Raw genomic sequence first — 506,588 nt, 5'->3', positions numbered from 1 at the left:
AATCTGAAAAGGCTAAATTAAAAGCAGTTTGTTTAAGGAAATAAAGAACCAGCAGAGTTAAGAAAAAGTCTAGAGAAACGTAGTGATGTAAAAACCAGCCATGTGTCTTCGAAGGAAGCAAGGCTCTTAGAGACCATTTTGCAGTGACTTGGAAAAGTGTCATTGGACCTAAGAAGCTGCAGCTGAAAATGGAACCAACTAGAACATCCAGTACAACCAGGAACCCAGAATGTGGGATCTGACCCACAAGGTGGGGGGATTGTGTGAGACCAGGAGTTCAAGACTAGCCTAGGCAACATAGACCTCATCTCTACAAAAATGAAAAATCATCCAGGCGTGGTGGTGCACACCTATAGTCCCAGCTATCTGGGACGCTAAGGCAGGAAGATCTTTTCAGCCTAGGAATTCAAGGATACAGTGAGCTATCACTGAGCCACTGTACTCCAGCCTGGGTGACACAGCAAGACCTTGTCTCCAATAAAAAAGCCCACTAGCCCACACAAAAGTTATAAAGACATCTAACCCCCTTTGTTTTCCTAAGTGTTCTGTGGTTTAATTTTTAACAGCTAAAAGTGCAATTGATACTGGCCCGGGCACGTTGGCTCACACCTATAATCTCAGCACCTTGGGAGGCTGAGGCGGGTGGATTACTTGAGGTCAGGAGTTTGAGACCAGCCTGGCCAATATGGTGAAACCCATCTCTACTAAAAGTACAAAAAAATTAGCCAGGTGTGGTGGTGGGTGCTGTGATCCCAGCTACTTGGGAGGCTGAGGCAGGAGAATCACTTGAACCTGGGAGATGGAGGTTGCAGTGTGCTGAGATCACGCCATTGCACTCCAGCTTGGGTGACGAGAGCAAAACTCCATTTCAAAAAAGTATAATTGATTTTGAACAAACTGTACATAAAGTGTACAATATGATAAATATTGCCATGTTTCACCACCACAATCATGATAACATATCCACCACCCGCCAAAGTGTCCTGTTTCTCCTGACCCTCCCACACACCATCCCAGGCAGCCATTGATCTCTCTGTCACTATAAGTTTGCATTTTCTAAAATTTTATATAAATAGAATCCTACAGTATGTGCTCTTTTATTGGTTGGAGGGGCTGGCTTCTTTCACTCAGATCAATTACTGTGACATTCATCTGTGTTGTCACATGTATGAATGGTTCATTCCTTTGTGTTGCTGAGTAATAGTGTATGGATATACCACAGTTCATCTGTTGATGGACACGAGTTATTTCTAGTCTTTCGTCATTACAAATAAAGCTGCTTTGCACAAGGTTTCGTATGGACATATGCTTTCATATCTCTTGGTGAAATACCTAAGAGTAGAATGGCTGGATAATATGGTAGGTATATGCTTAACTTTTTAGGAAACGGCTAAACTATTTTCCAAAGTTGTACTATTTTACATTCCCATAAACGGTATGGGAGATCCCGTCCTTCCATTTCCTCGTCAACATTGGGGTCAGTGTTTTAGCCACTTTAACGGGAGTGTGGTGGTATCTCCTTGGTGACTCACGTTGCTGAACATCTTTTCACGTGCTTATTTGCTATCCATATATCTTCTTTCACGAAGTGTTCATGAGTTTTTGTATATGGTAAGAGAGAGAGATCAAAGTTCTTTGCATGTTAATATCCAATTGTTCTATCACATTTTAAAAGACTATCATTTTTCCACTGAATGACTTCCACATCTCTGTTGAAAATCAGTTTCGTATATATGTGTGTGTCTATTTTTGGACTCTTCTGATCCACTGATATATTTGTATATCGTTGTTGTTGTTTTAAGACGGAGTCTCCCTCTGTAACCCAGGCTTGAGTGCAGTGGCGCGATCTCAGCTCACTGCAACCTCCACCTCCCAGGTCCCGGTTCAAGCAATTCTCCTGCCTCAGCCTCCCAAATAATGGATTACAGGCACGTGCCACCATGCCTGGCTAATTTTTGTATTTTTAGTAGAGACGGGGTTTCCCCATGTTGGCCAGGCTAGTCTTGAATTCCTGAACTCGTGATCCGCCCACCTCGGCCTCCCAAAGTGCTGGGATTACAGATGTGAGCCACCTCACCGTCCATATTTGTATATCTTTGAACCATCACCACATTGTCTTAATTACTGTAGCTTTATAAATAAATCTTAAAATTAGGTAGCGTTAGTCCTCCAACTTTGTTCTTCATTTACAAAATTGGTTAGGCTATGTTAAGTCTTTGCAGCTTATCAGTCGCTACAAAAATGTAATTTTGATTGGGATTATTTTTACACATCAATTGGGGACAATTGAGATCTGAGCAATATTGTTCAATCCATCCATCTTTCTATTTGTATATGCTTTAATTTATCTAAGCAATGTCATAGGTTTCAGTGAATAGGTTTCAGTTAAATCTTTTGTGAGATTTAACCCTACATTTTAATATTTTAAATGATACTATAAAATTTTTTAAATTTCAATTTTAAAATTTAACACTCATTTTCTGAATGTTAATTGTTATAAACAATCGATTTATATTCTTGTACTTATTTTGTATCCTACTACCTCGCTAAACTCAGATATTGGATTTACTGGCTTCTTTGAACATTCCATTGGATTTTCTACACAGATAACAGTGTCATCTCCAAAGACAGTTTTATTCTGGATAACTTTTCTCCTTCTGCCTTACTGCTCTGGCTATAACTTCCAGTACTATGTTGAAAAGATGTGGAGAGAGTGGGCATCCTTGTTCTGATCTTATGGAGAAAGCATTTAGTATTTCATGTTAAGTATGATGTTAGCTGTAGGTTTTTCCTAGATGCCCTTTATCAGGCTGAGGAAGTTTTTGTTCTATTATGTGCTGAGTTTTTTACTGTTTTTTTTAATCTGGAAGGGATGTTGGATTTTGTCAACTGCTTTTTCTGCATCTATTGATACGATATGGTTTACTTTTTCAGTCTGCTACTATGATGAATTACATGGATTGACTTCAGGATATTAAACCAGTTTTGGATTCACTGATTTTCTGTACTGGTTTTCTGTTTTCTATTCCACTGATTTTCACTCTGATACTCATTGTGTTTCATTTATTTTGCTTACTTTAGGTTTAATTCTTCTTTGTCCAGTGTTTAATTTGGAAGCTGATGTTATTAATTTGAGGCCTTCCTTCTTTTCTAATATAGGTGCTTAGTACTATAAATTTTCCCCCAAGTACTGCTTTCACAGCATCTCAACAATTCTCAGATGCTGTTGCTTCATTTCTTTTCAGTTCAAAATATGTGGTAAGTTCCATTTTAAAATGGCTTATTAGAATAAACTTTTTTTTAAATCTGCTAAGTCTCTTTTATTTTTATTTATTTATTTATTTATTTGAGACAGAGTCTCACTCTGTTGTCCAGGCTGGAGTGCAGTGGCACGATCTCAGCTCACTGCAAGCTCCGCCTCCCAGTTTCACGCCATTCTCCTGCCTCAGCCTCCCGAGTAGCTGGGAATACAGGCGCCCACCACCACACCCGGCTAATTTTTTGTATTTTTAGTAGAGACAGGGTTTCACCGTGTTAGCCAGGATGGTCTTGATCTTCTGACCTCGTGATCCGCCCGCCTCGACCTCCCAAAGTGCTGGGATTACAAGCGTGAGCCACTACACCCAGCCAAAATGTGCTAAATCTCAACCCCACTTCCTGTCATTTCTGTATGTATGACAAAATGGGGAGTTCATGCATAAAACACTCTTACTGCATATTAAGGTATAGTAACAGAAAAAGTATTCGTGTGGTTGAATCATGAGCTGAGCTAGTGCTTTTTTCATGGAACACTACTTAAGAGAAGGACTGACTATGATTGTTCAGATTTGGGAATTTCCTGGAAAATGAACAAAGTGAGCCTGTCACTTAAGAACAATTGACTGTCCAGGTGCAGTGGCTCACGCCTGTAATCCTAGCACTTTGGGAGGCCGAGGCAGGTGGATCACCTGAGGTCAGGAGTTCTAGACCAGCCTGGCCAACTGGCGAAACCCCGTTTCTACTAAAAAAATACAAAAAATTAGCTGGTTGTGGTGGCGCATGCCTGTAATCCCAGCTACTTGGGAGGCTGAGGCAGGAGAATCACTTGAATCCAGGAGGCAGAGGTTGCAGTGAGCCAAGATTGCACCACTGCACTCCAGCCTGAGCAACAGAGTGAGACTCCGCCTCAAAAAACAAACAAACAAAAACAGCAATTGACAGTATTTGTTGGCAATGTTAAAATTTGAGCTTTAAAGTAAAACATTGGGGGGAAATATATATCCACCACCACGAGCTAGACAGTTTCCCAACACTTTAAGACTTTTTGAGGAATCAAAAATACTGAAATTATACATACATACACACACACACACATATATTTGATATTGTATCCCGAATCCAAAAAGCATTCCCTAGAGAAACAGGCTCAGTAGACACTTAGTCTGCCTTCTTGAGACCAAAAAGTTTGAGAACGCTGCTCTACCCTGCTCTGGATTATAACGTATTTGTTGGGGCTACACTCCAGGCCCACCTACTGAGGCACCTCTCTCAGCCATTGCTACTCTATCAGTCCAATACCACAGTTTATCTGAGCCTTGCAATTAGTATCCCCACACTCAGTGTGGGGAATAAGGACACCAGCCTTGATATTCTTGGATCAACCCATACTCATATGAGTATTTCACTATTGCAGTTTTGACACGGGTCAGCCAAGAGACCTTGCACCTAAATTCCTGCCCTTCTCTTTTTTTGTCCCCAGATCCTTTCCTCTCTGGTGGAAGGGCTTTCTCCTCCATGCGTGGCACAAATCTATGCTTCCTACTCTCTCTGGTTTATTCTTTATTGTAAGTCCTCTAAGAAGCTTTATTTCTTCGTATGTAGAAACCCAGCTTTAGGATTTCTGAGAAATAGCTCTATCTTTCTCAAAAAAACCTAGCTTTCAAGACAATTGTCTCACTATGGACTTTTAAAAAGTCTGGTTGACACATGCACACGTATGTTTATTGCGGTACTATTCACAATAGCAAAAACTTGGAACCAACCCAAATGTCCATCAATGATAGACTGGGATAAGAAAATGTGGCACATATACACCATGGAATACTATGCAGTCATAAAAAAGGATGAGTTCATGTCCTTTGCAGGGACATGGATGAAGCTGGAAACCATCATTCTCAGCAAACTATCACAAGGACAGAAAACCAAACACTGCATGTTCTCACTCATAGGTGGGAATTGAACAATGAGAACACTTGGACACAGGGCGGGGAACATCAACACTGGGACCTGTTGGGGTCAGGGGCAGGGGGAGGGGTAGCATTAGAGAAATACCAAATGTAAATGATGAGTTAATGGGTGCAGCAAACCAACATGGCACGTGTATACCTATGTAACAAACCTGCACATTGTGCACATGTACCCTAGAACTTAAAGTATAATGAAAAGAAAAAAAAAGTCTGGTTGAAGCACAAAGCTGAGCCATAATGTCTTTGTTTTAGCCAATGTCCATCCTCTTTCCTTGGGACAGTAAGCTTCGACCTCATTGTTTGACTGAAAGGTTTGGCAGGGTGCAGGACGAATCACTGAGAAGGAAAAGCACCTTATTACCTCAGCTGGATCAGCAGTGTTAAAGATGTTGAAGGAAATGTTTAAAACACTGAGAGCCTTGGTAATGAATGCTTCTGAATGTGTATGTTGTCACTGGAGTATTATGACAAGGATGAGTTGGAGGGGAAAACCCATATGTTTCAATCGTCTTTTTTTAGTTCTGCATACTAGAGGTTCAGTAAATATATGTCTAATTCAATATAATTCATTTGTAATTTTCAAATTCTTTTTTTTTTTACATTTGAGAGGTGGGGAAACAGGACAAACAGAATTCAAGAAGGGGAAGAAAGTCATCTCAGAGAGGGAAAAGTTAAATACTTTAATGGCAAATTATATTAAAATGATTAAATTCATAAACTTATAGCTGAGCAGATAAAGGCATATCAATGTTATATTCTTTTAGGCGTTCCCATTGTGAATGAAAAAAATGCTTTTCTAAACATTACCTCTCCTCAATTTATTTGCAAGTATGTACATTTAAACAATTCAGTATACTATTGCTATGGTCTGCATGTATCCCCCCGAATTCATGCGTTGGAAATGTATTCCCCAGTACAACAATGGCTGGGAGGTAGGGGCTTTTAGGGTGTTGTTAGGTTATGAAAGCTCCACCTTTATGAATGGATAAATGCTGCTTTATTATAAAAATGGAGCCTGGCATGCTGGCTCATGCCTGTAATCCCAGCACTTTAGGAGGCCAAGGTGGGAGAATTGGTTGAGGCCAGGAGTTTGAAACCAGCCAGGGCAACATAGTGAGACCCCATCTCCACAAAAAAAAATACTGGAAATGTAGCTGGGGATGGTGGCACACACCTATAGTCCTAGCTACTCCTGAGGCTGAAGCGGGAGGATTGCCTGAGCCCAGAATTTTGAGGATACAGTGAGCTATGATGGTGCCACTGCACTCCAGTCTGGGTGACAGAGCAAGACCTTGTGTCCTGAAAAAAATAAAAGTTAAAAAGGGTGAGGCTTGTGGGAGGGGGTTTGCCCTCTCTTGCCCTTCTGCTTTCCACCATGTGAGGACACAGCTGGAAGACCCATACTAGATGGTGGTGCCTTGACCTTGGACTTCCCGGATCCCAGGAGTGTGAGAAGTAAGTTTCTTTCCTTTATCAATTACCCAGGCTCAGGCATTTTGTTATTGCAGCACAAAATGGACTAACACAACACTGTGTCTCTTTGCTGAATCAATACTTCTATTTTAATTGCAAATAGTAATACTGGCAATCACTTTTGTTTTCTTTTTTTTTTTTTTTTTTTTTTTTTTTAGCATTAACCATGTGCTTAAGGGTTGGAAACAGTGGTCTCAGGAGGAGGAAGGAAGCGAAGATGATGGCAGACTCTCCTCATAAGTGTGACAGAGCCTCACCTGTCAAGGTTAAACAGGCACTGGCCTTTTGAGAAGAAGGGGGAAATCTGGGCATTTCTATTATTTATGGCAATCCACCTACATTTATGTCACGCAGCTACAATTCACAAAGCACTTTGCAAAAGTTACCACATTTCATCCTCAATACTCTCCTACGAGGTAGAGATTATCATGCTTATTGAACATACAAAACACCGAGGCTCAGAGGGGATCGGGTGTCCTCAGTTACACAGCTAGCCAGTGGCAGAGTTGGGGGTTGAACCCCATTTCCTGCATCCTGGACACAAGCTGAGCTGCCCTAGCCCCACCTCCCTCCTGAGAAGGGGAGCATATGCCCCGCTGTGGCTGCTTTTTTTCTTTTTCGGGCACTACCATCCACCAGGGAGGGATCCAAGGCTCCTCCAGGGGAAAGAAAGCTCTGTAATTAGACTAAATATAGTCTGGGAGAGGCTGCACCTCATTTGGACTAATTATCCTGTCACCCATCAGAAGAACAAAGAGTGAAGAATTTTCAAGCCTCATCATTTCCATTCCTCTCACTAGCTTGGACTTCTATATAATTGACCTGACCCCTCGGGCCTGGAGATAAATGTTAACAGAGCATACATGCTGACTGAGAAACGTCTGAGCTGCTGAGGAAGACCATGGCCATAATTCTCCTTCACTTTCCAGCACAATCCAGACTCCATCAGAATTGGAGGGACACTGGCCTGATGAGAGATTCCTCAGTCCTAATAATGCTCAGATGAGGGCAGGGAACAAGAAAAGGCCGTCGGTGGAAACCCAGTTGACAGTCAATTGAATAATGTATTGATATTCCATTTTGCAAAACCCTTCTTGTTCTAACAAACACTGAACACATACTATGTACAAGGCATGTGGGCAGTTTATTAAATGTGTTTGAAGGAAACCAGGAGAAACTCAATGGATTCCTAAGAGTTGAATTCAAAACCAAAGTTAGAGAAATTCAAGAGAAGGCAAGGTACTTTGGTCAAGACGTGTGCATAGCCGTTAAGGTTTGGGATAAAATGAAATATTGTTTCAGGATGGTTTTATTACATTCTTGCTTCTTTTAGGGAAGATCTGCAGAACACTTGGCATCAGCCAGCAAAAACATTTTTAAAAAGAGTAGTGCTTCACAGAAAACAGATAAAATCCTATTAACCACAGATACTACAAATGACTTTTATCAACTTGTGACTTTCCATTGTGGATGATTTTCTTATGCAGGCATAACATCTGTTGATGGCCTCAGAAATTGTTCTATCTGTAATATAATAAGAATCTGTAACACCACATTTGACATCTGCAACAAGTTCCAAGTAAAAGACTGCAATAGAAAAAAATGTTTTGCACATTTCAGATCGGATATTGCACATTTAAACATCAAATCTCATTTCTAAGAAAAGGATGTAGCTTGTTCTGCCAACGGGGCACAAAATACAGTTCAAAAGGTTCATGTCACAGTTTGAATCACCATCCAACCAAAGTGTGGAGAGACGATTCATACATCTTGTGTCTGGCACTAACTAGTGGCTATCCAAGCTTCATCAACAACAATAACAGTACATATTTGCTGATAATCCCCTATGATAAAGTCGGCATGCCAAAATTATTAGGTTAGTGCGAAAGTAATTGCGGTTTTTGCCATTTTTAACGGCAAAAACCGCAATTACTTTTGCACCAACCTAATATCATGAATTTTATATACACCTCCTCGCTTTCCTTCAGAGGCGAATGCTGCTACAAGACAGGACTCTGCTCCAGAACCCAGCTATGAGAGAGGCACTCCCCCGCTACCCGGAAGGTAGAAGAGAGGAAGCAGGCTCAAATCCACGGAAGTGCTTCTGGGAAGCGGAGCAAGAGGCAAAGAAGTAAGTTGAGGTGGGACCCAGGGCGCATGAAGCTGAGCAGACGACTGGCCATTTTGGTGGTTTTGATTTTCCTGTGTTGGTTAGTTCCCTGCTTCTTTGGTGTCCTCTCTCTCTCTCTCCCTCTCTCTGTGCTACACCCACCCCTCCCTGATGTCGTTCTATTTTGCCTCACTCTTCCTCGTCCTCTGCTTTGTCCAAAATCTGATTGCCCTGCTGCACATGTGTGATCTGAACCCCATTACTCTGGAAATCTGGGCTGCCCCAAAGACCAAATTGGATTAATTATGCCCAAGCAAACTTCGAATACACTTTAAAAAGAAAAGAAAGAAGGCCAAATGAGTTGAAGACAGGTTCAGTGACCTGGAGATGATTTGGCTCATTTGCATATCTTGGTAGAGTTTTCAAAGGGTAAAGAAGGCAAGATCTTTTCCAGGAGCTTTTTGTTTGAACAACTTATTTATATAAGAGAATCAGTTAAATATCACCCTCACCAAAAGAATTATGTTGGAGTGCTGAAAACTGAAGCAATCACTCACAGGTCAATTTTCTCTGCCCTGAGAGGAATGTGTTTCTGAATCCAGAAGTTAGGATAGCTTTGTCCACCCTCTCCTCAAACATGGGCAAGTGTCATGGAACACAGAATATAAAAGCCAGGCTTTCTCAGACTTTAAGAGTAAAAGGTGTTTCTCTGCCTTTGCAGCCAAAAATAAATGACCGTGGACTAAGCAGGTACCTTCTAGACCACGGTTTCTCAAGCCTTGACACTTGAAACTTTGGGTCAGGTAAGTCTTTGTTGCAGGGGCTGACCTGGGCATTACAGGATGTTTAGCAGCATCGCTGGCCTCCACTCAACTAGATGCCAGGAGTGCACATCCACACACACACACACATATACAACTTATGACTATAAAAAATGTCTGTAGACATTGCCAAATGTCCCCTGGGAGGTGAAAATCAACCCCTCTTGAGAACCACTGCTTTAGAGAAGGGGGGGAAGTATTCTGTTCCAAAACATACATGTAAGACCTTAAGTGTTTTCAAGTATTTAGGGAAAAATGGTGTTTTAGAAAAAAAATATAGTGATAGCTTAACCTTCACAGGTTCCAGGGCACTGCTCCGAGCTGTGACTTCTGCTAAACTATTGTGCTTCAAAAAGGAAGGAACAATATGTGTCATAGTCACTGCTATGGTTATTACACCCAGTATAGTGCCCAGGGCACAGCATGTGCTTAAAAACATTTGTGACATTATTACCATTTAATGAGCAAATACTATATGCCAAGCACTATGACCTGTTCATATATAATCCTTAATCTTTACAACAACACTAATAGGATAGGCATTAAAGTAAGACTCTTCAATAAAGCAAATCCAGATAGTCATGCAATTGTTATTTAATTCCCAGTTCCTTGCCTTCCCCCAGCTTCTATGGGAACGAGCTAAAATTTCTACCAACACGAAGGGGGAGGACTGCAACTCACCTTTGGGAAGAGGAGAAGCAGAGAGTGAGTCCCCATTTCCTCCGTATTCGCTCAGCCACATGTCCCTGGATCCAAAAAACAAGGTGGCAGGTAACTAGGAGATTCCTGGAAGAATTCCTCTGCTGTCCTGGGCACTTTAGTCAGCCACAGGACCCATGCTTGTCGCCATCAGTATTTAAACTGGAGTAAACAATGCCCAGGTGGCTGTAAATCACAGCTGAGCCTGGGAAGGATTTAACTCGCATAGCCAGAACACTGGAAACCCAAGTCATGACATACATTTCTGACTAATGCACCCATGCATTTTATAAGGTTGACCACTTCTGCCCACTCATCACGCCATGCTGGAGTTTTACTGTATCATCTCCATGGTACAAATGAGGAAACTGAGGCCCTACGAGGTTGCATGATTCGTTCAAATCACAAAGCTGCTCTATGGTGTCCCGAGATTTGAAACATGCAAGGTTGGGCTGACTCCATGTCTTTCCACACATATCTTCTAGAGTGGAGCTGGTGATTGCCGTTCCTGCATCCCATGTGTCCTAATCCCCTGAATGATTTTGAGTGGGGGGATCATATTCTCTATTGTGTGGGCTCGGGAGGGGCAGATGAACAGGACCTGGTCCAGAGCCAACAGGCTTCAAGCTCTGCCAAGCAAGTGTGTAGCAGGAATACCAGGACGAATAGCAGGCAGGACTGGACTGGCCAGGTAAGAACAGGCAGAGGCAAAACAGGCAGCCTTTATTATGAGATTGAACAAGATGAGGGAGAACCCATGATCTGGCACTTGCTCACTGCTCCTGCTGTAGACGGGACCACTGAGTGAATCCATGCCTCCCAGAGAGGCCTGGGCAGGATGCCTGGCATCAGATAAGCCAGAGGTCTTGGCAGGCTGCCCAGACCCCACCCAGGGAAGGCGCAGTGTTGGGGAGCATGCATGCTAAGTACACACACACACACACACACACACACAAATGTATGAGGCAGAAGGCTAGCTGGGTATAGGAGTAAGCTGTGTTTCTTACATATATTTATCTCGTAGGACTCTTTAATTCTTTAAAAAAGTTTTGCTTTGGGCAGTTGTGTGGTCACCAACCTGTTTGTTGGTGTAAGTCAGTGAGTGCTGCCCGGCAGCACAGACCAGGAGTCCAGCTAGTTAGTAAAGCCAAGCACATAACCATTTCTAGCAGAGATGGTTGAAACCAAGATGCTTTAATTCAAAGAGGAGCTGCGGGGCACAGTGACACCATTTCCCTTAACTGGGAACACCACTACAGGGAGGAAGCTAGGTCTGCTGTGGAGGTGTAAGCTGAACGAAAGGAAACAGAACAGAAACAAAGTTCAAATAAGCGGGTGGTGTCAGCACCCCACCACCCACACCAGGTGTGAGCCTGGGTGGGTGGTTCTTCCTGGACAAGGGAGCTGGCTTACTTGAGGTGAGGAGATCAGGATGGCATCTCACGGCAAGGACATGGGACAGGTTCACCTCACCCCTCCATCTAGATACGACTGTTGTTTAAGATGTGATACACTGGCCTGCCAAGATGCAAATCTGTGTACTCATAACCTTCATGTCAAATTCTGTTCTTAATTCTGCAGGGAAAATGATAGTGAACAGTCGCACCTATGACATCTCTTCCCTTCATCATGTGAACTCATGTCATATATTGCATATGTTACAGCTTAAAATTATTTTCTATTATTTTGTTAATCAAATTCTATTGATGTAGATGAACTCAAATGCTTGGTCCTTCCTTCTCATTTCTTTCTTAATGCATGGAAATTTAGTTGTATAGTAGTAGTTAGAAAGTTAGTAGCTTATACTTTTTAAAAATGTAGGCTAGGTACAGTGGCTCACTCCTGTAATCCTAGCACTTTGGGAGGCCGAGGTGGGTGTATCACCTGAGCCCAGGAGTTTGAGACTGGCCTCTCTACTAAAAATAGAGAGTAGAGACCCCATCTCTACCAAAAACACACACACACACAAAAATTAGCCAGGTGTGGTGGCACACGCCTGTAGTCCCAGCTACTAGGGAGGCTGAAGTGGGAGGATTGATTGCTTGAGCCCAGGAAGTCGAGCCTGCAGTGAACCGTGATCGTGCCACTGCGCTCCAGCCTGGGTGACAGGAATGAGACCCTGTCTCAAAAAATAAAAAATAAAAGTGTAGACCAGGCGCAATGGCTCACGCCTGTAATCCCAGCACTTTGGGAGGCCAAGGCGGGCGGATCACAAGGTTAAGAGATTGAGACCATCCTGGCCAAATGGTAAAACCCCATCTCTACTAAAAATACAAAAAAAAAAAAAAAAAAAAAAGTAGCTGGGCATGGTGGTGCGTGCCTGTAGTCCCAGCTACTCAGGAGGCTGAGGCAGAAGAATTGCTTGAACCTGGGGGCCAGAGGTTGCAGTGAGCTGAGATTGTGCCACTGCACTCCAGCCTGATGACAGAGCGAGACTCCATCTCAAATAAAATAAAATAAATAAAATAAAAATGTATTCAGATATTTATTGAACTACTATTTGGCTACTACTAGCACCTAGTAGGCTTTTTGAAGACCCTGGGGGGCATAAGACACATATAGTTCCTGCTCTCACGGCATTGACATTCTGTTAGGGGGGGATAATAGTGGGAAAGAAATGTCCATGTAGATAATATAATTCCAAATAGGGATAGCACATTAACTAAGACAACGCATTATCGTTCCTAAATTATTGCATTTATTGTTCTATATAATACTATGAAGCTCACTCCGAGTGAAATACTATGAAGCTCACTTCTCCCTTCTCCTCGGTGTCCTTATAGAGCATGAGCCTGTTTGCATGTGTTCCTTCTGTCAGCAGGGGCACTTAGCTCAGCTATTGTTTTCAATGGGCTGGTATGTGTCATATTTTTTTTTTTTGAGATGGAGTTTTGCTCTGTCGCCCAGGCTGGAGTGCAATGGCATAATCTCGGCTCACTGCAACCTCCACTTTCTGGGTTCAAGTGATTCTCCCACCTCAGCCTCCCAAGTAGCTGGGATTACAGGTGCACGCCACCATGCCTGGCTAATTTTTTTTGTATTTTTAGTAGAGATGGGGTTTTGCTATGTTGCCCAGGCTGGTCTTGAACTCCTGGGTTCAAGCGACCCACCTGCCTCAGCCTCCCAAAGTGCTAGGATTACAGGCATGAGCCACCACGCCCGGCCACCGGCCATGTTTTCATCTAGATTCCACCATAAGACAAGGTATGAATCCTTCTTCTCATTCTGGTTCCATCTCTTCTGTCTAGTTGCTGAGCAGATCTCAAGATGGGAAGCTAGAAAGAATGACAGGACTGTCTAGAGAAGGAAGGTGGTGTAAGAGTGGAATCTGATCTCCTTTTTCCCTAGATGCTAACATTATATCCTCTGCCTCCTGCCTTATTTTTAAGTCTTATCTCAAGAAACATAAACGAGAGTCCTGTTTGCTTCCCTATGCTGCCAGTTGAGAGATGCTGCATTGAACTGGAAAGGTTAGACTGATCTGGAGAGTCCAGATGGAATAGTCTCAATACTTATTCCCTAGCAGGCAATTAAGGAATCTGTAAGGAATAAATGAGTCAATGAATCTACAAGGGATCCAGTCAGTCATCAAGCCTTTATCACGCACCTATAATTTGCCAGGCACTATATTGATACTTGAGAGACAAAAATAATTAAGCACACTCCTGATCTGGAGGAAAGAAGGTATGTCCACAGTTAATTTTAGAACAATACATAAAATTCCATAACGGCAGGATCAAAAGTACCACAGGAACACAGGGCAGGGATCCAGTCTGACTAGCAGATTGGAGGTGGCTCTGCGTATGAAATATCGTCTGATCTGGTCTTTGAAGGAGGTGTGAAAATTTCAGAGAGAAAAGGCTACACGTTTCAGGCAGAGGAGAAAGGGACTGGCAATGCATTGTTTAGTAGCCTGAGTGCTACATCTTTAATCCCCTTCCTTACCCTACAGTGCCTCTTCCCCTCACATGGCTCCATTAAAAAAGTAACATTGGCTGGGCGCGGTGGCTCACGCCTGTGATCCCAGCACTTTGGGAGGCTGAGGTGGGCAGATCACGAGGTCAGGAGTTCGAGACCAGTCTGGCCAATATGGTGAAAACCTGTTTCTACTAAAAATACAAAAATTAGCCAGGCATGGTGGCAGGCACCTGTAATCTAAGCTACTCAGGAGGCTGAGGCAGGAGAATCACTTGAACCTGGGAGGCAGAGGTTGCAGTGAGTGAAGATCACGCCATTGCACTCCAGCCTGGGTGACAGAGAGAGACTCTGTCTAAAATAAATAAATAAATAATTTTTAAAAATAACATTAAGCTTCACAGAGAAAGAACTTGGGTAGGAGCCATGCATAAAGTACAGTGGAAACCAGAAATCAATAATGTATGATAAGGAACAATGTCCTTCTAAACATAGAATTATTGGCTTCAAATTAGCTGCCACTTGGCCTTCATTTAGTTCTTCTAGCCACCATTTAAGCCTTATTCCCTGTTAATATACAACCCTATGATTGTTGAACATTGCTCCTTTTTTTTTTTTGTTTTTGAGACAGAGTCTCACTCTGTCACCCAGGCTAGAGTGCAGTGGCGTGATCTTGGCTCACTGCAAGCTCCGCCTCCTGGGTTCATGCCATTCTCCTGCCTCAACCTCCCGAGTAGCTGGGACTACAGGCGCCCGCCACCACGCCTGGCTAATTTTTTGTATTTTCAGCAGAGACGGGGTTTCACTGTGTTAGCCAGGATGGTCTCGATCTCCTTACCTCGTGATCTGCCCGCCTCAGCCTCCCAAAGTGCTGGGATTACAGGTGTGAGCCACCATACCCGGCCTGGGGCCTTTCCAGTTTTTTATGCTTCTTTTTTTTTTGAAACTGAGTTTCACTCTTGTCGCCCAAGCTGGAGTGCAATGGTGCAATCTCGGCTCACTGCAACCTCCGCCTCCCGGGTTCAAGGGATCCTCCTGCCTCAGCCTCCCGAGTACCTGGGACTACAGATGCATGCCACAATGCCCAGCTAATTTTTCTATTTTTAGCAGAGATGGGGGTTTCACCATGTTGGCCAGGCTGGTCTCAAACTCCTGACCTCAAGTGATCCTCCCACCTCGGCCTCCTGAAATGCTGAAATTACAGGCGTGAGCCACTGCAGTTGACAGAGCTACCGTGAACATGTCACAGAGCTACAGTGACTTCTGCTAAACCGCAGTTGAGAGAGCTACTGTGAACATGTCACAGAGCTACGGTGAACATGTATCACAGTTCTTTCTCCTTTAAAAGGTATGCTGAGTTTCGAGCCCTTGTTACATTGCTGCCACATTCCTCTCTGGTTAAAGTGTCACTAGCTATGCTTCAGGGGTCTATTTTCCCACAGCCCCCCCCAAACTGGGTTTTATTTTTATTTTGGCTTGTGTCGTGGTAGCATTAAATGATTTAATTGGTATTTTAAAATTGCTAATGCGGTTTTGTGAGGATTAAATTAGATAATATATCTACAAAGACCTGGCACATAGTAAGCTATTATTATTATTACTCCTAGCAGTTATTGAATAAAAAGTTAGGCACTGTAGTGACCTTATATATTTGTGTTTTGTTCTTATGTTTTGCGCAGAGGGGTTCTTTCTCTTCATCCACACGGGGGCTCCTGCTCAGTCCTTTCTCTTTTCCATCCTCAATCTGTGAGTGACTTCATTTAGTCTCATGTTTGTAATGCCATCTGCATGCTGGCAGCTCTGTCTCTGGTGTGGACCTCTCTGCTGTACTCCAGCATGTCTAACTGCCTATTCAACTTCTCTGCCTGGAGGTGGCATCTCACACTTAACTGTGCAGACTGAACTTGGATTCCTTGCAGACGCTGCTCCTCCCATTGCCTTTCCCATCTCAGTGAAAATACCTCCTTCCAGGCTCTCAAGCTGCTGAAACCTTTGAGTATTTCTTTTCTTTTTTTTTTTTTTTTTTTTTTTTTTTGGAGCCAAGGTCTTGCTCAGGCTGGAGTGCAGTGGTGCAACCACAGCTCACTGCAGCCTCAGCCTCTCAGGTTCAAGAGATCCTCCCACGTCAGCCTCCCAAGTAGCTGGGACCACAGGCATGCACCGCCATGCCTGGCTAATTTTTTGTTTGTTTTTAGAAATGGGGTCCCACTATGTTGCCCAGGTTGGTCTCAAACTCATGGACTCAAGTGATCCTCCTGCCTCTGCCTCCCAAAGTGCTAGGATTACAGGTGTGAGGCACCACCCCCATCCAGTATTTCTTAACTCATGTTTTTCTCTTACACTCTGCATCCAGCCTCTAAATCCTTTAAACACTTTCTTCAAAATATATACTATACAAAACACTATCTTCGAAATAGTCCAGCATCTTCCCACCACCTCCAACCTCACCATGCTGGCCAAGACATCATCTTTCACCTGGATCTCTCACCTATAAAACCTTCCAACTGGTTTTCCTACCTGTACATATCCATCTTCATGACCTCAGGTTTGACCTTAGGTCTCCTCCTGATCATGAGAAGCTACTACAGTCCCAGCTACAGGGTGAGACATGACAGTGTGCAGTGGAAGAAGAAGGTATCTCTTATGAAGAGGGAGAAAATCATTGCCAGAAGCTCACCAGCAGGGTCCCCTCACTTGCCCATCCCTAAGCCAGTCTTTGGCAAAAGGAAGGTGATTGCCAGGCTGATAGGGTCTAGTCAGGATTACCATTGAGCTAAGGAGGGGGTCATCTTCTCTTGCAAGTAGACCCCTAAGCAAAACTGGAGCTCCATTTATTGGAGAAGAAGTGGGGGTAGATTTGGGTAAACATCCAAACAGAATCTGTCACAGGCTGGGTGTGGTGGCTCATCACCTGAGGTCAGAAGTTTGAGACAATCTTGGCCAACATGGTAAAACCCCATCTCTACTAAAAATACAAAAATTAGCTGGACGTGGTGGCGGGCGCCTGTAGTCCCAGCTACTCGGAAGGCTGAGGCAGAGAATTGATTGAACCCAGGAGGCGGAGGTTGCAGTGAGCCAAGTTTGTGCCACTGCACTCCAGCCTGGGTGACAGAGTGAGACTTCGTCTCAAAAAAAAAAAAAGTCGGTCACAATGGTGGAAGTCAGGGTAAGAGAGTTCAGTTGCTTTTCTGAGCCGCTTGGTATGGATGGTTCCAGGCCCACAGATATCAGCCATTACAAAGGAACAGAGGCCTGCTCCTGACCAAGCAGGGGTAGGTGTGTGGGAGGTAACTGGGTATCATTCCGCCTACCACGAGATTCCTACCTTTCTTGGAGTCCCTTTATCCCAGGGCAATGGAAGAAGGTATTTACTCATTGTATCAGGGCTGCCAGAACAAATTACCACTAATAGGTTGGCCTAAGACAGCAGAAATTCATTTTCCCACAGTTCTAGAGGCTGGAAGTCTGAAATCAAGGTGTTGGCAGGGCCACATTCTCTCAAAACTCCAGTGGAGAATGCTTTGCATGCCTTTTCTTAGCTTCTGGTGTTGCTCTTTTTTGTTTTGTTTTGTTTTGTTTTGAGACAAAGTCTCGCTCTTGTCCCCCAAGCTGGAGTGCAATGGCGTGATCTTGGCTCACTGCAACATCTGCCTCCCGGGCTGAAGCGATTCTCCTGCCTCAGCCTCCCGAGTAGCTGGGACTACAGGCGCCTACCACCAAGCCTGGATAATTTTTGTATTTTTAGTAGAGACGGGGTTTCACCATGTTGGCCAGGCTGGTCTCGAACTCCCGAACTCAGATGATCCACCCGCCCCGGCCTCTCAAAGTGCTGGGATTATAGGCGTGAGCCACCGCACCCCACCTGGTGTTGCTTTTTAGTTTGCGGGTGCATCACTCCAATCTCTGCCTCCGTTATCACATGGCATTCTCACCGTATGTCTTCTCCTCCTCTTCTTTTTTTTTTTTTCCTTCTTTTTAAGACAGAGTCTCACTCTGTCACCCAGGCTGGAGTGCAGTGGCACCATCTCAGCTCACTGCAACCCCCGCCTCCTGTGTTCAAGCAATTTTCCTGCCTCAGCCTCCCAAGTAGCTGGGATTACAGGCACCTGCCACCACACCCGGCTATTTTTTGTATTTTTAGTAGAGACGGGGTTTCACCATGTCGACCAGGCTTGTCTCGAACTCTTGACCTCAGGTGATCTGCCTGTCTTGGCCTCCAAAAGTGCTGGGATTACAGGCACCCGCCACCACACCCGGCTATTTTTTGTATTTTTAGTAGAGACGGGGGTTTCACCATGTTGACCAGGCTCGTCTCGAACTCTTGACCTCAGGTGATCTGCCTGCCTTGGCCTCCCAGAGTGCTGGGATTACAGGGGTGAGCCACCACGCCCAGCCATCTTCTCCTCTTCTTATAAGGATAGTCATACTGGATTAAGGACCACTCTACTCCCGCATGACCTCGTCTTAACTAATTACATCTGCAATGACCCTATTTCCAAATAATGTCAGAGTCTTAGGTACTGGGGGTTAGGACCTCAGGACTTCAACATATCTTTTGTGGGACACAGTTCATTCATTCCATAACACCTATATTGAGAATATAATTTAGAATGTAAATTTTCTCTACTTCCTCCTTTCCAATCTGGACGCCTTTTCTTTCATTTTCTTGCCTAATTGCCCCGACTAGAACTCAGTCCAATGTTGAACAGAAGTGGCTACAGCAGACATCCTTGTCTTGTTCCTGATCTTAGGGGGAAAGCATTCCATCTTTCACCATTAAGTCTGATGTTAACTGTGGGTTTTTCACAGATGGCCTTTATCAGCTTGAAAAAGTTCTTTCTTATTTCTAGTTTACCAAGATTTTATCATCAATAATGGATTTTGTATAATACATTTTCTGCATCTATTAAGATGATCATATGGTTTTTGTCTTTTATCTTATTGATATGATGTATTACATTAGTTGATTTTTGGATGTTAAACCAACCTTGTATTAGGAATAAATCCTACTTGGTTGTGGTGTATAATATTGAGGAGAGAAGCCATTTCTCTGACTGTCTCCTGTCTCTGAAGAGGAAGAAGTAAAAGTTGAAAAACAACAGGAATGAAGTCAGTGGCAAGACCAGCCGGTGCCACTGATGACCCGGCCTGAGGTTAAAAGATTACCTCCCCCTCCTCCCACTCTAACCACATGTGCTCTCGATCCATCATGACCGTTTCACGTGGAACCCCTTAGAGCTGTAAGCCCTTAAAAGGGCCAGGAACTCTGTCTTCGGGGAGCTCGGCTCTTAAGACGCGAGTCTGCCGACGCTCCCGGCCTAATAAAAAACCTCTTCCTTCTCTAATCCGGTGTCTGAGGAGTTGTGTCTGCAGCTCGTCCTGCTACAATATATGTATTTATTTATATATTTTTGGCTGCTTCTGCAGAGCAGGGCTACTCCCTAGGCAGAGAGTAGCCTGGTGTATAGTGCCTTTAATATGCAGCTGAATTTGGTTTACTAGTACTTTGTGTCCATATATCTGAGAGATATTGATCTGTACTTCCTTTCTTGTGATACCTTTGTCTGGTTTCAATATCAAGGTACTACTGGCCTGTTTGCTATTGTTTGGTAGGACTCACCAGTAAAGCTAGCTGGGCTTCAGCTTTTCTTTGGGGGGTGTTTTTTTGTTTTTTTTTTGTTTTTGCTGAGACGGAGTCTCGCTTTGTCACCCAGGCTGGAGTACAGTGGTGCAATCTCGGCTCACTGCAACCTCTGCCTCCTGGGTTCAAGCGATTCTCCTGCCTCAGCCTCCCAAGTAGCTGGGATTACAGGTGCCCACCACCACCCTCGGCTAATTTTTGTATTTTTAGTAGAGATGGGGTTTCACCATGTTGGCCAGGCTGGTCTCGAACTCCTGACCTCAGGTGATCCACCCACCCCAGCCTCCCAAAGTGCACCTGGCCTGTGGGGTGTTTTTTGATTACTAATTAAATCTCAGAGCCAGGCACAGTGGCTCACGCCTGTATTCCCAACATTTTGAGAGGTTGAGGCAGAAGGATCACTTGAGGCCAGGCATTAGAGACCAGCCTGGGCAACATAGGGAGATCCCCGTCTCTACAGAAATAATTAAAAATTGGCCAGATATAGTAGTGCACACCTGTAGTCTCAGATACTCAGGAGGCTAAGGTAGGAGGGTCACTTGAGCCCAGCAGTTTCAGGTTGCAGTGAGCTCTGATCACACCACGGCACTCCAGCCTGGGTGAGAGTGAGACCCTGTCTCAATATATGTATATATAATTGTTCCAGGTCTCTTTAGATTTTTATGTCTTTTGAGTCCATTTTGGTGTTTTGGTAGTTGTCTTTCTAGGAATCTGTTCCTTTCCTCTCAGTGATCGAATGTGTTGGCGTACGGTTATTCACAGTGTTCCCTATGATCCTTTCTACTTCAGCAAGGTCGGTAGTCATGACCCCGCTTTCATTTCTGAATTTAGTAATGTGAGTCTTATCTGTTTCTTGGTTATTCTAGCTGAAAGTTTGTTAACTTTGTTCATTTTTTTAAAAAAACAGCTTTTGGTTTCATTGATGTTCTCTGTTATTTTCTTTTCTCTATTTTTTTCTATTTTCTTTTTTTGTTTGTTTGTTTGCTTGCTTGTTTGTTTGTTTATTTGAGACAGGCTCTCACTCTGTTGCCCAGGCGGGAGTGTGGTGGCGCAATCATGGCTCACTGCAGCCTCGAGCTCCTGTGCTCGAGTGATCCTCCCTGCTCAGCCTCCCAAGTAGCTGGGACTACAGGCGCACACCACAACACTTGGCTGTTTTTTGTTTTTGTTTTTTTTTTTGAGACAAGTCTCACTCTGTTGCCCAGGCTAGAGTACAGTGACACAATCTCGGCTCACTGCAACCTCAGCCTTCCAGGTTCAAGCAATTTTCAGCCTCCTGAGGAGGTGAGATTACAGGTGTATGCCACCACGCCCAGCTAATTTTTTTGTATTTTTAGTAGAGACAAGGTTTCACTATGTTGGCCAGGCTGGTCTCCAACTCCTGGCCTCAAGTGATGCATCTGTCACAGCCTCCCCAAGTGCTGGGATTACAGGCATGAGCCACTGCACCAGACCACACCTAGCTAATTTTTAATTTTTATGTAGAACAGATCTCAATTTGCCAGTGTTTATACTGACTCAAGTGATCTCACCTTGGTTCAATGTTGCAATTACAGATGACTACTGCGCTGGCTTTTTCTACTTTTTTTTTTTTTTTTGAGACGGAGTCTCGCTCTGTCGCCAGGCTGGAGTGCAGTGGCGCATCTCAGCTCACTGCAAGCTCCGCCTCCGGTTCAAGCGATTCTCCTGCCTCACCCCCAAGAGCTGGACTACAGCGCCCGCCACCACGCCCGGCTAATTTTTTTGTATTTTTAGTAGAGACGGGGTTTCACCATGTTAGCCAGGATGGTCTCTATCTCCTGACCTCATGATTCGCCCGCCTCGGCCTCCCAAAGTGCTGGGATTAGAGGCATGAGCCACTGCGCCCAGCCCCTTTTTCTATGTTCGATTGCATTAATCTCCATTCTAATCTTTAGTTTTTTCTTCTGCTGCTTGTTTTAGGTTTACTTCACTCTTCTTTTTTCTCTGTTTTAAGGGGGAAGGTTAAGTTATTGGTTTGAGTTTGTTCTTTTTTAATGGAGGCATTTATAGCTATAAATTTCCATCTAAGCACCGCACTAGCTGCATCTCATGTTTTGGTATGTTGTGCTAAATTTTAAAATAAACTATTGTATGTAAAGTTATTGACTTGCATTTATGTAGCTACTAGTCACTGAAATTTTGAAGATAAAAATGTATAAAATGTATTACTCACCTTTAAGGAGGGAGAGTAACTTACTGAATAATTTAATGAAATAGTAGCTATGGATTAAGAATTATAGCGTGTATAGAGTATAAAGGTATTATGTATTAATTTCCTTTTAGTTATTCATAACTAGGTATGTCTTACCATGGAGGCAGCAGGACCAAATCTTGACCCTATTACATGTTTCCTGTAAGTTACCCGAATTACAGACATTGTGCTTAGGAGGAAACAGCCTTGATAGCCCTTATAAGCTGAAGACCTACTGTGTGAAATCTGCATCTTTCACTTCAGTGCATCACTGCTTCAAGTTTTTTGTTGTTGTGCTGCTTTTGTTTTTTTGAGACGGAGTCTTGCTCTGTCGCCCAGGCCAGAGTGCAATGGCACAATCTTGGCTTGAACCTCCACCTCCCAGGTTCAAGCAATTCTCCTGCCTCAGCCTCCTGAGTAGCTGGGATTACAGGCGCTCACCATCACGCCCAGATAATTTTTGTATTTTTAGTAGAGACAAGGTTTCACCATGTTGGCCAGGCTGGTCTCAAACCCTTGACCTCAGGTGATCCACCTGCCTCGGCCTCCCAAAGTGCTGGGATTACAGGCATGAGCCACCGCACTGGGCCTGTTTCAAGTTTTATCAGGAAACCAGCAACTGTTTGTATAGTCACCTCTATTTTTTTGTTTGTTTGAGACACCATCTCACTTTGTTGCCCAGGCTGGAGTACAGTGGCATGATCTCGGTGGCTCACTGCAACCTCCACCTCCCAGGTTCAAGTGATTCTCCTGCCTCAGCCTCCCGAGTAGCTGTGAATATAGGTGTGCGCCACCACGCCTGGCTAATTTTTGTATTTTTAGTAGAGACAAGGTTTTGCCATGTTGGCCAGGCTGGTCTGAAACTCCTGACCTCAGCTGATCTTCCTGCCTCAGTCTCCCAAAGTGCTAGGCATGAGCCACCATGCCCAGTGTCACCTCTATTTTTACAGAACCATTTTTAAGACCCATGGGTGGGATTAGCTCAATGATAAAGTATGTCCGTACATTTCCTAGGGATTGGAAAAACCAAAGGCTAAAAAGGGAAGCACTACAGTGAGCCTGTACCTCCTGTGTTTCCCTCTGAAAAAGATACTTTTCTTCACCTTCTCCCAATTCCTTCCCTTACCATACCTAACATCATTGTGGTACTAACCTTCTCTCAGTACCCAAGCATTCCCCTGCATTCCATGTTGGCCTCCTCTCTCCAACAAAATCCTCCAAATTTCTCCTTATGTCTTGGGAGCTGGCACTCCCTCCTACTACCCTCTTCCCCCAAGGGAAGCTGACTTCACTGTCTCATTGAATTCACTGTCGGAAAACTTGACATTCAGGCTAATATTTCTCTGAGTGTGTTTCCTTGCATAGCAACACTGCTTACTTACACACTTCTGCCCAGGAGTAGCCAGCCCTGGCATCTCCACCCTGGGGTATTTGGAGGCTGTTATCACAGCTCCCCTGGTTCACAGGCTGTGAAGGGAGTTGGGCACCTTTCAGACTTGCTTATCCCTCCATCCGTGTACAGGCAGAGGCTGGAATCTGCCACTCTAGAGCAAAGCACAGGACAAGGCACCAGTCAATTCAAAGTACAGCTCAACCAGAAACTGTCCATGCACCAAGCTGGAGTTTGAGCTATTCACAGCCCTTAGCCCTAGCGCCACCCCCTCATCCTGTCGGCAGAGCTTCACCCAGCCTGCTGCTTGCACAGCTGCAAAGGGGCTGCTCCTCCTCTCCCGTGTCTGCTTCAGGCCATGAGTGAGCTGCTTCAGGCCTGGCTGCTGACAACAGGCCAGCTTTGAGCTGCCAGCCAGTGTATCTATTGTAGATTTAATTGGGGAACATTTTTTGACCTTTCAAAGTTAGTCATACCTTGAAGAGATTGCAGGTTTGGTTCTAGACCACCGCAATAAAGCAAATATTGCAGTAAGGTGAGTCACACAAATTTTTTGGTTTCCCAGTGCATATAAAAGTTATGCGGTGAGGCGCAGTGGCTCACGCCTGTAATCCCAGCACTTTGGGAGGCCGAGGCGGGTGGATCACGTGGTCAGGAGTTCGAGACCAGCCTGGCCAATGTGGTAAAACCCCGTCTCTATTGGAAATACAAAAATTAGCTAGGTGTGGTGGCACGTGCCTGTAGTCCCAGCTGCTGGGGAGGCTGAGGCAGGAGAATCGCTTGAACCCGGGAGGCGGAGGTTGCAGTGAGCCGAGATCACGCCACTACACTCCAGCCTGGGTGACAGAGCAAGACTCCATCTCAGAAAAAAAAAAAAGTTTTGGGCTGGACACAGTGGCTCACGCCTGTAATCCCAGCACTTTGGGAGGCTGAGGCAGGCAGATCACCAGAGGTCAGGAGTTTAAGACCAGCCTGGCCAACATGGTAAAATCCCACCTCTACTAAAAATACAAAAATTAGCCAGGTGTGGTGGTGTGCACCCGTAATCCCAGCTACTCGAGAGGCTGCGGCCTGAGAATCGCTTGAACCTGGGAGGCGGAGGTTGCAGTGAGCTGAGATCATGCCACTGCACTCCAGCCTGGGCAACAGAGCAAGACTCCATTGCAAAAAAAAAAAAATTTATGTTCGCCTACACATACAAAAAGCTGGGCACAGTGGCATGCACCTGTAGTTCCAGCTACTTAGGAGGCCGAGGCAGGAGGATCACTTGAGCCCAGGAGTTCAAGGCCATAGTGTACTTGACTATGCCTGTGAATAGCTACTGCACTCCCAGCCTGGGCAACATAGTGAGACTTTGTCTCAAAAAAATGTTTTATTGGCCGGGTGCAGTGCCTCACGCCTATAATCCCAACACTTTGGGAGGCCGAGTCGGGTGGAACACAAGGTCAGGAGATCGAGACCATCCTGGCTAGCACGGTGAAACCCTGTCTCTACTAAAAATATAAAAAATTAGCCGGGCGTGGTGGCGGGTGTCTGTAGTCCCAGCTACTCGGGAGGCTGAGGCAGAAGGCTCAGGAGGTGGAGCTTGCAGTGAGCTGAGATCGCGCCACTGCACTCCAGCCTGGGCGACAGAGCGAGACTCCATCTAAAAGAAAAAAAAAAAAAAGAACCCTAGGACTTTCAGAACAGTAAATGAGCGTTGGCTTCAACTTTTAGTCACCAGCTGCATTAGTTCCTAACAAGAAAGTCAGCCCGTCCTTTGAAACTTTGAAGCCAAGCATTGACTTCTCCTCTCTGGCCATGAAGATACCTAGATGGCATCTTCTTCCAATAGAAGCCTGTTTCATCTATATTAGAAATGTGTTGTTTAGGGTAGCCACCTTCATCAGTTATCTGAGCTAGATCTTCTGAATTAGTTGCTACAGCTCCTCCATCAGCACTTGCTGCTTCGCCTTGCACTTTTCTGTTATAGAGACGGTTCTTTCCTTAAACCTCATGAACCAACCTCTGTTAGCTTCTAGCTTTTCTTCTGGAGCTTCCTTACCTCTCTTAGCCTTCAAAGAGTTGAACAGGGTTAGGGCCTTGGTCTGGATTAGGCCTTGGCTAAAGGGAATGCTGTGGCTGGTTTCATCTTCTATCCAGACCACCGAAACTTTCTCCATATCAGCAATAAGGCTGTTTTGCTCTCTTATCATTCTGTGTTCACTGGAGCAGCACTTTAAATGTCCTTCAAGAACTTTTCCTGGCCGGGTGTGGTGGCTCACACCTGTAATCTAGCACTTTGGGAGGCCGAGGCAGGCGGATCACAAGGTCAGGAGTTCGAGACCAGCCTGGCCAATATGGTGAAACCCTGTCTCTACTAAAAATACAAAAATTAGCTGGATGTGGGGACGGGTGCCTGTAGTCCCAGCTACTTGGGAGGCTGAAGCAGGAGAATCGCTTGAACCCCAGAGGCGGAGGTTGCAGTGAGCCGAGATCGTGCCACTGCACTCCAGTCTGGGCAACAGAGCAAGACTCTGTCTTTAAAAAAAAAAAAAAAAAAAAAAAAGGCCGGGCGCGGTGGCTCACACCTGTAATCCCAGCACTTTGGGAGGCCGAGGCAGGCGGATCACGAGGTCAAGAGATCGAAATCATCCTGGCCAACATGGTGAAACCCTGTCTCTACTAAAAATACAAAAATTAGCTGGGCGTGGTGGCGGGCGCCTGTAGTCCCAGCTACTTGGGAGGCTGAGGTGGGCAAATCGCTTGAACCCAGAAGGCGGAGTTTGCAGTGAGCTAAGATTGCACCACTGCACTCCAGCCTGGTGACAGAGCGAGACTCTGTCTCAAAAAAAAAAAAAAAGAAAAGAAAAAAAAAACAACTTTTCCTTTGCTTTCACTTGGCTAACTGTTTGGCACAAGAGGCCTAGCTTTTGGCCTATCTTGGCTTTCACCGTGCCTTCCTCACTAAGCTTAATCACTTCTAGCTTTTGATTTCAAGTGAGAGACCTGTGACTTATTTCACTTGAACACTTAGAAGCTATTGTAGGGTTATTAATTGGCCTAATTTCAATATTGTTGTATCTCAGGGAATAGGGAGGCCCAAGGAGAGGGGAAGAGATGGGGGAACTGTCAGTTGGTGGAGCAGTCAGAACACACACAACATTTATCGCTCCCTGTTTTTTGTGGGCTCTTATGCTCATGATACCTGCAAACAATTATAATAGTAACATCAAAGATTACTGAGCACAGATCACTAAAACAGATATAATGATAATAAAAAAGTTGGAAATATTGCAAGAATTACCAAAACGTGACACAGAGACATGAAGTGAGCCCATGCTGTTGGAAAAATGGCACCAATAGACTTGCCAGACTAACAGGGTTGCCACAAACCTTCAATTTGTCAAAAATGCAGTATCTTTGAAGGACAATAAAGCAAAGTGCTATAAAATGGGCTATAACTATATACAGTTCTGTTATTATAGGTTTCAGTCCTAAGTATGGGTTATCCTGTAATTCAGGGAAGAAAAGAGACAGTAGAAAGATCAATAACTGTAACACTAACACATTTTTTAACTTTTTTTTTTTTTTTGAGATGGAGTTTCACTCTTGTCACCCAGGCTGGAGTGCAGTGGCAGGATCTGAACTCACCGCAACCTCCGCCTCCTGGGGTTAAGTGATTCTCTTGCCTCAGCTTCCCAAGTAGCTGGGACTACAGGCACTTGCCACCATGCCTAGCTAATTTTTGTATTTTTAGTAGAGATGAGGTTTCACCATGTTGGCCAGGCTAGTCTCGAACTCCTGACCTCAAGTGATCCACCTGCCTCAGCCTCCCAAAGTGCTGGGATTACAGGCGTGAGCCACCACGACCAGCCTAAAAGTTTTTAAGGAACAAAGATTACTTGACACAATTCTCACAAACATTTTTTTTTTTTGCATATTGCTTTGTCATATTTGTAGATATTTTCTATTCTTGAAAAAATAAATATTTTTACACTCCTTCCTGCATGCTGATATAGTTGAAAATATATATTTAATATTATAAATATTTCCCTAAGTTTCTATATAATCTTTATAAGAAATTTAAAGATTTCTTCATTTAAAGAAATGACTGCCTCATTCATTGAGTCAGCATGTGTAACAGATGACATACCATTTCCTTACTTGTTGCACGTTAAGTTTTTGCTGGCAAAATCATTAGGGTAGAGAGGGTGCCAATGAACACAGTGCTCCAAAGGGGGGTGGTCAGGGCGCCACAGTGCAGGCTGCTGGTGCCCACTGCCAGGTGAGGGCTGGAGTATGATGCTCCACACAAGCCACTCACCTGCCTTATCAGAGACCTACCCTGGTTCTATGTACATCAACTCATGCTTCATCCTTAAAAAAAAAAAAAAAAAACAAACAAACTCATGGAAAGAAAAAACTGTTTAGGCTCGTGTCATCTGTAGTATTGGATGAATCAAATGGTGCCCTCCCAGGGTCCAAGAGACAGAGCCCACTGGTCGCCAAATGATGAAACTTCTATTGGGACCCAGGAAAAGCATGGCTGTGGCAGGCGTTTCTGAGAGGGGACTGGGGAGTGGACTGTGCTGGGGACTGACCTGGGTTGTGTGATGACCTCCTGCTCCCCCAGTTCTTTGTCATAGCTGCAGCCACGTGGCCCTGGCATCCCCCTACTGCTGATCAAGGGGGAGTTCGTGAGCCTTCAGTCTGTGATTCTCAAACTCCATGTGGTAGGAACTTCCTTGGGGAGGGGCGCTGAAAGTATAGATTCTCAGTCCTGGCCCTTGGATGGGTAGGTCTGGGATGGAGCCAGGAGTAAGCATTTTTGACAAATACACCAATTTTCCTGATACAACGATCAAGCAGATGTGAGACACGTGGCCTTGGGACCTAGCTCAGGGACTTATAACAGACTGTTTTCAGGCTGGAAGTGGCTCCTGGATTTCTACCAGTGGACTCTGCCTAGTTCCCAAGAAATGAGGACCTGCTTAACTCCCTCTGCCCTCCCAAATCCTAGCTGGGCCCAACTGCCAGCTCAGAGACCTCCATGATACCATCTGCTCGAATGTGGGACACAGCCTTGGCACAGAAACTGTCATTATTCGGCCAGGCCATTGGGGAGCCCACCAGGTGATAGTCACCCATCTGCCTCCTCTTCTCTAAGCCTCTCTTCCCACCCCCACCCCACACACCCTGAGTCCTGTGGGGGACCTTCTCGCCCCTGCTGGGTGCACTCGCGCTGCCTCCTCCACGCTGGCCCCATGCTTGTCTTACCTCTGCATGCCAATTCCTCTCAGCTGGGCCCACTCTGCCTCTGAGAGAGCTGCTCTCCAGTGAGAACCCAAACCAGCCAGGCCTGGAGCTATAGTGAGGGCCCTGTTTGGCAGCTGCTGGGTCTACTTCCAGCTCCTGTTTTGTCAGCCTTTCTAAGGAACAAATTAGGGCCTTCATGGATCACCTCCAAAATTACACCTTTCCAGATCTGTGCTTTTTTTTTTTTTTTTTGAGACAGAGTCTCACTCTGTTGCACAGACTGAAGTGCAGTGGCGTGATCTCGGCTCGCTGCAGCCTCTGCCTCCTGGCTCAAGTGATCCTCCTACTTCAGCCTCCCGAGTAGCTGGGACTACAGGTGCTCGCCACCACGTCCAGCGAGGTGCTTTTTTTGTTTGGCGATGGTGTTTCACCATGTTGCCCAGGCTGGTCTCAAACTCCTGGAATCAAGCAACCTGCCTGCCTCAGCCTCCCAAAGTCTTGGTATTAGAGGCATGAGCTACCATGCCCAGCCTGTGCTTTTTTTTTTTTTTTTTTTTTTAAAGAATCAGGGTCTCACTCTGTCACCCAGGCTGGAGTGCAGTGGTGCAACTATAGCTCACTGAAGTCTCAAACTCCAGGACTCAAGCGATCCTTGCCCCCAGCCTCCTGAGTAGCTAAGACTACAGATGAACCACCAAACCAGCTAATTAAAAAAATTTTTTTTTGTCTGGGAGTGGTGGCTCATGCCTATAATCCCAGCACTTTGGGAGGCAGAGAGGTGGGTGGATCACCTGAGGTCAGGACTTCAACACCAGCCCGGCCAACATAGTGAAACGCCGTCTCTACTGAAAATACAGAAATTAGCTGGGTGTGGTTGTGCGTGCCTATAGTCCCAGCTTCTCGGGAGGCTGAGGCAGGAGGATCTCTTGAACCTGGGAGACAGAGGTTGCAGTGAGCCAAGATCATGCCACTGCATTCCAGCCTGGGTGACAGAGCAAGATTCTGTCTCAAAAAAAAAAAAAATTTTTTTTTTAGACAGAGTCTCACTATGTTGCCCAGGATAGTCTCAAACTCCTGCCTCAGCCTCCTGGTGCTCTTGTTTGTGCTCCTGCCCAGTATAAGGATATCTCTGGGCTGAAGACATTCAGGCCACACTACCCAGCGGTCTCTTGCTGTCTTTAGTCATCCACCCTTCAACATTTACAAACAAATGAACACCAGGCTAAATACACAGTTAGTGTTACAGTCAGGCAAAGCAAATGAATACCAGCCATTTAATGACGCCTTCTTATCGTTCTGCTATATGGTATTTAATAAGCTCTAGTTACAGTGATATATCGCTGGTGACTCAGATACTTATTTGTAAATTAGCCCTGACCCCTGATTCATAAACCAATAAAATATGAACTTGTAATTTATTGTATGTACCTGCAGTGGGCCTGTTTCACCACTAGAAGGCAAAGGCGCGGTGTTTCTGCCTTTTTCTTTTTCTGGGTAGCTTAAAGCTAATGCTCCAGTGAGCAGAGGGGTCCCAGGTTCCTGGAGTCTGAAAGGGCATGGGAGGCAAAGAAATGGGCGGTTATTATTTAAGTGGTACAACATCTCATCTGCGGATGATGGAAAAGTTCTGGGGATGGATAGTGGTGATGGCCGCACAGCAATGTCAATCTAATTCATGCCACTGAACTGCACACATAAAAATGATTACAATGGCAAATTTTATGTATATACATTTTACCACCATTTTTAAAAATTAAAGCATATTTATCGCTGAAAATCTCAGCTCCGGATTGTTAACGTCTTGTCTTTTAAAACAGCTGTCTGCTCACTGATACCCGCCCAAGGAGCCCACTCCTGGGCATAGGGACAGCTCTGCTGTCTGGCCTGGCAAACAGGAGACCTCAGAAAAGGCTAGCTGTCTCCCGCATGTCCTTGAAAACTCCTAAGAGTCCTCATGTCCCAACCTTCCACTACAGTCACCGTGTGGGTCTCCAGCCTGGATAATCACCATCGTATGCTGCCTCAGCCTGACGCCGCCAGCATTGATGGGGAGAAGCAATGCGCCAGCTGGCTCGGCTGCAGCCTCAGTGCTATCGCGCCCAGCAGGGACCTCTCTGTTGCTTGGCGATCCCATTTTCCCCAGCTCAGGTTGAATCAGTAGCTCATTTTTCACTGTGACTCTTCCAAAGTTTTCTGCTTTAAGCTTTCACTTTTCAATATCCCCATCATGCCCACAGCAAAATATCTCCTTTCCTGTTTCTCTTACCTCATCATGTTCTTATCCATCTTGCCTCCATCCACTCTTTTTGTTTTTCTTTGAGCTGATGCCCCAGGGTGACAAAGGCCTTCTACAACCCCCTCCACTCCCTATTTCAACTCAGCATCAGTGATGTTATATATTGGGATTCTGAATACAGTTTGTCTGAAAGTTTCTGCTGCTTAAAAACATTTTTTTCATGGTATTGCCTTGGAGGCTCAAGTGTGTGTCTCCTGAGGAAGCTGACTCACCAATGTCCCAGTCCCCTTTCCTGCACACACTGATTATGTGATGCTGACATAATCTTTATCCACCAACCTCTTACCTGCAAACATGCTTAGAGGCAGACATCCTAAAAAACACTTCCCTTGATCTTGCTAAGGCATTTAGCTTGCCAGCCCAGCTCTCCTCCCCTTATCATCAAACTTAATGAAAAAGTGTCCCCACTTTGTGGCTGTGCTCTCAACTCCTGATGCCCTGGCTTCTGCCCCACCCCAAACCTTTCTTCTGCGAACCCGTCCCCACCCCAGCTGCCCTACCCAGCTGCACTCCCTGCACCCCCTGCACCCCCCACAGCCGACATTCTCTTTGTCCCAGGCTTCAGGGCACTGATCTCCTCTGACCCCTGTCACCATCACTGGTTTTGCCAACATTTGTTCTCCTAACACCTAAACATCGTTCTCGAAGTTTCTTCCTTCAGTGTTCTTAGACTTCTACCTTTTCAGCTGCAGCCTGTTCAGTGAATAGCTCCCAAATCTAACCCTGACTGCTCTCCCAAGCTCACACCTAAACTTCAGCTGCTTGTAGGACATGATCGCTTGCATTTAACTCACTGCATCCCAAGCCCCTTCCTTCTGGGTTTTCTGTTCCCATCGTCAGCGTCACTAGCGCTCTGTCTCCCAGGCTTTAAGCCCGGGAAAAGTGACTTAGTGAATCCTACCGATCCTGCCCCTGCAGTGCTGCTCACACCTGTCTTTTCCTTTCTGTTCAGCTGCTGAAATCCGAGCCCAATCAAACTCTCATCCCTTCTCCTGTTCGTGTCTTCTCTGCTCTGATTCTTCTTCCTGCTCCTGGCACTGTGCATTATTCTAAAGCACAGCCAGGCAGACCATTCACAGTGCGGGCCCTCCCGGCCCCAACCTCCCTCTCCTCCTGCGTCTCTTACTGTGCCCTCTGGCTCGGCTCAGCTGGACCGCTCACCTCTGCCCAAGTGCACCGTGGCTCTCCCACCTTTGCTTTTTGGCTTACACTGGCTACTCAGCTTGAACTGCCTTCCCCAGGCAGCATCTCTGTCTGACAAAACCCTTCAAGACCCATTGCAAGTGACCCTTCCAGCCGGACACGATCTCTTCCTGCTTTGGCAGCACTGGTTTCCCACCTTAAACATCCTGACTTGTAGCATGGTCCTCTCTGTCCCTCGCCTCCCACCGAGTTGCAAGCTCCTTGCCGCAACAACCCCATCTTAACTCATTTTCGTTATCCTCTTCAGGGTCTTCTACAAAGCGGTTGCTCATTAATGTCAACCGGTTTGAATGGAAATGATCTTCACTGTTGATGGGAGGATGAGGTGATGTCTCTTTTCTTGGTGCCTCTCTCTGGTTTCCAGCAACAAAAACACTTCGGTCAGGTCTTATCTGGTCAGCACAGGTTCCATTTTGTCAGATCTCCCGCCAGAACCATTGTGGGTCAAAGGTGGGCACCTGAGGGCCTCTGAATTGCCTTGTTACTCTCTCCCTGGCTCCCCTCTGTGATGTCGCTCTGGGTGGCATTAATGACCCTCACTGGGCAGGGACTCCTGGTCAGCCCCTCTTGGTCCCCAGTGGGGCTCTTGGATGCTACCGGAGAGGCTCATGTCTGTGTTGGGGATCCTGCCAGCTTGGGCTCCAGGCCACGCCCAGACCTGCTGTGCAGTGGTGCTGGGGCTATGGGCAAGGGCTTTCTTATTCTCCCACAGGAACACCTGGTCCGTCACTACAATGGAAGACACAGAGACGTTAGAGGGTCTTTCAAAAAGACTTATTATAGGCTGGTCCAAAGGCAGCTAGTTATCTCAGCTGATTGTTCACAGTCAGTCACGGATCGAAGTCTTTGTTGAACTCTTTCCCTCCTTCTCATTACTGTACTTGACCAGTCTAAAAATCATAAAAAGCCTGGTTGGGTGCAGTGGCTCATCCCTGTAATCCCAGGACTTTAGAAGCTGAAGTGGGAGGATCGCTTGAAGTCAGGAGTTAGATATCAGCCTCAGCAACATGGCAAGACCCTATCTCTTAAAAAAAAACAAAAAACAAAACACCAGCCAGGTGTGGTGGCATGCACCTATAGTCCCAGCTACTTGGGAGGCTGAGGTGGGAGGATCTCTTGAGCCTATGAGTTTTAGGCTGTAGTGAGCTATGGTCGCTTCACTGGACTCCAGTCTCAATGACAGAGACCCTGTCTCTTAAAACAATAAATTTTAAAAAGCCTTATTATAAGGATAACCTAATAAGAGCCTTAAGGAAAATAATGTGTTTTTAAAAACCCTTCAATATAATCTCAGCTCTTTTTTTTTTTTTTTTTTAGACAGAGTCTTACTCTGTCACCCAGGTTAGAGTGCAGTGGCACAATATCAGCTCACTGCAACCTCCACCTCCCAGGTTTTCAAGCAATTCTCCTGCCTCAGCCTCCCGAGTAGCTGGGACTGCAGGTGTGCACCACCATGTCCAGCTCATTTTTTTTGTATTTTAGTAGAGACAGGATTTCACTATGTTGGTCAGGCCGGTCTCAAACTCCTGACCTCAGGTGATCCGCCCGCCCCGGCCTTCCAAAGTGCTGGGATTACAGGCGTGAGCCACCGCGCCTGGCCTCAGCTCTTTTATTCAGCTGTTTTCATATTTGTATGTTCCCCTCTAACCTTTGCCCATATGCATTTTCTATTTTCAGATAGGTCTAGAAATAGTATAGGATAATATTTTGCTTTTTTCATTGATTATGAAATCACAAACACTCACCCATGATTTTATAGCTTTCATAATAATCCTTAATGGCTGTGTAATATTGCACAGGTGATAATTTATTCTTTTCATTAGACATTTAGATTGTTTCTATTTTTTTTACCTTAGAGGTGATGGAGGTAACTTTTATGTTTTATTACTTCCTTGGGATTACAAAGTCACAGGATGAATGTTTTTATGACTCTTGATTCTTATCCCTACATGCTTTTTATAGGGTTGTACTGATTTATAGACAATAGTATTTCAGTGCTTCCATCATCCATTGTATTGCTAATGCCTATTCAGATTCAACAAATATTTGATTGCTTATTATGTGGAAGTCACTTTCATATTTAATTGTGCATTAAAATCTTTTTCTAGAACCCAGCTGGGCGTGGTGGCTTACACCTGTACTCCCAGCACTTTGGGAGGTTAAGGCGGAAGGATCGCTAGAGCCTAGGAATTCCAGACCAGCCTAGGCAACATGGTGAGATCCTGTCTCTACAAAAAATGTTTTAAAATTGTCTGGGCATGGTGGTGCTCTCCTGTAGTCCCAGCTACTCAGGAGGCTGAGGTGGGAGGATTGCTTGAGCCCAGGAGGCTGAGGCTGCAGTGAGCCATGATTGCGCCACTGCACTCCAGCCTGGGTGAGAGCGTGAGACTCTGTCTCAAACAACCAAACAAAAATAGAATCTTAGGCTGGGCACATTGTCTCACACCTGCAATCCCAGCACTTTGGAAGGCCGAGGCTGGTGGATCACTTGAGGTCAGGAGTTCGAGACCAGCTTGGCCAACATGGTGAAATCCCACCTCTACTAAAAATACAAAATTATCCGGGCATGGTGGCAGACACCTTAATTCCAGCTAGTCGGGAGGCTGAGGCAGGAGAATTGCTTGAACCTGAGAGGCAGAGGTTGCAGTGAGCTGAGATCACACCATTGCACTCCAGCCTGGGTGACAAGAGCGAGACTCTGCCTCAAAAGAAAAAAAATAGAACCTTAGACTGTCAGAATTGAAGGACATCTGCTCATTTTACAAATAAGGTGAGACCCAGATAAATTATGTACTTTATTCATTGTTTGAAAACAATAGCACATATATAGTAAATGTAAATGTCTGGACCTTGAGCCTCGCACTTGCTACCATGCTCAGCTGTTGCAGTTTTGGTGTTTCTTTATGTTCTGTAATATGTGCGGCTGAGAATGACAGCACGTGTTTGTCCTCTGGCCAGCACCCCTCTGAGAGTCTCCTCCACGGCATATGTTTGGGCAGTAGAGGTGGAATTGCTCTGGATCTTTTTTTTTGAGACAGAGTCTCACTCTGTCACCCAGGTTGGAGTGCAGTGGCGTGATCTCAGCTCACCGCAGCCTCCACCTCCCAGGTTAAAGTGCTTCTCTTGCCTCAGCCTCCCAAGTAGCTGGGATTACAGGTGTGGGCCACCACACCCGGATAATTTTTGTATTTTTTGTAGAGGCAGGGTTTCACCATGTTGGCCAGGCTGGTCCTGAACTTCTGGCCTCAGGTGATCTGCCTGTCTCGGCCTCCCAAAGTGCTGGGATTCCAGGTATGAGCCACTGTGCCTGGCCTGCTCTGGATCTTTAAGACCCCACAGTTAAGCTAAGACCTCTATTAAATAATGAAAGACTTGGCCGGGCGCTGTGGCTCACGCCTATAATCTCAACACTTTGGGAGGCTGAGGCGGGTGGCTCACCTGAGGTCAGGAGTTCAAGGCCAGCCTGACCAACATGGCAAAACCCCGTCTCTACTAAAAATACAAAAATTAGCTTGGCATGCTGGTGGGTACTTGTAATCCCAGCTACTCAGGAGGCTGAGCAGAAGAATCACTTGAACTCAGGAGGTGGAGGTTGCAGTGAGCCAAGATTGTGCCATTGCACTCAAGCCTGGGTGACAAGAGCGAGACTGTGTCTCAAAAAAAAAAAAAAAAAAGGGAAGACTTAATGGTACTGCCTTCTAAAAGGGGCCATTGCTATTCCTCCTTGATGTAGTCCCTGTAGACTGTCATAAGTGTGAAGTGGCCTCAATGCTGTCTGTCCCCCATGCCTTTTCTTTTTTTTCTTTCTTTTTTTTTTTTTTTTTTTTTTTTGAGACAGAATCTCGCTCTGTCGCCCAGGCTGGAGTGCAGTGGTGCAATCTTGACTCACTGCAAGCTCCGCCTCCCGGGTTCACGCCATTCCCCTGCCTCAGCCTCCCCAGTAGCTGGGACTACAGGCGTCCGCCACCACGCCCAGCTAATTTTTTGTATTTTTAGTAGAGACAGGGTTTCACCGTGTTAGCCAGGATGGTCTCGCTCTCCTGACCTCATGATCCGCCCGCCTCGGCCTCCCAAAGTGCTGGGATTACAGGCATGAGCCACCATGCCCGGCCCCCCCATGCCTGTTCTTATGTCTCTACCTTCTCTTGCGATGCCAGGAATGCCCTTTCTCTACCTCCCCATGTGCTAACCCTCTCTGATCCTTAAACACTAGCTCCACCAAGAAGGCTTTTTTTGTCTTTTCTTTTCTTATTTTTTTTAAACGGGGTCTCACTCTGTTGCCCAGGTTGGAGTGCAGCGTATAATCATGGCTCACTGCAGCCTCAGCTTCCCAAGCTCAGGTGATCCTCCCACCTCAGCCTCCTTAGTAGCTGAGACTACAGGAATGTGCCACCATGCTTGGCTAATTTTTGTATCCTTTATAGAATTTACCATATTGTCCAGGCTGGTCTCAAACTCCTGGGCTCAAGCAATCCACCTACCTCGGCCTCCCAAAGTGCTGGGATTACAGGCGTGAGCCACCGCGCCCAGCCAAGAAGGCTTTTTCAGTCTTCCTGCGTATTGGTTATCTATTGCTGTCTAACAAAACCATCCTGAAACTTTTTACCTCACTAACAAGGATCTATAATGATTTGTAATTTGATGTAATTCTGTGGATTGGCTGAATGTGCTTGAAAACAGTCATTCAGCATAGGGTAACCCCATCTAATGGTCCAAGATATCTATCTAGCAGTTGTTGCTGGCTGCCACCAGGGGTACCTCGGTTCTCCTAAATGTGGCATCTTCTCCTCCAGTGGACCAGACTGGCTTACTTACATGGCAGTCTCAGGGCAATGTTCCAAGAGGACAAGACCCGCCGTGCAAGTGCTTGCAAGCGTCTGGTTGTGTGATGTGTGCCATTCTCCCTCAGCCAAAGCGAATCACAAGGCCAAGGTCAGATCCACAGGAGAGGTTTAGCCATGATTCATTGGACCATTACTCGAACGATCAACTACAGTTTTCCCTGGGTCACAAATGGCTCACATCCCTCCCACATGCTAAACACACTGTTTCCAGATCGCTTGTAATCTCATCCAATCATGGCCCCAGGTTCAAAGTGTTGGGTCTCATGATCTGTACCAGGCCCAGGTGTGGCCCTGGTGCTCAGGTGCAGTTCCTCAGATGGCTCCTCTTGATCTAAAAGACAAAGCCTGGGTGATAGAGCGAAAGCCTGTCTCAGAAAAAAAGACTCCTGGCCGGATGCAGTGGTTACTGGCCGGATGCAGTGGTTCGGGCATGTAATCTCAGCGCTTCAGAAGGCTGAGGCGGGCGGATCACAAGGTCAGGAGATCGAGACCATCCTGGCCAACATGGTAAAACTCTGTCTCTACTAAAAAAACAAAAATTAGCTGGGTGTGGTGGCGCATGCCTGTAATCCCAGCTACTTGCGAGGCTGAGGCAGGAGAATCGCTTGGACCCGGGGGATCCGAGATTGCAGTGAGCTGAGATGGCGCCACTGCACTCCAGCCTGGTGACAGAGAGAGAGTGCATCTCAAAGAAAAAAAAAAAAAAAAAGAGAAAGTATTCCCTCCCTCATGCACTCAGCACACAATGGTGAGACAGGCATGGGAAAACCTCAGTAAATACTCAACATTCACAACGGGGAGGAATGGGGGATGCATAGGAATTCTGCAAATCTGAAATGAACAGGACTCATTGTCAAGGTCTTCCGCCTTGGAGCTGAGGACTGCTCCTGAGTGACCGCCCTGTTAGCTCCTGGGAAATGATTTCTTAGTCCATTGTTGTCTTTGGCCCTTAGCTTTGCCCTCTGGGCTTTTGGCTCCATCTTCTGAGATGTACTTCCTTTTCTGTAAGAATTGGCTTGTGTCTGTAGCAGCTTTCTCAACCTGTTTTCTTTTGCCCTTAGAAAATTTGAGACCCAGATGTCTTTTTCCATCTTTAACCGTCTCTATCCCACAACTCCCTTAACACTTTGTCAGCTTTTTACGTATCAGAAAATAGTCCACTCGGCCAGGCATGGTGGCTCACGCCTGTAATCCCAACACTCTGGGAGACCGCGGCGGTCGGATCACTTGAGGTCAGGAGTTCGAGATCAGCCTGGCCAACATGGTGAAACCCCATCTCTACTAAAAAAAAATACAAAAGTAGCCGGGTGTAGTGGTGGGTGCCTGTAATCACAGCTGCTCGGGAGGCGAGGCAGGAGAATTGTTTGAACCTGGGAGGCAGAAGTTGCAGTGAGCCGAGATAGCGCTACCGCACTCCAGCCTGGGCGGTGGAGTGAGACTCTGTCTCAGTAAATAAATAAATAAATAAATACATAAATAAATAAATAAAATAGAAAAGAAAGAAAATAGTCCACTCAATTAGACAAAAGCCATAGCCATGATTATTTTAGAGCTGGTCCTCCCTCTACTTCGAGCAGCATGTCAGAGAGCTGTGGGACACTGACTTTAAGATTCTTAGAAACTCCTTTTTCTAGCGGACAGGGTTATTTGGCACCGTCTTAAATCTCTTTGAGGTCTTAAAGAGTCTTACAGCCTCAAACTTAATTTGCAACTCTTTTGTGGATTAGAGAGACTAGAAATCTGACATTTTATTTTACAACCCAGCACATCCCAGCCCCTCTGTGTGTTTCTTTTAAATTCTGTTTGCAAACTGAATAGTTCCTCCTTTGGAAGCTTATGGTTAAAGCTTCTAAAAAAAAAAAAAAAGACAATTTACACTTTTACCATTCTACCTGGAAATTTCTTTAGCTGGATTAAAAAGTTCATTAGGTATGTTTCCTTATTTATTTATTTATTTATTTATTTATTTTGAGACAGAGTCTCTCTTTATCGCCCAGGCTGGAGTGCAGTGGCACAATCTCACTTCACTGCAAACCTCCACTTCCCAGGTTCAAGCAATTCCCCTGCCTCCCGAGCAGCTGGGATTATGGCATGTACCACCTCGCCCAGCTAATTTTTGTGTTAGTAGAGACGGGGTTTCACAGGCTGGTCTCGAACTCCTGACCTCAAGTGATCCACCCACCTCAGCCTCCCTAAGCGCTGAGATTACAGGCTTGAGCCACGGTGCCGGGCCCATTAGGTATGTTTCCGATCAGTGACTACAGATGACAGTTTTGCAGCACTACTTCCACTACTCCAATTCTCCCCTCCACTCATTGTTTCAGTCATTGTTTCAGTGCTGTGACACACATCGCTGCGACGCACAAGCCCCTGCCTCTCCAGCCTCCGGCAGCCATTGCCTCCTGGACCCTCTGGACTGCACCAACAACCTCCTTGCCACCCTTCTAGCTTCCGTTTGCCACGCAGTCCAAAGCCAAATCTGCATACTTTATTACAGCACTCTCTTCTCCTGGGTACCAATTTCTGTCTGTAATCTATTGCTGCATAACAAATCACCCCAAAACTTTTAGTCTTAAAATAATATCAATTTGTTGTTTCTCTCAATTCCATAGGTCAGCTGGAGGCTCCTCTGCTGGCATCACCAGGGCCCAGAAAATTGGCTGCAATTAACGATGAGGTCAGCTGGCCTGGAACACCCAAGATGGTCTCATTCCCATGCCTGACAGTAGGTGTGGCCTAGCAGCAGGAGTGCCTCGGTTTCCCTCCACAAGGCCTTTCATATTCCATTAAGCTAGACTGGCTTCCTTACAAGGCAGTCCCAGGGCAATATGCCAAGAGAGCAAGCCTTAATGGGTAAGTATTTATCCAGTCTTTGCTTGTGTCGTGTGTGCATTGCTTTAAGTCACATGGCAGAGTCAGAGTCCCTGTGGGAGGGGAACACAGAAGAGCATGCATACCAAGAGGTGTGACTCATTGGGGACCATCACTGTGACAGTCTACCATACCAGAGCTCCAGATAGAATGGGTCTTCTTCCTTTGGGCTCCCATAACTCTCTGAAGCTCTATTAAAAAGCACTTAACAGTCAGGCATGGTGGCTCACACCTGTAATCCCACCCTCTGGGAGGTAGAGGCAGGAGGATTGCTTGAGCCCAGGAGTTCAAGCCTGGGCAAAATGGTGAGATCCTGTCTCTCCAAAAAATATTTAAAAATTAGCCAGGCATAGTGGTGCACACCTGTGGTCCCAGCTACATGGGAGGCTGAGGTGACAGAATTGCTTGAGCCCAGGATGTTGAGGCTGCAGTGAGCTGTGTTCGCTCCACTGCACTCCAGCCTGGGTGAATAGTGAGACCCTGTCTCAAAAAAAAAAAAAAAAAAAACTTAACATAGTCTCTTGAAAATCATCAGTTCCATAGAACTCACTTGCCATCTTTAAGCTGCTGCTGCTGCTTTTTTTTTTTTTTTTTTTTTTTTTTGAGACAAGGTCTTGCTCTGTCATCCAGGCTGGAGTACAGTGGCACAATCATAGCTCATTGCAACCTCAAACTGCTGGCTCATGTGATCCTCATGCCTCATCCTCCCAAGTGGCTGGGACTACAGGTGCATGCAACCACACCTGGCTAATTTATTTTTATATTTATTTTGTAGAGACAGGGTTTCATCATGTTGCCCATGCTGGTCTCGAACGCCTGGCCTCAAGCGATCTTCCCACCTGAGCCTCCCAAAGTGCTGGGATTGCAGGCATAAGCCACCATGGCTGGCCTTTAAGCTTCTTTAAGCAGAAATTTCCAGATCTATTTTTTATCCTATCTTCTATCTCATAGCCTAGTATGGGGCAGATATTCATTCAATTTTTTTTTTTTTTTTTTTTTTTTGAGACGGAGTCTCGCTCTGTCACCAGGCTGTGAGTGCAGTGGCATGATCTTGGCTCACTGCAACCTCCAACTCCCTGGTTCAAGCTATTTTCCTGCCTCAGCCTCCCAAGTAGCTGGGATTACAGGCACACGCCACCACATCCAGCTAATTTTTTTTTGTTGTTGTATTTTTAGTAGAGACAGGGTTTCACCATGTTGGCCAGGCTGGTCTGGAACTCCTGACCTCGTGATCCACCCGTCTCGGCCTCCGAGAGTGCTGGGATTACAGGTGTGAGCCACCGTGCCCAGCATATTCATTCACTATCGACTGCTAGTGAAAGAGTACTAGCAACGCAGTGCAGGGCACTGCTGTTTGTGCAGGGTTTGCAAGGGGTTCCTTCTTGGTGTTTCTCACCAGATATCCAAAGTACTGCATCTGAATCTCTGAATCTCCTTGGCTCTATGACTGTCCCAGCTTTCTGAAAAGTCGTGAAAGGCTGGCCGGGCGCGGTGGCTCACGCCTGTAATCCCAGCACTTTGGGAGGCCAAGGCGGGCGGATCACGAATTCAGGAGATTGAGACCATCCTGGCTAACACGGTGAAACCCCATCTCTACTAAAAATATAAAAAATTAGCCAGGTGTGGTGGTGGGCACCTGTAGTCCCAGCTACTCGGGAGGCTGAGGCAAGAGAATGGCGTGAACCCCAGGGGGCGGAGCCTGCAGTGAGCGGAGATCGCACCACTGCACTCCAGCCTGGGCGACAGCAAGACTCCGTCTCAAACAAACAAACAAACAAAAAGTCATGAAAGGCTGTTGGCTGGCAGAAATATGGTTTCAGCTATATTAGTCTACAAGCAGAAAAAGCCTGGTTCATCATAATCACAACTAACACCTGCACTGCAGCCAGGTGCAGACCCTGTAAGGCCCAATCAGAAAGCCCACACCTGCCTCTCATCACTCACAGCCACAGCTCTTCGACTTATTTCTGTCTTCTGACCATGATTCCTGGGTTTTGAAGAACTTGAAATTGTCCAGGCATGGTGGCCTATGCCTGTAATCCCAGGAATTTGGGAGGCCAAGCTGGGAGGATGACCTGAGGTCAAGAGTTCGAGACCAGCCTGACCAACCTGGTGAAACCCCGTCTCTACTAAAAATACAAAATTAGCCAGGTGTGGTGGCACATGCCTGTAACCCCAGCTACTCGAGGGGGCTGAGGCAGGGAATCACTTGAACAGGGAGGCGGAGGTTGGAGTGAGCCAAGACGGCACCATTGCCCTCCAGCCTGGGCAACAAGAGCAAAACTCCATCTCAAAAAAAACCACAAAAAACAAACAAAAAAACCCAACAAAAAAACCTTGAAATCTAGGTCAGGAAACAGAATGGGCACATGTGAAAAAACACCAAACTGCTTATGAAGGAACGTGACAACAAATGCAAACATCAGTACATCTCAACTAGGTCTAAACACAAACGGAATAAAACATAGATGTGATCAGAATAGAGTGAGGTTAACACTAAGAAAGCTGTCTCCTCTGAGAAGTGGTGTTTGAGTTGGGTCTTGAGATGGGTTACGGACAGATATTGAGGGAGACAATAGATGATCTAGGTGGAAATAGTGTCTTGGAAGTATGAAGCCAAGTGGGTGAGGCAGGAGATCAACACTTGATGTGTGGAAGAGGGCAAAGCACATCCTAGAGGTAAACAACAAGAAGGGATGAAGCGGGTGGGGACATAAGCAAGGCGACAGAGGAAACAGAATGCCTGGAAGAGTCTTGGCGGACTAAATCGAACTGCACCCAGCGGTTATCTGGGGACCTGAAATGGCCTTTCTACATGAAGTTGCTTGCTTTCTTTCTTCTTTTTTTTTTTTAAAAGAGACTGGGCCTCTCTCTGTCACCCAGGCCAGAGTGCAGGGGTATGATCATAGCTCACTGCAGCCTCGAGCTCCTAGCTTCAGGCAATCCTCCTGCCTCAGCGTCCTGAGTAGCTGGGACTATAGGTGCATTGCCACCACACCTGGCTAATTTTTGTATTTTTTGTAGTGATGGAGTCTCACTATGTTGTCCAGGCTGGTTTCAAACTCCTGGGCTCAAAGGATCCTCCCCCGCTTGGCCTCCCAAAGTGTTGGGATTCCAGGCGTGAGCCACTGTGCCTGGCCTGAAGTTTCTTTCTGGAGAGTTCCTCACATTACAGCGATGTAATTCTGCTTTCTAAGCAGCTGAAGAGCTAGTGTTGTATAAGGGAGCCATAAAGGAAATGGGGCAGCTGCCCCACAAGGATCCCAGAATGGATGTGGTGTCAGAAAGTTGGCCCAAAGCTGCAGGACATGGGTCTCCCTGTGTGCCGACTGGGAATCTGGACAGGAACTGGTGGCACTTTTCCTTTTTGCAATCTGGGCTTTTTGATCCTGCATCTTTGCAAAAGACAGGAACATTTCAATGGGAGAAAAAGGAGGAGCTTTTCTAGACAAACTGGCTCTGATGCATATTTGAAGACCTTTCCTATGACATGCAATGAAGCCACAGAGGCCCCTGAGTAGACCTAGGGAAGCACTCCTTTCCCCAGGAACTGGCCTTATGGAGTTTGCCTTGAAAAGGTAATGATTTGGGCACGGTGGCTCACTCCTGTAATCCCAGCACTTTGGGAGGCCGAGCGGGGTGGATCACTTGAGGCCAGGAGTTTGAGACCAGATGGGCCAACATGGTGAAACCTGATCTTTACTAAAAATACAAAAATTAGCTGAGCATGGTGGTGCCCACCTGTAATCCCAGCTGCTCGGGAGGCTGAGGCAGGAGAATTGCTTGAACCCAGGAGGCAGAGGTTGCAGTGAGTGAAGATTGCGCCACTGCACTCCAGCTTGGATGACAGAGTGAGACTCTGTCTCAAAAATAAATAAATAAATAAAAATAAAAAATAAAGCAGCTGAGCCTCCCCTCCCTCCCCCACCACCATGCAGGGGCAGCCTGGACGTATTTCAGACCTTGCGCGCTGAGCCAGCGGAATGGTCTTTGCTTCTATCCCAACTTGTCTCCAGCGCCCTTTGCCCTCTTCCTACAGCCAGAACCCCTTCAAATAATTAACTTTAACAAATGGAGATGCTCAGTGCTTCTCTACTCCAGCTGCACATTATACCACTTGAGGTCATTTAAAAAAATTCAGGCCAGGCACAGTGGCTTGTGCCTGTTATCCTAGTGCTTTGAGAGGCTGAGGCAGAGGATTTCTTGAGCCTAAGTGTTTGAGGCTGCAGTGAGCTCTGGTTGTGCCACTGCACTCCAAAGCCTGGGGGACAGAGCAAGACTCTATCTCTTAAAAAAAAAAAATTAGTTCATCTAGATGAACGGTGGGGCCCAGATGTATTTTCTCAAAAGCACACCAGGAGATAGGTATGTGAGAACACCTTGAATGACTCACCTTGAGCCAGTTTAGAAAGTTTTGTCAACATAGAATTTGTTGACATTTTCAGGTGTCTGACAACACTACATAAATAAATAGGCTTTGGTAAACTAACAAAACCTGTAATACACTCTTCCTTGGATACTCTGGCCTCTGGTTTGCTTTCTTCGAGTAATTCTTGGGGATCTTTTGGTCTGCCATCTAGCCTCTGGCCTCATGAGCTTTGCACGGTATGGCAGAATGATAGCTACTCACACCTGTGATCCTAGCACCCAGAAAATATTACGATAGAAGTCTCCCTAGCTATCCAGTCCAGTCCAAACTTCAGCTTGACACCTAAGGATGGTTTTATTGAAGAATACAACTGCTGTTCACGAGATAAATCTTAGAAAGTTTTGTCTCGAAAGGTTTTCCATGCGATTTGTCACAGGCTCTCATAATCCACAGGATAATACAGAGAGTAAAGACCAACACCCCCGTCCAGCACTGCCTCTCTTCCCAGCCCTCCGAATCCCACCCAGAGGCCCATGAGCTGGTCTTCTGTGCCATCTTCATTCCACATTTGGACAAGACGGAGGACTCATGCGTCAGCCTCTGGGGGTAAGGATTTCCACGTTGTTATCTGCCATGCAAAATAGCAGTTCCTATTCATTTCTTCCAAATCTGCCTCTGTCAACCACTGATGCCGCGCTACCCTGTACTGCTGGTACTGTGAGATTCAGCACCATTGTCTGTGTTCTGACTGTGCACACCTTTGGCGTGTCATGGCCAAGCTCTCACCTTCCCCTGAAGGACGGAGTTTGGTTTTTGTTTGCCTCCTGTGAAGGACCCGATTTCTGCTAATCATTTTAATTACTCTCTCCTGGAGCCCTTCCAGTCCCATCACGCCATCTGTAGATGGCAGAGAACAGAACGACACACATTATGGTGTCAATTTATAATAATTTGGTACCAAGATGCGATCATGATGTTTTGTTTTTAGTATTGCTATCTGCATGCTCTTGATTTTTTGGGCGGGGTGGGGGTGGGGGTGGGAGGAGGAGGTTGGAAGCCAGGGCAGGCTGGACGGTGGATTTACAACTTTAAGGAATGGTTTTCAGGTTTATTAAATTGTTTTCCTTCAGCTGTTATTACCTTCCTCTTGCCCACACTGACACTCGGCGGGCAGGTGTCTGCCCTCCCACGCAGCTCGGTCACATCCTTCTGCAGCCTCCTTTCTGCCACTCTCAGCTCACTACCTGGCACATGACCTTGGAGATTCCACTGCGCACCTCTTCCCCCAGATCATTTATCACTATGGTAATTAAGACTTGGATGTTCAGATTGTGGAGTGAAAATAGAACAGGTTCTAGCACAGATTTTAAAAAATATTTTTCTTCCTGCCTCCAAAAAAGTACATGTTCATTAAAGACAATTTTGAAAATACAAACAAATGCAAAGAAAATTAAAATAATTCTTAATCCTATTACCCAGAGATAACTTCTTCTAATATTTTGGTTTATATTCATCCAGTCTTATTCAAAGAACACAACAAACACACACTCTTTCCCTTTATCTTTGAAAAATATGATATTTGATACATACAAAAATATATGTAACATTACACCCCCGCCCCAAGAATCAAAACATTATAAATCATGGCAATAATTGTTCATTTACCTACGTGCACCCCTTAGTCTACCACTTCCTCTCATGGGGTGGGAGTATCATTCTCTTGCCTTATTAAAGTAATTTTAAATATTGTTTGTGTTTATTTGATTTTGAGCCTTGTAAAAATGGTAACATGGTATGAGTCATATGTTTCTTGCTTTCTTCACTAAGAAAAATGTTGGTTCAATTTGTCCATGTTGTGTTATGCAAATGCTCTTTTATTTTTGCTGCTGTTTAATATTTCCACTGTGGAGATATACACATTTATGCATTCTTTCTTCTCTTGCTGGCCATTTGGATTGTTATATAAGTACTAAGAACAGGCTGGGCATGGTGGCTCACACCTGTAATCCCAGCACTTTGGGAGGCCGAGGTGGGCAGATTGCCTGAGCTCAGGAGTTTGAGACCAGCCTGGACAACATGGCAAAACCCTGTCTTTACGAAAAATACAAAAATTAGCCAGGCATGGTGGTGCACACTTGTGATCCCAGCTACCCCGGATGCTGAGGCACGAGAATTGCTTGAACCTGGGAGGCGGAGGTTGCAGTGAGCCCAGATTGTGCCACTTCACTCCAGCCTGGGTGACAGAGCGAGACTCTGTCTCCAAAAAATAAAAATACATAAATAAATAAGTACTAAGAACAGTGCAGTGATTGTACATGCCTCTTGGTGCATGGGTGAAGAGTGTCTTTGGGGTTGAATAGCTGGATATAAGGTATGTAGAATTTCAACTCTGTTAAGCGTTGCCAAAATGGTTGTACTGATTTATACTCTCAGCATTACTGTATAAGAGTTTCCAATTGATTAGGCTTTTTTCCAGCATTTGGAATTGTGAAACTTTAAATCTTGCCATTCTAGTAGGTGTACAACTTTGTAGTATTAATTTGCATTTTCCTGAATACTAATGAATTGAGGATCTTTTTCTATGTTTATTGGCCATGTGTTTTCTCTTCCATGAAATATCTATTTACATGCTTGCCGCTCTTTCTATTGTGTTGTCTCACACTTTTTTTTTTTTTTTTTAAAGACAGGGTCTCACTCTGTCATCCAGGCTGGAGTGCAATGGTGTGATCTTGTCTCACTGCAACCTCCACCTCTGGGGTTCAAGCGATTCTCCTGCCTCAGACTCCCGAGTAGCTGGGACTACAGGCATACACCACCATGCCCGGCTAATTTTTTTTTTTTTGTATTTTTAGTAGAGACGGGGTTTCGTCATGTTGCCAGGCTGCTCTGGAACTCCTGACCTCAGGTGATCCACCTGCCTCGGCCTCCCAAAATGCTGGGATTATAGGTGTGAGCCACTTCTCCCGGCCCTCACATATATTTTTAAACAAAATTTGAGTCACACTACATATACCATTTTACATCACCTAAAACATTCTTTTACAGTGTTATTTTAATGATTGGGGACCTTCTGTCTCATAATTTAATCAGAGCCCTGTAAGTATTTTTTTAATTTTGGTTTTTAGAAATAACTCTTGTAAGATATTCTATTGTGTAAATTTAATTACACATCACTGAATGTTTTAATACAAGAAGTTGTAAGAATTGAGATTTCTGAGCCTGGGCAACATGGTGAAACCCTGTCTCTACAAAAAAATGCAAAAATTAGCTGGGCATACACGGTGAAACCCTGTCTCTACTAAAAATACAAAAAATTAGCCGGGTGTGGTGGCAGGCACCTGTAGTCCCAGCTACTTGGGAGGCTGAGGCAGGAGAATGGCATGAACCCAGGAGGCGGAGATTGCAGTGAACCGAGATCACGTCACTGCACTCCAGCCTGGGTGACCGAGCAAGACTCCGTCTCAAAAAAAAAAAAAAAAAACTGGCTGGGCATAGTGACATGTACCTGTAGTCTCAGCTACTCGGGAGGCTGAGGTGGGAGGACTACCAGAGCCCTGGGAGGGTCCAGGTTGCAGTGAGATATGATTGCACCACTACACTCCAGCCTTGATGACAGAGCAAGATCCTGTCTCAAAACAAAACAAAACCAAAAAACCCAATAATATATCTTGGAAATGACTACGTATCAGTCAGTAAAGGATCTTCTTCATTCCTTTTGATGGTTTCCTAGTATCCCATTGTATTTAAGTACCATAGTGTATTCAACTAATCTTTTATGTTTGGGTATTAGGTAGTTTCCTATGCAAATACAAATATTTTTCCAAATTATGGTGCAATGAAGAAACTTACATATGTAAGCATGCCTATGTATTTTGGAGGTATCTTTAGCATAAATTCCTAGAAGTGGGAGTGCTAGGTTGAAATGTAAATGTACAAATTGTTTCATTAAATCTTACCAAATGCTTCTCCATAAGGGCTATACTAGTTTCCATATCTTACAGCAATGTGTTTTTCCATAATCTTACCGACAAAGTACAAATATTCAATTGCTCCAACACCATTTTTTTTTTTTTTTTGAGGAGTCTCGCTCTGTTTCCCAGGCTGTGGCAGTGATCTCAGCTTACTGCAACCTCCGCCTCCTGGGTTCAAGCGATTCTCCTGCCTCAGCCTCCTGAGTAGCTGGGATTATGGGCGCCCATCACCGCGCTCGGCTAACTTTTGTATTTTTTAGTAGAGACAGGGTTTCACCATGTTGGCCAGTCTGGTCTTGAACTCCTAACCTGAAGTGATCCGCCTGCCTCAGCCTCCCAAAGTACTGGGATTACAGGTGTGAGCCACTGCGCCTGGATTCCCAACACCATTTATTAAAAAGCCCATCTTTGCCTCAGCCATTTGACTGTTTATTGTCTACTGGATTTTCATAAGCAGTAAGTTAATTTCTGAACTTTCTATTTGATTTCACTGGTCTGCCTATTCATGTGCCAGAACCACACTGTTTTCATTCAAAAAGCTCTATAGCATGTTTTAATATTTGCTAGGGCTAGTGTCCTCTCATACCTCTTTCTTTTCTGTGTCTTACTAGTTATCCTTGAGTGTTTATTTTTCCACATAAACTTTGATATCAGCTTGTATAGCTACAGAAAAAAATTTGTTTATATTTTTTGGAGAATCATATTAAATTTATAAATTAACATAAGGAGAATTGTTATCTTAATAACGTTAGGATATTTTAAACAAAACCAAGTGATGTCTTGTTCAAGCATACATATACGTCTTTGAGGAGGGTTTTATAGTTTTATTTTTTAATAAAAACAGCTGGTGGCCAGGTGCGGTGGCTCACGCCTGTAATCCCAGCACTTTGGGAGGCCGAGTCAGGTGGATCACGAGGTCAGGAGATCGAGACCATCCTGGCTAACACGGTGAAACCCCGTCTCTACTAAAAATACAAAAAAAAAATTAGCCGGGCGTGGTGGCAGGCGCCTGTAGTCCCAGCAACTGGGGAGGCTGAGGCAGGAGAATGGCATGAACCAGGGAGGCAGAGCTTGCAGTGAGCCGAGATCAGGCCACTGCACTCCAGCCTGGGAGACAGAGTGAGACTCCGTCTCAAAAAAAAAAAACCAAAAAACAAAAAAAACCAACCAAACAAAAAACAGCTGGCTGGGTGCAGTGGCACATACCTGTAATTCCAGCACTTTGGGAGGCCAAGGCAGAAAGATGACTTGAGCCCAGCAGTTCAAGACCAGCTTAGACAACATTGTGAGATCTTGTCCCTACAAAAAAAGTAAAAAATTAGCTGGGTGCAGTGGTGCACACCTGTGTTCCCAGCTACTTGGGAGAGAGGCTAAAGTGGGAGGATTGTTTCAACCTGGGAGGCTGAGGCTGCAGTGAGCTGGGTGACACTGTACTCCAGCCTGGGCAACAGAGTAAGACCCTGTCTGAAACAACAACAGCAACACCGACAACAACAACAACAACAAAAAACAACTTTCTCAGATAAAATTTACAAACCTTATAATTCACCCATGTAAAGTTTACAGTTAAATGGTTTTTAGTATACTAACAAGAGTTGTGCAACCGTCACCACGATCAACTTAAGAACATCCTCATCACTTCCAAAAGCAATCCCATACCCACTGGCAGCTACTCCTCACTCCCTCCAACCTCTCCAGCCGCATGCATCCACTAATCTCCTTTCTATCTCTACAGATTTGCCCATTCTAGACGTTTCATAAAATGGAATCAGGCCGGGTGTGGTGGCTCATGCCTGTAATCCCAGAACTTTAGGAGGCTGAGGCGGGTGGATCACGAGGTCAAGAGTTCGAGACCAGTCTGACCAACATAGTGGAAACCCCGTCTCTATTAAAAAAATACAAAAATTAGCCAGGCGTGGTGGTGGGCGCCTGCAATCCCAGCTGCTTGGGAGGCTGAGGCAGGAGAATCGTGTGAACCCGGGAGGCAGAGGTTGCAGTGAGCCAAGATCACACCACTGTACTCCATCCTGGGCGACAGAGTGAGACTACATCTCAAAAAATAAATAAAATAAAATAAAATGGAATCATATGATATGTAGTCTTCAGTGACTGGCTTCTTTCACTTAGCATATAATGTTTTCAGGGTTTATCTATGTGGCAGCATGTATCAGCACTCCATTCTTTTTTTTATTGTCCAGTAACAGTCATCTGGTGAGATGAAGTGGTATCTCATTGTGTGTTTGATTTGCATATCCCTAATAGTTAATCAAGTCAAGCATCTTTCTGTGTGCTTATTGTTCTTCTGTATATCTTCTTTGGGGAAATGTCTGATCAAATATTTTGCCCATTTTGCAATTGGGTGATTTGTTTTATAATTGTTGTGTCTATTCCTTATATATTTTGGATATAAGTCCCTTCTTACATATATTATCTGGAAATATTTTTGCCCATTCTGTTGGCTGTCTTTTCATCTTCTTGATGGTATATTTTGACGTACAAAAGTTTTAAATTTTGATAACGTCTAATGTATCTATATTTTCTTTTGTCATTTGCCTTTACCAGCCCCAAGGTAATGAAGATTTACAGCTATGTTTTCTTCTAAGAGTTTCACAGTCTTAGCTTTTACATTTAGGTTGTTGAAGTCCTAATCCCTGGTACCTCAGAATGTAACTATATTTGGAGATAGGATCTTTAAAGAGGTAATTAAGTTACATGGGGTTATTAGAGGTGGGTCCTACTTCAATAGGACTAGTGTCCTTATAAGAAGAGGAGGTAGGCCAGGCACGGTGGCTCACGCCTGTAATCCCAGCACTTTGGGAGGCCGAGGCGGGCGGATCATTAGGTCAGGAGATCGAGACCATCCTGGCTAACATGGTGTGAACCTGGGAGGCAGAGCTTGCAGTGAGCCGAGATCGCGCCACTGCACTCCAGCCTGGGTGACAGAGCTAGACTCCATCTCAAAAAAAAAAAAAAATTTTTTTTTTTTTGCAGTGGCCAGGCACGGTGGCTCACTCCTGTAATCCCAGCACTTTGTAAGGCTGAGGCGGGTGAATCACCTGAGGTCAGGCGTTTGAGACCAACTCCGTCTCTACTAAAAATAAAACAAAAATTAGCCGGGTGAGGTGGCGTGCACCTGTAATCCCAGTCACTTGGAAAGCGAGGCAGGAGAATCGCTTGAACCTGGGAGGCGGAGGTTGCAGTGAGCCAAGATCACACCACTGCACTCCAGCCTGGGTGACAGAGCAAGACTGTCTTAAAAAAAGAAAAAAAAATTTTTCTTTTTTTTAGAGGTGGGGTCTTACCGTGTAGCCCAGGCTGGTCTTGAACTCATAGGCTCAAGCAATCTTTCCTCCTCTGCTTCCCAAAGTGTTGAGATTACAAGCATAAGCCACCATGCTCCACCCTTGCCAACATCTTGATCTAGGACTTGTAGCCTCCAGAACTATGAGAAGATAAATTTCTGTTCTTTAAGCCAACCAATCTGAATACTTTGTGATGGCAGCTCTAGCAGACTAATACATAAACCCCACTTGGGTCATGGTATATTATTTTCTTAAATCATATGAGCCTTGTGTTTTGTGATGTGTTTACTTGACAAATTTATTCCTTTTCCTCTAGTATAGGGGCGGCAAACTATAGCTCATGGGCCAAATCCAGCTCCAAGTCTGTTTAAGTAAATATAATTTTATCGGAACATAGCCACGCCCACTTATTGACGTATCATATATGGTTGCTTTTGTGCTACAGTAGCAGGCTGGTGTAGTTAGACTACCAAACCTAAAATGTTTACTATCAGATGCTTTAGAAAAATTTGCTGACCCTGCTCTACTAGACGCTTAAGATGGGCTTGCATGTGCAGTATTCTTTGAGTTGTGCATTTTGTAAACAGTTCTTTTTTATAGACTAGATGTTTTAAAAACAGCATGAATGGATGGATATAAAATCCTTGGCTTGCATCTTTGTTCCTTAAGTTTCTAGAAAATGCTGAAAATGCTGTGTCACTACTGCCTTGCTTTGTATGTTGCTCTTGAGAAGGCTGATGCCAACTATTTTGGCTACCAGACTCCATAATAAACCACCTACCATAAAAATAATGGCTCAAAGTAAGAACCATTTTAATTATAATTTCACACTCTTTGGAGTTAGGAATTTGGGTAGGGCTTGGCTGGATGATTCTTCTGTTCCCTGTGGCTTCAACTGAGGTCACTCAGTGGTATTCTGCTGATGTAGGGCTTTCATGACGATTTCACTCATACCAGCAAGAATCAGCTAGGTCCTCTCCTTCTCCATGTAGGACCTTTCTGGGGAGTTACATATTTTACATAGCAGCTCGGGGCTTTCAGAATAAGTGTTCTGGCCAGGCGCGGTGGCTCATGCCTGTAATAGCAGCACTTTTGGAGGCTGAGGTGGGTGGCACGAGGTCAGGAGTTCGAGACCAGCCTGGCCAACATGGTGAAACCCCGTCTCTACTAAAAATACAAAAATTAGCCAGGCGTGGTGGCAGGCGCCTATAGTCCCAGCTACTTGGGAGGCAGAGGCAGGAGAGTCGCTTGAAATTGGAAGGCAGAGGGTTGCAGTGAGCAGAGATTGTGTCACTGCACTCCAGCCTGGGTGAAAGAGTGAAACTCCATCTCAAAAAAACAAACAAACAAACAAACAAAAACAAAAAAAGTGTTCCCAAAGACCAAAGACCCAAACCCAAGTGGACACTTAAAAGACTTTTTGTGACCTGGGATTGGAAATCCCAGAATATCGCATGTTCTATTGGCCGAGCAATTCAGTAAGGCCAGCCTGGATGGAGAGGAATGATAAAAAAAAAATTGGCAGCCACCTTTAAAGTACTGCAGCCCAGTTTTCTTTTCTTTTCTTTTTTTTTTTTGAGGCAGATTTTCACTCTTGTTGCCCAAGCTGGAGTGCAATGGCGTGATATCAGCTCACTGCAACCTCCGCCTCCCGGGTTCAAGCGATTCTCCTGCCTCAGCCTCCCGAGTATTACGCTGACCCCCCTGGTATTTTTTTTTTAGACAGGTTTCACATGTAGCCAGCTGTCCGACTCCTGCCCAGTCCCCCCCTCAGCCTCCCAGTAGCTGGGATTACAGGTTTGAGCCACTGTGCGTGGCCTGCAGTCCAATTTTCTTACCCTTTTAAACAATTTGAACTTTGTACCTGCAGACCTTGAAGATTATTATTATTATCAGTTTAATAGTGTAAATAGCATAGCTCTCAGAGTTCAGCCTCTGGCAATTTTCCCAGGTAAATGTAGGCCTTATAGGTTTATATCTTATTTTCAGAAAGATTCTTAGATTATAGCTTCAACATATGTAGAACCCCAGTGACACATATGTTGGATATTCTTTGCTTGTATTCAAATGACATTCCAAAAAGAGACAGAAACAAGCACAAAGATGTGGAGCCAAGGGGAAGTGGAAACATTCCAGGAGTTTGTATGGTGTGTGTGGAGGAAGCAACAGAAGATGGATTGGAGAGAATGGGCAAGGGCTAGATTAAGGGAAGTGCTAGACAGTGACAGCAGGGGTGGTAAATTTTTGAAAGTTTTCTCTAATCTGCAGCATGGAAGATGGATTGGAAGCAGCAAGACTGGCAGGGAGACCACATAAAAAGCTGCTGCATGGCCAGGTGCAGTGGCTCACGCCTGTAATCCCAGCACTTTGGGAGGCCAAGGCAGGAGGATCACTTGAGGCCAGGAGTTTCAGACCAGGCTGGCCCACATGGTGAAACCCCGTCTCTAACTAAAAATATAAAAATTAGCCAGGCATGATGACGGGCATCTGTAATCCCAGCTACTCAGGAGGCTGAGGCAGGAGAATCAGGTGAACCTGAGAGGCAGAGGTTGCAGTGAGCCAAGATTGCGCCACTGCACTCCAGCCTGTGTGACAGAGCGAGACTCTGTCTCAAAACAAACAGGCTGGGCGCGGTGGCTCACGCTTGTAATCCCAGCACTTTGGGAGGCCGAGGCGGGCGGATCACGAGGTCAGGAGATTGAGACCACAGTGAAACCCCGTCTCTACTAAAAATACAAAAAATTAGCCGGGTGTGGTGGCGGGCGCCTGTAGTCCCAGCTACTCGGAGAGGCTGAGGCAGGAGAATGGCGTGAACCCGGGAGGCGGAGCTTGCAGTGAGCCGAGATCGTGCCACTGCACTCCAGCCTGGGTGACAGAGTGAGACCCCGTCTCAAAAAACAAACAAACAAACAAGCAAACAAACAAAGCTGCTGCATTAGTTTAGGGGAGGTGGGCTAAGAGGGAAAGATTCTAGTTATTTATGAGGAAGCGTCAATGGGACTTAGTGGTTGTTGGGTATGGAGTCAGGGCAGAGGGGTGGTGGGGGAAGAAGGAATCAAGAATGGCCTCCCGGTTTCTCAATTGGTCAACTGGGTGGACAGTAGTTTAGACATGTAGAACGTGGGGTATCTCTAGGACACCCGGGTGGAGAAGTCTGGCGGGCTTTTGTGAGTAAGGAACCCAGATAAGTGGCCTGAGCTAGAGATAGTGCACTTGGGAGTTGCTGATATGCGGCAGATAAAGACACAGAGTGGATGGAATGGTCCAGGGAGAATGTGTGGAGTGAGACCAGCTGAGGAGAGAATCTGTGAAACTGAGAAGTGGTCACAGGGGTTGAGAGGAGTCATGCCATGACACCAAGGGAGTTTCAGAAAGACTGGGGTACTCTGCTAAATGTCACTGAGAGTTCTAATAATATGAGGACTCAGAGATGGCTTGTGGTATTTAGGATCAAACAAGCCATTCATGACTGAGAGCAATGCAGTGATGCGGTGTGGACAGAAACTACATAGGTTTGAGGAGCTGAGGAGCTGCTGAGGAAGTAGAGATGAGGGTAGATGACTTTCAAGATATTTATGAAAGAAAACTCAGAGAGGGACTAGTAACTGAAGCAGAATCTCGAGGGACAGTGAAAGGGTTTCTTCCTTTTTCCTGAGGACAGGAAAAGCTTAAACATGAATAGATGATGAAGGAAAGAGACAAGTAAAGAGAAGTTGGTAATTCTGGAGTGAGAGGGGGAGAATGATTGAAACGTGTTTGAAAAGTTTTCTGAGGATGTGGGAGGTGAAGAAATAGAGAACAGAGGTGGAGAGATGCCAATACAGTGTCCTTGAAGTATTTAATTCCCTTATGGTTTACGATTGTCTAGTCGACATATTGAAATTACCTTGATTTCAATCAATAGAACAAAGATATCAAGCAATCTTTACACATTTATTTTATATTATTTACACATCTTTTCTCCAAAGAACAGAATCCATGTTTTACCCCTCTCAATGTCTTCCACACAGTGGGTGCTCAAAAAGGGCAAATAAAGAAGCTAGATGTCTCTTACCTGTATTCTGAGTATCTTAATATGTACAAAACATAGCCAAGACCGTGCCTACAAGAGATAAGTCTCCTCAAGCATGAAAATATTCACACACTTCATATATGTAAGGTAAAAGGTAAAATGTCCATCTTTTTTTTTTTTTTGAGACAAGTCTCACTCTCTTGCCCAGACTTGTAGTACAGTGGCGCGATCTCGGCTCACTGCAACCTCTGCCTCCTAGGTTCAAGCGATTCTCCTGCCTCGGCCTCCCAAGTAGCTGGGATTACGACATACACCACCACGCCCGGCTAAATGTTTGTATTTTTAGTAGAGACAGTTTCGCCATGTTGGCCAGGCTGGTCTCGAACCCCTGACCTCAAGTGATCCGTCTGCCTCAGCCTCCCAAAGTGCTAGGATTACAGGCGTGAGCCTCTGCGGCCGGCCAGAAAATGCGCATCTTTTGAGGAACCTATTTGTTCCCATTTAACAAAGTTGGTTATCAGCATTTCCTTCACCATAGGAGTTTAAAAATAAAAAGAGGAGAGGAGGAGGAAGAGAGTGTTCTAAAGGCAGGCAGGCAGGCAGGCAGCAGCAGGAGGTGGCACGATCTGCCTTACCATAAGGTGCCAAAAAGCAGTGAAAACCATACTCCCAGCACGCAGGCCTGGGGTCGCTTAGCTCTGGAGATTACAGCCTTCATCATTGACCAATAGCCCCAAACGACGTTGCTGTTTTGAGTCTTAAGTAACGTTTAAAAAAATGACCATTTGAACCATTCAAAAAGTCCTTGCTATATTCTAATTTGGCACCATCTCCTGTATTTCACAGTTTGGAAAGAATTCTATAAAAGATGGATAACAGTAAAACACAAAAAAGCTGGTGCTGAGATGGTAAACCTGGCTGCCCCTGACTCCTTTGCCCAAACTGTTTTCCCAGCCCTAATGTCCTCCCTTTTTCCTCCTAAGACTTCTTTTTCTTCCTTCGAGGTTGACCATAAATGCCGCCTCTTCCAGGAAGCCCTCTGCGGCGTCCAAGCAGAAGTCATCTCTAGCTTCTGTGCCAGCATCGCACCGTGGCTTGGCTCTGCACGGGTCATCGGGACTTGGTTGTGTACATGGCTGTTTTCCCCGCTAAGTTTGGGGCGCCTCGCGCCCAGGCGCCGTGACCGTGATCGTGCACCCACAGGCACCTGGTGCAGCGTGGGGCGCACGCCGCGGCTGGGCTAGTTTGCGGAGTTCACGGGGGTCACTCGGGCAGAGGCTTGTGCCCCAGGCGCGGAGAATGATTCACGGGGTGGCTCTTTGCATTCTTTGCCCGGTAGTCACGTCGGGCCGGGCACCCCGCAGGCGGATACCTGCGGGTGGAAAGGCACACGGCCCGGCGCCAGCGAGCGAGAGAAGCCTGGATGGAGCCAGCTTCCCGCTTGCCCGGAACCCGCCGGCGACCGGGGGGCGGGGCGCGGCCGCGGGGGCGGGGTGGAGGGGGGGCTGCTCGGCCGCTCCCGCCCCCTCCCCGCGCGCGGAAGCCACGCCCCCGGCCGCGCGCTCGCGCTGGGCGCGCGCCCGCTCATCCGCCCTCCGCCCTCCGCCCTCGCGCCCTCGCGCCGGGGGCGGGCGCTGCGCGTGCCGGGCGGGGAAGCGGCGCGAGCCGGGCGCTGCGAACGTTCGCCGCGGGGGCGGCTCCGGGGCCTGAGTGGGCGCCACCGCTGCCTCAGCCTAGGGGGCCGGGCCGGAGCGTGCGGAGGAGTGAGGCCGCAGGAGACCTTCCCGACGACCCCTGCTCCGGCGGGGAAGTGAGCAAGGTGGGGGTCTGCGGCCGCCGCCGGGGCTGTGGGGAGCCGAGCGGGGCTGGAGCCTCGCGCCCGCGAGGTGCGGGACGGCAGCTCGCGCTGTGTCGGGACTGGGGACCCGGGAGCCTGCGGGTGCGGCGCTGCGGGAGGCGGGGAGGGCGCGGGGAGCCGGGGCCGCTGCACCGCGCGCGGCTGCGGGGTGGAACGGCGCGGCTGGCTCCGGAGGGACAGGCAGAGGGGATGCGGCGGAGCCCGGGCCGGGAGGGGTCTCGGGGTCCGGAACGCGCCGGGGCGCGGCGCCGGGCTGATGCTGCCGGAGCCCGGCTGGCCTGGAGGCGGCTCTGCGTTAGGTGCTGAAGGGGCGAGTGAGGCAGGTCCTGGCAGAGGGCAGGTGAGGCGGGCAGGCCCTGGCAGAGGGAAGGGTATTTATTTCAGATCACCCCAAATCACTGTTTCCCGAGGCGCCTAATAGCGAACCTGTCCAGGAGGTGACCCTGGACAGGAAAGAAGTGTCCCGAGAGGAGGATGCCGGTAACGAATACTTGCCCTTAAATTCCCGTGCCAGGCCTTGGGATTAGGAAGACCTTCCAGCTACTGTGGGTAGAGACCCGTAGTCAGTACTGGGGCCACGAAATAGTATGGAACACCGTCATGTTATTGAGGTGCTGATAGTGTGGCTGTGAAGATACGCACATAACATACAAAGGAGCGTCGAATTTTATGTCTCATGCCCTATTTACTTTAGGTCTCTTTTGTCTTCCCAGTACTGGGAAATTGGAGCCATAAATTGCGTGGTTTTGGGGATAAAGCAGAAAGGTCAAAGAAGCCTATGGGAGAAATTTGGGAGAGTTTTGAAGGCTTCTACGGGTAACATTTAAAGGGGGCTCTGAGATGGGGAAGAAAGACGTTTGGAAAGAAAGGAAGTTTCCTTCCTTCCCAACTAGAAATAAGCTCCATGACTATTGACTGCTAAATCTTCAGAATGTTGCCTGGCTCACAGCGGTTGAGCCATAAGTGTCTATTGCATGAATGAATGGACAAGCAGGGTTTGGCCACATTTGCCATGGAGCAGTGTCAGTCACTCCAGTGTTAGGGAAGGTTGCTGGATTTCCCCTGTTCTACAAGTTCTCTCTCTCTGCCTCTTTTTTTTGCCATGCGGAGCAACCCCGGTTCTAAGGTCTGGGCACGTTAAAGCAATGGCTAAGGCGGCGAGGTCTTGGTTTCTGTGGCCATGCTACCACTTTCCCATGTTTCTTACTGGCCGTCAAGATCTTGCTCCTTGGGCTGTTGCTTGAGATCATCCTATTTTGTTCCTTCTCCCATTGGCTTTTTCTGTCACTTGAGAAGGAAGAGGGTAGTGTTGTCTACAGAACGCTTTTTCATTTTCGTCCTGGTTCTTGGGTCTTAGACTTGTAGTGCGAGGCTGTTGGTGCCTCTGCTTTTCTGTAAGGGCTGGAATTCTACCTGTTCTTTGCCTTGGTTGAATCTCTGAACTCTGGAGCTCCAGGCTGCTGTTTCAGTAACCTGGGTTGCAGTGCCTGTTGGGTTACTTTGTCTGCCAAATTAAAACTTGACCTTTTATGAGTTCTCTGAGGATTTTTATCCTGCATAAGTGGAATTGCCTTTGAAAGGGGATGTGCAGTCAAGGTAGTGCTGGCAGTTTTCGTATGTCCACTATGCCCGAGAGACAAATTTCTACCTATGGTTAGAAAATTAGACTCAGAACCAAGATAATTTCAACTTATTGTTTATTTTGTGTCTTTATATTAATCTCTCAGGGCCTTAGCTTCTTCCTGTGAAAAATAAGTAATAATCACAATCTGGCATTGTATAGGAAGCCTTGAAGAAGTAAATTTATTTCTCCTATTTCAGGACTGTACAGCCAGCAGGTCTCTTGTTGAGAGATGCCTAGGTTCTACAATATTGGGTGCCTTATTCCAGGCTCTCTCAATGATATTTTGTTTATATATTTATTTTAAAACCAACTTTTTGACGTATAGTTGACACAATAAAATGCAGATTTCCCATGTGCGGTTGGATGAGTTTTGGAAAAATGTGTACAGTAGACCCCCCCCCCCATTAGCCTCAGGGATGTGTTCCAAGAGCACCAGTGGATGCCTGAAGCCACAGCTAATTCCAAACCCTATATAGACTGCTTTTTCCCTGTACTTAAGTACCTATGATAAAGTTTTAACTTATAAATTATGCGCCATGACAGATTAATGACTTCTCTTAGGCGTGTGTTTGGCATCTGTGTGGCATATCCCAATTGCCAGCATCACTACTCTTGCACTTTGGGTTTATTATTAAATAAAACAGTGGTCACTTGAACACAAGCACTGTGATACCATGACAGTCAATCTGATCATTGAGACAGCTACTAAGTGAGTAACCAGAGGCTGGCTTATGCAGTGTGGATATGCTGGACAAAGAGATGGTTCATATCCCAGGTGGGACAGAGTGGGATGGCACAAAATTTCATCACGCTATTCAGAATGGTACACAACTTAAAACCTACAAATTGTTTATTTCTGAGGGGGGACTGCTGTATACTTTGTAACCACCATTCCAATCAAGAAATTTCCATTGCCCCAGAATGTTCCCTTATGCTGGTTTGCAGTCCATTCTCTATCTTCCCTATTCCCTTTTATTGATTTCGAATTACACGAGCATCAGAGCTGTGGCATCTAGTTGTGTAGATTGTATACTGCCCAGCTTTAGGGAGCACCATTCACATTGGAGTCCCTGTGCCTGGCAGCTGCTGGAGTTGTGTAGTGCACACTCTGTGTGACTGTGTGCTGCAACTCTGCAGGTGGCTCAGAACACACACTTACTTGTCAGATACTCAAACAGTACAGACAGAATAAAGGCCCCCTTGACCTACTACAAGTTATCAGTTTTTGTGGTCTTTTCAGACTGTTCTCTGTATTTTCATGTGTATATAGGGAACACACACTTGTCTGATACTCAAACAGTATAGACAGAATAAAGGCCCCCTTGACCTACTCACAGAAACAGAAGTTATCAGTTTTTGTGGACTTTCCAGGCTATTCTCTATGTATTTTCATGTATATATAGGTAATACAGAATAAAAAAAGAGCAGAGTTTTTTTTCCTCTGCATTAATGACATCATACCATACACATTGTTCTGCAGTTTTTTGCCGTAACAGAATGATTCTGAGGGCTTTTCATGTTGGAACATAGGAATCAATCTGAGTCTTCTTAACTACCACACAATCTCTTATGTAGTATGTATTGTAGTTTATTTAGTATTCTCATTAAGGGCCATTGCTGCAGTGAATGAAAAACTACAATTGCTGGGTCAGAGGTATGCATTTTACTTCATAATTGATGGGGCTATAACCGTGTTGCTACTTGTGGATTTAATCCATTTATTTTTAACTGCTTAGTGTATTCAGTTGTAGGCTTTTTTTTTTTTTTTTTTTTTTTTTTTTTTTTGAGATAGGGTCTTCCTCTGTTGCCCAGACTGGAGTGCAGTGGCACTCCAGGGCTCAAGTGATTTTCCCAAGTAGCTGGGACTACACTTGCGTGCCACCATGCCTGGCTAATTTTAAAATTTTTTGTAGAGATGCAGTCTCGCCATGTTGCTCAGGCTGGCAAGTGATCCTCCCAAAGTGTTGGGATTACAGGCATGAGCCCCTGCACCTGGCCTGGTTGTGGACTTACATCACAGCGCACGTGTCCTTTTACTCACTGAGGAACAGTTGGGTTCCTTTAGATGCTGATTCTTCAGTGGGTCCGTGTGTTGCAAATGCATCCTGCCAGCCCTGGGCTTTTCTTTCCCTTTGTTAACAATGTATTTGGTTGTATATACCATTTAAGTTTGATGTCATATTTATGAAAAATTTCCCTTAAATGGCTTGTCTTTTTTTGGGTGTGTATCTGGTTTAAGAAAATTTTCTGTCTCTCATGGTGTTAATGATATATTCTTATATTTTCTTCCAAAAGTTTAAAAAAGTTTTGCTTTCCATATGGAATTTATTTCTATGTATGGTATAATGAAGAGATACAATTTTTTTTTCAATTTGGATGACCAGTTTTTCAGCACTCTTTTTTTATTATAGTAAAATACACATAACATAAAAATGACAATTTTAACCATTTTTAAGTGTACAGTTCTGTAGCATGAAATACATTCACATTGTTGCACAGCCATCACCACTGTCTCCAGAGCTTTTTCATCATCCCCAACTGAAACTCTGTACGCCTTAAACACCAGCTCCCCATTCTTCCCTCAGCCCCTGGCAACCACCATTCTATTTTCTGTCTCTATGAATTCGACTACTCCAGGTACGTCATATGAATGGACTCATTACAATATTTGCCCTTTTGTATCTGGCTGATTTCACTTAGTATAATGTCCTTAAAGTTTATTCATATTGTAACATGTGTCAAAATTTCCTTTTTAAGGCGAATAATATTCCATGGTATGAATATACCACATTTTGTTTATTCATTCATTGATGGACATTTGGGGTTGTTTCCCCGTTTTGGCCATTACAAGGAGGGCTGCTATGAACATTGGTATTCGTATGTCTGTTTAAGTCTCTGTTTCCATTTCTTTTGTGTATGTACTCAAGTGCAATTGTCAGTAATACAGTTTTTAAAACAATATACATAATGGAATAAAAATAGATTAACACAACTTTGACCAATGTGGCTGAGTAGTATGGAGTTTCCATATACCCACTCTTTCCCATATGGTTTCTCCTATTATTAACATCTTGCATTAGTATGCTACATTTATTATAATTGATAAACTAATATTGATACATTGTTGTTAAAGTTCATGATTTAGAGTTCACTCTTTGTATTGTATAGTTCTATAGGTTTTGACCAATGTGTAATGTCATGTATCATTAACATGGCATGACTACATGCTACAACTCTGCAAGTGGCTCACTTGTAAAGTACTCAACAGTACAGACAGAATAAATGTCATTACATGGCTATTGTTTTACCTTTTCCAGAGATGGAAATGTCATAGATTTGGAATCATATAGTATGGAGCCTACTCAGATTGGCTTCTTTTGCTTAGCAATATGCATTTAAGTTGCCTCTAAGTCTTGTTTGTGACTTGATAGCTCATTTCTTTTTTTTCTTTTATTTTTTGAGACTGAGTCTTGCTCTGTGGCCCAGGCTGGAGTGCAGTGGTGCGATCTTGGCTCACTGCAAGCTCCGCCTCCCGGATTCACGCCATTCTCCTGCCTCAGCCTCCCAAGTAGCTGGGACTACAGGCGTTCGCCACCACGCCTGCCTAATTTTTTGTATTTTTAGTAGAGATGGGGTTTCACCATGTTAACCAGGATGGTCTCGATCTCCTGACCTTGTGATCCACCTGCCTTGGCCTCCCAAAGTGGTGGGATTACAGGTGTGAGCCACTGCGCCCAGCCAGCTCATTTCTTTTTAGCGCCGAATAATAATATTCCATTTTATGGAAGCACCACAGTTTGTTTATTCGTTCACCTACTGAAGGACATCTTGGTTGTTTCTAGTTTTTGGCAATTTTTGAATAAAACTGCTGTAAACATCTGTGTGCAGGTTTTTGTGTAGACATTAAGTTTGTAACTCATTTGGGAAAATACCTAGGAGAGTGATTGCTGGGTCGAATGGTAAGAATATATTAAGCTTTGTAGGAAACTATTAAATTATCTTTCAAAGTGACTGTACCATTTGCATTCCCAATAATTTTTAAAATTTGTGTCCAAGTACCCTAAATGTACTTATATAATAAGTCTGTCAGACTGTTCTGTAAAGTTAAACTTCACCTGGAATAATATTCAGTCATTGGTTTTGTTGGCTGTCTTTCTTGCAGTGTATCTCTTCATGTGTTTTGAAGTTTTGAATTACAGACTCTTTTTTTTTTTTTTTGAGATGGAGTCTGTCTCTGTCACCTAGGGTGGAGTACAGTGGCACGATCTCGGCTCACTGCAGCCTCTGCCTCTGCCTCCCAGGTTCAAGCGATTCTCCTGCCTCAGCCTCCCGAGTAGCTGGGATTATAGGCACCCGCCACCATGCCTGGCTGATTTTTGTATTTTTAGTAGAGACAGGGTTTCACCATGTTGGCGAGTCTGGTCTCGAACGCCTGACCTCAAGTGATTTGCCTGCTGCAGCCTCCCAAGGTGTTGGGATTAAAGGTGTGAGCCACCACACCCAGCCAAATTACAGACCCATTTTCAGAGTGAGTGCTTTTGATTTTGTATTCTTATCTTCTGTGCCCACTGTCCTCTGTGTGGTGATATTTCAGGTGCTTCAGCTGACCTACTGGACCTCAGTCTAGAATCAGATACGATAATTGTGGGTCAGGGGTCCTGCCCTTTGAGTTAATTGGGCTATTTTCGATCTTCTCATAGAGTATGGTCCTGAGGCTGTTTATATCTTCCCACTTATCTAAGCCTGGAGTTTTAGATGAACTGTAGTTCTAGGCAGAGATTGGCAGCAGTATTTTTTAGCTTCCTTTCAGCTCCAGCATCATTGCTGGCCTCAAGCAGTGGGTCTGGCCCAGATGTCTCTGTTTCTTCATCCTCCGTTGCTTTCTGTTATTACTACCCTGCAGGAAGTGCACACCTGGTTCTAGACTTAGGATCCAGCAAGCCTAGAGCTTCAGTCCTGCTTGCAACTTTATGTATCTATTCTGTTTCTCCAAATAGAGGTTTATCTTGTTTTTGAGCCTAATTTTAAAAAAAACATTGTTAAAAATATTTTATCCATTGTGTATTCAGAGCAGAGAGGATGCATCAAAGAATATACTTACTGGGCCACTTTCTAGAAGATTTAATTAACCAAGCTCCTTTCTCAACTTTATACGAAGACTTTTTTCTTTGTTATGGCATTGCCTAGGCCTTCCAGTACAAGAATAAGTATGATAATGGGCATTTTTAATCTTTTTCCTGAGTGGTAATGTTTCCAGTGTTTCACTGTTAGATATGATGTTTACTGTTGGTTTTTGGAAGATGTCTTTTGTCAATTTAAGGAAGTTTTCTTCTGTTCTTGGTAAGTATTTTTAATTAGGTGTTGAATTTTATGGAGACCTTTTTTGGGGGCATTTCTTGAAATTATTTTTTCCCCTCTTTAACGTGTCAAGAATAGGACAGACTTCTCTGAGTTGTAGGTAACTGAGAGAAACAGATGTATATGATTTATTTGTTAATTCATTTTTAACAAAAAACCTCACAAACTTTAAAGAAAACACATTTTAAACTTGAATTTTTGTATACTAACATTATATATAAGTTAAAATAGGACTGAAATGCTGTAGTAATCAGGTTTGGACTAAATATCATTGTAACTACACTATATTTGAATAGCATATAATAATATCAATAATAGTAGCTAACATTTATTGGGCTCTTACTTGATGCCATTGTGCTAAATGCTTTACATGATATTTAAGAGTTACCACAGCCCTATGAGGTTATATTTAGCTACTCAGAACTCTTTGTTGTAGTGGAGTGCAGTTACTGACTTTTTTTATTGGAAGCTAGAGAACTCTCTCAGATTTGTAAAAATCAAATCTTTAAGGTTTTATGAACATTTATTTTTCCTGGCCTTTTTTTTTTTTTAAATCTGAAAGAGAAGAGAAAAGAAGTATTAGAGGAAGGATATTTGAGAATTTTTCTGAAATAAGCAAGGAAGTTCTCTTTCAATAAAGTTTGGCTTGTTATAACTAAGTGTTAATGAGAGTCTTAGCACTAACTTCTTTTTTTTTTTTTTTTTGAGACGGAGTCTCGCTCTGTCATCCAGGCCGGAGTGCAGTGGCACGATCTCAGCTCATTGTAACCTCCACCTCCCAGGTTCAAGGGATTCTCTTGCCTCAGCCTCCCAAGTAGCTGGTACTATAGGTGCGTGCCACCATATCTGGCTAATTTTTTATATTTTTATTAGAGACCGGGTTTCATTGTGTTAGCCAGGATGGTCTCCATCTCCTGACCTCGTGATCCGCCTGCCTCAGCCTCCCAAAGTGCTGGGATTACAGGTGTGAGCCACGGTGCCTGGCCCCTCACTGACCTCTTAATTAAATGGACATCCAAAGAAAAACTGACAGGGAGATGGTGGGACGTGGTGAACTTATGTAAGAAATTTCAATACTTGGATGCTTTGACATAGCTGAGAGCTGGCAGGGTTAAGAAATTAACAAAAAGATTCAAAGGAAATAAAGGCTATTTAACGCCAAGGCATGTACAGAGACATCCTGGAGACACTTCCAAAGCCTTCTCTCCCTTTCCTTTAGTCTTTACTGTGGGAGTTACGTAAATTCTGCGTGTAGACGTAGTCCAGGTGTGAAACACTCTATTTTTTATGAATAGAACAGAGTGTAAAAACTAACAAGGATCCAAACTTTTTGCCGCACTCTCTTCAGATCCTACTTAACTCCATGATTTAAGGTCTGATCCAGCACCACAGTTTTGGGACCTGTATTCTTTCCTTATTCCTTGAGGCCTCATGTTGCCCTGGAGGGGGCGATGTGACACAGTAGAAAGAAAATGGGCTCTACCGCTTTAGCATCGTCATCGTCAAAACTCCACAGATTCCTAGCTTTGCAACTTCAGGCCAAGTTACCTGACCACTTAGACCCTTAGTTTCCTCTCTACTTCTAACACCCCTTATCCTGAAAATCCCCTCAAGCTCAGCACAGTCTTGTCTTCTCACCTACTTTTAAAAAGAGCAATAGTCTCCAAAGTGGGAGGTATGTAAAATGATCCTCTAGGCAGGGTGTTACAAGAAAATATGAGCAATCAAGTTTTACCAGTATTTGACCCATAGGTTGACACTTTACTTCATCTGTGTGTCTGATGATGTCTGTCAGGTACGGTAAGCTAGGGAACCCCACCGCCTGGAGGGGCTGATACTGTGATCTTCCTTATTTACCTGCTTATATTGTTTTAGCACGTTTTAGTTCACCTCTGCTGGGTTTAGTGGTCTTCCAGATCATATTACCTGATTTGAATAAAATGAACCTTGCTAAATAGACAGATGGCTCACAAAGATTCCTGCGAAGAAAATGCAGATTGACGTTTCAGAGTCAACTGAAGATTGAAGTAATAATGCAAACACACGTCAACAGCCAGAAAGAAACAGAGTGGATACTTCTATTTATATTATGAACTTGTCAGTCAAATGCAAAATATAAAAACAATGGTGATCTCATCAGATTGATGAAGAAGCAGTAATAAAAAATAGCTTAGAATTACTAAAAATGCAATTTAAAATATGGATTTATATACACTGTTGAGTACATTGTACCTGAAGGTATTTACTAATGATATTATGGGCTAATGTTATAAATTGAGATATTTAAAAACTAAGCATTCAGAATATAAAGACAGACTTATTGATGTTTTTCAGTGATTGTCAGTCATAATCCAGTACCTTAAATTGTTATTAAGCTTAATAATAAATTTTTAGAAGTTCCTTTTGAGGTTTAGGAATAAAAGACAAAAAGCCATAAACTCTTGTTCTTCCTGTTTGGTAACAGTGGCCAAAATAATATATAGATAAATGATTTGAGTTTGGTGTAAAACTGAAATGTATCCTTTGTTAGCAACTGTTGTTGAGATACTGGTAGAACACGTTGCTGAAGATTCGAAATGATGGCTATTGTACCAAATTATAGAGTTCATGAAAGTTCATGTATATTTGGATAAAAGTACAGAGCTTATGGTATTTGGTATACTCTGTTTCAATAATAAAATATGTGGAGAACTGCGCTCCTCCCCACCCCCCCACCCCCCCCAACTGGCTAAAACACTTAGGGTAAGACTTACCAGAGAATATACTAAAAGTAGATATCTAAAATGTTATAAAGAAATAGTACATATAAAACATAAAGAATAATATATTGTTCAACCATTGTGGAAGACAGTGTGGGGATTCCTCGAGGATCTAGAACCAGAAATAACATTTGACCCAGCAATCCCATTACTGGGTATATACCCAAAGGATTATAAATCATTCTACTATAAAGATGCATGCACATGTATGTTTATTGCAGCACTGTTTGCAATAGCAAAGACTTGGAACCAACCCAAATGCCCATTAACAATAGAATGGATAAAGAAAATGTGGCACATATACACCATCGAATACTGTGCAGCCATAAAAAAAAGAATGAGTTCATGTCCTTGCAAGGACATGGATGAAGCTGGAAGCCATCATTCTCAGCAAACTAACACAGGAACAGAAAACCAAATACCACCTGTTCTCACTCATAAGTGGGAGTTGAACAGTGAGAACACATGGATACAGGGAGGAGAACAACACACACAGGGGCCTGTTCGGGGGTGGGGGGAAAGGGGAGGGAGAGCATTAGGACAAATACCTAATGCATGCAGGCCTTAAAACTTAGATGGCGGGTCAATAGGTGCAGCAAACCACCATGGCACATGTATACCCATGTAACAAGCCTGCACATTCTGCACATGTATCCCAGAACTTAAAGTAAAATTTAAAACAATATATTTCCACTTAAATAAATGGAGCACACACACAAAAAAGACTATATTGTACCTAGAACCCAGCCTAATAAAGAAAATATAGCCAGTGGAGTTGGTATACCTCTGCGGTCACGATTCTGTTTCCATCCCCAAAGATACTCACTTTTCTGAATTTGATGATTACCATTTCCATATACTTCTTTATACTTTTGCTGTGTGTGTGTATGTGTGTGTGTGTGTGTGTGTATGTATGTATGTATGTATTTGTATATTTGTATGTTATATTCAGGGCCAGGGCCAGGGTGAGATGAGGAGGCACCTAGGTCCCCAATGTAAGGAGCCCCTCAGTCATGGGCTTGCCATGACCCCCAGAGTGATGCTTCCTTAAATTTTATGCCCCAGGTACACCTCATTCACCTCACCATAGTCCCAGTCCTGCTTCTGTTAATATGCATGTTTTTAAGCTTTATGGAAATAATATTATTTTTTATGTATTCTCTTGTAACTTTTTTCACTTAATATTGTGAAATTGATCCATCTCGATAAATGTAGCCCTGCTTTATTCTATTGTGCGATTGACTATACTATAATTTTATTTTCCCATGCTTCTGTTGATGGACGTTTAGATTGTTTCTGATTTTGTGTTTACAAACAATATCATCATAAGCATTCTTGTATGTGTCTCCTTAGGACATAGTTGTAAAAAGGGAATTTCTGGGTAATTAGATACATCCTTTTTTTTTTTTTTTGAGACGGAGTCTCGCTCTTTCGCCCAGGCTGGAGTGCAGTGGCACAATCTCAGCTCATTGCAACCTCCACCTCCTGGGTTCAAGCAGTTCTCCTGCCTCAGCCTCCCGAGTAGCTGGGATTACAGGCGCCTGCCACCATGCCCAGCTAATTTTTTGTATTTTTAGTAGAGATGGGGTTTCACCATGTAGGGCAGGCTGGTCTCGAACTCCTGACCTCAGGTAATCCACCTGCCTCAGCCTCCCAAAATGCTGGGATTACAGGTGTAAGCCACCGCGCCTGGCCTATATCCATTTTTAATATTACTAGATACTGCTTTTGCTGTTCAAAGTGGTTATATTTATGCTTTCACCAGCAATATATGAGAATTCATGTCACCTCATATTTTTGCCAATATAAATGGTATTTTCAGACTCATTTTTTTCATTCGATGTGTGTGATGGGTAAATTATATTTTTGTAAATTTTGTGTTACAGAATTAAACAGATACTAAAAAAATCATAGCTTAGTGAATTATCGTAGAGCAAACGCTTCTGTCATCTTCACCCAGGTGAAGAAATAGAATTCTGCCAGCCCTTTTAGAAGCTCCTCCATGTACCTCATCCCAGTCATAGCCCCTTCCTTTCCCCGCAAAGCAATCACTGTCCTGATTTGTATAGTAATCCCTTCCTCGGATTTCTTTATGGTTTTATACCACAACTGTGGATCCTTAGGTATTATAGTTTAGTCTTGAGTTATTACGTGCAACTTTTTATGTATTTGTTTTCCATTTTTGTTGCCTCTTCTGTGAATTGCCTGCTTATATCTTAGGTCAAATTTTCTTGCCGGTTTGCACAAGTTCTGTGCATATCATGGATACCAGTTGTTGGTTATATGCATTGCCGATCTCTTTTCCCAGTTAGTGACTTGTCTTTTCATCTTTCTCATGAGTTTTGATACTTAAAGTGTAATTTAACTTAGGCAAACCTTTGCTTAGAAAGTCCTTCCCTATGTTGAGATTAAAAGATATTTTGAGACTGCTGTAACAAAAGCTTAATTGCAAAAGACATAAACAGGCACCTCACAGAAAAGGAAACACATATGACCAGTAAACATATTAGAGATGGACACCTTCATTAGTGATCAAAGAAATACCAATCAAGACCACAATGAGATGATATCATATATCCATGCTACTGGCAAAATTTGAAAAGCCTGGTGGACCAAGTGTTGGAGAGATTGTGAATTCACAGGATCTCTGATATATCACTGACAGGAATGTACTTTGGTGCACTTTAAAAAACATTTTGGCAATTCTTTTTTTGATACACACCCAAGATAAACTCTTGACCTTGTGCTGCAAGAGACAGGTACAACAATGTCTGTAGCAACACTGTCCACGATAGAAGAAAACAAAACTAGAAACAACTCAGATCTCCTTCAGCAGGAGAGTAGATTAAAATGCAGTTTTGGAATTATACAGCATTAAAAAAAAAAAGAATGAACAACAGGGTGAATCTTAGCAATATAATATTTCGTGAAAACGATTACCCAAGGGTTATGTATAGTAAGATATCTTTTTTCTGTTTAACTTATTTGAGATATAATTCACATACCATATAAGTCAACCTACAATACAGTGGTTTTTAGTATATTTCTAGAGTTGTGCAACCATCACTATTAATTTCAGAATATTTGCATCATCCCTAAAAAGAACCTTGTACTCATTAGCAGTTACTCCCTATTCACCTTCCCCCTGTCAACCCTCCACAAACCCCTGGAAACCAGTGCTTAATTTTCTGTTGCTATGGATTTACCTATTCTGGACATTTCATAGAACTGGAATCATATAATACATGGTCTTCTATGACTGGCTTCTTTCATTTAGCATAGTGTTTTCAAGGTTCATCTATGTTGTAGCATGCTTCAGTACTTCATTCCTTTTTATGGCTGAACAATATTCCATTGTATGTATATGCCACGATTAGTATGAATATACTGCAGTTTCATTCCAGCACCACTTGTTGAAAAGAGTATCCTTTCTCTATTGAATTGTCTTGGTACCTGTGTTGAAAATCAGATGGCCATAAGTGTAAGGATATATTTCTGGACTCTCAGTCTGTTCCATTGATTCCTATTGCTATCCGTGTGCCAGTACTACACTGTTTTTTTTTATTACTGTGGTTTTGTGGTAAGTTTTCATACGTTCATGGACTTCATTTGCTAATATTTCGTTGAAGACTTTTGCAGTGAAAATGAATGAACAATGTTCATGAACATTGGTTGGTAGTTTTCCTTTTTTTCTGCCTTTGTTGGGTTTTGTTATTTAGGTAATGCTGGCTACAAAATGAGTAGGTAAGTGTTTCCTTGTCTTTTGTTTTCTGGAAGGGATCATGTAGAATTGGGCTTGCAGATTCCTTTCATGGAAGGTTTTTTTTTAAACTACAAATTCAATGTCTTTAGTAATTATAGGGTTACTCTGGTTATCTGTTTCACCCTGGGCGAGTTCTGGCAATTTTTAGCTTTTGAGGAATTGGTCAGTTTTATCTGAGTTGTTATATGTATAGATTAGAATTGTTCATAATATTTCTATGGAGTTTCTTTTAATGTTCATGTGTTCTATAGTGATAACTTCCCCTCTTTCATTAGTAATATTGATAATTTATGCCCTCTTTTTTTTGTTTCTCTGTTTTGCTAGAGGTTTATCAATTTTATTGATCTTTTCAAAGAACTAGCTTTTAGTTTCATTGATGTCTCTTTCTTTTAGTGAATTCTAGTTTCAATCCATTGTGGTCAGATAACATACTCTGTCTGATTTTAATTCTTTTGAATTTGTTACTGTTTGTTTTATGGCCCAAGATCTGGTCTTTCTTGGTACATGTTTCATGTGCACCTAAAAAGAATGTACATTTCATTGTTGTTGGTAGAGTGTCCTATAGATGTCAGTTAGCTCTGGTTGGTTGATAGTGTTGCTCAGTACTTCCACTACCTTGTCACTACCTTTTCCCCCACCCTCTTCAGTGAGGTCATTTCATACATATGTAATACAGTTGGATTGCTGTATCACATTCAGCATTTCATTCAGGGATCTTCTGATTTTTTTTTTTAATTGCATGCATTAAGGTTCACTCTTTGTGGCTGGTGTGGTGGCTCACTCCTGTAGTCCCGAAACTTAGAGAAGCAGGGGTGGGACGATCGCTTGAGCCCAGGAGTTCGAGACCAGCCTGGACAACAATAATGAGACCCTGTCTGTACAAAATACATAAATAAAAAGTTAAAAGATTAAAAATTAAAGATTCACTCTTTGTGTTGTAAAGTTCTGTCGATGTTGACAAATACATAGCATCATGTTTCCACCATTACAGAATCATACAGAATAGTTTCTCTGCCCTAAAAATTGCCCTGTGCTTCACCTACTCAGTTCACCGCCTGCTTCCCACAAACCTCTGGCAACCACTGATCATTTTCCTGTTTCTATAGTTCTGTTTTCTCTAGAAGGTCATAAAATTGGAGTCATACAGTATGTAGCCTTTTCACACTAGCTTTTTTCACTTAGCATTATGCATTTAAGGTTCCCCCATGTCTTTTGATGGCTTGATACTTTGTTCTTTTTATTGCTGAACAATATTCCATTTATGAAGTATAGCAGTTTATTTATGTATTCACCTATTGAAGGGCATCAGCACTGCTTCCAGCTTTTGGCGATCAAGAATAAAGCTGTAAACATTTGGGTGCAGGTTTTGTGTGGACATAAATTTTCAACTCAATTGAGCAAATACCTAGCAGTGCAATTACTGGATCGTATGATAAGACTATGATTAGCTTTATAAGAAACTGCCAGGTTTCTTACATCGTGACTGCTTGTGCATTCCCATCAGCAATGATGAGAGTTCCTGCTGCCTCTGCATCCTTGTCAGCATTTTTTTTTTTCTTTCTTTTTTTTTTTTTTTGAGATGGAGTCTCACTCTGTTGCCCAGGCTGGAGTGCAATGGTGTGATTTCAGCACTCTGCAACCTCCACCTCCCAGGTTCAACCAATTCTCCTGCCTCAGCCTCCTGAGTAGCTGGGACTACAAGTGTGTGCCACCACGCCCAGATCATTTTTGTACTTGTAGTAGAGACAGGGTTTCGCCATGTTAGCCAGGCTGATCTCGAACTCCTGACCTCAAGTGATCCACCCACCTCGGCCTCCCAAAGTGCTGGGATTACAGGTGTGAGCCACTGCACCCGGCCCTTGTCAGCATTTGATGTTGTCAGTTGTTTTTTATTTTAACCATTCTGGTAGGTATGTAGTGTTATTTTGTTGTTTTAATTTGTAATTTCCAAATAATAAATGTTGTTGAACACCTTTTCATATGTGTATTTACCATCTGTGTATCTTCTTTGGTAAGATTTCTGTTCAGATCTTTTGATTGTTTTTGATTGAGCTGTTGTCTTGTTTTGTTATTGAGTTTTATGAGTTTTCTTTGTTTGTTTGTTTGAGACAGGGTTTCTCTCCATCACCCAGGCTGGAGTGCAGTAGTGTGATCACAGTTCACTGCAGCCTTGAACTCCTGGGCACAAGCGATCCTTCCCACCTCAGCCTCCTGAGTAGCCAGGAATACAGGTGTGCACCAGCCTGCCTGGCAGTTTTTGTATTTTTCTTGTAGAGATGAGCTTTTGCCATGTTGCCCAGGCTGGTCTTGAACTACTGGGCTGAAGTGATCTGCCCACCTCAGCCTTCCAAATCCTGTTGGGATTATAGGTGTGAGTCACCGTGCCCACTGTTCTTTATATAATTTGTATACAAGTACTTCATCAGATACGTGTTTTGAAAATATTTTCTGTCACTCAGTTGCCTGTCTTTTCATTCACTTAATAGTATCTTTTGTGGGGCAGTTAATTTTGATAAAATCCAATCTGTTGTTTTTTTATTTCATGGGTTGTGCTTTCCAAACCCATTCATTTGGTTTTGCTTTGGGCTGAGGTTATTAAACAGCCTCTTCTAGGAACTTTCAGTTTCAACCCTTTATTTATTTTTGAGACGGAGTCTCACTCTGTTGCCCAGGCTGGAGTGCAGTGGCACGATCTTGGCTCAGTGCAACCTCGCGGTGGCTCACGCTTGTAATCCCAGCACTTTGGGAGGCTGAGGCGGGCGGATCACGAGGTTAGGAGATCAAGACCATCCTGGCTAACAAGGTGAAACCCCGTCTCTACTACAAAATACAAAAAAAATTAGCCGGGCGTGGTGGTGGGTGCCTGTAGTCCCAGCTACTTGGGAGGCTGATGCAGGAGAATGGCATGAACCCGGGAGGCGGAGCTTGCAGTGAGCTGTGATCGTGCCACTGCACTCCAGCCAGGGTGACAGAGTGAGACTCTGTCTCAAAAACAACAGCAACAACAACAACAAAAAGATTCACCTGCCTCAGCCTCCCAATTAGCTGGCATTACAGGCATGCACCACCACACCCAGCTAATTTTTTTTGTATTTTAGTAGAGATTGGGTTTCACCATGTTGGCCAGGCTGGTCTTGAACTCCTGACCTCAAGTGATCTGCCTGCATCGGCCCCCCAAAGTGCTGGGATTACAGGTGGGAGCCACTGCACCTGGCCAAGTTTCAACCCTTTTAGATTTAAGAAACTTTGCTTACATTTGCATAGCTAGGACCCTGGTCTTTATACTTTATAGACTGAAGCTGTGTTCTGGTTCTTTAAATTGGGTGAAATGAAGCAGTGATTTGGATCCACTGAAGATCAGACATGTTTCAATAAATGTGCCTACTGGATTTCTCTGTATGCCCACAGGATGAACTACAGGAAGACAGCAGTGGAGAGTTCTGAGATCACAAGGTCATAGAATTTTATTTGTGCATTAGTGCGGACAAATATTTTGGCAGTTGAAATGGGAAAAGAGGGTGGATATGAGCATGATTATGAGGAAGGAAATGGCAGGGTTTGAAATTAGAGTTAGTGTGAAGGTAATGATATTGGTTATCTCTAGATTGTGTGGCTAAGAAAAGGCAGAGTGCTAGGAGTTCAAGTGGAAGGAAGTAGAGAGATGTACTTACATTCATGGTAGCATTCGCCTTCAAGATTATATCAGAATGGCAAGGGCATCTCATCAGCTGTGGTATTGGAGTAGATGTACCCTTTTTAGGTGTGGGACTGTTAAAAGCATAATTACAAAGATACAGGTATTAGTGTACTTAAAGCACTGGCATGGAGTCACCTTTGACTGGGCCTAGGGAAATGGTTTATAGCAATCTCAGTTTTTGTGTATCCCATTAATTTGGATTTTATGTACCCTGAATTATAAGATTGCTTGAAATGAAACTACTTAATGCCTTAATTCCCCCAGTAGCTGACTTGTAGACAAGAATTTAAGTGCAAGAATTTTATTTTGGAGGTTATCCTTGGAAAAGCCAGTAGGGGAGTGGGAAGTGAAATAGGAGAGGGAAGATAGCAAAGATTGCAAATACAAGATTTGTTTTCAAGCCAGGTACTGATTTTTTTCACAGTATTCCCACTGAGAAACTCCAGGAACGAATGTGAAACTTGTGTCTTATAGTCCTTCAGGGGAAAGGTAGTTGGGGTATTTATATACCATCTCTTTCAATTATTGGTTAAGATTGTTTTCCGGAGGTGGTAGATCTGCAATATGTCAGGCGTGCTGCCATGCAGGGAACAAAATGGACTCGAGGTTAGAGAAAGCTCTCAGGTGCTGTCAGGCCAGTGTATCTGGTAGGGGATAGGGGATATACAGACACTCTTTTGACTCCTTCCTTAATACCTTGCCATGCAGTTCCGGGATTTTCAGTTTATTTCCTTTAAGACATCATTGGAAACATTTATTTCCACCTTAAATGAGCCATTCTAGTAGCATGTTAGGACTGGCTCCAGATGCCCTTTTTGGAACATTAAATTGTGAGTCATAGAAGAGTGGCCCATATCAACAGACATTTCCTTGCCAGCCTTATACTTGACCACCAAGTTCAGTACTCTCAAGATCCAGGTATGTTCTTCCAGTTCTTGCCAGTACATCTCATCATATCATACTGTGTTGGTGAATCAATGCTTTCATCAAAAGGAGGGCCAGTACCTCCCTATTCTGACAATGCCTGATTGTTAGCCTAGAAGCAGTGAGGGAGGTAGGCACATATCTCCAGAAGGGTAGGCATATTTGGAGGCATGCATCCCAGCTGAGACCTCTGCATAGTTTTTAGTCAGGGGAGACCGCCCTCTTGTAGTAAGAGGAAGAAAGCCGCTTCTGGCCTAGAAGGTTCAGAAGAATCTTATCAGGACTGTGAATTCAATCTTTGTAATTTGCCTGCTTTCACAGTCGGAACTTGGGTCTAATTTTTAGCACAGTCTGTCTTCAGGCAAAGAAATGCAGCTGCTGGCAACTAGAAACTGGACAGTTAGACCTTAGCATAGCCTGGTGATAGAATGAAGGCAGGGTCTGCTGCACCTGTTTAGTCAGCAGATGATGTCAGTGTTATGGCTCCTGTTGAGTAACAGACTTTTCTTAGCATCAGTTTGGTGTGCTGGTCCATTCTAACACTTAGGGAACACTGACTGTGTGCTGGGAATTGTTCTAGGCATTTGCTGTGAGTCCTCACAACAATCCATGAGGAAGGTGCTCGTGATCATCACAGTTTTACACATGATGAATCCGAGATTCAGAAGGATTAAGTAATTTTTCCAGGGTCCAAGTGTTGGAGCTAGTATTTGAAATTTAGTTTAATTGACTAAAACACTCATTCTTTTGATATTCCACATTGCTTCCCAAAACGTATCCCCATTATGTCCATTTGACAAATGATGAACTTGAGATGCAGAAATTGAGTGACAAGATGAGTTTCAAGGCTAGTTAAAGAAAACTATTGTTAGAATTCAGGATGTCAACTCTTTTGCTGTTGAATATCATATTGAACAAGTGGCTAAATTTAATACTGGCTGTTTTCGAATGTTTACTGTTATTAAAATTCCGTTACATGGTCTGTCTCAGGGTTTCTCAGCCTCAGCACTATTGCTATTCTGGACTGGATGATTCTTTGTTGTGAATACTCTCCTGTGCATTGTAGAATGTTTAGCAGTGTCCCTGACCTCTGTCTGCTAGATGCCGGTAGCACCCTCCCAGTTGTGACAACCAAAACTGATATTGCTAAATGTCCCATGGGGGCAAAATTGTCCCTGGTTGAGAACCAGGCCAATCTCTAAAGGTGGTTGTGTTATGACAGAGCTCACCTAGAGTAGTTCAGAAGTTTGTTTTGTGAGCAGGGAGTTATATCGCTTTAAAGTGGAAGGAGTACAGTGTGGTGGAAAGAACACGAGCTTTGGAATCTCTTGGCCCTGCTGCTTATCAGTCCCTGTAGCCTTGATTAAGTGATTTGTCTTTTCTGAACTTTTGTTTCCTCATTTGTAAAATGGACATTATATCTACCTGGTAGCGTTTTGGTGATTAAGCTGGAGGATGATACACGTGGAAGGATGAGGGGAAAAGAGAAAAATGATCTGTAGTAGAAGAAAGTGAAGGAAAGATACAGAAGGCAGTTGTCAAGAGCAGGAGTAAAAGGCACATTGGGAAGGTCTAAGACAGCAGGTGAACGAACCGCATCTGCCCTCTTCCCACACTGCAGTCCCAGGTCACTGAGTCTGGAAGAAAGCTCTGAACAGGGCCGGGCATGGTGGCTCATGCCTGTAATCTCAGCACTTTGGGAGGCTGAGGCGGGCGGATCACTTGAGACTGGGAGTTTGAGACCAGCCTGGCTAACATGGTGAAACCCCATCTCTACTAAAAATACAAAAATTAGCCAGGCGTGGTGGCGCGTGCCTGTAATCCCAGCTATTCAGGAGGCTGAGGCACAAGAATTGCTTGAACCTGGGAGTCGGAGGTTGCAGCAAGCTGAGATCGTGCCACTGCACTCCAGCCTGGACTAGAGAGTGAGACTCTGTCTCAAAAAAAGAAAAAGAAAAAGAAAGAAAGCTCTGGACAGTTTTCTTTTCTTTCTTTTTCTTTTTCTTTTTTTTTTAAAAAAAAGGTTTAATTGGGCTTACAGTGCCACATGGCTGGGGAGGCCTCAGAATCGTGGTGGGAGGTGAAAGGCACTTTTTACATGGCAGCAGCAAGAGAAAATGAGGAAAAAGCAAAAGCGGAAACCCTGATAAACCCGTCAGATCTCATGAGACTTATTAACTGTTACGAGAATAGCACGGGAAAGACCGGCCCCCATGATTCAATTACCTCTCTCCCACAACACATGGACATTCTGGGAGATATAATTCAAGTTGAGAATTGGATGGGGACACAGCCAGACCATATCAGGGATTAATACTTGATTTCTTTAATGTGAAGTTGAATATTCATGTATATTTTAAATATAAGCTAACTGTTCTTATGTCCTTTATTACAGCCTTTCATTACATTTATTTTCTAAATTATATTTAGTAACATGTTTATCTGTATAAAACAGTAGAGATAATGGGAAGTTACCTCAACTAATCCAGGACTTTGCAGAGAAAATAATCAAAGTTAGAAGTAAGACAGCCCCATATTTTTAGCACAGTAAGCAAGTGTATGAGCTCATATAAGTATTGATTTACTAATATTTTAGAAGCTATCAAATAAAAGGGCGGTGGTTTATCTTTTTCTGAATCAGGTTTCCAGTTTATTTTTACTGATACTGTCTTAAAATGTGCATTTGCAACTTGGTTTCCGGTCCCTCTTCACAGTAGAATGATTAGCACTTGATTGAATTGTCGAATTATACAGTGGTTTATTGTATCTTTCTTTGTCTCTAGGATGATTGAGGAAAGTGGGAACAAGCGGAAGACCATGGCAGAGAAGAGGCAGCTGTTCATAGAAATGCGTGAGTCTTGAGTCCTTGTTCATATGTGCGGGAATGTTTGTGTGGTTTTTTTTTTGATCAAGTCATAGCTTTAATCAGTTACAACTTTTATGTTATAAGCTTTACAGAGGGAAGAATGAGAGTTAAAGAATCATGGAGTTGAAGGACCCCAAGCCAAAGCATGTATTTTAACAGAATTGACTTGCTTTCTTAGACAAGGCCATAAATAATAAGGCAGAAATGTTACCTAGAATGTCTGTGATTTTGTACCATGCCAGTCAATTTAGATCTCTTGCTGTAACTCCATTGTTACCATGAACTTTGCAGGTGGTGATTAATGATGAATACATTATATAAATTACCTTCCACTAGATACCAGTTCTGAGACAGAGAGGACTCAGTGTTAGGGCGACACGTAGAGCTATTGGAAAACTAAAAAGAGTGAATGTGTATTTTGATATATTTTTAACTTTAAATATTCTGTTAAAATTTACATTGTTGTATACAGTTCAAACAGAGAGAAGAAGATGGCTGAGAGAAGTGGGGTGGTTCCCAATCCTTGCAGGATTGTTTTGCTCTGTGACTACTTGTCTATGTGACCATGACCATGTGACCTTGACCAACTCAAGGTTGCATTTGCTGGACCTCAAATTCCTTTGTCATGAAATACGGGTAATTGGTCTGGACCAGTGATTATGAAACCTTTCAAAGGTACTGTACTCTTTTTTTCCCCCAGTGAAATCTTGCAAGGACCTTTAACATAAGAGTATTATAAGATTGGTAGTGCTTGGTTGAAGCAGGAGAGGGGAGCCAGCCTGGGATAGCCTCTGAGGTCCTTGCAGAATTCTAGAATTCTGCATATCGCAATATGAAAATCAGTGGGTAAAAGTCTCAGAAGACCCAACTCTCAACATATTTGACATCTTTAGGGTCTTGATAATGGTAGGCAGAGTTTGACTCAGCTAAGCCGTGTGTTGTCCTGTCAGTCATAGGCTGGATAACTATTTGTTAGGGTTGATAAAGAAGAAATTTTGGCATTGGATAGGCAGCCCAACTGGGTGATCATTAAGGACTTTTGTAGTTCGGAGCTTCTAATGGCTAGTAATCCAAGCCAGACACCTTGGAGTCACTTCCCTCCACCTCACCTTCTACCTCCGAAGAAATCAGAAGGCATCTGAGTTTTACTATGTACGTGAGTCTGAATCTGTTCATCACACCACAGCAGCTTTGAGTTCAGCTTTGCAGTTAGACTGCTTAGTTTGGATCTTGGCTGCCTCACTTCCTGACTGAATAACCTTAGGCAAGTTAACTTAATCTCTCTGGGCCTCTCTTTCCTCATCCATAAAGTAGGAATGGCATTGACTTCATAGAATTGTTGTGAAGATTAAATGAGATAATGTGAATAAAGCACTTGGCACAATGCCTGACACTCACATACTTAAGTATGAAGTAAGTAGTACGTACTTCATATGGATGGTTGTTTTTATTACTAATTTTTTTTAAATCATTGGTACTTTTCTGAACTAAAGCAGTAATTTCCTGATCTCTTCTTCCAGTCTTGACCCTCTCAAATCTGCTGTCTATGATCAGCTACCAGATTGAACTATTTAAATCTGTGCTACTTAATATTTTTTTTTTGAGAGGGAGTCTCACTCAGCCACCCAGGTGGGAGTGCAGTGGCGCCATCTCAGCTCACTGCAACCTCCGCCTCCTGGGTTCAAGTGATTCTCATGCTTCAGCCTCGTGAGTAGCTGGGATTACAGGTGCCTGCCACTGCACCTGGCTAATTTTTGTATTTTTAGTAGAGATGGGGTTTCACCATGTTGGCCAGGCTGGTCTCAAACTCCTGACCTCAAGTGATCCGCCTGTCTTGGCCTCCCAAAATGCTGGGATTACAGGCGTGAACCACTGTGCCTGGCCTAAATCTGTGCTACTTCTTTGCTTACATTCCTTTACTTGCTTCTCATCACTTTAATGGGAAAGACCCCACTCCTAAGAATGCCAAACAAGGCCCTTCTGGCCCCTTTTTTGCTCTGCCCACTAGTTCCCAATTTTTCCATCACGTGCCTTGCATGTTACTTCCCCGCAATACTGAATTGGCTTTCCTGCAGATCATGTGGTTTCATGCCTTTCTGCCTTTGCACAATACTGTTGCCTCCACCACCCGGCACACTGCTCCTGCCTACCCTTCAAAACTCAGCATAGGGGTCATCTTTTCCTTTCAACTTTTAGTGCATTTATTGAGGATCTACTATGCTCCAGGCACTATTCTGGGTGCTAGGGCTACAGAGGAGAACAAAACACAGTCCCTGACTTCACTTCATGAAACTTCCATGTTAGTAAAGGGAAGCAGACAAAATAGGAAACCAAATACACAAACACAGTAATTCCTGATACTAAGAAGAGGCTGGGGTGCCTTAAGTAAATACACATGGGCATGCAGGCGTGATGGGGTAGAGATCTGAAGTAGTCCTGCCAAGAGCTGGGTTTACTTCTTTGTGAATGTTACTACTCTTACACAGAAACCTCCTATGAATTGTCATCCTCTGACTTAAGGATAACAGTCAGTCTGGGAGACGTTTGGTAAGTATGACTTCTTGAGTCTCTTATATTTCTTCAGAGGAAGAATTGCATGGATGACTATAGTATCTGCTGCTGGAAGCCCCACCCCCTCATTTCCAGCAATGTCAACCAGAAACTCCAGCATAACTACTTCCTATGGATGCCAGAATCACCTTTTTCCAGCCATTATTTAGTTGTATCATTTAGTATGTTGATTTTAGTATGTCAGTTTTGAATCCAGTACTCTTTCTCAACTCTTATTAGTCTTAATGGTTATAGATTTCTACTTAGGTAGGTAACTATACAATTTTTTTTCTTTTTCTTTGAGACTGTGTCTTGCTCTGTTGCTGAGGCTGGAGTGCAGTGGTATGATCATGGCTCACTGCAGGCTCGACCTCCAGGGCTCAATTGATCCTCCCGCCTCAGCCTTGTGAGTATCTGGGACTATAGGCGTGTGCCAGCAGGCCTGGCTAATTTTCTTGTTTTTCGTAGTGATGGATTCACACTATGGTGCCCAGGCTGGCTGGTCTCGAACTCCTGGGCTCAAGTTATCCTCCCACCTTGACCTCCCAAAGCACTGGGATTACAGGTATGAACTACCGTGCCTGGCCAGTAACTATACCATTTTTAAAGAAAGACAATTTTGACTCTTCCTTTTGTAATTGTAATCTTTATACCTTTTTCTTGACCTAGTGTACTGGTTAGGGCCGCAGAGGTTATATTGAGAAGTAGGAAGGATGGCCGGGAGTGGTGGCTCACGCCTGTAATGCCAGCACTTTCAGAGGCCGAGGTGGGCGGGTCGTGAGATCAGGAGATCGAGACCATCCTGGCTAACATGGTGAAACCCCGTCTCTACTAAAAATACAAAAAAATTAGCTGGGCGTGCTGGCAGGCGCCTGTAGTCCCAGCTACTCGGGAAGCTGAGGCAGGAGAATGGCGTGAACCCGGGAGGTGGAGCTTGCAGTGAGCCGAGATCGCGCCACTGCACTCCAGCCTGGGCGACAGAGTGAGACTCTGTCTCACAAAAAAAAAAAAAAGATAGGAAGGATAGCAGGCATCCTTGTCTTGTTTTTGATTTTCATGAGAATGTTTCTAATATTTCTATTCTTTCTATATTTCTAATATTACACTGTTAAGAGTGATGATTGCTACAGGTTAACCAGATAAAGGTGAAAGAACTAATATCTCCTAATTTGCCAGGAGTCATTATCATTATTTTCTTAAGTCATAACTGAATATTGAATTTATCAGATGTTTTCTGCTTCCCTTGAGATGAATGTATTTCCTCTTTACTCTGTTAATATAGTGCTGGGGCCAGCCATCTTTTTCTTAAAGAGCCAGAAAGTAGATATTTTAGGATTTGCAGGCTGTATGATGAGGTCTTTGTCACACTACTCAACTCTGCCATTGTAGCATAAAAGCAGTCATAATAATTTAATAATTTAAATAGTTTATTTTTTTAAACTTAGTTTTCAGACTATTTCCTTTTGGAGCTCTTTTTAAAAAAATAATTGTAACTTCTAGTTTCAGGGGGTACATGTGCAGGTTTGTTATATAGTTTGTATTTTTCAACCTTGTGTTACCTTTACTATTATGACTTTATATAATATCCTTAAGCCTTTATGTTTTTAGACAGTAGCTTTACATTTTCTGTTATGAACAGCGATGAAATTAGTTTATTCTTTCTTTGCTTAATATTTTCTCTTTTAGACTCTAAGCAATATGAGAATAAGGATCACATCTGTTTATAATGGTGGTGCCTTGATAAATATTTATTAAAAGAAGAATGGAATATATTACATAGAAATAAATGGGTAGTTTATGATTCTTACATGATATTAAATCACCAAGAAAAATGAAAGGTGACAGGTGAGAAGAGTAATCCTCAACTCTGGTGCCAAAATGAAAGCTCTCCAGTTGATTATACAAAGTACTTGATACCAGGCCTCCATGCTCAGAGATTCTGATTTTATTTTGTCTTTTCTAAAGTTTGCCAATTTTAGTGGACTGACTTTTGGCTTTATAGGTCGTCTTTGTGTATCTTTGTTCTCTGCCTCATTTGTGCTGTTTATTTTCCTCTTCCTATTTAGGCAATTCTGTTATTTTTCCAACAACTTATGTTGGGTTACTAAGGCCATTTGTTTTCAGCCTTTTTTTCTTATGTAAGCATTTAAGAATAAACTTTCCTGTGATTTTTTTTTTTTTGCATCCCAAGTGTTCTGATATTTACTATTTTTCATAATCAGTTCTCTATTTCCTCTAATTTTTATTATTAATTACTTAGAAATATCTTTTTATTGATCGGTTGATTGGTTGATTGGCTGATTGATAGAGACAGGGCATTGCTCTGTTGCCCAGGCTGGTCATGAACTCCAAGGCTCAAGCGATCCTCCCACCTCGGCTTCCCAAAGTACCGGGATTATAAGCGTGGGCCACCGCACCCAGCTGGAGTATCTTTTTAAATTTGAAAGTAAATGTTTTAGTTAAAAAAACCTGTATAGCTTAATTGGGTTTTGGGTCAGGAAATGAGAGAAGATCTAGAATCTTTGAATTTGTTAATTTATGTTTTGTGTTTTTCCAAATATTCCATGAGTACTTGAAAATAATGTGTATGATTTCTGCATTATTTAGATCAAGCTTTTTGCATATTTCATTAAAATCTTTTTTGTCCTTGGTGATTTGATTGCTTGATCTTAATCACTGAAAGATGTTAAATATTTCTGCTTTAATCAAGAGTATTAATTTTTTCCCTGTACTTCTGTTAGCTTTTAAAACTTTAATTCTTGGATACATGTACCTTTAAAATGTTATGTCTATCTAGGAAAGTGAATCCTTTGTCATTATATAGTTACCCTCTTTTTCTAGTAATGCTTTTGATGCTTTGAAGTCTATTTTTTTTTTTTGAGACGGAGTCTCTCTCTGTCCCCCAGGCTGGAGTGCAATGGCGCGATCTCGGCTCACTGCAACCTCCACCTCCTGGGTTCACGCCATTCTCCTGCCTCAGCCTCCCGAGTAGCTGGGAATACAGGCGCCCGCCAACACGCCCGGCTAATTTTTTTTTTTGTGTGTGTGTTTTTAGTAGAGACGGGGTTTCACCGTGTTAGCCAGGATGGTCTCGATCTCCTGACCTCGTGATCCGCCCGCCTCAGCCTCCCAAAGTGCTGGGATTACAGGCTTGAGCCACCTCGCCCGGCTTGAAGTCTATTTTGTAGCATATTGATAGAGCTAATGCTGGCTTTCTTTCAGTTAGCATACTTAATACAGTATGTATCTTTTCATTCTTTTACTTAAATTTCTTAATTCTTACGTTTTTGTCTCTTGTAAGTAGCATAAGCTAGAATATTTAAAAAAAAAAACTAATATGACAGTCTGCCTTGTCACTGAAGACTTTATTTTGTCTAGCCTTTTTAATGAATACTCATATATTTCATATTTTCTGTTGACAAAAACAGTCAAATTCTGTAAAATATTTGAAGAGATTTATTCGAAGCTAAATATGAGTGACCATGGCCCGTGACACAGTCCTCAGGAGGTCCTGAGAACATGTGCCCAAGGTGGTCGGGATGCAGCTTGGTTTTATACCTTTTAAGGAGGCGTGAGACTAAAATCAAATACATTTAAGAAACATATTGGTTTGGTCCAGAAAGGCAGAACAGCTTGAAGGGATGAGGTGGCGGGCCTTCTAGCTTATAGGTAGATTTAAAAGTTTTCTGGTTAAAAATTGGTTGAGTTTATCCAAAGACCTGGGATCAATAGAAAGGAGTGTCTGGGTTGCAATAAGAGGTTGTGGAGACCAACGTTTTCTCATACAGATGAAGCCTCCAGGTAGCAGGCTGCAGAGAGAATAGGTTGTAATATGTTTCTTGTATCTTTTTTTTTGTTGTTGTTGAGACGGAGTCTCGCTCTGTCACCCAGGCTGGAGTGCAGTGGCGTGATCTCGGCTCACTGCAAGCTCCGCCTCCTGGGTTCACACCATTCTCCTGCCTCAGCCTCCCACGTAGCTGGGACTACAGGGGCCCGCCACCACGCCCGGCTAATTTTTTGTATTTTTTAGTAGAGACGGGGTTTCACTGTGTTAGCCAGGATGGTCTCGATCTCCTGACCTTGTGATCCACCTGCCTCAGCCTCCCAAAGTGCTGGGATTACAGGCGTGAGCCACCGCGCCCGGCCTCTTTTTTTTTTTTTTGAGATGGAGTCTTAGTCTGTCGCCCAGGCTGGAGTGCAATGGCATGATCTCGGCTCACTGCAATCTCCGCCTCCCGGGTTCAAGCGATTCTCCTGTCTCAGCCTCCCAAGTAGCTGGGATTACAGGCGCCTGCCACTACGCCTGGCTAATTTTTCTATTTTTAGTAGAGATGGGGTTTCACTGTGTTGGTCAGGCTGGTCTCAAACTCCTGACCTCAGGTGATCCACCCACCTTGACCTCCCAAAGTGCTGGGATTACAGGCATGAGCCACCGTGCCTGGCCAATATGTTTCTTATTAGGCTTGAAGTCTGTGTTGTTATAATGCCCAAGAGGTACAGTGAGGCATGTTTGATCCCAGCTTCCTATCATGGCCTAAAACAGTCTCTCAGGTTAAATTTTAAAAGAGGCCTGGCTGAGGAGGAAGTCCACTCAGATGGTTGGGGGGCCTTAGGGTTTTATTTTTGGTTTACATTTCCATCATACTTTGTGCTTCAATTTTGTCCTTTCTTTCCCCATCTTAGAGGAACTGAGCTTTCTTTCTTCCTTCCATCCCATTGTTTCCCTCTACTTGGTTGCGAGTTGTATATTTTTCTGTTCTTTACCCTAGAAATATTAACATCAATTAAAATATAGCTTATCAATATTTGTAACTTTTTTCAAATATGAGGGTATTGGAATATTTTAGGGTACCCCCTTAATGAAATTTATACCATTATTAGTAGTATCTTTTTTAAGGGCCAGGTGCAGTGGCTGATGCCTGTAATTCTAGCACTTTGGGAGGCTGAGGCAGGTGGATTGCTTGAGCCTAGGAGTTTGAGACCAGCCTGGGCAACATGGTGAAACCTTGTCACTAGAAAAATACAAAAATTAGCCGGGTGTGGTGGCATGTTTTTGTAGTCCCAGCTACTAGGGAGGCTGAGAGGTGGAAGGATTGCTTGAGCCTGGGAAGTCAATGTTACAGTGAGCTGAGATTGTGAAACTGCACTCCAATGCCTAGGTGAGTGAGACCCTGTTCAAAAAAAAAAATCTCTTTTTTACCCCACAGATTAGATTTTGTTATTATTTTTTGTAGTCCAATCCATTTAGTTATTACTTTCTTTTTTTTTTCTTTTTTCTTTTTTTTTTTTGAGATGGAGTCTTGCTCTGTCACCCAGGCTGGAGTGCAATGGCTCAATCTTAGCTCAAGCAGTTCTCTTGCCTCACTCTCTCAAGTAGCTGGGATTACAGGCGTGCACCACCACACCCAGCTAATTTTTGTATTTCTAGTAGAGACGGGGTTTTGCCCAGTTGGCCAGCCACGTCTCAAACTCCTGACCTCAAGTGATCTGCCTGCCTCAGCCTCCCAACGTGCTGGGGTTACAGGCATCAGCCACTGTGCCCAGCCATTTAGTTACCACTTTCTTTGCTTGCTATTATTCTTATTTTTGTTAAATTCAGATAAATGTAAGTCTAAATCAAGGTGGAGAAAGGCTTGTGTCCCCAGCATTTCCCTTTGTGGGATGCTTTCTCTTTTTTTCCTAGTTCACCCACTGAGAGAATCATCCTTACAGTGTTCAGTGGTCTTGGCTGTATTTGTATCTTCCTCTCTGGTGGGACCTCTGGCCTCATCTCTGTCCCCCAGGGTTTTTATTCTTATTGCAAAGAAAAAGATAAGGAAGTCATTTGTGTTAGTTATTTGGACTAATAATCTGTTGAAAAATTTCTTATTTCTCATTTTTTAATTTTTGATGCAGAATCTCGCTCTGTCGCCCAGGCTCCAGCCTCCAGTAGCTGGGATTTTAGGTGCTCACCACCACGCCCAGCTAATGTTTGTATTTTTATTAGGGATAGGGTTTCACCATGTTGGCCAGGCTGTCTCAAACTCCTGATCAGGTGATTTGGCCGCCTTGGGCTCCCAAAGTGCTGGGATTACAGGCATGAACCACCACACCCACCCAAAAATTTTTTCAATCATAAATGGTTGTGAAAAATTTCAGACAATTTAACATTATATTACACTTACATCTTCTAGCTCTATAATCTCTTATCCCTTCTTCCTTTTTTCCTCCTCTCCCCATTTGCATTGCATTTTAAACAAAATACACTTATTTCCTGTATCTTCCATGGGTTTGTTATAGGAAAGGGGTCCCCATCCAGATCCCAAGAGAGGGTTCTCGGATCTCGCGCAAGAAAGAATTCTCGGCGCATCCGTAAAGTGAAAGCAAGTTTATTAAGAAAGTAGAGGAATAAAAGAATGGCTACTCCATAGACAGAGTAGCCCCAAGGGCTGCTGGTTGCCCATTTTTATGGTTATTTCTTTATGATATGCTAAACAAGAGGTGGATTATTCATGCCTCCCCTTTTTAGACCATCTAAGGTAACTTCCTGACGTTGTTATGGCATCTGTAAACTGTCATGGCCCTGGTGGGAGTGTAGCAGTGAGGACAACCAGAGGTCACTCTTGTCACCATCTTGGTTTTGGTGGGTTTTAGCCAGCTTCTTTACTGCAGCCCATTTTATCAGCAAGGTCTTTATGACCTGTATCTTGGGCCGATCTCCTATCTCATCCTGTGACTTACAATGCCTTAATTGTCTAGGAATGCAGCCCAGTTCGTCTTGGCCTCATTTTACCAAGCCCCTAGGTAGGGTGGGGTTGCTCTGGTTCAAATGCCTCTGACAGATTGGCTGAGCACCTCCCTCAAAACCCATGGCTTCCCGGAACACAGTGTGGAGTCCTCTGCCCTGCCTGAATAATACTAAAAGCATGGGCGTGTAATACACAGAATACTAAAAGGAGGTGGCTTCCCTTCTACTTTGATTGTCCTCCTCTGTCAGCTTTTCTTTGCTAATGTCCAAAATTGTATCTACAGTTCGTCTAACTTTTTGATTTTGTATATTTTTAGGAGAAAGTAGATCAGAGTTTTTTGCACTAGCAACACAACTTCCCAATTTTAACATGTTTATTCACTCAATAACTATTTCAGGTGCTAGTTTTACTGTGTTCTAGTTAGCATTGAACAGTGAACAGAAACAACAACAAATGGTCTTTGCCTTCATGTAACTTCGTTTCCTGGAAATGACAGTGCAGTAGGAGCCACATGGGGAAAGCACTGGGGTTCAGGAGGGATCTGGGAGAAGCCATGCCCAGGGTGAGTTAGTCTGAGGAGGTGAAGGAAGGGCTGAGGCGGTAGCACTTGTGAAGGCCCCGAGATGAGAGGACTGGGTGCAATTGGGTGATTCCGTGCAGTCCAGACTGATTGGAGTTGGGTGTGAGGTGAAATTTGAAGAGTGTGCCTGAGCCATACCTTTTAGTTGAGCTGGGTAGTACTGTGTTGTGTTTCTTGAACCTAACTTGATTATAAAACTCTACTGGGCCCGGGCATGGTGGCTCACACTTGTAATCCCAGCACTTTGGGAGGCTGAGGTGGGCGCGATTGCTTGAGGTCAGGAGTTTGAGACCAGCCTGACCAACATGGTGAAACCCCGTCTCTACTAAAAATACAAATTTAGTCAGGCGTGGTGGCACACGCCTGTAGTCCCAGCTACTCAGGAGGCTGAGGCAGGAGAATCGCTTGAACCTGGGAGGCAGAGGTTGCAGTGAGCCGAGATCGTGCCACTGCACTCCAGCCTGGGTGACAGAGCGAGACTCTATCTCAAAACAAAAACAAAACCCAAAAACACTCTATTGGGGCACTTGTTAAAAATGAAGATTCCAGGCCAGGCATGGTGGCTCATGCCTATAATCTCAGCACTTTGGAAGGGCAAGGGAGGCAAATCCATTGAGCTCAGGAGTTCAAGACCAGCCTGGGCAACATAGTGAAACCCCATTTCTGTAAAAAATACTAAAAATTAGCTGGGTGTGGTGGCACACACCTGTGGTCCCAGCTGCTTGGGAGGCTGAGGTGAATCACCTGAGCCCGAGAGGTCAAGACTACAGTGAACTGAGATTGCACCACTGCACTCCAGCTTGGGCAACATAGTGAGACCCTGTCTAAAAAAAAAAAAATAGTGTCCCAGGGTTTCTCACTGGAGATTTTGTTTCAGGAAGTTGATCTGCAGTGGGACCTGGAATTTTATACGTTGAGAATAGTGCCAGGCAATGCTTATGATCAGATGATACTAGTTAACCCCTGGAATCATATGATCTTCACTATGATTGGAGTTAGCAGATTTAGCTTCATATCCTGCCTTCTCCTATCAACACACACGCATACACATATACACACACACACATGCACAGGCTTTCTAAATTGGCTGTTACTTATCTCACTTTTATTATTTATGTCTTTTTACTCATAAAAAGACTTTGGGCTGGGTGTGGTGGCTCACGCCTGTAATCCCAGCACTTTGGGAGCCCGAGGTGGGTGCATCATGAGGTTAGGAGATCGAGACCATCCTGGCTAACATGGTGAAACCCTGTGTCTACTAAAAATACAAAAAATTAGCTGGGCGTGGTGGTGGGTGCCTGTTGTCCCAGCTACTCGGGAGGCTGAGGCAGGAGAATGGCGTGAACCCAGGAGGCAGAGCTTGCAGTGAGCCGAGATTGTGCTACTGCACTCCAGCCTGGGTGACAGAGCGAGACTCTGTCCAAACAAACAAACAAACACAGAAAAAGACTTTGAAGTTGATCTGGCTTCTACATTTGTCATTTTTCTAAAACTCTTCCCTTGTCTGGAAATCAAAGGTGTTTGCAGTGCACTAAAATCTCATCTGAGGTTGCATTTTACTTCAACATGTTAACAGAGTAGAACTGTATCCTTTTTCACGAAAGCACAATTACACGAAATATAGGAAGCTGTCAGTGGGAATCAGCTTTGGGCCAATATCTCAAATAAGAAATATTTAGAAGTAGTTGTGGAGTTTTGCAAGGAGTAGTTGCCAGGCATGGTGGGCTTGTGCCTGTAATCCCAGCTACTCAGGATGCTGAAGTGGGAGGGTCACTTGAGCTCAGGAGTTTGAGACCAGCCTGGGCAAAAAATAAATAAATAAAATAAAATATCCTTTGAAGCAATGGATGAGGACTTTCCTTCTAAGAAACCAGGAAAGATGATTGCTTCAGAAAAAGGCAGACACATGGGAGGTTTTAGAATCTGATTAGTAGAATGTTGGCACAATATGATTTTAATAAGATTCTAAGGCTATTATTTGCATCTAACTCTTTACAAATTATTTTGGGATTCGGAGTGTTACTAGATTTCCAAAATGCTGTTGTGGCACGGCTCCCTAGAGTTTCTGAATTGTGTGCCATCCTACTAATCTCTACCCTTTTTCCACTGGGCTTTAGGGTGATGCATGTTCATAAGGAACAATGGCAAAGGAAAGCAGAGTGACCCTTGATTCTTGACTGTACCTGAAACTTCAGCGTAGAGATCTCTGGCAAACTTGGCTGGAGCGTATGGAGCTTATCATTTTCCGAAAGTATTATGGTTATCTTTGGACTTTTGTGATGCTTGCTCTATTCCATCTTTTGTGGTACCCAAATCTCGGCTCACTACAAGCTCCGCCTCCCGGGTTCATGCCATTCTCCTGCCTCAGCCTCCCAAGTGGCTGGGACTACAGGCGCCTGCCACCTCGCCTGGCTAATTTTTTGTATTTTTAGTAGAGATGGGGTTTCATCATGTTAGCTAGGATGGTCTTGATCTCCTGACCTTGTGATCCACCCGCCTCAGCCTCCCACAGTGCTGGGATTACAGGCGTGAGCCACCGCGCCCGGCCAAAAAAAGGCTGGTTTTAAACTGCTGGGCTCAACTCATCCTCCTGCCTCAGCCCCCCAAAGTACTGAGATTACAGGCGTGAGCTACTGCACCTGGACTTTGAATTATATTTTAATAAAGCTTTTATATTTAAAAAGAGAAAGTGGGACTGTATGATATATATAGAGAGAGGGATAAATATTTTGTGAGAACCAGGTATCACCTGAGGAAATAATTTTAATCATGACATCAAGAGGAAGGTTGATTGAAATGAGACTAAGATAAACCTTCACTTTTTGGTCAGTATACAACAACCAAAAACCTGGAAAAATCCTTTCTTTAACCACCTCCCCCCCGCCCCCGCCCCCATACCATGTAATGAAGACAAATGAGAGATACCTATAAATACTGGTACAAGATAATTTGTGCCAGTTCTCTGTCCCCTTATTGAGTCGAAACTTGCTGCCAGATTTTATAAAGGCAGGATAGGTGAAATAAATCTCACATTGAGGGACAACCCTACCTAAAGTGGCCTTAAAATTCAAGGAGACTTCATTTGCAGCAATTAAAATGAGAACAAAATGTGATTTATAGACTCATGTATAATTTTAGGCTTTGTTCTAGTTACTCTGGCCATATATCGCTTACCCCTCAAACAGTCATTTATTTTATTTATGCATTTTGTGGGTCTAGACTCAGAACAGTGTTCAGTGCTGATGTCTTGACTTTGCTTCATGATGCCTGAGGTCTCAGCAGAAGACTCAAAGGCTCAGGGCTTGAATCATTTGAAGGCTCGCTCACCTGCGCGTTTGGCAGTAGATGCTGGTTTGGTTGGTGGACTCAGTTCTTCTTTGTACGATCCTCTCACTGTGGCCTCTCCACATCAGTCTCGGCTTCTCACGGTATGGCATCTGGGCTCCCAGCACAAGCATCCCGGAAGAGCAAGAGCAGAGCAAGCTATGCTGTCTGTTATCATCTATCTCCAGAAGTCCCGCACTGTACTTCTGCCACATTCTGTGCAGCGAGGCAGTCACAGTGTCCTGGTCAGATTCACATGGAAGGAAAGAATCTCTAGACCTTGATGGAGAGGGACAACGTACTAGAAGCACATAAAATACTGTTCTGGAAATATTGTTTTGGCTTTTTTTTTTTTTTTTTTTTTTTTTTTGGAAAATACAGGCTGCCACAGACCTGGAAGGGGACCTTTCAGGCAGCCAGTCCGTTCCCTCATTTCCCAGATGAGGACACTTACGTGCAGAGGCACGCCGCATGGTCACAGTCACGGGGCATGGCCACAGTCGTTTTCTGTGGTTGGTCAGGCTGGGACAGGAATGCAGCTTTTCTGACTCTAGGCTTGGGTCTTTCTCATGATGCCACCCTACTCCCCTTTCCTAATCATATAGTTCACTCACTCACCTCATAAGTGTTCCTTCCCCTGGAGTTTTCTCCGATGAGCAGACAGGATATCAGGAGCAAGACTAGCAGAGTTCCTACACGTACTGGCGATGCACGTGTTTCCTATCCTTTTCTCCCTCCGTTGTTGTTTTAATTGACCCTCCGTTTTTAAACAGAAGTCCTAGCTGACTCGTATACTATGGCAATACAGTAGAATGGAGTCACTTCCTAGCGTTTGGAAACTAAATGGTAAATCTAGTTGAGCATTTCTGTTTGCCTTTTTTCAGGTGCTCAGAATTTTGATGTCATACGACTATCAACTTACAGAACAGCCTGCAAATTACGATTCGTACAAAAACGATGCAACCGTGAGTCATTTCTACTCATTTCTGTGATAGCTGGATAGAGTTCTCAATATTAGAAAAGACTTTAACATCTTTTAGTTGTATTGTAATGTTAATTGAATTATTTTTATCTTAAGTATTTATTAGTATGTAAGCTTTGTAATGGAAGAACTTGTCATTTTACTCCTTTGTCCTTCAAAATGTTTAACAAACTCAGTCATGTAACTAGTTTTGAGGCTGTTGTAGTATTAATGTTCCTTAAATGGGAAAATTGATTTCTCTGTCACTTTTATTAAGGAAATGCTTTATGCAAAATTAATACAATTTATCAGCTGCTGGAGGAAAAGAAAAACAATGTTTTTGATAAAGGTATAATTGGAATTGATTTTCTTGATTAAGCTCAATGTAACATAAGTCAACCTTTTCTATAAATAATTGCTACTATGTGGATTATAAAATAAAGTGTGTGTGTGTGTCTGTATATATGTATATGTATATCTGTGTGTATATATACTTAATCTTCTCTTTATTTCCACGAAGATGAACTAGCTCATGACAGAATTATTGTACTTTTCTTGTGTTTGTGTGTATCAGTGGAAAAAGTGTTTTATACAATGGAAAGAACATTAACCTTAGAACTGAAAAACCTTGGTTTTAGTTTTTATTTATTTATTTATTTTTAATTATACTTTAAGTTCTAGGGTACATGTGCACAACGTGCAGGTTTGTTACATATGTATACATGTGCCATGTTGGTGTGCTGCACCCATTAACTCGTCATTTACATTAGGTATATCTCCTAATGCTATCCCTCCCCCCTCCCCCATCCCATGACAGGCCCCGGTGTGTTGATACTCCCCTTCCTGTGTCCAAGTGTTCTCATTGTTCAATTCCCACCTATGAGTGAGAACATGTGGTGTTTATTTTTCTGTCCTTGGGATAGTTTGCTGAGAATGATGGTTTCCAGCTTCATCCATGCCCCTACAAAGGATATGAACTCATCCTTTTTTATGGCTGCATAGTATTTTTGGCTGCATAGTATTTTATGGCTGCATGGTGTGTATGTGCCACATTTTCTTAATCCAGTCTATCATTGATGGGCATTTGGGTTGGTTCCAAGTCAATAGCAATAGCAAACTATTGTGAATAGTGCTGCAATAAACATATGTGTGCATGTGTCTTTATAGCAGCATGATTTATAATCCTTTGGGTATATACCCAGTAATGGGATTGCTGGGTCAAATGGTATTTCTAGTTCTAGATCCCTGAGGAATCGCCACACTGTCTTCCGCAATGGTTGAACTAGTTTACAGTCCCACCAGCAGTGTAAAAGTGTTCCTATTTCCCCACATCCTCTCCAGCACCTGTTGTTTCCTGACTTTTTAATGATTGCCATTCTAACTGGCATGAGATGGTATCTCATTGTGGTTTTGATTTGCATTTCTCTGATGGCCAGTGATGATGAGCATTTTTTCATGTGTCTGTTGGCTGCATAAATGTCTTCTTTTGAGAAGTGTCTGTTCATGTCCTTCGCCCACTTTTTGATGGGGTTGATTTTTTTCTTGTAAATTTGTTTAAGTTCTTTGTAGATTCTGGATATTAGCCCTTTGTCAGATGGGTAGATGGCAAAAATTTTCTCCCATTCTGTAGGTTGCCTGTTCACTCTGATGGTAGTTTCTTTTGCTGTGCAGAAGCTCTTTAGTTTAATAAGATCCCATTTGTCAATTGTGGCTTTTGTTGCCATTGCTTTTGGTGTTTCAGACATGAAGTCTTTGCCCATGCTTATGTCCTGAATGGTATTGCCTAGGTTTTCTTCTAGAGTTTTTATGGTTTTAGGTCTAACATTTAAGTCTTTAATCCATCTTGAATTAATTTTTGTATAAGGTGTAAGGAAGGGATCCAGTTTCAGCTTTCTACATATGGCTAACCAGTTTTCCCAGCACCATTTATTAAATAGGGAATCCTTTCCCCATTTCTTGTTTTTGTCAGGTTTGTCAAAGATCAGATGGTTGTAGATGTGTGGTATTATTTCTGAGGGCTCTGTTAGACCTGGTTTTGCCATTTATTATAAACAAATAATCTTGGGCAAATTACGTTACCTCTGATAAATTCTACTGTACTTTAAGTCTTACTCACAAATCTTAACTTAAAATTCTCTCCGAAGAGTTTATCATGCCATCCTAGATCGAAGTGATGTTTCTTTCTCCAGTGGCTTCTCAAAGCATTATTTTTTAAATTATGGGTTGTTACCCATTAATGCTTCATGAAATCATTTTGATGGGCTGTAGCCAGAATTAAAAACATATAATAGGAAAAAAAAGGAAGAAAAATAAAATATTAGAATGCAGCTTATGTGGTAAGGCTAAATGTGTTCTGGTATCTACATGTATCTGTGTGTTTGTGTGTGTGTATGTGATGATTGAAATATATTTCTGTGATGATTTAAATATATTTATGTATCTAGATGCATGTATGTGTTTGTGTGTATATGTGTGTATGTGATGATTTAAATATATTTCTGTGCTCGTGGTCAAAAAGTTCGAAAACCACTGCCTTAGAGCAACTCTTGTTTTTATAATTCCTCCCATAATTATTCTTGGGAAACAGTAGTCTACGTGTGGAGTGTTGAGAGCTTGACTAGGCTAGTGGCATTAGTAATATAAAGTAAAAGAAGCATTGTTCTAAAGGCTTTATTTTGTTACCTTTCACGTAGGATTCTAGAGTTGATCTGAACAAAATTTTGAGAATGTACAGAATAAGTAGTAGTCAGTTTTCAAGTTTTTCCATATGTATGTTCAGTTGTTCCTTTACTTTTTGTTGAAAGGGTCAATAAACAGTCAATAAACAGAAGAAAATAAACAGTTTTCTTCAATGCTGAAGAGTCTTCTCGTGCTCATTCATTGAATATGAATATATTCATGAATCTGTACAAGTTTTTCCATATGTATTTTCAATTGTTCCTTCACTTTTTATTGAAAGGGTCACTAAACAGTCAATAAACAGAAGAAAATAATTTTCTTTACTGCTAAAGAGTCTTCCCATATTCATTCATTGAATATGAACATATTCATGAATCTGTACAAGAATGTTCATGGCAGTGTCCATATATGAGAAGGTCTGCTTTTTGACCCTCTTGTGTTCCCCTGGTCTGTTTTTCTGTCCTTCTACCAATACCAGACTGTTCTAATACCACACTTTCTTGTAGCAGTAACCACTATTAGAATTTAGTAAATCTAGATGTCAGGCAAGGCGAGTCTTCTTACTTTGCTCTGTTTTTAAGATTCTCTGGGACAGTCTTGTCTTTTTAACATTTATTTTCATATAAACTTTAGAATCTGCTTGCCAATTTCTACTAAAACCAACAAAATAAAACAACTCTCCTGTGTTTTTTTTTTTATTCATTTCTTTTTTCAAGTATAATTTACACACAGTAAAATTCCTCTTTTACTGTACAGTCCTGCAGAGATTTTGATTGGGATTCTATTGAATCTGTAAATCAAGTTGGGGAGAATTGACGTATTGCCAGTGTTGTGATTTCCTCCTGTGAACGTGGTATATGTTCATCCCTGGAACTATTTAGGTCTTTTATTTCTTTGTAGAGATGTTGCACATCCTTCATTGGATTTGTTTTTTATTTTTTTAATTTTTATTTATTTATTTTTTGAATCAGAGTCGCTCTATCGCTCAGGCTGGAGTGCAGTGGCGCGATCTTGGCTCACTGCAACCTCCGCCTCCTAGGTTCAAGAGATTCTCCTGCCCCAGCTTCCCCAGTAGCTGGAACTACAGGCGCCTGCCGCCATACCCAGCTAATTTTTGTATTTTTAGTAGAGACAATTTCACCATGTTGTCCAGGCTGGTCTCAAACTCCTGGCCTCAAGTGATCCACCTGTCTTGGCCTCCCAAAGTGCTGGGATTACAGATGTGAGCCACCACTCCCAGTGTCTTCATTGGATTTATTCCTAGGTCTTCAGTGACATGATACTATTATTTTAAAATTTCGTTGTTATGTTACTGATGTATAGAAATACAGTGATCTTGATCTTGATCTTATGTCTAGCAATTGTTCTCGACTCATATTAATTTATCTGTAGAATCTTTGATTTCTATGTACGTGGTTTTGTTATTTCTGAATAATGACAGTTTCAGTTACTCATTTCCAATACACTGATTATTTCTTTATCTGAATATTTATATTGGTTTGGCCTCAAGTACAATAGAAATGATGATAGTGAGCATTTTTTATCTCATTCCCATTATCAGAGCAAAACCTTTCATTTTACTATTAATATATTTGTGGTAAGTCCTTTGTAGATAACATTTGTCTTAGTCTGTTTGCTGTTGCTTGTAATAGAGTACCTGAAACTGGGTGATTTATAAAGAAAGGAATTTATTTTGTACAGATATGGAGGCTGGGAAGTCTAAGATTGAGGGGCCATGTATGTTGAAAACCATCTTGCTGCTGGGGACTCTCTGCAGAGTCTGGAGGCCATGCACACCATCCCATGGTGAGGAGGCTGAGTGTGCTAGTGCAGGTCTCTCTTCCTCTTTTTATAAAGCCACCAGTCCTACTCCCATGATAACTCATTGATTAACTAGTCCATTAATCCATGGGTGGATGAAGGCAGACTCAATCATCTCTTAAAGCCCACCTCTCAGTACTGCCACATTGGGGATTAGATTACATTTCAACATCATTTTTGCAGAGGACAAATATTCAAACCATGACAACTTTAATCAGATTAAGAAAGTTTCCTGATAGTGTATTTCTTTATTTCTAAAAATAAGGTTTCCTTTAAAAGTTGTCTTTTGATTATGATTTCTAACTTAATTTCATTTTGATCAGGGAGCATGGTTCATATGATTTTAATCCTTTAACATTTATTGAGATTTGCTTTATGGCTCAGGATATGGTCGATTTTTTTTTTTTTTTTTTTTTTTTTTTGAGACAGAGTTGCATTCTGTGGCCCAGGCTGGAGTGCAGGGCCGAGATCACAGCTTACTGCACTTCGCCTCCCAGGTTCAAGCGATTCTCTGTCTCAGCCTCCCGAGTAGCTGGGATTACAGGCATGAGCCGTCACACCTGGCTAATTTTTGTATTTTTAGTAGAGATAGGGTTTCACCATGTTGGCCAGGCTGGTCTTGAACTCCTGACCTCAAGTGGTCCGCCCCCCTCGGCCTCCCAAAGTGCTGGGATTACAGGCTTCAGCCACTGTGCCCGGCCAAGGATGTGGTCAATTTTTATATGTATCTTTGCGTACTTGACAATAAAGCATATTCTCTCATCAGTGGAGGCGTACTTTATATAGTGCTCATTATGCCTACTTTTTTAGTTGTGAAGTTTAATTGTATCTGTACTTTTTGAGTGTGTATTTGCACTATCAGTTACTAAGAGAGGTGAGTTAATATCCCCCACTAAGCTTCTGAATTCCTTTGTGTCCCTTTGAGGTTATGTTTATTTTTGTTTTATATGTTTTGAGACTATTCTATTAGATGTAAATAAATGTAAAGTTCCTATACTTTCTTTCTTTTTTTTTTGACCACAGGGTCTCACTTTGTCACTCAGCTTGAAGTGCAGTGACATAATCATAGCTAAATACAGCCTTGAACTCCTGGGCTTAGGCAATCCTCCTGCTGTAGCCTCCCCAGTAGCTAAGACTACAGGCATGTGTCACTATGCCTAGCTAATTAAAAAATTTTTTTTGTGGAGATGGGATTCCACTGTGTTCTCCAGGCTGGTCATGAACTCCTGGCTTCAAGCTAAGCCAGGAGTGGGATTACAGACATGAGCCGCTGCACCAGACCTCTGATATCTTTCTTATGAATTAAAACTTTTATCATTATTCAGTGACCCTCTTTAACAATATGTTTTGTCCCACCGTTTAAAAAATACATAAAATTCATATACTATAAAATTCACCATTTTAGAGTGTACAGTCTTTTCACTGATTTTTAGTATATCCACAAAGATGTACAACCATCATCATTATCTAATTCTAGAACATTTTCATCACCCCAGAAACAAACCACATACCCATTAACAGTCACTCCACATTCCCTTAATCTCCCAGCTGTGGCAACTACTAATATACCTTTTTTTAACGGATTTGCCTATGTGGACATTTCATATAAATAGAATCTTATAATGTGTGGTCTTAACTGTCTGGTATCTTTTACTTAGAATAATGTTTTAAGGGTTTATCCATACTGCGGATTGCATCAGTACTTCATCCCGTTTTTTTTGTTTGTTTGTTTGTTTGTTTGTTTGTTTTTTGAGATGGAGCTTCACTCTTGTTGCCCAGGCTGGAGTGCAGTGGCGTAATCTCGGCTCACTGCAAGCTCTGCCTCCCAGATTTAAGCGATTTTCCTGCCCCAGCCTCCTGAGTAGCTGGGATTACAGGTGTGCACCACCACGCGTGGCTAATTTTGTGTTTTTAATAGAGACGGGGTTTCTCCATGTTGGCCAGGCTGGTCTCGAACTCCCAACCTCAAGTGATCCACCTGCCTCGGCCTCCCAAAGTGCTGGGATTACAGGCGTGAGCCACCGTGCCTGGCCACTTCATCCCTTTTTTTGGGTCAAATAATACTCCATTGTATGCATATGCCACATTTTATTTATCCATGTATCTATTGATGGACATTTGGGTTGTTTTCACTTTTGGCTATTATGAATAATGCACCTATGAACATTTGTACAAGATTTTGTGTAGACATATGTTTTCAATTCTGTAGGAGTAGAATTGCTGGGTCATATGGGAACTGTGTGTAACTTCTTAAGGAACTCCTAAATTGTTTTCCAAAGCAACTGCATGATTTTACATTTGCACCAGCAGTTTATGAGAATTTCAACTTCTCTACATCCTTGCTGACACTTGTTTTCCATTTAAATAAAAAGTCTAGCTATTCTAGCTGGTGTGAAGTGGTATGTTATCGTAGTTTTCTTTTGCATTTCCCTAATGACTAATAATGTTGAGCATCTTTTCATGTGCTTGTTGGCCATTTGTATATCTTCTTTGGATAAATGTCTATTTAAATTATTTGCTCATTTTTAAATTGGGTTGTCTTTTTTTAATTGTTGAATCGTAAGAGTTTTTATATGTCTGGATCCTAGACCCTTAATGGATGCATGGTTTACAATTATTTTTTTCCATTCTTTGGGTTGCCTTTTCACTTTCTTGATAGTATCCTTTGAAACACAGACTTTTAAAATTTAAATAAAATGCAGTGTATCTCTTTTTTGCTGCCTGTACTTGAAGTGTCTTGTTCCTGATCATGAGGGGAGAGCTTTCAGTCTTCCCTGATTAAGTATGATGTTGGCATTGGGATTTCTTGTAGATGCCCTTTATCAGGTTGAGGAAGTTTTCTTCTGTTTTTAGTTTGTTGTGTTTTTATTATGAAGGAGTATTTGATTTTTCCCAATGCTACTTCTGTGTCTGTTGAGTTGATCATTTGGTTTTCCAAGCTCCCCCCACCTTTTTTTCCTGTTACAAATAAAGTTACATCACCTTTGTTTTGGTTAGAAATTGTCATCCACTTATATTTAAACCTTTTTTATGTCCTTATGTTTTAGACATATCCCTTGCAAACAGCATATAATTTGATTATTTAAAAAATGGTGAATTTGTCAGTCTTTGTCTTGTAAGTGGTACGTTAGTGTGTTTATACTCACTGCAGTTAACTGACATATTTGGGTCCGCACCAGCCATCTTTTCTGGTGTTATTTTTGCTGCTTGTTCTGTGTTTCTTGCCTTCTTTTGGATTGAATAGTTGTGTTTTCCTAATTTCAGTTCTTACCCTAGTTTTTCAGCATTGGAAAGTATACTTTCAGATTTCCTTTACTTGAAAATGTCTTTATTGAACCTTTTTTCTTGAAAGTGTTTTTATACTAAGTGTAGAATTTTGTTGGTGGTTTTGATTTCATTTCAACACATTAAAATTATTTTGTAGTCTTCTGCTTCCTTTGTTGCTTGAAGTCAGGCATCATTCTTAATTATTTTTCTTTTAAGGAAATGTCTCTTTTCTGTGTAGTTGAGTATTGTTTACTTTTTTTGTGCACTCAAGAAGTTTTTATGTTCCATCCAGGAATTTTTGTCGTTTTCAAGAGGAGTGTAGACCCAGCTACCATGCCTACTTTATTACTGGAAATGGAATTTAAAAGAAAGTCAGCCTCTTAAATAATGGAGGAAATATGCAGTAGATAAATTTATTTTTGGCTGAGCTATGAGTTGTTCAGAGCTCTGAGTAGCCTCTAAAGCATATTAATACTTTACTTAATGCGGTTGTATTTGTCTCTCTCTTTAGGATCATAGAATAAAGTTTCAGTTGTAAAATGTTGCTTTAGTTGCTCGGCTAAAGTAATACAGTAAAGTTGACTCAAGGTGATACAGCAAATTTTCAAAAATACTAGAAGTTCTTAGGAGTAGTTCTTGATATTTTTCTCAAATTATCCATTGTTAGGAATTGCATGGGTCACTATTTGCAGAGATGTGAAATACTAACTATTTAAATGTGAAGGCTGGAAGTAGTCCTTCCCATACCGCTGTGGTGGCTCCTTGATGTTGTCTGGGACTGATGTTCTTTATTTGACCACAGAATGTTTTCCTCATTGTTGGCTAAAGAGTTTCTTCTCTTTAAACTTAAGAACTAGTTGATAAATTTTAGATTCCTATTGTGAAGGGTAGTACCACACTTTAAAATTGTTGACAGTTTGTTTTCTTTGTCTTTTAGTTCATCTTGTTGATATCTGGAACATGATTGAAGCCTTCCGAGACAATGGCCTTAATACACTGGACCATACCACCGAGATCAGTGTGTCTCGCCTCGAAACTGTCATCTCCTCCATCTACTATCAGTTGAACAAGCGCCTTCCTTCTACGCACCAAATTAGTGTGGAACAATCTATCAGCCTCCTCCTCAACTTTATGATTGCTGCATATGACAGGCTAGTACCTTACTTCATTTTAAGAACACCTGTCTCTGAATCATTCTTCTTCAATACTGCCTTGCTAAGGGCTGGCAACTTAGAATCATGATTAAAAGGGAAATTATTGGCTGGGCGTGGTAGCTCACACCTGTAATCCCAGCACTTTGGGAGGCCAAGGAGGGCAGATCACAAGGTCAGGAGATGGAGACCATCCTGGCTAACACGGTGAAACGCCGTCTCTACTAAAAATACAAAAAATTAGCCGGGCGTGGTGGCGGGCGCCTGTAGTCCCAGCTACTCAGGAGGCTGAGGCAGGAGAATTGCTCGAACCCGGGAGGCAGAGGTTGCAGTGAGCAGAGATTGCACCACTGCACTCCAGCCTGGGCGACAGAGTGAGACTTTGTCTTAAAAAAAAAAAAAAAAAAAGGAAAATTATTCAATGTAAGCCCCTCTAGAAACTGGTTCACAGTGACTTACTGTCCTAGAGTATGTCATATATTAAACTCTGGAATATTGTGGACAATCACAACATTTGAGATGTATTGTTTGGGAAAATTATAGATACCTTAATACAGCTGTTCTCTAGCTCATGAAAAACACTAAGTTTTGAATTTGATTATGGGGCTTTCTATTTGACTTCTAAGGCTCCTCTTTCTTTTTTCTTCTATGCCTAGTTTGTTCAGAAGGCTAATCTTTACTCTGTAACATCAAATATTGGACTATAGTAACTGATTTTCTCTCTCTTTTTTTTTTTTTGAGATGGAGTTTCTTTCTTGTTGCCCAGGCTGGAGTGCAATGGCATGCGAGCTTGGCTCACCACTACCTCCACCTCCCGGGTTCAAGCAATTCTCCTGCCTCAGCCTTCCAAGTAGCTGGGATTACAGACACGTGCCACCATGCTCAGCTAATTTTGTATTTTTAGTAGAGACGGGGTTTCTCCATGTTGGTCAGGCTGGTCTCGAACTCCCAACCTCAGGTGATCCGCCCACCTTGGCCTCCCAAAGTGCTGGGATTACAGATGTGAGCCACCGCACCCGGCCAAACAGATTTTCTCTTTATGTCTAGGAACCTATTTTAAATTTTTTCATTGTAGAACATAGTTTAGTAGATCTTAAAACAAAAGAAGAAAACTATTTAAATGTACTCCAATTAAAATGGAAATGATTTGCTGCACTTATATTCATAGAGAAGTTGGTATTGTAAAGAATGAAACAACAAAATTGTAAAGCACAGATTTATGATTGTGGAAGTACAGAGGTTAAATGGTGATGTTCTGTGAACCAAGAGTTCCAGTTTCTGCTATACTCTTGGCCATCTGATTTGAATGGATTAATTGTCTCTGCTTCATTTTTTGCTGTCTGTAGACCTTCTTTGAGTTCATACATTTGTAAAATGCTATTAGTTATATCTTATAATAGAGAGGAGTCTGTGAATTAGTGGTAAAACTATGGAAATGTCAAAGCCAAGTCATACTTTAAGCACTCACTAAATTCACGCCATTTTTTATAAGCCATTATCAAATTAGGCATTGTATCCGTTTAGTAGAAAATTATTAAAGAAATTTACTTATTTTTTTGAGATGGGGTCTTGCTATGTTTCCCAGGCTGGTCTAACTACTAGGCTCAAACAGTCTTCCCTCCCCAGCCTCTCTAGTAGCTGGCATTACAGGTGTGCACCACTGTGCCTGCCAGAAATCTGAATTTTAAAAATAAGAGTGTATAAGTGACATAAGTCCCAGAATTCTAATGCCATTTTTTAGTAATTTTAGTTAGTGAGTCCATAGGTTAATTTTTTCCTGCCCAAGAACTGGCTCTTTGTTTCAAAACCCTTAGTAAAAATTGTTATTCTATGATAAGTAAGCAGCACCTTATCATGGCGCTGACTCACTCACTAAATCAATTCACGGGTCACACAACACAAATTAACTCAAGAAACAATATTTTTTATAGTCAGAAATAAAAACCATCTTACTGTCTAAAAATGGTCAAGCAGAGATTAAAATCTTGGATTCCATAATCATGTCAAGTAAGTTAAATACCATGGCGCTTTAGTCTACTGGGCTGCTCTAACAAAATGCCATGAACTGGGCCCTCTGTAAACAACACAGATTTATTTCTTACCGTTCCAGAGGTTGGGAAGTTCAAGATCAAGGTAGATTCTGTGTGTGGGGAGGGCCTGCTTTCTGGCTCCTAGACGGCACCTTTTTGTGGTATCCTCACATGACAAAGGGGCAAAGGAGTTCTCTGGAACCTCTTTTATAATCCCGTTCATGAGGACCCCCTCGTAACCTAATCATCTTCAGAAGGTCCCACCTTCTAGTACCGTACCTTGGGGGTTAGGATTTCAACATGTGAATTTTGGGGAACACAGGCATTCAGGTTATAGCATATGGCTAAAGAAAGGAGAGGAAGGAAGAGGGCAGAGATGGGAAAAGGGAGAATGGGAAGACCAAACTTAGAAGCAGAAGGTACAAGGATATCCTGGGCCATATTCAGAGAAAGCTAGACACATACAGAGAGACAACGAGAATAAGTAGACAGCGGATCAGATGAAGGCAGATGTGTAGAAACGCACACCAAAAATAACTAGCAAAAAAAAAAAAAAAGAGTGAGTTAAGAAGAGTAAGGGGTATAGTATGTTATTAGTGAGTTGGGTAATTTTCACTTTGATGTGTTTAAAACATAGACCATGGTATTAGAATAAGTGATCATATCTTTACTAACTTTGAAACCTTTATATGATAGAGCTTATTTGGCTATCTAGAAGTTTAAAATTGACCTTCTTGTGTTGGAAAAAAAGAAAGAATCTGGTTATCAGAATGTTAATTTTGAAAACCAGGGCATTTTGTCATTAAATACTTCAAATGTTAGTCATTTTATTCATTGGCCGCTTGATTACTTAGGCTGGAGAGTTCCTTTTATACATAGACCACCTAGTTATTTACTTTAATTGAGCCTTCCAGCCTTTGTATTTCGTAATTCCATAAGGTTAAAATTTGAAAGCAAAAATTATTTAATCTTCTCTCACCTCCAAATTTATAGTCCGTATGTTTGGCCAGATGATTTCTGATTATTATAATAATAGAGTGTAAGATCCTAGAACAACGGTCAGGAACAAATAGGATCTAAGACTTTTCCTTAAGTAAGTATTTTCTTAAGACCTAATTTTTTTAATACTGAGAGTTCTGAATATGTTATATTTTGATAATTAAAAACATTGAAAAACAGAGAGACCAATATTTACAAAACACCTGGGTGTAGAATCTTAGTAAAAGCCACAAGGATTTGTGAAAACACTGATAGCTGCAATTTTTCCCTCTCAGTTTCTCTGGTACAATATCATTGGTAGTCATACAGTCTGGTGCAAAGGTACAACAAAGGTGCTTTAACCAATATAATAAGGATGTCCAAATTCCCAGCATGAGGGAGAGGAGGTCTTCCTTACTCTTCTATAGCTGAGCCAATTTCACACTTTAAGGTTTGTTACTTACAAACCCCCTTTCTGTTTCCAACCTTTGTATTAGTCCAGTGTCTTTAGCTGTAAAAAGCCTACCCACATGGCCTTTTTATAACAGCATGTGTATAGGCTGACAAACTGAGGGGTCCAGAGGCAGGCCAGCCCCTCATCTTGGTTGCATCAGAGCTCTGGCTTTATTTCTCTGAGCAGCTTTGCCCCCTTCTTGTATCAGCTCCATCCTCAGGCTGACTTCACAAAATCCCTGTGAGCAGCTTCTACTAAATGCCTCCTCTTTGAAGTTGAGGTTAAGGAAGAGGTGGCTTCTTTGAACACCGAGCAAAAGTACCCATCTTTTAGACACCCATGACACAGCCTCAGGAGGTCCGGACAATGTGTGCCCAAGGTGGTCAGAGCACAGCTTGCTTTTATACATTTTAGGAAGACATGAGACATCAATCAGACACACTTAAGATTTACATTGGTTTGATCTGGAAGGGTGAGACAACTTGAAGAGGAACAGGGGGCTTCCAGGTCATAGGTAGGTTTAAACACATTCTGATTGGCAGTTGGTTGAAAGAGTTACGATAAAGAGTTGTGGAGAGCTAGGTTTTATCACACAGATAAAGCATGCAAGTAGCAGGCTCTAGAGAGAATAGACTGTAGATGTTTCTTCTCAGACTTAAGGTCTGTGTTGATGTTAACGCTTGAGGGTATCACGAGGCATGTCCATCCCCAGCTTCCCATCAGGGCCTTAACCAGCCTTTCCGGTTAAATTTCAGAGTGCCCTGGCCCAGGAGGGAGTCTACTCAGATGGTTGCAGGGGGCCTTTGAATTTTATTTTTGGTTTACACTTACAATCTGATATCTAGATTTCCTGTGGTTCTTTTTGTACTATTTGTTGTTTCTGGTTTTCATTAATGATGTTTTCTTTCCTATTTTCTTTGTTATTTTTTATTATAGGCTGAACATTATATAGCAAAATTATTTTTATTATATACCAAACATTATATTGCAGAATTATTTGCAGGGATAATTTGAGGCCTAGGATGATGTTTTCTTCCAGAAAGAATGTATGTTTGCTTCTGCCAGGTGCCTGGAGACCTTAACAGTCTAGGATCACCTCAATTCGGTTTCTTATTCAGTACCTGTGAGGACCTGTTTATTTCTGGACATGATTACCTTTAGGTGAAGCCTTTGGGCTCTGAGCCCAAAGTAATAGGAGAGTAGGGTAAGCAGGACCAAGTGTCCTGCCAAGGGACCTCTTCTGCCTTGGCAAGTCCAAGCTTCCATGTCTTTCTCCTTGTCCCCAGTACCGTCAAAAAGTTACTCTATACTTCAGCAATTTTGCTTCCCTCTCCATCACTTACATGGAAAAAGTGATTTCATCCATTGCACTCACCTCCCTGGGCATCCAGCCTCTCCTGCATTTGGTAACTTCAATTGTTAGTTCTCAACAACTTCTATTCAAGGGGATTTTTAAAAACTTTCCCCATCTTTTCTTTTTTGCTCAGAGGAAGAGTTGATCAGAATCACCTAGGGTACTATTACCAGAAGCTCATTATTTCTTCAAATATTTCCTCTGTTTTTGTTTTCTCTTTTTCTGACTGTTGGCATTTCTACTTCTTTCCTCTTTATCTATTAGTGTTCCTCACATATGGCTTAATTTCTTTAGCTTTGTTTCCTTTTAGAAGAATTTATTGATCTGCCTTTCTGCTCATTAATTTGTTCTTCCTCTGGAGCCATCCTACTGTTTATTCCATCTGTTATTTCTTTAGCTATTGTATTTTCTGTATGTAATATATCTGATTTTTCCTTTTTGGGATTTGTGGTTCTTGTTTCATATTGTCTTTTTAAACATGTTTATTCTTAGTTTTAAATTCCTGGTCCATTTGTTCTAGTATTTATGCTTCCAAACCTGGTGTATGTTGTTCTGTTTTGTTTTGTTTTTCTAAGTAGTTGTATCCCTGTGCCTAAGGACTAGCCAAGGAGTGGATGTTTGCTGATAATGTGGGCAGAACTTGGACATGTGGGCTGGAGTATCCACATGCATGCATAGTCCTTTCAGGCATGGGGTGTGCCGGAGGTGGGAAGAAAAGGGGATCAGGTTCTTCCCATGTAGGAGTATGGGGCGCCTTACAGTTCTAAATTTGAACATGACATTCCTGGCCATTATAAAGGTATGTTAGTCAAGGTACAAAGATGGAAATAAATATATATTTATTTATTTTTCTGTCGTCCAGGCTCTAGTGCAGTGGCACAATCTTGGCTCACTGCAACCTCCACCTCATGGGTTCAAGCGATTCTCATGCCTCAGCCTCCTGAGTAGCTGGGACTACAGGCGCACGCCACCACGCCTGGCTAATTTTTGTGTGTTCAGTAGAGATGGGGTTTTGCCATGTTGGGTAGGCTGGTCTCAAACTCCTGGCCTCAAGTGATCCACCCGACTTGGCCTCCCAAAGTGCTGTGATTGTATACAGCCATGAGCCACTGCACCTGGCCAGATTGCTCTTATACTTTATTTCTGACTATGGAATCTTATTTTTTCCTCCGATATATTTCATCCATTTCTGTTTTACAAATGAGTCTGTGGCCTTTACCAAAAGTGTTGGTTCAGAAATAGAATGAAATTTCACCTTAAAAATGGAATAAACTGGTAAAAAAAAAAATGATATATCTAATGAAACTAGTTTGGACAAAGTCTGTAAAATACATCTAAATCTTAAAAATTACAGAATATGGTATTGAACACATCATTTAAAGGCCTAGGGTTATTGTTTACCATCTACAATAACACTCAGTAGAAAACACTCTTGCTAATTTGAACAATCAAAAGATTCCTTTGGTGTAAAGATACTTACACAATTTATGATGGAGTTACATGAAAAAATTCCTGTGTAGTTTGCAAATGTGGCTAACAACCATTTAAAAATGTTGGTTTAGGCTGGGCGCGGTGGCTCATGCCTGTAATCCCAGCACTTTGGGAGGCCGAGACAGGCGGATCACTTGAGGTCGGGAGTTCGAGACCAGCCTGACCAAGATGGAGAAACCCCATCTTTACTAAAAAAAAAAAAAAAATACAAAAATTAGCCAGGCATGGTGGCGCATGCCTATAATCCTAGGGCGGCTGAGGCAGGAGAATCACTTGAACCCGGGAGGTGGAAGTTGCAGTGAGCCAAGATCACACCACTGCACTTCAGCCTGGGCAATAAGAGCAAAACTCCGTCTCAAAAAAAAAAAAAAAAAAAGTTGGTTTAGCAGTTTAATTTGAATCCATTTAAAAAGTTATATTGTTCCCCCTTAATACTGAATGTTTAAAACAAAACAATACAAAACAAAGCAGAAACAAACCAGTCCATTTCAAATAAAAGCAAATGTCTTCCATAAATTCTTAATCTGCCCAGCCTAACATATTATGGAATGGATGTTGCTGATAAAAGATAATATTAGGTTACAGTCTTCTTCATTGGTGATTTTTAAACAAAACTGTAATTTCCTGGGAGGCATAGACATTTCATGTGTTGGTGTGCAATATTTATTTACATCCCTGCCTGTTTTTAGAAGGATTCAGGATCATAAGAAAAAAGCCAGCCAAGTAAGATCAGAGTCCTATGCTGAGTGGGAAAATTTTCCACTGTTGTAGCACATTTAAATTTTCTTTTTTTTAAGAGACAAAGTGTTGCTCTGTTGCCCAGGCTGGAGTGCAGTGGCATGATCATAGCTCACTGCAACTTTGAACTCCTGGGCTCAAGCGATTCTCCTGCTTCAGCCTCCAGAGCAGCTGGGACTATTGGGTGCGTGCCATCATGCATGGCTATTTTCTTTTGCTTTTTAAAATTTCAGAGGTGTTTCTCAGTGTGAACAGGCTAATTATTTTATTTTTAATTTTTTATAGAGATAGGGTCTTGCTTTGTTGCCCACAGTGGTCTTGAACTCTTGGCTTCAAGGGATTCTCCTGCCTCGGCCTTCCAGAGTCTTGGGATTACAAGCATGAGCCACCACACCTGGCCATCCATCACTTACTTAATCTTTATCTTGTAGCTTTTCTTCCAAGAGAAGTCATGAGTTTGTGCTAATTTACAAACAAGAATCTTCTGAATTCAGAATATGCAGACTTGCAAAGGATTTTACCATTAGCTAATATTTCAGAAAATTTTTTTTTTGTTTATTCTTTTGTGCTTCTTTTCTTTTTATTTATTTTTTTAAAAGAAAGGGCAGGAGGAATACTTTATTCTGAGTGTGTTTCTTTTTGCTTGCCTTTGTTTTCTTCTGAAACAGAGGAGAGAAGTAATAACAAGTCCAAAGAGACTTCTGTCCATTCAGTACCTCACTTCGAAATTAATCTGATCAAGACACTGTTTGATCATGTAACTTCCCACTTCAGAAACCTTCAAAGAATCCCTGTGGTTTTGAATTAAGCTCATACTCCTCTGTTTGGTTTAATGATAACACTGCTTACCTCCCTGCCCACACCAACCTCTAATTATGCTCCTGGAGACGCTCTTCTTTTCCAATATGACATGCTCATTTTCCCCAGACAGATGCCATGCGTTTTGTTCCCCCTCAGCTCCCGTATCTGTCTGGGATTACCCAGTCTCCTTTCGTTCTGTCCAAATCTTTTCTGTTTCTGAGAATTCAACCCAGGTTTCTATTTTATTTTATTATTATTTTTTGAGACGGAGTCTCACTCTGTCGCCCAGGATGGAGTGCAGTGGCGCGATTTCAGCTCACTGCAACCTCTGCCTCCCAGGTTCAAGCAATTCTTCTGCCTCAGCCTCTTGAGTAGCTGGGATTACAGGCACGTACCACCACGCCCGGCTAATTTTTGTATTTTTAGTAGAGATGGGGTTTCACCATGTTGGTCAGGTTGGTCTCAAACTCCTGACCTCCTGATCTGCCCACCTCGGCCTCTCAGAGTGCTAGGATTACAGGCATGAGCCACTGCGCCCGGCCTCAACCCAAGTTTTCACCTACTGTGTAGCCTGCCTTATTATCACCAATCCCATTTTCATCCTTTTGATGACTTACAATTCTTGTTTATATTATTATTTTGGCCTTTAATTACATAATGTTGTAAACTGATTCATAAGTGTTCAAAATGGAATGGATGTCCTTGAGAGCAGAGATTCTACTTTATATTTCTTTCATTCCTCAATTAGTATAATGCTAGATTATTTATAAATGTTTATAAGATTGAAATGAAAAGCAGCAGGCATTCTGATTGTGATAAAATTGAATAATATTCTAAGTTGATTTTACTTGATTAAAGCTGTTTGACATTTGCCAAATGGATTCTTGATTTGCAGTTGATTATTGCAACATCCATTCACTGTGAAGTCTTGTAAATTAAGATTAATTGGCAGAATGTGAGTTTTTGAAAATCAAAAAGAGATGCTCTTATTACTTTTAGCTACATATGATAATTGGACTGGTAATAGCGTTTCTGAAGTTGAAGTTTGTTTCCGTGTGAGAAATTATGATTGGCAGCATCCATGATCATTTGCTAAAGAGATAGAAACAGCTTGTGTTAAGTACAAAATACTACCCGTAGTCATGTTTTCAAAAGTATTAATTTGAATAGCAAACTCCTACTAGATAGTGTAAAGCTAGAAATGTCATCCAGATTTGGTTAGTTTTAAATATTGAAAGGCAGAATTTGAGACCTTATTGAACTGAAACGAATGATTTCCCATCCACAGGGAACAGGTGGGGACTTCAGAGGCTTCAGAAGGTACCTGCATGTTAAAACATAACAGCGTTTATTCAGGGTGACTCATTGTCTGCTTAGCTTGGCACAGAGCTAATAATGGTGTTTTCTCAGTGTTGGATAATAACTCTTTTTAGAAGTCATATGCATAGTTTATTGTCAGACTGTAAAATGATAGGGCTATGGAAATGAATCATGCAGAGAAGGCTGAGAAAGAGGATCATCATGTCCCTTACTGAAGGCGGACATTCCCTGGAGGGCTTCTATTTGAGTGGGGTTAAAATCACAAGTTTCTTCTGTCTTATCATCTCAACAAATATTACTTGTTTATCTTTTCATCTTAGTGTCTTGATAGAGGGGTCCATATTCACTGTTAATTGCGTTATATTTCAAATGTTAACCTACCAATCAACTCTGTAGCTATATCATAGGCCAGATTTGAAGTGAGTAACATTATTTGTGGTGAAACCAGGTTAAATATCATTTCCAAATCTTGTTGGAAGAGAATTGATTCTGGTATAAACTTGGACTTTACATTGGAAGCAGTGAAAACATGGACATTAGTGAGGACATGTGCTGTGGCCACAGGGAGCTAATTATCAGTTTTAACTTGGCCAGTGTATACAGAATAATTTCAGATGTCTCGTGGGAAGGATCAAGAATGAGTTCTTCCAAGAAGAAGGAATCAGTTAGATAAAGAACAAAGTCAGGCGATATCAGGGTGCTGAGTAGCTGCAGTTTTCTCTCTGCTTGCCTCTATTTGTAGAGAAAGAATGCTGGGGCTCTAAAGAAACATTAGAAAAGCAAAGGTAATGCTTCCTCTTGGCCTTGTTTGGAAGCAGTTGTAGGAAGTTAGGCTTAAAGTAGACTGAGGGGTTTCAGTGCCAAGAAAAGCATTCTGTGCAGAGGAGTCACTGCTGACGTTTGGCCTGCAAAGCAAACAGTTGAGAGAAAAGAGCTAAGTTTTTTTTCTTTTTGAAGGGAAAAATATAAGTAACATGATTTGTGGAAGTAAGGATGTTGAGACTACCCGTTCATTAATTTTATTGGATAACTATTTCTTTATGCCAAGTTATACTGGAATTTTAAAGTGGGTATCGTTATTTAATAAGTTTCTTTTTAAATTTTTTATTGAGACAGGGTCTTGCTCTGTCGCCCATGCCAAAGAGCAGTGGCGTGATCTTGGCTCACTGCAACCTCCACCTCCTGGGTTCAAGTGATTGTCCTACCTCAGCCTCCCATGTAGCTGGAACTACAGGCACGTATCATCACACCCGGCTAATTTTTGTATTTTTATTAATACAGTTTGAGGCTGGTCTCAAACTCCTGGTCTCAAGTGATCCACCTGCATTAGCCTCCCAAAGTGCTGGGATTGCGGGCGTGAGCCACCACGCCTGGCTTCTTTAATAAGTTTCTGTAACTGTATTTAAATATACAATTATAACTTTTGTGTATATTTTTGTTTATATTAATATTTCCTTTTGAAGAGTATATAAACCTTTTGATAGCACAAACTGTGAACCTAAAGTGGTAAATGAAAACTGATTTGAATGGGGAAGACGGGTTAATAATTAAGATCTGAGCCCACTGCCCCATTCTTAGGATGCATACTTAACTTATGAATGTATTCTTAAGCATAAAGATTCACTAAGTATTTTCCCCAAATCTCTCCTGTCTGTAAATTCATCCCGCTCACATTTGCTATGATCCTTAATCTTAGATTCCTCTACTTTTACCTGAACTTAAAACTCCTTCCACTCTGCTTAGTCTGTTTATCCTATTGAATTACAGATTTACACTTTGATGCATATTCCTTGACCCTTAATAAAGCCTGTGATGTTAAGCACACATACATTTGTCCACCTGAAAGTGCATACAGGCGGAGGGAAGAAAAGATTCGTGGTTTGTTGGGTGGGAGATTATGTGTGGAGATTTCTGTGTGGCTGTTGTGAATAAGAAAAATGGTTAAACAGTGGATCTCAGAGATGATACGTTAAGGGACCACACATTACTGGCAGCACTTAGTTGAGGGGTTAATGAGTCTTTATTTATTTATTTTTGAGACAGAGTCTTGCTCTGTCGCCCAGACTGGAGTGCAGTGGCGCGATCTTGGCTCACTGCAAGCTCCTTCTCCTGGGCTCACGCCATTCTCCTGCCTCAGCCTCCCTAGTAGCTGGGACTACAGGCCCCTGCCACCATGCCCGGCTAATTTTTTGTATTTTTAGTAGAGACGGGGTTTCACTGTGTTAGCCAGGCTGGTCTCCATCTCCTGACCTCATGATCCACCTGCTTTGGCCTCTCAAAGTGCTGGGATTATAGGCGTGAGCCACTGCGCCCGGCCGAGTCTTTTTTTTTTTTTAATATAAATAGCCTGATCTAGATTATTCTGTAAATTAACAGATTCTTTCATCAGAGACCAGCCATTGAGACTAATAATAATCTTAATGAATGGAAAAGAATACAAGTGTTTTAGTGCTGATCCAGGTTAATCGAGAATTATATCTGTTACTCTATATTCGAATATGAGAATCTCTGAATCTAGGACTAATATTTACAATAGGGTTGAGTCAAAGGATATTTTGAATAAGGATGCAAAGTGTTGTAAAATATTAGTGTTTCTAAAAACATTTTGAAGATTAAGAAAATGTTGTACAAGTGCTAATTATTATAATATATAGAAGTAAAGATATCATAGTACCCATGAAGATCCATTGTGTAATGTTTATGGATAGATATTAATGAGGTAAGTCTCTTCTCAAGAAAAGTTGGAAGTGTGACCTGGCTCTCTTCCTAGTATGCTGGACTCTGCCACACTTTCCTGTCTGTCTGCATAGATAGCAACAGTTTCTTTTCTGCAGCAAGGAATAGATACAGTTTTGTCTCTTTGAAGGAGGAGAGATTTGGAGCCAGAAAGATTTACACAACTGCAGTGTGATTAATTTTCTGTAATCTTTTATTATGTCCTTTGATTTATCATTGCCAGCAAAATAAAAGCTAAAGTCTTACTCTTGCATTCAAAGCTCTATGTTGGTGGTTCTCAGCTCTGGATGCATATGAAAATAGCACAAGGGACTTTTTCAACATAACAAGAACAGGATGGGGTTTAGGCATCTGAATAGTATCTTTATTCTCATACCTTATTGAGGATTTATATGGGTTTAGAACTCTAAAAATACACAAGAAATGATCCTGTTGATTTCTACGGAAATACCCTATTGTGAATTCAATTGGGATTTGCAAAATAATAAGAAATATACGTGTTGGTCTCTGCCCTCAGTCCCTGGCACAGAGCCCCTGAGACCCTTGTAATTTCCTGACTGATAGGGGTTGTAGGAGAATCTTTTGTTCTAACATTTGATCGCTGCCCGGGTTCCTGAGACAGAGCTCCTGATACCCCCTTGTAGATAGGTGGTAGAATCTTTTGTTCTAGTATTTGGACTTTTACCCCAGTTCTTTACACAGAACTCCTAATACCTTTGTAATTTCCTGAGTGATAGGAGCATCTTTTGTCCTAAGGAGGCCACTCTTAGGATATAGACTGTTTGCCAGGGGAACTAACCATGTGATTGATTAGAGAGTTGGGACTTTAAGCCCCACCCCTTAACCTCCAAGAAGGGAGAAGGGCTGAAGGCAGATCACCAATGGCCAAAGATATAATCAGTCACCCTTAGGTAATGAAGCCTCTATTAAAAACCCAAAAGGACTAGGTTTGGAGAGCTTCCAGATAGCTGAGCAGGTGGAAGTTCCTGGAGCGTAGCACACCTCGGGAAGGCATGGAAGCTGTGTGCCCCTTCCCACAAAACACACCCAATGCATCTCCTCCATCTGACTGTTCATCTGTATCTTTTATTATATCCTTCATAAATAAGTGGTTAAATATAGGTGTTTTCCTGAGTTCTGTGAGCCAGTCTAGCAAACTAATCAGTCCAAGGAAGGGTCATGGGAACCCCAATTTTATAGTTCGTTGGTCAGAAGTATAGGTGACAGCCTACTACTTGCTACTGATATCTGAAGTGGGGAGCAATCTTGCGGGAATGAGCCCTCAGCCTGTGGGATCTGATGCTATCTCCAGGTAAATGGTGTCGGACTTGAATCAGATTATAGACATCCAGCTGGTATCTGCTGGAGAATTGCTTGCTTGGTGTGTGGGGAAATAACTCCCTAGGCATCTGGTGTCAGAAGTGAATTGCTGTGTAAGAGAGTAGGAAAAATAGTTTTGTTTTGTTTTGTTTTTCCCCGCCACCATCTCCTCAGAGGATTGCATTGAATTGCAACAGGATTCTGAGCAGTTTAGAGAAAATTGGCATTTAAATTACACTGAACCTTCCATTTTGTGAACATAGTATATCTCTCTAAATCTTTTCTGATTTCTTTTATTTGTATTTTGTAGTTTTCAGCATACAGATCTTGAACATGCTTTTAAAAAATATTATTTATTTATATTTTTGTTGCTGTTGTATTTCTAATAGTCTTCTGCTAGTTTAGAGGAATAAAATAGAATTTTTTATGTTGACCTTACATTCTGCATTGTTGTTAAAGTCACTTATTATAGTGTTGTTAGTAGTTCTATAGCTTTCTACATATGATCATGTTGCCTGGAATGGACACAGTTTTATTTCTTTACTTCTAATGTGTTTTTTGTTTATTTTTCTTGTCTTATTTCACCAGCTGGGTTCTGCAGTGTGATGTTGACAAGGACTGGTGGGGGCAGTCCTCTTGATTTGTTCTTGATCTTAGGGGACAAGCACTCAGTCTTTCTTCACTGAGTATATTGGTCACCGTGATTATTTTTAAAGATGCCCATTGTCACATGGAAGAAATTCTCTTTTTTTCCCGAGTTTTCTGAGAGTATCAGGAATTGATGTTGAATTTTGTCATCTGCATCTATTCAAATGGTCATATAGCCTTTCTCTCTTTTTGGTCTGTTGAGATAGTGAATTATATTGATTGGTTTTCATATGTCAAAATAGCCTTATATTCTTGGGATAAAGCTCCCTGGGTTGTGATTTTTGTCCTTATTTATTTATTTATTTAGAGACGGAGTCTTGCTCTGTCGCCCAGGCTGGAGTGCAGTGGCGCAATCTCGACTCACTGCAACCTCCACTTCCTGGGTTCAAGTGATTCTCCTGCCTTAGCCTCCTGAGTAGCCGGGATTACAGGTGAGCGCCACCACGCCCGGCTAATTTTCGTATTTTTAGTAGAGACAAGGTTTCATCATGTTGGCCAGGATAGTCTCAAATGCCTGACCTCGTGATCCGCCCACCTCGGCTTCCCAACGTGTTGGGATTACAGGCATGAGCCGCTGCACCCGGCCTGTCCCTTTTTTTTTTTTCCTACATTTGATTTGCTCCTTTTGTTCAAGACTTTTGTAACTATGTTCATGAGAGATACTGACTTGTTGTCTTTTATTGTAATGTCTTTGTTTTTAGTATCAGAATAATGCTGGCCTTACCCTTATCCTAAACAAATTAATGCAGGAACAGAAAACCAAATACCAACACGTTCTCATTTATAAGTGGGAGCTAAACATAGGGTACTCATGGACATAAAGATGGAAACAGTAGACACGGGGGACTGCTGGAGCGGGGACAGAGGGAGGGGGCAGGGGTTGAAAAACTGTTGAGTACTGTGCTCACTACCTGGGTGATAGGATCATTCGTACCCCAAACCTTAGCATCATGCAATATACACATGTAACAAACCTGCACATGTATCCCCTCAATCTAAAATAAAAATTGGGCTGGGCGCGGTGGCTCATGCCTGTAATCCAGGCACTTTGGGAGGCTAGAGCAGGAGGATCACTTGAGTCTAGGAGTTCGAGACCAGCCTGGGCAACATTGTGGGACCCTGTCTCTACAAATAAATAAATAAATAAATAAAAGTTGAAATTATTAAAAAAAAGAATAATACTGACCTTATGAAAAGAGTTGGGAAGTGTTTCCTCCCTTTTTTTATTACCTGGAAGAGTGAGTAGAAATGCGGCGTTTTCTTCTTTAAATGTTTAGAGATCTCCAGTACAGCTCTCAGAATGAGGAGCTTTGTTTTTTGGAAGACTTTAAAATGTAGATTCAGTTTGTAATGGATATGGGCCTATTCAGTTTATCTGCTTCTCTTGAGTGAGCTTTGGTGGTTTGTGTTTTTCAGGGAGTAGTCTGTATGTGTCTAGTTCATCCAGGTTGTTGAATTCATGGACATAAAGGTTTTTAAATAATCTTTCTTTATTATTTCTGTAATGTCTGTAGAACCTGTGGTGATATCCACTCTTTCTTAATATTGGTAATTTGTGTATTCTTTTTTTTCTTAGTCAGTCTGGCAAGAGATTTCTATTGTTATTGATCCATTCAAAGAACCAGCTTTTGGGTTTATTGATATTTTTCTCTATTTTTCTGTTTTCAGCATCATTAATTTCTGCTCTTATAGTATTTTTAACCTTTTTCTTGTTTTGAGTTTAATTTGCTCTTCTTTTTCTAGTGTCTTAAGTTGGAGGGTTAGATTATTGACTTGAGAACCTTCTTCTTTTCTAGTATAAGCATTTTTAATACTTACAATGTGAAATTACCCACCATTTCATCCCTCTCTCTAGGCTGCCTACTTCCCACCCTGGCAGCAGCCAGTGTTGTTATTTTCTCAATATCCTCTCACATATAGTTTATACATATGCAAACAAATATATTATTTTTCTCCCTCTTTTTTAACATAGTTGTTAGATAACCTTCTAACAATTATTTTGTTCTATACCTTGCTTTTTCCCCCTTAGTCTGCCTTGCATATGATTCTCTCTTGCATATATAATCTCTTATTCTTTTTATGATAGCAGTCTTACTATTAATGGACATTTTGGTTATTTCCAGTCTTTTGCCATTAGAAACATGCTGCAAAAAATGACTATGAATATGCACATTCAAAAACATCATTTTAGGCTTCTCAAGTGTGTAAATTCCGTGTGAAAAGAATGGAACAGTTTTCTACCCCCTTTGTTTCTCTCCTTTTTCTGTGTTTAGATCATGTGCTGTCTCTTTTGATAAAGGGCCTACTTGGTATAGAGAGAAAGAAAGAATTACATTAATTCTTCTGCTTGGTCTATCCAAATAACTCCAGAGATATTCAGACTTATTTTCTTAATAATTCCTTTATTAAGTATTAGACCTACAATAATCACTTTATTTTAGTGTATTATTATTTTTCTATTTAGAGATGAGGTCTCACTGTGTTGCCCAGGCTGGTCCCAAACCCTTGGACTTAAGTGATCCTCCTGCTTCAGTTTCCTGAGTAGCTGGTACTAGAGGCATGCGCCACAGTTCCCAGATATAATTACTTTAGAAGTCGATAGGATCTAAGGACGGCATTCTTCCTGAAGGCATTTCCAAGGTGCTGTGCTTTCCCCTCTAGATTATTTTCAAACTCCTCATCATTGCCAGTCCCCTTGGCCCTCTGTATCTGCAGGTTCCCATGTGTGGATTCAGACACCCGCGGATATGGAGGGCCAACTCTAGAGGGGACTTGAATATCCGTGGATTTTGGGATCTGCAGGGGCCCATGGATTCTGAGGGCTGATTATATATAATCCTTAGAATGTTATCAGTTCTTGTGCCACTGGTTTCACTTTTACCCAACAGCAGCTTTTTTTTCTTTCTTTTAGTAAGGAATATCAATAAGTCGTCAAGTATTTATTTGTACCTATAGCATAGGCAGTGACTCATGTTTTGTTTGTCCTGCTCATCGAATAGTTTAAAATACGGAGTTTGAAAATATCCCTCAATAAGAGAACGGATAAAATGCAATATATTCATACAACAGAATGCTGCATAGCAGGATGAACTAACATATGTAACAACATAATAAATCTGGCAGATATTTTGTTGAGTGAAAGAAGCCAGATGCAAAAGAGTGCATACTGTAAGATTCCATTTATATGAAGTTCAATTGCTGCCAAATCTGACCTATGATACTAGAAGTCAGGATAGATGTCACTGGGCCGGGTGCAGTGGCTCACGCCTGCAATCCCAGCACTTTGGGAGGCCGAGGTGGGTGGATCACCTGAAGTCAGGAGTTCTAAACCAGGCTGGCCAACATCGTGAAACCCTGTATCTACTAAAAATAAAAAAATTACCTGGGCGTGGTGGTGTGCACCTGTAATCCAAGCTACTCGGGAGGCTAAGGCACGAGAATCACTTGAACCCAAGAGATGGAGGTTACAGTGAGCCGAAATCGCACCACTGCACTCCAGCCTGGGCAACAGAGAGAGATTCTGTCTCAAAAAAAAAAAAAAACAAAAAAAAAAGGATAGAAATTACCACGGTGGGAAGAGGGTTTAGGAAAGAGGTGCTTCTGGGTGCTAGTAATGTTGTCTTTTGACCTGAGTGCTGGTTAGTTACCTGGGTGTTTATTTTGTGAAAGTTCATTCAGTGAACTTTAAATGTTCATGAGGGAACATTTTGTGAAAGTTCATTCATGAATTATGCACTTTTCTATATGTTCATTATACTTTAATGAAAAATTAAAAAGGATGCCATACAGAATTAACTAAAGGCATAATCGTTGATCATGGTTAGAGCTTAAAATTATATAAAACCAGAGAGATTACTTACTTTTTTCTGGCGCATGTACTCTCTCTCTCTTTAAAGTGATCATTTAAAAAGTAATCAATTATGAAAGTGATAAATACTACATTACAAAATAAAAGGAAGTGTAGCTAAACTGTTTCTTTAAAAATCTTTCAAGCCAGGTGTGGTGGCACGTGCCTGTGGTCCCAGCTACTCAAGAGGCAAAGGTGGGAGGATCGCTTGAGCCCAGGAGGTTGAGGCTGCAGTGTGCTGTGATCATGCCACTGTATTTCAGCCTGGGCGACAGAGGGAGACCCTGTCTCAAAACAAAACAAAACAACAACAACAAAGATATATTTCACCTAAGTCAGACTTCACACTACTTAGACTAAGGACAGTCTTTGGAAACAATGACGTATGACATTTACAAAATTTATCTCATTATTTTTTAGATTTCTTTTCCTTTTATTATTAATTAAGGTCAGTGCCTTTTCATGCACTTACTAGTCATTTGTATTTCTTCCATGTCTGTTTTGCGTATGTGAATGCACTTTCCCTTTTTCTCTTGTGTCTTTTTTTCTTTTTTTTTATGAAGTTGATTTGTTTTGGGTCAATGGTTCTCAATTCTGGCTGTGTTTTGAATCACCTGGGGAACTTTTAAGACTTACCAGTGCCAACGCCCCACCCTAGGCCAAATAATTAGGATCTCTAAGGGTTGGGCCTAAGGCTTGGTATTTTTAATTGTGTGTATGTGTATGTGTGTGTGTGTGTATACATTCTATTATGGAAATTTTTATGCGTAGCAACATATATAACAAGTTTTTTTTTTTTTGAAAGAGTTTTGCTCTTGTTGCCCAGGCTGGAGTGCAATGGTGCGATCTCAGCTCACCGCAGCCTCCACCTCCTGGGTTCAAGCAATTCTCCTGCCTCAGCCTCCTGAGTAGCTGGGATTACAGGCATATGCCACCACACCTGGCTAATTTGCATTTTTAGTAGAGACGGAGTTTCTCCATGTTGGTCAGGCTGGTCTTGAACTCCCGACCTCAGGTGATCCACCTGCCTCGGCCTCTCAAAGTGCTGGGATTACAGGCGTGAGCCACTGTAAACGGCCCATCAGGCATTCTTAATCTCACTGTGGACTTCAGCAATAGTTTCTTTTGTTGCTTCATCTTTGTGGGCCACTTTACTTCAGGTTAGAAGCTGCATCCATCAGAGTTCTTAGTTGTAAGTAATAGATACCATCTCTGGCTAATTAATTAAAAGGGTGACCCACCGATTCTGTAAGTAGGTTAGGAAAGTAGGCTTGAAAACACTGCTAGGAACATAGTGCAAAATCATCGCACAGAACTCTCATGAAGACACCTCTCTGGCCACAGACCTTGCTGCTTGTGCTCCAAACACCACTGATGCTGGGCTCTGGGTGCTGCCCCAAGAATCATTATCTCTGCTGCCCCAGAACACTGGATGTAGCTGCTCCTACTGCTGCCATCCCCAGTAGGTGGATTCTTCTGGAGTTCCTGCTTCTCCGAGTTAATATTTCCCCCCTTGAAATCTAGCATAGTGCATTTTATTGGTGGAGCTCTGTTATGTGCCCCTATCCTAGTTTCAAAGAAAGATGAGAAAGCAAATATATGGTTTTTTTTTCCTTCTTTGTACTTTAGTAGTGGAAAGTCTACTTGTCCCATAAGGTAGGGTGTGCTTAAATGTAGACTCAGCATTCAAGTGCTTGGTGTAAAAAAAAAGAAAGTCCGCTGTAAAAGCTCTGTATCAGTCTTAGAAACCCATTCCTTTTAACTAATGATCTATCTTATAACCACTGGCTTTTCTTACATAATGCAGTAGATATTTGATGCAGGAATATGCCTTATTTATGGGTGCCATATTGCTTTGTACATGGAGCTGTATCTTTATTTCTGAAGAACCAATATATTTTAAAAACCCCATTCTAATTTTAGCTAGTTGCAGGCATTCCTATCTTTTATGAATAAACTCAAGGAGATGTAATAGTTAAAAGCTCAACTGTAACAAATATTGATATTTCCTGGTGGTGTTTTCACTGATAATTTTCTAACTTATAGGCTATTTGCCTTTTTTCAGGTGTGATTTTTCTGTATATAAAGACAGTGTGAAAAATGGGAAACACTGTATTAGAACTGTGGGTATAAATAGGATGATACTTGCTTTTCAAAACAAAGATGGTATAGCTCTCATTATTGCAAAAGTATTTTACTCTTAAGTTACAATGAAACATTGTGAACACAAGCTTTTAAAAATTAACACAAAAAGCACATTCTTGGCTTACATGTGATAACTTTAACAACCAACTAGTGAAGTTTTTATCTGCTGTGAAACCAGGGCATAGTTGAATGAATGAAGCCATGGACACTTTGGGTCAGGGGCCTTGGTGATTCTGTCTTGGTTCTGCTGGTGGTGTGCAGCATTACCTTAGGTGATTCATTTATGTTCTTCTACATTTCATCTTTCCAGTTCCTCAAGAAAGATTAATGTTACTATCCCTTCCTCTTTACTTTTCTTACAGTGGTGTATTAGAAGATCTGAGACAGGTGTGATTGAGCTTCTTAGAATAAACACGTGGTAACATAAAGGTTGTTACAGTAAAACAAAGACGAATGTACTGTAAAATCTTAATAGCAAGATGCACCCTGTTTAATACGTAACAAGAAACCGTTGTTGTAATATCCTGATGTAAGGTTATGTTTCTGAATTATATTCATGCTAGGTGGCCCTTCAGTTTTTGAATACTTAAGAACTGCAGCTGTGGATTTAATGGGTTTAATTAATAGGAAATTCACTTAAGGTTCATCCATTTGACCTCTGCTACATAGCCAATAGAAATTACATAGAATGTTTCTAAAACTTCCAGAAAATTCAGGCTAGCTTTAGCATTCGTCACCTAGCATAGGTGAAGTCTTAATTGTACAAAGGAAAAAAAAAAATCCAGGTTTTCTAAATGTGGTAAAATTGTAACAGACAAGGTCAGGAATCAACTTACTGGTTGCTCAGTATTTAGTGATACATTTGACTCCTTTTGTGGTTTCAGATAGCAATTATTTCTAATATAATTTATTTTGCAGTGAGGGCCGAGGCAAGTTGACGGTATTTTCAGTTAAAGCTATGTTAGCAACCATGTGTGGTGGAAAGATGCTGGACAAATTGAGATGTAAGTATTTTCATATTATTTGAAATATGCCATTTTCAAATTAGGACTTTTAAATGAATATTGTCAGAATTTTGAATGATGTTATATTGAGCTTTTAAAAAAATTACCTTATCACTCACTCTGCAGCAGCTGGCTCACAGTAGGTGAGTTATTGCCACCTACTGTTCAGATGGAAAAGTTGGTTAATTTAATTTATTGTTAGTGCTTTTTAGTGAGAAAATGGAAAAGACTCAGAATCATAATGCTGACATTTAAAAACTTATTTTAGAAATGTTTTCCACATTATTAAAATTATGCTTGAAAATGATTATATTGAGAACTTTTAGTTAAAGTAAATTTGATTACTTTTACTAAGTTTGGTCTGGTTTAGCTCTTAATAACTCCAGTCTTCATCAGGTCATGTTTGCTGTGATTACATTATTCCTTACTACTCTAGAGTCAGCTGCAGTTATTTAGAAGCTGATGACCTGTTTTTTAAAAAAATTCCTGTTATCTTTGCTAATTTTTTTTAACCATTAGTCATTTTGGCATTTTACCATTCATTAGATACTATAAGAAAGTGATTAGATGAAATCAAAAGAGATGAAATTCACGAATATTTAATTTTGCTGCTTACGGTTTTTATTTATTCAGTTATTAGTTACTAACTCCCTAAGACATGCCAAGAATTGTGCTAGGTGCTTTACATGTATTTTCTCATGGAATCCTTAAAATTCCTTTGAGCAGCAGGTGATATTTTCTTCATTTTATCAATGAGTTAACCAAGGGGGCAAAGCTGGGGTTTTAACTCGGACGTCAGAGCCCTGTTCTGAGCTATGTGATTGTGCTCCCCTGTGCTAGTGCTGTAGCAGGAGACACACGTGTAATTTCAGTACAGTGTTCAGAGTGCCATAAAGCAGTAGCCACAGAGTAGGAAACTGGATGTCAGCTTTCAGGGGATGAGACTGAAGGCTTAATGAGGTAGTGTGGTAGTGTGGTACCCCTGTGAGCCTGGATTTGGATGACTGCGTCCTTGCAATGTTCCTCCGTGCCCTACTTTTTTTTTTTTAATTGAAAGATACAGAGGCTTAATACTTGATCAGATTCAAGTATTAATACAAGTTTTTCGGCAAGATTACTTCATAGGTGTATTTGGTTTTTGTGCTTTTTCTTAATTTACCATGACACTGAAAGTTGGAATGCTAGATGGCCCATTAGATATAGATTTAGATATTCCAAAGAAAGATCTTAATGTATTTGGTCAACTGTTATCCAGTTTATCTTCATTTCAAAGTTAGCTGCAATGTAGAACACGTTTTTGGTAATAAGAATTATGGTTTTATTTAAATATTCTTGTGAGGTTTTTCACATGGTATATCCCAAAATATTCTTTGGGCTGAAATTCCTTTTATATTTTTGTAAAATATAAAAATGATGTTTTTCTGAGGAAGATAATATGTATGAAAGTATATTTCATTCAAACACAAAGAAAAGTTGTAATCTTGTCTAATTTTTAATGATGCTGATACCAGGTAAAGAATATATATACCATCTTTATTAGTATTAGGGAGACTGGTTGAAAAATACAGTAGTAGAAAAATACATTAGCAGAAAATTAACTGTATTCTAGATGACTCTGGAATCTTTAAGTTTCTTTAAAGTCTTCTATATTTACATAGAGCCAGCTCACCTGGCACATAGTAAATACTTAAAATTTTGTCAAATGTAAATTGTTGATTGAATACTAAAATTACTCTAGTTCTGTGTTATAACTGTTAGTGAAAAGGCGCAAATTCTAGTTCTTGGTTTGGAAGGGATCCAGGTGATAGCAGTTTTTTTGATGTGGCTTCTGAACTTTTTGGAGGAACACAAAGTGACCAAGATTGAAGTGGCACAAAAGCCCACAGGCCAAGCCAAAGGTGACATGTCAGCGTGCTCAGGACCCCAAGTCATTGCAATAGTGTTTGGATGGCTGTGATACAGCCTGTGCTGGGTTACCAATCACTGTGTTTATCTGATTCAAGTAGATTTCAAGTGTGGTTTATCTTTTCCATGCTAAAAATTATAGTTTCTCTGCCAGTTGTAGGTCTGTTTCATTATTTTTGTTGTACTGTAATTATCTTGGCTTGGGTTTGAGATGTTCAACATAAGTAAAATATTTGGGTTGGGAAGACTATCTCTACTTTTTAATCTTCCAAGGTGGAAACCACTTTAAAATGTGGCCTGCCCCTTCCATTTTAAACAGAACTTGGCTGAATGCAGTGGCTCATGCCTGTAATCCCAGCACTTTGGGAGGCTGAGGTGGGAGGATCACTTGAGGCCAGGAGTTTGAGACCAGCCTGGGCAACGTAGCGAGACCGTGTATCTATAAAAGTAATTTTAAGGCCAGGTGCAGTGGCTCATGCCTGTAATCCCAGCACTTTGGGAGGTTGGGGCTGACCACCTGAGGTCAGGAGTTCAAGACCAGCCTGGCCAACATGTTGAACCCTTGTCTCTACTAAAAATACAAAAATTAGCTGGGCATGGTGGCACATACACATAATCCCAGCTACTTGGGAGGCTGAGGCAGGAAAATTGCTTGAGCCCAGGAGGTGAAGGTTGTAGTGAGCCAAGATCATGCCAGTGCACTCTACCCTGGCTGACGGAGTGAGACTCGGTCTCAAAAAAATAAATAAATAAAAATAAAAGTAATTTAAAAAGTTAGTTTGGCATGGCAGTACACACCTGAGGTCCCAGCTCCTCGGGGAGCTGAACCAGGGGGATCACTTGAGCCTAGAAGTTCGAGGCTGCAGTGAGCTATGTCACTGCACTGCAGCCTGGGTGATGGAGTGAGACTCTGTCTCAAGAAAAGAGAGAGAGAGAGAGAAAAGAAAGAAAGAAACCAGAACTCACTGATTATACTTTTAACATTTTCGTCTCTTAAGGATGCCATTTTCTGATGCATTTAGGATTTAGGGCTAATTGTAAAGCTTGGTTTGTCTCTTCCTCCTCTTCCTATTTTGAGACTATTGTGCTTTTTCAGTTCTTGAGTTTTTTGTTGGTGGTGGTGGTGGCGGCGGCAGTGGTTTGTGTATGTCCTTTATCACTGGCAAATATGATGGTATGTATTTTCAGTGTACCACTCTCTGGAAATCTCTCCTTGCTTCTGACTTACTACTTTTAATATGCTACGGACAGAGAAGTCATAACCACACCTCTTAGCATTCTATTTAAAATAGGGATTTAAAGTGATTGTTACGAGAGAAGCACTTGAGCTTGTGTAGTATGATTGTTAGTTTTGGCTATTTTCAGAACCTTTCCCTCCTTGTTTTCTAGTTCTCAGCAATGTCCTACTTAGTTGAGGTGGCTGAATAATAGTGCAGCCAAAAGGGAGAAATAACACTGTATTGTAACAGCAAATGATCTTTGATTGTTTATTCACTTTCTCCTACCAAATTATTCCATTGTTTTGGTTCTTCTTGTTTGCTCCAACCTCTTTCTACTGACTGTACTCTCTGTTGTTACCTCTATTAATGCTCCTATTATATTAAGTTTTCTCATTTATGGAATGTTTTAGCATTTCTACTTTTTTTTTTTCCGCTTTGATCTTCCTGCTTTTTACTTTCTTAGAATTTTTCCTATGATTTTCTCCCCTCTACCTTTTTTATTTGACATAGGGTTTTTGGTTTTAGTATTTAGTATCAAGATAGCATTTGAATGACTGAACAAATATTTGTACTTTTAGTTTAAAACATTTCTTAGATTTTTCAGATTTGTCTTAAGAGAGTTTCTGCCTCCAGGTAGCATTCATTTACAGAGATGGTTCACTGTTATGGTCATTAGGGACTATGTCCTAGATTCAGAGGTAACTTTTATCAGGATTCTAAATACCAATGATTTATAATCGGAATACGGACTTTAAAAGCACAATCAAAATTCAGTAATGTCAGAAACCAAAAATATAACTCAAGGAAACAAAATTTGTAGACTGTAAAGCCCATTATGTATTAAAACATGCTTAATTATCAATGAATTTGTGCAATTTATTTACTTTAATTCTGCTATTTGTTTTCGAAGAAACTTAGTCTCCTTATTCAAATTGCATCTGGTTGCAGTAAAAGGAGCAAAAGATTCATAAATTTATTTTAAAATTCATTAAAAAGCTGGTGCTACCATTTTGAAAGGCAGTTTGGAAGGCTTTAAAAAGATTCGTATTCATTCACTCAGTCTACTTCTTCAGTTTATCCTAAAGAATTAATCAGAAGTGTACCCGAAGTTTTTTGTATATTGCAACACTTATATGAAAACTTGAAACATCTTTAGTGTCCAAAAGTGAGAACTCAGTTGTTTTGGGACACCCACATGATTGAATATAATGCCTTTAAAAATAGGTTTTAGATCAAAATGCATAAGTGTAATATAGTTTTAAACAAAAATTTGCTATGCACATAGAAAAGAAGAAATATACCAAAATAATAACGGGTTTTTCTCTGGGTTCTAACACAATGGTTTTATAATAATAATTTATATTATTTATCTTTTTGCATGTTTTTGATAGACCACACTATCAGCAGTCAAGAGAAAATATGACCTGAGATTCTTTCTGTCTTGGTCAGAATTGACTATTCCTACTGATGTTTCAACTGTTTGCTTCCTTCATGTTTCATTAGCAGACTGTAGAAGGGCCTCCCTTTGAAGTTACAGTTAAACAGTTTCACCTCTTGAGAATTTAGAATCCTCTGCTGTAGTTTTTTAACCACCCATGGCTGCATAATTATCCTCTCTGGTTTCTGTTAACCATCCCTTCTCAGTAGGTGGAAGTGACTGTTTAATCTGAATGAATGATGGCTAGATTTATATTTTTCAGATAACCAAAATGTTTTAGAAATGAAAGAAAGTAAGAGATAAGCCTTAAATGTGTACTTTATGAATAAGGGGAAAAAAAGAAGAAAAAGGAAAACAAAAACCAAAGGAGGTCTGGAGCTCTGTCTCAGGTAGTTCCTGGCTGAGTCAACACCAGAAGCCCAAGGCATGCAGACTCCCACCCTCCAGCTTCATTGCAGCTTAATGATGTGGCATATTAATGAGTTTCTTTTTTTTTCTTTTTGTTTTTGAGATGGAGTCTCGCTCTGTTGCCCAGGCTGGAGTGCAGTGGTGTGATCTCGGCTCACCACAGCTTCCGCCTCCCAGGTTCAAGTGATTCTCCTGCCTCAGCTTCCCAAGTAGCTGGGACTACAGGTGTGTGCCACCATGCCTGACTAATTTTTGTATTTTTAGTAGATACCGGGCTTCCCCATGTTGGACAGGCTAGTCTTGAACTCCTGACCTCAGCTGATCCGCCTGCCTTGGCCTCCCAAAGTGTTAGAATTACAGGCATGAGCCACCACACCCGGCCAGTGGCATATTAATGAGTTTCGATCTACAGTATGCACTTGGGCCTAGTTGTGTTTAGGTATTTATCAACATACAGATGTGTGTGCATGGTTTTGTGGGTTAGGTTGCTGAGCTGGTAGAAAGATGACAGGCGATGAGAGTCATTTGCCAGGGAAAGCAAACATGTAAAAGAAAATGGCTTTCTGTTTATAGACTCATTTCTTCAGTCTAAACAGCCCTATCATCTTGCAAAAAAAATAGGTGGCTAGTCATGTGGGGATGAAAGGGGCGTTGAAATAGATAGATAGATCCAGCCAGTAAAACCAGAGTCATTATCACCAGGAAAAAATCAAAACATATGTGATGGTGGTGGCTCAGTAACATTTTGCTTATTACACAAAAGATATTATAGAATATTTTAAAAATTGTGTACACATGTACGTTTAAGGGCGTGATTGTGGGTTTTTCACAAGGGAGAAAGCTTCCTTTTTAGCTGGAAATAACTATTAGGGAATTAGCATACTTTCAGAGGCGTATAAATAGAAAGAGAATTACTGGGGAAATTAACTGGCGATGTGGGAAGTAATTTAGTCCCTTAATACCAGGAGGGTTTAGGGCTTTATTTAATTAGAGTACTAGTTTAATTTTTTAAATATTTTCATTAAATTTTATTATTTTATTCACTTCTTTGATAAGATCCTTTTATATGTACATAGATAAATCACAATAACTTAGGTTGATTATTAAACTTCATTTAAGATTTAAGAATTAGCAATAATTTTTAAATTGTTTTTCTTACAGCTAAGAGCCTATTCATAAAAAAATTGTTTTAAACCAATAACTCAAGAAGTAATGAATTACTTCACTGTGCCTTCAATTTTGGGGTCTAGCAGTATGTCTCATTAAAACAAATAGACATGTTTCCACTTCTCTTATTGTAATATAGGACTGTTACAGTTTCTTATGAATAAAAATTTTTTATTACTTTGAATCTATTCATATGACATAGTAACTAAGTATAAGTGAAATAATACTTTTTTGTGGGAGTGGTTAGTCATTTTAGTATCTAGTCACTCCTTTTTATTACTCTGAATGGGTTAGGTATAGATTCGTTGGTGTGGGTGTATACATACACATTTTTGTGATTGTGAAGCTATACATATATACATATTCATGTACTTGAAAGCTAAAGTCACTGGTCCTGAATATTTCCACCACTAGTGGCCACAGGTTAATTACTCATTAGTTAATTAGTTATGAATACACAGAGTGGCGATAGGAAACTTGACTGACAGTGGCTTAAGCAGATTGGGATTTATTTTTCTCATGTAAAAATAAGTCCAAAGGCTGATAATTTCAAAGTTGGTACCCTGACTTATGGCTGTCATCACAGACTTCACGTCTTCCCGTCTTTCTTCTGCCATATGGCCTTCGTCCTTAGGATCAAAAGATGTTTGCTGTATCCCAGGCCTCTGTACTTACTCCAGGCAGAAGGAAGAAAGAGGTGCCTCTATGAAGAAAGCAAAGGGTTTTCCAGAAATCTACTCCAGCATTGCAATGTGCAAAGGAAGCTGAGAAGTCATTTGTTAAGTGGCACATAGTCATTCCCAGCAGTCAGGCTTAGCTAGTGAGCGAGAAGGGGAAGAAGATACTGAGGCACCTGGCAGTGTCTGCCACCTCCCATGTTGACCCTCTGTTTTCATTCAGATTCGATGAACGATTATTTTCCTCCTTGCAAGACTAGCAGCCAGCTATTTATTTATTTTTGAGATAGGGTCTTGCTCTGTTACCCAGGCTGGGGTGTAGTGGTATGATCAGAGCTCACTGCAGCCTCCAACTTCTGCACTCAAGCGGTCCTCACCCTTCAGTCTCCCGAGTAGCTGAAACTACAGGCGCCTGCCACCATGCCTAGCTAATTTTTTTATTTTTTGTAGAGACAAGGTCCTGCTATCTTGCCCAGGCTGGCCTTGAACTCCTGGGCTCAAGCGATTCTCCTCTGCCTGGGCCTCCCAAAGTTCTGGGATTACAGGTGTGAGCCACCACGTCTGACCAGCAGCCAGCTATTTAAAGGTTAAATCATTTCTGTTCTTCCCTCCTTTGAAGAGCATCATTTATTCATATCATTGGTAACATTTTCAAAGTTCTCTATCTGCAGTCTAGAACTGTGGTCAAATATTGTTTCTAACTGTCTGCAGGGTAGTTCCACTTAAAAATTTGCTAGTTTGGGCCAGGCACTGTGGCTCACACTTGTAATCCCAGCACTTTGGGAGGCCGAGGCGGGTGGATCACGAGGTCAGAAGATTGAGACCATCCTGGCTAACACGGTGAAACCCCATCTCTACCAAAAAGACAAAAAATTAGCTGGGCATGGTGGCGGGCACCTGTAGTCCCAGCTACTCAGGGGTGAGGCAGGAGAATGGCGTGAACCCAGGAGGTGGAGCTTGCAGTGAGCCAAGATCACACCACTGCACTCCAGCCTGGGCAACAGAGTGAGACTCCATGTCAAAAAAAAAAAATTGCTAGTTAGTTCAAACAGTTATTTTCAAAGCTAAGTGTAATATCTTTATCTTCAATTTGCTTATGTCAATCAGGATTTGTCAGCATTTCCCCAAACTAGAAACTTAAAATAATCCTAACTTTTAAACTTCCTTTATTCTGTAATGTAATTTGCCATCAACTGCAGTTCCTTGCATTGAAATGCCTTGGACTTGGCCTCCCCTGTCCCCGCACACACTGTCACTGCTGTAATCCAGGCTCCCCCCACCTCCTTTGTGCATTGTTTAGAAGGTTTCCTAGCTGGTGTCTCCAATTCCATTCTTTTTCTTTTATTCATTGTGTGCCGATCATTAACAGTCTAATCGCCTTGAAACCTAGCTTTCTAAAAATTTGATCTCTACTTAAAAGTTTTTAAGCTAAATCCAGATCGCTTCCCTTTTTCATCGTTTTCTTTTATAACAGAAATACTCTTCTTATTCAGTCTTTATTTTTCTTTTTTTCTCGCTGTAAATTGGCTGTCATAGAATTTTTTCTTCAGTGCCCTATTTCCTGCTTATCACCAGTAAGAGATACACGCTGCACGCTCCTGTCATAGAGACTTTTATCCTACTCTTCTTTAGTGCCCCCCAGTCCCTATCCTCAACCTGTTTTCACTCCATCATTCCAGATCCTCTCTTTCAAGGCCTAGCTTCCAAATGTCTTTATTTTAGAACTTGACAATTCCTGCTTATGTGTTTTTGTATCAATTCTAAATTATATTTCGAAGGAGTGTGGTGTAATGGTATTTATTTTGGAGTCAGATAGGTGTGATTTTAAACTTGATTTGGCCTCTTTAACTTTTTGACCTTAAGCAAGTTAACCTTTCTAAGCTGTAATAGTAGAGTAATGCTTAGTATTAGAGTTTGTTGCATGAGAGCAAAAACCCGGAATAATAGTATCATAAACAAAGTTGAAGTTTAATTTTCTCTCACATAAAAGAAGTCCAGAGGTGGGTAGTCCAGGGTCAGTATGGTAACTTCATGTTCTTCTGGGATTCACACTTTATCTTTTCTTTTTCCCTACCATTCTAGAGTGATTTCTATATCAAGATTGAGATTACCACATAGTCCAAGATGGCAGCTGGAGCTCCAGCTGTCATAGCTGCACTCCAGATAGAAGAAGGAGGAAGGGAGTAAGGAAAAAGTGGCCTGCTTTTTTGGCTCAGTTAGGTTTGTTTACCTAGCCTTCTGGAAGTCCCCTACAACCCTTCTGCTTACAAGCTCATTTTAGCTAGAACTTAGTCACATGACCACTACTTACTGGGAACTTGCAACTTGTTAGTTGGTACATTCCTGCATGACATAAAATTAGTATTCTGTTACTAAGGAAGAAGAGGATAATGTGGCTACTGGCAGACTCGGCATAGTTAACTGAGGTGGTGCCTAGCATATGGTAGGGCTTAACATGTATCTTTTTGCCTCTATTTTTTCTGTTGTCAGCTCAAATTCTTCTTTGTTTCATGTGTATCTTATTTTTCCAGATACGTTGAAAGTTTCTTGGGAGATAAGGACCATTTGTCATATTTCTTTGTTGTGCTTCTAAACACCTAACAGAGTGCTTGCACTTGGACCACATAATAGGAACTTAATATGTATTTGTTAATTAATTTATTTTACTTTCTACTAAGGCCATCTTTTAGTCTCTTGCTGGATTTTTTCCCCCCATATGGGTATTTAATATTTTTCCATCAACTGTAAACTAGCAGCTGTCATGAGAGGACACACTGAAGATTTTCGTTCCTTTGGTAATTTCTTCTTTTCTAATGCCTTAAAAATTACCCTGTGGATCAATAACCTAACATTTTATCTTTCTTTAATTAGTGCATTTAAAATTTTTTTCGCCTGATGCTTCAGTATAAATTCCCCAAAATTGAACCCAAAAAGTAATGCATATATGTATATTACATATGTCTGTTAAATAGGTATAGATCTCTACTATACCTCTTCACTGTGAATATATAGAATATGAATTTTCTTTTCTTTTTTTTTTTTTGGAGACAAGGTCTCACCCTGTCACCCAGGCTGGAGTGCAGTGGTGTGATCATGGCATCACAGCTCACTGTAGTCTTGACCTCCTGGGCTCAAGCAATCCTCCCACCCCAGCCTCCCAGGTAGCTGGGACTACAGGTGCACACCACTATGCCTGGCTGATTTTTAAATTTCTTTTGTAGGGATGAGGTCTCAGTATGTTGCCCAGGCTGGATGAATCTTCAAAATGCTATGTTTGAAAAGTCCTCAGGAAATTATTTTCCTGTGCATATTTGACTTAATAATGTTTGTAAGGAAGTTCAACGGATTGAAAAACTGCCTAGGTCACATTTCTTTGGCAAATGCTTTTGACTTCGGTTTTCTTTTACTCCCCAACTGTGGATGAGAAGAGAGGAATGATTGGAGACAGGAACTCCCTGCAAGCAGATAAAGTTGTAGTAGTATTACTGGAAGCTTCTTTCTCATCTGCTTGACCTGACTTAATATAAAAATAGAGTCTTACAGTATCAAAATATCTTGGAATAGAAGAGTTTAGATGAGTTACTTTGATTCTGCTTTGGAACTCATTAGATAAATATTTTAAATATGCTCTGTGGCTCCTTCAGATGTGTTCTTTCACAGGCATGCATTACATCATCAGTATAGAATATACAAGTATAATACAATTTCTTTCATTCCCTATCACCAAGATGCTAATGTATTTATATACTCAATCATGCATATGTCTTATATAAACACATGTGGAGATACTAAGAGATAAAGATACGCTGCTGCAAATTCTTCTTGGAACAAAGTGAGGTATAAATAAATAAAAGTTATATATCATCTAGTTTTAAACACTCAAAAAGAGTAGGATAGTCATACATGAATGGTTATTTGATGTTTAGGTAGAATATTAAGTGAGTGGAAGAGAGGGGCCTCATCTGCAGGGTAGCCACACAGTGTTAATAAGGATGAGAATAGTTTTAATATTAACTAAAAGTCACAATAATTTTATGATACTTTTTTAATGATACTTTTTGTTTGGTATACAAATGACATAGAGCCATTTATAAAAAGCTGATATTCCTTATAGCTTGACTTTATTTGGTTTTGTTCTCATAGATGTTTTCTCCCAGATGTCAGATTCCAATGGCTTAATGATATTTAGCAAGTTTGACCAGTTTCTGAAGGAAGTTCTGAAGCTCCCAACAGCTGTCTTTGAAGGGCCATCTTTTGGTTACACAGAGCACTCAGTCCGCACCTGTTTTCCACAGCAGGTAAGGACAGTTTTATAGAATCTAGGGCTAGAAGAGCGCTCTTCCCTCCCTTCAACTTCTAACAGATTTCGCCAGATTGCTTCCAGTCTAGTAAGGTCATGAGTAGGGGAGGAAAAAAGCTTTAAAGGTGGTGGTGGGGAGTGGATGAATAAAAGCGGGAGGTAAAAATTCACCTGAAAACTCTTATGGGGGAACTGGGGGTGGGGGGGCGGTGTCTTCAGAAAAAAAATGAAATATTTTAAAGAAAAATGTTTAAGAACAAGTGTGTACATTTTTGCTACAGGACATATATTACTTTTTCAGATGAGTTCTTGAAACCATGAGATGAGGGAATTTTGATATAAAACTCTGTAACAATACTGCATTGTTTCCTGAGTGCTGGAGACAGGGAACGCTGTATAGCTCTCACTTGCCAGCATAAAATCCCTCAAGGGTACACTACCATTTTCATATTAGAAAAAGATAGATTTGATTTCCTTCTGGTGGTCTTGACAGAGAGGCTGGAATGAGTGTGTTTCTGAGATCTTAACCATGCTTCAGAGAACCGTCTACACCTAACAAATGGTTGCTACAGCCAGTGTCCATGCCTCAGCCAGAGGCTAGACACTGGCTGCAGCGTCCGTTTGTTAGCTTAGAGATTAAAGAAGCTTAATGTTAAACTTACCTAGAAAGTTCTGTAAAGGAATTAAAAAACACTTTGCTAAAACTAATAGGTAAAAAATTAATGGAAACAGGATATTGACATATTCTAAAAGTATCTCCCCATAAGATATTTATTAATTACAAAAAGAACATAGTAACTTTACAGTGGAGAAACTGATCAGATATCACTTTACCAAGTGATCAAAATCCCTATCACCACTAAAGGGATAAACTGATACCACCTGCCTCCTGATAGGACGCATTGAGAAGTACTCAATATCACTTCTCCGGTAACTCCTGCCAAGAAAGCATAACCTGAATCTCATCCCAAGGAAACATCAGACAAACTCCAACGAAGGAATTTCTACAACCTAACTGACCTTTACGCTTCAAAAGTGTCAATAATATGAAAGATTAAAAAAGATGAGGAAATGTTCTAGGTTAAAAGAGTTTAAAGAGACGTGAAAAGCTGAATGAACTCACAAGCCAGGATTTTCTGTTGCTATAACGGATGTTATTGGGACTATTGGAAAAATCTGAAAAAAGTTTATAGCCTAGATCATAGTGTTATGTCAATGAATGTTAACTTCCTGATTTTGATATTTGTATGTAATTATTTAAGAGCATGTCCTGTTTTTTAAAAATTTGAACTATTTAAGGATAAAGGAGCATCCTTCTGCAGTGTTAACATTTGAGGAATCTTGGTTAAGGGAAAATGGGAATATTTTGGTAATCTTAGAACCTTTTTGTAAGTCTGAAAATCATTTAAAGATAAAAAGCTAAACTATAAAAGGAACACATCTAAAGGTTTGAGAACTGAAAGGATGTTGTAAACTAGATCCTCCTGACCTGTGATACTCTGATTCAGAAAAGAATGAAAAACACATACACGGCCCCTCCCCACCTACATACCTTTTTACATTTAAAGTTAAGAATTCATGGTTATTTGAATTCAGACTTTCAAATAGTATTTAGTTTGTTTAGAGGTTATTCAGCTTTAGCACTGAAGGTGGCACCCATGATAATGGAGAATTATTTTTAGTAACATCTGAGGAGATATTCTTCCCAAATTTGTGCACACTTTGCCTGATTGGTTTTGGGCAGATTTGTCTCTATGCACTGTTTATTGTTTCTTTCAGCATAAATGGCAATCAGCATCAGCTTTTAGCATATTAAAAATATCTCCGTGCTTCAATTTTTTCTAATGAAACCTAGTTCACATTTCCCCCCCCCCGAATATGCATTTTCAAATGATGTGAGGTTGTCTGAACATAATCCTGGTACAAGAGTGTCCTTCAGGTGTTAACGTGCCTTTCAGGGACGTAAGTGAAGATGAGTATGATGAAGTCACAGCTCTCCTGCATTTTTTATCTGGAGCCCATCTCACTGCTGCTCGTGCTGCTGCCTTGGAGGTATCATCACCTTCCATGGTGGCCCACACAATACTCTGGGGTAATCTTGTGTATGGTGTACATATGGCTTTTCACACAAGATGCCTCCTGGAGGTCAGGCTAAAAATGGATCAAGTTCTGGAATGGTACTCTTAAGCAAAATGGTATTGGAACGGGGAAGGGAATTTATACAAAGAACTATCAGTGATGAACATTGAGAAATAGATGACAGTTACGTGGGGTATAAACCTAATCTTTAATTTAATTGCAACGTGAGTATTCCGATGAGAATCTGGTGTTGGAATAACAGTTTAAAATGTTGAAGAAATTTTAAAAAGTGCAGTTGTTAGTTCTAAGAATGCTATCTAGGATTCTGCAAATTAACCTTACGACATACATAATTGTGAGGCCTTTGAACTCACAACCTGATCATTACTTTTTACCTGCTTCATTCATATTCCTGTAAAAAAAATCAATCTGCATTTTTGCATACGTCAAATTTGGAAAAGAGAAGTTTATCTCAGTCCATGAAAATGTTAAAAAAAAAAAAAAACTCAGGGGAAGTAGAAATCACTCATAGAATATACTGATATATTGACCAAGGAGTGAGACAGCTTAGACAAAGTTTCACGCTGCAAGAGTTAAATTCAAGGAGTTTTGCGTTTCTTTTTGAAAATGGGCTTTTCTCATACAGTTTGTTTTGCTTCAGTATGTGTTTCCTTAATGAGAAGCAGCTCTTACATCATCAGAAAACAATGTTGATGCAAATTAGAAATTGCGTTGTTTTTTCATATGCACTTTTCCCCAGCATTTTGATGTTCTGGGCTGAACAAAAAAGCGATCACAATTAAAGAGAAAGTATGACTATTTTAAGAAAGAAGCTGAAAATCCTGCAGTACCTTCCTTTAGGGAGAGAAGTGACTGGTTTCAAGGACCCATGAGCTGCTTCGCTTTCTGCAGTGCTATGATGATGAAGCTGCAGCTGAGTGAAGAGGCCGTGAAGACGTTTTGCCTCCTGTGCTCACATGATCGATGGACAGAATTAAGTTTTCCCGTGGATCCGATACCTGGTTTTGATGAAACCGATCTATTTTGGAAGTTGTATGCTCGTCTCATGAAGAAGGAAATCAGTGGCTCAGGATCGAAGGCTGAAAGACACCATGCGACAGTGATACCAGTGCATGCACCTAGGGGGATTTAGTTTGGCTGATTATTTTGTTTGTCCTCTATTTACAAGGACATGTAGATTCTTAGTGGTTGTTCCAACTCTGTTTTCTTCATATACCTTATGATTTTTAAGTCCACAGTGTTGTACTCTGCACACCTTTCCATTATAGCATTTTGATGTAAAGAAATTTCAGCTTCTTAATGTAACACATTACAGCAGAAATGCTTTTTTTTTAATGATATGAAGAGAATTACACATTGGTTTATTTTAATATAGTTTTAATTCTTTTTTAAAACACATTTTTTTTTTTGCCTGGGAAACTAACCCAAAATAAGGTCTGTGGATTATGTAGTTTAGTTGTTTTTAAAACACAAGAGAAATTAGATACGTTTATAAGTTAATTCAGCAGAACCCATCTATTAGGATAGCTAAAATTAAATACTGACTTCGAGTATTGGTAAAGATGTTTGGAGCATCCAGTACTCTCAACAAACTGCAAGAAGCCCTGGTGATTTCTTAATAAAACTAATCTGACATCTCCTCATGACCTAGCAATTAAATTAAAACCTAATCCTAGGTTTTAAGACTTTTCAGGAGTGCTCTTATCAACTGTATTCATACTAGCACCAAACTGGAAGCATCCTGGATGTCCATTATTAAAAAAACATTGGAGAAAAGTTAATTTAAGAGACAGTATGTCTGGAATTTGCCCCAAAATAATGAAGGTTGGAGGTAAAGCAAAAGCAAAAATGAAACCAAATTAGTCATATGTTAAGAACTCTTGAAGCTGGATAGGCTCTTTTTTTTTTTTTTTTGAGATGCAGTCTCACTCTGTCGCCCAGGCTGGAGTATCTTGGCGCAATCTCAGCTCACTGCAACCTCTGCCTCCCAGGTTCAAGCGATTCTCCTGCCTCAGCCTCCCAAGTAGCTGGGATTACAGGTGCCTGCCACCACGCCCAGCTAATTTTTGTATTTTTAGTAGAGATGGGGTTTCACCATGTTGGCCAGGCTGATCTTGACCTCCTAAACTCAGGTGATCCTCCTGTCTCGGCCACCCAAAGTGCTGGGATTACAGGTGTGAGCCACTGCGCCTGGCTGGGATGGGCATATTATACTATTCTCTCTACTTTGATATATTTTTGAGAATTTTAATAATAGAAAAATTGTCATTGCAAATTTGTGATTGTGATTATTGTCTGAACATAGTACAGTATTGTTATAGCACCCCAAGACTAATACTTTGGTGAGTAGCCCAGATATATTAACGTTCTTAAGGGTTTACAAACTAACTGACTTTCAAGGCTTAAAAGTTGCTTAAAATAAGCAGTAAATGTATTTAAATTTCTCCCCAAATTTTCCAAACTTTAGAGTTTTGGAAAGTGCAATATTTCTCCTTAGAAAGGAGATGCTATTTGTTATTTATTAGGTCTTCATATTAATGGCATCTGCGGCTCATCTAGAACAGCCACTGCCACGATGCTGGCTGCACTGGGGGAAGCGTGGCTGGGGCTGCATGCTCCATAGAGCTGGTGGGAGCCAGGAACAGGCAGAAGCCCCACCCTATTCTCAGTTGACAGGGTGGGAGCTTCGCCTTCCCTGGGCTCAGCTGCAGCCAGTCAAGCCATGGCTGCAGACTGGGTATCTCTGCACTGTCAGGGGCCTGGGAAGGCTGCCCTTACCCCTGCAGGCTTGGAGGTGTCTGCTCCCACTGCCTGGCATCTCCCTGCTCCCAGCACCTGCTCCAGTGTCAGAGCGAGGCTGAGGCCAAGCTCAGGCGCTGTTGCAGCCTGGCCGGGTGTGCACATGCTCGGGGCAGCACTGACATGCCAGCCCCCTGCCACCTCAGCACCCCTGGACTTTGGGCACTGATGAGCATGGAGAACAGCAGTAGGAGGCAGACAGGCCCCTGGGTGGAAGGGCATGGGTCCCTGGTGAAGCCCCACCTTCAAGCCAGGGAGGGCCTGAAGCCTGGGGGTCAGGCTGCTAGTCCCATGGACTGGCATGGGAACTTGTGGTGCTTTTTCCAAGCCCACCCATGGCCACCCATGGACCAGTCAGCATGCACTTCCTCCCCTTTAAGGCCCATAAAAGCCCTGAACTCAGCCAAACTCAAACAAATGATGGGACTACCAGCTGTGGAAAGGAGCTACCCACCCCAGAGTCTCCTGTCTGCTAAGAGCTGAAGAGATGATGGGACAACCAGCTGCAGAGAGGAGCTACCTTGCCAGGGTCTCCTCTCTGCTGAGAGCTGAAGAGACGTCAGGACGACCAGCTGCAGAGAGGAGCTACCCACTCCAGAGTCTCCTCTATGCTGAGAGCTGAACACTTGTCAGGACACCCTGGCTGTGGAGAGGAGCTATCCACTGCGAGTCTCCTCCGAACTGTTCTATTGCTCAATATTAAGTTCCTCTTTACCTTGCTTACCCTCCACTTGTCCACATACCTCAATCTTCCTGGGTACGGGACAAGAACTCGGGACCCACAAAGTGGCAGGTCTAAAAGAGCTGTAACGCAAACAGGGCTGAAATATGCTCCTTGCTTGCCATGTTGTGGGCAACAAGAAGAAGAAAGAAGGAGAAAAGAGCTGTACCCCTCTGGGGAGCCCAGACATAGGAGCTCCCCAAGCCAGGGCTGTAACACCCTCCTTGGGGCTTTACAGTTCCTGGCGTCTCCAAGCTTCTGGGTGCCACCGTGTTCGCTGGTGCCAGCTGTGGAAGCAGCTTGCAACATGCCTGGTCCAGTGCAGCCTCACAGAGAGCCAGCACCTGTGCTGGTGCCTGGAGCTGCCTACCCCACCGCAGCTGGCATGCCTGGCTGTGCATGGTGGCCGGACCTCACACTCCTTCACACTCCCTTCACTGCTCTGCACCTGGCTCGCCCTTGGTAGGCGTGAGATCCAGGCCGAGTGGGCGGAATGAGTCCAGTGGGCCCAAGCAAAACTTGGGCAAAGGTGCCACTGGCCACAAAGGAAAAGTATCACCCCAGGAATCCTGTAACAACATTGACTTTAGTTTGAAGAGTTCAACCCACCTTGCAGGGAACTTTTAATTTGATGCCTATCTTTACGAAAAGGAAACCTGAGGCTGGGCACAGTGGCTCACGCCTGTAATCCCAGCAGGCCGGGGCGGGTGGATCACCTGAGGTCAGGAGTTCAAGACAGCCTGGCCAACATGATGAAACCTCATCTCTACTAAAAATACAAAAATTAGCCAGGCGTGGTGGCAGGCGCCTGTAGTCCCAGCTACTCAGGAGGCTGAGATAGAATTGCTTGAACCTGGGAGGCAGAGGTTGTGGTGAGCTGAGATGGCACCACAGCACTCCAGCCTGGGCAACAGAGTGAGACTCCATCTCAAAAAAAAAAAAAAAGAAAAGAAAAGAAAAAGAAACCTGAATAAGCAAAGAATGGAGAGAGAGGGAGGAGAAGTGAGCACATAGGAAAGTAGACACGTTCTTACAATCAGTATATGCAGGAGATACTGTTGATAACACTTTATTGGACACCATGCCACATTTCCCTTGATTCACGGAGGGAGCGGCAGTTGTATAAAAATGGGATTATACTATTGCTGGTTAATTTTAAGAATAGCAATAATATTTCATGCCTGGAGGTGTCCTCTGATTACATTTGACAAAATATTCTCTCCAGCTATGTAGTGAAATGATTTTTCTCCTCACTTTGGAGTGAGACATCTTTTGGACGTTCTGACTTTGTTTTCCTGCACATTGAATAGAGTTTGGCAAGCATTGCCTGGCACGTATATCTATATTTGTTATTTCATAGGTATTCTAATTAAGGAGATTTTATAATCTCCGTTAGCAACCCTTTGCTACTGTGTACTTTGGTGTGCATTAGTAATGTTTCATTGATTTGAAGACACTTCTTCATATCTTAATATTTCTGATGTTGAGATACATAGCCAATGATACCTCACAATTGCAGTTGGTTAGGCCGTGGTTATGATGGGCTGTCATTTCCTGCACATGCGTGAACTTGATCATAGCTGATCATTTGTTGTCACTTCAACTGAGTTGTATCCACTTTTGGCGCTACATGTGTTGTCATTTAAAATGTTCTCAGAGGCCAGGCACAGTGGCTCACACCTGTAATCCCAGCACTTTGGGAGGCCGAGGCAGGTGGATTACAGGGTCAAGAGATCGAGACTGTCCTGGCCAACATGGTGAAACCCCGTCTCTACTAAAAATACAAAAATTAGCTGGGCGTGGTGGCGTGCACCTGTAGTCCCATCTACTCAGGAGGCTGAGGCCAGAGAATCGCTTGAACCCGGGAGTCAGAGGTTGCAGTGAGCCGAGATCATGCCACTGCACTCCAGCCTGGCAATAAAGGGAGACTCCGTCTCAAAAAAAAAAAAGAATTCTCAGAAGAGTCTACCGTGATTTGGCATTAAACACAATGTTGTTATAAATGCAGAAAGGTGTGGACAGAATAGAGGGGAATACACTGGATGTTAGTAAAACAAATATTCAGCATTGGAGGAATTCCATATTATTTTGCAAAGCAACAACCAGGTGCTTTTTAGAGCCCTTTTTTTTTTTTAAGGAGGCTTTATAGAGCCTTTTTAAAAAAGAGGATATCCCCAAATAGTTGAAGCTGTATTTTTTTATTACTGAGATATAACCAAAATAATTTCTTGTCACACTAAAGCATTGCCTCTGAAGGTAGACCAAACTGCCAAGTTCCCCTGAATAGATGAAAGGAATTTCAGTTCATCAAGAGGCTGGTGTGACCAATTCACATGTCAGGAAGGATTATGGTTAATTAAGTCATTGAGTTAGTTAAATTGGCTGAGTGCTTTTCTTTCTTAGGGGTAGAAAAAAAAATAATGGTGTATCTTACAAGTGATCTTATAAGTGCATCTTAGATGGGATGAAATACAGGGTGTAGAATGGGTTTTATTTTGATCAAGTCTCTATAGTAATGAGGCCTGTCTCACTAGCATAATTAGATTGAACAAAATTGTAGAGACCTAGAAGTGAGATTTTGTTCTAGTTGCGCCTGTGAAGGAGAGTGTGTCTTACTAAATGAAACCTTACATAGAAATGACAAGTGGCTTCAAGATTGTTTTCTTTTTAGAAAAGGATTTTTGTTAGCAGTACTTGCTGTCCACATGCTCTAGGAAAGCACCTCCCCCCGTCCCCCCGGCTTCCCCACTGATGATTCATGAGCTGAAAGAAGTTCCCCAGCCATGGCCGGGCACAGTGGCTCACGCTTGTAATCCCAGCACTTTGGGAGGCCAAGGCGGGCGGATCACGAGGTCAGGAGATCGAGACCACGGTGAAACCCCGGCTCTACTAAAAATACAAAAAATTAGCCAGGCGTGGTGGCGGGCGCCTGTAGTCCTAGCTACTCGGAGAGGCTGAGGCAGGAGAATGGCGTGAACCCGGGAGGTGGAGCTTGCAGTGAGCTGAGATTGCGCCACTGCACTCCAGCCTGGGCAACAGAGCGAGACTCTGTCTCAAAAAAAAAAAAAAAAAAAAAAAAAAAAAAGAAGTCCCCCAGCCTGTGGGGTGTGGGACTGTTGGTCCAGGTCCTTCTTGGTGTTCATTGGTGGCACAGTCCAGTGTGCAGTCCCATTCTGGACTTCCAGTGTCCCCTCTGGCTTACTGCTTTATGTATGACTAACTAGTATTCAAGTAAAGCAGAAAAATTCATCACCCAAAAAATGAAGGACCGTGGTCTCCTCGTCACTTTATTCAGTGGCTCAATGGCAGACTAAGGAAGAGGAGTGTGCTTTCTCAGATGTTGCTTTTATTATTCCTTTTAATCATAAGCAAATTTGAGTTTAAATCATCATTTTGCAGTATAGCTCTGTTGATGTCCTTATTTTTCATAAAAAACTCGACTCACTCCTCATTGCCTGCTGGATAAAGTTCTTAGCATGACGTCGTGGCTCTCACCAATCCAACCACAGCCTATCTTTTCACCGCCATTCCTGATTGCTCCCGCTCTACCGCATCCCTTGCCTGTTCCTACCCTTAGCATACCATGGGATCTTTTTAGCTGTTGCCGCAGGGCCATGGGGTTGCACTGTTTACATCCCCCTCAGTGTTGTGTGAGAGCATCTATCTCTCCACAGCCTTGCCAACAGCACATGTTCCTACACTTTTGAATTTTTGCCAATTTGATGGGTGAGAAATGTTATCTCAATGTAGTTTTGATTTGCATTTCTCTTGTTTTGAGTAACCTGTTTTGAGTGAGTCAAAGCAGACAAACTTTTTGTCTTTGTTTATATTCTTAATTCTCACTGAAATGCCAGTAACCCCTGACTTTGTCGCTCCTCCAAAAAAGGCTTCAGATTCCACATCCCAGCAAAAATGTGCCTTCTTCTTTGATCTTTTTAATCTTTCACCTTAGGATTGTGTGCTCTTCTCTACTCCCATGACATGTTACCTACAGCTCAGTTATGCCCTGAAGGGAGGGACCTTGCTCTCCTTCAGCTTTTCATCCCCAGTGACTGCCAGTGTCTGGAAAACGACTGATACTTACTATTTCCTGGATTAATTGAATGATTTTTAAACTTTTTTTTTGAGACAGAGTCATGCTATGTCGCCCAGGCTGGGTGTAGTGGTGCAATCTCGACTCACTGCAACCTCCACCTCCCAAGTTCAAGCAATTCTCCTGTCTCAGCCTCCCAAGTAGCTGGGATTACAGGTGCCCACCACTGCACCTGGCTAATTTTTGTCTTTTTGGTAGAGACGGGGTTTCGCCATGTTGGCCAGGCTGGTTTTGAACTCTTGAGCTCAAGTGATCCACCCGCCTCAGCCTCCCAAAGTGTTGGGATTATAGGTGTGAGCCACTGCATCCGGCCGCCTGACCTGAATTGAAGGATTTGAAATTAAGTATGACATGAGAAAATTAGTAATTTTGGTTTGAATTCTAATTGAAAGCTTAAACTTCATAATATACTTGCATCCTCCTTGTTTTCATCGATATTATTCCATGATTTTCTCAAAGGAAATAATGTTTGCAATGAGAGAAATATAATATTTCAGAATATTTGAAGTTTTTCTAATCTTTCCTTTATCCATAACAAACAAAAGTATCTCTAATAAAAAGCAGAGTAACATTATATTATTTTGTCATTATAAATTACTCTTATTTTCAAAGTCCAAAATAAATCTGTGATGTGGGGAAATTCAGTGTGAAAATAATTGAAAGGCTGCCCTTTTCAGTTACAACAACTCTGTAACTCTGATTAATGTATGTTGGTCAGATAAAATATCTCTATAACTGTACTCAGAAGTTTGCATAAAAACGTTTCAACCTGAAAACTTTAGAAGTGTCCCTTTCAAGACAGTTAACTAAATGCCATACATTATTTAAATGATAAGGCAATGGGTAAATATTTATATGTTGCACATAGTAGGAGTTTTTGTTGGAAATGAAGTTGGAGACTGTAGCAGTGGTGATCTATTGCTAAATTATTTTACTTTCTCATGTTATTTTATTGATACTGGATTTTTCATTTTTAAGGGGTTATTCCTCTCCCCTTTTAAAAATGGGAAGAGGTAGTCAAGGGTGGAGGAAGGGAAGTGAGAATGGCATATAGGGTAATAGTTGTCAGTCTAGATTAGAATAACAGAGCAACAAACAGAAACACTTGTTTCTAAGAAAAAATATGTACTGCATACAATGATGAAAGCAGTCTCAGTGTTTTATAGAGGGAGCCGTAAATCATGGTTTTGCTCAGTGGATCAGGCAGCTGTTAAAAGGATTAGAAATGAAGAATTTGTACAAAACAAAATGTTTAATAGAACGTTAAGTGAAAAAACAGATGATGTATTCATATCTATTCTGTTCACAAGTATGTAGAAATATATATACATCTGGAGGGAAATAGAGAAAAATGAGAATTGTGGGAATGCATGATTTGCATTTTATTATAGTTCGTATTAAGCTCTTAAAAATAAGGAGAAATGGAAATTTCGTATTAAGCTCTTAAAAATAAGGAGAAATGGAAAGAATATGTTCAACTCAAGAGCAAAAACAAAATAAAAAGATAGGAGACAAAAAGAGCCAACCTACCTTTCATAAAATTATTTATTGAGTCATGGAATTTTAGAGATGGGAAGCCTCTCCTAACAGGTCTCAAAATTTTTGGCCTCAGCACCTCATTATACTGTAAAAATTATTGAGGACCCCAAAGAGCTTTTATTTATATGGATTAAGTCTGTCAGTATTTCCATATTGGAAGTTAAAATTGAGGCTGGGTATGGTGGCTCATGCCTGTAATCCCAGCACTCTGGGAGGCCGAGGTGGGTGGATCACTTGAAGTCAGGAATTCAAGACCAGCCTGGCCAACGTGGTGAAACCCCGTCTCTACTAAAAATAAAAAAATTGTCTGGGCATGGTGGTGCACGCCTGTAGTCCCAGATACTTGGGAGGCTGAGGCAGGAGAATTGGTTGAACCTGGGAGGTGGAGGTTGCAGTGAGTCAAAGTCGAGCCACTGCACTCCAGGCTGGGCAACAGAGTGAGACTCTGTCTCAAAAAAAAAAAAAAAGTAAAATTGAGAAATAAAAGAAAATTAAGTCACTTAAAATGATGAACCTATTATATGTTAACATAAATAACATTTTTATGAAAAATAACTATTTCAAAACAAAAATTTAATGAGTGCCATGGCTTTGTATTTTTGCTTATCTTTAATATTTGCCTCTATAGAAGACACATGGATTCCCATGTTTGCTTATCCATTCAATCTGTTGTGATATGCTCTTTTGGTTAAAATTTGGAAGAAAATTTGGCCCCAGACAGCTATATAGTTGGGAAAGGGAGAGTCTTTTAGTAGCCTTTTCAGATAATTGTGGCTTCGTCACATCGTCTGTGGAAAACCCCACTGTACACTCTTGAGAGAATTAGATTGAAAAATACCAATAATGTCTTAGTATTACTATTAAATACTCCAAAGCTCCATGAAACTTCATGAAAATGTTTAAATACCTTCCAGGGGTTCCCTGATCACACTGAGAACTTCTATTTTAGCCCTTGAAAGATGAGAAAACTGAAACTCAGAGATGTTCAGTGATTTTCTCCAAATCACATGGTTGGTGGAAGACAGAGTGCTTGGACATGGCTCTGCTAGTTTCATTCCTCATGTTTTTGGAAAACGTCATATATGGCGTGACTTTGGGACAACTTTTGGAGATTGAGCCTAAGTTTATTTATGCGGGTCTTCAGAGATATCAAAATCTAATTCTACCTTGTCATTTTGAAGATTAAAAAAAAAACTCCATGGTTGGGTGCAGTGGTTCACGCCTGTAATCCCAGCACTTTGGGAGGCTGAGGTGGGCGGATCACGAGGTTAAGAGATCGAGACCATCTTGGCCAACATGGTGAAATCCCATCTCACTAAAAATACAAAAATTAGCTGGGTGTGGTGGCGCATGCCTGTAATCCCAGCTACTCAGGAGGCTGAGGCAGAAGAATTGCTTGAACGAGGGAGTCAGAGGTTGCAGTGAGCCAAGATCGCGCCACTGCACTGCACTCCAGCCTGGCGACAGAGCGAGACTCCGTCTCAAAAACAACAACAAAAAAAACACAAAAACTCCATGGTAGGCAAATCAAAACTTTTTAGAGAAAGTAGTATTAGAATTATAAGTGGATTATAAAAATGTAATTTTTAACACATACAAGCTATAGAAATATTAAACTTTTAATTTATGACAAAGGATATGATACATTTAATTTTGTTTGCAACTTTTTACTAGCTAAAAATTTTCTAGCATCTTCTATCTCGATAATTTTATTTTATATACGTGTGTGTGTGTGTGTGTGTGTGTGTGTGTGTATGTGTGTGTGTGTATATATATATATTTTTTTTTTTTTTTTTTGAGACAGAATCTCACTGTGTCACCCAGGCGGGAGTGCAGTGGTGGTATCTTGGCTCACTGCAACCTTTGCTTCCTGGGTTCAAGCCATTATCCTGTCTCAGCCTCCCAAGTAGCTGGGATTACAGGCACCTGCCACCACACCCAGTTAATTTTCGTATTTTTAGTAGAGATGGGGTTTCACTGTGTTGGCCAGGCTAGTCTAGAACCATCTGCCTGCCTTGGCCTCCCAAAGTGCTGGGATTACAGGTGTGAGTTGCCACACCCAGCCAATCTCAATAATTTTAAATAGACACTTTTGACTTTATCTTGGTTTGTTGGTTATTTGCATGTCCATAGAGGCATTTTCCATATCTGTTCCTCCATTCAAATATTAGGTGGCTTTATGGTATTTAATGTTATTCACTGGTTCCTCCCAGATCCCACCAAGGTCTCAACCGATAGTATTCTTGGATACTGAGATGGAAAACACTTAGGGTAACCTTTATTTAGCCTATTTGGGTAGGTACTTCTCATGCTTCACCATCAGTGCTCAGTGATGTATAGAGGCCCTTTGAATGACAGCTCCATACCGCCAATCATTCTGTCAGCCCTTTTGCATAGCTCTCGGCTCCTCCCGCCCCCACAGTAGTTCCATATTAGAAGTTAAATTGAGGAACTGTCCAATTACTTAACTACTTCCTGCTGGCCTGCAGGCTTTCTGGAGATGAGACTGTCCCTCGGCTTTCCTCATCTTTTCCAGATTTTTATTGCACAGCTTCTTTCCTGCTATGCCTTCTACTCTACCTCCCTTTTCTATTCCCCATTTACCGGTTTCTTATTTTAAATATTATTCTCAATAAGATGACCTCCAATTTATGTATACTGGAATCAAGATGCAGAGGAATAAGTCTGTCTAGTCTCGAGCCTTGTGAGACAGGAACTCTTGTTGGGAGGGTCCAGTGGTGGGTCCGACGGCAGCCCTGGGGGCCTCTGTCCTTCAGGCCAAGCATCACAGTGTCTTCACTCCTCGCTTCCAGTTTGTGTTAAATATATATTTTTTAGTGGTAAAAATCAGAGTTATTTTGTAATCAGCCAGCAATATCTTTAGGTCAGCCCTAACCAATTTTATCTTTTCTACCTTTTTCCCCCCTGACATAAATGATTTAAACATTTTATGGGGAAACACCTATATTTTTTATATCCTGTTCTTCACATTAAGAAAGTGGTGGGACTGAGAACAGTTACTCGGGAGAGACCAAGGTGAAATTCTGGGTGTGCGTTTGGCTTCGCCCCAGCCACCACCCTGCCTCTGAGTGGTGGGATCAGGACATGGAGGAGGCAGCCAATGGCCGTGCACCTCCTGAGTGTGTGCCCTGTTGTCTGGGCTCTTCTTTTGGAACAATTTGAAGTGAGGTTTTCATGTCCAGGTTACAATCATGGAACTCTCTTGTTGAGTTGTGTGACCTGGACTTTCAGCTCCTTTTTCCTTTTCTTTGGAGCTGGAAAGGTGTCACGTGGGCTGGAGAAAATAAAAAGAAAATTCATTAATTTGAAATATTGTGGAGAATTTGTTCTCTCTATATTGTATAACTCTATTTCTATCTTATCTTTCTAGAATGTTTTCTAGTTTGGTGTCTAAGTGGGACATACTCTTTCAGTGTTTCATATACAGTGGAAGCTTACTATATATTTGTTAAAAAGAGAAATAAAGATAGAACAGAAAAATGCAGTCTAGCTAGGGAGATGGTATAACAGGAGCATTGTGATGGGCATTTGGACATGTAGGTTCCAGTCTCATCCTTATCATAACTGTCCCTATGATGTTGTCAAATTATTTAAACTACTTTAAGCTTCTGTTTTCTCTTCTGTAAATGAAGAAGTTGTTAAATGACGTCTAGGTGTTTGCCCTTCAAATTATTATTTTTTTTTTTTCAATAGTTACTTAAGTGCATCTTGTGTGCCAGGCACTGTTAGGAGAGCTGGAAATACGGTAGACAACCAGCCACAGTCCCTGCTCTTATACCTGGGTGTGGGGTGTCTTCTCTTCCCCACTGGAAAGCAGAAATCGTAACCTGAAGGACAGTCGGGTTTATGTCTGATTTGGGCCAGGCCACTACAAAACCTTTAAATGCTTTATTTGCTTATCTGTAAAGTGAATATAGTAATGTCTAACCTAGTTTACCTTATACAGTTGACTAAAATAAAATAATGTATATGGGAATACATTTGAATATACTAATAGTAGTAATGTAAAGTACAGTATGTAGTAGTGTCTGTAGTAATGTGAAATATTTTATTTTGCTATGAAATTTACCATGTAATTCACTAAAGCTTGGATGGGAAAAATCCTAAATTAACTTAAACTTGGAGTTTGGAGATTCCTAAAAAATTTAAAGTATATTTGTTTTTCTTCTCTTTACAGAGAAAGATAATGCTAAATATGTTTTTAGACACGATGATGGCTGACCCTCCTCCCCAGTGCCTTGTCTGGCTACCTCTCATGCACAGGCTTGCCCATGTTGAGAATGGTAAGCAGAACTTTTATTGTTCAATTCCTCATGCTATAGAAAGTATAGGAACTGATGATTTGCAATGTCCTTAGCTATTAATATCATTGAAAATTACAGCTGATATTTGCTGTCACTCTGTCATTTGATTTTGTGGTTTTGGCTTTCAGAAGAATTTTTTTAAAAAAAGGGAGGATACTTATTACTTTATTTTTTTTTATTTTTATTTTTTTTCAGACAGAGTCTCACTCTGTTGCCCAGGCTGGAGTGCTGTGGTGCAATCCTGGCTCACTGCAACCTCTGCCTCCCGGGTTCAAGCAATTCTGTCACCTCAGCCTCCCGAGTTGCTGGGATTACAGGCGCTGGCCACCACTCATGGCTAATTTTTATCTTTTTAGTAGAGATGGGGTTTCACCATGCTGGCCAGGCTGATCTCGAAGAGACTTATTACTATAAAAAGGATACCAAGAAGTAGGCTGGGCATGGTGGCTCACACCGGTAATTCCAGCACTTTGGGAGGCCGAAGCGGGTGGATCACTTGTGATCAGGAGTTCCAGCCAGCCTGGCCAACATGGCGAAACCCTGTTTCTACTGAAAATACAAAAATTAGCCGGGCGAGCTTGTGGGTGCCTGTAATCCCAGCTACTTGGGAGGCTGAGGCAGGAGAATCACTTGAACCTGGTAAGTGGAGGCTGCAATGAGTTGAGATCGCGCCACTGTACTCCAGCCTGGGTGACAGAGTGAGACTGTGTCTCAAAAAAAAAACACAAGAAAGGATACCAAGAAGTAGTCATATCAGGTCATACAACTTCAGCTATAGGCTTTTCCTCCCTAAGATTCCAGATGATTGTTTTCTGTTTGAGCCCAACTGATTTTTAGCCATGACTTCCTGTTTCCTCTTTGATTTATCAAACTCATAGCTCTGAAAACCTGTGTATATGCTATATCAACTGCTAAAACTATGATTATTTTGGAATAATTTAAAGAAAAATAGCCAAGATATAATTTAACAGTGGGTTCCCTTTTTTTTTTTCCCATTTTTTTTTCCCTTCACCATTTTGCCTTGAAACTATTCTTGGTGTCACTCGCAGTAATTTGACATAAATCTTTGTTTTGCTTTGAGTTAAAATGGTACTTATCTCTTAGTGACTTCTTAATTTTTCCTGTTCGTGCCATCAGTTTATCTCCTCCTTTAGGTTGTTGGAGTTTGTTAAAGGGAAGGCCATTGTTTTTCTAGTAACCTTCCGTCTCTCCAGGCTCTTGCCTTTCTTCATTCCTCAAAAGAGAATGAGGAAGAGCCAAGAGTCCGCTTTTATCCCCGCTGGAAGAATAAAATAAACATCCATACTGTTTTTATTTTCTTGCTCTCCTATCCATACTTCAGAATAAAATTTTCTCAGCCTTTTACCCTACTATGGCTTTAGTTCACAAGTACCGCAGATTAAGGATTAGTTTCTTAAAGGACCAGAATCGCTCTAGACTAAAACAGCAAAATTTTTAAAACAGGATTCTTGGATAGATTTAAATTTTGGAGAGCAATGCTTTTATAGCCTTAAGTGTTTTAGTAGTTTTATGTCCAATTGATTTTCATAAAATCATTTTGTATTTGCTATACCAAGTAGAAAGAGCCTCACTTTGTCAAGATGTGTTATTATCCATATGCATATGAACATTTTATTGTGACTTTTATAAAGTGTATAATTTATTGATTACATTCTTAATGTATGTGGTTTGTAATATTTTTATCAGAGACAGAAATGTTATAAAATCATTAAAATATCTAGAAATAAAATGTTACCTATCACACTAATATTTTTCTGTATGTCTTAATTTTAATGGTGAGAAACAAATTATAAAATTATGGTATTTATGGTTTTTTTTTGGTTTGGGCTCTATGAAGTTCATCATGAATTATATTGACATTACTATACATAAGGAGAAATATTCACTTAAGCAAAAGTTGCACTTTTTAAATTGATTTACTAACCCAAGTGTATAGTATATAACAAGGTAACTGCTAAGTGATGCACTTTACCAAAATAATACTTTTACCAGAACCTGAACAGTCCTTCTCTTTCTTATTTATAATTGACCCAACACACTTGTTAATTTTTTCGTCATTCTGATTCTCTGCTTTTCCGTCTGTCACCCATTCCACTGACTAAGCATTGGCTCTTGACTGGTTTGGAAGAGAACACAGGAGAATCACATAGACATATATGTTCAACCAAAATTATCAGAATGTATTTGGTAATTTAATACTAACATACATATATCTTTTAATTTAACCTAAATTACTTAGAATTATAAATATTGGCTGCACAGATGTTGACCTCATTGACATTTGCTGAGATTGAGGGAGTCCTGTTCTCTGGAGGAACTATACTAGGTTGTATAGTTAATTTGGAGCACATGCTCTTAATTAGCATTTCCAGCATTCCATAGAAATACCTTGATGGCAAAAAACTGAATTTCTTAAAAGAAGTAATATCCTTTGGATTTCTCATTACTGAGTTTAGTTTTCTTTTAGTCCCTAGTGATCATGTTATATAATCTTGTTATATTGTTTTTCTCACCTCATATTCAATTTTTTTTGAGTCTTGATTCACTAGTTAATATATATTTTTGGAAGCAAGTCTAGAAGTCCCTATAATTGAAGTAAGATTGTGGTCTTATATATATAATGCTAGAAAGAGTTGTTCAGTGAAGATTTGAATATTCTATCCCTCTTTTTGTTTTCTTTTTTTGTTGTTGTTTTTGAGACAGAGTTTCGCCCTTGTTGCCCAGGCTGGAGTGCAATGATGCGATCTTGGCTCATTGCAACCTCCGCCTCCCAGGTTCAAGCGATTCTCCAGCCTCAGCCTCCCGAGTAGCTGGGATTACAGGCATGCACCACCACGCTTGGCTAATTTTATATTTTTAGTAGAGACGGAGTTTCTCCATGTTGGTCAGGCTGGTCTCGAACTCCTGACCTCGTGATCTGCCCACCTCAGCCTCCTAAAGTGCTGGGATTACAGGCGTGAGCCACCACGCCCGGCCTATCCTTCTTTTCTATTAACTTCCTTTTCTTGTGTTCAGAGTTGAATTGTCAGAGGAAACAATTATGCTGCCAACATTTAAAAGTATAATTAGTGCTCTGTAACATACAGTTGTGTATTGCTCTTGATAGTACATTGGAATGATTAGATTAGAATCATTAGTCTGTGTTGAATTTTTTTTCTGATGTATTAAATCTTCTTTTTTTTTCTAGTAAGTGGCTAGTTAGACTAGCAGACAATTTAGATTCTTTAGTTCTAATTTTATTTTGTTTTGTTTTTGAGACAGAGTCTTGCTCTGTTGCCCAGGCTGGAATGCAGTGGCGTGATCTCCACTCACTGCAGCCTCTGCTTCCTGGTTTCAAATGATTTTTGTGCCTCAGCCTCCTGAGTAACTGGGATTACAGGCATGCGCCATCATGCCCAGCCAATTTTTTTGTAATTTTAGTAGAGACAGGGTTTTGCCATGTTGTCCAGGCTGGTCTCCATCTCCTGGTCTCAAGTGATCCACCCACTTCAGCCTCCCATAGTGCTGGGATTACAAGGGCAAGCCACCGCATCTGGCTCTAATTTTGTTTTTACCTTTGTTTTTATATTAGTTTTGGTATTCCTCTGTATTGACTTTATTCTCCAAATGAAAATTTATTCTTTCTTCTTTTATTCCATCCCTTCCCTCCTGCCCTTTTTTCTCCCCTTTTCTCTCCTGTCCGCAAGTCTTCCATCCCGTGGAGTGCTCCTACTGCCGATGTGAGAGTATGATGGGTTTCCGGTACCGATGCCAGCAGTGCCACAACTATCAGCTCTGCCAGAATTGCTTTTGGCGTGGCCATGCCGGTGGCCCTCACAGCAACCAGCACCAGATGAAGGAGCATTCCTCTTGGGTAACTGCTTTGTGTTTCATCTGTGTCCTTGACTGTTAATCTGTTTGATCAGTAACGGCACCTGGGCCAGTTTCCTCATGGATGCCTACCAAATAAGGATGTGGTGTAGTAAAATCTTAACACTAACATTTATGCCAGGATTGCAAAAATGTGTTTCCTCACTTGATTTTAAAAGCAGAATTTTTAAAAATTCCAGGAAACAAAGATAGTACATTTGAAATGGTCTCTTTTATTCAGTAAAATGGAATGTTGTAATGCTCTCTTTCCAAAGTGAAAAGTGAGTTTCTTCTTATTTTAAAACTGTACGGGCCGGGCGCGGTGGCTCACACCTGTAATCCCAGCACTTTGGGAGGCCGAGGCGGGCAGATCACGAGGTCAGGAGATCGAGACCATCCTGGCTGACACAGTGAAACCCCGTCTCTACTAAAGATACAAAAAAAAAGAATTTAGCTGGGTGTGGTGGTGGGTGCCTGTAGTCCCGGCAAGTTGGGAGGCTGAGGCAGGAGAATGGCATGAACCCGGGAGGTGGAGCTTGCAGTGAGCCGAGATTGCGCCACTGCACTCCAGCCTGGGCAACAGAGCGAGACTCTGTCTCAAAAAAAAAAAACTGTACAAGGGGAATCCCCCCCCATGCTTATTCTTTTCAGCTGTAAGTAAGACTTAAAGTTCTTCTTGCAAGCAAAATTTCCTCACATTTATAGGGTTTAAATGTTGCCAGGAAAGTTGCAGAAAATAACGGAGTTAAGTATTTATGCCTGTAAAGTTGGAAAAAAACATTGTATTTTACAACCATTGCCACATTGGTGTCTTTACCTTCAAAAGTAGTTTTTAAAATAATAATATCTTGGCAGAAGTCAACATCTGATTTTTCTGTGGTTCTTATAAATTTTATGTAACATGGTTATCATCAATTATTTTCCTTCCTTTCTTTCAGTTTATTTCCAGAGTCTTAAAAATGCCATATTTTCCTTCCAAAAAGTTGCTACAGCCTTTGTTTTAAAATCTTTCCTCTAGTTTTTGTTTGTTGGTTGGTTGCTTTGCTAAACAGTAGAAAAACATGTAAGGTCGGAAGTATAATTCAGGATCTAGGTTCTTTAGCCTGGTTATCCTATTGGCCTTAAAGTATTAGAAAGCTTTAATAACCAGTTTTTATTTTCCCTTTGGTTGTCTTAAAACTCAACCAAGAAAAAGCATATAAACTCACATCAGGAATTAAAGAAAAAACAAAACGAACTTCCACCCACATGTACACTTAACTCTAGTTCCTTCATCTCTGAAAATCTGTTAAAAGATCCTTTTTTTTTTCCTGGATAGGTTTCTGTTATAATTAATGATAAAATTTTGTTAAACTGAGTATCCTGTCCTGGGTCTTGTTGTGTTGTGAATTCCATTTTTTTTGGTGGTGGTTGTTGTTAAAGAGCCACTTTTAAAATCCAAAAAAAGAAAAAAAAAAACACAGTAGTTTCTTTTGTTTTTCATTGAATAAAGAAAATTTACAGATTTTCAAATTGTTTCTTTTTGCTTTCTTAAAGTACAAGTACTTCACTATGTTAATTGTTAATGTTTTTTCCACTGGTTGTGTGTGTGTGTGTGTGTGTGTGTGTGTAGAGTCTAACTCTTTACACTGGGATAGTTTTTGCTGTTTTACCTTTCATGATGACTGAGTTTGCTGGTATATTTCTACTGAAAATTCTCATTCTGGATGTTGGGGCTAGGAGAATGGGGAACTTCTTATTCTGCCTCGTTTGAACTTCCTCATTTGGCTAACCTATAACCCTTTTAAAAATGGGGGTTTTGTATTTGTTGAGAGACAAGTGACTGATACTGCTTTATGATTTGCATGTTTTCATCTACTCTTGAATTTTCTCATTGAGTTATAAGATACATACAGAAAAGTATACAAATCACAAATGAATTCTTACATTTCTGTTTGACCCTCACAGCACTCTTGTGAACTAGATCTTATTTGCATGTGTTATTCTTATTTCAGCTTGTTTTATAAATTTCTTTATTTTTGTTAAAGAGAATTAAATTTTTTAAAAAATAAGTATTGTTATCCTGCATAATTCTGAAGCTAGTGTGATAAACTATCAGTTCTGAATTTTGATGGATGTATGCCTTGCGTATGGTAGATGCATACTCGTAAGGCCTTTTAGCAGTATGCGTAGGAGTCTGTATGTAACTTGTTTTCAAAGATTCTGTACGTGCAGAGCTCTTGCTCTTTGAGGAAGATGTGGTTGAATTTTGAGGCTGAATAAAGAGGTTTCCAGCTAACAAAAAGATGTGTTATGAATTTAATAGTAATTTCGTTGAGATTGTCGGCTCTGTTTATAACTAATATTTTGAACAAATGTTTCTGTATGCTCACACATGAGTTTAAGTGTGTGTTTAACCAGCTAATATATGAATTTTCATTGTAGATGTGATATATGAGTTTTAAGTAGTACCTGGAAGTTTGATTTTTCCAAAAATTTCTGTTGAATGTTTTATCTCAGTAACTATGCAGTATAATTCATTCTTTTACTCCTTGGCCCATTTTGTTTGCCTTTATTACAAAGAAAATGCCGTATGGTACCATATCTGAGATTCATCCTGTCTTTCATTCAGAATTTATTTTTCATTCAGAATTTATTTTACTGTGTGCCAGGTCCTGTAAGAGGTATTTGGGATACATCTGTGAACAAACCAGACAAAGACTCCTGCCCTGTGGAGCTTAAGTTTTAATGAGTGTGAAAGAGACTGCTGGAGCTTGTCAGCATTACTTTTTTCCTATTCTTGTTGACACATGTCTAGATTACACTTTCCAGCCTTTGTGTAGCTAAGTGGAACCATGTGAGTAGTTCTTGCCAGTGGAATGCGAACAGAATGATAGGTGTCTTTCCAGAAGAAGACAGTTAATATATAGCAGGGTGCCTTCTCTACCCTCTCTGCTATCTTGGTGGAAAGAACGTCATTAGGACTCAGCGGAGGGTGAAACCATTAAGCGAAAGGTAACCTGGGTCCTTGAATGATGGGTGGAGAAGAATATCCAGCAACCCACTTGACTGTGATGGAGGCATGTTAAGAACTTTGTGTTAAGTCGCTGAAGTTTTAGTACTAGAAGTAGAGTTCTGTTAAAATAAAATCTTAAAATGTGTGGCATTGTCTTAGCAGTCACGTGGCACACTTGATGAGGAAACTGACATTGGAGAGGGAAAGTCAGAAACCCATGTTATATAGTGGTAACCAGTTTGGTAAATGTGTCATCTGTGATAATTTGGAAGGCATGCCTCACACCAACCGGGCTCTAGGTCAAGTGTTGGAAAAGATCAGAATGTGAGACTGTTAATGGTAAGGTGACATAGGATAGAAATGAGCTTAGAAATAATTGGCTAGTGCGCAAGCGGTAAATGAAAGGGAACAGAGAAAGCTCTGACTCTTGGGGCGGTGAAAGGAAAAACAGACTGCTTCCAGACCCTAGAGAGAAAGCGTTAAGAGTTGAGAAAGGCTTTAAGCCACAAAGTCCTAGTAGACCTTCTCAGTTGAAAAAGGTGACCCAATCCTGTGGCAAAGATCAGATAAAGGGTATGGTCTCTTTTTCTTGGCTGCTTATCAGAATCCCCTTGGTTCTGCCTGCAGAGATTCTGATTTATTGGTCTGAGGTACATGAAACCCTGGATATAAACAGTTTTTAAAAGTTCCCCAAGTGGGCCGGGCATGGTGGCTCACTCCTGTAATCTCAGCACTTTGGGAGGCCAAGACGGGCAGATATCTGAGGTCAGGAGTTCGAGACCAGCCTGGCCAACATGGTAAAACCCTGTCTCTACTAAAAATACAAAAAATTAGCTGGGTGTGGTGGCGGGTGCCTGTAATCCCAGCTACTTGGAGGCTGAGGCAGGAGAATCACTTGAACCTGGGAGGCGGAGGTTGAGGTTGCAGTGAGCTGAGATTGTACCATTGCACTCCAGCCTGGGCAAAAAGAGTGAAACTCCATCTCAAAAAAAAAAAAAAAAGTCCCCCAAGTTATTCTATCATACAGCCAAAGCCAGAAGCAACTGACCTTGTTCATATGGCCTCCAGGTGGCTTCTGTTAGTTGAAAGCAAGCGGCAAAGAACTACATTAGTCTTAGGAAAGAACTTTTTGTGTGTGGTTACTGGCACATGGAATCAACTGGAAACAAATAGATCAAAGGCCTACTAAGTTTCTGAGGGAATTACATTGACAAAGAAATTATGAGCCTGAACTGAACAAGCCCTTAAATATTTGAGCTATAAAACTACTATAAAAAAAAAACAAAAAAAAAAACCTCTGAGAACTTGCTCTGGCAGGGTAAGTTGATGGGTTGTGAAGGTTGTGCAGCCCCCCTGGAGGGTATGCCAGAGCCCACCTGGTCCAGAAGGATATTGGATAAGGAAGAAACTCCTGCTCCGGCTCCACCATTGTATATTGGGAGCAGGAAGGGAAGGTGCAGATAGTTTTTTTTTTTTTTTTTTTTTTTGGCGATGGAGTCTTGCTCTGTCGCCCAGGCTGGAGTGCAGTGGCGTGATCTCGGCTCACTGCAAGTTCCGCCTCCTGGGTTCACGCCATTCTCCTGCCTCAGCCTCCTGAGTTGCTAGGACTACAGGTGCCCACCACCACGCCTGACTAATTTTTTGTATTTTTAGTAGAGACAGGGTTTCACCACATTAGCTAGGATGGTCTCGATCTCCTGACCTCGTGATCCGCCCGCCTCGGCCTCCCAGAGTGCTGGGATTACAGGCGTGAGCCACCGCGCCCGGCCTGGTGCAGATAGTTTGCCTTTTTAGTTCATAGATTGCATCTTAAGGAGTTCTGCATGATCCTTATGAAGAAGGCTATGCCATATCCGGAGATCCTGGACGCACCAACTGAATTGGACTGCACGTGTTCTGCCTGGGCATGTGTGGCGTGGTGGGAGGAGGCAGGGGTGCTCTGTGCATAAGAAAAGGGAACAAAAAGGTACCTGGTGATTGAAGTTTCACTAATATCCATGGTTTCCTTTGCTTAAATTCCACTGGAGAGAACTAGTCATACAGTCCCATCTGGCCACAAGGAGGGTATGTTGTATGTTATATATATATCACTTCTCAGCCAAGGCAGGTGTGCCTCTATCTTTACCCCCCACTGCCGATATACATTGACCAAATAGAATGATCTCCAAAGGAACTGGCTGAGGCAGAAGTCCTCAGATGGAGGAGGCTGGGCACCTGTATGGATGGAGCACAGCCCTTCTGCCAACCTGCATGGGACTCTAACATGAGCAGATTAGCAAGTGGAATCAGGAACGTAGGGCTGGGGAGATTGGAGGTTGAATATGGAAGTCATATAGGCCTTGTTGAGAAAATGAGATTTGAGCACGCTTAGAAGTTTACCAGCAGAGATCTGGGGAAGAGAAGAGGTAGTGTTCAGGGTAGGGGTATACCTGTAAATCCAGGGAAAGAAGCCAGCATGGCCAGAATGCAATGAGCAGGGGAGGATTGTAGGAGACAAGGTGAAAACATTAATGTGGACCCATTGACCATTGTAAGGACTTTTACTCTGAGTGAAATGAGGAGTCTTTATAGGGTTTTGAATAGAAGAATAACATGATATGATTTATATTTTTAAATGGTCAGTCTAGATGCCATGTAAAGAGGAGACAGTAAAAAAGAAAGAGAGGAGCAGAGAGACCATTTAGGAGAAATTCTTATGATAATTAAAACAAGATATGGTTGGACAGTAGTAGAGATTGTAAAAAGGATTGAATTACGATACGTTGTATAAATCAGCCTAATGGGTTGGATGTGGCTTGTGAGAGCGGAGGAGTCAAGGAAAAGTCTAAGATTTTGTCCTGAGCGTAGAAGGATGGAATTGCCGTAGACTGAGGTGGGGAAGGCTGTGGATGGAGAGCGTTTAGATGTTAGGATCAAGGATGAACCTTGATTCACCGTTTGTTCTGGACATGTTGAACTTAAGTTGCTTATGAGATATCCGTCCATATGGAGTTGTTGAGGTCATTGTATGTGATGAGTCTAGAGTTTAAGAGAGAAGAAGTCTGAGCTAGAAGTATAAATCTGGGCGTCAATGGCGTATATTTAAAATAGCCATGAGACTGGATGATACCACTTATATCATGAAGAGAATGAGTGAAGATAGAGCAGGAAAAAGAGGAGTAAGAACTGACTCCTGAAGCTCTTCAATATGAGGACATCTGGGAGAAGAGGAAGATCCTGCCTCCAGTGAGGTGGGATGAAAGCCAGGAGAGTGTGTGTTCTGGAAAACAAGTGAAGAATGTGTTTTGAGGAGGAGGAAGTGATCAACTGTGTCAAATGCTGCCGACAGTCAAGTAAGGAATAAGAGCTGATCCTTTGTCTAACAATGTGGAGATTGTCTGGAGAACAGTTTCTGTGGAGTGGTGGGGACAAAAACCCGATTAAAATAGGTTTAAGAGGGAAAGAAGGTTTAAGAAAGATGGAGGCAGTTAGGATAGCTAAGTCTCCTAATGAATAAATGAATATGTTTCTGACCCATTTTTTCTTCTTTTTTTTTTTTTTTTTTTGGAGACAGGAAACCACTCTGTTGCCCATCTGGAGTGCAGTGGCGTGATCATGGATCACTATAGCCTTGACCTCCTGGGCTCAAGCAGTCCTCCCACCTCAGCCTTCTGAGTAGCTGGGACTACAGTCATGTGCCACCATTCCCAGATAATTTTTGTAGAGACGGTGTTTCGCCAGTTTTGCCCAGACTGGTCTCAAACTCCTGAGCTGAGCTCAAGCGATCTGCCCACCTCCACCTTCCCTGTGCTGGGATTACAGGCATAAGCCATGGAGCCCAGCCCTCCAACATCATTTCTTTTTTTTTTTTTTTTTTTTTGAGATGGAGTCTTGCTCTGTTGCCTAGGCTGGAGTGCAGGGGCACGATCTCAGCTCACTGCAACCTCCCCCTCCCAGGTTCAAGCGATTCTCCTGCCTCAGCCTCCTGAGTAGCTGGGATTACAGGCACCCGCCACCACGGTCGGCTGATTTTTGTATTTTTAGTAGAGACAGGGTTTCACCATGTTGGCCAGGCTGGTCTCGAACTCCTGACCTCAGGTGATTTGCCCACCTCGGCCTTCCAGAGTGCTGGGATTACAGTCGTGAGCTACCACGCCCAGCCACCATTTCTAATAGTAGTTCCTATTGGAATTTTAGAAGACTCATTAATTGCACTTCACTTTTCCTCCCCACAAGATGACAGCCAGGAGTTAGGCAAATGGCAGTCTGTTTGAGAAAGTGGTTTTAATTGTGGGGAAACTGTGAACTTGCCAGTAGCCCCTGAATCAAATATACCCCCACCCAACTGCTAGCATTTCCAGCAGGGAGCAGATCCTGAACATTTATGGATCTGGGTGGAGAGGAGAATGCGTGCTCTCTGTGGAGTGTGCAGATCCCAAGAAAAAAGGGAGAGGAAGGGGTTGATCTAGGCATGTTCATTTCCTTCTTTAAAACCAACCAGTCTGATTAGGAGAGGAGTGAGTGAGGGTTAGAGTCCCTCTACCCGGAAATAAGAGAGTGGACAGTAACTAAATATTAATTTTTGTATTCAAACATGCAAGGCTATATCAGTCTTCTTCTTTGAGACACTCGATAAATATTTGAGTAACCTTGCCTTCAGCACTGTGGTGTTCCAGTGACTCTTGCTGCATAATAAGCCACCCTAAAAGTTAGTGACATTAAACACCAATCATTTGATTACACCTGCAGATTTGGATGGGGTGGAAAGTTGGCTTTTCTCTGCTCCATGCCGTCTGGGGCCTTCGCTGGGGTGATTGAAATATCAGGGTTGGGGGATGTGGCTTGAGTGACCGGAGGGTTCTTCCCTCCCATGTCTGACTGCCCTGAGATGGGGAAGGCCGGGATCTGCTGGAACAGACACTGGGGCCACCTATGTGTGGTCTCTTAATGTGGCTTGTGGTGCTTCTCACCGCTTGGCCGCTGTGTCTCTTAAGAGAGACAGAAACCCTAGAGGAGGCATCCAGACAGCAGTTGTCCAGGAGAGCAGGGCTAAGGCACAGGCCTTTCACCCCTGGCTGTGGGAGGTGTGCAGCCTCACTTCCGCTGTGTTCTGCCTTATGTGAGGAGTCACTGAGGCCAGCCCAGAATGAAGGGGAGGAGAACTGGACTCCACTCATGGTGCCGGTGATGGTCATGGGAAGGTCACATTGCAAAGGAGCCTGTGTGATGGAGACATTGTCGCAGTGGTCCTCTACCCAGTATCTGTTTGGAAATTATAGTCTGTCCCACATAGGATAAAGCCTTGTAATCAGAACAAGGGTTCCCACATAAGTGGTTAATTTAGCCATAGTGATTATTATGTTTTCCTACTAAATTATACTTTTTAAAGGAAGACTTTATTAAAACAGCTAACTATAATATTTACTAGGATTTTTATTGCCATATTTAAATAGGTTAGTTTTTTTTAAGTAAAGTATTTTGGATATATAACTGTGTGGGTTTTTTAAAAATCACTATTAAATCATCTTTAACCTTAACCTTCCTTTTCCTTGATTTGGGCATACGTGCTTTTCTGATTCATTTTAAACCAAACTCCCTTCATGCCTGTGTACTTCCTTCCCTCCCTCCCACGCTCGTATTGTGTGGTAAAATATATGTAATATAACATTTACCATCTTAACCATTTTTAAGAGTACAGTTCAGTGGCATGAAGGACATTCACATTGTTGTGCAGCCATCACCAGCATCCATCTGCAGACCTTTTTCATTTTTCCCAACTGAAGCTCTTCAACCTTTTTTTTTTTTTTTTTTTTTTTTTTTTTTTTGAGACGGAGTCTCCCCCCTGTGTCACCAGGCTGGAGTGCAGTGGCGTGATCTCGGCTCACTGCAACCTCCACTTCCCGGGTTCAAGTGATTTTCCTGCCTCAGCCTCCCAAGAAGCTGGGACTACAGGCGCATACCACCATGCCAGCTAATTTTTGTATTTTTAGTAGAGACAGGGTTTCACCATGTTGGCCAGGATGGTCTTGATCTCTTGATCCGCCTGCCTTGTCCTCCCAAAGTGCTGGGATTACAGGCGTGAGCCACCACGCCCGGCCTTCAGCGTTTCTTGATATGCAAGGAAGGCTCACAGCAAACATGCCTCCTTCTCTGCCTTCCATTCAGATCTCTGCTTCCTTGGTTTCACTTTACCAAGATAGATCTGACTGATTCCCATCTAGTTACTCCTTGGCAGGAAGTCTCTCACTCTGTATGTCCATTTATACAAAATACGCCTGTACCACAGATAAAGTAGAGGGCCTTCATGGAGGGTAGTTACGTAACTGACTGGTTGATAGTATGGAAATTTCACCTTTCTTCCCAGCAGATGGCAGAGTCCACCTCTGAACAAAGTTACTTATTGTGTTCTTCAAAATCTTCTATAAATGAGGAAGTATTTTGGATTTCTTTAACAATCTCTGTTAAATAAATATTGCTTTACTTAAAAAATGTTAATAGCTTATATATGTGCAGCATAGTTGTTTGGGCATTAGTGATAGCAAAAGTAAGCCATTTAGGGAGTCAGAGCAAATTTTCTTGTGACAGACCCGGATCAATTGAGATTGTTGACTTTTCTTGGTCAGAAGCGGTGTTCAATTTCCATATGACTAGTGTCCCTCTCCTCACACCTCTTGAATTATGAAAGATAATATATATTCATGGGAAAAAGGTGTGCTTACTGAGCATGCTCCTGTCCAGTTTTAAATAGCCACGTGTCATAATTAAACAATTACTTTGTGCAAAGTACAAAACTAGACAGAAATTTTTTTTAACTTATAAGACAATATCCCCACTTGTGGCAAGCAAGAGCTAAGACATACACATGAAGAAATTAAAAACAAAATATACAAAATCAAGTCCTTTAACCCAATGGCCAACTCTTCTCAAAGAAACTGCTGAGGCTGGGTCTGCCATGCCCCCTGCCTCTGCTTTTATCACTAAGTGTCCTCGTTTAAGCTGTCTGGCCTCTTGTCTTGGGTGGCACGAGCATTTTATCATAGTCTGTACTTCCTGCTCCAGCCCAGCTTTCTCATAAGTCAGTCCTCCACAGCTCAGCTCCCTTTAGCACCGCTGGTACTTGGCCAGAAGCTGCCCTCACTTTCAACTGCTTCTCTGCACATTTCTTTCATCCCCTGTCTCCATTGAAATTTGGCTGTCCTGGAAGAACTCCACTTCCCTGCAACCCTTTCAGGTAGTTATTTATTCTCTCACATCCCATGCATATTTAGGAGTTGACATTTTTATTTGGGTGATCATATAATTTATCATCAAAACCAGACCCACTTGAGAGTGAAAGGAGGCACTATTATGCAGGGACAACATGCATAAACTGTGATTATCTTGGACAAACCAGGACTTGTGCTCACTGTTTTAGCTTTCTGTTTTTGCATAAAAGATTACTACCAATTTAGCTGCTTAAAATAGTGGAAACTTATTGTCTCCGTTTTTGTAAGTCAGAAGTCCAGGCTCTCTGCTGCAGGTGTCACTGAGCTGAAATGAGAGTGGCAGCTGAGGCTGTAGTTATCACCTAGGGCTTAGAGGGCCTCCTGCTAGCTCCCTGTTGGCAGAATTTATTTAGTTGCAGCTGTGGTGCTGAGGTTCCCATTTTCCTGCTGGCAGCCAGCTGAGGATGAGTCTCAGCTCCCAGAGGCTGCCTACAGTTTCTTTTCATGTGGCCCCCATAGATAGTTTGCAACACGAACATTTGCTGTCTTCTAGGCCAGCTAGAATGCATCTCTCTGATTTCCTTTCCTGCAACCAGCCAGAGAAATACAGCTTTTAAGGGGCTCACATGATTAGACCAGGCCCACCCAGTGTAATCTCCCTTTTGCCTTATAACATAATGTAATCAAAGGAATGATAGCTTATCATATTTATAGGTTCCACCCACACTCAAAGGGGAAGAGATCATACAAGGACAGGGTTCACTGAAGGTAAACAGAATTTTCTGCCTACACTAGTCACCCTGATTATTTTTCTACCTTTTTTCCAATTTGCTACTTCTAGACTATTACATCTTGAATCTCTTAGTTTTTTTAAAAAAAGTAATATTAGCAAACCAAATTTGGAAGAACATACAAAGGATTATACAGCATGAGCAAGTGAGAATTACCCCCTGAAATGCAAAAGTTGGTTTGCATGCAAAAATCAATATAATATACTACGTTAACAGACTAAAGGATAAAAAATAATATCATCTCAATAAATATGAAAAAGGAATTTGACAAAACCCAACGCTCTTTCACGATTAAAAAAAATGCAATAAACTGGGAATAGAAGAGAACTTTCTCAACCTGAAAAAGGACATCTATGAAAAACCCACAGTGTCCAGTCAGAGTGGCTCACGCCTTTAATCCCTTCGAGAGACTCAGGAGGGAGAATCACTTGAAGCCAGGAATTCGAGACCAGCCTGAGCAACGTAGTGAGACCCTATCTCTACCAAAATAATAATAATAACAATAATGAAAAAAATTAGCTGGGCTTGGTGGTATACACTTTGTAGTCCTACCCACTCAGGAGGCTGAGGTGGGAGGATCACTTGAGCCTGGGAGGTTGAGGCTGTAGTAAGTTATGATTGCATCACTGGCACTCCAGCCTGAGTGACAGAGTGAGACCCTGTCTCAAGAAAGAAAAACCCACAGTTAACATCATACTTAATAGTGAAAGACTGAAAGCTTTCCCCCTAAAACCAGGAAAAAGACAAGGATATCCAGTCCTGCCATTTTTATTCAACATTGTACTGGAGGTCCTAGCCAGGGTACTTAGGCAAGAAAGCAAGCAAAATGCATCCATATTGAAAAGGAAGTAGTAAAACTACCTCTCTTCACAGATGACATGATCTTGTATATAAAAAATCCTAACTAATACATACAAAAAACCACTATAGATAATAAATTTACCAAGTTTATAAGATACAAAATCAATACAAAAATAGTAGGTTTGTGCAAAAGTAATTGTGGTTTCCCCGTTACTTTTAATGGCAAAAACCGCAATTACTTTTGTACCAACCTACTACAAAAAATGCAAAAATTAGTTATATTTCTCTATATTAACAATGAACAATCTGAAAATGAAATTAAGAAAACAGTTTTATTCACAGTAGCATCGAAAAGAACAAAATAAGATTACATTTAATCAAAGAAGTACTAAACTTGTGCACTAAAAAGTACAAAACATGGCTGAAAGAAATAGGCTGAGAGTGGTGGCTCATGCCCATAATCCCAGCACTTTGGGAGGCTCAGGTGGGTGGGTCACTTGAAGTCAGGAGTTTAAAACCAGCCTGGCCAAGATGGTGAAACCCCATCTCTATTAAAAATACAAAAAAAAAAAAGAAAAGAAAAAAGCTGGGTGTGGTGGCGTGTGCCTGTAGTCCCAGCTACTTGGGAGGCTGAGGCAGGAGAACTGCTTGAACCTGGAAGGTGGAGGTTGCAGTTAGCCAGGATTGCACCACTGCACTCCATCCTGGGTGACAGAGAGAGACTCTGTCTCAAAAAAAAAAGAAGAAGAAATTAAGACCTAAGGAAATAGACATGCTGTGTTCATGGGTTAGAAGACTTAACATTTAAAATGACAATACTCCCCAATTCATCTACAGATTCAGTGCAGTCTCTATGAAAATCTCAACTGCTTTTCTGCATAACCCTATAAACTGATCCTAAAATTCATATAGAAATACAAGAGACCCAAAATGGTCAAAGCAGTCTTCAAAAAGAGAAGCAAATTTGGAGGCCGAGGCAGGTGGATCATAAGGTCAGGAGATCGAGACCATCCTGGCTAACACGGTGAAACCCCGTCTCTACTAAAAATACAAAAAATTAGCCAGGCATGATGGCGGGCGCCTTTAGTTCCAGCTACTCAGGAGGCTGAGGTAGGAGAATGGCGTGAACCCGGGAGGTGGAGCTTGCAGTGAGCTGAGATCGCGCCACTGCACTCCAGCCTGCAGCCTGGGCGACAGAGTGAGACTCTGTCTCAAAAAAAAAAGAAAAAAAAAAGAATAGCAAATTTGGAAGACTCACACTTCCTGATTTTAAGACTTACTTCAAAGCAATAGTAATCAAGACTGTGATACTGGCATGAAAATAGAATTGAGACTCCAGAAATAAACCCTTATATTTGTTGTTGTCAATTTTTCAATGAGGGTGATGACCATCCAATGGAGGAAAGACTAGTCTTTTCAAAATATGGTGCCGAGACAACAACTGGATATTCACAGGCAAAAGAATGAATTTGGATCCCTGCCTTATACCATATAAAACATGAATTCAAAATGGATTATAGACCCCTTAATGTAAGAGCTACAACTATAAAACTCTTAGAAGAAGAGATTAGATGTAAGTCTTTATGACCTTGAGTTAGTGCCTTCTTCAATATAACACCAAAAGCTCAAGCAACAAAAGAAAAATAAATTGGACTTCAACAAAATTAAAGACTTTGGTGCTTCAAAGGGTGCCATCAGGAAAGTAAAAAGATAACTCACTGAGTAGAAAATATTTACAAATCATGTATCTGACTGATAAGGGACTTGTATCCAGAATTATAAAGAACTCTTAAAACTCAGCAACAACAAAAACAAAACCCCAACTAACCCAGTTTTAAAATGGGTAAAGGGAAAAATAGAATGGTCGTTAGCAGTTGGGAGGAGAAAATGGGAAATTATTGTTTCATCAGTATAGTTTCAGATTTGCACGATGAAAAAGTTCTGGCAACATAAACATACTTAACACTACTACTGTACTATACACTTAAAAATGGTTAAGGTGGTAAGTTTTATGTTGTATGTTTTTACCACAATAAAATATGTAGATTAGGCCGGGCGTGGTGGCTCATGCCTGTAATCCCAGCACTTTGGGAGGCTGAGGCGAATGGATTGTTTGACTCTAGGAGTTTGAGACCAGCCTGGCCAACATGGTGAAACCCCATCTCTACACAAAATACAAAAATTAGCCAGGTGTGGTGGTGGGTGCCTGTAATCCCAGCTACTCTGGAGGCTGCAGGAGGATCACTTGAGCCCGAGAGGCGGAGGTTGCAGTGAGCTGAGACTGTGCCACTGCACTGCAGCGTGGGTGACAGAGTGAGACTCCATCTCAAAAAAAAAAAAAGTAAATTGGGGGAAAAATGGGGAAAGGATCTGAATGGATGTTTCTCCAAAGAAGATATACCAATGGTTGATATGCACATGAAAAGATGCTTAACATAATCGTGAGGGAAACACGAATCAAAAACACAGTAAGGTGCTATTTCATACCCAGTAGGACAGCTAAATAAAAAAGACTGACTATAACAGTATTGACAAGGATGTAGAAAAATCAGAACCCTTATACTTGTTAGTGGGAATATAAAATGTGTAGCCATATTGGAAAACAGTTTAACAGTTTCTTAGAATGTTAAACATAGACTTACCATGTGATCCAACAATTCTGCTCCTAGGTATACACCCTTGAGAACTGAAAATACATGTCTCCACAAAAACTTGCATGTGAATGGTCATAGCAACATTATTCAAAAGAGCTAAAAAGTGGAAATAACCCAAAATGTCTATCAACTGGTGACTGGACAAAGTGTAGTTTACCAATACAATGGAGTACTATTAGGTTAGCAAAAGAAATGAGGTACTGATACACACTAAAACATAGGTGAACATTGAAAACATGCTAAGTGAAAAAGACAAAATGTCACATGTTGTGTTACTCCGTTTACAGGATATGTACAGAATAGGCAAATGCATAGAGACAGAATGAAATATACAGAATAGGCAAATGAACAGAACATACATTAGTAGTTGCCGGGGGCTGGGGAGAGGGATGAATGGGAAGTGGCTGCTGAGTATTGGGTTTCTTTTTTAGAGTGATGAAAATGTGCTGAAATTAGATATTAGTTATGGTTGTACAACTCTTTGAATATAATAAAAACCACTGAATTTTAAAGTGGGTGAATTTTATGGCATATGAATGGCATCTCAATGTATTCGTTTTTTGCATTACTATAAAGGAATACCTGAGACTGGGTAATTTATAAAGAAAACAGGTTTAATTGGCTCACGGTTCTCCAGGCTGTACAAGCATGGCACCAGTGTCAGCATCTGGTGAGGGCCTCAGGAAGTTTACAATCATGGCAGAAGGCATAGCAGAAGCAGGCAGATCACAGGACGAGAGCAGGGGCAAGAGGGGGAGAGGAGGAGGAGCCAGCTCCTTTAAACAGCCAGCTCTCCTGTGGACTGAGAACTCACTCATCACCAAGGGAATGGTGCTAAACCTTTCTTGAGGGATCCGTCCCCATAATCCAGTGACTTCCCACCACGCCCCACCTCTAACACTGGGAATCACATTTCAACATATGATTTGGAGGGGACCCACATCCAAACCATATCACTCAATAAAGCTATTATTTTGTATTTTAAATTGGATGGCTAGGGAAAGTCTTTTTGAGGTAGTGACATTTAAACTGGCATTGGAATGACTAACTTGAGGTTGGTAGTTGTGAATTCAGCATCATACCAGTCAGCATAGCTGTGTATTTTACTCCCACCACACATTGTGTGGGTGAAGGCAGAGAGTGGATAGGGTTGGGTTTTGATAGAAAAGTATGACAAAGGAAGAGAAGTGGCAAGGAGGGGGTTTGAGTGTGTGCAAAGAAAATATAATATTAAATGTAGGCATGGAGTTTGGTTCAAGAGAGAAATTAGGCCGTGAGGGAGACAAGATAAAGATGGTAGGCTCAAGGTAGTATAGGTTCAGTAGGTTGAAGTATTGTTTGAGGCAGACTACTAGAAGGAATGTGCTAGAAAGACAGAAGTTGGTGAGAGTAGGGGCTTGAAACTGAGATTTCAGGTAATGTATAGTAACTGGCAATAAAATGTTGTAGGCAGGAGGTGACTAGAAATGGCGGCCAACATAGTGTGGGAGAACAGTTGTTGAAGAAGAGGAGTTCAGAGAGGACATATGTATTAACAGATATATTAGCTTCCTATGGATGCCATAACAAATTACCACCAACCTGGGGTCCTAAACCAACAGAAATTTGTCCTCTCACAGTGCTGGACACAAGTTTGAAATCGAAGTGTCAGCAGAGCCACACGCTCTCTGCAGGCTCTAGGAAAGTATCTCTTTGTATTAGGATTCTCCAGAAAAACAGATTCAATAGGGTAGGCATGCGCATGTCTGTGAGATTTATTATAAGGAATCAGCTCGTGCAGTTATGGAGGATGACAAGTCCCAAGATCTGCGGAGTGAGTTGGCAAGTTGGAGACCCAGGAGAACTGATAATATAGGTCCAATCCTGGTCTGAAGGCCTGATAACCAGGAGAACCAATGAGGGGTAGTTCCAGCAGGCTCCAGACCTAGGAAGAATTGATTTTTCAGTTTGGGTCCAAAGGCAGACAGTTTGAAGACAAGAGGACTTCTTTCTTATTCAGGGCTGGGTCAGCCTTTTTGTTGTATTCAGGCCTTCAAATGATTGGGTGAGGCTCATCCACACTAGGGAAGGCCATCTCTTTTATACAGTCTACCAATATAAATGTTAATCTCATCCAAAACACCCTAAAAGGAACACCCAGAAGAGCATTTGACCAAATATCTGAGCTTCTCATAGCCCAGTCAAATTGACACATAAAATTTATTTTATTTTATTATTTCTTTGAGACGGAGTCTCACTTTGTCACCCAGGCTGGAGTGCAGAGGCATGATCTCAGCTCACTGCAACCTCCCAGGTTCAAGCTATTCTCCTGCCTCAGCCTCCCAAGTAGCTGGAATTACAGGCGTGCGCCAACATGCCCAGCTAATTTTTGTATTTTTAGTAGAGATGGGGTTTCGCCATGTTGGCCAGGCTGGTCTCGAACTCCTGGCCTCAGGTGATCCACCCGCCTTGGCCTCTCAAAGTGCTGGGATTACAGGCGTGAGCCCCCACCGCGCCCGGCCCCTTGACACATACATTTAACATCACACCATTCTTGCCCTCTTCCATCTTCTAGCGGCAGTTGGCGTTCTTTGACTTGTGGCTATGTCACTTCAATCTCTGCCTCCTTGGTCACATGCCTCCTTCTCGTCTATCTCTTCTCCTCTGTGTATCTGTCTTATATGGAAATACATTTGATTGCATTTTGGGCCCAACCAGGTAATCCAGGATAACTGCTTCCTCTCCCATCTAGATTCTTAAGTTAATTTTGTCGTAGAAGGTAATATTCAGTCTTCTGCCATATAAGGTAATGCAGGTTCCAGAGATTAGGATGTGGGAATATCTTTTGGGGGGCCGTCATTCATCCCACTGTGATCAGTGCATTGGAAAGATCAACTGTAAATGTTGAAATCAACAAGAATTATGACAATAGTAATGTTGGACTCCACTAAGGAGGGACAATTTGGGTTTTAGTCTGATGATATGACATTCAAAATTGGAGTTTTAAGGAAAAGGGAAAATGATCTAGAGAGTGGCAATGTGGTTCTAGGAGGACTTCTCCTCCACCTGGAGGTCTAGCTGTTTGAGGGGTGTGAGAAAGAAAGCAGCTGCCACTTGAAATGGCTGCAGGGAAGCCGAGCTTTCAAGGAATGCCAGGTTTCCTCCTAGAGCCATGCGTGAAAGCAACATTCAGAGAAGAGGTTGATGCGTAAGCCTCGGACGGAGGAGGGATTTTGCCAGTGGTGGACCATGAAGACAAGGAGAAGGTTTTGAGGGTTGAGGATTAGGGTCACGTGAGGGGATTTACTGAGCCTCACAGGAATAAAAATCCAGGTGAGAGTCTTGGATTTCTTATTTTAAAAAAGTATAACCTGATATAAAGGTTGTGCTGGAATTAACCCCAGATAGGCAGATCATGGCGCTGTGGCAGTGTGTTAGTTGAGAGGGTGTTGGTTGCCAGGAACATGCAGGGCTCTGGGTTCATCTTTTTACTCTTGTTGATGGTGTTATGGAGGCCCGGGGAGAAGTGCTCTGAAACTCTCCCAGTTGACAGCTGACTTAGAGCTAAAGTGACTGCTTCATTAACCAAAGGCCTCCCTTTGAAATTCTGGACTTTCTAGAGCCCTCCAAGGGTTAGGGGGAATAGTCTGGGATATTCTGACAGCCTTTATCCGCATTTTCAGTAGGTTGCTTGGGATGTTTAAATATTGCTCCTTTCAATCATCTGAACATTGCCCAGTTCTACTGTGTTGTTTGCCTGCACGATTTATTCATAAAACCACTTACAGCTGCAAAAATGCTAAGTTTAAAACGAACATTCAAAATGGACCCAGCTGTTTAAAAAGATGGATGCGATCAAATAAAGAATTGGTGTGTAGTTTATGAAACAATAAGGCATTTTTTCAACTGTAGCCTGATTATTCTTAGAGAGATGACAAGGAGGTTTTTCCATTACAAAGAAGTGTATGACTTAACTTAAACCAAGCAGTTCTTCAAATGAGCAATTTCCTGTGGCAGTCATCACTTAGCCACACCCTTTTGTCAACTTTAGATCTTTTTTTTTGTTCTTGCAGATGGCCACCAGAGCTGCACTGGAGAGTGCATCTTCTGCTTCCATGTGTGGGGAAGATCAGTGTGTTCTCTGTGACCCAATAGTGTGAATTGCTTATCTGTTTCTGCATTAACTCAAATCTATCAGTGATTATTGCCTGAATATCTCATGCTTTCTGTTGTTATGTTGTATATCTTCATTTAGTGACTACAAAATGTCTAGCTATGAAATGTGCATGTTAATTACTCATTAAGCCTTTGGATCACCTTTGATAAGCCAGATCCTGTGCTCCCCGGCATTTTCTTGCACACCTTCTTTCTGAATGTTTTCTCACAGTTCCAGCTTTTACATGCCCCTCACTCCACCCCAGACGCTAATAAATTTCTGCAGTTCTTAATTCCAGCTCGTTCTTCTTGTTCAGGTTAAGACTCCTACATTCAGAGATCTCATGGACATTTCCGTCTTGAAGTCTCACTGGTTCTTCTGTAAATATGTGGTTCTAATAATTTTTCAGTTCCTTTTCTTGGACTTCCACGTAGATAATTACATCATCTGTAGGAAGCAGCAACTGAATCACTTTCTGATAGTTCTACCCCTGTCTCAATTTTTTACCTCTTTGTGTTGGTAAGAACTTCTAATTTGGGGGGAAGCAGTGCTTCCTGGAATTTCCTGGAAAGAATCACCTGGGCTGCTTGTTAAATATACAAAGTCCCAGGCCTTCACCCTTGGGAATATTAGTAGGTCTGGGTTGAGGCTGAGGAGTCTGCTTTGTTTTATTTTTTAAACAAAGGCCCTGGACATTTTTTATCTTGAGAAAAGTTTGGAAAACACTGTTTCAGAGCAGTGCTAAATAATAATGGTGATAGTCTTTTGTTGCTGCTTTTAGTGTGTCTGTACCATGTGTGATGTCAGTGGACTGTTGGGTCTCCTCCTATTTTGACCTGTGGTAGCATTTGTGACAGCTTTGGAACTGTGGTGTGTCCGGTGTAGCGATACAGTGGGCTATCTAAACAGGGCAGCGAGCTTTCTGTCCTGATATTCATTCAGTGACATCTCAGTTCCAGGCCCTGGAGAGTGCCACCATACACAGAAGCACATGGGAAGACCTCTTAGTCTTCCAACTCTCATACTCCCTCTAACTCCAGTCTGCCTTTCTTGGGATCCTGGCTGCCTGTGGATCTACTTCCATAGTATTCGTGTGCTCTGCTCTTTTTGGTTTTAGCTGACTAGAACTTTTGTTTACCAAAACCTGAAATATTGGTCACACCCCTTCCTACTTCAGTTCTGCCATGGAACCCATTACTGCATTTGAGTGCCAGAGAACTGTCTGCTGTCTGTATTCGAGAAGCAACTTCTAATACAAAGATGACTTATAACACATGAAAGTTTTCTCTTACAGAGTAATATTTTGAAAGCTTTTACAGTTATGTCTTTGGTTCGAGACTCTTATTTATTTCTTCCACTCACAGGCAGCACTATGACAGTGTTAAACTATTTGCAGTTGCCTAATAACACTATATTTTCTTAGTTTTATGCCTTTGAATCTGCGATTCTAGTTGCCTTTATCTCCTCTCCTCCCCATCCTCCCAGCTTTTCTTACCAACCTCTGTATGTCCTTTAATTAGCTCAGGTATCACTTCTTTTTCTGATTCTCCAAGTGGCTTGATGTGTCTCTTCATGGTCTGCTATACCACACTGAATACCTCTTTCAAAGCACTTTTCACACTATTATAATCATCTTCATAGAATCTGCTTATTTGTCTGTATATTTCATTAGATTGTAAGTCCTTAGTTTATTTTCAGCCTTTGTATCCCAATTACACATAATCAACGTTTATTGAAGAACTTTATGAAAGTTGGCATTTTCCATTTGTTCCAGTTTTAAATTACTTTTGATTTTGGAAATGTTTGTTTTATGCCCAGCCAACTTACAAAAAATGTAGGAGATTGATAATATTCAGTTTTGGTAAGGGTGTAGAGAAGAGAACTCTTGAAGATTCTTGGTAGGAGTGTGAATAGATAAATGCGGGTGACAGAATTTAAATGCATGTAACCTTTGACCCAACAGTTCCTCATATAGGAATTCTCCCAGAAAAAACACTTGTACCAAGTATACTAGGATTTTTGTAGGAGAGTATCATAGAGTATCATGGCAGCGTTATTTGTGATAGCAAAAAAAAAAAAGAGAGATGGCCAAAACACCAAAACATCCATTAGTGGTGAAATGATTAAGTTTATTATGGTATGTACTTACTATGGAATTCTGTGTGGTAGTCATAATAAGCGAAATAGATCTGCAAAGATCTATTTTATTTTACTTATTTTTATTTTTTTTGAGACTTAGTCTCACTCTGTTGCCCAAGCTGGAGTGCAGTTGCACAATCTGAGCTCACTGGAACCTCCGCCTCCTGGGTTCAAGTGATTCTCCTGCCTCAGCCTCCCAAGTAGCTGGGATTACAGGCACACGCCACCATGCCCTGCTAATTCTTTTTTGTATTTTTAGTAGAGATGGGATTTCACCATGTTGTCCAGGCTGGTCTTGAACTCCTGATCTCAGGTGATTCACCTGCCTTGGCCTCCCAAAGAGCTGGGATTGCAGGAGTGAGCCACCGCACCTAGCCAGGAAAGATCTATTTCATAATAGATAGGTAGTCATAAGAAGTGGAATAGATGTGGAAAGAGGTTCATATTGAATGAGAAAAGCAAGTTACATAGCAGTATGTATAATGATCTCAGTTTTGTTAAGAATAGATTTGATTTTGTGTGTGTTTATTATTTTTCTTATTTATGCATAGGAAATTGTCTAGAATAGTATGCAAAGGAAAAAAGCCCTGTTTGTCAAGTTATGCTATTTAAATTATTTGATTTTTTTTCAATGATGTGTAATCTTCAGTATTCATTTAATTTATCTTCCTCTGGAATGTCTGAGTTATCCTTTTTTGAACTAGCAAGTAATATATAATTTCTTATTATGAAATAAGCATATAGAAAAGACTTTATTGGGTTTTTAACATTTTGCTGGATTTGCTTCAGATCTTTTTTTTTTTGGAGACAGAGTCTCACTCTGTTGCCCAGGCTGAAGTGCAGTGTCACGATCTTCGTTCACTGCAAGCTCCGCCTCCTGGGTTCACGCCATTCTCCTGCCTCAGCCTCCCAAGTAGCTGGGACTACAGGTGCCCACCACCACACCTGGCTAATTTTTTTGTATTTTTAGTAGAGACGGGGTTTCATCGTGTTAGCCAGGATGATGTCGATCTCCTGACTTCGTGATCCACCCACCTCGGCCTCCCAAAGTGCTGGGATTACAGGCATGAGCCACTGCACCTGGCCCAGATCTTTTTTTAAAAAAAGAAATAAAACATTACAGAAAAATTTGAAGCACTCTATATCCTCCAAACCCATTTTCCTCCTTCCTCAGAGATAACCTCTATTTTAAATTTGGTGTTTAGTATTTTCATTTATATTTTTGTTTTTTATTACTCATATGTACGTGACCATTAATGATTTATGGTGTTGTATCTCATGTTTTAAAACTTCATCAAAATAGCATCGTGGTGCACGTACCCTACAACAGTTTCCTTTTTTCACCTGCATTCTTTTTCAAATGATCTCCTTGTTGATGTGGTTATTTTCAGTGCCATATAGAATCCACACCTGTTATCCTCCTATTGATTGACATTTAGCCTGTTTCTAATTTTCTACTTTTCCAAACACAGCTTCAGTGGATTTTCTGGTACAGGTCTTCTGGTGCAGCATGGAGAGTTTCTTTTGTTCTTAGGAGTTATTCGATATTGCTAAATGGCTCTCCAAGCTGGCTTCACTATTTTACACTCCTACCAGCAATATATGAGCTTTACTTATGGGTAATATATTACCTTTAATTCTCTTGTAAAGCAGTAAAATTCTCAACAAATTTTTTGAGAAGAAAAAATGAGACTATGAACTGCTGGTTAAAACTATATAGAGAAAAGAAATTCTGTCCATGACGTTAAACTAATGTTTAATAGAAAAGCCAATACTCAGTGCAACATTTTTCCCTGTTGTGTGTACTCACCACATCCCTCGTCCCCATTTGAATGCTTCCCACCCAGGCTAAATTGATGACAGCCCAATTAGGAGCAAAGCTTGGCCTTGAACTTTGGCCAGAAGCTTTGTTTTTCCCTATACATATTCACGACTTTTTCAGTTTTAAAAGTATTAGCATTTCATGTAGCAGTTATTCATATTTCAAGGATACAGTTCTTAGCTCCAGGGTTGGTGTATATGGAACCATAAATTTATATTGGCTATCATGACAGATCTAGGAATGTGTCAGTCTACTGATGTTGAATTCTAGTAAATCTTTGTATTCTTTTTCTTCTCGAAAGGGAAGCCAAAGCTATTTGCCGCTGAGCACAAGATGCTACTGTCCTTATGTAGCTCCCTCCTTGGCTGTTGTTGAACCAGTTGGAATAACAGTGGCTTCTTTTTCGTGGGTTAAGGGGTTTTTGTAATTTATAAGCATGTTTCAGATATGTGAACAAATTACATTTTATTCTACCTAGCCTTTTTTTTTTTTTGAGATGGAGTTTTTGCTCTTGTTGCCCAGGCTGTAGTGCAGTGGCACTATCTCAGCTCACTGTAACCTCCACCTCCCAGGTTCAAGTGATTCTCCTGCCTCAGCCTCCTGAGTAGCTGGGATTACAGGCACACGCCACCACGCCCGGCTAATTTTTTTGTATTTGAGATGGAGTTTCACCATATTGGCCAGGCTGGTCTCGAACTCCTGACCTCAGGTGATCTACCTGCCTCAGCCTCCCTAAGTGCTAGTATTACAAGCATGAGCCACCACGCCCAGCCCTACCTAGCCATATTTTTATAACTGTGAGCTAAAACTCCTAAGTCTTGGAAGATTAACAAAAATTACATGGATTGTATTTCTCTCATATATTAATCAAAATTATAGCTTACCAGTTAAACTGGAGCTTAGCAATTCTAATTTTTCACTTTTTATTGCAGTTATTTTGAAGCCTTTTATAAAATAACATATTAGCTGAGTGATGTGTCACATGCCTATAGTCCCAGCTACTCAGGAGGCTAAGGCAGGAGGATTGCTAGAGCCCAGAAGTTTGAGACCAGCCTGGGCAGCATAGTGAGATCCCATATCTTAAAAAAATATCAAAAAGAGAAATTATATAATTTTCAAAATAAATTTTTATGAACTTTAATTGTATAAAAAGAAATGGGAATTTCAAGGTGGTGGATGGAGGGCACCTTACTTCTGAGGCTTAGATAGATTAGAATTTTTAAAGTAATCTGTAAGTACAATGGGCAGGGGCAGGCGGAAGGAAAGGAAACCTTTAGTAGGCCTCAGTCTACGAAGAATCTCTGTGAAAAGTAGATGAGATCTGTTTGCAAAAGGAAACCTGAGTCCAGAACCAGGGCAGGCGAGCATTGCTGCTAATGATGGGGATAGTGTCGTCAGTGTTCTCGCTTGGAAGTAGTTGCTACGGGGAGCTGTGAGGGGCCCAGGGCAAGTGACAGGGCAATGCTGGAAGTGTAGCATGGTGATGGAGGTGTCTCAGGCAGGTGTAGAGTATATAGGAGCTTGGATTGCAGAGATAAGGCAGGGTTCCAGGTGCTGGATGGATTCTAGGAAAACAGGAAGCTACCTTGCTAAGAAGACTAGCTATAAAGCTTTTCCATGAGGTGGCACCTTCCATCCCTCTTTCACTCTCACTGAAAACAACTCCCATTCCTGCCCTCCACGCAGGCAGCACAAACAGAGTAGATGTCTGAACAGGAAGTCTTGACTACAAAGCTGAGCACTTAGTTAAAAATCACCCCAAATGAGAGGAACACAACTGGAGAAGATAACTGAGGAGGTAACAGAATAATTTATCTTAGAATTAATAGAATAAGCAGAACTAGATTTTGCAGCAACTATAGTTAATTCCTCAGAGAGATATGAGCAGTTATGTTTTCTACCAAAAATAATTAAGTAGTGATCCTGGAAATTAAATATTTGATTGTTAAAATAAGAAATTAAATAGATGAGCTGATTAACAGGGTTTATAGCTGAAGAACAAATTTGTGAGCTGGAAGCTAGAACAGAGACGTATTCCTTAGTATTACTATTATTATAAAGTAAAAGAAAACAAAGTGTAGAGGATGGATTGAGGATTTCCATCTAATAAGAGTTCCAGATAGAGGCTAAAGAAAATGCAGAGAGACGATACTTAAAGAAGCAATAGATCCAGTTTCAAGATGGTTGACTAAGCACATCCTTACCTTGTCCCGTTTCTACACCAAATCCATAGAAATGGTAAGACATTAAGTTAGATTAATAAATTCCCTTTCCAGATTAAAAATAAGAAATGTTCCATACCCAAAGCTGTAAGACATCTTTAAGTGAAGGTGGTAGGTGTTAAAATGAGAAGTTGCAGAAGGGAGCCACTAACACTGCCTGGGGGAAGTTCTCAGTACTGCTGGGACCCTGAAGCTGCTCAGCCAACTCCTTCAGAACAGATTCAGCCAAAGATCCCCAGCCAGGAGGCCACTGTTGACTCATATTGCAAGTGGACAGTCCTGGAGGATGTTTGCATGGCCAACAACCATGAAAATCCAGGGGAAGCCTAGCACAACAATATAAAATATGAACATATGAAATATCAACAGCAGAATTATACCCTAGGAAGCAGAGCAATCAGAAGGAAACTTTAAATATAGGTAAATATAATTTCCTTAGAAGACCAAGGATAGACTTTCATGCTCATTAAAACAAGCAGAAATCATAAAACAATAAACAGGCAGTAGTGAAAATGAAAAATATAGTTGTTAAAGTAAACTCATTGGATGGGCTACATAGCAAATTGGATGTAGCTAAAGAACAAATGAGTTAACTGAAAGATCAGGGTGAGAAGAAGTTCTTCCAAAGCATATCAAGAGATAAGAAATAGAGTATGAAGGAAAAGTTGAGGCATTTAGGACAGTGTGGAAGTTCCATTATTTATCTAATAGGAGCTGTCAGTGAAGAAAATTGACCAGAGACAATGAAAAATTGAGGTCTCAGCTGAACGCGGTGCCTCACGCCTGTAATCCCAGCACTTTGGGAGGCCGAGTTGGACAGATCACTTGCAGTCAGGAGTTTGAGACCAGCGTGGCCAAAATGGTGAAACCCCATCTCTACTAAAAATACAAAGATTAGCCGGGTGTGGTGGCACGTGCCTGTGGTTCCAGCTACTCAGGAGGCCGAGGCAGGGGAATTGCTTGAACAGAGGAGGCAGAGGTTGCAGTGAGCCGAGATCACGCCATTGCACTCCAGCCTGAGTGACAGAGCAAGACTCCATCTCAAAAAAATAAAAAAGAAAAATTGAGGTCTGAAAATATTCTAGAATGCCTGAAAATTATTTCAGAACATCTGAAAATATTCTAGAATTTCCAGTACTGAAAAGTTATAAGCCCTCAAATATTAAATAGAATAGGCATCATTGTGATAATGATGAAGAGAAATTCTTAGGAAACACTGGAGAGAAAAGACTGATGGTCTTCAAAAGAATCGAAATTCAAGTGCTAGATGTCATCACTGGTTTTAAGAAAACAATAGCACAGTGTTTTTTTGTTTGTTTGTTTTGTTTTTGTTTTTGAGACAGAGTCTTGCTCTTTCACCCAGGCTGGAGTGCAGTGGCGCGATCTCGGCTCACTGCAAGCTCCGCCTCCCGGGTTCACGCCATTCTCTTGCCTCAGCCTCCCGAGTAGCTGGGACTACAGGCGCCTGCCACCACGCCCAGCTAATTTTTTGTATTTTTAGTAGAGACGGGGTTTCACCGTGTTAACCAGGATGGTCTCGATCTCCTGACCTCGTGATCTGCCTGCCTTGGCCTCCCAAAGTGCTGCGATTACAGACATGAGCCACCGCGCCCAGCCAACAATAGCATAGTGTCTTTAAGCTGCTGAGAGAAGTAACTCTGAACTAAAATTCTATCCCATCCATACTAGCTTTCAGCAGCAAGTGTACCACAGTAGCATTCTCAGACTTTAAGGACTTTGCTGGAAAAACTATTTAAAGATATACTGGCTGGGCACAGTGGCTCACACCTGTAATCCCAGCACTTTGGGAGGGTGAGGTGGGAGGATCACTTGAGCTCAGGAGTTCGAGACCAGCCTGGGCAATATGGTGAAACCCCATCTCTACAAAAAATACAAAAATTAGCTGGGTGTGGTTGTGCATGCCTGTAGTCCTAGCTACTTGGCAGGCTGAGGTGGGAGGATTGCTTGAGCTCAGGAGGTCAAGGCTGCAGTGAGCCATGATTACTCCACTGCAGTAAGGAAAAAAATGAACCCAGAAGGTAATAATGGGATCCAAGAAAAAAGAAGGAAGCAAATAAATCAGGAAAACAATGGTTCATCTAAGCAAATATTGATTGTAAAATATAAGATGATTTTTAATAAGTTGCAATTTAGGTCAACAAAGTTAGCAACAAGGAATTTTATGGGTAGGTGGAGCAAAAAGGGAAATAAAAACATGCCAAAGAATTCAAGAGGAGTATATAAAATGTAACTCCAACTTGTAAGAAAATATGATTTTAAGTATGCATTAAAAATTGAAGAGTGACTACTAGACAAGTTAGATATAAAATATAAACTTTAAACTATTATAAGATAACAGTGTAGCAAAAACAACCTTGACCAATCCAAGAGAAGACAGGAAAGTAGGAGAAAAGAAAGTAATGGAAAATAGAAGATACAAAATAAGTCCTATGATTAAATTTAAATGTATATATTGATATATGTATATCCGTAATCAAATATATATTACTGATATATATATCAGTAATCAAAATAAATGGAAAAAACTAAACTCATCTACTTAAAAGATAAAAACTCAGATTTAAGAAAATGACAGAAACCACTTATGTGCTATGTTAGAGGATACAGTTATCAATAAATATTATTACAAATATTATAATTTTACAAAATATTAACATGAGACAAAACAACTCAAAGCAGGCAACATTGGGATGGACCGAGGGAGAGTTCAAATGCTAGAAAGTGAAATTTGTCAAGAATTGGTATCAGCACAAGCCTGTTTATCCTGCTCTTAGTAACATTGCATGTTTGTGGGTGTATGTATGTATTTATGTGTATGTAAACATATACATAAGTAATTATTACAGAGGCTTTCTGAGTGATGTCCCCGGTTCTGCCCTTTTCCCTTCAGTCTGTTCTAAATATAGCAGCCAGAATGGTTCTGCTAAAAGCATCAGATCCTTATCTGCTGGATGCACTCCAAGAGCTTGTCACCTTATTCAGGGTAAAAGCCACAGTCCTTACAGTGGCATAGAAGACACTAGCCCACCTGACCCCCTTACCTCTCAGCTCATCTTCTGCCCTACTCCCCCTTACTCCACTCCAGGCTGACTGTGCTCACATCTTGCCATTCCTTCAACACACCAGGCAAACTTGCATTTTAGGGCCTCGCACTTGCTCTTCCTTTTGCTTGGAGAGCCCATTCCCCAGATGTCCATGTGCCTCCGTCCCTCACCTCCTACTGTTCTTAGGAAGAAGCCTCCCTGACCACAATGCAGTAAAATTGGAAATTAACAACAGAAAGGAAAAAAAAAAAACACACATCTTGAATTTAAAAAGAATATAAACTTCTAACATTATGGAATGACAAGAATTCATAATCAAAATTGACAAAATTAAATGACTAGAAAAGCACAATGTACCTAAACCTATGCCTTACATCTCAAATGATACTTGATGAAAAATTATAACCTTACGTGTACTTTCTAGGAAAGAAAAGATTGAAAATAAAAGAACCTAGATTTCAGTACTCTGAAACTGAAAGAAGTACTGATAAATCTGAAGTAGAAGAGAGTAATAAAAATGAACCTAAAAATTATTGAAATAAGAAACTTGAGATAACAAAAAGATGGTTATTTGAAAAAATTAGTAAAATAGATCTAATATATTGACTAATTTCTTTAAAGGACAAACATAATTTCAGAAATGAAAACAGTGATATAGGATACAGACAGTTTTGCTTTTTGTAATTATAAGAAAATACTATGAACAACTTTATGCTGATAAATTGGAAGACCTAAATGCAATATACAATTTTCTAAGAAAATAGGTATTAATAAATTTGGTAAAAGAAGTAGAAAATCTTTAATAGTCAATAAGCAAGTTAAAAATATTAGAATGAGAATCAAAGATCTACATTCCAAAGAAAGCATCAAGCCTTGACTATTTAACAGGTGAGTTCTCTCAAAACTTAAAGAAACAGATAATTTTCATTTTATATATACCATTCCAGAGTACAAAATCGGAATGTATCCAACCAATTTTACTAGGCCAGCATAACCTTCATCCCCAAACAGGCAAGGACAGCACCAAAAAGGAAAACTATAAGCTGTCTTCCCATAAGAATACAGGTGCATCTTTGGGAGGCCAAGGCGGGTGGATCAGCTGATGTCAGAAATTCAAGACCAGCTTGACCCAACGTGGTGAAACCTCGTCTCCACTAAAACACAAAAATGAGCTGGATGTGGTGGTGGGTGCCTGTAATCCCAGGTACTCTAGAGGCTGAGGCAGGAGAATGCCTTGAATCTGGGAGGTGGAGGTTGCAGTGACCTGAGATTGTGCCATTGCACTCCAGCCTGGGCAACAAGAGTGAAACTCCATCTCAAAGAAAGAAAGAAAGAAAGAAAGAATACAGGTGCATGACTCTTAGTGGTAGATTAAAGAAAAAAAGAATATAGGTGTAAAATTTCTACATTAAAAAATTAATAAATTAATTTGAGCATTATCAAGTAGCCCTTATCCTGAAAATGCAAGAATAATTCAACTCTCATTTAAAATAATTGAATAGAAAGTCTGGCCAGGTGTGGTGGCTCATTGCTATAATCCCAGCACTCTTGCAGGTCAAGGTGGGAGGATCACTTGAGGCCAGAAGTTTAAGACCAGCCTGGGCAATGTAGCAAGACCCTGTCTCTACAACAACAACAAAAGAATTAACTTGGCACAGTGGTGTGTGCCTTTCTTCTTAGCTACTCAGAAGGCTGAGGTGGGAGGATTACTTGAGGCCAAGAGGTCAAGGCTATGGTGAGCCCTGATTGCACCACCTGCACTCCAGCATGGGCAACAGAGCAGGATTCTGTCTCCAAAAAGAAAAAAAAGAATATAAGATCTATCCTAGCTTGTTGCACCAACCTAATTGCTGACTCCAGCAACATGGCAAACTAAGCTAATTGTAATCTTTCTCCAATGACAGAGACATGCACGCTGGATTAAATATAACAACAACAATTGAAATGCAGAATTTAGCTTGACTAAAAGTCAGAGAAAGCCCTGGTTATCAGAATTAAACCTAAAACTGTGGTGTTCCAGGGGTCTATCAGATTGGATACTGGATTTAGCCCCAGAGGTTAGGGTTTAGTGCCCCTATGAAGTAGGAAATCTGTCTTGGGTTCACACAAGGTAAGTAGAACTAATATTTCTGTAAAGGCCAGGACTTTAGAGGAGCTGCCTCCTTAAGAAAGAGGGCCTAGAAAAACTCCAGTGGCCCAGAGAAGGTACAAAAAATATCCAGCAACCAGGCTCTGGGAAAAAAGAAAAGCTACAAAATCTACCTTGAAAAACTGAAGTAATAATCTTTGTCAAGCCAAAGTGTTAAGTACAAGTTTAAATTAGTTAAAATTAAATTTGTGAATGAAAGTTTTCTGAAAAGTTTAGAGGAAAGAGATTTTATTCTAGTGAACAGTTTGCACACTAGGGAGACGCAGCCTTTGGCACAAAATGAAGGCACCTTCTGAGAGAACCAAGAGAGGGGTTGTCTATTGTAGAGAAAGTTCCTGTCGAGGTTCCCACCCTGGTCCACTTATGCAAAGGACGGTTGCAGACTTGCCTAGTTCCGATTGGTTGATGTTTGCTGAATTCTGATTGGTTGATGCAAGTCACAGTCTATTGCCTGAGGTAGGAACAGACAGTTATGAAAGTCTCAATGTTAAATAAACATAGGGTTTGCTGGGAAGGCAGAGTGTGTGTGTGACCTCTAGCAAGCAAATGGCTGCTTGGCTGTATTTGAATTTAGGCCATTTGCCACTCAGGATTCATCTGGAAGGATTGGCTCTTTCAGGGTTCACAAGTTAAAAATTAAGTTTCTAAGCCAGGCACGGTGGCTCACGCCTGTAATCCCAGCACTTTGAGGGGCCAAGGCAGGCCCATCACTTGGGGTCAGTAGTTTGAGACCAGCCTGGCCAGCATGGTGAAACCCCATCTCCACTAAAAATACAGAAATTAGCCAGGTATGGTGGCACATGCCTGTAGTCCCAGCTACTCAGGAGGCTGAGGCAGGAGAATTGCTTGAACCCGGGAGGTGGAGGCTGCAGTGAGCCAAGATCGTACCGCTGCACTCCAGCCTGGGTGACAGAGTAAGACTCTGTCTCAAAAATAAATAAATAAATAAATAAATAAATAAATAAATAAATAAATAAGTTCCTCAGGCACAGTAGCAGCATTTCTAGTGTTCAGTAACCACGTGGGGCTAGTGGCTTCAATATCGGACGATGCAGGTATAGCATGTCTTCATCATCCCCTAAAGTTCTGTTGGATAATAGCACTCCTCTGAAGTACCTACCAGAAGCAGACCAAAAAAAAGAAAAAAAAAAAAAAAAAGATCCCTCTGTAGCCATACACTTCCACAGCTCAGTTCAAATGGGACTCCTGTGCAGAAAACAACCCCTGCTAAAGGTGAACTTATTATCAAAAACTGCAAACCCAATCACAAAACAATCTACTGTGAGGGAGAATCAGCAAACAAACACAACAGGTAGGTTTAGCATGCCAAGAACTTTAGAAATGGCACATTCAAAAAGTTAAAGAAGTGAAACTGGGAATAGTGACATTGTTAAAAGGGGCAAGTTGAACGAAGAAAGGCCAAATTGAACTTTCAGAAATAAAAAATATTAAAGTTAAGCTCAATGGAGGGGTTAAATAGAAAGTTAGGGACTGTTTGAGTGAAGATTAGGGTATGGGAATTAGATCTGATGAAATTAATCAGAATACAGAGTGCTGAACATAGATAAAAGGAGATGGAAAGTGTGAAAGGCAAGTAAAGGATATAAAGGGTAGAACAAAAAGATCAATCCAGATTTCTGTACCCAGCTAATCTATTCAAGAGCAAAGAAAAAATAAAGATATTTTTCAAAAAAGTCTCAAGGAGTTTGTCACCAACAAAACATTTCTGAAAGAATTAATAAAGGATATACTTTGAGCAAAAAATAATTTGAGGCAAGAAGGAAGAAATAGTGCAAAGTGGAATTGATAAATGTGGATCACTTTAAGCACCAGGTATAAATAATAATTACTAATTTTGGTGAGCTTATAACGTGCAGCTGAAGTACTAAACTATGGCATGAAACTGGTTGAGGCATGATTAGGTTTAAAGGACTTAAGTTACTAGGTGAGGTTACAGATGTTGATTAAGATTGTGGTAAGTGTTCATGTTAAAATAGAGAAATTTCTTGACTTGTCTGAGGCTTTAGCAGGCTTTGGACCAAGAGTCTGCCACTGGGGGTTATTTTTCTGCTTGGATCCCCTCAGATGGTGTGGCTTGGAGCTTAGGATGATGTACTCAGAAAGAGGGAGTAATTGGAAGTGAAAATGACAGGAATGGCCTCAAAGGCACCAATCCTGAGCTTTTTCCATTAGGCTGTTATGCTCCCAATGTCAGGGCCTGTCAGCGTATACCCTGAGCTGAAGATTGTGCTGTGCAAGGAATTAGCTTGAGGCTGATTGAAAACACAGTAATCTGAGCTCAAGAAAAAGTTTTTCAGAGTATCTCAGTACCTGGTTCATGGTTATCTGAGGAAAACAAGTCTCAGCCCTGGCACAGGAACACACATGAAACCATTGCAGTGAGTCACCTCCTGCTGCCCACTTTGGAATCTGTCCCTCAGTTGGACACCATGCGCCCACCCCTGACTCACCTTCATGACCCAACCCCGAGCCCTGAGGGTGGAGGAGAATGTCTCACTGCCCTGGCTGTCCCTCCCAGTCACCAGTTGTTCTTTCTCAGAGTAATTTTACCTGTTGAGGGGCTGTTTGTACCACGAAAAGAGTGACAGACCTAGTTATATGAGCCTTAATTTTTACACTGAGTTTTAGTTTCTGTGCCTATATGTTAACATCTAATTCATAAAACTATTTTGAGAGTTAAAAGCACCCATTAAGTCCCTGACACTAAGTTCTCAATAAATGTTACTTTACTTTAACAACAACAACAAAAGTAGCTGCTAGAAGAGTAAACTCAAAGAGCAAATTTCCAAAAGAGGAAAATAAGAAAAATAAAACCTGAAAAGGACAAATAGGAAAAAGACGAAACAAGTAATGACATGATAAGCCATAAAAATGAATAAAAATATATTACTAATCAATAAATTCATTAAATTTTCTAGATAAAAAGCAACAGTTGTCAAATATTTTTAAGAATCTGTCTCAGCCAGGCACAGTGGCTCATGCCTATAATCCCAGCACTTTAGGTGGCCAAAATGGGCAGATCACTTGAGGTCAGGAGTTCGTGACCAGCCTGGTCAACATGGTGAAACCTGTCTCTATTAAAAATACAAAAATTAGCTGGGCGTGGTGGCGTGCACCTCTAATCCCAGTTACTCGGGAGGCTGAGGCAGAGAATCACTTGAACCCGGGAGGCGGAGGTAGCAGTGAGCCGAGATCGTGCCACTGCACTCCAGCCTGGGCGACAGAGCAAGACTGTGTCTCAAAAAACAAAAAAAAACAAAAAAAACTTTCTCTATGCTGTTTACAAGAGACAGCCAAAAAATAAGGACACAGAGAACTTGTAAGTTAAGAATAAAAAAGACATACCAGGCCAAGTACTAATCAAAACAAATTTGTTGAAAGTATATTAGTCTTAGAAAAAGGATTTTAAGGCAAAAATCTTTACCAGAGTGGTTAGAATGGTAAACTTTAAACTTTGTATATTTTTATCATATTTATAAAGTCCTTACCAGAGATGGTTTATCAAAGATAAAAAGACAAAATTAAAAGTTCTACAGATATATAAATTAAAAGCTAATAGGAACACAGTGAGATTGAGAAATACGTTTTCAAACTGGATAATTTTAACATATCCAGCAATGAATGATTGCACATTTTTTTTTCAAATACACAAAAACTGACCACATAAAGGAAGCCTCAAAAAAATTAGTATAATATCGTATAGACTATATTCTCTGGGAGATCAAGGGCAAAAAGATAAGAAAAGAACTGTACATTTGGTTATTAAAAGCTAAGTTGAAATTAACAAATTTCTGAAACAGCGTTGCTTACCAAAACTGATTCAAGATGGAGTAGAACACTCAAATAATAACATAATTATTAAAGAAATTGAATTTTCTCAATATATTTACACAAAGGAAACAACCAGGCCTGAGTGACTTATGTGAATTTCAGCAAACATTCAAATAAAAGAATAATTGCAGTATTATGCACAATTTCCCAGATTCTGTAAGAAGTAATGAGCATTCCCAGTTTCATTTTTGAGGCTGGAATAACCTTGGTACCAAAGTCTTAAAAGTCAGCAAGAAAAGGAAAATTACAAGCCATTATCTTCTTAACAAATATAAATGAAAACATGAAGAAGATAGTAGAAAACTCAATTCAGCAGTGTTTAGGAAAAATAATATATCATGACCACACCGGTTTTATTCAGCAATTAAGGGTATATTCTTATAATTTACCACATTCATAGATTGATGGATTAAATCCTTATAATTATCTCAAAAGACACATATAAAATATTTACTAAACCCAACATCTAAGCTGGGCGCGGTGAGGCTGAGGCAGAAGAATTGGTTGAACCCAGGAGGTGGAGGTTGCAGTGAGCCAAGATCGCACCACTGCACTCCAGCCTGGGTGACAGAGTGAGACTCAGTCTCAAAACAAAAACCAAAAAACCCAACATCTGTTGACAATTTAAACACACACGGAACAACAACAAAAACCTTAGTAATCCATGGGTAGGAGAAACTCCCTTAACCTAATGTAAAGTATTTGTAAAATCTGATAGCATCTCTTACATTTACTGGCAAAATGTTGAAAAGGTTTAAGATTGAAAACAAAACGAGAAGGCTTGTTATCTCCACTTTTTTTCAGCATTTTATTGGCGACCCTAAGAAATCGTAACCATTGTGAACTATTGGTGGAATTCAAAATGGTGCAACTTTTGTGGAAAGTAGTATGGTGGTTCCTCAAAAAGTTAAAAGCAAAACTACCATATAATCCAGCAATTCCACTTATGGGTATATAACCAAAAGAATTGAAAGCAGGGTCTCAAAGAGATGTTTGTACACTCATGTTCATAGCAACGCTATTCATGATAACCAAGGGACGGAAGCATCCTACATGTCCATTGGCAGTTTTCAGGGGCTGGAGGGAGGGGGCAAAGGGCATTTTTCAAATGCTTTCGGCTCTATGAGATGAAACGTTCCTGAGATTGGTTGAGCAACAACATGAATATACGTGAATATACTTCACCCTACTGAACTGTACTTATTTATTTATTTTTATTTATGTATTTATTTATTTTTTTGAGATGGAGTCTTGCCATCACCCAGGCTGGAGTGCGGTGGTGTGATCTCAGCTCACTGCAACCTCCATCTCCCGGGTTCAAGTGATCTCCTGCCTCGGCCTCCCAAGTAGCTGGGATTACAGGTGCGCCCACCACCACGCCCAGCTAATTTTTTGTATTTTTAGTAGAGACAGAGTTTCACCATGTTGACCAGGCTAGTCTTGGACTCCTGACCTCAGGTGATCCACCCACCTCAGCCTCCTAAAGTGCTGGGATTACAGGTGTGAGCCACCACTCCCGGCCTGAACTGTACATTTTTTAATGATTGAGTGTTGCACTCCAGCCTGGGCAACAGCAAGACCCTGTCTGTAAAATAATAATAATAATAATAATAATAATAAAATGATTGTGATGGTAAATTTTATGCTATGTATGTTTTATCACAACTTATAAAAAAGAACAGGGCTGCTATATACAAAACCTGTTTATAAAATAACTAGGAATAAGAACAGACATATAAATCCTTTATGGAGAAGAATTTGAAACTTTATTGAAAGACATTAAAGAAGATTTAAATACATGGGGAAATGAACGCAGTTATGGAAAGGAATGGTCAGTATGCAAAGATGTCACTTCTCTCCAGAATTATCTATAGATTTGATCAGTTCCCATGGAAATCCCAACAGGATTTTTTGGGTGGTAAATGACAAACTGATTCTAAAACTTAAATGGAAAGTGCAAAGGGCCGAAGATAATGAACACACCCCTAAAGAAGAATGTACGTCTAGGGCACTTGCACTTCCTGAAAAGACAGGAGGAAGCTGTAGTCATAAAATCACTGGTGGTGGTATAGGGACAAAAACAGAATATATATCCAGCAAGAATATACGTAATAATAGTCCATTTATTAAATAATGGACTGTTAAATGTAAGTAGTAAATGTAGGACAAAATTGGATTATTTCCTGATGCCTATCAAGACATTATTTCTAAGAAGATTGAGACTTAAATATGAAAAGTGAAGACTATAAAACGTTTTAGACGGTAATGTGGGAGTATACCTTATGGCCTCAGGAAGGGAAGTATTTCTTAAGGTACAAAAAGAACAGAATATAAAGGAAAAAATTACTAAATTGGGACCGCTGATATTTAAAGATGTTCATCAAAAACATAGTACAGTGAGAAACAAGCCTCATAATAGGAGTTGTTTGTAAGATACAACTTTCCTAGGGTTAAAATACAAAAAGTACAAAGAACTCTTACAAATGCGTTAAAAAAAAAAAGGCAATCCAGTGCAACCCTATGACAAAGACAGGAACAGGCATTTCACAGAAGAAGAAACACAAATGGCCCATAAACATAGGAAAAGAGGCTCAATTTTTTTAATAACCAGGGAATTGCAAATTAAAACCACAGTACCATTCATCACCCACTAGCTTGGCAAATGTTAAAATGTCTGGCAATAACAAAGTTGGCCAGAATGTGAAGTTTAAGGAACTCTCACACAGCTGATGAGAGTGGAAATTAATGTTACCACTTTGTAAAAACAAATTGGCAGTGCTTAGTAAAATTGAATGTGCGTAACACTATGAGCCAGTAATTCCACTCTTATAAAATTCTTATACATGGCCACTAAGAGACATGGACAGGAAAGTTACACCAGCATTGCGAATGAATGGAAAACATGGAAACACCCGAAATGTTTGTCAGCAGTGGAATGGATATATAAATTACAGTGTAATTAGCCAACGAAATACCATCAAGCAGTGAAAAAAATGAATTGCAATTACATCCATCAGAATGGATAAATTGTAACATAACTGAGTGAAAGAAGCAACTCGCAGAAGACTATGTAGAGAACTATACAGATTTTATACCTATCTAAACAATGTATTATACATAATTGCTAAGATAATAAAGTCAAAGAAATGATTAATACAAAATCCAGGGTAGTGATTATCAGGAGAGGAGGAGGCAGAGTGGGAGTGGGGTATAGTATTGGGATGAGGGTCCATAAGGAGTCTTCAGAGTGACTAATGTTCTATTTCACAGGCAGAATAGTGGGTAGGTAGGTATTTGTTTTATAACTTTTTTTTTTTTTTTTTTTTTTTTTTTGAGAAGGAGTCTTGCTCTTTCACCCAGGCTGGAGTGCAGTGGCGCGATCTCGGCTCACTGCAGGCTCCGCCCCCCGGGGTTCACGCCATTCTCCTGCCTCAGCCTCCCGCGTAGCTGGCACTACAGGCGCCCGCCACCTCGCCCGGCTAATTTTTTTGTATTTTTAGTAGAGACAGGGTTTCACCGTGTTAGCCAGGATCTCGATCTCCTGACCTCGTGATCTGCCCGCTTCAGCCTCCCAAAGTGCTGGGATTACAGGCGTGAGCCACCGCACCCAGCCTGTTTTATAACTTTTAAAACTATACTGTACAGTCGGGTGTGGTGGCTCATGCCTGTAATCCCAGCACTTTGGGAGGCTGAGGTGGATGGTTCACCTGAGGTCAGGAGTTTGAGACCAGCCTGACCAACATGGTGAAACCCCGTCTCTACTAAAAATACAAAAATTAGCCGGGTGTGGTAGCATATGCCTGTAGTCCCAGCTACTAGGGAGGCTGAGGCAGAAGAATCACTTGAACCCAGGAGGCAGAGGATGCAGTGAGCCGAGATCAAGCGATTGCACTCCAGATTGGGCAACAAGAGCGAAACTGTGTCTAAAAAACAAAACAAAACAAAAAAAAAACTGTACAAACACATTTTATACTCTTTGGTGTGTGTATATATATGTAGATTTAGAGACAGGGTCTCACTCTGTCACCTAGGCTGGAATACAGTGGCACTATTGTAGTTCACTGCAACCTCAAACTCATGGACTCCAGCGAACCTCTCACCTCAGCCTCCTGAGTGGCTAGGACTACAGGCATGTGCCATCACACCTGGCTAGTGTTTGGATATATATATATATATATATATTTTTATTATTTTTTTTTTTTTTTTTTTTGAGATGGAGTCTTGCTGTGTTGCCCAGGCTGATCACGAACTCCTGGCCTCAAGTGATCCTCCCACCTTGACCTCCCAAAGTGCTGGCATTATAGGCGTGAGCCACCATGCCCAGCCTGGTATATTTTAAAAATATAACCTGTAGTGTTTTTAAGAGAGGATAGGAAATGTTTTGAAATTAGGTAAAGGGGATTACAGTATTGAAAACATAATATCCTATTTAAAATCATTGCCTAACAGTATTTAGAGAAGATTTCACTTTCTACGTTAAGACCTCTCCATTAAATCAGTTTTAGAGTGCAAGTTGGGAGAAAGTATAGAGACCTCAAAGAGCATCTCTGATATAGGAGCTTAAATGAAGTGGAGGAGACTCCGGGTCCTGCACGTGTAGTGTTCTTCTGTCCTCGTTCCTTTTTGCTTCCTTAAATTTTTAGTTGTCGACTCTCAAGTCTGGGGCCTCGTCCTAGGGGCTGACTGGACAGAAGAGGTAATGCTCCTGTCATGACACAGCATTTTTCAAACTCTTGCTTAGAGACTTTGTTATAGTAGCCTCCTAAACTAACTCATTATCAAAATTCACTTCAGGTCCAAGTCATAATCACTCTGCGATCTTTTAAGGAAATCCCTTATTTATGTGTTTAGACAACCTAATTGGATACATAGTTTTAAAATTTTTAGGGCAATCTCTTTTTTGGTTTCTCCTAGGCCTTAGTTAATACTCTAATTACATGTCTTTATTTCAGTCTTTTTTCCTTCTCATACATACCAAGCTTCCCTTGATGTGTTTTAATTATTTGGAATTCATCCTGATGTATTGATTTTACCTTTCTATTTCATGCCTATTATTTTTAGGATGGAGCTAAAGTAGTCTGTGTGATAATACATTTCACATACATTGCATGAATTAATGGCAGATGTAGCAAAAAATCATGAAATTAATACATGGATGACAGATGTACTGTTTTCATTATAAAGGTAAAAGTAAGGTGTTTTTGATGTCCTCTGATTGCATCTACTTGTAATCCTCAAAAAAAAAAGATTTATATGGTTTTACTAGGTAGGTAAAAGCAATCTGGAAAATTCATCTAGGTAAATAATTTGTTCAAATACAAAGATGAATAAGATGTAGATCCTGCCCCTCAGAAGCAGCAGTATAACAGAGATGGACGAACAAATTAAAAATTGCAGTATGGGGCTGGGCACGGTGGCTCACGCCTATAGTCCCAGCACTTTGGAAGGCTGAGGCGGGTGGTTCACGAGGTCAGGAGATTGAGACCATCCTGGCCAACATGGTGAAACCCCATATCTACTAAAAATACAAAAATTAGCTAGGCATGGTTGCACGCGCCTGTAGTCCCAGCGACTCGGGAGGCTGAGGCAGGAGAATTGCGTGAACCCGGGAGGTGGTGGTTGCAGTGAGCCGAGATCGTGCCACTGCACTCCAGCCTGATGACAGATCGAGACTCCGTCTCAAATAAATAAATAAAAATAAAAATAAAAATTGCAGTGTAGCAGCAGTATAGCATGGTAAGTGCAACAGTGGAAACAGGTACAGGTAAATGGGTAGCTTGGAAAGGCACTTGCTGTCGTATGGAGCAGTGAGGAAGGTCTTCACAGAGGAAAGGATGCTGACCAGCAGACTTGAGAGATGAGCAAAAAATGTACAGAAAGATAGATTGGGAAAGGGAGACCTGGGAAAGGCACATGCCAAGATACAGAGACCCAAAAGAGCACGGTGTATTTTGAGTCAACTGTGAGCAGCTCATCACTTACGTGAGTGGGAAGTGGAAAGAGAGAGAGGCAGGAGTCAGGTGTGAAAGCTTTTGTATGGAAAATGAAGGCATTTATTTAGATCTCATTCTGTAAGTGACTATCAGCCTTTGAAGGATGTTAAGCAGAAGAGTGACATGATCTCTGGGGGCAGTGCAGAAACTGTTTTAGTGGGGGAAGAATCAGCGTCACATCATGACTTGTTGGGCAAAAGGAAAATGGAAAGAAGTTAGGGGAGAAGTTGAGAATTTCTGCTATGTTTCGCTTTATATACTTTCAGGAAATTAGGTTACATCTAGACTTTTCCCAGAATTTTTTTCTTTTCTTTTCTCTTTTTTTGAGACGGGGTCTCACTCTGTCGCCCAGGGTGGGGTGCAGTTGGCACAATCTCAGCTCACTGCAGCCTCGTCGGCCTGGGCTGAAGCGATCCTCCCACCTCAGCTTCCCGAGTCACTGGGATTACAGGCACATGCCACCGCACCAGCTAAGTTTTTTGATACTTTTTGTAGAGACCGGATTTTGCCACATTGCTTAGGCTGATCTCAAACTCCTGGGCTCAAGCGATGCACCTGCCTCTGCCTCCCAGAGTGCTGGGATTATAGGAGTGAGCCACTGTGCCTGACCAAGTTTTCCCAGAATTTAATGTGTTGAAGGGAATAGTAGAAGGTGATTTGGAGCCAGTATACAAAGTTTCTGAAGAAATTGTATTATTCAGTCTTTATTATAAAGTATTCATTAACTGTGCCTATATGGTCTTACAGGCAAACAGATTTTTGTTTATTTTGTGTTAAAGTACTACAACAAGCAGCATATAGAAGTCTATTGGGGACGTGGCATTGATGAGGCAGACAGCTGCAGCCATGTTTTATTTTCCAATTAAAGTGACACATATGATAATAAACTGCAGAGGCAGCAGAATGAAATATTTAAACTTTTTTACAGTTAATGTCCTGCCAAGAAAATCTCAGTTAACAGTGTTATTTTAGAGAAATTGGGTGGACGGTATAATCTGTATAAAAGGAGCCTCCTTTAAATATGAGTTTGAGAAGTGAATATTCTATGTAACCTAATTGTGGCATGTTGTTTACTTTTGTGCATATTTATGATCAAATCTTAGACTTGGTAGTCTTTGGTGGATATTATTCTACCTTCCAGAAGAATGCATTGGTATGCCAACTTATTTTTGTAATATAGAGTCCTGGGTCTGATGCTGCCTGTGTATTGTGAATGTACTCTGTATCTGACTGCATAACCAGACCCCTAATATCAAATGTTCTGCCTCATGTTTATTTGGGAATATCCTAACATCTGGGGGATGTGACTTACTTAGCTAATTTGCTAACATGCATAAGCTATGTGCTCTTAGCCTTTTAGTATTGTAGCCCATCAGAAAGTTCTTTTTTTTTTTTTTTTTTTTTTTTGAGACAGAGTTTTGCTCTTGTTGCCCAGGCTGAAGTGCAATGGCGTGATCTTGGCTGACTGCAACCTCCACCTCTCAGGTTCAAGCAATTCTCCTGCCTCAGCTCCCATGTAGCTGGGATTACAGGCATACACCACCATGCCTGGTTAATTTTGTATTTTTAGTAGAGACGGGGTTTCAACATGTTGGTCGGGCTAGTCTCGTACTCCTGACCTCAGGTGATCCACCTACCTCGGCCTTCCAAAGTGCTGGGATTACAGGTGTGAGCCACCGTGCCCGGCCTCCATCAAAAAGTTCCGACTCTGATCAGGAAATTAATGTTAACATCTTAGCAAAAAGGATCCAGAAGCATCAAAGGAGGGAGTTCTTGCCAAGAGTACACAGAGATGTCCAGAAGCAAAGTTGACATTACTTGATAGTGTGACTTTATGGTAAACATGAAGGAGGAACTGCAGAAATGAAGGACCACAGATGACCTTGGAACAACTGGAGGTTCCTTTCTGAAAGGCCCAATGATATTGACTGTAATGAAACTTGATTTGTATTTGAAAAGATGTTTTTACACTCTTGTCACAGTTTTTTTTTTTTTTAAGTTCGTTGCATTCTTTTGAAGGGTTAATTCCTTACTATTTTCTGCTTTTACACAGAAATCTCCTGCAAAGAAGCTGAGCCATGCAATTAGTAAATCTTTGGGGTGTGTACCCACGAGAGAACCCCCGCATCCTGTTTTTCCTGAGCAACCAGAGAAACCACTTGACCTTGCACATATAGTGTAAGTACACCCCTGGGTGTGCATGTGGATCACACTGAAATGGGGGCCTTGTGAAATTCCTGTGGATCAAAACCAGACATCGCTTAACATGAACATTCAACTTTTTGGGTTTTTACTTTCTTTTGGGGGAACTTAAGACTTCAGGCTTTCTTCTCTGTAAATCACCGTAAGTGTCCACATGGAAACCTAGCTCCTGATTGCTGAAGCCTGAGTAATATGGCAGCCTCCAGAAACATGAGCCCATTGAAGAGCAATTATTGTTCTGGTTTTAGCTGGGCTGCCTTTTGTGGTTTTGGGTTCATTCCTTAAATCACTGGTAGAGATCTTTTTCTCTACAGCAGTAATGCCCATAGGGACTTAATGTAGACAACATGGAAATGAAAATCAACTTGATTTGCTGTTTTTTGTATTGAGGGAAAATTAAGAAACATAAGACTATATTCTACAAATAAAACTGGTATTTTGTATGTATTTATTGATATGTATTTAGTTGAATATTCAAGCTAAGTAAAGCAAAGCTAGAGGAGAACAATAAAGTTGAGAAATAGAGAAAGTAAAGTAGGGAGGAAGAGAAACGGTGAAGGGTAAGATTCAGCCTGTAAACTGCTTTCTTCTCTCTGAATTAAATGATGATACTATGCTTCCCTGATGAATAAATTTGGTAGAGTTTTGGATCACGAATCTTTATCAGGTGTTTAGAAGTTTTTCTGTTGGAGTGGGCATTCATTTTCTTTCACCTCCCTGATGGAAGGTAGTTTGACTAAATGAGCTCTAGAGAATCTTGATCTTTTTTCCTTTTTTCTTTCAATTATTTAGATACCTGTTTATATTTATTAAAATAATCCATGCATGTGAATTAAAAATTCAGTCATCCGGAAGAGCTTATAATGAATGCAACATACCCTCCCACACTTCACTGTCCTTTGGGTTTTAAATCTACTAATTGTTATCTCTGTATTTCTACATAATATGTTTGGAGCACCATTTCTTGACTTCTCAGTTTTAGACATTATTATCATTATTATTTTTTTGAGACAGGGTCTCACTTTGTTACCCAGTCTGGAGTGCAGTGGTGTGATCTCGGCTCACTGCAGCCTCCGCCTCCCAGGTTCAAGTGATCCTCCCACTTCAGCCTCACAAGTAGCTGGGACTATAGGTGCAGGCCACCATGCTCAGCTAATTTTTTTTAATTTTTAGTAGAGACGGTGTTTCGCCATGTTGCCTGGGCTGGTCTTGAACTCTGGGTTCAAGTGATCCACCTGCCTCAGCCTCCCAAAGTGCTGGGATTACAGGCATGAGCCACTGCGCCCAGCCAGTTTTAGACATTATTGAGTTACTTTTGTGGTGTAAGGAATCAACCTCATTTCTAACTCTACGTACCAATGCATCCCTGTTTTTCATAATTATATCACCATTTTTAAGTTGGTTACCTTTTTAATTTTAAATAATATTTTAAAAATTCTATTTCTTATAACTTCTTTTTGACTTCCACTTTGTAAACAGAAAATTAGCACCTTCTGTCTACTTTTCCTTTGCTTCCTAAAGTCTGCCATCTATGCCCTTATTTTTATGTTGTCAAAGCTGATAATATTTCTGTTCTCTTTGATAACCATAACTAAGTCTTCTGAGATTGATCAAGGGTTAAATCTAATAAAACCAAATAATGGCATTTACAGTGAGTATCCTTCATTACACAGTCACATAGTGTGCTGTGATTCTGTGGATCCTTTTGTGCAGTTACTCTCTCATTGGAGTTCACTGGGCTCTTCTTTCTTACCTACCATTGATTACTGAAAATCATTCCTACTGAATTTTTAACTGGATTGATTTTCTTGTACAGTTGTTGTTTTTCCTGTGGTTTCTCATTGCTTTCTTCTTGTTGGGAAAAAAGATGTCCCCCACCCCTACACAGTGTTCCATAGCACAGTTTATCTGTTGCCTATAATGCAAATTTTTTTGTTAAATCTGTTAACCTTTTTCCTTTTTGGTTCGTGTGTTTCCTTGCCTGCCTCTCAACATTATAGTGGTTTTCTCCTTACTTTTTTCTTTTGGTTTTAAAGATGGCCCTTTCACATATGTTTTTATTCATTTGGAATGGATTTTTGTGTGTGATGTGATGTAGAATATCCAGTTCTCTTCCCCAGCCCCTCGCTTTCTGTATTTGAATAATAACTTGTCTCAGGGTCATTCATTAGATAATTCATCATTTCCCCACTGACTACAATGCCACCATTGTCAAAAATGAAGTTTCCAAATATGCACAGGCTGGCTGCTGGTTTCTTTATTCTGCTCCTTTGGTCGAATTGTCCATCCCTATGCCAGTATCTCACTGTCTTAATTACCATAAGGAATAAGTAATCTACTTTTTCTGGAGTGTCTTGTCTATTGTTAGCTCTTTGCTCTTTCATACAAAGTTTAGACTCACCTTATTGAGTTCCTCATAACATTTTGTTGAGATTTTTGATCAGAGATTCACTGAATCTACAGATCAAATTGGGGAGAATTGACATCCTTCTGGTATTGAAGCGTTCATTCCATGAATGTGTCTTTGCATTTATTTAAATATCTTTTTATACCTTTAAGTAAAGTTTTATAATTATTCCCCAGAAAAGTCTTTATATATTAGGTTAACTCTCATGTCACTTGACATTTGTAATTGCTGTTACAAAAAGTATCAGTAGTGTCCTTTTTCCTACAGCTATTTAAGATATACTTTACATGCAATAAAACACACCTACTTTAAGTGTACAATTCCATGTGTTTTGGTAAGCGTATGCTGTTATGCAAATGGAATATTTTCTGAATTATATTTCTTAACAGTTTGTTACTAGTGTATGGAAATGCAAATAGTTTTTGTATTTTAGTCCACTATCTATGTAGACATCTTGCTTAAATTGTTCGTTAATTCTGGTACCTTATATTCAGATTCTTTTGAATTTTCTATAAATAATTATGTAATCAGCAAATACTGACTGCTTTGTGTCTTCCCTTTCGTACCTTATACTTTTGAAAATTAATCATACTTTTTACAGGGCGGGGGGTGTCTTACTATGCTGGCTAGCCCCTCCGGTGCAATACTGAATAGAAGTGGTTTAGAAGGCATTTTTGTGTTATTACTAATCCCACAGAGAATGCTTTCAGCATTCATTTAGTATGTTATTTGATGTAGGTTTTGTAGAAACTATTTATCAGGTTTAAGAGGTTCCCTTTTATTTCTAGTTTGCTAGAAATAAAAATGCTTTTTTTTGTCATGAATGGGTGCTGAATTTTATCAAAGACTTTTTCTGTGTTGAGATGATTATATGATTTTCTCTATTGATGATCAAAGACTTTTTCTTTATTCTGTTATTGTAGTGAATTAACATTAATTGTTTTTTAACATCATCTTTACCTTCCCAGAATAAATCTGAGTTGGCCATTGTTTGAATACACTGCTAGGTTTTGTTTGCTAATATTTTGTTTAGATTTTGGCTATGTTTTTGAGTGAAACTGGCCTGTAACTTCCCTTGATTTGGGGGTTATTTTTATTTTGTTGTTTTTATGACTCAGTGTGCGATTCTGACAAAATGGGGGAGCATTCTCTCTTTTTATATTTTTGGAAGAGCTTGTTCTAGACTGGAGTTATTTTCTTTGTAAATTTTTTATGAAACTCACTAGTGGAGCCATCTAAGCCTGAAGATTTCTTTGTGGGAAGATTTTTAACTGGTAATTCCATTTTTAAAAAACAATTAGACTATTTTTATTGTTTATTTTTGAAGTTACCTTGGAGCATTTTGTATTGGTAGGAATTTATTAATTTTCTCTCAATTTTAAAGGTTATTGACACAACGTTCATAATATTTTATTGTCTTTATAAGTCCACAGTATGTGTGCTAATGAGCCTTTTTTATTTCCACTCTCATGTATTTATGGCATTTTTTCTTTCTCTTTTTTTTTTTTTTTTTTTTTGAGACAGAGTCTCACTCTGTCACCAGGCTGGAGTGCAGTGGCAATCTCAGCTCACTGCAACGTCCCCCTCCCGGGTTCAAGTGATTCTCCTGCCTCAGCCTCCTGAGTAGCTGGGACTACAGGCGTGCGCCACCACGCCCAGCTAATTTTTGTAATTTTAGTAGAGATGGGGTTTCACCATGTTGGCCAGGATGGTCTTGATCTCTTGACCTTGTGATCCACCCCCTCTTGGCCTCCCAAAGTGCTGGGATTACAAGCATGAGCCATTGCGCCTGGTCCTTTCTCTTTTTTTTTTTTTAAGCTGACAAATCTTGACTTAGGTTTGTTCCAATCTGTTGGGCTTTTCAAAGGACCAACTTTTAGTTTTGATAATCTCTTATTGTACGTATTGTACTTTTTAAATTTTATTTATTTATGCCCTTTATTTTTTCTTTTGTTAAGTTTCTTTGGGTCTATTTTGTTACTCCTTTTCTAACTTTTTTTTTTTTTTTTTTTTGAGATGGATTGTTGCCCAGGCTGGAGCACAGTGGCGTGATCTCGGCTCACTGCAACCTCCGCCTCCCAGGTTCAAGCAATTCTCCTGCCTCAGCCTTCCGAGTGGCTGGTATTACAGGCACCTGCCACCACGCCTGAGTTTTTTAGTAGAGATGGGGTTTCACCATGTTGGCCAAGATGGTTTCGATCTCTTGATCTCGTGGTCTGCCTGCCTTGGCCTCCCAAAGTGCTGGGATTACAGGCATGCGCCACCACGCCCAGCTAATTTTTGTATTTTTGGTAGAGACAGGTTTTCATCATGCTAATTAACCAAGCTGGTCTCGAACTCCTGACCTCAGGTGGTCTGCCCGCCTCAGCCTCCCAAAGTGCTGGGATTACAGGCGTGAGCCACCGTGCCCAGACTCCTTTTCTAATTTCTTTAAAGGCATGGTTAGCTTACTCATTTCGGGTTTATTTTTGTTTTTTTTTTTTCCTCCCTAGTAGAAGCATTTAAAGCTATAAATTTATCTGAACCCTATCTGGGTATTACCCAAGTTTTACTATGTAATATTTTTTGTTGTTTACTTCTAAATATTTCCTAAGTTATGTTAGGATTCTTCTTCGAGAAGTATACTTTCTTAATTTCCAAACATATAGAGGTTTTCTAGTTGCCTTTTTGTTATTAATTTATAACTTTTAGTCTGGAAAATGGTCTGTATTTTTCAGTTTTTTAAAATTGGTTAAGACATTTGTTATTAACATCATTACTATGATATGTGGACTTTTTCCACCATTTTATTTGTGCTATTTATCATATTTTTTAAAATTCCCCTTTATGGAAATGTCCCACTTGAGTCACCTTTTCCGCTATAGATAACCATTCTAATGTGCTTGTTGTGTATCTTTTTGTTAGCATATGTTCTTAAAAAGTATTGTCTGTATGTCCCTTAAAGATATTTATTTATGGCTGGACATGGTGGCTTACACCTGTAATCCCAGCACTTTGGGAGGCCAAGGCGGGCAGATCCTCTGAGGTCAGGAGTTCGAGACCAGCCTGGCCAACATGGTGAAATCCTGTCTCTACTGAAAATACAAAAATTAGCCAGGGGTGGTGGCCAGTGTCTGTAATCCCGGCTACTCAGGAGGCTGAGGCAGAAGACTCACTTGAACTTGAGAGGTAGAGGTTGCAGTGAGCTGAGATCGTGCCATTGCACTCCTGCCTGGTTGACAAGGGTGAAACTCTGTCTCAATTTAAAATATATATATAATATATATATAAATAAATATATTATATATAAATATATATAATATATATAAATATATAATATATATATATTTATAAGTGCTGTTGTGAACAGCATTTTACCTGTCCATTCTCCCTGAGGTGGACACGTTGGTTGCTTTCAGACCTCTGCCTCCACATATAATGCCACATATAATACCACAGCGTATGGCATGTTTCCTCCATGGAGCTGCATGAGAGTGTCCATATATTAATATCTAGGATATAGTTCTGGGGTCAAAAGTTCTGTGAATCCTGACCGGGAGAAGTATGTTGGAGAATCCAGTAGTTTTAGCGTAGAATTTCACTTAATCTCTTCGTTTTCATTCAGGCTCCATACCCCTGCCTCCACCTGGGGCTCCTGAGCTCAGGGGCTTTCTGCTCAGTTTGACTTGAGAGTAACCTCTGGTTTCCTGGTGGGCCTAGAAGGGAGCAGTCATCTGGCTATATGGTGTTGGGAGTGGGGCGGGAGGTGGTGGGGATTGGGGGGGAATTTGCTGCTTCTTATCCATTCTTTCAACCAGTCCTCTTATCTTAATGCAACCTCTCACCCCTCCGTCAGAGGTTCCAGGCCTTTCTGTGGCTCCACTTTCCCTGCCTTGGGTGAACCTGACTTAAGGTTTCTTCTGTTTAAAAAGCCCTCCCCATATCAAGTTTTCTGTTAGAAATTTAAGTAGAAATGCAGCTAGGACTGAGAGCTAAGAATTAGAACTTGGATTTTTCCTTATTAATTCTTATTTTATTATCTTAGCCTTCGATTTTTTTTTTTTTTTTTTTTTTTTTTTTTTTTTTTGAGACGGAATTTTGCCCTTGTTGCCCAGGCTGGAGTGCAATGGAGTGATCTCAGCTCACTGCAACTTCTACCTCCCGGGTTCAAGCGATTCTCCTGCCTCAGCCTCCCGAGTAGCTGGGATTACAGGCATGTGCCACCACCCCCAGCTAATTTTGTATTTTTAGTAGAGGTGGGGTTTCACCATGTTGGTCAGGCTGGTCTTGAACTCCCGACCTCAGGTGATCCACCTGGCGCAGCCTCCTAGGATTACAGGTGTGAGCCACTGCATCCAGCCTGGATCTTTTTTTAAAAATGAATAAAACATTGTAGATAAAACTGTGGTCTCCTGTGTCCCTCTTCCTCATCCAATCACCCTTTCCTTCTCCCAAAGGGTAGCCACTAACATTTATTTGGTATTCATGATTTTATACTTTTTGAAATACTTTTATTAGATATTTATGCATCTATAAAAATCAGATATGTTAAAACTATACATAAATGGTCATGCTCTACATATCATTCTGTAAGTTTATTACTTTATTAAGTAATATGTTTTTGAAATTTATCCAAAATCTCTAATGGTATTCCACTGAATGACTTTGCCACAAGTAATTCATTCTTCATTGCTGGACATTATTTCCAGTTTTTCACTACAGCCTACAGTGCTGCTTTGAGCATTCTGGTATGGAGAAATCCTGTAAGGTAGGAGGCTAACTACTGGGTCCTGGGATATGAACATTACATATTCAGGATAGCGCGAGTAATAATATAGTAGCAGATTAACCACCAAATCTCAGTGGTTCAGCTCATAAATGTTTATTTGTTACTCACACCCAGTCCGTTGTGGATTGGAATGACTGGAGCAGCCAACCTGGGTAGTGGTTCGATGGTGTAGGCTGCTTTACTCTTCTGGCTCCACCATCTTCACACGAGCCCGCCTCATTGCTGCCGCAGGGGAAGAAAGCGTAGGGACAGCTCAGAGCCATTATTCTGTGCTTTGGTTCAGAAATGACACATACCACCTGCCTCACAGCCCCACCTAATTTCAAGCCTGAATAGCCTTCTGTGTGCCTAGGGAGGAGAGGAGAACCAGATACTGGTCAGCTCTAGTAACTTGTTCTACAAATGCCTTCAACTCTACAAGATACTACCTAGAATTCAGATTTTATAGTTTAACTATTTATTAGTCCGAATTACTCCCAAGCCAAGAATATAGTCAGCAGACCACCCCCTCCCCCGCAAAAAAAAAAAAAAAAAAAAGCTCTGGTAGATTCTGTTTCAGATTCAGATAAGATGTTCAGCAGTTAATTCTATTTAGTTTGACTAGATAACTTTTGAGGATCCTTTCAACTTTGAGTTTCTATGTCTTACAGATTTTTTTTTCCGTATTCAATACGTGTTAATGGTTCCCGAACTTGGCTGATACCAAGATCAATCAGAAAGCCTTAAAAAGTACAGAAGGGCCGGGCACGGTGGCTCATGCCTGTGATCCCAGCACTTTGGGAAGCTGAGGCAGGCGGATCACTTGAGGTCCAGAACTCGAGACCAGCCTGGCCAACATGGAGAAATCTCATCTCTACTAAAAATACAAAATTAGCTGGGTGTGGTGGTGCATGCCTGTAATCCCAGCTACTTGGGAGGCTGAGGCAGGAGAATTGCTTGAACCTGGGAGGCGGAGGTTTCGGTGAGCCAAGATCACGCCATTGCACTCCAGCCTGGGCAACAAGAGGGAAACTCTGTCTCAAAAAAAAAAAATAAAAAAAAAAAAAAAGTACAGATGACCAAGTTACTTCCATTCTAGGTCAACTTAATCATAATTCTGGAAGTGGCTTAAGAATCCACGTTTTGAAAAAGTTCCCTGATACATCTGATCAGTTTACAGAACCACTGCATTAGGAGGACATAAAGAGTTTTAGCTATATGAACGCAAACTAAAAATTCAACACTAAGTATTAAGAAATGTGCAGAGTGTAATGCAGGGTACAAATACAAACATATGAGTAGCCGTTCTTTTTTTTTTTTTTTTTTTGGAGACAGAATCTTGCTCTGTCGCCCAGGCTAGAGTACACTGGTGTGTGATCTCAGCTCACTGCAACTTCTGCCTCTCAGGCTCATGCAATTCTCATGCCTCAGCCTCCTGAGTAGCTAGGACTACAGGTGCGTGCCACCATGCCTGGCTAACTTTTTGTATTTTTTGTAGAGATGGGGTTTCGCCATGTTGGCCCAGCTGGTCTCGAACTCCTGACCTCAAGCAATCTGCCTGCCTTGGCCACCCAAAGTGCTGAGATAACAGGCGTGAGCCACTGCACCCAGCCATGAATAGCAATTCTTTTTATTTTTATTTTATTTTTATTTTTATTTTTATTTGCACACGAAACAAACATTTTCTAAAAGTACATACTAACAAAAAGATGCATATCAAACATATTAGGAAGGTTGCACATGGGAAGACGGGGAATAGAAATGGGGGGTGGGAATTAAAGAAAATAAATGAGAGAGGGACTTTGTGTGGATCAATGATAATAACTCAATCCTGTATTTCACAAAGAAGAAGGAGAAGGAAGAGGAAGAAAAAGAAAGTGGGATAAAGGATCAGAAAGGGAGGAAAATAGAAAAAATTAGAGTATGACTCCAGGGTAGACCTGTTTTGTTGTCGCTTGGTTCGTTGGTTGGTTTGACAGTTGTATTTTTCATATGTTTCGCCATGTTGGCCAGGCTGGTCTCGAGCTCCTAGCCTCAAGTGATCAACCCGCCTCAGCCTCCCAGAGTACTGGGACTACAGGCGTGAGCCACCACGTCCAGCCCCCACATTGCTTCTGGCCTCTGTGGTAGACCTCCCAGACGGGGCGGCCGGGCAGAGGCGCTCCCCACATCCCAGACGGGGCGGCCAGGCAGAGGTGCTCCTCACTTCCCAGATGGGGTGGCCGGGCAGAGACGCTCCTCACTTCCTAGACGGGGTGGCGGCTGGGCAGAGACGCTCCTCACTTCCTAGACGGGGTGGCGGCTGGGCAGAGGGGCTCCTCACATCCCGGACGGGGTGGCCGGGCAGAGGTGCTCCTCACTTCCCAGATGGGGCGGCCGGGCAGAGGCGCTCCTCACATCCCAGAAGGGGTGGCCGGGCAGAGGCGCCCCTCACTTCCCAGAGGGGGGCCGGGCAGAGGCGCTCCACACTTCCCAGAAGGGGCGGCCGGCAGAGACGCTCCTCACTTCCCAGACGGGGCGGCCGGGCAGAGGCGCTCCTCACTTCCCAGATGGGGCGGCCGCACAGAGGCGCTCCTCACATCCCAAAGGGGCGGCCAGGCAGAGCGCTCCTCACTTCCCAGACGGGGCGGCCGGGCAGAGGCGCTCCTCACCTCCCAGACGGGGCGGCCGGGAAGAGGCGCTCCTCACCTCCCAGACGGGGCGGCCGGGCAGAGGCGCTCCTCACCTCCCAGACGGGGCGGCCGGGCAGAGGGGCTCCTCACTTCCCAGACGGGGCGGCGGGGCAGAGGCGCTCCTCACGTCCCAGACGATGGGCGGCCGGGCAGAGGCGCTCCTCACATCCCAGACGATGGGCGGCCAGGCAGAGACGTTCCTCACTTCCCAGACGGGGTGGCGGCCGGGCAGAGGCGCTCCTCACCTCCCAGACGGGGCGGCCGGGCAGAGGAGCTCCTCATAACCCAGACGATGGGCGGCCAGGCAGAGACGCTCCCCACCTCCCAGACGGGTCGGCGGCCGGGCAGAGGCTGCAATCCCAGCACCCTGGGAGGCCAAGGCAGGCGGCTGGGAGGCGGAGGCTGCAGCGAGGCAAGACCACGCCACCGCACTCCAGCCCGGGCAACACCGAGCACCGAATGAGCGAGCCTCCGTCTGCAGTCCCAGCACCTCGGGAGGCCGAGGAGGGCAGAGCACTGGAGGTCAGGAGGTGGAGACCAGCCTGGCGGACATGGCGAAACCGCGCCTCCAGCCAAAGGAGAAAAACCAGGGAGGGGTGGTGGTGCGCGGTAATCCCAGGTAGTCCGGAGGGCAGGGCAGGATAATCACGGGAGCCGGACACAGGGAGTCTGCAGTGAGCCGAATTAACGCCAGCCTGGGCCACAGAGGGAGGGAAGGACGAAAGAAAGAAAGAGAGAGAGAGAGAGAGAAAGAGGAAGGAAGGAAGGGAGGGAGGGAGGGAGGAAGGAAGGAAGGAGCAATTCTTAATGTTTGCTAAGATTCGTAATCATTAATTCAGCAAATACTTATTGAGGACCTTCTAGCTACTCTGCAAGGCGCTGACAGTGTTCACATAGTACTTTGTGCATTTGCAAATAGGTCTGAGTGAGAGTGAAGAAGCCAGTTTTATGTAGTTGCAGTAGGCTAACCAGAATTTAGTTCATGAGATCCTTTTAATTGAAGGTTAATGCTGTTGATAGACTTTCCTGATAGGCTCACCAATATTTCCTTTTGTGTGTAGCCAGCAAAATAATAAATTCGTACAAATCGAAGTCTGACTCTTGAGAAAATGTGTGGACTCCAGGCCTGGTGCAGTGGCTCATGTCTGTAATCCCAGCACTTTGGGAGGCCAAGGTGGGTGGATCACCTGAGGTCAGGAGTTCAAGACTAACTTAACCAATATGGTGAAACCCCATCTCTACTAAAATACAAAAATTAGCTGGGCGTCATGGTAGGCGCCTGTAGTCCCAGCTACTTGAGAGGCTGAGGCAGGAGAATTGCTTGAACCTGGGAGGTAGAGGTTGCAGCGAGCCAAGATTGCACCACTGCACTCCATCCTGGGCAACAGAGCAAGACTCCATCTCAAAAAAATAAAAAAAAAAGACCTCAGTTTGCCTTTCTGTAAAATGGTGTTAATAAAACCTGTCTCAATTGTCTCAGGATATTTTTTTAAACATAATATATGAGAAGGTGCTTTTAAGTGGTTAGAAGGCTATAAACTTTTAAAGTCTTTTCCTTCAAATAAAGTTAATCATGTCACAAAAATGTAAACTCCACAAAGGCCGGACTTTATCTTGTTCTCCGCCGAATTCCTATTACCTAAAATACTGCTTGGTGCATGGTAGGCACCTAAAATGTATTGAGTGAATGAATTATACCCAACACAATTTATATACACAGGCATCTGACTCCTCCCCACCATTTATGTTTTTGCGTTTTGTTTTGGTTTTGGTTTTCTTTCAGAAAGTAATACAAGTCATGTACCTACAGTTTCCTAAAGCCGCCACTAGATGTCAGGCATATTTCTTTGTGTTCCTTTCTGGGGGGTGGTGAGAATATTGAGTAAACAAGGTTTTTCAAATAAATCGCAAGACGTGTATTCAAAACAAAGCCAGTTCACGTATCAGCACTCTAGCAACTTCTGTTACTTCCAAGTCTCTGAGAGAAATGAGTTGCTCCTTTTGGCAAAAACATATTTATACCACGTCTACCTCTGGATGCCTCTAACAGGCTTCTTGTGATCCGAATTCAAGCAATTTGCTCTTGCTAATTTTCTAACCACAGAGTTCTTAAGCCTAATCTCTTTAATTAGTGGTTAGTCACCATTGCATTTCAGTTTGTGTAGATTTATTTCTGAGGGGAAGCAAAACTTCCACGTGTTGGCTTAGTGTGTCTATTACCCTGAATTCCAGCGAGAAAGAGCCCAGTGTCTTCCACTGCACACGCCTGGGATTCATCTTAACACGGGTGGGCAAACTATAGCCTGCAGGCTAAGGCCAGCCTGTCCCCCATGATCTAACAAGACTTTTATATTTTTAAATGTTTGAAGAGAAATAAGAATATTTTGTAAAGTGAAACTTACATGAAAATCACGTCAGTGTCCGTAAGTAAAGTTTTATTGGGACCGGCCGCAGTGGCTCACCCAGCACTTTGGGAGGCCAAGGCAAGTGGATCACTTGAGACCAGGAGTTCAAGACCACCATGGCCAACATAGCGAAACCCCGTCTCTACTAAAAAAACATAAAAATTAGGCGGGTACAGTTGCATGCGCCTGTAATCTCAGCTACTCAGGAGGCTGAGGCACGAGGATTGCTTGAGCCTGGGAGGCGGAGGTTGCAGTGAGCCGAGATTGTGCCATTCCAGCCTGGGTGACATAGCAAGACTCTGTCTTAAAAAAAAAAAAAAAATATTGGGACACAGCCATACTCACTGATTTTTATGTTGTTTATGGATGCTTTCGAGCTACAGTGGCAGAACTGAGTCATTAACGGCTGAGACCAAATGGCCCTTAGAGCCTATATTATTTACTATCTGGCCCTGAAAAAGTTTGCCAACCCCTGCTCTCAAAGAAGGGTGTCTAAAAACTGCAAATTTAGGGCACTTTGTGCTTCTTCTGAATGATCATCATCTTTGGTTTGATGGCCCAAGTTGTTGTTTCACCCAGCGGTGAAGATAACTAACACCTTTTGCTGAAGGACTCAGATAAAATTTGTTACCTAGAAACCAGACTGCCTCTTACTGACAGAAAGTCTTTTATTTGTTTCTTGCATCCTTTGCATACATAAATATATAGCATGTTTGAACAGCTAAGTCAACCAATTTTCTCCACACATTGCATCCAAACAGAATTAACCTAGATAATTAAAAAATACTGTTATACTGTTATTTAAATTATACTGTAATTATAAAACTGTAATTACAGTAATACTTTAATGTAGCTCTAATTTGTTCTATTTTAACTGCTCTTCTATTTAATACTGACTTAGACTCTTTGTATACATTACTTTGATATGAACTTAAAAAATCTGTTCTCTTTGTTGTTTTTTTCCTATACCTCATAAATCTTCTCTTTGAACTTTAGAGAACTATGCTTTAAGTATCGGTGCTATCAGTGTTTATGAACTTTTTGGTAAAACACAAATATGCTTGTTTTCTACTTATTCATAGCAACTTTAAATATATCAGCAGAATTCACCAGACCAGGAATAATATAAGACCATTTGTAACCCTGTGAAAGAACAAGTCTAACTTCTTGTTTATGTTGTTTAATTATTAAAGCATAGTCTTGTGACACTTCTTTTAAAATGGTGGATGAGTCTGGAGTTAAAAATGGCTTTTGTGACAAGGGCACTTATGGTGAATTGCCTTGCTGTTTACAGCCATTTTTAATTGGTTTGTTTGTTTGTTTGAGACGGAGTCTCGCTCTGTCGCCCAGGCTGGAGTACAGTGGCACAATCTCGGCTCACTGCAACTTCCATCTCCTGGATTCAAACAGGTCTCCTACCTCAGTCACCCGAGTAGCTGGGTCACACACCACGCCTGGCTAATTTTTGTATGTTTAGTAGAGACGGGGTTTCAACATGTTGGCCGGGCTGATCTCAAACTCCTGACCTCGTGATCCACCCGCCTCAGCCTCCCAAAGTGCTGGGATTACAGGCAAGAGCCACTGCCCACAGCCTACAGCTTTAATAAGCCAATTTTTTTTTTCTGAAGAGATTTATTAATTGGTTTTATTGTATTCTCCAATTATCAGATGTTACAGAATTCATAATATTGATAAGTTAGTCTAGGTTGAAACACTGTCTTCCACAGTAGTTATTGAATGTGTATTGTGAGTTGGGCTTTCTTCTTTTGATGGGAGACTAGAGTCTTATTTGAGGAAACTGACAAGATGATACTTTTTTCTTAGACTTCTAGGTGAATCTGATGTTCCATTTGCTTGAAAGGAGTATCAGATTCATTCTAGGTATCTTGATCTCCTGAGACTGAACCTGCTTGGAAGATTGTAATCTTGAACCATTTCTGACAGGTAAATATGCAGGTTGAGCATCTCAATTCTGAAAATTCAAAATCTGGAATGCTCCAAAATCCGAAACTTTTTGAGTGTCAACATGACACTCCAAGGATATGCTCATTGGTGCATCTCAGACTGTAGATTTTTGGAATTCGCATGGTCAACCAGGGTAAATAGAATGCAAATATTCCAAAATCCAAAATATGAAACACTCTGGTCCCAAGCATTTTGGATAAGGGATTCTCAACTTGTACTTTGATTCCTAGATCATAGCTCATCTGATATTAATTGTCTTGCATTTTGCTGTAATGATTTTTTGGGTTGTTTGTTTTTTAGAGACAGGGTCAGCACCATAAGACAGAGTGAGAAAACAAAAGTAAAAAAAAAAAAAAATAGAAACAGGGTCTTCATCCGTCACCGAGGCTAAAGTGCAGTGACGTGATCACAGCTTATTGTAACCTCAAAACTCCTTGGCTCAAGAGATCCTCCTGTCTCAGCCTCCCAAGTAGCTAGGACTACAGGCACATGTCACCACGCCTGGCTGATTTTTATATTTTTTTGAAGTGATGGGGTGTTGCTATGTTGCCCACGCTAGTCTTGAACTCCTGGCCTCAAGAAGCCCTCCCACCTCAGCCTCCCATAGCGCTGGATTATAGACATGAGCCACTGTGCCTGGCCTCCTGTAATGATTTTGAAAAACTTACCGTTGGTGACATGATTTGCTTACCAGTGGGCCATTAGGCACCTAAAACTTGGGGTCTATTCAATTTGTCTTTTTGGGAAAAGAAGAGTTGCTTTTTATTCTCCTGTATGTATAGCCTAGCATGTAAAAGCCATTAGGTCACAGCTCATCTGATACTCTTTCTGTCTTGCATTTTGCTGGGATGAATTTGAAAACCTAGAAGCTGAGGAATACAGGGTTGACTTAGAGCCTTGAGCTTCACTATGTCCTGGTATGAATGTTATCTGTTTTGCTCCGTTTCAGGCTGAAAGTCCCAGAATCATTCTTCTGAGCTTAAGGTTGCTTACTAGCCCTGGAAGTATACCTCTCCAAAAAGGAAAGAAAGAGCAAAGAGGGCTATGCATCATCTAAGACAGTCCTAGAAATAGGATAACGTTTTTGCCTGAACCTCAGTATGTATGTGTGTGTGCATGTGTGTGTGTGTACGTGAGTGTGAGTGTGTGTGTGTTGGGATGGGAGAGAGGGGAACTTGCACTCACGAACTCACACGTGCATATGTATGTGTGGTACCTCTGTGTGTGTGTGTGAGAGAGAGAGGGATGCTCATGTGAACAGTAAATGTGATGAGTATGGTGCACTGAGGAGAAACAGCATTATGTAATACAACAAAACTCAGAACTGTCAAGCTTTAGTCCAAGGAGGGTGATTATTTACAAGTGGCTGTGACTTTGTTCTGCTGAGTTTCACTCTGCTCTTGAGATTTTCTCACCCTGTTTGCCATTATCCTACTATAAAGCTCTCTGCTTTTAAACTCAAAATCTCACAAAACCTCACAAATCATCATCCCTTGGTATTCTTTTTTTTTTATTGTGGTAAAAAATATATATATAAAATTAACTATCTTAATTTTTTTAAGTGTACGATTTTTAAGCGTACAGTTCAGTAATGGCAAGTGTAATCGTATTGTTGTTAAACAGATCTTCAGAACTTTTTCCATACCCGTTAAACAGCAATGCCCTTTCCCCTCCACCCCCTGTAACCACCATTCTACTTTATGTTTCTATTAATTTGACTGCTTTACATACCTTATATGAGTGGAATCATACGGTATTTGTCTTTTTGTGACTGGCTTATTTCACTTAGTATAATGCCCTCAAGGTTCTATGTTGAGGTATCTGTGTTGCAGCATGTGACAGGATTTCCTTCCTTTCTAAGGCTGAATGATACTCATTGTATGTAGATACCATATTTTGCTCATCCATTCATCCACCGTTGGTAAGATGTGGTACCTACCTACATATAATGGAATATTATTTGGGGTGGCTTTCACCTCTGGGCTATTGTGAATAGTGCTGTTGTGAACATGGATCTCTTGGGAAACTCTGCTTTCAGTTCTTTTGTATGTATTCCTGGTAGTGGGATTGCTGGATCATATGTTCTATTTTTAATTGTTTGAGGATTCGAGGAACCCTCATACTGTTTTTTATAGCGATTGCACCATTTTTTAATCTCACTAGTAGTGCAGGAGTTCCAACTTTGCACATCCTTGCCAACACTTGTTATTTTATGTTGATTTGTTTTTATAGTAGCCATCGTAATGGGTATGAAGTAATATCTCATTGTGATTTTGATTTGTCTTTTTTTTGAGGTCTAATTTATGTTCTATAAAATTCACCCACTGTGACAGTTAAATTATTTTCAGTTAATTTATACAATTTTGCAACCATTGCCACAATCCAGTTTAAGAATATTTCCATCATCTAAAAAGTTCCCTCCTATCCATTTGTAGTCAATCCCAGCTCCCACTTCCAGCCCTAAGGCAATCACCAAACTACTTCCTGCTTTTTCTAGAAATTACACATAAACAGAATCATACAATATGTAGTCTTTTGTTTCTGACTTCTTTCATTTAGCATAATATTTTTGGGGTTTATCCATTTATTTGTTTCAAGAATAAATACATCATTCTTTTTAATGTTCAAAATACCCTTTGCATGAATAGATCACATTTTGTTATCCATTCACCAGTTGATGAACATTTGGCTCATTCTTAGTTTTTGACTCTTATGAATAACGCTGCTATGAACATTCATGTCTTTCTGTAGACATATGTTTTCATTTGTCTTTAGTACATATCTAGGAGTAGAACTGCTGAGTCATGCAGTGCAAGCATATGTTTAACTTTTTTTTTTTTTTTTTTGGATACAGAGTTTTGCTGTTGTTGCCCAGGCTGGAGTGCAATGGCATGGTCTTTGGCTCATTGCAACTTCTGTCTCCTGGGTTCAAGTGATTCTCCTTCCTCAGCCTCCTAGGTAGCTGGGATTACAGGCGCCCACCACCATGCCCAGCTAATTTTTGTATTTTTAGTAGAGACGAGGTTTCACCATGTTGGCCAGGCTGGTCTCAAACTCCTGACCTCAGGTGATCTGCTTGCCTCGGCCTCCCAAAGTGCTGGGATTACAGGCATGAGCCACCGTGCCCAGCCAAGGGTATATTGAATATTTTAAGAAACTGCCAACTGTTTTCTAAAGTGATGGGAGGCCGGGCACGGTGGCTCACACCTGTAATCCCAGCACTCTGGGAGTCTGGGGTGGGAGGACTGCTTGAGGCCAGGAGTTCGAGACCAGCATGGGCAACATGGCAAAACTCCATCTCTACTTAAAAAAGATACAGAAAAATTAGCGGGGTGTGGTGATGCATGCCAGTGGTCCCAGCTACTTAGGTGGCTGAGGTAGGAGGATGACTTGAGCCTGGGAGGTTGAGGCTGCAGTGAGCCAGGATTATACCACTGCACTCCAGCCTGGATGACAGAGTGAAACCCTGTCTCAAAAAAGAAAGAAAGTGACAGGACTATGTTACAGTCCCACCAGCAATACTTAGGAGTTCCAGTCTCTCCACATTCTCGTCAGCACTTGGTATATTGTCATTCTTTGGACTATAGCCATCCTAGTTAGTGAGTGGTAGGATAAGTCATGACTTAAAATATATTTAAAATATATACTTAAAAATATTTACATAAACTTTTTATTTTGGAATAGCTTTAGATTTACAGAAAAGTTTCATAAATAGGACAGAGTTTCTGTACACCCTGCACTCAGTTTCCCCTGTTGTTAACATCTTAGAAATGAAGCAGCCGGGCGCAGTGGCTCATGCCTGTAATCCCAGCACTTTGGGAGGCCGAGGCAGGTGGATCAACTGAGGTCAGGAGTTCGAGACTAGCCTGGCCAACATGGTGAAACCCCGTCTCTACTAAAAATACAAAAAATTAGCCAGGCATGGTGGCGGGCTCCTGTAATCCCAGCTACTCAGGAGGCTTAGGCAGGAGAATTGCTTGGGAGGTTGCAGTGAGCCGAGATCACGCCATTGCACTCTAGCCTGAGCAAGAAGAACAAGACTCAGTCTTAAATAAATAAATAAATAAATGCACACGTGGATATCCACTTGTCCAAGCACCAGTTGTTGAAAAGACCATTCCTTGCACCATTGAGTTGTCTTGCCATCTTTGTCAAAATCAACCGAGTATAAATATGAGTTTATTTCTCAATTCTGTCCCATTGACCTATGTGTGTATCTGTCCTTATAGCTGTACCATATGATCTTGGTTACTAGAACTTAATAGTAAGTTTTGAAATTGGGTAGTGTAAGTTCTCTTCTTTTTCAAAATCGTTTTGGGTATTTTAATCCTTTGCATTTCCACACACATTTTAGTCTATACCTGTCAATTTTAATGAAAGATTTTGACAGGGATTCTATTAAATCTGTTGATCAGTTCTCCTCTTCTTCCTTCTCATACTCTACCTTTCTTCTCCCTTGTTTTTTGTCAGTGTATTTGTTCTGCTTTTTGTTTTTCTTGTCTTCTGTGTTTGCATTAAGTCTTGTATAGGGCACAGTCATCTTCTATGTGTAACAAATTCTTAGCAGTAGCCACAACCATGGATATATTCCCTTTGATTCAACCCACTTTTATATCCTGCTTAATGATAATACTGTCAATGAAAAATCCTTTTAAGATTTTTCAGCTGGGCGCGGTGACTCATGCCTGTAATCCCAGCACTTTGGGAGGCCAAGGCGGGCGGATCAGTGGAGGTCAGGAGTTGGAGACCAGCCTGGCCAACACGGTGAAACCTCATCTCTACTAAAAATACAAAAATTAGCCAGGCGTGGAGGTGGGGCCTGTAATCCCAGCTACTCAGGAGGCTGAGGCACAAGAATCGCTTGAATTCGGGAGGTGGAGATTTCCGTGAGCCGAGAGCCACTGCACTCCAGCGTGGGTGACAGAGCGAGACTCTGTCCCCACCAAAAAAAAAGATTTTTTCAAAGATGTTTCTTTTCATGTGAACTTATAATACAAATCATCTGTTTCTAAAAGGGTGTTAGATGTATGCAAAGAAAATTCAGAGATGAAAATTCAGATCTAGTAAATTCGTTTAGCACTACAATATATTTATCCTATGACATAAACCGGCGCATGTCTTTTTTTTTTGCGGGGGGTTGGTGCGGGCTCTTATCCCTTCAGTGACTTCCCCTTACACTTGAAAGCCGAAGTCTATACAGTGGTCTACAAGGCCCCATAAAATCTGGTTCCTGGCAACCTCTCTAACTTTATTTTCTGCCACTGCCACTTTCCCATTGTTCTATCCTCCTTTGTTATTCTGGTTTTGTTCCTTGCAAATACCAAGTATGCGTCCATCTCAGGGCCTTTGCAACTACTGGTTCGTTTGCCTGATGTGCCCTCATCCTCATATTCACATGGCTTATTTGTTTATGTTATTCAGATCTCTCCTTAAATGTTAGCTTCTCAGAGATACTTTCTGTAACTCTTTTATGTAAAATAGCACCATCAGTCACTCTGTTTCCTCTTATCTTGTTTCAGTTTCTGAAATGACACTGGCCATTATATGACATTTTAAAAATTCATTTTTGTGTTTGTTTATAATCTCTACCCTATTAGACTGTAAGTTCTTTGAAAACAAGGCTTTTTTTTTTCCCCCACCAAACTCATTTTACTGCCAGAGACAAGGACTTTATTTTACTTCCTGCTGTATCTCCACATCTGGCGTGGGTCTGGCAAATAGTAGATCTTAAATACTTACAGAATGCATAAATGCATGTGTATCTATATGTGTTCATGACTTACTAATAGTAGTGATATTCATGAGGCATTCAGGTTATCAAATGATATCAGTGTGTCAGAATAAGGCAGGCTTTATTTCTTGTGGGGTTTTTTGTTTTATTTTGTTTTGTTTTTTCTTTTGAGACGGAGTCTTGCTCTGTCACCCAGGCTGGATGAAGTGCAGTGGTGCGATCTCGGGTTACTGCAACCTCCACCTCCTGGGTTCAAGCAATTCTCCTGCCTCAGCCTTTCAAGTAGCTAGGACTACAGACACCCGCCACCATGCCCAGCTAATTTTTTTGTATTTTTAGTAGAGATGGGGTTTCACCATGTTGGCCGGCTAGTTTCAAACTGCTGACCTCAAGTGATCCGCCTGCCTCGGCCTCCCAAAGTACTAGGATTACAGGCGTGAGCCACCACGCCCGACCTATTTCCTGTGTTTTTACAGTACTAGACCAATAATTCAAAAATTGAAGTTGAAAGCAGTGGTTCTCCAGTTCATTATGATTGTTTTAAAAATCCTTAAAAAGTAATCATTCATAGTATTAGAGAAATTTGCTTTCCTTTGACATTTATTTCTTCCCTATCTAAACCTAAGTTATACCTGTAATATAATTTCATGCAGACATTGAGCCTCAGGATTATATTTCATTTGAATGGAATTTCTTAATAGGATTTGTATACTGACTGCAATTTAGAATAATTTCAATATTTCTTGGCACCTTTGCAAGTCTTCATATTGCCCACTTTTGACTGGTGCCTGAGTTTAGAACCTGCTGTGTTAGCTCTCTTTCATTCTTCTCAAAACTCTAATCTGTCTACATGTTTCTAACAAATTAATCTTCCTGAGTCACTGCCTTTGTCATATTACTTCCCTATTTAAAAATCTACAAAACCTCACTGCCTGTAGAATGAAGGAGGCACTCCTCGTGCTGGAATTCAAGGCCTGTGTAATTGGGACCCCCCTTACTTTTGGAATCTTATCTTCTACTACTAATTTATGGAGGACAAAGCCTCTGCTCTGCCAGACCTGCTACCTTCCTACCCTTTAAATTTTTATAGCCCTTTCCACTGAGATAGCTCATGATGTCCCAGCCCAGCTACCCGCTTTCCTGAATGTCCTGCTTATCTCTCTCAGACTTACAGGTTTTCTATATCCTGGAGTCCAGTTTAAATCCTGGTATGTCCATGCAACCTTCCTTAAACCTTCCAAGTAGCTAACTCATATGGATCTCTTCTTTGCATTCCTAAATTTCTTGAGCTCTTATTATCGGTCGTTTGAGTATCCAATAAAATGCTATCTCTTTCTTTAAGGATTTCTTGAGTATGTATTAAACCTGGACTTGAAGATTGTAAGCACTTTCTTTGCACCTTCAACTTCTTAAGGGCTGGGATTGTACATCTTTAGTGCCTGGCAGATTCCATGTGTTTGTGGGACTGAACTTTATACTGATTTGTGTTTCTAGAGGATGGAGCACAATTGTAAAGTTGAATTAGGTTGAATTCGGCAACTTTCTTGTAGTCTCTGTGTTCAAGGTCACATTATAGGACCTTGCTTGTGGATTTGGTGTGCTTTTGCTGGTCCTACTGACACTTTGGAAGGCAACCAAAGAGAAGTTACTCATACTGTAAAAATCTGTATTTTTTATGAGCTTTTGGAGAGAAGTTTGTCTTCTACTACCAGAAATAATCCTGGAGGTCAAGATAAGGTTGAAATAAGGCATCTCCTTTGGTGTAAAGTGGCCCTTTTCTTTTGTCTCACTTCTCCCCCTTTGGATCATGTTAATGGAATAATCCTAAGGGTAAAACTGGAGACATTGGCTCCAAGCATGAATTTAAAGTAATGTTCAGTTAAATTGTATTGAATAATCTACATATTTGGTTTTTCACTTTTTAAAATATAATTGTTTTGGAACTTAGGGGACTTCTTTTTTCCCTTTAGTTATTTCTTCTAAGCTGTGACCACCTCATGTTTAATTCTATATAAATCCAGCTGTTATTTTTCACTCATTTCCTGTGTCCAGTTTATCACAAGGAAAACATTCTTGTGAAGAGCTTTTCCATAGAGTTTATTGAGATGAATTTTTAACGTCTTCATTTTGAGAAATTGATTAAACTGCTACTGATGTTATCTTGGTGAGCTCAGCCCTATTGAAAGCTTAAAATCTAAAACTGATACTGTATGGAAGTATCAGTTCCATATGGAAGCATTAAAAAAGTAACCTGACTGGGCGCGGTGGCTCACGCCTCTAATCCCAGCACTTTGGGAGGCCGAGGCAGGTGGATCACCTGAGGTCAGGAGTTCAAGACCAGCCTGACCAATATGATGAAACCCTGTCTCTACTAAAAATAGAAAAATTAGCTGGGCATGGTGGCATGCACCTGTAATCCCAGCTACTTGGGAGGCTGAGACAGGAGAATCGTTTTAACCCAGGAGGTGGAGGTTGCAGTGAGTCAAGATCGTGCATTGCACTCCAGCCTGGCCAACAAGAACGAAACTCCATCTCAAAAAAAAAAAAAAAAGTAACCTTAAATTTGAACCAACATGAATTTAGGGTATGAAACTGATTTATATTGCCATAATCTATGCATTTCTCACATAAATGAAGTGAATAAATATAAATAAATGGTATGATGCTGAACAAAAGAATACCTTTTAAGAAAATCTTTTGTTTCCATATAGGTTTAGTATATTAATATGTATTGTTCATCTGGTTGTGTGGGCACTCTAATTTATAAGCTGATCATCTCAAATTCCCTCTCATATTTACCAAGTTGTCAGGTAGGAAACATAAACATTTTATTCCTGCCCCTTTGAGAAAATCAGCAATTGGAGCATGCTATAATTTATAATTACAAAGAACAAAGGCCTAAAAGAGAAATTCCTAACCACAGGCCCACTTTCACATGGGTTTGAAACTAGAATTTATACCATATTTTTAGCCCCCAAATCCCAACTCAGAAATTTAATTAAATTTAAAGCTTCTCTTTTTGGGTGGTGCTCTCAGAAACCTGTCAGAAGCAAACATAAATTCTCTTTGTAGAAAGGCACTTAAGCTGGGTGTGGTGGCTCACACCTGTAATCCCAGCACTTTGGGAGGCCAAGTTGGGCAGATCACTTGAGGTCAGGAGTTCGAGACCAGCCTGGCCAACATGGTGAAACCCTGTCTTTATTAAAAATACAAAAATTAGCCGGGTGTGGTGGTGGGTGCCCGTAATCCCAGCTACATGGGAGGCTGAGGCAGGAGAATCGCTTGAATCTGGGAGGCAGAGGTTGCAGTGAGCCGAGATCTCACCACTTTACTCCATTCTGGGCAATAGAGGGAGACTCCATCTCAAAAAAAAAAAAAAAAAGAAGAAACTTAAAAACCTTAGCCTTGAGTAATCTCCACAGATAAGTTCCAAGGAACTTGAACTCACGTAAGAAAAAAATAAGCTGGCCTGAGTAAGAATGAACAGGAACAATACATTAAAGTCCTACAAAGAGTGTGAACTATCAAATACAGATATAAAGTAAATATTTTTTTAAAAAAGGAGTATGTTAAAAGTATAAAGTATGAAGAAACAAAAGAATATAAAAATTACCAGAAAATCTGAAAAGGAATCAAATAAAACTAGGAATTAAAAAAAATTGGAAACCTCAATTAGATAAGGTAAATATCAGATTAGATTTAGAGATTATAAACCTACAGATAATTGGAATTCCGGAAGGACAAAATAAAAAAAATTCTTGGTAAGGCCGAAAGATAATGAATGGAAATTGTCCCAAGTTTATAGCAGTGGTCAACAAATCTTAATGAAGAATCTAGGCTGGGCATGGTGGCTCATGCTGTAATCCCAGCACTTTGAGAGATCAAGGTGGGCAGATCACTTGAGGTCAGGCATTCGAGACCAGCCTGGCCAACATGGTGAAACCCCATCTCTGCTAAAGATACAAAAATTAGCCGGGTGTGGTGATGCGTGCCTGTACACCCAGCTACTCTGGAGACTGAGGCACAAGAATCATTTGAACCCAAGAGATGGAGGTTGCATTGAGCTGAGATCGCACCACTGCACTCCAGCCTAGGCGACAGAGCAACACTCTGTCTCAAAAAAAAAAAAAAAAAGAATCTAAAAGAAAATTGATACCCACACACATCATAGTAAAGCTAGAGGACCCCAGAGACAAAGAAAAATACTAAAAACAAATAGAAGATTATTTACAAAGAATTAACAATTTCACAGAGAGTTTACTTCTGAAGAGCAATATTAGAAACCAAAGGAGAGTGGAATATGATCTTCAAAGAACTGAGAGGAAAATAATTATAATCCTAAAATTGTATACCCAGTGAGAAAATACCTGTCAAGAAAGGCAAAGACAAAAACATTTGCAGATGAATAAAAATGCTTACTACTAAAGGAACCTCTATAAAGGAATTTGTAAAGGGTATGTTTCAAGGAGAAGGAAAATGATCTTAGACATTTGACAAAATTCAACCCTCAATTCACATTTTAAAAAACTCTCAGAAAGTTAGGAATAGAGGGTACCTTATCAATCTGAAAATGCACATCTATGAAAAACCTACCTAGTTACCATCATACTTAATGTTAAAAGACTGAACATTTTACCTTAATATTGGGAACAATGCAAGAATGTCACTCTTAGTGCATCTATTCAGCATTTTACTAGTGATCTTAGCTAGTGCAGTAAGACGAGAAAAAGAAATTAAAGGCATTCAGATCGAAAAGGAAATATTAAAATTTTCTTTATTCATAGATGACGTGATTGTATACATAGAAAATGCTAAGGAATCTACAAAGCAAAATACTAGAACTAACAAAGTTAGCAGTATTGCAGGACATAGGTCACTTCAAAAAAGTCAGTGGCACTTCTATATATAAGCAGCAATTAGAAAATGAAATTTTATTTTATTTATTTATTTTTTTTCTTTGAGACGGAGTCTTTCTCTGTCCCCCAGGCTGGAGTGCAGTGGCATGATCGCGGCTCACTGCAAGCTCCGTCTCCCGGGTTCATGCCATTCTCCTGCCTCAGCCTCCTGAGTAGCTGGGACTACAGGTGCCCGCCAACACGCCTGGCTAATTTTTTTGTATTTTTAGTAGAGACGGGGTTTCACTGTGTTACCCAGGATGGTCTCGATCTCCTGACCTCGTGATCCGCCCGCCTCGGCCTCCTAAAGTGCTGGGATTACAGGCTTGAGCCACCGCGCCCGGCCAGAAAATGAAATTTTAAAAAGCAATACCATTTATAATAGCATTGAGAAACATAACGTAGGGATAAATATAATGAAATATGTGCAAGACGTGTAAACTAAAAACTACAAAGTATTGCTGAAAGAAATTTTCGGGCCAGGCATGGTGGCTCACGCCTGTAATCCCAGCACTTTGGGAGGCTGAGGCAGGCGGATCACCTGAAGTTGGGAGTTTGAGACCATCCTGACCAACATGGAGAAACCCCGTCTCTACTAAAAATACAAAATTAGCCCGGCGTGGTGGTACACGCCTGTAATCCCAGTTACAAGGCAGGCTGAGGCAGGAGAATCATTTGAACCCGGGAGGCGGAGGTTGTGGTGAGCCGAGATTGTGACATTGCACTCCAGTGTGGGCAACAAGAGTGAAACTCCATCTCAAAAAAAAAAAAAAAAAAGAAATTTTAAAAGCCCTAAATAAATGAAGAGATATTTATAAATTGGAAAGCCAGTGGTATACCTAGCATATTTGACATTCAGAATGGATCGTATTTAACAGCCCTTTCCTCTGTATGTCAAAATTATTGTTAGTCATTATCATGAAATGAAACAGATAATTACTGATTCCTGCTTTTGTCTTTATTATTTCCTTCATTATCTTCAGAGTTTCTCTGTTTATCATTCAGTCATTCAGCAAATATTTATTGGGCACTTAATATGTTCCAGGCCTCACTTAAAGAAGAACAGACAAAACAATCTTTGCTCTCATGAAGCTTGCTTTTTAGTGGTGGGAAACAGGCAAAAATCATAATAAATAAATAAATTATATATTAGAAGGTAATAAGTGCTATATAGAACAGCAAAATAGGGCAAGAGGGATACGCAGTGTTGGAGGTCTGGTGGGTTGCCATTTTTAATAATTGCTTTAGGCCTTAATGAAAAGTGACATTTGAACATCGGCTTGAAGGAGATGATGGAGTTACCCTTTTGGGTATCTGGAGGAAGAGCATTCCTTGCCAAAGGAACAGGCTTGGCAAAGGCCCTGCAGCCAAAGCATACCTAGCATGTTTAAAGAACATCAAAAAGCTGGTAGAGGGGGAGTTAAATTAGCAAGAGGGAGATGAAATCAAAGATATTATGAGGGCTAGATGGTAGAGGGTCTTATATGCCATTGTAAGGACTAAGTGACATGAGGATGTGTTTGGATTGCTTTGACTGATCTGACTTCCATTTTAAAAGGATGTTGCTTCTGGCCGCTGTAGAGAATAGACTAAAGGAAAGTCAGGATGGAAGGAAGGAGTCAGCTTTTGAAAAAGGTGAGAGGAAGACTTGGGTGGACAAGGTGGATAACAGTAGAGGTAATAAGAGGTGATCAGATACACGAACATTGGATGTGCTTAGGGCAACAGTATTTGCCGACAAATACTGGAGAATGAGAAGGAGAGGTCAGTTTGGCCTGCACAGCTGGAAGGATGGCGATGAGGATTACTATAGGTAGAACAAGCTTGGGTAGGGTAAGAGCTCCATTTTGGATGTGTTGAGTCCTTTATGACATCCAAATGGAGGTGTCAGATAGGGAGTTTATATGTCTGGAGTGGGGGTGTGTAACTTGACCATGTAAACCTTTAGGATTCTAAATACATCAAGCCACATGTCTTACTGATGTGGGTACGCTGGAGTAAGTTACAAATGAAAAAGTACTAAAGTACTGCTGGATCCAAAAGTTTACCATCTTCAAAATGAAAAGCATCATAGACTGCTTCTAACACATCAAGTGCACTTTCAGGGATATGTGTGGTTTGGAAATACAAATTTGGGAATTATCAACTTACAGATAATATTTAGACAAGAGAAAACATGTAAGGATCAAACCATGTTACTAATTTCTTATTTCTTAAGATGGTTATTCAGTTAACTCATTTTTTAAAATTCTTTTTTTCTAATATGCATGGATCCAATTGTAAAGTTAAGGCAATTTTTAAAATTTCTAAACACATGAGACTTTTTTGTATTCTTTGATGCTTTGTGTTAATTATTGAATTTTGGAGAGAGATGGTATTCTGTATAATAATGATTCTTTGGTAGAGTTGAGATTTCTTTTAGGGCCTAGCATCTAAACAATTTTCCTAAAAAATTGTGCTTAAAAAATTCCTCAAATTGTTGAGTGCAGGTTTCCCCATATTCTCATTATATCAAGCTTATTATGTGTGCAGAAAACATTAAATTTAATTTTTAACAATTCTTATTGATACATAATATTTGTACATTTTATGGAATACATGTGATATTTTGCTAAGTGCATAGAATGTGCAGTGATCAAGTCAGGGTATTTCCTCATGTTCTCACTTATAACTGGGAGCTGAATGCTGAGAACACATGGACACATAGAGGGGAACAACACACACCAGTGTCTGTTGGAGAGTGGAGGGTGGGAGGAAGGAGAGCATCAGGAAAAATAACTAATGGATACTAAGCTTAATACCTGGGTGATGAAATCATCTGTACAACAAACCCCCATGAAATATGTTTACCTATATAACAAACCCGCACATCCTGCATGGGTACTCATGAACTTAACAGTTAAAAAAAAAACAAAAAACTCGGTATTTAGGGTATCCGTCACCTTGAATATTTATCATTGCTGTGTGTTGGCAACATTTCAAGTTCTCTCTTCTATTTTGAAATATACAATATATTATTGTTAACTATAGTCACTCCCCTGCTCTGTCTGCTGTTGAACATTGGAACTTGTTCCTCCCATCTACCTGTGTGTTTGTACCCATTAACCAACCTCTCTTCATCCTTCCCCACCCTCACACACCCTTCTCAGCCTCTGGGTGACCATCATTCTACTCTCTACCTCTGTGGGATCAACATTTTTAGCTCCCATCTATGACTGAGAATATGTGATATTTGTCTGTGTCTGGCTTATTTCAGTTAACATATAATCTTCAGTTCCATCCATGTTGCTTCAAATGCCAGGATTTCATTCTTTTTAACACCAAGTAGTATACCACATTGCCTTTCCATTGAGGGCATACAGAGAAATTGTTTCTACATAATTGATATAGAAGTAAAGATGATGTCCTGTGGAGAACTGTGTGCTGACTCAGAACCTTTGACTCAGAACCTTTAGCAGTGATGAAGACATTGACGTCAAAGATGCATTTAAAGACTTTGGATGAAATTGAGTCATGAAACTGAAATAAAGCTGTATTTCTAAATTTTTGTACTTTTAAATTTTATCAGTAGCTGTAGGAGGAAAGAGAGAAATAAGGTTTAGTAGGAGAAGTACAAGTGACAGCAAGCTTTTGATATTTTTTTTTAATGGAGCAAGCAAACCCCAAATATAAGTTGATCTTTCCCAAGAAAGGATCTCTAAAAACTAACTCGACCGTGTAAACCTTTAGAAGTCTAAATAAATCAAGACATATATCTTGTTGATGTGGGTACAAATGAAAAAGTACTAAAATGCTGCTGGATGCAAAAGTTTACCACCTTCAAAATGAAGACTCCTTCTAACACATAATCAAGTTCACTTTCAGCTCTGTCTACAGTGGCATTCATCAGCTTCCTGTGAATGCATCCATTTATCATTGTCCCCAACCTTTGTATGGACATGTGAGAGAAATCGTGACAGAGGAGGCCTTGAGTGGAGAGGCCGGAAGAGTGTCATTGTCAGCTGTACTTCCACCTGGGGTACTCCAATGCAGACAGGCGGGGTGTGGAGTGAGCTCATAGCAGTGACATGGATGCCAGTTTAGATAGTTACTTAGAGAGGATCCATGATCTATCTGTCAATCATTATACAGTATTTAGGCTTAGAAACTTTTTCAAAGCCAATAATTTCAGATATCAATTATGAATTTCTTTGTCACTGGAGAGAGTAATGGGCAATTTATGAGTATCTCTGAACCTTTGGACCTGAAGCAAACTAACCCACTTTGAAAGTTAGTAGTAAGTTTGAAATTGGAAAGTATGTGTCCTCCAAATTTGTTCTTCTTTTGGAAGACGCTTTTTGGGCTGTGTGTCTTGCATTTCCATGTGCATTTAGAGTCAGCTCATCAAGTTTTGCAAAAAGGTATTTTGTGATTTTGATAGGAATTTTACTGAATCAATACATCTATTTGGGGAATATTGCTATCTTAGCAATATGAAATCTATGAACATGTGAAATCTTTCCATTTATTTAGGTGTTCTTTACTTTCTTTCGATGATGGTTTATAATTTTTGGTATACAAGCCTCACACTTTGGTTAAATTTCTTTCTTTTCCTTCCTTTCTTCCTTCCTTCCTTCCATCTTTTCCTTCCTTCCTTCCTTTCCTTCTTTCTCTTTCTTTTCTTCTGTTTTCTTTCTGCCTTGCCTTCTTTCTTGCCTTGCCTTCTTTCTTGCCCACCCTTCCTTCCTTCCTTCCTTCCTTCCTTCCTTCCTTCCTTCCTTCCTTCCTTCCTCCTCTCTCTCTTTCTTTCCTTCTTTCTTTTCTTCTTTCTTTCCTTCCTTCCTTCTTTCCTTCTTTCCCTCCCTCCCTCCTTCCTTCCTTCCTTCCTTCTTCCCTTTTTTCTTCCCTTCTTTCTTTCTTTCTTTCTTTCCTTCCTTCCTTCCTTCCTTCCTTCCTTCCTTCCTTCCTTCCTTCCATCCGTCCGTCCATCCGTCCATCTGTCCTTCCTTTCTCTCTATCACCCAGGCTGGAGTGTAGTGGTGCAATCTTGGCTCAATACAAACTCTGCCTGCCCGGTTCAAGCAATTCTCGTGCCTCAGCCTCCCAGGTAGCTAGGATTACAGGCATGTGCCACGGCGCCCAGCTAATTTTTGTATTTTTAGTAGAGACAGGGTTTCACCATGTTGGCCAGACTGGTCTCGAATTCCCGACCTCAGGTGATCCGCCCACTTCGGCCTCCCAGAGTGCTGGGATTACAGGCGTGAGCCACTGCACCCAGCCAGGCTAAATTTATTTCTACATATTTTTTATGCTATTGTAAATAAAACTGTTTTCTTTTTTTTTCTTTTTTTTTGAGACGGAGTCTCGCTGTGTTGCCCAGGCTGGAGTGCAGTGGCGCGATCTCAGCTCACCGCAAGCTCCGCCTCCAGGGTTCACGTCATTCTCCTGCCTCAGCCTCCCAAGTAGCTGGGACTACAGGCGCCCACCACCACGCCCAACTCATTTTTTGTATTGTTTTTAGTAGAGATGGGGTTTCACCATGTTAGCCAGGATGGTCTCGATCTCCTGACCTTGTGATCCACCCACCTCAGCCTCCCAAAGTGCTAGGATTACAGGCGTGAGCCACTGCGCCCGGCCTCTTTTCTTAATTTCATTTTCAGATCACTGTTAATATATAGAAATACAATTGAATTTTGTAATATTGATCTTGTGTCCTGCAGCTTTGCTGAACTTGTCTATTAGCTCTAATAGTTTTGCTTGGTTGGTTGTTTTGTTTAGAGACAGGGTCTTGCTCTGTCACTTTGGCTGGAGTGCAGTGACACAATCATAGCTCACTGCAGCATTGAACTCCTGGGCTGAAGTGATCCTCCCACCTCAGCCTCCTGAGTAGTAGGACCACAGGCACGCACCACCACACCTGGATAATTTAAAAAAATTTTTTTTTGGAGAGAGAGAGTCTCTCTATGTTGTCCAGTCTGGTCTCAAACTCTGGCTTCAAGTGACCCTCCCGTCTCAACCTACCAAAGTGTTGGGATTACAGCCATGAGCCACTGCACCTGACTCTAATAGCTTCCTTTGTGTGGACTCTTTAGGGTTTTCTATGTATGAGATCATGTCATTGGCAAATAGAGATAATTTGACTTCTTGACTTCTTCCTTCACAGCTTCACAGTCTGGACTTTTTTTTTTTTTTTTTTTTGAGATAGGGTCTTGCTCTGTCAATCTGGCTGGAATGCAGAGGCACAATCATGGCTCACTGCAGCCTTGCCCTCCCGGGCTCAGGTGATCCTCCCACCTCAGCCTCCCAAGTAGCTGGGACCATAGGCTCATGCCACCGCGCCCTGCTGATTTTTTTTTTTTTTTGACAGTTGCTCTGTCACCCAGGCTGGAGTGCAGTGGTGCGATCTTGGCTCACCCAGGCTGGAGTGCAGTGGTGCGATCTCAGCTCACTGCAAACTCCGTGTCCCAGGTTCACGCCATTCTCCTGCCTCAGCCTCCCGAGTAGCTGGGACTACAGGCGCCCGCCACCATGTCCGGCTAATTTTTTTGTGTTTTTTTTTTAGTAGAGACAGGGTTTCACCGTGTTAGCCAGGATTGTCTCGATCTCCTGACCTCATGATCCCCCCACCTTGGCCGCCCAAAGTGCTAGGATTACAGGTGTGAGCCACCGTGCCTGGCTGCCCTGCTGATTTTTATACTTCTTTAGAGATGGGGTTTTGCCGTGTTGCCCAGGCTGCTCTTCACCTCCTGGGCTCAAGTGATCTTCGTGATCTTCCCGCCTCACCCTACCAAAGTGTTGGGATTACAGGAGTGAGCCACTGTGCCAAGCCGCAGTCTGGACATCTTTTATTTCTTTTTCTTGTCTAATGGTTGTGGTGCACCCACTCAGTCTTAAATGATGGTTTTACTGGGTTTAGAGCCCAGCCAAAGTTGTTTTCTCTTCGTTACTTGAAGGTATCACTCCTCTATTATAATCAGTTTTGCTGACGGCAGTCTGATTCTCCTTCCTTTTTGTTGAATGTCTCATTTTTCTAGTAAACTTTTAGGATTTTTTTGTTTGTTTGTTTTGAGACAAGGTCTCACTCTGTTGCTCAGGCTGGAGTGCAGTAGTGCGATCACGGCTCACTGCAGACTCCACCTCCCTGGGCTTAAGCAATCCTCCCACCTCAGACCCACAAATAGCTGAGACCACAGGTGTGCACCACCATGCCCAGCTAATTTTTTATTTTTGTAGAGACAGCATCTCACTATGTTATCCAGGCTTGTCTTGAACTCCTGAGCTGAAGTGATCCTCCTACCTTGGTCTCTCAAAGTGCTGAGATTACATGTATGAGCCTCTGCATTTGGCCAGGATTTTTTTTAATACTTTAATAAATCTGAAGTTTTACTATAACCTGTCTGTATATAAGCTTTTTGAGTTTCTATTTAATTTAATTTAATACTCAGGATTCTTAGTTTCTGAAGACTCATGCTTTAAATCTGAAAAATTTTCGGCCATTGTCTGTTTAGATACTATCGCCTCTCCTTCATTCTCTTTAGTTTGTCTGAACCCTAAAATATAGACTTTAAAACTTTTGGATTGCTGGGCATGGTGGTTCATGCCTGTAATCCTAGCACTTTGGGAGGCCAAGGCTGATCTCTTGAGGTCAGGAGTTCAAGAGCAGCCTGGCCAACATGGTGAAACTCCATCTCTACTAAAAATACAAAAATTAGCTGGGCATGGTGGCTCACACCTGTAATCCCAGCTACTCGGGAGGCTAAGGCAGGAGAATCATTTAAGCCTGGGAGGTAGAGATTGCAGTGAGCCAAGATCTCACTACTGCACCCCAGCCTGGGCGACAGAGTGAGTCTCCATGTCAAACAAACAAACAAACAAACAAAAAATTAGCTGGGCATGGTGGCATGTGTCTGTAGCCCCGGCTAGTTGGAAGGCTGAGAGGCAGGAGGATCCCTTGAGCTGAGGAGTTCAAGGTTGCAGTGGCAGCTATGATCCCGCCACTGCACTCCAGCCTAGGTGACACAGTGAGACCCTGTTTCAAAAGAGAAAAAAAAAAAAAAAAAAAACTTCTAGATCTAGCTTTTACATTTCACTTTTTTTTTTATGTTCGTCAATCTTTAGCTGTTTTTTTTGTCTCAATAACTGTGGTTTTCATTTTTAAAGTCTCTAATTGGTTATTTTTCAGAACATTTGATGGATGCTGTTTTATCCTTTAGGGGCCTGAGGATCTTAAATATTTGAAGACCTTTTTGGAGGCTCTGTTTTCTCTGCTTTTTGGCGGGGGGCCCCATGGGGGTCAGAACCTAGGTTCTTCCAGCCTTCTCAAAAGTGGCCTGCAGTCCTTGTGTGTGTGGCTCATGGCCGCTGAGAAGCAGCCCTTGCTCACCACTATCATTCTTCATTTTCTTCCTTAGAGGATCCTTTTTCATTTTATTTAGGCATAAAGAAAGTTTCCTTTTTTGTTTTGGTCCTAGCTGTACATGTATTAATTATGCATTAATTTATGTTTATATCTTTAAGTCATTTTTTTTTTTTTTGGCACAGGAGGGTGAGCTCTCCGCATGTGCTCATTCTACTACCTTGAACTGGAAGTCCCTGGACTACTTCTGCAGCTGATTTATAGTTCACTGGCAAAGCACTGTCTCCCAAGGTCTCTGTGTGGTCTTTTCAGCAGAGACTTAGATACACATTTTAATGAAATGGTATGTGGTTTTTCTTTCCCTTGGCAAATTCTCTAATGTCTTGGGGCATTTTAAATTTCTTTTAGGTTCTTTTGGTCCAGAAATGAGATGCTAAGAATGATTGAACAGCGTAGTTGGCCTGATGTGTTTAGTACGCATGAGGAGCGCTGCTGCCTCGATTGGGTGTGCGCCTGTTTAGGCCTCATTACTCCTCCCGCTCACAGATTTTTGCTGTCCCAAATGGCATATCTACCAGCCTTCTTTGAATTCCTTGTCTGGATATCTTTTCCATTTAAAATTCATGTCAGGTGAGCCCCCGACCAATTGACGCTTTTGGGTTTCAGCTAATAAATTGCTTAAGGTAGATTAGAATGGTAAGTAGATGGCCTGGCAAGGTGGCTCACTCCTGTAGTACCAACAGTTTGGGAGGCTGAGGCAGGAGGATTGCTGAGGCCAGAAGTTCAAGACCAGCCCTGGCCACAGAGTGAGATCCCTTCTCTACAGAAATATAAAAATAAAAAAATTAACTGGATATGGTGGTGCACCTGTAATCCAAGTTACTTGGGAGGCTGAGGCAAGAGGATCCCTTCAGCTCAGGAGTTTGAGGTTGTAGTGAGCTATAATCATGCCAGCGTACTCCAGCCTGGGTGAAAGAGCAAGACCCTGTCTCAAAACAAAACCAAAAAAAAGAATAGTAAGTAGAATTATAAAAGCTCAGCTATAAGAGAGTCATTCATAATTGAACTAATATTTGTTGAGCAACCACTGTGTTCCAGTTGTGGTTTTCAGTACACATTGTGAATGCAATGAAGACAGAGATGAAACAAGTACTAGGGTCCCTGCTGTCGCCAAGTTTACAAGCTCATAAGTGAAACCAACCAACAAATAAAAACTAATTACATATAATAGCAAATTATGATAAGTATTATTAAAAAAGAAGAGGATACTATGAGAGAATATAGCAGGGACTTCTAATTTAAATTTTGTAGTCAGGAAAGTGGTTTTCAAACTTTTTAAAAAAGCAGTAGAACATTTTATTCCTATGAAATGTTATGTGGAATAGAAGTGGAGCTACCCTTATTGGAACAAGATTGGGGCCTAACATCCCTCATCTGTTCCCCTTGCTGTCCACCATGGTCACTGAAGCACCATGTGGCATCCTCAGATCCCCAGAGCACAGCATGTGAAAATCAGTGCTCTAGAACCAGCCCCTGTCATTTCACAGACCAGTTAGCTGAGACACACAGGGCTTCATTGTCCAAAGTCATGCAGGTCACATAATCCACTTAGTACCAGAGTTGGAGCCAGAACCCAATTTTCCCAAACTTTCTCCCACTCTCCGCTGCCCCCCTTTCCTTCCTGATTTTTTTTTTTTTTTTTTTTTGCAATGGCACGATCTCGGCTGACTGCATCCTCTGCCTCCCCGGTTCAAGCAATTCTCCTGCCTCAGCCTCCCGAGTAGCTGGGATTACAGGCACCCTGCCACCATGCCTGGCTAATTTTGCTATTTTTAGTAGAGACAGGGTTTCACCATGTTGGCCAGGCTGGTCTCAAACTCCTGACCTCAGGTGATCCACCCGCCTTGGCCTCCTAAAGTGCTGGGATTACAGGTGTGAGCCACCATGCCCGACCCTGATATGTTTTCGTTATAAAATTATGGTATTTCAATCTCATAATCTCAAACATTCTATAGATTTTTTTTTTTTTTGGAGACAGAGTCTCATTCTGTTGCACAGACTGGAGTGTGATGGCACGATCATGGCTCCCTGCAGCCTCAACCTCCCAGGCTCAAGCAATCCTCCCACCTCAGCCTCCTGAATAGCTGGAACCACAGGAATGCACCACCACACCTGGCTAATTTTTGTATTTCTTTTGTAGAGATGAGGTTTCACCATGTTGCCCAGGCTGGTCTCAAACTCTTGGGCTCAAGCAGTCCACCCGCCTCAGCCTCCCAGAGTGCTCCCAGTGAGCCACTGCACCTGGCCTGTAGTTTTTTCCTGTAATTAATTTCACCCATTATTGTTCACACTGCCCTTCACATTCTGCACTATGTCCTTCATCTATATCCTTAGAGTTTGTAGCCTTGAAAGATGATATCCCACTATTATTTTGTTTTTATTATATTTCTGATATGAATCAGCTCTTTCGTTTTCTGCTCAGTAGTCTAACACATGCACCCATTTTATTTTAGGCTCTGAGTTTGGATATCCAAGTGTGTGTAGTAACAGTCACACTAGTTAGTTTGTCTGATTTGTTGGCTTGGCTTTTCTCACCTCTTCATTTGTCTAAGTAAATAATAGAATTATTTCCCGGGCGCTGAGGTATTTAGTAAGGGTTTCATTTTGACTACCTCTACTTTTAGTGTAAATACTTGTATAGTTTTTGTCATTTTGTTTTGTTTTTGTTTTATTGTGCCAGAAAATTTCCAGACCTGTGTTTGAACAGCGTAGGAAGGGGGAGAAGTGGTGAGAATGAGGAGGCCCTGGGAGACTGAGGCTGTGCTGTCTGGGCAGTGCCTGCACAGACAAAGAGTTTTGTTCTAATTTGGGAGACTAGTAGAGAATTGATGATTTGGGGTAGAATGGTGACATGATGAGAACTGTGCTTAGGGAAGTAATTTTAGCTGCGAGAAATCAGATAAGTAACAATAGAAAGTTTCCCTGGACACCCATGAACCAATAGAAAACTTAGAATATTTAAGTAACATTAGCCAAATGAGGGCTGAAATGTGATGGTGGCAGTGGGGATAGAAACCAGGAACACAGTTTTAGGAGCTACTGACTACATGAAATAAATAAGAGGCCACAGAATGACTCTGACTGGCAGAGACAATCTCATGATGGGACTACCCTGCCAGAGACATCCATCAGAGCCTGCTCAGCAGCTTGCACTGGATGGCCCTTTTGTTTCAACTGCCCTTGGATAAGCTGCCTTTATGAATTAAGGAGCTGTCTGCATCAAAGCGGTAGACAGACACCATCGTCCTATTTTTTCACCCTGCTTGCATTCCCATTAACTCCTCTTCAGCAAAACAAAAAAATCAAGCCTTACTGGTTCTCCCTACCTCCTGATAGCTACCTACCTAGACTGCTTGGCAGACACAGTTCTGCAGGCTACTTTCTTATCAAGAGTTGGCAATTAGAAGAGGCCCTTGGAGAGGAGGTGGGAGTGCTCCTTAAAGTCCTCATCGGAATGGAATTGCTGACCGGGTTCATTAGGCTACGGATTTGCAGCAAGACTTGGATTCTATTGCAAGTAGGTGTGTTTCATTTTTAAGCTTCCAAGGAGCAGTATCTACACTGTATGCTACCTCTGTCTTCCTGTCCTGTCATTTGACTGCTTTGTGGACTTGGTGGTGGAGGGCAGGTGTGTATTTGCCTTCTAATGAGTTGTCCTCTTGAGCTTCCTCTTTCCCAAAATGCTCTGTGGGGAAGACTACCTTGTAGAGAAGACCCTTCGTCATGTGATTGTTCTGTTTCCTTAGAGACAACAGCAGCGTAATGCATTAGAAGCCAGATCTGTAGAGAAAGAAGAAGACTTTGCTACAGAATGTAAAGGTTTAATAGTTATTCTTTGCCTTTATGTTTTGCCACCTTAAGCACTGGGCTAATGATGATTGTGTTTATTTTTGGCAAGATGCTAGAGCCCCTAGAACTTCCCAGGGAGTTTCTATTAAAGGGGCAGCCCACTATTATCTTTTTTTTTTTTTTTTGAAACAGAGTCTCACTCTGTCACCTGGGCTGGAGTGCAGTGGTGCAATCTCAGAGGCTCACTGCAACGTCGGCCTCCCGGGTTCAAGTGATTCTGCTGCCTCAGCCTCCCAAGTAGCTGGGATTACAGGCACCCACCACCACGCCTGGCTAATTTTTGTATTTTTAGTAGAGACAGGGCTTTACCATGTTGGCCAGGCTGGTCTTGAACTTTTGACCTCAGGTGATCCGCCTGCCTCAGCCTCCCAAAGTGCTGAGATTACAGGCGTGAGCCACTGCGCCCAGCCCCACTACATCTCTTCTTGTTTGGTAAAAATATGTAAGAGTCAGCCTGTCATCTATAGCAGTGAATTTATTTCCATTTTTGAAAACAGATTTCAGTTAATGACCATGTGAACAGGTCGGGAAATGACTTTGCATCGCGCATTTCATTGACCCCTCTATGAGCAGTAACTTGCTAAAGCATTTAAGATGCCATCCTTTCTCATTTTTCTTAAATACAGGACTTAGCATCTACATAAAGTAGGAACAACTTCGTAAGTTTAATGAACAAGGAGAACAAGGAAGGAGGGATTCATCATGGAAAGATTTTAAAAAATAAAAAAATACATTTCTGTTGATCTGATGATCCAGTTTATAAGACTCTTGACTGCTTTTTCAACATAATGATGATAAATTGAGCAATACTGTTAAATAGTTAATTTGTTATAGTTAATAACTATGGTCTCGTTTTACAATTCTGTCCCTTTCTAGAGCTAGAGAGAGATATCTGGCTTCCTCTGCATGTCTCTAGACACTATCTAGTGGTGAAAGTGTAAGAATGGATTTGTGGTAAACTTTTCCTTCCTGAGAAATAGTTCATTAAACAAGTCTGATACCGCAAATGGCTATGCTAAATTGCTGCAAATATAAATTGAGGCATATATGTCTGTTGATAGGGGAGTTTTTTATATTAACAAATTGGTTAATTAATTGTAAATGATCAGTAAACTTAAATGCACTTCCTAGAAGTCAGAAACCTCATTGTAGGTATGTAACATGATATTTGTGCTACACTTACAATACCAGTTGCTTATTTTTTAATATCGTGGTTTTCCAAAAGGTGTTTTTGCTTGTTTGTTTAACTTCTTTGCTTTGGCAGATAACCATAGAACCCAGTGAAGTAACAAGAAATGGTTGGTCCATTACATAGAGATAGACAAGGAGCATGCTATTCAAGGAGATCAAGAATGATCCACACTATCCACATGAGAATCATCGCAATGAAAGGGCTTTTAGAACCTGGGCTTCTTAATATTTCACCAGAGCTGCAGCTTACCAGCATTATAGATCAATGTAATCCCTTATGTCCTCTTCATCATAATGGAATAATAAGAAAACTGGTTTTCTTTCTAGACAATATATTGTTTTCACTTAAGGGTCCACGAATAGGTCTCTAACCACAAATTTTTTAAGAGTACTAGTAACTGAAAAGAGAGAGAGAAGGCCGGGCACAATGGCTCATGCCTGTAATCCTGCACTTTGGGAGGCCAAAGCCGATGGATCACTTGAGCCCAGGAGTTCGGGACCAGCCTGGGCAGCATGACACAACCCCCATCTCTGTAAAAAATACAGAAATTAGCTGGTGTTGTGGCATGTGCCTGTAGCACAGCTACTTGGGAGGCTGAAGCAAGAGAATCACTTGAGCCTGGGAGGTGGAGGTTGCAGTGGGCCAAGATTGCACCGCCGCACTCCAGCCTGGGTGACAGAACGAGACCCTGACTCAAAAAAAAAAAGAGAAATACCACTTTCATTCTGACGCATTATGCAGCAGAGATGCTGAAGTGCCTGCACCCTGAGCACTGTCATTTTACACTTTTCTTTGGAAGAAAGTTAATCTTTAAGTAAGTGAACATTTTTTGCTGTCGATTTGTTCTGCAGCCTCCCTTTTTTTTTTTTTCTGGCAACAGTGCTCTCTCCTTAGAGATCTGTTCCCCTCCCAGCACTAACTGTGATGTACCGGGAGGAATACCAGTCATAGCATGGGGCCTGCTGAATGCCAGAGTAGGCAAGTGACTCAGGGCAGGCCAGAGGCTTTGCTGGGGATTTTCAAATTGGGATAAAGGAAGAGGTTTTATTCTCCAGTGGTAAAGCTGTGAGATGCTGGGCAGAAACTCTTTCTTCTTAAGCATAAAAAGCTGTGGGCCATGTGTAAAGCCTGACTCAAAATGAGATCTAAGCAAAGGTAACAGTAAACGTCCTAATGACATTCCACTATCCTGAAAGCCAGCTGCACCCCTACGTTCGTGAGGTTGGTTATGAATTTAGTTAGTATTTAGTTATGGTGGCCAATAAGTTCCTCTCCCAACCACCCCCGCACTCCCCCTCCTCCCCCCACCCCCCTTACCGCTTAAACTACTTCAAGTTAGATTTTGAAGCTAGTAGTCCTGAATTGGGGCAGTGTTTCTCACACTTGAAAACTTATTGTTCCCTGAGAACTCTAATCTGAAAAATTCATTTGGATAATACAGAGATGCCTGAAATAAAAGAGTGTTTGTGGATTTGATCTATTCAGTGGCTTTAGAAGCAGATAAAAGTAGTGTCCAATACTGATTCTACCATGTGACCTTGAACCCATTATCTTCCTTGACTTTTATTTATTTGCAAAATAGAAATGCCACCATGAGTAGTAGTGAGAATGCATGTAATGTTTCTGAGGGGCCTGGCTCAGTGCTGATGCGTTTCACACTCAGCAAATGCTTAGGCACTGTCTTCCCCCCACAACTCTCCCCAGTGCTGCAAAAGTAAAGAAATGTATGCAAAATACACAACAAATCCTGTAACTGTTAACTTCATAGGATTTTTTCATATTATTTTGTTGTACTGGTTTTTATTTATATCAAATGAAATAAGTTGTAGTCTTTGTTACAAATGGTCTTACATGTATTTGGTTATAAATTATCATCATATAGGATTTGATCTAAATATGTTAAGCTGAAGCTTAAGTACCTGTTGTTGCTATGACTGACGATTATGAGGACTGATTATAAACTTCTTGTGGGCAGGGACAGTCTTCAACTTGTTTTGTTTTGTCCCGAAACCCCTAACAGTGCTAGGCATGAATAGGCCGTGGATTTCTGTTTGTTTGCGTACTATGGCCCATGTTTATTTAAATGGAGCTTGTAACTGGAAAGGTTTGCTAGAGCTACTGAAATTTCAGGAGCTGTTTTTCTGATAAGATAAGTGAGAAATCGTGTAACTTTGGCCAATCTATGAAGGACATTCCAGGATAAGTAGGTGGGAGAAGAGGTGAAAGCAGGGGCTTAGAAGAAGCAAAAGAACAACTTGCTGGAGAGAGATGGGAGACTGAAGTGGTTTGATAGAGAAAAGAATGAGGTAGTCTATAGTGTGGGTTTTGCATTTGTTTTAAAGTTTGGTGAAATCTGCTGCATCATCGAATGAGGTAGTCTATAGTGTGGGTTTTGCATTTGTTTTAAAGTATGGTGAAATCTGCTGCATCATCTAAAAGAAGAGAAAGGTCTGATTCGAGTGAGTAGGGAAGATAATTTCAGAAGTAACATAGGTATCTAGGATTGAGGGCAAAATAGCTGGCCACAAAATATTAATAAGAGATTAAATGTATTTAAGATGGTTACCTACTTTGTAAAGCATTGTTATGGGGAATATAAAAAAAGAAGTCAAGCAAATGAAAGCATTAGTGCATAATAAACTCTTTCCCCCTTTCACACCAATAGTAATAAACAGACCCCCAAAAAATCTGCTAAAGATCCCCAAATGCATGGCTAGCAGACAGCTGTCTATGTAAAAGAGAGTTGCAGGACACTAATCTTAACCTCCACAGCTAAAAGAAATGTTCTGTGGAAAGAGCTAATGTACCAATAAATTTAAAAGTGAAGGGCAGGAGTATGTACGTGGCTGTCTGCTTGACTTCCTACAGAAGAGGCTTTGTCAAAGGGCCTGGGGAAAAGGGACAGCTCTGACAGGTACCGCAAATCTCAGTTGTCTTCCAGGCTTCAGCTGACTTTGTTCATTTCCTCCTTTTTTTTTTTTTTTTTTTTTGAGACAGGGTCTCACTCTGTCACCCACTCTGGAGTGCAGTGATGTGATCTCAGCTCACTACAGCCTCAATCTCCCAGGCTCAAGCAGTCCTCCCTCGAGCAGCCTCCTGAGTACCTGGGACTACAGGTGTGCACCACCAAAACCAGCTAATGTTTGATTTTTAGTAGTGATGGAGTCAGGCTGGTCTCAAATTCCTGGATGCAAGCGATCCTCCTGCCTCGGCCTCCCAAAGTGCTGGGATTACAGGTGTGAGCCACTGCACCCAGCCTACTCCTTCATCTTTAAAACTTTGCAATTTTAAGTAGAAATTCTGTCTACACAACATCAGTACTGTACTTTCACATCCTTGGTTAGAGACTCCTAACCAGACATTGTTTACCCCTGGATCTAAGTCAATTCAGAAAGCCAAAATGAGTCATAACACTCAAGGTTGATTTTAAGCCCATTGTTAAACTTTTTTTTAGTCAACAGTCTCGTTTATATAATAGATAATTTGCTCATTAAATGTATATATTTTGCTAGGCTGAGATTAGGAACCTAGAAGATCTTTGAAATGAAGATTAGATTTTAAAGTTAATCCTGTTAAGCTCTCAAGCCAGATGGTTTACATTCAGAGAGCCATTTAGGACACAGAGTTCTAATAATATGATGGGGAAAGGGTAAATCACTCAAAAACTATACTTTGCAACTATTACTGTCTTATCTTCCTATAGAAACAACAGGAGCTATGATCTAACATCATGCTGTTGGCTTTTTTTCTTATAGAGTAAATATCCTTAAGTGTTTTCCTAAAAGTGCAGCCATGGAAGATAGTAGACAGTACACTCAAATGACTGAGAACACACACTCAGAGCCACACTGCCTCAGTTCAAATCCTCTTGCTCCCGCAATTTGGCTCTGTGGCCCCAAAAATGTTACTTTTCTCCATGCCTCAGTTTTTTTTTTTTTCATCTGTAAAATAAAGATGATGGTATCTACTTCATTGGCTTGGTGTAAGGTTAAATGAGTGAATCCATGGAAAATGTTCAAACTTAGTCTGCCGTATAGTAAGCACTCAATAAATATTGCTATTATTAGTAAAGACACTCTCCACTCTGCCGATTCTATTCCTAAGTCATAAATGGTAGAACAAAAAAAAAATAACAGACCAAGCAGTAGACGTTAATAGAGTTAAATAGAAAAGAATGCAGGTGCTGCAAATACATCCACCAAATATAACAGCGAATAATGTCATCCCATTTTTGGAGAATAGTCTCACCACACCTAAATATAATAGATTACTTCTTACCCACTCACCATTCCTATTATATTCCACAACATGGCGCTTACTCATGGGCAACAAATATTTATGGAGTACCTACTCTGTGCCTCATACTATGCCAGATACTTGAAATATAATGGTAAAAATGTCACAGATTTCTTAACAGTGTAGTAGAGGAGATCATCAAGACTGGTCTAAGATGTTTTCTTTACTCTCATTTTTGAGGAGTGGTGGTGGTAACGATGTTGGGAAGTTGTGGAACTTTGGATCTACTCAAACCATTTCACAGGTTTTCTACTAAAAGTCTCAAACTTCTACACCATAGTTTCTCCTCCCTCATTCCCTCCCCCTCCTTCTTCCTCCCTCTCTCTCTCCCTCTGTGTGTGTGTGTGTGTGTGTGTGTGTGTGTGTATGCTCATATAACACTTTCCTTCTCAGTTTGCTTTCTTAATGATAAAAATAATATAGGCTCACTTTAGAAATTTGACTCTTTTTTTTTTTTATGTTAAGCATCTTCTTCTCTTAGAATCAGGAAAAATTAAACTGAAAAGGTTGGACAAGTGTTGGAAAGTATAAACAAGCAGGAAAAACTGCCCATAATTCCACTTATCTTAACATTTGACCATATTGCCTCCAGGTGTTTCATTTTATGCTTATTATGTAGTTGAGTGTGCTGTGTGTATGTATAAATAATTGTTTATGACTATTGTAAAGATAGAATAAATAATGTATTTAAAGCTCTAAAGTTTCTGATAGATATCAAACACTCAGTAATTGTTAGCTATCATCATCATCTTGCCCTTCTTTGTTATCTTCTATATGCTGAGCATTTTTCCAAGTAATCAAAAAGTCTTCATAAGCATTATTATTTAATGACAGCATGATATCCTATAATTATGGATATACCATAGTTTACTTTTCCTTTCCTTATATTTGAACACTTAGGGTAATTTCAAAATTATCCTACCATAAATAACACTTCCTGAATATTTGTTAATATAAATCTCTCTGTGCATTTCTAATTAGTCTTTGGAATTGATTCCTAGAAGGAGAACTACTGAGCCAAAGTGTTTGAATGTTTTCTAAGATCTTTGATGGACATATTGCCAAATCACTTTCTAGAAATTTGGCTTAACTTTTTACTTTCACTCTTGACTATACTAGTAGTAAATTAAGGACCTATGTCAGAAAACCCTCTCCACTCTTAAGGATTGCCTTTTTAAAAAGATCATTATTTTTCCCAGAGAAAGTGGTCTATAATTCCGCCCCCCCACGCGCCCCGCCGAGATAGGATCTCACTCTGTCACCCAGGCTGAAGTGCAGTGGTTTGATCATGGCTGACTACAACCTTTAACTCCTAGGCTCAAGCAATCCTCTCACCTCAGCCTCCTGAGTAGCTGAGACCATAGGCATATGCCACCACACCTAGCTAATTTTTTAATTTTTTTGTAGAGATGGGGTCTTGCCATGTTGCTCAGGCTGGTCTCGAACTCCTGGGCTCAAGCAATCCTCCTGCCTTGGCCTCCCAGAGTGCTGGGATTACAGGCATGAGCCACTGTGCACAGCCTGTAATTTTTAATTAAATTTCTTTTGAGTCATTTGTATTTCTTCTTTTTAAACATATATTTTTACTTTACCCATTTATCTAATTGGAATCCCTTTAGTTTTCTTGTAAGTTTGTGTGAATCCTTTATGTATTAAGGCATTTAATTTTTGCTGTGTCACATTTGTTCAGGTAGTTTCTCAAATTTTTTTTCGTTCTTTTCTGATGGTTTTAACAATTCAAATTAATTGGTGCTTTTCCAATTTTTCCATTGCTTTTGAGCTAAGAAAATCCTCTCTATTCATAGACCTATATCTTTTCTCTTAATTTATATAAACATTTATATTTAACTCTTCTTTTTTCTTTAAGAGACAGAGTCTTGCTGTGTTGCCCAGGCTGGCCTCAAAATACTGGGCTCGAATGATCCTCCCGCCTCAGCTTCCTGCATAACTGGGACTGTCGGTGTGTTCCATCATGCCTGGCTTATATTTAACTCTTTAACACCCTAGAAATATGTTTTTCTTTATGGGTTGAGATAATCTCAGTATTTTCCCATGCATGTAGCAGTTTTTCTTCTATTAAGTATTTACTACATTATATTATTTTTTTTTCTAAATTTTTCTTCTTTGTAAGACTTAAGTTTTCATCTTTTTAATTTTTATTCCCAGAAGCTAGCACAGTGCCTGTCACATTATAGGCAAATATCTGGTAAATGAAAGAAATATACAGTTGTATGTAATCTGTCCTGAAATAATTTTAAAGGTACAAGTTATTTATCTATTCCTACAGATGACTTTAAAACCCTTAAGAGAGATTTTATAGGAATTTTAATTTCTAGTTAGTCTATATTTCAGAGCATCACCAGAATAAATTGGAGTGGTCTGGCCACAAAGGAGCTGCATGAAAATTATTTCTACCAGTAAGCTCAATTTGTGCTTTGTAATAGGAGATGTGTCTCCCCAATAACCAGAACCTCTGTTCCTGTTATCTAAGCCACGCTCTTACTGCATAGGTCCCCAGACCTCTTCTACCCCGCCTAAAAACAATCAATATAAATGTACGTTTTCGGCCAGACTCGGTGGCTCACGCCTTTAATCCCAGCACTTTGGGAGGCCGTGGCAGATGGATCACCTGAGGTCAGGAGTTCAAGACCAGCCTGGCCAACATGGTGAAACCCCGTCTCTACAGAAAATACAAAAATTAGCTGGGCATGATGGCAGATGCCTGTAATCCCAGCTACTCAGGAGGCTGAGAGAGGGGAATTGCTTGAACCTGGGAGGTAGAGGTTACAGTGAGCTGAGATTGTGCCATTGCACTTCAGCCTGGGCAACAGAGCGAGAGACTCCATCTCAAAACAATAAATAAATAAGTAAATGCATGTTTTTAGTGTTCAGAATACTGAAATGAACAGGTACTGTTTAATGACACTCATGTATTTTCAAACTTGACATTTCATCTGAGTTCTATTCTCCTATTTTCAACTGCTTTCTAGACATCCACTTACCTGTACTTATTATCAATGGTACTTCAAACCCAACAATTTCAAAACTCAAATCCTATTCACTCTTATCTTCCTGCTCATTCTGTCTACCCATCCCTCCTCCTTTCCAACCTCATATCTTGTTTCCTACTCTGTGTTTTCTAGTTTGGATATTTTACCACCCAGTAGCCAAGGTAAAAATCTCTTATTCTTTATTTCCTAACCCTGTGTACTTAATCAGTCACCCTCTCTTACTGGTTTTGTCTTCACAATAGCTTTCCTTTTCTCTCGCCCCCATCTTCACTACCACTGTCCATCTTCATAGTCACTGATCTGGGCAACTGCCAAAACCTCTTACCTGGCCTCCCAGCTTCCATTCCCCTGCTTTCCAAATATATCCTACATGATATATTTATATATTATATGGGGGAAAGATTCCCCTCACCCCTAGAGGTTCAGAGTCACTGAACTGAGGGTAGGGCTTGGGTATCTTATCTTACAGAAAGCTTTTCAGATGATTCCCGTGCACACTTTTGATAAAAGACCGGCATCTGCAAGATTCTGGAGTGAGCTTTTAAAATGATGTGATGGTAACATCGGTTTTTGTCTTACATTCAGTGCTTCCCCTGCTGCCTGCAATGTAAAGTTCAGATCTCTCACCTTGTGATAGGACAAGCTCCTTTCACATCCTGCCTCTCCTCTACCTTTCCACATGCGTTTCCAGCTACTCCCTTTTAGATGCCTTTGGTCAAACAAATAAATTAGACCCAGTTTCTCATGTATTTTTGGATTTCTATGCCATTTTACATACTCTTTCTATCGAGGGTTCTCTTAATTCTTTTTCTGTATCTGGAAAACTGTTCTCAATGGTGCCTCCTCTCTGAGGCCTTCTGTGACAATTCTTGCCCCTTGTTCCTCCAGGCAGAAGTACCTCCAGGCAGAAGTACCTGATCTTCACCTGTGACTCTCAGCACTTGGTCTGTCAGTTGTCCCTCAGTATCCGTGGGGGTTGATTCCAGGAGCCCCCACAGATACGGAAACCCAAGGATGCTCAAGTCCTTGAAATAAAACGGAATAGTATTTGCATATAACCTATGCGCATCCTCCCGTATACTTTAAGTCATCTCTAGAGTACTTGTAATACCTAACACAATGCCTACACATCACGTCCTTCGCAAGGATTCAGTGTATTACTTAGCACATGGTGAATTCAAGTTTTACTTTTTGGAGCTTTGTGAAACTTTTTCTCTGAATAGTTTCCTTCTGCAGTTGGTTGAACCCCCCGCAGGCATGGAGGACCGACCATACTTCATTGCTGCACTCATTACATGGCATTGTAATGATTTGCTTGCATATTTGTCTCCATCTATATACAGTTAGGTCATTGAAATAAAGATAATCTTTTATCAGTAGGTACCCAGTAACAGTGATGCTTTCCCTTTAAGAAGTACCAAATTCTTGCCAAGTCTTTTAAAAACCACCTCTACTGACTACCAGATACTTTCTACCTATATCATCATCTTATTCTATCCCATCGAAAAAATGGTATATCTTATTAACAAAGAAGGAACCTCCCAAATTTCTGGACTAAGCAATAGATGGTGGCCATTTCGGTATCATGAAACTCAATAGTGCCTATACCTTGCTGAGATCTGTACCAAAGGAAGATACAGAACATCTGGTGCTCAAGGTATTCAACTGGTTTTAAATGTCAGAGATCAACAAAACCAATCTAATAAGTTGTGCCAATTCTGTTTTTTTAAGTTTCTATAATTTGTAGCATTAATGTCTGCTTTACAGCTGGAAATACTCTTTTCAGTTATGTCTTACAAGAACCATGAAGGTTTTGTATGTTTGTTTGAGCCAGAAGTCATTTTTAGTGCATTACTTTTTTTTTTTTTTTTTTTTTTTTTGAGACAGGGTCTTGCTCTGTCACCCAAGCTGGAGTGCAGTGGTGCAATCACAGCTCACTGCAGCCTTAACGTCCCAGGCTGAAATGATCCTCCCACCTCTGCCTCCTGAGTAGCTAGGACTACAGCACTTGCCACTGTGACAGACTGATTTTTATTTTTTATTTTTTTTAAGACAGGATCTCACTCTGTCACTCAGCCTGAAGTGCAGTGGCACAATGTCAGTTTCATTGAAACCTCAACCTCCCTGGGCTCAGGTGATCCTCCCACCTCAGCCTCCTGAGTAGCTGGGACTGCGAGCGTGCACCACCACATCCAGCTAATTTTTGTATTTTTTTGTAGAGACAGGGTTTTGCTATGTTGCCCAGGCTGGTCTCGAACTCCCAGGCTCAAGCCATCCGCCTGCCTTGGCCTCCCAAAGTGCTAGTTTTACAGATATGAGCCACTGTGCCCAGCCAGCAGGCTAATCTTTTTATTTATTTTATTTATTTTTGTTTTTTGTTGAGATGGAGTCTTGCTCTGTCACCCAGGCTAGAGTCAGTGGCGCGATCTCAGCTCCCTGCATCCTCCGCCTCCTGGGTTCAAGCGATTCTCCTGCCTCAACCCCCCAAGTAGCTGGGATTACAGGCACCCGCCACCACACCCAGCTAATTTTTACATTTTTAATAGAGACGGGGTTTCAACATCTTGGCCAGGCTGGTCTTGAACTCCTGACCTGTGATCCACCCGCCTCAGCTTCCCAAAGTGCTGAGATTACAGGCATGAGCCACTGTGCCTGGCCAGAAGGCTAATTTTATTTTTTTAATTTTTGTGGAGACAGGGTCTGACTATGTTCCCCAGGTCATGTTACACCTTCTAAGAATGCATCTGAGCTGTTGGCTTTCATGGTGAATTGTGGCTCTAGTGGAGGTTCTGTAGTAAAGACCTCCTTTAAGTTTGCAAGTGCTTCTTTCATTTTAAACTGGAGACATATACCTGTCTTTCTAACAAAGCATGTTAGGAGTTCAGAAAGGCTATGACATTTGGGGATCAGTTACAATTAGTTTATAGTTTATAATATAACCATTACTGTCTGGTTTTGAATATTAGAGAAGAAGCTTTGATATTTGTGCTATAATGGTTGAACATGATATATACCAAGAGATATTGATGATTATAAAGATGTTTGTGGTATCAGACCAAATTGTTACAAATCATGAAATTTTATTGCATGGATTTATGTTCTAGGAATTAGAATTTTTATTCTCATTTTTCCTCTGAGAATACCAAAAAGGAAATTGAATGCAGTGATATCTTTAATATTGAAATATAGCAGGTGGTCGGGAACGGTGGCTCACACCTGTAATCCTAGCACTTTGGGAGGTTGAGGTGGGAGGATACCTGAACTCAGGAGTTCAAGACCAGCCTGGGCAACATAGTGAGACCTTGTCTCTATTATTTATTAAAAATTAAAAATATATATATAGCAGGTAACTGTATTAGTTCTGAAAGCAATGTGAAAATGTCTTTGTCTTCTTTTGGAAATAGATTGCTAATAATAATACATTAAAGAATAGCCCATTCTATTTCCAGGACCAGAAAGCCGTTGTGCTGGATTTGGTTCTTTCATAGGGATTGTCTCCTTGTTTCATTTGGACAATTGATATAAAAGAACCAGAGGCAAAAATATAAATTTAGGACTAAATGTAAGCTAATCTCGGTGTTCACTGCCATCATTAGTCAACCTAAAACAACTGATTAGTTGACTATAACTCAGCACAGCCACTAGCATTAATAGTCTTGAAAGTTTGGGACGTAATTGGATATCTGTCTGAAGACAGGTAGTCAGATAAATAACTTGGAATTGACTTCTAGCCTAGAGAGGCATATTTCAATTCTAAATGTCTTACTTAGAGACGTGTCACACAAAGGGAGGAATGTAGAACAATAAGCATAGTACTATGGCTTAAAAATCAAGAGACCAAAATCTGTTCCCTGCAAATTACTTTCCATCTCGGATCCTCTCCATTAAATGGAAAAATCATTTTTAAAAATCCCTATACAGAAAGGCAACTGGTTTAAGAAGAAAAAAAAGTGCATAGATAGATGGAGAGAAGAAGAGATCCTTCTTTAACGTCAGGCTTGCCCTGAAATATTTCCCCTTAAGCTTTTATTTGAATGTACTACGAAACCTGCAAAACAATAAAGCCTGTGATCCCTTAATATTCACCAAGAATTGCTAAGTATAACCTCTCCAAAAACATTTTACATAATTAACTGTGTCCTTAAACGGAAGGAGAAACCAGAAGGTAGTTAGTTTCCAAGCACCTAAATAAGAGAGAAGGACTTTCAGCCTCAGTTTTATGCTTTTGATAGACAAATCTGAGAAGTATAATCATGCATAACTTAACAATGGGGGATGCATTCTGAGAAATGCTTTGTTAGACAATTTTGTGTTGTGTTAACATCAGAGAGTGTACTTACACAAACCTAGGTGGTTTCGCCTGCTGTATACCTAGGCCGTATGGTGTAGCCTAGGTTTGCAGCAGGCAAAACCATCCAGGTATGTGTAAGTACACTCTGTGTATGTATGTAGCCTCCTAGGCTACAAACCTGTACGACATGGGACTGGACTGAATACTGGAGGCAACTGTTACACAAGGGTATGTATGTATCTAAACGTAGAAAAGGTACAGTAAAAATACAGTATTATAATCTGTTATAATGTATGTGGTTTGTCATTGACCTAAACATGATTGTGCGGCACATGACTGCACTTCTTCCAGTTTAAAAGAGGAAGTGAGAAATTTTCCAGGGGAAGTATTTAGCAATAGTCATGTGGTTCCAGATGCAAGACAGAACCCTTTTGTAGCTGAACCTGGTAGGGAGGGAGAGGGGTTGAAGAATGGCTGGAAGGCAAGATACCTGGCACCTTTTTGAGAAGCTTGAATTCATTCCTTCAGGATTTTCACAAGAAGGAGAAATGGACAGACCTGAGTCCAGAAAACCTGCAGCTAAAGACAAGTTACCAAAAATGCTAACCTTCAAGTTTAAATTTGGATTGGGGATTATAAAAGACAACATTCTAATTAGGGTATAGGTGTAAAATTTGGATTTGTTGTTCAGATTCTAGTAGAGAATTAATCAAAGTTTGTTCCAGAGTCTTATTTTTGAACGTGGTATTTAACAGTTTGTTCTGGTTAAAAGTTTACAAACTCAGTCTGAGGGAAACCAGTGAGCTCTAACCAAATCTCAGGAGCAGCATGCACCTCGATGTTGTGACCTTTGTAATACAGGATGAATGCCAGACACCTAGTAATCTTGTACCTAAAATGTAGAGAAATTCACTAAGGGGCAGAATTTAAATTCTTATGTACTAAAACTACAAAGCAAAAGCCACCAAAGTTATGTCCTGTAGTAGTGTGCTTATAATCAGTTGCTTCTCCTGGTACCCCCAGCTCAGTGGCCCTGTGGCTTTGTGAGGGAGAACCTCTTGCTGAATTTACTTAGGCTTGAAGTATCTATTTCTACCCCCCTCTCCATGGGTCTCCCCCTCCATGGGTCCCCCCTCTCCCCATGGGTCCCCCCCTCCCCATGGGTCCCCTCCTCCCCATGGGTCTCCCCCCTCCCCATGGGTCTCCCCCCACTCCCCATGGGTCTCCCCCCACTCCCCATGGGTCCCCCCACTCCCCATGGGTCCCGCTGTGCTTACTGCGAATCATCGTTGGTCCCTTTGCTCTTATCATGCTTATCGTCATTTCCCTTGTTTCCCCTACTTGGTAATTATTAATATAAGATACATGTCTTTTCTTGCAGTCCTCCTCGCCCTCTGACTAATATGAATGACACCGTGGTTAGCCACATGTCCTCTGGAGTGCCCACTCCCACCAAGAGGTACGTATGTCTTGTGCCTTCGACTTGGGTGTTGGCCTCTGCTAACTGATTTGCGATGCCCCTACCAGAAATGAGGCCTGAAAAGCAGGTTGTTCCACAGGGCAGAAAGGACTGGTTTGCTTTCTCTTCCTTTGACCGTCTTTTAGTCTTAATTTCTACTTTTTATTTTCCTTTTTTCCCCCCACTGACTCACAAATACAGCAACTGAATTAATTTCTACCTTTTATTTTCCTTTTTTCCCCCACTGACTCACAAATATAGCAACTGAATTTGGCTTTCAGTGGTGCCTCAGGTGGAAACTTCGTTTGTGACAAGCAGTGGTGACAGTGTCAGAGCAGATTAGGCATGTTTCAGGTCCGTTTTTTAACCTTAATATTTTGATGGTCGTGAGTTTCATCCGTTTTGCCTTTAAATTCTTCGTCAAAGATCATTTTTGTTCTTTGATTAGACTGTGTAAATTGAATTAATCCCTTATAAAATTTTCTCCTAAATCATTCTATATATGATTTATAAACATTTAAGTTGAAAAGCCTGAGTCTCTTTTAGTTATGCAAGGAGTTTGCTTTAGGGGCCTTCAAGGAATGAGAACTGTGTACTTCTTTCTCCTCTTTATTTAATTTGCTCTTCTCCAAAAATTCTCTCAGGCAGGACTTAAAAGAACTATATAAAATGGCTTTCTATTTGGTATAAGCTGTTGCATGACCAGAGCAATGCAAAAACTCCCTCAAGGGCACGGCCATTAAAGAGTTCTTTCTAACAGTCATCACTCAGAAACAAGAAAACCACAAAGACATTCCAGCCCACCCCCTAGTCCTTCCTGGAAAAAAAAACCATTTTGTGCCCTATGTACCAATTGCCTTGGATTAATTCAGCTATAGAAACGCTATAGAAATTTTGACTATATAATACATAGTGCTTAAGACAATGATGTTTGTTCCCATCGGCCAAAACTCCTAGGGCAATGTTTCTCAAACCTGACTGATGAGAAGAATCACCTGGGTCACTTGTTGAAAACAGATTTCTGGGACAACATCAGACCCAGTGAATCGGAATTTCTAAAGATAGGATCTTGAGAAGCTACATTTTTATTCCAGCTGATTCTTATCATCAAGCAAGTTTGGGCAATAGCTTGACAAGGAAGCTAACGAGTAAAGTGTAGGACTACCCTGAAGAGAGAAGTTAGGGACTTAATAAATCAGAGTGGCCTGATATACATTACCCGCATGGAGACTCAGGACCTGACCAGGTAAGAGTACTTGCCTTTAGCCTTGTTAGGGCACTTTCCAGCAGTGAGGGAGTCAGGCTGCTGCTTCTGGGCAGAGCTGAGTGGTGCAGGGCACCAGAGCATGGACTCTTGAGCCAGATTCTGAGTTGGAATGCTGGCTCTTCGCTTACCTTGAAATGTTCTTGTCTTCTTTTTTTTTTTTTTTTTTTTTTGGGAGATACGACACGTTGTCTCTCTGTCACCCAGGCTGGAGTGCAGTGGCCCAATCTTAGCTCACTGCAACCTCCACCTCCCAGGTTCAAGCGATTCTCCTGCCTCAGCCTCCTGAGTAGCTGGAATTACAGGTACCTGCCACCATACCTAGCTAATTTTTGTATTTTTTTTTTTTCTCAGTAGAGATGGGGTTTCACCATGTTGGCCAGGCTGGTCTCAAACTCCTGATCTCAAGTGATCCAACCGCATCAGCCTCCCAAAGTGCTGGATTACAGGCACAAGCCACCGTACCTGGCCTTGTTTTCAATTTTTTGTCTCTAAAATGGAGACAAAAATAATATCTACCGTTTGGGGTTTATGTGAGGATTTAATGTATTATTTTTATGACTTAGGAAGTAAACTGGAATGTGAGAATAAGTGAGGAAGAGACAGAATGATTTACCAGCAATGCCCCCAAGCAGGAAAGGAATTTTTATGGACGAATACAAAGCAATTAAGCCTGTCCCACCTACCTAGATATTATGATAACCCTTGCTGTCCTTGGACTTCAGTTTTTTATGTTAAACACCCATAGCATTCAAACCCAGACTCCAGATCAAAGATGTTTCCATTTCAAAACCAGGCAGATAAGGTGGCCTATTCAAAGAATTCAGGTCATAGTTTTCCTGTTAATTATAAGAATACCATCTCATTCAGTAGCATTTCCCATCTGAATTCTTCTCATCATTTACTAGTTCTGTCACGCTAAGTCACCCGAGTACATGAGGGTGACCACAGCGAATGTGGCTGCTAGAGGCTATTAGAAGGAGCATGGCTTTCTGGACAATGTTTTATTGCTTGAGAAAACTAAAAGAAGGGAGCAGTAATAATCATAGCCACCTCTGTAGAGGACTACCCCTCAGGCTTGCTGTGTTACACCCCCAGGCTTTATTGTAAGTAGCCAGCTGTGATTGCCAGTCACCAAATGATACTTGTCATTTTTGAAAGCTGGTTCAGATAATCTATAGCCGGGATTAAGATTTCATCTTAAAGTCAGTGTTTAGCCACTCTTTCGGGTGGAATTAGCCCACCCTAGAGGTGGTTATCGTAAACTTTCCAAGGGCTGACCAGCAGACCAAAGGCAGCCAGAGGGCAGACCAGAGAAGAAGGTTGAGCTCCGATTGATTAAGAAGCACAGTTACTTGAGTAGAGAGGCTCCATAGGAACAAAATGCTCCTACCCTACCATTACAGCCCCCAGGATTTTAGGGGATTCCATGTATATTCAGTATGAGATTGTGATATACCATGTGGATATTAATTACCTAATTCATAGACTTGGCTTTTCATGGCCCCAGTAATCAAATAGTATACATTTCCAGGTAGTATTCTACTTGCTTCCTTAAGGACTCCTCAGCTTTTCTTCCCTCCTCTGAATGTGGACAGACCTGTGTGGCCAGAGTCTAATGGAAGCCAGGAGCCCAGCACATCTTGCCAGCCACAGAGCCTTACTCTGCCCAGACAGGAATGCTTGCAGAGATAGAGCAGCTACTCTCCAGAATAAGAGGTTTCTTTTAGAACTCATCCTAAGACGTCAATCACTGAGACAACAACATGCACAGTGATAAAAATGCAGGAAAAATTTTAAGTGCTCTAGTTCCTACCTTTTTAAAAGGCAGTGCATATAAAAATAGTGATAATCACGGTGGCCAAAAGTAATGCTGTTAGTCCAAATAAAAGATGATCTGAATGTAAGCTTTACTTTTCACAGAAGACCTTATAAATGGCAGAGATGATGACTGTCACGTGAGATACCATAAATTATGTTCCTGAGAGGTTCTACTGTAGGGATTTGCCCTCCCTAATAATCTTTTAATATCCCTAAATTGATATCTTGTAACTGAAAAAAAATTTTGTCTTTGTCTTAGGCTAAATACTTTCTTGAAATTTACTTTCTTTTAAAAGCATCCACGTAGTACATTTAAAAGCAAACAAGAAAAAACTTTTCAAAGCTTTAAAACATAGGCTTAAAATACCCCTCCCCTGTCCAATTTCCTAAGAGGCCTGCGTCTAGACCTCTTTTTCCCCAAGGTTCAGAATGTGAATTGTGTTCTTATGCTGTGTACTGTTCTATTATTTTAAGTCAACTTATATTCAGACAAATATGGAAAATGATGCTAATTTTTTTTATTTTTAAATGTCTTCTAAAGCTTTAGCTGTGTTTATGGATACTTAAGGCTTAACAATTCTGTGGGAATTTCATAGAACTATGGAAGTAACAAAAGCCTTCAATGTGCAACTTTGTGCTTTGTGCGTTCAGTTGGTATATTAATATTATATCTCCTTTAGTTTCAAGTAGTAAAATCGAACCTTAAAAGGCAAAACCCACAAAGCAAAGGCAAAAAGCAGAAAGGAAAGGGCAGAAGAGTACACAGATCACGAAAGCAGCTGGAATGCCCCCAGGCGGCCCTCCTTTTCCGAGCTGCCTCTCTTCATGTGCCATCTTCGCTCCCTGCCACTGCAGAACAGCTGCTCCCAAGCTGCCGATGGTTCCAGACACACACCTCACTACAGCCTTGCCCCTCCAGGGGTTGTGCTTTTCCTCCCTTGGATTAGAAAAACGCAAGAAAGGATTCTTGTGTCCTGGTTGGCATTACTGTCCATCCTTGTGTGTATGTGAGGGGCCATGCCCATTAGACCTATGGCATCAGAGCAGACGGAGAAGCATTTCCCCCAAAGAAGAGTATACTGCCAAGAAAAGAAGAGAGAGAGGAGGCTGAGGTAGAAGGATCGCTTGACCCCAGGAATTTGAGGCTGCAGTGAGCTATGATCATGCCGTGAATAGCCACTGCACTCCAGCTGCAGCAACATAGCGAGACCCTGTCTCTAAAAAAAAAGAAGAAGAAGAGAGAGAGATCCTGGGAAAGAAAAATAACAGATTGTTAGCAGACCATGGTTTTCCTACCTAGCACATAGCTGTGTGCACACATGCACACACACAAGCCTTCCCATACACATTTCCACTTCCAGAATTTTCCTTCTTCACATAAGGCAGCCATCCATGTACAACTGCCAATGCTCTCGCACTTTTCCCAGGAGTCTTAGCCACCTCCTGTGAAAGGGACGAGGTCTGGGGTATCCAATTTATATCCAGTCATCTGGACCAGGCCTAGGTATCTCCTTCTGTGATTCATTAACCCATTAAACCATGACCAAATGATGCATTTTAAGCACTCACACACACAGTATACAAAAGTAAAGATCTCCAAATAGGATAATTGCAATTTAAAGACTTAGGGAAAAGGAAAGTAACAGATAGCATGGCATATTAAGTCACATTTGCCTATTTCATCCTGAAACACCACTAAAATGACAGCCAAGAGGTTTCTTTTTCTTTTTTTTTTTAAAGTAAAAACTCACAAGAACAAAGAAAAAGAAGAAGAAACAATAGCAACAAAATTTTGGTAGCAGCCAAGCAAATGGATGAGTGGTAACGAACTTAACAGAGAAAAACGTAGGCTGAAAGTAAGACAAGCCCAGAAGAAAGCCAACCCTAGGAATTAGAACACTCTGGAAGCACAGATTCAGAATGATTGGCTCATAGTCCCTGGAAAAGGTAGAGGTACTCAGGAATTACAGCTATGGGCTTCTCTTTTGGGTGGCTTCTGAAAAAAACTATTTTATGTATTATATCACATCTCCCTTTGCATAGATGTGTTTTAGAAGAGGTCTTTTTTCCCTAACACCTCACTTTTATTTCTCTCAACAAATAATATTCTCTCAAAAATAGAAATAATTCTTTCTATTCTGTTTTGTTCAGTTGTTGATGATGTATTGACTTGGGACATAATACCATCTTTGGATGGGGAACTGGTAAATATTAGAGCCTATAATTCTGAGTAGTCCTAATTGCTAGCACTTTTAGGTAAGGGCAAGATTTTATCATAGCATATTTACTTTAATTTATACTTCATAAAAAAGAAAAGCAGTTTTTGAAGATCAGAAGATGCCACAGTATAAATATTATTTCTGAACTGTAAAAACATGGCCAAATTAAGAGATGAGTTAACATAATAGTACACGCATACCTCAGAGACACGGCAGGTTTGGTCCCAGACCACCATAATAAAGTGAATATTGCAATCAAGTGACTTATACAAACTTTTAAATTTCCCAGTACATATAAAAGTTTTGCTTACACTATACTGTAGCCTCATAAGTGTGCAATAGCAGTATATATTTTAAAAGTATGTACCTTAATTTTAAAAATATTTAATTGCTAAAAAATGATCATCTGAGCCTTCAGCAAGTTCTAATCTTTTTGCTGGTAGAGAGTCTTGCCTCAATGCTGATGGCTGCTGACTAAGCAGGATGGTGGTTGCTGAAGATTGGGATAGCTGTAGCAAATTCTTAAAATGAGACAACAATGAAGTTTGCCCCCTTAATGGACTCTCCCATTTGTGGAAGATTTCTCTGTAGCATGTGATGCTGTTTGATAGCATTTTACCCACAGTAGAACTTCTTTCAAAATTGTAGTCAGTGCTCTCACACCCTGCCACTGCTTTGTCAACTAAGTTTATATAATATTCTAAATCCTTGTCATTTCAGTGATGTTCACAGCATCTCAATCAGTAGATTCCATCTCAAGAAACCCCTTTCTTTGCTTATCCATAAGAAGCAACTCCTTACCTTTTCAAGTTTTATTATGAGATTGCAGCAATTCAGTCACATCTTCAGGCTTCACACCTAATTCTAGTTCTCTTGTTTTTTTCTACCACATCTTCAGTTACTTCCTCTACTGAAGTCTTCAACCCCTAGAATTCCATGAGGGTTGGAATCAACTTCTTCCAAACTCCTATTAATGTTTATTTTAACCTCCTCCCATGAATCACAGATGTTTTTAATGGCATCTACAATGGTTAGTCCATTACAGAGGTTTTCAATTTACTTTGCCCAGACTCCATCAGAGGAACCACTCTATCTATGGCAGCTATAGTCTTACAAAATGCATTTCTTACATAATAAGACTTGAAAGTCAAAATTAGTTCTTGGCTGGGTGTGGTGGCCTATAACCCCAGCACTTTGGGAGGCCAAGGCAGGTGGATCACCTGAGGTCAGGAGTTCCAGACCAGCCTGGCCAACATGGTGAAACCCCGTCTCTACTAAAAATACAAAAATTAGCTGGGCATGGTGGCACATGACTGTAATCCCAGCCACTTGGGAGGCTGAGGCAGGAGAATTACTTGAACCCGGGAGGTGGAGGTTGCAGTGAGCCGAGATTGTGCCATTGCACTCCAGCCTGGGTGACAAGAGCAAAACTACGTCTCAAAAAAAAAAAAAAAAAATTACTTCTTGATCCAGGGGCTGCAGGATGGATGTTGTGTTAGCAGGCATGAAAGCAACATTCATCTCCTTGTACATCTTCTTCAGAGCTCTTAGGAACCACATGCATTGTCAATGAATGAGCAGTACTGTTTTGAAAGCAATCTTTTTTTTCTGAACAGTAGGTCTCAACAGTAGGCTTAAAATATTCAGTAAACCATGCTGTAAACAGATGTGCTGTCATCTGGGCTTTGTTCTTCCTTTGATGGAGTACAGACAAGGTAAATTTAGCATAATTCTGAAAGACCTTAAAATTTTCAGAATGGTAAATGAGCATTGGCTTCAAGTTAAAGTCACCAGCTGCATTAGCCCCAGCAAGAGAGTCCGCCTGTCCTTTGAAGCTTTAAAGCCAGGCATTGACTTCTTCTCTCTAGCCATGAAAGACCTAGATGGCATCTTCTTCTGATAGAAGCCAGTTTCTTCTTATCAAAAATCTGCAGTTTTTATGTAACTGCGTTCATCAGTGATCTGAGCTAGATCTTCTGGACAACTTGCTGTAGCTTCTCCATCAGCACTTGCCGCTTCACCTTGCACCTGCATCTTATGGAGATGGTTCTTTCCTTAAACCTTGTGAACCAACCTCTTTTAGCTTCCAGCTCTTCTTCTGCAGCGTGCTCATCTCTCTCAGCCTTTATAGAATTGAAGAGAGTCAGGGCCTTCCTGGATGAGACTTTGGCTTAAGGGAATGTTGTGGCTGATTTGATTTTCTATCCAGACCACTAAAACTTTACATCAGCAATGAGGCTGTTTTGCATTCTTATAATTTCTGTGTATGGTGGAGTACCACTTTTAATTTCCTTCAAGAGCTTTCCTTTGCATTCATAGCTTGACTGTTTGGCACAAGAGGCCTCACTGTCAGCCTGTGTTGGCTTTCGACATGCTTTCCTCATTAAGCTTAATCATTTCTAGCTTTTGATTTAAAATGAGAGACATGCAACTCTTCCTTTCAGTTGAACACTTCGACATCATAGAAGGGTTATGAACTGGCCTAATTTCAATATTGTTATGTCTTAGGGAATAGGGAGACCTGGGAAGAGAGAGAGAGAGAGATGGTCAGTGAAATGGTCAGAACACATATTGATTGATTAAGTTGGCTATCTTATGTAGGCATGGTTTGTGGCACTCCAAAACAATTACAATAGTAACACCAAAGATGACTGATCACAGATCACCATAACAGATATGATGATAATAATGGAGAAGTTTGAAGCATTGCCAGAATTACCAAAATGTGGCACAGAGACACCAAGTGAGCACATGCTGTTGGAAAAAATGGCACCAGTGGCCTTGCTTAACTCAGGGTTGCCACAAACCTACAATTTGTAAAAAGCATAATATCTGTGAAGCATGGTAAAGTAAAGCACAATAAAACAATGTGTGCCTGTATTAAAATGGCTTTCTGACTGGGTGACAAGGTAGAGTTTATCTTATTATCTATAGAATATAGCAGAATGACAAAAATCACTATGTTTTGTTTTTTTTAAGACCAAGGACAACAGAGATGTTGGGGGAAACTAAGAAAAGGAATAAAACAAAAGTGATCAAGTCAGAAACTATCCATATGTGGACTCAGTGCACGGATTCTCTTCCTGCCTGTGAAATGAGAAAAATAGAGTTTGTTTGAAAAGCAAGAATTAATGATGGTTTCAGGAAACAACTAGCATGTAGGAAGTCTTTGTGAGAATCTCACCAAGTCAACACAAGAATAGTTTTTTCTCCAGCGTTTTTTTTTTAAAGACAGAAAAGCAGAGTAATTGAAAATTAACACATAATCTTAGAGAACTGCAGGGTCCTTGGTGTTGGCAGGTGTCCAGAGGCTGTCTGACAGCCTGGGCAGACCGCCAGTTTTCAGCTGCTTCTGGGTTGGGATTAGATTCCATTTCCACTCAAGCATTTAAGGTAAACCTTTCACCAGTTCTAACTCAGATTAGTACAAACAGAAAGTTTGAGTATTTCCAAGTCCATACTTAAATACCTTAGTTTGAAAAATAGAAGCTGACAGAAGCATAGTAACTAATAGTTTGTTTCTTCTTCGCATTGGACTGAGGCTTGAGGTCCTGAGTGTGACCGAGCGTCACATCCATCATAGACCGTCGGCAGAGCCGAGTGGAAGGAGCAAGTTTGGGGAAAAAGATCTCGAGTGCGAGTGCAGTGTTGTCGTGTTCAGATTGAGATGCTTGTGGGATGCTGGGAGTGAAGACAAACTTTGTAAATTTTGGTTGTGGGTGGGGTGAGGAAAAGTGCGGATCGTTTTCAGGTTTTTCCCTGGCTTGAGTTAAGGTCCCTTTGGTCAAAACACCAGAGGAAGATTTGTGCCAGAAGAAGAAAGTTGGGAACCAGACCATCGTTTTTGTCATCCAGATTCTTCCAGCGAATCTCACACCAGCAAAGGCGATACAAATACAGCCAACAAATGACCAGTAGAACCTGACATGCATACATGCGCACACACCCCTTTTCTCTCTAGCAGCCGCCACACATACTCTCTTCCTCTCTCACTATGTCTCTGTCTCTCTCTCTTTCTGATACACACATGAACACACACATGCTTTTTAAAAACACATTTTTACACACACATGCTTTGGGGCTTTTCACTGAAATACCTTTTGACCTTATCTCCTAAGAAGCTGATTCATTGTAGTTGCTACGGTCAAGTGATGGTGATGGGCCACAGCCTGGCACATAGAACAAACATTTCCGAATGCTGAAATTCCCGTGCTGATCCAGCCTAGACCTACTATGTTTAACCAGAGATTTTTTTCACTCCTCTTTAATATCAAACTAGTAAAATATTTCAGCTCACTTCAGCTAGTAAAGCAAAAACTTAAAGCAAATCAGTGCTGTGGTACAGTTCTCAACTTTTTCATGGATCTTATTGGGGAATCTCCAGACTACTTCCCACTTTACCCCCAATTTAGTCTTTTCTTTGCAACTGCAGGGGTTTTTCTGAAATGCGAATCTGATTATGTTATTATTCCGATTAAAACTTTCCAGTGGATCTTCTTTGCTGCAGCACTGTCTAGTAGCATGGAAGTGTTCTGTGCTAACCAGTATGGGAGCCAACTAGCCACATGTGTCTGTTGAGTACTTGAGATGTGACAGAGAAAATGAATTTTTAATTAATTATTTATTTATTTAGAGATGGAGTTTCACTCTTGTCACCCAGGCTAGAGTGCTGTGGCACAATCTTGGCTCACTGCAACCTCTGCTTCCGGGGTTCAAGCAATTCTCCTGCCTCATCCTCCCGAGTAGCTGGGATTACAGGTGTCCACCACCACACCCGGCTAATTTTTCTATTTTTAGTAGAGATGGGGTTTCACCATGTTGGCCATGGCGGTCTTGAACTTCTGACCTCAGGTGATCCACCTACCTCGGCCTCCAAAAGTGCTGGGATTACAGGCATGAGCCACTGTGCCCGGCCTAATTTTATTTAATTGGAGTGAATTGGAATTTAAATAGCCATAGGTAGCTGATGGCCACACAGTTCTACAAGCTAAAACCGCCATTCTTCAGTGTGGCTTACAAGGCTCTTGTTTCTGAGCTGACACTTGCCAGCGCTTCCAGCGCTTCCTGCCCTTCCTCATCCCACTCTCTCTTCTCAGCATCCACACTCAGAAGCACTTGGACCTCTCACAATGCCCCAGGCAGGCAGCTGCATATGCCTCTTCTCCTTGAAGGACCTCCCCATCCTTTTCACCTTGTTCTTTCTTCTTTGTCATCTAATTCTTCCTTCTCATCTTAGCTTTGACTCCTCCAAGAAGCCTTCCCTAACACCCTAAAACTGTATTATGTGATCTTCTGTGAGCCACAGCGTCTGGTACATATCATAGTATCATAGTAGCTGTTTGTTTGATGCCTTTCTAGACTACAAGCTCTTTGAGGGTGTAGACTCCCCAGGCTTGGGCCAAAAACAAATTCTGTCTCTCAAAATCTTCTTGCTGCTGCTTGCTTCTTAATTAATACTTCCTCTGCTAGGAAAGAGATTTTCTTTTTCAGTTATTTCAAATCACATAGTACTGCCTGCTTATTCCATTCAGAGCAGGGAAATAAAAAAGAAAGGTATTATTCCTCTATTTTATACATATTATGTGTAACTATAATATTACATTGCCTTTCAGTAACTAGTAGGAAGGTTAACCGATTACTAGAATTTTATGTACATTAAACCCAAGCATTGATTGATAGCGGGTCCTTAACCTCATTGAGCTTATTTACTCAGGAGAAAACATAAATGCGGGGGGTGGGGAGGGAAGAAAGTGGAAGGACTAGATATGTTCTCTTATTCAATATGATATTTATTTGGTAAAGATTTTTTATGCAGGCCAGATGCGGTGGCTCATGCCTGTAATCCCAGCACTTTGGGAGGTCGAGGCAGGTGGATCTGGATTGCTTGAGGCCAGAAGTTTGAGACCAACCTGGCCAACATGGCGAAACCCTGTCTCAACTAAAAATACAAAAATTAGCCGGGCCTTATGGTGCACACCTGTAATCCCAGCTACTCAGGAGGCTGAGGCAGGAGAATTGCTTGAACCTGGGAGACGGAGGTTTCAGTGAGCTGAGATTGGGCCACTGCACTCCAGCCTGAGCAACAGAGTGAGTGAGACTCCATCTCGGGGAAAAAAAAAAAAAGATTTTTCATGCACTTTGTGTTGGGAAAGAGGTCATTTGACAAATTTAGATAGCATCACCGCCACTACTTCATCAAGGCGAGACCCCACTGGGTAGATATGCACAGGAAAGGTGAGTGGTGGTGAACAGTTCTTAGAGAGCCCCATGTCACTCCAGCTCCTTCATTCTGTCCATAACCTGGCTGTGCCAGAGAACCTGTAGAGCCTGGCATGTCATTGGGCTTGTTTGTCTCTCTCACAGGCCCTCATGGGACAGCACTATTTTTTTCTCATTAGCTTGTAATACAGTGAAGGCACACACTATTTTCTTTCCCCTAAACAGAGTTGATTGCATCAAGCCACAACTTATGAGACAGTGAGCTGCTGGAAGGATGTTGTACTTCCTTGCCCTTTGTGGCTAAAGTCCTTTGAGGAGAGATAATCCAGATGGGGAGTGTCCTTATATTCTATAAATCCATGTCTTCCACACTAGTGCCTTGACATTGTGTAATTTTTTCTTAGTGACAGAGGAGAAAAGGAACTTAATTTGCTGAGAATTATTTATGGTGTGCTGCAGGATCACGTTAGAGAAGAGTAACATTGCTTGCCCCATGGATCTGAGAGTCTCAGTCAGGCATTTAGAATACTGTTATACTGATAGAACAGCAGGCATGTGTTTACATTGCTATAACAGGACACAGATTTACATACTGTGATCCAAAGTTGTTGTCTTCAGGCCGGGTGCAGTGGCTCACGCCTGTAATTCCAGCACTTTGGGAGGCCAAGGCGGGTGGATCACCTGAGGTCAGGAGTTCAAGACCCGCCTGCCCAAAATGGTGAAACCCCATCTCTACTAAAAATACAAAAAATTAGCCGGGTGTGGTGGTAGGTGCCTGTAATCCTAGCTACTTGGGAGACCGAGGCAGGAGAATTGCTTGAACCTGGGAGGCGGAGGTTGCAGTGAGCTGAGATCACACCATTGCACTCCAGCCTGGGCACAACAGAGCAAGACTCCGTCTCAAAAAAAAAAAAAAAAAGAAAGAAAAAAAGTTGTCTTGTGTAAGAATCTACTCTGAAATATGCTACTTTCAGTGCTAATCCCTAGCCTGCATCCACTTACCTAGGGTTTCCTTACTAAAATCACTGATTATTCTGGGTGTTCGGGTTTTCACTGGAAAATTTTTTTGTACGTCTTCCTCCTGCTTTGGTGGTTCCTACAGATTTCTCCCACCATGACAGAACTACTGATATTTCTTCAAACTTCAGGACTTTCCAGAGTCAGAGAATTGTCTTATAGTTTACTGTTAGAATCAGCTGGCCTTGTGCATTTATTGTGGAGGACACAGAAATGCTTTTCTGAGCTTCTCACTCAGCATTTCTCATAGAGCTTCCATGTGGGATCTTTCTTGGAGCGATCTGGTCTGTTTGAAGTTGTGGAGGCCAGGCTATATGAAAGGTGACAGTGGTCTTTTCTTCTCCTAGCCTTAAATTTTAGAGGATGATAGAGGGAAACAACAGCTAGATTGATTTATTTTTATTTTTAAGAGACAAGATCTTGCTCTGCTGCCCAGGCTGGAGTTCAGAGATGCAGTCACGGCTCACTGCAGCCTCAGACTCTTGGGCTCAGGCACTTCTCAGCCTCCCAGGTAGCTAGGACCATAGGCATGTTGGTACCACACCAGGCTGAATTTTTCATTTTTTTACAGAGACATGTTGCCCAGGCTGGTCTCAAACTCCTGTCCTCAAGTGACCTCCCACCTTGGCCTTCCAAAGTGCCAAGATAGATTGAATTTCAGATTGAAAACGACTGAATTGAAAGTGACTGAAGTGACCCACATTCCAGTGTGTGGCTAATTTTTGGCTTCTTCCGTCCTTGGTTTCCTTCCTCGGCCTCTATGACAAATTCCTGTAGCCGCACTCATTTCTTATATGCTGGTGCTCGTCAGGACCCTGCCTTGGGCCTACACTCCCATTTTAGTGATCCTGCGTCTAACCTTCTCCCAAATCAATCCTCTGAGTTCTAGAACCATTTATCTCAGTGCCCACCTGGCATTTCCACTTAGATGTTTCACAGACATCTTAAAGCCAACATATCTAAACCTAGACTTTCTCCTCTCTTTTCACCCCTCATCACCCTTTTTCACCTGTTTTCACCCCTCCTCCACAGCTTCAGCTCAGTAAGTGGCAGCACCAGCCACCTCTTGCTGAAGCCAGAAACCTGGGAATCTCTTTTACTCCATCCTCTCTCTTTCTTCCTCTCTCACTCCAGCCAGACAGTCACTAAGTCGCTATTTTTTCAGCTTTATTTAGTTTCAATTTATATACAGTGAAATTCATCGGCCAGGCACAGTGGCTTACACTTGTAATCCCAGCACTTCAGGAGGCCGAGGCAGGTGGATCACCTGAGGTCAGGAGTTCGAGACCAGCCTGGCCAACATGATGAAACCCCATCTCTAGTAAAAATACGAAAAATTAGCTGGATGTGGTGGCGGGCGCCTGTAATCCCAGCTACTCTGGAGACTGAGGCAGGAGAATCGCTTGAACCCAGGAGGTGGAGGTTGCAGTGAGCCGAGATCATGCCATTGCATTCCAGCCTGGGCAACAAGAGCGAAACTCTTGTCTCCAAAAAAAAAAAAAAAAAACCATTAATTAAGTGTACAATTTGAAGAATTTTGAGAAATGTACTCAATTTTTATGCAAATGTATACAATAGAGCTTCTTTCTGTGCTCTAGTCCAACTCTAGTCCAGGCCACCCAGAATCCCCTCTCACCTCTATTACTGCACAGCCTCCTCACTGAGTTTCTTGCCTTCTCTTTTGCCTCACTCTGGTCTGCTTTTTAAACTGCAGGTAGTCATTTCTCCAAAGCACTGTCTAATCATGACAGTCCACTGCTTAAAATTCAGGAGAAACACCAGTTCTTTAACATGGCTTGGGACCGGGTGCAGTGGCTCACACCTGTAATCCCAGCACTTTGAGAGGCCAGGCAGACAGATCACTTGAGGTCAGGAGTTTGAGACCAGCCTGGCCAGCATGATGAAACCCCATCTGTACTAAAAATAGGAAAAATTAGCTGGGCGTAGTGGTGCGTGTCTGTAGTCGCAGCTCCTCGGGACTCTGAGGCACGAGAATCACTTGAACCCAGGAGGTGGAGGTTGCAGTGAGCCGAGATCACACCACTGCACTCCAGCCTGTGTGACAAGAGTGAGACTCCATCTCAAATAAGTGAATGAATGAATGAATGAATAGGCTTGGGAAACCCTTCATGGTACCCGGCCTGTCTCCCCAGCCTCATTTTCTAATGCTCTCCCCTACTCTTCAAGCCAGAACTCTTTCAGTACCTGGAGTATGCTGTAAATTCTCTCACCTGCACTTTTGCACATACCCTTCCCTTTGCCCGGAACCCTCTGCATCCAACATCTTCACCTAGCCAACCCTGTTTATCACCCAAGTTTCAACTTTGATGTCACTTTCTGAGGGAGGACTTTTCTGATCTCCTGGACTAGGTCAAATCTATTTATGATCTCCCCAAACATCCTTTTATAACATTCCCTACCCTTATAAATACTTGATTAATGTCAGTATTTCAGTATTCCTCTCAAGACTGGGCACTTCACAAGGATGGAGCTACATTTGTTTATCACTGTAGTTCCAGTACTGATGTATCTGGCACATAGATACTCGGTAAATATATTGAAAACTCAGTACAACTAAATATTTACTATTTGGCCACTCTGTGTCACGCAATTCAGTTTTGCCCCCCAATCAAAATTCCACCTGCGACTACATTGAACTTGATGCATTTATAGCTTATCCTTGTAGGATAAGTCATTGTCCTATTTTCTGACCTTATAGGTAAACCCTTTAGAGTTTATATCTGTTTTCTAAAATAACCACATATTAGGGACCCTGTCATTGACCAAGAACACACAAAAAGTGCTTTCATGAGCCCCGAAGACAGAAGGCAAGGCAAGAGCATTGTCCCGAAACAGATTTCTAGTGTTCATGTCTAGCAGCTTCTTTGTTTTACACTTGACCCTGATTTAACTTGTTACTCCTGGCTTATTTCTTAAACTTGGCTTTATAACCTCATGTTGACCTCTTGTCAGACTCCAAAGGCCAGTTTCTTGCTGTGGTTCCCTTTGGACTCCTGTCCTTGCGCTTTGGCCCTTGGTCATTTTGTAGACTTACATACCACCTTCAAACTTAGACCTATGGAGGAGCAGCTGAAATCCATGTGGCCACTGTTCCAAAGCATATTGCAGCCTGGAATGGTCCTGTTAGATTAGGAGCACCCTGGAGTTGATCCTGGGCTGGAAGGTTTGCCAGAAAGCAAAGTATGTTTGTTCCAGAGTTGCTTTTTCTGGGAGCTTCATCCTGTTATGACAACTTGGAAGGGTGCAGCTATCTTCCTTAGTTTCTCACCTTCATTGCAATGAATCCCTAGGCTACCTAAAACTTATCTAAGGCATAGTAGGGTTTGAGAGCCACTTTGGAATCAAAGCAGACTTACGGTTGTAAGCCACTTTAGTTCCTAACATCCACCTAAATTCAAGAATATAAGACAAAGACTCCTGAACTCCTCTCAGATATTGGCATGGTGTACAGGTATATAACTGACCTCAGAACACTTCCCAGCCACCACATGGTATACACAAGGGCAGGGGTTGGCAAACTACAGCTTGTGCCAACTCCTGCCCTTGTGTATACCATGTGTATACTTGTTTCGTAAATAAAGTTTTATTGGAACATACTTGTTTATACATTGGCTATAGCTGCTTCCCCTACCATGGCAGACTGAGTAGCTGCAACAGAAACCTTATGGCCTACAAAGCGTAAAAATATTTACTATCGGGCTCTTTGAGAACAATAAGCATTTCACCTTCTCTTGGATTTAGAATAAGGATGTTAAAAAGAAGAGATGCAACTCTATATACAATTTTTTTTTATTACTTACACTCAGAATTTCAGAGCTGATAAAAGGTACTTTATAAGTCAGCATGTTGTGGTCCATTACTGGACTCAACATAAATAACGAAATATGATTACAAGGCTAGGCGCTAGTGGCTCACACCTCTAATCCCAGCACTTTGGGAGGTCAGGGTGGGAGGATCACTTGAGGCTAGGAGTTCAAGACCAGTATGGGCAATACAGCAAGACCACATCTTTACAAAAAATTTTTTTCTTTAACTATCTGGGCCTGATGTTACCTGCCTGTAGTCCCAGCTACTCTAGAGGCTGAGGTGCAAGGATTGCTTGAGCCCAGGAGTTTGAGGCTGCAGTGAGTTGTGATCACACCACTGCACTCTAGCCTACGTGACAGAGTGAGACTGTCTCAAAAAAAAAAAAAGCAAACAAAGATTACATCAAATTTAGTAGGGCTTTACATCTTCTTCATTCGTAGTATAGTAGCAGTAGTCAAAGGTACAAATGTTGGCCCCTTTGAAATTTAGAATAACAAATATGGAGATGGATCTCTATTCTCTCACTTCAACTTGCCCAAGGGCTTGATTATTGGGAAGATGAATGTGGCTTAGTGTTCGAGTTCCCATGAAATTAAAAGAGTATAATATACTTATTCAGAGAGGAGCTGGTAATTAGTAACTGGTAGAAGGACTACCTCCATCAAGGAAGATAATACTAGTAAATAATTGTCCTACCGACACTCAACCAGTACATTAGAGATCGCTTTGATGGAACTCTTTCGCGCTTTTAACCTTCTTCAGAGATGACTTCCTTAAAGGTCTAACACTTTGAAACAGTGGTCACCAGAATTACTCTCATTGTTTGAGGAGAAACGACAGCACTGGGAAAAAATTATCTTAAAATCCATTATAACAACTCTTTGTAATATTCCCCAAATTCTGTATTTTCACCTACATTACGTATATAAAAATTGAGGTGCCATAAGAAAATCTCACTGAACTCTGCCTGTCAATTCAAGAACAGAAATTAAATCTAAACTTCTGCCCCAAATTGTGTATTTCCCAAATGTGGATCAACTCCCTGGTCACAAACACACTGTAACTGTGCTCTTGCACTGACAGCCACCTCAGCGCAGCACTCGCCTGCCTGAGTGACTCGGCCACAGGAGCTCCCCTGCCTTCTCTAACACGGCACTTGGTGTTTACTCCTGCCCTTTGCTGCTGTCAACTCCATTTCGCTTTAAGCGTGGTGTGGCAGAGAGAGTATGAGCTCTGAAGTCACCTAGGCCTGGGTTCAGGGTCAAGCTTTGTCACTTACCTGTTGACAGAATTGTTGAGTTAACTCTTTACACTTAAGTACTTCTTTCTTTTTGTTTGTTTGTTTGTTTGAGACATAGTCTTGCTCTGTTGCCTGGGCTGGAGTACAGTGGCACAATCTCGCCTCACTGCAAACTCTGCCTCCCCGATTCAAGCAATTCTCTGCCTCAGCTTCCCAAGTAGCTGGGATTACAGGCATGCACCACCACGCCCAGCTAATTTTTGTATTTTTTAGTAGTGACAGGGTTTCACTATATGTTGGCCAGGCTGATCTTGAACTCCTGACCTCAGGTGGTCTACTCCTTAGCCTCCCAAAGTGCTGGGATTACAGGCGTGAGCCACCACACCCGTCCTTAAGTACTTCTTTAGAAGTAACTGATTACTTCATCTTTAGACTAATTCATTAGTTCAGCAAATATTTGCTGAGCACCTGATATGTGCGAGGCACTATTTTAGGAGGTGCCTGATGATTTAGCTGTGTAAAAATAGGTCTCTGCTTTTATGTAGCTGCTGTTCTAGCAAAGAAGACAGAAAAACATTGTTTTATAGTATAATAAAGAATAGTGGTAAATGCTGTACAGAAAAATAGAGAGAGAATGGGGCAGCGAGTTTCAGGTTTTAGGTTGGATGATCAGGGAAGGGCCCTCTGGAGAGATGACTTTGATCAGGAATCTGAATGATGTGAGGAGGAAAGAGAGCCATGCCAGCATCTCAGGGAAGATTGTTCCAGGTAGAGGGAATGGGGAGGATAAAGGTCCCATGGTGGGAAGGTACTGGGTGTTTTCTGGAATAGCAGAAAGGTCAGCACGGCTGAAGCGTGGTGAGCAGAGGGTCGATCATAGAAAACCAGCTGGAGAGGCAGCAAGGGGCCAGATCACGCAGGGGAGATGGGATTTGATTTTTAAAAAGCATTTTTAATAAGATTTATTGTAGAATAGTTTTAGGCTTAAAGAAAAGTTGCAAAAGTAGTACAGTAAGTTCCCATATACATACCCCTTCCTCTGTTTCTTTTCTTTCTTTCTTTCTTTTTTTTTTTTTTTTTTTGAGACGGAGTCTCGCTCTGTTGCCCAGGCTGGAATGCAGTGGCTCGATCTCGGCTCACTGCAAGCTCCGCCTCCCAGGTTCACACCATTCTCCTGCCTCAGCCTCCTGAGTAGCTGGGACTACAGGCGCCCACCACAACGCGTGGCTAATTTTTTGTATTTTTAGTAGAGACGGGGTTTCACTGTATTAGCCAGGATGGTCTCAAACTCCTGACCTCAGGTGATCCACCTGCCTTGGTCTCCCAAAGTGCTGGGATTACAGGCATGAGCCACCGCACCCGGCCCTGTTTCTTCTAATATTGCTAACTTATGTTGCCTGGGTGCATGTGTCACAACTAAGAAATAACACCCATACACTACTGTGAACTAAGTTCCAGACTTTATTCCTGTTTCACTAGTTTATCCACTCATGCCCTTTCTCTGTTCTGGGATGCCACATCTCATTTAGTCATCCTGTCTCCCTGGCTTCTTCTGTTCTGTGAGTTTCTTAGTCTTTCCTTATTTTTCATGACCTTGGCAGTTTTGAGGAGTACTGGTCAGATATTTTGCAGAATGTCCTTCATGGTTTTCTCATGATTAGACTGTGATTATGGGTTTAGGGGAAGAACACCACAGAGGCAAGTGCCCTTCTCACTGCATCATAGAGAACCTGCTGTCAGCATGACTTCTCGCTGCTGATGGGAACCTTGGTCTCCTGTCCAAAGCATCATTGACAAGGTTTCTCAGTGTTTCCCTACTCTATTCTTTGGAAGTCCCTAAGCATGGTTCATACTCAAGGGCAGGGGTAAGGAATTAAGCTCTACTCGCCTGGAGAGGGAAGTATCTACACCCTCTATATATCTCCCATTTGTTGATTTAATCATTTATTTATATCAGTGTGGACTCATGGATGCTTATTTTATGCTTTGGGTTATAACCCAATACTGTTTAATACATTATTTATTTTGTTGCTCAAATTATTCTAACTCTGGCTAGTGGGAGCTCTTTCTGGTTGGGTCCTGTGTCCCTTTGACATGCTGCCTTTTGTTTTTTAAGCACTTACTTAGGTTGTGACGTTACAACATGCTCCAGGCTCATCTTGTATTCCCTGCCCCAGCCCTAGAATTAGGCATTTTTCAAGGGAGCCCTGGCTCCTTTATTAGAGAATGGTATTAGAAATCAGTGTGTATAGGCTGGGCACGGTAGCTCATGCCTGTAATCCCAACACTTTGGAAGGCCAAGGCAGGCAGATCACCTGAGGTCAGGAGTTCGAGACCAGCCTGGCCAACATGGCGAAACCCCAACTCTACTAAAAATATTTAAAAATTAGCTGGGCATGGTGGTGCGCACCTGTAGTCCCAGCTACTTGGGAGGCTGAGGCACGAGAATCGTTTTAACCGAGGAGGCAGAGGTTGCAGTGAGCCGAGATTGCGCCACTGCTCTCCAGTCCAGCCTGGGCAACAGAGCCCAGGCTCTGTTGAGGAGGAAAAAAATAAAAGAAATCAGTATGCATATATGCACATGCCTGTAATTATTTCTCTATCTATCTGTATCTGCATTAAGGTATTTGTGAGTTATGCTGAAGTATCTGACTCTAATCCAGTACCACGGGGTTTCCTCTAGCTGTCCCCACCTTGGTTGTCTGTAACTTCCCTCTCCTGGGGTGAGACACCTGGCTCCCATCATCTACCATCCATTGACTTATTCATTCCGTGCCAGCAGCATGTGTAGCAGTTTCAGAATTATTAGTTAGGACACTTGATTTGTTTTTTAAACAGATTTATTGAGATATAACTCATACACTGTACAATTCATCCATTCAAGATGTACAATTCGGTGGTTTTTAGTGTATGCACTGAGTTGTGCGGCCACTACTGAAATCAGTTTTAGAACATTTTCATCGCCCCAAAACTGACAAGGCCACTCATTGCAGTGTGGAGAATCAACTGTAGAGTGTATGAGCAGAAGAGAGCACAGTCAACAGGCTATTGGAGCAGTCTAAGCAAGAACTTGTAAGAAGCTGCTCATGAGAAGTCATGGCGGCAGTGGAGGTGATGAGAAAATAAGAGCCACCAGGACTTGCAGTGGATTGGATGTGTGTTCAAGGAAAAGAGAGAAATTAAAAAGACCCCTCTGGTTTTGGCCTGATGGCTGGGTATAGTGATATCATTTATTTAAGCTGGTCAGTCAGTCTGGGGAAGAGCAGGTGAGGAGGTGCGGTGGAAAGAATCAAGAGTTCTATTTTGAGCATATTAGGTTTGAAATGCCCATTGGGCACCCAAGGGGAGGTGTTGAATAGACCATCAAGTACATGATTCTGGAGCTCGAGGGAGAGGTCAGGGCTGGAAATGTAAAATCATGAGGATTACCCTAATCCCTTTCTTGTAAGATTGTTCTGAGTATAAACAAGAGAAGATATATAAGAGTATCTGATATGTCACAGGTACTTTGTTGCTAATGACTATGACAACATATGTGCCAGATGCTTTTTGACATTATTTTATCCAATCTTCCCAACAGTCTGCAAAATAAATATGAAGTAGATTTTATATTATTATTATTTTGCTGATGAGGGGACTAAGCATAGAGAAGTTATTGTCCAACTGGATTAAAAACCAAAGCCCATGCTCTCAATTGCTGTATTCCACTACCTCCTGCTTGGTACGTAATTGTTACCATTGGCTCCAGGCTGCTCCTCTACACCCAGCCTCAGGACAAGGTCAGGGGCTTGTCCTGCCTCTGACCTTGTCCCGCTATTGCTCACCCTTGATCCCCACTTCCCCCATTTCAGTCCCGTCCCCTTGCTCCCTGTCCCTACAGATGTGCCTCCTGACGGTTTGCCTGCTACCACTAGAAATTCTGCTGACATCACGAGATATTATCACCATCTCTTGGGGAGCAGTTCTCACACTGGAATGCAGCTAGTACACCTGCAAACTTCTAAATGCAGATTCCCAGGCTGTGTTCCCCGACTGATTCGGTAGAAGCCTGGGAGTTCTAAAGGAGGTAGTCAGGGGAAACATATTTTTAGAAATGCTGCTTTAGACTCCACAAGTCCCATTCCAGACCCTCTGCTCTCAGCTGTGGTCATCATTAGCATTGGCTTAGAGCCAGGGGATGCCTTGTGAATGTGCCGATCAGGGAGCCTTACGGAGTGTTCATCTTATTGTCACTCCTCATTTTAGCTCTGCGGTCGTTGTACTGACCTTTGCTTTTGCTGATCTCCTTGACTGGATAAAATAGTATTGTGTCCTCTCAGAGGAGGACAGTGTCCCCGCTTATCAAAACACTTACTACATTTGCAAGTTTACATTTATTGGTGTGGTCATTTCTTTTCCTACTAGAGTGTTGTTAGCAGCAGCCGTGTCTGGGTTTTGTTTACTGTGGTGTCTTCATCACTGGATACCTAGTAGGTGCTCCATACGTTGTTTCAGGTGCCCAATTTCCATCAGTAATGCTGTTAGAACTATTGGATATTTAGGCATCACCTCCTTTTATGGATTGAATTGCCATTTGACAGTTTAGGAATTCTTGTTTTTATAGGAAAAAAGTCTGAATTGTAAACTATTGACTCTGCTTCGGAAAAACAAATTTCTAAAATAAAGCTTGTTTGTTAGTTGGGGATTATACATATGTTGCATATTTATGTATATATGTATATTTATATTTTATCAAAAAGGAAAGAGTTTAAATTTTCCTTTTTTTTTTGTTTGTTTGTTTTTTTGTTTTTTCTTTTTTTGTGTGTGTGTAAGCTTTTTTTTATTTTTTTATTTTTTTTTATTTTATTTTTTTTTTTAATAAATTTTTTTTTTTTTATTATACTTTAGGGTTTTAGGGTACATGTGCACAATGTGCAGGTTTGTTACATATGTATCCATGTGCCATGTTGATTTCCTGCACCCATTAACTCGTCATTTAGCATTAGGTGTATCTCCTAATGCTGTCCCTCCCCCCTCCCCCCACCCCACAACAGTCCCCGGAGTGTGATGTTCCCCTTCCTGTGTCCATGAGTTCTCATTGTTCAATTCCCACCTATGAGAGAGAACATGCGGTGTTTGGTTTTTTGTCTAATCTGGTAAATTAGGTACAACTTTGAATGGGGGTAGAACATTACACCCCACACCCCAAACAAAATTATCAGAAGATTCATGGTCATTTAACTTCTTTATCTAACTACTAAGAATGCTTTTCATTGTGTTCTAGATCTCTAATTATATGACAAACAATACTGGTTCTGAATAGAATAGAAGTCTTCCTATTGGCCAGGCCTGGTGACTCACGCCTGTAATCCCAGCACTTTGGGAGACCAAGGCGGGCGGATCACCTAAGGTCAGGAGTACAAGACCAGCCTGGCCAACATGCACCTAAGGTCAGGAGTACAAGACCAGCCTGGCCAACATGGCAAAACCCCATCTCTACTAAAAATACAAAAATTAGCTGGGCGTGGTGGCACACACCTGTAGTCCCAGCTCGGGAGGCTGAGGCAGGAGAATTGCTTGAACCCAGGAGGCAGAGGTTGTAGTGAGCCTCTGCAGTGATCATACCACTGCAATACAGCCTGGGTGACAGAGCGAGACTCCATCTCAAAAAAAAAAAACAAAAACAAAAACCTTTCTTGGCCTCAGTTCCCTTTCTAGGTACCCTCTATATCTCTCCTTCCCATTTCAGAAAAACTTCTTTAAAGGGCTATCTGTAGAAAGAAACTTCAATTTCTGTTCTGCCATTTCCTTTCAAACACACCTAGTCAGACTTTCACCTCCTATTATTTTGCCAAAACTATTTATGACAAGGACACTGGTGACTTCTAAACCACAGAATCCAGTCGTCAGTTTTCAGTACTTAACCTTACTTGATCTGTAGGTAGCGTTTGACATAGATGATCTCTCCTTTCTACTTGAAACGCTTGTTGCACGTGGCCTCCAGATAATCATGCCCTCCTAGTTTTTCTCATTTCATCTTGGCCTCCTTTGCAAGTTTTTCCACACTCCTTTGAAATCCGAATGGTAGTGTGTGACAGGGACCACTTCTCTTTTCTGTCTTCACTCACTAGTAGTAGGCAGTTGTAGCCAGACTCATACTTTTTATAACACCGATAATATTGGTGACTTCTAAATGTATTTTTCTGGCCACAGCTTTTCCCTGAGCCCTTACCTCATATATCCACCTCCTAATCAGTACCTTCGCTTGGATATTTAATACGTATCTCATAATTAGCATGTTCCAAACTGAGTTCTCTATCGTCCCCCACCAGATCTACTTCTCCCTTAGCCTTCCCCATCAGTTTATGACAATCCCATTTTCCCAGTTGCTCATTCAGAACCCTTGATTCCTCTCATTCCTTTACATCCATCTCCACTTCCCGACTATGAGATCAACTGTATACAAAAACATCATAGAAATTTGTTCAAGATTCTGTTATTTCTTACGACCTCTGTTAAATGCTGTTTTCCTAGCCCACTCTTGTCTCTCACCTGGAAGACTGCAGTAGTTTTCTAATTGCATCTTCCCCTGTTCTCTAGCAGTTTACTTTCTAGAGAGGAAATATCTTTTAATTTTTTTAGAAATGAGGGTCTTGTTATGTTGCCCAAGCTGGTCTCTAACTCCTGGGCTCAAGTGGTCCTCCCACCTTGTCCTCCCAACGTGCTGGGATTACAGGCATAAGCCACCGCACCTGGCCTAATGATCTTATTAAAATATAAATAATACTACGGCCGGGTGCAGTGATTCACACCTGTAATCCCAGCATTTTGGGAGGCCTAGGTGGGTGGATCACTTGAAGTCAGGCCACCGTGGCGAAACCCTGTCTCTACTAAAAATACAAAAATTAGCTGGGCATGGCGGTGCATGCCCGTAATCCCAGTTAACTCAGGAGGCTGAGGCAGGAGAATCACTTGAACCCAGGAGGCAGAGGTTGCGGTGAGCTGAGGTCACGCCACTGCGCTCCAGCCTGGGCAACAGAGCGAAACTCCATCTCAAGAAATAAATAAAATAAAATCATATGTCACCTCTCAATAGCTTCTCATATCAGAGTAAAAGCTAAAATACTTATAATGGCCTGCAAGAGAGTTGAAAGGAATAATGTCTGAAATGAAAAATTCAATGGATGGACTTACACTGAACTTAAAGACACGGCAATACAAATTACCCAGAGTGGAGCACAGAGAGGAAAATGACTGAAAATGAACTGAGCCTCTGGGACCTGTGGGATAATGTCAGGCAGTCTAACAGACGAGAGGGAGAAAATATATTTAAGAAACGTTTTTTCCCAACTTCTCAAAGAAATTTTTACAAATTCATTAAAAACTATAAACCTACAAATACTTACAAACACAACAAACTGTATGCCAGGATAAACAAAGAGAAAACCATACCAAGGCATATCAGAATCAAATTGCTGAAAATCAGTGACGAATAAAACATTTAAAAAGCAACTAGAGGAAAAAAAAAAGACATATTACATACCTGAACCCAGGAGTTCAAGAACAGCCTGGGCAACAAAGTGAGACCCTGTCTCTACAAAAGATTTAAAAATTAGAGCTGGGCATGGTGGCTCATGCCTGTAATCCCAGCACTTTGGGAGGCCGAGGCAGGCAGATCACGAGGTCGGGAGATTGAGACCATCCTGGCTAACACGGTGAAACCCCGTCTCTACTAAAAATACAAAAAAATTGGCCAGGTGAGGTGGCGGGCACCTGTAGTCCCAGCTACCCGGGAGGCTGAGGCAGGAGAATGGCGTGAACCCAGGAGGCGGAGCTTGCAGTGAGCAGAGATTGCGCCACTGCACTCCACCCTTGGCCACAGAGCAAGACTCCATCTCAAAAATAAATAAATAAATAAATAAATAAATAAATAAATAAATAAAAATTAGCCAGGTGTGGGGGTGCACAGCTGTAGCCCTAGCTACTCTGGAGACTGAGGCAGGAGGATTGCTTCAGCCCAGGAGGTTGAGGCTGCATTGATCCATGATTGCACCATGGCACTCTAGCCTGGGTGACAGAGTAAGACCCTGCCTAAAAAAAAGACATGTTACGTACAAGGAAACAAAGATAAGAACAACTGTTGATTTCTCATTAACCCTTTTCCCATTTAGAAAAAAAGTACAGCTTGCTGCCAGTGCTCCTTTAATTTTACATAAACACGCTCTTTAAGGCTGAAGCAAAGCTGACTGATTTTCAGTGTGAAAATAAAATACACAAACTGTTTTTGGAGTTATTTCTAAACAGAACTAACATCAGAATCATCTGAGTCATCAGAATAATCTATTTCGGAAAAAATTGATTCATTAAATGAATCTTCATCCAACCGTTTGAGAACGATGTTAATAATTAACATCAGGCGGGCATGGTGGTTCACACCTGTAATCCCAGCACTTTGGGAGGCCAAGGTGGGTGGATCACAAGGTCAAGAGATCGAGGCCATCCTGGCCAACATGGTGAAACCTCATCTCTACTAAAAATACAAAAAATTAGCTGAGCATGGTGGCATGCACCTGTAGTCCCAGCTACTTGGGAGGCTGAGGCGGGAGGATGGCTTGAACCCAGGAGGCAGAGGCTGCAGTGACCTGAGATCATGCCACTGCACTCTAGCCTGGTGACAGAGTGAGACTCTGTCTCAAAATAATAATAATAATAATAATAATAATTAACATCATGCACAGGAATGCTATGCTTTCTAAGCTTTGGCATTTTCAGCAATCAATAATTACTGTATTTTTGTAAATGGAAATACCACTACTAAGAACAGAATGCTGTAAATAGAATGATGTCTTTTCTTTCCAAAGTCCGTGTACTAGAGTGATGAGAGAACAATAATAAAAGCAAGCTATTTCATGGCAAAGTTATCTCAGGGTAAATGCTGTATCTGCAAGCGCTGCCGGTGAGTATTCTCAGGACAAATGGGAAAAGGGTTAAAAGCAATGCAAGCCAGAAGAAAATGGAGTGGTACCTTGAAAGCACTGAGAGGACTTATTTTTCTTCATTCTAAAATATACAGATTTTCTAGCTTTTTCCACTGAGAAGGCCTAGAATCGGTGAGCCTAGAACAGTGGGCACCCTAGCATTCTGACTGCAGTCTCTAAATACTCTTTGCCAGTAAACGGAACAAGGGATCCTTAGAAGGATGGTTCATTCCAAGTCTGGGACAGGATATATAACAAAACCAGAGGGCCAGGCACAGTGGCTCACACTTGTATTCTCAGCACACTGGGAGACCAAGGTGGGTGGATCACCTGAGGTCAGGAGTTTGAGACCAGCCTGGCCAACATGGTGAAACCCCGTCTCTACTAAAAATACAAAAATTAGCTGCGCGTGGTGGCGCACGCCTATAATCCCAGCTACACAGAAGGTTGAGGCAGGAGAATCACTTGAACTCGGGAGGCGGAGGTTTCAGTGAGCTGAGATTGCACCACTGCACTCCAGCCTGGGTGACAGAGTGATACTCCGTCTCAAAAAAAAAAAAAAAAACTAGAGCATTTTATTGTGCTAGACAGCAGGAAAGCTAATAAGGTCTAATGGTTATATCAAAAGAACACAAGAGCCTATAACAGGAGCTCCCACTGGCCAAAGGTAGGAGAGTTTGAGCTTCAGAAAGATGACTGGGGCCGGGTGCAGTGGCTCACACCTGTAATCCCAGCACTTTGAGAAGCTGAGGCAGGGAGATTACTTGAGGTCAGGAGTTCAAGACCAGCCTGGCCAACATGGCGAAAGCCTGTCTCTACTAAAAATACAAAAATTATCTGGTGATGCACGCCTGTGATCTCAGCTACTTGGGAGGCTGAGACAGGAGAATCACTTGAACCCAGGAGGCAGAGGTTGCAGTGACCCGAGATCATGCCATTGCACTCTAGCCTGGGAGACAAAAGCGAGACTCTGTTGCAAAAAAAGAAAACAAAACCCAGAAACGTATCAGTCACATACAAACATAAAAGAAACCTACCAGCCAATTGCAAAGTGGGGACTTTGTTTGGATCTTGACTTTAGTTGTAAATGGACATTGTTTAAGATTTGAGGAAATTGACAGATGGACTGGGATACTAAAATATTTTTGTCTGTGTTTTTAGGTGTGATAATGGTGTTAGGGTTGTGTGAAATGTTTTTACTGTCTGATAGATGTACAGGCTCAAGTATTCCCAGGTGAAATAATTGCCTGGGGTTTGCTTTTAGCTGCTCTTCCCTGCACAAAAAGTTGGAGGAATGAAAATTCAATTAGATAACGAAAATGTTGATATTCATTCAAGTTTTGCTATGGGTACCTGAGGGGTAGTCATTAGATTACTCTATTTTGTGCAAGTTTTAATATTTCTGTAGTAAAAAGTTAGAAGACCATGTGCTTAAGGACCTTTCATATATCTATAAGAGACAGCCTCACTCAGAATATATAGTGTTGCCTTATAATTAGGCGCAGTTCTGATGCGTTTGGGATGGGTACCAGTTTTATGGGAGAAATAGACTGATGCTAAAGGCAGTATCCTTATAGAAATAAAAATGTTTAACTGGCAACATAAAGTAACACTGAAAATTCTTAGATGTACACAAAAGCTTATAAAAGCATAGCGCTAGGGGATCATGTAGTAATATTTAGTAGATTGGCTGTGCCTCAGTTGTCTTGCCAGAAGGCATCCTCTAAAAAGTGCATCATCACAGAGCGCAGCACCCGGACAAAAGTGGTACATGCGGCTCCTCTGCCGACTCAACAAGTCCCTCCCAAGGGCTGTCATGTCAGTGGGCCAGCACCACTCCTGAAGGACTGCTTTTGTTTAAAGGATTTGAGAGATGGATTCCTGAGGATCTAACACCATATTCCATTATGCATTGTGGGTTTTTTATTGTTTTCCTTATCATGATTTATTATTTTTTAAATTTTTCTTTGAAGTTTGCTCATTTTAATCCATGTTCATTTCTCCCTCTGTATGTGTTTGTGTCACGCTTGCTGTCTTTGCCTCCATTGTTCCTAGGTTACAGTATAGCCAGGATATACCCAGTCACTTGGCCGATGAGCATGCGCTGATAGCCTCCTATGTGGCCCGTCTGCAGCACTGTGCACGGTCAGTGGTGGTGCAGCAGCAGTGGGCAGCCAGGGGTGATCAGAGGGAGGGAGAGCTTTGCTACCTGGGGTTGTCAGCTGGAAAAAAAACTGCATGTCGGGTTTTTCTTGAGCAGCTATCAGCTATGTTTGGCAGAGTTAAAATAGTTGCTAAGCATTAGCTTCTACGAGAGAGGGAGGCTTGCCAAGCCTGGGTGCTTACCTAAACATGGAGTCAGACATTCTCCTTTAAAGTGGGGTTCACTTCCTTCAGCTTACACTCAAAAAATATATAAACCTATGAGGGATCACAGTACTCACAGAGGTATCTGATGCAACCTCTTCCTGTTCATTCTTACCTAAATAATGAAATCTTTCTATTGACATTCAAAGTTTAGAGTTGATCAACCCACAGATATCCCACTTTGTCTTATCTGGGGACTTTGATACTGTCACCCTATTACATCTTTACCACCCTTTATCTGTTAGCAGGAATCTGTCATTGTTAATTATTTAAACCAGTGATTCCCAACAATGGTATTGGGTCACTGTCACCTGAGGGTCTTTTTCCAAATTATATAGACCCTCTCATATTATAATACTTACATGTATTATAATAGCTCCACGTTCCCCTTACCCTGAAAACTACTACGGTAGTGACTCACTGTTAATAAGAGAATGTGTCTGATTCTTCAGTGGTTTGGGATGGAAAAACGTTTGATAACGGCTAACTATAGCAAAGTTAATCCTTTTTAAAAAAGATTTAATACCGAAAAAAATAGTATTACATTCAGGTAGGTCCAAAGTCTCCTGCCCACTCCATGCCCACACCCACCACCATTCTTCAAGTAGGATGGCAGGTAAAGTTTAAGCAATCTAAAGCCATCCTTCCCCTACATAACAGCAAAGAAGAATCACAGTGCCAAACAACTTGGAAAGCCATGCTTTGAGATTCTTGTTCTTAGAGAGAAAACCATAATTTATAAGCTGTACACATAACAGAGGCTGAAGCTTTAAATTTTGATCTTAGTTTTGCTTATAGCATGCCATGGCTCCTTGGGAGGGTCATCTGACCTTGCTGCTACTTCCCCTAATAACAGAAGAATAAATTAATAGTCAGTTGGGACATATACATATGAAAAAGACTTTTAAATATTATACTTTATACCATTTTCCATAGTTTTTCTGATATGACTAAATAGCATCATTATTCTGGGGTATTTATGTATCTCTAAAGCTTGGAGAAGTAGAGTTTTCTTTTTTTTTTTTTTTTTTTTTGAGACGGAGTCTCGCTGTGTCGTCCAGGCTGGAGTGCAGTGGTGCCATCTCAGCTCACTGCAAGCTCTGCCTCCCGGCTTCATGCCATTCTCCTGCCTCAACCTCCCGAGTAGCTGGGACCACAGGTGCTTGTCACCACACCCAGCTAATTTTTTTGTATTTATTTTTAGTAGAGACAGGGTCTCACTATGTTAGCCAGGATGGTCCCGATCTCCTGACCTCGTGATCCGCCCGCCTCAGCTTCCCAAAGTGCTGGGATTACAGGCGTGAGCCACCACGCCCGGCCGAGAAGTAGGGTTTTCTAACCTTCTAAATATGTTTAATAGGCTTACCCTCTAGGAGGGAAGGAAGGGCCTGATAATTGTGTGCACTGCATCACAGAGTGTCTCCTCATCCAACAGATGATTTCTTTGCACACTGTCCCAGCCTCTTGGTCTCTAGGAATAGAGTTGTTTCACCCTAGGCAAGACAAATTCTTTATTATCAGTAAAGGCAATTGTCCAGAGTGAGCAAAAGTTTCCATGGTAAAAATAGCAGCAGAATGTTTGACAGAGACTGTTACCTAGTGATTTAGCCCAATAAGATTTATGGTAGGTTTAGCTAAGGCCCTCAAGTCTCACCTTGGCTCCCTGAGCAAAAATTGGTGGCCGGTAGCCCTGGGAGTGAGTGAGTACTACATGACTTCTTGATTAGTAATCTAAGAAGCTGAGCTTCGTACTTCTTCCGAGAAGTCAGAACTTTTCTGGCTAACTAATTCTGAAAATGAAAGTCAATTCAAACAGAAGAATAAAGATCCTTTCTAATTGCCCTCAAATAATTTTCATTGACCTTAAAACCTCTCATCAACACAAGCTTCTAGTTTCTGGCTAGAAAACATAGCCAGTTAAAGCAGTCTGACATCCACACTCATGTATAAATGACAAATAGGATCAACCTTCCTAAGGAGATAGAATGTGATTGAGAAAAAGGAGCTCTTTTGCACAGAAGAACCTACTGTATTCCTTGCCAGATAACAGAGGTCAGCCACTTTAGGCCCCACTTCTTAGGCTACCAATCCCTCCATAATGTGATCGACTTGTATTGTTAAGCATTCATTTTTATTGTTTTTTTATTTAAAAGATAGTTCTCTTATTTCAGACAAATACCTTTAAAGCACAAATACTATAGTTTATCTCTCACCTTGGGGCCTTGACCTTAAAATATTAAAGCCGCCTAGTAGTCGTCTGTTCTTATTACAAAATCATTTTTGAGAGGATGATTATCCTGAAGATGGATATTTGCATGCTTAAAATTATAAAGTGTTGACAAATGTCATAGGCGAAGACTCGAAGCACTTAAAAAAAAAATCCCAGAAGAAAGACTAAGTTAAGCTTAAAGACTTAGCTAAAGAGATAGAAAGATTAAAAAAAAAAAAAAACTAGAAACAATATAGTTGATTCTACACATGAAAAGTTCAAACAGATCTTTATTGATTTAGCCACACCCTTCCCAGATTCCCCTCAGTAATTATAACAAACTTCGATGAGTATTGAAGTCATGTCTTTAAATTTTTCTATATGACTTGTCATACTGCCAAATTCTGATCAAGGGTTTTTGGAAACCCAAGAACATAGGGCCAAAGTGGAGGTAAGCCACAACAGCCACCTCTGGTCATTTAGTCAACATCATCACTGTCGTCTTAAAGCATCTGCCAGTCCTAAACAGAGAATTATATAGCCACAGTCCCTATTAATCTAGGACTGTCTTAGTAAGGATAAATAGCATTTGGTATGCTAAATTAAAGAAGTCATGTATTTCAGAATCAGGAGTTCCATATCAGCATCCCATATGCAGAGCCAGCCTATTACTCAAGAACCCTTCCCTCATCCAGATACCACATTATCTGATAGCCTGTCTGAATGGGTCCTTACATTTTTAGAGTGTTGGTACTCTTGTTGAAGAGTAATGCATTAAACTAATTAACTCCAAGGTGGGGCTATAGATGTAGAATGAGCATAGTAAAGGAAGAGAAAAGGGGCATAAAAAGGGGAATATTTGATGTCATGGAATCTTTCCAGCTTTACAGTGTGTTCGGCCTGCCCTGGCAAAGCCAAACTTTTGCTTAGCCAGTGTTAAGTATATTTTTTCTCAGTCATCTGTTTTTCATGATGCTTTAGTTTTCTCTTGGTCTTTTTGAATTTGAGATCAAGGTCTAAAAAGTCATCAGTTTTAAACATTTGGTTAGAAATCCCTGCCTCCGACTTTGTGGGTGTCCTGTGTTTTCCTAGCCCTTGCATTCAAAATGAAGTGCCTCTTTGATGGTGGGGGAGCAGCAGGGATGTGCTGCCAATGAGGAATGACAAATGTGGCCTCCTCATTTCTCTAAATCCCCTTTTTTCTCAGAAGACCATTAGTATCTATGACCCAGGCCTCTAGTTCTTTTATTACCATTCTTTTATGAGCTTTTCTTCCATCTGTTCTTTCTAAGAATGGAACAAGAATAAGGGATGTTTAATAGACACTTGTTGCATTTTTATTTCCTTGGCAGTGTTCTGGACAGTCCTAGCCGACTGGATGAGGAACACCGTCTTATAGCTCGCTATGCTGCCCGGCTGGCTGCAGAAGCAGGAAACGTGGTAAGTTAATGGAGGATCCCTGGAGAGTAGCAAAAATTAGCATTACTTTAATATACAAATGGATAGGGAATAGTAGACACGAAATTTAGGAGAACAGGTACCTCGGGGACAAAAGGAAGGGGGAGTGTCTTTAGGGAGGAGATTGAAGGGGCCCTTAATTTTATCTAAATGTTCCCTTTATTTAAAAAATGAATCAAGAAGAGAAAATCAAAGAGCCAGAATTTCATTCTTTTAAGAGATCAATAAAATTAATAAACCCAGCAATACTCATCAAGTAAACAGGAGAAAACACTAATTACTAATATCAGGAATGGAAAAAGAGACGTTGCTATAGATCCCATAGCCATTAAAAGAATGAGAAGGGAATATTATGAACAACTTTTTCCCAGTAAGTTTGACAACCTGGATAAAATAGATAAATTCCTTGAAAGATGCAAATTAATAAAACTGACACAGGAACAAATAAAAAAATCAAATATTCCTGTGTCAGTTAAAGAAGTTGAATTCATAATTAACTTTCCACAAAGAAAGCCCCAAGCTTGGCCAGGTGCAGTGGCTCACGCCTGTAATCCCAGCACTTTAGGAGGTCGTGGTGGGTGGATCATGAGGTCAGTAGTTCAAGACCAGCCTGGCCAACATGCTGAAACCCCATCTCTACTAAAAATACAAAAATTAGCTGGGTATGGTGGCAGGCTCCTGCAATCCCTGCTATTCGGGTAGCTGAGGCACGAGAATCACTTGAACCTGGGAGGTGGAGGTTGCAGTGAGCCAAAATTGTGCCACTGTACTTGGATAGAGCAAGACTCAGTCTCAAAAAAAAAAAAAAAAAGCCCCAAGCTCAGATGGTTTAACTGTGGAGTACTATCATATACTTAAAGAAGAAATAATGTCAATTTGATGCAAACTCTTTCAGAAAATAGAGCAAGAAGGAACACTTTCAAGTCATTTTATGAGGCCACTATAACCTGATACAAAACAATACAGGGGCATTACAGGCAAAGAAAATTGCTGGCCAAATTCTCTCATGAACTAGATGCAAAAATCCTTAACAAAATATTAGCAAATTGAATCTAGCAATATATAAAAAGAATGATACTCCATGATCAAGTGAGATTTATCCTAGAAATGCAAATGTATTTAATATGTAAACATCAATGTAATTCACCACATTAACAGTTAAAAAATAAAAATTATAAGATCATTCAATAGATGTAGAAAAAGCATTTGACAAAATACAGCGCTCATTTATGATAATACTTTTCCACATGCTAAGAGTAGAAGGAAACTTCCTCACCCTGATAAAGAACACCTACAAAAACCTACAGTTAAGATCACACTTACAGTTTAAATTTTGAAATATTTCCCCCTAATATTGGGAACAATTCAGAGATATCCACTTTTACCACTTCTATTCTAAATTATACTGGAGGACCTAATTAATGCAACATGACAAGAAGAAAGGGGTATAAATATTGGAAAGACAGAAGTAAAGCAGTCTTTATTTGAAGATGACATGATTGTGCATATGAAGTCCTAAGAAATCTAAAAAAACACTAGTAGAACAGATAAGTAAATTTTATAGTATTGCTACAAGATATAAAGTGTATATCCTAGCACCTTAGGAGGCTGAGGTGGGCAGATCACTTGAGCTCAGGAGTTTGAGACCACCCTCTGGCAGCATAGCGAAACCCTGTCTCTATAAAAAATCCAAAAATTAGCCAGGTGTGGTGGCATGCACCTGTAGTCCCAGATGCTGGGAAGGCTGAGGTGGGAAGATCGGTTGAGCCTGGGGAGGTCAAAGCTGCAGTGAGCCATGATTGTTCCACCGCACTCCAGCCTGGGCAACAGAGCAAGACCCTGTCTCACAAAAAGAAAAATACTATTTACTGTAGCATTAAAAATACCAAATACTTATGGATAAATTTAATGGAAGATGTTCAAGTCTGAAAACTTTAAAACATTGCTAAAAGAAATTAAAGAAAACCTAAATAAATGAAGAGATATGACATATTTATGGATTAAAAGATTTAATATTGTTAGGATGGCAGATTTTCCTAAATTGATCTATAGATTTAATACCAATTCAAATCTCAACAGGCTTTTTTATAGAAGTTAGCAAACTGTTTTTAAAATGTATTTGGAGAACCAAAGGACCTAGAATAACCATAACAGTCTTGAAAAAGAAAAACAAAGTTGGCAGACTTAATCCTACTTACGACTTACTATAAAGCTATAGTAATCAAGAAAGTAAGATATTGGCAAAACGATGAACAAATAAATCAAAGGAACAGAATAGAGTATCCATAAAAGACACTCATGTGTAAGGTGAAATGACTTTCAACAAAGGTAAGAAGCAAATCAGTCAGAAAAGGAAACTCTTTCTATTTTTAACAAATGCTGTTGGAACAACTGGGTATCTACATAGGGAAGAAAAGAATCTCAACCCCTGCCTCATACCATACAAATAAATCAATTTGAAATGTATCATAAACTTAAACATAAAAGCTAAAACCATAAAGCTACTAAAAGTACAGGAGAATAATTCTTCATTCTCTTAGGAAGAATAAAAATTTATTAGAGTTTATAGGGATCACAAACCATTTTAAAAACTGATAAATTAGACCCTATCAAATGTAAAATATTTTGCTCATTAGAAGATACTATTCAAGGCAGGCGGATCACAAGGTCAGGAGATCGAGACCATCCTGGCTAACACTGTGAAACCCTGTCTCTACTAAAAATACAAAAAATTAGCTGGGCGTGGTGGCGTGCGCCTGTAGTCCCAGCTACTCTGGAAGCTGAGGCAGGAGGATGGCGTGAACCTGGGAGGCGGAGCTTGCAGTGAGCTGAGATCACACCACTGCACTCCAGCCTGGGCGACAGAGCGAGACTCTGTCAAAAAAAAAAAGAGACAAACCACTGTCTGAAAGAAAATATTTGCAAAACATGTCTGACAAAGGACAGAATATATAAATAATTCCTGCACCTCAGCAATAAAAAGACAACCCTTTTTTTTAAAATGAGCAAAAGACTTGAACAGATATTCCACAAAGAAGATATACCAATGGCCAATAAGCACATGAAAATGTGCTTGATATCATTAATCATCAGGAAAATGCCAATGATACCACTGTATACCCACCAGAACGGCTACAGTGAAAAAGTTGGATGATACCAAATGTTGGAGAGGATGTGGAGCAACCAGAAATCTCACCCTGTTGTTGGTGGGCCTATAAAATGATACAGCTACTTTGGAAAACTATTTGGCAGTTTCTTAAAGAAGCAAACATTTATACTATGACCCAGCAATTCTACTCTTAGATATTTATCCAAGAGAAATGAAAACATGTTCACAAAAAGCTTTGTACAAGAATGTTCATAGCAGTTCAATTCATAATAGCTGGAATAGCCCACATAGTTATCAACAGAACAGATAAAATGTGTTATATTCATACAATAGAACTGTCTCAACACAAAAAGGAATAACATTGATACATGCAATGACATGGGTGAATATCAAAAATATTATGAGTGGTAAAAGAAGCCAGACACAAAAAAAGTACGTACTGTTTTTTATATTTATGTGAAATTTTAGAATAGGCAAACTAACTTATCCATTACCATAGGTTAATCATCAGTTCCTAATCATAATCAGATAAGGGGTTGTTTCTAGAAATGGAAATATTGAAGGGAGACAAGGAAAGTTTCTGGCTTGATAGAAATATTCCACATTTCAGTAGGGGTGTGGGTTGCAGGAGTGTACATTTGTCAAAACGGATTAAATGAAATACTTTTTTTTTTGAGACAGAATCTTGCTCTGTCACCCAGGCTGGAGTGCAGTGGCGCGATCTCAGCCCACTGCAAGCTCTGCCTCCTGGGTTCATGCCATTCTCCTGCCTCAGCCTCCCGAATAGCTGGGACTACAGGCGCCCACCACCACGCCCGGCTAATTTTTTGTATTTTTAGTAGAGACGGGGTTTCACCGTCTTAGCCAGGATGGTCTCGACCTTCTGACCTCATGATCCGCCCACCTCAGCTTCCCAAAGTGCTGGGATTACAGGGGTGAGCCACCGCGCCCATCAATGGAATACTTAAGATCTAAGTATTATATCTCAGTTAAAACAAAAAGGAGCCAAGAATGTTGAACAAGGGTTTGATTGAAATAGGAAGTGGCTCCCCAGGGATTTGCAATGTGTTTCCTGCAATTTTGAAATATTCATAATAAAATGTTTTCTCTTTTCCTTCTCCTTTTTCAATGCTTTACTTTCTTTGAGGAGTTGTGTTTGCATTAATATTCACCCACCCCCAGCCAGCCACACACACTCATTTTATTCATCAGCAAATACTTCTTTTGTTGCTGTACTGTGCCAGATTGGATACTGTGGTGGACAAATCATTCCTGCCCTCATGGAACTAACAGTGTAGTGACAGAGACAAACATTAAACAAATAATCGCACTACTAAACATAACTACAAATTATTATGTGCAGTGGAGGAAAAATGCAGGGAGCTGTGGAAGTGTAGAGCGGGTGCCTGATCTTTTCTGGAGAGTAAGGGATAGCTTCTGTGAGAAGGTGTTACTTGAGTTGGGATCTGAAAATAGGTAGAAGAGAATTCAGTTTCCTAGGAATTGAAAAGTAACTGAAAACCAAAGCAGGCCAAGAGCTACTGTTGCTGTCACTACTATTGCCACCCCTGCCCTGTGCTTGGATGTCAATTGTCACGAACTTGTGTGGGCAAAACCTCGGTTACGTGCATAGTGAAGAGTTGGAAATGAGGCTCTCACATCAAGGTAGGCCCTTGAAGCATTATACCCTTGGTGAATATGTTGTATAAAAGATAACTAGGCCGGGCATGGTGGCTCACTCCTATAATCCCAGCACTTTGGGAGGCCGAGGTGGGTGGATCACCTGAGGTAAGGAGTTCAAGACCAGCCTGGCCAACATGGTGAAACCCCGTCTCTACTAAAAATACAAAAAAAAATTAGCCAGGTGTGGTGGCACACGCCTGTAATCCCAGCTTCTTGGGAAACTGAGGCAGGAGAATCACTTGAACCCAGGAGGCGGAGGTTGCAGTGAGCTGAGATCGCACCACTGTACTCCAGCCTGGGCAACAGAGCAAGACTCTGTCTCAAAAAAAAAGATAACTAGCCGCCAGCACACAGAAAAAGAAAGCTTATAGGTCTCCTGTTGCAGTGGAAGAAGTCGTCTTCCCTGGAAATTCAAAACCTTAGGCCTGTCTATACTTACGTTGGGTACATTTACATTACATTATAGTTTGAGAAACACCAAGGTGAAATTTTAACATTAAAACTAACCCCAAGGCACCTGGTAGAAGCAAAGTATAAATTTCTGCTTACATTCTCAATTGAGACCTAACAGTGCTCCCACTGAAAGAGTCCAACTAAACTTGAACCCATGTGCTGACTTTGCAAAATGAGACCCTCAATGGCTTTAGATATTAGAGTTATTGGCTATAAAATAGCTATGTTTAAGATTTCTAAAGACCTAAAAGAAGGAATTAAAAACCTGACAAAATACTGTCTTAAAAGAACAAAGTTGAAAACCACATAGAAATTAACAGATTTTTAAAACAAAAGTTATTGAAATTTAAAACTTGGTGGATGGGTTAAATGTCATATTAGACAGATGAATAGAGAATTAGTGAACTAGAAAATATATTTAAGAAAATTTTCCAAAACACAACACAGAAAGATGAAAAATCTGAAACAAGGTCTTCAGACATGGGAGATAGAGAACCAACAGTCATGTAATTGGAATTCCAAGAAAGAAAATAGAATTAGGATTAAAAAATGTTTGAAGAATTAATGGCTAAGTTTCCAAAATGTATTCAAGACATTCATTCTCAGATGAATATATCGCAATGAGTCCCCAAATAGATAAAATAATTCTACAACTAGACATATCATAGTGAAACTACAGAATACAAAGAATCCTCAAAAAGCAATCACGTTACTTTATCTACAAAGGATTCACTACTAAATTTCTCTCCAGAAACAATACAACAATTTCTTTATAAAGGAAAAGAAAAATCCTTTTAAAAACAAAGCCAGATACAGTGGCTCACACCTGTAATCCCAACACTTTGGGAGGCCAAGGTGGGCGGATCGCTTGAGCCCAGGAGTTCAAGACCAGCCTCAGCAACATAGTGAGACTTCATCTCTACTAAAAGATGAAAAGTTAAAAAAAAAAAAAAAAAAAAAATAGCCAGGTGTGGTGGCATGTGCCTGTAGTCACAGCTACTTGGGAGGTTGACGTGGGAGAATTGCTTGAGCCCAGAAGTTCAAGGTTGCAGTGAACTGTGATCATGCCACTACACTCCAGGCTGGGCAACACAGAAAGACCCTGTCTCAAAAATAAATAGATAAAATGGCTGATTACATTCAATGTTACCAGTGTTTGTGAAAAAACCTTAAGAATTTTCCTTATTAAAAAAGACGGTTGAATGATATACCAAAAGGAACTAAATGAACTGTCAAAAGGAGAAATAAAGACCCTTTCTCACAAGGACAGAGAAAGGTCACAGTCAGATTCATCCTAAAAGAATAATACTAATAGCTAGTATTTATTGAATATTTACTTTGTGCCAGTCATTATTCTAAGTGCTTTGCATGTATTAGCTAGTTTATTATTCAAAACATTCTTGTTGAGGAAACTAAGCCTCAGAGAGATTAAAAAAAAAAAAAAAAAAACACTACCCAGGGTCACATGGTGTGCTAAGTGGCCAAGCTGGGACAGGGATAGTGTCCTGTCTCCTAACTACTAAGATTTAACTACCGGAGGTTATAATTTAGGAGATAAGGAATTAAACCTAGATGCAAAGAGTGAGATGGAAGGAGGAATGAGCTGAAGCCAAAACAACAGAGTGTCCAGGCATTAACCAGGTAAAGAGAATGAAGCGTATGCCCAGTGGGGTATTTCGGCATATGTAAAGGCCCTGAGGCTGGAGGTCGCATGACCTGAAAGTTGGCATTGTGGCTAGAATGCAGAGAACAATGCTGGAATGAAGTCAGGCAGGCCAGCTCATGCAGGACCATATTAAACAAACCAGTACATCCATTTTGGAAATGCGTACCAATTTATGTTTACTTCTTCATAGGGAAATAGAGTTACGAAAGCTGCAAATAGGAATTCTTGCTTTGTTTCTCCCCCAAAAAGTAACTTATCCCTTTGGGTTTGTTTAGATTTCAAAATCCTTTCCTTGAAAATCTAATGTCAGCTCATGTTTCTGACTCTAACATTACAACTCTAAAGGTTAGTTAGTGAAGGGGAACAGAATAGAAGAAAAAGCCTGAGAAACAGAAAAGTGCTATTTGATTAAACCTCAGACATGCCCTCAGTCAGTCACAACTGCTCTAGGTATTTTAGAAATTAAAATGTATAAATAAACTTGTTGAGATGGGCTGTGCTATGGTTGGATTTTAAAAATTAAGTATATTTTATGCCGTTATATAGTCTTACTGAGTTTACATAGTACTTTTAAAATGTTGTAAATAAAAGCTCCAAAGCCATTTGACCTTGAAAAGATTTCAGTACTCCCTTACTGCAAACAAGATAAGTCTCTTTACACCTGATAGTTTCTGATGCCAATTCTTTAATTCTTCTGGAAATGATCGTTGTTAGAATGAATACTGATATGTTTGGGCCCTTTCATCTTGGGTTTATTTTGCAGAGTGTAGTTATCTCATAACTATTGAGCCACTCAAGAAGGATTCTTCTTGACTAGGGTTCTGTTATACAGAAACTCCTAATCCTCTAATCTCACACTGATACAAGTGCTTTGCATAAAGTGGGTGTAGTGCTCGAAAGAATTTATTTATAACCTGCCAGATAGGCTTTGTATTGATTTTTTTCAAAGACTTTCTTCCACATTGTTAAATAATTTGAGCAGCCAGCAGTGCACCATGCTTCAGCATCCGTGCCATAACTTCTCCCTAGATGGGGAGCGGGGCTGCAGAAACCTCTGCGGGCCGACCTTCGAAGAAAGACATTTCACTTTGCTTATATGAGCCAGGAGAGAGAATTTTTTGTTTTCCTGAAGTGCCTACATGCCTACATTTCTTTTTTTTTTTTTTTTTTTTTTTTTTTGAGATGGAGTCTCACTCTGTTGCCCAGGCTGGAGTGCAGTGGCACAATCTCAGCTCGCTGCAACCTCCGCCTCCCAGGTTCAAGAAATTCTCCTGTCTCAGCCTCCTGAGTAGCTGGAATTACAGGCGCCTGCCACCACACCTGGCTAATTTTTTGTATTTTTTTAAATAGAGACAGGGTTTCACCATGTTGGCCAGGCTGGTCTCGAACTCCTGACCTCAGGTGATCCACCCGCCTCAGCCTCCCAAAGTGCTGGGATTACAGGCGTGAGCCACCGTGCTCAGCCCTAAATTCCTCTTTAAAAACAAAACTATAATGTGTGGTAAATTGTAGTCGTAATAGCAAATTCTTAAAGTGTCATCACAAACGTCACCAAGATGTAATCAGATGTTTTGTTCACCTTTAAGGGTTTTTTTTTTCCTTTATAAAAAATTTAAAACACATTATGGAAAACTTGGAAGAAAGGTGAAACAAAGGGGAAACCATCACCCATTGTCATGCTACCTCACACTTAAACATTTCTGAGCAGCTTTCTTTCAGATCCCAGGCTGCACAGCCCCGTCACCTTGTCAGCTGCTCCAAGCATGCAGCATTCAGAAATATCCTCACGGCCTATTATAATTAAAGATCGACAGTCTGCTATGATGTTTCGCACACATTTAATGGCCCCAAACCTCCCTACATGTTGTAATCATGTATGAAGTATTTTAAAAATATATAGATCCTTGGCTTTGCCTCAGATTTTTTGAATCAGATTGGAAAAAAGAAAACTCTCAGCCTTCTGATTTACGGTGAGGTTGAGAATCACTGCCTTCAACAGCAGATTGGATTTTTGAGAGAGAGGGTGACAATCCACAGCCCTCTGGGTAGTCTAGGGCAGTTTGGGTGATGGGCAGGCTGCCCCTGGAATATAAAGAAAGCCTAGCTGATACCAGGCGCATCTCTTTGGAACTCATCTTGCCACATTCATACAGATAGGAGTCTCCGGGCTCTTTTTAGGAGGCTCCAGAAATGCATGCTACTGGATTACCGTTTGCTGACTGTGTCGGCATCCCTTGGTTTTATAAAATTTGCCCAGTTTGACTCAAAGGGGTATTATTTATTATCCTGTATTTTTCAGATGTGTCTCATCTCATTAAGATGATGGAGCTCTGTGAGTCCACCTGAACCTGAGAGAATGCTCCTGTGACAGGAAGTTAGAGGCACCTTGTCCTTCCAAGGACTAAAGGGACCTCAACACCTTATTCGCATGTAATAGTAAATGGATCCCACTCTGGAGCCTTCATTCTTAAATACAGAGCTTTAACTTTTATAATGTGGTCCTCTGATCCCTAACTTTTTTGCCTTTCGTTGCTCTGGCCTTAACACCTCCATCCACTCAACCTAACAGTAGCATTCATTGTTAGGTCGTTGATTATTGTTTAATTTTTAGATGATCTCTCACCTTTTGTCCCCTAAACTCATTCAGCTTATACGTCTGTGGCATTTGAGAAGTCTTTTTCCTCCAGATATTACCCTGCCTGACTGCTTTGACCTAATAACAGAATGAGAAATAACAGCTACCATTTTGAGAGCCATCTGTATTTATAACCCTGTGCTGGATATTTTCGAACTGTTACCTCTGGTTCTAACAGCAACTCTGAAGGTTGATTCCCAGTGTGACTTTACAAAAAAGGAAACTGAGGCAGAGCAAGGTTAAATCATCTTGCCCAAGGTTCCTCAGCTAGACTTGAGATTCAAACACAGGGTTATGTGACTTTAGTTGTGAGTGTGGTACCCTTTAAATACCCTTCTGGGATCACTTTCCATACTTACAGTCAGATATGCACTACCAATGTTTTTGACTTACATAACCAATGTTTTTGGTATTTAGTGCTAAGTAAATTGGTTTTTTTCTTAAAACAACAAAAATGTGCAGGAGATGTTCTACAATGACCCAGTTCTGTCTGTTTTGACAAGAACTCTGATTCTTAGAGCGGCGCATCGACCTTGGATGCACATTGAAATCACCTGAGAAGTTTTTGAAACTACTGCTGCCTGAGCCCAGTTGCAGAAATCGATTTAATTGGTCTTGGATGATACAGCCTGAGCACTGGGGGTTTAAAAATCCCTCTAGGTGATTGGAGTGCGTGGCCGAGTTTGATAACCACTGACCAAGAGAAACATTTCTGGACTAGGGATAAGCCAGAGTCACCTGGCATGTTAGATGTGACCCTTAGTTGAAAACCATTAGTTTTAGATAGAGGGCATGAGGCAGTAATTTTAGTTTCTCTGTTAATCTATCAGATTCCTCTCTAATCTCCTCTTGGCAGAGGACCTGTACTTTTTCAGGCCATGTTTTGCACATTATTAGGCTCTCATTAGCTCACCTTGAACTAGAAAAGACTAGATGTTGAGACTTTAGGCGAGCTTGCCAAATACAAGCCAAATCTCTGGGCTTATTACAAGTTCAAAAATCTGAACCCTGAAGTTTTCTCGATTTTTGAAACCTGTTTGGTCTGGAATAAGTTAAGAGGAAAAAAAAAATCTGTTTAGGAAAAAGTTGAAAAGGTGCATGTCATCATCTTCCTAGCCAGAATGCAGATTAAATACCATCTCTATCCTAACTTTCTAGGAAGCCTTATTTTCATTTCACAACTTAGGAATGCCTGTGATGCCTGAGTGTCTTTGAAAAAAATATTTCTGGTTCTTCCTTAGGATTCAGGTTTCTCTGATTGAAAACAACCCTGGCTTTGAATTTGATACAGGTTTGGAACTTTTCAGTTTGTAAGTTTTTGTTAAGACCCTGTTAAGTGTTTTGTTTATTACTTCAGAGGTGATCAAGAAACTTCTTGAAAGAGCAAATTCTACTTAATGACATGAGACCTCCATGAAGGAATTTATTAGATACACCCTGATTCTCCACTGCCCTAATACACGATACTGAGTTGCTAATGCCCACATTCAGCACCAGAGGAAATTCATGCATCACATGACATCGCCTCATTAAAGTCAGCATAACTTTACCAAACAAGTTATATAACAACCGAGAAGCCACTGGTACAGGATAATATTCAGAATGTGACATGTAAAAATTGCAATAAGTAGAATATATTTTTTATGTTGTTGAACAAAAGAAAATTGAAAGAATTAAAGCAATCCAAGGGCCTAGAAGCAAGTGAATTCTCTCTGATAGCTGTGAGTAAAGCTACTTTAGGACAGCCCATGAATCCATTCGTTGGGTTGTTCTGAGCTCCTTGGGAAATGGCCCCAACTGGGTTTTTGGAGTAAACCTGGTTCAATACAGATTGCCTCAGGATGTTCACCGAAAGTTTAGGCTTGCTCTGGACTCCCAGAAAACGTTCAAAGAATCGGGTTGTTACACAGGTGGTTTCATTTTAAGGATGAAAGGAATAGGTTTGGGGAAGTAAATCACTGAGTTGAAGCTTCAGAGATGTCCTTCCACGTGAACCAGGAACCACTTAGGATCCAGGAATCAGTTTATTTGCCTTGAGGTCTTCTGGATTGAAGCAGAGAGAGGAAAGGTAGGCCTGTAGGTGAATGACTTGGTGCCCAGTAGAAGTCGTGTTACCTGTACCACAGGTTGGTCAGCAATCGAAAGCTGCTTAAAATATTTCTGGAGATGTCTGCTGATGTCTGTAGAGGTGAATTGTTTTCAAGAATTTGCATTAAAATACTTGAGAGAGGGTCGTGTGAGGTGGCTCACGCTTGTAATCCCAGCACTTTGGGAGGCCGAGGCGGGCGGATCACGAGGTCAGGAGATCGAGACCACGGTGAAACCCCGTCTCTACTAAAAAATACAAAAAATTAGCCGGGCGTGGTGGCGGGCGCCTGTAGTCCCAGCTACTCGGAGAGGCTGAGGCAGGAGAATGGCGTGAACCCGGGAGGCGGAGCTTGCAGTGAGCCGAGATTGCGCCACTGCACTCCAGCCTGGGCAACAGAGCGAGACTCCATCTCAAAAAAAAAAAAAAAAAAAAATACTTGAGAGAGAAAATATGGGATAGATGAAGCAAATGTGTCAAAAATCTTTGTAACTATTTAACCTAGTTTGAGTATATGGAAATACATTATTTTCTCTCCTTTTGCCTATGTTAAAAATACTGTTACTACATTTTTAAATAAGTTAAAATAGGGAACCATAAAAATGATAGCTATATACTTTAACATTTCTCTGTATGTCCTCATGTATATTTGGATGTAGGACCAAGCCCATTCATTGAGTATAGATCCTCTGGAGCTCCAGGTTGTCTCCTTTGCACAAAATGTTCTCACATGTTGCAAGTTCAGCTTCCTTTTTCAATCCTTTACAATGAAATGAGAACTTAATAACTCTTACGATGCAAGAGTACGAAATTTCTCTTTATAATTTTTCCAAATCTTTACAGCTGCCTTACCTTCAGCTAAGTCAGTGCCATTTTATTCTCGAAGCTCATCTCTATGGAGTCTCCAACTCATTCAATTTGGTTTTCCTAGAAATAGAAACCCTCTTTTCATCCTCATATCTCATTGGTTTATTTGTTATTTAATTAGATGACATAATTGCAAGTGCATTTGCTCCAGTGAGGAACAGATGAGTCTTGTTAAGCACGCAAACCGTGTTTTCCACAGGAAGTCGAGACCCTTCCAGTATACCTTCTGTGCTCACTAAGTAGAGATCAGCTAAGAGGCCTTCAGCTTTAGTTTTTTTCCTGGTCATCTTTTGCTCTAGATGCTACAACCCCTGAGTTGCTCATTGGACCTGGGAACTTCCTTGGGTTTTAGTGGTGTGAACATAATGCTTTGACTACCAAGATTCTAGAATTTTATTAAACCCCAGAACCATGTGTCCTCCTTACGAGTAAGCTTTGCAGTGTTTATCTTCAGTTACTTAGAATTCTGTCTTTGCTACTTGCTAGATGTACACATAAGAGGTGTATAATAAGTTTACTAGATACAATTTTATTTTGAGTTATAACTATCAGCATTTGTAGAGCATTGTGCTGCCTCCTACATTATATCATTAAATCCTCTCCACATCACTTTCACTAAATGTTCCCATTTTATAGACAAGAAAATAGAGGTATAGTAAAATAACTCAGTGTTGCACAGCCAGAAAGTAGCAAAGCTAGGATTACTCATTTGTCTCCCTACTTTCATTCCTCTCCTACTACACTAAATTGTCCACTGAGTAGCCAAAGCAATGTTTATTTTTTAAACTTTATTTTAAAAGTTTTACAGAAAAGTTTCAAAGATAGTGCAGAGAGTTCCCTATAATCTACACCCAGTTTCCCCTATTATTATTATTTTGAGACAGGGTCTCACTCTGTCACCCAGGCTGGAGTGCAGTGATGTGATCTCAGCTCATTGCAGCCTCGACCTCCCAAGCTTAAGCAATCCTCCCACCTCAGCCCCCTAGTAGCTGGGACTACAGGCATGCACCACCAAGCCTGGTTAATTTTTTTGTATTTTTTGTAGAGTAGGGGTTTTGCCGTGTTGCCCAGGCTGGTCTCGAACTCCTGGCCTCAAATGACCTCCCACCTCTGTCTCCCAGAGTGCTGGGATTACAGGAGTGAGCAACCCAGCCAAATTTCCCCTATTATTAATATCTTAAATTAGTATGGCACATTCATTGCAATTAATGAAGCAATACTGATACATTGTTATTAACTAAAGTCCATACTTTATTCATATTTTCTGAGTTTTTACCTAATGTCCTTCTTCTGTTCCATCCAGGATACATTACATTTAGTTGTCATGTCATCTTAGGCTCCTCTTAGCTGTGACAGTTTCTCTGACTTTCCTTGTTTTTGATGACCTTGACAATTTTTAGGAGTGCTAGTCAGATGTAGACTGTCTAATAACTGTAATTTGTCCGATGTTTATCTCTTGATTAGAACTGGGGTTATGGGTTTGGGGAAGGAAAAGGTAAAGTGCCATTTTCATCATGGTGTATCAAGAGGTACCTGCTATCAACATGAGTCGTCACTGTTGATGCTGACCTTGATCACCTGGCCGTGGCAGTGTTCGTCAGGTTTCTCCAACATAAAGTTATTCCTTTTCCTTTCCACACAGACTCTTTGGAAGGAAGTCACTATGCACAGGCTTCTCTTAAGGAATGGGGAGTTAGGCTTCACTTCCTTGAGGGCAGAGTATGTCCACACCTTATTTGGAATTCTTCTGTATGGGAAATTTGTCTGTTATTCCCCATGTATTAAATTACTCAGCCACTTATTTATGTAAATGTAGAACAGTGTTTTTAACACATATAATCAAATTTCATATTCCCCTGCCCAGAATCCTCCAGTGGCTTCACACCACATTCAGAATGAAATGGAAACTCCTCTCCATGGCTCAGAGGCCCTGTATGGTCTAGACCAAGCTTGTCCAACCCGTGGCCTGTGGGCTGCATGCAGCCCAGGATGGCTTTGAATGTAGCCCAACAAAAATTTGTACATTTTCTTAAAACATTATGAGTTTTTTTGTGATTTATTTATTTATTTTTAGCTCATCAGCTATCATTAGTTTTTTTGTGTGTGGCCCAAGACACAGTTCTTCCAATGTGGCCCAGGGAAGCCAAAAGATTGGATACCCCTCGTCTAGACCCTTCATCTCCCAGTGCCTCGCTCTTACCACAGCTTCCTTCCCTCCGTCAGCACTCATCTGAACACCCCAAGCCCAAGCAGCTGCAGGGCCTTGCATTTGCCCTTCTTTCTGCCCCGCAGGCCCTTCCCTCAGACCTTCACCTGGTTGGCTTCCTCATTTCATTGAGTATCTGAGAGCCCTTTCATCACCACCTCATTTAAAAAGAATTTTCTGTCCCGGTTCACTGTTTCCTTACCCTGCATTTCTTTATTGCATTATCCCTACTGATGTCTGTATTTATTTTTGGGGTTTCTTATTTTTCTCCCAGTGTAATCTGAGCTCCATGGGGGTGGGGCTATTCACCAGAACATCCCTAACTGGTAGAGCAGTGCCTGGCACATAGTAGGAGCTCAGGAAGTATCTGTTGAATAAATGTATGAACTACTTATTTTTTGAAAGAAATCATCTTTATTTCTCTCTGGCCAAAGCATCCTATGTCTTTATGAACTGGATCAACAAAGTCTCCTATGTTGTTATGAAATAATTCCTGTCTTTTTCCCTTCAGTGTCCTGAAGGCATTTTAGGAAGAGACTTGGCCTTTTTTTTCTTCTTAATGAGCACTATGGTGTTTAAGATCGTAAATAAAAGCTGAGTGCGGTGGCTTACGCCTGTAACCCCAGCACTTGGGAGGGCCGAGGTGAGCAGATCACTCGAGGTCAGGAGTTCGAGACCAGCCTGGCTAACATGGTGAAACCCTGTCCCTACTTAAAACACAAAAATTAGCCAGGCATGGTGGCACCTGCTGGTAATCCCAGCTACTCAGGAGGCTGAGGCAGGAAAATCGCTTGAACCCAGGAGGCGGAGGCTGCAGTGAACCGAGATCATGCCACTACACTCCAGCCTGGGCGACACAGCAAGATTCTGTCTCAAAAAAAAAAAAAAAAAAAAAAAAAGTACATAGATAAAAGTTCTAAGTTTCTGTTATTTGATGTATACTTGACTGTATTTAAAGTTTGATTGAGTGAGATAAGCCATCACTGGACACTCACCACTGAGGAGTCCTACCGGGACACCAGCTGCCCCTAGGGGAACTGCTGCCTCAGGTTTGGAACCTTCTTCCACCCCTACTTCTTTGTATTTGCATTACAGTGCTTCTTGGAGCCAACCAGTCTTACCTGATTAGGAATCTCTATTGATAATGACTTGATTCCTGTATTAACCTCCTCTGTGGAAGATCCCTTGGCTTTGCAGTTACTCAAAACCAGAAAGCTTCTCTAGATACTTCCAGAGAAGTGCCACAGGGCTTCTTTTCATCATCATATGAAGCAAATTTCTTTCAGAGCTTACCTCCTGACCCATAATTTTCCCTAGTCTCACTCTATTAAGCAGCTGTTACTTTTAGCTCCAGTTTTCAGGAATTACAAACCTGTTCTTCACAGCCAGCCTCAGTCTCAAGCAAGCTACTTTTCTGAGACTCAACTCAGGCTCCCACAAGACTGACTACAATACAGAAAATTTACTTGGTAGGCTGCCAGTCCATGCTTCTCTGGAGGAAGAAAAATCATCTTGGTTTTTTTTTTCTTTTAAAAAAGAAAAATACTTGATAATTTGGTAAAAAGCCTCTTACCCAGATTTGCTATGCTGTTTTGCCCTTGTTTATTTAGAAACTGTCACATGAAAAGACTTACTGAGGCCAGGCGCGGTGGCTCAAGCCTGTAATCCCAGCACTTTGGGAGGCCAAGGCGGGCGGATCACGAGGTCAGGAGATCGAGACCATCCTGGCTAACACAGTGAAACCCCGTCTCTACTAAAAATACAAAAAATTAGCCAGGCGTGGTGGCGGGCGCCTGTAGTCCCAGCTACTCGGGAGGCTGAGGCAGGAGAATGGCGTGAACCCAGGAGATGGAGGTTGCAGTGAGCCGAGATCGCGCCACTGCACTCCAGCCTGGGGGACAGAGAAAGACTCTGTCTCAAAAAAAAAAAAAAAAAAAAAAAAAAAAGAATTACTTAATCTTCAAGCTCTAGACAGGAAACAAAGTCTTCCTGGTAGAACATGTTTCAGGCAGAGCCAAGAGTGTACAGAGTGAAGCAGGGTCATCATGGAGCCCTCAGTGAGAGCTGCCTTTCTGGTTAATCAATAAAAGGGAGCCAACACCTAGTCATGTTCATTGGCTACCGTATTCTTTTTTTTTTTTCTTTTTTCCCCAGATGGAGTCTTGCTCTGTCACCCAGGCTGGAGTGCAGTGGCACAATCTCAGCTCACTGCAACACCACCTCCCAGGTTCAAGCAATTCTCCTGCCTCAGCCTCCCAAGTAGCTGAGATTACAGGCACCCGCCACCACACCCGGCTAATTTTTGTATTTTTAGTAGAGACGAGGTTTCACTATGTTGGCCAGGCTGGTCTTAAACTCGTGACCTCGTGATCCTCCCACCCCGGCTTCCCAAAGTGCTGGGATTACAGGCGTGAGCCACCGCACCCAGCCTGGCTACCATATTCTTAAAGGAGTTAAGGGTCAGAAATATGGTGGATGTGCAAATCACAACCACATAATTTCTCCACAAAACATATACAAATGGCCAGTAAGCACATGAAAGTATGCTCAACATACTAGTCATTTGGGAAATACAAATTGCCTTACAATGAGATACCACTTCATACCCATTAGGATGACGTGGAAAAAAATAGAACCTTGATAGATTGCTGGCAGGAACGTTAAATAATGCAGCCACTTTGGAAAACAGTTTGGCAGTTTCTCAAAAGGCAGTTACCATTTGACCCAGTAATTCCATTCCTAGGTACATACCTAAGAGCAATAACAACATATCTCAACATACATGCTCAAAGCAGCACCATTCAAAACAGCTAAAAAGTGGTAACAACCCAAACCTTCATCAACTGTTGAATGGGTAAACAAAAAGTGGTATATCCATATAATGGAATATTATTCAGCTATAAAAGGGAATGAAGTACTGATATGTGCTACAACATGGGTGAACCTTAAAAACATTTTGCTAAGTGAAAGAAGATAGACATAAAAGGTCGATATTGTATGGCTCCATTTATATGAAATATCCAGAATAGGCAAATCCATAGAGACGGATAATGGAGGTCAGGGGCAAGGGAAGGGGGATGGGAAATGACTACTTATGAGTGTGCTGTTTCTTTTTGATGTGATGCTGTTTCTTTTTGGGGTGGTGAAAATATTCTGGAATTAGTGGTGTTGGCTTCACAACCTCATAAATACATTAAAAACTACTGAATTGGGCTAAGCCTGGTGGCTCACACCTGTAATGCCAGGACTTTGGGAGGCCAAGGTGGGTGGATTATTTGAGGTCAGGAGTTTTGAGACCAGCTTGGCCAATGTGGTGAAACCCTGTCTCTACTAAAAATACAAAAAAATTAGCTGAGCGTGGTGGTGCACACCTGTAGTCCTAGCTACTCAGGAGGCTGAGGCAGGAGAATTGCTTGAACTCAGGAGGTAGAGGTTGCACTGAAGTAAGATCACGCCATTGCACTCCAGCCTGGTGACAGAGTGAGACTCTGTCTCAAAAAATAAAAAGTTACTGAATTATATGCTTTTAAAAAGTGGATTTTATGGTAGGAAAATTATATCTTAATTTTTAAAAAACTTTCTATTCGGAACTTGATACCTACTAGGATGGTTAAAAGAACAAAGTAATAAGTAAATAAAAAGCAAATAAAACAATAGGTGTTGGTGAAGATGTAGAGAAACTGGAAATCTCATTAATGCAATTGTAAAATGGTACAGCCACTTTAGAAAGCAGTTTGGGAGTTCCTCAGATGTTAATTATAGTTATCATATAATTCAGCAATTTTACTCCTAGGTGTTTACCCAAGAGAAATGAAAACATACATAGACAAATACTTGTGAATGAAAGTTCATAGCAGCTTCATTTGTAATAACCAAAAGCTGGAAACAATAGAATACTACACAGCAATAAAAAAGAAGGAACCACTAGGCCAGGCACGGTGGCATGTGCCTTTAGTCCCATCTACTCAGAGGCCAAGGTGAGAGCCCAGGAGTTCCAAGACTGCAGCGAGCTGTGATCATGCCGCTGCATCCTGCATACCAGCCTGTGTGATAGAGCAAGACCTTATCTCAAAAAAAAAAAAAAAAAAAAAAAAAAGGAACTACTAGTTCATGGAAAAAACATGAATTAACCCCAAAAACATTATGCTAAGTGGAAGCCAGAAACCAAAGACTATGTGTTTATATGAAGTTTCTAGAAAAGGCAGAACTATAGACAGAAAGCAGATGCATGGCTGCCTGAGGTTGGGGGTGGGAGTGGCAACTGGTGACAAACTGGCATGAGGGAATTTTTTGCGGTGATGAAAAATGTTCTAAAACTGGCATGTGGTGATTGGTTGCACAACTGTTTAAATTTACTAAGACTCATTGAACTGTATACTTAAAACGGGTGGATTTATGATATGTAAATTATATGTCAAAAATCTGTTTTTTAAAAATCAGTCAATCTAGACCTCTGGGTATATTTGGATCAGAAAAAAAAAAAAAACTTTCTCCCCACTTCCCCACTTTAGACTCGTCCTCCCACTGACTTGAGCTTTAACTTTGATGCCAACAAACAACAAAGACAGCTTATTGCAGAACTGGAAAACAAAAACAGGTAAGAACGCACAGGCTGAGCCCACTTCCAGAGTCCAGGATTATCACGTGCGTATCTGATTCTCATTTTCCTTGGATACTAGGTGGCTTTTGACCGCCAAGGAAGACCTTGCCTCAGTGAACCTAGGCTAGTCCAAGTCCAGGGAATGCCCTGGACACTGATTTGTGTCTGCATGCTGTTGATTCTGGTAGTCCACAGCTCTGCTCACCTGCCCTCGGGGGATTCCTTTTAGCAGGGCCTCCTCCCACCCATCCGTGTGACCCCCTCTCACAATTGCGTTTTCCACTCTGCTTCCCAGCAGCATTTTGCTGTATCTAGTCATCTTGTCCTGACCCATTATGCTATGTAGGACTGTCTGGTCTCTCCTTAAAAAAAAAAAAAAATGCCATTTAACAGCACAGAGAGCAGACAGCACACCATTGTGTACTGAAAGGTAGAAGCCAGGACGTGGAGACCTGACCTAAGGTAACAGGCATAGATAGAGGCAACACAGCTGTCTACTGGGGCATAGGGGACAGGGGGAAGGAAGGGGCGGGGAAGGATTAAGGGAAGTCAGCACAGGACCTGCATCAGGAGGTTGCAAGGAGTTCCTTTTTCCTCCTCCCTGAGTGGAACAGAGTAAATAAAGTATTCTGGCTGTAATTTTCCTTTCTTGGAGATTTTTCAGGTCCTTGAGAAGAGTATTTTTATGACTTTTTCTACCACAAAAGATTGCTTTGTTGAGGAAATGTCAGGTGAAGCAGTATTGAGAAGGTGTCCATTTCACCTCTTGGCCATTTGGAAGCAATCAGGACAAGATTGGTAGAGGAGGCACTGCTAGAGTTGAAAACTTGTAGTAGGGAAAGACGGAGCGTGAGTGAGAAGCACTGTGCAGCCCCTTTCCATTCACCCGTCCTCTCTAGAGAGATCCTGCAGGAGATTCAGCGTCTCCGCCTGGAACACGAGCAGGCCTCCCAGCCCACCCCTGAGAAGGCACAGCAGAACCCCACGCTGCTGGCAGAGCTGCGGCTGCTGAGGTGAGTAGGGACACTCTACCACTTGCCACATGTAATCTACTATGGATGGAACTTATCTGAGGAGACCAAAGGAGTAGGGTAGAATCTGTTGTTCAGTATAAACAATCCTGTGAGAGCAAACCACTGAAGAGTTCACCCATTCAGTTACTGCTTCAGATGTCTGGGTTCCATTAGAAATCACTCTAAAAATGTCAGCCATTATCACAGAACTTGGTAAATAGCAGTCTCCTAGCTCCAGGACCAGCAGGGCACTGTTTATACTTCTGTGATTGCTTTAAGAAGACCACTGTGCTGCAGTCCCTCTCTTATCTTGCTAATTTGTCTGACTTTAGAGACACTTGGCGGGAAGAATGCTTTGCCGTTCCTTTGAGTATAGTCTCCTGGCACTTTACAGTCAGTGCAGGGCTCTGCCGAAGGAGAAGGATGCTTCCTGTGCACATCTCTGAGACATGAAACCCTTGCACCATGGCTTCTAAACAAAGTATCTCAAGAATCAGGAAACTAAGGACATAGGATGAGAATGGGAATAGAGAGCAGCATCACCACCATATTTGATGCTGTTTTGGAGGGAATGGGGAGGTCTTCACAGAAGTAATCGGATCCATTATTAGGGTCTTATTGCCTATGAGCCTTAGAAAGGGGAGTGTGTGTGTGTGTGTGTGTGTGTACGCACTCTTCTGTAAGTTAAGACATTATGGAAACTACATTTAGTGACGTCTCACCAGATTTCTAGATTTTCAAATAGTGGGTTCTTTCTGTTTAGGTTGATTTTTAATTTGCTGTCATCAGGATTCTGTGCAGCCTCTTGTTTCTTTTCCCAGAGAATGGAGATTATTGTTTTCTGTAGATATTCTACTGTTTAGATTTATATCATCAATAAAAGTTGTCATAGTAGAGTCATAAAGAATTTAAACTGTGCAGGTGAAAAAAAATCATTAGATGTATAGAGATTTTCGTTCTCCTAAAAATTTATTTTAGTTTCTCAATGTAGTTAGGCTGAGATTTGGGTGGCTCTGTGGTTCACTGCTGCACGTCTGGGGTGTTAGTACAGCTGGTGTCGTACTAGGGAGGATGAGAGCACAAATGCTGCTGACTTGGGCAGAGTGTAAGTCTAGGCTGTTGGCATAAGATGCACCTGTTGTCTAGTGCCTGGTTTTATATCTAGAAAAGCAAAAAGGCCTGTCATCCTGAGTCTAACTGTTGCTGAAACTGGGATTGCTGAAAGTGCTCAGTTAAGCTGGAAGGATCTGAAAAATATCTTAGATGTAGTAGCAGGGCTGAGTCCAGGAATGTCACATAGGATAGCAAGAAGCAGAAATGTAATCTGAGACCAATGAGGGTCTGAAGGTGGAGAAATCAGAAAGTATTTAACCTCAAAAGCAGTTCCTATATCACTGAAGAAAGGAGGGACTATTTTAAAGTGTGCTGGGACAATTTTTTATGCCTGTGTACAAAGCATAGTGGTCTTCTGCCTCACACTAATTACAAAAACCGACACCAGATGGATTCAACATGAATACAGAACTTTGAAACTTCTAGAAGACTCCGGAGGCTGAGGCAGGAGAATTGCTTGAACCTGGGAGGCAGAGGTTGCAGTGAGCCGAGATCACGCCATTGCACTCCAGCCTGGGCAACAAGAGCAAAACTCCGTCTCAAAAAAAAAAAAAAAAAAAGTTCTAGAAGAAAGTAGGAGAATGTCTTCAGGATTTTGGAATAGAAAGTAGTATCTCAGAATTACCATGAAAGAAGAAGTTGGTAAATCCATCTACATTAATATTAAGAACTTTTGCTTATCAGAAGACACATAAAGGGCTGGATTCACTTGTAGGTATCTGACATCCATCTGGTTTTGATCACTATATATGAGGCCAGGGACTGCCAGCACCCAGCTAGTATAATAAAACAAGGTAGACAACTTCACCCATAGGGTGAGTGGCTATGAGCCTTGACCACCAGGGTTGCCTTTTCTTCCTTTATTATTATTTTTAATGGTATGTTGCTTACAATAAAATGTATGACAAATGTGTGTGTGACAAACAGATATGAAGCATAATAGTCAAATGAATACTTATGAACCTACATCCTATTTGAGAACTCATATATGATTAAAACAATGCCATCCATAGAAGTACCTCTCCCTTACCCCATTTCCTTGCCTCCACCTTCCCCACTGGGTGAACGCCTATCCAGAATTTGGTTTATCATTACCTTGTGTTTAAAACAATATTGTTGCATTATCACTATCCTATGTAATAAACTGTTTAGTTTTGCTTTTTGTTTTCTAAGCTTAATAGAAATATTATACTAATATGGTGGGGATAGTCCCAGAGGACTTCCCTCTCCACCCCCTACCCCCACCATATTAGCCTTTAGGATCGTTCTGTGTGGTTGGATGTAGCTGTAGCTCATTCATGTTCAGCTTATACCATAATTGTTTGGTCACACACAGTACAGATGAAGAATATCACGTCCCGGCTCAGGAGTGCAGGGGAGGAAGTCTTCCTAGAACACTGAATGAGTAGATCCTTCTTCTCGAGGGTCTACTGCGCTGGAAATTTAGGGAGTATGAAGACTAGAAGACAATGAGTCCTTCCTAAAAACTTATAATCTGGTTTTGGAACAAAACATAAAATAATTTGGTAGTCAGTTAAATAATATTGTGCAATGTCAATAAACAGTATGGATAAGAAATCTGTGTAGAGAAATATATATATAATATAGTGTATATATGCACACAAGATTTTTACATATATAATACCTATGTAATACAGGTATTATATCTATATTTATTCTCTACCACCTTTGTGTGTCTAATTTTCCTCTGGAAGCATTCGGACCCATGGAGGTGGTAGAAGTTGAGGTAGACCATGAAAAGTAGATAATGATTCGGATGGAATGTAGGACAAAACATTTCAGATTGGAAGTGCGGTTGGGGTTCAGCATGATTCCCCCAAATAATTATGGCACATTTCAGAAAAGGGAGTCTTGGAACTAAGAATTTCTTTTCAATCATTCATTACATCAATCTTTAGAGTGCCAGTGATAGGAGCTACAATTAGCCAGGCAATTGAGATCAGATTCTAGAAAGTCTTAATTGTTAGGTCATTGGAAGCCCTTGGAGAGTTTCAAATAATGGTTTTCGTAAGTTCAGTAGATGTTAATTAGGCGATACTGGATGCATGATATTTTCTTAATCTTTCAATACATGCAAAGATGAGTAAGGCCCATCCTCTGACCTCAAGGATTTTGCATCATGATAGGAATGGCAGCAGTAAAGTAAATTAAGTACCACTGAGGAGCACTAATTACTGTAGTGCTTAATCAAGCAGTCCCTGCTTAAGTGATCAGGAGCAGCTTCCTGACAGTGATGTTGGGTCAGACATTAAGGAATGAATAAGATTTGGAAGAGAAGAGAGGTGAGTTATAAAATGATGGAGCCCACTTAGGAAAAATGAACCATAAGCTGGAGGTCCAGATACAAAGGGCATAAAATAGGAGGTGCGGTGCTAAGGATAGGAATGTAGATGGGATCTAGAGCTGCACTATCCAATAGAAATGCAGGCCACATATGTAATTAAAAATTTTCTTTTTTTTTTTTTTTTTTTTTTTGAGACGGAGTCTCGCTCTGTCGCCCAGGCTGGAGTGCAGTGGTGCGATCTCGGCTCACTGCAAGCTCCGCCTGCCGGGTTCACGCCATTCTCCTGCCTCAGCCTCCCAAGTAGCTGGGACTACAGGCGCCCGCCACCACGCCCGGCTGATTTTTTGTATTTTTAGTAGAGACGGGGTTTCACCATGTTAGCCAGGATGGTCTCGATCTCCTGACCTCGTGATCCGCCCGCCTTAGCCTCCCAAAGTGCTGGGATTACAGGCGTGAGCCACTGCGCCCGGCCGTAATTAAAAATTTTCTAACAGCCTCATTGAAAAACCAAAAAGTAATAGGTGTCATTAATTTTAATACTATATGTTACTTAACCTGATATTTTCAAAATATTATCCTTTCAACATGTAATCAGTATTAAAACATGATCAAGATATTTTGCTTTTTCCTGCACTAAGTCTTTGAATTCCAGTGTGTATGTTACAATTGCTGTGCATCTCAATTCAGCCTAGCCATGTTTCAGGGGCTCAGTAGTCATGCGTGGCTAGTGGCTACTGTGATAGACAGCGTAGGTCTAGATTGTGCAGGCAAGGGTCAGTGATGCCGGAAATTCTGTTGAGATCATTATGGGATGATGAAATAAACATTGCTTTGAGCAGCGGTTTAAAGTTCATAGAACACTCTCATATATATTACCTTATATGATCCTCAGAATATTGTTGCTGTTACTAGTCCCCTTTTAGAGGAGAGAAAACTGAGGCCAAGTGACTTGTCTAAGGTTGCATATTTGGTAAATACTGGGGCTGATACTCAACTTTGAGGCTGTTCACTTTTATTCCACTGCTTTTTCCTCACCATAAAAGATGAAAGAGCCAGGTGCGGTGGCTCACGACTGTAATCCCAGCACTTTGGGAGGCTGAGGCGGGTGGATCACTTGAGGTTAGGAGTTCGAGGCCAGCCTGGCCAACATGGTGAACCTCCATCTCTACTAAAAATACAAAAATTAGCTGGGCATGTTGGCGATGCCTGTAATCACAGCTATTTAGGAGGCTGAGGCAGCAGAATCACTTGAACCGGGGAGGCGGAGGTTGCGGTTGAGCCAAGATCGTACCACTGCACTCCAGCCTGGGCGACAGAGTGAGACTCCATCACAAAAAAAAAAAAAAGCAGGATTAATCACACGAGGAGACTGTTTCATGCTTGAGGTAAGGAGTGCTTAGATAAAGTGAGAGAAATGGGAATAGAAAGATAGGCACATAAATTTTCCAAGAAAGAATGATCTGAATTGAGTTATTGATTGAATATAGGATATAAAGAAGAAAGTAACAAAGAGGACTGAGTTTTTCAGCCATAACACCTGGAAGGAAAAATAGCAGAGACAGGGAAAAGAGACAGAGACAAGGAAAAAAAAAGAGACAAGGAAAAAAAAGAGACAGAGACAAGAAAACCATTTAGGGAGAAAAGTCTTAAGTCTGGTTTTGGACATACTGAGCTAGAGTAGATGGCATAAAAATCTATCCTCAAGGAAAAGCCACTGTTCTTAGACACAGGGAGCCGTCCTGATCTGTCACCCTTCTTGAATCTGTCTAGTGCCGAAAGTACTTACTACTGAACCGTGTTTTCTCTGAGCAGTTTAATATGGTTTCTCTACTATTAATCTAAATTTGGGCTAATTTTATATGTTTTTCAAAAGGCATTGACTTTCTAAAGAGTTTTTTAATCATTAATTCACTCTGGTAATATGAATAATACCTTATATAGTCATGTAAACTTTCCAAAGCACTTTTACCTATTATTCTCAGAACAGTCCAGGAAAGTAGGCAAAACAGACATTATCACCATTTTATGAGGTGGATGCTAAATGACTTGCTCAGAGTCTCATAACTGGTAAGTAGCAGGATCAGGTCTGAAATCCATTTTACCTGGCCTTAGATCCATCTTTGAGGGTTTCTTTATCTGATGGGCTTCTCCTCTTGGATAGGCAAAGGAAGGATGAACTGGAGCAGAGGATGTCGGCCCTGCAGGAGAGCAGGCGGGAGCTGATGGTCCAGCTAGAAGAGCTGATGAAGTTGCTAAAGGTAAGAGCCTGTGGCCCACGCTCAGTTCTTGTCATTCTTCTCGCACCACAGCCTCAGCTGCTGCCTCCCTGTGATGTCAGAATAGGATGAGGCTAAAGGCTTGACTTTAGCCTAGAATCAGTTTTCAGATAAATTTAGCCTAAGTGGGTATAAAAGTCATCTAAATTAGTGCAAAGCCAGATTATTAAAAAATTAGTAACTGGAAATAGGATAACGTCTCGAGCAGTTGCTTTTATGAATAAATAAGAATGTTTATAAATAGGATATTAGCTATGTAAAAATGAATAATATTTCTCAACTGCTTTGTGTTTGTTTGTTTGTTTGTTTTGAGATGGAGTCTCACTCTGTCACCCAGGCTGGAGTGCAGTGGCGCAATGTTGACTCACTGGAACCTCTGCCTCCCAGGTTCAAGTAATTCTCCTGCCTCGGCCTCCTGAGTAGCTGGGATTACAGGTGCCCACCACCACACCCGGCTAATTTTTTTGTATTTTTGGTAGAGATGGGGTTTTGCCATGTTGGCCAAGCTGGTCTCAAACTCTGACCTTAGGTGATCCACCCACTTCAGCCTCCCAAAGTGCTGGGATTACAGGCGTGAGAGCCATTGCTCCTGGCCTTAAGGAGGAGGGAGTGCTGGGATTACAGGCCTTAAGCCATTGCTCCTGGCCTTGTTAAGACAAGTTTTCAAATATTCCATTTAAATACTTAACAAATATTAAGTGTCCTATTTCAATAAGTAGTACAGAGACCACTGTATTAGGGTTCTGCAGAAAAATTGGACCAGTAGAATATATATAAAGGTATCTAAGAGAGGATTTATTATGGGAATTGGCTCACACAGTCATGGAGGTAAAGGAATCTCATGTTAATGCCATCTGCATCCTGGAGAACTAAGAAAGCTGGTGGGGTAATTCAGTCTGCCTCTGAAGGGCTGAGAACCAGGGGAACTGATGGTGTGACTCCCAATCTGGGAGGTGGGTTGGGAGATGGGTGGTGTTGGGTTGCTGGTTTTAAGTCCCAGAGTCCAAAGGCCCAAGAACCTGGGGAGCTCACATGTCTGAGGGCATTGACTGTTCACAGTAGTCAAACATTGGAACTAATCCAAATGATCATCAGCAGTAGAATGGATTGTGAAGTTATAGCCTATTTATACCATGAAATTGTACAATAATTAAAGTGTACAAACTAGAGCTACACCCAAGAGATTTCTTCTATCCAAGTCCTCAGTGGATTGGATGATGCTGCCCATGTTGGTGAAGGCAGATCGTTTTTCAGTCTAATGATTCAAATGCCAATCTCTTTTGGAAACACCCTCACAGACACACCCAGAAATTATGTTTTACCAGCTATCTGACTATCCTTTAATCTGGTAAAGTCGACACATAAAAATAACCATCACACAAACCAACCTAATTAAACCATTCTAATCAGTAACTTTACTATATTAGGAGTAAGATAGCATATTAGCTGTAGGTTTGAGATTCTGGTAAACTAAATACATTCATAATAGGTCAGGTCTATCTTGTGGCATGATCATAGCTCACTGTAACCTTGCTTGAGCTGGGTCCAAGGGATCCTCCTTCCTCAGCCTCCTGAGTGGCTAGGACTACAGGCACATGAAGTCTATCCTTGTTGAAAGCTATATTACAACCCCTGTACCCCTGAGCAAAGAAAGGCATGCCTGGCATTTGAATGCCCTCCCCCTGGACAATTTTATTGGCATCGAACAGAAATATCTACCTGGTTACATAGCAGCAATACCAGGATACTTGCTCCTGCTATTACTTTCTCAGGTCCTGCCCAGCGATGCTGAGAACCCACTACATTTTGTAGTATGATACCGAGTTAACAGCCAGGGAAAATCACAAAGTGTAGAGTGCTCCCAAAGCCAGATGACAGGAGTGAATTTAATCTTGTGATAAAAGGGAGTCATTGGAGGTTTTAAAAATAACAGTTTAGGAAAATAGACAGGACAAGTTAGAACGGGGAGAAACTAAAGAATAATAGGAGACTAATGTCATCCTCCAGGCCCGAAGTGACAAGGATCTTAACCCCAGGAGTGGTAGCCCAAGAGAGTATCAGTTTAGAGACTTTCTCCAACTTCTGCATTCTAAGTCAGTCTCTTAGTAATGAAGCTAGTGGGCATTAGCAACTTGGATAAATGTAGCATTTGTGTTTTAAACTGAATTTTGACTTGCTCAAGACAATTACTGTTTTGTTATGAGCTGAGTTGGTGGTGGTGGTGGTGGTGGTGGTTGTTTCCCCCTAGCTTTGGCCCTGAGTATTTGGGTTGTTTTGCACAGATATGTTTCTACATTAACCCTGTTAGCAGGATTTTTCCTCAGAAATATTTTGTGTCTAAATGGGTCTTATTTAAAGAAAATCTTATGTAAAAATGTGGCCTAAATCCCTCTAATAGTTGTCAGATACCCAGCTAAGCAACCTAGCCCCTCACTCTAAACAGCAGGGATGTACTTAAACATACATGGCCTGTGTAACATCTGCAGCCTCATGGGGCTTTAAAAGCCCTGCTCCCATGGAGTTAGTACACCTGTGGGACGGGAGATAATAGGGTATCCAGTCGGGCGCAGTGGCTAACACCGTAATACCAGCACTTTGGGAGGCCAAGGTGGGTGGATCACTTGAGGCCAGGAGTTCAGCCTGGTTGACATGGCAAAACCCCATCTCTACTAAAAATACAAAAATTAGCCAGGCGTGGTGGCACATGCCTGTAATCCCAGCTACTCAGGAGGCTGAGGTGGGAGAATCGCTTAAACCCAGGAGGTGGAGGCTGCAGTGAGCAGAAGTTGCACCACTGCACTCCAGCCAGGGTCACAGAGTGAGACTCAGTCTCAAAAAAAAAAAAAAAAAAAAAAAAATAGGGGATCCACTCACCTCTTCCCTGTGTCACATCTCCCTTTTCAGAAAGATGTTCTCAAAGATTACCCAAGCATAGATGGGAAAGTCCCAGTGCCCCAATGTGATTTTTGTAAAAGGCAAAAGGTTTATGTAAACTGAAGTGAAGCCAGAGTGCATCTCCCCTAAGTAACCTTGTACCATTGCCTTTCAGTTGGATTGTCTTAGCGATCCCCAGAACTACTGACCCCAAGCCCCATGCCACTGTGGCCTTCTAGTGTACCGCTGATGCTTGTATTCAAGGGCTAAGCAGAATGAGCTAATGCCCACAACTCTACTCCCAAACCCTGAGTTTCTTTATATTTGCAGCTGTAATTTCAGTAAAATAAGCAGGACACTGCTGCCCCTGTAGGATCCCCTGCCAGGTTCTTAAATATCATTTACCCATCTGACAGGCTAAGGCAATTCAGACTGGGAGGAAGAATTTGCAAACACAAATCCAGGAATGTTGTCTTTCTATCCATTGGCTAGAATTCATAGTCGAAAATCTCATGCCTTTAGTGTCCAGCTTCCTAAAAGAATTACCACGTAAATCTTAATTTTTGTATTATATGCATACCTAAAAGGTCACACACAGGAATTACTGACTTCTATGAAAATTTCAGTGTTTTCCTACTATTAGAAATATATATTCATCAACCCATAAAAGTACCCTTTAGAATCCCAATTTTAGGCCAGGTGCAGTGGCGCACACCTGCAGTCCTGGCACTTTGGAAGGCCGAGGTGAGTGGATCACCTGAGGCCAGGAGTTTGAGACCAGCCTGGCCAAAGTGGTGAAGCCCCATCTCTACCAAAAATACAAAAATTACCCAAGCATGGTGGTGCACGCCTGTAATCCCAGCAACTTGGGAGGCTGAGACAGGAGAATCACTTGAACCCAGGAGGCAGAGGTTGCAGTGAGCCAAGATCACACCACTGCACCCCAGCCTGGGCGACAGAGCAAGAAAAAAAAAAGAAAATCCTAATTTTAATTTAAAAGGGTTGTCTGCTTTTATTGATGTTCAGTATGCTAGCATTTAATTCTCTCATAAAATAGCCGGAAGCAGCTAGTCAAATGGACAATCAGGCCACATGGTCTGGGATACTCATAAATTAAAATACATCACACAGTAAATTTTCATGCCACAGAGAGTTCTTTCATTCTACTGCGCCAGGAAAGTATTATGTGCTTTATCTTCTATCTGAAATGATAATTTAAAGAAGCATACATAAGAAGTGACATCATTGTTAATTCATTCAACAAAAATCTTAATCCTTTTTTGGAATAAAGCAGGGTTAAAATTAATTTTTTTTGTTTCTTTAACAAAAATCTATTGAGTTCCTAAGTGTCACATTAGGTATTTGGCATATCATGGTGACTAGACTCAATCCCTGATCAATCAAGGAGTATCAAGGACCCTCCTTCTTTGTTTTTTGTTTTTTGTCTGAGATGGAGTCTCACTCTGTTGCCCAGGCTGGGGTGCAGTGGCACAATCTTGGCTCCCTGCAACCTCCGCCTCCCAGATTCAAGTAAGTCTCCTGCCTCCTGCCTCAATCTCCTGAGTAGTTGGGATTACAGGCACCTGCCACCACAACCGGCTGATTTTTGTATTTTTAGTAGACAGGTTTCACCATGTTGGCCAGGCTGGTCTCGAACTCCTGAGCTCAGGTTATCCACCCACCTTGGCCTCCCAAAGTGCTTGGATTACAGGTGTAAGCCACCCTTTATTCTTTTTAATGACATAATGTAGACTAACAGGCATTCATGTTTCTCTACATATCTTTCCCTTATACTTTTTACCTGATTAATGAGTATTAATTAATTGCTGGCCTCAAAAAAACTTCCTATTTAATCTAGAAGTGTTTATATGTTGGTGTTTCTAATCTGTGTTCTACTTCATTTTCCATTTGTCTGATATTGCTTTTGAAACTCATTTACCAGGCCAGGCGCGGTGGCTTATGCCTGTAATCCCAACACTTTGGGAGGCCGAGGCGGGTGGATCACCTGAGGTCAAGACCAGCCTGGCCAACATGGTGAAATCCCACCTCTACTAAAAATACAAAAATTAGCCAGATGTGGTGGTGCACACCTATAATCCCAGGTACTCGGGAGGCCGAGGCAGGGGAATCACTTGAACCCAGGAGGCGGAGGTCACAGTGAGCCAAGATTGTGCCATTGCACTCCAGCCTGGGCGACACAGTGAGACTCCATCTCAAAAAAAAAAAAAAAAAAAAAAAAAGGAAGAAAAAAAGAAACTCATTTACCAGATGAATTCTGCAGTTTTGAATTTCAACCTCATTTGCAAATGCTTATCTAGTTTGAGTGTAAATTTTTGTGTAAATGACTGCAGTGGCTATGCCATTGCTTTGGCCACCTTGCCAGAACTCGTTCATGTGGAAGAGACTCACGTTTTTAGGTGACAAAAGCAGTTCTAAGTTTACACTTTATAATTAAGGTATTACCCCCTTTTAAATCACGTTGGCTCTATCCCTTGTAATCAGTCAATATTTAGTGACCCCAGCTGACCAGTTGATAACACAGAGGTTCTCAGACCTGGGATCTGACCTGTTTACTGTGTTGACAGAGCCTTAAAGGCTTTATCTGAATAAGTTTTGTGAGTTTAAATTATACAACACTATCCTAAATAACACTAAGCCAAAGTCCACTCTCTCCCCAGTACCAGGCCACTTGGAAGGCCTATAAGTCCTGGAAGCGCTGCCCTGCCCACTGTCCCCAGCCTAACCTGATAGATATCTACTGCAAATTATGGTTTCTCTTCTGACAAACTTAAATTGCAATCACCAGATGTCCAAGTATGAAACATTGCTTTCTGAAATTTCCCTATTCTGTTGAGCCCCAGCAGTGTTCTCTTTAATACCAAACCTGGAGAAAACTGAAAGTAGGGAGAAGTCTTAGAAACAGTTCTAAGAAATTACATACTGGTCTTCTGACCTCGGATACAATTTCAGCCTGTTAGGATTGCCCCGTCCTCCCCAACCATCGCACTTTCCACTTCAACACAGTGCCAGCAATGAAAACACATTTTATAATTGTTTAATAACTGTCCTATGACTGTTTGCCTTGCCTCATGAATATAAGAAAAGTGTCCTGCCCCAAAGGGAAGGCTGGCAAGGAAGAGAGCTTGCTTCCTAACTGCAAAGCAGGTGCAAAAGCAGAAGTGCTCTAAATCCTTCCCACTGCCAGAGCCAATGTTCAGTGCTCTGTGCCTGGGCTCCTGTGAGTTTGGCTTTGGTCAGGCATCCAGCATCTGGCTTTGATTGTGAAGAGCACCTTCCTGTGCTGAGTTGGGAGTCTCCTTAAGAGATTTCTCGGTGCCCATTTATTTCTAGTCCCTGTCTGTCCCTTGCAGTAATAAAAATTATGTTCTCGAAGTGTTTACTCACCCTCTCCCTTTCGTAATTCCTTTGCTTTACTGAGGTCTTTCTCACCATTGCACCCAGGTCTGTAGACTGTGTGGGAGCAGGAGCACTTACCCATTCCTAAGACTTCCTAGGCACATACATGTTCAGTAAAAACTGGCTGCACGGATTGGTCCAATTTAAATAGAACCATTGCACAGCTTTTAGATTTACATAGTAGGCCAAAGAGCTGAGTCTCCCTGAACACAGTGACCCATGGTGAGGCACAGAAAGAGGAAGTGGAAGAGACCTATTAAAAGACAGAGTAGATGAGTAACAAAGAACTGAAGAAAGAGAAACTTGAAAGTGTTCTCTTTATCCTTTTTCCTTCAGTGTCTGATAGTGCATTCATTTGGGCAGTCAGCTAATAGCCAGCAAGTGCCTGCTCTATGTTCCATCACCATAAGGTTCTAAAAGACAGAGACCGGCCAGGTGCAGTGGCTCACGCCCGTAATCCCAACACTTTGGGAGGCCAAGGTAGGCGGATCACCTAAGGTCAGGAGTTAGAGACCAGCCTGACCAACATGGTGAAACCCCATCTCTACTAAAAATACAAAATTAGCCGGGCATAGTGACACATGCTTGTAATCCCAGCTACTCCGGAGGCTGAGGCAGGAGAATCGTTTGAACCCGGAGGTGGAGGTTGCAGTGAACCCATATCGCACCACTGCACTCCATCCTGGGCAACAAGAGTGAAACTCTAACTCTGTCTCGATAGATAGATAGATAGATTAGATAGATAGATAGATAGATAGATAGATAGATAGATAGATAGATAGATGATAGATAGATAAATTTAGATGACAGAGACCAGTTCTTTATGTTTCCAGTGCTTTCTGCATAAGAGGTACTAAATAAACCTGTATTGAATTAATGAAAAACTGAGGTCAAGAATTCTTTTTTGAATGACCTTTCAGGGTCTCCAAACAGTTTCCAGTTTATTGGGGGAAGTGGGTATGTATGGGACTCACTGAAAAAAAAAAAAAACAAAAGACTGTGCCTGAAAGCAAGTAGACTGGGGTACAGTTCCAACATGTTTGGAACATGTTTCCAACATGTAAGGAGAGGGGACCAAATAAGAAAAGAACCTGTCGTGGGCAGAATTGCTAGTTGGGAAGTGATGAGAGCAGTGGGTCTCAGACTTGTATGCACCAGAATCAGAGACGAGATTGAACGCATTGCTATGCCCCACCCCTAGAGCTTCGGTTTGGTGGGGATAGAGTGAGGCACAAAGTTTACATCTCTGACAAGTTCCCAGGTGGTGATGCTGATGCTGCTGGTCTGTGTTCCATGCATTGAAAACCACTTGCCTCGATAAATGTACCTAAACACATGTGAATATTGTGAATGATGAATATAGAATTATTATTAGAATTTCAAGTCATGGTTGCACTTCCTCTTTCAGATTCCCCTAAATAGTTATGTGAACCTTAGGCAGGTCAGGCTCGCTAGGCCTGTTTGATCTATAGTAAGAATGTTGGCGAGGTGGTTTCTAAGGTTCTTTCCTTCTAGCTCTAGGAGTTAGCATTGAATCACTCGCCCGGCCGAGGCCTGCTGCTTGCTTTGTCCTCTGATGCTCCTGTGGGGGACGGGGCCTTTGATCTCAGCACCCGTGGGCCTGGCCTGGTTTGCCTCATTTTTCCATCATTTCTTCCCAATGTTTGTGGTGATGGGCATTAATTTCTCTCCTTTTTTCCTCTGCCTTTTTTTTCCATCTTCAACACTCCAGGAGGAAGAGCAAAAGCAGGCAGTAAGTGAACTTCGGAATTTCCCGCCGGACTCTTGCTCCTTTTGCACGTTCTTCCTTTCCTCATATAAATGTTTCTCCTCTTCTCTCTGCACATCATCTCTGAAGAGGGTTTTATGTGTAAAACCCCCAGTGGTTCTCCCCATGGTGTTGTAAAATGGCCTAAAAGTTCAAGGCATGTTTACCCAGTAGAGCATGTTCTTACTTAAAACCAGAGCTTGTTAGTACCTATCTGTTGTGCTCATTGAAGTGTGCATGATTAGCCAGGCTACCACTGCATTCTCCTCATCTTTCATTCTCTGTTGTCGTGTGTCTGGAGTGATTTTAATTGCTTGAAACAACTTTCAGAGTGCTGGGGTGACCTCATGTCATGAATGAATGTGCATGAAAATGAGGACTTCTTTTGCTAACTATAGATGTCCTGCAGTCTTGACTAGGCTTCTGGATGCTGGGGCTGTGCCAGCCTTCTTTTTTTTTTTTCAGACGGAGTCTCGCTCTGTCGCCCAGGCTGGAGTGCAGTGGTGCGATCTTGGCTCACTGCAAGCTCTGCCTCCCAGGTTCACGCCATTCTCCTGCCTCAGCCTCCGGAGTAGCTGGGACTACAGGCGCCCGCCACCACGCCCAGCTAATTTTTTTGTATTTTTAGTAGAGACAGGGTTTCACCGTGGCCTCGATCTCCTGACCTCATGATCCACCCACCTCGGCCTCCCAAAGTGCTGAGATTACAGGCGTGAGCCACCGTGCCCGGCCTGTGCCAGCCTGCTTAACAAAATTACCGATGACTGAGACACTGGCTCCACTTGCAGTGATTTCCTGTTCAGAACCTACTCCAGACAGAGCTCGGGTTTTTCTGAGCTGTATGGCTATTGCATGGTGTTTGGGGGAGTTTTATGTTTGTTTCTGTTTTTCCTGATAGCCACTGACCCACACAAGAAAGTCAATTGCAGGCTTATCTACAATATTAGCACCATATGTTTATATAACATAGTAAGGTTTCAAAGCATACAATTTTAAGCTGAAGCTGAGTTTTCGTTTACCTTGGAGCTTTTTTATCCTTTGGGAGAGAAATATAAAACGTTTAATTTTAAAAATTTGCCTTTTTTTTTTGAGACGGAGTCTTGCTGTGTCTCCCAGGCCAGAGTGCAGTGGCATGATCTCGGCTCACCGCAACCTCCGCCTCCCAAGTTCAAGTGATTCTCCTGCCTCAGCCTCCTGAGTAGCTGGGATTACAGGCACGCACCACCACACCCAGCTAATTTTTGTATTTTTAGCAGAGACAGGGTTTCACCATATTGGCCAGGCTGGTCTCGAACTCCTGATCTCATGATCCACCTGCCTCAGCCTCCCAAAGTGCTGGGATTACAGGCGTGAGCCACCACGCCCGGCCTACCCATTTTTTTAAAAAACACAAATGTATACATGTTTTAGGTTAGGAATATAAAACATTATACTTATAATTTCTAGCTACGAGAGCAATGGGACCATAGAGTAAAGGCGAGAGGAAAGGAAAGAAGAGATCGGTAGTGAGGGGAAGAGGTGAGAAGAGGGTATGGAGGAGACAGACTGTCAGGGGGAAAGAAGATGGCACATGGCATCAAGAGTGGCCGACAACCCAGAAATCTGACGGCTTTCATGGAACAAAAGTGCACTTGTTTTGGTTTTTGCTAGGTTTGGTTTTGCTTTTTTCGTCATTCACACCGAGTTTATTGCTTCCATCTCTGGCGCTTCTGCATCAGTAGGTACATTTACATGGGCAAAGCCAAACAGGATGGAAATCAAGCCCAGCCATTACATGCTTCTTCCAGGAAGTGACACGTATCACTTCCTCTCCATTTCATTGGCCAGAGCAAGTCACATGACCACACTTCACCTCAAGGGGGCTGGGAAGTCTAATCCTTCAGTTTGTCCAGAAGTCCCAGAGAAGCAGATGTTGGAAATACCTCCCCCAAGTAGACGAATGAGTGAGACTGTTGGAGGGAGAGGAAGGAGACTATTTATCCTTCCAGCTCCTGATGGTCTCATCCCCTTGTTATGAAGTATTCCCTTCCTGATGATCCAGGGTGTCACTTCACCTGTTGTTGCTGACCACTAGTGTCCCCTCCTTCTCTTCAGCCCTCCATACCCCAGAGATGCACTTTGCAGCTGCAGCTACTTGCTGCAAACCTACTTCCAACAGTCTGCCCAGACTAGCACAGCATCTCCTGATCTCTCTCTGCGTGTGCCTGCTACAAGTGAGCACAGACTGGAAACACCCTACACCTCACCTGAGAACTCCTTCAGAAGAGGGCAGGCATTGTGGATATTGGTCTTAGTGGTAGCAGTAGAGCTTCTGGTAGACATTTAATTTTTAAAATTTTTATGGATTACCATGTAATCCAAGAAACAGGAATCGCCACTGCTCTGATATTAGTTCTCAGGTCAATTTAAAGCTAGCCTTGAGCAGACAGGGGATTCAATAACGTGTCTGTTTCAGTGAGCTTTCATTCTTTGTGAGATCACCATCCCTTGAAGTTGGCAAAATGAGAACCTAGACTGCTGAAGCCTGCCTCTAATGAGCCACTGTAGGTAGGTATATCTTGGGAGTTCTCCATGACCAGGGGCCTGAGCTCATGTCCAAGTGCTTACAGTCTCATAGGACTGTCCATAGCGTGAACTGGTACAATTTGTTTTTTCCTCAGCTTTCCCCACCATGGTATGAGGTAAGAAGTGCTGCTTTGTTGACTTAGATAGAAATATCCTTCTGTCCACTTCACAGGTTTAAACTGGACCCATCTAAGTTCAGCTCTGAGGCTCAAATTTGGACTGAATGACTACGTAATTCAATGTTTTTCAGATGTACAACTGAAGAGACTATAAAGCTTTAGAACTAGCTTCTGTTTAATCCCCACCATTACTGAGTGACAGGCAAAAACGTAGGAGTATTTAACACAGAACTATGATGTAACCCTAATCCACTCTTCCTTCCTTCCTTCCTTCCTTCCTTCCTTCCTTCCTTCCTTCCTTCCAGGTTCTGGCTGGTGTAGTTTAATTTATTTCCTATCAAAATGTCTTACCCTAAATGGGTAAGAAAATAATTGTATAACTTGTTAGCTTGCAAGTAGGGAACATTTTTTTCTTTTTTTTGAGACAGAGTCTTGCTCTGTCACCTAGGCTGGAGTACAGTGGTGTGACCTTGGCTCACTGTAACCTCCATCTCCTGGGTTCAGGTGATTCTCTTGCCTTAGCCTCCCAAGTAGCTGGTATTACAGGCGCCCACCACCACACCGGGCTAATTTTTGTATTTTTAGTAGAGATGGGTTTTTGCCATGTTGTCCAGACTGGTCTCGAACTCCTGACCTCAGGTGATCCGCCCACCTTGGCCTCCCAAAGTGCTAGGATTACAGGCGTGAGCCATCACGCCCGGCCAAAATTTTAAAAAGAAAAGAATTGTAAAAGACTTCTAAAATGAAGAGTTTATTAGATGTGCTTCCCAAAACTAGCTCTGTAAATCCATTATAGAGAACTTTTGATAGCGTCCACCTTCTTGCTTCATTCCCCTTTAGGGATTTACTACTTACTTCTACCAGGATCTCTTTCTACCCAGATAACACTCTGACACCAAATGTGTAGGTTTCTTACACCAAAAAATTCAGTTCTCTGCAGACACCAGCTGGGTGTCCTACGATTTAATTCAATTCTGACACTACCTGGAGTTAGGGCAGAGCCCACAGGTTAAGGGCTCTGTCCCACAGGAGTGCCTCACACTTCAGACACCAGTCACAAGTAGTGGTTCTCCAGATTACCCACACTTTTGTCCAACTTGGCTACAAATCAGGGCTCCCACAACCCCTTCCTCAGGTTCAATAATTTGCTGTAATGGTTCATGAAACTCCGAGAAGCACTTTACTCACTATTACTGGTGATTTTAAAGGTTATTATAAGGGCACAGGTGACCATCCAAGGTGACGATGTACATAGGGCAAGTTCCAGAAGGGTCCAGGAGCTTCAGTCCCCATGGAGTTGGGGTATATACCACCTCCTGGCATATAGACATGCTCACCAACCGGAAGCTCTCTGAACCCCTCTGTTAGGGTTTTTATGGAGGTTCCATTATGTATGCGTGATTGATTCATTCATTGGCCATTGGTGATTAACTCAATCTTCAGCCCCTGTCCCCTCCTCAAGGCCTGGTGGAAGGGGCTGAAAGTTTCAACCCTCTAATAATGCCTTGGTCTTTCTGGCAACCAGTCCCTATCCTGAAGCTATCCAAGATTCCCGAAGCCCAGTCATCTCATTAGCATGCAAAAGACACGCATATCACTCTGGAGATTCCACGGGTTTTAGAAGCTCTGGTCCAGCCTGGCCAACATAGTGAAACCTCATCTCTATTAAAAATACAAAAATTAGCCGGGCATGGTAGCATGCACTCGTAGTCCCAGCTACTCGGGAGGCTGAGGCAGGAGAATCGCTTGAACCTGGGAGGCGGATGTTGCAGTGAGCCAAGATCATGCCACTGCACTCCAGCCTGAGCAACGGAGCGAGACTCTGTCTCAAAAAAAAAAAAAAAAAAAAAGAAGAAGCTCTTGTGCCAGGAACCTGGGATGGAGACCAAATATATATTGGTTATATCATAGTATCACAGGGTTACTTTGGCATTTGGGAAACTTGAGAGAAATGGGCAATAACTGTTGCTTTAAAAGCTTGGGTGCTGTGATTCTGCCTTCAGCCTCAGCCACTTTTGTGGTGCTTTGAGTGGCATCAGTACCTCCACTGACATTCTTCTGTCTTTCCTCTCTCTCTTCCCCCCTCCTTCCCTTCTCTTTTCTCAGATCTAAGGGTTATAATGAGGGGCAAACTGCCTGGCTATTTCAGATAAGACTTCACCGAGTGGCTGTTCAGCCCATGATTTACCCTGCAGTTTAACAGGCTCAGGAATTAGGTTGCATCAGTTGAGTGCAGGTCAGTTAAGCCTATGATCATCATCAGACAGTGATTAAAGGACCATGTCTGCCTTTTTCACTATTATATCCCCTGCCTCTAGCCCAGCCTGCCATACAGTAGATACTCAATAAATATTTGCTGAATGATAACCAATATTAATCAATTTTATAAGATTTTGACTGATAGTCTGTATGAATTAATAATTGTATTATAAGGGGCATAACTAGTTCACATACCTATAGCAGTGATTTTGCTCAAGGCACTCCCAGATAGATCCATTCAGGAGACTAAATTATAGCTCAGAAATATCCTTTATCAAAAGGAATCTGGGCCGGGCATGGTGGCTCACGCCTGTAATCCCAGCACTTTGGGAGGCCAAGGCAGATGAATCACGAGGTCAGGAGATCGAGACCATCTGACTAACACAGTGAAACCCCATCTCTACTAAAAATAGAAAAAATTAGCCGGGCATGGTGGTGCTCCTGTAGTCCCAGCTACTCGGGAGGCTGAGGCAGGAGAATGGCGTGAACCCAGGAGGTGGAGCTTACAGTGAGCCAAGATCCCACCACTGCACTCTGCACTCCAGCCGACAGAGTGAGACTCCGTCTCAAAAAAAAAACAAAACAAACAAAAAAAAAAACTACCATCGGAGTGAACAGGCAACCTACAGAATGGGAGAAAATTTTTGCAATCTACTCATCTGACAAAGGGCTAATACCCAGAATCTACAAAGAACTCAAACAAATTTACAAGAAAAGAAAATAACCACATCAAAAAGTGGGCGAAGGATCTGAACAGACACTTCTCTGAAGAAGACATTTATGCAGCCAACAGACACATGAAAAAATGCTCATCATCACTGGTCACCAGAGAAATGCAAATCAAAACCACAATGAGATACCATCTCACACCAGTTAGAATGGTGATCATTAAAAAGTCAGGAAGCAACAGGTGCTGGAGAGGATGTGGAGAAATGGGAACACTTTTACACTGTTGGTGGGACTGTAAACTAGTTCAACCATCGTGGAAGACAGTGTGGCGATTCCTCAAGGATCTATAACTGGAAATACCATTTGACCCAGCCATCCCATTGCTGGGTATATACCCAAAGGACTATAAATCATGCTGCTATAAAGACACATGCACATGTATGTGTATTGCAGCACTATTCACAATAGCAAAGACTTAGAACCAACCCAAATGCCCATCAGTGATAGACTGGATTAAGAAAATATAGCACATATACACCATGGAATACTATGCAGCCATAAAAAAGGATGAGTTCGTGTCCTTTGTAGGGACATGGATGAAGCTGGAAACCATCATTCTCAGCAAACTCTCACAAGGACAAAAAACCAAACACCGCATGTTCTCACTCATAGGTGGGAATTGAACAATGAGAACACTTGGACACAGGAAGGGGAACATCACACACTGGGGCCTGTCGTGGGGTCAGGGGAGCAGGGAGGGATAGCATTAGGAGATATACCTAATGTAAATGATGAGTTAGTGGGTGCAGCACACCAACATGGCACATATATACATATGTAACAAACCTGCACGTTGTGCACATGTACCCTAGAACTTAAAGTATAAAAAAAAAGGTGTCTGATTTCCCAAGAAAGCAAATAATGAAAATAATTTTTTTAAAAAGGAATCTGAAAAAATTTTGTTACCAAAAAAATACAAACACCAAGCTGATTAGTATTATTATTATTAATATTGTTATTTCTGTCTAAAGAAAATATACTGATACATGGCATAAAAATCACCTTATCTTTTAAAGATAATAATCTATAAAATACAGGATATCTATAGTTATTTGCACCATTTGAAAATATTTTAAATATTGCTCAGTAAAAGCCCAGTGCTTACAGCCAGAAATATGGTTGTAAGATTCATCAGCATGTTACAGAGGGACACTAGGGTCACCACAGACTGATTAGGTCCCTACTGGCAATGGTGTTTATGACCATTGGTGCACTTGAGCTATGGGCCGCTCTGGTCTCGATCAAACAATATCCAAATCCTAGTCTGGAAAGAGTTCAGATGTACCAGTTCATTTTAGGAACATTTTAGGGTTCCATTTTTCCCAGTGACTCAGTGCACCATAAAATTTCACTGCTGGATCTCTAATACCACATTCACTGAGCTATCCAAGGAAAGGGGTTCTGTTTATTCATGAAGGATATGTTTCTTCCAACATTTATCTGATCTTTCCTATTAGAAGTTAATTAATAATGATCATCCGGCTTAAAGACTTAAAAAAACTTCATATACGTTTCATAGAACATTTTATATAATGATCATCAGGCTTAAAGACTGTAACTTTAGACAGTAAAAGTTATGTAAGGATAGGAAGCTCCTTCAGGGTGGCCTTGGCCCAGCTTAGGTAGTGGGCCAGTGGTCCAAAGGGTAATATACCTGGCACTCTGAAAATAATGTAATTAGTGGAATCTTGGGGAATTGGCTAAGAGAACATTGCCACACTTGGGACCTTTCCTTTTACTTCAGTGAGTTTGGCTATCACGTGGGATCTTGCCCTCATGCCCTATCTGATTTCCAAGAGCCAGACAAATATCCACCTACAGCTATACCAAAGAGAGCATGGTTTGGCCTGGCTCCAGGAAGCCCCCATTTCTGATCACAGCTCTACCAAATATACCTCAAAGGAAGGGCACTTAATGTTTAGTTAGCAATGGTTGACCCACAAGGGCTCACATAAACCTCATGAATACTAACTTTGTAAGTTTAAGAGAAAGTACTTTCAAAAAAACAAACCTACACAACAAGAAAAAGAAACCTCCTCTTTGGCCATTAAAGAGATTGTTGGTGAACCCCTTGATGTTAACATGCCTCATGGGTCACGTTCCCTTCTTAGCCTTTGGATACAGTATCACTGGGAAGCGATTCAGATTCACATGCTTCTGCAATCTTCTGGGCTCCCTGGCCCTTAATCCTCCGAAATAGAAGCCTGAATCTACTTCCCAAAAGGCAAAGGATTGCCATTCATTTATTTATTTAGCAGTGTTTTACTATATATGTTCAAGACATTGAGCCTGGCCTATTGGAGGATAAAAAGAGAAATTGTACACAAATACCACCATCAAATAGTCTAAAAGTTATTTCATAGTTGACATGATACCCTAAATGCAGAAACACAAGCCAGGTCAGTGGTATCCTGGGCCTCAGGCACCACTGCGGCCCTCCTAAGTTGGCAAACTATACAGATGTCTGTTGGTAAATGAGGATCGCTGTGCTATACGTAGGACTCTCCCACAAACCTTTATCCTGGGTCGCAGTCCCAGGATATGTGCATAGACTGCCTGCTACTGCTAGCTCCCTCCCACACATGGCCTCGCAAGAGTCAGCAGGGTGTATTCATCCATCGGTCCTGGCACCTGTACTCACCGTAGGGACCTGGCAGTTTGTTGTTATTTTTTTTCCAAAAAGAGGAAATATCACTACAATACCAAAAATAGGTTTGGTTTTTCTTTTTTTTTTTGAAACGGAGTTTTACTCTTCTTGCCTAGTCTGGAGTACAATGGCGTGATCTCAGTTCACTGCAACCTCTGCCTCCCAAGTTCAAGTGATTCTCCTGCCTCAGCCTACCAAGTAGCTGGGATTACAGGCGCACGCCACCACGCCCGGCTAATCTTTGTATTTTTAGTAGAGATGGGGTTTCGCCATGTTGGCCAGGCTGGTCTCAAACTCCTGACCTCAGGTGATCTGCCTGCCTCGACCTCCCAAAGTGCTGGGATTACAGCCATGAGCCACCGCGCCCAGCTATGGTTTTTCTTTATGATCAAGTATAAGTCTATTTGAGCCCAAAGCTTGAGGATGGCCCCCCAGGAGCAGAGATTCAGATTGCCCTGAATATGCATTCTGATTAGCAGCAGTTACAGTGGGTTTAAAAAAAAAAATGAAAAGGCAGTTCCTAAGTTGTCTACCAAGAACTTACATTAAAGTAACATAAGCAGGGCACATGTTCTCAGGATCTCCTGAGGGTTGTGTCACAGGCCAGATAAGTTTTAAAAAAATAATAACATAAGCTATTGATTATCTATACATTGTTCTTTTTATCGCACATCCCAGGAACATGAAGCTAATGAGTGAAGCAGCTAGTCAGTAACAAAATGCCTTTAAACCGTTGCCCCCCCACCCCGTCATGGCAGGGTGGCGTGACTGAAGCCCCATACCTGCGTCTCTCGGGACCTGATAAAGTTTGAATACCTCATATAATTCAGACTTCCCCGAGTTATTTTTGTTCTCATTTCCCCTCTTTTCATCAAGATCTTTCTAGGAAAGCATCATAGATGAACAAAAATGGTTTTGGTTTCTTTTATGTTCAGGAACTTAGTCTTGCATAGCCAGAAGGTTCATTTCCAGATGGTCCTGTCTTGCGTGGTGGGGATGGAGAATGGGTGTTTGTATTTCACTCCCCCAAAACTCCCTGAGCACCTAACAAGAGTCCGAGGATACAAGAGAAAAGTAGCTTTGGGGTGTATGCCACACCCCCCAATATTTTTCATCACTCATCAATGTCAGGCTGAGAGATTTCCTTACCTACTTCCTAAATTTCCCTCCTGTACTGTACTTCTGTCTTTTCCTCTCCTGACCAGAATGCACACAGCATATGAAAGCCATCCTTCAGGGCCTCCAAAAAAATTATCTCCTCAGCCAACTGGAGAAATTCTTCCACTGGAAGAATATTGAATTCCTAGGACACACTGCCTCCCGCAGAATATTACAGACTGAATCTCAGCAAAGCATTAACAGAAAAGGATGAAGAAAAAATGATTTGTAGGCTTGGAGCCTGAGAATCTAGGGAAATGATGGGTGTCATTTACTGAACAAGTGAAGACAGAGATATGATCTGGGTTAGGAGGGAACTTTGATCTGATTTTGGACATGCTATTATGTCCCATAGCCAGGCAGTCAAGCAAAAAGATCTGCTAGGTATTTGGACATGTGCAACTGAAATTTCAATGGGAAAACGGGGCTAGCAACATAGACTTGGAACCCTTCAACACAAAATGAGGATTGAAACCATAAACGTGAGCCTTAGGGAAAACCCGTAGTAGACAAAAAGAAGAAACAGGAGGCAGGAGAAGGACCTTCGGTTCTCTTGGAAGCCCAGATAGTTGCAAGAAGGAGGAAGTTAGTGAGACAATAAGACAAGGAAGCCCGTGAATTTGACAATAAGGAAGTTATCAGCAACTTGGGAAAGAAAATGTTAAATACAGTAGTAAAGTGCACTCAACTCTGAAAAGTGGGCTTTGTCCTGTCCAACCCCCTCAGCACCACCTCCTGTCAAATAATGTCACCCCACTGAATAAAGATGTAAATCTTAAATCTATGAATTACACGTGAATGGACTGCCCTTCTCACTAATCGAGTCTTGCTGGCTAAATCCCATTTCTTTTTCATCTAAACAAGCACGTAACCTTTACAAACCTCATTTTCCTCATCGGTAAACTTCCAGCTCCACAATTCTTGGATCCTTTCATCATTGTACCAGTTGGTACTCTGGAGAAAGGCTATAAACCTAGAAGGGTCTGTAGAGATCTATTTGGCTCCTGGCCTATGGAGGAATGAATGAATGAATGAATGAAATCCAGTTGGGTTTATTTCACTGATTTCTCCTTTCCTGACTTTGAAATCCTGTGGCCCTTAGTTCATTGTCTGGGTTTTCTTTCAATAACTTCTTCCCCAGGGTTTATTCATGCCAGCCTTCCACCTGCCACTTTTCCAGACACAAGAAAATATCCTAAGAAAACATCAGCTGCATCCCTAATGCCCTTCTCCTGTGGCTCACCTGCGTAATTCTTGGCCATGTCTCCAGCAGGACAGATTTCCCTGGCATTCTTCCTCTCTGTTGTGCCTCACCCCAGCATCTTCTCTCAGCATGGGATTGTCTCCATAACTTCACTCTGAGAGCATCTGGAGGCATTTCGTCAAATCATGAAGCTGTACCAGTCTCTAGGGTAACAGGTTTTATAGCTGACCCTCAGGTTGGTTCTGATGTTCCATAGTAACGATAATGCTAAGGTTTGGAGCGTCCTTCATGGAAAAGAACATCTGCTTAGTTTCAGCTAAAAGATGCATGTTATAACAAGTTCCATAGACTCTTACACTCTTCTCCATTTACTCCTAATCATAGTTTAGCAGTATGCATTTGGAGCTGCAATATAGATGCCCTGATGTTTAAAAAAAGAAAAGTAGAAGGCTATTTTATAAAATTACAGGCAATGCAGTTAACTGCAGCTAAAGTGGTGCTTTTTTTTTTTTTTTTGAGACGGAGTCTCACTCTGGTGTCCAGGCTGGAGTGCAGTGGTGTGATCTTGGCTCACTGCAACCTCCACCTCCTGGATTCCGGCGAATCTCCTGCCTCAGCCTCCTGAGTAGCTGGGAGTACAGGTGCACGTCACCACACCCAACTAATTTTTGTTGGTTTTTTGGGGGAGATAGAGATCGGATTTCATTATGTTGGCCAAGATGGTCTTGAACTTTTTTTTTTTTTGGAGACAGAGTCTTGCTGTTGTTGCCCAGGTGCCCAGGCTGGAGTGCAATGGCACGATCTTGGCTCACCACAGCCTCCACCTCCCAGCTTCAAGTGATTCTCCTGCCTCAGCCTCCCAAGTAACTGGAATTACAGGCATGCACCACCACACCCAGCTAATTTTTTTGTATTTTTAGTAGAAACGGGGTTTTTCTATGTTGGTCAGGCTAGTCTCGAACTCCTGACCTCAGGTGATCTGCCTGCTTCAGCCTCCCAAAGTGCTGGGATTACAGATGTGAGCCACAGCACCTGCCCAGTCTCAAACTCTTGACTTCAAGTGATCCACCTGCCTCAGCCTCCCAAAGTGTTGCTACCGTGCTCGGCCAAGTGGTACTTTGTTAAATATTTTTTTTATTACAACAGCTTTTGGGGTACAAGTGGTTTTTGGTTACATGGATGAGTGATTTAGTGGTGAATTCTGACATTTTGGTGCACCCGTCACCCAACTAGCATACAGTGCACCCAATATGTAGTTTTTTATCCTTCACCCCCCTTCCAACCTCTCCCTTCTGAGTCTCCATAGTCCATTATATCACTCTGTGTGTTTTTGCATACTCATAGCTTAGCTCCCACTTATAAGTGAGAACACACAGCATTTGGTTTTCCATTCCTGAGCTACCCCACTTAGAAAAGTAGCCTCCAGGTCCATTCAGGTTGCTGCAAAAGATATTCCATTTCTTTTTATGGCTGAGTAGTATTCCATGGTGTATATATACTACCACGTTTTCTTTATCCACTCATTGGTCGATGGGCACTTAGGTTGGTTCTTTATCTTTGCAGTTGTGAATTGGGCTGCAATAAACATATGTGTGCATGTGTCTTTTTCATATAATGACTTCTTTTCCTTTGGGTAGATACCCGGTAGTGGGATTGCTGGATCAAATGGTAGGTCTACTTTTGGTTCTTCAAAGAATCTCCATCCTATTTTCCATAGTGGTTGTACTATTTACTTTCCCACCAGCAGTGTATAAGCATTCCCTTTTCACCACATCCATGTCAAAGTATATTGTTTTTGGATATTTCAATAATGACGATTCTTGCAGGGGTAAGGTGGTATCTCATTGTGGTTTTGATTTGCATTTCCCTGGTGGTTAGTGATGTGAGCATTTTTTCATATGTTTGTTGGCCATTTGTATATCTTCTTTTGAGAAATGTCATGTCATTTGCTAAAGTGGTACTTTTATTATAATAAGGATCCATGCCAGCTCACCACTGCTCTGCACAGATGGCTAACCATAAACCCTTCAGTACTTTTATTATTATGTATTATTAATTTAAATGTATATACAATTCTCTATTAATTGCTTTCACATTGGAAATTTCAACTCCAATTTTTAACCTGCTCAGACCTCAGAAAATCAAGAGAGATTCTAGGAGACTGTCAGATCTGTAGCCACCCCAGGACATCCCAACTGTGCAGAAGATACAGCAGTCTATTCTTGGGCCCTTTGAAGGTCTAACTAACCTGAGGATGCTGGCTGCCTACCCTTCTTTCCACAGCAGCTCACCACCCAGGAAAATAGCCCTGGGCAGACCATCCTCTGTAGGACCTCATGACTAAGTCACCCTCAGCCGTCCTTCTCATTCTCAGCATTAGTGACATTCGGGGCCAGATAACTCTTTTTGCAAGTAGTTGTTACATGTGTTATAGAAAAACATAAGTGTTTTTTTGGTAGAGATGAGATTTCATTATGTTGGCCAATGTTGGCCAAGCTGGTCTCAAACTTTTTTTTTTTTTTTTTTTTTTTTTTTTTTTTTTTTTTTTTGAGACAGAGTTTCACTCTTGTCGCCCAGGCTGGAGTGCAATGGCACAATCTCGGCTCACCGCAACCTCTGTCTGCCAGGTTCAAGCGATTGTCCTGCCTCAGCCTCCCGAGTAGCTGGGATTACAGTTGCGTGCCACCATGCCTGGCTAATTTTTGTATTTTTAGTAGAGATGGGGTTTCACCATGTTGGCCAGGCTGGTCTTGAACTCCTGATTGCAGATGATCCACCCACCTCAGCCTCCCAAAGTGTTAGGATTACAGGTGTGACCCACCGTGCCCAGCCCTTATCTGTGGCCTATTAAATAAACTCTGCAGCTGCTCATTTACAGCTCTGGCTGCTCACCACCGACATTTCTCCTTTCCTGCTACAGGTCTTCCCTGCTCCCCACACTCCAGCTTCACCGCCCCGTCTCACCCCCAATACAGCCTCCTCTCCAGCCCAGTGGAGGTCATGCACTTTCCCCCGCCTGGTTTGCCCTTCCCAAGCCTCTTCTGCCCATTGCAGTTGTACCCCTCGAGATACTCTCAGCTGCCACCTGTTCTACCACACTTAACCCTGTTCCATAACGTCAGGCCAGGCTGCTTTTCCTCTGTTTCTCTGCTGTGGCACCTGTTACATCCCGTTTGGTGTGCTGGTTGCATACGTACCTGACTCCCTTGGGATAGGCCTGCTAAGAGTGGAGACATTGCCTCAGCTGCATAGCCCCCTACCCCTAGCACCTTTCAAAGTAGAAGAACAATAGGTGTCACTCTATGGAGCCAAGTGTGTGGGGTGTTTCCTGTTCATCCTCACCAACCTGTGAGGTAGATATTGTTATCCCCACTGTACATATGAAGAACCTTAGGTGCAGAGAGGTTAGGTAAGTTGCCCAAGATCACACAGCTAGTAAATGGCAGCCGGAATCCAAACTAGGTTCATCTAGGCTGGGCACACAGTGACACACGCCTGTAATCCCAGCTACAAGGGAGGCTGACGTGGGAGGATTGCTTGAGGCCAGGAGTTTAAGACCAACCTGGGCAACATAGCAAGACCCCATCTCAAAAAAAAAAAAAACTAGGTTTATCCAACTGCAAAGCCTGGACTCTAACCACTATGTTACATATAACAGGGACTTAACAAAGTGCCGAGTGTCACTGTTGAATAAGGGTGCCATACCTCACCACACAAATTTGGCTTACCCATAAGTAACATTTAAATTAGACTCATTGAATTTTAAAACCCCACTGATAGGTCCCAGCTGCCTTCCTGCTAATAGATTTAGCTGTCTGAATAAGGACCACATCCTCCTGAGAACCTAGCCTAGTTTTTGTTTCTAGTATGCAATCTGAGTGTTCGGCATTCATTGTATAGATATTTTTCTCTTGGTTGGTGAGGTCTCTCATCATTTTGCAGAGAACTGGCTTTGAAATCTTGCAGTGAAGACTAGTGGGATACGGGCCAGGCACGGTGGCTCACGCCTGTAATCCAGCACTTTAGGAGGCCGAGGCAGGTGGATCACTTGAGGTCAGGAGTTCGAGACCACCCTGGCCAACATGGCGAAACCCCGTCTCTACTAAAAATACAAAAATTAGCCAAGTGTGTTGGCGGGCACCCATAATCCCAGCTATTCTGGAGGCTGAGGCACAAGAATCGCTTGAACCCAGGAGGTGGAGTTTGCAGTGAGCCGAGATTGCACACTGCACTCCAGCCTGGGTGACAGAGCGAGACTCTGTCTCAAAAAAAAAGACTAGTGGGATACCATTTTCAAATAGGGCTAGGCAAACTGGGAGAAACAAACAGGAGGTAATTCTGGTCTTGGAATTTATGAGTTTCTCTATCTAAAAGTTTACATTCCGACTTTCTTTTTATCTACAGGTTTATCTTGAGTTTTAATACGTTGTTCTTTGTCCCAGAAATTTAATACACCTTCTTCCTTCTACTAAGAAAGATAATTGTACACCTTGCCCTCACTCTTTAATTCTTAGCATAAGCCTTGCCTTCTTTATAATTTAGTGTAACTTGAATAGGGACAGAATCATGAAGATTGAGAACCGTAACTTTCTGTCGTGGGCAACACCGTGATCACAAATCATCCAGCAGTCGTAGAATAGCTGCTTCCTGTCTTATTGCAACTTGCCTCACCAGCCGTCACAGTGTGTGACCGTTTATGCATGAGCCCTGAGGTTCCTGACATGTTATGGAAACAAACAGGTGTCACCCCTCTGCAGAGAGACCCCATGGCAGACTTTCTGGTGGCCTCATCCTTCCAACAGACACATGATAGGTAAATGTGTGTTAATGGTGGTAAGAGAGACTTCATAAAACTCTTCAGCCCCTCTCTCCAGTGTCTAGAAGCCAAGTTCATCTTTAAAAGACACCACTTTCATGTTGACCAGGGGCGATGAAAAAAATAGAAAATAAAAATAAATAAAAGACTCCGCAGCACTTAAGCTTGCAGATGGGCGCCTCTGCTAAGCAGGGAAGGTGTCCAGGCACATTCATTGCCTGCTTCCTTGCTCACGGCCATTTGGTTGCCTCTCTCCTTCACCCTCATTCTCCATTCTCTGAGTGCTTCCATTGCCAGTCCTAACTCCCAATAGTCTTAACTCTTGTCGTGTGAGGCAATGATTTCCAGCTCTCACAGCAGGACAGACAGTGCAGCATCAGATAGCCCCATCACCTCTCCCTCGTTTCACTTCCACTTTGATGAGACAGCTGCATCTTCCTAGCACAGTCACCACCAGCACCAGCTCAAAATAGTTATGTGGGGTTTTTAACTTTTTCTTGAAGAAAAAAATGTACAAAAGCTGTTCTCTACATATCCCAGTTCTCTATACCTTCACGGTTGCCTAAATTTCAGACTTGCAGCAACTCTCTCCCATCATTGTTTTTTGTTTCTCTGAGAGGGCCTCTGAAAATCGGCAGCAAAGAGGCCACTTTGTTTAATTTAAATACACTGCAGCAAAATGAAGGTAATTGTCCACACAGGCCATCTGCTACCTGGCAGGTGTCCATGAGTCAGGGAGATAGAAATGGAGACTAAAGTGTCTTCCATTCTGTTACCATGATAACAGCTTAGCTCCAAGTTTTAGATGCGTGTGCGTGTGGAGGGGGATGCAGTTATGAATGCTCTGCAGGGGGCATTAACTCTTAAAGTCAGGCTTTTTGCCACAAGTCTCTCTGGCCTTGTTTACCTGACTATAATGTGTGCCAGGAGGATTAAAAATTCTTCCCTGTTCCATGAGGAAAAAGAAAGAAGGGAAGTCCTATTTTTAGAGCCCCTACTAAGTGCCAGGCATCATGCTGGGGCCACCCAAGCATGGCCAAGAACAGTGCAGTATCATTTTCCTACTAAAGACACTGCCTTTCTCTCTGTGCAGCTGGTCTCCTGGCCAGTTCTCTCTGCCACAGCGTGTGAGTCTCTGCCTCTGTGCTCAGATGCAGAGCTGGTGAAGGATCCCCGTGTCCTCAGGGCACCTTCTCTGGCATTTTCTGTACCTGTTTTGGCTCCAACATGAGATTGTTTTTATACATAAGAGATTCTCATAATCCCTGTATTCTCGTTTCTCACATTTCCTTACTGGGAATGAAATTGACTATCCCCTGGAAAATCATGGTTAGTGTCAGTCGTCAGAAGTCTTGACTGATCCATGTTCCTTTTAGTCTCAGAAACGTTGTGCTGTGATCCCAATATGCTTAGTTTTCTCCTAGCAGTTTAAGGCAATTAGCAGACCCAGGGACCAGTCCTAGCCTATCTACTGATTTTGTGTGTGACCTTGTGACCTCTCTTGACCTCAGCCTCTTCGAATGAATGTTGGACTAAAACAAGCTACTTTGCTGGGGTCATGAACCCTCTGAATTTGTAATTTCTGAACACTTTTCTTGGAACATGATGCAGAGCTTTCTCGGGTTCTCAGGGTCTTTGCTGATTTGAAAATGAAGAGCCAGCAGTCTCGAGAGCTTATCAGATTGTAATGTTTCACTGGCTCTACGTTTGCAACAGAACTGTTTCCAACTGTTATACAAGGGACCTCTGTATTGAGAGAACCTGAGTCACAGGGCATTTATTGTGTTTAGTTATTGGTTAGACCCATGATTGGCCTGTGCTGGACTCAAGCCTTTGTTACAGCTTGTACTACAACAAGATTCCACTGTCCTTATATCAGGAAACCTTAAAACACTGAGTAGCATGTTGCAGAGCTTCCCTTGCTTCTCCAGGCGAATTGCCCTCTCCTGGCAGCTGAAACCCAGAGGCACAAGAGTCTTTTGTGCCCATCATTGGACAGCATATCCCCATCCTTGGAGCCACCTGACTAGTTCCTCTACCTTCGCAGATTTCTAGGTGTTTCTCAGGTTTCCCGTAATCTCAGGGTGCCAACTGTGATGCCTCCCCCTCCCCAAGTCTCCCACTGTGCCGCGTATTCTAGACTGGTTCGCATTGAGCTCAGTGTTCAGCAGTCTCCATGGAGAAGGGCCTGCCTCTCTGAACATAAAGCCCATCTGTGCTTTTGAGACGAGGTGCATTTGCACAGTGCGGTGCTCCATCTTGATTTTTAGTGTGTTCTGTCTGGCCTGTGCCTATCAAGTAAACAGAATGAACAAACTCCAGCCAGATTCAGAGGTGATTGTCAGCATGTCAGGAATGTTGCTGTGCACAGAAGGCTTCTCAGATGGCATGTGCGCCACACACTCCAGTTTGTACTTATTTAGTTAGAAGGACCTTACTTCAGACTCTTTCCTGAGATAGTTCCATCTTATACAGAGTATCCTGCTCCCTACACCTCCTCATCAGCATCATCTGCACAAGGCCTAAGTGGCCAGCAGCTATGGTACTGACTCCACTCGTGAGAAAGGAAAGTTAGAAGCAGAATATGCCATGACGGGACCGAGATGCTGCTGGGACCCCAGAAGAGCATTCCTCACTGACAGAATGGTCAGAACTGAAGCAAAGTGTTAGTTCTTGCCATGTCTGAGACGAGGTTAACTTAGCGAAGATCATAGGTCACAGAATTTTATATCTGAAAAATACAGTTTTTATCCAGTTGAGTTCCCTCAGTTTACAAATAAGACTGAGCCCCAGAAAACTTAAAATGCATGTGCTACAGAATCAAAAGAAGAGCCCAGGTCTCCCAACATCTCACTCTGTGCCCTTTTCACTGAAGCACGCTGCCTCCTCAGTGCTCACCTGGGAGGTGGTAAGAGCCAGAGAGCCTGCATCTTTCCCTATTCTTCAGGGTCATTGAGTTTGCAGCTGAGAAATGCCTCTAGGCCCTGGTCATGATTGACAAAGTGAAGAGGTTGAGTCTTTCGGTGACAGCCTGATGTACTCAGGGCCCTCTGCATACTCCCAAATCAGGGAAGTTTTTTTCTCGACTGTGTATCCCCGCCTCTTGCCTCATCTGGAGGCCCCTTTCCTGGGCTCTTTGGCCTGTTCCTCTGAGAGCCTCTGGTCCTGTCTCGCAAATGTCAGAATTCATCCACCTTCTCTCTGTTCATCAAATGTCATCATATGGGATTGATCTAATGTATTTTTTAAAATTAACCTTAGCATATGAGTTAGCTGTTGCTGCACAACAACGTACCCCAAAACGTAGCTGCTTCGGAGAACACATGTTTACTAATAAATAACAAGTATGGATTACCTCACAGCAACTCAGCTGCTGTCTTCCCGGACCCCTCAGTTCAGTGCCTCTCACAAGGCTGCCATCAAGGCGTTGTCACCTCAAGGCCCAGCAGCACGTGGCTCTTGGCAGGACTCAGATCCTCATGGTTCCTTGGACTCAGGGCCTCAGTTTGGTGCTGGCTGATGGCTGAAAGCCACCGTTGGTCCCTGCCACAGGGCCCATCCCCAGGGCAGCTCACAGAATGGCAGCTGGCTTCACCAGGACAAGGAAGCAGGAGAGAGTGAGAGCAAGGAAGAGAGTCAAGAGTCAATAACCCCTCCTTGGAAGTGATATCCCACTTGTCTGATTCATTAGCAGCGAGTCACTAAGCCTAGCCCACATTGAAAGGCAGGAGACTCCACACGGATATGAATGCAGGGGAGGGCCCCTTGGGGCCATCTCAGAGGTCTGGTGACCACATTTGCTTATCTAGTTAAAGTGTCTCACATAAAGACTCACTGGTTGGCTGGGCCCAGCACTCCTGTAATCCCAACACTTTGGGAGGCCGAGATGGGCAGATCACATGAGGACAGGAGTTCAAGACCAGCCTGGCCAACATGGCAAAACTCCATCTCTACTGAAAATACAAAAATTAGCCAAATGTGGTGGTGCATGTCTGTAACCCCAGCTACTCAGGAGGCTGAGGCACGAGAATCACTTGAACCCAGGAGGTGGAGGTTGCAGTGAGCCGAGATCACACCACTGCACTCTAGCCTGGGAAACAGAGCAAGATCCTGTCTCAAAAAAAAAAAAAAAAAGGTCGAGGCGATGACTCACGTCTGTAATCCCAGCGCTTTGGGAGGCTGAGGCGGGTGGATCATGAAGCCAAGAGATTGAGACTATCCTGGCCAACATGGTGAAACCCCATCTCTACTAAAAATACAAAAATTAGCTGGGCGTGGTGGTGCACGCCTGTAGTCCCAGCTACTCAGGAGGCTGAGGCAGGAGAATCATTTGAACCCAGGAGGCAGAGGTTGCAGTGAGCCGAGATCGCGCCACTGCACTCCAGCCTGGTGACAGAGTGAGATTCCGTCTCAAAAAAGAAAAGATTCACTGATGACTGATAGATGTATTACTCCCTGGAGATTACTACCTGCTCTAGCACTTTTCCTGCTCTTTTCCACTTTTCATTACAGAAGAAAAAGGGCCAAAAATATGATGCATTTCATTGTCATTTAACAAGTATTTATTAAGAATTTACCTGTGCTAAGCAGAGGGATTCAGAGGATGGAATTTAAGAAGTGAGATAGTGCTGTGATGGAGACACACAAGGTTCCGTGGGAGTATCTCAGAAAGACATTGTCTCATCCTAGAGGAGATGGTAGTGAGACTGATGCCCAGGGGACCAGCAGGAGCCAGTCAGACAGCATGGGGGAGAGTAGCACTCCCAGCAGAGGGATTGGCAAGAGAGAGCAGAGTCCCATCAACAGAGTCAAGTGTGGATAGGCCCACACTTTTGCTTTTTTGTCAAAACCACCAAGGAGCAGAGTTGGTTGACATCCCTTGCGTGATGTATATCTCATCCAAGATCAGCTCCGGTCTCCAGGCTTCCTGAAACCTGAGCCTCAGGCCTGGCGAAAGCCCATGCATATTGGTGAGCTAGGACTTGTGCCTCTGACCCACCCAGGATTGCAAACTGGTATTACCCTACGCAAACCAGAATTCACGGAGGGCTCTGACAGCTCTGTCCTGGCTTCATTTTCATCCAGTATGGTCCTAACGCCAAGGGCTGGGGCATAAGACCCGTGGAGAAATAATACCTGCCCAGGAGTCGTAGCTTTTCTCTTTCAACTGCTCTGAACAAACACAACTTCTAGAATCTGGTTTTTATCTTCCTCAGAAGGCATGCCCTAGGTGATGATCCCAGGAAGAGGGTCTGATTATTTCCAGGCTGATGGTGGGCAGGAGGTTTCACTTCCAGATACTAGAGCTTTAGACACATGTGGCTGGCCACCCTGCCTACCCCTCATCTCATCCCCCATCATCATTTCAATATCAAAGTATTTGCAAAGGTTCAGTGTCATGCTGTTATGAAGCAGCCTGGATGTTCACCTGAGTCCCATGACTCTCACGTGCGGTCCTCAGGCCATGGTGCCTGGCCCAGATCATACAGAGGGAGATTCCTGAGTCCTCACCATATGTTTAATGCTGGCTGGGCCGTCTGTCTTACAGTGAAGTGTGTTAGCATTTCAGAGGTCGTTCTTTTTTTTTTGTTTTTTAAGACAGAGTCTTGCTCTGTCGCCCAGGCTGGAGGGCAGCAGCAGGATTTCGGCTCACTGCAAGCTCCACCTCCTGGGTTCAAGCGATTCTCCTGTGTCAGCCTTCCGAGTAGCTGGGATTATAGGCATGCGCCACCATGCCCAGCTAATTTTTGTATTTTTAGTAGAGACAGGGTTTCGCCATGTTGGCCAGGCTGGTCTCAAACTCCTCACCTTAGGTGATGCACCTGCCTTGGCCTCCCAAAGTGCTGGGATTAGAGGCATGAGCCACCGGGCCCGTCCCATTTTTGTTCTTTAAGTGGATTTAATTTCCATCTTGAGTTCCCACTCTGTCTGAACTGGTCACTTAATCTAGGCATTTCCAGGCAAACTCGAAACCAGCCCTCAGAGATTCTTTTCCTGTGCCCTGAGATTTGCCTATTCTGGACATTTTATATAAATGGAATCATACAATATGTGGTCTTCTGTGACTGGCTTCTTGCACGTAGCATAATGTTTTCTTTTTTTTTTTTTTTTTTTTTTTTTTGTTTTGAGACGGGGTCTCTTTCTGTCATCCAGGCTGGAGTGCAGTGGCGCGATCTCAGCTCACTGCAACCTCTGCCTCCCAGATTCAAGCAATTCTTCTCCCTTGGCCTCCCGAATTGATGGACATTTGAATTGTTTTTACTTTTTGGCTATGTCGAATAACGCTGCTATGAACATTTGGGTTCAGATTTTTGTGTGGACATGTTTTCATGTCTCATGGATATATACCTGGGAATGGAATTGCTGCCAGTCTGTCCAAAGCAGCTGCACTATTTTACTTTTTGTGTGTGGCGGGGGTGGGGGTGCGGGGGTGGTATTTGGTCTTTATTCCATAGATGGCTTAAAGAAATTCAGTTATCTAAAATCTCAGGACAAATTTACCCCTTTTATCTTAGATTCAATTCAGAAATTGTTGAGATTTTCCTAGAATCACAGTCTGCAAATACATGACAGTGAAGGATTGGAAGGTGGTAATAGGAAAAGTAGCTGGGGAGACAAAACAGTGCCCAGAATGAGGTTTTAATGTTAGGAAAAAAGAACATTAATGATACTGCAGAACGGTCACAAGAGCTATCCCTAGCACCAGTCTTTTTTTTTTTTTTTTTTGAGTTGTTTTTATTAATTTCAATAGGTTTTGGGGGAACATGGAGGGTGGGGGGGGATTTGGTTACATGGATAAGTTCTTTAGTGATTTCTGAGATTTTGGTGCACCTGTCACCCAAGCAGTGTACACTGTACCCAATGTGTAGTCTTTTATCCCTCAGCCCCCTCCCACCCTTTCCCTCAAGTCCCAAAAGTCCAGTGTATCAATCTTTTTTTTTTTTCTTTTTTTTTTTTTCTCCTGAGACAGGGTCTTGCTCTGTCACCTAGGCTGGAGTGCAGTGACACAATCTCAGTTCACTACACCGTCCGCCTCCTGGGTTCAAGCGATTCCCCTGCCTCAGCCACCCAAGTAGCTGGGATTACAGACATGAACCACCACATCTGGCTAATTTTTATACTTTTAGTAGAGATGGGGTTTCACCATGTTGGCCAGGCTGGTCTCGAACTCCTGTCCTCAAGTGATCCGCCCATCTCGGCCTCCCAAAGTGCTGGGATTGCAGACCAGTGTATCATTCTTACGCCTTTGCATTCTCATAGCTTAGCTCCCACTTATGGATAAGAACAACGGTGTTTGGTTTTCCATTCCCGAGTCACTTCACTTAGAATAATGGTCTCCAGTTCCATCCAGGTTGCTATGAATGCCATTGTTTTGTTCCTTTTTATGACTGAGTAGTATTCCATGGTATGCATTTACCACATTTTCTTTATCCACTCGTTGATTGATGGGCATTTGGGCTGGTTCCGTATTTTTGCAATTGTGAATTGTCCTAGCACCAGTCTTCAAGAGGGAGGGAGGGAATATTTAATTACGGCTTCTTATATGTAATTCTGGGCTACATTTTTTAACTTATGTTGTCTATTAATCCTTTTTTATAATATTCCATATTATGTAAGAGAAAACTAAGATTCAGTAGGATTAATTTATTTACTCAAAATGCTGAAATAAGAATGCAAATTCCATCTCTAGTGCTTTCTTCACAACATAAATTTTTATCTAGCTTCCTTGCTCACTGGAAGTACCTTTATCAATTACATGAGAAATACCTACAAATCAGTTGCAGTGATTTATTCATGTATTAATTTATTTAATCATGATTTTGTCACATAGATTTTGAATATTTGCTATTGCTAGAAACTCTGATGCTGATGTGGTTAGAGAGACGTATATAAATATTTAAATATACATAAATATATATTTATGTATATTTATTTATATTTATGTATATATCGTGATTTATATATTTATGTGCATAAATATGCATGTATATTATGTAATTGGTATATTTATGTGTATTTATGTATTTATAAATATGTATAATGTGATTTATATATTTATGTATACATATTATGTGATACATAAACTTTTTTAAATTTTTTAATTTTTTTATTTCAATAGGTTTTGGGGGGACAGGTAGTATTTGGTTACATGAATAAGTTTGTTAGTGGTGATTTCTGAAATTTTGGTGCACCCACCATCCAAGCAGTGTACACTGTACCCAATGTGTAGTCTTTTATCCCTTTCCACACCCCACCCTTTCCCTGAGTCCCCAAAGTCCAATATATCATTCTTAGGCCTTTGTGTCCTCATAGCTTAGCTCCCACATATGAGTGAGAATGTACAATGTTTGGTTTTCCATTCCTGAGTTACTTCACTTAGAAAAATAGTCTCCAATTCCATCCAGGTTGCTGTGAATGCCATTATTTCATTCCTTTTTATGACTGAGTAGTATTCCGTGGTGTATCTATCCCATTTTTTTTTTACCCACTCATTGATTGATGGGCATTTGGGCTGGTTCCATATTTTTGCAATTGCAAATTGTGCTGCTATAAACATGCGTATGCAAGTATCTTTTTTGTATAATGACTTACTTCCCTGTGGGTAGATACCTAGTAATGGGATTGCTGGATCAAACGGTAGATCTGCTTTAAGGAATCACCACACTGTTTTTCATAGTACTTTTACTAGTTTACATTCCCACCAACAGTCTAAAAGTGTTCCTTTTTCACTGCATCCACACCAACATCTATTATTTTTTGAGTTTTTTATTGCCATTCTGGTAAGAGTAAGGTGCTATCGCATTGTAATTTTGATTTGCATTTCCCTGATAATTAGTAATTTGAGCATTTTTCCATATATTTGTTGGCCATTTGTATATCATCTTTTGAGAATTTTCTATTCATGTCCTTAGCCCACTTTTTTACGGGATTATTTTTTTCTTGCTGGTTTGTTTTCTTTGTAGATTCTGGATATTAGTCCTGTGTCAGATGTATAGTTTGTGAAGACTTTCTTCCACTCTGTGGGTTGTTTGTTAACTCTACTGATTATTTCTTTTGCTGTGCAGAAGCTGTTTAGTTTAATTAAGTCCCATCTATTTATCTTTGTTGCATTTGCATTTGGGTTCTTGGTCATGGAGTCTTTGCCTAAGCCAATGTCTAGAAGGGTTTTTCCGATGTTATCTTCTAGAATCTTTATGGTTTCAGGTCTTAGATTTAAGTCTTTGATCCATCCTGAGTTGATTTTTGTATAAGGTGAGAGATGAGGATCCAGTTTCATTCTTCTGTGTGTCTTGCCAATTATCTCAGCATCATTTGTTAAGTAGGGTATCCTTTCCTCATTTTTTGTTTTTGTTTGCTTTGTCAAAGATCAATTGGGTGTAAGTATTTGCCTTTATTTCTGGGTTCCCTATTGTGTTCCATTGGTGTATGTGCCTATTTTTATACCAGTACCATGCTGTTTTGGTGACTGAGGCCTTATAGCATAGTTTGAAGTTGAGTAATGTGATGCCTCCAGATTTATTCTTTTTGCTTAATCTTGCTGTGGCTATGTGGGCTCTTTTTTGGTTCCATATGAATTTAAGGATTGTTTTTTCTAGTTCTGTGAGGAATGATGGTGGTATTTTGATGGGAATTGCATTGAATTTGTAGATTGCTTTTGGCAGTATGATTATTTTCACAATATTGACTCTACCCATCCATGAGCATGGGATGTGTTTCCATTTCTTTGTGTCATCTATGATTTCTTTCAGCCGTGTTTTATAGTTTTCCTTATAGAGGTCTTTCATATCCTTGGTTAGGTATATTCCTAAGTATTTTATTTTATTTTATTTTTTGCAGGTATTCTGAAAGGGGTTGAGTTCTTGATTGGATTCTCAGCTTGGTCGCTGTTGATATATAGCAGAGCTACTGATTTGTGTACAATAATTTTGTATCCTGAAACTTTGCTGAATTCATTTACCAGTTCTAGGAGCTTTTTGGATGAGTCTTTAGAATTTTCTAGGTATACAATCATATAATCAGCAAACAGTGACAGTTTGACTTCCTCTTTACCAATTTGGATGCCCTTTCTTTCTTTCTCTTGTCTGATTGCTCTGGCTAGGACTTCCAGTACTATATTGAATAGAAGTGGTGAAAGTGAGCATCCTTGTCTTGTTCCAGTTCTCAGGGGGAATGCTCTCAACTTTTCCCTGTTCAGTATAATATTGGCTCTGGGTTTGTCATAGATGGCTTTTATTACATTAAGGTATGTCCCTTCTATGCAGTTTTGCTGAGGGTTTTAGTCATAAAGCGATGCTGCGTTTTGTCTGATGCTTTTTCTGCATTTATTGGATCATGTGATTTTTGTTTTTAATTCTGTTTATGTGGTATATCACATTTATTGACTTACATATGTTAAACCATCCCTGTGTCCCTGGTATGAAACCCACTTGATCATGGTGGATTATCTTTTTGATATGCTGTTGGATTTGGTTCACTAGTATTTTTTTGAGGATTTGTGCGTCAGGGATATTGGTCTGTAGCTTTCTTGTTTTGTTATGTCCTTCCTTGGTTTTGGTATTAGGGTTATACTGGCTTCATGGAATGATTTACGCAGGATTCCCTCTTTTTCTATCTTTTGGAATAGTGTCAATAGGATTGGTACGAATTCTTCTTTGAATAGAAGTGATAGAGTTCAGCTGTGAATCCATCTGGTCCTCCACTGTTTTTTGTTGGCAATTTTTTTTATTACCATTTCAATCTCGCTGCTTGTTATTGGTCTATTCAGATATTTTGTATCTTCCTGGTTTAATCTAGGAGGATCGTATATTTCCAGGAATTTATCCATTTCCTCTAGGTTTTCTAGTTTATGCATGTAAAGGTGTTCATGGTAGCTTTAAATCTTTTGTATTTCTGTGGTATCAGTAGTATTATCTCTCGTTTCATTTCTATTTGAGCTTATTTGGATCTTCTCTCTTCTTTTCTTGGTTAATCTTGCTAATAGTCTATCAATTTTATTTATCTTTTCAAAGAACCGGCTTTCGATTTCATTCACTCACTCATTCATTCATTCATTCATTCATTTTTGAGACGGAGTCTCACTCTGTTGCCCAGGCTGGTGTACAGTGGTGTGATCTCAGCTCATTGCAGCCTCCACCTCCCGGGTTCAAGAGATTCTCCTGCCTCAGCCTCCCGAGTAGCTGGGATTACAGGTGCGTGCCACCACACCCTGCTAACTTTTGTTTTTTCAGTGGAGATGGGGTTTCACCATGTTGCCCAGGCTGGTCTCGAACTCCTGACCTCAAGTGATCCACCCACCTTGGCCTCCCAAAGTGCTGGGATTACAGGCGTGAGCCACCGTGCCTGGCCTGTTTCATTTATCTTTTGTATTGTTTTGTGTGTATGTGTTTCAGTTTCATTTAGTTCTGCTCTGATCTTCGTTATTTCTCTTCTGCTGGGTTTGGGCTTGGATTGTTCTTGTTTCTCCAGTTCTGTGAGGTGTGACCTTAGATTGTCTGTGCTCTTTCAGACTTTTTGATGTAGGCATTTAATGCTATGAACTTTCCTCTTAGCATCACTTTTTCCGTATCCCAAAGGTTTTGATAGATTCTGTCACTATTATTCAGTTCACAGGATTTTTAAATTTCCATCTTGATTTCATTGTTGATCCAACCGTCATTCAGGAACAGATTATTTAATTTCCATGTATTTAAATGGTTTTGAGGGTTCCTTTTGGAGTTGCTTTCCAATTTTTTTCTAATGTCGTTTGATAGAGTACTTGATACCATTTTGGTTTTCTAAATTTACTGAGACTTGTTTTGTGGCCTATCCTATGGCCATTTTACATTTCTATCAGCAGTATATTAGGGTTCTAATTTCTCCACATCCCTGTCAACACTTGTTATTACCTGTCTTTTTTATTATAGTCATCCTTGTGGGTGTGCAGTGGTGTCTCATTGTAGTTTTGATTGGCATTTCCCTAATAATGCTGAGCATCTTTCCATGTACTTACTGGACATTTATATATCTTTGGAGGAATGTCTGTTCAGATCCTTTGCCCATTTTAAAATATTATTTGTCCTTTTATTATTGAGTTGTAAGAGTTCTTTATATATTTTATATATAGATCGTGTATCATATATAATTTGCAAACATTTTCTCCCTTTCTGGGGGTTGACTTTCACTTTCTTGATGGTATTCTTCAAAGCACAAAAGTTTTACTTTTGATAATATTCAGCGAATCTAGTTTTTCTTTCATAGCTTGGGCTTTTGATGTCATATCTAAAAAGTCATTGCCTAGGCCGGGCGCGGTGGCTGACACCTGTAATCCCAGCACTTTGGGAGGCCGAGGCAGGTGGATCACAAGGTCAGGAGATCGAAACCATCCTGGCTAACATGGCGAAACCCTATCTCTACAAAAAATACAAAATATTAGCCGGGAGTCGTGGCAGGCGCCTGTAGTCCCAGCTACTCAAGAGGCTGAGGCAGGAGAATGGCATGAACCCAGGAGGTGGAACTTGCGGTGAGCCGAGATTGCGCCACTGCACTCCAGCCTGGGCAACAGAGCAAGACTTCATCTTAAAAAAAAAAAGTCATTACCTAATCCAAGATTATAAAGCCTTCCCCCTATGTTTTCTCTAAGAACGTTTTCCTTTTAGCTCCTATGTTTAAGTTATTGATTAATTCTGAATTGATTTGTCCATATGTTTTTTAATGATATCTTTTGAAAAGCAGAAGTTTGGTTGGGCTCAGTGGCTCACACCTGTAATCCTTGCACTTTGGGAGGCCGAGGTGGGTGGATCACCTGAGGTCAGGAGTTTGAGGCCAGCCTGGCCAAGATGGCGAAACCCCATCTCTACTAAAAATACAAGAAAAGCCAGGCATGGTGGCACGCACGCACCTGTAATCCCAGCTGCTCTGGAGGCTGAGGCAGGAGAACTGATTAAACCCAGGGGACGGAGGTTGCACTGAGCCAAAATCGCACCACTTCACTCCAGCCTGGGTGAAAGAGTGAAACTCCATCTCAAAAAAAAAAAAAAAGAAGAAGAAAAAGAAAAAAAGTTTAAAATTTCAATGAAAGCCAGTTTATCTGTTTTGTTTTGTTTTTACATATCATGGTTTGGGTGTTTCCTTAGAGAAATTTTATAGTTTTAGCCCTTATAGTTACTATGATCCACTTTAGTTTTAGCTCTTATAGTTACTGTGATCCATTTTGATTTAGTTCATATTTATTTGTGTCATGGAAAGATCTCAGAAAGCATGCTAAGTGATTAAATTTAGCAAATTGCAAAGTGATATGAGCAGTACAATACCATTCATGCAAAATTTAAAAGCATGAAATACCATTTATTATTCATAGCTATATATGCACATATAGGTTAAAAGTTTCACAGCAAAATTTTGATAGGGGTTGCCTCTGAAGGGAGGAGAGGAAAGAACTGGAACAGGAAATAACTGGTGGTCAAAGCAGTCTTCAGATTTTTCTGCAATATCTTTAGATTGAAATACATTTGACACAATATGAAGTTACCAATTTGGGGTGGTTAATTATGTTGTACTTTTTAGTTTTCTGTATTTTTTTTTAACTTCTCAAAATACACACACACACACACACACACACACAAATGATTCAAAGTAAGAACCACAGAAAACAATCCATTTCTGTTGATTTTGGTGGCCACACGGTTGAAGCACTGCAGTGGGGTGTCGTGCGTCCAGCCTATCCACCTGTTTGGGGCCAATTCTGTTTGTATATGGGGTTTCTGAGCTAGATCCCCAGAAGGATAACTATCTTCATTTGAATTCACTCTCACACTTTGGCTTATATTTTTTCCAGTTTTTCTTCCACAGGAAACCCTAGTCCACCTGCCACACTCAGTTCCTGTTGTGCTGAAGAGCTACAGAGCCCACATCTCAGTGAGCGGCCCTTGATTAGTTTTCTCCTTTTATTTATTTTATCCCATTGCTCCAAACTTTCTCCACAACTATACCAGGGCCTCCCAAGGAAAGTTTGGTTTCTGTTTACCATGTGTCCTTTCTTACCTCGTCTCTGCGGGGCGGCCCCGGACAGCCTTGCTGTGTATGTGCAGTGCATGTGGCGTGACTGGCCCCATGGCCCCACTTGCAGCCTGCAGCCGAGCTCCCCACATGCTCAGAGCATGCCCTTGGGGGGAGTGGGGTCGCAGCCTGCGGAGTGCACACTGCCACCCTTGGAGTCAAGGGGTTGTTCCCGTGCCTCCCACTGGCAAGCTGTGTGGCCTGACACAACGCTCTCTTTCCATTCTTCTTCTTTTATAAAATGGATATAAAAATATACACCCTGGCTTGGCGTGGTGACTCACACCTGTAATCCTAGCACTTTGGGAGGCGAAGACGAGCAGATTGCCTGAGCTCAGGAGTTAAAGACCAACCTGGGCAACATGTTGAAACCCCGTGTCTACTAAAAATACAAAAAATTAGCCCAGTGTGGTGGAGCACGCCTGTAGTTCCAGCTACTCAGGAGGCTAAAGCAGGAGAATCTCTTGAACCTGGGAGGTGGAGGTTACAGTGAGCTGAGATCGTGCCACTGCACTCCACCTGGGCAACAAAGCAAGACTCTGTCTCCAAAAAAGATATATATACATATATAAATATATACATACATACACACATACACACACACACACACACACACACCCACGTATGTCCTTTCCACTCACAGGTTGCCGGCAGCGGGTGGTGGGGAGGGGTCTAAATGAGAACATGTACATGAATGTGTTTGCAAACAAAATGAAAGCTGTTTGCATGTTACTTCCTGCCCTGCAAGCCAAGCCCTTCTAGAACCCTGGCCCAGCTACGCAGCTCACTCTGTCTTCCTGAGAGTCCTCCACCACTCTGTGCCAGCCTCTTCTTTCCCTCCCATTCTTGGTCTTGTTCTTATGATGTTCTCTCTCTCTGCCCTGCACGCCCCCTTCCTTTTTTCCTTTTCTTCCTCTCTCCAGTCTTGGAAGCAGCCTGACTCCTTCCTTTCAAGTATGATCTTGTACCACTGAACTGAGGCCCGCTGGCTGGCTCTGGTTGATGGAGAAAAAGTACTTTCTTCCTTCCTCAAAGAGGTCAGGTACTTGAGATAACGTATTTTCTCTCTTTGAATCTCCAGGCTCAGGCCACAGGGTCACCACATACATCGCCCACCCATGGAGGCGGCCGGCCGATGCCCATGCCAGTGCGCTCCACGTCTGCCGGCTCCACCCCCACCCACTGTCCGCAGGACTCGCTGAGCGGAGTCGGGGGAGACGTGCAGGAGGCCTTCGCACAAGGTGAGTTTCTGGAGCAGTGTTCGACGGGGAGCTGAAGGGATCTGCAAACACGGACAAGATTCCTGCTGAGGTTTTTTCCATTTCTGTTTTGTGCTCTTAGCTTGGAATGATCAGATGTTGACAGACAGTGTAAATAAGTCAGGTGCTGGCCCCTTCTCATGAGACGGGCTGGTCTCCAACGGGAAGGCTGCAGGCTTCCTATGTGTGCCAAGAACAGGCCTCCTGGGGTTCTCTGCCCTTTTTTCTGGATTATTGAAAGTGCTTTGTCCCTTGGGCTTTGTCTCCTCCAGAGGAATTGGATGGAATAATTCCCTGGCCTAGAAGGGACTGTAACAGGCACTGGAACTGGGACCGTGCTGAAAGCACAGTGTGCACGCCATTGCCACAGTCATCGGAGGAGCTGGTGACCAGCAGTATTAAGTAGTTGGGTGGGGATTCAGAGGGAAGTCCTGCTGGGGCTGGAGGTGAGAAGGGGAGGTGGTGGTGGTGGCGGTGGTTGTGGAGAGTAGAGCCCCACCCCCACAAGGCTGAGGAAGACCTCGGTGGAATGCTTATTCTGGAACCCAGCTCTGGATTGTGTGGTGGCAGCAAAGCGTGGAATTGACAGGATGCTGCTCCCTAGGTAGAGAGGGCAGAGGGAGAGGGACCAGTGGGCTGGTACCTCCTGCCCCGGTGTGCCTGGGAATGGCTGGAGCTGCTGTGGCCCCATCTCCCCTTAGGTATTCCACACCTGTGTCCTCGGGCCTGGCAGAACTGAGGCGTTTGCTCAGCCATCTCTTCTCCATGCTCACCCACCCTGGCATCCCCATCTGCTCTGCCTCTCCTCAGGTACGAGGAGAAACCTCCGCAATGACCTGCTGGTGGCAGCTGACTCCATCACCAACACCATGTCATCCCTGGTGAAGGAGCTCCATTCAGGTGAAACCCAGAGCTCCCAGCCAGCTTCCTGGCCTGCCCTGCCTTGCCCGTGCCCTTCTCACTTCCTCGCCAGCGCTGGCAGAACCTCACCACCCAGCTCTCACCACCCCATTTCATCACCTAACTTTGCCTTCTAGGAACACACTGGATGTCTCCACTCAGAGAGCCTCTGTCACACAGGATCGCGTAGGGGCGGTTTCACATTCAGGCCTATCTCAGGAGTGCATCTTGTGGAGCAAGCTGAATGTAGAGAAATTAAGACCTTTGGGTGCAGGCAGGCCCCTTCCTCACTTACCTCGTCTTCCATCTGTACTTCGTCCACAGCCGCTCTCTCCCTAGGCCTGACCGACCACCTCATTCTGAAACTTCCCTAGAGATCTGGAGCCGAATCAGCCAGGAAAGCTCTGGACTTTCCCCTGCTGCCTTTCTGCTCTCTCCTGTTTGACTTGGTTTTGAAACCTATTCCCTCCTTTTGTCCGTGACCAGGCTCTGATTTCACCTGAAGTTCATGACCTGAGTCTGTCGCCTCTTCTGCTCCTTGTGTTCAGCTCATCTGTGACTTCTTTCTCGGTCTCTCCATCACCTCACCAATTCAGTGACTTCCCAAAGACCTTTACCTCGTGACATTTCACCTTACATAAAACCCAGGAAAGAGAGAAAATAAAAGGCCATTCACGTATCCTCCTATCTCCAGGAATCCCCATGACTCTGCCAGTTACGTAGGGTCCAGAGAGTCACTAATGATTTCACAGCAGTGGGGTCTCCATGTTTTTTGTTAAACTAATGGTTTCCCTTCCTAAGCACTATAGGTCACTCACACTGATGGCTCTCCTTTGTTTCTTTCCACCTAATGTAGTGCTTTTAAATACCTTGAAGTAGCTTAACAGGATTATTAAATAAAAAGATAAAGCAGTTTTTCCACGGACCATTCAAACACATACACTTATTCAAACACTCTTAGGGAAGGCAAGCCTTGGGTATTTTTCAGCCCTTCATAGGAGAAAGCTCACATGTTTAGGGTTGTCATGGGACTGGACAGAGCCCCCAGCTCTGCTCTCAAGTCTGCCTGTTTTCATACAGACCAAAGTGAGTGTATAGCCCAGCCTGGTCTTTCCAGGCAGTTAAGGTCAGACGCTGCCTCTCTTGTTTGATGGTGCCACCCTCTCCATTCTAGCACTGTTTCTCAACCCCCATCAGAAGCACGGCCCCGCTCTGTACACATAAACAGAAGAGGTGACAGCCTTCAGGATGACCTCACAGGTGATTAGAAGGCACTTTCCCTAATACAGCTCCCCTAATACAGCTCCCCACAGATGTCAGAAATCCCACTTTTAGAGGAAATTTCTCAGGGAATTTCGGGCCATGGGAATTAACTACACTTGTACTTCATGGCCACTTATTAGAGCTTATGCAAAATAAGTGGCTTCTGCATTCATCGTGCTAGGGTGAGAGGTCATTAAATACCATTAAGCAGAAAGCACATAGAGACCAAATAGCTTCACAAAAATGTAAAGTTTATAGGAATCCTCAGCAGTGTCTCATAGTAGGAAAGGATGGTTTCAATAAAATTATGTAGTGTAATTTGGAAGGTGCCTTAGAGAGCACATTGTCCAGTCCCTTACTTTAGAAATGTAGCATGTGCTTGTCAGAAAAGTGGTCTGCCTAAGGCCGTGCAGCTTGAAGGGGGAAAGCTGGTCCTAGAACTTGGGTCTTCAGAGCATTAAACCAGAGATTGTACTCCCCTCCAGGACAAGATATCAAACCCAGAGTCCCAGAGGCCCCTTTCCCTGATGCTGTCCTCTCAGTCACTGAAGCCTGTAGGTAGATGTGGACCAAAGCCACACATGGCACGGTATCCCTCTAACATGCAGACATAAACTCCCTTTACATGTGAGGGTGCCAATTTCTCAATGAATAGAATAGCTTTGCCCATCACCAACACGTTTTTACTGTCTCCTTGACAGTGACTTGACAGGTTTTTGTTCCAATGAGAGGACATACTCAGATTATCTTTACATATATTCTATACAGTGTATACATACTGTATATACATAGCTTGTACTCCTCATCTTTATAAAGTTTTTTCACAGATAATCAAATCCTAGAATTGGAAAGGATCGAGGCCAGGCACAGTGGCTCACACCTGTAACCCCAGCACTTTGGGAGGCTGAGGCAGGTGGATCACCTAAGGTCAGGAGTTCGAGACCAGCCTGACCAACATGGTGAAACCGCATCTCTACTAAAAATACAAAATTAGCTTGGCATGGTGGTGCATGCCTGTAATCCCAGCTACTCGGGAGGCTGAGGCAGGAGAATCGCTTGAACCTGGGATGCAGAGGTTGCAGTGAGCCAAGATTGCGCTGCTGTAGTCCAGCCTGGGCAACAAGAACAAAACTCCATCTCAAAAAAAAAAAAAAGAAAAAGAAAAGAAAAAAATTGTAAAGGATGTTAGAAGTCATTTAATCCAACTTGCCACCCAATAAAACAGTCCTCTGAATATTTCCAGCGAGCTCATTCATGATCAACTCTAATCACTGGAAATTTCTTCCTCAGTGGAGAGCCAAAATCTAACTTTCTGTAACTGATTTATCCCTGTCCTCTAAAGCTAACCAGGATAAGCTCAGTCCCTCCTCTGCAGGCTCGCCTTTCACGGGTTGGATGGCAAATGACAACCCTTCCTAGTTTTCTCCTCTGTAGACTGCTACACCCAATTCCTTCAACCTTTCCAAACGTGACATGGTTTTCTCTTACCAGCCCGCTTGACCATACCAGGATGTGGCCATTTTCCAAGGCTCCTATTCGAAGTACATGCCCAGGGCCCATCACCCTGCTCTCCATCACAGGGGATCTTATCCCTGCAGAGCACAAGGCATCTGTGACCCTCTTGAGTGGCCCTGGAAAAGCACCTTAGACATCATTAGCGCTTCCCACATGGCCACTTTGCACTGTGCGGTCATTTTAAGTTTATCATCAGCTAAAACATACAGATTTTTTTTTTTTAACAGAACCCCGTGTTAATCTAGGTATTCCCCCACCATATATTGTATGGTCACTTTCTTAAACCTGAATGCAAGACATTAGATATTTCCCTGGTCGTCACCACCTGAGGGCAGACAGGCATAGAACAGAGGCACGCAACCCCACACCGCACGCCCCCCGCCCTGGTCAGGAAAGTGAGCGATGTGACTGCAGTGCTCCTTTTGGGCTGTGGGCTTATGGGCTCCTATTCAGCAGTGCTGGGGCGTGGGCCACACAAGTGCAGACTGGTGAGCTGAAGCACCCTCAGAGGCCTGCAGCCAGGAGCTGTTAGCTAGAGTTTCCTCCCAAGCCTCCGCAGTTGCTTTGTTCACCCTCCTTCTGTACTTGTCCTGTGCTGAAGGGTCACTGGCCTCCATGGACTTGTTTTCACAGCAGAGGAAGGTGCAGAGGAAGACGAAGAGAAGATGCAGAATGGGAAAGACAGAGGTAAAGGCAGCTCAACAGGACTGCGAGTTTAAATGGGGAGCCAGAGCTCATGGATCAACCGCCCTCCACTTTGTTTCTGCATTCCTCCCTGCCACCACCTTTCCCAAAGCTTTTGGACCCGAGTTCCCTGTACCTACTTTTCCCATCTGACAGTCAGGTTTTACCTTCCAGGTGGCAAGGTCAGTCGATCACCAAGAGCTTCCTCATTTCCTGATCCTGGGATAGGTAGTTAGGATACAGGAAGTAGATACAAGTAGAACACAAAAGATGACCCTTTGACTGGAGAAGTTTATGATCTAGTTAAGAAAGCAAGACCAGGCCAGGCGCAGTGGCTCACGCTTGTAATCCCAGCACTTTGGGAGGCTGAGGCGGGTGGATCACGAGGTCAGGAATTCAAGACCAGCAGGCTGGCCAACATAGTGAAACCTTGGCTCTACTAAAAATACAAAAAATTAGCCAGGTGTGGTGGCAGGCACCTGTAGTCCCAGCTATTTGGGGAGAATGAGGCAGGAGAATCACTTGAACCTGGGAGGCGGAGATTGCAGTGAGCCGAGATCGCGCCACTGCACGCCAGCCTGGGCAACAAGAGTGAAACTCCATCTCAAAAAAAAAAAAAAAAAAAAAAGCAAGACCAAAAATGCAAAATAAATAGGAGATCAAATGAAGTGGCAGAAAAAGCTAATCATAAAACTTTCAGCATATAAGTATAATAAGGGTTTCTGAAAAGGAAGAGATTATTGTGGGCTAGAATAGCCAAATGGTTTTGTGGCTTCGTGGAAGAATAAAAGCAAGAAGGGAAGGTGACAGCAAAGGACAGTAGTGCCTTCCTAGTTTCATTATACATCAAACCTGCTTAACACATGACATCTGGGAAGAGCTACACGGAATGATTTTCACGTATGATGATCTCATCTAATCCTTAACAACACTGTGAGACAGATTTGAATATCCCCATTTTACCCATGAGGAAATAGGCTCAGAGAGATGTTGTTCATGTAGCTGTTAAATGGCAGAGATTAGGCCAGGCGTGGTGGCTCACGCCTGTAATCCCAGCACTTTGGAAGGCCAAGGCAGGCGGATCACTTGAGGCCAAGAATTCGAGACCAGCCTGGCCAACATGGTGAAACCCTGTCTCTACTAAAAATACAAAAATTAGCCAGGTGTGGTGGTGCATGCCTGTAATCGCAGCTACTCGGGAGGCTGAAGGCAGGAGAATCCCTTGAACTCAGGAGGCAGAGGTTGCAGTGAGCCAAGATCATGCGACTGCACTCTAGCCTGGGCAACAGAGAGAGATTCTGTCCCAAAAAAAAAAAAAAAAAAAAAAGCAGAGAACTGGGTCTTTCTGACTCCAAACTTCATGCTCTTAATCTTCATCCTTCTATGTTATACTGAACAGAAGACAGAATTTTCTTTGGACATTTGAGGGTGAGCTGTTCTTTCTGTCGTGCATTAATGTGTTAGTTGCTGGATTCCTTTTAAACATCAGCTCCTCAAGGCAGAGATTTTAGTCTGTTTTGTTCATGTTGTGTTCCAGTGCCTGGTGCTTGGTAGGAGGTCAATAAATGAACAAATCAAAGGAAATAAATGGGGTGATGAGATAGAGAGTACCTTATCGGGGAGAGAAATGCAATGGCTGGTCACCCCAAGGAGGTGAAGGTAGGGAGAGCAGGAAGGATGAGGAGGAACCAGCAGCACCCTCCCAGGGAGGAATTCTGAACAAGGCTCGGGGGAGTGAAAGAACCTGCCAGGTGATAAATGGCACAGCCTGAGTTCAACTCCAATGCCCGTGGTTTAGTCTGAGCAGAACTGGTAGACTAAGGGAAGTGGAGTGGTCTTACTTAAGGAAGGGTAGAAGTCAAGTGGGAGATACAAGTAAGGAAGCTGTGACAAGAGAGGGAAACCAACCTACGGGACAGTGGGTCTGGAGCGTTCTTGGCCCATAGGGGCTGGTGTGGCTAAGACAGGGTGGTCTTTAGAGTCTCAGGGGGCAAGGAATTTGTGAGCAAGGGCCCTGAAATTGCTGAGGAAGAAACTGGGAGAAGAGGAAGAAGATTCTGCAGATTCTGAAATCGTCTAGTGAGTCTGAGCTAGGCCTGGGAGGAAGTGGACAGCAGTGCCAATGAGTTGATGAGAATGACATATGTGGCATGGACGCCAAAAGGTCAGACTAGGCTGGGCATAGTGGTTCATTCACGCCTGTAATCCCAGCACTTTAGGAGGCTGAGGCAGGGGGATCACTTGATGCCAGGAGTTCGAGACCAGCATAGGCAACATAGCAAGACCCCATCTCTACAAAAAATAAATTAGCCGGATGTAGTAGTGCACACCTGTAGTCCCAGCTGCTTTGGAGGCAGAGGTGGGAGGATTGCTTGAGCCCAGGAGTTTAAGGCTGCAGTGAGCCATAGTCACGCCACTGCATTCCAGCCTGGGTAACAGGGCAAAGCCCTATCTAAAAAATAAAAATAAAAGGTCACATTAGAGAGCAGTAGTGTTTCAGACATCCAGGAATGCTTCATAGAAATGTAGAAACAATTGACTTCCCCACACAGACAAGAAAGAAGGCAGGAGAGCAAAAGGTGAAGAGATACACAGAGATAAATTTACACTGGTGTAAACACATGCTCCAAACGCATGCACGCACACACACACAAACACACACACACGCACATGCCAACCAAATCCTAGCATTCATGTGGAATGTTCCTGGCTGAAGACGTAACAGCTGCATCTCTGGCTTCCCTTCACTTGCCCCTCCCTTCCCCAGTAGCTTTTTCCCATGGCCTCTCCTCAGTCCTTTTCACTCCCCCAAAGCAAACCTAGGACTCTGCCCCAGCCACTGAGGCCTTGCCCTGGCCACGAACTCCAGCCCTTATCCTGGTTTGAGTCTGAGTGGGCCATGCCTCACATGGGAATCGGACCGGTTTCCCTTGCCCAGCCCTCCAGGCCCCAGGGTGCTGTCTCTGCACCTGCAATGCCCTGTCCACATCAAACTGGGTTTCCCTTGCCCAGCCCTCCAGGCCCCAAGGCACTGTCTTTGCACCTGCACTCCCCTGTCCACATCAGACTGGGTTTCCCTCGCCCGGGCCCCCAGGCCCCAGGGCACTGTCTCTGCACCTGCACTGCCCTGTCCACATCAGACTGGGTTTCCCTCGCCCGGGCCTCCAGGCCCCAGGGCGCTGTCTTTGCACCTGCATTGCCCTGTCTGCATCTCTTCTTTCTGTGCCTCTTGCCTTTAGAGCTCCTTGTCTGTCTTTCAGTGCATATACCAGAATGTCTGTATGTCTATGTGAAATCTTTTTGTGGGAATGCCTGAATTTTTACTTATGTGGCTTTCTGGTGTCATCCCTAAGGCCAAGTGTTAAGAGTTGGGGTGAGAGATGGTAGAGTTTTTTATGTTTGGCTCTCTACGTTATATAGGTCCTAAGATATGTATGTCCCTGAAACTACAATGTAGCTCATACATGGGCATTTTTATAAGACTAAGTGTTTTTATGGGTGGACCTCCTGATTCTCTGCCATGAGATAGGCCTGAAATTTTACAGACCTAGAACTCACTGCAGCCACCTGGACACCAGAGATCTGTAACTGTCAACTGTAAAGAGAGAGAGTATATTTGCTGCTTTGGGGTTGAAACCATGCTGACGTAATATAAACAGAATTTGGTCAGCACCGTCAGGCAAACATAGTCTGCTCGATAGGGAAACCATGAGAGTCAAATGGAACCTTTGAAGAATCTAGACCAAGCTGAACTTCCCTGCCATATTCACCCCTGCCTCACGCCTCTCCCTGTTTGCCCCTGGCTGGCTGGCTGCATCCTGGGGAATGCTTCTGCTCCATCGGGGTACCCTGCCTCCGCATCTCCTCAGAGAAGTGTAACCAAGACACATAGAAGAAGCACAGACTAACACACCTTCCCCAATAGTACATCATCTCCACACTCCAGAGCCTCATGTTATGCTCCTATGTCCTTCCGCATCTCCCCTCCCATACCCTGCCATCCCAGCATGGGGGCTGTGAATCCAGTTTGCATCCATAAAGAGCCCTGGTGCAAGGCTGGACAGCAGTGGCCCTCAGAGAGCAGAACAGGCTCGGGAGGGGCCGGGTAGTGCTCGAGCCTCGGGGGGGGCAAGCGCATGGCTTTTCAGCGCAGACCATCTGCAGGAGGGGGACTGCCTTCACCCAAGGCGCAGTCATGTTCCCCTGGGGAACTTTCAGAGCTGAGTGGGCTTTGCTCCCCTCATGTAACTGCTCCCTGGATTTAAGGAGCTTTGATTCCATTTTTTAATGATTTCCCTTCTCCTGAGAAGCATCTGTCTCCATGGCTGCCTCGGGTTGGCTACAGTAGTAGAAAGTATGACTCCACCCTGCTGTCATACCCAGGTGGGAAAAGTCAACAAATGAGTAACAGGGGAGAAGCAAGGAAGCCCCTGGGGTGGGTGGGTCAGGGAAGCCCCTTTGAGATAGTCTGGGGCATGAGAAGACCAGGCCATGACCTCAGTGTGTTGTTTCTGCCCGTGCTGCCACAGGTTAGCAGAGGAGCCAGACACAGGAAGCTCAGGTGAGTACAAAGAGTCCTCTGCCTCCCCACGGCCCCTCCCTCCTTCCTCAGCATCTTCCCTTCCTCTCCCTTTCTGCAGTCACAGGTCCCTAGCCAGGGCAGTCCTAACAGGTAAAGATGCAAGAGCCCAACTGTCCCTTCCCTTTGCCCACCCCGGCCATGTGCCCTCCTTGCCCTATTTCTAGGCCATGCCCTATCTTGCACGGCACTGTCTGCAGGCCTGGTCCTTGGGCATGGCCTGGTGTCCTCCGTGTTGGGATGGCATTGGCAGCCCCAACACTGCTGGCTGAAACAGGGCGTGCTGAGCAAGGCCACCTCCCTGGGGAGCACTGCCTCCCATGCTCCTTTCCCACAGCCACTGCCTACTTCCTTCCTGGGATCCAAACCACAGTCAGTGTGTCCCTGGATTTTGTCACCCAGCACTGCACCGAATCACAGTCCCTGACCCACAGACATGTGATTCATGCAGGATCACACTGACTACAGGGCTGACCAAGCTGCTTCCCATGGTGCCCGGCCAAGCTGCACGTTCTCACTTCCTGAAGAAGCAATGCAGGAAAGTACGGACTGCTCCAGTGGCAGATGCTCATTGCCTTTAGGAATTAGTCATTCCCATTTTCCAGCTCAACACCTTAACTCTTTCTAGTCCCAGCACCAAGATACCAGAATTCTCCATTTTAAAATCTTGTCTTCCCTCCCCCGCACCCCCCCCCAACTTCTTATATTTAAAAATTAGGCATCTTCCTCGGATGAAAAAGCCAGGGCCCTAGCCCCACAACCCAGAAAAGGGGTTTTTTCAGACCCTCCCAAGTCGTGTCATCCTGGAATAGCCTCTGGCCCTCAGCCCTCTCTGCCCAACCGCGCCAGGCCATTGAAGGGCTCTCTCCGCTCCCCCAGGACCCCTGCAGCCTCGGCCTGTGCTGACTCAGGATTGTGTGAGCTGAGGGATGGGTAGCACCTGGGCCATGCACATTCTCTTGCTGCCCTGGAAATCACAGCGCCCCAGGGGCTTGGAGAGAGGCTTCTCCCTAAACTCACTGTGCACATTCAGGCAAGGCCCTTTCCCAAGCAAGCCTAGGCCGTGGCAGCCGAGGAGGGAAATCAGGAACTGACTCACCCTGCAGGAGCCTGCCAGAGCCCCTCTCTCCCTGGGGCAGAAGGAACTGGGGTGCAAGAGAACGTGGCAGAGCCATGTGCCCCCACCGTCTTGTTGCACATGGAGGAAACCAAAGCCCCACACCAGAAGCTCCATGCCAGAAGCAGAATTGGAGCTGGGTCTTCTGCCTCCTAATCCTGCCCTCTCTGACCCACATCAGGGGTGATGAGAAACACCAACAGCCAAGAGTTAAACTAAAAGCATGAAACTTGGGTGCCTCGGTTTCATGGATGCCCAAGCCTGTGCTCTGCTGGCCTGGTGCTGAGGCTTCCTCCCTTTCCCCTTAGTATTCATTGGCTCACCTCAGTCCTCCCTGCCCTTCTCCTGGGCCGCAATTCTCCCCAAGAAATCACCCCATTCCAAGCCTTGCATTGTGAACCCAGTTCTTTCTTCCACGGAAACACTTCCTGACCCTTAGGAATGATGGCAGAGGACCCTAGGTACCACCCTTCAGCCCAACGTTTGAAAGGCGCCCAGCATCCTAGCAGCCCCTCCCTGCAGGGCCTCCTATTCACAGTAGATGTTAGCAGCTTTTGTCCTGAACCCTCAACAGTGCCCGTAACTAACGGTGAGCGTGTCTTGCGCAGGCACAGAGGACGAGGAGCAAGCTGGCGCCGACATGGCGAAGGCAAGGTCTTCCCCCAGAGGCACATTCCTCTCCATCTTTCCACCGCACACCTGGACCAGGCTTGCAGGCTGCCAGACGTCACTCCACCCGCCAGGGAGAGGGGAGCCAGAGCCGGTGGGAAGCGGGGAGGGGCTGCGTGGCACAGCTGGTGGGCCTTCCCCTGCACAGCCCTGCATGTACTAGCACCTTCATCACTCCCCTCAGGGCATGGTCTCATCTCCGCATCAGGAATTCACTTGGAGGTTGAAAAGAGAAAAGAAAAAGCACTAAGCTCTTGTGTGTTTGTGACCTGATGAAACTCTTCCTGGCGTCTGGCCAGCACGTGGGGTGCTCCCGAACGTGGGGGCACAAGTTTCCTTATCTTTGACGTTTAAAAACCAACAGGTTTCTTCCAGCGTGCAAAGAAAGCGTCAGGCCTTGCTCGGCTCTGTAGACATTCACACCCTGGCCACGGTGCTAAAAATAGTCTCACACTGGTTAGGCTTCCGCCCGCCCCGTGTGATGCCGCCGCCTGCAGCCCGGGAGGGAGGGGCGGAGACCCAGCCGCGTGCCGCAGCCGGGCTGAGCCTCCTCGGAGAGGGCGGGAGGGACTCTGCGCCGCGGACTCCGTGGCCGCCAGGGGGCGCGCCGCAGGGGGCGCTGCTCGCAGCCTCTCCCCTTAGGGGTCGACTGGGCTCGGTCACACGTGATCAAGTCCCGTTCCCGGTGATTTTCATTTATTTTTTCCTCCTCCTTGGGCTCCAGGATGTTATTTTTAGCAGAAGAACTGCTATAAATATTTATAAAGGGCAGTGACTGTAATGAAGCGAGAAGCCCCACAGCTGGCTCCCCAGCATCCCCCACCCACCTCTGCAGACCCCTACCCTTGGCTTTGAGGAGGTCTGTGCAGAGACGGTGGGATCAACACCTGGCCGCACACGGATGGAGTCCCAGGGAAGCCTGCCAAGGCCCAGTCAGGGTAAAATAGAAGGGGTGGGTGTTCACTCCTTCCATCCTTTCCTCTCTGTCTCTTCTCTCCCATAGCTCATCTTCCCATTGCTTGGCACTGTGTCCCCACGAGCTTTCCACGGGGTTCCGCTCACCGTGGCCCCTCTCTGGCCCTTCAGGCAAGCAGGGCTCCCTGTTTCCAAGGGCGTGGGGCGCTCTTCTCTGCCCGATCCCCTGCTGACTCTCTGTGTCCTCAGCTCTGAGGCCAGCACTCAGATACCGGGTGCACTCTGGTGATACCGGTTCTTGCTAAGGTTTATTTCTTGTAGAGCTAGAAAACCCGCCATTACCTAAGCCCCGAGCTCCCTCATGACTGTTGGCATCTGCTTTAGGACCCACATCCCTGTCAGACGTTTGGAACTGGGTCCCTGTCCTCAGTACTGTCGAGGAACACAGGTGGTCATCACAGAAGGAAGATGGGCACTCCCATCTTAATTGCTCTGTGACCACTGAGCAGCCTAATTTAACCTAGGTAGACGGTCTTTTGAGAGACTGCAGCATCACTGACTCCTGGGTGAGCCAGGCTGCTGTGCAGCACCACAGCCTGGGCTGGCACTGTTTTGCAGTGCTGGAGGACCCCGGGAGGGCTACCAAATGCATCGTGGGTCTTGAGGAAGCAACAGCTCCAGCGAGTTCTTGTCCATAAGTCCCAGCCACCCTGAGCTTCCTCTTCCCTTCGCAGACCCTCTCATCTGCTGGTGAGGCTTCATCCACTGGCAGACGTGCTCCTCTTCGGGCTGCTTACTGTGCTCCTGCAGCCCATAAGCGCTTCAGAGGGGTGCAGTTGCTATGGCAATGCCTACAGCCATCTGAATTCCTGCTGCACCTTCTGGAAGAAAAGAGTTTATGAAGAAGCATCCGGTGGATTCCCAGTCTGGCCTCTGGCTTCTGCACTGTCAGGAGTCAGCTGATGGGTTACATGCTGGACGCGTGGGAGGTAGGTAGCCTGCCTTGGGAAGACACTCTCTGTACCCGCAAGCCTTGTGCGCCCGGACGGGTTCTCCTTGTGTGGATCAGAAAACTAAATGAGGTGTCCTACTCAGGGCTCCTAGGTAATATACTGCACCAGTGGTTCTCAGACTTAAGCTTGCCCGTGAATCCCCTGGAGGGCTTGTTAAAATACAGATAGCGCAGCCATGCCTCCAGAGTCTCAGATTCAGCAGGTCTTGGGTAGAACCAGAGAATTTGCAGTCAACAAGCTCGCAGGTGATGGTGGTGCTGTTGGTCCAAAGACCTCTGAGATTCACAGGACAACACTTGGATAAAGAAGAAAACAAAGCAGTGCAGGAAGCCATCGCCCGTCAGTGAAGAAGGGCCAGAGTCAGCTGTCTATTTTAAATGAAGAAAGGGCCCTGGGCATGTGTGCTGGAACTGGGATCCCTAGTCTAAGTTGGTTTTGGTCCCCAGCAATCAATGAAGACTCTCCCAGACATGAAGGTGGGCAGCATTGAGGCAGGCCTGTAAGTTACAGAAGACCAACATCATGGAGGCCCAGTGATGGGGTTACTTCTCAGTCTAGAGTCTCAGTGGTAGGGGGTGCTGAAGGCCTGCCTGGCTCAGGAGGGTTGACAGGGGAGAGGGGGTGTTGAAGGCACCTAACCCCCACAGCCAGAGCCTCAACACCAAGATGCTTTCCCCAGGATGCAAATACCATCTTCCACACGAAACAACATCCAGGCCCAGATGGGCTGCTTCAGCCTACCGGAAGCTCCGTCTCCCCTGGGCATTTTCTTTTCAGAGGGAAAATGATTACCAGAGAACCCAGTAATTCGATGTTACAGGCCTCCCCAGTTAAAGTAGCAGATCCCAGGGACTCTGGTGCCTTCTCTGCACTTAACCTCACTTGAGAAGCCAGGACTCTGTAGGTAGTGGGCTTGGAGTCTCTCCTGCTTCCTGCACAGGCGCGTCTGCAAACAGGTGGAGGACACTGGCTCCGTCTTCCCTCTGCCTCCTACTTCCAAGGGGGGACAGCTGGGGTAGGACCATGGCATAAAAGAAATGGGCATCAAATCCTTTCAGCAGTTCCAGAAAGCAATACGAGTCTACTAGTTCTGTGATAGTTTGAATGGGTTGTGAGTGCTTTCATGTTGAAAATTTAAAATCTCTAAGGGAGGTCATGAGAACTAGAACTTGCTGGGAATGGGGATGGGAGGCAGGTGTTGAAGACGAAAACAACAGGTAGCCATCCTTGTATTTCTGAAGTAAATGGAGCCTGTCATTGCTAACGGTGGAGATTCAGAAGGGACTCACAGGCTAGAGGTGGGACTATTGTTTATTCAGGAAGATGCTTCACAGGCACCAACTGTGTGCTGGGCACGAAGCCCCTTCCTCAGGCCTTCAGGCCTCACTGGCTCCAGGGTCTTAGAGCTTAAGGTTGGAATCTGGTCTGGGTTTGCAACTGTATAGTGAAGGGTGGGCTTGGAGGAACGGGCTGCCCTATGAACACATCAGACTCAGGACAGTGGGTGCAAAGTGAGGCCACCCTGGGGAGGAAAAGGCTGTGGTCCCTACTCATTGTCTGTTCTAGGTGCTGAGAAGGATGGGTCCTTGGGCTCAGGGGTGGGATGGGAGACTGGGAGGAGTGGGACCCGAGGAACCCAGGGGTGTGTCCTTGAGTTCAAGAGTCACAGCAAACATACAGAGACCTTACAGCCCCCTGGGACCCAGCTCACTGTGGGCTCAAAAAGAGTCCGTTACCACGCAGTCAGTGATGGCCTCGGTCAGCCCCAGCAAGTCCTCAACCAGGTGGCAAAAACACCTGTCCGAAGCTTGGCCTACAGCCATGGCCACATTCCCAGGCAGAGTTCATAGGCCTGAAGCCAGGGGTAGTGCCACAGGCAGATAATCTCACCCATTTTGGCAAGGGGCACAGAGAGTCCTCAGAGCACAAGCGTGGCCACGGGCACACCCTGGCGGGGCCCCTGGCTTGAACGGTGCAGGCCGCAGGTGCTGTCGTTCTCCCCAGGAGAGCAGCCTGTGCTGGAGCCCAGGAAAGCAAGGCCTCTGGCTCAGCGCCTGACTCAGGACTGGGGCAGCTGTCCGCCCCGCCCCTCGCCTTCCGGCCTGAAGGGCACCTGTACCCATCAGGCTTTTTGTTCAGGCCTCAGCGCGTGAGCCACACTGTCTCCACCACCATGGCGTGGTCCCAAGACCTTAGTCACTTTGTCTCTTTCCCTCCCCGCCTGGAAAGGCCTCCTGTGCCAGGCACCCATGGCCCTCACTGAGGAGATTCAGCCTGGGCTCCATGTCTGAAGTGTCTAGAAGTCCTCCCCACAGCTCCTCCCAATCCCAGGCCTCTTCATTTCCTTCAGACGAGGCCCTGTGGCTCCTCCTTCCTCCTCCACAAAACCTACTGGCCATGGGTGCCGACAAGAAGCAGCAGGTCCTCTGCTTCCCAGCCAGAAACAGCAGGGAGCTGCCCTGGTGAGGACCCTGCCCTCCTTGGCCTTGCTGGTGTGCCCTCTTAGGGATGCCCTGATGGGCTGGTCTTTTGGAAAAAGGAATATGCCCTGGGCCTGCTGAGAAGGAGCCCACGCAGCGAGGAGGCAGGCGGCCCAGGAATCGCTCTGGCCCAAGGGCCTGGCGCAAATGTCTGCTGTGAGGGAGCCAGGCGGGAGCGCCTGCAGAGATGCTCGAGCTTCCTTCTGGACCAGCTCCTGGGGATGAGCCAGGCTGGGGACAGTGGGGCTGAGGGTTAGCAAGGAGGTCTCCAGGCTGGGCTGGGACACAGTCCCCTCCTCCGTGGGCTCCTGTTTTCTCCTGACTGCTGGTTGGTGTTTGTCCTACTTTCCTCATTGCCTAGGCAACCATTCCGGGTTCACCCTTTGCCACCCAGCCTACCCCGGGAGCCCAGAGCCCAGCTCTTCCCACTCCCGGAGGAGGAGAACAAAGAAACGAGGCATACCGAGAACAGCAGGGTGACGCCAGGGACACGTGGGCTGAAGAACCAGGGGCAAGGAGAGGGAAAGAGAACGAAAGGGATGAGAAGAGAGGCAGAGCTGGAGCTGACGGGGAGCCATGGACACTGGGATACAGTGGCCGCACGGCAGGTCTGAGGCCAGGGAAGGTGGAGGAAGGAAGCCAGGAAGGGCCCTGGGGGAGAAAAGCTGAGAAGGAGGCCGATTTGAGGTGGACTCTCCGAGCCGCATCCTGGGCTTGTGGGAATCATTCCTTTGTCCCGTTGTTGCCACAGCTCATTAGCCCTGGATTTTACCCTAATTAGATCCCCATTTGCTTTCCACCAGAATATCCCATTAGCCAGGGCCAGGGCTGCAGATGACCTTCCGCTGGGATCCTGCCCCCTAGCCCGGCCCCTGCCCCACGCGCAGGCCCTGACCTCACTGGCTGCCTCCTCCACCCCTGAAGGCTCTTATCTCCCCAGCCCCGCCCTTCTCCCCACATCCCACCCTTACCCTAGCCCGGTCTACAGTGCTCAAGGCGGGTGATGGAATTTCCCTGGGGGGTGTCGGCTTCAAGGAGTCCAGCTTATCTTCCTGCCTTCCGCCATCACTGTTGAGTCAAGAGGAATGAGATTGGGGTCATTGGGAGGCCTCTGGAGCCGAACTGCAAACCATGGGGTTTAAAGCCAGGGTGGAGCTGGGAGAGGCCCTTGTTCAATTCTGTTTACTGAGGCCCCTACCCTGACGGCCCACGCCCCCTCGCCTAACCGCTCTTTACCTGCCCCCATTTTATGATAGAGCCTAGGTCTTTATTCTTCCGCATGCTGTGTTAAGGGGACACTAGGCTCCCTGGACTAGGTCACTCCCTCGCTGTGTTGTGCACACACAGTTCCCCGCAAAAAAAAAAAAAAATGCCTTTCGACTCAGCACACTCAGGCACACCCAAGGCAGGAACTCACTTCCAGCAGGGGTCTGGGGGATCTTAGAAGCTCGGAAACCACAGCCAGCCCCAACCACAGCTAGAGAGCACCATCCAGGCATGTGGAGAGGTACCGAGAAAATGGAACTCTGCTTGGGGAAACCAGAGAACAGAGCTGCTTAAAGACACCTAGGAGGCAGTGCATAAAGGAAAACACTAGAACCGAAAGAATAGCGAGATCATGACACACAGGATCGCGCGTGGCGGTTCTGTAAGCTGCACGCACATTGGGCTTCTGAGTCACTGGTGACCAGACCCAGGTGGGTTTCTTCAAGAGGGCTTGGCTCTAAAGGGAAGGGAACAAGTGCATGTGAAGTGCCTACTGTGTGCCAGGTGTGCTCACCTGTGTGATCTTAGTGTCATCTGCTCAGCAAAACTGTGATGTGATGTTATCGATTCCCAGGGGAACAGGGCCTGAAGAGATCGGCATCCTCATGTAGTTAGAAAGGAGAAACCCCATCTGTCTGTTGGGCTCTGATGCTCCATCACTTCCCACTGTCGACGAAGAGTCAAACTCTGTGAAATATTTGAAGAGATTTATTCTGAGCCAAATATGAGTGACCATGACCCGTGACACAGCCCTTAGGAGGTCCTGAGAACATGTGCCCAAGGTGGTCGAGGCGCAGCTTGGTTTTATACATTTTAGGGAGACAAGAGACTTCAATCAAATACATTTAAGAAATACATTGGTTTGGTCCAGAAAGGCGGGACAACTCAAAGGTGGGGGAGGGGAGAGGGGTGGGGGGGGGCAGTGGTTCCAGGCTATAGGTGAATTTAAACATCTTCTGGTTGACAATTGGTTGAGTTTGTCTAAAGACCTGGGATTCATAGAAAGAGAATGTTCAGGTTAAGGTAAAGATTGTGGGAAAAGTTCTTTTGAAGTCTAATAGTGGCTGCCCTTAGAGACAACAGATGACAAAAGTTTCCTATTCAGATCTTAGTTCATCTCTTTAGGATTGGGAGGGTCAGGAAGAAAAAGATCTAGCTATGATAATAGAGATTCTTTGCAGATGCAGATTTTCCCCCCACAAAAAACAGCTTTGTGCAGGGCCGTTTCAAAATATGGCAAAGAAACATGTTTTGGGGTAAAATATTTTTATTTTCTTCCTTGTCTCATAACGTTATGCCAGCCAGAGTCAGGCTGGAAAGTAAGTCACAATATATAGGGTTAAATAAAACCCATCTGATGAGAATTTATGATTTGTAGGGCATGACTCCCCAGACCCCTTAGATAGGAATTTGGGCAAGATAAAAAAAAAAAAAATCAGAATTTAGTCCTCACCACAGTGTCAACTTGCTAATGTGATGGAATGGCAGCAAGATTTCAAAGAAGATTTTGGGGGAGAGAGCAGGGAGTGGCTCAGGGAAAGAAGTGGAGTGTTGAGTCAGTTGGCTTAATGGGAACCTGGTTTGCCCATTTTGAAAACCACAGTGGAGAAATAATCACCCAGATCTGCTATTTTTTCACCTTAAAACATCCTGGGGCCCGTCATCTTGCACCCTGGCTCTGCAGGGCAGGATTGGAAGGTCTTTGGGGGGCCCCGCTCCTCTGAAGGATCGCCCGCCCCACCTGTCACATTCCTCCCTGGCCAGGCCTCACACTAAAGAGACTCGCCGGGCTCCACCAACACCCACTCCAGACTCTGTAGGGGGGAATCAACAGATATGGAATCTTTAGCCCCACAGAGAAACTGTGACATTCCCGCTGCCACTTAAGGGTTAGGGCTAGTCAGAAAATCATAGAACGTTAAAGTGTGAAGGAATCATCAGGACAACTCAAGAAGCCGAAGCCAAGCAAATCAGATGGCCCAGGGCCACACAGGGAGGGAGTGGAGGGGTCCCTGCGGGGTGTGCTGCCCCTTCCAGGCCTCCTCTGTCACCAGAGGAGCTGGTCCTGCTGCCTAGAGTCATATTAAACCTTTGGATGGGGTGTGTAAGGACACTTTCCCCTGGAAAAATGCTACATCACTCACTTTATATCCTGGCCTTAGGCCAACTGAGCCTTCACCCCACCCTCCCTGCCTAAGTCACCTCACCAAGCATCCTCTGGCACTGACGACGATGCTTTTGGCCTGGTTACCAAGCTTTCCTGACCACCTGATGGTAGAGCCCCTCCACATGGGCTATTCATCCTCCCAGAAGCAGGTCCTCCGGTGACTGGTCTGCACTAATGTGGCCAAACAGAGGGCATCCTCCTCCTCTCTCTGCGTCTTTTCTTTGCAAAATTAGTGGGACAAATAGGTACAAGTTGCATGAAAATGAGATACAGTTCTTCATTTGCCATCCACACCAGGAGCGCCAGGCCCCTGAGCCCAGCTGTGCATTAGATGTTGTCTCTGCAGCACAAGGTAGGAGGCTGCAGGATGTACCTGAGAAACACAATCGCACAAAGCAATTGTTCAGCACCAAATGTGGGGGACAGAAGAGTGCTAAGGGAAGAAGACTCCAACCATAAATAAATAAAATGGCAGCGAATTAGGAAATAACAGAAACCATACTGTCTCACGACGTCCATTCACTTGCTCATCACAGCCTATCCAAGGCTGCTTTCAGAGTTTCAGTGAGTTCTTCACTGTTCCCTACTCTTGTAAGCTCTTAAATATGCCTGGTCAGCTCCTCTTGCTTCTTTGTTTTTTAAAAACATACTAAAGGAACTATTTTTGCAGGAAAACCTTCCTCCTCGGATAAAACTTCGCTTCACTGGCTCTGGCTTTTGAAGCCAGGCTTTCCCTCCTCTGAGCCAGCGCGCCTCCTCTGAGGTCCCTTTCAGTCTGGAGGCCTGTGGTGATGTCAGTGTGTCTCAGCTGTTTTCAATTAAACCCCTCGAGCTGAGCTGAATAAATGGCTTCAGCAAGCTGATTTTCCAAAGGGTCCACCTTATTTTGAACCAACGTGTCAAAACAAAATCAATTCAACCTGAAACACATACGGTCCAAATAAATACATCTCTTCACAGATTTACCTTAAAAATTACAAGGGCAGGCTGGGCACGGTGGCTCACGCCTGTAATCCCAGCACTTTGGGAGGCTGGGGCCGGTGGATCACTTAAGGTCAGGAGTTCGAGACCAGCCTGGCCAACATGGTGAAACTCCATCTCTACTAAAAAATACAAAAATTAGCCGGGTGTGGTGGGGGGCGCCTGTAATCCCAGCTACTTGGGAGGCTAAGGCAGGGAGAATTGCTTGAACCTGGGAAGTGGAGTTTGCAGTAAGCCAAGATCATGCCACTGCACTCCAGCCTTGATGACAGAATAAGACTCTGTCTTAAAAAAAAAAAAAAATTACAAGGGCAAAGCAAGATGCGAGGGCCTCTCCAGTCCCAGCCCCACAGCTCCCCTGAGGTGAGAAGGAGGGAGCTTTGATTTCAGTGTTCTCGAAGAAGGAGGCAAAGAAATGACAGCATAGCCCCACATCCTGGCCTCGGCACGGCTAAGACTGCTCCTGCCTGCCTCCTGCCCACCTCGGGCCCAGGACTAGGCCAGTTGAGGAGGAAGCATCACTTCACCTGCTGCCACCTGTCTCCTTGGCCTGGCCCACCACAGCCACCGGCCTGGTAGGTGCCCGTCCCTAAAGGAGGTCAGCTGCGGAGGCTAGAAGGGTGATACCTCTCAGCCCCGCACCAGGCTGAAATCCCCGCTCCCTGCCAAGTGTGGAGGCCCTCACACTGACGCTGGCACTTGCTCCTGCCCCGTTTCATTTGCCAGCTTTGCTCTCTGGGAAGGGGCACTCTGAGGGGAACCCTGCCCGAGGGGCCAGGCCAGGATGGTTTGGACTAAGAGGTGGACGTTTTGGGTCTAAATTGGAGGGCAAAACAGAGGGTGGCCCAAAGTCTTATTTTGTTCAGCCCAGGAGGTGTTTTTAAAACAATTTAATGGGTTGCAAATGGTGAAATATCAGAAGATTTAACAGAAAAACCCAGATTTATAGTATCTCTGGAAAAGTTAGACTACCTGGCTCTACTGGTCCCACAATTCCGCCATGGCAACATGTCTGCTGAGACCCTCAGTCTCCCCCCACCGCCTGCAGTCGCTAGCCATGCCTGTGTCAGGCAGCTGCTCCAGGGCGGCCATGGAACTGGCACTTTCCCAGCTCTGTGTGGGCATCGTTACATCCTCTGAAGCCCTGGCCAGAGAAAGCCTTCCTGGGCCATTCTCAGGCAGCAGGCGGCCTCCCTCTGACTCTAGAGAAGAATTAAGAACTGAGACAACTGGCCGGGCGTGATGGCTCATGCCTGTAATCCTAGCACTTTGAGAGGCTGAGGCGGGTGGATCACTTGAGGTCAGGAGTTCCAGACCAGCTGGCCAACATGGCAAAACCCCATCTCTACTAAAAATACAAAAATTAGCCAGGTGAGGTGGTGGGCGCCTGTGATCCCAGCTACTCGGGAGGCTGAGGCCGGAGAATCACTTGAACCCAGGAGGCAGAGGTTGTGGTGAGCCGAGATTGTGCCATTGCACTCTAGCCTGGGCTACAGAGCAAGACTCCATCTCAAAAAAAAAAAAAAAAAAAAAAGACAACTGAATTTCTGGGGAGCACAGATTTGTGTGAAAATGTCCACACTTAGAATTATTCCATCCCCTTTTACCTTATGGCTTCTGTGCAAAGCCACAGTTTTAGGACAGAAGATCCAGAGAGGGACCTCACTGCCGAGTCAGAGACGGTCCCCTAGGCCCCAGCCAGCTGCTTCCAATGTCTGCTGTCACTGTGCCTCTGCTCCCATCATTCAAGGCCAGGGGAACTCCAGTGGCAAAAGCCGCACACCCCCAATCTACATGTGGGTTACATTATTTTGCTCATCACTGGTCAGTGCAAAATTTGCATAAGTAATTCTCAAGTGCTGGTATTCCTGGCAGATGTGACACTGGGCCACCCCATAGTGATGGTGGGCCTGCCAATGACTGTCCAGGATGGCCCGGGGCTGTAAGTAGGAAAGGAGAAGTTTTAGAGAAACAAGGAACTGAGGCAGAGTAGAGAGAAGCCCCTTCAACATAGGCAGAGTCATGAAATTAGTACCCAACCAACCCAGTCACACAGGGCCTTGAACCCAAGAGTTGTTTTTTTGGTTTTGTTTTTTTTTTTTTTTTTTTTTTTGAGACAGCATCTTGCTCTGTTGCCCAGGCTTGAGTGCAGTGGCGTGATCATGGCTCACTGCAGCCTTGACTTCCCGGACTCAAGCAATCTTCCCATCTCAGCCTCCCAAGTATTAATAGCTGGGACTGTAAGCAAATGCCACCATGTCTGGCTAGCTTTTTTTTTCTTTTTTTTTTTGAGATGGAGTCCAAAATCAGGACTCTAACAGCTGGATTTTTTTGAGATCCAGCCCAGGCTGGAGTGCAGTGGCGCGATCTTGGCTCACTGCAACCTCTGCCTCCTGGGTTTTAGCGATTCTTCTGCCTCAGCCTCCCGAGTAGCTGGGACTACAGGTGTGCGTCACCATGCCCAGCTAATTTTTGTATTTTTAGTAGAGATGGGGTTTCACCATATTGGCCAGGCTGGTCTCAAACTCCTGACCTGGTGATCTACCTGCCTCGGCCTCCCAAAGTGCTAGGATTACAGGCCTGAGCGACTGCACCCAGCCTTTTTTTTTCTTTTTTTTTTTTTTTTTTTGAGACGGAGTCTCGCTCTGTCGCCCAGGCTGGAGTGCAGTGGCGCAATCTCGGCTCACTGCAAGCTCCGCCTCCCGGGTTCACGCCATTCTCCTGCCTCAGCCTCTCCGAGTAGCTGGAACTACAGGCGCCCGCCACCACGCCCGGCTAATTTTTTGTATTTTTAGTAGAGACGGGGTTTCACCGTGGTCTTGATCTCCTGACCTCATGATCCGCCCGCCTCGGCCTCCCAAAGTGCTGGGATTACAAGCGTGAGCCACCGCTCCCGGCCTTTTTTTTTCTTTCTTTCTTTCTTTCTTTTTTTTTAAATAGAGACAGGGTTTTGCCATATTGCCCAGGCTGAGCTCAAGCAAGGGGCTTGTCTCAAACTCTTGGGCCCACCTTGGCCTCCCAAACTGCTGGGATTACAGTTGAGCCTCCGCACCTGGCTCCTCTGAGCTTTTTAACGTGCTCTTCTTGTCTTCCTGAACCAACTGTAAGGTCCCTGAAGTCAGGGATAGTGATGTACACCTTCAGGTCTCTCAAAATATGCGAATACTATGTTCTCCAAGATCCCTGGTAACTAAAATGAGTGCTGTGGACAAATACCTAACACGCAAATGATTTACTAGATATATAGAGAGATAATGCAGGTAATTAAATTTCTGCCTGTTAACCAACACACACGAAATGCTAGGATAGTGTCTCAACAAAGTTTACAAATAATAGTCCTATTTTATTGCTTTAAAAAATCCACCTGTCTTCCTGAATGATGCACCACCCACCCCACCCCAGCCCAAAGCTAAAGCATCCTGGACAAGTTCTTATGCAAAGGAGCGGGCCTGTCTCAGGCCTCTAGAAGAGTCGGCTCCTGCCTGGAGGCACTTCCTGGCTAGGTGGGAGACAGTCCAATCATCCTGGCCCACAGGAAGCAATAGCTCACTCTGTGCCAGTTACCGCTGAGGGTACTCCCACTCGGGAACACCCAAATGAGGTATAAACTTTCCCCCAGACACTTGAAACTTGAAAACTTCTCACCAACCTGAAACATGGGAGCAGGAGCTAGAAGACAGGGTGCCGGGCACACGGTGGGTGCCAGTTCCCACCAGCCTGAAACATGGGAGAAGGAGCTAGAAGACAGTGCTGGCACACAATGGGTGCCAATTCTGAATGGCAGATGACTAATGTATTGTGACCCGGAGGGTGTGCTGGCCTGGAAATGAAGCTTATGTTAGAACCTAATGATTGTGCAGACTGGCCCTGGAATCGGGAAAAGACTGCTTTTTAGTGTGGTTAATGAATATGCGTTTTAAGGCGATGCTGAGGGTGTCCATCTGTAGAGAAAACTCGGAGAGGCTAACGAGGATGGGAAAGCTTGTACAGTCGCTAAGAGGGGAGCTGAGGTGTGGGTCCAGGACCCATGATTGGTGTGCCCGCTGCCCACCCAGCTGCCTGGGAAAGACTGGGCGGCTGTGTCCCAGCCTCTGGTCATTGTCTGAGGGCTCCCAACCCCGCTCCAACTCCCATGTCCTGCTTGTCTCCTGCTCAGTTCTGTCTGTGCTCCACCCTCAGCTCATCTGCCCATTGACGTGACCTTCCCAGCTCCTGGGAGCATTTACATGTGTGACTCCTGCCCTCTGCTCCAACCTTGGCCCCTAGGTCATCCAGTCCTGCTGGGGTGCCTCCAGCTGCCCCGGGCTTCCTCCATGATCTCCCTAGACCTGGTCTAAATCTGTCACCTCCTGCCTCAATTTGCCCTTTTGAATCTTCTCCCTTTCCTCTTCCTGTGAGTCTGCACCCTGCTGGCCCCTTGCTAAATCTCCTCCTTCTGTCCCCGTCTTTGCTCCCAAGGGTCCTCACCAGCGAGGGTTCTGCCTTCTTCTCTGGAGTTGTCTCATCCTCCCTGTTTCTTGGAGGCCTGTTTGGGGCCCTGCTTCTCAGGGAGGTCCCTGCGGGTTCCTGGGATCCCTGGGGACCATGCCTTCCTGGACAGCTATAGGGTTCAATGGAAAAGCATGGGTTCTGGAGGGCAGGCACACCTTCATTTGAATCCTGACGCTGCCCCTTTTCTCGAGTGACTTCAGGTCACTGCCTCATTCTCTGCATCTATAAAATGAAGATAATTCCAACCTATTTAGTTGTTCTAAAGATTATATTAAAACGTGTAAGACACCTGGAGCAGGGCTGAGCACATAGCAAATGAGTAATAATGGTTGCTTTCCTTTCTTCCTCTGACACCAGTGTCTGCACCATCCACTGGGCACTGCGGGTCAAGCCACACTGAGCCGCACTAGCCAGACCCTACCTGGACTCATAGGCGAGAGGCTACAGTGATGGGGACGAGGGAACCTGGTGCTGCCAGGGCCCAAGCCCCACGCCCGGTGCCAGGTGGCTGAGGATCTCCCCAGGCCTGGCACGGGTACTCAGGCTTGGGGCGCTGATTTGTCTCCCCTGCCCAGACACGTAAAGGACCATTTAAAGAGGTCAAGGGGTGGAGTGCAGGGCCCTGAGCCAAATCTCTGCCCAGACTGTAGCCCTCAAGTCATGGGAAAAGCTGCTTCTGGTGTGGAGGCTGGTCTTGGAATGGCAGGTAAGGACCAGGACAGGATGGGGAGGACCACCTCGCAGATCTCACTCTCACCACCAGGTATACACACACTTGCAACTTGCTCGCCCCCTCAGTGGGTGGGCAGTTTTTTCAAGCCCTTGAAACACCAAGGTCTTGTCACAATTTTCTCCCGGGGCAAAGGGGCTACTTTCCCCTACACTAAAGAGAGCCCTCTCCGAACAAATTATCCTTTGCCAGAGATATTGGGCTCTGTGCAGGCTCCTAGAGGGAGCTTTCTCGACCAATCGAGAAGCATCTGCTTCCCTTATTCACTTAGCAAATATTTCTTTTTTTTTTTTTTTTTTGACGGAGTCTCACTTTGTCACCCAGGCTGGAGTACAGTAGTGTGATCGGCTCACCACAACCTCTGCCTCCCAGATTCAAGCCATTCTCCTGCCTCAGCCTCCCAAGTAGCTGGGATTACAGGCGCCCGCCACCATACCCAGCTAATTTTTATATTTTGAGTAGAGACGAGGTTTCACCATGTTGGCGAGGCTGGTCTTGAACTCCTGACCTCGTGATCCACCCGCCTCAGCCTCCCAAAGTGCTAAAATTACAGTCGTGAGCCACCACGCCTGGCCCCAGAGATGGCTTTCTATCCGGAAGCAAGAAGGAACTATTCTGGAAGTTACACTCTCCAATGCTTTCCTCCCCACCAACCGGACAAAAGGCCAGGGGCCCACTCCAGGTGCCCTAGGGAATCCCCCAACATCTCACCTCTCCTTAGCTCCTCTGGGCTTCTGCGATGACATCAATGTGACTTCAGCACTGCGCTTTTTGAGCTAGAGGCTCTGCTCCGCTGCCCTCGGGCCCCACTTCCTCTAAATTCCCCGCTCCTCTCCCTGTGGCTCCACTTCTTCGGTGCTTATGGCAGAGTTCTTAAGTGTTCCCCGTGCACAGCCTGGATCCTGTCTGCCGCCTGTCCTACCTGTCCACGAGCTCCCCCTCTTTTTTTCCTCACTCTTGACTCAGAGAAACCCCACCCAATGCCTGCCAGATAGCGGAAGCTTAACAGTCAGTTGTTAGATTTTATGTGCAAATAAAATACAGCCACAGATAGTTATATTGGTAACACACACACAACATTCAGAGACCAAGAAAACGAAAAAGGGAGGTCTAGAAGGTCCTCACCTTCGTTCTTTTGTAAATAAACGATGTCTTTATTATGAACAGGTCCCACCAAGGATTTTTCCTGGTGTGTAAATTTATGAGATGTCTTATAAAGGAATGATAAATGGAAAACACAATTATACACTTAACAAATTGCCTTTATTAAAAAAGAAACAAAAACCAGGAAATCAAGATTGTCCTTGAGGAGTGAACACACCCGGGGGCCATGCCACAAATGTTCTCTTTCTGTGTCAAGTGAGCCAACCCCGTCCCCTATGTCCCCCTCCCACACACACGTTTCCTCTTGCGCAGCTCAGGCACCGGGGCTGGGTCCCCTCCCTAGCCCTGCCAGGAAGGCGAAAAGAAAGCGAGACTGAGCTCAGCCATTCAACAGTCAGCATTTCTGAAGCTCCGCCCCCAATGCAAATATGCGCTCCGCCCCCGCTAGCGCCACCTGGAGGTTGAAGAGCGAAATGCGACGCCTGCGCTGGGTCCTCTGCTTGGCGGAGCCGCCCACTCCGCTGGTTTTTGCAGCTGGTGGAGGGTCTCCACCCGGCCTCCGCTCCGAAACCTGCCCACCGCGGTGGGGTTATTCGGAGCGGAGCCGCCGAGGGGCTGTCGAGCGCTTTTGAATCTGTTTACTCAAAATGACTTTCCCCACAACTTTCCCTGATTTCTATTCCCACTTGACCAAAAGAATGAGTTTGATGTGGAAAAGTGGCCAGAAAAGTGACAATAGTTGTGTTAGATGCTCAATAGCATCTCTTTGGGCTCAACCCCCATTAAGCAAAGTAGATGCCTGGGGCGGGGAGGTGGCACCCTTTTTCCGGATCCCCAGTCAGTGGGGCAGGGGCTTCAGGCACTGTCCCCACAGCTGGACTAGTGGCCTAGAGATCCTAGAAGGGACCCAGCCTTCCCGCGCTGCACCCAGACCTCAGGGGTGTGACCGCCAAGCTGTCCTGGCTCCCCTGCTCAGTGGCCTGATGGGGGTCTCAGTCCCGCACTCCCTCGTGGGGTCGGGGCACTAAAACAATCATTTTTTCAGGCCATGCTCCTGGTTCCTAATTTAAAAGGCGGCCTGGCCAGACGCGGTGGCTCATATCTGTAACTCCAGCACAGAGTTGGAGGGCCAAGGCGGGCGGATCACCTGAGATAAGGAGTTTGAGACCAGCCTGGCCAACATGGTGAGACCCCTGTCTCTACTAAAAATAGAAAAATCACCCGGGTGTGGTGGCACGTGCCTGTAGTCCCAGCTACTTGGCAGGCTGAGGCAGGAGAATCGCTTGAACCCGGGAGGCGGAGGTTGCAGTAAGCCGAGATCATGCCACTGCACTCCAGCCTAGGCAACAGAGTGAGACTCTGTCTAAAAAAAATTAAAAATTAAAAAAAATAATTAGCTGGGTATGATGGTGCAGTCTGTAATCCCAGATACTCGGGAGGCTGAGGCAGGAGAATCGCTTGAACCTGGGAGGCAGAGGTTACAGTAAGCTGAGATCACACCACTGCACTCCAGCCTGGGTGACACAGCAAGACTCTGAGACTCCGTCTCAAAAAAAAAAAAAAAAAAAAAAAAAAAAAAAAAAGGAGGCCTGGGAAGGATCCCCTCTGAGGCATGGAAGACTTGCTTTGCTCAAGGTGAGTTTTTTCCTTGAGTCCCTCAGTAGCCCTCAGGACAGTCCCTCAGGTGCCACCTGCCCTCCCCTGCAGGAGAGGTTTGTTCTGGGAGGAGAAGCCCAGATAGGCACGGGTGGCAGGAGGGCAGGTGGGCATCTGCCCCCAACAGGCCTCTCTGCTTTGGGAAGCCCAGGTGCCCTCGGGACGCTTGAGAAAGGAAAGGTGGGGAGAGAGAGGAGGGCAGGATGAGTTTCCTTTTATTGACCACCTACTATATGCCATATGCTATTTAGATTTCTGACCACGACAGTGGCCTCCTCACGAAGGCCCAAGAAAGCTGGCTTTAAAATTACATTTACATACGCTTGAATAGCATATATTAATTTTACACAAAGGAGAATATGCCTTTAGGCTCTTTTCCTTTTTCTTTCTTTTCTGTGGCCAAAAAAAAAAAAAAGAGTGGGAGTGGGGGTTGATGGGCTTAGGACAGAAAGGAAGAGGTATGCCACCAAAATCACCTGAGAAGAGAAGGGGTGGGGTGGTCTGAGGGAAGGACAGACCCTGGCCTCTCCCAGTGGATGAGGAAGAATCTTGCTCTAGCAACTTCAAGGTGGTTTGCCTGGTCAAGGAGGGGAATGGACAGGGCGAGTCCATGGGCCCTGCTCAGGGCTGGCTGCTGGGAAAGGAGGGTCTGTGTCAGTCACGGAATCCAGGAAATCTGCCAAGTTAAGGATCAAGGGGGATGGGGGAGCCACCTTCTCTAGGGACACTATAGGTGGTCTTGGGGCCCTCAGAGGACCTGCTTCTTGGGCACCTGAGTTAGATCTGGCAGAACCAGCAGACACCCTAGGACCTAAGACAGGCCCTCCCTGCCACTCTCTGGGCGAGAGCCCCAAGCCCATATCTCCCGGGTCTGTGCGGAGGGCACTGCTGGGCCCCTGAGAAGTGCGGAAGGCCAGCCTTTCCTGCCCTGGCATAGCAAAACACCCGGCCTCCATCTCCCCCGCTGTTCCCTTGTCCTCACACGAACATGCTAGCCCCAGTTCCGCTCAGGAAAATCAGCCCCCGCAGCCCAGGTTCTTGCACCCTCCTGTCCTGAACTTCTTTGTCCCTGTCTACTCCTCTCCCCACTGTTCACGGCCCCCAACCACCCGGGGGCCCACATTCGGTTCCTGAAATTCATTAAGTGTGGCAAGGAAAGGTCGCCACTCAAGAGATTTCAAGCTGTCTGGGGACAGGCAGGTTTTCCAAATGACCCTGGATGCCGGGTGCTTGGGACACAGTGAGAGGGAGGGGACAGCAAGGGGAGGGCTAGGTTAGATCTGCTCAGGGACAGAGCTGTGAGCCAGCACCCAGCCTGGCAGCAGGTGAGCTGGGTGACAAGCCCTCGGCCTCAGCCAGTCTCTAGCACAAGAGAGCCCCGGGCCCCCTGGGAAATTCTGTGTGGAGAGAGGGTGAGGTGAGAGTCCAGGTCTGGCCCTGACTCTGCCGCTGACTTGCTCAGAGACCCCCTTAGGACCTCAGCAGCCTCATCCTTAAAATGGACAAAACAAGGGCTGGGGCCGGGTGCCGTTGCTCACACCTGTAATCCCAGCACTTTGGGAGGCTGAGGCTGGCGGATCATGAGGTCAGGAGTTCCAGACCAGCCTCATCAACACGATGAAACCCCGTCTCTACTAAAAATACAAAAGATCAGCCGGGCATGATGGAGCGTGCCTGTAATCCCAGCTACTCGGGAGGCTGAGGCATGAGAATCGCTTGAACACAGGAGGCGGAGGTTTTAGTGAGCCGAGATTGCACTATTGCACTCCAGCCTGGGCAACAGCACGAGATTCCATCTAAAAAAAAAAAAAAAAAAAAAACAAGGGCTGGCCTGTCTGCCTCCGGGTTTGTGATTAGGATCTCATGAGAGCTCTGTCTGAAAGGGGAATTTCCCCCTCTCTTCTGTGAAAGGAGGAATGGAGAGAAGCAGGGAAGGCAGGCAGTTCACAAGGGTCGTGTCAGCTAAGGCTGTGAAGTACTCATTACGTGTAGGCTCAGTACCAAGGCTGTGGAGTACTCGCTATGTGCGGGCTCAGTACCAGGCACTCAGCACCTTCTCCTTTAATTCTCCCAACAACCCCGCAAGCCGGGCATGATCATCACTCCCAGTATTAACACACTCAAGAGCACAACATCTGGCGAGTGAGCAAGCTGGCACGAGAATCTACAACTCCCAATGCGAAGCCCCTGCCCTTTACCCAGTGCCACTCTGGGACAGATGTTCCCCTGAAGGACACCCTCTGGGGTGGGGAAAATGCCCTCACTGGAAGCCTGGAAGTTTAGTGCTCAGCCCCAGCTGGCTGAGTGGACGTAGGGAACTGACTTAACGCTCTGCCCTCCATGCCGTCCTTTGTCTAAGAGGAGGTTTACTCTCTGGGAGTCACTTTTATGATCCCAGCCCTGATCCTTTGTTGGGTTAGAAAAGGAATGAAAATGCAAATGGGCGTTAGACCTGGAGCCAGGGGCCAGGGCCTGGCATAGGCCTCAGGACTGTTGCCGTGCTTTTGAGCATCCCTACATGTAGCCTGGGCCTAGCCACCCCAGGAGAGAGGCAGGAGCCTGTTACAAGCCCATGTGTCAGAAAACTAAGGTCAACTGAAGAAACATGACTTCTCAGGGTCCAAGAGCAAATTAAAGGCACAGCCAGGGTTGGAATCCAGGTCTTCCAGCTCTTAGCCCAGCTCCACAGCTCAGGCCCCAGCTTGGAACAGAGGAGGAAGAACAGGAAAAGGGAGTTGCAACAAGGCTGTGGCCCTCTCTGAAAGCTCTAGGGGAGGACCAATGTCCTTGCCTTTGCCAGCTTCTAGAAGCACCCACATTCCTTGGCTTGTGGCTCCCTCCTCCATCTTCAAAGCCAGACACAACGCGTTGAGGCCTTCTCATGTTGCGTTACCCTGACACTGACTCTTCCATCTCCCTCTCCCACTTTTTTTTTTTTTTTTCCTGAGATGGAGCCTTGCTCTGTTGCCCAGGCTGGAGTGCAGTGGTGTGATCTCAGCTCACTGCAACTTCCACCTCCCTGGTTCAAGCGATTCTCTTGCCCCAGCCTCCTGAGTAGCTGGGATTACAGGCATACACCACCATACCTGGATAATTTTTGTATTTTTAGTAGAGATGGGGTTTTGCCATGTTGACCAGGCTGGTCTCAAACTCCTGACCTCAGGTCATACACCTGCCTCGGCCTCCAAAGTGCTGGGATTACAGGCATGAGCCACTGCGCCCGGCCCTCCCTCTCCCACTTCTAAGGATGCTTGTGATGACACTGGACACACCCTGATAATCCAGAATAATCCCCCCAACTCTAGGTCAGCTGTTAGCAACCTTAATTCCATCTGCAACCTTAATTCCCCTTGCCATGTGACCTGACATATTCACAAGTTCCAGCAATTTGGACATGGACATCCTTCAGGTGCCACTATTCTGTCTACCGTATGCCCCTCGTCCCAAAGGGGATATATTAGGTTGTTCTGATATTGCTATAAAGAAATACTTGGCCAGGGTCGGGTGCGGTGGCTCACGCCTGTAATCACAGCGCTTTGGGAGGCCAAAGTGGGCAGATCACGAGGTCAGGAGATAGAGACCATCCTGGCGAATGCTGTGAAACCCCGTCTCTACTAAAAATACAGAAAAATTAGCCGGGTGTGGTGGCAGGCGCCTCGGGAGGCTGAGGCAGGAGAATGACATGAACCTGGGGGGTAGAGCTTGCAGTGAGCAGAGATCACGCCACTGCACTCCGGCCTGGGCAACAGAGCGAGACTCTGTCTCAAAAGAAAGAAAGAGAGAGAGAGAGAGAGAGACAGAGAGAGAGAGAGAGAGAGAAAGAAAGAAATACTTGGCCAGGCACGGTGGCTCATGCCTGTAATCCCAGCACTTTGGGAAGCCAGGGCAGGCAGATCACTTGAGGTCAGAAGTTCGAGACCAGCCTGGTCAACATGGTGAAACCCCGTCTCTACTAAAAATACAAAAATTAGCCAGGCGTGATGGCGGGCACCTGTAATCCCAGCTACTCAGGAGGCTGAGGCAGGAGGATCACTTGAAGCCAGGAGGCAGAGGCTGCAGTGAGCTGAGATCGCGCCCTTGCACTCCAGCCTGGGCGACAGAGTGAAACTCCGTCTCAAAAACAAAACAAAACAAAACAAAAAAAAACGAGACTGGGTAATTTCTAAAGAAAAGAGTTTTGATGGGCTCATGGTTCTGCAGGCTTTATAGGAAGCATGATGATGGCATCTGCTCAGCTTCCAGGGAGGCCTCAGGAAGTTTCCAATCATGATGGAAGGCAAAGGAAGAGCAGGCACATAGCAAAAGCAGGAACAAGAGAGTGAGAGTGTGCTCCCACAGTTTGTGAGAGATGCTATGTGTCACTTTTAAATGACCAAATCTCACAAGAACTCACTATCACATGGACAGCACCAAGGGGATGGTGTTAAACCATTCACAAGAAATCCACCCCCATGATCCAAGCACCTCCCATACAAAGGATTACAGTTCAACTTGAGATTTAGGCAGAGACAAATATCAGGGGACTTCTAAAAACTGACATCAGGGGACTTCTAAAAAGTTGCATGTCTTTTACCTGCTGTGGGTTGAGATTTGTACCTGCCATCCTCCTGTGCTCCTCCCTCAAGTCTCTGTCCAGCCGCAGCCTCAGCCTTTGAGGATTTCCCCTGCATCCCACTTCCTGCCTCCTGAGCACCCCCCGGAAATGATCCCTGGGGAGTGTTGGCTCCTGGTGGGAAGGCCCTTGTGGCCACCTTCCCAGTGGCCGCCCTGTCTTTCTGTCCCTCCCACAAGGGGACCCATGGCCCTGCAGCTGCAGGGGGACAGGAGAACAGGCCCAGGGTGCTAGCCAGGCTCAGAGGGGGAGGCCCTCAGGGAAAGGGGAGTCTCCTTCCCCAGATAGGTCCAGGGGGCTGCTGGCTGCTGGCGGGGGCAGCTGAGAGGGGCCCAGAAATGTCTCTGGAATTGCTTCCCTCCTCCCACGTCCTGAAGAGGTTTCTGTGTCTCGATGGCAGTGCCGGCTGGTGAGATGGGGAAGGTGAGCCGGGCTGTGTACATGGGCTGCTGGAGGGGCATTTTGCCGCTGTGTATTATTGTTTTATTCCCGGCACTGCTGGGGGTGGTGGGAGTGAACCCGGGCAAATGACTGAGCCAGGCTCTTCTGGGAACCGGTAGGAGGCCCTGAGTGTGTCCATGTCTCCCTGTGGTGCTGGGACAGCTGGGATTCGGGCTGGGATTCTGCCCTCACACTCTCGGACGGTCTGCTCTGGGCTGCCTAGGGTAGTCTTAGGTCGAGCCCAGCCCCCTTGCCTTTGCTCCTGTGGTGGGCAGCTTCTAAAATGGCTTCCTGGCATCTGGATCCTTGTAATCCCCTCCACTTGAGTGTGGGCTGGTTCTAGTGACTGGCTATTAACGGAGACAACAGTGCAAATGCCTCCAAGATTTGGTCATGAAAGTTCGTCTCTTCGCTTGCCACACACTCTCTCGCTCTCTCCTCCTTCCTCTCTGGTGAGGCCAGCTGCCATTTTGGGAGCCGTCCTGTGGAGAGACCCACGTGGCAAGGAGCTAAGGGCAGCCTCTGGCCAGTAGCCAGCACTGAATTGAAGCCCTCAGTCCACCAACCTGTGAGGAACTAAATTCTGTCAACAACAACCATGTGAGTGAGGCTGGAAGTGGATTCTTCCCCAGACTGCAGTGAGCAGTCTGGCTCATTGCAACCACCGCCTCCCAGGTTCAAGTGATCCTCCTGCCTCAGCCTCCTGAGTAGCTGGGATTACAGGCACCTGCCGCCACACTCGGCTTATGTTTTTATTTTTTAGTAGAGACAGGGCTTCACCATGTTGGCCAGGCTGGTCTCAAACTTCTTGAGATGACAGCAGCTGGACACCTTGATTGCAGTCTGTGAGACAGCCTGAGCCTGAGGACCCCAGCAAGCCACTCACAGATTCCTGACCCATGGAAACAGAGAGACAATACGTGTTGTTTCAGCTGCTAAGATATGGGCTAACTTGTTTTGCACTGTAGATAACAAATGGACTCCTTCCTCCCTGACCTCTTGCCTTGGAAATACTAAGTCCCTTTGTCTTTGGCCTTCATTCATTCGTCTGGCTCCCCTTGCCTCCCTGAGCCCCCTTCTCTCTCCTTTGTGGTCATCTCTTCCAGCCCCAGGTTGTAGCCTACCCCCGAACCTCTGGTCTCCACACTCCCCGGAGAGCCCATCCCTTCATGGCTGCGGTGTGAGTAGTGTCACATCGATGGCGCTGTTCCTGGAGTTATTCTCCACTCCAGCCGCTCCTCTAAATTCAGTTACACTTGTCCTCTGGCCCCTGAATATACGTTTGATCTGGATGCTCCTAGAACAACGTAAATCGGTTGCTACGTCCCTTCTCAACTGTTTTCAGTCAGCAATAGATGTTCCCTTCGTGGTTTTTTGTTTGTTTGTTTTGAGACAAAGTCTTGCTCTGTCACCCAGGCTGGAGTGCAGTGGCACAATCTTGGCTCACTGCAACCTCCGCCTCCCAGGTTCAGGCGATTCTCCTGTCTCAGCCTCCTGAGTAGCTGGGACTACAGGCGGCTGCCCCCATGCTCGGCTAATTTTTTTTTTTTTTTTTTTTTTTTTTTTTGTATTTTTAGTAGAGACGGGGTTTCACCATGTTGGCCAGGCTGGTCTCAAACTCCTGACTTCAGATGATCCACCCACCTTGGCCTCCCAAAGTACTGGGATTACAGGCATGAGCCACCGCGCCCGACCAGGTGTTCCCTTTGAAAGGTGGCTTATAGCTTCCCCAAACCCATTACCAGAGCTGGGTGCGAATCTCCTGGCCTCCCTCCAATTCGGACTCAGCTTCTTACACACGACTTTAAAGGCATCAGATTATCAATGACTTCAAGTTTCCGTCTATCCCATTGAATCTGCCTGGTCTGTTTCTCACCTGTCATCCCATGTGACTCTGGCAAATGGACTGGAGCTGAAATGCCAGCTGTGCCGTATTATGCCTGTGCAGCCTGTGCAGTTGCTTCACTCTCTGGCCTCAGTTTTCTAAGCTGTAGTTGGAAACTAGAAATCCTGCAGATGTCCTTCAACAGGTGAATGTTTACATGCTGGCATAACCATACCATGAGCTGTTACCCAGCAATACAGAGGGGTGAACTAGAGACACATGCAACAATCTAGATGAATCTCCAGAGGGTTATGCTTGGTGAAAAGAGCCAGTTCCAAAAGGCTATACGCTGAATGAGTTCATTTCTTTCTTTTTTTTTTTTTTTTTGAGATGGAGTCTCGCTCTGTTTCCCAGGCTAGAGTGCAATGGCACGATCTTGGCTCACTGCAACCACCGCCTCCCAGGTTCAAGTGATCCTCCTGCCTCAGCCTCCTGAGTAGCTGGGATTACAGGCGCCTGCCGCCACACTCGGCTTATGTTTATAATTTTTAGTAGAGACGGGGCTTCACCATGTTGGCCAGGCTGGTCTCAAACTCCTCACCTCAAATGATCCACCTGCCTCGGTCTCCCAAAGTGCTGGGATTCCAGGCGTGAGGCACTGTGCCCAGCCTTGAATGAGTTCTTTTTTTTTTTTTTGAGACAGAGTCTCACTCTGTCGCCCAGGCTGGAGTGCAGTGGCGCGATCTCGGTTCACTGCAAGCTCCGCCTCCCGGGTTCACGCCATTCTCCTGCCTCAGCCTCCCAAGTAGCTGGGACTACCGGCAACTGCCACCACACCTGGCTTTTTTTTTTTTTTTTTTTTTTTGAGACGGAGTCTCGCTCTGTCGCCCAGGCTGGAGTGCAGTGGCGCAATCTCGGCTCACTGCAAGCTCCGCCTCCCGGGTTCACGCCATTCTCCTGCCTCAGCCTCTCCGAGTAGCTGGGACTACAGGCGCCCGCCACCACACCCAGCTAATTTTTTGTATTTTTAGTAGAGACGGGGTTTCACCGTGGTCTCGATCTCCTGACCTCGTGATCCGCCCGCCTCGGCCTCCCAAAGTGCTGGGATTACAAGCGTGAGCCACCGCGCCCGGCAAATTTTTTTTTTTTTTTTTTTTTGGAGACGGAGTCTCGCTCTGTCGCCCAGGGTGGAGTGCAGTGGCACGATCTCAGCTCACTGCAACCTCTGCCTCCTGGGTGCAAACAATTATCCTGCCTCAGCCTCCCAAGTAGCTGGGACTACAGGTGCACACTGCCACGCCCAGCTAATTTTTTGTATTTTAGTAGAGATGGAGTTTCACCGTGTTGCCCAGGCTGTTCTGGAACTCCTGAACTCAGGCAATCCACCCGCCTCGGCCTCCCAAAGTGCTAGGATTACAGGTGTGAGCCACCACTCCCGGCCTTTTTTTTTTTTTTTTTTGTATTTTTAGTAGCGATGGGGTTACACTGTGTTAGCCAGGATGGTCTCGAACTCCTGACCTCGTGATCCGCCCACCTCAGCCTCCCAAAGTGCTGGGAAAAATATTTTTTTTTACAAATTACAGGCGTGAGCCACTGTGCCCGGCCGAATGAGTTCATTTCTATAACACTATTGAAATGATAAAATTATAGAAAAAGACAATAGATTAGTCATTGTTCAGGGTTAAGGGGTGGCCAGCTGGAGGGTGGCATGAGGGATCCAGTGGTAATGGAAATGTTCACGTCACTGTCAGTATCTTGGTTGTGACAGCCCACTTCACTGTGAGATTGTATCATCAGGGGAAACTGAGTAAGGGTACATGGGATCTCTCTTTAGTGTTTCTCACAACTGCATGAGAATCTAAAATTATCTCCAGAAAATGTTTAACTTTAAAAATGACACCCCCTTTATTGAGTTACATGGAACTCAACTTATAAATTAGGGGGTACATTACCTAATGAAAGAATATGAATGAAAAAAAAACACCACTGCGTTATACTCACTAAAACGGTATCTGAAAGTACATGACCACAGGTTTCTAATCTTTCATCTTGAAACTAACGCACCCCACGGAAAACTGGGTGGATGGTGAGATGTCTCGCTATGCTCCCTGAGACCATGCTCAGTGTAGACGAAGTGAGATTGGGTTCCGTAGATGGCAGCTCCTTCCTTCTTCCCTCTGGAAGAGCAGCAGAAATGGGGGAGAACTCAGAGAGAAGAAGGGAGGGTGCAGAGTTAGGGGTGTATATGTATAAAGAGCTCATAACTTGTATAAAGAGGTCATAAAAATCAAGAGGAGAAAGACCACAGCCTGATAGATTAACAGTCAACATGCTAATGGTCCTTAGACACATGGAAAGATGCTCAACCCCCTTATAATCAGAGAAATGCAAAAGAAAACATACAGCGAGAACCCAATGCTCACCTATTACACGGGCAAAAATCCAAGAGTTTGACAATAAACTCAATGAACAAGGCTGTCTCACATATATTTCTGGTGGGAAGGCAAAATGCTATCTTCCTGGGGATAATTTTTAATTTTGAAACAATCTCAAACTTACAGAAAATTTGCCAATATGGTACAAAGTACTTATTTTGAAGGGGAACCATTTGTGAATAAATTGCCCACAGGACACCCCGTTGCCCCCTCCCCGACAACTTTAGTATATATTTCTTTTTTTTTTTTTTTTTTTTTTTTTGAGATGGAGTCTCACTCTGTTGCCAGGCTGGAGTGCAGTGGTGCGATCTTGGATCACTGCAACCTCTGCCTCCCGGGATCAAGTGATTCCCCTGCCTCAGCCTCCTGAGTTGCTGAGACTACAGGTGCCTGCCACCATGCCTGAATAATTTTTTGTATTTTAATAGAGAGGGGTTTCACCATGTTGACCAGGATGGTCTCGATCTCCTGACCTTGTGATCCACCTGCCTTGGCCTCCCAAAGTGCAGGGATTACAGGCGTGAGCCACCGTGCCCAGATTTTAGTATATATTTCTAACAGATAAGGATGTTGTTTTTCTTTTTGTTTGTTTGTTTTTGTTTTTGAGACAGGGTCTCACTCTGTTGCCCAGACTGGAGTGCAGTGGCGTGATCTTGGCTCACTGCAACATCCGCCTACCAGGTTCAAGCAATTCTCCTGCCTCAGCCTCCGGAGTACCGGGATTACAGAAATGCGCCACCATGCACAGCTAATTTTTATATTTTTAGTAGAGATGGGGTTTCATCATGGTGGCCAGGCTGGTCTCGAACTCCTGACCGCAGGTGATCCACCCGTCTCAGCCTCCCAGAGTGCTGGGATTACAGGCATCAGCCACCACGCCCAGCCTCAGGATGTTGGTTTTCATAACTACAGGATAGAGACATCAAAATCAGGAAAGCAACCTTGATGCATTACTACTATCTAATCCTCAGACCCCATTCAGTTTTCTCTGGTTGTTCCAATAATGTCCTTTATAGCAAATAAAATCCAGTTCAGAATTGCACATTTAGTTTTCCTATGTCTTTAGTTTCCATCAATACGTAACGGTTCCTCAATCTTTCTTTGACTTTCATGATCTTGACACTTTCGAAAAATGCAAGCCAGTTAATTTGTAAAACAGCTCTCATTTTGGGTTCGTCCGGTGTCTCCTCCAGGTCAGATTCAGGCATGCACCTTTGGCAGGAACATCGCAGAAATGATGCCATGTCCTTCTGACTGCATCTTGGTAGGTGGTGCACCATTTGGATTTGCCCAATTACTGACAACATTAACTTTTCTTTCAATCACTTGATTAAAGTGATGTGTTCCAGCCTTTTCCATTGTAAAGTTACTCTGTCGCTTTGTAATTAATAAGTATTTTGTGGGGAAGTACTTTGAGACCATGTAAACATCTCATTCCTCACTAAACTTGCTATTTATTCTCTAGTTATTTCTGTCAGTGTGGACTATGGGTTATAATCTATTAATATCTGTCTTAGTCCATTTGCATTGCTAGAAAGGAATACCTGAGACTGAGTAATTTATAAAGAAAAGAAGCTGATTTTGCTCACGGTTCTGCAGGCTGTACAAGAAGCATGCGGCTAGGCACGGTGGCTCATGCCTGTAATCCCAGCACTTTGGGAAGCCGAGGTGGGTGGATCGCCAGAGGTCAGGAGTTCAAGACCAGCCTGGGCAACATGGTGAAACCCTATCTCTACTAAAAATACAAAAATTAGCCAGGCATAATGGCACATGCCTATAATCCCAGCTACTCAGGAGGCTGAGGTGAGAGAATCGCTTGAACCCAGGAGGTGGAGGTTGCAGTGAGCTGAGATCGCACCACTGCATTCCAGCCTGGGCAACACAGAGAGACTCCATTAAAAAAAAGAAGAAGAAGAAGAAGGAAGAAGAAGGAAGAAGAAGAAGGAAGAAAAATGAAGAAAAATGAAGAAGAAGGAAGAAGAAGGAAGAAGAGGAAGAAGAAGAGGAAGAGGAAGAGAGAAGAAGAAGAAGCAGCAGAAGAAGAAGAAGAAGCAGAAGAAGAAGGAGAAGAAGAAGAAGGATAAGGATAAGGATAAGGATAAGGAGAAGGAGAAGGAGAAGAAGAATAAGAAGAAGAAGAAGAAGAAGAGGAAGAAGAAGAAGAATGGCACTGGCATCTGCTTCTGGTGAGGCCTTCAGGAAACTTCCACTCGTGGCAGAGGGGGAAGAAAAGCAGGCATGTCACATGATGAGACAGGAAGGAAGAGAGAGACGAGGAAGTGCCAGGTTCTCTTTAATAATCAGCTCTCAAGGGAAGTAACAGAGCAGGAACTCACTCATTACCTTGAGGGGGGCATCAAGCTGTTCATGAGGGATCTGTCCCCATGACCTAAGCACCTCCCACTAGGCCCTGCCTCCAACACTGGGGATCAGATCTCAACATGAGATTGGGAGGGGAAAAACAGCCAAACTATATGAATATCATTATTTATTTTGGTGCTCAAATTGTCCCATATCCACCAGTGGCCACCCCTTTGGGGTCAAGGGACAAGTCCGCTTGTCCCTTGCTTGACCCAATTCTGGAATCTGCTATTTCTCCAGGCAGGTCTAGTGCCTTCCAGTAAAGACTGGTACTTAGAAACCAAGGTCTGGACACTAGTTTTATTTATGGCTATTGAGGTTTTATTGTGTCTAGGTGCTCTCAGGTGACAGAACAAGTGAATGTATATATTTCTGAGGTGTCTCCTGGGGGAATGGGTTAAGTTAGCATCTAGAAGTTGGGGGACATTAGTGGAAGTTGCTGTGAGAAATCCGATAAGAGAGTAAACATAGTTGAATAAAATACGGTGAACGGGCACCTATGAAACCACACAGAGTGAACTCGTATCTAGGATTTTCTCAGTGAATGAGGATAACGGCATTTTATGGGTTTACAAAGCACTTTAGTATCCACTCTGTTTTGATGTTCGCAATGTCTACGGGGCGCATGCACAGTGATCTACTCAGCAGCTTTGGGTCTTTGGGGCACTGGCTGCTTGTCCACAGCATTCCCAGGAAGTGAGCTGGCTGGCAGCTGCCTGAGGTTGTAAGGAAGTGACATTGCATTCCCTGAACCCAGGGATTGCCCAACCTCTGAAGGAATCCCCAGGAAAACGTGATCAGGCCAAGAGGAAGCTTGTCCTCCCCCAAAAGGACTTCTTCCCCTCAGCCCTCAGGAGCAGCCACGGACCACAATGAACCAGGGAGATTCTCCCAGGGAGTCAGACCAGGACCTGGCTCCACTGCCAAGATGTGAGCCCTGGCTGGGTGTCACGTAGGCCACGGACAGGTAGCCCCTGCATACTCTTTCCCTTCTAGCTTCTTCTAAAGCCAGTCTTCATTGTGGATCATCTATTTTCTCTCCACCATTGTATGTATGGTGCTTTGCGGTGGTTGAGTTTACAATTTAACCACAGGGTACAAGATAAGAAGAAGCCACACTGGGACCCCATGGACAGGCATGCACATTACTCAGAGATCTTGGTCTTAGAGCTGGCCACGACTTGGATTATCTTTTTTTGCAGAAAGAGAGTAAATGCATTTTTAGTTGTGGATGGGGTGGGTTCTTTACATGAGCAGGAGCATTTTTAACAATATATTTTCTAATGAGATGAAATTCACATAACATTAAATTAACCACTTTAAAGTGTACAATTCCACAGCATTTAGTGCATTCACAGTGCTGTGCAGCCACCAGCTCTGTCAAGTGCAGGAGCACTTTTAAAAGTTCACCCATGGGCAGGGTGCGGGGGCTCACACCTGTAATCCCAGCACTTTGGGAAGCCGAGGCGGGCAGATCACAAGGTCAAGAGATCGAGACCAGCCTGGCCAACATGGTGAAACCCCGTCTCTACTAAAAATACAAAAATTAGCTGGGCGTGGTAGCGCACGTCTGCAGTCCTAGCTACTCAGGAGGCTGAGGCAGGAGAATCGCCTGAACCTGGGAGGCGGAGGTTGCAGTGAGCCGAGATCATGCCACTGCACTCCAGCCTGGCGACAGAGTGAGACTCCGTCTCAAAAAAAAAAAAAAAAAAGAAATAAAGAAAAAGAAAAAAAGAAAGTGCATCCACGGTGGGGAAAGGTGCGCACGGATGCTGCGTGGCCATTGGGTGGTGTGTGGTGTGTTTGCCCAGCACCCTTGCTTTGGTGAACAGCTTTGCCCTGCTTCACAGGGTGCTGGCAGGATCTGTTCATCCCAGTGCCACCTCTTGAACCCACTTACAGGAGTGGGCATGTAATCTGTGCTATCCCACTGGCCACAGAACCTGGTTCAGGTTGGACTTGTGACCAACACCAGAACAACTGAAGTAGTCCCTGGAACTTTTCTGCCAGGGATGGCCCCTTGAGAGAGGGTGACATTGAAGAAAAACAAAAACAAAAACAAAAACAAAAACCAGGGCAATTGTGTGTCTCAGACCTTGAGGATCAGGGTTGGGAATGAGGGGTTGTTAAAAGACCCAGAGCTTTATGTCGTGGAGGCATTAGGGGACTTCCTGAAGTCCTCCTTCCTTTCTTGAAGGAAAAGAAAATGATATGCTTCCACTGGGATTCTAAGCTGGGAGCATGTGAGCCTGAGGCTGCTGGTCGCCATCTTCCAAGGCTGTGTGGAGTTTGTTTAAAGTAGGAGGGAAAGATGCCAAAATAGTGGGAAGCAGTCGTGAGCGATGGAAACAGGGGAAGAAAGAGAGAGAGCAGGGAGAGAGTGCACTCTGGAGCTGGCATTTGAACTAGGCTTTCCTAGTCCTAAATCCCCAACTCTGGGCTTCCCAATTGTCTCAATTCTAAACAACAGACTCCCTCTGTTCAGGCTAACTCAGGCTGGCATTCTGTTACTGTAACAGAGAGAATCTCGACTAATGTGACAGCCCTACCTGGAAGGCCGGTGGAAGGATCCCCATGTGTTACAGATGAAGAACCTATGGTGATGAGGTCCAGGACATAGTTCTCCTCGTAGGTGTCACATGGAGGGGATATTAAGATGACTGCAGTGGTGAGTCACTGTGGGGGTGGAAGTCGCTGAGCAGCTGGTAGGTGAGCCAGGTCTGGAAGTCAGGAAGGAGGATGGAAGGTCACCCACTGTGCCAAAGGCAGATGGGATGGTTTGAGAAGAGCATGGATGGAGCAGACACGTCTCTGTCAGGATGTTGGGGGCAAGGGTAGACCTACCGCCACTTTTCTCTTTTGAGTCAGGAATGTAGGAGCTAAGCTTTCCGCTGGAGACCCTGGGTAGAGGATGTTAGAGGAACATGTGACCTGTGAGGGGGCTGGGAGGGCCCCTGTGGTAGTCACTCGTGCTAACTCTATCTAGTTCTTGCCACTTTGAGGCCCATGGTAGCATTTACTTCCTGGTCCTTGTAAGTGAGTGGAGCTGTGTGACTGCCTATAGTGACAAGTGCCTTTTGTCAATGGGACACCCTCTGGTACTCTCCTTGAGATAGTGGCTTTTCTGTAGACCAGGGTCCCTGAGTATTCAATGAGCACAGCCCCCTACCTCTACCCCTCTGCAAACCTGCGATAGACATGTGACATGGGCAAGAGAAGGAACTTTGGCGGTTCGCTGGTGATCTACTGAAGAAATGTAATGTGCAGTTGGACTATGCTGTTTTTTTTTAATTGTGGTAAAATAGACATAACATGAAATTTATCATTTTAACCTTTTTTTTTTTTTTGAGACAGAGTCCCACTCTGTTGCCCAGGCTGGAGTGCAGTGGCACGATCTCGGCTCGCTGCAAGCTCCACCTCCCGGGTTCAAGTGATTCTCCTGCCTCAGCCTCTTGAGTAGCTAGGATTATGGGGGCCTGCCACCACACCTGGCTAATTTTTGTATTTTTAGTGGAGACGGGGTTTCACCATGTTGGCCAGGCTGGTCTTGAACTCCTGACCTCAGGTGATCCACCTGCCTCAGCCTCCCAAAGTGCTGGAATTAAAGGCCTGAGCCATCACACCCAGACCTTTTTTTTTTTTTTTTTTTTTTTTGAGACGGAGTCTCGCTCTGTCACCCAGGCTGGAGTGCAGTGGCGCGACCTTGGCTCACTGCAAGCTCCGCCTCCCGGGTTCACGCCATTCTCCTGCCTCAGCCTCCCAAGTAGCTGGGACTACAGGTGCCCGTCACCACACCCGGCTTATTTTTTGTATTTTTAGTAGAGACGGGGTTTCACCATGTTAGCCAGGATAGTCTCGATCTCCTGACCTCGTGATCTGTCTGCCTTGGCCTCCCAAAGTGTTAGAATTACAGGTGTGAGCCACCACACCCGGCCTAATCATTTTTAAGTGTATAGTTCAGTGGCATAAGTACAACCACCACTGCCGTCCATCTCCAGAACTTTTTCATCTTCCCAAACTGAAACTCTATCCCCGTTAAATACCAAGTCCCCATTCCCCCTCCCCGCAGCCCCTGGCACCCACCATTCCACTTCTGTCTCTATGAGTCTGACTACTCCAGGGCCCTCATATAAGTGGAATCCTACAGTATTTATGCATTTGTGTCTGCCTCATTTCATGTAGCATAGTATCCTCAAGGTTCATGCATGTTGTAACAGGTGTCAGGACTCCCTCCTTTTTAAGGCTGGATCATCTTCTATTGTGTGGATAGACTGCATTTTGCTTATTCATTCATCAGCTGATGAACAACAGGTTGCCTCCACTTTTGGCTATTGTGAATAATGTACAAATATCTACTCAAATCTCTGCTTTTGGCCGGGCATGGTGGCTCACGCCTGTAATCCCAGCACTTTGGGAGGCTGAGGCAGGTGGATCACCTGAGGTCAGGAGTTCAAGACCAGCCTGGCCACCACGGTGAAGCCCCGTCTCTACTAAAAATTAAAAAATTAGCCAGGCATGGTGGTGGGCGCCTGTAATCCCAGCTATTTGGGAGGCTGACACAGGAGAATCACTTGAACCCAGGAGGCAGAGGTTGCAGTGAGCCAAGATCACGCCACTGCACTCTAGCCTGGACAACAAGAGGGAAACTCCATCTCAAAAGCAAAACAAAACAAAACAACACAACAAAAAACAAACAAACAAAAATTTCTGCTTTCAATTATTTTGACTGTACACTGGAAGTGGAACTGCTGGGTTATATGTTAATTCTATGTTTAATTTTTTTTTTAGGTACTACCATACTGTTTTCCATAGAAACTTTGTGATTTTGAGTCATTGAGATTTGGAGTTGTTTGTTACCGCAGGACAACCTATCCTGTCCTGATACTGCCCCATACCCCAGATAATCTAGGATCAGCTAGGATTCTGATGAGGCCACACTGCGGTAGACACAAGTGAGGGGTGAAGAAGCCGAAAGGCTAAACCAACCTGAGTTAACCCAGTATGAGGTGCAGTGACAAGGGTTAGCTGGCGCAGATATGCCTCCTCTTGGGACCAAAGACATTAAGGTCAGGGTCTGAACCAACCCCGTAGCCAAATGGTTGTTTCTTAACAGACATAAACCCCCTAAAACGGTCACCTTGGGCCTCTTGACCCCAGCAACCCATACATCCAAGGTTACATACTTTACCATACTAAGTGACTTCGGTGGCTCCTAATAATGTCATCATAAATAGCCCTATTGAATAGAAATTTACATTTGCTCATCATGGCCCTGAGAATTTCAGCTTCCTTTTTTTTTTTTTTTTTTTTTTTTTGAGACAAAGTCTCGCTGTGTTACCCAGGCTGGAGTGCAGTAGCGCGATATCAGCTCACTGCAACCTCCGCCACCCAGGTTCAAGCGATTCTCCTGCCTTAGCCTCCCGAGTAACTGGGTTTACAAGCATGCGCCATGACACCCAGCTAATTTTGTATTTTAAGTAGAGATGGCGTTTCACCATGTTAGCCAGGCTGGTCTTGAACTCCTGACCTCAAGTGATCCTCCCACCTCGGCCTCCCAAAGTGCTGGGGTTACAGGCGTGAGCCACCACACTCACTGAATTTCAGCTTCTTAAGAGCAACTATGTTTCAAAAGTGTGGTGTGGGCTGGGCACGATGGCTCATGCCTGTCATCCCAACACCTTGGGAGCCTGAGGTGGGAGCATCACCTGAGCCCAAGAGTTCAAGACCAGCCTGAGCAACACAGAGACCCCTATCTCTACAAATAATAATAATAAATTAGCCAGGCATGGTGGTCTGCATCTATAGTCCCAGATACTCAGAAGGCTGAGGCAGGAGGATTGGTTGAGCCCAGAATGTCTAGGCTACAGTGAGCCATGATCACTCCACTGCACTCCAGTCTGGGCAACAGAGTGAGACTGTGTCTCAATAAAAGAAAAAAAAAAAGATGTGGTGTGGGGTGATTTCAGAGCCGGATGAACCCGGCTTTGAATCCTGACTCTGCCACTTCCCAACTGTATGGCTTTGACTAAGACTAAGCCTCAGTTTCTTCATCTGTAGCGTAAGGAGAGTACAAGCCATATCACAGGGTTAGTGAAGACTAGAGAAAATGCCATGTCTGGTGCCTGGCACATAGTAGACACTCAGTAAACAGTCGCTGCTGTTTGGGGGCAGTGTTATGTAAGCCCTTGATGAAGGCAGAGGTATCTCAGTCATCCTTCTATAAACGGTCTTCTCCTTTGCCAAGCTGGGTGCGCCATTTAGAGTGTTCACGGATGCCCCTCCTGATGTAGAAAGCGAACAGCCCAGGAGGGTCACATGTTAATTCTACCAAGGTTTACTGAGAATCTCCTAGCACCAAGTGCTCCGCCACAGGGATGACAGACGCGGCCCTTGTCCTCACAGAGCATTGGAAGTCTCTGGGCCGGTGGGGACCATGGACAGCAGGGCCTATCATCAGTAGGAGGGGGTGGCCACTTGAGTGAGGGTGACACTGAAAACGGCCAGAACTATGGCCTAGAAGCTGGTCTCAGATATTGAGGCTCAGGGTGGGGGTTGGGGAGACGGAGGGACCTGGAAGCATTGGAGGACCTCCCGAAGGAAAACCTTCCCGTCTGCATGAAAGGTCAGCTCCTGGTCCCAGAGAACTTGGCAACTCGGTTCTGTGACGCTAAAAGGGTGGCGTTGGGGCGGGGGGGGTGGGGGGTGGCTGGGCTGCATGGGGAGAAGGGAAAAGTAGGATCCGCTTCACTGTGAAATGAGTCCCACCACCAACTCCAGCAATCCCTGCCCACAAGTAGGATGGCGGGTCCCTGGGAAGGGAGCACGCCATGTTCTGTGCCAGTCAGGGAGCTCAGGGCACTGTGATGTAGCTGAAGTGCTGAGTAGAATTCAGGGTGCAGAGCTGCGGGTGGCTGGTGGGGTGCTGGGGCGCGCAAGGAGGCTGGAGGCGGGGGTGTGGGGGGGTGCCCAGCCCAAGTCCTAGAGCGGCTGCTGGAGGAGTGAGATGAGCACACAGTGGCTGTGCTGGTGGAATTAGACAGAGATGCCCCAAGTCAGGAACCTGGAGCCCTGAGCGCTCCATGGGGAAGGAGAACAGCCCCCACGGTGAAGGGGTGAAGGCGGTGTGTAGGCATGCACAGAAGCTTCCAGCTGGAAGAGACCTTCAATGTCATTTCATTCAACCTCCCACCTCGCGAAATCTTTCAGTATTCCAGTGCCCAACTGAGGGCACCCAACTCTACTTGGACACCTCAAGGTACGGGGAACTCACTCCCTTCAAGGCAGCTCATCTCAGAGAGGCTCTGGAGCCTGCGGGACGGCCAGGAGGAGCCTGGCGCTCCGACCTTGGCCCTGTAGAGCAGGGTGGCCTCTACTCCGCGGCGGCACCTGGCTGGGGGTTGCGGCGCGGATGGGCCGGCGCTGCTGTCCCCAGCCCCAGTGCTGAGGCAGGCAGAGCGCAGTGGGCTCTGGCGGAGGTCGGGAGAACTGCAGGGCGAAGGCCGCTGGGGGCTCCGCGGGCTGCGGGGGGAGGCACTTGACACCGGCCCGGGGAGAGGAGGGGCCGCTGTCCCTGCGGCCAGTGCTGGATGCGGGGACCCAGCGCAGAAGCAGCGCCAGGTAGCGGGGCGCCCAGCGTGGGGAGGGCTGCGGCGAGGCCCGGAGCTCGGCTACGACTGGAGGGGCTCTGAGTGGCCGGGAGCGCGGCCGAGGCGGGGCGCACGGGGCCCGGCCCCCAGTCGGGGCGGTGCGGGGTCCAGACCTCCGCCAAGCGGCGTGCGGGGACCCCGGCGGGGCCGCAGAGGCCGGGAAGTCGCGCCGAGGGCGCTAGGACCGGCCGCGCGCCCAGGCCGCTCCCGCCCCGGCGCCCCGGGGCCCCCCAGTCGGCGCTGCCTCCCGGGCCGGCTCCGCAGCGCCGGGGCCGGGGCCAGCGCGGCCGCGGGGGGCGAGCGGCGGGCGGAGGCCTGGGCCCGCGGGCGGCCGGAGGGAGGGAAGGAGGAAGGCGGAGAGAAGGGGTGGGAGGGGGGGACCCGGCGGAGGAGGCGGAGAGAGGGAGCGCGACAGCGAGCGGAGGGAGGGAGCGAGCGAGCGAGGCAGGCAGGCGGGCCGGGAGGGAGGGAGGGCGCGCGGGCGGCGGCGGCGGCGAGAGCAGAGGACGAGCCGGGACGCGGCGCCGCGGCACCAGGGCGCGCAGCCGGGCCGGCCCGACCCCACCGGCCATACGGTAATGAGCGCCGCTGCTGGCGGCCCGGAAGGCCGGCCCGGAGGCGGCGGGGAGCCGGAGAGCCGGGCGGGGGGCGCCGCGGCGGACAGTGCCCGGCTCGGGGCACGCTCCTGGACCCCTGCAACTCGGCGCCGGGCGCCTGTGGGGCCGGGACTGCAGGCGGGGACGGCGGGCCGGGCTGGCCGGGGCGGCGCGGGGGATTTGAGGGTTTGTTTATGTCCCCGCGGGCTCGGCAGGCGCCCCCTCCCGTCCCGCCCGCTCCCGGCGCGGACCCCCCTCCCCGCCCCCGCCCGGCTCCGGGCTCAAGTTCAAGTCTATACAATGCCGCGGGGGGCCCCTCCACCGCCGGCCTCCGCCGCGGTGCCGGGCTCGGCGCTGCCGCAGGGGCCCCGGCCGGGCCGCCCCCGCCTTCCGGGCTCTGCCCCCGCCCCGCGGCCCCGCCTGGAGCCCGCGGCCAGGGCGCCGGAGGGCGCGGACCCCTACCCAGAAGGATCGGCCCCCGCGGCGGCCCGGGGGAGCAGGGGAGGGGGCGGGGGCCGGGCCCCGCGCAGGCTCCGCGGCGGCGGCAGAAAATGGCAGCCTGGCACGACCCGGCCCCCCGCCCCTCCCCCCGGCGCCCGGCCCTCCTCGGCCCCGCGGGGCGGGGGACCCGGGAGGCCCCCGGGGGCGGGCCGAGGGGTGATGGCGGGGCCGGGCCGGGGAGCGCCGCGCCGCGATCCTCCTCCGGCCACCTGTGGCTGGGGGTGCGGGGCGCCGGCGGGTCCGGGAGGGGCGGCGGGGCCGGGGAGAGCGCCCGCCTCGGGGGCACACCTTCCCGCGGAGTACCGGCGGCACGGAGAGGGGTGGTCGTGCCTGGCTCCTCCCTGTCCCCACCGCGGGCCGTGGGTGCCGGGGCGGCCGCGGTGGCGGCGCCGCAATGTGGGGGCGGGGCGGGGGCGGGCGAGGATCCCGGGCCCGGGCCCGGGCCGCGGGGGCCGGAAAACGCGGGGGTGGAAGTAGCGGGGCCGGGGCCGGGGCCGGGACCGGGAGCGGCGCAGGGGGGGACGCCCGGGGTCGCCCCTCCAGCACCCCCGCGCACACTCCCACGCACGCGGACACACTCACGCACACGCACCCCGCCGGGCCGGTGCAGACGTGTCCTTGAAAGCTTCGCGTCTGCACAGTGAAGGACGAGGCCTCGCCGCGGCTGCGGAGCGGGGTCTTCGGCCCCACGTCCCCGCACCCCGGGAGACCCCGAGCTTCGGAGCCGCAGGCGGCGGCGGTCCGTGTCCCGCCCTCACCCCAGTTCCCCTCCCCCAGGCCGCCCTGCCTTCCCTCCCCTTCGGCGCGGACCGGGCTGGCGCGGGTCCAGGGCCCGCCCCTGGCCTCCCCCAGCCCCTCATCGCTGGGGCCCGCGGCCCTGGGGCTGCCAAACTGCGTTTCGCTTTCCTGGAGCCTCCCTTCTTGGGGGCACCCTCTCCCGCCTCGGCGCCCCTCTGCCATTTCTCCCCCTCTCCTCATCCCCTCCGTCCTGGCACCCTCTCTCCGCTGCACGGCCCGTTGAGGAGGTGTTGGCGCCCTGGGCGAGGATCGGTGCCCTCTGGTTCCCAGGGGCTGCCTCCCCCGGCTCCTGAGGGGAGCCCCCTGTGGCTGCACCTTGACCCAACATGGCGTCTGGCACCCAGCAGGGCAGTTCTGGCCTGCGGCAGGCGGGCGGGTGGGCAGGGCCGGGCCCCAGAGCCTAGCAGCTACCCCCCTCCAAACCAGCGGGGACAGAAGCCTTGGGGAGAAGCGCTCTCCGCCCTGTGACCCAACTTGCCCCTCACTGCCGTGCCCAGAGACTGCCATCAGCATCCCTGGGGGCCTGCTCAGTCTTCATGTTTCACCCTAGGCTGCCAGCGGCTGAACCGCCTCCTGGGCGGGCGGCTACGAAGGGATCCTGGGATCAGGTGCTGCTCCAGTGTCGCCTCCTCCCTCCCGGGCAGATGTGACAGCTGCAGCCAGGGGAGCTATTCGCCTTGCTGTTGCCTGGGTGTTAGGACTGGGCTGTGGGATTTGGGGGGCCAGGCATCCCGGCGACCCTCTTTGGTTGGCTAGCAGGGGCCATCTCCAGGTAGTTTTCTGAGCTGCCTGCCTTTGGAGAGTTGGGTTGTGGGGAGTTCCTGCCGGGTTTCTGGGGCAAAATGGTCCTCCTCTGCCTCCAGGTTCCACCGAGGCCCTGCTTGGGCTGTGACAGGTGGCTCTGTCAAGGTGGGAGTCTGTGCGTGCACATGTGCTGGCTCCAGGCAAGGGACCAGGCTGGCCTGTGCAGCAGCTCTGGCACCTGCCTGCCTCCCTGGTTGGGTCCCCCTCCTCTGTGCAGCTTCTCCCCAGATAAGCAGCTGCGGATTCAGGCCGACCAAACTTCCCTCGTTACCCCACCCAGGCACCAGTGCCTTCCATAGGAGACTGATCCCAAGAAAGGTGAATTCCTTCTAGACTCAAGGAGTGGACTGGTCCACAGGGCTGCCCTCTGAGTCCTTCCTGGAGAAGCCTAGGAGAGGACGCCAGCGGCCATCTGTCAGGGTGTCTGCGGACAGGATTCCTCTGTGGGGTGGGGGTTGGACTAGAGCCGGAAGGTCCATTCCAGCTTGACATTCTATGGCTCTGATTCTAGTGGTGGAATTTCAGGCCCAGAAATGGGGACAGGGTGGTCTGTTTTTCGGCACATGGCAGTGATAGGGGAAGGCTTCCAAGGCGAAGGAGATACGAGAGAGATCAGGGCCCCCAAGGAGTTGGGCCTTGGGAAGGAGAGGCAGTGTGCGGAGGGTCCCTGCAAGAGACGGGTTGGTCACGTCTGACTCTGCAGAGGGTGTAAAAAGTACAGCCTCCTTTAAGCCTCGGCACGTGTGTATACTGTAGGTTTGTGTATAAATCCCCGTGTGTGGATAATTTCTGAGGTTTCCTTTTCAAGTCCAATTCACAGTAAGCTCCTCAGTCCCTTATGGATGTTTTACTATCGCTTTCACACCCACCTCTGCCAGTGGTTCTCAAAAAGCTAGGAAGACAGGACAAACGGTAAAATCCTTGTCCAGGGTCACCAGCAGGAAGAAGTGGAGCCAGGCCCACACTACACCTCTTACCTGGGCTGCTGCGTGTGTCCGTCCCCCCTCTCAGTTTGTGATCTCCAGGGAGCAGGGGCCTTGCCTCCCTGGGTCCCCATTGGACAAGCGGTGAGGCCTCCGAGGGTGTCTGCTGAGCGAGGGGAGTGCACTGCCCTCCTGTCCTCTCCCCAAGGCAGCGAGGCAGGTTAGTGCTGGGATCCCTTCCCCCTGCTGCTGTGCGCGGCTGCCCAGCGGCCACCACCTACTTACAGGCCAGCTCCTCAGGGTCACGCCTCCCTGAAAGACCCAAATTCTTTCCCAGCAAGAGCCAGACTTCCCCCAGGCTTCTGTTTTTGGGATCCAGGTAGAAAGAGGACTCTAATGGGTGAGTTAAAAGAGACCACCCTCTCCCCATCTTTGGGCCTGAAATGTCAGCATTAGAACCCAAACCTTAGAATTGCAGGCTGAAAGAGGAGTTTAAGCTCTGAGAGCTCTTAGTGCTGGGTACGGGACTGTTTGTGGGAGGTAGTGCCCAGTTCTTCCCAGGGTTGTCCATGCTACCCAGAGCCTGAGGCCTGGAGGGCCATTCACGTGCCAGTCACATGCCTCTCCCTGGGTACTTCCTGCTGCCTCCAACTTGCTGGCCTGGGGTCCTGGACTTGGTGCTCGTGTCCTCCCCACCCTGTGCCCCACTGGGAGTTGAGTGTGTTTCTGGCCTCTAGCAGGTAGGGCCAGAGCATCTACCCCAATGCTATTCCCCATGCTGCAGCCCTCGGGGAATAGCTTCTACTTTTGTTTGAATATTAGTATATGAGCAGAGAGCCCGTCAGAAGCCCACCTGGCCTGAGGCTGGGTTTCTGCAGGGACTTTGCTGTTCCTGAGCAGGGCTTTAATGGTCTTCTAAAGGTGCCAGATGCCTTTCCACTTTAATTTTGAGGACTCGTTTTCAATCATTTCTCTCTTTGACGATTTTTCCCTAAGAACATGACCAAATCTGAGATCCATGAAGTGTCAGCCTGAGATTTAGGTCTGTGTCCGAGCCTGCCTCCACTTGGCTAAGTGTGTGGGCAAGATGAGGTTCAGTGCACGTGTGTCTGTGCATGTGTGTGTATATGGTGTGCCGCCGCCTGTGGATGGGTAGGACTTGCTTCCACATGAGCCAGTGTCAAGGCAGCATGAGGCCCTCAAGCCACAGGGAGCTGCACTCTGACACCTCCTAGCAGCAGGAACTTGGGCGACAACTCGATTCCCTGGGCCTCAGTTTCCTCACTTGTAACATGGGAGTGTGCGTGGATTCTGCTTACAGGTGGTTGTGAGGATGGAGTGAGATGATGTGTGTTACAGCCTTAGCGGAGCGGGAGCCCTCCTGTTAGCTGTGTCTGTTTTCATCATTTGGGCAGCTCACGTGGACTAGCACTGCAGGAAGTGCTCTAAGAAGCCTGGTCCACCTTCCTGTGTCTTTTGCAGAATCTTGGTCAGATGAGGAAAGTGCCGATTCTGATTCAAAATCCTGGGAGGTGGGAGGCTCCTCAGCGCCACTTAGCAATCTGTTGAGTTGAACAAATCGCATGTCAACAGGTTGTTTTGCTTCCACCTGAAATCCCTCCCGCTGTAGTTTCAGCCCGTTATTCTCATCCTGTCTTGAGTGCAGCAGCACTTTCCCACCGTCTTCGCTTCCATTTTCCAGAGATGTGCTGAGCATTTCCTGTAAGCCATGCCCTGTGCTGGCTTTGAGGGGACACGGTGTGTTTAGGATGTGCCCAGCTAATGAAGAACTGCAGAGTGGGACCAGGGTCACTGGAGAGGGAGAAATAAAGTGCGCAAAGGAGAGTGAGGTCACAACCAACTAAGGCCATCAGGGAAGGCTTCTTGAAGGAGGTGGCATCTTAGAAGTGCCTCAGAGCACAGAAGTGGGGCTTCAGGGGCAGGGCATCATTGTGGGTGGCTGTAGTGCCCGGGAGGTGGACTGGGGCCTGGGTTGTGCTGGAGGCCAGGCTCAGGCCCTACCTTGGTTTGGGGAGGAGATCCCTGCACTCCGGAACTCCTCTGTGGCCCACGGAGGATCGCTCTGAACTGCCTCAGTGTGGCGGCCAGTGGGGGTGGGGGTGGAGAGAGGACAGCAGGGAGGGAGGGGAAGGGGCCAAATGAGCTCATTTGGTGTCGGATCCTGATTCTTTCTATTCCATAGACCAGAGCTTAAGAGCTCAGACTTGGAGAGCAACAGAGCAGGGTTTAAATTACACTGACCCCAGGGGGTTGTGACGATTAAGGGGGAGGCCAGGGTCAGGTCTGGTCTGCGTGCCAGTCATGGTGAGGATGTGGCAAGAGGAGAAGGGTCCCTTTTCTGGCCTCCCAGAGGTCTCCATGTCCCCCCTTGCCCACTCCACCAGGCTGAGGCACCCCAGCATCCAGAACTTCCCTGCAAGGGGCTGCCAGTGCCAGGGAAATGGGGATGAAGACGTCAGGTTCCTGTCTCTGCAGCCTGACCCTGCCCCCCAACACACACAAGCTGGGCAGAACCGAGCCACCAACCCAGAGGGGAGGTGCCCTGCAGAAGGCCCAGGCCCCCAGGCATGAGTGTAGGTGCCTGGCAGCCCCCTGCAAGAACAGCTGGTGGTCAGGGCCTTCTGGGCCAAATGTCCCTTGCTGATCACATCACAGGCCACCAACCTGTCTGGATGACAGCAAGGGTGCTTGGTGGGCAGTGGGGGTAGGGGTAAGGGAGGCGCAGATGCCTGGGGCTTTCCTAGCTAAATCCCAGTATGGAGTGTATTTTTTTTTTTTTTTTCCAGCAGTAGCTCTATGTTGCCTACTCCTGTCCTGCTGTGGTCTTTTCTGACCCTTAAAGGCTGCCCAGCCTTATTTAGATATATGACCAGGTTCCTATTTTCTCTTTCCTGTGGTCACGGCCCTGCTCACCAGCATCCCTATTGATCTTTCCTCTCTGCTTCTGTTTCAAATGTCAAGGTCATTTTTAATTCTGAGCCAGTTATTAGCTGCCCCGTCTGAGTGCACAGAGGGGACGGAGGACCATCTCTTACAGCCAGTAACTGGAGAGCTGGACGTTGGGTCTCCTGACTCCTAGCGTAATGCTCTTCTTACTATAATGAAAGGGGAGGGGGGCTCGGTGCAGATGTTCGAGATCTGATAGATCAGCTAGGCCATGGGTTCCAGTGATCCTTCCTTGAAAAGGTAAAAAAGATGCTTAGAGAGGAGATTATGGGGTGTGGGTTAGATTTGCGGCTCACTAAGCTGTTGAGTGTGGGCTGTGTCCTGGAGGAATACTTGGGAACGGCCATGGCCTGGGGGGCAGGAGGCCTTCGGAGTGTCCCTCCCCCACCACTCCCTGGAGGACCCCAGGAGACACAGGCGAGTTCGCCCTTGCCCCTGCCAAGCCAGTGGGATCCCCCAGCACCCCAGGGAGCAGAACCTGTTTGGAAAGAGGCTTCTGGAAGGCCTGCATGATTACTTTTATAGGTTCCCGAAGTGATAAATAAATGCGTGGGTAAAGGGGAATCCACTTAGATTCCCTAAAAGCCTTTGAAACAAGGTGGTAAGCGTGTCTGCTCTGATGTGTTGGATCCCCATGCAGTAGTGTTGTGGTTAAAAAAAAAAATATTTATAGCGTAATCTCAGTTTTGTGAAATTCTTTAAAATCGATACAAATATACACATGTTTAGGTTTGCACGTGCATGGAAAAGTTGTTCGGGAAAGATACACACAAACCTGTCAAGGTTTTTGCTTTTTAACTTTATACACTTTCGTTTTCTTTGAAAAAATGTAAATGAACTTGAGTTACTTAATGACAACAACAAAAATAAAACTACACTTTTTAAAAGCCTGTGGATGAGAATGTAGAAAAAGAATTAAGTCACCTAAGGCTGAGGGATGGACTCTTTTTTATAATGGATAAGAAACTGGTTTAGAGACTGACAGCAAGGGGTAAGCTTACTCAGGTACGTGTCTTTTCTGGAAAGGTTGCAGGGAGAAATAGCGCAGATATTAAGGCCTCTGAGCAAAGGCCTAGGCTGTTAGGGATTAGGTGAGAGCAGAAAATAGGCCGCTGACTGCATGCACCCTGGCCCACGCCAGGGACAGGGGACAAAGTTAGCTTTATAGGATGGCGACTTGAAACTCATTTCTGACCCAAGGTGGAGAACAAATCACTCAGGATCTTGCCCCAAAAGCATCAGTCTGATGGGCTGCTGTGGCCCAAATGGTTCCTGGGGAACTGGAGGTATAACTGGGGCCCGGCCCGGGTATGGAGCTCAGGTGACCCAGCCCCGGCATAGTGAGAGCCTCTTGGGAGGCCACACCCAAAGGAGACAAAGTGGGGCTTCAGGAGGTCCCACGAAGGGGTAGAAGGGGTGTCTAGGAACTTGCTTGGCACGTGGGTTCAACTCTGATCTAGGGGTCCCTGAGCAGGTGGTGATGACCCAGACGATGGGGTGGAGAGGTGAGGTGGGGGCAAATACAAATTCCTCTGTCTGCAGTCATCTTGCTACCCCAGGAAGCTCAGGGCTGGTTGCTTAGCAACAGCACTTACCACCCTCTTCCACCTTCCCCTCCCCCACCCCACCCATGGGTGCCTCTTGGAGCTTCCCTTCCCCCGAGGCTGCCCCTGTTCAATAGGACATGAGAAGGGTCTGTGCACTTTTTTGGCCCTGCCCCTGGAATAAGGCAGGAACAGACATAAAAGGACCTATGACTTGGAGGCGAGCACAGAACTGGCCCCTCTACAAACCAGCCGCTTAATCCAAGGCTGGTAGGGGACAGATGTGCAGGGCAAGAAAGGCACTCGGGAGTCAGGCCAACCTGGAGGACTGTCTCAGCCCCATTCGTGCTCAGTTGCTGCTGGCCCCAAACCACCTGGAGCTGCATGTTTTTCATCTGTAAATCGGGGATAAGAATAGCAGCCTCATCTTACAGGGGTTCCCTGAATGACATGCAATATTTTATGAAACAGCTAGCACTATGCCTGGCACAGAGAAGGTGATCAGGAGGCATGAGTTGCTTTTCTTTACATGGGGGTTGTTCCAGGGCTGCCTGGTTAGGGTGACCCCCACAAAGCCCTGCTGCTCTGTAAGACCCTGCAAGTGGCCAGGTGCAGTGGCTCACGCCTGTAATCCCAGTGCTTTGGGAGGCCGAGGCGGGCGGATCACCTGAGGTGAGGAGTTTGAGACCAACCTGGCCAACATGGTGAAACCACCTCTCTACTAAAAATACAAAAATTAGCCGGGTATGATGGTGCATGCCTGTAATCCCAGCCACTCCGGAGGCTGAGGCAGGAGAATCACTTGAACCCGGGAGGTGGAGGTTGCAGTGAGCCGAGATCGCACCACTGCACTCCAGCCTGGGTGACAGAGTAAGACTTCGTCTCAAAAGAAAAAAAAAAAAAAAGACCTGCAAGTGTTGCCTGTCCTCCCCATGGCCCCTCACGGTGAGGGGAAGAGGTAATCAAGTTGAGAATGACCCCCAAGCCCATGGTGGACTCTGGGCTGGGAGTCAGGGGCCGCAGGGGAATGGCAGGGACAGAGAAAGATGTCTCTGTCCTCCGTAGCTTCCGTTATCTGACCCAGGTCCCTTTTTCCAGCTGCCAATAAGTTGTCTCTTTTTCTCTTAGCCTTTCTGCACCTCCACTTCTTCCTGTGAAGCCAGGATTTGCCTGTACCTTTTTTGATCTCTTCAGAGTCCCCTGTCTACGTGGGGACCCAGTTGCCTGCTCAAGGCCTGGGCCCTCTTTCTCTCCCTGCCCACTGGTCTCTTTGGAGCTAAGCAGAGAGTGGCCTCTGCTGGGTTCTGGCTCTTCCCCACGGCCTGGAGGCATGGGAGGGTCTAGACCACAGCCCGGCCTGGCAGCTGGCACGAAGCAGGGGCTCCTAATGGTTTTATTACCAGCAACAATGTGGTGCTTGTTGCCATCCACGCACAGGCTGGTGGTTCCCAGCCCAACTGGTGGTGGCCTGAGGGCCCTGCCTGGTACTGGAAGCTCAGCTGGGAAGCCCAGTGGGGCTGGGCAGTCAGTCGCCTCTGCGTTTTCTTCTGTCAACACTCTGCCAGCAGCCTGGAATCAGAGGGAGCCAGGGCATGGCATGGTGAGATGCTGGCCCCCAAGTTGGCAGGCCTGGCAGCACTGGAGTTTTCTCTCCAGAGGTCCCTGCCTCAGATCCACCAATGATGCTCATCCATTCATCTAAGAGAGACCTACTGTGTGCCAGACACAGGCTGCATGGATGAAAGGGGTCACACTCATCTCAAGGACCCTGCAGCTTAGGTGGGGGTGTGGCAGGGCGGAAGGACCCCTGGCATGCCATGTCCAGGCATTACCAGGGCTCAGAGAAGGAAGTTGGATTCAGGGGGAGAGAAGATCTGGAAGGGCTTTCTAAAGGAGGTGACGCTTGAGCTGAGTCTCGAAGCGGAGGGAGCAGTTAGCTAGGTGGACGACGGCACTTTTCGGCCCCATGTGGCTGCAGTGTAGGGAATGATGGGATACGAAGCCAGGGGCCTGAGCCGGGGGACCGTGGAAGGCGGGATGTTGTGAACGGACGTCGGGCTTGGGATTTATATTTGAGAAGGATCATTCTAGGGCATCGAGGAGGAGAGCTCGGGCAATAGGGTTTAGGGGCAGGGAGCCCAGGTGGAAGGCTGGCACAGAAGTCCAGGGCAGCAATGTGGGCCTGGACAGGGTGTGCGTGGTGTGACATTTAGGAAGTGCAGTCAGTAGGAACAGTCGGGATAAAAGGAATGAGGGGAGTTGGGGTGGCTGTCTGGTTTCTAGCTCAGCCAACTGTGTGGGTGGGGATGCCCTTCATGGAGGGGGCACGGGTTGGGGGGAGTCGGAGAGAGCAGGAGGTGCCTCCCACATGGAGCTGGGTTGGAGCTGGGGCTTGAGGGTGGGTGGGATTTCCCCAGGGGGAGCCTGAGCCAGGCCAGGCTTGCAGAAGGAGGCTGGAGCCTGAGTCATAAGGCCTGGAGGCGGGGTGCCTTGTGCGATGGATGAGAAAGGCAGGTGCATTTCGGTCTGTAACTGGTAGGACCCCTGCAGATTTTTGAAGGAAGATTTTGAGGAAGGTGCTCGCACCCGTGCATTGGGAATGCTGATGAGTTAGCGCCTCTGCTTCACAGTGATTTCCCCAAAAGATGAGCTGCAAGGCCTAGACCCTGGCCCTCCACCCAGGACCTGTGGCGAGTCTCATCACCCTCCGAGAATCTTTGGGTGGGCTGGAAGTTGATGTCAAGCTGTCCAGCCTTCCCATCACTCTCCATTCAGAGGCAGGTCTGCGGAGAGAGACAGGGACAAGCTGGGGACAGCATTTTTGGAAAGCAAACAGAAAAGAAGCAAAAACTGTTCCTCTAAAATAGAAAGGAGGCTTATGTGTGTTATGTGAAGGATAATGTGGAAGGCTATTTCCAAAGAATTTCTCGAAAAATGACGTGAGCCATGTCAGCATCATTGAATTTAGATAGAGGCCAGGAGCAGTGTGGCATCGTGCTGGGGCCACCAGGCTGGGGACTGGCCAGATGGTGGTTTCACCTCACCCCTGCCACCTCCTTGCTGCGTGTCATTGGAAGATCACTCAACCTTTCTTAGGCTCAGTTTTACCATCTGTAAAATGGACATAACTTTACAGGCTGGTGTTGTTTGTTTTGAGCATTGCTTCTTGGACTAAACCTGGATATTTTTTCCTTCCCTCCCTCGCTTCTGCACTTCCTCTGGTTCTTTGCCTCCCAAGAAGCCTGTTTCCTCCTGTCCCCTCCATCAGTTTTGAGTTCCCCCTTCCTGGGAAGGTCCATTCATCATGTTCTGTTGACTCCCTTTTTCCCAATTATTCCCTGCAAACCTGGTTCACCCAGTGTATTTGAAGAGCATCTACTGAGCTAAATGGGAGTTATTGGGGGTCAGTTCCTGTTCTCTTTTTAATAAGGGGAGGGAGGGTCTGTGCAGAGCTGTCCAGGAGAGCAGAGGGCATGGGGGACAGGGGGGAAGTTGCAGGACCCAGTGGGACCACAGCTGGGACCTTGCCCTGTAGCTGGCTCAGTGTGCCAGGGGATAGGGGCACAGAGCCCTGGTGGGTCTGGGAGATGAGCTTGGGAAGGACTTGGCCTGGACATGGGCCAGGCTGCCCTTTCAGAGCCAGACCTCAGGAGATGGCAGAGAGGGCCGCTTCCTTTGTGAGGGCCATACATGACGGCCCTTGGGCTGTATGGTGGCCTTGTGACATGCAACCACGCCCCTGGGGAGACCTTTGAAGCATCTTCGCATTCTGGAGGATCTGGTGGGAAGATGGCTTCGCAGCGGGGCTCTTGTTGATGTTGCCAAGAAGGCCGGGCAGGAGTCGGGCTGTCCCTGGCTGGGGGTGGGGCGGGGACTGCGGTCCATCTGAGTGTGGAAACCCACGTTTCTCTGGTTTGTGCAGACCTGTGCAAGCAGCCATGCTGCAGGACTGGCCCCCTGGAAGTGGGGCATACATGAACTCAGGGTGTGGCGGTGTAATCAAATGAAATGTACAGCATAATTAATCTGGCATACCCTTAATGATATGCATAATTGTGCTGCATGGTAATTAGGTGTAAATGGTAAGCAGTTCACATAAATGTTTTTGTAATTGGTATTAATTTTGCAGAGGCAAACCAAGTTTATGTGGTTTTTCTCTTCTTGCTCTGTTAGTTTTCTAGTACAGGCATTTCCAAGCTTTTGGAGGAATTCTATTGCAAATGTTTGTTTATAGGGCAATGTTTTGTGTTTTCGCTCAGAACAATGTTATGAATGGTTATGAAGTTCCCAAGCTGGTTTCCAAATGCCTCTTTGGCCGATATAGTAGGTGAAATGTGCAACGCGTGTGCCTGTGTCGAAGGCCCGCCCAGGATCCTCCAGCTCCAGGTGCCCAAGCGTGTGCAGCATTTGTCTAGGTGTATCACTGTGTGTGCATCTATGTCTGTGTGTTTGTATCTGTGTGTCTGTCCGTGTGTGTGTGTGTGTTTGTGTGTGTGTGTGTGTGTGTGTGTGTGTGTGTGTGTGGTCTGCCTGACTGCGAGAGACTCCTGAGGCCACAGTGGCAGGTCGAAATTCTCTGGTAAATACGTTCCCCGTGCTAGTGACACGGGGCCTGGGCTGGAGACTTAGGGGCATTAGCTGGGAGGGGGACCCTGGCACAGCAGCCGTTCCTAGGAGTGAGCACAAACCACTCCGAGGTGTGGTCTGAAGCCAGAGTCTAGGTTTCCTAAGAACATATGGCTTGCCTTTCTTTCTGATCAAGCACATAATAATTTTTAAATGAACATTTATTGAGTGCCTGCCACGTGCCAGGCCCTGTGTTAAACACTCGACTCAGATTCCCTCCTATCTTAAAATAGACTTATGAAATAGGGAATGTTTCTCACCCCGCTTTACAACTTGGGAAACTGAGGCCCGAATCTCTGAGTGACAGAGCCAGGGTTTGAGGCGGGGACTGCTGGATACAGGGCCCGTGGTTCTGAGATGTGCTGCTCGGAACCCTGGGCTCTTCTCCCTCCCTCAGCCCCCTCCACAAATGGTTTTTTGTTGGGACAGATGATGAGGAGAAAGTCGGCCCTGTGGGAAGTCTGAGAGCAGCGAGCTCCCTTCCTGGTGAAGTGGGTGGGGGGTGAGCTCCAACAGCCGCTCCCAAGCCCTGAAGACCCTTTGGGGGACCTCCAGGTTTTGACCCAAGAGGGAGCTGGTCTGGGAAGTGGGGTTGGGGGAGCATGGCCATGGGCGGTGTGGGGAGAGGTGGTCACAGGCCAGACAAGGACTCAGCCCCCCGATTCCTGTGGTTCACTGATAGCCTAGGCCCTCACCACCCCCTTCACCTTGGGGATCTGGGGCAGGTGAGCCTGCAGACCCACGGCAGGTGTATGTTCTGCCCTCGGAGCTCCTGCAAACAGCCCTTCCACTGACGCAGTGCCTTGTGGGCTCTACCAAGCGACCCCTAGAATGGGGATTGTGGGGGGTCGCTCTAGGCACCGCAGCACTGTGCTGGGGATGTTGCAGCTGCCTGGGAGTGACTTCACACAGTCCTCTCTGCCTCCAGGGTCACCCGGAATGGGGTTGCGGGGGACAAGCTGTGGGCAGGGGGGACGGGCAGCAAGATGCAAGGCATGAACTCTGACTTCGTCTCTTTGAGAAATCAGACACATCTATATACGCATGGAACACTCAATGACCCCTGGGTGGGTGGTCGAGGAGAAGGGGACAGTGTGTGGGGGAGGAGAGATGTTGGGTTGAAGGACTGGGAGAGAGGAGCTGAGTGGGCCCTGTGGGAGAGGGTGGGAGCCAGGGGTGTCATTCCGGGACAGCAGCCGGGCCTGGAATGATGCAGCTGGGAGAGGTGGGGGCACAGCCAGAGCAGTGGGCGGAGGCTGCATTGTAGCCAGCCCTGGTGAGACCAGGCCAGAGCGTATATTTTACCATGTGTGCAAATCTTTGGCATCACCAGATTTTTTAAAATAATAGCTTTAAGATATAATTCACATTCCATACAATTCACCCATATAAGTGTACAGTTTGATGGTTTTAGTACATTCACAATCAATTTTTTAAAATTTTCATTAGGCGTCATAGGTTTTCATAGAGGGAGCCATGTGTGGGCAATCTTTGCTGAGAGGGTGGGTGGGAGGTAGAGACGCCAGAGGCAGGTGGACTTGCTACAGGGCATCTACCAGGTTATTGTGCCACAGACACAAGAGGTACAAAGGGCCTGGAGGGAATAGGGTGACGAGAGAAGCCCAAGGACCAGGTACCTGCTGGATGTGAGGACCCAGGGGAAAGGTGGGACCTGAGTTTTCTCCAGGGTTTGGGGCCTAGGCAGCTGAAGGGAGGGGAGTGTTACTTCCACATAGAGGGAAAAACCAGAAAATAGAGCCGGCTCTGAAAGAAGCATATTCTGGAAGAGTAGGATTTTAGGTGACTGCAAGTCATCCAGTTGGGATGAAAATAAATAGAGCTGGAGCCCCTTGCAGTAGGAGGCCTATGTTAACTTATGCCCAGGTGTCTTAGAGGAAGAGCATTTAGAGAAAAGCTGAACGTAGAACATGACCTTTGGGGAGCGCCCACCATGCAGAAGTGGGATCAAGACTCCCGGCCAGCCCCAGAGACAGAGCTGCAGAATCTGAGGCTGGAGACCCAGGAGCAAGGAGTCAGATGGAGTCCTGGCTGGGAGAGAACACACAGAAGGCAGTTGCTGGTGAGCTCCAGAAGCAGGGGTCTCCTTTCACTCCAGGGCCCGGCTCCACAATGGCACTCAAGAAATGGCTGTTGAGTGAGTGCTTGAAGCAGGGAGTGATTAGCTGGCTAGGATGTTGAATTGAACTCAAGGGCCATGAGGATGGAAAAAGGCCCTTTGGGGCCACGGGTGACTGTATCAGTCAGGGTCCATTCAGAAGACAGAAACCACATGGTGATTGGAACAAGGAAAGTTTCACATAACGAATTATTAACTCTAATTGGATTGGAATAATGAGGAATTGGCTACTAAGAAGTAAAAATAACTCCAAAGAATACAAAAATAATAGATATGAGAACAGCCCCTACCTCTAGGGTTGCCACAGAGTGCCCAAGGAAGAGGCCCTGCAGGGTTGAGATCCACACCTTGAGGGAGAGGGTGTGGCCATGGCTCCCTGGATGGCAACGTCTCTGTAATGCCATGTTGGCAGAACTTGCTGGAAATCCACCCTCTGGAATTTATTGGAAATCCATCTTTTTGGGTCCCAAGGAAAGTTGTTTGTGGGAGGTATCTTGCTGGAAGCACACCGCTGCTAAGTTTTCCCAGAGGAGTGCTTGGTGAAGCTCCTGGCTGTTGGGTACTCCTGACTGACATGTGTTGCTGGAGCCAGGTGCTGGAGAAGCTGTCTGCATTGCAAAAGCCTGGCACTCCTGCAGGAGCTGGACACTGGAAAGCTGCATGCTGGAGAAGCTGCAACAGCACAGGAGCTGGGTGCTGGAAAGCTTCATATCTGGCAAGACCCTGATGCTGGAAAGCACCCATGCAGCAAGATCTGGCTGCTAGAGAAGTATACAATGCAGGAATCCAACAAGAGCACACTGGGTCTAGAAAGGAAACCCACCTCCTCCTTCAATGCCTCTTCAGTGCCCTCCGCAGTTGTGCCAGCTTACAAAGGAAAAGTAGTTAAAGGGCCCAGCTCCATCTTCACAGCACAGGCAATGATGGGTGAATAAATTGATAACTGGCACAGTTTACCCCTTTGGCTACACAGCTTCCATTTGCACCTTTTTACAACATCTGAACTCCCATACAAAAACAAACAACTAGATGTCTACCTATCAAGACAGTTATCCTTCTTATGAAATTCTCACCCTTTTGCCCAGAGAGCCCCAACCATCATTCTACCAATCCCTGGCTACAATAACTTCTCAAAGTCAGTCACCGTCCCACGGAATATTCTGTTACCTAAAGACTACATTATAAAGCTAACTGTCAACAACTTGTATAGAAAACAATGGGAAGGAGAAAAAAAGAAGAAAATGGTTACCATATTGCAAACACACACACACACACACACACACACACACATATATCAAGTTAATAGAAAATGTGCAAAACCACTAGAGGCCTGGTTTCTGCATTTGTTCACAAGGCTACACTTGCTACCTGGCTTCCTTGTCTTCTTATCCCATTCTGTGTTTCCTCCACACTCAGCCAGAGCCTTAGCAGGTCATGCTTCTTTTACTTGGTGGAGTAGCGCAAACCCTCATTCCCAGAGGACCTGAATCCTTAGTTATCCCGCTTTTGTTGTTGTTGTTACCGTAATTTTCCATTCAGCTTCCCTTTGGGCATGGACGTTCTTAAGAGGTGCCTGAGAGGATTCGCTGGGTTCCAGACATAGTCTTGCTTGGCTCTGTGGCTGATCAGCAATCCAGTTTTCTCCCTGGTAACTAGGATCAATCACTCCAGACAGTGGCATAACTCCTTTTTTCCACTGTCAGTTCAGTGGCAGAAGGAGTTCAAGAAAGCCAAGTGGGTGTGGGTGTCTTCTCTCCCAGGGAAAGCATTATGATATGTGCCTGGTGGGAGCACTCTCTCCTGAGGACGAAGGCAGTCAGCATCCCCAGAGGGTTTCAGAGTTGTGGGATGGGGGAACAGGGCCACGCTTAGGGGGCTAAGTAATAGAGGCTCTGGAGCTGGCAGCTGTGGACCATTCTGTAGAGAAAGTTGGAAAAGTAGAGAAACGTGCAGATGACCGTGGGCCGCTTCCGCTGGGGATGATAAAATCAGACCCATGCTGGTTGCTGCCAGACCCCATCCAGGACCATGTATCTGATTCTTACATGGACTCTCAGCCTGGCCACCCTGTGCCCCTGACTACCAGGCCGTGGGAAGCCCATCTGACCCACAGCACGTGTGACCGCTAGACAGGGCTTCTCCTGGCTTGCAGCACTTGGAAATCGGTGCTGCCTTACGGAAGTCTGTGTTGGCTCATTTTGGCTCCTGAGAACAACTTCAGCTCCTTAACAGCGTCTATTTTAGGTATAAATCTCCCCCCCGCTCACTTTTGGGGCTGTGTCATGGCAACCATTAGTGTGAGCAAAGGAGTCTGACTCAGACTCCCATGTGGCCGCCGTAGTGGCAGCAGGTTTGGTGTGATCATAAGTGTTCCTGCTGGTGGTGCCAGCGCTGGTGGTGCCAGTGCTGGTGGTGCCGTGGCCTCGAGAGTGGTGTGAGATCCACAAGCCATCTTATTGTGACTCTAGAGCCAGATAAATGGGCTTTGCAGAGGGCAGGACTGCTGGCCTGTCACCAGTGGCTTTTGGTATTCTATGGACAGCTGGTGGTTTGGGTGCAAGTAATGTTTCTGAAAGTCAGGGTGATGGAATGGTGATGGCCATCTCACTGGAAAATGGCACCAAGACCCCCCTCCCTCTCCCTCCTCCTTATCCATTCCCAGACTTATGACCAAGAGAGGTTGTGACAGGAGGGGGAAGAGTCGACAGATAGACATCTCCGTCTAGGAGGTCTCCTCCACTTTCTCCTGGCCCCCAGCTGACCCCCACCCTAGCAGATGATTGGGCAGGGGGTGGGGCACAAGATACTCTGCTGCCTTCTGTCACCCACAGGACTCATTTGCACCTCCTTCTAAGGTCAAATAGGAAATTTAGCCATGGGACTGTTATCTGTGGGCCAGGGTCACCCCAGAGGCACAAATATTGATCATGGCGCTGGCTCTGAGATCTGTGTTTAGCGTGCTCATTCATGACCAAGAACTGCCACATTTGCAAAGGGTTCTGAGTTACATGGACCTGGATTCATAATCCTGCCCTGAGGCTTTCCAGCTGTGCTACCCTAGAGAGGTACTAAACCTCTTTAAGCCTCCATGTCTTCTATAACAATAGGACCTGCTTCATAGGATTGTTTTGAGGATTGAGGACAGTGCATGTTCCTTAGCACAGTGCCTGGCACATGGTAGGTGCTCAGGAAATAGCTGCATGAATGAATGAGTGAATGACCACTGCATTGGGCAGGGCATTGAATACTGTGATTAGAAGGCTTCAGTGCCCTCCTTCCCTGCTCCCACTGCAGACAAGCCTGACCAGGAGAGAGAGACTGACCGGAAACTTTGTTTTCTGGCCAGTCTGTGCCGAAAGTTAATATAGATCTGCAGCAGTCACATGCTGATTGTGAGAGGGAGTGGAGAGCTGTGAGCTTCTGAGTGGGATGGACCTGGACTGTGTCTGGCTCCACCCCTTACCCACTGTGTGACCTTGGGCAGTTTTATTAATCTCTCCATACCTCATTATTCTCATCTGGAAAATGGGGATAAAAATAGTACCCACTTCAAAGGGTTGGGGTGAGGTGTGAGGATTAATGAGATGTTGACATTGTAAAGCTCTGCTCACGGGGCCTGGCATGTCGGAGGAGCTTAAGTACAAGCTCCTGCCTGAGCGAAGGCCACTTAGAGGAACTCCAGGGATTTCAAGAAAGGAGAGAAATCTGCGGGCTGGTTGAATCTGAGAGTAATCATCGTTAAGATTTATTGAGTACTTTCTCTGTGCCAGGCGCTCTTGGAAGCATTTTTAGGGCATTCCATTTTAATTTTCACAGCAGCGCTGTGAGGTGGAGAGTTCTTTCCCCCACTCTACAGCTGAGAAAACTGAGGCACAGTTTCGCCTCAGGCCACACAGCTGGTAAGAAATAAGGCCAGTGTTGGAAGCCCCGCAGTTGGCCTCCCAGGGAGCCCTGGAGGGGACTGAGATTAGCCCTTAGGTCAGGAGGGTGTCCGCCACAAGTCGTAGACTCATACCAAAGTAGTGAAAGCTCACAGTCCCCAGAAGTTCAGAGATGTCCCTGCCTCCAGGAACAGCAAGACCAGGGGCCCAGACAGTGACTACAGTGCTTTTATCCATCCCTCTGTCTTCATCTCTGAGCTCTTCGTTCTCAGGCAGGCTCACCCACATGGCGGGAAGACAGCAGCTGGCAACCCCTGACTCACATCGACCATGTTAGCATCCTTCCATCGCATCGATGAAAAGGTTCCAGGGAGGCCTCTGATTGGCTCTGCCTGGTCACATGCTCACTCCTTGCCTGGGGTGAGGGTTGAGGTCAGCACAGGCACAACCAAAACCCTTTGACAAGCATTTCCCACCGGGAAGGAGGGGAAGGCATCTAGGTAGAGCAGAACAACCAGAGTCCACTAGAGGAAAAGGAGAATGCAAGCAGAGGGAGGGAGAAGGACCTGCTACAGAAATGGTCAGATATTTTTCAGCCATTCAGACAGAGAACTTGAGACGGAGAAGAAGGGGCCCTTGGGGTGAGAATATTGGGATCGTGTTTGGTGGAGTGAGGATTTTGGTTTGTGGGCCATGACAGTTTTGGTTTTGGAAGAGGATAATTATGTGCAAGCCCTTGTTGAGGAGAGACTGTGGGGTGGCAGGGGGGCCAGCAGTCTCTCAATCTGAAGATGGAGAGGAGGCTTGGGTGGTCATCTCAGGGGTGCTGATGAAGCTGGGGTTGGTGAGAAAGTGGAGATGGCAGTGGGGACAGTGTGGTGCAGGGGAGCAGTCCTGAGGCTTCAGGAGATGGTGGAGATGTAGCTCTTTGGTCTGAGAAGGGGCTGAGTGAGCGGGGGTTGTGGTTACGGATGCAGGCAGCACTGACTTGCACAGCCCATGGGCTGGACGCAGTGGGAATGATGTGTTTGGAGGATTAAACATTTCGTGAGGGTGAGGGGTGGAGAGGGAGGTACCAGTGTTGTAGCTGGTGATGGAACTCTGTGTGGGTGTGAGGAGCTGATGATGGTTATTCTGTGGGACGTGATGATTTCATAGAACAACAGAGGTGGAAAGGCCTCAGCTACACTCTTATTTATAGAGGAGGAAATGGAGGCCAAACGCAACCGATGGCTGCAGTTGGGATATAAGCCCTTTCTCCCATCCCCACTCTCTCTGTTTAAAAATTCATTTTTATTTACTCACAGTAGTACATGCATATAATTTAAGAAGTCGAATAGTACTAAAACCTCCTAACAAAATGCAGTGATTCCTTGCCTACTCCTACCCTTATCCTCTTCTCAGAGGCAACCGCTTTCGATTCTCTTGGCTGTTTCTTCCAGCAATTTTCATCTCATATTTCTGAGTAAAGTGCATATTTTTGATTCATCTATTTAGACATTTTCCATTGATTTCCTATTTAGTAGATCCTCTTACTTGCCCAACCTTTCTACTCTTCAGCTATCCTCCTTAAATATTGACAATACTCTTCTTATATTTTTTCAAAAAAATTGTTTGTTGTCGTTGGTTGTTTTGAGACAGGATCTCGATCTTTGCCCGGGCTGGAGTGTGGTGGCACAATCACAGCTCCCTGCAGCCTCGACCTCCTGTGCTCAAGCGATCCTCCCACATCAGCCTCTCGAGTAGCTGGGACTACAGGCATGTGCCACCACACCCTGCTAATTTTCGAAATTTCTGTAGAGACAGGATCTCCCTGTGTCATCAGACTGGTCCCAAGTGATTCTCCTGTCTTGGCCTCTCAGAGTGCTGGGATTACAGGCATGAGCCATCGTGTCCAGCCTCAAAAATGTTTTGTGCATTTGGTAGCCAGAATAATGGCCCCCCTAAGATGGCCAGGTCCTAATCCCCTGGACCTGCGAATATGTCACCTTACATGGCAAAAGGGACTTTGCAGATGTGATTAAATTAATGACCTAGAGATGAGGGGATTATCCTGGATTATCTGGGTGGGCCCAATGTAATCAGAAGGGTCATTAGAAGTGAAAGATGGAAGCAGAAGAGTAGTCAGAGCAGGAGATGTTGATGAGGCAGAGAGTACTGTGATGGGAAAAAGACTGGCCATCGCTGGCTTTGGAGTTGGAAGGGGACCATGTGGCAAGGAATGAGGGCAGCCTCTAGATGTTGAAAATGTCAAGGAAATGGATTCTCCTTAGAGCTTCCAGAAAAGAATGCAGCCCTGCCAGCATCTTGAGTTTAGCCTAGTAAGGAGAATCTTTTTTTTTTTTTTTTTTTACTACTGACTTGCAGAATTGCTAGATAATGTGTTGTTTTAAGGCATTAATTTTGTGGTACATACAAAAGTAATTTGTGTGTACATACATGCATATATACATATATATACACACACATGTATTTGTTAAACCTACATACAGTGTTTATTTTATTATTTCGATAAAAATATTATTCACAGCTGAGCCTTGTGGTGCACTATAATAGTTTCTTTTCATTTTTTTATCTGAAGTTAATAATTACCTTGTTTCTCATCTGCCTTATTTTTTTGTACCTGTTGCTAATTCCTACCACAACTTCTAATATAATTTTATTTTTCTGTAACAATACTCTTACCTTAGGTCTTCTTTTTCTTTTTTTCTTTTTAACTGACACATAATAATTGTGCATATCTATGGGGTACAATGTGATGTTTCAATACATGCATACATTGTGTCATGATCAAAACAGGGTAGTTGGTATATCCATCACCTCCAGCATTTATCACTTCTTTGTGGTGGGCCTACCACACTTTCCAATAGCCATCAGTATTGCTTTCCACACGGGCAGTCACAGCAGGTAAAAGATGTTTCAGTTCCATTTTTTAAGTTATCTGTCCTCTTTCACTCTGGGCTAGTTGCTTTCTAGGCACATTGTAGCTGATGTTCTGTGACTTCCTTTTGTGGTCATCTTTGGAATTCCCATTACTTTCCGGTTGGAATCTCTGTTTTCTGGCTTTCGTGTCCTCCTCTTGTTTGGCTCACTCCTCTCATTAGAGCACATCTTCCAGGACACACATCTGTCCATATCAAAATCCATTCATGGCTGGGCACAGTGGCTCACGCCTCTAATCCCAGGACTTTGGGAGGCCAAGGCGGGTGGATCACCTGAGGTTAGGAGTTTGAGACCAGCCTGGCCAACATTGCAAAATCCCGTCTGTACTAAAAGTGCAAAAATTAGCCGGGCATGGCGGTGGGCGCCTGTAATCCCAGCTACTCGTGAGGCTGAGGCAAGAGAATTGCTTGAACCCACAAGGCAGAGGTTGTCATGAGCCGAGATTGTGCCACTGCACTCCAGCCTGGGCTAGAGAGCAAGGGTCTATCTCAAAAAAAAAAAAAAAAATAGAAAGAAAAAATCTATTCAGTTCCTGGGTTTAGATAGCAGAGTATGGCCACGAGCGATACCTGTGTAGTTTTGTCAGGTAAAAAGACAGTTCGACAGCAGAGGGCATGGTGATGACGGCACTCGTTCCCCAGTCTCAGCGGGAAGGCTGGCCCTCTCTGGCTTATGCCGGGTGACTGGCGTGTGGCCTCTTTTCCCCTGCATCCTGGAGCCTCCCTTCCCATCTCTCCTGTGCTGGATCTTATGCGTATTAGAGGACATCTTCCTGTCGTTCCTGGGAAAGGGGCGTGAGGCCTCATATGTCTGAAGATGTCTTTACTAGGGCCCAGCATGGTGGCTCACGCCTGTAATCCCAGCACTTTGGGATGCTGAGGTAGGAGGATCACTTGAGCCCAGGAGTTCAAGATCAGCCTGGGCAACATAGTGAGACCCCATCTCTATTTAAGAAAAAAAAAAAAAGACCCCGGGCGCGGTGGCTCACGCCTGTAATCCCAGCACTTTGGCAGGCTGAGGCTGGCGGATCACGAGGTCAAGAGCTTGAGACCATCCTGGCTAACACAGTGAAACCCCGTCTCTACTAGAAATACAAAAAATTAGCCAGGTGTGGTGGTGGGCACCTGTAGTCCCAGCTACTTGGGAGGCTGAGGCAGGACAATGGCATGAACCTGGGAGGCGGAGCTTGCAGTGAGCCGAGATCCCACCACTGTACTCCAGCCTGGGTGACAGAGCGAGACTCCGTCTCAAAAAAGAAAAGAAAAGAAAAGGGCCAGGCGTGGTGGCTCACACCTGTAATCCCAGCACTTTGGGAGGCCGAGGCAGGCAGATCACAAGGTCAGGAGATTCAGACCATCCTGGCTAACACGGTGAAACCCTGTCTCTACTAAAAATAGAAAAAATTAGCCAGGCATTGTGGCGGGCGCCTGTAGTCCCAGCTACTTGGGAGGCTGAGGCAGGAGAATGGCATGAACCCCTGAGGCAGAGCTTGCAGTGAGCCGAGATTGCACCACTGCACTCCAGCCTGGGCGACAGAGCGAGACTCCATCTCAAAAAAAAAAAAAAAAAAAGAGAAAAAGAAAAAAAAGAAAATGTCTAGTCCAGGCGCGGTGGCTCACGCTTGTAATCCCAGCACTTTGGGAGGCCCAGGCAGGCAGATCACGAGGTCAGGAGATCGAGACCACGGTGAAACCCCGTCTCTACTAAAAATACAAAAAAATTAGCCGGGCGTGGTGGCGGGTGCCTGTAGTCCCAGCTACTCGGGGAGGCTGAGGCAGGAGAATGGCGTGAACCCGGGAGGTGGAGCTTGCAGTGAGCCGAGATGGTGCCACTGCACTCCAGCCTGGGTGACGGAGCGAGACTCCGTCTCAAAAAAAAAAAAAAAAAAAAAAAGAAAATGTCTTTATTTTACTCTCACACTTAAATGATAATTTGGCTGAAAATAATTCTAATTGGAAGATTGTTTAAGATTTGGTTTATTCTTTAAGAACTTTGTCTGGGCACGGTGGCTCACGCTTGTAATTCCAGCACTTTGGGAGGCCAGGGTGGGTGGATCACTTGAGGTCAGGAGTTCAAGACCAGCCTGGCCAACATGGCGAAACCTGTCTCTAATAAAAATACGAAAATTAGCCGGGAGTGGTGACAGGCGCCTGTGGTCCCAGCTACTCTGGAGGCTGAGAAATGAGAATCACTTGAACCCAGGAGGCGGAGGTTGCAGTGAGTGGAGACCATGCCACTTCACTCCAGCCTGGGCAACAGAGAAAGACTCCATCTCGGAAAACAAAAACAAACAAACAAACAAACAAACAAAAAACCCAACTGATCGAAGCTCTGAGAATGATAGTGGGCTTGTTGGCTTTCAGGTCTACGTAGGCTGACCTGAATAAGCCATTTTGACCCCATTTTGGTACTGATGTTGGTATTGGCATCCTTAAACCTTTCCTCTTAGATTCTCATTCGATTCTCCAGAGAAGGAAAGGGTTGTCTGGCTGCCAGTATCCTTAGAGCCCAGTGGGGGAATAGCCTGAGAGACTGGACATCAGCATTTAAAATAACCTTCCTGGCCGGTGCTGTGGCGCATGCCTGTAATCCCAGCACTTTGGGAGGCTGAGGTGGGCAGATCACCTGAGGTTGGGAGTTCGAGACTAGCCTGACCAACATGGAGAAACCCCATCTCTACTAAAAGTACAAAATTAGCCGGGCTTGGTGGTGCATGCCTGTAATCCCAGCTACTTGGGAGGCTGAGGCAGGAGAATCGCTTGAACCCGGGAGGTGGAGGTTGCGGTGAGCCGAGATCACGGCATTGCACTCCAGCCTGGGCAACAAGAGTGAAACTCCCATCTCAAAAAATAAAGAAATAAATAACCTTCCTTTCCTCGGTTTGATATATCATCTTTGTTTTCAGCTGTGCCAAGTGACTCTGTGCAAAGACCCCCTATTTTATGCCCTCCAGTGACTACAGATAGACCTTCAAACTTGTAGAGGAGGGTCTAGGAATTCACTACTCTTACTCAGCCTCTCATTTCTCACACACGCATCCTCTTCAGCCCTAGTGCCAGAGTACCTGGTGCTATCATATAAGCATCTGTTGAAGACTGTGTTATATATCAGCGTTCACACGCCTGTCTGAAATTTGGCTGTCACAAGTCTGCTTTCCAGATTCCACAATTTTGTTGGTGGTATTCCTTCTCTTGTTCAGCCTAATCTTGTGATTTTATGTCTTAAAAAATCTTTTGGCCAGGTGTGGTGGCTCATGCTTGGAATCCCAACACTTTGGGAGGCTGAAGTGGGAGGATCCTTTGAAGCCATGTGTTCAAGACCAGCCTGGGCAACATAGGGAGACCCTGTTTCTACAAAAAAAAAAAAAAAGAAAAAAAAAGCCAGGTGTGGTGGTACACGGCTGTAGTCCCAGCTACTCCAGAGGCTGAGGCGGGAGGACCACTTACACTTGAGCCCAGGAGTTTGAGGCTGCATTGAGCTATGATACTGCCACTGCATCCAGCCTGGGTGACAGAGCAAGAACCTGCTCTAAACAACAAAAAATGTTTCTACTGCATTGAATTTAGAAGGTAGTGAGCCTTGGTATGCATATTCAAAGCTTTCAATTCTTTTTCCACAACAGTTTTATAGTTGAAGCAGTGGAGATGGTGATCATATCAGCTGTGATACAAAGATGTTTTCATGGTGGGATTCCTTGAAATTTTTTAAGTGGCTGTTACAAACATTATTCATGGTCACTGTGGACTCTAAAAGGAGGGAATAAAAGCTGCTTTTCATGGTGGTAGGGTTCTTGGCAAGGGTTTTTTGGTGGCGGTGGCGGTTGCAGTGCAGCCCTTGGCCCAGGTGGGGATAACGCTTTGGTATTGGAAGCAGCCAGGGCTGTGCGGTGGAAGGACCGGTGTGGTGAACATCTGCTGCTGTGTTGGGACTATGGGCCCAGGAGAGCCCACTCCCCATGGCTGGGCTGCCTGAAGGAAGAATGAAGCCTCTATGGGTAGGTGGGCAATGCTATGTTAAGGTCTGGGACCTTGGCCACCAACTGGGGCCCCCTAGAGTTGTGTAGTACATGGCCTGCCCAGACACATACTGGAGGATTTTAGGTGATGGACATGATTTTGAGGGACTGCTACTGAAAGGGTTGGTCCATTGAGCAACACGAAAGGGTTGACCCAGGTCAGCTGCGTTTTCTGTGAGGACAGTTTCTGCAGCTCAGATGTCAGTCTTGGGTGGAGGAAGGGGAGGAGGAAGAGAATCTTCCTTTCCTTTCCTGTCTGGGATGTCTGCCCTTGGGGCCAATGCCCTGTGAAGTTCTGCTTTTCCCTCCAGCTTCCTTCCTCTCCAGAGCTTCTCTGAACCTCACCGCACCCGTGGTGGCACAGATGCCCTCTGGGTGTCCCTAAGCCTAGGGCAGCATCAAGACAACCCTCCCGCCCCGTTTCCTTTGTGCCTGGGTCTCCCCCGACTCCTTTTGGGGTGCCCTGTCCTTGTCAGCCCCTTGCGTGTCCACTGTGCCTGTGGGGCCGCAACAGCTTCCTTGGCCGGTCAGAGCTATTAATAGAAGGGGTCCTGCTCTCCCATTTCATTGGTGGGGAAACTGAGGGCTGGGGAAGCCTCCGTCAGGAGTAGATCCCACCCCTACAGACTTCAGGCTCAACGTTCTTTCCAACCAGATTCTGTCCCTCTTAGCTTCTGACCCTTTTGAAGGTTTTGGTTTTGGGGTGGCTGGAGATGTCTGTGGTAACAAATGGGGAGTGGGGCTTGACAGGGAATCACTGGCTGCTAAGGGGTGGGAGCCGAGTGCTTCTGGGTTGGACCAGTTCTCTGTTGGGATCTTCAGAGTTGCTTCTGTGGTATGTGTTGGGGGATGTGAACCCAATCCCTCAGAGCTTTAGCGTCAGAGAGATCTGGGTTCATGCCTCTGACGGGTCCTGGCCTTGTTGATCTTAGTGTCACCTGTAAACTGGGCACAGCACAGCAGCTGCCCAGATGCAGAGCATGAGCCAGGCCCTGAGTGGCATGTAACCCATGGAGCTGCTCTCCGCTGCCGTCCACCCTCTCGGGACCCGGGCAGCAAACCTTCCTTGAGCCCAGCACTGCGCTGTGCCTGGGGGTATGGGGAATGGATGCAATGCACCTGGGCTGCCTCAGGGCTCAGCTATGGGGCAGGCCCACTTCCAGCCTTTCTGGGTTGACCTGATGGAACTCTTCCTGTCCTGGCCCTAAGAAGCTCCTCCTGCCAGCTCCTTCCTCCCACTACCCCCTGGGGCAGAGCCAGGGCTGGGGCACCCACTCCCAGGCAACGATGCACCCCTGGAGAAAGGGGCTGGGCCTGTAGGAGAGCCAAGCCTGCGCTTTCTCCCGGTCCTGGTTTTCCAGGGAGCCCTGGCTGGAGGGGGATGGGAGGAGAAGCCCAGGAGGGAGGGGGGAGCTGGGGAAGCAGAACCAGGAACTGGAAGGGGAAGGGTGTGGGTGGGCCCAGATCCAGCCTGCCTCCCGCTCTCCCTCGCCTGCCAATCCCCTCCTGGGCCCTGGCACACTCGAGGCAGGGGCTTGGCGGCCGCCTCCTCCAGGGGTGGGGAGCAGGGGAGCTCTCGTGTGTCTCTGAGTGAGGGGCTGAGGCAGCAACACCCCCACCCCAGCTGTGGCCTGAGCTGCAGGCTTTGTTATTTCTCTGGCTTGAGGCCTACACCTGGAGCAGAGGGAAGAAAAGCCCCTAAAACTCAGCCGTGTGGGTTCAGAGGACCCCTCAAGCCCACCAACTCTGCAGGCAAATGAGGCTGGTTCATGGGGTGGGGGAGAGAGCAGCCTCACTCCTGCCTCAGTGTGGCCGTGGCCTGTGGCCTTGGCCGTGGCCGTGGCCGTGGCCGTGGCCTCTCCCTCCTAGGCCAGAGCCAACCAGGCCTGCAGGCTGAGCTCAGACCTCAGCTTTCTCCGGGCCCAGGCGCTGGTCCTGAAGTGAGGTGACATTCATTTCACTACATCCTGTGACTGCGCTCACTTCCTCCACGTGGCGGGAGGTGTGGGGGTGGGGGTGAGGACAGATTAGAAGGAAAACGTAGCCGGGCTAGGGGCCTCTGGGGGAGGCTGGGATTTCCCAGGGGCTGGTTGGGGTGGGAGGGAGGATGCGGGAAGCTTTCAAAGGAGAGAGAGGCTGTGAATGAAGAGAAGGGAGGAGGCGGAGGCAGCTGGAGGTCCCAGAAGTGGCACCCATTGGCCGCAGCGACACGGAGGGGAGACTGCTGCCACTCCAAGGCTCTCAGAGGCTGCTGGGGTAGGAGGTGGCCCTGAGGGGAGCCTGCCTCGGTTTCCCTGCTCTCTGGGGTGCTGGTGAGGCCAGGAGGAGGAGCAAGACCCCAGGCCTTACAGGCCAGGTGTGGCCCTGGGCTGAGGGCCTGACCCAGGGAGGGTGGGGTGCTCCACCTCACTGATCCTCTTCTCTCCCCCACAGGTGGAGCCATCGAAGCCCCCACCCACAGGCTGACAGAGGCACCGTTCTGCAGAGGGCTTAACACCGGGATCTATGTTTAAGTTTTAACTCTCGCCTCCAAAGACCACGATAATTCCTTCCCCAAAGCCCAGCAGCCCCCCAGCCCCGCGCAGCCCCAGCCTGCCTCCCGGCGCCCAGCTGCCCGCCATGCCCTCCAGCGGCCCCGGGGACACCAGCAGCTCTGCTGCGGAGCGGGAGGAGGACCGAAAGGTGAGCAGCGGGCTCTGCTGGGGACCCTCTGGCCTGGGAGAGAGAGAGCCCTGTCCCTATGTGATGACAGCCGGCTCCTCATACTGAGCGCATGACCACATCACTCAGTGCTCACGACAGGGTGTGGGACCATCACATCCCTGTTTGGGTGATGAGGAAACGGAGGCTTGCAGAGGTTCAATTCTGGTGATGGAGCAGGCATTTGGTTCCAGGACCCAGGCTTTTAACCACCATGGCGTTCACACAGTGGCTGAAAGCCCAGGTCTGTGCCATTGTGAGGGTTCGGCCTCACAGAGAGTCCCAGAACCTGGATTCCTTCTCGGACCTGCCTCTTAATAGCCGTGGGCCTTCACGTGAATCACTTTATCTGTCAGCTGCCTCTGTTGCCTTAAGGTGTTCAGTAGCTTCTAGGGGACCAAAGACAAGTTCTGGGGTGGGGCACGGTAGACACGAGGCCGCGGGGGCCCACCCTCCCACACAGATGGAGGCACAGGCTGGGTTCAGTGTGGCGCCAGCACACTTTGGAGATGGTGATTTCCTGTCCCTGCCCCCAACCCCAGACTCCCAAGTGAATGTCGCTGGGTGATCTTTGGTATGGCTTTTGGCCACAGAGCTGGTGACCTCCGTGTTTTCAGAATCTAGTTGGGGGTGGCCTCTCCACCCTTCTGCTGAACTCCAGGTTGTGTCTGAATCAGTCAGAGGAGATTACATCAGACTGATGGGTCCCCACAGGCTGCCTTGGGAACCTTACCAAGCCGTGTCTCCATGATAGGAAAAGCTACCCCTTAACCCCCAGCACTGGACTGTGTTGCCCTCTGTCAATAGAATGGTGAACTCACTGCCACCCTCCAGGGGATCTTATGATGGCCACAGGCCTTCCTGGCATGTCTGTCTGCTGTGTCTCTGTCCACAGTTCCCCCTGCCTGCTCCCCTTCCCCTGAGTAGCGCTGGGGGTTGTGATGCTTGGTGGTGTCTGGGAGTAGCCGGGCATGCTCATGGGGGCAGCAGTTGGTTCTTTTGGAACAAAGGTGGACACCTGGCACCAGCTGTGGGGGCCCTGGGCACTCTGGGGCTAGAGGCAGCCAGCACTCTACCTGAAGGGTGTCAGCTCTGAGACCTCCCTCTCGTGTGCTCAGCTCCTTCCTGGGTTTACTCATTCTTCAGAGTGTGTTTCTGTTTCCTAGTTTTCCATCAATGGTTCTATTTGGTCCTTGGGGACAACTCTTGAGACAAATGGGGCAGGGACAGATGGCCCCAGTTTACAGATGAGGAAGCTGAGCCCCGCTGGGCAATGGCAGGTCCAGATGACAGCCTGTTCTTCTGTCTCCCAGGTCCGAGCCCTTCCCACAGCCCTACCTGCATAGGTCCTGCTAGGGACACATGTACACATCCCAGGAGTGCACATGACACCCAGGGACCTGCCTTCCCAGGCCAGCACCCTGTAGAGCGCCGTGGGGGTGTGTGCACCCAGTCAGGCAGAGCAGGCCAGAAAGCCAGCACGCGCTGCGGCCCACTGGGCAGGACGCCCGGGGCGACCGATCAGGCTCCTCCCTTCTGAATCCATGGGAAAAGAACTGATAGTCCTGGATACCTGCGGGCCCCTAGGCTGCTCCCGCTCAGGACTCAAGCAGCATGAAGACCCAGGCCCTTTGGCCATAGAGTTGGGGACACCTGCAGCCACCTGTGCTCTGGAGTGGCAACTGTGGCCATGGCTGACTCCCTCCCCTTCTTGGGCCTGGCTTGCTTTCTCTGTCGGATAAGGTGACCCTGAGCCTCACCCCACTCCGGGTCCGATGTCCTGACAGTTGCTGACGCAGCCCCCCTTCGATGCACTGGCAGTCACTGGTCAGCTGCTCCCCACAGGTGGGGAGGGTGGGGACAGCTGGGACAAACTCCTCCTGTTACTGGACTGTACTCCCACAACGCCGCTGCTGCTCTGGGCTGCGGAGCGCCAGGCCACCACCAATGGATGGGAGCAGGTCAGGATTGAGAAGCAACGCTGGACCGGGAGTCAGAAATCCCAGGTCCTAGTCCTGAGTATGCCACTTACTGGAGATGTGACTTCAGGCCATCTGGGCTTGTGTTTGCTCAGCTGGAAAATGGGGATAGTGACTCCAGCCTTGCCTGTTTTACAGGGTGGTTGTGGAAGTCAGATGAGGTCATGGGCATGGAAGTGACCTGCAGACAGCAAAGTCTGGTCCAATTATGAGGGATTACGATTGCTATTATTATCTACCCATAGTAACTGCTCTGGCTCAAGCGGCAACAAACACACACCCAGCCCTAGATCCCGGTGCTGATAGAGTGTGCACACTCACACACCGGCAGGCAGGGGGTCATGCCAAAAGATGGCAGCGATCTGGATAGACAAGGGCCGGGCCATAGCCAGGCCTCCTCCCCAGCCACCCACACCTACACCACGCATGCTGGCTCACCTGGCGCACTTCCCCGGCACCTCTGGGCTAGCTCCAGCACCTCCAGGGAGCCGCCCAGGGAGGGTGGGGAGAGACACTGACAGCCACCACAGCAGCCCATGAAAGCCAGGCCTGCGGCAGGGGTGCTGGTAGCTGCAGAGGGGAAGACACAGGCTTGGTCTGCAGCCCAGGGAGCCTGGTACAGGTGCCAGGGGCACTGTGCACAAAGGAACTGTTTGGCAAGCCAGATGGAAGGGGTGTGGCCAACCAATGGCCCTTCCACTGCCTGGCCCCATGTGGCCCTCTAGCCTCTGCCCGCCACCGTCCCCCTGCCCCCAGCCACGCCTCCATGCACCTTTCACTCCAGCCTCACTCCCATACTTCCTGGAGTCTCCAGGTCTTTGTTTATGCTGCTCCCTCTGCTGTATGGGCCCTTTCCCTAATCTCTTCCCCTCCCTGGTCAAAGCCTCAAAGCCCAGGCTGTAGTCAGCCTTGTATTATAGTTTGCAGGGGACCAGTGGTTCTCAAAGTGGGATCCCCAAATGAGCAGCTTCAGCATCACCTGGGAAGGCGAAGCTCAGGCCCCACTCCAGACCTGCTGAGCCAGAACTCAGGGGATGGGACCCAGCCGGGCACTTTTAACCATCCCTCCAGGGGATACTGTTGCGCACAGATGTTGAGAACTATTGGTGTAGATAACTTCGGCCCACTGCTAGCCTGGAGTGCAGGGTCACGGCCCTTTTCTTCCATGTGAATCCCCAGGACCTAGAATAGTACAGAGTGGGTGCTCGGGAAATATTTTACGGATAGAACGGAAAGAAAAATGAGAGTAGCCAAGACCCTCCCACAGGAGAATAATCCCGGAGCCCAGGATCAGGGAGGCGGAGTGCAGAGCTGTGGGTGCTGGGCTGAGGCAGCCATGCTGTGGCTGGGAGTGTACAGAGTGGCCTGTGTGTGTCCCCCTGGCACCTGTTGCCTGCCCTACCCGCCATCCATATGGTGGGCAGAGCGGGGCTGCTTGGGGAGATGGGGAGGAGGCAGGCCGAGCTCTGGGGCTGTGGTCAGGGCAAGTCAGCTGGTAAATGTTGCCGCAGCAGAGGGAGGGGGCTGGCCTCGTGGAGGGTGGGTGGGGAGGCAAGCAGTGGGGAGGCTGAGAGCTTAGAGGGGAGTATGGAACAGAGGGCGGGGGGCAGAGGGAGCAGGACAGGGGAACAAGAACAGTCCAAGGGCCACCTCAGATCCCCAAATATGAATCAGAGGGGAGTCCAGAGCCCCAGGCCAGGCCCCTGGTCTCAGTGCCGCCCCCTTTCCTCTGGCCTCAGAAACACAATGGCTAAGATGCATTGAACACCGACTGCCAGGCGCTATGTGCATGCATTATCTTATTCCATTCTTTTTTTTTTTTTTTTGAGAAGGAGTCTTGCTCTGTTGCCCAGGCTGGAGTGCAGTGGTGTGATCTCGGCTCACTGCAAGGGCCGCCTCCCGGGTTCATGCCATTCTCCGCCTCAGCCTCCTGAGTAGCTGGGACTACAGGCGCCCACCATGCCCAGCTAATTTTTTGTATTTTCTTTTTTTCAGTAGAGATGGGGTTTCACCGTGTTAGCCAGGATGGTCTCGATCTCCTGACCTCATGATCCACCCGCCTTGGCCTCCCAAAGTGCTGGGATTACAGGCGTGAGCCACCGTGCTGGGCGTATCTTACTTAATTCTTATAATTGCCGCATAAGGTAGACAGTATTATTTTCATCATTCTATCTTATTAAGGGCTAAACTGAAGCTCAGAGAGGTTAAGTCACTTGCCTAGAGTCACACAGCTTGTTAAGTGGTAGTGCTGAGGCTGGAATGAGGCTGGCTTCTATGCTCCTTAGGCTGTCTCCTGCGTGAAGGGGGACGGGGTGAACAGTGCCCCCCGGCGGTGATGCGATGAGAATTCGTAGTCCTTCCCTGGATTTTTGCTGCAGGAGAAAGCCTTTCACCGCATAATAGCGCTCTTGCCCTTGGTGAGAAGTTGGGGGCACTTCATCTCCAGCAGGAACTGCACACACCACCTGCGTGTACAGGCACACACACCAGATGGAGGCACTGCTGCAGACACGCAGCTTCTTACCATTTCTTCCTGCCTCCTGCCCTCCTTCCTTCCCTGCCTCTCCCTCCCTGGACATACTGCTCCTCTTTTCTTCTCTTCCTCCTTCCCTTTCTTCAGACATAGGTACCTTTCAAGGTAGTTAGCATGTAGCAGGGCTCCGCAAGGCTGTTGGATGAACTGAGTGACCGTACTTGGAGGGCCTAGTAGAGGGGTAGGAAGACATCGAGGTGGGTAAGCCATGCCTACCCCCCAGGGGTGGGTGGGGCCTGCTGGCCAGCTCCTCTGATCAAGCCTTCTCCTGCCGGTAGTAGAAGCTGCAGCTGGGGTGCATCTTCGTGCTGGGGAAACACAGCACTTATGTGTCTGCACATGTGTGTGTGTGTGTGTGTGTGTGTGTGTGTGTGTGTGTGTGTGTATGCGTCTGTGGGCAGCACTGGGGCTGCGGTTCCTCCTTTCCCCTCCCCATCGAAGTCCAGCCCAGAGGCCTGGCAGCCACTGATTTCTCGTGGGCTCTCTCCACCCTGGTCTGCAAGTGCAAGGGCCTCCATCCTTGGGTGGGGTCCCTGCCAGTTCCAGTGGCAGTCATTCTTGCTGCCCGCCGTCTGTCGCCTGCTCCTGGGCATGTTCTGCCTTTCTTGCACTCAGATGCCCCCCACATGGTCACTTAGGGCTGGCTCTTTGCTTGACAATGGTTGCGGTAAGGTCATTTCAAAGAGCATCCTTCTTAGTATGTTTAAATAGCTATAGAAAAAGCTGCTGCACCCTCACCTCTTCAGAGACCCAGCCAGCAAGAATGGTGCGCTCACTCTATCTCGGGGGAGTTAGGAGAGGGTTGGGCGTGCTTAGCAGGTTTGTGATGTAAACAGTGCCCATCCCTGAGCTGAGCAGGACCTACATTTTGGGCTTCAGGTTCTCTAAAATTCTCTTAAATTGGACATTATTACATGTCAAATTTAGTTAACCTTGGTCAGTACAGTCTTGGGTGGGGGTTGTTTGGCCCCTGGAGACGGGCCTGTGTTGAAGCTAGACTCTGCCACGTGACGTGGCAATATGGCTGTGAGCAGGAAAACAGCTCCTAGTTGGCTTGAGAGGTTCAGACGAGATGGTGTGTGCAAGTGGTTAACACCAGGACATAGCATATGTTAAGTTAGCTTTATAATTTATTTTGGATCTCTACCTACCCATCCACCCACCCACCTACCTGCCTGCCTACCTACCTACCTACCTACACCTTTGTGGTTTAGACCCACTGCCGCCCCATGAATTGCAGGTGCGCGGGAGAAGAGTAGGAAATCATGGGTGGGGACATAGTGTGGGCTTAGAGTCCACTGAGAGCCTAGCACGTGAAGGGAATGTTGTCTGTCTCTGGGTCATCAGTCACTAAAGGCCTGAGGTCCCTTTATCCCTTGAACAAAAGTAAAACAAGGCAAGTGGTGATGAGACCTAACTCCTGATGGCAGGGGCTGTAGATCCCTTCAGGGGCCTAGGTGAGGGGCCATAGTCACTTGGGTCCCTCCTGCTCTTAATGGCTGGGTTAGGGATAGAGCCCAGCCCTGCCGAGAAGGTGAGTCGCCCGGGGCCAGGACAGGAAAGGCTAGGCTCAGCTGTGCAGAAAAGAAGAATGGGCCGGGCGCAGTGGCTCACGCCTGAATCCCAGCACTGTGGGAGGCCGAGGCGGGTGGATCACTTGAGGTCAGGAGTTCGAGACCAGCCTGGCCAACATGGCAAAACCCCGTCTCTACTAAAAATACAAAAATTAGCCCGGCGTGGTGGTGCGTGCCTGTAGTCACAGCTACTTGGGAGGCTGAGGTGGGAGAATTACTTGAACCTGGGAGGTGGAGGTTGCAGTGAGCCAAGATCTCGCCATTGTACTCCAGCCTGGGTGACAAGAGCAAAACTCCATCTCAAAAAAAAAAAAAAAAAAAAAAAAAAAAGCTGTGGTGTGCAGTGGCTCATGCCTGTAATCCTAGCCCTTTGGGAGGCTGAGGTGGGCAGGTCACCTGAGGTCAGGAGTTCAAGGCCAGCATGGTAAAACCCTGGCTGGGAAAAAAAAAAAAGGGTAGAGCTGAGCAGTGGAGCAGTGTCCCAGGACAATTGGGAAATGAGCCTTTCCTCTCTGGTACCTGGGCTTGGCACAGGAGTCCTGGTCATGCCCTACAGCTGCCTCTGCAGAGAGCCACCGGGCATTAGGGATATTCCTTCTAATCATCCCACGTAATGTTTGTGCTGCGTGGAAGGGCATGTAGAGGAGTGTTCTCTGCACGGTAATTGACTCACTCCGTCGTCACGATTAGTTAGGAGGCGCCCAGAGCAGGATGATGATCAGAGGTTCCTCGTCCCCATTTTACCGATGAGGAACTGGGGCTTAGAGAGGCCACATGGCTACAAAGTAGTTTTATCTGGATCTTCCCCTCTATTAAGCAAGGGCTGGCAGAGCTGGGTGTGCTACTGAAGGAGCAGACATGTGTGGGCTTGGTGCCATGGAAGTGGCCACAGGCAGAGCAGTAGCACACTCCACTCTGGGCTCAGCATGGCATCAGGTACTTGTTTACATGTTGTTGTCTCCCTCTGAACCGAGTTTCCTATTTGTTTATCTTTGTGTCCAGTACACAGTAAGTGCTCAATAGATTTTTTGAGTGCACCCCTGTGTCTGGCGTTGTGACATAGAGACCTCAGAGGTGGACAGGGCTGAGGTGTGCTGCTCGTGGGTGTGAGGTCTGGCCCACCCTGCACCTCCAGAAGACAGTGAGGCCCCAGCCAGGTGGACAGGCTGTGGACAAGGGGCTGCAGCCCTGGCAGGAGGGCCTGGGAACCAGACGGGCACCACCGTTGTCAGCTATTTAGCATTTCTGGAACACCTCTGTGTGCAAGTACCCAGGAGCTGTAGGGGACTCAGAGGCGCCAATGAGACACGGCCCCTCCCCTCCAGGAGAGTGGCCTTTCAGGAGGATGGAAGGCTTTCCTCAGTAATTATGACACCACCTAAGCAGTCAATGGTTATTTGTTGGATATTGTTGAATAATTGAAATAAAGGGCTGATGAGCCTTGGGAGGTTACTGAGATCAGAAAAAGTAGGGGGCTTTGGAGGGCTCTGGGCCCATGTGCATCTACAGTGATTCCCAGCCCACTGCCTGACCCCTCACGCTGGGATCAGCCTCTGCAGGTTGGCCTGGGCACGGGTGTGTGTGCAAACATATGTGCGTGTCTGTGCGGCGTTGGGGTACACAAGCGTGTGGCCGTAGCTCTGCAGAGCCTGGTGCTCAGGCAGCCCGGGACAGGGCTCTGCCTCTTGCAGAAGCCAATTCGTTTCACTGAATTCCATGACCACAGACAGTCCCTGGGAGGCCAGCCAGCCAGCTGGCAAAGGCTGGGCATGCTTCTTGTCCCAGGGGGCCCGGGCAAGTAGCTGGCTAGATCCGGCAAGTTCATCCCCTCGACTCAAGCACCAACTTGAGACATCTGCTCAACCGATGCTGGGTCAGTAGCATCCGGTTTAAGTACTGAAGGGAACACAGGTTTGTCAGGCTCGCTGTCTCCAGGCGAGGGCCTCAAGAGACATAAATCTCTTGTGGGGAGGGGTCCTGTGTCTGGGCACAGGCAGCCCAGAGTGTCTGTGCCTGTGAATGCCCGTGTGCCTTGACCTTGGATTGCCTGTATCTTTATGGTGTCACTGTGTGTGTGTCTGTTGACATGGTAGGGTATAGTGGCATGTTGCAGTAGAAAGACCGATGGACTGGTAAACAAAAGATGTAAATTTTGGTTCTAAAGACCTCCTTTCCTGGCTCTCTGATCCCTGCAAGTCAGATAATCTCTCTGAGCTTCAGGTGTTTCACCTGTGTAATAGAAAAAAATAATACCAGCTCTGCTTTCTGTAAAGTGTAAGAATACAATGAAATAACATATGTGAAGATGCTTTGTTAATTACCATGTACAGTGCAAATGTGAGAGATTATTATCGTCATAGCCCAGCGCATCAGAATGAGACGTTGTATATGGCTTAAAATCATCCATCCAGTGAGCAGTGTTGAAATGTAGGTCAGATCGTAGCCTCAGAAGTTTAGAGAGGGAACCACCTAATCTCACAGGCCACCAAATGTGAAGGTGCTTTGAAAGCTGCAAAGAATGACATAAATGCAAAGTGACAATTATGTTTAAGTCTAGAAGGGACGTTTTAGTCCTCTTGTTTCCTAATCTGGAATCATAAAGATCCGAGAGGCACTGGAACCTCGTACACAGTTGTATTTGTACGGGTTTGTAGATTTGTACGTGTGCCTCTATTTGCGTCTATGGACTCATGTCAGGCACCTACTCTGTGACAGTCATTCATCAAGTGCCTGCCTTGGACTAAATGCATCGGTCTAGGCATTCTGGATGCCAGCATGAATCAGACACCCACACTTCCCTCAAGGAGCTGACTGTTACCATGCTGGGTAGGGGAACTATAGGAGAGGAAGGGTCTTTCAGCTCAGTCTAGGCAGGGGATGCGAGGAGGGGGGACTAGGGGCAGGGAATCCAGGATACGAGGCTAGAAAAGCGAGTAACAGTTTGCTGATAAACCTGACGGGAAGGTGGTGCGGTCAGAAGAACAGTCTATGCCTAGGGGCTGAGGCCGGAAGGAGTTTGCTTTCGCGCTTGGTGCTGTCTGTTGGGACCACAGTGTGGAGAAGAGACCAAGGCGATCCAGCCAAATCCTGGGGACCGTCCTGCACATGAGCTGAGGAGCTTGGCTGGATCCTCCTGGCCCCCGGGAACCCCCGTGGCAAGGGTTTAAGCTCTGCAGAGTGGCATAATCAGCTTTGCATTTTGGAAAGCTCCCAGAGCCCCAGTATTGCCACATATCTTGTGGCAGGAGCGCTGGCCAGATGTTGGGCTCCGTGTGATAGTGAGGGATCGCTGCATATGGTGGGCGGTGCGCTGGGATTTGCACTAGGCAGGGAGGGGGATGGGGAGGATGGAGTGGGAGTGAAGTACGAATCAGGATGTGTGGAGCGGGGGAAGGTAGCAGTTCTTGAGTGACTATCACGTGTCAGCTTTTGCTACATCACCTCATTTAATTCTTATAACATCACTGTGAAGTAGATATCATCCCATTTTATAGATGAGGAAAGCAAGACTCAGGGAGGTTAAAGAGCTTGAAGTTACTCCTAAGCAAAGAGCAGAGTGAAACTCCCAGCCCGGCTCTGCCCTCTCCAAAGCCTACATGTCTGGAATTTCCACCCCCTCCCCTCTGCACTGGAAGTGTGGACAAATTCAGTCCCCTGGCTTGACAGATGAGGAAACCAACCTGGGCTCAAATCTGTTCCCGTGAACTGTGTTACTGTTTTTCAGCTGTTCCACGTCACCACGGATCAGATTCTTTTCTTTCAGAGTATTAGCAACGCCTCCTAATTCAGGGCTACTTGCAGATTTGATAAGCATATTTTACATTCCTTTGCTCAACCCATCAGCAAAGATATGGAATAAAACAGACCCCGTGACAGATGCGAGAATGAACCACTTGCTACGCTTCCTTGGAGCCGTTGAGGGGCACGGCCCGAGCCATCTGCTCACCCTTCTCAGCGTGTTAGCCCCCTCCCTCCACAGAGGGAACCTCAGGCAGGCCCAGAGCAGAAGCATCGCCTCCCGCTTTGCCCTAAGACTCCATCGCAGAAGAGTTGGCGGAAGAGAACGTGCTTTTCACAACGCTGCGCTTAGGGCCAAATGTCCGGGGGAAGGGCCAGGAGTTGTTCAGACCTGGCTCTCGTGGAGACTCCAAGCACGACCCAGAAGCATGCGGGGCCTGAATGCTGGGCCAGCCGTAAAGCTCCTTGCACCAGGTGTGGGGTACACACAGCACCCCTGCCTGGCACTCCCCGCCCTCTCTGGACCTGTCAGGACCTGGAGAGGTGGCCTGGCACTAGGGGGTCCACCGTTTCCTCCTGGGCTGGGTTGCACGGAATTGAATCCAACAGGGAAAAAAGTGTGCTGAGCACCTACAGGCCTAGCACATGTGGTGTAGGTGAGAGATGCCAGCAGGACTGCATATGGCAGAGGGGTGGCCTGTCAGGGCCCCCAAAGGCTTTCTCCGCATGCCCGATGGAAGCTGGTGCCCATCGTGAAATGTCAAGCGTCTTTATTTTTAGGTCATTGCTGTGTGGTAACTGTGGTTCCCTTTCACTGATCAGAAGCTCTGGTTGGCTTTCACATCTCTGATTAGTTCAGAATAAAAGAAAGTCAAATGACTCCCTCTGTCACAAATGCAGCTTGTTAAAGAAACAGTTTAAAGCCCAGAATTTATGGGCAGTAGGAGTTTTTCCAGAATCTGCCCTAGGCGCTAGGGATTCAGCAGTAAACAAAACAGACAAAGGGGCAGACCCTTTGTGAAGCTATCTTCTCAAAACCTGAGAAGCAGACAGGATGGACACCTTCCTACCTCCATTTTATGGATGAGGAAACTGAGGCTCCGAGAGGCTGCTCCTGTAACTAGGAAATGGACAAGCTGGGCTCATGCCCACTTTGCTCTTTCCATGACCTCACGTGACCCCTAATGATTTTACAAGTGCTGATCAAGACAGTGCCCATTTGGCACCGGTAGAATCGGATTAGAAGCCCCACCTCAGCCTGAAATTCTTAGCAGTTGTGTAGATCCAATCAGAACCTTCACAAATACTAAGCTGCACTGGCAATATGTCCTCTCTGTGTGATCCTTTCTTACACTAGGGGGTCTGGGGTCTTCAGAAGATGGTTCAGAAGCAGCAGGCCTCCCCTCCCATGGGGCATGTGCCCTTGGGCACCCTGAGCCCTCATGAAGGCTCCCGCGAGTTCTCTCCTCCTCCCACAGCCTTTCTGCCCTCACGGCCCCTCTGCTGTGCTTTCCTGAAAAGAGCCCCTGAAGGATCTCCAGCCTTGGGGCTGGCCTCACCCTCCACAGACAGCACGGGGCTCCCCAGTCCCCTGGCATCCTTTCCAGATGCTTCCTCTGCTGTGCTCCTTAAATTGCCCTCTTTGGCCCTTCTCCAGCCCTCACTGCCGTGTCACTCTGCATAGCTTAGTGACAGTGCTCTTGAAGGTCAGCCCTTCTGACCCCTAGCCAAGCCTCCTTATCCTCAGTATCTTTCTCAGACAGCTTTGGTCTCCGGCGTTGGCAGCCCTCCCCTTCCTTGCTCCCACAACACACCAGGGTCCTCTTCTGCACCTGCGAGCATTCTCTCTCTATCACCTGTGTGAGCTCTGCCTCTCTCCAGCTTGACTGTGGCCGCCACCTATGCTAAGACCGGGCACCTCTGTTCACCCTCCGTGTGCATGTCTTTGGAGGCCTCCCAGAACTTGAGCCATGATGGTCTACCCCGCAGACATGCCTCAGCTAGAGGATGGATGGAGGGGCCAGGGATGCCCTTCCCGCTGGTCTTATGTCTACAGCTGGTCACAGTAGGTTTCCATTTGTGTGTCCCACTGTCACCTAAAAATTAATGTGGCAAACCACAAGGTATTTTGCAATCACAGAAAATGAAAGTTGAGTAGGATGTTGAGGGCCATCTTACTCAGGTCTCCAGGAGAGCTGTGGACCCTCTTCTCCCTCTGTGCTGCCAGTACTGCTCTGGGTTGGCCCCTCCTCGGGGAGGGCCCAAAAGCCATCTTTGGTTCCTGACATCGTGCAGGGTATGAAGAGCAGCCTATGGTCCGTCTGCAGGGTCAGGGCATCTTTCTCCCCCCTTCCCCAGCATCATTTCTGCTGGGGATTAGTCATGCCAGAGCCCGGCTGAGTCAGAAGGGACTTCTGGGTGGTTTGTGGCCAGGCTGGAGTAGTGAGGCAGGACTTTCTAGGTTTATGTCTCTGTGCCCCAGGAGACAAGCATGTCAGGGCCCAGCCGTGCACAGGTGTTATGTGAGGGGTGGGGAGTAAAACAAACTTCCGTTCTAAACTCGGTGAATGCAAGAGAGGGAGAGGAGCTGAGATTCGGTCCCTGAGACCCTCCCGCAGGCTGACAGGCATGCGCGGTGCCAGCTCCACATGGCAGGGGTGTTCACAGCTGTACAAGTCCTCCACTTTCCATAGTTGTCCACTTCGAGTATTGCCTGGACTTCAAATAGATATTGCTAAATTTAACATTTCTTTTCACTTGATTTTCTTTTTTTTGAGACAGAGTCTCGCTCTGTCTCCCAGGCTAGAGTGCAGTGGCATGATCTTGGCTCACTGCAACCTCTGCCTCCCAGGTTCAAGCAATTCTCCTGCCTCAGCTTCCCTAGTAGCTGGGACTACAGGCGCGTGCCACCACGCCCGGCTAATTTTTTGTATTTTTAGTAGAGATGGGGTTTCATCGTGTTAGCCAGGATGGTCTGAATCTCCTGACCTCATGATCCACCTGCCTCAGCCTCCCAAAGTGCTGGGATTATAGGCGTGAGCCACCGCGCCCAGCGATTTTATTTTCAATAAAGGTGATTCATTAAGTAGATCACAAATGTAATTGTGTATCTGTGAACAAAAGCTTTCTCATATAAATAAACTTTTAACTCAAATCCTTTTTCAGAGCTTGTGTTATGATTTTATGGTTCGGAAAATGTGGTCATAAAGAGAGAGAGATGCCTTCTGCTGGGGCAGAGCGTCTGCCCTGAAGTTCCCCCAAGGATGTATTATTTATATATATATATATATATATAAAATTATATATTATTTAGATATATAGTCTAAATAATATATAATTTATATATCTAAATAATATATAATTTATATATATATATATGGGTGTGGGTTTTTTTTGTAGAGATGGAGTCTCACTATGTTGCCCAGGCTGGTCTCAAACTCCTGGCCTCAAGGGATCCTCCTGCCTTGGCTTCTCAAAGTGCTGGGATTACAGGCGTGAGCCACGGTGCCTGGCCAAGGATATATTTTAAGTGGGGCTCTGAGGGGTGACTCAAGCCTCCCCCAGGCAGGAGGGGAGTTGGTGGGGGCATATTACACAGCCCTGGAAGTGTGGCTCGTGGGACAGGAGGAGGCTGGGGCTGGAAGGGGGGCCAGGGCCAGCCCCAAACAGGCCTGGAATGCTACACTGCTTGGATCCACCTCTGGCCTTACAGGCTGTGTCTGTGCCTGCAGGACGGAGAAGAGCAGGAGGAGCCGCGTGGCAAGGAGGAGCGCCAAGAGCCCAGCACCACGGCACGGAAGGTGGGGCGGCCTGGGAGGAAGCGCAAGCACCCCCCGGTGAGTGTCGCATCCTACGTACCCTCCTGTGCACACACACAACACACACGTGCCTGGGCTGTCGATGGCAGTGATGTGTGTCCTGCAGGGACCTGGAGACATTTAAGACCAGGTGATGGTGTGTACCCCTCCAGCTGCAGATACCCCATTCTTCAAGTCCCACCCTCACATTTTCCTGTTTTCTTATTTATTTATTTACTTTTTTACTGAGATGGAGTCTCACTCTCTTGCCCAGGCTGGAGTGCAGTGGCGTGATCTCGGCTCACTGCAACCTCTACCTCCTGGATTCAAACAGTTTTCCCAGCTCAGCCTCCCAAGTAGCTGTGATTACAGGCATGTGCCACCATTCCCGGCTAATTTTTGTATTTTTAGTAGAGGTGGGATTTCTCCATGTTGGCCAGGCTGGTGTCAAACTCCTGACCTCAAGTGATCCGCCCACCTCGGCCTCCCAAAGTGCTGAGATTACAGGCATGAGCCACCGCACCCGGCCACATTTCCCTGTTTTCTGTATGGAGAACTGGAGGCCCTGAGAAGCCAAGGGACTTGGCTGGTTGGTCTTGGGCCTAAGACTTGGACCAGGCCCCTGACTCCTGGCCTCCCTCTGGAAGGTAAGCAAGAGGGCCTGCCAGAATCCCAGGCTGGACTAAGATCTCCCTGGACTGTCTATGCAGGCCGCTCCCTACCACACTCTCACCCTGGGTCTCAGCCCCCACCTGGAGGAAGGGAACTGAGGCCTGAGAGTCTGATCAAATGGGAAGGGGGAGATGCAGGCTGAGGAGTCTCTGTGAGGGAGCAGGAGAACCAGGGCCCTGGGGAAGGAAGTCCTGCAGGCAGGTAGGCTGCAGGGCCAGCCCCAGCGCCAGGCTTCTGGGAACCAGTGCCGCTGAGGCCTGGGGGCAGCTCTGGAGAACAAGACCCCTGGGCTGTAGGAGCCTAACTGGCTTATGTCTTAAACTCAGACATGGAGCAGTCATTATTTCCCAGCACCAGAGACAGCTGGTTCCTTTCTTTTACCCGCTTCCAGCTGAGAATGGTAAACTTGGAGCAAGAAGGTAAGGGGGAGTCAGAGGCTCTGGATTTGTTACTCAGCCCTTCGAAGAAATGTTCTCAGCAGGCATGGAGCCCAGGACTTGCTCCCTTGGGGTAGAGAGCTGGGTTGAAGGTGACTGAAGTGAAATGGGACAGTAGAGGCGGGGGGTGAGTTCCTGGAGGTGGGAGGTGTGGGAACCTGCTGGGTACTGAGATGCACCCCTGCCAATTCTGCCTGAAGATTTGGGGTGGTGGGGGGGCGGAGTGAAGGCATTTTACTGGTAAGTAATTTTAAACCTTTTAATATTAAAGCAAACGTGGATATGTTATGGCCTGGAATGAAAAATTCACGTGACGTTGAAAGATAAAACGGGGCTTCAGAGAGGACTTTCGGGCTGGCAGCAGACTCCAGATTCCCAGGGCCCCTGCACCCTCCCTTACCCACAGGGCACCTTGATGGAGAAGGTGTGGGAGGAGAGCCAGGCTGGAGTCAGAGCACACTGGTGACTCCATATTTGCAGCGTGCCCTGCCTCTCTCCTGAGGCTTGGCAACGTGCAATCTGCTAAGCAAACTCCTCGTGTCCCAGCCCAGTTTCTGAGGACAAGAGCCACTACCTGTAGCAAATAAAGACCCAGCAACCCTTTGACTCATCTTTGTGAGTCTCTGGAATCAGAGGGTAGCCACATCGCTGAGAGGTGGAGTGAAGCACTTGGGTGAAAAGGTACAAGGAAGTCAGGGGCAGGAGTGTGGGGACATCACCTAGACAATGACAGAGAAGCGGGGCATGGCCGAGTGAGGGGAGAGGGGCCGGCCGTCCTATATCCCCTGGCCTGAAGCACGCTCCAGTGCAGAAGGAAAAACACTGTCTTTGGGGTCCAAGAGACCTGAGTTCAAATTCTGGCTCCACCACTGACCACCTGTGTAACCTTGAACTGCTGCTGCCTGAACCTCAGGTTCCCCTTCTAAAAATAGAGGAGAAAAGGATGCATTCCTCCTTGCCCCTGTGAGAATGAAATGGTGCAAGCACCAAGAAGCCTCAGCAAAGGTCGGGCCTGCCCCTGCCTGGCCAAACCTTTCCTCTTCAGGAGGCCACGGCAACCATAGTTTGACAGAAGAGCAGCACCTTGATTTAATGCTTCCCAGCATGCGTCCTTGAGCAAGTCACCTAACCTCTCTGGGCTGCTTCCTCATTGGGAAAACATGGCTGCCAGTAAAACCTGCCCTGTCCACCTCCTGGGGCACTTGGCAAACAGCAAAACAGTCCAAATTTGCAGGCTGGGCCAGGCGCAGTGGCTTGTGCCTGTAATCCCAGCAATTTAGGAGGCCGAGGCGGGTGGATCACCTGAGGTCAGGAGTTTGAGACCAGCCTGGCCAACATGGTGAAACCTTGTCTCTACAAAAATACAAAAATTAGCCGGGCATGATGGCGGGTGCCTGTAATCCCAGTTACTCGGGAGGCTGAGGCAGGAGAATCACTTGAACCTGGAAGGGGAAGGTTGCAGTGAGCCAAGATTGTGCCACTGCACTCCAGCCTGGGCAACAGAGCGAGACTCCGTCTCAAAAAAAAGAAAAAAAAAAATGCAGAGCTGGCTGTGTAAAAAACCTGTTCCACTGCAGGGCCCAGTGTCCACCAGGCTGGGGTGCAGGCCTGTGGGGTGGGAGCCCAGCATCGGCCTCTCAGCAGCCCTGGGAGGCGGGGCGCATCCCGTGCCCCTTGTGGCCTGGATGTGTTCTAGCCCAAGTCCTAGGTTACACCTGACGTCGACTGGCCTCTCAGGAGAGGCCCAGGGTGAGGAGGAGCATGGGAAAGGTGAAGCTGATTGGGAAGTCAGCTGTTGGGAAAGCGACTCCTTGCACATTGGAGGAACCGAGAGAGACTGATCCAGAGGACAGCAGCCAGCATGGCCCTTCCTGGGAGCCCATGTTGGGGGATTCCTGCTGCAGCCAAGGCTCAGCCCTTGTGGCTGCAGGTGCTGGTCCTGGCCTCTTCCCCTCCCGTGCAGGAGCACAGGAGAGAGGGCTTCTGAGGACCTGTTGCAGCTGTGGCCCTGGGAATAGATTTGCCAGGGAGCTTTAAAGCAGCTGAGTGTGTCATCCAGCTAAGCCTGGGGAGGGAGCTTGGCTCAGGTCCTGACAGGTGTGACGGGGGATGGGGACTGGGAATTAAGAGATGAAACCCTGGCTGGAGACTGTGAGCTTCCACAGCCGGCGCTGGACAGGGAGCGTCCAGATATACCCACTAGTGCCCTCACCAGGTCCCACCCCCAAGCTCGAGAAATCCTGGGCTCTCTCCTCCTTTTGCCCCCAAGGACTGTCTGTCTTGGCCTTCAACAGGCATCTGTCCCTGAGTGCCTTCTGCCCCCTGGCATTGCCCTCACCCAAACCAGACTCCACCTGCCCCCTGCATGCCCAGGCCAGTGTGCTCCCTTCACGACAAACACTTTCCACTTCCTGAGCACTGACCACGTGCGGGAAGCCACCAGAGGAAGATGCCTTCTATTTCAGTCAAGTGTGCTGGAGAGAGGAGGCCACACATAATCACAGTAAATGTAGCACCGGCACGTCCTTCTTCAGGAACCCCCTGGGACTCCATTTTTTAGGGGACAGGATCTGAATTCCAGCCCCTCACCATCTGACCACTCCTTCCCCTGCTATGCCTGATGCCACCCCTTTGGCCACAGAAACCTCACCTTCTCACTGCTCCCCAAACACAACAGCCAGCCATTCCTCCTGCCCGCCCCTTACACAGTTCCACAGCCTGCCTTCTCTCCGCCTGCCCCAGCACCACAGCACGGCAGAACCTAGCCTGAAAATGAAGCCCAGTTCAGCCACTGTGACCCACATTGGCCTCTCCCTTCTCAAACTGTCTCTAAAATTAATAAAAGTGAACTGATAAAGACAAGTTCCAAGCCTACCGATCACACACATGGGACTGCAGTGGTCTGCAGACCTCACTTTGAGAAGCATTGGTTGTTACCTGTTGGTACAGAACTGAGTATAACTATTCAGAAGCTTTTATGTGTGTGTGACAATGTTGCCACATCCACGTGCTGTGATTTTACATTTTACAACCGTATCATTTCTTGGTGCATTGAGCATTTAAAAATCTGAAACCAAAGCTTGAGCTTTCGCCCCCGACAGTTTGAAAATGCACCGCCGTTGCATAATCGCTGAGCTGTGCCACACTGAGTTTGCCTGCTTCACTGAGGACAGAGACCAGCAGTAAAGGCTCATGGTTATGCAGCATGTTACTGCCTACAAAGGCCTGTTACAGGGGGTACCTCATTGGATGCCGACAAACCTGTGCGAGGTAGTTGGGGACCACTTTCATTATCCCCACATTCGGAAGAAGAGACCGAGGTTCAGAGAAGATGATCAGGACTTGGACTTCACACCTCCCAACTGCAAAGCCTATGGTGCTTTTTTCTCCTTATCACTGCAGCCATGCAGTTTGGCTACTGGGTACCTACCCAGGGGTCCTCTTTCAGTTAATATGTGAATTCAGGGCTGCTGGAAAAAGTGTGTGGAACTGGTCCAAAAAGCATACAAAGAAAATGTAACTGAAGAGAGTTATTGACAGAAATACCAGGGAGCCTGTGTGTAAGTGCCGAAGGCTGCAGGGGGCTGAGGGCAAAGAGGTGGGCCTGCTTAAAACCAGCAACGGCCTGGTTGTCTGCAGCACTGGCCAGAGAGCCAGGATGCTGCAGTCAGAGCCGGCAACAGGAAACAGGAAGTCAGCTGCAGGGCAGGGCGGGGCTTAGGAAGGGAGCTGGCACCTGGGCCAGGGCCTGTGGGCTGGCCAGTGCCCATGATAGGGAGGCGGGGGCCGGTGCGTGGAGCTGAGCCCGTCTGTGGGTGTGAGGTGGGGAGGAAGGGGCAACCTCTAAGGATGTTGCAGGGTGACAAGTGTGGGTGTCTGAGGCTGGTTCCTGCCTGGTCGCCAGCCCAGACAGTCCTGCAGAGGCCTTTGTCCTTCGTGGGTGGTTCCGGTTGGAGCCCTGAAGGGGGAGTTTCTACCTTTGCCCACCAGGCCCTGGGGGGTGAGTGGCCTTGTGGGGCTCCATCCCCTATTTACTAGCGATGCGTATTTATTCATTGACGATTTATACCCACCAACTTCCTCCAGGGTTATTTTTGCTCAGAGGGAGCACTCTGAGGTCACCTCCTGCTAAGAATAACCCAGAATGGGAGGGAGGAGGAGGAGGGGGCCGGGCGCTGGTGCTGAGCTCAGCTGAGCCCAAGCTGGTGTTAGGGCTGACCCTCCAACACCGCAGGAGTGAGCCAGTCCAAGAGGGCAAACTGCCCCACTTCAGAGCAGATGACTTGGGGTAACCTAAATGGGGAAGTCAGGGAACCATTCTGCTGCAGGCAAAAGTCAGCTAGGTACAGCTTATGGCAGCTGTTGGAGGTTTGCAGCACTGGCTAGCTTTCCGGCCTAATAGGACCTTTGATTGTTCTCCAAGTGAAGACAGAGCTCAGCAGCCCTGCTTGTTTTCAGATCAGAGCCGCTCCTGGGCTAACCCTCCGGACCTCGGCTGGGTGACATGGTGCCCCTAGCATTTATGCACACAACTTCCTGACATCGTGTCTCCCACTCCTGGGCTGCATGCAGCCCTTGGCCCACCCCCGGAGGTGGCTTTTCTTCCTGTGAGGCTGCATCAGTACACGCTGCTGCCCACTCTGTCTCCTCATGTTTTGGAAGGCGTGAGGAAGATAGGCCAACACACTGCTTGTGAGGTAGAGCCTATGGTTATGAACCTTGCAGCTCCACCCACCCACTCCCCAACCTGAGTGGTGAAATCAACGCCCGCTACTGGAGTGCCGCATGGAAGGACCTAGCCCGTGATGGGGACTTAAGTGCGGTGGGACTCCTAAGGATGCTGGGGAAGCCAGGGAAGACAGAGGAGGTGGGGCTTGACCTGGGCCTCAGAAGGGAGGTGACATTTGGAGAAGTCAAGGGGAAAGTGAGAGGCACCCCCGACCCCAGCTGAGCTGGGTGTGGAGGAAGGAAGGCATGCAGGGCGGGGCGAGTGTGGGGAGGCCCAAAGGCAGGGGCCGTGAGCATGCAGGCACAGGCCTGGCTGAGGGGACTAGGGATTCATTGAAAAATGTATACGGGGCTGGGTGCAATGGCTCACGCCTGTAATCCCACCACTTTGGGAGGCCGAGGCGGGTGGATCACTTGAGGCCAGGAATTTGAGACCAGCCTGGCCAACATGGCAAAACCCCGTCTCTACTAAAAATACAAAAAAGCCGAACGTGATGGCACATACCTGTGGTCCCAGCTACCTGGGAGGCTGAGGCACGAGAATCGCTTGAACCTGGGCAGGCAGAGGTTGCAGTGAGCCAAGATTGTGCCACTGCACTCCAGCCTGGGCTACAGAGGGAGACTCTGTCTCAAAAAAATAAATTTTATATATATATATATATAAATAAAAAAAATAAATAGTAGCTGGGTATGGTGGTACACCTGTGGTTGCAGCTACTTGGGAGCCTGAAGCAGGAGGATCTCTTGACCCTGGGAGGTTGAGGCTGCAGTGAGCCATAATTGTGCCACTGCACTCCAGCTGGGTGACAGAGCAAAACCCTGTCTCAAAGAAAGAAGAAAAATGTTCTCAATCTTGATTGGAAAGGTAGTTTGCAGGCAGCCTGAGGGGCTTTTACTCTTTATCCTCTCTGAAAAATGTGTTATCTGGAAGGTTGTGAGGAGGCGGATATGACGTGATGGCAGTCGTGTTTGAGAAATTGGCTCTGGCACCCATGAGCATGGCGTTCATTCCTGAGCATGAGCACATGCTGGGAGAGGGGAGGGGGCGGGGGCGCCAGCAAAGTCCCAGGGCCTGTGGGGGTGGCAGTGGCAGGGCAGAATTGGCCAAGCCTATGCTGCTGGCCCTGGGAACGCTGGAGAGGAAGGGGCGAAAGGAGGCCCTAGCAATGGCACAACAGGGACAGCATCAGCGTTGTTGTCAGAGACGAGGCTTCTGGAAGGGAGCAGATGGGGAAGGGGCCCCTGTCGAGGCCACCTTACATAGCTGGTCTTATTTGGGGAGCATTTAAGTAGAATCTCAGAATCTCCTTTTTTTTTTTTTCCCGAAAATAATCCCTCTGTTTATTTTCATCTCTCCACATCCCAGGGCCACCTTCAGCAAGTCATTCATTCCCACAGGTCCTGGCTTTGGTGGCCTTCCTGGGCCCCCATGAGCTTTTCTAGGGCCCGGGCTGCACCTGCATCGTTCCTCCTGTTGCAGGTACGCGCCGGCACACACATCGGAGGAGACCTGTTGACATGGGTTTTCTTTCATCATCCCCACCTAGAGAATTTTGTACATTTTGGTTCTCCTACCTCAAGAAAGACATAAGCGAGTTGGAAAAGCTCCAGAGAAGGGCACTAAATTGATCAAGGGGAAGGCAAGGCTGCCAAGAGAGGACAGACTAAAGAGATTAGGACTCCCCAGTCTGCAGAGACAAAGGCAGAGGACGTGATTAAGCCTATGAAATCATGTCGGGTGCGGTGGGCTGAGCACAGCACAGCTTGGGGGCAGAGGGAGGACACCCATTAGAAATTTCAGAAAGGTAAATGAAGCACAGAAAAGACAGCACCGTCTTCCATGGTGGGTTCCCTTCTTACCAAATCTGTCACCCTAGGGATGGCAGAAACTGAAAACAGAAGCAACTTCAAAAGAGATTTACTTAATGTACGGGATCTCTCATACATAATGGCTTTTTGGTTTTTGTTTTTGTTTTGAGACGGAGTCTCACTCTGTTGCCCAGGCCGGAGTGCCACTGCACGATCTCGGCTCACTGCAACCTTTGCCTCCCAGGTTCAAGCACTTCTCCTGTCTCAGTTTTCTGAGTAGCTGGGATTATAGGCGTGCACCACCATGCCTGGCTAAATTTTTTTTTTAAGGGTCGAAGGGATTTATTGAAAATGAAAGTACACTCCACAATGTGAGAGCGGGCCTGAGCATAGGGGGCTCAAAGGCCATTTTTTTGTATTTTTAGTAGAGATGGGGTTTCACCATGTTGGCCAGGCTGGTCTCGAACTCCCAACCTCAGATGATCCGCCTGCCTCGGCCTCCCAAAGTGCTGGGATTACAGGCGTGAGCCACTGAACCGAGCCAGCATAATGGCTTTTTAAAGGGAGCCTCCAGCTCACTCTGAAATCCTTTGAGGTTGACTTCAAAAAGCACAGCCAGGCCCTTTTCCAGGTGGACCAGTGTCCCCGCTGGAAACAGAACCCTGAGTGGGCCGGCCACTCACCACGCATGGTCATTCTGGCATCCATTTGCCGTGGCTTGTGATGGCCTAGCCAGGCCACGGACTGAGTGACCTCTAAGGCTTTGCTGAGCCCAGAGTTCTCTCCTCAGACACACGGGTGGAGAGATCTCTGGGCAGGAGGGAGACAGGCAGCTCCCAGCAGACATGGTAAGGCGAATGTTAGGACCTGGAGGGGGTGCCCAGGCTGGGACGAGAGTTTCCAGAGTCGGCCCTCTGTGGCCTCTGGTCCTGCCATACCTGACCCCACTGGCTGCGCTTTTAGCCACCCTACAGGGAAAAGGGAAATTGGAGGAGTCAGGGTCCTAGCTTCATAGCGTTGGAGCCTGCTCCATCCACCCCAGGAAGGCTGAGCAAGGGGGCATCTGGGGACCCCTGGCCCCTCCTGGAGTGGGCATGGGGCAGGCGTCTCTGGCTCTCCCTGCCACAGGCCACTTCCAGCTGCTATCAGATCTCTGGTAAGGGCTGCCAGGGGGAAGGGGGCTGCAGGAAGGGCGGGGGCGGGCAGTCGTGGCCCCGTGCCAGTGCTTCGGGGGTAGAGCTGCCCTGCTTACGTGGACATGCAGCTGTTTCCTGAAACTGGAGTCAACCTGGAAAGATTCAGGCTGGTTGAGGGTGATGGGCCTGCAGAGCCGAGGAACTGGAAGGAGCGAGGAGTTGCGGTGCGAGTGGAGGGGCTCACTGGTGTGTTTGTGTTGGCATCGCTCAGCTTCCTTGCACCCCTCTGTCCTGTGGCTGGCAGTGGGTGTCTGCAGGCGTGGGGGTGCCTCCTTCTCCTTTCTGTGCATGTGACGGTGAAGAGTCCGTGGCTGGCCTGATGCCAGTGTTCCCGGGTGGCATGGAACGGATCTCACGGAGGCCTTAAAAGCACCATGGCAGGCCCGGCCCTCTGGGTGACCAAGGTGAGGTCGCCCCTGCATCTGCTGGGCTCTGGGGAAGAAGGCAAGAGGAGCTCCCGGTGGGAACGGAAGAGGCAGGGGAGGAGGGAGAATGGCATCTACCCACCCCCCACCCCACAGGACCCCCCTTCCCGGGTGAGTGCTGCATGTGGGCTGCAGCCTGGGGACAGGGCTCCTTACCCCAGGTGCCAGGGCCTCATCTCCCCTGTGCCATGACCCTCACCTCTCCTCCTCCTGGGTTTTAGTTTTTCTGTGTAAATAACTATAGTAAAGCAACACTTAAAAATCACTTCTGGCCAGGCGAGGTGGCTCATGCCTGTAATCTCAGTACTTTGGGAGGCCAAGGTGGGTGGATTACCTGAGGTTGGGAGTTCGAGACCAGCATGGCCAACATGGCGAAACCCCATCTCTACTAAAAATACAAAAATTAGCCGGATGTGGTGGCACACGCCTGTCATCCCAGCTACTAGTGGGGGCTGAGGCAGGAGAATCGCTTGAACCCGGGAGGCGGAGGTTGTAATGAGACGAGATCATACCATTGCACTCCAGCCTGGAGAACAGAGTGAGACTGCGTCTCAAAAAAAAAAAAAAAATCACTTCCATAAAATTAGCTGGATGTGGTGGCACATGCCAGTGGTCCCAGCTCCTTGGGAGGCTGAGATAGGAAAATCGTTGAATTTGAGGCTGCAGGGAGCTATGGTCACACCACTGCACTCCAGCCTGGGCAGCAGAGTGAGACCTTGTCTCAAAAAAAATTTTTTTTGTAATTACTTCCGTAAAAATAAAAAGTTAGGTGTGGTGGCAGGCAACTGTAATCCCTGGTACTAGTGAAACTGAGGCGGGAAGATTGCTTGAGCCCAGGAATTCAGGGCCACAGTGAGCCGTGATCGTGCCACCGCACTCCAATCTGAGTGACAAAGTGATATCCTGTCTCTTAAAAAAAAGAAAAAGAAAAATCGCCTCCCCATATCGGGAGTTTCAGACATTGCCCCACCCTGGGAGGCAAGGCTTTGCCTGGAGTGAAGGAGGGGCAGGAGGTCTGGGTCTGGCCCAGACTTTGGGCAAAGGGGGAAGAGGAGGCGGCGGCAGGGCTGGGGAATTGGTTCTGGCTGGGCAGGCCACAGCAGAGGGCTCCTCCTTGCCTTGCCTCTGGCTTTTGCTTGAGTTGAGCGCTGCTCAGGGGAGGGCCAGCAGCCTCTGCCCGGCCTTTCTTGGGCACTGCACTGCCGCCTCTGCCTTCTCCGAACCCTGGGGGTGTTTGTGAGCTTGCGCTTTTCTGAGACTCAACCCAGAGCGGGAGTCGGCCTTCAAATGCCTCGCCTGTACCTGGGCCATCCTGGAAGCTTTACTGCTCAGAGGCGTGTGACCCAAGGCAGGCCTCAGAAAAGCGAGTATCGTTCCAGCTCCCCTAGGATCCCCATAAAAATTATATTTATTAATTTTATAAGCATATGTATGCCCAGTCCTGTGTGGGATGCTAGAGAGCCGTAGGTGGAGAGGCCTACAAAGTTAAAGAAGATCGGCCGGGTGCGGTGGCTCACCCCTGTAATCCCAGCACTGGGAGGCGGATGGATCACCTGGGGTCAAGAGTTTGAGACCAGCCTGGCCAACATGGAGAAACCCCATCTCTAAAAATACGAAAATTAGCCAGGCATGGTGGCAGGCGCCTGTAATCCCAGCTACTCGGGAGGCTGAGGCAGCAGAGTCGCTTGAATCCGGGAGGTGGAGGTTGCAGTGAGCCAAGGTCACGCCACTGCACTCATGTGGGCGACAGAGCGAGACTTGGTCTCAAAAAAAAAAAAAAAAAAAGTTAAATAAGGCAAGGCTCACAGTCGAGGAGGGAGGCCACAGTAAACAGATAATTAGATTCAGAGGTATGAGGTGTAAGGAGATTGGGTGAGAAAGCGCTTTGTAAACAAACGTGGCATGCATCGGCTGGGACAGGAGTGACAGCTGCGGTGGGTTCACCCCCACCCTTCAGGGCGAGGCTGGGCCAGCAGCTGTCCACACCTGCCAACTACGGGGGGGCTGAGGGGTCCAGATCCTTCCACACACAGACTTTAAAATGCTCCTTAGAAGACAGAAAGTAGAAGAGTGGTGACTGGGGGAGAGGCGACTGGGAAGTTAGTGTTGAATGGAGACAGTTTCTTTTTGGGATCGCGGAAAAGTTCTGGAGATGGATGGGGGTAAAGGTTGTATAACCATGAGAGTGTACTTAAAGTACACTTGAAAATGGTGAAAATGGTAAATGTTATGTATGTTTTACCCCAGTTTTTTAAAAGTTTAAAAAAATGTTTCTAGGCCAGGCACAGTGGCTCATGCCTGTAATCCCAGCACTTTGGGAGGCCGAGGTGGGTGGATCACGAAGTCAGAAGTTCAAGACCAGTCTGGCCAAGATGGTGAAATCCCGTCTCTACTGAAAATACAAAAGTTAGCCAGGCATGGTGGCAGTGAGCCGAGATAACGCCACTGCACTCCAGCCTGGGAGACAGAGCGAGACTCCGTCTCCCTCTGTCGCCCAGGCTGGAGTGCAGTGGCGCGATCTTGGCTCACTGCAAGCTCTGCCTCCTGGGTTCACACCATTATCCTGCCTCAGCCTCCCCAGCAGCTGGAACTACAGGCGCCTGCCACCACGCCTGGCAAATTTTTTGTATTTTTAGTGGAGACCGGGATTTCACCATGTTAGCCAGGATGGTCTCAATCTGCTGACCTCGTGATCTACCTGCCTCAGCCTCCCAAAGTGCTGGGATTACAGACGTGAGCCACCACACCTGGCCAAAAAAAGTGTTTCTTAAGCCAGGCATGGTGGCTCATGCCTGTAATCTCAGCACTTTGGGAGGCTGAGGTGGGCAGATCACCTGAGGTCAGGAGTTTGAATCCAGCCTGGACAACATGGTGAAACCCCATTTTTACCAAAAATACAAAAAGTTAGCCAAGTGTGGTAGCAGACACCTGTAATCCCAGCTACTTGGGAGGCTGAGGCAGGAGAATCGCTTGAACCCAGGAGGCGGAGGTTGTAGTGAGCCGAGATTGCGCCACTGCGCTCCAGCCTGGGCAACAAGAGCGAAACTCCATCTCAAAAAAAAAAAAAAAAGCGTTCCTTAGATAAAGACAGTCCCTGTCCTTGCCCCTACCCTCAGCCCAGGGTTTTTCAAAGACATTATTGCCATTTTGTCTAGACTAAATCTCTGTTGGCGGGGGGTGTCCTCTGGTGGGGTGTTTAGCAGCTTCCCTAGCCTCTACTTACTAGATGCCAGCACCTCACCCTAACCATGTGGCAGCCAAAAACGTCTTCACACACATGCCAAAGTGTCCTGGTGGGGAGGTAGCAAAATCGCCCCAGTTGAGAACTACGACCTTAACCTGCCTCAAAAAGCTGCTCACAGGAGAGGACAGAGGAAAAGCCGGAGGCAAGGTGGGGGTTCTGCCCAGAAGGAAAGCGAAGGTTGGCAAACTCGGAGGGACCCCAGGAAGTGGTGGACAGGATTTGAAGACCCAAAGTGAGGCATACCGGGTGTGGGTAGGTGGTCAGTGGGTGACAGGACCAAGCCGTACTGAAATCTAGAATGATACTAGATTCACGACCCTCCTGTGGCCCCCATCTGGCCCCACACGGGAGGAGAAGTGATGGGTACTTACTGCGGCTTTTCCCGTTCTGAAATTGTCACCTGCAGCTGCACCTGCTGGTGGTGCCTTCTAGGATGGTCGGCACCCCCAACCCAGCCTTCTCCCAGATAATGGGCAACATGAGTATCTCGGGGGTGTGCTGTGTCTCTTTCAAGACGACTGTCAAAATAAAAGGAAACAAAAACAGATTGTTTAACAGACATGGCAGCAAAGCTGAAACTCCCTATAGCTTGAGTGCAGGAGGTTCTCACTTTTAGTCTTACCTTTGCCATTCAAAAATCAATTGTGAATATTGTCTGAGCACCTGTCAGGTGCCCCACTCCCTGCTAAGTCTAGCCGAATTGAGCAAAGTCTCTGCCCTCCAGAGGTCAACAAGCTGTGGAGACAGGGGAAAGGAGGGGAGGAGAGTGGCTGGGAGGAGGACATGGAGTTGGGGGCAGAAGAGGCCAGGCCTGGCTGGGGTACTCCTCCCTCCTGGGCTTCCAGGCTGAGGTTTCTGCCCTTGTCGCCAGGGATGGCTCCTTCAGTGAGCACCCAGCTCTTCCCCAGAGACTTGGACAGTTGCTTCAGGCCATTTGACTGGGATCTTGTTCCTTCCTCTGGATGGTTTTGTCCTGCTGGTTACCCTGAGCCCCAGAGAGCCCCATTGAGGGGCCACACTTAGCTTGAGGGAGTTCTTGATGAGTAGGATGAATCAAGGATTGAGCGTGGCAGAAGTCATTGCCCCCCGCCAATCCCAGAACTTTGGCTGAATCGTCTCATCCAGAACCCAAGAGAGCAGGTGAGCAGGAGGGGAATGGTTGGGCAGAGGACGGTGTGGACCAGATGCGGGAGTGGGGATTTCAGCGGGTGAGCTAACCTGGGGCTGGAAATGTGCAACATGCCCCACTCGCCCATCATCTGCCCAGCATGCCCGGCTCCCACCTGGCTTTGGGGGCATCTCTGGGAGAATGGCGCATCTGGTGCTGTTGCAGACTGGGGTCTGTGGGCAAGGCCAGGGCAGGGCTTATTCGTGTGCATGAATGACTGGGTTGGTCGGGAGCCTGGGGCTGTGTTGGGCCTCAGAGCCGGCCCTCATAGGTCTCTATGCTACGGAGCCAGCAGTCAACAGGAAGTGAGTCCCAGCATGAGAGGAGGCCATGTGGTCCCAGGCAGGAAGTGAGTGACAGTGGAGTTGCCTCCAGCAGCTTTGCAGGGCTCAGAGCCTGCCCCAATCTGAGGTGTCTGCAGGGCAGCAAATGATGAGAAGAAAGGAAGATGCAGCCATGAAAAAGTCTGGCTCTGACCTAAGCTTCTTAGCTCAAGTTGGCCAGGCAGGACCCCACGCACATCTCCGTGGTAGTGCCATGTTGGGGGCTTTGGGGTACCTGGAACAGCTGGACCCCAGAAGGTGGCTGCAGTGCAGGGGTACACTCCATTCTTCAGGCTGCTGGGGCTCATGACCGAGCCTTGAAGGGTGACAGACAGGGTTTACACCAGGGAGGACCATTCTAGGCTGGAAATGCCCTCTTTGCTTAAGCAGGGAGGGAGGAGAGGTGTTCTGAGTTCTGGGGAGGGTCCTGACACACAGGATGGAGGCAGGGGCGATAGGCAGGGGTCTGCTGTTCCACTTTCCTTCCTGGATTTGGCCTTCCTGGCTCTGCTGGCATCAGCCCAAGCCCCCAAGCGCAGCGGAGGACTTCTCGCTTTTACCAGTCACCTCCTCTTCCTCTCGTTGCAGCCCTCTGCCTCCAACTGCTGAGGAGTACACACATGCAGCTTTCTGTGGGTGCTTCCCTCCTGGAAGCAGGCCTGCCCAGCTGCCCTGCACAGCAGGAAAGGAGCTTGGCAGGCCCTGCAGTTCCTTCTGCTCCCCCTCTGGCTGCTCCCTGTGCCCAGGTCCCCGTCCAGGGAGGAAAGCATACCTGAGAAGACTCTGGTTTTGTTTTTGTTTTTGTTTTCCCAAGGCCCTTGTCCCTAATTGCCACCTCTGGGGGTTCCTCGCCGAATAACAGTGGGTTCAGAGTTCAAGTCCTAGACCGTTAGAGCGAAAGCAGCCTTGGAAATAGGGCTTTGCAGGGGAGGGGCTGGGGACCCAGTGCTGTCTCAGGCTGTGCACTCGAGTGGTGGGAAACTCTGGAGGGAATTGGGCAGTATCTCTGCACATTTAGCTGGACAGGCCCTTTCACCCGGCCTGACCACTTCTGGAACTCTGTCCCATGGAAACACGCAGCTGTACAGATCTGTAAGTGCAAGGGTGTTCACTGCAGCGAAAAGCAAATCAGCCCAAATGCCCACCATCAGGGAACGGCATGCATACATTTTGGAGCATCCAGATCCATCTGCACTGGGATGGAGGGATGCCCACTCTGCTTGTTAAGTGAAAAAGCAAGTTGCAGAACATTACGACTAGTATGATACCCTTTTGGAAAAAAACATTTCTGGATCTGAACGTGTATATGAATACATATGTATAAACATGTAACTTACACACGATTGTCGATGCATAGGAAAAAATCTGGAAAGGATGCTCACTGAACTGTTAATAATGGGTAGCTTAGGGGAGAGATTTTGGGGATAGGGAGCTGAAATAGGAGCTTTAACCTTTTAGCATTATTCATTTTTTTTTGTATCGTTTGATTTTTTTTTTTTTTTGAGATGGAGTCTTGCTCTGTTGCCCAGGCTAGAGTGCAGTGGCGCAGTTTCAGCTCACTGCAACCTCTACCTCCTGGGTTCAAGTGATTCTCCTGCCTCAGCCTCCCAAATAGCTGAGATTACAGGCATGCGCCACCATGCCCAGCTAATTTTTAGTAGAGACAGCGTTTTGCCATGTTGGCCAGGCTGGTCTCAAACTCCTGACCTCAGGTGATATGCGAGGGAGCCCGCCTCAGCCTCCCAAGTGCTAGGGTTATAGGCGTGAGCCACCACGCCTGGCTATAGTTTGATTTTTTTATGATATATGTGTCTGACTTTCATAAGTAGAAAAAAAAAGACAAGAAAGACAAAATCTCCATTGGTCTAGACCAGTCATCTCCACCTGACAGGTGGGGAAACTGAGGTGCTGAGAGCAGTGCCTTCCTTATCTGAGGCTTGCTGAGCTGATGCTGCCTTTCTACTGGGTAGGTGTTCTGCATACGGAGCCAGCACGGCAGAGTTGCTGAGTGCAGCCTGGTGCCTGTGGGTGTGGCAGAGTGCCGAGCCGTGGGGACCCCTGCCTGTTCCTGTCCCATGCTGGACACCTCCATTCTTCTTGAGATGTCCTGGCCCACTTGCCTCTGGATGGCTGAGGACTGAATATATACACACAGCAGAGCACACAGCAGGCACCCGGCTCTCCTGCTCTTGCTTTGTCCTTGCAAAGCCTGTGACCTGGAGCAAATCACAAAATTCCAGAGAGTCTCAGGTTCCTCCCCTGCTTCCCAGAGAGGCTGAGAAACTCTGAGGAGGTAGTAAGTGAGGAGCTTTGTCCACTGCGCAGTGACACACACAGACAGCCAGGATTATTCTTTATTGATTTTTATTACCTGGAACCTTAGCGAGTTCAGTTCTTAGACTCTAGGGGATAAAGAAATGATTTCCCTTGAAGGGAGAATGAGAGACCCCAGTGCTCAGGAAGAGTTGTTGCAGAGACTGAAAATTGTTTGCCAGAGCCTTGGCTCTTCCGGGTCTGAGTGCCTGAAAGAATCTGGGGTGGCCCAGGCCAGGGGAGAAGGCTGTGCTAGGCTACGAGCCCACAGAATGCTTTTTTGGGGGTCCTCCTTCAACTCTCATGCCTCAAGAGACCAAGAGGAAAGCTGGGAGGGCACTGACCACAGAAGTTAGACCAGCCTGAGTCCCAGACTTGATCTGGTGGCACTGGAATCTTCTGGGGGAGGGGGGGTTCTTATTGGATTATAGGTGGCACAAGGAGCATTTCTTTTTTTTTTTTTGAGACGGAGTCTTGCTGTGTCGCAAGGCTGGAGTGCAATGGCGTGATCTCAGCTCACTGCAACCTCTGCCTCCCAGGTTCAAGCGGTTCTCCTGCCTCACCCTCCCGAGTACCTGGGATTACAGGCATGCACCACCATCCCCAACTAACTTTGTATTTTTAGTAGAGATGGGGTTTCTCCATGTTGGTTAGGCTGGTCTTAAACTCCCGACCTCAAGTGATCCACCTGCCTCAGCCTCCCGAAGTGCTGGGATTACAGGTGTGAGCCACCACGCCTGGCCGGAGCATTTCTTTTTTAACACGGGCTGTGGAGAAGGCTTGGACGTCCTATGTAACCTCAGTGAATGGCGGTGGGGTGGGGGAGCAGATCCCTTGAGAAGTGCAACCAGGCTGGCAGACCTGCTTGGATTCTTTTCCTGTTTCTTAAGTTGGAGTCCACAGACTCATGATTTCAAGGGGTCAAGCCCAGGAATCCTTTGATGTTGAAAGCAAAATTGTGAACATATCTGTTTGCATGAAGGTTTATGTGAACACAGTTTCTGGACGGAAACTGCATAATCTTCTCTAGAATTTCAGAGTGGTCAATGATCCAAAACAGGCTAAGCCCACTGATCTAACCCTCCTCTTGTGTATCTTTCTTACATTTGCAGGTGGAAAGCAGTGACACGCCAAAGGACCCTGTGGTGATCTCCAAGTCCCCATCCATGGCCCAGGACTCAGGCCCCTCAGAGCTATTACCCAATGGGGACTTGGAGAAGCGGAGTGAGCCCCAGCCAGAGGAGGGGAGCCCTGCTGGGGGGCAGAAGGGCGGGGCCCCAGCAGAGGGAGAGGGTGCAGCTGAGACCCTGCCTGAAGCCTCAAGAGCAGTGGAAAATGGCTGCTGCACCCCCAAGGAGGGCCGAGGAGCCCCTGCAGAAGCGGGTGAGTCCTCAGCACCAGGGGCAGCCTCTTCCGGGCCCACCAGCATACCCTGAGAGTCAGGGACTTGGGTCTCCAGCAGGTCCCAGGAAGGATGGAGCAAATCCTGAGGGATTTGCTGGGTCGTGGCTAAAGGTCTGCTTGCCAAGGCTGTGGCCTGCAGGCTACTGGCTGGATGCAGCCTGCACATATGTTTTATTTGGCCCATAGAGTGTTTTAAACATTTAAAAAATTAGTTGCCAGTATTTAAAAATCAAAAAATTTCACATAAAAATCTGCAGTTTTGGCTTCTCATGAAAAAAAAAAAAAAAGCTAGATCTGGCAACAGCGGGCTTTCATAACGCCAACGATTGCTAGACTGGGATAATGGCGGTCCCTCCATCGCCTTCTGTGGCTGGTTATGGGCCTTAGTTTTCTGCAGCTCTACCTGGCCTGCTTACTCTCCCATGTGCCCTGCAGCTCCTGGGGATTGCTGTATTTGTAGCCCCTGGCCTGGGCACTCAAGGGCAACAGATGCCCTGTTTGCCTCTCTGAGTGCAGAGGTCCTGGGCCCACCCTAGTTGGGCTGACTCGACTGGAAATTTGGTTGTGACAGTGGCGTGGGGAGAGGGCTGGGTGAGGGTATTCTGTGTACTGCCCAGCCCAGGCCTCTTCATCTGGGGACTTTTTGGCCTAACCCTGGAAGCCTGGAAAGTTGCCCACTTTTCTCTTTCAGGTTAAGCCAGCAATTTCAGGGCCAACCGAGCTGTAAACATGTTAGTAATGAGGACAACTAGCATTTGTACAGGGCTTCACAGTTTACAAAGCGCTTTCTCATACATTATCACATTTGATCCTCCCAGGGCCCTGCCAGGTTGTTTTGCATATGTGCATTTTAATTTCAAAAAGTCTTCCTTCCAAGCGTGTATGATGGAATGAGTAAATTGATTAATTGGCGTAACGTATTTTACATGGATCCAACCTAATGTTCATGCAGGATAGAGAACATTTCCAGAATACAAATTTCCAAACTTATTAAGAAGCTTTTATTCATTTATTATTCAACAAATATGTATGATGCTCCCACTATGTGCAGAACACTACAGAGGGAATCTGTATTAGTTGTTTTATTTACTCCTCTAACAAACAATCTTATTCAAGAGATATGATTATCCTCATTTTCAGGAGAAAAATATTGAGGCTTAAAGTGATGATGTGACTTGCTCATGGTGCCCAAACCTTAAGTGGCAGATCCAGGGCTCATTGAATCCTGGTCTTGTGCCTTTCTACTATTTTCCGCTGTCCTGGAATGGGGCTTGGTGCGGAGACGGGTCCTGAACTGTCTGGGTCTCTTGCACGTATTCTGATACTTCCCGGGAGTGGGAAGGGCCTGAGAGGAGTGAAACAGATGAGGAAAGGGAGGAGACACCATCCTTCCCATTAACAATGCCAGGTGTGTGAGAGAACCCATCAGCCCTGCCCTTCCAAATGTGGTGCTTCCTATGGGCTGACTGCAGTTGACTTTGCTTCCCAGGACCCCACCATGACTCCTGCCGAGCTGCTACTCAGGGTCATGGCATTCCTTCCTGCCCTGCAGCATAGAGCCATAGCCCCAAAGCTGTTCTCTGGCCTTGAGGGTTTGTTTTCACTTTGGGATTTCCCTACTTCCATTTCTAGCTGTTCTCAGGGGCTCCTGCATCGGTCAGTCAACAGGTGTTTCTTAAAACACCCATTCAGGGTGTGCTAGGATCCATACCCTAAGGGACTAAGGAAACTGTTATGAACAAAAACGTGGTTCTTGCCCTCAAGGACCTCACAGTCAGCTGGAGAGACAGACATTAATGAGAAATCCACGCTTAAAAAGATGAGATTACACGTGGAGATAAGCGCTCTAAGGGAAGTGAAACATGTCCAGGGGAACTGCAAGGAAGCACCTGAGTTGGCCTGGGCTGTCCAGCCCGAGCTGAAGGGCCAGGGAGTCCACTGGGTGAGGGGTAGAGGGAGAGAGTGAGAACAGGGAAGAAGGTTCCCAGGTGGGAGGGAGCAGGGCACCCAGGGAACTGATAGATGTCACAAGGCTAGAGTGGAGAGAGCAAAGGAGAAGGGTGTGGAAAGTGCTGGGGCAGACAGGCCAGGCCTTCAAGGTGGCTGCCGGGGCTGGGGGGCGGGGAGGCGGGGGGTGGGGAAGCGGGGGGTGGGCAGTGTGTGTGATGTAATCAGCTTTGCAATTTGAAAAGCTCACTATGTCATCTGGATCCTGGGATAGAATGGAGGAGCTGGGAAGTAGGATGGCATCAGAGGGGCTGATGAGCAGGATGGCAACAGAGATGAAGGGAGGGGACAAATGCTAGGAACATGAGAGGTGAGGGAGAGATGCTGTCAAGGATGATTCCTGGGTCTGGGACTTTCAGACAGGTGGATCTTCCTTAGAATCTTAGTGCTGAGTATGGTGGGCAAAAACTCTTTAAGTCTCCTTGACCTCCAAAATTTGGCTTTGAGGCTGGGCGCAGTGGCTCATGCTGGTAATCCTGGCACTTTGGGAGGCCCAGGCGGGCAGATGACTTGAGGTCGGGAGTTCGAGACCAGCCAGGCCAACGCAGTGAAACCTTATCTCTACTAAAAATACAAAAAAAAATTAGCCGAGCTTGGTGGCGCATGCCTGTAGTCCCAGCTACTCGGGAGTCTGAGACAGGAGAATCACTTAAACCCGGGAGGTGGAGGTTGCAGTAAGCCAAGATTGCGCCACTGCACTCCAGCCTGGGCAATAGAGTGAGACTCCATCTCAAAAAAAAAAAACAAAAAAACCCACAAACTTTGGCCTTGGTACACTCCTGTGTGGCCCCGGCTATCCAGGAAGTATAGATTCTGGCAGGGATCAGAGCTGGTAGGATCCCTGAAGGCCACTGCACTGCCTGGAAGCTGAAATTGGTGAGATGTTACCTAGCGGGGTAGGCAGTGGCCTAGGCTCTGCCAGTGTGCAACGGGCAGTGGCTTAATCAGGGTGTGGAGGCTCGGTCACGGTTCCAGCAGTCAGCTGACACAGAACACATGCTCAGCTGGTTGATTCAGATGAGGAAGGAGACTAAGGCCTCGGAGAGGATGTGGCTCGGCCGTGGTCTCCTTTCAGTTCCCCTTATTCCAGGTCTCTTTTCAGGGGATGCTCCCCTGGAACCCCTTTTATTAGCTCCTGTACAGCAAAAGCAGACTTTTTAAGGCAGCGTTTCTTGTAGCCTGAGCATGTGCTGAAAGTACAGCCAGGAGAAAGAATCAGGAAGACAGGAGATGATGAGATGAGTGATAGGGACAGGAGCCAACACCCGACAGGCCTGTGCTTGTCTTGGGTCTGCTCCTGCCCCTGCCAGCATTAATGCCATAATGATGATGATTCAGGTGGCAGTGGCGATGTGGCTTTCCGAGTATTGACTGTATTGGGCATTCCCTCTCCTCGCTACTCACAGTGGTCCATAGACCAGCAGCGTTGGCAGCACCCAGGAATTTAGAAATGCAGAATTCCAGACTCCACTGAAGACCTGCTGGATCAGAATCTGCATTTTAAAGAGGGCCTCATGCTTCCCATGTATATGAAAGTTTCAGAAGCTCTGCTGTGTATTATGCCCCATGTGTGATCACGGGAGGAAGACTTTTTTTTTTTTGAGACAGCGTCTCATTCATTCTGTTGCCCAGGCTGGAGTGCAGTGGCACGATCTTGGCTTACTGCAACCTCCACCTCCCAGGTTCAAGCGATTCTCCTGCCTCAGCCTCCTGAGTAGCTGGGATTACGGACGCCCACCACCACGCCCGGTTAATTTTTGTAATTTTAGTAGAGACAGGGTTTCGCCATGTTGGCCAGGCTGGTCTCGGACTCCTGATCTCAGGTGATCCGCCCACTTTGGCCTTCCAAAGTGCTGGGATTACAGGCATGAGCCACTGCACCCAGCCTGGAAGACTCTTATTATCCCCATTTTTCAGATGGGGAGACCGAAGCTTCAGAAAGGTTAAATTACTTACCCAAGATTATGCAACTGGTGAGAGACCGGATTAGGGTCAGCACAAAATCCCTCTCTACTCTCAGCCTAGGGCCCCTTTTCAGGCCAGTGACTGCCCTCTGAGGTAAACCTGGCTACAGCCTGGTCATGGAGATTTGAGTTCATTTTAAAGAGAACTTGGGTGGCCTCTGGCTGAGTATAGCTCAGACTAAGAGGCGAGTGTTAGAAGCACCCTGGCCTCCCCTGCCCCCAGGTCCTGAGATGCACTAGGGTCATGTTCGGGCCCGTCAGGGCCACACTGGAAGGACACAACCACCTGGCCCTGGTGGTGACCCTGGGCCTGGGCCAGGAGCAGTTGGGCTGCATAGGCCGTACTGAGAGAGCAGCTGACCCTCCCTGACTCACGACAAGTGCCGCATTCCGAGGCAGCCCGGCCAGGCTGGAAAGCGAGTGTGTGTGTGTGTGTGTGTGTGTGTGTGTGTGTGTGTGTGTGTGTGTGATCACTCAAGTGGGCATGCGCAGAGTCTGTCAGGGAGAAAATTCCAGAAAGAAGCCAGTTGGAAACTGCATAAGGAAAAATCGTTCTGTTTTGGGGAGCCTGGGGGGCTGGGAAATTAGGAAGGGGGTCACATCGAGAAATAACGGTAGTGGTGCTATGGAGAGGGAGCTTGCCGGGGCATCCGGATCCCTGAAAAGCTCATCTCAGCTCAGGCCTTAAGTCACTCCACCCCCCAGGTCTCAGCTTTCTGCAAAATTTAAGTGCTGAACAAGTACTCAATGATCTCTGCAAAGCCTTTCAACTCTGATTTTCTAATATTCTAATGAATAAATAATTATCCGTAAAAGTAATTAAATGCCATGGAGGGTCCCAAGTAGGAAACGTTTGAGGTTCTAAAGCGGTCTGGGGAGAAAATGCAGTCGGGAGCCCCAAGTCCAGGTCCGAGAGCCAGCCCGGGGGTCCTCCACTCCCCGCCCTAGCCGCAGGGTTGACACAGTGGTTCCCAGCGCCACCGCGAGCCCCGGAGCCCCGCCGCGCCAGGGTCCGCCGGGACCGCCAGGCCGCCCTCAGGCCGCCACCTGATCGCGGGCAGACGCCCCCTGCTGGGAGCCCGGGGCCTCGCTGGGCAGAGCGACGAGGTCTGGGAGGAGGGGGAAGCCCTGGCCTGGGAGCGGGGAGGCCCCGGACAGGCTGGAGGGGGCCCCCGCGAAAAAGGTGGGGAGCTGGCTGTGGTGGGAGAGAGGACGGAAAGGAAACAGGGAGGCAGAGCCAGACAAGATGGGTGAGACAGCCCTTTAAAGGCCGGTCACGAACAAAGCGCTGGCGAGTGAGCGCCCGCCCACGCACACAGGTGCCCGCGACAGACGCCCCGTCCCCGCCCACGCGGCCCCCGCGGGCTGAGCCCGGCGCCAGGCCCGCACCCACGGCGGCCCTCCTGCCTCCCTCCCCCGGTGCTCCCGGGCCTAGCTAGTGGGCGTCTCTGTCACCCGGGACAGAACCACCGAGGACAGAGCTGTCCTGGGCGCCCGGGGCCAGCCCAAAACCAGCCCAGGACCCCCCTGTCACGAGGGAAGGGAGTGGCCTCCCGGGCTGAGGACCCGCGGCGTGAACACTGTGGCTGGCTTCCGCTTCACAGCCAGGAGATGAAGTCGGGTCTGTTTTTTCCGTTTCAGGCTCTTTGTCTCCCCCCACCCCGAGCTACCATGAGCCAGCCTTAGTGACCTTCCTGCAGTGGGCCCAGGCCCGATACGCTGTCGGCTCCCGACAAAGAAGCTCAGGGGCCCAGGTGGAAGGAGGTCTCACTTCCCCACCTCCAGCAAGAAGCTACGGGAGGCAGAATCAGCCTCCGGGGCGCTGGGCCTGGAAGGGGTGCCTGGAAAGGGTGGTGAGGACCTGGTGGGGAGTGCAGGGGGATGCCTGGTAGGAGCGCGGCTCCCCTCATGCTGGGGGCCTGGAGAAGCACAGGGAGAGGGCAGGGTCTCAATAGGGAAGTTGAGACTTCCCTGCCATTACCTGGAATCAGGGCCCAGTAGAGGAAATGAATCCTTAGGGAAGGAGAACCACACTAACATGTATTGAGCACCTACAGTATGCCAGGCCCCACAGTAGGCACTTAATGCTCACCATAACCTAATGATTTTAGAACATTTGTCTACCTTGATTCAGTGGGAAAACAGGCCAGGAGAGGTTACGGAGGTCACACTGGAATCCAAACCCAAGTCTTCTAGATTAAAGGCTGAGCTCAGGGGCCTTAGCATGGGGCAGGGAGTGGAGGGAGGGAGAATGAGATTAGTAATAGAATCATCATATTTGGACCTGCAGGCGGACCTTGGAAATCGCATCCAGCATCCTTATTTTCCAGATGAGGAAACTGAGTCTCGTAGAGAGGAAGTTGCTTCACCGGGGTCTTGTTCCAGTTGGCCCGGTACCCACCGCCCCCCAGTACATGCCCTTATGCCCAGAAGGCCTCTTTGCAAACACTCCCTTGCAGGGCCAGGGAGGCCGCTCAGGCTGGCCCTCTGGCTCAGGCCTTCCTGCACCCCCTCCGCCTTCCGCACCCCCTCTGCCTTCCTGCTCCTCCTCTGGGGAAGGAGGTCTCTTGACTGGGAGCAGCAGAATGGGGGTATTTTTAGTCCCCTTCTGTGTACCTGAGACAGAGTTGACAGGCCAGAAACCCAGCTCTGAATTTCCTCGTGTTCCCTCTTGCCTGGGCCTCAAGGCCTGCCCCTGCCCGAGTTCTTTCTCTGCCCTAGGCCCTGCTGGGTCCTCAGGGTCAGCACTGTGCCTGGCATGTGGTGGGCCATCATATTTAACACATGAACAGCTGAACGGCCAGAGGAACCCCATCCCCTGTGGCAGGGACCCCAGGCACAAGGTGGGGCCTGTGAGCCACTCCAGTAATTCTGCCGACCAACGAACTGGTCCCTTTGTTCTTCCCTCTCCACAGGCAAAGAACAGAAGGAGACCAACATCGAGTCCATGAAAATGGAGGCAAGTGTTCCACCCCCAGGGGCTCTGTGGATCCTGATTCTAGAAGAAGGACACGGGTGGCGAGTGTGTGTGAGGGGGCGGAGGGTGGGCCCCTCCTCCTTCTTTACACATCCCTCTGTGGGAAGGAGAGGAAGTGGGTGTGGAGATTGGAAGTCCCCCAACAAGGCAGCCGGCTCATCCCCCTCCAGAGGCCAGACACCTCCCTTCGTGGCCTGTGGCTGTGTCCATGTTCCCCCCCCACCCCCACCACACATGCCCCTCGCTCCTCCAGCCCACACGGGGCCTGCCCAGCACTCCCAGGGGTGCCCTCTCTGGCCAGGAGCCAGTGTCCACATTGTGTTTGAGGCGAGTGCCTCCTTGGTGGGTCTGTCAGTGCCCACCCTAATGCCCTAATGTCTGTCTCTCTGTCCTAGGGCTCCCGGGGCCGGCTGCGGGGTGGCTTGGGCTGGGAGTCCAGCCTCCGTCAGCGGCCCATGCCGAGGCACACCTTCCAGGCGGGGGACCCCTACTACATCAGCAAGCGCAAGCGGGACGAGTGGCTGGCACGCTGGAAAAGGGAGGTGAGGTGCCTTCTGGCCTGGGCCCCAGCCTGTCCTGCAGAACTGGAAAACCAGAAGTGATGGGCCTCAGTTTCCCCTTCAGGCTAACCCTTAGAACTTACTGGGAGCCGCTTAATCTCTAGGCAGTGATGACTGGTTCATCTGCCCCTTCAGCAGATGCTTATTGAACACCTACTGTATACCTGGCTGTGTACTAGGCCCTGGGCGTATACGGTTCCTGCCCTCATGGAGTTGACATTTGGATGGCGGAGACAGGCAGAACATAAGGAAACAAGGGGCTGAAATAGAAGATAGCAGAGGCCTGCTTTAGTTGGGGTGGTCAAGACAGGCTTCTTGGAGGAGGTGGCATTTCAGTTAAGGTCTGAAGGAACTGAAGAGCCGGCTCTGTGAGGAGTGGGGTCAGGGAGAGTGTTCTAGGCAGAGGAAACAGCACCAGCAAGGCCTTGACTTGTTTGGCAAACTGTATGCCAGGGTGAAATGGCAAAGGAGAAAGGGCCAGATGCAGCCGGAGAGGTAGGCGGGGCTCCACACATCAGGGCGCTCTGCAGGATCTCCCCAAAAGCTGGCTTACTTCTGACAATACTGGGCAGCCATAGAAGGTTTACTGTGCACAGGAAGGATGTGATGTGGATTTGAGAGGCAGCAGTGGAGACAGAGAAGAGCTTTGGGGTGTATTTTGGAGCTAGAATCGCTAGGGCTTGCTGATGGACCGGAGGGGAGGGGAACTGGTGGACTCAAGGAGGACTCCCAGGGGTCTGGCCTGAACACCTGGTGATGGTTGTGCCATTTGCTCAGATGGGAAGACCCAGGGGAGGATGAGGTTTGGGACAGGTGGGAATTGAGGGCTCCGTGTGAGATGCCAGGTGCCTGGAGTCTGGGCTGTAGGGAAGTACGGGCGACAGAGGTGGGAGTTGAGAGCAGAACCCTGGCATTTAAATCCATGGGAACTTAAGGGCTCAGCAAGGGGAGAGGGAGGAGAGACAGAGTCTCAGAACATGTCCATGAAAACCCCGACATTTCTGGGCCACATGGAGAGGAGGAGTGGCAGGCAGCGGGGACCGAGGGAGAAAGCAGGACAGAACGGTGTCTGGGGAAGCACGGAGTTTTCCTGGAGGGTGGCTGCCCAGCCCTAGGGAAAGCTGAATTCACTGAGACATGCCCATGGCATTGGACAACTTGGAAAGGAGCTGGTGACTTTTTAGAGAAGCTTCTGTGGGGGTCGGGGAGGTGGGAACAGCCCATGGAGGGCTTCAGCCATGCAGAGAGGTGAGAAAATGGGGGCTGAAAGACTGAGGAGAGAAATCAACTCGCCACGTGCAATTTTTTAGCTGTCTTGTATGTTTGATTAGTAGAGAGCCGGGTACAAAGAGAAGTGGGTGGTGACCTAGCTGCACAGGAAAAGAGAGGAAACTGCCACCACGTGGGGCACTTCACGTGAACTCAGCTCTCATTTCGTCTTTACCCCAGGCCTCCAGAGGAAGGCGGCCCTGTTGGTCGGTTCGCCTTTGTGTGAGAACTTTCTCTAGAGAAAGTGCAGAACAGAGGCCAGGCGTGGTGGCTCACACCTGTAATCTCAGCACTTGGGAAAGCTGAAAGGAGGTCAGGAGTTCGAGACCAGCCTGGCTAGCTTGGTGAAACCCTGTCTCTACCAAAAATACAAAAAATTACCAGGCGTGGTGGCTCATGCCTGTAATCCCAGCACTTTGGGAGGCTGAGGCGGGCGGATCACCTAAGGTCAGGAGTTCGAGACCAGTCTGCCCAACATGGCAAAATCCCGTCTCTACTAAAAAGACAAAAAATTAGCCGGGCGTGGTGGCAGGCGCCTGTAATCCCAGCTACTCGGGAGACTGAGGCAGGAGAATCACTTGAACCCAGGAGGTGGAGGTTGCAGTGAGCTGAGATCACACCACTGCACTCCAGCCTGGACAACAAGAGCAAAACTCTGTCTCAAAAAAAATACAAAAAATTAGCCAGGTGTGGTGGTGTGTGCCTATAGTCCTGGCTACTCAAGAGGCTGAGGCAGGAGAATTGCTTGAACCCGGCAGGTGGAGGTTGTGGTGAGGCGAGATTGCACCACTGCACTCCAGCCTGGGCAACAGAGCGAAATTCCGTCTCAAAAAAAAAAAAAAAAAAAAAAGAGAGAAAGTGCAGAACAGGGTGGGGGTTCTGGCTGCTTGATTGTTTTCTTTTCCTCTGAGCTCCAGGAAAGCAGAAATTACTTTCCCGGAAGAGCCCGGAGAAAGGGCAGCCTGTCTGAGGTCTGGGAGGAGAGGCACTTACCCCTACGCGTGGAATGTTGTGTTTGGGGTGGAAATTCAGGAATGGGGCTCTTCTCTCCAAGTCAGTCGCTGCACTCCTGAGTTTCCTGCAACCCGGAAACAGGGGCTTTGCTTTTTAGCTCCTGGTTCTGTGAGGGAAGTGTTTCTGTTCTCATTTAGCCCTGGGGCAAGAAGCTTAGATTATGACTTTCAGGACCTGGAAGAACTTTCAGAAATTCCGTGATTCTCAAACTCTGCTCCCTTGAAGAAGCAGTATGGAGGCCTGCCCTCAGTTACAGTGAAAAAAGGGTTCTTTCCTCAACTCCCGGGAAAACTTAGATCATAGATACATTTTCTCAATTTTAGGTCTCTACTAAAATTTAAAAAGACTTTTTTGGCTGGACGCAGTGGCTCACACCTGTAACCCCAGCACTTCGGGAGTTCGAGGCCGGTGGATCACCTGAGGTCAGGAGTTTGAGACCAGCCTGGCCAACATGTTGAAACCCCATCTCTACTACAAATACAAAAATTAGCTGGGCGTAGTGGCAGGCACCTGTAATCCCAGCTACTTGGGAGGCTGAGGCAGAAGAATCACTGGAACTCAGGAAGCAGAGGTTGCAGTGAGCCAAGATTGTGCCACTGCACTCCAGCCTGGGTGACAGAACGAGACTCCATCTCAAAAAACAAAACAGATTTTGTAAAACTCATGAACATTTTCTAACATATGCAGAAGCAGAGAGTAGTGTAACAACCTCCCATTGCCATCACCTGGCTCCAGCAATTATCAAAAGATTTACTATTAAGTCTTCAACCCAGCCGGGCGCGGTGGCTCACGCCTGTAATCCCAGCACTTTGGGAGGCCAAGGTGGGCAGATCACGAGGTCAGGAGATCGAGACCATCCTGGCTAACACGGTGAAACCCCGTCTCTACTAAAATTACAAAAAATTAGCCGGGCATGGTGGCGGGCGCCTGTAGTCCCAGCTACTCGGGAGGCTGAGGCAAGAGAATGGCGTTAACCCGGGAGGCAGAGCTTGCAGTGAGCCGAGATTGCGCCACTGCACCGCAGCCTGGGCGACAGCGCAAGACTCTGTTTAAAAAAAAAAAAAAAAGTCTTCAACCCTTGGCATTTGCATCCCCACTCGCAACCAATGAAGGTAACAGTGGGCGTTAACAGAAAAACCAAAATGTTGATTTAATTTAAAAGACTTTAGTACACTTGACTTGCGATGTGGAGATTGCCAAACAAAATATATTTTCTCCTAATAACATCATTCCTTATTCCTATGCTGTAATTAAAGAATTCCGGCCGGGCACGGTGGCTCACGCTTGTAATCCCAGCACTTTGGGAGGCCGAGGCGGGCGGATCACGAGGTCAGGAGATCGAGACCACAGTGAAACCCCGTCTCTACTAAAAATACAAAAAAAAATTAGCCGGGCGTGGTGGCGGGCGCCTGTAGTCCCAGCTACTCGGAGAGGCTGAGGCAGGAGAATGGCGGGAACCCGGGAGGCGGAGCTTGCAGTGAGCCGAGATTGCACCACTGCACTCCAGCCTGGGCGACAGAGCGAGACTCTGTCTCAAAAAAAAAAAAAAAAAAAGAAAAGAATTCCATGAATTCTAGTACAAGTTTTAGAACTACCGATCTCATTTTCAGACTAGGGGACTTGGGGCTACCGAGTTTTATAACTGGCCACAAGCTCACAATGAAGAATTGGGAACAGGACTAGAATGGAATTAGAATTTAGGTTTCCTATTTCAATGTGGGGCCCAGCCCCTGACTGTCACACAGTCTCCTCCTGGGCTTTGCATGGGGTTAGGGAAGGGCTAGATGCAGGCATCAAGAATGGGGAAGACACAGGTAGCTTTCAAGATTCCCAAGTCACCCTCAGCCTCAAGAGTAGTAGCTGTTGCTATCAGGCCTGTTTTCTTTGTTTGTTTGTTTGTTTGTTTGTTTGTTTGTTTTTGAGACGGAGTTTCGCTTTTGTTGTCCAGGCTGGAGTGCAATGGCTGGATCTCGGCTCACTGCAGCCTCCGCCTCCTGGGTTCAAGCGATTCTCCTGCCTTAGCCTCCTGAGTAGCTGGGATTACAGGCACCCACCAACACACCTGGCTAACTTTTTGTATTTTTAGTAGAGATGGGGGTTTCACCATGTTGGTCAGGCTGGTCTTGAACTCCTGACCTCAGGTGATCTGCCCGCCTTGGCCTCCCGAAGTGCTGGGATTATAGGCGTGAATCACTGCACCCGGCCTATCAGGCCTGTTTTTGTTTTTAGTTTTTTGTTTTTTTGAGACGGAGTTTCGCACTTGTTGCCCAAGCTGGAGTGCAATGGCACGATCTCAGCTCACTGCAACCTCCATCTCCCAGGTTCAAGCGATTCTCCTGCCTCAGCCTCCCGAGTAGCTGGGATTACAGGCGTGCACCACCACACCTGGCCAATTTTTTGTAATGTTTTCTAAGTGGTGTAACAACAGCACAGACATTTCTCCTCTTTTCTCAGTCTCATTTTGTTCTCTGACATTTGAGCCCTTCTGAAACTGCCTCCCTGGGCCTTCCGAAGGCCCCTGCAGGTTCCTCCCCACCTCCTTCAGCTGATCTCGAGCGGCAACCGCTGTTAACTGCATCCCCAGATCTCCACCCCCCACCCTCTGCCAGTGTTGATCCACTAACCCCTTACCCACCCTCCTAGATCCAAGTACCCTCCTCCTCCCAAAAAAGGCACCTCCCGTCCTGACAAACCACCCAGCCTTCAGGACCCAGCTCCAGCTGTTCCCCAGGCAATATCACTTGAAGGGCCAGCCAGCACTTCCTAATCTCAGGATGCAATGCCTGCAACCTTTCATTCAGGGCACCTTTACTGAGCCGATTTCCAGAAGCCTCCACAGCTGAGTGACACGTAAGATACTGGGACTACCAGAGGCATAGAGGATTCCTAGTTTTCCCGTGATAGGATGAGGGCTCATAGCACCTGCAGAAAGAGCTGCCCTGAACGGGGCGTAGACGAATGCTGCCTGGGGTCATCTACGCATCAGCAGGAGGTGGCTTCTGGCTTTTGACGGTTGAACTGGAATTTAGGGGAGGGGTGAGGAAGGCATTTCAGAGGGAGGAATACAGCAGGCACATACCTCCCGAGGCACAAGACACTTGGGCTTTTCAGGAATGGGAGTTTGTTGTGGTGGTGCACAGCGGGTGTGGGCAGAAAGCAGCTAGGACATGTGGCTGGAAGGTGGGGCAGGGCCAGAAGGAGGAGCTGCCACCAGACCCCAGGCTGCACCAGCCCTTCCCCTAGGCTGTGTGCCCCACCTGGGGGGGCTTCTTCCCTCGGAACGCACTCCCCAGCTTAACTTCCTTCTCCTTGCCCACCCTTGTCAGACCACAGTTACTGAGTGAGCCTACCCCAGATTACCCCCTCCAGGCTTTCCCGCCCCCAAGATTTAAGACAACTCAGAATGCCACAAAATGAAAGAAATGGAAAATAAGTGAATGGGGAAAATTAGACATTTCCGCATTCCCTGAGGCTGAAGTGAGAATTCCTGCTGGAGCTGGGAAGGAAGTTGTCTTCTGTCTGTTCCATCTCCTGTTGCTGTTCCTTCACCTGCTTACTAGTCCTGTGAGGACTAAGCTCTGTTTTAATCATGATCACACCCTGCCATAGAACCTCCAATGGCTCCCCATTGTCTCCCCCATCATGTCAGATACCCTCTGGCTATTTCTCAAGTCTTCAACCCTGCGACCTCCACAATCAACTCACCCCACTTTCACTACAGTCCTCTAATAGAAGGGTGTCCCCTAGGAGGGGACCTTGCCATGCTCCTTCCTTCCTTCCTGTCATCGTTCCTGCTGTGATTTCTCCAGTCCATTCTTCAGGGTTGAGGCCAAGAGCTGCTGCCTCCTCCAGGAAGGTTTCCAAGATTTCTCCAGTCCACAATGACCTCTTCCCTTCCCTGAATCCCTGTAACCCTTACTGAGGTTTGTTTGTTTCTTTGAGACAGTTTCACTCTGTCTCCCAGGCTGGGGTGCAGTGGTGCAGTCTCTTGGCTCACTGCAACCTCCACCTCCCGGGTTCAAGCAATTCTCGTGCCTCGCCTCAGTCTTCCCAGTAGCTGGAATTACAGGCACGCACCACCACACCCAGCTAATTTTTATATTTTAAGTAGAGATGGGGTTTCGCTATGTTGGCCTGGCTAGCCTCGAACTCCTGACCCCAAGTGATGCGCCTGCTTTGGCCTCCCAAAGTACTGGAATTACAGGCATAAGCCACTGCACTCAGACTGTCCTTACTGTTAATATTACTTAGCACTCAATCATATTTCATCAGGGTATTTTTCACTGTTTCTTATGTGTTGATCACGTCTTCCTCTGTCTGGCCTAATGCAATGGGCAGGGAGAACAGGCCCAGTGAATACCTGCCGGTTGGCTAAGCAGTTGGGAGGTAGGTGAATGTGGGACCACTTCTCTGGGAGCATGAGATCTTGGATTTCCACCATGACAAGGGCCCACACACTTGATTTCGAGGTGGTTTTTCCAGGGGTGCTGACAGGTATACCTGGAGGATGGCATGGGGACTGGTATGGACAGGCTCCATGGGTAAAGGGGGGCCAGAGTCTCCTCCATCCTGTGTTCCTGCCATTCTCACCAGGCTTCTGAGCTGAAGAGAACCTTCCTTGGCCTGGCAGAGCTGGCCAGGGCTGTGGAGAGAGCAGGGGTGGGGCAGTTCCTCCTCCCAAAGGAAGGCAATCCCTTAGCTCCTCTTCCTTCTAATTCTCAGAGCAAAATGCACTCTGACGGAGGGCTTGAGGGTTAGGAAGGGCCTCTCGCTTCATTAGCCCTCCCTGTAGCTCTGCAAGGCAGATGAGCACAGAGACCCAGGGTCAGTAGCTGGGCAGTCATCTCGCCTGGGAGCCGCTCACTCCAGTTTGTGTCACTGCTGGTGGTTTTAGGACTCAGTTACAGCACATCGATGGCATGACTTGCTCATTAATCTCTTCACCCCAGCCGGATTCTAAATTCCATATAGGCAGCGGGTACCATGTCCTACTGTTCTAGGATCTAGTCTCTTTCCTGCTTCCAACCTGAAGGTAGGGACCCTTGACTCATGCATCCTTATACTTATTAGATGCTTAATAATATTGAATAGTGATAATGAAACATCTGTGGCTGGAATGTCATAGTCTCTCCTCCCTTCCCTCGCGACACTCAGATACAACCCACTCCCTCCGCCCAGGGCTGCCCAGCAGATAGCAGAGCCTTCATGGACCTTAAGGGTCGGCTGCTGTTTACTGCGACCTTTGGAGGCAAGTTCAAATACTGCCTTAAGTAAGGTCCCACTTACTGGGTGTGGGACCTTAGGCATCACTTACCCTGTACCCCAGCTGAGGTTCCTCCTCTGTGGATAGACTTGGCTGTACTCTGCATCTCCATGGCAGCAGCACTCGCCAGCTTGTTTTCTGCCTCTACCCATTTTTGCATTTAAGCTTGTTCAATACGGGCATTCTGGGCACCCCCTGCCCCCAGGGCTGGCATGTGGGAGGTGCAGGGTGAAAGTGTGCTGAGTGAATGAACAATTCTCATCTCAGAGTTGTGTGGATGACACACAACATTTAAAGCTCCTAGCACAGAGCTAGCATATAATAGGAACTTTATAATTTTTTAGAAAGTATTTTAAATTACATAAGTATTACACAAATAAATTCTTGTGAAAAAGTCCGCCCAAACTTGCCACCCCAAAGTTTTATTTTGAGATAGGGTCCTGCTCCATTGGCCAGGCTGGAGTGCAATGGCATGATCATGGCTCACTGCAGCCTCAACTTCTTGGCTCAGGTGATCCTCCCACCTAAGCCTCCTGAGTAGCTGGGACCACAGGCATGTGCCACCACACTTGGCTAATTTTTAGATTTTTTGTAGAGATGGGGGGTTTCCTTATGTTGACCAGGCTGGTCTCGAACACCTGGGCTCAAGCGGTCCTTCTGCCTCAGCCTCCTGAAGTACTGGGATTACAGGCATGAGCTACCACATCTGGCCTGAAAATTTAATTCCTTCACCAGAAATACTTGATGCTATCAGTTTGGTGTATGTCATGATTTTTTTCTATCCGTGTGTATGCGTGTAAATATATAATTTTGCTTCAGGGGTTCTTTTTTTCCTTTTCTTTTTACACAAATGGAACCACACTGTAGTTTCATTTTATAGCTTGGTTTTTGACTTCCAATAAGTCTGTGCAATCTAGCCACGTAATTACTATTATATTCCACCACGTGGACTCCCATGGTTTTATTTAGCCATTCTGTTATTGGTGGCCATTTATGTTGTTTATGATATTTCACTGTTTAGCATTGCAGCGGTGAACATCCTTAGTCATACCTCTTTGTGCATCTGTTTCTCTAAGATAGATACCTAGAAAGAAAAAGGCCTAGTTGAAGGGCATGTGCATTTTACATTTTATGACATCTGCCAAACTGCCCTCTAAAAAGGGCACTGCCAATTTATGCTTCTGTGAACAGGGTATGAGAAGACCTTTGCCAACATCAATATTTTGCTAGTCAAATGGGTGGGAAAATAGTATCTTGTTATGCTTTTAATTGGCATTTCCCAGATAATAAGGTTGAACATCTTTTCCTATGTTTATTGGCCATTTGTGCTGCTGCTTCTGTGAGCTTAGCAAATGTTGCCTCCTCTGACTTTACAATCCTGCAGTCTCAACAGACTGTGCTTCCTGTCTGCCCTGGGGAGAGCAGGCCATGAATGTCCAGAAGGTGCCCCCTGCTGTGCCATATTCCATTTAATAAGCAATCACTCAGCACCTACTAAGTAAAGGGGCCTTGTGTTAGGGGCTGTGGGAAGGAGAAGATGAATAAGGTGTGATCTCCTGGGCTTTAGTCTAGTTCAGGAGAAATGGAAGTGCAAAGTAGACCAGTAAAGGCTCAAACCAAATTATTAGCCAACTGTATGGGTAGCAGTTTTAGGGTTTTGGACTGGAAGACATTCCTCACTTATTTGCCATACCTGACCTTTTGCAGGGTGGCCTCAAAAATAACATCACCCTTGAAGGAGATGATGATGTTTGGAGTAGGCACAGCAAGTATACTTTACCCAAAGGCTGAACAAGTTCTAGAAGTTCCCATGACAGCCTGTAACCAGTAGTGACTTCGAGGGCTGGCCTTTACCATAGGCTACTAAAGTTGCCACAGAGGGACTCCCCATTGTCTTTTAAGTAGATGGGTTGGTTGCGCACCAGAGTCTTCACTTCTGGGGCACAGAGAGAACAGCTCTTAGAACAACCCCTACTTTTTGGTGGTGAGAAAAAAAGAGGCAGGGTGGGGTAGGCGACTAGTAGCCGGCCCAGGGCCAACTCCTGGCCACAGCAAAGCCTGAACCAGGGAAAGGGTGTTGAACTTCACTGAGCACCTACTTTACATCAGGCACTATACCAGGAGCATTAGCTTTCACCACAATCCTAAAACATATTATCTGCATTTAATGTCTTTTTTTTTGTCTTTTTTTTTTTTTTGAGATGGAGTCTCACTGTCACCCAGTCTGAAGTGCAGTGGCGTAATCTCAGCTCACTGCAACCTCTGCCTCTTGGGTTCAAGCGATTCTCCTGCCTCAGCCTCCCAAGTAGCTAGGATTACAGGCACCTGCCACCACACCCAGCTAATTTTTTTGTATTTTTAGTAGAGATGGGGTTTCACCATGTTGGCCAGGCTGGTCTTGAACTCCTGACCTCAGGTGATCCACCTGCCTCAGCCTCCAAAGTGCTGGTATTACAGGCATGAGCCACCGCACCCGGCCAGAAGTATTTTTTTAACCTCTATTTTGCTATTAGAAAATTAAGATTTATCTAGGTAAGTAGGTTGCGGCCACATGGGTATCCTGATGGAGTGGCCCGATGGGCAAAACTAGACTCCAAATCTCATGTTGCTTCTGTTGTGTACCCAAATGACTCACCTACACTCCCAGTTTTCCTGGTTTCCTGGCTTGGAAATTGTCATGAAATTGAAGAATGCATTTAGAAGAGAGGGAGAGAGCTGGCCTGGCTTTCCATCCTGCCCCATGCTCTTCCCGCCCCCGGCCTGCAGTTGTTGGGGCTGTTCCCCATGCCTCTTTGCCAGGAGGCTCAGGTCCCTTTCAGCCTCCCCGACCACCCCTCCCTGCTCTACTCATGTGGTCCTGAACCCTTGCCCTTGAATTGCTGTTTTTTCATGACCATATGGATGATGTTGTGAAACTGGATTAAGAAAATGTCGGAATGAGATTTGGGAGGCCTGGTTTCTCATCTCAGCTTCTGCTCCTCCTTCGCTATGGATGTGAGCAGGTCTTTCTGCTTTTGGCATTTTAGTTTCCTGGTTTATAATGTGACAGAAATAGATGAGATGACCCCAGAGATTCTAAAATTCCATCATGGCAGGTTGGGGGGTGAGACTGGAATCATGATCTGCACTCTCTTTATTACCTAGATTACCTTGTACATAAATTCTAAATTAAATATTTGAGTGAATTCTCAGACCTCGAATATATGTCTCTTCTAAAGGCACATACATGAAGCATCCTTATAAAAACTCTTTTTGGCTGAGTGCGGTGGCTCACGCCTGTAATCCCAGCACTTTGGGAGGTGAAGGCAAGCGGATCATGAGGTCAGCGGATCGAGACCATACTGGCTAACATGGTGAAACCCCGTCTCTACTAAAAATACAAAAAATTAGCTGGGTGTGGTGGCAGGCATCTGTAGTCCTAGCTACTTGGGAGGCTGAGGCAGGAGAATGGCGTGAACCCGGGAGGCGGAGCTTGCAGTGACCCGAGATCGCACCACTGCACTCCAGCCTGGGCGACAGAGCCAGACTCTGTCTCAAAAAAACAAACAAACAAACAAAAAACTCTTTTTAAAACACCTTTGGCCCAGCGCAATGGCTCACGCCTATAATCCCAACACTTTGGGAGGCCAGGGCGGGTGGATCTCTTGAGGCCAGGAATTCGAGACCAGCCTGGCTAACATGGTGAAACCCCGTCTCTACTGAAAATGCAAAAATTAGCTGGGTGTGGTGGCACATGCCTATAATCCCAGCTACTTGGAAGGCTGAGGCACAAGAATCATTTGAGCCAGGGTGGTGGAGGTTGCAGTGAGTCAAGATTGCGCCACTGCACTCCAGCCTGGGCGACAGAGCGAGACCTTGTCTCAAAAACAACAACAACAACAACAACAACAAAAAACAAAGGGTTGTCCAGCCTTTACTGAGCAGATACTGTGTGCTCAGTCTTTAAGATACCACCTTGTGTGTCTGGGTGTCTACTTGTCTACTATGTTCCAACATTTTCTAGACACTAAGGAAGCAAATTTTTTTTTTTTTTTGAGACGGAGTCTCGCTCTGTCGCCCAGGCTGGAGTGCAGTGGTGCAATCTCGGCTCACTGTAAGCTCCGCCTCCCGGGTTCACACCATTCTCATGCCTCAGCCTCTCGGAGTAGCTGGGACTACAGGCGCCCGCCACCACGCCCGGCTAATTTTTTTTTTTTTTTTTTTTTTTTTTTTTTAGTAGAGACGGGGTCTCACCATGGTCTCGATCTCCTGACCTCGTGATCCGCCCGCCTCGGCCTCCCAAAGTGCTGGGATTACAAGCGTGAGCCACCATGCCCGGCCTTAAGGAAGCAAATTTAAAGGCAGGTCAGAATCCTACCCTCCCCTGTGAGAGGTTGGTAGGTAAATGAATGAATGAATTGTGCTGTAGCCAGGGCAGGGTTGTTTTAGAAATCCTAAGGGAAGGACTATGCAAGCAACTCCCTAGCCCTGCTTAAGGACCTCAGGGAAGGTGGTGCCTAGGGGGAGGCAGTGTACCGCCATAGACCTGAACAGGACTGCTTGGCAGGGACAGTGGGGGAAGGGCATGGAGTGGGGTCCTAAGGAAGGTGGTCAAAGAAATCCTCTAGGAGTTTGGAGTCTAGAGTGCCTCAAGGTTTCTCCCATATTGAGGCCAACTTTTACTTTCCCATAGCACTGTCTATGGGGCTGACAAAGCAGAAAATATAATAGCCAATGTTCTCTCTGCTTTAAAAACCAGACTGCTTGTCAGGGAGGCCGTGGGATGTTCAAGTATGGGGTGGTCTGCCAGGGCTCTCTGTGTCACTTTATTAAGAGGCCAGTACACTAGTTAAAGGAGTTAATGGACCTCAGTACTTACTACTTATTGCTTAGTAATTCAGTACTTAGTAAATACACATGATACTATGCTAGTGGTGGGGTAGGAGGAGACCAGTTGGATACAGTCCCTGTCCCAGAGGCACACATTGTCAAGTGGAGGAGGCAGGAATGTTCCCAACAAGCCTCAGTGGCAGTCAGAGCATGGGGCTTGCACTGTGCTCCTGTGTAATAAGAGCCCAACATGAAGCATAAAGGAGCATGAGAGCAGCTTCTGGAGGACTCCAGGAAAGCTTCCTGGAGGAGGCAGGCATCCTTTGAGAATTTCAGTAAGTGCAAAAGAGGCTGGGTGCAGTGTAATCCCAGTACTTTGGGAGACCAAAGTGGGAGGATCGCTTGAGCCCAGGAGTTCAAGAGCAGCCTGGGCAACATGGCCAGACCCCCTCTCTACAAAAAAATATTGAATTAGCTGAGCATGGTGTTGTGCACCAATGGTCCCAGCTACTCAGGAGGCTGAGGTCGAGGCTGCAGTGAGCTGTGATCATGCCACTGGACTCCAGCCTGGGTGACAGAGTGAGATATTGTCTCAAAAATAATAAATAAATAAAATAAATAAATTAAAAAGTATAAAAGAGGAGGAAGGCATTTCAGGAAAAGGAACTACTGAGGGAAAAGAGAAGGAGGCATGACTTCTGGGTTGTTTAGGCAATAGTAAGAGATCTGGTAACTAGGGTGCAGGGGTTAGGGAGGATGGGCAAGAAGAGATAGAACTAGAAAGCAAGATGGTCACATCCTCAATGGTCTTCTTGCCATAGTGAGAAATTCAGGCTTCGTTGTCCAGTGGAGAGCAGGGGTGGAAGAGAATTGGACACATAGTTTAGGAAGATAAACTGGCAGGACAGTAAGTATTCCCTGGAGAGAGGAAGTTTAGAAGCAGGACCAGGTAGGAGAACATTACATTTGGCCTTGACTGAGGGTTGAGGTAATGAGAGGCAAACTTGAAGGAATTGCTAGAACTGGTCCTGGTTGGAAGGGAGGGAAAAATTTGCCTGGTATTGGGAGCTGGGCTGGGGACAGGGTTCATTATCTGAGGTAGAGAATCTTGGAGGAAGTGCAGGTTTGAGGCAGGATGATACGGGAACTTTTCATTTTCTTATGTATTCTGACGAGCAGAAGTTTTAAATAAAGTCCAGCTTACCCATTTTTTTCCTTTATTGGTTAGTGTTTGTGTGTGTTATCTCTAAGAATTCTCTGTCTACCCCAAGGTCATTAAGATATTTTATCTTAGGAGGGGGTGGATTTTTGAGCTAGGGTTTGGATAAGCTGCTTTTGAGAAGCCAGCAGATTGGTGTCAATGGGGACAGGTTTTTTTTTTTTTTTGGAGATGGAGTCTTGCTCTGTCGCCAGGCTGGAGTGCAGTGGCACAATCTCAGCTCACTGCAACCCCTGACTCCCTGGTTCAAGTGATTCTCCTGCCTCAGCCTCCCAAGTAGCTGGGATTACAGGCATGTGCTGCCATGCCCAGCTAATTTTTGTATTTTTAGTAGAGATGGGGTTTCACCATATTGGCCAGGATGGCCTCGATCTCCTGACCTCATTATCTGCCCACCTTGGCCTCCCGAAGTGCTGGGATTACATGTGTGAGCCACCGCACCCGACCCCAGGGGACAGGTTTAGTCAGATTCGAGGGTGGTCCTCATGGAGGGGATGCACAGGCAGGAGGGCAGGGAGAGAAAGCACAGAAAGCAGACCTGCTAGGAGAGGACCAGGATAGGGAGGGGCAGGGACAAGGACACGGGACTTCTGGGAGCAGGTGGTCAGGGGTCAGCATCCAGAAGGATTTCCTGAACCAATTAGAGGACTACTGAACCCCCCTTTCATCTATCTGTGCAGCCCTTTACTTTTACAATATATACATTTCTATTTATTTTATTTATTTATGGGTTTTTTTTTTTTTTTTTTGAGATGGAGTCTCACTCTGTCACCCAGGCTGGAGTGCAAAGGTGTGATCTTGGCTCACTTCAACCTCTGCCTCCCGGGTTCAAGCAATCCTCCCACCTCAGCCTCCCAAGTAGCTGGGATTATAGGTGTCCGCCCCCACCCCTGGCATTTTTTTTTTTTTTTGAGACAGAGTCTCACTGTGTCGCCCAGGCTGGAGTGCAGTGGCATGATCTTGGCTCACTGCAACCTCTGCCTCCCAGGTTCAAGTGATTCTCCTGCCTCAGTCTCCTGAGTAGCTGAGACTATAGGCACACGCCACCATGCCTGGCTAATTTTTGTAATTTTAGTAGAGACGGGGTTTCACCATGTTGGCCAGGCTAGTCTCAAACTCCTAAGCTCAGGTGATCCACCCGCCTCAGCCTCCCAAAGTGCTGGGATTACAGGCATGAGCCACCACACCTGGCCACCTCTGGCTAATTTTTCTATTTTTAGTAGAGACGGGTTTTCACCATGTTGGCCAGGCTGGTCTCGAACTCCTGACCTCAAGTGATCTGCCCACCTCGGCCTCCCAAAGTGCTGGAATTACAGGCGTGAGCCATCATGCTGGGCCTACGTTAATTTTTGAGACAGAGTCTTGCTCTGTCGCCCAGGCTGGAGTGCAGTGGCATGCTCTGATCGTAGCTCACTGCAGCCTCAGACTCCTGGGCTCAAGTGATCCTCCCACCTCAGCTTCCCAAGTAGCTGGGATTACAGGCACATGCCACCATGCCCTCTGTTGAGCCCTTTCTGACTTCCATCAGCTCCCTGTAGCCACCCCACATCCTTCATCTCTCAGTCTGCACTCCCTCCCAGGCCAACTGCATGGTGAGTGTGTGTGTGTGTGCAAGTGTGTGTGTGAATGTTACCATTTTTCTGATTTGCCATTCTTCAGTAGCAACTCTACAGATGCCACAGCTCTTCCCTGTTCCTCTTTAGTCCATGAATGGTGGGCAGTATAAATATTTTCACTTGCAACTCAGATGGATTGAACAAAAACAGGAATAACAGCTCAGCCTCCTGTATATTTGACGCTAGATGCTGTTGGAAAGGCAGCTTTGTGGGGCAAAAAAACAAAAATTGAGTGAGCTTGCTTATATATACCAAAGATGCTCTTAGACTTCAGTGTTTCTCAAAGGGTGGGATTGTGTGTTACCTCATCAGAACCACCTGGGCAGTGAATTAAAAAGGCACACTCCTGGAGCAGAAGCTCTGGGACAGTACTTGTAGGTTTGATTTTCTAGCCAGCCTCCAGATGATTCTGGGGCTTACTACAGCTTGAAAACCACCAAGCTTCAGATGATTAGAAGTAAACCAAATCTGGCACAGATGAGATTCCCACACAGATGTATTGGTAGATGCATTTATTGTATTGCCCGCACTGGCGGCGGGGGTCTCTCTGCACGTTTTGTTTAAACATGACTACCTGGGCCAGGTTAATCACGCTGGGAATTTAGTGATGTGCCCAGCAAGGGTGGTTTCCCGAGCTCTCCGGGTGATTGCTATGGCCTGGGTTGCCAGTCTGATTGTGATAACAAGCAAAGGAAGAAGTAGGGACTGTAAGGCGGGCAGACCTAGGGAACAGTTTCCAAACAGAGTTGGGGGAGAAAGACCGGAAAGGACTTGGTACAGGAATTTAAATGTTTCCTTTCGGATGGAGATGGCAAGGGTCCCGCTGTTTTCAGCAATAGTTACCGCAATGCCTGTCTGCTGGGCTCCTCTGGAGTCTTCTCTTTGGACCCTGAAACTTGAGAGGGTCTGCATGCCTGAATCTGAATGCGGCTCCTTTAGGCCCCTCCCTTTGACCCCTGGAGCCTGGAGAAGGGGTGGGGGAAGGGTGGGGAAAACAGGGCTGGCTGTTAAGGTTTACCAGGTTCCTTTTGGCCCACACCCCCCTTAGTATAAACTTAACACTTCTCTCCAGGGTCCAGTTTCTAAAGCAAGGTGACAGCATCGACACGTCCCTAAAGCAAACTTGTCATGAAGTCCCTCACCTCTCAAATGTGAGTCCCTCCTGGCTTCCTTTGATTTTATCTGTAATATTTAGCAGATACGTGTGATTCCATTAGGCTAGTTAGGAAACCAAGGCCCAAAGAAGCTAGGGGTTATTTAAGGTCTCGTCATCAGCTGTAAAACACCCTACTCAGCGCCCTGCTCAGTGAAAGACCTGGCGTCCCCTCCCAGTTGAATTTCCTGGTAAGGGGCACCTGAGATCCGGTGTCAGTGGGGTACTGCCACCCTCCCACCCCTGCCCTGGCATCTCTGCTCCCTGGCCCCAGACTCAGTCACTGGTAGAGCTGTGCAGACCCAGCAGTTCCAGGATAGCGGGTGGAAGTGAGCAGGAAGGAAGAGCTGGGTTTGTGGAGAAGTCTTCCCCTTATGGGGCAGACCCGGAACTATAGGGAAAGGGAAGGCAGCCACCAAAGCTCCAGAGCCTGTTGGTGCTTCTAGTGGGCTGGGACTAACCAGCATACACCATTAGAGAAGTGTAGGGTTGGCTGGGAGAGAACGAGGGAGCCAGGGGCTCTGGGATAGAGGTGGGGAGAGAAGGGGAGGGGAGGGTATCAGCAAGAGGGAAGTTGGGCTTTCCTTTCCAGCAGTTGGGCTCCCCCATCCTGCATCTTCCTCTCTTGATTCAAAAGAATTCATCTAGAGTGTCAGTGCAAAAAGCCCCTTACCACTCCCCCTCCCTAACAGATACCCTAAGGCTGTGCTTGTGCTTTTTCCTGCCCTTCACCTGCCAGGAAGCTCATGCAGTTACAGATGCCCCCTAGATCTGGCCATTCCTGTCTGAAAAACCTGGGAGGTTGTGCCCATTCCTAGTTTCCACTCTTTCATCTTCCTTTGAGCCTTCCTGCCCTCACGGATCCCAGCCGCCTCTGAGTTCCTTCGGCACATGTAGAAAGTATCCCTACCACATAATTTACCATCTAATTGCATGCTGTCTTGAATGAGGGCTGTGGTTTCATGTGTGGTGGGTCTTGGGTACACAATTAGGCTGTGAGTAACAGAAGCCTAGAGCCCCATCGCGTCTACTAGCTCTTGCACCTCTTTGCTTCCCTTCCCCCCAGCCTACCTATTGCAGGTGCTAAGGACTGACTGATCTGATCCAGTGTTTAGGTGAGCTTCAGGCAGGCTCCCAGGATAAAGCACAATTCCCTTACAGGTTCTAAAACTAGACTGGTCAGTGCAGGGGTTCGGGGGGTGCCCCTGCCCGACAGCATTTGCCCAAATGCTGCTCCTCTCCCCAGACTCAGGGAGGAGGTTCTGCTGCAGGGCCCAGGTTTGGGGTGATGGCATAGAGCCCAACCAGGCAGCACACTGCAGTTGCCATGGTGACCCTTTTATTTTTCTTCAGGAGGATGGATTTCTCTTTCAGCCCAAATCATCTGCCTGGGCTACTCTGAGAACCAGGCTCCTAGCCCCCTACCTTCCGCATTCTACCACAGGGGTCAGCTTGTCAGGGGCTTTGGTTTGAAATCACAGTCCAGCATCAGAGAGCAACAGGTTGTGCTTGATCAGGGAGCAGGCGGGAAAAGCCCAGAGGAGGGCTCACCTGGCACGCAGGCCCTGAGGGAGCTGACCTCCATCTCCTTCTGCTTCCCCTCCTCTCTCCAGACCACTTCTCTCCAGTGAATTGCTCTGACCTTTCAGGTGGGCTCGGGCCTCTCTAGGCCTCAGTGTTCTCATTTGTAACAGAGACAGCCAGGGGTCTCCGTGTTCCCACACCTGGCTAGTATTAGAATTACCCAGGGAGGTTTTAATAGATTCCTGGGCCCCACCTTAAGCCCGCTGATCTATGTAGGTAGATCCCAAGAATCTGTATTTTTAAAGCCCTCCTTGGGTGATCCAGATGCAATTAAACCAAAGTGGGTCTGGGGTTCTCCTGGCGAGATGATTAGCAAGACCCTTGTGAAAAGAAAGGAAGCTCTGCCTGTGCTAAGGATTGACTGGCCTCTCCGGGCTTCCAGGAGCTTCTGGAGAGCCCCTTACAGGCTAGTCTTGTCAGGAAGCGGGTGTTTCCTGGTCATGCCGGCTAAGCCAAGACCAGACCCCCACCTCTCTCCCTCCAGAGAAGCCAGGAGAGAGAGAATGACAGGAAGGGGAGATGTTGCCATAACAACAAGCTCCAGGCAGAGGCCTCCCTTCCAGGGGCTGGTACTTCACCCCAGTCCTGGTGGTTTCCATGGAGATGGGTTACTGAGGGACAGGGGGAATATTTGCCCCACTTAGAGCATCAGCCAGGAGCTGCCAGAAGGCAGAACACCACTAGGTGCGAGCCTTTGGACCCCTCTGCTCTCCGGGTGCACATCTGACACCTTCCCCCTGCTTAGTTGCTCTCTCTGCGACTGGTCTCCTTAGCAACAAGTCCTGCTAACTCCACGCTGTTGGCTTCATGGCTATTTTTAGCTTCACTGCCAGCAGCCCAGTCCTGGTCATTTGCTTGCAACCTCCATATGGATTGCAAGGGAATAGGAAAACAAAGATTCCCAGCCTCTTTTGGGAGCCCTAGACTGGGACCTCTTAGCAACGATTAGAATTCCTGCTATGAAATGGATCCATTCCCTAACTTGGAACTTGGGCAGTGGATTTGGGATAAGGTTCCTGAGACAACATTGCATTCAGTTCATTTTTAATCCTCTACTATGGGCAAGATGCTCTAGCTCACACTGCTTCCATACGAAGGTGAATGAGGTCCAGTCCCTGCCCTCTAGGAATATTTAATCTTGTAAAGGAGAAAGATGAGTACACCATCACCTTCGCACAAGGCAAAGACTGGCAGGTCTTAACAGAGGCTTACAAAGTACTAGGGGAGTGTGGCGGGGATGGGGTGGAAGATAAGGGACAGAAGGGGAAGATAAGGAACAGAAGGGGAGGATAAGGGTGAGGGTCCAGGGCAGCACTGTCAAAAGAACTTTCTGGGATGATGGCAATGTTTTAAAACCAGTGCCATCGAATTCAGTAGCCCCCAGCCCCATGTGGCTCTTGGACACTTGGAATGTGGCCAGTGTGACTGACGAACTAAATTTTAATTTGTATTTAATTCAAATAGACACATGCAGCCAGTAACTGCCGTCCTGGACAGTGCAGGGCTAGAGGAACTTTCATGGTGGAGGTCGCTGGCAGACTGGTGTAGAAGGATATGCAGGGTTTTGGTGGTGAAAGTTGAAGGGGAGGAGCCTTCCAGGAAGAAGGAACAGCATGAGGAATAGCAAGTGGGCGGGCAAAGCGTGGGCTTCATGATATCACACGGAGGCCTCCAGATTCGTGGGGGCCTAGAATGTCACGCAGAGTGTTGACTGATTGGCACTGAGGCTTTTGAGCTGTAGGTGGGAGGAGGACGGGTTCAGAACAGACATCCATCCTGACCTCTCTTTTTGTCTGGATAAGGTCTCCCTGGTCTTGGGGTTGGTGGGAATACGTGTGGGGTGGATATACGTGTGCAGTGACTTCATATGTGTTGCTTTACAGATGGCTTTATAGGGGCCATGGCTTCTCTGATTCAGAGTAGAGAGACTCACATGGTAAATGTCCTGTGGGATGACAGCAACATCATCTACCCTCATCCTGCCGGAACTGGATTTTATGACAGAGCATGCCACAGAGCACTGAACTTTGAGTAAAACGTCAGGCATGAGCTCCGGGCGTTGCTGCTCTTTGGAGAGGTATCATGATGGCCTAGTGTCTCGTCTCAGTTCTTTGAGGCTGGAAAGTCACATTAACATACTTATGATCATGACTCTTCAAAGACCCAGGAGAGTGATGTACCCCCGAATGTTAGATTTACCAATTGATAACAGGACATGTCCTGGCCACACAGATCATAATGCTTGTCCTGCTGTTTTCCGGCAACTTACTGGTATCAGAGTCATTGGAAAATGTAATTAAAATTGGAAGTTTGCTTGATGAATATGGGATCAGGGCAGAGAGGTGTCCTTCAGAGGTAGTTTTACTGGGCTTAGGAGGCCTATGGGATCACTGTTGTCTGCCCACCAAACAGGAACTGTGCCCTCATTCTCAGGTCACTCTCTCCGTTGGACCACACTGGATACTTCCTTTCCAGCCTCTCTTTTAGGCTCTTGACATCCAGCATATTTTCTTTTCATCCAGGAGTTCCTCCTTTCAACATACTTTTATAACAAATCCAAGAACATGGCTTATTTTACATGATGCTGCTATTTGAGTTTGGCTATCTTTAACTCAAACAAAAGACCTGTCTGGTAAACTACCAGGGAGGTTTACTTTGGAAGCTCAAGAGAAGTGTGACCTGAGGATCCCTGAAGATTACCCCATTTTAGTAAGGGGATTTTTCCTTTTACTAAAATCACCTCTGCTCTAGATCTTGGGGTCTCTTCTGCTTTGGGGTCTGACTCTGCGCATTGACTACAAAGAAGACACATCTCTGTTTAAGTGACTCAGTCTAGAAAAGGCAGTGTTTCCTGTCTGCATAGTTACAGGAGAGAGGAGAGGGAAGAAAGATGCTCTGGGTTGTTAAGGGGACACCTTTGAGCCTAGGCTTCCTTTTGCTTGTTGGGAAGTTGCGTGGAAGAGGTAAGATTTGACTTTAATGTTAAAGGATGAGAATAAGGAAGTTTGACGGCCGGAGGGAATAGCTACTTAATATGTGGGCCAAGAGAAAGTGAACAGTTCGGGCCAGTTCTGACACTTTGAGTCCTTGCTGCACGCACGGCATCATTGCAGTCTGATGTCCAAGACCACAGAATGTGGAATCTAAGGTTTTTAGCCACGTTATAATGGAATAGTGGGTATCGTACATGAGACAGTGTCTGAAAAAGGCCACCAAGCCAGAACCAGAAACTGCTTTTGAGAGGAGACCTGAAGTAAGTTCTCAGGCCCGTTGATCGGCATGGATGCAGAAGAGGTATCAGTGAGAGAATCAGCGAAGCAAGTCATACTGCATTCCCTAAAGGTTGGGAGCAGGCAAGAGGGACAAATTCTGGGCTTCTCACTTCTGCTTGGGGAGCCCCTGGAAATGTGTACCAGGCAAATACCTTAGCTGGGTTGAAAGATGGGTTGGAACAGAAGAGGGCCTGTGTTTTTGTTTGCTTTTCAAATAGCTTCTTTTCCTAGCTATATGGATTCTTGGTCTCAGGGTTGGGGGGAGTCTGTACCCAAGTCTTCTAGGTAGAAGGCTCTCTGGTTTGGGGTCCTTGCTCTTCAGGGTTTGCTTGCTCTGATGGCCCTCCGGGGGAGGGGGGGGCTCCCTCACTGCACATCTCATGACTTCATTATACCAGCACCTGTATGTCCCAGGTGACTGTGGCTGGGAGCCAGGCACCTAGGGAATTGTCTCATTAGGAGATGCTGGCATTCCATGGCCCAAGAGGGCTGATGTCATCACTCCTGTTTTGCAGATGAGACAACAGATTTCTTGGGGGTTAAGTGACTTGTTTAAGGTCATGGTGGTGGAAACAGAACTGAAGTCCAGATCTTTTTTTTTTTCTTTTTTTTTTTCTGAGACAGAGTCTCGCTCTGTTGCCCAGGCTGGAGTGATCTCGGCTCACTGCAACCTCCGCCTCCTAGGTTGAAGCGATTCTCCTGCCTCAGCCTCCCAAGTAGCTGGGATTACAGGCACATGCCACCACACCCGGCTAATTTTTGTATTTTTAGTAGAGACAAGGTTTCACCTTGTTGGTCAGGCCAGTCTCAAACTCCTGACCTCATGATCCGCCTGCCTCAGCCTCCCAAAGTGCTGGGATTATAGGTGTAAGCCACCGTGCTCGGCCAAGTCCAGATCTCCTAACAAGGGCCGCTGCCCAAATAGCCCTCTGCTGTGGGGTGCATTTTCCTCCATTTCCTCGGTTCTTCCTTCTAATTCATCTTGCCAATGGAAACTAGGCTGATCTTTCCAAAATACTCATTCGTCTTGTCAGAAAACCTGCGGTTATTCTTCCCTGCTACAGAATATACCCAAGGACGCACCTGAAGGCTTGCCATTACCTTGCCCTGTCGTGTACTGGGAGGGTGGAGGTGGGCGAGGGTCTCCTCCCTCCCCAGCCTGGCAGCTCTTGCTTATCCTACCCATCTCACCTCATTCCAAGTCCGATCCAGCCTCCAGGCCCAGTCAGCTCACCTGGAACTGACCTCTAACCTCTTTTGTCATCCATGCCGCCCATTTTTTTCTACTTGGTATTTGTGGCATAGTTACCTTTACATATGTTTGTTTTACAATGATCCTTTCATATTTCTCCAAGTCTAGTGGAATCTTCAACCCCTCGAGGGCAGAGCCAACAGGGTCTATTTCTTTATCTGATCCTACAGCCAACGTAATGGAGGGCTGTGGGTGGGGACTGCGTCTGCCTTGGGGGTAGGTGCCTTTGTTCAGGAGGAGGAAGCTTGAAATGGCGGAGGCTGCACCTGGAGGCCGCACCTGGAGGCCCCAGGAGAGTCAGGTCTTCTCGATCTGCAGATGTTTGAGCCTGGGAATGAAGGAATTGCTGAACTTTCTGCAGGAGCGCCCTCGCCGCGACCAACCTTGCAAACGAAAATGAGAAATCCAGGGAAGGCCCAGAGTGACGTAGGGGCCCTGGGACTCGAAGCCTGACCTCCTCACGCCGCGCTTTTTGAGGCCCCCCCGCTTCTCTATTCACCTGTAGTGTGGAGGCGGGAGACCCCCCAAACAATCCCCGATCTGGAGCGCTCCCAATGTCTGCGCGCGCCTGCTGTCACTCTCCGTCTGTGTGCTGAGTTTTCCTACAGCTTCCTGGGCCTCCTATCTGTAAGCTTTTTCTTCTTTTTTTTTCGGTTGTGCTTCAGAGAAACTCACTTTTCACAACTTTCTCCCGGCTCTCCCAGGCCGTCCGAAAGCTCCGGCTTGCTTTCGCCCGGACCCCCGGCTCCCTCCGGGCAGGCGGCTCGGGAGCAGCCCCTTCCCTCCCCTCCCGGCCCCCCGGCCCCGCGCTAATCTCTTCCAGAGCTGGGGGAGGGGCCGGGCGGTCTTCCCGGAGGCGGGGCGCTCCCTGCAGCCCGGCCTGGGCGGGCCCTGGGAACGGGCGGGGAACGGCCTCGCCCCCCGGCCCCGCGCCCCTCGGACCAGAGGAGAGGGGCTGGCCCAGCGCCAGCGTCGGAGCGCCGGCCCCCTCCCCGGGCCGCTCGCAGCCAACCAGGCCCTCCAGCGGGGCCCACGTGACCTGGAGTCCTAGACAAAGAAAATGTTCCCTCCCTCCCCCCCGCCGCCCCCCTCCCCTCCCAGTGGCCCCCTCCGCCCCCAGCCCCATCGCCCCCTTCCCCTCCCCCCAGACGGGCAGCTACTTCCAGAGCTTCAGGGCCGCGGCTCACACCTGAGCGCGACTGCAGAGGGGCTGCACCTGGCCTTATGGGTAGGTTCCTGGACGGAGCCCCGGGGAGACCGGGGGCGGGGAGGCGGCAGGGCCGGTGGGAGGATCTCCGCAGCCCTCCGGGTTTGAAAAGAGTGAAGTATGCCTCCCCGGCCCGCAGCAGCCGCGGCGTCCCGGCCTGGCCCGAGTTCTGGAGATGCTGACTTAGTGCTGGCCCGCCGCCTTCTTGCCCACAAGCCCCAAGGCCCCACTCCTCGAGGGCTCCAGTGGCACCTGGCGCCCTCGGGGGACAGGAAGAGCAGCCGGCCGGGAGCCCGGGCAGTGGTAACTGCAGGCTGGGGCACGCAGAGCTGGTGGCCCAGGAGTTGGGTTGGAAGCAGCTTCAGCTAAGCTGGCAGATGGGTGCCTGGCACTTCCCTGGTGACCTGCGTTTCTGGCTGGGGGACCACGCGGTCCTCAGGGCCCTGCCAGCTTGCGGCCTCTTAAGAGGGACAGCTTCCTCTCCCGCGAGTTCCTGGAAGCCTCCGGGCAGGCCGCCAGAAAGAAGTGCTGGGGGGCGGGAGGGCACGGTGCGACCCTGACAGGGGGCCGGCCTGTGACACCAGGGTAGCCCAAGGCCGCATGGGCTTGGGGGCGGTGGCGCCCAGACCTCTGACCTTTGGAATGGGAAGCGCTGCAGGGGGGAGGTGGAGGCGGGACAACTGCCTGAGGAGATGGGACTGGACAGGAGGCAGTAGTCACCGGAGTTCCCGGTGGCTTTCCCAGGCTGGACGGACTCCAGGCCCAGGGGCTTCCGTGAGCCGGCAGGGAGTGGGGAATGGTGTGGTGTCTCTTGAATGCCGCCTGGTTTCTCCGCCCCCCTGGGGGTGAGCAGCCCGCAGCCCAAATGCGAGAGCCTCGAGTTTATCCCTGTTTCTCTTATTGTTTGCCTGGGGAGGAAGGCAGGAGTGCAGGGGGAAAGGGGTGCTTTCCCTACGCCCCAGACAGGCCTATTTTAGTGAGGCCCCTCCCCCACACAGCTCCGGCTGCCCCTTCCCCTTTCGTCAGGCCTCCCGCTGCTAACCCACCCTCTTCTTCCTTCCCCCACCCCACTGCCCCAGTCCTGATGGAGGCCCCTTCCTCCTCCGCCAGCCCTTACCGGGCTGGGTGCGTGTTCTGCACCAAGTGGGCTGGGGATGCTGAACAGCTCGCAGCGCGGCATCTGACAAGCTGGGGGAAGTTGTGGGGGAAGAAGAATGTTCAGGAACTCGCTGTGAAGGGGCTGAGAGACAAAGGGGCCGTGGGGGAGTGCTGAGGGTGGTGTCAGGCACGACTCCTAGACCTGGGGAGCCAGGGGAGGAGCCCAGCCCACCTGCTGCTGCCGCTGCCAGGAACTGATAGCGGGTCCTTTCCCCTTCCCGCCCACTGCTACCTGCACACCTTGTACTGGCTCAGGGGCCTCGCCACGCCTGGAAACAGGGTCTTTGGATCATCCAAGGCATCACCCTAGGCCAGCCACCCATGCCTGAAGCTTGAGAAGGCGTGGTGGGCGAGGAGCAGCGGCGAGGTGTGGGCTCCTCTTGGAGGGCAACTGACGCAGCTGAGGATCCCAGGAAGGGAGGCACCCTCCCCCATAGCGGGGTCCACACTTCAGTGCACTTTCTCGTAGGGGAGGAGGCGATGGCTAATTGATAGTAGGAAGGGGAGGGCAGAGTTCTGGCCAGGTGAGAGTGGGACTAGGGAGCGATGAGCAATTACTCCACATTCTTCCACCCCCGCAGTCCGATCCCTGAGCTCATTCCGCCATCCATGAGCTCATTTTCCCAGCTGTTTGGGGGTTGGGGGCAAAGGATGCATTATCCTGTTTTAGAATTTGTTGAGTCAGAGGAAGAACTAGGACTTAACATCTTCAGTGTTATCGGAATCGCCATAAGAAACAAATTGGTCTGTGGCTTGGAGGCAAAGACTTGAAGACTCAGTGAAATTAAATGAATCTATAAGACAATACATTGGACCACTGAGCTTCAAACAAAGGTTCTTAACCTGGGACCCTTGGATCTGGGGGGTCCATTGACAGGCTTTGGGAGAGTCCTGGGAATCATTGGTCCATATATACACCAGATTTTTAAACAGGTCAGAAAAGCTTTCCAGAAATCCTTCCGTTCAGGTGCCTTTTTATGTTGGAGCAACTCCTTCCAGAAAGGACTGCTCCAAAGTCAGCTGCTGGTTGTGAGGCTCCAACAGGAATGTAGAAGCTGCAACTTCAGATTAGAGCTCTTCTTCGTACTCCAGGTTGCTTGCTCATCCTCTTTACCCTTGAGGATGGGTTTGCATTCGCAGCTCTAGGCCCATGGGGGAGCTCTTTTGAAAGGCATGTAGAAAATGGGGTTTTTCTCCCCTCTAAATCTGGTATGGTGGAAATGGGTGCAGAGCCTTGAAGTCAGAGGCCGTGTTTCCTAGATTCAGTAAAAAGCTAATGGTTCTCAGAGCTAAGTATCAAGGATTTCATTCTCCTTTGTAGGGATCCTGGAGCGGGTTGTGAGAAGGAATGGGCGCGTGGATCGTAGCCTGAAAGACGAGTGTGATACGGTGAAAGGATGGAGGCTGTGCAATGGGAGAATAACTGGGGTTTGGCTTATTAATTTGTTGGTGGGATGGCAGAGAGCACGCCTGGTCTATAGTGCCTGCTCAGTAAATAACTGAATGAATACATGTATTTGTGGATCTGAAGGGTGCACATAGAAGGGGTCGAATCTGGTAACAATACACACTGGGTGTGATCCATAAGAACTCCAGCATGGCGTCTGAGCATGGGAACAGACAGGCTCTTGGGGAGCTTCCTATGGTGTTTGAGCATGTGCTGGGGGGAGATGGGCTCTTTAAACCCAGAGCAGTGATTTCATCGTCAGTAGACATCACAAAACTAGAATTGTGGCCTGGAAACCAGGAATAGGAGGGATTGATTGCCCAGGGAAATTGTGGAGAAGAAGAGAGGGTCCCCCTTGCTTTTTAAATTTTTGGTGACAGGGTCTTGCTATGTTGCCCAGGCTGGTCTTGAACTTCTGGGCTCAAGTGATCCTCCCTGCTCAGTAACTGGGATTACAGGCACATGCCTGGCTGAAGATCCTAGTCTTGATTAAGAAGATAGGAGAGGGTGGAACCAATATCTGTGTCTAAACAGTAGTGCCTGATTAATATTTGGATAGAATTAACATTTCCATAGGTGGGGGGAGGGGGGAGGGGGGAGGGACAGCATTAGGAGATATACCTAATGCTAAATGACGAGTTAATGGGTGCAGCACACCAACATGGCACATGTATACATATGTAACAAACTTGCACGTTGTGTACATGTACCCTAAAACTTAAAGTATAATAATAATAAAATCAAAAAAAAATTTCCATAGGCTAGACACAGTGGCTCATGCCTGTAATCCCAGCACTTTGGGAGGCTAAGGCGGGCAAATCACCTGAGGTCAGGAGTTAGAGACCAGCCTAGTCAATATGGTGAAACCCTATCTCTACTAAAAATACAAAACTTAGCTGGGTGTGGTGGCACATGCCTGTAATCCCAGCCACTCGGGAGGCTGAGACAGGAGAATCACTTGAATCCGGGAAGCGGAGGTTGCAGTGAGCCGAGATTGCGCCACTGCACTCCAGCCTGGGTGAAAGAGTAACTCTGTCTCAAAAAAAAAAAAAATTAACATTTCCGTATCATAGGGTAGGCAACTGATATGCTGATGAAATTGAGGAAGATTAGATTTGGGAGGAAGGTTTCCTAAAAGGTGGAAAAGAAGGCTAGAATTGCGTGATTTGAGTTCACCTCTCTACTTCAAGTCTTTCCATTTTTCACGGCAAGGCAGCTGGTTGTCTCCCTCCAGCCCTTGACCTTCTGTCACTGTCCCGGGTTTTGACAAACATAGTCCCCTTGAGTGTCAGTTGGCCTTGCTAATTCCTGGAGTGGTCAAGGTGACTTTTTGTTTTTTGTTTCCCCAGGCTGAGAAGAAAGCCAAGGTCATTGCAGGAATGAATGCTGTGGAAGAAAACCAGGGGCCCGGGGAGTCTCAGAAGGTGGAGGAGGCCAGCCCTCCTGCTGTACAGCAGCCCACTGACCCTGCATCCCCCACTGTGGCTACCACGCCTGAGCCCGTGGGGTCCGATGCTGGGGACAAGAATGCCACCAAAGCAGGCGATGACGAGCCAGAGTACGAGGTGAGCGGCTTCTTCACCAGCTGTGGCCAGCTCTTTCCGGGGGCCTTCCACTGCCAGCTCCTCCCGTCCTGCTCTCCTCTCTCCATCTCCCACGGGCCGCTCGCTCTCTCCACCTGACCCCGGGCCTCTTCGTCTCCCCGATTTTGCTCTGTCTTGCCTCATTCAGATGGAGCTCCCTCCTGGCTGTCCTGCTCCCCAGATGCCCAGGGCTGGGGTTGCCATGGGGGGATCAGGGTGGCAGGGCCTCGTGACCACTGTGTAATGATTTCTGCTCCTTGGGGCTCCAGGACGGCCGGGGCTTTGGCATTGGGGAGCTGGTGTGGGGGAAACTGCGGGGCTTCTCCTGGTGGCCAGGCCGCATTGTGTCTTGGTGGATGACGGGCCGGAGCCGAGCAGCTGAAGGCACCCGCTGGGTCATGTGGTTCGGAGACGGCAAGTTCTCAGTGGTGAGTTGTGGGGTTTGGCAGTAGCCTGGGGTGGGGGAAGGTTCTTGATCCCAGGGCCTGTGGTTTTGGCTGGGGGCAGTCTGGAATTGGGGTGATGGAAGTGGGTTCTGCTCACCCCTACTCTGCCTGTGGTGGGTGGAAGAAGCTGTAGGGATAATTAGGTTGCACCTGTGGCTGAGGGAGCTAGGATGCTGGCCCAGTTTTAGCCTTCCAGGAACCTATTCACTAGAATTCCTTTCCACCTGCACTCAGGTACTTCCCTACTCTTGGTCTGGACTCCTCTTTGCATCGGGTAATTATTTATCACTGCATCTGGTCCCCTCCAGGGCTGAGACTGACTCTCAAGGCTCCCAGCCCCTGCCAGTTGCGAGGCACGGGGTGGGTGCTTGCAAGTGTAAGCCGCAGCAAACAAGGCTTGGCTTGTCCCCCCAGGTGTGTGTTGAGAAGCTGATGCCGCTGAGCTCGTTTTGCAGTGCGTTCCACCAGGCCACGTACAACAAGCAGCCCATGTACCGCAAAGCCATCTACGAGGTCCTGCAGGTGAGTATCCCTGCTGGGAGCTTGGAGGAGGAGCCTAGAGCACTAGGAGGCCTGGAAGTTGGAGTGCAGGTCGGGCTTGAGCAGAATGGAGGCCCAGGAGGCAGCGACTCCTTTCTCCCCACCTTGCTCGCCCCTTTGTATGCACATCCTCCTCCTCCTCAGCGGTTCCTCCCCGTCTTGCCTGTGCCACCCTCACTACTCAGAGTCTGGCCTTGAGCCTGACCCATCTGCCTTCCAGCCTGTCCTGACAACCCCAACCCTGGCGTGTCACCCTCCAGGTGGCCAGCAGCCGCGCGGGGAAGCTGTTCCCAGTGTGCCACGACAGCGATGAGAGTGACACTGCCAAGGCCGTGGAGGTGCAGAACAAGCCCATGATTGAATGGGCCCTGGGGGGCTTCCAGCCCTCTGGCCCTAAGGGCCTGGAGCCACCAGAAGGTAAATGAGGGCACCCAGCCTTCTGGCACCCCTGCCCGCCAGGCAGATCCACACCTGGGCTGGGAAAGCCATGCTTAGGGAGGGCTGCCGAGGCCTCCACAGAGGGGCCCAGTGGGAATGGCCGGGGTCTCTCTTGCGCTGGGGTCAGGACTTGAATGACCTGCTGTCTGTTGGCTGGCTAGAACCATAGAGTTGGGAGGTGGAAACAAGTTGGAGACCAGGCAGCACCCCACTGTAAGGAGGGTGGGGGAGGGGACTGGGGTTTCCTGTCAGCCTGTAACTGACCTTGGCACCTGCTTTCCTGCTCCAGAAGAGAAGAATCCCTACAAAGAAGTGTACACGGACATGTGGGTAGAACCTGAGGCAGCTGCCTACGCACCACCTCCACCAGCCAAAAAGCCCCGGAAGAGCACAGCGGAGAAGCCCAAGGTCAAGGAGATTATTGATGAGCGCACAAGAGGTAGTTGGCCTGCTTCTGGAGAGGGTGGCACCAGGAGGCCTGCATCCGAGGAGCAGGCGCGGCCTCCTCTGACGCCAGCTCTCCTCCCCTTGCAGAGCGGCTGGTGTACGAGGTGCGGCAGAAGTGCCGGAACATTGAGGGTGAGTTTGTTGCCTGGGAACTCTGGCACTCCTAGTGCGGCATGGGGCAGAGTAGCATAGGCACTTAGGTTTGAGTGACATGGGACCAGGGGCCACGTCCTGCGTGTCACACCACCTCCACCGTGCTTCGTGCACCGTCTGTCTTCCTGGTGCCATGATTCTGCTCTCCTGTCAGTGGCGTGGGCTGGTGTTCAGGGTGTGGGACTCCCCAGTGGCCACAGAAGGGCAGCCCCTCTTGGGTGTGACTGAACTCACCTACAGGTCCCCCTTCAGCCTTTCACCTTTGCTCACCTCTCTCATCCTGGGGCTGTCTCCCTCAGCCTGGTGCTGGTGGATCTGGCTCAGAACCCTCAGCCTGGGAGGGTTGGGGCAGGGGTCAGGACTTGAGGATTACCCCGGGAATCCCTCCCGAGTAACCTGGAGCCAGGGCTGCTTCTCATGAGCAGGTTTCTGTCCTCCTGTCACTCCGTCCCTGTTTGTGGATGGTGGCATTGGTGCTCTGAGATGATGGTGTTCTGAGACTGGGGTCACAGTGCCTCCCTTTTCCGTGGGGCACCCTGGACTCTTTTCTGGCTGCCGCTCCGGCACACCCCTTTTTTTGTGGCTGGTCTGGTGCTGGGCTCCAGCCTGGGGAGGGAGAGGCCCTTCGGTGGTACTCACCCCATCCCCTCGCTCTGCTTTCCAGACATCTGCATCTCCTGTGGGAGCCTCAATGTCACCCTGGAACACCCCCTCTTTGTTGGAGGAATGTGCCAAAACTGCAAGGTAGGAGCACACCCACCCAGGAGAGGTGCCATTGAGGCCAGCCCTTTGGCCCTCTGGCTGACTGTGTCCACCGCTTCTGGGCATGTACGGGGTGACACCCAGTGTGCGTGTGATGTAGACTTCAGAGCTTCCTCTGGAAGCAGAGTCCTGATGACATGGGCCCTTGGGTTTCAAGCTTTTGACTTACTCTTGTGTTTCTCCTCTGAAAGATTCTTTACCTCTCTCAAGCCCCATTTTAGTCCCCAGATGTGGGGATGGGAGCAGAGCAGCGGGGACAAGCTCAGGCAGAGTGTAGCAGGGTTGCCGTGCCCTCGGGAGCCCAGGAGAAAAACCCAGGGCTGCAGGAAGGCCCAAGGTGGTGGTGCAGCCCCCTCCCTGGCCTTGTTCTCAGGCTGCTCTTTGGTTCTGTCCACGGCAGTGCATGGGCAGATGAGGTTTCCCCTTCCCAGATCTGCAGCTGGGGCCTGACCTTGGCTAAGGCGGTGGTGGGGTCATGTCTTCAGGGCTGAGTCAGGCTCTGTGAGGCTGGGTGCAGAGCCTCCCTTCGTCCTGGCCGTCCTGGGACCCGTCCTGGTGGTTTCTGACCCTTCCCGCTGCTGTCTAGAACTGCTTTCTGGAGTGTGCGTACCAGTATGACGACGACGGCTACCAGTCCTACTGCACCATCTGTTGCGGGGGCCGTGAGGTGCTCATGTGCGGAAACAACAACTGCTGCAGGTGAGGCTGTCGTGGCCTCCAGTGGCCTCCTTGGCTGGGCCCCAGGCTCCCACCGCCCACCCACCTTCCCTCCTCTCACTTCCCCACAGACCCCCCACCCCCTAGCCATGCTCCAGACCCGGTCTTTCCTTTCCAAGTAGCACACCTTGGCCTCCCTGGACCGGGGCTGAGAGTCCCCTCTGCTCACTGGGTTTCCTTCCAGGTGCTTTTGCGTGGAGTGTGTGGACCTCTTGGTGGGGCCGGGGGCTGCCCAGGCAGCCATTAAGGAAGACCCCTGGAACTGCTACATGTGCGGGCACAAGGGTACCTATGGGCTGCTGCGGCGGCGAGAAGACTGGCCCTCCCGGCTCCAGATGTTCTTCGCTAATAACCACGACCAGGAATTTGTGAGTGCTGGGCCTGGGGTGCGGTCTCAAGCTCCCTTGGCTGAACCTTGGTTGTGGGGCCTGAGCTGCCCACGGGGTGTGTGGGTCTAGGAGCCTGGCTGGAGGGCCAGCGCTGGGTGGGAGCTTGCGACACCACTGGGCGTGCATCTGACCTGTTGTGCTCACTGCTTAGGACCCTCCAAAGGTTTACCCACCTGTCCCAGCTGAGAAGAGGAAGCCCATCCGGGTGCTGTCTCTCTTTGATGGAATTGCTACAGGTGAGGGGTGCTGGCCCAAGAGATGCTGGCCGCCTTGTCCCAGGATGGGGGAGCCAGGTGTGTGGGCAACTCTGGCAAAACGAAATGATCGTTAGCTTCATAGCTGTTAAAATATTATCCCAAAGGGGAAGCTTGTGTGTGAAGTGAAAACGTATGCAGTCCATGGACTTAGATTTGACCAGAAATGAAAAAGTAAAATAGGTGGTAAAGCAGCCTGTCTGCTGGGCACTTCCTTGGTGAAGAAGATTCAGCCGCAGAGGCCGAGTGATCGTTAGTCAGATTCACAGAGATTTCACAGAGCCTCAAAGGACAGACTCAGCAAGACAGAAGCATACACAGCACAGTTCTGTTGTGTTTTGATTATACACAAGATAGTCTAAAGAAGGCTTATTTAAATCACCCATTATCCTTTTATTAATATTTTGGCATATGTCCTTTTCAGATTTTTTTCTGTGCATTTGTGTTTATATAACCATACATCCATAGATAGATAAATTAAGTGGGTAGTGAATGCACACGGTTTTGTAACTTGCCTTGCATTTATTATATTATGATTGCTTTTTCATGTCAAGCAATATAAAGCTACATTTTTTTTTTTTTTGAGACGGAGTCTGTTGCCCAGGCTGGAGTGCAGTGGTGCCATCTCGGCCCACTGCAACCTCTGCCTCGCGGGTTCAAGCAGTTCTCCTGCCTCAGCCTCCTGAGTAGCTAGGACTACAGGCACCCACCACCACGCCCAGCTAATTTTTGTATTTTTAGTAGAGATGGGGTTTCACCATGTTGGCCAGGCTGGTCTTGATCTCTTGACCTTGTGATCCGCTCACCTCGGCCTCCCAAAGTGCTGGGATTACAGGCATGAGCCACCGCACCTGGCCAAAGCTACATTCTTTATTTGTAAGTGTTGCGTAAGGTTCCATTGAGTCAAAATGCCGTAATTTATTTAACGAACCCCTATTAGGTCATTTACTATTTTTTTATTATTATTATAAGTAGTGCTGTGACAAGCATCCTGGTAGAATATCTTTATATACTTGAACCATTCCCTCCTTAGGAAAACCTTTAGGAGATGCTGGGTCACTCTGTAGGCATTGTTTGCTTCATGCGACTCTGGACACTGCAGAAAGCGTCCTGGGAGATTGTGAAGACACATCCACCCCTCTGCCCTAGCACCCCGCGCCCCCCAGCCAAGGCTTCCCGGCTTTTAAGAAAGGGATAGCTCTTCTTAGAATTCATGTCTTTGGCCAGAGGGAGATAGGCAGTCTCAACCCAGGGACCCTGGTTAGAGGGTGAGGCGGAGGGGATGGCTTCCCTGGCCAGATGTTTGTCTTCTGTTCTCAGCTCCATGCTGCTCTTCTGTAAACCTAGAGAAGTTCATTTACAGCTTTTTGTATCCCAGACTGGAACCTCGAGGCCTTCTTAAATCATGTCACACCCCAGGAGGTTGTAAAAGCTCCTTGGCTGGGGGACATGTTGGGAGCAGCAGAAACAGTGCTGTACCCTGTTTCTCCCGAGACCCTCTCAGGATCTGCTCTGATTGTTTCCTTGCCTCAGTTCGGCTAGCATTTCTGGAGGGGGAGGGATCGTGGTAAGGAAATCAGTGTCGTTAGCTTGGGGGAAGCACAATGAAGGAGGCCTCCTCTGTCTGGAAGAGCCTTTGCAATCCACGAGAGGGCTGAGTGAGGGATGGAAACTGCTCTGATGGGGAGGCAAGGGATGCACAGAGCTGGGGACTCACAGCGGAGGGGGCGGTGATTCCAGGGGGCTACTGGGTGGGGCAGGGCATTTATGAAATCTTTGTGGAGCAGGGAACATTCAGGTTGAGTCTCAAAGGGTGGGGCAGAATTGTAGTAGGAGGTGATAAGAGGGTATGGAAGGACCAAGCTGTAGACGGACAACAACGAAGAAAAGGCCCCCAAAAAGTCAGCTGCGATTCTTCCTGGATCCTGGAACCATGTACTCTCCGGTCAGTTTTCTGCAGCTTTGACTGCCTTCCAGATAGGCCAAACGAGGCATGAGACAGAGCCTCGATGTCCTTACTATGGATACTCCAGTTGGATCCAGAAAGGATTTAAGGCGTCTTCAGGGAAAAGATAGGACTTGGGCCTACAGCTGACCCCATGGGTCCTGTTGGCCAGCAGGCTCACCTGCCAAGACCAGGGTGCCAGGGAGATGGCTCCAAGTAACGGTGCTGTCTGCTGGCTGGTGCAGGGCTCCTGGTGCTGAAGGACTTGGGCATTCAGGTGGACCGCTACATTGCCTCGGAGGTGTGTGAGGACTCCATCACGGTGGGCATGGTGCGGCACCAGGGGAAGATCATGTACGTCGGGGACGTCCGCAGCGTCACACAGAAGCATGTATGTCCATGCTGTGGGGCGCAGCCCGTCTTCCCCTCCCTGCACACTCAGCACCTGGAGGCAGCCCTTGCCTCCTTTCATTTTGTTCATTTGCCCTCTTTCTCTTCACCCTTTGCCCCCAGCCTCTTTTTCTCCTTATCTTCCATTTGTCCTCTGTCTTGAGAGGGTAAAGGGCAAATTGAAATGGGAATTTGGGCTAGGCATGGTGGCTCATGCCTATAATGCCAGCACTTTGGGAGGCCAAGGTAGGAGAATCTCTTGAGGCCAGGAGTTTAAGACTAGCTTGGGCAACATAGTGCCTACTTGAGCTCTGGCTACTCCCTGGGCTGGTTTCTGGGCCGTTTCTGGTAGAGCTCTTTGGATTAGAGAGAGGTTCCTGTCCTCCCAGCACTTTTGGCAAATAGCTTTATCAGCTTCCATATCTGGGAGGCTCGGGCAGGGTATTCCCTTAAGCATGACTGCAGGCCCTCTGGAGTCCTGAAGGGCAATTGGAGGACATTCACATGGCCCAGACACCCTACCCAAGACACTCAGCATGCCAGGTACCTTCAGACTCAGCTGTCCACTTGGGTCGCCTTCCCACTGGGCGGCTGTGTTGCCTGCCTGGGTGATACTAGTTTCCCCACTGGCCTGAGAAATGATCCAACTTGGTCCCCTTCTTGTTTAGGACTTGTCTGTGGTTGCAGCTAGGGTCGTGAGCCTGCAGAGCAGCTGGGTCTCCTCTCTTTCGTGTCAAAGGACTTCTTTGCCAAGTTCACAGATAATTTCTCTTTCTTCCTGTCTGCCTCTGTCCCTGGACAGCAGGCCCATCATGTTGCCTTTATCCTCCCAGATACAGGAGTGGGGCCCATTCGATCTGGTGATTGGGGGCAGTCCCTGCAATGACCTCTCCATCGTCAACCCTGCTCGCAAGGGCCTCTACGGTAGGTACCATCCTGTCCCTTCCACCTTCTCAGCTGGTGCTTCCGCACGTAGGCTTCCTCCTTGGATATTTCTGCCCTGGGACAGCTATTCCCGATGACCCTGTCTTCCCGTGCCCTCCCCGTGCCCGAGCCACACCACTGTCCTATGCAGACAGCCCCAGCTGATGGCTTTCTCTTCCGACCTCTCAGAGGGCACTGGCCGGCTCTTCTTTGAGTTCTACCGCCTCCTGCATGATGCGCGGCCCAAGGAGGGAGATGATCGCCCCTTCTTCTGGCTCTTTGAGAATGTGGTGGCCATGGGCGTTAGTGACAAGAGGGACATCTCGCGATTTCTCGAGGTATAGCCAGCAACCTTGGTTTGGCCAGCTCACTAATGGCTTCTACCTTGGACTGCTGCTTCATCCTGTCTCATCTGCATTGTGGAGCTGGGGACTGGTGACTTCTGCTTTGCAAGGGGCCTGTTTGGGAAGCCCCAGGCTTCCCGGATAGAAAGGGAGGAAGCAGGGTTAGAGGCCTACCTCGGAAAGAACCAGTGGTCTCTACTCTAAGAGGTGGCATTGTGGGTGTGGACCTCCGGGGTTGAAGGACCTGTCACTCAATCAGGTGGGGTGCCAGACTCCTGGGGCTGGGCATTCTGTGTGGTGTTTGTTACACACCGGGACCTTTGAGAGGACAAAATCAGTTTTCCCTGAGCAAGAAGGGCCTATCCTCACTCCCTGGTACCATGACAGGCACCTGAGAAGAAAACAGGACTTAGCTCAGTTTTCATTCCTTATCATGTGAGTCCCCGTTTAACCCTGAGCCAAGTCTGAGCCGCACGCAGAGGGCTTCTGCTGCCAGAGGCATACTTGGAGTGGCCCTTCTGGGAGCTCGAGCCCACCCATGCTCCTGAGTCTTGGGGTGGGTCGCACTGTGAGCTGGTGTTCTGACTGTAAGTGTGAGCAGGCATCTATTTGAGTTCTAATCAGGGCTTATGGTAAACACACCCATACTCGCTGGAGCCTGGGCTCTCCCCGCCTCTGGGTAGTTTAGAGCAGCACTGTGCAATATGGTAGCCACCAGCCACATGCTGCTGTTTACATTAACATTAACCATTCAGCTCCTCAATCACATTGGCCTCATTTTAGGTACAAAATAGCCACCTGTACTAGTGGGCTAGTGGCCACTGAATTGAACAGTGTAGAGGACATCCCACCATCGCAGAAGTTCATTTGGACAATGCTGATCTAGAACGTTCCAGTGACAGCTTGTGGAATGTGGCTAGGTGTAATTCCAGCTTCTCCTGGAGGCTGCAGGCTAGCCCAGTGTGTGGCTCCTGAGAGAGAAGTAAGAGGCTTTGAGGCTTTAAGGCTCGACCCCAGCAGCATGCCGGCGCTGTTTCATGCTCCTCCTTGGCTCATCTTCAAACCGTCTCCTGTTTTGTAGTCCAACCCTGTGATGATTGATGCCAAAGAAGTGTCAGCTGCACACAGGGCCCGCTACTTCTGGGGTAACCTTCCCGGTATGAACAGGTTGGTGAAAGCTCTCGGGCCTGGGGAGCTGTGGGCTGGGACTGCAGGTGGGATGGCCCATGGTGGGGAAGCCCCTGAGCCGGGCCCTCTCTGGCCGGCCTCTGCTGAATGACTAGCTGCTCTGCCATGTTCCTTATTTCCTTTTCCTTGAGGAGGAAGAGGAGTCAGGGTATAGAAAATACTCGTCTGAAAAACCAACAACTAGTGGTCTTAAAGCAGGACCTTTAAAAGTACTCTCTTTATACCAAAGAAGAGTCATGTGCTGCCGAGTTAGGTAGTTGGTTTTCTGACATTGGTGATGTGTCCCGAGCCCTCTGGTTCTTAGATTCTCCTGAGGCAAAACCATGGGGCATGGCTTTGGGGCTGGGAAGGGGAGTCGTGGCCACAGCCTATTCCAGGAGAGGGAATCTTGCGGCGGCTGCATGCAAGTTCAGGGTTCTGCTTAACTTAATTTTACTAATCACACACTTCGTTGGCTTCAGGTCCTTTTTTGGAGAGATTTTCTTCAGTTAGGTTACACAGATAAAGATTTTAATATCTAGGAATGAAGAAAATTCATTTCATCAGGTATAAAACTGGCATTATAAAAAGGCTTTTTAGGCGAAATAAATTGTCCAGAGTTGGCAATTCAAAAGCACGCTGAGAGCCACTCAGTCCCTGTCCATTGTGGAGGGAAGCGTTTTCCAGAGTGTTCTGAGTCATGGGTGTTAAACCTCCACGGTGTGCTGCTTGGTATACTTGGTATAACTAGGAGACATCATTTCACTTGGCCTCGGTCAAATAGTCTCCCTCCTTGCTATTCCCATGAGGTTGTAGGACCTTCCCCATCTCATACGTGTTTGGTAGAGTTGCTATCGAGGGCTTGTTGAGGGGAAGGAGATGGGGCATTGGGGCAGCTGGCCTGAAACTGTCCCCCGAGATACATGTGTATATTGGGAAATGGATGGGCTAATGAGGTCCAGTATTTTCATGGAAACACTCAGTGTCTCCTGACAGACCTTGGTCCTGTGGGATTTCTCGCCTGCTTCTTTCAACTCTAAAATACTAAACTCTGAGCTTCTAGGAGGAGCAGAGGTCCTGCATGCAGGGCCGAGTGGGCAGTGCACGCATAAAGAGTCGGGGGTATCTGTCGAGCACCTGATTTGACCACAGGCCCCCTGGTTCCCACACTGAGATCCTGGAGCCAGTGCTCAGGGAAGCCTTCCTTAAATATCCTTACATGTCAGAAAAGGTCAGCGTTGAAGGGGACAGCCAGTCAGTTATGTGGCCTGCACCCTGAGAAGTGACATATTTAATGTCACAGAATTTTTGGTCTTCAGGGAACTGCAGAATTTGTCTTTTTTTTTTTTTTTTTTTTTTTTTGGAGACAGAGTCTTGCTCTGTCGCCCAGGCTGGAGTGCAGTGGTGCGATTCTGGCTCACTGCAGCCTCCGCCTCCCAGGTTCAAGCGATTCTCCTGCCTCAGCCTCCCGAGTAGCTGGGATTACAGGCACCTGCCACCGTGCCTGGCTAATTTTTATATTATTAGTAGAGATGGGGTTTCACCGTGTTGATCAGGATGGACTCAAACTCCTGACCTCAGGTGACCCGCCTGCCTTGCCCTTCCAAAGGGCCGGGATTACAGGTATGAGCCACTGCGCCTGGCCCAGAATTTAGTCTTTTAAAACAGTACATTTAAGGCTTGTGGTTTGATTAATTTCATCCAGTGGACACACCCATGTAACAATCACCACAAATCAAGATACAGAACATTGTCACCCCCAAAGCTTGCTTTGCAGTGGGACGCTTAAAGCTCAGTGTATTTTAGACTAACTGATGTAAAGATAGCTGTGCTTTTTTTTCTTTTTCTGCTAGGTGTTATCTGCCTGTTCATAATTTGAGACCACTTTTGAATTTACCTTTAAGGATTAACGCTTGGTGGATTTGTGTCTTTGCATGGCTGCAGTGTGTGTTCGTGTGTTTGCGGGGAGTTTGAAGAGGGTTATGACGTGTGTGCGTGATTTGGGGAAGGGGGCTCTTACCCTGTGAATAAGTGGCTGCTGGGGGAGGGAGGGGAGTCGTGCAGCTGGGGCCCTTCCCGCTGTTATCCAGGTTTCTGTTGTTACAGTCTCTCTTCTGCCTCCTAGGCCGTTGGCATCCACTGTGAATGATAAGCTGGAGCTGCAGGAGTGTCTGGAGCATGGCAGGATAGCCAAGGTCAGCTCCAGTGTCTAGAACCTCTGCTGGGGGGCAGGGAGAAGGAAGGGCAGGATGAGGTGGAGCGGTGGCCAGGGCCTTGTCCCGCCTGCTTCTCCAGCTAGTGTGGAGAATGCAATTTAGGAGACGGTGCAGGGTCATGCAGCACGGCAGCCAGAGGAGGGCCCAGGGCTGCTGACCTTCACCCCTTCCTCCCTGGTGAGTGTCGCCCACCACCCCCTGGTAAACACTGAGGAGTCTTTACCAAGACCTGGTTGTGCTGTGGCTTTTTTTTCGTTTTTAAATTTTTTGGCCAAAACCTGTTACAAAAGCCTTCAAAGCAAAGCAGCCTCCTGTGATGTGGAAGCTCCATTTCTCTCTGGAGCTGGAATCTCCTGGAGTGACTACCTGGGGCACTGGGTTCTCTGTCAGCAGGTTCCAGCATTCAGAACCACTGGCAGCTCCGAGGGCATCTTTGAGCCCCTCAGTAACTTGGCATCCTTTAGCCTACAAGTTACTCCGCCTCTGAAAGAACTAATTCTTTGGAAGACTTGGAAAGTATAGTGGCTACAGCTTCTACTTCTAAAGTCTGTGGCTAGGCTGGGTGTGATGGCTCACGCCTGTAATCCCAATACTTTGGGAGGCCGAGGCAGGCGGATCACCTGAGGTCAGGAGTTTGAGACCAGCCTGGCCGACACGGTGAAACCGTGTCTGACTAAAAATACAAAAATTAGCCGGGCAAGGTGGCGGGCGCCTGTAGTCCCAGCTACTCGGGAATCTGAGGCATGAGAATCGCTTGAACCCGGGAGGTGGAGGTTACAGTGAGCTGAGATTGCACCACTGCAGTCCAGCCTGGGTGACAGAGCGAGACTCCATCTCAAAAAAAAAAAAAAAGTCTGTGGCTAGATGGATCTAAGATTGGCCAGGTGACCTCCAAGTAGGAAGAAAAGTGGGGCTGTGGGGTCTGTGGAGGCTCCTGCCCTGCGAACTCTGCTCACTCAGAACCATACCCAGCCCCCTGGGTGGACCAGGCCCTATCAGGGTTTGGCGAGTACCTGGCATACTTGGTAGACGCATGGCCAGTGTTGGCTGGTAAATGAATTCGTGCTTATTCCTCTTTTCTCCTCTTCATCTAGTTCAGCAAAGTGAGGACCATTACTACGAGGTCAAACTCCATAAAGCAGGGCAAAGACCAGCATTTTCCTGTCTTCATGAATGAGAAAGAGGACATCTTATGGTGCACTGAAATGGAAAGGTACCCGGGTTGTGCTGGCATCCAGCTGCAGTGTGGCTGTTCTGATTGCTGTGCTTGCTTGGGGGTCCTCTGCCTTTCCCACCTGGCTTGTTTTCCACAAACGTCCTGGGAACAGTGGGTTTTATCAAGCATTTCCCAACATGGCAGACTCCTGAGGTGGACTCCTGACAGGCCAGGCTCCTGTGTATTTTAAGGCTGGTCCCAAGTAAGAGGAGTCTGGGGCCAGGAGCAGTGGCTCATGCCTATAATCCCAGCACTTTGGGAGGCCGAGGCGGGCAGATCACCTGAGGTCAGGAGTTCGAGACCAGCCTGGCCAACATGGCGAAACCCCGTCTCTACTAAAAATACAAAAATTAGCCAGGTGTGGTGGCGGGTGCCTGTAGTCCCAGCTACTCAGGAGGCTGAGACAGGAGAATTGCTTGAACCTGGGAGGTGGAGGTTGCAGTGAGCTGAGATCGCGCCACTGTGCTCCAGCCTGGGCAACAGAGAGACTCGATCTCAAAGGGAAAAAAAAAAAAAAAAAAAAAAAAAGAGGAGTCTAGGAAATCCCCTGCTGCCTTGTCTCCCAGAGACCCTCCTGATCCCCAAGGAACCGCTGCAGTGACAGGACCTTCCTTAACTTGTGGTGCCCATTTTGTAGATCTTTGGTAAACCAAGCCAGCATAGGGCCAGGCAGACCTCGCAGCCTCAACACCCTGATTTGATGCAAACGGGACTTTCAGGGCTGGATGACCTTCTTGTTCTCTGAGTGTAACTAGGATTTAGCCAGACAAAGAGACCATTTACACAAACAACCAGAGCAAACAGGAAATCCTTCAGCTTCTGAAGTCAGGCAGGAGTTCGGCTCCTTTTTCGCCTTCCCTGCTCTTGGTGGGGAGGATGCTAGGGCTGTGTGTTTGTTACATGCAGACTCAAGGTGTACGTTGCCGAGCTAACCCTGCAGGAGAGGAGAACTAGAGAGTGTGTCCTGGAGGTATTTCTGAGGGATTGTTCAAAATTACTCTTATTTCTGCTGGGTTGTGAAACTCTAGGCAGTGATGACCTTACTACCATTAAGGCCACAGAAACCAGCACAGTGCCTGGCACATGGTTGGTGATCTGAGTGCTGGGTTGTTTATAAAGGACAGAAGACTCGGCAGAACTAAGCAGGCGTCAGGGGAGTTGGGTGCGAGTGCCCCGTCCCTGCACTTCGGGCGGCTGCTGGTCCTCCGGGTCTGCTGTGTGGTTAGATGGCTTCCGGGCAGCCTGGTCTGGCCAGCACTCACCCTGCCCTCTCTGCCTTTTCTCCCCCAGGGTATTTGGTTTCCCAGTCCACTATACTGACGTCTCCAACATGAGCCGCTTGGCGAGGCAGAGACTGCTGGGCCGGTCATGGAGCGTGCCAGTCATCCGCCACCTCTTCGCTCCGCTGAAGGAGTATTTTGCGTGTGTGTAAGGGACATGGGGGCAAACTGAGGTAGCGACACAAAGTTAAACAAACAAACAAAAAACACAAAACATAATAAAACACCAAGAACGTGAGGATGGAGAGAAGTATCAGCACCCAGAAGAGAAAAATGAATTTAAAACAAAAACCACAGAGGCGGAAATACCGGAGGGCTTTGCCTTGCGAAAAGGGTTGGACATCATCTCCTGATTTTTCAATGTTATTCTTCAGTCCTATTTAAAAACAAAACCAAGCTCCCTCCCCTTCCTCCCCCTCCCCTTTTTTTTTCGGTCAGACCTTTTATTTTCTACTCTTTTCAGAGGGGTTTTCTGTTTGTTTGGGTTTTGTTTCTTGCTGTGACTGAAACAAGAAGGTTATTGCAGCAAAAATCAGTAACAAAAAATAGTAACAATACCTTGCAGAGGAAAGGTGGGAGAGAGGAAAAAAGGAAATTCTATAGAAATCTATATATTGGGTTTTTTTTTTGTTTTTTTTTTTTGTTTTTTTGTTTTTTTTTTTACTATATATCTTTTTTTTGTTGTCTCTAGCCTGATCAGATAGGAGCACAAGCAGGGGACGGAAAGAGAGAGACACTCAGGCGGCAGCATTCCCTCCCAGCCACTGAGCTGTCGTGCCAGCACCATTCCTGGTCACGCAAAACAGAACCCAGTTAGCAGCAGGGAGACGAGAACACCACACAAGACATTTTTCTACAGTATTTCAGGTGCCTACCACACAGGAAACCTTGAAGAAAATCAGTTTCTAGAAGCCGCTGTTACCTCTTGTTTACAGTTTATATATATATGATAGATATGAGATATATATATAAAAGGTACTGTTAACTACTGTACAACCCGACTTCATAATGGTGCTTTCAAACAGCGAGATGAGTAAAAACATCAGCTTCCACGTTGCCTTCTGCGCAAAGGGTTTCACCAAGGATGGAGAAAGGGAGACAGCTTGCAGATGGCGCATTCTCACGGTGGGCTCTTCCCCTTGGTTTGTAACGAAGTGAAGGAGGAGAACTTGGGAGCCAGGTTCTCCCTGCCAAAAAGGCGGCTAGATGAGGTGGTCGGGCCCGTGGACAGCTGAGAGTGGGATTCATCCAGACTCATGCAATAACCCTTTGATTGTTTTCTAAAAGGAGACTCCCTCGGCAAGATGGCAGAGGGTACGGAGTCTTCAGGCCCAGTTTCTCACTTTAGCCAATTCGAGGGCTCCTTGTGGTGGGATCAGAACTAATCCAGAGTGTGGGAAAGTGACAGTCAAAACCCCACCTGGAGCAAATAAAAAAACATACAAAACGTACTGGTGCTTTCCTGTCTAAGTCGCCTTTTGTGTGTTCTTTTATGAGGCCCCCACCATCCACCCCTCTGTGCACAAGGCGGCTCCCGGCCCCTGGAATGTGATGTTTTTGGTCATCTCCAAAGGCTGCAGTTTTATACTGGGAGGCTGATGACACCTTTTATTATAATTATTCTTATGGTTCTGGTTATAATTATGTTTGTTTTAAGATTTTCTTTAAGAAAACAGAAACCCAACACCCTTCCCTTTAGGTTTCAAACCAAGGTGCGGGAGCAGGGTGCTTCTGAGTTAGCGGTGGCTCTGGTGCCCTGGCTCTCACCCCTCAGGCCAGGTGGGCCACTGGGCATGGTGACAGCTGGGCGGCCAGGGAGTCCCCAAGGTCTGCCTTCTGGGCTTGTCACTCTTCTCTTCTACTTCCCCTCCTCTTGAGTCGGGTGTGTCAGGGCTGGAGGGAGGACCGGCCGTCTCTCTCCTTGTGTGTGTGATTGGAGTGGTGTGTATTTCTTTTCTAGTACTTGGTCTGATGATAGCTGTGCTCTTACCTCGAGTCAGCAGCACCTGGAGCCCCAAGTGCTCGACACTTTGTTCCATTTCCTACAAGGCAGGCGGCCCGGCGTCAGTAGTAGGAAGGGATGGCATTGTTGGCTCCAGGGTGAGGGCCCGACGGGCAGGTGCTTGCCTGGGTAGATGGGGTGTAGATATGTGGCATATAGAGATATATATTTTATAATGGGAGGGGGGATGGCACCTCCTGGGACTGGTAGAGCTGGGAGGTGTGTCGGCAAGCACATGGCCCCAAGTCCACGTCCCTAGAAAGATGGGGCCTACGGTGATAGGCGCTCTATAAATACATAGATAGGGTCATGTATAAGAAATATGGGGTGGGGAGTGGGGGAAGCAGGCTCAGTATGCTGAGCCTCGGTCCCCACTGCAGACATAAACCCCACACCAATCAGTCAATCTCACACGCATACACAGGAGCATATTTCTGTACTGATGCATAATGAATGCACTCACACACACACGCCAGGGGGCTCCCAGCACTCTTCTCCCAGGGTTCAGGACTTTGTGGAGTCAGCCCGTGCAGCTATTTACCTCTGTTGCCCTGATTGCAGGTAGACTGTCAATCCCAGAAGTTGCTAGGTGCTGAGGCAGGAAAAGGAGGAGGTTTCTTTTAGCAGGTGCTCTCCTCTAGCAGGTAGTGTTCTATCTCTTTTGCCCCTGGTGATGTCAAAAGATTCTTCTGTTAGCAACCTGTGATACTGACCTGCAACTCTAGGCACCAGTCAAGTCAGCCCTCAACTCCCCCTACCTATTCTCCCCCAACTGAAATCAAATTGACATCCAGGTCTGTCTTGGCCAGGGGGCTTCCATTGGGGAAAAAAAAATGGGACAGTGAACCTCACCTATTGACTAAACCAAATTAGTAATTAGTGACAAAACCAAACCAAGGCTTGGACCCCCTGCTCATTACTCAGGAGTAAATTCACACAGCTGGTGGCCGGTCTGACCCCTTTTTGGGGTGCTTGGTCCTGGACCCCAATCTACTGTCTCCTCGACAGATTGGTGTTTAAGATCATGCCCAGTTGCTTCCTGTCACCTCTGACAGGTGGTGACTGGGCTGCTGTGGGGCTGGAGTAGCGAGGAAGGGAGCCTCTGCCCCCTCAGTGGAGTCCCTGTGCTAACTGTGGTGCTCACCCAGCTCCTCCTTGCTCCCGCGGGGCTCTGTCCTTCGGGCCTGGAGTCCACCAGCGCCACTCCAGGAGGGCTGGGGGAGGAGGGGCTGCCTCAGGCAGTCCAAGGTGCTCCCTCCCCCGCTGGCCAATGCTAAGGTCTTCCCGGCTCCCAGGGTCAGGACAGAGTCTTCTAATGCTCAGGCTCTCCCAAGCCACTGCTTAGTGACAGTTAGCCTTTCCCAGCGGCCCAAGCTCCACCGGAACTGGGCCTGGTGCTCCAACCAAGGGGTTGGTGTGGGGACTTGGGAAGAGACTTGGTAGCCAAGGGCATGGCAAGCCTGGGGGATTCCTGTGGGCTGGCTTGCTCCAGGAGGGAGTGCTGGGCACAGAGGAGCCCTTACGGCTGACAGCTTGAGAGCACTTGTTCCTCCAGGTCTAGCCACTTGACCAGGCCCTAGAATGGACCACCTGCCCCAGGGGTCATGGCCCCCCCCTTGCAGGGACAAGAGTTATCAATCACCAGCTTTTCTTCCGGCCCAGCCTGTGGGCTTGGTCTCACAGTAGAACTTGGGAGAGTGTGGGGCTTTGGGATTGTGCCAATTTGGCCGAGCTGAGATATGCTTAATCCACCTCAACGCTGGGGCCTCTGGGGACAGGTATTGGGTCACCTTCCAAGGGGCGCTGAGCTTCAGCAGGCTGTAGATAAGGCAGAGGTTAGAGGCAGTGGAGTGGGGGAACCAAGAAGGCCTAGGGAAAATTGCCAGGCATATTCCCTGTGGAATTTTCTTTCCGAAGAGTAAGCCCATTTCCCCCTTAGAAACAAGGGTTCTAGGGGCTGAGGATGACACCTTCCCCACAGGTGCCAGGTGGAGCATGATGCCAAAGAGATCCGTGGCTCTTGCCTGGGGGAGGTAGCCAGGTGCTCGTGCTGGGGACACAGTCCTTGGCCTCCTGCCTAAGCAGGAAGCTAGTTTCCAGCAGGCGGCTGGTACTAACACCCCGCCCTGCGGGAGCGACAGGCCAGTGCACCGGCAGACTGGGGGGCCGCAGGTGGGCACTAGCAGGGGTCTGTAGTCCACGGATGATGACATGAATCTGTTGCTGTCCTTTTCTCTCTAGGCCCCAGAGACTTATTGCTATTGAACATCCTATTGGAAAGCAAACTTTCCAGGAGAGCATCCGGGACCTGTTAGCTTTTGAAACGGGCCTGGGTGTGATTGGCTGGTAGAGATGCCTGTGTGATTTTTGGCGCATTGCAGGAGTGTGGATTGGGACAGGCACCCCAGCAGGAAGGAAGGCTGACACCAAAGGGGTCTCACAGGGCCCAGCTCCACTTGCTTCCCGATAATTGGCCACCAGGCCATGGTGACTCTGGGGAAGCCTAGATGGGAACACCCACCTTCTCCAGCAGGAGAAGGAGTATTTCAGCAGAGCCATCTGGGAGATGTTGTTATAGGAAAACTGCAGTCATTCATTTCATAGTTTTGCTTATATAAATAGAGTAGATTTGGGAGGCAGTTTTGAATTCCTGTTGCTACTCTGCTTGGTGCAGAGTTGCAGTGGCCCCGTGTCTTTCAGAGCTGTTGCTTTTAGGAGCCCCCTCAAGCTGTGGGTTAGGGCCAGGGCAGGGAGGGGATGCTGCCTGGCAGTGTGCCCTGAGGAGGGCTGCTTGCTTCCTTTGGTCGGGAGCACGGCAGAGCCAAGATTCTGGTGGGAACCGAGTTTCTAGCCAGGCCCCTGTTTTGGTCCCTGGAGGTGGGTAATCTGAGTTTGTCATTGCGCATTCTCCATGCTGCCTGCTCCCAGTGCTGGAGACTAGAGAGCGACCCTGGAGTTGTCCTCCGGGAATCCTGCCTGTTTGCCAGGGAGCAGCCGAAACCTCCCCACTCCCAACCCCGGGGGTGGAAAAGGTGTAGTGGAGGAATGGTCTGGAGCTAGGATGGCCCTTCTGGCCATGCCCTGCTGAGCCGGGATTAAGGAAAGTGTCAGCTGCCTCCTCCCCAGGCCCTGTGCTGGGGTGAGGAGGACTGGGAGGAGAGGGAAGGGGTGAGAGGATGGACTCTGCTGTTGTAGTGTGAGCTCTGGAATCTTTACGTTTTGGTAAAGGCAGGCCAGGGTCTTTGAGGATCGAGTTGGGGAACCTTGTCTCTGTGTTTCCGAGACCCAGCTAAGGTGGGCCTTTGGTGGGTGACCTGTCTCTGACCCGAGGCAGCAGAGTTTTGGGGGAGGGAGAAACAAGCTAGGAGTAGGGAGGACAAGGACACAAGATCCCTTTGCTGGTGGTGACTTACTCACTTCCCCCACCAGAGGGCCTGGGACTCCTGAAACTCCCATAACTGGAAAGCTCCCTGGCTCAGCTCCACTGGGGGGTGAAGAGGGCGGTTCCCTCAGCCCCAGCCTAGCGGCTTCCAACCCTGTGCCTGAGAACATGAGCAGCGGTCTAAAGCATCCCCTAGTCCCATTTCACTTCACAGACCGATTTGGTTGCACAGCCCTAGAATTCAACAGACAACAAAAATGCTGAAATTCCTTAGAATACGCAGAGGGAGGAGGTGACTCAACAAGGTGCTAAAACATTTTATTAAAAATATATATTGTTAAATTAAGTCTGCTGTCTGGACAATGACTGTTTGTTTTGTTTTCTTGTAGTGGAGTTTAAAAGAGACTATTATTTTACTCTGATATATTATTATTAAAAAGGCATTTTAACTTTGTACTTGAAAACTAAATGAGCGATTTCATGTGTTTTAGCTGAGGCATTGAAGTAGCGGGTGCTTACTTATTTGTGGGAAATCATGTATTCATACTGAAGAATAAACTCCGTAGCTGATTTGGTAATAACTTTTACTGTTACAGACGATTTCGCTTTGACCCCGGTGGCAGAGCACTTTTACTCCACATTCCACGCAGCTAAATGCAGGACTTCCCAGACTCTTCCCTCCCCAGCCCTCTTTCCTTTCTCTTAAGTTCCTCTTTTTTCCTTTATTTTTTTTTTTTTTTCCTGGTTCCAGCATCCTTTCACCACTGTATTTTTTTTTTTTTTAGGGTTGCTTCTCTATTTATTGACAATAATAATGTACATTTCACAGTCTGGTTCTAGGACATTCAGGGAAGGGCGAGTGGGGGCCCGAGGGGTCCCTGCCCCACCCGCCTGGTGTCCTGTTGTATCTCTGTGTAAGTGATGCTCGTGACATAGCTGTTTATGAAATAATTAAAGAGGTCAATGCGTACAACAGATGTAGAAAGTCTGTCAGTTCCGCCTTCATCACATTTTTTTTTGTGCCCAGAAGAATATAATAAAGCTCCTTTCTAATGTACTTGTGCTGGAGAACACTTGAATAAATGGACTGTTTTTGTGCAAAAAGAAAAACGGAAAAGCACCGTAATAATGTCCTTTTGTCTTGCGTCTCCTTTCCCTGCCATGACTGTTCACAGCCTCCTCCAAGGGGGCTCAAGTACCTAAGCGGGGAGGTGCTAGCGTCGGGCCCAGATGATGCAGGGCCTCCCTTAAAAAGTTACCTGTGTGAGCATCAAATTAGTAAATGGGAGCTGTCACCTGGGTGCAGGAAAGAGTTTGGTTGACTGGAAGCTGAAAAATAAGTTATGGTGAGACAGGGTTGCTGGGAAAGCAAATTCAGCTCCGGGCTGAGCACAGAAGTTTTAACACCAGAGCTGGGAGGGGAGCGCGCCTTACGCCAATGCCTTGGTCCGACACAGCGGGAGGAGGGTTTTTGAAGCTGGGTACTCAAACTCCAAACAGGGTTTTGGCAACAAGCGAGCATCCAGAGTGGTAGATGGTCGGGAATGTCAAGAGGCCCCAGAACAAATTGGGGCATTTGTCCTAGAAAAAGCAGGAATTGGCAGGCCAATGTTTGTAAACACTGACAGGGCGAGCCCAAAGGGTCTTTCCAGGTGTTCCACAGGCAGGTGGAATGGTGTAGGGGAAGCCAGTGTCAGCTCAGCATAAGGGGAGGGAGGTCCCTTTCCCTGCTCCAGCCGACAATGCAAGGGCCACCTTGAGTGCAGTGACAGCCACTCAGGGATACCCCCAGTTTTCCTTCAGACCCCAAGTCTGAGTTCCTCTCACTGTATGGCCCTCCCCAGAGCTGTCTTGCAAGTGGACAGTGCCTCATAGTCTGCAGAGCCCT

At 45.3% G+C, this 506,588-nt stretch overlaps 2 protein-coding genes across 33 annotated transcripts; both read left to right on the top strand.

The window, feature by feature from the left end:
- The first annotated feature begins 57,122 nt into the window (after positions 1-57,122).
- DTNB (dystrobrevin beta) lies at positions 57,123-354,686 on the top strand. Of its 27 annotated transcripts, XR_004027093.1 has the most exons (22): positions 57,150-57,411; positions 78,359-78,426; positions 92,508-92,588; positions 101,289-101,502; positions 122,283-122,368; positions 133,327-133,481; positions 148,934-149,039; positions 152,768-152,934; positions 194,786-194,910; positions 246,172-246,249; positions 274,870-274,959; positions 278,743-278,830; positions 298,065-298,150; positions 299,053-299,166; positions 304,746-304,842; positions 312,884-312,904; positions 343,532-343,691; positions 344,520-344,609; positions 345,784-345,869; positions 348,021-348,074; positions 352,601-352,632; positions 354,376-354,686. XR_004027093.1 is itself a non-coding variant. In XM_003270590.4 (21 exons), the coding sequence occupies exons 2-20, from the start codon at positions 78,360-78,362 to the stop codon at positions 352,603-352,605; spliced, it is 1,884 nt and encodes a 627-aa protein (XP_003270638.1). In that variant the 5' UTR covers positions 57,150-57,411; position 78,359; the 3' UTR covers positions 352,606-352,632; positions 354,376-354,686. The 27 variants fall into 27 exon arrangements, 24 of the variants coding, with proteins under 24 accessions (XP_030656474.1, XP_003270638.1, XP_030656475.1 ...); XR_004027094.1 differs by lacking the exon at positions 274,870-274,959 and having other exon boundaries at positions 354,376-354,679; XM_003270590.4 differs by lacking the exon at positions 345,784-345,869.
- A 35,238-nt stretch (positions 354,687-389,924) lies between these two features.
- On the top strand, positions 389,925-505,798 carry DNMT3A (DNA methyltransferase 3 alpha). Of its 6 annotated transcripts, none has more exons than XM_030799422.1 (23): positions 389,925-390,168; positions 418,728-418,976; positions 432,550-432,654; positions 450,043-450,313; positions 457,221-457,264; positions 457,678-457,824; positions 485,455-485,670; positions 485,958-486,116; positions 486,549-486,656; positions 486,935-487,091; positions 487,402-487,551; positions 487,647-487,691; positions 488,377-488,456; positions 489,061-489,173; positions 489,376-489,559; positions 489,732-489,816; positions 492,025-492,170; positions 493,003-493,093; positions 493,283-493,431; positions 494,519-494,604; positions 496,730-496,799; positions 497,915-498,033; positions 499,327-505,798. In XM_030799422.1, the coding sequence occupies exons 2-23, from the start codon at positions 418,914-418,916 to the stop codon at positions 499,466-499,468; spliced, it is 2,730 nt and encodes a 909-aa protein (XP_030655282.1). In that variant the 5' UTR covers positions 389,925-390,168; positions 418,728-418,913; the 3' UTR covers positions 499,469-505,798. The 6 variants fall into 6 exon arrangements, 5 of the variants coding, with proteins under 5 accessions (XP_030655282.1, XP_030655281.1, XP_030655280.1 ...); XM_030799421.1 differs by lacking the exon at positions 389,925-390,168 and adding an exon at positions 390,179-390,530; XM_030799420.1 differs by lacking the exon at positions 389,925-390,168 and adding an exon at positions 391,035-391,134.
- The last annotated feature ends 790 nt before the right edge of the window (positions 505,799-506,588 follow it).

Source organism: Nomascus leucogenys, chromosome 19, assembly GCF_006542625.1.
Source record: "Nomascus leucogenys isolate Asia chromosome 19, Asia_NLE_v1, whole genome shotgun sequence".
Taxonomy (NCBI): domain Eukaryota; kingdom Metazoa; phylum Chordata; class Mammalia; order Primates; family Hylobatidae; genus Nomascus; species Nomascus leucogenys.
Note: the sequence above shows the minus strand (reverse complement) of the source record. Positions and strands in the feature narration are given on the sequence as shown.

Coding starts and splice junctions, on each gene's coding strand:
- DTNB (XM_003270590.4), top strand. CDS start 78,360: ATGATTGAGGAAAGTGGGAACAAGCGGAAGACCATGGCAGAGAAGAGG. Junction 278,831..298,064: donor CTGCAGAAGCAGGAAACGTG/GTAAGTTAATGG, acceptor TCCCCACTTTAG/ACTCGTCCTCCCACTGACTT. Junction 299,167..304,745: donor GCAGAGCTGCGGCTGCTGAG/GTGAGTAGGGAC, acceptor CCTCTTGGATAG/GCAAAGGAAGGATGAACTGG.
- DNMT3A (XM_030799422.1), top strand. CDS start 418,914: ATGCCCTCCAGCGGCCCCGGGGACACCAGCAGCTCTGCTGCGGAGCGG. Junction 418,977..432,549: donor AGCGGGAGGAGGACCGAAAG/GTGAGCAGCGGG, acceptor CTGTGCCTGCAG/GACGGAGAAGAGCAGGAGGA. Junction 496,800..497,914: donor AGCATGGCAGGATAGCCAAG/GTCAGCTCCAGT, acceptor CTCTTCATCTAG/TTCAGCAAAGTGAGGACCAT.